Raw genomic sequence first — 482,881 nt, 5'->3', positions numbered from 1 at the left:
GTCCAGTCAAAGGGAGGGAGAGAGGGAAAGACAAGAAAAACATAAAAGTCACTCCTTTATACAGTCACGTATATCAAAGAGAAAGCACTGCCAAGCATCAATGGTAGAAGGCTTGGCCCCATTGATTCGTGCTGTTGTACATTCACAAGTCACTATTTGCAGGAGGCTACGGATCCAATATTTTTTTCCACACATGTGCGGTGTAAACCAGTTTTGTATTATTGTCTTCTTTGCAGCTGTAAAACCAGCAAACAACATTCTCTTTTGCATTGAAGTTATACAGAGGCCAGAATCATCATTAAGAAGACACAAACTTGGATTAACAGACCAATCAATATGCAGTAAGGATGATAGAACCAGGTTTACATGTGTCCATAGACTGATGACGACAGGACATTCCCAAAACATATGCAGAAAAGTACCTGATGATGTAGTATTACATATATGGCAGTTGAGATTCGGTTGTAGTTTCATTTTAAATCTTTTGTATGGAGTTATGTATGCTCTATGAATGACTTTGAAGTGAATTAGACGATGAGCCAGATTTTTAGATGTTAAACTGAGATTAGACCACACTCTCTCCCAGTCGACAGACAAATTAAGGTCAGATAATTCCCCATTCCAAATAGTTTTAATAGAAAGAGGTTTTGTAATGCAATCAATAATCGTATTATATATTAAAGAAACAGACGTCCGACCAACAGATGGTGCAATCCAATCTTGCATAGGATGAGAGGAGATGGGAGATGCCCAAGGAACTCCATACGCTTTGAGAGCAGAACGTAATTGAAGAAAGACAAAATATGCGGATGCTGGTAGACAAAATTTGGTTCTTAATGTCTGAAATGAACATAAGCCCTGGTTATCATATATATCACCGCATGTGTTTACACCCAAAGAGGACCAAGAGGGTTGGACAAATGGACGATTTCCGCATACAAAATTAAAATTGTACCATAAAGGTGTACTGTTACAAAATTTGAAGGTTCCTCCTATCCGACGTTCCACCGTTTTCCAGATTTTAATAGAGTTGGCCACAACCGGACCAAATTTATAATTATCCCTTTTTTCCTGTGCCAGTAAATAACATATCTTGGAGTCTATTTGGTTTAACCTTGTCAGCTTCAATCACTCTCCAAGAAACTGTAGATTGAGGATCAACCCAATTATGAAGAGCCTTAAGCTGGAGCGACCAATAATACAGTTCAAAATTTGGTACAGCCAGTCCTCCTGCGCTATTAGGATGTTGTAATGTGGTAAGTTTAATTCTGGGGCATTTATCATTCCAGATAAATTTAGAAATTATGGAGTTGATCTCCTTAAAGTAACCTGGAGGGGAGAAAGTGGTAGCATAGAGAAAAAACATTAAATCGAGGTAACAAATTCATCTTAACAGTGGAGATTCTTCCTTGAAGAGATACTTTAAGATTCTTCCATCTTTGAATGTCATTTTGACCTTAACTAAAATATTATTAAAATTGTCTCTGGCAATCTTATGAATGTTTTTATGTATGGTAATGCCCAAATAGATGAAAGATTCCTTAATAGGGATAAATGAGGAATAGAAGAATTAACTTTAACATTGTTAATTGGCATTAAAGCAGATTTGCTCCAATTTATTTTATATCCTGATAAGCTACTAAAATTATGAAATTCCTTAATTATACTAGAGACTGAAACATCAAAGTGGTCTAAATATAGAATAATATCATCAGCGTATAATGAAATACTATGATTATGATCATGAATCTTAATCGATACTTCAGATTTCCTGATGGCTTGTGCTAAGGGTTCAAGAGATAGACAAAACAATAAGGGGGAAAGCGGACATCCCTGCCTCGTTCCTCGCTGCAAAGGGAATGGGGGGGAAATAATATTACCAGTTATGACTGATGCTGCAGGTGAGTGGTATAATGTCTTAATCATAGAAATGAAGTGTTCACTGAAGCCGAAACATTGCAGAACTGCCCACATATAATTCCACTCTAGCCTGTCAAAGGCTTTTTCTGCATCAAGTGAAAAGACCGCACAAGGGGTCGGGTGGGAGTCTGCAAAGTCAAGAATATGAAGGAGTCGACGCATATTGTCAGATGCATTGCGCCTTGATGAAACCAGTTTGGTCCTCCTTGATCAAACTATGAATTACCTTCTCCATACGAAAAGCAAAAACTTTAGCATAGATTTTAAGATCACATGGGATAAGCGAAATCGGTCTGTAGCTGGAACAATCTAATGGGTCTTTCCCTTTTTTAAGAAGTAATGAAATCAGTGATGTTTTTTGATCTCTATGAATTACCCCATGTTCAATTGCAAAATTAAATGAATTAAGCATAAGTGTCCCTACCAAATCCCAAATTTCTAAATATAATTCAGGGGGGAGACCATCTAGACCTGGCGATTTGCCCTTTTGAAGGCTTTTTAGAGAGACGTGCAGCTCCTCCAAACTTAATGGGGCCTCCAAAGATTCTTTATCCACCTGTGAGATTCGAGGCAGTTCCAATTTATCTAAATACTGCTTACAAATTGGTTCATCAAAATCTGTTTCGGCTTTATACAGATTCATGTAAAAACCTTTAAATATGTCATTAATTGCCGCGGGGTTCGTGGTGACCTGATCATCCGATGATTTTATTGCGCTAATATATGCCTTAGACTCACATTCTTTCAACCTAAGGGCCAATAAATGACTAGGTCTCTCTGATTCAAAATAGTATTTTTGCCTAGTCCTATGTAAAATAAATTCCGCCTTTGAGTGTGAAAGTAAATCATATTCTTCTTTTAAAGAGGACAACCGTGTAGCCTGTTGATCAGTAAAATGTTGTTTTTGTAGGTTTTGCAATGATTGGATTTTATTTTCTAATTGTGTAAACTGGTGAGTTTTCGCTTTGGCAAGAGTAGAAGAGAAAGATATACAGAATCCTCGTATGGCACACTTAGTCGATTCCCACATTATTTGAGGATCCACATCAGAGGGCATATTGATTTCAAGAAATTCCTTAATATATTCTTTTAGTGAAGTAATGAAAGTCTGATTACTTAATAATGATATGTTAAAGCGCCATCTAGGGGACTTGGCTTTAACATCGGAGAGAGGAACACTGCACAATACAGCAGAATGATCAGATAATAAAATTGGTAATATAGAAATGGAGGAATTCAACGAAATTAAAGATGGGCTGAGAAATATGTAGTCTATCCTAGAGAAAGTCTTATGTCTATTAGAAAAAAAAGTGAAGTCCTTAGCTTTAGTATTCTGAATTCTCCAAAGATCGATTAAGTTGAGCTCCGTGATGAATTTATTCAGTAATTTAGAAGATGGATTGGCTGTTGTATCAGATTGAGATTTATCTAAAGCAGGATTTATGACAGCATTAAAATCACCACCCACAACTAATGGGCAGTCAGTCTGCTCAAGTAATGTTTTGGAAATCTGTGTAAGGAACGCACTGTCTGTCTCATTCGGACCATAAATAGAGACCAATGCTAACCTATTATTATATATTTTGCATCGGATAAAAACAAATCTACCCTTCTCATCACTACCAAGGTGTTCAATTGTTAAATTTAACTTTCGATTAACAAGGATAAGCACCCCCTTAGTTTTATTTTGAGCGCAGGAAAAAGCCGCTAATTCATAATATTTATTCTGAAAACGTGCCACATCAGCTTGTTTTAAATGCGTCTCTTGAATTAGGGCACAGGAAATAGATTTACAGTGTAAATATTCTAACACACGGGTTCGTTTAACAGCAGAATTTAAACCATTCACATTCAGTGATAAAATATTTAGAGTATGCATTGAATATTCATAATACCAAAATTGTAATCAATAAATGAAAAAAAACAGAAGCACTTCCATTCTGTAAGTAGCATGTAAACGCTGATGTGCATTTTAGATACCAAACCTCCTAGATGAAAAATCCCTTTAGAAATAAGATAAAATAAATAACCGTATAAATGTCTGTTGTAAAAAGTAAAAACAACATAAAAACCTGAACAACCAACAACCATAAACAAGGAACAACTCAGACCGCACATTACCGAGAACATAGGTCTGACTGAGCAACAAAAATAGTGATGGTTCGTGACCGATCCACTCCAACGCAAGACATGTCTCCCGAAAGGCCCACACAGCCAACAAATATTTTTAATTAAACCTACTCTCAATTAGTCCCTCCAAAAAGAGAGAGAAAAAAGGAGTGTCAGTCTTACCAGCAACGAGATCGTTGTACCGGATATATAGGGACAATATCTCGGTAGTAGAGAGGAGAGAAGAAAAAGCAAAAAATAGAGTTAGCAAGCGTCCATGTCCATCCTACCACCATCCCCTACTGGGCAGCTAGGACCATGTCCATCCCGGCCAAGTTCCTTCTGTTGGACCGGAGAGACAGCGGCCGCCGTTCCCCCGTCGCCGCCCCGCAGAGCCGCGGCATATGTCTTCTGCTGAGACAGGGAGCTGATAAAATCCTCCACTTTCTGAGGGGAATCGAAGCTTTTCTGTTCGCCTTTGTGCCGTAGTTTAACCACCGCCGGATAGATGAGGAAGGGCTGGAGGCCAAGCGCTGTCATCTTCTTCAAAACCGGACCAAATGCCTTTCTCCTGATCGCTGTAGCTGGACTAAAGTCGGGAAAAAATAGTAGTGTGACATTGTTCTGTGCGCATTTCACCGGATAGGCCTGCCGAGCACCCTTCAGGATATCTGATCTGTCATGCATCTCAGTACACGGAAGATAAGAGTGCGCGGCCGATCGGAGCCTCTCCCTCCGTCATACACGCGGTGCGCCCGGTCAATCTCAATGTCACGGCCCCTCAAGAAAGGAATCCACTTGGGAAGATGAACTCTGAGGAAACCAGCCGCGTCGGATCCCTCAGCCCCCTCTGGCAGCCCCACCAGTCGTAAGTTGTTCCTCCTGCACCTGTCCTCCATATCCGTCATCTTCTCGGTGAGTCGCTCCAGCTGATTTCTTACGTCCGTGACTGCCCTCCTATCCTCACGTGCATCTGCTTGCACAGAATCAACGCGGTCACGTGTCTGCTTCGCCGCGGTAGTTATGGCCTCAAACTCCTCTCTTAGCTCTTTAACAGACTTGTTGGTCGCTTGTATGTCCTCACGCAGTTCGCGCAATGCTGGAATCAGTACAGAGTCCATCGCATCTCTTACTGCCGAATTCACAACCGAATTCAAAGTGCTTTGCTGCTCGTTAAATGCTAGTTCAATACGGCTAGCGATAGCATCGTCGAGGTCTTCTCTGGAGATGGCGGAATCTCTGAATTTTTTCTTCATTGGCGATTGCTCAATCTCTCTTTTCCGATCCCCTTTGTCTGCCTTAGCACTCATGATGGGTCCAATGCAGTGTGGTTCAAATTTTACTGACAGGATCTTACAATATGTGGCAAAGTGAGCAGAGCGAAAGACTAAGCTTGCATCGCCGTCGAAGGGTCACGTGATCCCCCCAATAATCATGTTTTTTAATAGTTTTTGTTATCAGTTATGTACATTTCAGCTTTATGTTACATCTTCTGTTGTTTAATGAAAGTTTATTGCATTATTTAAGTATCATGTGTTACCATGATGGTGTTTTGTGTTTGCATGAATGACTCTGTGCACCTTCTATATATTAGTATATACTTCTGCTTGTGGTGAAGCTACTTGTGATGATCTTTGATTCTTCATGTGGCTTTCTCTCACTTGCATTATTATGGTGTCTGTCAGTATATTAAAGGTACAAAACGGATTTTAATAGCAGTGTGTGTTGTTGAATTTACTGCTTTACATTCAAATTTTCTTGTTTGTAAATTACAGTTTTATACTGTAAAATACACAGTTTTTGCCAGTAAATGTGTTTACAGTTTTTCTGTATTTTTTACAAAATTATTCTGTCAACCACAGCTGCCAAAATTATTTTGTAAAAACTACAGAATTATTTTACAGTGTAGGCTACAGCTGGGGTCTCCAAACTCGGTCCTGGAGGGCTGGTGTCCTGCAGAGTTTAGCTCCAACCCTAATTAAACACACCTGAACAAGCTAATCAAGGTCTTACTAGGCATTCTAACAGCGTCCTGGCAGGTGCGTTGAGGCAGGTTGGAGCTAAACTCTGCAGGACACCGGCCCTCCAGGACCAGGTTTGGACACCTCTGGGCTACAATGTGGATTTGACAGTTTGGACAGAAACCAGGAAATGGATTTGAAACTTTGTTTATTCACTGTAACCAAATAAAGTAAGACATTGTTTTAGATTTATCCTCGAAAATGCATGGTCTCTTTATAAGTATGCGTTAAAATTGCACATTTATCACACACAATCTAACCAATAAATCACATGAGCTCAGACCCCTAATTTACTGACCTCAATAACTGTTCAACATGTTCCCCCAAGACTGGTGCACTACATTAAAAAAAGACATTCACAATTAAGTTGGATTATTTAAACATTTGAACTTAAAAATGTCTACTGTAATCAGATTTATCTATATATGAAGAGATTGTTCACCAGTTCTACACAAATGTAACACTTCAAGAGATTTTTTTATGAACAAATTTAATAAACCAGAAATGTATCTATTAAATGTATATTCATAACCATTTGTATTATCAATTTATTTAGTGTAATTTTACTGATATTCATAATTATGATAAAAAAGTGCAGCATCGTTTCAGCTCTCTTGATCGTCATTGTGTCGTGTTAATAAAAAATGAGTAAAACTCATCAGACAAAAAGAAATGCATTTAAAAGCTAAAACTGTGCTTTTACACATTCTCTCTCTAAAAATGAGATGAGAGAAAATAGATGAACAAAGTCAACAATCACTAAACTACAATCTGTTGTATTGAATGTGAAATCAGTGACCTGCAGCTGAAGACTGTAGATGATCTGTGTGTATTCTGAAGTGCTTTTCTCATCTAGAAACATAAAACAAGTTGATTCAATGTGGTTTGTAATTAATGAATCATTGTTAGATGAGATGAAGGACAGACTGACCCTCTCGTCCTGATTTGGTTTTGTTGCAAAGATGAAACATCACAGAATAATCACCAGAATCACAGCTGACAGAGAAATCAGCACAAACAGAAGAAAAAATACTGACAGAGAGCCTGAACTAATGAGAAAACATTATGATAACTCAATACATCAAACTAGAAAAATACAAAGTTTTGATCTCATTTGATATGTCTTTACAGTAATATAAACACAATACACTCTTAAAAATAAAGGTGCATCATGATGCCATAGAAGAACCTTTTTTTGTCTAAATGGCTCCGTAAAGAACCTTTAACAACTGAAGAATCTTTCTGTATCACAAAGGTTCTTTGTGGCAAAAGAAGGTTCTTCAGATTATAAAAAGGTAAGAAAGAGATGATTCTTTAAAGAACCTTTGACTGAATGGTTCTTCTGTGGCATCGCTGTGAAGAAGCTTGTAAGCACATTTATTTTTAACAGTGTTAATTTTGGCAGGCATTTTTGATTTAGTCTTAGTCTTTATCTTGAGACGAAAATGCTTAATAGTCTTAGTCACATTTTAGTCATTTGAGTCTTTCATAGTTTTAGTCTAGTTTTAGTCGACGAAAATTCATTGTATTTTTGTCAACTTTTAGTCATTACTTTTAGTCAAAGTGCCGTTAACAACATTTATTTTGGAAGCTATTTTATATGTAGTATTCAAACAAAAATAGGCATCAATTCTTCTCTCTTTAGACCAAATCAATTAAGTTTATGAGAAATTTGAATCAAGGATTGAATTTGGAAAAACTGGAATAAATTTTCATTTTTTTGGTAGAGATACAAATTAAACTCATTTTTCAGATACAGTAGCTTTACTTAAGTATACATTTATTTAACATCTTTTGTTGGTTAACATTTATGACACGGATAGGAATGCTGTCCCTTTAAGACGGAAGGCATGCATGTATTACTGACACACATTCAGTTAATCGACAACGAACTGTGACTTCCGGGGAAAACGGTCCAGCCGAGAGTCACTTCAGACACAGAAGAGCGACTCCTGAACAAAAAGTGCAGCTACTTCCTAAATCTAAATTTCTAAATCAAAAGAGAACTGTTTTTAGTGGTCTTTGTTCACTTTTCATCTCTGTCTGTGCTCTCTGGACAAAGTTTAATTCTTCTTCTTAAATCGCATTGAAGATCACAACGTAATTCTGATAAACTCTTATTTCAATGTCTAGCAGGTTTTCAAAAGATTTATTTGTGTTTGTAAGAAAACAAGGGCACATCTCACACTCTCATGAACATGAACAGACACACATCACCTAACATTGTGTGCTTTAGCTGAAGATCCTCACAGCACATTAAACCACATGCATTCAGCTCAGACGCCTCTTTTTACTGACCTCAATAACAAGATCTGCCTCCAAAACATCTCATGAACATGTGCTGCTTCACACACACAATATAATCAGGAAACGTTTTCAAATGTTTTTTTACACAATAATTGATTGAAATAAATCAGATTGATCTCAGAAAGTCAGAAAATACCGAATGAACTTTAAATGTCAAATTAAAACATCTACAAGAGAAGCAAGCATTTATTAATATAACACCATTGAGTGACTCTGACACTGTTTTAGCACAAATTCCTTTTTTAGTATGTAGTAAGTCGGCAGATTCATCTACAATCTGCTTTAAATTAAATGTTGAAAATGTTTATATTTTTTAGAAATTTTTTAAATTTTATTTCCGTTAATCTTTAACGTTGTTATATTGCATGTTTATTGTTCTTTTGGGATTTTGATGATTTATTAATACAATTGATAATCCATATTTATTATAAGTCATGTTGCAGTCCAGTTGAGTTTAAAGCAGATGGACATGAAGTTAACATTCATAATGATTGTGAAATGAAATCATATTAATCATAAATCAGTCGTGATGAGTTGTGGTGTATTGTGGGTGATGATCAGTGATCTGCAGACGGTAGATGATCTGTGTGTATTCTGACAGACTTTTCTCATCTACAAACACAAACACATGCAGATGTTGAGTGAATTTATCATCAGGTGCTGTTTCTGCAATTTCACATTAATTACATAAAGCATATTTCTTAAAACAAAAAAAGTTCAACTTGGCTTTAGGTTTTTAACAATTTTGCACATAAAGAGTCTTTTTTCAGTTGTAGTAATACTTGCCGTCTGTTTTTTCTTGATTGCATTTTCTGCAGCAGCAGTAAAACACACATGAAGAAATGATCAGCAGCAGCGCACAAGTGATTGAAAGTGACATGAAATATAAACGCTGGGATCTTTCTGCTGTAAACAAAGAGAAAATGGTCAATCCATTCAGTCTAACTTCATACAGAAACTATAAACTGCATCATTAGACAGAAAATATGTTATATATATATATATATATATATACAGTATATTATTGGTGACGTACTTGAACATGGCCAGCAAAGCTGACTGATGTCCAGATGTTTGGTCTGGCTGCTGATGGTATTGTTGAGCATACAGCTGTAGGTGTTTTTCTCCTGATATTCCACCTCCAGAGGAAGAGAGAGACTGATGCTGAGATCAGACACACTGATGCTGGACAATAAACTGTGTCCTTTGAACCAGGAGAGAGTCACATGACCCACATTCAACACTGAACACAGCAGTGAACATCTGGACACTGAAGATCCTGATGATGTGGAACAAGAGTCTCCGGTAATGACAGGAACAGGCAGACGAGCTGGAAAACATGTAAATTAAATAAAAGTATACTATTGTAATGTGAGCAAAAACACAAAGAAAAGTAAAATTCAAAATGCAGAAGATGTTTAGTAATCTATTATTATTGAAGGGCTTTTCCAAACCAAAGTGCTCAAAACTGGCCACTTCAGAAGAATTAATGAAACTAATGAACACTTCGATCCCATGATTGTTTGCGCTGGTTTAAGTTGTTTGGCATGAAGGAATGGTTGTGAGGTTTAGATTTTGACTTCACCTATATTTGGAGGTATGCTAAATATTCATAGGCATAAACCTGGAAGATTTTTATAACAAAAACGTTAGGTTTGTGTACTGTTAAGTCCTCTGTCGTGTGTGTCATGTGTTCCCGCCTCTTGTGTCCATATTTTGTTCCTGTCCTTGTTTAGTGTGATTATTAGTTAAGTCTTGTCCAGCCGTGTTTTGTCTAATTATCAGTAATTGTCATGTGTATTTATTTCCTGCCTGTTTAGTTAGATTTCGTCTGGTCTACTCGTTATTCCCCGGTGTTCCTGTCTGTGTGAATCTTGCCGTGTCCTGCCCTGTCCTGATGTCACCATTAAAGACTATTATTTTGAAGTATCTCCTCGTCTGCGTGTTTCTCGTTCCTCCCTGCTGTGTGCACCGTGACCGTGTACATTATTAATTACACTTTACAGCTACGTTTATTGGTCCATTTATGTTTTTCATATATACAGACACAAACTACTTATTACACGTAAAAGACTGGCAGTAATAGAATTACTACAGCAAATGTGTAAAAATATATAAGCAATATACAACAGAGAAAGAATTCATGCGCTTTATACATAAAGGGTCCCCTGAGGAACAGTTTTTGGTGCATGCTTCATTTTTGATTTTTTTTAAACTCTTCAAAGGGATTACAATATACACAACATGCATTACAATTATAAATAAATGAATTAATTAATTAATAAAGGCTGTGTTGCATATTACTTTAAAAAAGTTTAATTCATCCTGTCTTAAGAAAGGATATTGTTACAGTTTGCTGCATGGTGGAAAATAAAAGTAGACGGGAAATACAACTTATTTTTAACAAACCCTATTTTTAGTGTTGTTTCTGATTCACTGCTGCCAGACCAATAAGCAGCTTTATGTTTATTAAAAGAGGTTTTTGAGACATAGTTGTCTTACCATAGACAGTAAGATTGAATATCTTCTCTGATTTCCTGCTGTTGTCGTGGATCTGTAGTTTATAAAGTCCAGCGTCTGTGGTTCTGATGTTTCTGATGGTCAGAGATCCAGTGAAAGAGTTCATCTGCAGTCTGTCTCCAAATATATCTTTACTCTTAAACATCTGGTTATATATTTCAGCTATACGAGTCTCTTTAGGTCCAAACATCCACAGTATCTGATCATATCTCCGTACTTCAGTAACATCAGTGTGTAGAGTAACAGAATCTCCTCAGTTACTGACACTGACTTCACTTCATCTGTATCAGCACCAAACACACCTGCAGATCATACAAATGCAAAATAATTGACCATTAAAATTCGTGTTTTTTATGTCTCATGGTGGAAATGCATTTGTGTTAATCTAACCACATTTACTGATTAAAATAATTACTCACCACACAGGACAAACAGGATCAGAGCGCACAGATAAGAAAATGTCATTCTGGATATAAAAACTCTCATTATTTATATATATATCCTGAGCGTAACAGGTTCTCAGAAGAATTATTTGTGGTTGTGAAAGGAAACTGGCCACATCTCACACTCTCATGAACATGAAAAAACACAAACACACATCGTCTAACATCATGTGCATTAGCTGAAGATCCTCGCAGCACTTTACACCACAGTTTCACAGCTCAGACACCACATTTACTGACCTAAATAACACAAGATCTGACTCGAAGTGAACATGTGCCAGTTCACACACGCCATATGACAATGAATCTCTTTCAAATACCTTACAGAACATTTTACACAATATTGATTAAAATATAATAGATTAATGCTGAGATATTTAATTGAAACATTAAAACATATTTAATAAAACATCCACATAGTTGTTTATTTTTAATTTTTAATTTTTTTATCTAATCTCAGGACTCTCATGTGTCTGTGACACTGTTTTAGTACAAATCATATTTACAGTTTTTTTCAACTGCTTACACAAAATATTTACTTGTCACACAATTTCTGAAAGCTGACACTCAAACAGCAGAACCACACACCAAATCTACAAAACCATACACTAGTTCTCGGTGATTTAATAATATCAAGTGTGCATGTGAATGATAAACTATATATTAATTCATGTTGCAGCTCAGTTGAGTTTTATCTTTGGAAGCAGATGAACATGAAGATTCATCATATCTATGAAATGAAATCAGTCACATTAATCATAAAAGTTTAATTTCTATCATTTATATAGTTAAGACTACCTGGTCTCATGGCATTTACGTACCTGGGTACACTTTTTAGCGTGACACTGCATTTTCCAAAATAAATGAACACTTTCACACAAATTTACAGAGTTGTGATTAATAAAGCATAATTTCCGCACAATTACTTGAAGAATATCATGCTATGACTTCAAAACAATATTAATATGCTGGGAGATTTGAGATTTGAGACTGATGCTTTGAACGTTAGCATCGCACACATTCAGCTTCATATCTATGGGTTTTCATAGATGACAAGTTTGTTCGTTAGCTCACGGAGCACGGAGACGGACTTAAGAGACGAGAAGCACCGGTTCAAATCCCGTGTAACTACGGTTCGACAAAGCAGTTAAAATCTGTGTAAAAGGACGTTCAAATGGCACAGTTGCATCAGCTAATACGTTTTTATATCAGTTTTGCATTTGTTAACACTATCGGGTAGGTTTAGGGCTGGATTTGGTGTAGGGCATATTTCCAACACGATAGAGCATTAACCTTCAGCGACAGTCCCCGGATATTTGAATTCTGAACCGCCGCAATACGTATCTGAAGCAACGTAATAAAAAAACAGCAATACGTACCAATATCTACGTAATAAAAACATGCCAGGGTTCACATATTGAACCTGTGTTTTAGCGCCACTCAGTGGACATTTCTATTTGAAACTGCGGCGAAACGTGCAGCAAGGTACGTAAAATGGTGTCGAACAAAAAGTGCGCAGAGGTACGTATTTTTATGAGGCCAGGTTGAGTTAAGAATATAACCTTCATATAATGTGCTGGGAACCCCAAATTTAAGAGCACACACACACACACACACACACAAAAAGGTGTGATTAGTCAAAATGCTTAATTAGTGTGAGACAATGTGAGTTCAACTATTTCGTTAAAACATTTGAGCGATAAACCAGCATGACATTTTTAACTGCATCAAAAAGTAAAATTATGGACTCTAAGGGAGTTTTTACACAGCCAGTTATCAGGTGAAAGTGAAAGCAACTCGGACTCAGTAAAAGTGTGAAAGTCCCAAGTATACTGACGTACCTGAACTTGGTTGACAGACTTCACTGATGTCCAGATGTTGAGTCTGGTTTCTGATGGGATTGTTGAGCACACAGCTGTAGGTGTTGTTATCCTGATACTCCACCTCCAGAGGAAGAGAGACACTGATGCTGAGATCAGACACACTGATGCTGGACAATAAACTGTTTCCTTTGAACCAGGAGAGAGTCACATGACTCACATTCAACACTGAACACAGCAGTGAACAATACTGCTCTGATGAGCTTTCTGATACTGAAGGGTTTTGAGGAGAAACACTGATGACAGGAACAGTTAGAACAGCTGAGAAGCACCAAAGACAAGTAAACATTAACTGTGGAATAGTCGGTTACTGAAAAGGATGCAAAAGATCCTCAGTCATCATAGATCAATTAATGAAAATCCACATCCAGATGGTCCAGATTTACATTCGTTTTTAAAATAAAAAGACTTTTCATATGATTCATTAGGGTCTCACTGCCCACTGCTCTGCGTGTGTTCATGGTGTGTGTGTGTGTGTGTGTGTGTGCACTTGGATGGGTTAAATACAGAGCACAATTTCGAGTATGGGTTATGTCACTCACTTTCACTTTTCAGTTTCACTTTTCAGTTCACTCACCATAAACAACAATACTGTAGCTCTTTTGTTTGACGTCTCCACTGATGATCTGCACTTTATAAAGTCCAGAGTGTAATTTGTTGATGTTTGTGATGCTCAGAGATCCTGTCTGCTCATCTATCTGTAGTCTGCCTCTAAATCTATAATTCTCACCAATATCATATATAGAGATGCTCCGTTTATGGATTTGAAGTGATACAAGTCTCAAAACTGTTAAATCTAAATGTCCAGAGTATCTGATCATCTCTCTGTATTTCAGAAACATCAGTGTTTAAATTTAGAGAATCTCCCTCCATCACTGATATCATCTTGGTTTCATTTGCATTTGTAACACCATACACACCTGGAAGAAAAGAATAAACAACAACAAAGTCATATATTATCATGTTAGATATCTTTCAGAGTTGTATTGAAAACAAAACAAAAACGAGAACTTTTATCATTTTTAAAAATGTATAATTTGTGTACAAAAAAAGAAGTAAACTATAATTAAATACGTGTCACTATTGTAAAAGGCATTAGTCTCTGAATAATAAGAACTAGTATCTAATGAATAAGTACTAGTAACTTTACAAAAGACACTAGTTCCTAAAGAATAAACACTAGTACCTAAGGAAAAAATACTTCATGGAAAAGATCTAAAAATTAAGTACTAATAACATTAATTTAGATACTAGTGCGGTTTATAGATTAAATGTTAAAATGGCTTGCCATAATGTACAGACCCAGACTTCTATAGAGCTGCATGAGGTCTTTCCCACTCTTATTAACAATACAGTCAGTGAATAAGCAGTGCTGGGCTGGATGTGTTGTCAGCAATGGGTGGGTTGGTTGCTAAGTGCTGTAAATATGGATTGACTGCAGTGCGATGGGCTTGACTGCAGTCTATAATAAGCCTAAAGGATCATTGATCACATGACTTATAGTAAGTTGCTAAGGAGGGTGTCCCTTCTTCCTTGAAAACCAGGGGATTTCTGGATGCAGTGCATAAAAGCAGCAAAGACTCCATCCCACACAGACTTCATCCCCATGAATGAAGAAGCACACCTTTAACAAGAAAGAAACTGCAAGATAAAGCCTGCATCACTTTCAGGTATGTTTGCAAAAGGTTAAAGTTTCTTTTTTTTCCAGTCCAATGCAATTGTCTAATGCAAATGTCAAGTGTTGTCATATTACATGTTTGGGGTTTACTCGCAACACATTTATTCGTGCTATTTACGTATTTCCTAAATGAATTTAATATTATTAGTTGAATGTGCTTTTTTAATTTAAGTTGACTCACAAATATTATAATATGCATTTTATTTTTTTGTCAAACAGGCTGCTGTCTTTTTTGTACTGTTGCAACTAATAGTATTGTTTGCACATATGGTGATGTACATTAAAGAAACAATGTTTGTAAAATATATATATATATATATATATATATAATCGAATACAGCAGATTAAAGATAAAAATTTAAACACTGGAAAAAGAAAAACCTTAAATGTGTCATTGTTTTCTGTGGCAGTCTGGCTTAAAACGTGTTAATAGCAAAACGTAAAACCATTTATACATGCTGAAATCTTGCAGAACAGTCTTAAACGTGAGAATGGGACATTCCTAGTTTTGAAACCTAACAAAAATATTATGTTGTTGAAAAAACTGAATAGGTGTGATATATGACAAGTGTTGAGCAAGTCTCTCTCTGACTTTTAGCCTGTGCTTGGTGACATACAAAACTTGATGCTTTTGAAAAGAAATATATAGAAATATAGAAATTACCTGGCTGGTACCTCTTTATGAAGGGTCTTTCCATAATTCCGTTAGCAAAGGAAAGGGAAGGTGGTCACTGAACTAATTTTATATTTTATGGTCATGTGACCGAGGGTGTCAATTCATTTTGAATATATATATATATATATATATATATATTTGTTGTTGTTTTGTTTCATTTCAGTATGGCAGATGAAATTAGGCAGTGCCACTCAACTGAGTAAGTTTTTTTTTTTAAATCTAGTGTGTATTCACAAAGTATTGCTGTTATTAAATGTGAGTAATGATGTACTACTGATATGACTTTGTGAATTACAAATGAAATATTTTTCTCTTTCCTTATCTTTCAAACCTGCAGTGTTATGGATTTGCCGTCTATGGAGACAGTTGTTTCGCTTCTAAATGAGGGAACTGTCTCTATCTGTAACACCTGCAAGTCTCTCTTGGATGCACAAGTTGATCCAACAACTAGCTCCAATTATGAACAAATGAGGAAGCATATTGAGCATGCTGAGTACTGCTTGAAAAAATCAAAGACAATGATTGAAGAAAAACGAAAATATTTAGAACAATGCATAGAGCGACTTATTAAAGAAAAGGGAAATGCTGAACAGCAGAACAAAGAAAATCCCTCGGATAAATCTCAAGAAATAGAAAGACAGAGAGCTAGAGAGAACACAGGTAAAGGTGTAATAATTGGAGGGGCGATAGTGGCTGCAATACCAATTATCGGTTGGATTCCTGGTGAGAAATCCTCCCTGATTCACTACTACTTTTTATCATCATCTCACAACTACAACTTACAACAAGTACAACTAACCAATATTTGTGGCTGATATGATTTCTTGATTTCCACTAGGTATAATAATGATGGCTGTGGGAACCAGCGAAACTGTTAAGGCTTCAAAGGCAATCAGGGATGCTGAACATGTGAGAGATACAGAGATTGAAGAATTGAAGCAGAATCTACAGTTCACAGCTGAAGAATTGAAACAGAATCTACAGTTCACAGCTGAAATTCAGAAATTGGTCAGCAGTGCTGTGAACCTTCTGAATGTTCTCAGTGTAATAGTCACTGCAATGGAGAGACAAACTCAAAGCTTCGTCCTCTGGGAGCCTGTGATAAAGGCCATGGAAGATGTGATGAAGGAAGCAGAAAATGTTGCCGAGAATCGACTCGTCTTCAGTCAGGATGTATCGGGTCTCATCAATACTTTGAGGGAGAATGTTGGAGAAATACTGGCTTTATTGAGGTATCAAGTGGTGGAAAGAGTACAGAAAAAATATACTCAAGTAAATGTACAATTACCTTCCAAAAAAGATAGTGAGAGTAGAGTAAAAGTACTTGTCCAAAAAACTACTGGAGTAACTGTGCGTTCACACCGCCTCCAGCCAGAGCATCAAAATTCGTTCTGGCCGCCCTGCCAACGATGCTGTAGAAAGATTTGTTGATGCTCTGACGATCGAACGCGTGGTCTTGTATTTAAAGGAGCCGAAAAGGAAACAAGGATGTTGATCTTGTGCAGACTGACCACAAGTAGGGTATAAATGAACCTTATGAAATATTTTAATTGTGAAAGTAAGAAATTGATCAATGGAAAGAACTTTATAGTTATAACAATTATAGTTACATGTTTACTAACAAAATAAACCAATAAATCGGTGTTGTTTTGAGCAAATGAATTGCATTCCCACTGAAAAACAAGCGTTCTAACTAACTAATGTGGTCGGAACCAAAGTTTACAGGACTGCGTTCTCTGGACTCCTCTCAAGCGGAGGACTTCTACATTCCGATTGGTTGCCGCCCAACCGCGTGCCCATAGCTCATTACCATAAAGTTGACCTGACTTCAACTCTCCTTGACACCCTCACCGTCCAAGACGCGCCGTGCCGCTCGCCGGAGCTCGCCGCCGGCTCACATTGAAAATGAATGACTTGCAGCCACTTTGACGCTCTTGCCTGGCGGCGGTGTGAACGCACAGTAAGAGTAAAAGAGTAGCCTATTTAAAAGTACTCATGAGTATTGAGTAGTGAGTACTGAGCCGTCATAATAAACAATAATAGTTCATTACTTCTACTACTAATAATACATAGCATCCCCACCACCATGATATAAAAGGAACAATGAATAAATAAGTTGATGATTATTTCAAGTAAATATTCATTTTCAACACATGCATCACAAGTAAATCGCTTCAAAGAATATTAAAAGTGACCAGCAGATGGAGACGGATATTACTGTTTGTATACAGAACAATTAATGTGTAAAACTTCAAAGGTGATGCCTTAACATGCAGTCACTGTACAAGTTTGTCAATTACTATAAATTTACCTCCCTATATTTATACTTTAGAGTTTAGAACATTAAAGTGTTTCTTTAAATGCTGTTCAACCATGCCATTGTTATAATTCATTCATTTAAAACATCAGATTGTACTGTACAATGTATAAAGTAAAACTATTAGTAGTAAGAATAACAATGCTGAACAAAATGTGACTTAACAACAGACTACAATGCCTCTTTTGGTTTGGATCATCATTTAGAAAATTTGAAAAAAAAACTGATTAATGGCTTAGATAACATTCAGTATGTTTGCAAAGCAATGTACGCATATAGAAAAAATGCAGTGGGTTTGCTTAATAACACAACATTTTAACAGTTGTATACCCTATACTTGTATACATATAATATATTTGCTAAACTATGCAGAAACATTTTGAAAAAACTGCGATCCAGCCTTTTTACTAAAATTCATCAGTGCAAACAGTTCTCTAAGAGCATGTTTTCTGTCAGGCAAAACCAAGAACACCGTATTGTATTTTTTGCATGTTCAGTGTGCAGTAAAGTGCACAGCAGTTTGTCAAATAAACAGTAATAAACAGTGTTAATGTTGCAAAATTCATGGATTATGAACTACTTCAATTTCTGCTTCAATAGTGTCATTATTCAGCACATTTTAGTTCAATGTTGATTCAATTCAGCTATAAAGCATGTGCACAGATACTGTATATATAGTTTGTACAGTACGCATATTCAGTACAAATTTATTCTTTAAACAAAAATGCTAGAAGGGATTATTTCTTTCTCAAACCACTGAGTTTTTATTTCACACACACTACTGACTCCACATACACTATTAATATCAGGACAGTGGTTGGAGCTATAGGTTTTACAGGATGTAGTGAGATATGGAGAAGAGCATTACACATGCAAAAGTTTAACATCATAACCTTAAAAAAACAATAACCTGGTTAGTAATATTGTACTAAAATGAATTGGACCATAAAGAGGAAGAGTAATAAAGAGCTGCAAATCTGTGAGTATTAATTGCTTAAGAAAAATTGTGGCGCTCCAAATAAGAAAAAATAAGTCCTTTAACTGCAGGTGCGTAGAGCCAAAGGAATACTTAAAAGCAAACAGGAAAGTGGCTAACCGCACACTGAATCAAATACAGGCTGAGTGCATGTGAGTTAAAAACAAGTGGACATTGCTATCTTCAGTGCTTGCTCTACAACAAACATTCACCCTTTTTCTGGGTAGATTAGCAATTAAGGACAATCAGCTGAATTCAGTTATTACAAGTAGACCTCAATTATCACAAGTAGAACTCCAAGACATCATTCAAGGTCACTGACACATACAGCATAGAATATTAAAAGTATACAGCTACAACAGATGAAGTTGCTGCCATGTCAGCATGGATGATTCAAAGGGCCCGACAAGAGAGAGAGAGAGCCTGAATGTGATTTCTACCAAGCTTTAAAAGAGGAGAGTAGTAAACAGTCAGTTTTTCATTTAAAGTCAGTTGACTCAGTTCAGTTTAATAACTGTGTAAAGTCCATCAATTATGGAATGCTATAAGAATCTTTTTTTTTTTTTTTTTGATGGTTGAAACATTTTTGACATTTCTGTTTATATCTTGGAACTCTTTTAAGCGAGTGCATTATTAATGTGATTCAAACTAGTTGCAAGTGTCTGCTATTAAATGGCTTAGACGATGAATGGCTTAGTTTCAAACACGTGAGTGAAATGTTACAATTCACCCCATATTCTGGGTTAGCTGTAACATACCCTGGGGTGAAATGTAACGTTATGATATCCACTGGGGTGAGATGTTACTTTATTACCTCAAAATTAGTCTTTATCTTCTAAAATCTGCTGTGTCTGCCACAGGGCTCTATTTCCTCACATGGAATAAGGACTAAACTGAACATGTATGAAGTGAATTTGGTGATTTGTAACTTGTTGCTTATTTGAGAAATTGTAAGTGTTACAGCTGACCAGTGATACAACCATCCTTGGTGTCCCCCTAATGTAAAAAAGCAGGAAACCTTCTTTTGGGGTTCCAAATTTAGGATATACAGGACAATTTTATTTTATTTTATTTTAATTTCGCTGGTCGGGCCATGGGACTGGCGAAGACAATCGGTGGGGAAGTGCTCGTGTTGACGGCTGATGGCTGAGGTGGTAGTGACGGTGGTGGAGCTGGTGGTGCCGTTGGTGTGGGCGATTGTAAGAGCCATTTCTTTAAGGAGTCCACCAGCTCCTGGAAGGGATCCGTGGTGCTCATCCTGCAGTGTCGGTGCGGTCCGATCTTCTGTTATGGACTCGGACACAAAGGGTAAAAGGTGAAACAACAAAGCTGCGTTTATTTTTTGCAGGTGAGGCACACTATAGGTGGAAGGGTGAGTAAGTGATGAGCTCTCTCGGCAGGTTTGAGGATGGGGTGAAGGAATGACAGATGAACTTCTTTTCCACAGCGTGACACGGCGATGAGACTGGTGAATCCACTCACTTCACTGGAGGGAAAACTAGAGACACTAGGAGGAAGGGACACAGAAGGTAAGGCAGACAGGTAAGGCAATGCTTTTCTTGGAAGGATATAGGTCTTTGGTCTTGAGAGATCACAAAGTCGGAGTCCGTGTAATGATGAACGAGATCGGACAGTGAAGTGAGTGTGAGAGGAGCTTTTGTAGTGAGGGAAGATGATGAGGTGATTGGGTGCAGGTGTGCGTGATCAGAACTCTGGTGAGGTGGATCGTTGTGATTGGTGGAGTGAAGGGCCTGACTGAGCTGTGACACCTCTGAGCTTGTGGATGCCATAAAACCTGCATATTTAACACACACACACACATACACACTGAATTATGCTTCGTGCATTTACCCAGCACCATAACCACACGCACTGAGCTCAGACCCCTGACTTACTGACCTCATTCAGAGTTCAACATTTTCCACCAAGACATTTCACGTCTTTAAAAGCAGACATCGCAATTCAGTTGCGTAATGTTGAACTGTAATGAGGTTTATTCATGAATAGATGAATAACACAATACTGTTTAAAATACAATAGATTAATACTGAGATATTTAATTGAAACATTAAAACATATTTAATAAAACATAAAACATTTTTTTAACTAATCTCAGGACTATCATGTGTCTGTGACACTGTTTTAGTACAAATCATATTTAATTGGGTAGATTCATCTGTAAATGACTTAAAATTACTTGTTGAACTTGTTTCATTTCACTGTATTAAATGAATTTTACATTTTTATGTATGTAATGTTAAATTATACATCTGTAATCTTGTTAACCTGCATGTTGTTCTTTTAGGCTTTTGCTGATTTATTAATATCAAGTGTGAATGATAAACTATATAATAAGTCATGTTGCAGTCCACACTCTTCAAAGGTGATTCAAAAGGTTCTTCACAGCGATGCCATAGAAGAACCATTTTTGGTTCCACAAAGAACCATTCAGTCAAAGGTTCTTTAAAGAACCATCTCTTTCTTACCTTTTTATAATCTGAAGAACCTTCTTTTGCCGCAAATAACCTTTTGTGAAACAGAAAGCTTCTTCAGATGTTAAAGGTTTTTTATGGAACCATTTAGACCAAAAAAAGGTTCTTCTATGGCATTGTGATGCACCTTTATTTTTAAGAGTGCAGATGAGTTTTATCTTTGGAAGCAGATGAACATGAAGATTCATCATATCTGTGAAATGAAATCAGTCACATTAATCATAAATCAGTCGTGATGAGTTGTGGTGTATTGTGGGTGATGATCAGTGATCTGCAGACGGTAGATGATCTGTGTGTATTCTGACAGACTTTTCTCATCTACAAACACAAACACATACAGATGTTCAGTGAATTTATCATCAGGTGCTGACTTCTGTTGTTTCTCATGTATACAATACATTGTAAATTGTATAATAAGTATACAATTTGCAACTTACATACAATAAGAATTTAAAAAAATAATAATAATAAAAATGTAAAAAACATCAACTTTGGCTCTTATAGTTTATAACTTTTGCACATAAGGAATTATTTTGTCATGTCAGTTGTAGTAATACTTGCCGTCTGTTTTTTCTTGATTGCATTTCCTGCAGCAGCAGTAAAACACACATGAAGAAATTATCAGCAGCAGCAGCAACGGCACACAAATGCTTATAGGTAGCATAAAACCGAAACGCACAGACATTCCTTCTGTAATTAATAAAGAGAAAATGGTCAATCCTTTCAGTCGAACTTCATCCAGATGCTATAAACTGCACATTTAGAAAGAAAAGATGTAGAAAATATTGCTGCTGATGTACCTGCACATGGCCAGCAAAACTGACTGATGTGCAGATGTCTCGTCTGGTTGCTGATGGGATTGTTGAGCACACAGCTGTAGGTGTTTTTCTCCTGATATTCCACCTCCAGAGGAAGAGAGAGACTGATGCTGAGATCAGACACACTGATGCTGGACAATAAACTGTTTCCTTTGAACCAGGAGAGAGTCACATGACCCACATTCACCACTGAACACAGCAGTGAACATCTGGACATGGATGATGATGGAGAACATTGTGAAGAGTTATTAGTGATGACAGGAACAGGCAGACGAGCTGGAAAACATGTAAATTAAATATAAGTGTATTGTTGTAATGTAAGCAAACACAGGCACAAGGGAAAGTAGGATCCAAATGCAGATAATGTTTATTAATAACTATAAATAGTAATTTAATATAATTGAAAGATCGTTCCAAACCAAAGTGCTCAAAACTGGCCACTTCAGAAGACCCTTTGGAACAGTTATGTTTACAGTAAAAATGTTCAGTATATGTACTTCAATAATCACACTTTACAGCCAAGTTATTTGTTCATTTATGTTTTTCATATACAGACACAGTCTATACTTTATTACATGTAAAGGACCGGCAGTAATAGAATTGCTACAGTAAATGTATGTGTATAAATGTCAGTAATACACCAGAGAAAGAATACATGTCCTTTGCTTATATAGATGGCCCCCTGAAGAACAGTTTTTGGTCCCCTACATAATTCTCTGTTCTTATAACAAAGGGATTTATTGGATTACAGTTTGCTGGTGGAAAATAAAAGCAGTTGGGAAAATGCATTGTAATTTTTACAAACCTTAATTTTTATTGTTGTTATATACCTGATTCACTACTGATCAATTATACGCTTTACATCCATTTATACAAGAGTTGAAGTCGTATTTGTCTTACCATAGACAGTAACACTGAATGTCTTGTCTGAGTTTCCTCTGTCGCTCCGGATCTGTAGTTTATAAAGTCCAGAGTCTGTGGTTCTGGTGTTTCTGATGGTCACAGATCCAGTGAAAGAGTCCAGCTGCAGTCTGTCTCCAAATATCTCATTACTGCTAAACATATCAATGCTCTGCTTAAAGAGTTCAGCTATACGAGTCTCTTTAGGTCCAAACATCCACAGTATCTGATCATCTCTCAGTACTTCAGTAACATCAGTGTTTTTAGAGTGACAGAATCTCCCTCAGTTACTGATACTGACTTCATTACATCTGTATCACCAAACACACCTGAAGAACAAATAAAAACACATTATTATCAGACAGAGACTTAATATAATCACATTTCCTGGAGCTTAATAAAGCACGATTAAAAGGGTAAACCATATTTATTATTTAATCTCTTGTGGAAAAGCATTTGTGTTTACATACTCCACAATTACTGAAAATATTAAGAGTTACTCACCGCACAGAACAAACAGGATCAGAGCGCACAGATGAGAGGACATCGTAATAGAAAAGTCGAGAGTCACTTCAGACAAAGCAGAGCGACTTCCTGAACAAAAAGTGCAGCTACTTCCTAAATCTAGACTGATAGATGAAAAAGTGAACTGGATTTAGAAATCTGTTCCCTGTTTCTCTCCGTCTGTGCTCTCCAGGCTACACTTAATACTTTCTTTATCTTTCTCTTAAATTGCTTTGGAGATGGACAGAGTGAACAGAGTTACTTGCATGTAGTTGGGAGTTAGAACATAATAGCAATCAGTACAGATAGAATGTTTCACTATAAGTGTTTTCATTTTTTATTTTTTTTTACCAGCAGATACATAAAAATCTGTGCATGATAACAGAAACAAGAAGAAAAGAGCAGCTCATGTGAGTAAAATAAATCGAGTAGCTATCAAATTAAGAAACTGAGCAGAGCAGCATTTTCCCAATACATCCCCCAGTATAGCTACTGCACATTTAACACAGTTCAGCTCAAAATATTAGTGAAGTTTTCCTTCGCCTAAAGTGCATTAACAGATTAAACATTCTCACAGTAATTAAGTCTCACAAACAGTCAGCAGAGGGAGCCTTCAGCACAGTGATTACACACACATCCTACAGCAGTCAATGGATTTGGACTCATTATATATTGTGCATGTGTATGATTTCTCAATCTTGCTGGTTGTTTAACTTTTCTAAGTTTTCTTCCTTCATGTGATCCTGTGGTCTTAGCTTTCTTAACCTCATGTTAATCTTCAGAAAGAGTCAGTTACATAAAACCTTCCCAAGAAAACAGTTTAGCTTCACTTCTTGACTGGGACAAATACTGGACCCAGTTCCTTTTAAACTCACCAAATACAGCACTGGTATGTGTAAAGGCTGAAATGTTGTATAAAGTTGTTTGCATTTAAAAGATAAAATGACCTGTGAGATCAGGATTTACCAAAAGTATCTTAGAAATAACTAGAAAAACATGGCATGTTATCTGTGCAGCTTTGATACTTGAGACTTGTGGTCTGTTATTAGATTCTTTTCAAAAATACATAAAAGCACAAAGAATACAATGTTAAAATAAACATTTTGAAATGTGCATTCACAGAGATCCTGTCTGCTCGTCTATCTGTAGTCTGCCTCTGAATTATTCTGCCATTATTGTCTTTTTATCATATGTAGAAATGATCTGTAGATGTCAGCTAACGAGTCTCAGAATTGTGAAGCCTAAATGTCCACAATCCACATTACAAGATCATCTCAATTACAAGATAACATCAATGTTTAAAGAGACAGTGTCAGATAAATTGACATAATTTCTCTATACATTACTAATCTCATATACATTATTGACATTAACTCCAGCCATTTCATACTGAAATCACTTAATCTTCGTGTGTAAATGTGTAAATTCATTATGGTCATATACAGACAAACAATCAGTACAGAGAGAATGTTTATTTTTCAGAAACTTCACTGCAGCAGGATATGAGATTAGACCACAATACAAATATCAAGAACAAACTGCAGCCATCATAAAAGCTTCAGCACATTACTAAATACAGCACATTACTATTTGAATAAATTACCTGAACTGGGTTTTTCAGATCAGAGCGACTCCTAAACCTATTCAGATGCTTAATGTGACGTTCATATTTTATCAGAAGCTCCATAATTAACCGCATTATACAGTAGTTACGGTTATCTACCAGCAGAGGCTAACTTGACCAGGCCAACCAGTTTAACCCATTAACACACTGATTCCTGTAATTCACACGAACAGTCAGCAGATGGAACCATTAGCACAGTGAATAGAAATACACTGAAAAAATGGTAATCTAAAAATGGAAGCATCTAAATTATCTGGTTTTATTCAACTCAAAAATATTATTTAACATCACTGAATCAACCTAAATACATAAATGTATACCACAATATAAAATAAAAATGGGGCACTCCAATGGGGCAGTCATGGCCTAATGGATAGAGAGTAGTTCGAGTCTCAGGTCCGGCAAGAATTGTCGGTGGGGGAGTGAATAACCAGCGCTCTCTTCCACCTTCAGTACCACGACTGAGGTGAGACCATTCGAGCAAAGCACAGAACCTCCAACTGCTCCCTGGGCGCCGCAGCAATGGCTGCCCACTGTGTTCACGGTGTGTGTGTGTGTGTGTGTGTGTGCACATGGATGGAGAGGGGTCTGGCTGCAGACCGTGGGCGAGTGGAGCTCCACTCTCGAACAGGAAATACGTCACCTCCACTTGAATTAATCAAGATGGCGTCTTCTTTAAATTTTAACTCAAATAATTGTATTTTATCATCGCTACAATGGCGAACTGACACTTTTCTAACGTGCAGTGCAAGCAGAACGCACAGAGCTTTCATGAAATTATGCACAAAAGGATGAAGAAACACAATGGAATATTTGTATCCTATAAAGACTGTGGGGCTACCAGGGAAATGGACAACGGACGTTATGGACGATGGAGGTCTTGGTACAGAGTGAAGTGTGTGTGTGTGTGTGTGTGAGAGAGAGCGCGTGCGCGCAATGTGTCTTTACTGTAACAATCACGGTTACTTGCAGTTCATGTGTTTTCAATATAGTGTAAGATTTTTTTTTTTTTTTTTACTCAAACAATTAAAACTTAAATTGTGGAAATTATTCATTATTTTACTGTGGTTGATTTGTATATGTTGTTATTTAGCTTAAAGTACAAATAATGTTTCATTTAATGTTCACTGCTAAATATCACAAACATAGTGTTTACTTTCTAAAATGTATGGAATGTTACATTGGTAGTTGAAATATGTATAGTTAAAAAACAAACATGAACAAAAGGCAGAGGCCCTCAAAAAGTGTATTTTAAACCTACCGCTATGTTTTAATGTCTGTAGTGCAAATTGCTGGGGGAAAAAAAAAGACAGTGCTGTCGTGTCATAAACCGTAAAACTTAGTTTATTATTATTATTATTATTCCGAAGATAAAAGTACAGAAAATATCAACACTGCTTACAAAGAGGTGACTATATGCAAAGCACCATTTATATATGCTTATATAGCAATTAATAAATATTACAAAACGAAAGCTTCAACAAAATAAATGAAAAGATGAAGTTTTAAAAGTTTGCCGGACCAACATTTTATTTTTATTGCTGAAATCAAGAACATACAAAATAGTACAAAATACAAAATACCCACATAACACTTGAACAGACAATAATAAAATAAAACAGTAAAAATAAATAAAGGAAAAATAATAATAATAGTTTTAGAAAATGAATAAAATAAATAAATAAATGCAATAAAGGGTCATTGTTTGACATAAGACTTCCTACACAAAAACTTTAAGTGCAGAGCAAATTCATAGCTTTCTTATTATTATATACTGAAATCAAATTAATATAATTCTCCATGTCTCTTAAAAGACCACAAAGACAGGTTTACAATTTGAGAATTTGCATTTATGAATATAAAATTTGCTTAAGAAAAGAAGTAAATTTATAATAAAACAAATATTTTCTTTTGTGGGGTCTGAGTCAAAATACCCAAATATAATATTTCCCATTTGTATAGAAAATTCTGGCAAAAGCTTCATCTTAACAAAAGCACCAATATCATACCAAAACTCCTGAGTGTATTGACATGACCAAAATAAGTGGTCCACTGTTTCATCAGCATTTAAACAAAAAGAGCACGATAGCTCTACATCAGCTCTAAACCTTTGTAGAAATTACTTGACAGGATAAAACCTGTGGATCAGTTTAAAAGACACCTCTGTCTTGCCCGGACCAACATGGCGGCCGCATCGCTAGTGTAAGTGACGTATTTTCACAGGAAGTCTTGCCGGACCAACATGGCGGACGCGTCGCTCGTGGAGGTGACGTATTTCCGCTCTTGAGTGGAGCTCCACTTGCTCCTATGTCTGCAGCCAGACCCTCTTGCATGGATGAGTTAAATGAGTATGGGTCACCATACTTGGCCACACGTCACTTCACTTTTCACTTTAAAAAAAAAAACAAAACAAAAAACAGTAGAAAAATAAAAGATAATTGTGCAAAAGGACATGCTTAATTTCAATTTATTTTATTATAATAGTTCTATCGCAATCAGTTTATTCTAGTTACTGCGTCAGCTGAGTAGGCGTGGTTAGAGAGAGTCTCGCGAGTTCAGAGAGATTGAGAGATCAGATGCAGCGGCAGAGAGAAGACGATAACTTGCAATTGTTGTCAGAAATGATAAAAATGAGGTTGACTTGACGCCTTCGCGTTGGGGATGGGACATAAGTATACAGATTGTACACTGACTGAAGTTTTCCAGCGGATGGTCGGCTGATGCTGTGATTTGCTTGAGTTCGTTGGTATTACCCGTTGGGTTTTTCCGTGTCGTCATTGACGATTGTAAGTGTTGTTTATTTGTTATTCATCTTAATATTGTGATCTGATATGTTATCAGATGTGTTGACACATTTCTTCAATTATGAAAGAAATGCTGCAACATTTTCGTGTATCTTTATATGTTTGCTTTCTCTCACGTGTTTAGTCATGTGAAGCTATAATGACTCGGTACCTGTTACACCGATCGCATTAGAAACTAATTGCACTTTATCTATTTACTCTAGAACCACACACATCTCACGAATTATACAAGAATTGTCAGCACATCACACATCCAGTACATCACTACACAGGCGAGGACATATCTACGGACATCCGCCTGTTCAAGTCTCCGTGTGAAGATTACACCGAGTCCTAACATCTGTCTGCACCTATCCCTCCTTTCAAGTAGACTTTTCCTGGAACTATTGGGACTTATCAGAACTAAGAACTATCTCATTGCAAGATCTAAGTATCTCTGTATCTTTGAATCCTTTCTCTGTATATTATTTCTTTATATTGATTGCTTATTGTTTGCGCAGGCCTACGCAGTTTGTATTTTAATCAATACGGATGTGAATTTATATATGGGCATTTTTCAAGTGTGAGTAATCATTACATTTTCTGTTTGGTGAACAATACATTGAGTGAATTCTAATTCAAAGGCTCTGGCTCTTTACTCCTCTCTTGGTCCCTGGACATTAATTGGGTATCCGGCCTTCTAAGGTGATTTAGTACCGTAACAGCAACCAACGCATTCATACAGTCTCTAATACAATAATGTTCTGCCAGAAAATTACAAGTAGGCCTACGTTTTCTGGTAAATTTCCAAGCATTTCAACGCGCAATTCAAAACATGGGTAAAAAGTGGAAAATTCCTTCATATTAACAGTACATTGAGCTGTATATGGTTTTTCAACAAAAAGTCATATGCATTGTGCAACCAAACAATTGTATGGACTCTGTAAGGTAACATTGGCAGGTCATCACTTTTTACAGTGTAGTAAGTTACTGAATGCATTTGATCTAGTTGTACATGTATGAGCCCCTGAAAATCACCTTAAAAAAGTGGCATATCCTGTTATATCCTACCATCATCTTAACACAACTTCTGAATACACCATCTGATCTCGTCCATTAGCCTCCTGTAAGAAAAGAGACGCACATCAGTGTCAAGAACAGAGCTGATGCTACACATGCTTAAACACAGATTCAGAGAGTCCCATGGGTTTCAGCCATAAGAATCTAGTCATGATCATGTAAATACATGCATCTTTAAGAATGAATGAATAAATAAGCACTTTAACTATTAAATCCAGACTTTTTAAAAATTGTGAATGATGTGCTAACTTATGTATATAAAAAAAAAAATCACAAGCAGACCACACAAAAAACAATACTTAGTTTAGCAGGGTTTCTGTAAGCAATGAGATGTAATGCAGAGAATAACAAACGTATCTTACAGCATCCGGAGCTCTGTGTGGAATTAATGTTGCTTCTGTATAAGCAACCTCTTCTTCATTAGCCTGAGCTGTTTGAAAATTAAATAAATAAACAATTACAAAATTATACATTTGTATATATATATATATATATATATATATATATATATATATATATATATATATATATTTTTTTTTTTTTTCTTCATTTTTGGTAATTAGTAATACTTGCCGTCTTGTTTTGCTTGTGTGTAATTTCTGTGACAGAAAATCAACATGACTACAACTGTGAGCAGCAGCAGCAACAGCAGAAATACTACAATGAGAAATAAAGATCGGCTGGATTCTGTAACGGATAAAATATAAAGAGTCATTAAGCTACTGCTGCACATTATAGCACCAAAATGATAACTGACATTGAAGGAGCACTGGGAACGATCAGATTCAGACAGATTCAGTGTGAATATAATACTGACATACCTGAACTTGGCTGACAGACTTCACTGATGTCCAGATGTTGAGTCTGGTTGCTGATGGGATTGTTGATCACACAGCTGTAGGTGTTTTTCTCCTGATATTCCACCTCCAGAGGAAGAGAGTGACTGATGCTGAGATCAGACACACTGATGCTGGACAATAAACTGTGTCCTTTGAACCAGGAGAGAGTCACATGACTCACATTCAACACTGAACACAGCAGTGAACATCTGGACACTGAAGATCCTGATGATGTGGAACAAGAGTCTCCGGTAATGACAGGAACAGGCAGACGAGCTGGAAAACATGTAAATTAAATAAAAGTATACTATTGTAATGTGAGCAAAAACACAAAGAAAAGTAAAATTCAAAATGCAGAAGATGTTTAGTAATCTATTATTATTGAAGGGCTTTTCCAAACCAAAGTGCTCAAAACTGGCCACTTCAGAAGACCCTTGGAACGAAGAATTAATGAAACTAATGAACACTTCGATCCCATGATTGTTTGCGCTGGTTTAAGTTGTTTGGCATGAAGGAATGGTTGTGAGGTTTAGATTTTGACTTCACCTATATTTGGAGGTATGCTAAATATTCATAGGCATAAACCTGGTAGATTTTTATAACAAAAACGTTAGGTTTGTGTACTGTTACGTCCTCTGTCGTGTGTGTCATGTGTTCCCGCCTCTTGTGTCCATATTTGGTCATGTTCCTGTCCTTGTTTAGTGTGATTATTAGTTAAGTCTTGTCCAGCCGTGTTTTGTCTAATTATCAGTAATTGTCATGTGTATTTATTTCCTGCCTGTTTAGTTAGATTTCGTCTGGTCTACTCGTTATTCCCCGGTGTTCCTGTCTGTGTGAATCTTGCCGTGTCCTGCCCTGTCCTGATGTCACCATTAAAGACTATTATTTTGAAGTATCTCCTCGTCTGCGTGTTTCTCGTTCCTCCCTGCTGTGTGCACCGTGACCGTGTACATTATTAATTACACTTTACAGCTACGTTTATTGGTCCATTTATGTTTTCATATATACAGACACAAACTACTTATTACACATAAAGGATTGGCAGTAATAGAATTACTACAGCAAATATGTAAAAACATAAGTAATACAACAGAGAAAGAATTCATGCGCTTTATACATAAAGGGTCCCCTGAGGAACAGTTTTTGGTGCATGCTTCATTTTTGATTTTTTTTAAACTCTTCAAAGGGATTACAATATACACAACATGCATTACAATTATAAATAAATGAATTAATTAATTAATAAAGGCTGTGTTGCATATTACTTTAAAAAAGTTTAATTCATCCTGTCTTAAGAAAGGATATTGTTACAGTTTGCTGCATGGTGGAAAATAAAAGTAGACGGGAAATACAACTTATTTTTAACAAACCCTATTTTTAGTGTTGTTTCTGATTCACTGCTGCCAGACCAATAAGCAGCTTTATGTTTATTAAAAGAGGTTTTTGAGACATAGTTGTCTTACCATAGACAGTAAGATTGAATATCTTCTCTGATTTCCTGCTGTTGTCGTGGATCTGTAGTTTATAAAGTCCAGCGTCTGTGGTTCTGATGTTTCTGATGGTCAGAGATCCAGTGAAAGAGTTCATCTGCAGTCTGTCTCCAAATATATCTTTACTCTTAAACATCTGGTTATATATTTCAGCTATACGAGTCTCTTTAGGTCCAAACATCCACAGTATCTGATCATATCTCCGTACTTCAGTAACATCAGTGTGTAGAGTAACAGAATCTCCCTCAGTTACTGACACTGACTTCACTTCATCTGTATCAGCACCAAACACACCTGCAGATCATACAAATGCAAAATAATTGACCATTAAAATTCGTGTTTTTTATGTCTCATGGTGGAAATGCATTTGTGTTAATCTAACCACATTTACTGATTAAAATAATTACTCACCACACAGGACAAACAGGATCAGAGCGCACAGATAAGAAAATGTCATTCTGGATATAAAAACTCTCATTATTTATATATATATCCTGAGCGTAACAGGTTCTCAGAAGAATTATTTGTGGTTGTGAAAGGAAACTGGCCACATCTCACACTCTCATGAACATGAAAAAACACAAACACACATCGTCTAACATCATGTGCATTAGCTGAAGATCCTCGCAGCACTTTACACCACAGTTTCACAGCTCAGACACCACATTTACTGACCTAAATAACACAAGATCTGACTCGAAGTGAACATGTGCCAGTTCACACACGCCATATGACAATGAATCTCTTTCAAATACCTTACAGAACATTTTACACAATATTGATTAAAATATAATAGATTAATGCTGAGATATTTAATTGAAACATTAAAACATATTTAATAAAACATCCACATAGTTGTTTATTTTTTATTTTTTATTTTTTTATCTAATCTCAGGACTCTCATGTGTCTGTGACACTGTTTTAGTACAAATCATATTTACAGTTTTTTTCAACTGCTTACACAAAATATTTACTTGTCACACAATTTCTGAAAGCTGACACTCAAACAGCAGAACCACACACCAAATCTACAAAACCATACACTAGTTCTCGGTGATTTAATAATATCAAGTGTGCATGTGAATGATAAACTATATATTAATTCATGTTGCAGCTCAGTTGAGTTTTATCTTTGGAAGCAGATGAACATGAAGATTCATCATATCTATGAAATGAAATCAGTCACATTAATCATAAAAGTTTAATTTCTATCATTTATATAGTTAAGACTACCTGGTCTCATGGCATTTACGTACCTGGGTACACTTTTTAGCGTGACACTGCATTTTCCAAAATAAATGAACACTTTCACACAAATTTACAGAGTTGTGATTAATAAAGCATAATTTCCGCACAATTACTTGAAGAATATCATGCTATGACTTCAAAACAATATTAATATGCTGGGAGATTTGAGATTTGAGACTGATGCTTTGAACGTTAGCATCGCACACATTCAGCTTCATATCTATGGGTTTTCATAGATGACAAGTTTGTTCGTTAGCTCACGGAGCACGGAGACGGACTTAAGAGACGAGAAGCACCGGTTCAAATCCCGTGTAACTACGGTTCGACAAAGCAGTTAAAATCTGTGTAAAAGGACGTTCAAATGGCACAGTTGCATCAGCTAATACGTTTTTATATCAGTTTTGCATTTGTTAACACTATCGGGTAGGTTTAGGGCTGGATTTGGTGTAGGGCATATTTCCAACACGATAGAGCATTAACCTTCAGCGACAGTCCCGGATATTTGAATTCTGAACCGCCGCAATACGTATCTGAAGCAACGTAATAAAAACAGCAATACGTACCAATATCTACGTAATAAAAACATGCCAGGGTTCACATATTGAACCTGTGTTTTAGCGCCACTCAGTGGACATTTCTATTTGAAACTGCGGCGAAACGTGCAGCAAGGTACGTAAAATGGTGTCGAACAAAAAGTGCGCAGAGGTACGTATTTTTATGAGGCCAGGTTGAGTTAAGAATATAACCTTCATATAATGTGCTGGGAACCCCAAATTTAAGAGCACACACACACACACACACACACAAAAAGGTGTGATTAGTCAAAATGCTTAATTAGTGTGAGACAATGTGAGTTCAACTATTTCGTTAAAACATTTGAGCGATAAACCAGCATGACATTTTTAACTGCATCAAAAAGTAAAATTATGGACTCTAAGGGAGTTTTTACACAGCCAGTTATCAGGTGAAAGTGAAAGCAACTCGGACTCAGTAAAAGTGTGAAAGTCCCAAGTATACTGACGTACCTGAACTTGGTTGACCTGAACTTGGTTGACAGACTTCACTGATGTCCAGATGTTGAGTCTGGTTTCTGATGGGATTGTTGAGCACACAGCTGTAGGTGTTGTTATCCTGATACTCCACCTCCAGAGGAAGAGAGACACTGATGCTGAGATCAGACACACTGATGCTGGACAATAAACTGTTTCCTTTGAACCAGGAGAGAGTCACATGACTCACATTCAACACTGAACACAGCAGTGAACAATACTGCTCTGATGAGCTTTCTGATACTGAAGGGTTTTGAGGAGAAACACTGATGACAGGAACAGTTAGAACAGCTGAGAAGCACCAAAGACAAGTAAACATTAACTGTGGAATAGTCGGTTACTGAAAAGGATGCAAAAGATCCTCAGTCATCATAGATCAATTAATGAAAATCCACATCCAGATGGTCCAGATTTACATTCGTTTTTAAAATAAAAAGACTTTTCATATGATTCATTAGGGTCTCACTGCCCACTGCTCTGCGTGTGTTCATGGTGTGTGTGTGTGTGTGTGTGTGTGTGCACTTGGATGGGTTAAATACAGAGCACAATTTCGAGTATGGGTTATGTCACTCACTTTCACTTTCAGTTTCACTTTTCAGTTCACTCACCATAAACAACAATACTGTAGCTCTTTTGTTTGACGTCTCCACTGATGATCTGCACTTTATAAAGTCCAGAGTGTAATTTGTTGATGTTTGTGATGCTCAGAGATCCTGTCTGCTCATCTATCTGTAGTCTGCCTCTAAATCTATAATTCTCACCAATATCATATATAGAGATGCTCCGTTTATGGATTTGAAGTGATACAAGTCTCAAAACTGTTAAATCTAAATGTCCAGAGTATCTGATCATCTCTCTGTATTTCAGAAACATCAGTGTTTAAATTTAGAGAATCTCCCTCCATCACTGATATCATCTTGGTTTCATTTGCATTTGTAACACCATACACACCTGGAAGAAAAGAATAAACAACAACAAAGTCATATATTATCATGTTAGATATCTTTCAGAGTTGTATTGAAAACAAAACAAAAACGAGAACTTTTATCATTTTTAAAAATGTATAATTTGTGTACAAAAAAAGAAGTAAACTATAATTAAATACGTGTCACTATTGTAAAAGGCATTAGTCTCTGAATAATAAGAACTAGTATCTAATGAATAAGTACTAGTAACTTTACAAAAGACACTAGTTCCTAAAGAATAAACACTAGTACCTAAGGAAAAATACTTCATGGAAAAGATCTAAAAATTAAGTACTAATAACATTAATTTAGATACTAGTGCGGTTTATAGATTAAATGTTAAAATGGCTTGCCATAATGTACAGACCCAGACTTCTATAGAGCTGCATGAGGTCTTTCCCACTCTTATTAACAATACAGTCAGTGAATAAGCAGTGCTGGGCTGGATGTGTTGTCAGCAATGGGTGGGTTGGTTGCTAAGTGCTGTAAATATGGATTGACTGCAGTGCGATGGGCTTGACTGCAGTCTATAATAAGCCTAAAGGATCATTGATCACATGACTTATAGTAAGTTGCTAAGGAGGGTGTCCCTTCTTCCTTGAAAACCAGGGGATTTCTGGATGCAGTGCATAAAAGCAGCAAAGACTCCATCCCACACAGACTTCATCCCCATGAATGAAGAAGCACACCTTTAACAAGAAAGAAACTGCAAGATAAAGCCTGCATCACTTTCAGGTATGTTTGCAAAAGGTTAAAGTTTCTTTTTTTTCCAGTCCAATGCAATTGTCTAATGCAAATGTCAAGTGTTGTCATATTACATGTTTGGGGTTTACTCAACACATTTATTCGTGCTATTTACGTATTTCCTAAATGAATTTAATATTATTAGTTGAATGTGCTTTTTTAATTTAAGTTGACTCACAAATATTATAATATGCATTTTATTTTTTTGTCAAACAGGCTGCTGTCTTTTTTGTACTGTTGCAACTAATAGTATTGTTTGCACATATGGTGATGTACATTAAAGAAACAATGTTTGTAAAATATATATATATATATATATATATATAATCGAATACAGCAGATTAAAGATAAAAATTTAAACACTGGAAAAAGAAAAACCTTAAATGTGTCATTGTTTTCTGTGGCAGTCTGGCTTAAAACGTGTTAATAGCAAAACGTAAAACCATTTATACATGCTGAAATCTTGCAGAACAGTCTTAAACGTGAGAATGGGACATTCCTAGTTTTGAAACCTAACAAAAATATTATGTTGTTGAAAAAACTGAATAGGTGTGATATATGACAAGTGTTGAGCAAGTCTCTCTCTGACTTTTAGCCTGTGCTTGGTGACATACAAAACTTGATGCTTTTGAAAAGAAATATATAGAAATATAGAAATTACCTGGCTGGTACCTCTTTATGAAGGGTCTTTCCATAATTCCGTTAGCAAAGGAAAGGGAAGGTGGTCACTGAACTAATTTTATATTTTATGGTCATGTGACCGAGGGTGTCAATTCATTTTGAATATATATATATATATATATATATATATATATATATATATATATATATATATATATATATTTGTTGTTGTTTTGTTTCATTTCAGTATGGCAGATGAAATTAGGCAGTGCCACTCAACTGAGTAAGTTTTTTTTTTTAAATCTAGTGTGTATTCACAAAGTATTGCTGTTATTAAATGTGAGTAATGATGTACTACTGATATGACTTTGTGAATTACAAATGAAATATTTTTCTCTTTCCTTATCTTTCAAACCTGCAGTGTTATGGATTTGCCGTCTATGGAGACAGTTGTTTCGCTTCTAAATGAGGGAACTGTCTCTATCTGTAACACCTGCAAGTCTCTCTTGGATGCACAAGTTGATCCAACAACTAGCTCCAATTATGAACAAATGAGGAAGCATATTGAGCATGCTGAGTACTGCTTGAAAAAATCAAAGACAATGATTGAAGAAAAACGAAAATATTTAGAACAATGCATAGAGCGACTTATTAAAGAAAAGGGAAATGCTGAACAGCAGAACAAAGAAAATCCCTCGGATAAATCTCAAGAAATAGAAAGACAGAGAGCTAGAGAGAACACAGGTAAAGGTGTAATAATTGGAGGGGCGATAGTGGCTGCAATACCAATTATCGGTTGGATTCCTGGTGAGAAATCCTCCCTGATTCACTACTACTTTTTATCATCATCTCACAACTACAACTTACAACAAGTACAACTAACCAATATTTGTGGCTGATATGATTTCTTGATTTCCACTAGGTATAATAATGATGGCTGTGGGAACCAGCGAAACTGTTAAGGCTTCAAAGGCAATCAGGGATGCTGAACATGTGAGAGATACAGAGATTGAAGAATTGAAGCAGAATCTACAGTTCACAGCTGAAGAATTGAAACAGAATCTACAGTTCACAGCTGAAATTCAGAAATTGGTCAGCAGTGCTGTGAACCTTCTGAATGTTCTCAGTGTAATAGTCACTGCAATGGAGAGACAAACTCAAAGCTTCGTCCTCTGGGAGCCTGTGATAAAGGCCATGGAAGATGTGATGAAGGAAGCAGAAAATGTTGCCGAGAATCGACTGCCTTCAGTCAGGATGTATCGGGTCTCATCAATACTTTGAGGAGAATGTTGGAGAAATACTGGCTTTATTGAGGTATCAAGTGGTGGAAAGAGTACAGAAAAAATATACTCAAGTAAATGTACAATTACCTTCCAAAAAAGATAGTGAGAGTAGAGTAAAAGTACTTGTCCAAAAAACTACTGGAGTAACTGTGCGTTCACACCGCCTCCAGCCAGAGCATCAAAATTCGTTCTGGCCGCCCTGCCAACGATGCTGTAGAAAGATTTGTTGATGCTCTGACGATCGAACGCGTGGTCTTGTATTTAAAGGAGCCGAAAAGGAAACAAGGATGTTGATCTTGTGCAGACTGACCACAAGTAGGGTATAAATGAACCTTATGAAATATTTTAATTGTGAAAGTAAGAAATTGATCAATGGAAAGAACTTTATAGTTATAACAATTATAGTTACATGTTTACTAACAAAATAAACCAATAAATCGGTGTTGTTTTGAGCAAATGAATTGCATTCCCACTGAAAAACAAGCGTTCTAACTAACTAATGGTCGGAACCAAAGTTTACAGGACTGCGTTCTCTGGACTCCTCTCAAGCGGAGGACTTCTACATTCCGATTGGTTGCCGCCCAACCGCGTGCCCATAGCTCATTACCATAAAGTTGACCTGACTTCAACTCTCCTTGACACCCTCACCGTCCAAGACGCGCCGTGCCGCTCTCGCCGGAGCTCGCCGCCGGCTCACATTGAAAATGAATGACTTGCAGCCACTTTGACGCTCTTGCCTGGCGGCGGTGTGAACGCACAGTAAGAGTAAAAGAGTAGCCTATTTAAAAGTACTCATGAGTATTGAGTAGTGAGTACTGAGCCGTCATAATAAACAATAATAGTTCATTACTTCTACTACTAATAATACATAGCATCCCCACCACCATGATATAAAAGGAACAATGAATAAATAAGTTGATGATTATTTCAAGTAAATATTCATTTTCAACACATGCATCACAAGTAAATCGCTTCAAAGAATATTAAAAGTGACCAGCAGATGGAGACGGATATTACTGTTTGTATACAGAACAATTAATGTGTAAAACTTCAAAGGTGATGCCTTAACATGCAGTCACTGTACAAGTTTGTCAATTACTATAAATTTACCTCCCTATATTTATACTTTAGAGTTTAGAACATTAAAGTGTTTCTTTAAATGCTGTTCAACCATGCCATTGTTATAATTCATTCATTTAAAACATCAGATTGTACTGTACAATGTATAAAGTAAAACTATTAGTAGTAAGAATAACAATGCTGAACAAAATGTGACTTAACAACAGACTACAATGCCTCTTTTGGTTTGGATCATCATTTAGAAAATTTGAAAAAACTGATTAATGGCTTAGATAACATTCAGTATGTTTGCAAAGCAATGTACGCATATAGAAAAATGCAGTGGGTTTGCTTAATAACACAACATTTTAACAGTTGTATACCCTATACTTGTATACATATAATATATTTGCTAAACTATGCAGAAACATTTTGAAAAAACTGCGATCCAGCCTTTTTACTAAAATTCATCAGTGCAAACAGTTCTCTAAGAGCATGTTTTCTGTCAGGCAAAACCAAGAACACCGTATTGTATTTTTTGCATGTTCAGTGTGCAGTAAAGTGCACAGCAGTTTGTCAAATAAACAGTAATAAACAGTGTTAATGTTGCAAAATTCATGGATTATGAACTACTTCAATTTCTGCTTCAATAGTGTCATTATTCAGCACATTTTAGTTCAATGTTGATTCAATTCAGCTATAAAGCATGTGCACAGATACTGTATATATAGTTTGTACAGTACGCATATTCAGTACAAATTTATTCTTTAAACAAAAATGCTAGAAGGGATTATTTCTTTCTCAAACCACTGAGTTTTTATTTCACACACACTACTGACTCCACATACACTATTAATATCAGGACAGTGGTTGGAGCTATAGGTTTTACAGGATGTAGTGAGATATGGAGAAGAGCATTACACATGCAAAAGTTTAACATCATAACCTTAAAAAAACAATAACCTGGTTAGTAATATTGTACTAAAATGAATTGGACCATAAAGAGGAAGAGTAATAAAGAGCTGCAAATCTGTGAGTATTAATTGCTTAAGAAAAATTGTGGCGCTCCAAATAAGAAAAAATAAGTCCTTTAACTGCAGGTGCGTAGAGCCAAAGGAATACTTAAAAGCAAACAGGAAAGTGGCTAACCGCACACTGAATCAAATACAGGCTGAGTGCATGTGAGTTAAAAACAAGTGGACATTGCTATCTTCAGTGCTTGCTCTACAACAAACATTCACCCTTTTTCTGGGTAGATTAGCAATTAAGGACAATCAGCTGAATTCAGTTATTACAAGTAGACCTCAATTATCACAAGTAGAACTCCAAGACATCATTCAAGGTCACTGACACATACAGCATAGAATATTAAAAGTATACAGCTACAACAGATGAAGTTGCTGCCATGTCAGCATGGATGATTCAAAGGGCCCGACAAGAGAGAGAGAGAGCCTGAATGTGATTTCTACCAAGCTTTAAAAGAGGAGAGTAGTAAACAGTCAGTTTTTCATTTAAAGTCAGTTGACTCAGTTCAGTTTAATAACTGTGTAAAGTCCATCAATTATGGAATGCTATAAGAATCTTTTTTTTTTTTTTTTTGATGGTTGAAACATTTTTGACATTTCTGTTTATATCTTGGAACTCTTTTAAGCGAGTGCATTATTAATGTGATTCAAACTAGTTGCAAGTGTCTGCTATTAAATGGCTTAGACGATGAATGGCTTAGTTTCAAACACGTGGAGTGAAATGTTACAATTCACCCCATATTCTGGGTTAGCTGTAACATACCCTGGGGTGAAATGTAACGTTATGATATCCACTGGGGTGAGATGTTACTTTATTACCTCAAAATTAGTCTTTATCTTCTAAAATCTGCTGTGTCTGCCACAGGGCTCTATTTCCTCACATGGAATAAGGACTAAACTGAACATGTATGAAGTGAATTTGGTGATTTGTAACTTGTTGCTTATTTGAGAAATTGTAAGTGTTACAGCTGACCAGTGATACAACCATCCTTGGTGTCCCCCTAATGTAAAAAAGCAGGAAACCTTCTTTTGGGGTTCCAAATTTAGGATATACAGGACAATTTTATTTTATTTTATTTTAATTTCGCTGGTCGGGCCATGGGACTGGCGAAGACAATCGGTGGGGAAGTGCTCGTGTTGACGGCTGATGGCTGAGGTGGTAGTGACGGTGGTGGAGCTGGTGGTGCCGTTGGTGTGGGCGATTGTAAGAGCCATTTCTTTAAGGAGTCCACCAGCTCCTGGAAGGGATCCGTGGTGCTCATCCTGCAGTGTCGGTGCGGTCCGATCTTCTGTTATGGACTCGGACACAAAGGGTAAAAGGTGAAACAACAAAGCTGCGTTTATTTTTTGCAGGTGAGGCACACTATAGGTGGAAGGGTGAGTAAGTGATGAGCTCTCTCGGCAGGTTTGAGGATGGGGTGAAGGAATGACAGATGAACTTCTTTTCCACAGCGTGACACGGCGATGAGACTGGTGAATCCACTCACTTCACTGGAGGGAAAACTAGAGACACTAGGAGGAAGGGACACAGAAGGTAAGGCAGACAGGTAAGGCAATGCTTTTCTTGGAAGGATATAGGTCTTTGGTCTTGAGAGATCACAAAGTCGGAGTCCGTGTAATGATGAACGAGATCGGACAGTGAAGTGAGTGTGAGAGGAGCTTTTGTAGTGAGGGAAGATGATGAGGTGATTGGGTGCAGGTGTGCGTGATCAGAACTCTGGTGAGGTGGATCGTTGTGATTGGTGGAGTGAAGGGCCTGACTGAGCTGTGACACCTCTGAGCTTGTGGATGCCATAAAACCTGCATATTTAACACACACACACACATACACACTGAATTATGCTTCGTGCATTTACCCAGCACCATAACCACACGCACTGAGCTCAGACCCCTGACTTACTGACCTCATTCAGAGTTCAACATTTTCCACCAAGACATTTCACGTCTTTAAAAGCAGACATCGCAATTCAGTTGCGTAATGTTGAACTGTAATGAGGTTTATTCATGAATAGATGAATAACACAATACTGTTTAAAATACAATAGATTAATACTGAGATATTTAATTGAAACATTAAAACATATTTAATAAAACATAAAACATTTTTTTAACTAATCTCAGGACTATCATGTGTCTGTGACACTGTTTTAGTACAAATCATATTTAATTGGGTAGATTCATCTGTAAATGACTTAAAATTACTTGTTGAACTTGTTTCATTTCACTGTATTAAATGAATTTTACATTTTTATGTATGTAATGTTAAATTATACATCTGTAATCTTGTTAACCTGCATGTTGTTCTTTTAGGCTTTTGCTGATTTATTAATATCAAGTGTGAATGATAAACTATATAATAAGTCATGTTGCAGTCCACACTCTTCAAAGGTGATTCAAAAGGTTCTTCACAGCGATGCCATAGAAGAACCATTTTGGTTCCACAAAGAACCATTCAGTCAAAGGTTCTTTAAAGAACCATCTCTTTCTTACCTTTTTATAATCTGAAGAACCTTCTTTTGCCGCATAAATAACCTTTTGTGAAACAGAAAGCTTCTTCAGATGTTAAAGGTTTTTATGGAACCATTTAGACCAAAAAAAGGTTCTTCTATGGCATTGTGATGCACCTTTATTTTTAAGAGTGCAGATGAGTTTTATCTTTGGAAGCAGATGAACATGAAGATTCATCATATCTGTGAAATGAAATCAGTCACATTAATCATAAATCAGTCGTGATGAGTTGTGGTGTATTGTGGGTGATGATCAGTGATCTGCAGACGGTAGATGATCTGTGTGTATTCTGACAGACTTTTCTCATCTACAAACACAAACACATACAGATGTTCAGTGAATTTATCATCAGGTGCTGACTTCTGTTGTTTCTCATGTATACAATACATTGTAAATTGTATAATAAGTATACAATTTGCAACTTACATACAATAAGAATTTAAAAATAATAATAATAAAAATGTAAAAACATCAACTTTGGCTCTTATAGTTTATAACTTTTGCACATAAGGAATTATTTTGTCATGTCAGTTGTAGTAATACTTGCCGTCTGTTTTTTCTTGATTGCATTTCCTGCAGCAGCAGTAAAACACACATGAAGAAATTATCAGCAGCAGCAGCAACGGCACACAAATGCTTATAGGTAGCATAAAACCGAAACGCACAGACATTCCTTCTGTAATTAATAAAGAGAAAATGGTCAATCCTTTCAGTCGAACTTCATCCAGATGCTATAAACTGCACATTTAGAAAGAAAAGATGTAGAAAATATTGCTGCTGATGTACCTGCACATGGCCAGCAAAACTGACTGATGTGCAGATGTCTCGTCTGGTTGCTGATGGGATTGTTGAGCACACAGCTGTAGGTGTTTTTCTCCTGATATTCCACCTCCAGAGGAAGAGAGAGACTGATGCTGAGATCAGACACACTGATGCTGGACAATAAACTGTTTCCTTTGAACCAGGAGAGAGTCACATGACCCACATTCACCACTGAACACAGCAGTGAACATCTGGACATGGATGATGATGGAGAACATTGTGAAGAGTTATTAGTGATGACAGGAACAGGCAGACGAGCTGGAAAACATGTAAATTAAATATAAGTGTATTGTTGTAATGTAAGCAAACACAGGCACAAGGGAAAGTAGGATCCAAATGCAGATAATGTTTATTAATAACTATAAATAGTAATTTAATATAATTGAAAGATCGTTCCAAACCAAAGTGCTCAAAACTGGCCACTTCAGAAGACCCTTTGGAACAGTTATGTTTACAGTAAAAATGTTCAGTATATGTACTTCAATAATCACACTTTACAGCCAAGTTATTTGTTCATTTATGTTTTTCATATACAGACACAGTCTATACTTTATTACATGTAAAGGACCGGCAGTAATAGAATTGCTACAGTAAATGTATGTGTATAAATGTCAGTAATACACCAGAGAAAGAATACATGTCCTTTGCTTATATAGATGGCCCCCTGAAGAACAGTTTTTGGTCCCCTACATAATTCTCTGTTCTTATAACAAAGGGATTTATTGGATTACAGTTTGCTGGTGGAAAATAAAAGCAGTTGGGAAAATGCATTGTAATTTTACAAACCTTAATTTTATTGTTGTTATATACCTGATTCACTACTGATCAATTATACGCTTTACATCCATTTATACAAGAGTTGAAGTCGTATTTGTCTTACCATAGACAGTAACACTGAATGTCTTGTCTGAGTTTCCTCTGTCGCTCCGGATCTGTAGTTTATAAAGTCCAGAGTCTGTGGTTCTGGTGTTTCTGATGGTCACAGATCCAGTGAAAGAGTCCAGCTGCAGTCTGTCTCCAAATATCTCATTACTGCTAAACATATCAATGCTCTGCTTAAAGAGTTCAGCTATACGAGTCTCTTTAGGTCCAAACATCCACAGTATCTGATCATCTCTCTGTACTTCAGTAACATCAGTGTTTAGAGTAACAGAATCTCCCTCAGTTACTGATACTGACTTCATTACATCTGTATCACCAAACACACCTGAAGAACAAATAAAAACACATTATTATCAGACAGAGACTTAATATAATCACATTTCCTGGAGCTTAATAAAGCACGATTAAAAGGGTAAACCATATTTATTATTTAATCTCTTGTGGAAAAGCATTTGTGTTTACATACTCCACAATTACTGAAAATATTAAGAGTTACTCACCGCACAGAACAAACAGGATCAGAGCGCACAGATGAGAGGACATCGTAATAGAAAAGTCGAGAGTCACTTCAGACAAAGCAGAGCGACTTCCTGAACAAAAAGTGCAGCTACTTCCTAAATCTAGACTGATAGATGAAAAAGTGAACTGGATTTAGAAATCTGTTCCCTGTTTCTCTCCGTCTGTGCTCTCCAGGCTACACTTAATACTTTCTTTATCTTTCTCTTAAATTGCTTTGGAGATGGACAGAGTGAACAGAGTTACTTGCATGTAGTTGGGAGTTAGAACATAATAGCAATCAGTACAGATAGAATGTTTCACTATAAGTGTTTTCATTTTTTATTTTTTTTTACCAGCAGATACATAAAAATCTGTGCATGATAACAGAAACAAGAAGAAAAGAGCAGCTCATGTGAGTAAAATAAATCGAGTAGCTATCAAATTAAGAAACTGAGCAGAGCAGCATTTTCCCAATACATCCCCCAGTATAGCTACTGCACATTTAACACAGTTCAGCTCAAAATATTAGTGAAGTTTTCCTTCGCCTAAAGTGCATTACCAGGTTAAACATTCTCACAGTAATTAAGTCTCACAAACAGTCAGCAGAGGGAGCCTTCAGCACAGTGATTACACACACATCCTACAGCAGTCAATGGATTTGGACTCATTATATATTGTGCATGTGTATGATTTCTCAATCTTGCTGGTTGTTTAACTTTTCTAAGTTTTCTTCCTTCATGTGATCCTGTGGTCTTAGCTTTCTTAACCTCATGTTAATCTTCAGAAAGAGTCAGTTACATAAAACCTTCCCAAGAAAACAGTTTAGCTTCACTTCTTGACTGGGACAAATACTGGACCCAGTTCCTTTTAAACTCACCAAATACAGCACTGGTATGTGTAAAGGCTGAAATGTTGTATAAAGTTGTTTGCATTTAAAAGATAAAATGACCTGTGAGATCAGGATTTACCAAAAGTATCTTAGAAATAACTAGAAAAACATGGCATGTTATCTGTGCAGCTTTGATACTTGAGACTTGTGGTCTGTTATTAGATTCTTTTCAAAAATACATAAAAGCACAAAGAATACAATGTTAAAATAAACATTTTGAAATGTGCATTCACAGAGATCCTGTCTGCTCGTCTATCTGTAGTCTGCCTCTGAATTATTCTGCCATTATTGTCTTTTTTATCATATGTAGAAATGATCTGTAGATGTCAGCTAAACGAGTCTCAGAATTGTGAAGCCTAAATGTCCACAATCCACATTACAAGATCATCTCAATTACAAGATAACATCAATGTTTAAAGAGACAGTGTCAGATAAATTGACATAATTTCTCTCTATACATTACTAATCTCATATACATTATTGACATTAACTCCAGCCATTTCATACTGAAATCACTTAATCTTCGTGTGTAAATGTGTAAATTCATTATGGTCATATACAGACAAACAATCAGTACAGAGAGAATGTTTATTTTTCAGAAACTTCACTGCAGCAGGATATGAGATTAGACCACAATACAAATATCAAGAACAAACTGCAGCCATCATAAAAGCTTCAGCACATTACTAAATACAGCACATTACTATTTGAATAAATTACCTGAACTGGGTTTTTCAGATCAGAGCGACTCCTAAACCTATTCAGATGCTTAATGTGACGTTCATATTTTATCAGAAGCTCCATAATTAACCGCATTATACAGTAGTTACGGTTATCTACCAGCAGAGGCTAACTTGACCAGGCCAACCAGTTTAACCCATTAACACACTGATTCCTGTAATTCACACGAACAGTCAGCAGATGGAACCATTAGCACAGTGAATAGAAATACACTGAAAAAATGGTAATCTAAAAATGGAAGCATCTAAATTATCTGGTTTTATTCAACTCAAAAATATTATTTAACATCACTGAATCAACCTAAATACATAAATGTATACCACAATATAAAATAAAAATGGGGCACTCCAATGGGGCAGTCATGGCCTAATGGATAGAGAGTAGTTCGAGTCTCAGGTCCGGCAAGAATTGTCGGTGGGGGAGTGAATAACCAGCGCTCTCTTCCACCTTCAATACCACGACTGAGGTGAGAGCATTCGAGCAAGGCACAGAACCTCCAACTGCTCCCTGGGCGCCGCAGCAATGGCTGCCCACTGTGTTCACAGTGTGTGTGTGCGTGTGCGTGTGTGTGTGTGTGTGCACATGGATGAGTTAAATGAGTATGGGTCACCATACTTGGCCACACGTCACTTCACTTTTCACTTTAAAAAAAAAAACAGTAGAAAAATAAAAGATAATGTTCTGCCAGAAAATCACAAGTAGGCCTACGTTTTCTGGTAAATTTCCAAGCATTTCAACGCGCAATTCAAAACATGGGTAAAAAGTGGAAAATTCCTTCATATTAACAGTACATTGAGCTGTATATGGCTTTTCAACAAAAAGTCATATGCATTGTGCAACCAAACAATTGTATGGACTCTGTAAGGTAACATTGGCAGGTCATCACTTTTTACAGTGTAGTAAGTTACTGAATGCATTTGATCTAGTTGTACATGTATGAGCCCCTGAAAATCACCTTTTAAAAGTGGCATATCCTGTTATATCCTACCATCATCTTAACACAACTTCTGAATACACCATCTGATCTCGTCCATTAGCCTCCTGTAAGAAAAGAGACGCACATCAGTGTCAAGAACAGAGCTGATGCTACACATGCTTAAACACAGATTCAGAGAGTCCCATGGGTTTCAGCCATAAGAATCTAGTCATGATCATGTAAATACATGCATCTTTAAGAATGAATGAATGAATAAGCACTTTAACTATTAAATCCAGACTTTTTAAAAATTGTGAATGATGTGCTAACTTATGTATATAAAAAAAAAATCACAAGCAGACCACACAAAAAACAATACTTAGCTTAGCAGGGTTTCTGTAAACAATGAGATGTAATGCAGAGAATAACAAACGTATCTTACAGCATCCGGAGCTCTGTGTGGAATTAATGTTGCTTCTGTATAAGCAACCTCTTCTTCATTAGCCTGAGCTGTTTGAAAATTAAATAAATAAACAATTACAAAATTATACATTTGTATATGTATATATATATATATATATTTTTTTTTTTTTTTTTTTTTCCATTTTTGGTTATTAGTAATACTTGCCGTCTTGTTTTGCTTGTGTGTAATTCCTGTGACAGAAAATCAACACGACTACAACTGTGACCAGCAGCAGCAACAGCAGAATTACTACAATGAGAAATAAAGATCGGCTGGATTCTGTAACGGATAAAATATAAAGAGTCATTAAGCTACTGCTGCACATTATAGCACCAAAATGATAACTGAAATTGAAGGAGCACTGGGAACGATCAGATTCAGACAGATTCAGTGTGAATATAATACTGACATACCTGAAGGTGTCTGACAGAGTTGACTGATGTCCAGATGTCTGGTCTGGTTTCTGATGGGATTGTTGATCACACAGCTGTAGGTGTTTTTCTCCTGATATTCCACCTCCAGAGGAAGAGAGAGACTGATGCTGAGATCAGACACACTGATGCTGGACAATAAACTGTGTCCTTTGAACCAGGAGAGAGTCACATGACCCACATTCAACACTGAACACAGCAGTGAACATCTGGACACTGATGAACCTGATGATGATGAAACATTTTGTGAAGAGTCTCTTATAATGACAGGAACAGGCAGAATGCCTAAAAACATGAAAGAAAAACAGGAACAGTCAATTATTGATAGCGATGTCTTTAAAGATTGTCAATCATCATAGATCAATAACAATGTGCTTCCAGATGGTCAGTTTTGCGTTTAATTTAAAATGAACAACTCTTTTAATATGATTTACTCAGTTTACTCACCATAGACAGCAGTACTGAAGCTCATGTGTTTGATCACTCTGCTGATGATCTGTAGTTTATAAAGTCCAGAGTGTAATTTGTTGATGTTTGTGATGGTCAGAGATCCCGTCTGATTATCTATCTGTAGTCTGTCTCTGAATCTCTCATTCTCACCAATATCATATATAGAGATGATCTGTTTATATATTTCAGCGATACGAGTCTCTGAACTGTTAAATCTAAATGACCACAGTATATGATCATCTCTCTGTAGTTCAGTAACATCAGTGTTTAAAGTGACAGAATCTCCCTCCATCACTGATACCGTCATGGTTTCATCTGTATAAACATCAGACACACCTGGAAGAAAAGAGTCAGCACAGATTATCATCTTAGGTGTCTTTCAGAGTTTATCTGAAAACAAAGCAAAAATTAAAACTTTTATATTTAAAAAATATATATAACTTATGTACAAAAACATCTTAAGTATAGAGCAAAAGTATCAAGCTTTATTATTACATAACTGGTTTACACAAACAGTACCATAATAAAAAAAATAAAATAAAAAAAAAATCATTTTAAGGGTTAGTTCACTTAAAATGAAGCTTCTCTCATCATTCAATCACCCTCATTTTATTCCAAACTTGTATGACTGTCTTTATTCTGTGGAGCACACAAGAAGATAATCTCTGTTTTTGTTGTTTTGTTTTTTGTTTTTTTGTCAGTCAATATTGTTTGGACCCCACTCAGAAGATCTGTGTTCCGCAGAAAAAAAAAAAGTTCATCACTCACATTTACATTTCGTTTTTTTTCACTCTCATTGTTGAATACGGATATTATTTTTTGGTTCTACTATCACTTTTGTTACATGTTAAAAAACATGGAAGTGCAAAACATGTTCTTTCGTATTCCACATACAAGTCATACAGGTTTGGAAACACATGAGGGAGAGTGAATGATGAAAATTTACATTTTTGGCTAAAAATTATACTTTTAAATTGATCGGATATTCCATATATGTGATCCTGGACCACAAAACCAGTCTTAAGTCGCTGGGGTATATTTGTAGCAATAGCCCAAAATACATTGTATGTATTTTTATACTAAAAAATCATTAGTATATTAAGTAAAGATCATGTTCCATGAAAATATTTTGTAAATTTACTACTGTAAATATATCAAAACGTCATTTTTTATTAGTAATATGCATTGCCAAGAATTCATTTGGACAACTTTAAAGGCGATTTTCTCAATATTTTGATTTTTTTTGCACCCTCAGATTCCAGATTTTCAAATAGTTGTATCTCGGCCGATACAATTTCGAAAAATTGACACTTAAGACTGGTTTTGTGGTCCAGTGTCACATATACATTAAGGTTTATATAATTTGGCAAAATGTACATCTTTTTATTTTAAAATACTGTAAACTGCACTTTTAAATATGGAAGTAATTTCATTGTGTCATTAAATTCAGTGTGAACTGGTGCTTTAATATTCCAGGATCAAAGTTTTCAAACCCTATGCAGAAATTCAATAAGGATGAAGCATTTCCATTCAGACTGTTAGAACATACTGGAATAGTCTGCCTGTGTTACAAGAAATATATATGAAAAAAAATACATATATAACTTACCATCTAAGAGCCATAAACAAAAACAGAGAAAAGCATGAAACATCCGCCACATGTCTGAAAATAACAATCAAAAAGCTCTTCACGTTGCGAAAACCTACTACAAAGAGGCGGCGTCTCATTTGCTGATGCACTTTCACTGACTGTGGGTTGGCAGTTTCAGTCCAAAAAATAATTAAATAGCCTACCACATACAGACCTTTCTACCTCCACTTTTTTGTTTAGTCATTAAATGCATTTAATTGAAGCACAGAAGAAAAAAAGAAAAGAAAAAAAAACTTGCTTATACACAATGATCATTTGCATTTATTTATTTACAGTTACTCACCCACAAATCGTTCCAAAACAGTGACTGACTTTCTTCTATTAAACAAATATTCTGTGTTTTCTTTGTCATTGCAGTAAAATTCAGTGTTGTTTGGACCACAATGTTCTTCAAAATGTCTGCTTTTGTGTTTCGCCGAAGAAGAACGTACATGAATGACATGAGGGTGATTAAACGATGAAAGAAAATATTTTCTTATAGACTTCACACTTATTTGTTGGTGGGCTTGAGATCTGATTCAAGGATGGATTCGGTGAAGGAGTGCTTGATTAAAGTTACTGCCGTGTCAGCAGGGTGTCGTATCAAGGTGGAAGGTTAGGACGATGGGCTCGTCGAAGGAGAGAGGGCCCAATGTGATTTCTACCAAGCTCTAGACAAGGACAGTAGTAGACCGTTTCAGTTAAAGTCAGTTCATTGTTAATTCACTTCAGTTTAATAACTGTGTGAAGTTCATCAATTATGAAATGAGTTCAATTCATCTATAAAGCAGTTCTGTAGAAAACAGCGATGTTACCATCCAGCTCATTTCAGTTGAATTGAAATATATATATATATATATCACAACTAATATTAAAAATATGGGTGAATTCGGGTAAATTGAGACCTTTTTTCACTGGGAAAAAAACATCCAGTTAACTTGACTTCACCCCTATATCCTGTCATCATTTCGTTAGTTGTTAAATATGGGTTTATTCTCTTTGGTGCTGCTGCATGAATCTTTTTTTTTTTTTTTTTGTTAGGGGAAGACTGGGGATGGTTGTAACATTTTTGACATTTCTGTCTGTATCTTGGAGTTCTTTTAAGCCAGTGCATTCAAAATTTGATTCAAACTAGTTACAAGTGTCTGCTATTAAATAGCTGTTATCTTTGCAGCACAAACAGAGAATGCATGGTTTACTTTCAAACAGCAGGAGTGAAATGTTAGTCCGGTTAGTTGTAACATGCCCTGGGGTGAGATGTAACATTATGCAATAAGGATCATGACCAAAAATGGATTTTGACACTGACTTTTCAACATAATCGATTAGGGTTAGGGATAGTGTGTGTGTGTGTGTTTCTATTCAGGTGGGGACTTAAACCTGAATACACACAGACTCATGGGAACTCGTGTCACGTGACCTAAATTGAGGTCCCCACGGGTAAACAAGCTAATAAATCACACAGAATGAAGTTTTTTGAAAATCTAAAAATGCAGAATTCCTGTAAGGGGTAGGTTTAGGTGTAGGGTTGGTGTAGGGCAATAGAATATACGGTCTTTACAGTAGAAAAAGCATTATGCCTATGGAGAGTCCCCACAAGGATAGCAAACCAGACGTGTGTGTGTGTGTGTGTGTGTGTCTTACATTAGCATTGTGATAATAAAACTGAATCACTTGCACATGTGTTTGTGTGTGTGTGTTTAAGTTTGTTTGTTAATGTCAGTCATAACTGGCCATAATAAAACTGAACTTCAACACTTAAACACTGAGAGACACCCAGGCATATTGAAATTCAAAGAAAACATATAGATAAAACAAAATAAATAAATATGCTTGGAGTAAGTAATATGATAAAAATGTTTCATTGATGTTAAAACTAACCCAGAGTCTTGTAACCATGAACTAGCTCACCATACAGCTGACAGCCAAAACATTAGCACCAACAACTAGTATGAAAAATATCTACACAGACACAATAAACATGATTTTACTTTGATGAATTTAAACAAAGCAGGGACTGCCATCGCAAGTATAAATAGTTAATTTTATACCTCAAAATGAGTTTTTCTCCTCTAAAATCTATCTGTGACTTCTTCACATGTGGAATAAGGACTAAACTGAGAATGTGTGGAGTGAATTAGGTGATTATAGTAACTTGTTGCTTATTTGGGAAATTGGAAGTGTTGCAGCTGATGACGAGTGTTGCAACCATCCCCTGGCTGCTGGCTCTCCATAATCTAAAAAGGTAGGAAACATCAGGAAATCTTCTTTTGGGGTTCCACATGCTGGACATACAGAATATTGGCAAAATGTATCTCTTTTTTATTTCACAAAAGCCATAGACAAAAAAAAAAAAGTAAAAATGTATGAACCACAATATCCCTTAACAGCCCAAACAGTCTGGAAGCATAAAACGCAACAAGCTTGAAGGTTTGCTAATAATGCAGACAGAAATTGTGGTGATTGACTGTTGGATTGGTTACTTCAATTGACTGTTTTTTTTTATTAAACTACTTCTTCAGTAGGAAGCCAGCACAAATACCAAATAATGAATTAGATATTTGACTGAATTAAAAAACACATAGTTCTGCATCCTCTTATTGTTTAATATGTTTAAGTGAAGCCCATACATAATTATGCCTTTGCGTTGTGTGAACGCGCATATGATAGTTAGCTGAAGCTAGAAATTATGGTTTATAAACTTTTAAATATGGATATTTTTCTTCGCCTAGGGTGGCTTGAGGATGAGTAAATCATGCGATAATTTACATTTTTGGGTGAACTGTCCCTTTAATTAGAAAATCACCTTAGATCATCTGAGCTTCACACTGGTTGTTCACACACTTACTGTTAACGTTCACTTGTGGATGCGACAAAACCTCATATTTAACACCCACATACACACTGAATTATGCTTCGTGCATTTACCCAGCACAATAACCACATGCACTGAGCTCAGACCCCTGACTTACTGACCTCATTCAGAGTTCAACATTTTCCACCAAGACATTTCACGTCTTTAAAAGTAGACATCGCAATTCAGTTGCGTAATGTCAAACTGTAATAAGGTTTATTCATGAATAGATTGTACAATCAGTAAAACACATTTAAATTTTAACACATTTTTCTTAACATCAAACAGAACTGTTCTAATATATGCATAACAATTTTATAATTTAGTTTTTTAATCTAGTTTTTTTTTAAAAATCTATCTATACATTACTTTTTCTTAAACTTTCACTAATGTCTTCTCCATATCTCACTTAAAAATACAATTCACATCCTGTGAAACCATAGGCTGTAGTTTCAACCACACTGTCAATAGTGTAACATATACACAAACAACAGAATCCAATCTAATGACTGAAAACAACATCTGATCCTGGGATTCATAAAAATAGAATTAAAAATGTGCATCAGTTTCCCATGAATAAACTTACATGCATTTCACTGAACATGACAATGGTCAATCCTCTACATCAGGGCTTTACTGGCATAAAGAGACAAAAATAATCAGTGCAGAAAGAATTTTAATAATGCTTGTTCAGTAAAACACAAATCACTTCAACAGCCTAAAAATTTCAATTACTTAAATGAAACAAATAGGTGACAGGCAGCATTTATATAGACTTCAGTGCATTACTAGAAGGACTACATTCAAACAATTTGAATAAAGATAAAACTCAGGTTCGTCAGGTTAAACTGACTCTAAAACTGAAGATATTCATTCAGATGTTACTGATATTTTGTCAAGAGCTTCATTCATTGTTCATAAATTAACCACATTACACAGACATAGATAATACTGATAACTATTGCAGAACATTTTGTTAAATAGTGCATTATTTACGGTGTTTTACATTACGACACCTTTCTTCAGAAAAAGAAAAACTTCATATGAGTAAATGCAAAGTAGCTGGACTGAAGCATTCTACCGAATGCACATAGAAAATTACTGCTTGCCGATTACATCAAATTACAATATTTAATATGTAAATTCATACACAGATTTCACCATAATGACATAAATAATCAAAAGAAACTGAGATTATATTCTTGAAGTGATATTTTAGAAATATCGGTAGGCAGCAATAAATTAAAAATGACCTGTGTTCATGGTCTTATCTTCAGTGCTGAAATGACTTCTTCAGAATACACAGATTAGTTATTTTAAATTTTGAAAATTCATTTTGAAAATGTATCTTTTTGACCCACAGATGGTTATCTACCAGCAGAGAGCCAAACCCATTATACCATCCTGTAAGTCTCACAAAGAGTCTGCAGAGGGAGCCATTAGCTCAACGATTATACAAGCATCCTGAACTCATTTGGCCTTATTGTATTTGTGTATGAGTATATGAAAATCCCTTAAATGTGACATGTGGTCTTTCTTAATAAAGATCACTTTTTTAGAAATTACTTAAATTAAATGATGAAATTCAGTCATTTGTAGCAAACAGAGCTACAACCAGTGCATTTGCAGTTTAACTGGGGTTTTGAGCTTTACTACACACTGACATACACCTCAACATGCTCTGCCCTGTAATAAACCGAGCTGTATGATAATACAGTCTACATGATCATCGTCTCAAAACAACTTCTGAATACACCGTCCGATCGTGTGCATTAGTTTCCTGTAAGAGACACACATCGGGAAGTCAAGAGAGAGATAAGAGCACAATAATCATATTACACATGCTTAAAGCACGGTCAGAAAATGAAAATGACAAATACTATACAAATAATATCAATAAATAATAATTTAAAAAACACACTATGTGAGAGAAGTGTCGCATAGGATTCAGAATCTATTCATATAAGAGCTTTGTGACGATATAAGCACATGCACAGAAAATGCAGAAATAATGGACAGTCAATTCCATTGATTCCAATGGATTCATTACTCGATCCACAAAAGAAAACAAGCAAGCATAAGCACATTAATAGCCATTAAATCCAGATTTTAAAAATTGTGTTAAATGAGTGTTAAATGACAAAACATCATGTATATAAACAAACTACACCAGCTTAGCAAGCTTTCTATAAGCAAAGAGATTTAGTGCAGAGTGCAGAGAATAGCAAACATATCTTACCGTATCCTGATCTCTCTGTTTAATAAATGTCGCATCAGTATAATAAACCTCCTCCTCCTCATTACTCTGAGCTGTTTGATAATAATTTACAAAATGTAAAAAATATATTTTTTTTTGACACTTCTATATATTTAGTTGTATGTAATACTTGCCCTCTAGTTTCGCTTGTGTGTAGTTTCTGCGGCGACAGATCAACACAGCTACAGCTGGGACCACTAGCAGCAGCAAGACCAACAGCAACACAACAAGAAGAAGTGAAGTTTGGTTGGATTCTGTAATGGATAAAACACAAACAGTCATTAGACCACCGTAAGTGACAAAGATAAGATAAAAAATATTTTCTATATTGAAAAAAAAACATATCTCCACATCTTGCTCAGTGTACTCCTCTAAATTGAATAAAAGCGATTTCCAAGCTAAGAAATGTATGTTTTAAAAATGTTCAGGTTTCCTGTTGAAGGGTTTTGATAATAGTACAGCATTCTCCTACCTGTATTGTTCTTACTTTATTTTTTAAATATTCCAAGAAGGTTAATGATAATATTCATCAAGAATAAAATGAATGTTCCGAAAATGTTGTTCTTAGAATGTGTTCACTCAACCATAACCATAACATTCAGTAAAGACATCATGAAGACATTCCAAGAACATTGTTCTAAGAATGTTTTTCTCAAGTTCATCATCGTAAGAACACATATCAAATGCTACTACTGTTATATGAATGTTCTAAAAATTTGATTTAAAGAACATTTTATCATAACATTTATCTTAACCTTTAAAGAACATTAGTGAAAGTTGCGGCCATGTTAGCTGGGATGCTTATGCTCATACACACTCGACTGTCTGTGAAGTTTAATTTCTATCATTTATATAGTTAAGAATATAACCTTCATATAATGTGCTGGGAACCCCAAATTTAAGAGCATACACACACACACACACAAAAAGGTGTGATCAGTCAAAATGCTTAATTAGTGTGAGACAATGTGAGTTCAACTATTTCGTTAAAACATTTGAGCGATAAACCAGCATGACATTTTTAACTGCATCAAAAAGTCCAATTATGGACTCTAAGGGAGTTTTTACACGGGCAGTTATCAGGTGAATGTGAAAGCAACTTGAACTCAGTAAATGTGCCCAGTGTGAAAGTCCCAAGTATACTGACGTACCTGAACTTGGTTGACAGACTTCACTGATGTCCAGATGTGTGGTCTGGTTGCTGATGGGATTGTTGATCACACAGCTGTAGGTGTTTTTCTCCTGATATTCCACCTCCAGAGGAAGAGAGAGACTGATGCTGAGATCAGACACACTGATGCTGGACAATAAACTGTTTCCTTTGAACCAGGAGAGAGTCACATGACCCACATTCAACACTGAACACAGCAGTGAACATCTGGACACTGATGAACCTGATGATGATGAAACATTTTGTGAAGAGTCTCTGATAATGACAGGAACAGGCAGAATGCCTAAAAAACATGACAGAAAAACACGTCAGGAACAATCAATTACTGAAAATGATGTTTTTAAAGATTGTCAATCATCATAGATCAATAACAATGTGCTTCCAGATGGTCAGTTTTGCGTTTAATTTAAAATGAACAACTCTTTTAATATGATTTACTCAGTTTACTCACCATAGACAGCAGTACTGAAGCTCATGTGTTTGATCACTCTGCTGATGATCTGTAGTTTATAAAGTCCAGAGTGTAATTTGTTGATGTTTGTGATGGTCAGAGATCCCGTCTGATTATCTATCTGTAGTCTGCCTCTGAATCTCTCATTCTCACCAATATCATATACAGAGATGATCTGTTTATATATTTCAGCGATACGAGTCTCTGAACTGTTAAATCTAAATGACCACAGTATATGATCATCTTTCTGTAGTTCAGTAACATCAGTGTTTAAAGTGACAGAATCTCCCTCCATCACTGATACCGTCATGGTTTCATCTGTATAAACATCAGACACACCTGGAAGAAAAGAGTCAGCAAAACAGTCACAGATTATCACCTCAGATATCTTTCAGAGTTTATTTGAAAAAAAAAAACTCCATTACAATTTCTGTAACATACGAATTTATAAGTATGAAAAAAATTGGACAAAAATATCATGCTTCGTTATACACAACTGGTTTACACAATAAGCTGTATCATAATGAAATATGGGGATAGGGACAGTTCTCCTAAAATAAAGCTCCTGTCATCATTTACTCACCCTCATGTCATTCCAAACCTGTATGACTGATTTCCATCTGTGGAGCACAAAAGAAGATAATCTGTGTTTTCTTTGTCAATACAGTGAAAGTCAATTGTTGTTTGGACTCCACTGTTCTTCAGAAAATCTTGTTTGTGTTCCGCAGATAAAGAACATGACAACGTGAAAGACATACAGGTGAATAAATGATGACGCTTTTCACTAGTAGTCAAATATGGGTTTATTCTCTTTGGTGCTACTGTATTTTTCACTTTTGTGAATGTTTTAAAAAAAGAGGAAACTGCAAAATACCTTGTTTTGCAGTCGGTTCCACATACAAGTCACACAGGTTGATGATGGAGAGCAAATGACAATTTTGAGCTAAAAACTATACTTTTAAAGTGATTAAATCGGGCTGTAGATTAAGTTTAACATATTTTGGCAAACTGTACATCTTTTAAAATGCTGTAAACTGCACATTCGATATATTATTTTAACATTCCTGAGTCTAAGTTTTCAGTGAAAATTCACCGAAGATGAGGTTTTAGTTTACACCATTATTTTAACAAGCATTTCTGTTTCCATTCAAACTGTTAGAACATGCTGGAATAGTTTGATTGTAGGAAGAACTGAAGCAATAAAAACATAACTTACCTCCCAAAAGCCACAGACAAAAACAGAAAAATGCATGAAACACCATATTCGTTAAAAACCAAAACAGCCTGAAAGCATTCTGATAATAATATTCAGAGGGCTCTTCTAGACGAAACCTAGGCTACTAAAAAAAAAAAAAGGCGGCGTCTCAATGCTGAGCTCCGTCGATTGTGGGTTGCAGTTTTAGTCTGAGAAATAATTAAAAACGTAGGCTACCACATAGCCAGACTATATTTGCCTTGGCTTTTTTCATTTAAGAGCCTATTTATTCCAAGGTTTCTGAGGAAAGGAGTGTAGCCTACATCTTTAAACGCGAGCGCCGTTTTTATCACGCGATTAGGAGAAAGCGTTTTTTGCGCATATTGAGAAATTAAAGTTAGAAATCCGAGAACACAGGAATGCTGTATTCCTGCTAGGTTTTTTTTTTTTTTTTTTTTTGGTGTGCATGTAAACGTTAAAATGAAACACGATCAGTGTGGTGCGTAAAAAAAAAAAAAGACATCAAGCTAAATATCTCTATTTTAATAAAATGAAGAGCAGAATATCAAAAAGAACAGAATATACGATTTTTGTGTCCCCAATTTTGTAAAACAAAAGTAAGAAAATGTGTGTATTGCTGACTCCCAATTATATATTAATATTGGAGCAGCCACCACAAATGCTATTAAACATAATACATAATACATATTTTTAGATATGGTGGAAAATGACGCTCTGGAGTGAAAAGTTGCTTAACGAGTTTATTTTCCAGTGGAAAGGGTTTATATATGCAAAACATTGTCTGTGAACTACAACCTCCTTATTCTTGTTTTTGCGTTAAGCGCACATATACAAATATGTTGGATATTGTAAATCTCATACGTTTACAAACACACTAAATCCTTTCAAAGCTTTTTTTTTTTTTTTTCACATATGGTAATTGATTTACGCCGATATCTTCTGCAGCTTTATTCCTCTTTGCTATAATCATAACATCTTTTTTTTTTTTTTATTCATTTTTTTTAATTCATGAGGCTCAGATTAAAGTTAGCCTTAATCACGGACCTCATGATGTATCTGACGTTTCTTCTAAATCATTTTGAGATATAGAAGATAACTAGATATAAACCAATTAACTAAAAATATATATATATATATATATATATATATATATATATATATGGAGAACAGTGGTCCAGATGAAAAATATAGATATAAATGTCCTTAAGCTTTTGTAGAGCTTTTGTTTATAAAAATTCCATTTGTTGCATTTTTTGTTTCAGGTTAATGTAAGTTAATTTAACTAGTATTTGGTGCTTTAATGAGGGTTTGAACAAAATGAATTATCAGTTAATCATCAAAATGAATTCAGTTAATTCTGCCTCAAAGATGAACATCATGACCTACAAAACTGATTTGGCCTCAGATGATAAAAACTGTTATATCTGAACTCGAAACGTTAGTTTGCTGTAAGGTGAAGTGAAGGGACAAGATGCCCTTCACCTAAACCACCAACCCACCCACACACACACACGTAAGCGCTCGCAACACACCCACCACATGCAATCAATAGACTTCAGCCAATAGCCTTCGCAGACCACAACACATCTTGCTTTTGCTCATAAACAGAACTGGAAAGTGTGTCACAGTGCAAAATCAACCTCATGTGCTTTCCAAAACAAAGCAAAGTAAAAACTCAGAACTCAGGTTCTGTGCAGAACAACAGCAATCACTGTCCAACATTCCAAATGGTGCTTTCCATAATAGATATGAGATTATTTGCATTTCCAAAGCTTTGCATTTCTACTATGAACTTTATTTGCATGAAGGTGTGTTGATTTAATCACACTGCTGTGCCTGTTTAAAACTGGCAGAATAGAAAATTAACAGAATAGTTAGTGAATATTATCTATAAGTCTAATATTTAAAAAAAAAGCTAAACATAAATTAATATTGGTCTCACTGGTCTCTTTGAAAATATAACTCTGATATTTGAAATGTTTATTATTAGCGGATGAATGTCAGAGAAAAGCATCTTAATACCAGTAACTGGCTCCATGCTGATAAACAGATAAACTATTTTGTCCACATCACCATAAATGCATAACTGTTTACAGTAAATTGCGCAGTGTCTATTTTTGATGCAGCATGATTATTCTAAAGCTGAGGGTTAATTGCATATAAATCTGCTGACACATAAAGCATCATAAGACTCAGATCATGATGCTTGAGTCTTAGTGAATGTGAATTAGCATTGCTGTTCTTTATGAGAATGGAAAACCCATGTCTGTGGTTGTGAGAGTGTTTGCATCGCCCCTTTCACTTGTTTACACCCCACATCCGCTGAAACCAACTCTTTTAACAGCTCTGGTCAAATCATATCACATCAATCAATAAAAAACAAAACAAAACAATGCCATCACATAATTGAATCATTCTCCAAAAATGTAGATTTCACAACTTCAACTCAATTTTAACACTGCTGACATCAATGAAATAAAGTCAAAGGGAAAATGTTGATTTAAAATTTAAAAGATAAATTACTTTTATTTTACACACTTTTAGATCTTGCACTAAAGCTTAACCTCTGAAATCAAAATGAGTAAAAAGAAATAACTATAAATTTTCACATTTTCTTCAAACTCCAATTGGCATTGCACAACCCATCTCTTTTTCCTCTTTAATTTTTTTTTTTTTTTTTTTATAAAATCAAACACAATACAATACAATGGCCCACCTGCTGTTTGTGTACAGTACAACAGATGGTCCGTGGGGGCAGGGTATTTCACAGAACATCTAAAACTACAGTTCAAATAAGCATCATGCACAAGAGACTAAAGTACTCTTCGTGCTAATGTCAGATAGGCGCCCAGGGAAGTATTGCAGTCCTTGTTAAGGGAGAAACCCATATTTAAATTTAAACAAATTTAAAACAAATCTGTGAGGCACAGATGAGGCTCCTACAGTGATTTATGATCATGTGACAGAGAGTGACTGATGTTATTGCTCCTATGGACTATGGAGGGCAGAAAAGCTTAATTTACATAATTCACATCGCCATTTTAAATGGGTGATATATTTGAATGGACAAAATGTAACTTTAACATATTAAGTTCATTTTAAACATTATAGAACACAACCAAATCCCACTGTTCTTAATTTTATATGAGGAGTTTACAAGTTAATATCATCCTTCAGTAAAATAAGGGGAAATTGTCACAACACAGGCTAGGGTCACAGAGGTAAGTGATCAAACAAGGATGTATTTATTGACAGATGAGCAATGATGAATCAGGAGCAGATGAGAGGTGAGTATGGTACTGAGAGTCAGTTTCCAGATGGCTTCGCTTGCGGTAATGGATCTTTGTTTCGCTGTGGTGGAGAATAGGAGCATAAAAGATGAGCAAACACAGGTAAGTACAGGTAGAGAGTCTGGTTTAGTTCAGGGTGCGAACGGTAGACCGGACGAGGAGGGAGTGTGGAGAGCGTGAAGATAAAGGGGAGCTTGAAAAGCTGCAGGAGGTAAGGGTGATCAATAAGCAGGTGATTGAGATCTGGTGAACGTGGGTGCTGATGACTGTTGTGACTGTGACTCCCTGACAGAAATAGCCTATTTAACTCAAGCTAAATAGGTTAAATAGACTAATTAAGTTAAGTTGTGATGTATTGTCAAGGTGACCCATACTTGAAATTGGTGCTCTGCATTTAACCCATCCAAGTGCACACAACACAACACACACACACAGAGCAGTGGGCAGCCATTGCTCCAGCACCTGGGGGGTTTGGTGCCTTGCTCAAGGGCACCTTAGTCATGGTATCAAAGGTGAAGAGAGTGCCATTCATTCACAATCCCCACCTTCAATTCTTGCCGGCACGAGAATCGAACCAGCAACCTTCAGGTTACAAGCTCAACTCCCTAACCATTAGGCCACAACTACCCCTGATGTTAATGAATTAGACTATAGTCATAAAATATAGCTTACAAGGTGATATAAGCAGCAGATAAGCAGAAATTTATAGTGATTATGCATCTTCCAAACATCAGTTTCGATCTCCATTGAAAATAATCTGTGTGACATCATTGGTTTGTTGTCATAATACACCTTGCATAATTTGAATAAAATCTGTCTTAAAGATGGTTTTGTTGCTCTTATTAATTGTGGTTACAATAAGATTTCTCTTGCTGTAACATTTCATAAGCCTATGTAATATTAGCAATAAAGAAAAAGACATACTTTTGTTCAAGCAGGTCACTACAGTGATGGATAGACAAAACCAAAACAAACACTCAAAACCCCCCCCAAAATTTAAGCCTGGTGTCGACTAAACAGTTAAATTAGACGTGTATTTAAAGGGATAGTTCGCCCAAAAATGAAAATTCTGTCATTAATTACTCGCCCTCTTGTCGTTCCAAACCTGCAAGACCATCGTTCATCTTCAAACATAAATTAAGACATTTCTGATGAAATTCGAGAGCTTTCTGATCCTTCATTCATAGCTTTCAGTGACGTGACCGGCTCGAAGACCTGGAGGACAAAACATCCATAGGACTGCAGCACAAGCCTGTCAATTTTCCATCTGTTTCCAAGCCGCAAATATTTAGATCACCTCTAAAAAAGACATGTGAAAAAAAGCAAAGACATGTGAACAAAATGCAAGTTTTAGCCGTTTGCAATCCATATTATATGCAACTGCCGCAATATTGCAATCACTAAACAGAGTGACAAAACATTGTGAAACACACTTAAAGTGCCTTAATGTATTTAAAACAGTGGTATTAAAAGAACAAATTCAGTACACACCTAATTGATTATGCCTACCTTATATAGGCAATCAGATGAGCCCGAAATATGAACGTAATGCGCTAAATGGTTCCGTGTTTTATTTATAATGGTTTTCTATGGGAAACCCTTTAATGTGAAACTTTGCACATTGCGTTTATATTCTGGGTTCATCTGCTTGCCTGTACAAAGTATGCATCATCAGTATTTAATATCAGCATTTTACTACATTAGTACTTAATGCAAACCACATAAAGATAACTGGCGGTCAGTGGAGCAAAGCCTTGTTTTGCCCTCCAGGTGGGTGTTACTATAAGGGTGTGACGTCACGTGACACAGTCAAGGCACAGAAACGTAGCAAGGACATCGTTAAAATGGTCCATGTGACATCAGTCGTTCACCCGTGATTTTATGAAGCTACAAGAACGGTTGAACCACTGATGTCACTTACTACATTTCTGGGCCTTGACCGTGATGGTACCCTTGCTGTCTATAGAGGGTCAGGGTCTGAGAGCTCTCGGATTTCATCAAAAATATCTTAATGTGTGTTCCAAAGATGAACGAAGGTCTTACGGGTTTAGAACGACATGAGGGTGAGCCATTTTTATGCAGATGACACTCAGATCTACATTCACTCAAAATCTGGTGATAATTCGGCTGTGGCCTTTCTTGAACATTGCATATCGGAGGTAAAGATATGGATGTCACAGAATTTTCTTTGTCTCAACAGCGACAAGATTGAGGTTATGCTGACTGGTTCACCCCATCAAATACGTAAAGCGGACAGTTTAACCTTAAAGATTGATGGTTCTGCTATGGAGTTTCAAACTAAATTTTAAAAAATCTGGGGGTGATCTTTGATTCATACTTAACTTTTGATCCCCATGTCCAGAACACGGTTAAGGTATCATTTTTTCACCTCGGAAACATAGGAAGATTGCGTCCCATGTTATCTTTCTCTACGGCTGAAAAACTGATCAATACGTTGTAATGCTCTGCTCGCGGGGGTCTCTAAATCAATTCTAAACAGATTGCAGCATGTTCAAAATGCAGCTGCCAGAATACTGACAAGGTCCAGGACAAGAGAACACATTTCTCCTATTTTGGAATCCCTGCATTGGCTTCCGGTCAGGCTTCGCATTGATTTTAAAATTCTCATGCTTGCCTACAAGGCCCTGCATGGATTAGCACCAGTATATCTGACTGAACTTTTAACTGTCTACTCACCAAGGCGTAATCGCCGCTCTTCTGATTCTGGCTTGTTAACTATTCCTTATAACTCGTTTACAGTCTATGGGTGATCGGGCTTTTTCCTCTGTGGCGCTAAAACTCTGGAACTCTCTGCCCATTGAAATTAGACAGGCTGAATCTTTTAGTGTTTTTAAATCCGCTCTTAAAATGCATTTTTTCCGGTTAGCATATTTGTGATTTTTTTTTTTCAATGTATTTTTTCTGTATGTTTTGGTAAGGGCTTTCAGATGCAACTTTGAAATATAGTTTTTTAAAGTTTTTTATTATTATTGGCAGAATTTTCATTTTTGGGTGAACCCTTTAATGTCTTTTTGGTAGATTTGAAAACGTCGCCCCCTGGTGTCTATATTTTGCTTTTATAGATGGCACCCCGAAGAACAGTTTTTGGTCCCCTACCTACTTTTATTATAACAAAGAAGGGATTTATTGGATTACAGTTTGCTGGTGGAAAATGCATTTTAAATTTTAACAAACCTTAATTTTTAGTGTTGTTCCATTCCTGATTTACTACTACCTGATCAATAATAAGCATCACATCCATTATACATAAGAGTTAAATCCATATTTGTCTTACCATAGACAGTAACATTGAAAAAAAAAAACAGTTGGTGTATTATGGATGCTGATCAGTGATCTGCAGACGGAAGATGATCTGGGCACGCACACACGCGCACACCCTTTGAATAAGTGAATTAGTGAATGAACCCAACCTAAAAATTACAGAGTTTAAGATGGTTGCATTATATTCAGTTTTTAATATATTAAGTGAGTTTATTATAATTGCAGACAGTGATAAATCACAACAAATGTGTTTACACAACAAATGACTTGTGACCTTTAGTTATTTAGTTTACTCACCATATACAGTAAGACTGAATCTCTCGTATGAAGTTCCTCTGGTGCTGATGATCTGTAGTTTATAAAGTCCAGTGTGTTCAGTTCTGATGTTTTGATGGTCAGAGATCCAGTTTGACTGTCCATCTGCGGTTTGTCTCCAAATAACTCACCGTCATACACGTCAATGACCTGCCTATAGATTTCAAATATTCGAGTCTCTTTAGGTCCACAGTATCTGATCATCTCTCTGTATTTCAGTAACATCAGTGTTTAGAGTAACAGAATCTCCCTCAGTTACTGACACTGACTTCATCTGTACCACCACCAAACACACCTGAAGAACAAATAAAAACACATTATCAGACAGAGACTTAATATAATCACATTTTCTGGATCTTAAATGAAGCACGATTAAAAGGGTAAACAATATTTGTTTTTTAATCTCTTGTGGGAAAGCATTTGTGATTACATACTCCACATTTACTGAAAATATTAAGTTTCTCACCGCACAGAACAAACAAGATCAGAGCGCACAGATGAGAGGAAATTGTCTGAAGTGACTCTTGGTTGGACATTTCTATTACAAAGCGGAGCGACTTCCTGAACAAAAAGTACAGCTGCTTTCTAAATCTAGACTGATAGATGGGGGGGAAAGAAAAAAGAAAAAGTGAACTGGTTTTAGAAGACTTGTTCCCCGTTTCTCTCCATCTGTGCTTTCCAGATTATATTTAATACTTTCTGTATCATCCTCTTAAATTGCATTGGAGATGGACAAGGTGAGCAGAGTTAATTGTATGTGTGGCAAGAGTGGTCAAATTGAAAGCACTTACAAGACTAGAATTTAGCTATTAATCGACTACGCCACCCAGAATACACCGGGAAATAACAGCCTTTTTTTATCTATAAAGCCTAAAAGGCACATAGGTTCGCTACCAAGGCAGGGTGAGCATGAGCAAACAAAAAAAAAAAACGAATAAAAATAAATAAAAAGTAACCGAGATGGCCAGCAGGAGTCCTCAGCCTTCCACCCAGCCCTCGACAAAAACAAAAAAGGAAACCCACAACACACTTGTGAAAACACCTCAAATTTGAAAAACATAGCACTTGGTGTACACATACAGTATAACCACAGCTGGGCTTCTCCCACTATAAAGATGTTGTTAACCAAATAAACAACTTAGGCCTAACACTGTTAATAAAATTTTTTTAAAATCCGATAATCAAATATCTGCCCGTAAGAGACAACTAGCAGAAGACAAAGTCACTTCAAGAATGACTCACAAATACACTGAAAAAAAAGGGATTCATTGAATTTACCAAATTAAGGTGGTTGCAAATCAATTTATTTTAGCTAAATTTAAATAATTTATTTGACTAACTTAACTTTTTTTTTATTATTAAATGTAGCTAAAATGAGTTGCTCGCGATCACTTACCTTAAACAAACGAACAAAACAAAAAAACTAACAATACTCATCAATACTAAAATTACTCACAATAAACTGGGAATTAAAAACAAGGGAACAAACAATTATAATACATACCGCGGGAGCGTTATGGCGCCGTACTACATCGCTACCAGTCATAGGACATGACTCTTCTCCTCTCTTGTTAATGGACAAGATTCCTTATAACAATAAGACAAGTCTATCTGTGAAACGATTACGAGCATCCAACGCACAGCAGCCGGAAAACCAGAAACAACGATCCTGGCGGTCACAAGCACATGATATTACCGTCCTCTGTATCTTTCCGAAAATTTGCAGTTTCACTGCTAATACACCTACTGTCCATTCACAACTGGAAGGATCCACAAAAGGGGTGGTACCACTGATGGCACATCCCGAACCACAAAATAGCCTACTCGTTTTTATAATCCCCAAAATGGGCTCTGACAGGCTAAAGTTTTAGCATTACACCAGCCAATAGCAATAAGGGTTATACCACCCTGCTACATATGTGGTTGGGAGTTAGAATAGTATTAACTGGAGACAAACATAATAACAATCAGTATGATAGAATGTTTCACTATAAGTGTTTATTTACCAGCAGATGCATAAACATCTGTGCATGACAGAAACAAGAAGAAAAGAGCAGCTCATTTGAGTAAAAAAATCGAGTAGCTCTCAATTTAAGAAAGTGAGTAGAGCAGCATTTTCCCAATACATCCCCCAGTATAGCTACTGCACATTTAACACAGTTCAGCTCAAAATATTAGTGAAGTTGTCCTTCGCCTAAAGTGCATTAACAGACTTAAACATTCTCACAGTAATTAAGTCTCACAAACAGTCCAGCAAAGGGAGCCCTCAGCACAGTGGTGAATGGATTTGGACTCATTATACTGTAGGCTATATATTGTTCATATGTATAATTTCTAAATCTTGCTGGTTGTTTAACTTTTCTAAGATTTCTTCCTTCATGTGATCCCTTTTCGTTCTGTTGATCATAAATCTTAGCTTTCTTAACCTCATATTAATCTTCAGAAAGAGTAATTTACACGAAAGTACTTCATACTTCCCAAGAAGACAGTTATTGTTTATAGCTTCACTTCTTGAACATACTGTACCCAGTTCCTTTGAAACACACTAAATACAGCACAGGTGTGTAAAGGCTGGAATAGAGTACATGACTTCTGTAATATTTCACATTAAATTCTGGATTCTTGGAGGGAGTACTTGATTGAATGTGCTGCTGTGTTCACAATACATCTGCACAAGTTTGAACAGTTTAGTGAATTCGACAAAAATAAATAAATGTCTAACTGTAATGAGGTTTATTCATGAATAGATTGTAGAAATCAGTTAACCACTCAAATAAAAACACACTGAAATTTTAACACATTTTCCTTAACATTTGTAATCAAACAGAAATGATCTAGTATATATGCATTACAACTTTATATTTCAGATTTTTTATCTATTTTTTAAGATATTTATTTTTTAACATATATGCATAAACATTTTATCATTTGGTTATTTTATCACTTTTACTTGCAGAATAAGCCAATGTACACTTATGCATGATGTTAAGGTTATGATGTTAAATACAACTGAACACTGTATTTAAACAACTTATAACTTCATCCACACGATCAGTGTTGTAACAGACAAACAACAGAATCCAATCTTATGACCGAAAACAACATCTGATCCTGGGATTCATAAAAAATAGAATTAAACATTTTTTCCATGAATAAGTTTATATGAATTTCATTGAACATGACAATCCTCTGCATTACTGTGGCATAAAGAGACAAAAAAATAATCAGTGCAGAGAGAATGTTTAATAATGCTTGTTCAGTAAAAAACAAATCACTTCAACAGCCTAAAAATATCAAGTACTAAAGAACTTAAGTGAAGCAAAAAAGGTGACAGGCAGCATTTATATAGACTTCAGTGCATTACTAAAATTCTTACATTCAAACGTTTTGAATAAAGATAAAACTCAATTCATCAGTGACGTTAAATCACCTGAACTGGGTTTGTCAGGAGATATTCATTCAGATGTATTGACATTACTTCGAGAGCTTCATCTGGTGTCCATAAATTATCTGCTTTACACAGACATAGATAATACTGATAACTATGCATAAAAAAAAAAAAAGTTAAATAGTGCACTATTTACTGTGTTTTACATTACACCTTTCTTCAGAAAAATAAAAACTTCATATGAGTAAATGTATCACATGTAGGCTAAGTACCTGGACCGAAGCATTCACTACCTACCGAATGCTCATAGAAACTTCTTGCTTGCTGATTACATTAAATTAAAATATACAGATACATCATAATGACATAAATAATCAAAAGTATCTGGGTTTATCATCTTGAACAGATAATTTAGAAATATTGGTAGGCAGCAATAAATTAAAAATGACCTGTGTTCATGGTCATTTTGGTCAAAGGCAGTCATTTGAAATTTTGAAAGTTACCAAAATTCATTTTCCTTCATTTTGAAAATTTAGCTTTTTGTCCCACAGATGGTTATCTACCAGCAGAGAGCCAAACCCATTATACCATCCTGTAAGTCTCACAAAGAGTCTGCAGAGGGAGCCATTAGCTCAACGATTATACAAGCATCCTACAGTACTGAACACATTTGACCTTTTTGTATTTGTGTATGAGTATATGAAAACCCCTGAAATGTGGTCTTACTTCATAAAGATCAAATTCTTTTAGAAATTACTTAAATTAAATGCCGAGATTTAGCCATTTGTAGCAAACAGAGCTACAACCAGTGCATTTGCAGTTTAACTGGGGTTTTGAGCTTTACTACACACTGACATACACCTCAACATGCTCTGCCCTGTAATAAACCGAGCTGTATGATAATACAGTCTACATGATCATCGTCTCAAAACAACTTCTGAATACACCGTCCGATCGTGTGCATTAGTTTCCTGTAAGAGACACACATCGGGAAGTCAAGAGAGAGATAAGAGCACAATAATGATATCACACATGCTTAAAGCACAGTCAGAAAATGAAAATGACAAATAATATTAATAAATTAAAAAAAAACATATCTGAGGGCTTAGCGAGCTTTCTATAAGCAAAGAGATTTAGTGTAGAGAATAGCAAACGTATCTTACCGTATCCTGATCTCTCTGTTTAATAAATGTCGCATCAGTATAATAAACCTCCTCCTCCTCATTACTCTGAGCTGTTTGATAATAAATTATAAAATAATACAAAAAAGTTTAAGAAACTGAGATGGTGTTTCCAAGATTGTTTGACACTTCTATATATTTAGTTGTATGTAATACTTGCCTTCTTGTTTCGCTTGTGTGTAGTTTCTGCGGCGACAGATCAACACAGCTACAGCTGGGACCACTAGCAGCAGCAAGACCAACAGCAACACAACAAGAAGAAGTGAAGTTTGGTTGGATTCTGTAATGGGTAAAGCAAACAGTTATTAGACTACTGTAAGTGACAGAGATGAACAAGATTAAAAAAAAACTATTTTCTGCATTGAAAAAACATATTATTCCAAATCTTGCTCAGTGTACTGCTCTAAATTGAATGAACGCGATTTCCAAGCTAAGAAATTTATGTTTTACAAATGTTCAGGTTTCTTGTGATAATTAGAATGTTGAAGTGTTTTGAAAATGTCAGTAAAGCATTCGCCCTACATGTATTGTTCTTACTTTTTTTAAGATTCCAAGAAGGGTATTGAGGGTAACATTCATCAAGAATAAAATGGATGTTCCAAAAATGTTGTTCTTAGAATGTGTTCACTCAACCATAACCATAACCTTCATTAAAGACATCATGAAGACATTCCAAGAACATTGTTCTAAGAATGTTTCTCTCAAGTTCAACATCATAAGAATGCAAATCAAATGGTACTAATGTTATAAGAATGTTCTAAAAATGTGATTTAAAGAACATTTTATCTTAACCTTTATATAACATTAGTGAAAGTTGCAGGAATGTTCCATGTTAGCTGGGATATCTATGCTCAAACACACTCAACCGTCTGGAGTTTAATTACTATCATTTGAATATAACCTTCATATAATGTGCTGGGAAGAGCACACACCTAAAAAGGTGTGATTAGTCAAAATACTTAATGTGTGTGAGACAATGCGAGTTCAACTACTTCAATAGAACATTTGAGAGATAAACCACAATGACATTATTAACTGGATCAAACAGTCCAATTATGGACTCCAAGGGAGTTTTTTTTTTTTTCATGGGCAATTATCAGGTGAAAGTGAAAGCAACTCGGACACAGTGAATGTGCTCAGTGTGAATGTCCCAAGTATACTGACGTACCTGAACTTGGCTGACAAAGTTCACTGTTGTCCAGATGTTTGGTCTGGTTTCTGATGGGATTGTTGATCACACAGCTGTAGGTGTTTTTCTCCTGATATTCCACCTCCAGAGGAAGAGAGACACTGATGCTGAGATCAGACACACTGATGCTGGACAATAAACTGTTTCCTTTGAACCAGGAGAGAGTCACATGACTCACATTCACCACTGAACACAGCAGCACACATCTGGACACTGATGAACCTGATGATGATGAAGAATTTTGTGAAGAGTCTCTGATAATGACAGGAACAGGCAGAATACCTAAAAAACATGAAAGAAAAACATATTTCAGCAATCAATTACTATAATTATGTATGTAAAGATCTTCAATCATCATAGATATGCAAGCACATCCAAATACTTCGATTTCGATTTGATTTAAAATTTAAAAATATTATTCATTTACTTACCATGGACAGCAATATTGAAAGTCTTGTATTTGACCCTTTCATTCTTGATGAGTAGTTTATAAAGTCCAGAGTGTACATTGTTGATGTTTGTGATGGTCAGAGATCCCGTCTGATTATCTATCTGTAGTCTGTCTCTGAATCTCTCATTCTCACCAATATCATATACAGAGATGATATGCTTATAGATTTCAGCGATAGAAGTCTCTGAATTTTGGAGTCTAAATGTCCACAGTATTAGATGATTTGTCTGTATTTCAGTAACAGCAGTGTTTAGAGTGACAGAACCTCCCTCCATCACTGATATCATCTCTGTTTTATCTGTATCAGACACACCTGGAAGAAAAGAATCAGCACAACATCGTCTCAGTTATTTTTTTAACACAGAAAATAACATTCCATTATAATTTCTTAAACCTATAGTTTTGTAATCATGAAAAAGAGAGCAAAAGTAACAAGCTTCATTATAACATTTCTGGTCGACACAGTGAGCGCCATAACACTTAAATAAGAACATTTAAAGAGATAGTTCACCATCATTTACTCACCCTCATGTCATTCCAAACCTGTATGACTGACTTTCTTTTACTGAACAAAAAAGAAGCTATTTTGTGTTTACTTTGTCAATACAGTGAAAGGCAGTGCTCTTTGGACTCCAGCGTTCTTCATAATTTCTGCTTTTGTGTTCCGCAGAGGAAGAACATCACAACATGAATGACATGAGAGTGAATAAATGATGACAGAAATGAGTTCCCTGCACAGGCTTCACACTTACTGTTTACTGTTGGTGGGCTTGAGATCTGTTTCAAAAAGAATGGATTCAGGAAGGGAGCATTTGACTCTGTCAGCACTACATCTGCAAAAGGTTTAACAGTTTAATGAAGTTGACATTGATGACTCGTGTATAAATAAAGTTTTATTTATTTATTTATATCTCTTTTTATTTAAAAAAAAAATCTGTAAATTTAAAGAAGTAATTTAATTATGACATTAAAGCCACGTTTTGTTTTTTTGTTTGTTTTCTTCAACATTTCTGTGTCGAAGTTTTCAAAACCTATAGGCAAAAAATCAGTAAACAGTTAACAAGTGTAGTTCACACTTGTATTATAACAGGCTATGTAACGATGCGTCTATTACGACATACTTTAATAGTCCAACAAATACACACTACAAAAGCTGAAGTCATAAAAATATATAACTTACCTCCCAAAAGCCATAAACAAAAACAGAGAAATGCATAAACCAGCATATTCGTTAATAACCCAAACAGTCTGGAAGCATAAAACGCAACATGTCTGAAAATAATATTCAGAGAGCTCTTCACATAGAGAGAGAGAGAGAAAAGAAAACCTACAACAAAAAGGCGGCGTCTCACTACTCATACACCTCCATCAAAATGGAGGGCAGAGTTTCAGTCCGACAAATAATTAAATAGCCTACCACATACAGGTAATTTGCCTCTGCGTTTTTGTAATAGTTTGCCTATCATAAAAAACTTTTAATTTAAGACAAGAGAGAGAGATTTATTTAAGTTCTACGTTCTATTCCAGGGTTTCTGAGGAAAACATCAAGCATCGTGTAAACGCGAACGTTGTTTTAATTACCCAATTAAAAAGATGAAGAGAAAGCGTTTTTAACATGCCTTTTTTTTCTTCGTCTTTTTTTTTTTTTTTTTTTTTGAGTGCGCATGTGATGGAAGACATTAAAGTTAAATAGTTAATACGAAGGCTGATATAAAATTAATAAGCACGTGAACAGGTTTTCTGGTGCAGTGCATGTATACGATAGGATGAAAAATGAGCCGATGTGGAGTGTAAAAAAAAAAAAAAATCAAGGTAAATATCACTATTTTATGAAATATACAGAAAATAATATTTAAACGAACAAATAACAGAATAGGCTTTGTGTGGCCAGTTTTGTAAAATAATAAAATACTACTAATAATAATAATAATAATAATAAAGAAAAGAAAAGTTATTTAACTGTGTATGTCTGTGATGCATAATATCTTTGAAGTCAGCCTCAATAAATAATGAGAACAGATGTAAATTTCCTTAAGCTTTTCCAACGGTCCAGAAGACAAATACAGATCTAAATTTCCTTAAGCTTTTGAGTACTGTAACTTTTTTAGAGATGTGTAAAGCTTTTGTTTATTGACAAAATTCCTTGCTTTGCATTAGTTTTTCAGGTTAATTTAAGCAGATACTGGTATTTGGTACTTTAATGAAGTTTGAACAAAATGAAACCATTTCAGTTAATTCTGCATCAAGGATGAACATGCTACAAAACTGATTTGGCCCTAGCCAGTAAACACTGCTATATTTGAAGTCAAAATGCTAGTTTGCTCTAAGGCAAAGTTAAGGGACAAGACGCCCTTCACCTAAACCACCAACACACCCACACACACGTAAGCACTCGCAACACACCTACCACATGCAATCAATAGACTTCAGCCAGTAGCCTTCATATACCACAACACATCTTGGTTTTGCTCATAAACGGAGCTGGAAAGTGTGTCACAGTGCATGACGAACCTCATGTGCTTTCCAAAACAAAACAAAACAAAACAAAAACTCAGAACTCATTTTCTGTGCAGAGTTGCAGAAATGCAACGTATTACACATATACAATTGTCCAACTTTCCAAATGGTACTTTCCATAATAGATATGAGATGATTTGCATTTTTAAAGCTTTACATATCTATGAACTTCATTTGCTTGTAGGTTTGTGGGTTACACTATATTTTACAGTCTGTGTACTTACAGCGTACTTACCCAAGAAAGTACTGGTAGCATAAGGTAACTAAATGGGGTAGTGTTAGGTTTAGAGATACCTTCAGGGTTAGTACCTAGTTATTACCCAGTTATTGTAAATGCTATAAGTACATAATATGTACATGCGGAACAGTACTGTGAAATAAAGTGTTACCGAGTTCATCACACTGCTTTGCCTGTTTGAAACATGCTTATTCGTATTTACTGCAGCCATATGAAAGATCAGCATGAACTCATGAAAAATTGCAAGAATTTATTGTGGAAGACCTTCATATCTGCAGCAGTTTACTAACTGATGAGAAACTAATCTACAATCCAAAATGAATAGAATAGTTAGTGATTTTTTTCTGTAAGTCAAATATATAAAAAATAAACTCAACAAAAATTAGTATTACTCCTGCTGGTCTATTCAAAAATATAAGTCTAGAGCAAATGATTTTAAATGTTTATCACATTTTACTGGACTAATGTCAGAGAAAAGCAATACCAGTAACTGGCTCCATGCTAAACAGATAAAGTATTTTGTCCACATCACTATAAATTCATAATTGTTTTCAGTAAATTGTGCAGTGTCTAATTTTGATGCAGCATTACTGTGAAGCTGAGGGTTTATTACATATAAATTCAATTCAATTCAAGTTTATTTGTATAGCGCTTTTTACGATACAAATCTTACGTAAAACTTAATATATTTAACTTATGGCAAAATTTGGTAATTTTATATACTGTCTGAGGGTTGGCATCATCTCTTCTCAGGTGTTTTGTTCATCTCAGATCATTTAAGGCAGGGCTGTTAATCCAGCTAATCAAGTCCTTCAGGCTCAATTGAAAGCTACATGGTTTGTTTGTTTGAGCAGGGTTGGAACTAAACTCTGCAGGGCTGCGGCCCTCCAGGAACTGAGTTTGACACCCCTGCTTTAAGGGTTGGATCCAGACCGAAGCTTCTGTAATTCTTAGTTACATCCCATGGCAAAAACAGAGAAACAAATAGAGACATAATTAGCGTAGCTGCTGTTCCATCCAAGCAAAAATGATTTGTTCAACCCAAGCTATAGAATAATAATGTGCATTTGAGCAGATACAACTACAGCACAAGATTATATATGATGCATTATGTGAATGCTTGGCTAAAGAGATGTGTCTTTAATCTAGATTTAAACAGAGAGAGTCTGTCTGAACCCCAAACGTTATCAGGAAGGCTATTCCAGAGTTTGGGAGCCAAATGTGCAAAAGCATTACGATACCATTACAATAGTCCAGTCTAGAGGTCATGAATGCATGAAACAGATAACATGATTCGTAGCTTGGCAATGTTTTTAAGATGGAAGAATGTTGTTTTTGTGACATTGGAAATATGATTTTCAAAAGACAAGTTGTTATAATACCCAGATTTTTGACTTTAGAGGAAGTAACAGTACATCCGTCTGGTTGCAAATTGTAATCCAAGAGATTCTGTGTACTGTTTTTTGGTCGAATAAGTAATATCTCTGTCTTATCTGAATTTAATAGGAGAAAATTATTGGTCATCCAATCTTTTACATTTTTAACACACTCTGTTAGCTTAGATAATTTAGAAGTTTCATCTGGTCTTGTTGAGATATATAGTTGAGTATCATCAGCATAACAATGGAAACTAATCCCGTATTTTTTAATAATATTACCAAGGGGCAACATGTATATTAAAAATAGCAGAGGACTTAGGACAGATCCTTGTGGTACTCCATACTTTACTGGTGATAATTGAGATGGCTTCCCTGTTTAAATAAACAAAGTGGTAGCGATCTGACAGATAGGATCTAAACCATTTTAAAACCTGCCCTTGAATACCCGTATAGTTTTGCAATCGATCAATGAGTATGTCATGATCTATAGTGTCGAACGCAGCAGTAAGATCAAGTAAAACTAGCAATGAGATGCAGCCTTGGTCTGATGCAAGAAGCAAGTCATTTGTAATTTTAATAAGTGCCGTTTCTGTGCTGTGATGGGGCCTGAAACCTGACTGAAATTCTTCACAGAGATATTTTTTTTTTTTGCATTTTGCAAGAAGGAGCACAATTGAGCAGACACAACTTTTTCTACAATTTTAGACATAAACGGAAGATTTGAATATTTCACATATAAATTTGCTGACATAATCTTTGATAAAGCATCATAAGACTGAGATCATGAATCAGCCATGACAGTCTTCTGTCAACACACTCACATGATCTGGAATAACATGTCAAGTTTTAATATACAGTACACTGTAAAAAAAAAAAGTTGAGCCAATTTAAAATTTTAAGGCAACCAGCTTCAGCAGAAGTTTTCTCAATTTGTCGTTTTAAGTTTATACAACAAAAATTTGAGAATCTCCCACAAAAATAAGTTTTTTTTTCTTTTTTTTTTTTACAGTGTAGTATGACACATCAGTAGTGATGTTAGTTATGGCTAGATGTGGTTTTACTCAGTAATGCTCAGTAATAAAGCTAAGGTACTTAGTATTATACATTTATATAAAATGCATCTAAATGATATGATACTTGAATTTTAGTGAATGTGAATTATAGCATTGCTTTTCTTTATGAGGGTGGAAACATGTCTGTGGGTTGTGAGACTGTTTGCATCGCCCCTTTTACTTGTTTACACCCCACATCCGCTGAAACCAACTCTTTTAACAACTCAGGTCAATTCATGTCACATAAAAAAATAAAAAATAAAAATAAAAACATAATCATATCACATAATTGGGTCCAAAAATGTAACATTTATGACTTCTGTTCCATTAAGTTTAAATAAGTTTTCCCCCAAGATAAAATACAATCAATCAACTTTTTTAATTAGCATTTTATTTAATGAGATAAAAACACCAGTGAAAAAATCTCTTTCATAATTGTTTTTTTTTTTTTTCAATGAGGTGGGAAAAATAACAGTAAGAATGCTTGAACAGTCTCTTCCTCCTCTGAATGTTGACCTTGGAAGTACTTTTTTATTTTGTAGAAGTTTTTAAACTGCTGACACAAGGGACAAATGTTGGTTTTAAATGATTGATGATAAATTACTTATTTTGCGCACTTTTATACCTTGCACTAATGCGTAACCTCTGAAATCAAAATAAGTAAAAATATATAACTGTAAATATCATAGGAGTGACAATTTATTATTAACATATTATTCAAACACTCAATTTAGCTAACGCCCTACTAGTATTTCAAAGCATCTCTTTTTCCTCTTCCTCTTTTTTTTTAATTATAAATTCAAACATAACACAGTACAATGGCCCTCCTGCCACCTGTGTACAGTATAAACAGACGGTCTGTGGGGGCAGGGTATTTCCCAGAACATCTCAAATTACAACTCAAATTAAAGCTGCAAGCAGCGATGAATGGGCCCTCGCACCCGGGCTCACCGCCGACCGGTTGCTTCAGGGAGAGAGGGAACGGTGAGCAATATGCATTTAAAAAGGCAAACATAGAGGAATATGTCAAAGTTATTTATATGTGCCAAACCTGCTGCCAGCTGGTGGCGCTATGTCTATAACTGAATATTGGCATGTAGATGTCTTCAGGGCAGCACTTTTATCAAACATATGAAGTTTGATGCAGATTGAAAGTAGTATGTTTGAGTTACTATAAAGCATGACATTTCCTATTGCCAAAAGGTGGCGCTATGATTATAACTGAATATTGGCCTTTAGGTGTCTTCAGGCCATGACTCTTACCAAACATGTGAGGTTTGGTGCAGATTGAACATTGCATGTTTAAGTTAGTGTAAAACAAGCCATTTCCTGTTGCCAGCAGGTGGCGCTATGATTATAATGGGATTTTGGCCTTTAGATGTGTTCAGGCCCGGACTCTTATCGAACTTGTGAAGTTTTGTGCAGATTGGACATTGCATGTTTAAGTTAGTGTAAAACAAGTCATTTCCTATTGCCAGCAGGTGGCGGTATGTTTATAACTGAATATTGGCCTTAAGATGTGCTAAGATCATTACTCTTATAAAACGTGTGACGTTTGGGACAGATCGGACATTGCATGTTTAAGTTAGTGTGAAACAAGTAATTTCATGCTGCCAGCTGGTGGCGCAATGTATATAACTGGAAATTGGCATGTAGATGTCTTCAGGCCAGCACATTTATCAAACATATGAAGTTTGGTGCAGATTGAACATTGCATGTTTAAGTTAGTTTAAAACAAGTCATTTCCTGTTGCCAACAGGTGGCACTATCACTATGAATGAATATTGGCCTTCAGATGTGTTAAGGCCAGGACTCTTATCAAATATGTCAAGTTTGGGGCAGATCAGACATTGTGTGTTTAAGTTAGTGTGAAACAAGTCATTTCCTGTCACCAGCAGGTGGCGCTATAATTTTAACTGAATATTGGCCTTTTGATGTGTTTAGGCCAGGACTATTATAAAAGGTGTGAAGTTTGGGGCACATAAGACATTGTATGCATGAGTTACAACAACTTCCTGTGTCATGGTATTAATAACATGCTTTAGTACTTAGTAAGTGTTGCTAGCATGTTTGACCATTATTCTAGCATGTTTAGCACACAATGGCATAATTTACAGTGTTGCTAAAAGTGCATCACTGTGTAAAACTGTCACTTCCTGTTGTCAGTAGGTGGCACTATCACTATAACCGAATGTGAGCATGTAGATGTCTTCAGGCCAGGACTGTAATCAAACATGTGAAGTTGGAGGCAGATTGGACATTGTATGCCTGAGTTACAACAACTTCCTTTTTGATGGAGTTAGTACCCAGATAGCACACGTACGTCTGCAAGATGTCTGTTAAAGATCTCTTGATCTGGAAAGCATCTGCTGTCTATAAACGTCTGACAGACGTCTGTAAGATGTCAGTTTTACATACATTCTAAATCATAAACATCTTAAAGACATCTAATAGATGTCTATTTGACATCTAAAAGGAGACGTCCTATAGACGTATTGCAGATGAGCAAACACCCTAAAAAATATGTCTTGCAGATGTAAATGCAGACGTCAAATAGACGTCTCAGAGATGTACGTGTGCTATCAGGGTAGCATACTTTAGCACTTAGCTAAGTGTTGCTAACATGTTTGAGCATGTTGCTAACATGTTTAGCACACAATGGCATATTTTAATGTGTTGCTAATAGTGCATCACAGTCTAAAACATGTCACTTCTTGTTGCCAGCAGGTGGCGCTATGACTATAACCAAATACGGGAATGTATATGTGTTCAGGACAGGCCTCTTATCAAACTTGTAAAAATTTGGGGCAGATTGGACGCTGCATGCCTGAGTTACAGCAACTTCCTGTTTCACTGCATTACTAGCATGCTTTAGCACTTAGCTAAGTGTTGCTAGCATGTTTTAGTATGCTTGTAGCATGCTGCCAGCCTATTTATCACACGCCCCTGTTGAGGGACAAGTTTCATGAGTTTTGGAGCATGTTTAGGCCCTCCAAAATGCGATTCACTTTGGAGAAGTAGAAGAAGAAGAAGAAGAAGAAGAAACGGAGCAATTCCAAGAGGGTCCTCGCACCTCGGTGCTCGGGCCCTAATAAACATAATTCAGAGAACAAAGTCCTCTTCGTGCTAATGTCAGATAGGTGCCCAAAGGGAAGTTCTAAAGTCATTGTTAAGGGAAGAAGCTATATTTACATTTAAACAAATTAAAACAAATCTGTGAGGGACAGACGAGGTTCCAACAGTCTAAATTTCACAAGACTGACTCTTGTGCATTGTGTGTTGCAGTCAGGAGGGAAAATAAAAGTGAAGGTAGAGGGAAAATATGTTTGAATATTTTATTCGCAAGTACAGTAAGCATCCCAGCTTACTTTACATAATTCACATCTTCTTATTTTAAATGGGTGATATATTTGAATGGACAAAATCCCACTGTTTTTAGTCTACAAGTTAATAGGCTATCATCCTTCAGTAAAATTTAACATGTGGAATTCAAGCTTCAAATTCCCACCTGAACTAATTAAATGAATTAAGCTAGTCATAACATATAGCTTACAAGGTGAGAAAAGCAGATAAGCAGCTGTTTATAATGATTAGCATGATTATATGATTATGCATCTTCCAAACATTAGTTTCGATCTCCATTGAAGATCATCTGTGTGACATCATTGGCATGTTGTCATAATACATCTTGCATCTTTTTGGTAGATTTGAAAACATCGCCCCCTGGTGTTTCTTTATGTTTTGTCTTACTGAACTTTCCCAGAAACATTGGTGTGGACTTTAACTCTTGACTGCTTACCTAGCTGAACATGTTTGACAGAGATAAATTGCTTTTTATATAAAAAAAAAAAAGATGAAGGATGTTTAAGGGTGGGTTGTTTTCTTTTTTATGTGCGCTCAACGGATGAACAGTGTGGGAATGGAATTTAAGGGGAAGACTTTCAAGGTTGTGTAGGGGAATTTACAGTAAAGACCCTTGGACCAGGTGTGTTGAATGAAGACCAGAAGTCAAGAGATTCGATCAAACATTTGCAGTTTCATCAGCAGAAGTCAGCTTCAAGACTCACAATCGAGTTCGTAGGCCGCTCTGCGTACATGTCAAAAACACCAGCAATTATACCCTAACAGAGGTTGCTAATTGCGTCGATGCATAAGTCATCAAAATTCTGATAGGTTCTAAAACCTAGATAAACTTAGACAATCTCCACATATGGACGTAAATGCTTCAAACATATCTCCATCAGATTGGGCAGACGTCAGCGATCAGGGATCATACAAGATAGGTGTCTTCTGGTAGCTTCCGGTAGCTGACAGAGACAGTCTTCTAACACACAGAGAGAGCTACCAGCACACACACATACACACAGAGCACTTATCAGAACTTCAAGGCCGAGCCCTAGCTAGAATTTTATCAGTATGGTTCTTTACACACACACTTTGAAGTCATCATCTTAGAGAGTAGAAGTACAGCATAAAGCAGGATTCTTTAATATCTCATAAGCGCACATAAGGTTACACATTTCATTCTTGCCATAACTTGATTAATAGTCAAACAAGAAATAATATAATTAATATCAATATGAAGGTTATGGCAGCTCGGCATCCACTCCTTCAGTCCCCTGTTTTAGACCAATGTGGGGTCCATACCCCACGTCTGGTCTACTAAATGAGGTCACTACGGAAAGTGTAGTCAAGATACATGCTAATAACGCAGGCTGTTGGTCAACTTAAGCAGGTGCATATACTTAACATTTCTGGTACTGTCTAACATTTCTAGTAATAAACACATTATTTCGTACAAAATACTTCCCATATACATTCATCAACTTACTTAATCCCACTATTTCTGCCTTTTCCAGTGAATCATTCTATTTGTCCCTCTAACTGGAAAAGTGTCCTCCATCCATATATGCTTTCATCAACACACCTTTGTAAATACCTCTCTTCCTACTACAGCTACTTCACACTGACCTTCTAAAATAAAACATTGCATATTTATTAAAGAAAACTGCATGCACAATAACTAATTCATTTTTATGACCCTTTAGAAATAAATTTGCCTTGTTTTTTTTTGTTGTTTTTTTTGTTTTTTTTTACATGTCTTATACAACTATGATGACTTTTGGTTAATTTGGTCATATTGTAAAATAAACTGATTACAATAAACATATTGTGGCGTGGGGGGCGTGGTTTAGCAGGATCTGCAGCGGGAGAGAGACTCGGGAGACGAGCGGTGAGTAAGTGGGTCAAGCGCAAAGTGATAACACCTGTGTCTGATTGCAGTGATGAGCGGGGAGAGACCGGTTAAAAGAGAGCGTCTGGGGAGTGTGAGAGTGAGAGAGACGGGACGGAGAGCTTGTGGAGGACAGCGGCTGAAAGGCTAAGAAGGACTGAGTAACCGAAAGAAAGAAGGCTTCGCCAGCGCAGAGAGCGCGACGTGCTGTTATGTGATTCGTTTTGTTTTTGTTGAATAAATCCACGAGCCTCCTTGAAACCTGACCCCGCCCTCTTCCTTCCACTACACGAACCTTACTACAGTGGTACCGAAACCCGGGAAGGAAGTAGGAACGCCGCCACCAGTATGTCCTCTCCGTCAGGATTGCCGTTTGCGGTCGTCATCCACTCGCTCGCGGGCCTCCACCAGGAACATCACCAGGCGTTGCTGGACATGAGGGAGGACCAGGAACGTCGGTTCCGGGCTCTCGTCCAGACGCAACAGGAGGACCGCGAGCTGTTCCGGAGCTGGATGGACCGGGAGGTTCGGGCTGGGGGTTCTCCACCTGCCCCGGCCCTGCCAGCCCACATGCCGTTATCCAAAATGGGGCCGCAGGACGATCCGGAGGCCTTTATCGACCTCTTCGAGAGGACCGCCGAGGTATGTGGGTGGCCTCAGATGAACTGGCCGGTGCGCCTCATCCCACTGCTTTCGGGGGAAGCACAGACGGCTGCCCAACAACTGCCGGTTCAGAACCTCCTGGTCTACAACGACCTCAAACGGGCCATCCTTCAGCGGGTCGGCCTAAACCCCGAGCAGCACCGTCAGCGGTTCAGGTCGCTGGAGCTCGGGGAAAATGGGCGGCCCTTCGTGATGGCTCAACAGCTCCGGGACGCGTGCCGTAGATGGCTGTTGGCCGGGGAAGGCGACGTCAACCAAATCATCGATCGCGTGGTGCTGGAGCAGTTCTGTCCCAGGAGATAGAGGATGAGGAGCGGCCGGTGCTGTACATCAGTCGGAAGCTCTCTAAGAGAGAGACGATGTACAGCACCATTGAAAAGGAGTGCTTGGCAATCCGGTGGGCCATTCTCACCCTCCGCTATTATCTCCTGGGACGGGAATTCACTCTCTGTTCGGACCACGCGCCCCTGCAGTGACTCCACCGCATGAAAGATACCAACGCGCGGATCACCCATCCGCGCATATTTTATCACTTAAAATAACCCATAAATAAGTAAGACCCAGATTAAGCCATCCTTGAAAATGGAAATAAAAGAAAACAATCAATATTTCCACTAAAAAACCTAGAATAGTTCCTAATTTTTATTACTCAATAGCCCTTTCATTAAGTTTTACTTTCACCACAGATCCATTTACAATCATTATAGTTCACATTAAACGTAAATGAACACAAACCTAAACTTGTCAATCTTAAGAACATTTGGTTGAAATTACATTTTAAGTCTCGAAGTGTATAACTTCTAAAATACAACTAAGTTGTTCACTTATTGTCATGCATGTATTTTTATATCATGACATTACTGTTAATCATACTCATTGTCTTATTGTTATTATTATTATTTTTATTGCAATCTTCTCAATTATCATACCATATTACTGTACTCCGATTAAATTAACGGCACATTCAGAAGCAAATTCTCAGGACCTTGTGTAAAGTCAATTTAGTTCTCACTGTCTTGTCAGTTAGAAACGCTTACAGGTCAGCTATCTGATCAAAGTCTTAAAAACCCTTCATTCATAAATGTCATTTGGCAGTGATACTTATCGAATTAAAATTGTTATAAACTGAACAATAGCCAACAGATTTCCCAATCCTATCACCAAATAAACAATATTGCTTAGTTTTAAACTGCCAAATATTCATTAAAAAGACATCCTCAGTTTCTGTAAGTCTGTTTTGAAATAGTATACATTATAAAAATGTCCTGTCAATGTTCACAATAATATTAATTTAATTTGACTTGGCAGGTGTTCATAAACAGCACCGTAGATCCTATTACAATTGTTGTTTAAACTTTAACTTCAACTGCTATATTTCATTTAATTAAAACCTCTTGTTATTGTCTTCCTCCATCAATGGGTTAGGCAGCAGATCCAAAAGTTTTTGTTAAACTTATCTCTATTCTACATAACCCAAGCTATTACATCACTCAAACCTTGAGGACACACACAGACAGCCTTATAGCTGCTTTGACTTTAACCCATAGTACATCAACTGTGTTCACTCCTTTGTCTTCCCACCAGCCTTTCTTTATGTGAGGGTGCTCTCTGGAAAATTTGGTTAGTGACTTAGCCAATGTGTCACTGTTTCTCTGCCGTCAAGTCTAAAATATTTACCTTTACCATTCGAATATCAAAGTGTTAACTTGTTTAAATTTAGGCCCTCAGTTGAATTTAGGCATGGATTTTTAATCCATTATGGACAGCAACCTTAAATTGCACAAATCCAAATCATAAACACTCTTAAACATATTAATCCAGAGAGTGATTCAAATCAGCATTATTGAGGCCAAAAGTCATTATTACTAGTACCAAAGCTGGATAACCAATCCAGTTAAAGCTCGTCCTGTTCTGTATCCTCTTTTCATCAGATTTTATAAGAATTATTGACTTCTGTAAAGTTTGCCATTTCACTTAACCCATCTGTAATGATAAAACACTCATTCCAGAGGTTAGTGACACAATATATGCAAAACACAAACAGAATTGTCCCCCAAAATATAGAGTAATCATCCTCACACACACACATACTAGACACGTGAATATCGAAGCAGCTTATATATTCAAGGTTTGCTTTTGGTGTTAAATCCGAAGGATTTAAACTTAAAATTTTTCTGTCCGTTTTACCTAGTTTGTAGCTAGTCTCTTATCTAGTCTCAAAGTTTGCCTGTTCATTAATGATTTTCATTTTGAGAAAAATCAGCTGGGTTGTTTTGGTCTTAAAATCATTTTTGTTTTGGTTACTCTTGCTTAGCAGGCCGACAAGAGAAGCAGAGCACCATCCCTGCCTCCACTCCAGCAGTCTCTCTCTCTTACTGTGCAAATTATCATTTGACAGTTTCACTAAACTTTAACTTAGACTATAATATCAAATTCATTCAAACATATAACCCTTAATCATTAAAATAGGTTAAAAATGTCAAAGTTTCTATATCTCAAATCTCAAATTAGACTGTTTAAATACATAATGCTAGGAGCATTTCTTAAAATTATTTTTATCTTAAATGCTTAATTCCCTTAACTTTTGTTATCCAAACCATTTCTTGAATCAGCACAAGCAGTCTTCATTTTTACCCACCACCATGTCTTGTTTTATGCCATGCCTAATGTCCTGCATGAGTAAAAACTATGATATAGACACATTAGTTCAATATCATCTCCGCCTCATAAGACATTTTGTCTCATAATAATGGCTGTCATCACATGGTCTCAGATGGTTCTTGAAAGCCCATTGCCATTAACTCTTTATAAAGAAGCTCCTTTTCCTCAGGGTGGGATCCCCTGGCATAGTTGCATCAAGTTGTAGACGCTTGTCACAATGAAAAACAAGCCATGAAGGAATGCAGTTGTTGGTGATCAGGTCTGGAGGAGCTCACATTTTTGAGGCAGATTGCTGTAACTTCTTATAGTTCCCCTCTTAACGATGCTCTAGGCCTATCAAGCATCCGCTCAACTCCACTACCATCTCAGATATAACACCTCCCTTCGGGGCAGGTGCCCAGTGGCGGTGACCCCCTGCCTTAGGTTGTCCCCTATTGGCCAGAAGAGGATCTTACCCTTCATTGAGAAATCACCTCATGCACACTGGTAACCGCTCTTTCCTGCTGCAACATCCTCGACAGTTTTCTTCCAGAATCCGGTATTTTCTGCAGCTTAGGAAAGGTGCACTCAAGAACCATGAGAGCCATTGCCAGCACCTACTAGTGTTAAAACATTGAGACAGGTTAATCATACTAATATTTTATCACTAAAATCAATTGGATATCTTCAAGCCATCATGCTGAGATTACTCAGTGAATTTATTTTTCACACCCGTCCATTCAGTGTAATTTTCTGTTACTTCTATAGCTGCAGCCATCGGGCCCTGTATGATGGTGGAGACTAAAAATAAGACAGAAAAGTTACTGGTCATAGAACAAGCAGCAATACAACTGTTTAATTATTCAAAATCGTTACTTCTATAGCTCAGGGTTTAATATGATTTTAGAGGCTTCATGTCTCTTCAACAATAGCTCCTAGATTGTTATTAAGTCTTTTTACAATCTTTTATTTCTTAAATGTATTGGGCAGTTGAAACATTTAACTACTCATTGCCAATTAACTACCAATTACTTAATACTTAATGTATAAAATCTGAATTTCATGTAACATGTCCTTTAACATCACAGTGATTTTCAACTCAAACACTGTGCTTTACTATAAATAGCTTGTTATCACTTATGACACAGGCTCAGATAACAGCATTTAGCTGACTTTGAATGAGAGACAGGACTCTGAGGGATTCAGGACTGGTAGCAATGCATTTTCATTAACTTTCAACATCATTTCATTGTACTATCATTTTACTCTAGCCCAGCTTGTCAGAAATGACATGCATTTCCAAATAAACATATTTATTTTTACTTTATTTTTGCAACTCAGAGTTTTCTTCAAAGTTATTTCTTTTGCAGTCCTTATCAGTACATTGTACATCAACATGTACTGTATTTATTCATTCACTTAATTCTGGCCATGGCTTTGGAATTTCAACAATGGTTTTAAATCTGTCAGGGGTTATCTGACCCAGATATATTACTTCGGGTCATGCTAGCATGCTTTCTTCAAAGTTAACCTTGAAACCCCCGTTTATGTTACTTGTCTACAACATTATCAGCTCATCATTTTTCACTGGAAATGGGCATTTGGCTATGATGCTGAGTGGCTACATTTTTACAATCCGACAGTAAAATTACTCTTTTGCCCAAACATCAGTAAATATAGAAATTATAAATTTTCCACTCAGAACATGTCTCTGTTACTTTTACAGCTTAAACCAGAGTCATGGTGGGGGCCAGCATGAGATAAAAACAACTGTTTCATTGCAGTCAAAAGCAATCTTATCTTCTAAAGGAAAACATAAGCTTAACATAAGTTTTTCCTAAATGCTACCGCCAATTTTTGTGCCTACACAGTCTTTTAATCAACCCAGAATTCTGTTCAGTATATTATTAGAGAATCAGATTAAATTATCAATCAGTTACTTCTGGGATTATTTTTAACGAATAGCCATTTTACACATCTGAAGATAGGCACATGCATTTAGAAATTTGTATCTTTCTGGTTCTGTCTTTGTTTAAAGCCGGTCAAGTTTTTGTTTTAACTTTCCAATCAGAATCAAAGCCCAGACTCATCATTCTTTCAATGAATTCAGAGAATACTTTTAAGGTCAGAGCTTCAGAGCCGAGCTGTTTACAGCATTTGCTCTCTTCCGTTTCATTATTTCTATCAGGGCTGAGCAAGTTACCTAATTTTTCAGCCATAATTCTAGCACAGTTGAAAACCAAAACAGATTATAGCAGCAAGAGATTGAGGCAGCGATCTTACCAACAGCACTTGACTTCTGCGTGATGAAACTGCAAAGTATATTCCAGAATTTCCATATACCGGTCCAATCCAATTAGGGTCATGAAAACAAAATTTTAGCTCTTTCGGGATTGTTCCTGATGCATCCCAGATCAATCAGTCCTTGCCGTAACTTATATATATATATGAATATGAGTGTTTATTTTTCAACTATTATTATTTTTAACACTAATTTTGGTCACTCTTTTCCCTAACCAACTGACCTGACCTGATCGCTAAACTCAGGGCGCCCCTGTCTGAGACGGAAGGAATAGAGAGTTGGTTGAGCGATTTACGACTAGAACCTCCCTTCTAGCGTCTTACATTCTCTCGGTATTTCATATTCCTTCACACAAATGCCCTTTCTGGCTTTTATGGCTCTCAATGCCACAAATGCACTATTTGCCTTTATGGCTCTCAGTGCCACACAAATAGAGAATGCGTTTTGTCCACCCCCGGACTGTACCTTTTCCCCTCACGGAAAGCACTTCAAATTGTGGTGCACACCTCTCAACTCCAAGTCTACTTCTAAGACCTATAAGTGTGCACCCGTACACCTTTTCTACATACACAAGGTAACTTAGCGTTACAGGTGTACCTCATTCTATGACACCAGTTTACCCAAAACAAATTCATACAAAAGTCTGGTGTCCCTCACTCACGTCTGAGTGAGTATCGCTCTCCCTTCTCCCACACTCCCTCCGCCACAGACAGTCCCTAACCAAGAATAATTTTTAAAGATAAAATCTTTCTTTCCTACCTTTCTTTCTTTCATTGATTGATCAGGGATGTCACCGAAAAACGATTGCCCGCGCATCCTCCACCATTACAGTAGGGGAATTTACAGTAAAGACCCTCGGACCAGGTGTGTTGAATGAGGACCAGAAATCAAGAGATTCGATCAAAAATGAAGAAAATTTACTGAAGATAGTTTGCAGTTTCATCAGCAGAAGTCAGCTTCAAGACTCACAATCGAGTTCGTAGGCCGCTCTGCATACATGTCAAAAACACCAGCAATTATACCCTAACAGAGGTTGCTAATTGCGTCGATGCATAAGTCATCAAAATTCTGATAGGTTCTAAAACCTAGATAAACTTAGACAATCTCCACATATGGACGTAAATGCTTCAAACATATCTCCATCAGATTGGGCAGACGTCAGCGATCAGGGATCATACAAGATAGGTGTCTTCTGGTAGCTTCCGGTAGCTGACAGAGACAGTCTTCTAACACACAGAGAGAGAGCTACCAGCACACACACATACACACAGAGCACTTATCAGAACTTCAAGGCCGCCGAGCCCTAGCTAGAATTTTATCAGTATGGTTTGTTACACACACACTATGAAGTCATCATCTTAGAGAGTAGAAGTACAGCATAAAGCAGGATTCTTTAATATCTCATAAGCGCACATAAGGTTACACATTTCACTCTTGCCATAACTTGATTAATAGTCAAACAAGAAATAATATAATTAATATCAGTATGAAGGATATGGCATCGGTATCCACTCCTTCAGTTGTAATTGGTACAAAATAACATCACTGTCTCTTGGGAAGATACAGATACAGAGCGTCTATTGCATTGACCTTCAAGAAAAGGTTGGATACTGTTGTCGCTTGAGAAGTACTAGGTGCAGAATTCTGACGCCAAATTGATTGTGAAACCTCGGAGATATTGTTAAATAATAACTCATCTTTTTCTGTAATTAAAATGAAGTGCACCCAATTGGGAGGGGGAGCGAGCCTGGCCAGTTTGCTTTCTCTCTCACTAGGAGGGTTGTTCTTAAACCGCACCTAATTTTAAAGTATAAAAAAGGGGGCTTCTTTCAGAAACGGTGGAAGCTCAGCCGTGGGATAAGCGCGCGTCACCCAGCATTCTCGGACAAGTGTTGGTCTTCTACTGTGACTGAAACGGGCTCCCCAGTCTTTTGAGAGTGAAGATGATGGCACGGTTCTGAGGTTGTATATTGTTCTATTACTCGGCTTGGGGTTTAGTTTTAGTGTATGCTCGAATTTGTGTATTATTGTGTATTATACAGTGCTAGTTTCTGCACATACACCTAGTTCATTTTCTTTAACAAAGCCACTATAATACATTTTATAAGAAATACAGTGTATTTTGTGGAGCAATATGAGTACAACTAAGAAACTATATGTGATTATATGTGAGCTCAGTGTTTAGTTAATCATTGAACATGTACCAGTCTCTCCATTGTACAAAGATATTACACTGATTTATATTCTTTTTAACTGTTATTCTCTATGAACACCTTTGAAGTATAATTTTGTAAAGTGAAATAATAATCTTAAACAAATTGTAAAATTGTAAGTGTCCCACCAATTAAAAGAAAACAAGATAATGAAATAATTGTGGCAAGAGATTGGGGATGAGCCAAAAAAAAAAAAAAAAAAAGAGAGAGAGGAAAAAAAGAGAAGGGGATACCTGTGAATGAGGTGATTGTTTTTAAACTGTATAAAATGGAGAGCTGCATTTGAGATTGTTAGATGTTCAGCAGCCATTGCAGCTTTGTCATTTTGATCAATAAAATCTGAGTTTTGTCATTTGGAACTTTGTGACATGAGAGATTATGTATGTATGTATTTATTTATTTGAATTCTATCACAAATGTTTTGCTTTCCCCCAATAAACTTCACTTTCACTTGCAAATTGCAAAATAACTGCATTACCCCAATAAACTTTAAATTGCTGGCAAAGATCTCAAAAGGCTTACCATGGGCACCGTACTATGTTTCATATTAAAACTGCCCCCAAAAAACTCAAGTAAACAACAAGTTAAATAAATGAAATCAATTGGATTGTTATTTGTTGCCTTTAAATCGGTACATGCATTTCTATGTTTTTTTTCATTCCTATTATATTTGAATTCTTAGACGTGGTAAAAATAAAAGCGAATTCAGTAACTTTGAGATGGATAGTTAAACAACACATACATTTATTTCATTTTTATTTTATTTTGGCAGATCTGCTCATATCAGTTCGCCTTCACTGAAGCTCCTCCCACAGCTGCAATATTCCCATCAGCCTACAAGTAAAGAAGAAAGAGTTTATGGAAGAGCAGCGAGAACTTGAGTGATCCAGAAGCCTGCAGAATGGAACATGAAGATACTGAAGAACACAGAGGTTGGTGTTTATTACTGATTTGTCATTAATGATGCTGAAGAACATTAACATTATAGTGGTTGTAGTTAGAAAAGCCTTAGAATCTGTGAAATAACATGGTTAAAGTGGCAAATCATATGTGGGACACTTTCCATGTACTGAGTAGGCTACTACAAAATATAGCTTGAAACATAATTTTCTTTTCTTTATGTTTTCAACAAATGGTCAATGAAAAGAGGTTTGAGCAGGGGCGGTTCTAGACCCTTTTTAGGTGGGCGTCAGCCCTCCTATTTGTCGTCTCAGCCTCCCTAAAACTATAATCAGCTATCTGAACGATCTGGTCAGTGCTGCTTCCTCATGAAAGTTTATCATTCTCACTCGTTTATCGATCTCAATGTGGTACTCACGCGCTGTGATAGATCATTAATGTGCACGCACATATTTGAATGAAGCGCACACGCTCTGAGAGGCACTGCACAGACAGCACGCCAGCTTGGTCTCATGTAAGTGCGTTTCAATGGCACGATTTTCTGTTTCTATTTGGTGTGCTTATGATAGGCACCTTCCCCACACCCTTAAACCTAACCATTGCGTCAGTTTTTGCATATAAATAGCACCAAATAGAAACAGAAAATCATGCCAGTGAAACGCACTTTCATGAGATCGGGTCACATTCAAATAAGCAAATACACAAATTATTATGTCACAATGGCTGTCTTGAGGAGTATCCAAGTAAACGCAGTCGGTTACGTCTTAAACATAAACAGGTAAGAAAATATTGGATGCGTGTCAGTATAACGGTTCCATGCATTTCTTATATTAGGCTAATAATGTTAATCAGACAACAAAAGAAAAACATTAGAATCACTCAAGTAACTTCTGTAACTTTAATAGGTAATTGTGTCTAATTACTTCATACAGTAATACAGTTTTCATAATTTAGGTCATTTGTATCGTTGTAATGGTCTCTCTGAGGGCCCCCCTAAAGATGAAATCCTAGAACCGCCTCTGGGTTTGAGAAACATTAATACTGATTAGTGTCAACATCAGGAGGTCTAACTAAATATTATCTGAAATGTTTTATTTTACATTAGTTTTATGGTTCACAGTTTTTGCAACAAAGCCAAGATGACAGCTGCCACATCCGAATCAGTCTATGGCCAGGGCACCATTCTTATAAATTATTTTTATCTGCTGTGATTTTATGTACTTTGCTATGACTCATTTTTTTTTTATATAGGTTTCACTCCACCTGTTTCCCACAAATCTTATTTCTCTTGTTACTTCTCTTTAATTGTGGGATTCTGCCAGTTGATATCTTTTAAAAAATAGTCTTTATTTAACCCTTCCAAGGACAATCATCCTTTCACAGAGGCAAGAAGCCCCAAGGGACATATATACAGTATATTGAACCCATCCTGACAACGGTTTAACAACCATGTGTTGTTTGATGGAAATCCCCTGACTTCACAGTCTGTTCAGTGGGACAATTGCTGTATTTGGCTTTTAATTTAACTTAAACTGACATGTATATTCCTGATGAATTATTTTTTATTTTTTACTTAGTTGTAGTATACCAGACATGGCATCAGTTCTGACTGGATCTCATCCCAAATCGTCCCTCTATGACTTTTTCATCTCATTTTCATTTTCGTTGATGAAAATTACAGTCGATTTTCATCATAGTTTTTGTCATTCAAGACTCATCCACACAAAGCCAGAGCTTTCCCTATACAATCTTTTTTTCCCCCTCATTCTAAAAAAAAATTCCATAAACACGGTGTTGTCTTAAAGGAGACATATTATGCCCCTTTTTACAATATGTAATATAAGTCTCATGTGTCGGCAGAATGTGTCTGTGAAGTTTTAGCTCAAAATACCACACAGATCATTTATTATATAATTTTGCTGTTTTTCACGCCTGTCTCTTTAAATGCAAATGAGCTGCTGCTCCCCGCCCCATTTTCCAGAATAGAGCTGGGCCATTACAGCTCATACCTGCTAAAAAACATCTGTTTTCGTTCTGATTATCATTTTTATCGCGCTGAAATCATGCGTTTTAAACCATATTAGTTTAAACTTCTGAAATACGGTTTTCTGAGCGCACACATCCGAAGCACATGGACAGAAAGTAGCTGTCACAGTATGTGAGTACTAAACTAAGTTCTCATTCACACACAAGTTTAAGTTAAAAACACATGAGTTACAAAAACAGTTGGTTATGTCTGTGAAGGAAACCAGCTGCAAAATAAATCGCATTAGATCTGTGTGGCAGCAGCAATATACAGTAAATAAATAAATTAATCCACTGCTCTGTTGTCTCCTCTGAGGCTGGGACACTAAATAATGTTCTGTGCTCGTCGGTGCAGCCAAAGACAGAACAGTCAGCATGTTCTCCTCAAACTTTCGCCATGGCATTAGAACTGGTACACCGTTGTTGCTTGCGAAAACAAACTGACGGCGCAATGAGTGGAAATTTACAGATTAAGTTTTGTAGTTTTTTCAGACGCTTGCAGAAAAAGGCTTACTGAAGGCTTGTGCACACCGGCACAATTATTACGTGCGATTATTGCCGACATTTAACGCCTTCCCAGATAGCACACGTACGTCTGCAAGATGTCTGTTAAAGATCTGTTGATCTGGAAAGCATCTGCTGTCTATAAACGTCTGACAGACGTCTGTAAGATGTCAGTTTTACATACACTCTAAATCATAAACATCTTAAAGACATCTAATAGACGTCTATTTGACATCTAAAAGGAGACGTCCTATAGACGTATTGCAGATGAGCAAACAGCCTAAAAAATACGTCTTGCAGATGTAAATGCAGACATCAAATAGACGTCTCAGAGATGTACGTGTGCTATCAGGGTTGTGACAAAACAAAGGGCGCCAATGTGAGTGTGCAGACCGACAAGTAAAACGCCAGGCGTAAAAGCGTCATTTTTAAAAACGCCTCTGGGTCGTTTTTTTGGTTTGACGCACCGCGTTAAAAACAGGCCAATCAATGAGATTGGCGCTTTTGTTCACGTGCCTGGAGCTGCTGAAGTTACAGTAAAACACGACTTGGTGGCGCTCAAGTACAAACGGTCTTGCAGAGCACACATTGATACCTAACGACGAAGAGGAAGTAAGTAGACGAAGAAGATGCATCGAGGCAAGATAAATATAGAGCTGCTGGTCTCATTTGTGTCTGAACACAAAGATCTTTATGACAAACGCGACAGCAACTACAAAAATCTCGATAAGGCAGTATTACCATTTACAGCACATTGTTATTCTCCTCATTGTTTACCTATAGCAGCTAATGAACTGGATGAAGAATGCGTTGAAGAAAAAGCTGGATACGGATTGGCTGTTGTGAGGCTTGTGTTTGTTGTGTCTTTCTTGTAAGCAGGGCCGGATTATCCATAGACGGAATTGGGCGAGTGCCCTGGGGCACCAGCCAATAGGGGGGCACCAAGTGATTAGATAATGACAAGACCTTTAAAATATTTTTCATGTTATGTATATATTATTTTGCTGGAAGAGATACAGATGCATAGAAAATGAACAGTTAATGATACAATATATACAGAGAGAATATCAAATATATGCACGCATATAAAGAATTGCGATTGGGTCAGGTCACAGTGTATTTGCCCCCTCCCCCCAGTCAGAGTCGAGCATAGTTGGCAGCACCAATTTGGCGGTTGTGCAAAACGTAAATTTTAAAAAAGAGAAAATATCACGACACTTAGCCAGGGCTATACAGTGCGACTGAAAAGTACTGCGTGCGACTATCAAAAAATATTTAGGAGCACCTGTGCGACTAACCCGATCAGCATAGGCTATTCGTGTTTGCGCTGAGAGGAGCTTCAAAGATTTTTACTTGCGTGTTTGTGCAGCGGTGAGTAATGTATCGCAGACATATGTTGATTCCTTGAATGCAGTGTTAATCAGAATCCACTCACTGCTCAAAATACTTTTGTTCATTGCTGAGTTATGCAAGCTCACAAATCCTCTCCATAACAAACAAAGCATAGACGGTGTAAATAAGAGATTCGTTGTGCAGTGTAGAAAGCTTGATTGATTATAATGGAGCTTTGTGATTGCGATGAACTGAAGTGAGTGACAGCTTTTAAAGATTATTAAGGGAGTTTGTAAATGTGATATTGCAACAGTTCAATGAACAATAAGTTAATATAAAGTGATGTACATTGTATGACTTTAACAATATTTTAATCAAGGAAAATAGTTTCAAACAGTCACAGCTGAGCCGCTGCGCATCTCCATTCAAACACAGCGGTGTTTCATTTATGAATGAACCTGCGTTTTTAAATGAATCTAGTGAGTCAGTGATTCAATTACCCATTCATAAAGATTATACCTGCTTCCCAATGTGCATACTATCCACCATATCTGCCCTAAATAGTATTGGAAATTACTAATATCACATAGAATTTAGGATGGATATGCACATTGGGACGCAGGCAGTCACTTGCTTTGTTCCTGAATGAATCACCTGTTCAAACGAATCAGTTGAATGAATGATTCAGTGAAAAAATCAGTGATTTGCCGCCACCTACTGGCAGTTTAATTTTTATGTTTAAAGTGTCATTTCAGTTATTTAAATCATTTCAATCAAACATGCCACCTCTGAGCCTCTGTAAATGTCTGTAAATTTACCTACATGCCACTTTTGTGTTCTTCTGTGCCAACTTTGTAGTGGAAACTAATTTTGTTAATATTGATTTCTTTTTATTAATACTGTATTCTTAATATTCTACCTGTTATTATTCTATTTTTTTTTTATTAGAAATTTTGGAAAAATATATTTTTTTGAATTTGACAATGACATAGCCTACCTTTAATAAAATTAAGGGGAAAAATGTGGTCACCCTAGGGCACTACACTGTGTTAATCCGGGCCTGCTTGTAAGTCTACCCTCTTCCTACGTGTGTGTTCCTATACCTGTTTCCTGAAATAAAGACTTAAGTTTATTCTCCTATGTCTCCGCGCTCCTTCATTACCACATTAAAGGGTTAGTTCACCCAAAAATTTTAATACTGTCATTAATTACTCACCCAAACCTGTAAGACCTTTGTTCATCTTCGGAACACAAATGAAGATATTTTGGATGAAATCTGAGAGCTTTCTGTTCTTCCATAGACAGTATCACAACTACTACATTCAAGGAAGAGAAAAGAAGAAATTGTTGAATAAAGTCATTATTTTTAATTTCTTTACACAAAGAAAGTATTCTAGCTTCATAAAATTATGGTTGAACCACTGATGTCACATGGACTATTTTAATGATGTCCTTACTACCTTTCTGGGTCTTGAATGTGGTAATTATATTGCTGTCTATAAAGTAAGTATATAAAATTAAAAAACATATATTGAAAAAAATTAAATAAAACACCAATGTTGCTATCTAGGATCCTTCAAAACATAGTTTTGTATTTAACTCTTGACCCAATATCCAGTTCTTTTTTCCCCCACCGCATACCACCTCCACTGGTATCCTGCCACCACACTGGTCCGGTTGTCACATTCACTGGCACAGGCCTACTTCCCACCAAAATTAGAAATGGTCCAAATTACATCACTTAATTTTGAATTTGAAGAAATTCTTATTTTTAAAAGAGGACAATTATATCATAACAGAACAATGCTAATGCAGAATCTTTTTGCCTCCTTTTTAGACTTGATGGAAGAGAACGAGGAGAGTGAAGAACTGAGTGAAGTTGAAGAAAAACTTGTCAAAACCAGAGAAAAATCTTCCAAGAGTTTCACACGGAAAGGACATCTTAAGAAAAACGTGAAAACCCACACTGGAGAGAAGCAGCACACATGTGATCAGTGCGGGAAGAGTTTCACAAAAAAAGGATACTTGAAATATCACATGAAAATCCACACTGGAGAGAAAGCGCACACATGTGATCAGTGCGGAAGTGCTTTCACACAAAAAGGAGCCCTTAAGGAACACATAAAAATCCACACTGAGAGAAGCCGTACACATGTGATCAGTGCGGGAAGAGATTCAAACAGGCATTCGCTCTTAAATTACATCTGCGTTCTCATTCTGGAGAAAGATCATTTAACTGTGATCAATGTGATAAAACCTTTATTTGGGCAGTATCTCTGAAGAACCATCTGAAAGTTCACACAAAGGAGAAGCCTCATGTGTGTGCTTTATGTGGAAAATGTTTTAGTCACCGTTTTGCCTTAAAACAGCATCAGAAAAGACACAGAGGTGTGAAGGATCGTATGTGCTTTGATTGTGGAAAGACTTTTTTTACAGATTCTGAACTGAAACAACACAAGAGAGTTCACATTGGAGAAAAACGTTATAAGTGTTCACACTGTGACAAGAGATTCAACAATTCATCATCTCTGAAAGCACATGAGAGGATCCACACTGGAGAGAATCTACATACATGTGATCAGTGCAGTAAGAAATTCACGCTAAAATCAGCACTTAAAAAGCACATGAGCGTCCACACAGGAGAGAGGCCGCACACATGTGATCAGTGCGGGAAGAGCTTCAGACGAAAAGCAAACCTTAATGATCACATGAAAATACACACTAGAGAGAAGCCGTACACATGTGATCAGTGCGGGAAGAGTTTCAGACGAAGCACTACACTTAATAATCACATGAATATCCACACTGGAGAGAGTCCGCACACGTGTGATCAGTGTGGGAAGAGTTTCGCACACAGCGGAAACCTAAAGATACACTTGAAAATCCACACTGGAGAGAAATCACACACATGTGATCAGTGCGGGAACAGTTTCACACAAAAAGTACACCTTAAGGAACACATGAAAATCCACACTGGAGAGAAGCCGTATCACTGCCCTGCCTGTGGGAGAAGTTTCACTCATTTCTCTTCTCTGCTCAGTCATTCAAAAAAAAGTTGTCTGAAATCACAGAATCACAGTATGAAATCACATTCAGATCCAGCCCTTTCAAGTGTGACGCTGCATTCTCAGCAAACCTGACCCGGTTAAGGCTAGAAGGGATACGTATGGCGCTACTGGGCATGCGCACATCAACACAGCATAATTTTTGTCACACTGTACAACAATAATTACTACTTTTTCATTCTTGTAAGGGGTAGGTGTAGATGTTAATAAAACACAATCTAATAGGTAGAAAATTAATTTCATTGTTCATTTCTGGTTGTGCCATATGATAACCCAACCTTCTTCCATGTAAATCACAACATCATCCAAAGTTGTCATCTTCAATACCAGCAGTTTCAACTCAAACTAATATCATTTTGCTTTACGATATGAATTAAATAATTATTTTTTTGTTTTTTTTCAATTTGTTTAATTTTCCTATAATGCATATGTATCACTCTTAGTTCATTCACTCTCCTTTATGAATGAATGTAGTTTTTTACATGTACAAAATGTTCTTTTTGAGTGTATTTGCAGAAACAGAGCAGCTGCGATAAAGATAATCAGCTCAATTCAGCCTGAAACCTGTTCACATTTTAATCATTTAATAATTGTTTTAATTCTTTGAGATTAGAGAAGCATCACAGCTAAAGGATAACAATATGTAAAAACAATATCATTGGAATCAATTTCAGAATCGTGATGAATAAAAAAGCCAGCCAATCAAAATCTATATGACATTAAAAAGCTTGAGCATTTAAAGTGGCAGACGACATAACTGCAGTGCATAAATAGACAATTATGGTCCATTAGTGTGACAGTTATTGTTATAGTTATCGTCTTTATTATGAACAGGCCTTTTTTTTTTACTTGATATGTTTTGTAGAAGCTTGTTTTTCATTGGTAACCAAATTGGGTGCATTTTTCATAATCTCCTATTGATTTCATCTCACGCTGGTGACCGAGGGTTGCAAGAATCACTGTGATTGAAACACTGCTGCGATAGAAATAAGTATCCTGCACTTATAGAAAAAATGGAAAGAGAGTATCAAATCATTTTAGCCTTATATGGAATCTTGTTTTTGCCATGGACTAAAAAAAATGTAAAAGGTAATTGCGACTATCTCACAATTTTATGAGAGAAAAAAAAGTCAGGTTTGTGAGATATAGACTCACATTTTAGAGTTATTTGCAACATATAAACTCAAAATTACGAGTTATAAAGTCATAATTACAAGATGAACTTGCAATTGCAAGAAAGTCAGAATTGTGTGATTTAAAGTCGCAGTAGTGAAGTTATGAAGTCAGAATTCAAAGATAAACTCGCAATTCTGACTTTTTCTCAGATTTGTTCATTTTTTATATCGCAATTCTTTTTTCCTCAGAATTGCAAGATATAAACTCACACAATTTTGTCTTAGAAGTTTAGAATTGTGAGATATACAGTAAAAATCAGAATTGTGAGATAAAAAAGTTGCCTTTTTACCTTTAATTCATTTTTTTTATTCAGTGGCAGAAACAAGCTTCCATAGTCTTCACAAAGCAGTTTCTAGTTTAATTTGATGCTTTACATTCATGCTTACTTTGAACTCACTCACATGTTAAAACATTGATGTTAGCTATGTATATTCATGGTTCTCTAATGCTGGTTCATGGTCACGACATTAAACTAAACAAATAAAATGATCGTATTTGCTGCTAAGTGTTTTATTTAGTTTTTATTGTTTAATTGTTTATCAATTCTACATATTTGTGATTTAATTGCTAATACAAGGGGTCACACTGTACAATCAACATACAGTAACATGCTTCAAACACCTTGCATCTTTTCAAATTTACTATATCCTTACATGGACAACATCAAGCAGAATGATATAAAATATGAAAAATAACGAGCGTTTTTTCACTGTAATATTACTTTGGTCACAATAACGGACAATATACATGCAAGATGCAAAAATGTTGCTATAGTTTCCAAGCTGTCAATCATCACAGTTTCGAGAGTGAGTCTTGTTCCATACACACATGGAACGATAATTTACGGGACTCACTTTATCTGCCCTTATGAGTAGGCTATAAAGTCTGGTATAAATAGAAATCATCAAGAATTACTTTATGAGATTTTATTTATAAACTCAAGACTAAGCAGGCAAGGGAGAAGCATTACATTCATGTGGGCATCCAGGGGAATGAGAAAGTAGATAGACTGACAAAAGATGCAACAAAAAAATAGCATGTTGATGTCAAAATTAAATTATCAGAATCAGAAGGGAAGAGTTTAGTGTGAAAAAAACATAATGGAAAAATGGGAACAACAGTGGGATCATAAAATTAAAGGAAGGCACTTGTATTTGATCCAAAATAAAGTAGGTATGGAAAGTAAGAAGGGAAATAAAAGGAGAGAACAATTCATAATAAGGCTACAAACGCAGTTAAAGTGATGAGTAATGAAGTTGGGCTCAGGTTGTTGTGCCCTGGGTTTTGTTTCCCATACATTTATTTATTTCTGGCGACCTGCCACGATATCAAAACTGACCAATTTTCCAAAAGGCTTTGTTGAATAAACATATGTATACTGCACGTTTAAAAATCAAAACGAGGTGCTGGTGTTTTATATCACTGTATTTCTGAAGGAAGACTGTCTATAGAAAATTTTTGATGTCATTTTCATTTAATCTTGCATGTTATATGCCTGATAAAGCATTGTTTGTGAGCGGAGCTCTGCTTTGTGTACAGTGTCTTTCTCCCGCTTTAAAGCAGAATGGCATTGCATTTTTAATTAGTCCGTCGATTTACGCAGCAAACATATTTTGCTTGATATCAAAAATAATCTACTCAAGATGGACTCAAGCTGTTGTTATTGATTAGATTTGGAAGTCTACCAGAAGTTAAGTTAGGGCCACAAAAGCGCGCGTGCGCAGTAACGTTTGTTTATGTTGTTGCCGTTGAAACCATAGACATAATATACGTAGACGCCTCATGACATGCTGGAACGTAATCCAGCGTCGCCGCCATATTGGTTGGGTCTCCTCACTCTACGCTAGCAGCGGAGTCAACGGAGAACGAGCAATTTATGCCCGTAGTTTGTGCAGTTTACTGTTGCAATAACCCGTGCAGATACCAGATCGCGTGGGATTACCTTTCACAAGTAAGATTGAACAATAATTTTGGTTATTTTACCATTTATAATATTATGTCATCGTAACTAACGTTACGTGTAACATTATTACAGCAGGAACTGGTTCTCTCTCTCATTATCTCTTGCTGTTTTTTTCTGTTCTTCAACTTTCAGAGGATGTGTTCTTACTCGGGGAGCACATTGCAGAAACCCACTTCAGAATTGAGAACCATCATTTCATGCTTGTGTCATTTGTGGTCAGTGGCGCCTGCAGGTGTACGGCTGGACGCACTGTGCGTGCCATGAGCGCTCAGACTGACCTGAGATTTGTCCCGCAAACATTTCAGCAGTAGTTTATAGCCGTATTTCTGTCGACTGAACCGGCCATGCCATTAATAATGAACGTATCAGTCTTTTGCATGCCAAAGTCCATTTCTGCTTATAAACAGGTCAGGTTAGACTACCACAATTAATTTGTAGCCTATTTTACAAATGATAATACAACGAAAGTCATGACAATGTTTTACATTCAAGCTACCCGTAAAATTTATAGTGAAAAGTTCTTTAAAATCATCTGGAATAATTTTTAAAGCTGTTTTTAAAGCATTTTGCTTCCTTTAAATGTTAAGGAATTAAAGAGCAGCGTAAAAATCTGAAAAAAATATAATCGGGCCTGTTTTAGGCTTTCCCTCATTTTTATATTTTAGACTGTGATGAAAAATGACTTGCCATCTCCTCATTGAACGTGCCTTTAGAGAGAAATGCATCTTTACGGATTACATAATGAAAAAGTTTTGGTTTTCGATTTGAATTATTTAGTAATTTAAAGCTTTCTATAGATATATTTATCATATTTGTGACTCAATTCGTTGAGTTTCAGTTCATCATTGTGAAGCGCTCCTGTTCAAGACGAGACGGCAAGCGCATCCTCTGTTTTCCTATTTATTTTAATAAAAGCACAAGGTTTTGTTGATATTGTGAATGCACACAAATAACAGTAGACCCTTTACAGTTCCGAATGATGTATTACTCTTACCTTTATGAGCAAACATTATGGAGTATTTTAAGTTGTTTAAGTTCTTTTCACGTGTGTGTGTGTGTGTGAGTGAGTGAGTGACTGAGTGAGTGTGTGTGTGTGTGTGTGTGTGTGTGTGTGTGTGTGTGCGTGAGAGAGAGAGAGAAATAAATTCAAATGAACAAACTTGTTTCTTTATTAAAATATAAAATTCATTCATTTATACATTTATCAATATGCCATAGCCTACCATATGTCTTTGTTAAAGAGCATAATACGTAATAAGTCTTTTAGCATGAAAGCACGTATTTTTCAATGTGTGACAGCGTCCTGTATCATAACTAAATCTCTGCCGTTTGTAACAAACCAAACCGTGTGAAAATCCGGTAAAAATTCGGGGAGTTATGATTATTGTACACCTTCCTCAGTAGAAATAAATGCAGGGGGGGCGCATTGGAGACCCATCCAAGATGGCGGCCGCGCTGTACGTCAGCTCCAATAGGCAGCGTCAGTCTATGAGGAGTCTACGTATATTATGTCTATGGTTGAAACCGTCTATAATCTAAAAAGTATATAGTAGAATGTGTAAGTGGTGTCACGGGATGGTCAAGAGATGAGGCGAGGACTCAAGTGCAGGAGAAGTGGGTCTTTTTAATAAAAAAGGAGAAACAAAAATGAACAAAAACCACCCCGAAGGGGAAAAACAGGCAGGCAGGCAGGCAGAGAGCTGCAATACATTTATACCAACCCACACACGACATCAAACATCCAACATTAACAACGACACAGCACAGGACTGCAGACACCAGGAGACTATATGGGGAGCCAAACGAGGAGGACACAGGTGAAGGAACTGAAACAATAATGAGATAACAAGGAGGGCGGGGTCAGACAATAGACAGGAGAGCACATGGCACAAACAACAAACAATAAGCCATGTGCTGACACACACAGTGACATCTGGTGGCCAACGGGCACACCAGCAGGGCCGTGACACAACCCCCTTTAAGGAGCGGATTCCAGACGCCCACACACTAAAACAGAAACCAAAAATGTCTGGGAGGGAGGAGGGCCGGAGGCGGATCAGGGGAGAGATGGTGGGCCAGGCCCATGTAGCGGCAGAGGGGACCTGGGCACTGAGGCAGCGCCGGGATGGGGACCCAGGGCAGAACCAGCGGCCACCACAGCAGTGTGTGTGGAGCTGCCACCCTGAAACAGGCAGTGGCTGGCTCCGCTGCTGGGGCCTTGTGAGCGGCGCCGCCGCCTCGGGAGGATCGTGAGAGGCCACCGCCGCCGGGAGCTCTGTGAGCGGGCACCGCCGCCTCGAGAGGAACGTGAGAGGCCACCGCCGCTGGAACCTTGTGTGCGGACACCGCCGCCGGAAAGGCCTGAGATGAGCCCGCCCCTGGAGGAAAGCTCAGCGGACACCACCGCCGGGAGCTCTGTGAGCGGGAACCACCGCCTGAACCTCGTGAGCGGGCACCGCCGCTTCAGGACGATCGTGAGCGGACAAAGCCGCCTCGGGAACCTTGTGTGCGGACACCGCCGCTGACGATCGTGAACGGCTACCGCCGCTGAACCTTGTGTGCGGACACCGCCGCCGGGGATCCTGTGAGGATCGTGAGCAGCCACCGCCGCTGGAACCTTGTGTGCGGACACCGCCGCCTGAACCCTGTGTGCGGACACCGCCGCCTGGAACCCTGTGTGCGGACACCGCCGCCTCGGGAACCCTGTGTGCGGACACCGCCGCCTCGGGAACCCTGTGCGGACACCGCCGCCTCGGGAACCCTGTGTGCGGACACCGCCGCCTCGGACGGAACCTTGTGTGCGGACACCGCCGCTGACGATCGTGAACGGCTACCGCCGCTGACGATCGTGAACGGCTACCGCCGCCTGGGATCCTGTGAGGATCGTGAGCAGCCACCGCCGCCTGGGATCCTGTGAGGATCGTGAGCAGCCACCGCCGCCTGAACCTTGTGTGCGGACACCGCCGCCTGAACCTTGTGTGCGGACACCGCCGCTGGGATCCTGTGAGGATCGTGAGCAGCCACCGCCACTGGGATCCTGTGAGGATCGTGAGCAGCCACCGCCGCCTCGGGAACCTTGTGTGCGGACACCGCCGCTGACGATCGTGAACGCCACCGCCGCCTGAACCTTGTGTGCGGACACCGCCGCTGGAACCCTGTGTGCGGACACCGCCGCCTGGAACCCTGTGTGCGGACACCGCCGCTGAACCCTGTGTGCGGACACCGCCGCCTGGAACCTTGTGTGCGGACACCGCCGCTGACGATCGTGAACGGCTACCGCCGCCTGAACCTTGTGTGCGGACACCGCCGCTGGAACCTTGTGTGCGGACACCGCCGCTGACGATAGTGAACGGCTACCGCCGTTTGAACGATCGTGAACGGCTACCGCCGCTGGAACCTTGTGTGCGGACACCGCCGCTTGGCGATCGTGAACGGCTACCGCCGCTGACGATCGTGAACGGCTACCGCCGCTGGAACCTTGTGTGCGGACACCGCCGCTTTGGGACGATCGTGAGCGGACACCGCCGCTGAACCTTGTGTGCGGACACCGCCGCGATTTATCGTGGTGCGGACACCGCCGCTGACGATCGTGAGCGGACACCGCCGCTGGGATCCTGTGAGGATCGTGAGCGACACCACCGCCGACGATCGTGCGGACACCGCAGCTTCGACGATCGTGTGCGGACACCGCCGCTTCGACGATCGTGTGCGGACACCGCCGCCGACGATCGTGTGCGGACACCGCCGCTGGGATCCTGTGAGGATCGTGAGCGGACACCGCCGCTGACGATCGTGAGCGGGCACCGCCGCTGGGATCCTGTGAGATCGTGTGCGGACACCGCCGCTTTGGGACGATCGTGAGCGGACACCGCCGCTTGGGATCCTGTGAGATCGTGAGCGGACACCGCCGCTCGACGATCGTGTGCGGACACCGCCGCCGACGATCGTGTGCGGACACCGCCGCGATTTATCGTGTGCGGACACCGCCGCTTCGACGATCGTGTGCGGACACCGCCGCCGACGATCGTGTGCGGACACCGCCGCTTGGGATCCTGTGAGGATCGTGAGCGACACCGCCGCTGACGATCGTGAGCGGCACCGCCGCTGAACCCTGTGTGCGGACACCGCCGCCGACGATCGTGCGGACACCGCCGCTGGGATCCTGTGAGGATCGTGGTGCGGACACCGCCGCCTGAACCCTGTGTGCGGACACCGCCGCCTGAACCCTGTGTGCGGACACCGCCGCCTGAACCCTGTGTGCGGACACCGCCGCTGGGAGCGCGAGCCGACCACGCTGCTCGCATTGACATCAGTGGGGTTCCTGCACGCCGTATCAGCCCGGGACGCCTGGGAGCGGGCTGGAGGTACTGGGTGCGGCAGACGAGGCCTCTGACGCCTTTGATTGTCGCTGGGGCGCTGCAGCTCGTCGGCCGCCACTGGGGCGCTGCGGCTTCTGCAGCTTTGTCAGCCACCACTGGAGGCGCTGCAGCTTCGGCGAGCACTGCCTGAGGCCCTCCAGCCACCCTAGCTGGGGAACGTGCCAGGAACTCCACAAATTCCCCAAACGTCAGGTGGTCCAGCCCCCTCATCCTCCACCATTTGAGGGGCTCCTCAAGGGCGCTATTGAAAAGGTCCTTGAGGGCCGCATCATTGTACCCCAAACCCTCTGCTGCACCACAGAACCTCAGGGCAAATTTCCTCACGTCAGTATCCTGCTGACGGAGGGAGCTCAGGGCCTGGAACTGGAGGATGCGTTGGTAGAGGGGGCTGCTGACGTTAGCGGCTGGTGGATGGTGTGAGCCCATTCTCCGCTGAGTCCTCATTTCGGCTGTGTCGTTCTGTCACGGGATGGTCAAGAGATGAGGCGAGGACTCAAGTGCAGGAGAAGTGGGTCTTTTTAATAAAAAGGAGAAACAAAAATGAACAAAAACCACCCCGAAGGGGAAAAACAGGCAGGCAGGCAGAGAGCTGCAATACATTTATACCAACCCACACACGACATCAAACATCCAACATTAACAACGACACAGCACAGGACTGCAGACACCAGGAGACTATATGGGGAGCCAAACGAGGAGGACACAGGTGAAGGAACTGAAACAATAATGAGATAACAAGGAGGGCGGGGTCAGACAATAGACAGGAGAGCACATGGCACAAACAACAAACAATAAGCCATGTGCTGACACACACAGTGACATCTGGTGGCCAACCGGGGCACACCAGCAGGGCCGTGACAAGTGGCACTGGCGACCAAGGAAGGACATTTGTGTTTAATTTCTTAAGGAGGACTGGACTGGAACAAGGATGAATATAACTCATGAGTACTAAGGTCAAGTGAAAACAGCAGGTGGCAGCAGGGCTGGACTGGGGTTAAAATTCGGCCCTGGACAAATCTGGCCCAACCGGCCCACAAGTTCCTCGTGAATGTTTTACTGGATTGTAGGGCCTTAAATTAATGAAAAAAATTAAACAGGACAGAAACAAATAATGATAGATATTACTGAATTCTTAATAATGCACTTAATAATGCATGTAGAAAGGAACTTGCCAGTAAAGCAATGATTTTGAGATAAAATGCAGAAAATTTACTGCTATTAAATTCTGTCATCATTTCCTCACTCTCATGCTGTGCCAAACCTGTATGACTTACTTTCTTCTGTGGAACACAAAAGAAGATAATTTGTAGAATATTATCAAACCACTTTGTTTACTCTTGATTTCTACTGTATTCTACCGTTTGTACACTGTACAGAAATTTCTTGATATTTTGAATGACATGATGATGAGTAAATGATGACCATGGGTGAACTATCCCTTTAAGAACTTTAACATTAGTAAATAGTTAACACCTAATTTATATAAAACACTATTTAAACATTTAAAGAGAAAGAAGCTATTAAAGCTATTCTGTTAAATTATCCTTTGCCCTAATGAAATTTAAAGCTACAGTCCATAAGTTTTGCCTCTTTGTCGCCATCTCTGTTCGAAAACCTGGAATTTCAGCTCTGTGCGGAATTATCTTCCTTGCGTGGGGTTGTGATCCGGTGTTCCGGCATGGCTCCAGTGCAGATGAATCTAATGTTTTGAGGTAAATGTGTGGCTGTCAGTCACCGCACCAGTGTGGATACTGTACACAGGAATCACAGATTGTAACCTATGTCTTGGAATATATGAACCAAATAAGAATTTTCACCATATATTGCCATCTGAACAAGTAAGTAACAAGTCTGCCACATTTGTTCTGACCAACTGAGGAAAAAAGAATTACAATAAATTGCGCTACCAATGGTAATTAAATCTAAAGATCGGTTAGCTTATATCACATCTAACCATGCTAATTATTATTATTATTATACTTTATTCTCAAATTATTAATGTTAACAACATCAGCATTGCGTGACAATAGTGTGTATTAGCGTGTAGATTTCAATTTCTGTACAGTCTAGTTAATCTCTAATTGTCATACCATTCGAATTTCATGTTAAGAAATTATTTTAACCCAAAAGGCAAACTATGCTCCCTTCGAACTGGTTTTCTTTAAAATACAAATCCTGTGTAATCCCAGGCTATCTGTAATCAGAAGCACATTTGAAACTGAAATACAATTTAATTTCATTCACATGTGTTTCATAAACACACTGTAAAAAATAAGTGTATTTTTAACTGTAAAATTTTGTAAAAACGCTACTGAAAAAAACTGTTAATATGTTAACAGTGAGTTCCTGTACTATATACAGGGGAAAACTGTAAAAGATCTAACCAGACATTTCATGTAATTATACAGTAAAATGCTGTTAATTGTACAGTTTTTAGAAGTAAAAATAACAAATCAATGTATAATTTACAGTCAAAAACTGTAAACTGATATTCCCAGAATTCCCTGCGTGACACTCCACATTTGAAAGTATTTTGTTTAAATAATCATGTTTTTTAATAGTTTTTGTTATCAGTTATGTACATTTGAGCTTTATGTTACATCTTCTGTTGTTTAATGAAAGTTTATTGCATTATTTAAGTATCGTGTGTGTTACCATGATGGTGTTTTGTGTTTGCATGAATGACTCTATGACTCTGTGCACCTTCTATATATCAGTATATACTTCTGCTTGTGGTGAAGCTACTTGTGATGAGCTTTGATTCTTCATGTGGCTTTCTCTTTTACCACCTGCATTATTATGGTGGTTGTCAGTATGTTAAAGGTACAAAACAGATTTTATAGTTTTATACTGTCAATTTTACAGTTTTGTTCTGTAAATGTGTTTACAGTTTTTTTCTGTATTTTTTTACAAAATTATTCTGGCAACCACAGCTGCCAGAATTATTTGGTAAAAACTACAGATTTTTTTTTACAGTGACATAATCCTTTCTGTATTACAATCCGCCATCAAAATGACACATTTCATTATTCTAGCTGCTGTGTGAAAAGGCTATAAACGATCTGCCACCTGCAGGATCCTCACATGTGATAGCCTAGTAACCGGGAATACTTCTTTATGTTTACAGACGTGACGTAATGAGGCAGTGCCATGCTCGAATTTCCCGCGAAAACCTACCCATACCACTCAAATTAGAAAACATTATTATAAGATAACCGTTGTGAATTGGGCTAAAGTAAGGCGATAGTTTCAAACACTAACTGGTTATGTACTTGCTGAAATATTGATTTTGGATCAATTTTAACCAAAAAAAGTTACGGACTGCAGCTTTAATATAGTTCATAAAATCCAGAATTTAACTGACTCTATTAGTAAACGATGGTGGTCACAACAAGTAACCACGCTGCTGGCGGATGCATTGCGTAGTGCCGCTTCACACTTTTGGAGTATTTGCTTTTTGCAGTTTCGCACGAGTTGTAATTTGAAAACAGCACCTAATATGACTTTGCAGTCCTAATATGGGGGAGGTCCCTCACTTCCGCGATCGGCCCACCGGGAATGCCCCGGTACTCCCAATGGCCAGTGCATCCCTGGGTGGCAGTAATGCAACGTTATGGATGCCAGCTGCCGTAAAACACCGAAGAAGAAGACGACGTCACTGTTTACAAAATTCACGTTTTTGTTATTTTTAAGGAAATGATAACGGTACCTTTTACTTGTGCTTTGAAACCCGTTTTCAAAAGCTTGCCTTTTTTAGGCCCCCAAAGCGCCGACCGCGGTTGTCGTGTAAATGAACAGACAAAACGCAGTTTTCCGCTTTTAGTTGAAGACAGTTTCGTGCACTCTGTCCTCAGTGAAGTGAGTCCACGGTGTTTTGTATATTCACTGATTTATAACGTAATTTAAGCAACATTTTATTAGTTGTCGCTTCTGTATTGGTCTCATTGCCGTTACTTGAGTGTCTTTTCTGGGGTCTGCTGACTGAAATAAACATTAGCTTAGCGGATGTGAAAATCATTGAGACCTGAGCGGATTTGATTGTTTTTCTAGGTTGGTGTGAATCGTCGTTTCGATGTTTTGGCGTGATTATGTCACAGTGTAGTCTGTGAGGGGATAACAGCAGTGATTTTCTTCTCTCTTATGACATAACTTATGTCTCTACCGCAAACACTTACAATACAGTCAGACTTCTTCAGATGATCATGTAAGGCTTGATTTAGGACTGTCTCTGTTATTTCAAGGCAATATTTTCCCCTTATGCTGATGTCGTCAGATCACCTGTATAACTGCATAATATGTTAGATTGTTCGATTAAAATATCTCAAAATCACTAGAACAGTGTTTACATATTTTGTTGACTTGTGGATTTACATTATCTCGAATCTTCCCAAGAATGTTTTGAAATTATTGCTTTTGTTTATTTTAAAATATTGCTTTTTGTACTCTTTCATTTTAAAGAAAGAGCAGTTTCTGTCCCTAGAAAAAAACAGCAACAAGTTGAGTATCTTTTTTTTTTATATATATACAATGACTGTAGTTGTAAATTGAACTATGTTCTTTCATTGCATATATGCTGCTGTTTTGTAGTTATTTGACTGTGGTTAATGAAACAGTCTCCTGAACTCCCTCTCCCTGATAAAACTTAATAAAAGGGAGTGTCACAAAAGCCTCTGCATGTCAAAAAATAATCATATTAAGATTATTCCACATACAAAAGATAAATACTTAAAATATGTAAATTGGATAGTTGGATAGAAAAACACAAAAGACATGCTTGAAGTGTGTGAATTAAGCATCCAGTTGATCACTGTTATGTTTTTGATTTTGGCAGATCTGCTCCTCCAACCACACAGCAATTCACCTTTAGTGAAGCTCCTCCCACAGTGATTCACCAGTAAATGCTGGAATATTTTCATCAGCCTACGAGTGAAGACAGACTTTATTAAAGAAAGTCGAAAACATGACTGATCCAGAACCCTGCAGTATAAAACAGGAAGATACTGAAGAAAAAATAGGTTGGTGTATGTTCTTGATTCTTCAATAAGGTTATAACAGTAATAATAGCAGTTCATCAGATTCAGTAGTTGCAGTTAGAGAAATTATAAAGCTGTGAAATAACAGTTAAAGCTGCAGTACAGAAAAGACGTGAATTTACAAGTTACAGTGGTACATTGTTTTGTTGATTACATTGAGTTGAGGCTCAGCTATTCAGCAGATTCAGCATGGATGAATATGATGGATTGAGGCGTACTGGCACATGTGGTTAAAGGCTTTTTTTTTTTTTTAGCATATGGTACTAACGCCATCAAAACTCACCCCTCCTAAATGAAAATAAATACTGTAAAAATAAATAAATAAAAGAATAAAATGATCCATCCATTTTTTTAAAAACAGTTGTTTAAAAATAACATCACAAAAGTTAGGTAATGCTGACATTTGAGATAACATTTGCTAGATATCTCATACAATTGATAATACAATAAATACTTTTTTTTTTTTTTTTAACTTGAATGCTTCTTTTTAAATGTAAAATGAAAAAAAGTAATGGTGGGTAATTTTGCTTTGGAGCGTTCAGAGAACTTCAACGCGATTTTTCTCAAAACTGACTTTGCTGATTCTATCAACTCCAAATGGGTGTATCTCAGTTATTTTTGTCCAATTCCAACAATTCTTAATCATTCATAATTAAAACATTTTTTTAACCTAAAATAAAAAAAAAAAAAAAAAGGAATGAAAGAAAAATAGATAATAGAATATCCAAGTTTAGCTGTTTTGAAACAGTCCACAATAACCAGTTGAATTGGTAGTAGGTGAGAAGTATTGTGATTGGATGTAAAAGGGGCATCTCAGTCTTTGTCAGCACAGATGGATCATGGTCCAAGTTATATGAGAGAATTGTCAGACAACTTCTGAGTTGACAACTTCCGTCAAATGTGCTCAAAGGTCAGGCACAGCCATGTCACCCTGGAGCCCAAGGCTGGTTACCCACTGAAGCTAAGCAGGGTTGAGCCTGGCCAGTACCTGGATGGGAGACCTCCTGGAAAACTAGGTTGCTGTTGGAAGAGGTGTTAGTGAGGCCAGCAGGGGGGTGCTCACCCTGTGGTCTGTGTGAGTCCTAATGCCCCAGTATAGTGACAGGGACACTATACTGTCAGCAAGCACTGTCCTTTGGATGAGACGTCAAACTGAGGTCCTGACTCTCTGTGGTCATTAAAAATCCCATGGCACTTCTCGTAAAGAGTAGGGGTGTAACCCCGGTGTCCTGGCCAAATTCCCTCCACTGGCCCTTGTCAATCATGGCATCCTAATAATCCTCATCCACTGAATTGGCTCTATCACTTTCTCTCCTCTCCACCTGTGGCTGGTGTGTGGTGAGCGGTGAGCGCACTGGTGCCGTTGTACTGTGGCTGCTGTCGCGTCATCCAGGTGGATGCTGCACACTGGTGGTGGTTGAGGAGAAATCCCACTATATGACTGTAAAGCACTTTGGGTGTACATCAATACACAATAAAGCGCTATATAAATGCCTCATTCATTGAAATGGCATTGCATGAGAAACTGTCATGCTGCTTTGTTAAATATAGCTACATGGGCTCAGGAGTAATGTGGAAAACCAGCGTCACTTAACATACTCTACCACTGCATGCAAGAAATGCAATCTCTGTTACACAAGAAGAAATCTATACATCACTTCTATGCAGGGATGCCAAGAGTTCTCTGGGCCTGAGCTCATCTTAGATTGTCCAAAAGACAGTGGAAATGTGTGCTGTGGTCAGATGAGTCCACATTTCAGCTTGTTTTTGGGAAAAATGGACATCAAAATCCTAAAGATGAAAGAGAACCATCCAGACTTTTATCAGTGACAAGTGCAAAAGCAAACGTCTGTCATGGTATGGAGGTGCATTAATGCAAAATGCATAGGTGACTCATATGTGTGATAGAGGCATATACTGGGATTGTTTACATACATATTTTCCTACAAGATGACATATTTCATGGGAAGTCCATGGATATTAGATGAAGACAATGCCAGGTCTCATTCTGCATGTGCTACAACAGCATGGTTTCAGAGACACATGGATGTGACTGACTGGCCGATCTGTCTCCTATTGAAATGTATAGCCCATCATGAAAAGAAGAATCAGACAAGATGATGTGACACAGTGGTAAACATGCCTCTGTCTAAACATTTTTGGACTGTGTTGCAGCCATCAAAATCAAAATTTGTTTATATTCACAAAATTAAATTAAGTTAATCAGTGAAAACATTGAAAATCTTTTCTTTGTACTTCAGTTAATTAGATAAAGGTTGAATAGAATGAACAAATCACATATTTTTTATTTAACTGCACTTTACAAAATGTCCTAGATTTTTCTGATGGATGGACTAATCTGAGATGAGATGAGATCTGAGATGACGCTGGTTGGCGTCTGCATAGAATTGATGTAGGGATTTCTTCTTGTGTAACAGAGATTGTATTTCTTGCATGCAGTGATTGACTATGTTAAGTGACACTGGTTTTCCGTAGTACTATCAAGCCCATGTGGCTATATTTAACACCGCAGCATGATGGTTTCTCATGCAATGCCATCTAAGGGCACATTCAACTGAGGTTTCTTGCCTTTCCCTATACAGACTGAGATTTCTCTGGATCCCCTGAATCTTTTCACAATATTATTCATGGTAAATGGTGAAAGACCTGAATTATTTGCAATTTTGCATTGAGAAATTAGATTTCTGATTTGTCTCACAATTCACTCATGGAATTTGGCACAAATTAATGAGCCATGACCCATCTTTGCTGGCAAAGACTGAGATCCCCCTTTACACCCAATCACAGTCCCCTCGCTTATTACCAATTCACCTGCTTATTGTGGACTGTTTCAAAACAGTTTAACTTGGATATTCTATGATCTTTTCACTTTTATTATGCTTCTTGTCCCAACTTTTTTGTGAGTGTTGCAGCCATCAAAACATTTTTGTATATAAAATACATTGATGTTGGTCATTGTAAACATTGGACGTCTGTTCTTTGTAATTTTTTAATTAAATATAGGTTAAAGAGAATTAACAAATCACATATTGTTGGTTTTACTGCATTTTACAAAACATGCCAACTTTTTCTGATTTGGGGTTGTATCTGGTTCCTAATTTTTGCAATCGTATTACTGAAATTTTGAACATGTTGCAATCCCCACATGTAGCTAATCAACCCTGCAATTTGTCCCTGTAATATTTAAAAATAATAATTGGATGCTAAATGTACACAATTCAAATGAATGAATTCAAATGTTCATACTTTCTACTATTATGTCAGGGTTTACATGTCCTTTTCCTTTCACATTTCTCTCTTTAATGGTTTTCTTTTATGCTTTGCTGGAAACATTTTGAAGTTGTTGGTTTTTTTTTTTTTTTTACATTTATTTTAGACCTGATAGAAGAGAACAAGGAGATTGAAGAACTGACTGAAGTGGAAGAGAAACATCATGTAAAATCTGAAGAAAGGCCTTACGTATGTAATTTATGTGGAAAGAGTTTTAGTCAGATGAATGCATTTAAAATGCACCAGATTAGACACAGCAGTGTGAAGGATCATGCTTGCTCTGAGTGTGGGAAGACTTTTTTTGCAGATGGTGCACTGAAAGTGCATCTGATAGTTCACACTACAGAAACACCTTACAAGTGTTCACACTGTGACAAGAGATTCAAACGGTCAATATATATGAAAAGACATGAGAGGATCCACACTGGAGAGAAGCCGTATACATGTGATCAGTGTGGGAAGAGCTTCAGACTAAAAGGAATCCTTAATGATCACATGAAAATCCACACCGGAGAGAAGTCGCACACATGTGATCAATGTGGAAAAAGTTTTGCACAAAAAGGAAATCTTAAAGAACATATGAAAATCCACACAGGACTGAAGCCACACACATGTGATCAGTGTGGGAAGAGTTTCAGACTAAAAGGACTTCTTAATGATCACATGAATATCCACACTGGAGAGAAGCCACATACTTGTGATCACTGTGGGAAGACTTTCACACAAAAAGCAAACATTAGCAAACACATGAAAGTCCACACTGGAGAGAAGCTGCACACATGTGATCAGTGTGGAAAGAGTTTTTCACAAAAAGGAAACCTTAAAGAGCACATTAAAATCCACACTGGAGAGAAGATGCACATATGTGATCAGTGTGGGAAGAGTTTCAGACATAAAGGAAACCTTAAAAAACACATTGAAAGCCATATTGGGGAGAAGCCGCACACCTGTGATCAGTGTGGGAAGAGTTATACACGAAAAAAAGCCCTTAATGATCACATGAAAATCCACACTGGAGAGAAGCCGCACACATATGATCAGTGCGGGAAGAGTTTAACTTGTAAAATAAATCTGTGTACTCATTCTAGAGCAAGACGATATAACTCTGACCAGTGCAGTACAAAAAGAAAAGTCAGGGCAGATTTCCGGAAGAACCACCTGAAAGTTCATTCAAAAGAGAAAATACATGAGAAGATCCACACTGGAGAGAAGCCGTATACATGTGATCAATGTGGGAAGAGCTTCAGAATAAAAGGAAATCTTAACAAACACATGAAAATCCATACCGGAGAGAAGCCACACACATGTGATCGTTGTGGGAAGAGTTTTGCACGAAAAGGAAATCTTAACAAACACATGAAAATCCATACCGGAGAGAAGCCACACACATGTGATCAGTGTGGGAAGAGTTTTACACAAAAAGCAATCCTTAATGATCACATGACAATCCACACTGGTGAAAAGCCACACACATGTGATCAGTGTGGGAAGAGTTTCAGAATATCAAGTGTTTTTAAAATGCATCTGCATACTCATTCTAGTGAAAGACAATATAACTGCGACCAGTGTGGTAAACATTTTTTTAGGACAAGTGCCCTAAAGAGGCATCTGAAAGTTCATACAAGGGAGAAGCCTCATGTGTGTTCTTTGTGTGGAAAGAGTTTTAGTGAGCGGGATGCTTTAAAAATACACCAGAAAAGACACAGCGGTGTGAAGAATCATATTTGCCCTGAGTGTGGGAAGCCTTTTTTTACAGATGCTGAAGTGAAAATGCACCAGAGAATTCACACTACAGAAACACCTTACAAGTGTCCACACTGTGACAAGAGATTCAAACGGTTAGTATATCTTAAAGTACATGAGAGGATCCACACTGGAGAGAAGCCATATCACTGCCATTCATGTGGCAAGAGTTTCACTCAATTATCTTCTCTAATCTGTCATAAAAAAAGGATGCACATCTGAAATTACAGTAAGTAGTTTAAGTGTCTTTTTAATAAACTTTGAGTAAACTGAATTGGTCTTCCAAGTTTTCTGTCCTCCTCAAAAGTCATCATTAACAGAAAAACAAAAGGGCATTTATTTTAGAACAAAAAAAAAGGAAATCAACAAACTATTACTTGTATAGAATTACAAACGATTTTCAATTATTTATTACAATACAAATACATATTTGTATATATTCTTCAATGAAATGGATTTCATAGGGCCCTAGTAATCTTGTCTGCCACATCATGAAGCTGTAACAGGAATTGAGACAGCAAGCTGTGGCAAGGATCTAAATGTAGGAGAATTTTAATAAAGAGACAGGAAAACAATAGAGAAAGTTGTGAGAACTCCTAACACCAAACAATGACTGACAAAACACAAGAGAAACAAGGGCAATATGTGACCCTGGACCACAAAACCAGTCATAAGTAGCACGGGTATGTTTGTAGCAAAGGCCAAAAATACATTCTATGGGTCAAAATTATTGATATTTATTTTATGCCAAAAATCATTAGGACATTAAGTAAAGATTATGTTCCATGAAGATATTTTGTAAATTTCCTACCGAAAATATATCAAAACTTAATTTTTGATTAATAATATGCATTGCTAAGAACTTCATTTGGGCAACTTTAAAGGCGATATTCTCAATATTTAGATTTTTTTTGCACCCTCAGATTCCAGATTTTGAAATAGTTATATATCTTGGCCAGATATTATCCTATCCTAACAAACCATACATCAACGGAAAGCTTATTTATTCAGCTTTCATATGATATATACATCTCAATTTAAATAAATTTACCCTTTTGACTGGTTTTGTGGTCCTGGGTCACATACAGTTGTGGTCAGAATTATTGGCACCCTTGGTAAATATGACCAAAGAAGGCTGTGAAAATTAATCTGCATTTTTAATCCTTTTGATCTTTTATTTAAAAGATTCACAAAAATCTAACCTTTCATTGGATAATAAGAATTCAAAATGGGGTGAAATATCCCACAATTAAAGGCACCCTTTTATTCAATACTTTTTGAAACCTCCATTTGCCAGTTTAACAGCTCTAAATGTTCTCCTATAATTCCTGATGAGGTTAGAGACACCTGACAAGAGATCAGAGCCCATTCCTTCATCCAGAATCACTCCAGACCCTTTAGATTCCCAGCTCCATGTTGGTGCTTCTTCTCTTCAGTTCACCCACTCATTTTCTACAGGGTTCAGGTCAGAGGACTGGAATAGCTTGGTTTTGTGCTCAGTGACCCATTTTTGTGTTGTTTTTGAGGTTTGTGTTTGGATTAATTGTACGGCTGGAAGATCCAAGCATGGCCCATTATAAGATTTCTAACAACAGAGTAAGTCACTTATTGATTTTTTATCTGTTGGTATTTGATAGAATCCATGATGCCGTGTGTCTAAACAAGATGTCCAGGACCTCCAGCAGAAATATAGGCCCACAACATCAAAAATACAGCAGTATATTTCATTGTACACATGGGGTACTTTTTATCCCTGTGTTCACCAAACCCATCTTGAGTGTTTGCTGTTGAAAAGCTCACTTTTTAGTTTCATCTGACCATAGAAGCCAGTCCCATTTGAAGTTCCAGTCGTGTAAATGCATTTTACCTAAATTCTGCGTTTGGACCAGGCTCAGTTGCAGAATCACAAAACACATTTGTGCTTCTGAAATTATTATCTTGATCTATATAGTGTAGTAGTTAGCTATCACTGTGTCGTACATGGTCGCTTATCAAGCATGAAAAACAAGTTTTATTTAAATTCTCAATATATTATCGTATACAGCATGCAAAGAGCTCTCCCTTTAAATTTATTAAAAACTGTCACTCATTCATCACAATCTTACAATGTTCCGTATTAACCAATGAATGTGACCACACAATGAAACCTTTTTTTTAAAAATGAAGTTATGAGCATGATAAAACTCGGCGCTGGACAAAAAGCGGTGAGTGCGTGGATTACAACCTAAACACCTCTGATTGGCCATTGCATTGTAGAAATCAACAAACAGGTCTGTGATTGGCTACTTTGCTCCCCTCTGCGAAAATGCATTGTAAAATCATTTGACGCTTTCAAAAGCAGAAGATACACTGTATTGTTTGCCAAATCTATTTCGTTATGCTATTATTATGAAGAAAACAGACCCTAGACCAGGAGTTATGGGCAGTTTTTCCTATCTAAAAGCAATCAGTTAGACTATTTTACACAATGAGTTAGACTCTTATACATGATAAACTAAAGTCCGGCCGTCCCCCTCGGTCCGGAGGGGGGGCACAGAGATGTCCGTGGGGGGGCAAAGCACCCCCCGGCGCCGGGCCTGATTGCCCTGATGGTGGAAATGGGAATTTTCACTGCTCTGGCTCTTTTCTTAAAGCCATTTCACTAATTTGTGAAGCTCAATTATCTTTTGCTGCACATCAGAAATATATTGTTTGGTTTTTCTCATTGTGATGGATGATTAAGGGAATTTGGGCTTTGTTTTCCCTTCTATTTATATTTCTGTGAAACAGGAAGCCATGGCTGGATAATTTCATGTTCATAATCACCCTGGAGTGCTCAAAATTGTGAATATGAATGGGAATATAGTTCAGAGATATTTTACTCCTAAACATTTCTAGGGGTGCCAATAATTGTGTCCAACGTGTTTGAGAAAAACATTTATTTCATAATGATATTTCCCCCTATTTTAAATTCTTATTATCCAATGAAAGGTTAGATTTTTGTGATTTTTTTTTTATTTATTTATAAAAGATCAAAAGGATCATCAATGCAGATTAATTTTCACAACCTTCTTTGATCATATTTACCAAGGGTGCCAATAATTCTGACCACTACTGTATATACAAGGGGAAATAAGCATTCTAACAACCTAATTCCCTAAATTAGGTGTCAGTCGATCCAATTTCATTACAAAATGCAAGACAAAATTAAAAAAATTAATTTGGAAATAAAGACATTATGTTTTTATGGAACCCCTAAAGGGAATTTTGCAAAAACACAAAAATACACAGATTTAAAACCAAAAAAAGCTCCTTTCTCCAATGAGAAACCTTTAAGCACATCCATTTCTTTGACCTGCAGCAGCTGTCTCTAAGACAAGAAGTAGTACTTGCATCGCATAAAAGAAAGAAATGGTCCAGAAAGAAGGTGGTTTGAAAACAGAGAAGAGGATGTCTTAATCTCCAGAATGCGTACTGGACATTGTTCATCAGTCTCTGCATAGAATAGGGCAACATGAAACCGAAAATTGTAACAAATGTGTCAAGCAGAAACAGTAGAACACTAAATGTGATGCTTATGAAAGAATAAGATTTCAGTTTAGCTATTTTGGAATAAATAAATTGTCACTCTAGACTCTTGTTAGGAGATTGGCCAAAACAATAATTTATAATGAATTATTTATTTATTTGAAAGAAACAGGACGGATCAATAGAATTTATTTATTTATATATATTTTTTTAAGTCGTTTCAAACTTCTCTACCATTATGCACTGCACACTCCTTTCCAGTAGGTGGCGGGAATGCGCCTTTTAATTTGGTCTGCCAACCGCCATTAAACTCCAGAAGAAGAAGAAAATGTGCCATCACAGCTTTGAGTCTTCTGAAGTGAGGTAATTCTTTGTATATTTATACAATTATAAAAATACAGCTTGTTAAAGCAACATTTTATAGCTCATTCCTGCGTTGTTTCAAGCTGGTACAGTTCTATATTTGCGTCTTTTCTGGCGTTTCGTAACTGAAATAAACATTTAGCTTAGCAGTAGGGTTGCTAACCATTCGTAATAATACGGAATCGTCCCGTATACGCAGGCGTACGCCGTATGACCACCCAGACCACGCGAATAACAAACTCTAAATTGAAAATAATTCATTTTTGAATAAATCATTGTTTGTTTTGCGAACGTTTGCTGAAGGCGTTAGGACCCAGCAGAATCCTCAGCGGCTGGTCGCTCCCGCGTCACGTTGTTGTTAGAGGTTGTTGATTTATTATGCATTGGTGTAGCTATATTGTTATAAATTCACAAACCCATCTCCTAAGTTACTACTACACGACTGGTGCAGATTCCTTTTAGAATTAAATGTATTATTATTTTTTCTTTAATTAAATTGTACATCAATAGAATAAGCAATATGATTGTGTATACACATCTATACACATGCAGACAATGCAATGACATACACCGTGTCATACAGTACAAATATCTGTCCCTTATTTTCAATGATGTGAGGAACTATTGTTAAATTAATTAAAACCTGAGTGACTTTCTATGTTGTATGATTGGTTTAACAGCCTTTGTCAAAAAATCCTTAAGGATTCCAATAGGAAAATTGTACAGGATTCTAATTGGAATTTCTATCATATTTTGGAACCATTCAGGATTCCAATAGGAATAGTCTTATAGGACAAGACATAAATATCCTGTAGGATCATTCCTGTAGCATTTTAATGGGATTTTAATCCTATAGGATTTTTTTTTTATTATTATTTTAAAGGTGCACTTTTGCACTGTTTCCTTGCTTAAATTCACCCTGATGTAGACATTGTTCATTGTATGTTGCACAACCTGCAGTAACATTGTAAACAACATGGGAGGTGATTTGTGCAGCACACAGCATTGGTGCAAAACATTTCTAAGGCACTGATAATGGAGTGTTGACACACAGACACACACACACACACGTACACACACACATACAGTACGTAGCACTTGCGTTCTCCAATGCAAATATCCACTAGACCAGTTCTAGACTCGAAAAGAATTGGGGAGGAAGATATAAAGCTTATACCAGGAGACCAGGGGCCTGTACCATGATGGTAGATAAACAAATTCAGAGTTATAGGATTAGTTTTGAGTTGACAAAACCAAATCACTCCAATCCGGCTTTGTCGGTACCATGATGCTGATCATCAACTTCCTTTGTCAACTCAGGCTTTGATCCTGAGTTTGTGGAGCACGTGCACATGAATGTGACATCACTGGCGAACAGCCAATCACGAGCCTTTGCTAAAGGTTAAGAGATTGAAGAATATGATGAATTTAAATGCATTTACAATGAAAAAAGTACTTGTTCATGAAAGAGGAAAAATGAAAGAAATTATCTTGCTTTATCAGTGCAGTCACAAGTGAAACTTAAGTTAGTTTATATAGTTGGAAATATACAGCGATAGAGACTCGAACATGTAAGGTCTCAGTCATTTTTAAAGCGTTATCTATTGATTCTACAGCTTATTTACATTATATACAATCTGTATATATTAACATTCATTTAAAATAAATGATTTATAATAACTGTTAAACTAAAATTGCTTGTGTGTAATGAATTAATAATAATATAAATCAATAAAATAAAAAAAATTTTTTTTAGTTGTAGTGACCTTTAATTTGGAGCAAGAGAAAGTGGGGGAGTGACTTTTTTTGTGTCAGACATGTCACTTTGCTCACATCCGATTGGTCCAATTTCAGTTTGAGAGCTCTAACTCAGAACATAACATGCCCCGGAGCAGGTTAGCCATGGAGTGTAGGTTACTATGGCAAGGAACGCAACTAAAAGCCAAGCCACATTCATGGTACTTAAAATCCAGGATTGGTGCAAACTAAACTGAAACTTACCTGACTAGCCAGCTAATCCGGCTTCATGGTACAGGCCCCAGAAGTCGAATATAAAAATAACACTTTACTATAATAATAATAATAATAATAATAATAATAATAATAATAATGACAAATATAATCACATCACAACACAGAACAATAAAACATCAAAAAGTAAGTAGAATTTGATATCGTTACTCAGTTTCGAGGTGTATAATATTGTTCATTTGATGCAATAAATGTAATAAAGTTCAGTTTGTGTGTAATGTAAAAAGAGAGAAAAACAAAACAAAAAAAACCCAGATCCAATTCAGTTAAGGGAAACCCGGGAAAAAGTATGAAAAATGTTGTATCCAATATATTTCAAAGCAATCACTAATGCTCTGTCAATTGACCATATGCACGATTACTTCATGGTTTTAGATAAGCCAGCTCAGTCATTTCCAGCCAATTGTACTGTGCTGTAAGAGGAGCGCTCTTTGCTTAGTTTCTCTACAAAATCCATTTACAATTTGAAGAAAATTTTTGTTTATCTTAGAGGATCTAACATCCACGTATACCATTTCAGGAATGACAAACGCGGGTGTTAAATATTACGCGGGTAAATCTGCTAAATTGTTCAGCGACTCATTGCTATGATTGACATTGATAATGGAAGACAAGCCAATGTCAAAATATAGCTGTGCATTAAAGTGATTCAGGCTAAATTTAGAGTAGCAAAACTACAACAATAACAAGTCTGTGTTGACTGAATATATTTAGCAGCTTTTACAGTTAAAGATAAAACTTAAATGTAGTTACAAAATTAAATTTAAAAATATTTAATGCATTATTTAATTGTTAAACCATTAATAATGAACTTATTTCGTTTGTAGTTAACTAGTTAAGTATTTAAATAATTCTGCCTTATACGCTGTTGGTGTCGGGGCATATTTATTAAATGACATGAGACTTTGTGATTCCTGCACTTGCTATACTTTATACTTCAGTACAATAAAAGCACACAGATTTGGAGTTGAAATGGCAGCTGAGCTAATGAGTGATCCTCTGCTGCCATCTACTAGTTATAATGATAATTTAATAACATTTTCATCTTAAAAGTCTTTGTTTTTCGCTTGGAGACACATTTTTGGCACATTTTGTTCCATGTCATCTTCATGAATGAAAAGTATATCTTTTAAAGTGAATTTCACTGCACAGCCACAGAGTTGAGAAGGCAAATATTCTAAGTGTTTAAAATGTGTTCATGACTATGAAGGTAAGTTATTGATTATCAACAGAGGCGGACAAAGTACACAACTTCCTTACTTGAGTGAAAGGACAGATACCACTGGTCAAATACTACTCCACTGCAAGTCAAAGTTGTAAAGACAGATTTTTACTTAAGTAAAAGTACGGAAGTACATGTTTTTAAAAGTACTTAAGTATCAAAAGTAAAAAGTAAATGCATTGTTTTATTGTCGCATTGTTGTATACTTACAATAACTTATACCACTAATGCAACCTACTGAGTACACTGATTAGCTTGTGTTATCTTTGGAATTAAGAGCTTTTATGTTACCAAACCTATAGAAATGGAACAACTGAATGAAGATAATCATCTTTATTTTTTTATTTAACACTCCTACAACTACATTGAACTCATTTTAATACTTATTTAAAAGTTACAAAGTTCTTTTTCAAAGAGATATTGAAGTCTATGATATGGTTCATTTTAGGCAAACAAAGCAAACATTGAAAAGAAAACAAACCTTTAGTCTCTTCAGGAAACTGGAACATACTCTCTCAGTATGGCCGTGGGTGTGCAGGTTGTGCCAAACAACTGTCTTTTTCAATTTTGCCATCAACTGATCAGTGTTCATAAAATGCTCAGAAATCAGTGAACTTCACAACATGTGGCTAGGGTTGGGTATTGTTTGAATTTTATCCATTCTGATTCTGATTCTGCTTATTGATTTAAATTCTTATTGATTCCCAGTTTAGATTCCAAAGTTTTCATTTAGCCTACTTTTTGATCATTTGTTTGCAAAAAAATAAAAATAAATAATAATAATTATATATATGTATGTATATGTATGTATTTATTTATGTGCAGTGTTTTGACAATAAAATAATGTTCAGATTTATATACTTCCCTGACCAGTTTTTAGCAGCAATTTACCAGTAGGCCTAAGTTATATATATTATTATTAATATATAATATAGTTATATATTATTATTATTTACTAATTATATATATATATATTAGTAAAGTGAGGGCAGCGATTTTTGACAGATATATTAGCCTACCATTTATATTGCCATAGTCAAACTATAGTTAATATAATGAAACTATGGTAAATTTGTGGTTACTGAAGTTTTACTCCAAATAGCATATGGTTACTATAGTGAGATAATAGTACATTTGTGGATACTGTGATTTTACTGCAAATACCATAGTTACGGTTACTATAGTAAAAACATGGTTAATTTTCCAAAGGGCTTTAATGAGTTAACACATGCCTTTTTAGAGCGCTTTTAGCTGTGCAGTAGTGCAGACGTTTACATTAGTTTATTGTAGAAGATCCCGAGGTTGCCAGATTTGCGTAAAACAAATTAGCCAAATGTCCATTCAAAGCTAGGCTTAGAAATACTGTAACACTTGGCAACACAGGAAGGTCCTGGCAGATTGCAGGCCGGATTTTCGCAGAAAAAAGGGTTCAGTGAATCTGAAAATGCACACACTGTAAAAACTGCTACATATAATGACTTTCTACTTGGGGACCTTGATATAAATGTAGTTGAGTAAAAAGTACGATATTTGTCTTTCAAATGTAGTTAAGTTAAATTCACAAGTTTCCAGAAAAAATAATACTCGAGTAAAGTACAGATACTCAAAAAGTGTACTTAAGTACAATACTCAAGTAAATTTACTTCGTTACTGTCCACCTCTGATTATCAATAATACCATTATGATGTCATTTGGGAGATAGCATTTCTAGCTACCTAATGTTAGCCTAAAAAGTTACAATAGTGTTTAGTTGTCAGCATTTTAATGTACAGTTACGTGTCTAGGTACTCGCCTGGGATTACCAGGCTCGGCATATAAAATTGTGTTTTTAAATAACATGAAACTGTATGTTAATTGCATCATCTATCATTATTGTTATGCTATCATTATTTACTGTGTTGCAATTATAATTTTTTTTCTCAATTTCTGACAAGAATGAGGCAAGAGAGGTTTCTGTATGGGTCTCAGGAGTCTCTACCTATATAAACCGCAACATTAAAGGGATAACCCAAAAATTAAAATTCTGTCATCATTTACTCATCCTCAAGTAGTTCCAAACCTGTATGAATGTCTTTGTTCTGCTGAACACAAAGGAAGATATTCTGAAGAATGTGGGAAGCAGAGCAGTTCTGGGGCACCAATGACTTCCATAGTATTTTTTTTTTTTTTTTTTCTCTCCCTACTATGGAAGTCAATGGTGCCCCAAAACAGCCTGGTTGAAAATCAATCAGAATGTCCAATAGGATTCTAAGAATCAAATAAAATCCTATAGGACAAAGTGAAATTCCAATAGGATTTTTTGACAAGGGAGGGTTTTTCCTGGCCATAAATGAGGTGGTAAAATCCTTCTCATGTGCACACATGCAAGGTACCGCATTTCAACTGGCTGAAGAAAACACATTTTACAAGCACGTATTTCAGTTATTTCAATAATAAGAAGATTTGATTATTATTTTGAAAACAGTGTCATATACAGTTTTAGGGCCCAAGCTCTTTACTGGTAGTGATGTTGTAAAGGGGAATTAATGGGAATCAACCTCAATTTGTTTTCACTTATTCTATGTATTTACATTTTGTCTGTGGTTCAATCTGTTTTTAACATTTTGTTTTTCACACGAAAAGGCTTTTCAGTAGCTGTTAATTGTGTCACTCCCTATTATTAATGAGTGTTAAGAGGTTCTTCATTTTTGAATGAAAAGAAGAGGGGGGTGGGGGTGTATGACAAGATGCTTATATCACAATAGGATAAATTTTAGTTCACGACAATTATATATCACAATATAGTTATTTTTGCAACATTTTTGATATCATAAAAATGTCATAATTCTTGTCGCCAATGCCAGTAGCTATGTTTCCATCCAAAGATCTGAATTAAACTTATGCGCAAAACTGGAATATTGCATAAAACATTTGCAAATAAAGAACCGTTTCCATCCGAAGTGTCAAAGAGAACAAAATCGTCACTTCCTGGTAAACTGGCACTAAATATCACCAAGAAAACTAGGAGAAGCCACTGAATATAATAATTTTCATATGATAAATTACTTGCGCCTCAGAGCGAGCAGACGAAGCACAATAAATGCAGTCATTGCTTTCAGAGGCGGATGCCAGCTGTTTGGGAACGCAGAAATTATTAATTATACAGAAATACTTTGACGACAGACTTTCCTCAGGCATTTCAAAATGACCATAACAACATATAGATGCTGTGAACAAGATTGGTCCGCTGCTCAAGTTATCCCGTCTCATAGCGCAAAGTCACATGACCTTTTCGATGCGCATGGACAAATTTTTTCGGTAAATGTGTTTTTATTGTAGTTAAATAAATAAAACGTTCATCTTACACAAATGTGCGCGTAAGTTTTTTTTTTTTTCATGCGCATTTTTAGAATTCATGCGCATCTTGGCGTTTCCATCCAGTGTTTTATGTGATATTCCAAAATGTGCATAAAAATAGGTGAATGGAAACACAGCTAGTATCATAAAAAAAAACTAATAACAGGCCAAAAAAAAAAAAATCAAGTTCACTGAAGATGTGTAAACAGTCAGATAAAATGAGAATAAGAAACTAATTACAATTTTTTTTTCAAGGTATCAAATTTATATAAAAACACTTTTTTTTATAACAAAAAAAATATTAAAAACAAAAAAAATGAGATGGCACTGCTGCATGTCATGCCATACCTCTCACAGCAGGCGCACATCTTTTACTTCTGAGATGGGCAAATTGAGAGATTGCTGATCAAATCATTAGAAGCAATGATCTGATAGTAGCTGATCTGCTGTGGGAAAGGGATATGTTCAAGTTGTCCTAAACATGAGAATGCTTTTTATTTATTAAGCACAAATCAGAAAAGCATAAGCATTTGTCACGTCTTGCTCTGTTGTACTTTGACAGATGCGTGCGCTGCTTAATGCTTCTGACAAGTGTTTTCCTCAGCGTGTAACTTGCGTTTTATGGTTATATATTTATCTGTAAAATGTAAAAGTCTAGAAAGAAAAGAAATATTTAGAAAATGTAAATTAGATTTAAAACAAATTGAATAACTTTACATTTTGATAGATGTATGAACACATACAAAATGATTTAAGTGTGTGAACTGCTGAAAGCATCAATTTGATAACTGATTTATTTTTGATTTTGACAGATCTGCTCCTCCACCCACACAGGAATTCACCAACAGTTCAGCTCCTCCCACAACAGTTTATGAAAGAATTTATCGAAAACATGACTGATCCAGAACCCAGCAGAATAAAACAGGAAGATACTGAACAACAAATAGGTTGGCGTGTGTTCTTTATTCTTCACTAATTTTATAAAACTTCAAGCAGTTCGTCAGATTCAGTAGTTGCAGTTAGAAAAATCATAAAAGCTGTGAAATAAGAGTTAAAACTGCAGTACAGAAAAGATGTGAAGTTACAAATTACAGTGGTTAATCTTTTTGGATTTTTACATTGTTGAGGCTCATCTATTCAGCGTGGATAAATATGATGGATTGTGGCGTACTGGCACCTGTGGTTAAAGGCATTAACAGTGCATAACTCACTAATGCCATCAAAACTTGCCCCTCCAAAAAGAAAAGACATACTGTAAAAAATCTAAAGAATATTATGGGCTGGTATTGACTTCAACTGTTGTTTTGAAAACAGTTGTTTAAAAAGAATACAGAAAGCCAGAGGCGGAACCTGAAGCGAAACGAGGCTTCTGCACAGCTAAGAAGCTAGAGAGACAGAGGAGGTTCATTTCTGCCAAGGCTGGACCACTCTCAAACCCCCTCGCTTTGGGGCATGGTTTACATTTTGGCCAGGATATCTATATTGCCTAAAATATCCAAGTCTTGGCTTTGCTTTCCTGTTTTGGTAATAGTCTAAAAGTTGTTTGACCAATAACATAACATGCATTGTACATAATCGACCAATCGTGACGTGAGAGAAGGTGGGATCTATAGAGAATGGTCAAAGCGATACACGTGCATATCAGGTGTGTTCAACTTGAAGCGGCGTTGCACAAGAGTGATTCGTAAGCTTAAAGCAGCCGTATGCGCCGCTCCTGTTCCTGTCCTTGTGAAGTGTGATTATCAGTTAATTCTTGTCCAGCTGTGTTTGTCTAATTATCTATGATTATCCTGTGTATTTATAGTCCTGTCTGTTCAGTTAGTGTTTGTCTGGTCTACTCGTTACTCCCGGTGTTCCTGTGTGTCAGCCCTGCCTTGTCTACATTAAAGACTATTATTTTGAAGTTGCTCCTCGTCTCTGTGTTCCTCGTTCCTTCCTGTTGTGTGCACCGTGACAACTATATATATTTACTTTATACTTACTTTTTTTGAACTTTATATTAGTTTTTGCAACCATATTTTTAAATTTTGAAAATGTTACAACCCTGACTTGTAAAATGTAATCAAAAATTTAGTAATAGTTCTCACTACCAAACCTGTTCTTGTAATGTTTTTAAAATAAAAATAAATGTACTTATTAAAATGAATTAATCAAAATGTTTATTTTCTACTGTTACCTAAGGGTTCAAAACTCTTTTTCCTTTCACATTTGTTTATTTTCTATACTGAAAACTTGTTTTAATGAACCTTTTTACATTTATTTTAGATCTGATAGAAGAGAACAAGGAGATTGAAGAACTGACTGAAGTGGAAGAGAAACATCATGTAAAAACTGAAGAAACGTCCTCAAGTCCCTCATTGAAAAGAAAAGACGAAATATGTTTCACTTGCCCTCAGTGTGGAAAGAGTTTCTCATGCAAGCAAAGTCTTGATGTTCACGTAAAATGTCATCTTGAAGGGTTTTCAGATGACCTGAAGGACCACCTGAAGGTTTATACAAAGGAGAGGCCTTATGTATGTAATTTATGTGGAAAGAGTTTTATTCAGATGGGTACATTAAAAAAACACCAGAAAAGACACAGCGGTGTGAAGGAACATGCTTGCTCTGAGTGTGGGAAGACTTTTTTTACATATGGTGCACTGAAAGTGCACAAGACAGTTCACACTACAGAAACACCTTACAAGTGTTCACACTGTGACAAGAGATTCAAACGGTCAATATACGTTAAAAGACATGAGAGGATCCACACTGGAGAGAAGCCGTACACATGTGATCATTGTGGGAAGAGTTTCGGACGAAAAGGACATCTTAACAAACACTTGACAATCCACACTGGAGTGAAGCCGCACAAATGTGATCACTGTGGGAGGGGTTTTACACAAAAAGACCTCCTTAATGTACACATGACAATCCATACCGGAGAGAAGCCATACACGTGTGATCAGTGTGGAAAGAGTTTCAGAATATCAAGTGTTTTTAGAGGTCATCTGCTTATTCATTCTAGTGAAAAACTCTATAACTGTGACCACTGTGGTAAAGACTTTTTTAGGACAAGTGCCCTAAAGAGGCATCAAAAAGTTCATACAAGGGAGAAGCCTCATGTGTGTTCTTTGTGTGGAAAGAGTTTTAGTGAGCGGGATGCTTTAAAAATACACCAGAAAAGACACAGCGGTGTGAAGGACCATATTTGCTCTGAGTGTGGGAAGGCTTTTTTTACAGATGCTGAAGTGAAAAAGCACAAGGAAACTCACACTACAGAAACACCTTACAAGTGCTCACACTGTGACAAGAGATTCAAACGGTTAGTATATCTGAAAATGCATGAGAGGATCCACACTGGAGAGAAGCCGTATACATGTGATCAATGTGGGAAGAGTTTCACTCAATTATATTCTCTAACCTATCATAAAAAAAAAGATGCATGTCTGAAATTACAGTAAGTAATTCAAATATTGATCTGTACTTCCAGGTGTGATGCTGTGTAGAGCCACATCAAGCCATTATTTTGATAATCAATTAATTGAGATGAACTGAGATTAAAATGATTAATTGACTGATTGTTGAATATTTCAGATGTACCAGTAGCTTTTATTGATTATTCAACTTTTGTAGTTAGTTAAAATGTTATATCCATTCTAACTAATAAATAAAATAAGGAAATCACTTGAAAATGTCTTTTTAATAAGCTTTGAGTAAATTGAATTGACTCATCTCCTTTCTGTCCTCCTCAGAAGTCATCAATACAACAACTTTGCTTAGAACTTAAAAACTGGTTGATGATCATTTGTGTATATATGTGTAATAATTCCACATGAATCTCCAAAAATAAATACATTAATTAAACATTTAATCTTTTTCTTGCTGCCCTTACTGTACGGCCGGCCTAGTTTGCCTATAGGCACGCAGCGGCCCTCCCTCTGAAGGCGGTCTCATTTTGAAGGATCCTTGGAAAACAGCCTTAGTTTTGTGTCCTTCATTTGAACTTTTCTTTTGAACTGAGAGAAAACGAGTCGGCACTGAGCTTTTTTCTGAGTTAATTATAAAATGTAAGACAAAAATGTTTTTCGGAGATGAAGGCATATATGTTTTGTCACTAAATGCCAATAATGTGGCCACTGGGAGACCACAGACAGTTGTCATTCATTATACTGCATTAATAGAAAGCCAGTTAATGTAAAGATTTTTACATAAAAAAGCGTTTTTCCAAAATTAAGTTATAATAGTATTAATGGTATTTTTGTACCATGGGGGTGGGAATTCATGTGCAACATGCACACTTACTAGACCAGTGGTTCTCAAACCTGTCACGGAGGACCCCTAGACCTGAACAATTCGTATGTCTCTCTTATCTATAGATAAGGCTGATGAGTTGCTGGGCAACTTTAGTTAATATTGCCATCAACGGGCAACCAGGTGAGACACAGGGCCCACGACTGATCTAAAGTATCCAGAAAGAAATTTGTTACCCATTCTCAGTGGGAAAGTGGCAAAAAGTGGTTTGGACAGGTTTGAGAACCCCTGTACTAGACCATCTCTTTACAGGAGAGACTCTAGCATCCAGATTTCTGGAATGGAAACCAGGGATATTTCCTAATTCAGTGGTCAAAATATCATTGAAATCTCACTTGTTATTATCTGTGAATTAAAAAAAAATGGGGACTTTTTTGTGATTTTGTTTTAAAATTGTTGTGGTAATGTAATGTAAAGTAATGACGTAAATGTATGGTTAAATCTGATTGGCCATTCACCAACTAGAAACCTTTCGGCACGCCCATTTCTCCGACGTGCAGTAGCTGTCTCTAAAACAAGAAGAAAAGTAGTCACCGCTAGCGCCATCACACAGCTTTGAGTCTTCTGAGGTGAGATATTTCATGATTTTTTTATACAATTATAAAGATACAGCTTGTTAAAGCAAGATTTTACAGGGTCTTTCTGTGTTGTTTTAATCTGGTGCAGGTCTATTGGTGCGTCTTTTCTGGCGTCTGCTGACTGAAATAACATTTAGCCTAGCAGTAGGGTTACCAGCCTTTCCAAATATTACGGAATCGTCCCGTATTTGAGGCATCATTTTGTCCCGTATACGCAGGCGTCCGCCGTATGACCAACCAAACAGTACTAATAACAAACTCTATTGAAATTCAGTTTTGGACACATTATTGTTTGGTTTGCGCAGGTCTGATGAAGGCGTTAAGACCCAGCAGAACCCTGGTCGCTCCCGCATCACAGCGAGAGGTTAATGAGGTTTATTAAGATTTATTCTGAGATTTATTATGTTTATTAATATTAGTGTAGATGTTGTGATTTAATTCACAAACCCTAATCTCTTAAGTTACTACACGACTGGTGCAGATTCTTTTTTAGAATTAATTGTTTTTGGATTTAAATTTAAATTGATAGCAGGGCTCAACACTAAGGATTTTTTTTTTCTGTTGTGGTATAAGTTATGGTACAATTATAGCTTTGTATAATTATAGCACAATTAAATATAGCACACAAAGTTAGTTCAGGTACAGAAATGTGAAAATCACATAACATTTGTATTCTTTACCTTGATTTTTCATAGCCATTTTAAATTAAGGTCTTTGCACAGTCCACAATTCTCATCCGAAATCTTTATGTATGTAAGTCATTGGTGTTTGGTCATTAGTTTTTGGCTCAAGATCTGCATTCAAAGTCACACCAGAGGTGTTCAGCTTGGATTAGGTCTTGGCTTTCTGCAGACCAGTCAAATTCTTCCACAATAACTGAATCAATCATTTCTTTTTGAATCTTGCCTTATACAGAGAGACATTGTCATGTTAGAATAGAAAAGGGTCCTGTCCAAACTGTTGCTTTAAAATTAGAAGCACACAATTCCCTAGAATATCAATAAACAGTGGGGCAAAAAAGTATTTAGTCAGCCACCAATTGTGCAAGTTCTCCCACTTAAAAAGATGAGAGAGGCCTGTAATTTTCATCATAGGTATAGCTCAACTATGAGAGACAAAATGAGGAAAAAAAATCCAGAAAATCACATTGTAGGATTTTTAAAGAATTAATTGGTAAATTCCTCTGTAAAATAAGTATTTGGTCACCTACAAACAAGCAAGATTTCTGGCTCTCACAGACCTGTAACTTCTTCTTTAAGAGGCTCCTCTGTCCTCCACTCGTTACCTGTATTAATGGCATCTGTTTGAACTCGTTATCAGTATAAAAGACACCTGTCCACAACCTCAAACAGTCCAACTCCAAACTCCACCATGGCCAAGACCAAAGAGCTGTCAAAGGACACCAGAAACACAATTGTAGACCTGCACCAGGCTGGGAAGACTTTATCTGCAATAAGTAAGCAGCTTGGTGTGAAGAAATCAACTGTGGGAGCAATTATTAGAAAATGGAAGACATACAAGACCACTGATAATCTCCCTCGATCTGGGGCTCCACGCAAGATCTCACCCCGTGGGGTCAAAATGATCACAAGAACTGTGAGCAAAAATCCCAGAACCACACGGGGGGACCTAGTGAATGACTTGCAGAGAGCTGGAACCAAAGTAACAAAGGCTACCATCAGTAACACACTGCGCCGCCAGGGACTCAAATACTGCAGTGCTAGACGTGTCCCCCTGCTTAAGCCAGTACATGTCCGGGCCCGTCTGAAGTTTGCTAGAGAGCATTTGGATGATCCAGAAGAGGATTGGGAGAATCAGATGAAACCAAAATAGAACTTCTTGGTAAAAACTAAACTTATCGCGTTTGGAGGAGAAAGAATGCTGAGTTGCATCCAAAGAACATCATACCTACTGTGAAGCATGGGGGTGGAAACATCATGCTTTGGGGCTGTTTTTCTGCAAAGGGACCAGGGGCCTGTTCCATAAAACAAGTTTACCAAATAAACCAGGCTTATTTCAGCAATTCTGACTTATTTTCACTTGATTTGGTTTCTGAAAGCAAAATTACCATAGCTCAAGCTCAGTCACTGTGGCAACTTATGCTGGCAAACTAACCTGGTCCGGAGCAGGCTAACTGTCCGGCTAAGCTGAGCTCCTCTAACACTGACCAATAGGAATGCACATAAAATTAGTTGACTTTATTATTAGTCCAAAAATAAAAGTAGCCTATACAGAAAATACACCTTAAATAATCAAATAAATAAAAAATAGGCTACAACCTTGGCAGGTTTGTTCCCTTGTAGAGTTTTTTATGTGCTTTGTTTTTTTGTTTAAAGCTCAGATTTCTGAAGGGTACACTTCTAGGAATATATTTTGGGATTATCTGTATTATGTATACACTGATTGTTTGTACAGAATTTAATGTCTAGAGTTCTTAGGATTTGTACTTGGAATATTCGAGGCATCCATAATCCTGTAAAACGAAGAAAGATACTTACTTTTTTGAAAAAGGGAAATATCGAAATTGCTCTTTTACAAGAGACTCATTTGACTAACGTTGAACATTTTAAAATTACAGCAGGGTGTTTTTGGGCAGATATATTTTTCATCTTTTACATCTAGAAGTAGAGGTGTTGCTATTCTCATTAAACGTAATTTACCATTCAAAGTTTTAAACCGTATTAAAGATAGGGATGGTCGCTATGTTATTATTAAAGGTGTGTGGCAAGGTAAAACTATTCTCATACTAAATATGTATTCTCCATCTTATCCATCTGACTTTGTTACTAAAGTGTTTTTGGACATGATTGCCAGATCAGCAGATTTAACTATTGTTGGGGGAGATTTTAATTGTGTAATGAATCCTCTTGTAGATAGGCACCCACATAGCTCTGCATCTCTAACTGCTCAATCAAGATCTCTTCAGAATATTTGTCAAGATCTTGGTTTTGTAGATGTCTGGAGAGCTCTTCACCCTGCTGATAAAGAATATACATTTTTTTCTACTTCCTATCATTGTCAGTCAAGGTTAGATTTATTTTTTTTATGCCAAAAACAGATTTGCATTTAGTATTATCTTGTAATATAGAAAGTATTTTATTGTCAGATCATGCCTGCGTCACTATGGAGCTGCAATTTAGGAATACTGTAGACTATGCTATACAGTGGAGACTTAATATTGCAACCCTTAGAGACAGTGCATTTTCAGTTTACTTTTCTTCTGAATTTAAATATTTTCTATATGTTAATTCTTTATCCACAGATAATCCATCTTTATTATGGGAAACCTGTAAAGTTTATGCAAGGGGGCTAATTATTTCATATACCTCCTCCAAAAAACATCAAAGAATGGCGAATCAAAGGGCCTTGGAAGCTCAATTATTGGTTAAAGAAAAAATGTATAATAGATCTCCTTCAGCAGCTTTATTGAAAGAATTACAAGCAGTTAGAGCAGCTCTAGATAGTCTTCTCACTGTGGATGCAGAGAAGAAAATAAGATACTCAAAACAAAGATTTTATGAGCACGGAGACAAGCCTGGGAAGTTTCTAGCATATGTTGCCAAACAACGTGCAGCATCTCAGTATATTGCTACAATTGTTGATTCAGATGATAATATTTTCCATGACTATAAGAACATTAATAATTAATTTAGAGATTTTTATATAAATCTATATTCTTCTGAGAAAACAGGTGACCATCTCAAACAAATGGTTGACTCTTTTTTTCTGAGATTAATCCTCCAACAATTTCAGGTACACAAAAAGAATCTCTCAATGGCCCTATTACTAGACAGGAGGTTATTAATGCTTTAAAGAATGGTAAATCACAAGGGCCAGATGGGTTTTGCGGAGAGTTCTTTAAGGAATTTCAAGAGGTGCTAGCAGACCCATTGCTTAATGTGTTTAATTATTCGTTTGTGGTTAAAGAATTACCAAAGACCCTTGGAGAAGCTTATATCTCACTTATATTAAAGAAGGGTAAAAGTCCTGACATATGTTCTTCTTACAGGCCAATTGCATTACTGAATGTTGACCGGAAATTGCTTTCTAAAATTTTAGCAATGCGCCTTGAAAAAATTCTGCCTACGATAATTGGGACTGATCAAACAGGATTTATACAGGGTAGAAATTCATCTGATAATATTAGACGCCTTTTAAATATTATTTACGCCTTTAAAGTGAAATCCATAGAGGGGCTGGTACTGTCTTTGGATGCGGAGAAGGCGTTTGATTGGATTGAATGGTCCTATCTTTTCTTTGTTTTGGATAAATTTGGCCTAGGTGAAAATTTTGTGCAGTGGATCAGAGTGCTCTATACAGACCCACGTTCTGCTGTATTGACGAATGGCTTCAGATCTGATTATTTTGCTATGCATAGAGGCACTAGGCAGGGTTTTAGGCTTTTATTTGCGATGGCTATAGAGCCTCTAGCTGAAGCAATCAGATCAGCACCATCTATTTCAGGTTTACAGATAGGACATATACATCATAAGACTGCACTATATGCTGATGATGTATTGATTTTTTTATCTGAGCCTGATAAGTCAGTTCCCGCTCTAATTGAGTTGATTAACTGGTTCAGTACCTTTTCTGGTTATAAAGTCAATTTAACTAAATCTGAAGCTATGCCTTTAGGTATTCTTGTTTCTAAACCTAACATTGTGCCCTGTTTTCCTTTTAAGTGGTCACCTTTAGTTTTCATCTATTTAGGTATTTCTATCGCTACATCTTTGAAGCAGATGTATGAATCTAATTTTGTTCCTTTATTTGAGAAAATACGGCAGGATTTAGAATGTTGGAATTCCTTGCCAGTATCTTTGCTGGGTCGGATAGCACTTGTAAAGATGATTGTGTCACCCAAATTGTTATATCCTATTTGAATGGTTCCTATACTGTTCTCAAATAGGGCATTGAAGGGCCTGAATAGCTGGCTGACGTCTTTCATATGGAGTAAACGCAAACCTAGATTAAAGTTATCAGTACTTTATCTGCCAAGTTCTATGGGGGGGGGCTAGATTTTCCAAATATTAAGTTGTACCGGTTAAGTTCCCACCTGAGATACATTGCAGAGTGGGTTAGGAATGATTCCTCCTCTAATTGGTTAGATATTGAATCCTCCTTTTCTCAATTTCCTTTAAGAGCTCTTCTTTTTGTTAAGAGCTTTCAAAACATAAAAGAGATATATGATAATCCAATTATAGTTAATACTCTGAAAGCATGGAGATCAGTCTGTAGGCTCGAAGGTAGATCTAAATTGACCTCTTTCTTTACCCCAATATTAAATAATCCTGATTTCACCCCAGGAATTTTGGACGATGGTTTTAAACGTTGGTGTAATTTGGGACTTATCATTCTTGGGGATATGTTTTCAGATAGTAAATTAATGTCATTTGTGGAGTTAACTCAGAAGAACCAGTTGTTCAAATGATTTTTTTCGATTCCTCCAACTGAGACATTATATTACTAAAAACACAACACTTGTTAGTAATTGTGAGATATCTTCTATTGAGAGGTTATTATTTTTATCGTCGGGAAAAATGTCTTTGGGTAGATTTTATGGTGCTATGTGTTCAATTTCTTTTGCTGATACACAGATAATTAAAGCTAAATGGGAGGAAGAGTTAGCTACTGACATTAATGATGAAACATGGAATGACATTTGGTCTTATGCTAAGGAAATATCTGTTTGTATTTCTTTCGTACGTGTACAATTTAAAATCATACATAGACTCCATATTTCTCCTGACCGCAGGCATTTTTTTAACCCCTCTATATATCGCCTATGTGTCTAAAATGTAAAACTGAAGTAGGTACTTTAACACATTGTCTGTGGTCATGTAACAGACTGCAAAGGTATTGGTTCTTGGTGCTGGAGGAAATGGAAAAGATCTTTAATATGCAGTTGGATTTTGATCCAGTCTCATTGGTATTGGGTATACCTAATGAATGCATTGTTTCAGCTAACAAGAAATTGTATAATATTCTCTCCTTTGTTGCCAGAAAAAATATTTTACTTAATTGGATTAGTGATAAATCTCCATCACTTAAAGGTTGGCATAAGATAATTTTTGAGCTGATTCCCCTGGAGCGTCTTACCTGTGTATTACATCAAAAAACAGGTCAGTTTTATAAAGTCTGGACTCCATATCTGGACTATATGGAACCTCATCTTCGCCCTATTATACTACAAAGAATATTGTAATTGTGTAGTTCTCTGGACACTTAACTTTTCTGCTGTTTATTATTATTATAATTTTTTTTTTTCCTTTCCCTAATTTGCTATATATGGGGTAGTCCTGTTTTATGTAAAGCTATTATTTTTTTTTTTTTTTTTCAGTTTTTTGTTTGTTTTGGGTGATGTCTTGTTATCTTTGTAAAACAGTGAAAATTCAATTAAAAAATGTAAAAAAACAAAAACAAAAAATAGGCTACAACCAACTGTATTTAATGTACTGTGCCCAAAATAGGCTAATGACATTTTAACATAGTTGATACTTGCGCATTTAGTTGATCAGCAGTTTCTAGCCATGCAGCCTTTCTTTCTGAATTTATGACAGCTGCACCTTTTATGGTTATGAGAACATTAAAACATTGCAATCTAAAATGGCTCTTTAAAGCATTAAAAACACTAAATCAAAAGTTAAAATCACTGAATTAAAAATTTAAATAAATAATAGAAATCATAAGAGGAACACACATTTAAATCATTTGAGCTAGTATGGCTGTATTAGCCATCTTACATTTGATTTACAGTTACTGCTATCATAAAAATACACTTATAAGTAGGATTAAAGTTCTGTGTGTCACATTTAATGTCCAACAACAAATATTTTAGCAGAATGTATATTGTATTCGGAATTCTTGCGCTATTATTCTATTCTGCACCATCTGTGTAGCGCGCAGCAGCGCTCGTTCACTCACGTAAGCCTCGCCCACTCCTGACAGCAAAATGGATATATTTGCATGACTTTCTAACATTTAGAGATGAAAAATATACCTGTGACATGTCAGTTATACACTGAGGAAAACATGACGTCTCAAATGCATTAAACAACACAAATATTGGCTGTTTGCCATGGTGGATCGATTGATCCATGATCGACATTAAAGACTGCTTAAGAATAAGCGTGCACATCAAATTATCCTGACTCACTTAACCTGGCTCGAATTAGTGAGATTGTGTGAACTTAAATTGTCCTTTATGAAACCGCTTTAGTCCCGAATTGATTTGTTAGGTTATTTCAAGTCAGGTTTTGGACTTTAATCCCTGCTTTGCTTAGCGTCTTTTATGGAACAGGCCCCAAGACGACTGATCCAATAACACAATTTCATCTAAATACTTTGTTATATACCCTTTGTTGGCAATGACAGAGGTCAAACGTTTTCTGTAAGCATCCAAATGCTCTCTAGCAAACTTCAGACGGGCCGGACATGTACTGGCTTAAGCAGGGGGACATGTCTGGCACTGCAGGATTTGAGTCCCTGGCGGCGCAGTGTGTTACTGATGGTAGCCTTTGTTACTTTGGTCCCAGCTCTCTGCAGGTCATTCACTAGGTCCCCCCGTGTGGTTCTGGGATTTTTGCTCACAGTTCTTGTGATCATTTTGACCCCACGGGGTGAGATCTTGCGTGGAGCCCCAGATCGAGGGAGATTATCAGTGGTCTTGTATGTCTTCCATTTTCTAATAATTGCTCCCACAGTTGATTTCTTCACACCAAGCTGCTTACTTATTGCAGATAAAGTCTTCCCAGCCTGGTGCAGGTCTACAATTGTGTTTCTGGTGTCCTGTGACAGCTCTTTGGTCTTGGCCATGGTGGAGTTTGTAGTTGGACTGTTTGAGGTTGTGGACAGGTGTCTTTTATACTGATAACGAGTTCAAACAGATGCCATTAATACAGGTAACGAGTGGAGGACAGAGGAGCCTCTTAAAGAAGAAGTTACAGGTCTGTGAGAGCCAGAAATCTTGCTTGTTTGTAGGTGACCAAATACTTATTTTACAGAGGAATTTACCAATTAATTCTTTAAAAATCCTACAATGTGATTTTCTGGATTTTTTTTCCTCATTTTGTCTCTCATAGTTGAGGTATACCTATGATGAAAATTACAGGCCTCTCTCATCTTTTTAAGTGGGAGAACTTGCACAATTGGTGGCTGACTAAATACTTTTTTGCCCCACTGTGTATGTGTGTATATAAATATATATCTGTTACGGTGCACACAGCAGGAAGGAACGAGGAACACGGAGATGAGGAGTAACTTCAAAATAATAGTCTTTAATGTAGACAAGGCAGGGCTGACACACAGGAACACCGGGAGTAACGAGTAGACCAGACAAACACTAACTGAACAGACAGGACTATAAATACACAGGATAATCATAGATAATTAGACAAACACAGCTGGACAGGAATTAACTGATAATCACACTTCACAAGGACAGGCACATGACCAAATAAGGAAACAAGAGGCGGGAACACATGACACACACGATAGAGGACTGACAATATCACAACACCGTGCCACCGGTGGTAGTTGGTCCATTACCACCGCGGTGGTAAAAATCTGCCACCGTCACAGCCCTAATGCATCATAAATAAAGCCTAATATGGTTGAAAATATGAACAAAAATACAAGCAATTAAATGTGTTATTATAATTAAAATGACATGGTAATAGATTATGACGGAATTTTAACGGCCCTGTCCGTTAAAGTCTAATGCAACATCTATACACACACATGCAATGATATGTTATATATAAGCACTAAAAAAAATAAAAAAGAATAAGCATTTTCTTTGGCAGTGTCACGGTGCACACACACGAGGGAAGCGAGGAGACGAGGATGAACTCCAATAACAGTCTTTAATCCAAAACTCAACAGGGCAGGGCAGGGCAGGGCAGGACAAGACAAGGCTGGGACACACAGGGAGTGTAACGAGTAGACCAGACGAAAACTAACTGAACAGGCAGCAACTAATATACACAGGATAATTAAACACACAGCTGAACGAAATCATATTAACTAATCAAACTAAACAAGGACAGGAAAATAACCATTTTAGGACACTAGGGGGCGGGAAACGCAAGACAGAAGTGTTTTTCTTGGCATTGCAACTTGCATAGAAAGATATAATACTTAGTATAAATGTATATATATTTTTTTAATTAAATAACTTTATATTTTGATAGGTGGATGAAGACAAACAACATGATTTAAGTGTGTGAATTAATAACTGATTTATTTTTTATTTTGGCAGCTTCTCCTCCAAACACACAGGAATTCACCTACAGTTCAGCTCCTCCCACAACAGTTTATGAAAGAAAGTCAAAAACATGACTGATCCAGAAACCTGCAGAATAAAACAGGAAGATACTGAACAACAAATAGGTTGGTGTATATTCTTGATTCTTCAATAAGGTTATAAAACTTTCAGTGGTTTCAGTTAGAGAAAAAAAATAATAAAAGCTGTGAAATAGCATTTGAAGCTGGAGTACAGAAAAAAACGTGAAGTTACGAGTTTCAGTGGTTCATTGTTTTGATGATTACATTGAGTTGAGGCTCATCTATTCAGCATGGATGAATAGGATAGATTGTGGCATACTGGCACCTGTGGTTAAAGGCATTAACAATGCATAAGTCGATTATGCCATCAAAACTTGCCCCTCCAAAAAGAAAAGGCATACATATGAGACATAATATGAGCCGGTATTGTCTGTTGTTTTGAAAACAGTTGTTTTAACATGAATAACATCACAAAAGTTAGGCAATGCAACCCTCTATACACACCTTGGCAATAGAATCACCATTGGCTAGTACATTTTTAGTTTACTCGCCAGACTAACACACATGCATATACAGGTGCATCTCAGAAAATTAGAATATCGTGAAAAAGTTCAAAAAGTGAAACTTTCATATATTCTAGATTCATTACATGTAAAGTAAAACATTTCAAAAGGTTTTTTTTATTTTGATGATTAGATCTTACAGCTCATGAAAGTCAAAAATCCAGTATCTCAAAATATTAGAATATTTACATTTGCAGTGCATCCCACAGGTTTGAAATATACTTGCGGTGGTAGCTGGATTGAAACCCTCCTATTACCCACGGCACAAAAATGGTCTACTAAATGTGACAAACAACAAGTAATGTGAGTTAGCAATATTTTTATTTATTAAAATTAATTTTGATTACACAATATATTTCACAGATCGAACCCTACTTCCCACATGGGAAGAGTAAGACAATGTAAAGAAAGAAAGACACACTCATGTGCAAAGCTGGCACTGTTTATCCTTTATCTTTCTGGGCTTTTTAAAGAAGAGCCACAAAGCCTCTGAATATGGGAATTCCTCTGGTGCTGGTCCATCAATTGAAATTTGTAGACATGCCACCAAGTTATATCCCTTTAGACTGTTTCTCAGGTCAGTTTTGACCTGAAGAAAAAGACGACACTTGGCTTTAAATTAACTATCCAGAAATTGTATGCTAAAAACCTGTAGTGCTGAAAGAAAAATAAAATTCACTCACCCTGTTCATTGCTGAAAAATCCCTCTCACAGTTTACATTGGAGACAGGGATGACCAGCCCTGCTGATGCTAAAATGCAGAGGTTGAGGTATACTTCAGCTGCTGCATTATTTGATCTTGCGTCTTATCCTTCAGGGATAAGTCATCACAGAGCAAAAGAGCATGCAGGGTAATTGACACATTTACAGGTTTTAAACACTAAGACAGATGAGAAATTAATTCAGTTCATATTAATTCAGGTAATTGACCAAACTTGAATGATCTTAATAGTACATTCTGCTTGGAAGAGGTCCACTACTGCAGAACTCTGGCTTCTTGTCCTGGGATGAATGTCTTTGTTAGGGTGTTCAGCACCCTAGCACCAGGAATGTTGGTAATTTCATCTGAGGTCACAGCCTTTGGACCGAGGACACTGAGGGCTCCTAACACTTCAATGTCTTGGAACCTGCACTCAAGATTGCTCACCAGGTTGCAGATGTAAGGTTTGAGGACCTGCAGTTATACATTTTTCAGTTCAAGGAAAAAGAATAGTACAGTTTTTAAGTAAGAAGGGATGTATTTACATCTCTTCCGAATCTGTTCCCGGGGACACGCCTGGTTTCCATCTCTCCTCCTCACAGGAAATCCTGAAGGCCCCAAGTCCTACTGGGTCATCCAGGTCTTGATGAAGACGAGCAAGAAATTATGTAGGGAGTGGGGTTTCGCCTGCCTCCAGAATGCTCCTCAGAACAGCAAGTGTGACTGGAACCTAAATGTGGGAAAAGACAGTGATATTATAGATCACAATGGAACAATCGTTCCAGCATTCATCAAGAAGCATCCCTTGGAATCTACCTGCTCCTTTATGTGAAAAAAAAGTTCACATCTGCTCTCTGAAACACCTTTGACAGCATCGATATGTGGGGCAACAAATCTGCTTGGAGGTAAAGGGTAGCCACAAAGCGGTATGTGGCACAGAAGGTGTATAGGCCTTTTGACACTGGGCACTTCTTTGTGTTTGCTTCCTCTGCAAGGGTAGACAGGATGGCTGGAAGGTTTCTCTGGAGATTTTCAATGGCTAGATGCTGTGACAACCACACTTCACTAGTGTTATATAACAGCTGACAATACAAATTTGACACTATCTACCATATTTAGCCATACCAGTCATCACTGCACCATCTGTCCCGAGTCCATACAGCCAATCTACTGGGAGCTCCCTCTTCTGTAGTACACTCTTGATGGCAGGAAACATCAGTCATTTCATCAACCTCTAGGCTGATTGCTTTAGATGACTTTATCTCTTCAATAATAGGCAACTCTACTACCTGTGCAAGGATCCCCAGCATTTCATCCACTATTCTGTTTGATTGGTAATTGTTTCTTTGAAATACCTAAAAAAGGAGGCCAAAATAATTTCTATGTGGCTAAAGTTATTCAGCTTATTACTTTGTAATTTTTACAAATCTGAAGTTTACAGTCTGCTCGTCACTCCACGGTAGAAAGGGGTGGGGTCAGCAGAGCTCATTAGCATTTAAAGAAACATGGACTATAATGGCTTGCTAAAAACATAGCTGATTTTGACAGGTTTAAAAAGGTGTTTTTTACACTACTATCGAGAAATTTTAACCAAAGTATGTTATAGACTTTTAATTAAGACCCTAAAGAATCATATCAACTTGTGCAAAAAGGGCATCCGATAACCCCTTTAATAAATCGTTCCCTTGTTTTGATCTAACTGAAATGAGGGACCGAATTAGTAAAACGAGGCTAGCGAATAATGAGCTGGGTCAGCCTCATTTAGTAAAACGTGGTCACGGTATGTGTGTGTATATGTATGTGTGTATATAAGTCAACAGCTATGTGAGAAAAAAAAAGAGTTGCTTTACCTGGTTTTGTGACAGGGTTCCTGCGGGTCCTTAAATAGTCTTAAAAAGTCTTAAATTTACTTGTACAATTTAAGACTTTTTCTGACCTTAAATTTGATACAAGAAAGTCTTAATTATGATTTCAAGAGGTCTTAAATTTGGGTACAGACCAGAATTGTGATACAGCTTATGTGAAATGTGACAATTAAACTTCAAAAAGCTATAATTTTATTAAGTAAACATGAGTGCTGCCCATTTCAAAGTCTGGTGCTGTGCTGCTTTGTGTTCTGCCATTACCGGGGAAACTGTTCGAAAGCGCCTCCTGCTGGCAGAGAATGAATGTGCATGTTCAATAGGGTTGTTGTTGTGAGCAGGATGTTCCTGCAATAACGGGACAGCATTTCTAGGACCCTTTTTATTTTTATTATTATTACTATTATTATCATTATTATTTTATTTGTATTTATTTTTTTGTATGTATGTATTAGTGGCTCATACTAATTTATAGCACTTGCTATTCGATTCTGTATATTATTATTATTTTTAAGGAATTATGTAGTCGTGTAATTGTATACACTTAATTATTGTCCTAACCAACTCCTAACCCTAAACATACCTGTTGGTAACCCTCTTGAAATATTTAACCCAATTTATTTAAATATATTCTATATACAGTATATATTCTGGTTTTAAATTCAGTTATCTTGGAAAGAAAACTTGTGTTTGTGCAAGACTCAAGTTCATTAGCCGCAGCGCTTCATGTCTGATGTGTGACCCACTTAAAGTGCAGTACACGGTAAAACACTTGCGGTACGAATTAGTGTGATTATTAGTACTTTAATAAATGTAAAATAATTTGAATACAAATACTAATTCACAGCATCCATCAGCACAATGAACTGTTTTGCACAGCTAAATAGGCTAAATGGAGATTGCTGACACCCCCTCGAACACTCAAGTTCACGCTAGCTCTTACATTAAAAATAAGATGGAAAGATAAAACATAAATTTTCATCCAGTTTCCATGGATCTAGTCTTTGCATATGTTTGTTTGACGTTTGAATCAGGTCTCCTCTGTTGGAATAGAACTGGCTATAGGTGGCGCTGTCCCCCAAAAAATAGGGTCCTATGCAGTACTAGAACTAAAGCCTCCAGTATTGCAGGAACATTAGGTTGTTTTTGTTCAGACCAATGCAAAAATCAACCCATGTTTTTACCCTGCAAACACGCAGAGCTGTAAATGTGAACTGGTGGATCGATAAGAAGACAATTAATTTATAAAAATCTAAACCGTAAAATGTGTTTGTATGTTATTTAATTAATATAATAATTTATTTATAATAATTGTTTAATATAACAATTAATACTTTTGACTTTTCTTAAAAATGGTTTAAACGTTGAAATGTGACGTGTATTATTTTATAAAATGTTTTGTTTTTGTGAAAACTTGTATCTGAACTGTAAATCATGCTTTTTACAGTCATTTTACAGTTTAATAGTTTACCATAGACATTGTCCTACCCTGCTCATATGGTATTAATTTTATTTGTGCAGGTCTTAAAGGTCTTAAAAAGTCTTAAATTTGAGCTTAAAAATCCTGCAGCAACCCTGTGTGAAATATATGTGATATATATCCATCGTGTCTCTGTGGGTCTCTGCAGAGCATGTGAGATTGTCTGTGGGAGTGTCGACAGTTCTTCAGCACACAGAATGAGCAGTACGAAATGTGTAGGGCGAGGGGAGATTTCCACTAGTTAATCGATCTCGGATGGTTTCGTTATCTCGGGCGGATAAAAAAAAAAAAAGTGTAAGAGGATAATAGTGGTAATAAAAACAAAAATGTGTCACCGAATATACTTGGGCGGCCGTTAAAATAGAATAGGTAAAGTCTATGTGTGGGAAGCACTGATTTGAGTTTCATTAAATGACTATCCCCACAGTATAAATTCCGGGTATCTCTTGTTCTTTGAAACCATAATAATGGGGAAGACTACTGACTTGGCAATGGTCCAGAAGACAATCATTGACACCCTCCGCAAAGAAGGTAAGTCACAGAGGGTCATTACTGAAAGGGGTGGCTGTTCATAGAGTGCTGTATCAAAGCATATTAAATGCAAAGTTGACTGGAAGGAAGGAATTGGGTAGGAAAAGGTGCACAAGCATGACTGGATGACTGCAAGCTTGAGAATATTGTCAAGCAAAGCCGATTCAAACACCGGAGATCTTCACAAGGAGTGGACTGAAGCTGGAGTCGGTGCATCAAGAGTCACCACGCTCAGACGTCTTCAGGAAAAGGGCTACCAAGCCACTTCTGAAACAGAAACAACGTCAGAAACATCTTACCTAGAATAAGGAGAAAAAGAACTGGACTGTTGCACAGTGGTCCAAAGTTCTTTTTTCAAATTTTGCATTTCATTTGGAAATCAAGGTCTGGAGTCTGGAGGAAGACTGGAGAGGCACAGAATCCACGCTGCTTGAAGTCCAGTGTGAAGTTTCCAAAGTCAGTGATGATTTGGGGTGATGTGACGTCTGCTGGTGTTGGTCCATTGTGTTTTATCAGGTCTACCAGGAGATTTTGGAGCACTTTATGCTTCCATCTGCTGACAAGATTTATGGAGATGCTGATTTCCTTTTCCAGCAGGACTTTAGCATCTGCCCACACTGCCAAAACCAATACCAAGTGGTTTGCTGACCATGATATTACTGTGCTTGATTGGCCAGCCAACATGCCTGACCTGAACCCCATATAGAATCTATGGGATATTTTCAGGAGAAACAGTCGATCCAACAATACAGACGAGCTGAAGGCTTAATAGTGCCTCAGCAATGCCACAGGCTGATCGCTTCCATGCCACACCTCACTGATGCTGGAGTTTGTGCTAAAGGAGCCCCGACCAAGTATTGAGTGCATAAATGAAAATACTTTTAAACATACCTTTACATAACTTGAACTTTTCTGTTTTGCAAATATTTTATTGATTTTAGGAAATATTCTAATATTTTGAGTAGGGCTGGGTATCGAATCAGATGTCCCGATTCGATTTGCAAGCTCTCGATTCGATTCTCTATTTATTTATTTATTTATTTTTTTTATTTAAATTCAGTGAATATAGTTTTAAGACAAAAGCTATTGCTATTTCTAAAACATGAACAGTAAACGCAGTTTACAAATGGTGAATTAATAAAAAGAAATTAAGACCCACAGGCCTGTATTTTAAACCTATTCTTTTTTTGTATAGGGTCCTTTCTTAAACAATAATAGAGCCCTATTAAATGTTCTTAATTTTTCTGGTAATCAGATGAAGGCATAAAACATTAATTTAATTTATCCTAATCAAATGAAAATTAAACCCTTTTATTTTTTGGCAAACAAAGTGCTGCACAACAGAGGTTTACTGTTAAAATTAAAAAGAACACAAATGGGATTATTCCTTTAAAAATAAATATTTATTAGTAGTAGTAGCATTGAGTCTTAAGACTGCTCTTAACGTTAAACTAAACTTCTATTTTGACAGGTTGCCGTGAGGAACTTGCAGCTGCTGTGTATCATGTGATATGACGGTAGTTTTCCCAAATTAAACTGTAAAATGTTAATGAAATGACTCTCAGAGCAGCAGTGTGTTAATATCATCATATAGTGAGACGGCAGAAGATGAAAGCACCGAGAGCGTCGTCCGCGCTTAAGTGTGCAGTAAACAAAAGAGTGCGTCATGGCGCCATCTGCCATTCATTCATTCATTGCGGAAATCATGGTGCCTTATGCGTGATATCAAATGCTTCCACAGATTTATAGGGTGAATCCCATTTCTCTGTCTTACCCCTTCCCCTTAGTTTTGCGCGTTCACGTGAGAGTAAGGGCTATCCCAATTCTCGTTTTGATCGAGGGGTAGGGCTAAGGAGAAGGGGTAGATACCCCTTAAAACCAAGCATTTTCGCGAGCTTACTTGAAACCGAGGGGTACCCAGAACACACTGCGCAACCGGCAACAATCAAGTATTTTCGGCTTAAATAATTTATTTAAAAATTACGACAGTCTTGTTTTGTGCTCTAGACAGTCCTGTACATATATATTTGCAACCATGTTCTTAATTGAAACGTTTTTAAAAAAATCGCTAGTTTGCGACGCTAACGTTACATTGCTGATTTGCACAACAGACTAGCCTTGAATGGACTCCATGCATGTCTACAGTTTTAACAAGTTTGTAAAACGATCCAAAGTTTGTGATCAACACTTGTCGGCTCTGGTGACGTAGCAGCCAGCTAGCGACGGTGTATGATGACGTAACCGTAACCAAGTGGTGTCTCATTTCATAGGGGTATGTTTTCACCCCTAGCGCTTACCACTCGATTTCGAGGGACAAGGGCTAGGGGTAAGACGTAGGGGAAGAGGTAAGACAGAGAAATGGGATTCACCCATAGTATTACTATAGCATTTCACCTGAGCATTACGAATCACGCGTATGGCTTTGTTCTTGGTTCTCATCAACAGTAACTCCGCCATGATAAGCACTGAATGAATGACAGGCTTTCTGTTGTAACATCGCGCATCGGTAAATAAGGGTGACATCTAGTGGAGAAGACTAATGATAAGAATCACATTAATCAGATCTTGTTTTAAATGTGTGCTGAAATAAATTCGGGAAAAGATCGATTCGCAGCTTTTGAGAATCGATATCGAATCGACGTCATTAAAAAAAACGATTAATCGAAAAATCAATTTTTTTTGCCCAGCCCTAATTTTGAGATACTGGATTTTTGACTTTCATGAGCTCTAATCTTCAAAAAAAAAAAAAGGAAAAAAAAAAAAAAAACTTTTGAAATGTTTTACTTTACATGTAATGAATCTAGAATATATGAAAGTTTCACTGTTTGAAATAAGTTACCAAAAGAAATTTCACGATATTCTAATTTTTTTAGATGCACCTGTATATAGCATATGAGCTTATCTTCATTAAGGTACATTCATGTGTGATATGATCTGAAAGTAGCTTTTAATTGATTGACTTTAAACATCAGTCAGTCAAGCATTTTTATACTAGTACCTAAGTAATTAGAACTAAAACATGGTAATCATGTATGTATGAATGCCTATTTGTCATTTTAACAGAACTTAGGACTGGTGGTGGTGCTTGACATTGTTGGTCATTTCATGGTTTTTCTGTAAAAAAAGCTAAAAATAATACTGAAAATATACTACTACTACTACTACTACTACTACTACTAGGTGGTATTGTCAAAAGTACCGACCGCGATACCATTCGGTACTGTCATTAATTACTCAAACCCGTGAGACCTGTTCATCTTCGGAACACAAATTAAGAGATTTTTGATGGAATCTGAGAGCTCTCAAACCTTCCATAGACAGCAAGGGTCCTTACACGATCAAGGCTCAGAAACATAGCAAGGAGATCAGTAAAATAATCCATGTGACATCAGGGGTTCAACCATAATTTTACGAAGCTACGAGAATACTTTCTGTATGCAAAGAAAACAAAAATAACGACTTTATTCAACAGTTCATCTCCTCTATGTCAGCGTAGCGCCATTTTGGAGAATATCCACTGAACGCAAACTGCGTACGCTCTTCTGTGTCAGCCACACCACACAGATACGTCTTCTACGTATATTTACGCTTTGATTTGAACGAAAACAGTGCATCTGGTATGCGGCTAACACAGAAGAGCATACACAGTTTCCGTCCAGGGGATATTCTCCTGACACGGAGGAGACAAATTTGAATAAAGTCATTTTTTTCTTTTTCTTTTGCGCATAAAAAGTATTCTCGTAGCTTCGAAAATTACGGTTGAACCCCTGATGTCACATGGATTATTTTACTGATCTCCTTGCTATGTTTCTGAGTCTTGATCATGTAAGGACCCTTGCTGTCTATGGAGGGTCTGAGAGCTCTCAGATTCCATTAAAAATATCTTAATTTGTGTTCCGAAAATGAACAAAGGTCTTACGGGTTTGGAACAACATCAAGGTGAGTAATTAATGACAGAATTTTCATTTTTGGGTGAACTATCTCTTGAAATTTTAAAAACGTTCATTTCCCGCTAAGATTTGAGCGCTGTTAAGCAGATTCTTAAACAGCGCTGATTGGTCATTGTGTTCACACACTCAACAGATACGTCTGTGATTGGCTTCAATGATCATCGCTTCATATTCATCACCGAGCACTCACACAGAAACACACAAGAGCGTTTGAAAGCTGCATCTATCAGCTGATCTGTCACCTTCAGTGGATCACTAATATATCTGCACACAGACGGACCAGCTGATAGATGCGGCTTTCAAACACTCTTGTGTGGACGTTTTTAAAAATTTCAGTAATGAATGGTATCGCGGTCGGTACTTTTGACAACACTACTACAAGGTTGTGCCAATAGATGATTCTATCGTGTATCGACAATATTCAGAGATATCACCTGTCGCTGATGCCTTTGGCGATAGCAAGATGGTTATTATTATTATTTATTTTTCCGCATTTTTACAGTGTTGCGCGTTATAAGCAATCACACATGATTCTGGGCAGTTTATGAATGCAGTGGCCAATTAGATGTGTTCAGATGAGTCATCACTGAAACAGAGTTTTGTTGTTGAGTATGTATGCTCGCTGAGTGAATTCTGCTCTCTTGCGAATTCTCTCATCATAAACAACAAAGTGCAGATGTACGTGCAATGTAAGTATAAGAAATTTATTTATCATACGGTGTAGATAGCGTTACTGTAGTGCTGTCAAATGATTAATCGCAATTAACTGCATCCAAAATAAAAGTTTTTGTTTACATAGTGTGTGTAGTGTATATTTGTGTATACATAAAGAGACACAATATTTACATGTATATATTTATATTCATATAAATTATATCATATATAAATATATTTAATACATAAACGTAACATTTTTCTTAAATATATACATGCTTATGTGTGTATTTATTTATATATGTATACACACAGTACACACACACATATATTATTTAAACAAAATCTTTTATTTTGGATGTGATTTAATAGCGATTAATCACTTGACAGCACTACTTTACTGCTTATAAGGAGGGTGAAGTCAGTGATGTTCTTGTAGATGTTATTTGCTTTCGCACCGCATAGTTCTAGCAACTAGCCAGCAGGGTAGTTCCAAGAGAACTGATTTTCCCACCGTGCCACTTTCCTAATTGTATTTGCACCGGCAGTAGGAACTCTGAAGCGTCTGATAGAGGTGTCTTTTAAGCGCAGCTTTTACAAACATCAACAACCAGTGGATGGAGGACGCTGTGATCGGAGATGTGTTTGTAGTGTATTATGGATTTTGTGATAATGAAAATGGAATGTAAATGCAAAAGTGGGGCTATGAGACAAATACTCCTATGACAACTTGAAGTGTTACATAGCGTCAAGGCTGAGAAAAGAACACAACACTGCAGACAACTGGTAAATGCTGTTATCACTGTTTTTCATTTTTGTGGAGTTGCTTTTTAAAAAATGCTGGGTGCCGGTGTTTCATGTGCGTTTGGCCAATCACCGTACACTTACGTCACTGGTAGTTCCTATAGTGCTGGATTAGACCCTACTCTGAAGTAGGAGCTAATTTAGTTCCCCCAAATGGAGTTCCTAGAACTAAAATTGTTCCTAGTTCCTGTGGCGCGAACGTGCCAAAAAGCAGATAATTCCGCCATTAGGAACTATGAAAAGTTTCCTTTTGTGTGAAAGCCCCTTAAATCACGCTAAAATCCCATTTCAACAAAATGTTTCTCCTTAAGTGCAAAGATCATCTCCTTGCTGACTCTGAAGAAAATGAAAAAAGTAAGCCTTTCTGCTCACTGTGGAAAGCCTCAGCAGCAGATTAACAGTGATAACAGCACTGTGGCTAAGACTGCAAAAGCATATTTCAATCTAATAGCTAACAGCATAATTTCGGTGACATTGTTTCAAAACCTGCTCCACAAGTGTTCAAGTGTCCTGCTTTTTCTAAGGGAAAGCAGCTCTGCCCCATGTGCTTTACGATTCTCTTTCTCTCAGGAGTCTAAGATGAGGAAACCGTGGAGTCGCTGAGCTGAATGAACGGGACTGATAGAGCTAATCCTGGCCCATATACCACAAGCCTCACTTTTCCTACTGCAAGGGGATTTGGTTTGGTCTCTTTGAGGGTTCCGAGGAGGACTTTGCTAATAAAACTACTGTTATTGACCGCTTCTATGCAGAGGAATAGTTGGACATCATGGAGGACTCTGTCCCTTCAGCCAAAGGAGTTTTTTTTATTACTTTTATTTTTTTGCCTTTTATGTGATAGGACAGTGGAGATTTGACCGGAAGTGAGTGGGAGAGAGAGAGGGGGGGATGGGATCGGGAAAGGTCTGTGAGCCAGGATTTGAACTCGAGATGCCCGAAGTGCAACCGTGTCATATGTCGGCGTGCTGCCCATGATGCTCTAGGTGGTGACACCTTTAGCTGAATTTAACTTAAAAAGCGCTTAAGGATGCCAATAAGTCGGCCATCCTTGACTGCCCTGTTTTTCCGTCAGGACTATTGATTCGGCTTTGGATGGCTTTGCTGAATGTTTCACAACTAGAAATCATCACAAGTGGTGCACCATTTCTTTCATTAATGGCTAGTTCTTTTCCTATCTCAAGTCAGCCCAAGCTGTCATTTACTCAGCAGCACTACAGGCCAGCATTGGCACCTGCTCAGCCCCAGCTTCATGGCGGCTCAGAAGTCATCTCAAGTGATGTCATTCCAAACCAAGTGAGCCAATTCTTCTGATGCTTCCAGTCACCCCAAAGTATCTCGACTCAGCAGCACTCCATACCATTGTCAGTGCCTGCACCAAACTAGAGGCAGAACCTGAAGTGAAACAAGGCTTCTCTACAGCTAAGTGCTATCCCTTCCTGAAACACCAGAGGCCCCACCCTAAGCTAGAGCTGGACCATCCTCAAAACCCCTCGCTTTGGGGCATGGTTTTTACTTTTGTCTCGGACAACGATGCCAACGTCCTCCGAGCCAAAGTCCAAAACTTGCTAGCAAAGGGTGCTGTGGAGAGAGCCCCCACGGGCCGCAGCAAGCTTTTACAGCCACTACTTCTTTATTCCAAAGAAGGATGGCAGCCTCAGGCCCATGCTCAATTTTAAACATCTGAATTGCACCCTGATAAAGCAACCATGCAGAATGCTACACTTGAAGCAAATCTTCCCAAGGGATTGGTTTTATTGGGGAATCTGAAAGATGCATAAATTCATATTCAAACAGCCCCCATCACAGACCATTCTTGAGATTCACGTTTGAAAGGGTGGCTTACCAATATACAGTCTTACAGTCTGTTCCATCCTGGAGTTTGTCCATGGTACTTAAGGCTCTATGAGGTCCTTTATTTGAGCTGCTCAAAATGACCAACCTTCGGTCTCTCTTGATAAAGACTGCCCTCCTGCTGGCTTTGGTGTCAGTCAAGTGATTGAGCAACTTGCAGGCTTCTTCAGTGGACACGTTGTGCCTTGAGTTTGGACCTAATAACAGTAAATTTGTTATTTTGCTGAGAATAGGCTATGTGGCTAAGGTGCTTTCAGCCCCTTTCAGAGCACAAGTTATAACTCTCTGTGCTCTTCCCCCTTCTTTAGTAACTAATGCAATGCTCATTCCCATTATCTCAGGGAACCAGCGTTATGTTAGTAACCAGTATAGTTTTATTTTACTTGTTGTTTTCAACAATTTAATGTTGGTTTGAGAAACGTTCATACTGGTTGCAAACATCGGGAGATCAGAATAAATATTATATGAATAGTTTCATTTTTATATTTATTTATATCTAGTTCACGATTTTTGAAACCATATTTTTAAAATGTTACAACTCTGACTTGTAAAATGTAGTTAATCAAACATTTAGTAATATTTCTCACCAAAGCCTGTGACTGTCTCAACATTATGAACTTCTCTGTTGTGTTACTTTCAGTTCCTGTTCTCCTGCGCAATTTATTTCTGATCAGCTCCTCTATAGTTTCCTTGGTTAATTATTACTCTTAGGTGTTTCTGTTTCTTTAACCCCATTATTTATACTCCGTGCTTTGTTCAGTTCCTTTGCTGGTTATTTGTTATTCTTATGTTTGTGTTTGTGCTACACCTGCTTTGTTTGCTCTTGGATTTATAATTAAAAGACTTTTGTGGATTTCTTTCCTTCGTTGTGCGCTCTTTACAGCACCAGCATGTTACAGTGCCTGCAATGTTTTAAAAATAATAATTGGATAATAAATGTACCCAAATGAATGCTTCAACATATTTATACTTTCACGTCTTTTTCCTTTCACATTTTTCTTTCAAAATTTAATGAGAACTTTTTTTTTTTTTTTTTTTTATTAATTTTTTTTTATTGAACTTTTTTACTTTAATTTTAGACCTGATCGAAGAGAACAAGGAGATTGAAGAACTGATTGAAGAGGGGGAGAACCATCGTGTGAAAACTGAAGAAACATCCTGGAGTTCCTCATTTAAAAAGGGAGACAAAATATGGCCTCAGTGTGCAACGAGTCTCTCATGCAAGCAAAATCTTGATATTCACATAAAATATCATCTTGAAGGGAAGCTGTACACATGTGATCAGTGTGAAAAGACTTTCACAATAAAAGGAAACCTTACGAAACACATGAATATTCACAGTGGGGAGAAGCCTTACACATGCAGTCAGTGTGGAAAGAGCTTCAGACTAAAAGTAACCCTTAAAAAGCACATGAATATTCACGCTGGGGAGAAGCCGTACACATGCAGTCAATGTGGAAGGAGCTTCAGACTAAAAGCAACTCTTAAACAACACATGAATATCCACACTGGAGAGAAGCCGTACACATGTGATCAATGTGGGAAGAGCTTCAGACTAAAAGCTACCCTTAATGAACACACGAGGATCCACACTGGAGAGAAGCCGTACACATGTGGTCAGTGTGGGAAGAGTTTCACACAAAAAGGATACCTTGATGCACACCTAAAAACCCACACTGGAGAGAAGCCATACACATGTGATCAGTGTGGGAAGAGTTTCACACAAAAAGGTGCCCTTAATGTACACATGAGGATCCACACTGGAGAGAAACCGCACACATGTAATCAGTGTGGGAAGAGTTTTAGACTTAAGCAACCCCTTAACGATCACATTAGAATCCACACTGGAGAGAAGCCATATGCATGTAATCAGTGTGGAAAATGTTTCAGAAAATATAGTGGCTTTAAAAAACATCTGCTTACTCATTCTAGAGAAAGACTAGCTAATCGTGACCTAAGCAGTAAAACATTTTTTAGGGCAGATTTCCGGAAGAACCACCTGAAAGTTCATACAAAGCAGAGGCCTTATGTATGCTATTTATGTGGAAAGAGTTTTGGTCAGATGGTTGCACTAAAGATACACCAGAAAAGACACAGCGGTGTGAAGGATCATGCTTGCTCTGAGTGTGGGAAGACTTTCGTTACATATGGTGCAATGAAAGTGCACAAGACAGTTCACACTACAGAAACACCTTACAAGTGTTCACGCTGTGACAAGAGATTCAAACGGTCAACATATCTGCAAATACATGAGAGGATCCACACTGGAGAGAAGCCGTATACATGTGATCAATGTGGGAAGAGCTTCAGACTAAAAGAAATGCTTAATCAACACATGAATATCCACAATGGAGAGAAGCCGCACAAATGCAATCAGTGCGGGAAGAATTTCACACAAAAAGGAAACCTTAACAAACACATGAAAATCCACACTGGAGAGAAGCTACATACATGTGATCAGTGCGGGAAGGGTTTCTTAGAAAAAGGAAACCTTAAAGAACACATGAATATCCACACTGGAGAGAAGCCACACACATGTGATCAGTGTGGCAGGAGTTTCACACATAAAGGAAACCTTGCCAAACACATGAAAAGACACACTGGGGAGAAGCCACACACATGTGATCAGTGTGGGAAGAGTTTCGCAGAAAAGGCAACCCTTAATGAACACATGAGGATCCACACTGGAGAGAAGCCGTACACATGTGATCAGTGTGGGAGGAGTTTCACACAAAGAGGAACCCTTTATGAACACATGAAAACCCACAGTGAAGAAAAGCCATATACCTGTGCTCAGTGTGGGAAGAGTTTCAAACGAAAAGAAGGCCTTAATGATCACATGAAAATCCACACTGGAGAGAAGCCGTACATATGTGATCAGTGTGGGAGGAGTTTCACACAAAGAGGAACCCTTTATCAACACAAGAAAACTCACACTGGAGTGAAGCCATACACATGTGAACAATGTGGGAAGTTTTGCAGAAATTCAAGTTTTTTAAAAGTACATTTGCGTACTCATTCTAGAGAAAGACAATATAACTCTGACCAGTGCAGTGAAAATAATTTCAGGGCAGATTTCGTGAAGGGCCACCTACAATTTCATAGAAAAGAGAGGCCTTACGTATGTGATTTATGTGGAAAGAGTTTTAGTCAGAGGGTTGCATTAAAAATACACCAGAAGAGACACAGCGGTGTGAAGGATCATGTTTGCTCTGAGTGTGGCAAGGCTTTTTTTACAGATAGTGACCTGAAACTGCACAAGACAGTTCACACTACAGAAACACCTTACAAGTGCTCACACTGTGACAAGAGATTCAAACGGTCAGAATATCTGAGAATACACGAGAGGATCCACACTGGAGAGAAGCCTCATGCATGTGATCAATGTGGGAAGAGCTTCAGACTAAAAGGAACCCTTAACGATCACATAAAAATCCACACAGGAGAAAAGCCACACACATGCAATCAGTGTGGGAAGAGTTTTGCACAAAAAGGAAACCTTAACAAACACATGAAAATCCACACTGGACAAAAGCCACACACATGTGATCAGTGTGGGAAGACTTTCAGAAAATCAAGTGTTTTTAAAGTTCATCTGCGTACTCATTCTAGAAAAAGACAATATGACTGTGACCAGTGTGGTAAACATTTTTTAAGCACAGGTGCACTGAAGAAGCACTTGAAAGTTCATACAAAGGAAAATCAACATGTGTGTTCTTTGTGTGGAAAGACTTTTAGTGAGCTTGCTGCTTTAAACTATCACCAGAAAAGACACCGCAGTGTGAAGGATCATGCTTGTTCTGAGTGTGGGAAGACTTTTTTTACATATGGTGCGATGAAAGTGCACAAGACAGTTCACACTACAGAAACACCTTACAAGTGTTCACACTGTGACAAGAGATTCAAACGGTCAACACATCTACAAATACATGAGAGGATCCACACTGGAGAGAAGCCACATCACTGTCATTCATGTGGGAAGAGATTCACTCAATTATCTTCTCTAATCTCTCATAAATTACATGTCTGCGTGTCTGAAATTATAGTAAGTAGTTCAAGTGCTGATCCTGTACTTACAGGTATGATAGATGGTAGGTAGGGCTGCATTAGGTAATTGTTTTGATAAATGATTAATTGGATATTATTAAAATGATTAATCAACAAAATTTTGATTATTTCACAGATTAATCAGTAGCTTTTATTGATTTTTCATCTTTTGGAGTTTGTTAAAATGTTGACTTATACCCATTCTGACTGATAAATAAAATAAGGGAATCACTTAAGTTTTTGAGAATGTCTTTTTAATAAACTGAATTACTGTCCTCTTCAGGCATTTTGACCATTCTCAGAAGTCATCAATACACCAACTTTGCTTAGAACTGAAACACAAAAACAAAAGGGCATTTCACAACACATACGAGGCTAAAATATTCATCATTCATTAATTTAGATCCCTTTGTGTGTGGTTTGGCCCGCAATCTTGAGAACACTGAGGCTTGCGGGCTTGAGAGCATAGGCTGGCAGCTCACGGAGAGGATCCTCCACACTGGATACTCAACCCTCTACGGACACCTTGGCAATTGAATCGCCATTGGCTAGTAAATTTTTTAGTTTACTCACCAGACTGATATACTAGGCCTATATATATATATATATATATATATACTCTGTAATACTGTATATGTTTGCAAAATGGTATAGCTTTTTAAATATCTGAAAGTACACTCTTAACATCAGTCAGTCAAGCATTATAATATGACATTATGATAATCAAGTATTATTTAATGATAGAACTTTAGTAATTAGAATTAAAACTTAGTAACCATGTATGAATGCATAAGTGGTGGTGCTTTTTTGGTCATTCAGTGTTTCTGTTAAAAAATGGGAAAAAAACTAACATTTAATACTGATAAGATGATGATGATAATAATAATATGAATTCTGCTGATAAGAACAGTGTAAAAGGCACTAAGGATTAACGAGCTGCTGGATTCGTGAATATTAATCAGGTTGTGTACATTCACTCGAACTGATTTGCTGAAATCAAAACAGGGACGATAATAGGTGAGCACCAGCCAATGAGATTGCCGTTTGCGCATTAGTTCTGCCCACTACCGGAAAACCCAGCTGTTGGGCCAAGTCCACATATTGAGCCATAGTCCACCTGGGATCACCCCCTGGCATCAGTTGGCTGATATGGTTGTCCAGTCCGCCCCAAAAACAGTCCATTAAAATTACTTCGCTCAATGGTGAGAGGTGTGACGTGCACACTGTTAGACATTTCAAAGGGTTTTTACAGTAACTTACTGGCAACACTGGGACAATAAATCGATGTATCACGATTCGTGGATCGATTGATATTTTCTAAATGCATCGCGATTCTCTCTAGAATCGATTCTGAGCTTAGTTTTTAACCGCACACTCAAATGCTTACGAAGAAGAGCACTGAAGAGCGCTTATGTGTTCATTAAAGCATGCATTTAAAAAAAAAGGCTTGAATAAAAATTTACCAAATGCATTCATTAAAGCATGCATATTCAAGCATGCGTTAAATGTACTTGCACTTCAGCTGAGAATGCTTACATGACAAAAGACTGCGATTTGCAATGCATCGATTTATTGTCCCAACCCTATTATCTGGCTTTCTATTAATGCAATACAGTGAATCACAGCCATCTCCCAGCTGATGGAGGGTGGGGCTGAAAGCTGTGGGAGCGAAACAAGGCAGCTGGAGTGATTGCTAATGAGAGATGAGCATGACACACGGCTCGAGAGTGGCTGAGCTTTTATTATGCTGCAGTCAACCACTTCTGCTTCTTCTGGTCAAGTATATGTGGGGTAATGCTAGATACTACTAGATATATTGTGTATGTTGAAAGTTCTGTTATAATGCTACTCTGTGCGTTTACTCGGTGGCTGCTGAGACACTTGTTGCACTCTACAGTAAGCTAGATCGGTATTAGGCCCCGTCCCAAATGGCACCCTAAACCCTCACAGTCTTCCTCTGAGTCCGCACTTTCGTGACGTAATGCCGCTTTGACTGTCGGATAAAAGTCTGCTGTGGAGCTCGACGCAGTGCGGGCTCCGCAGAAGTGCGTATTGAGGGCGCATAGCGGCTGCAAAGGGGGCGCTCGCGAGCACCCCTTTGAATGTTAAAATGACGAATGGGACACCCTACGGTCTCGTGGACTTAACGGACACGCGCACACAGCGGCCATTGTAAGTCCACAAGACCGAAAGTGCACATGAAATGTTCCATTTGGGGCAGGGCCTTAGAATATTATATTAATAAATGCAAATTAATTTTAAAATATACTGTATGATGGAGAAAATGTATTACTGTTACTGCAAATAAAGTTGCATGCTATGTTAGCCACCTCTCTGAGACATGGTAAAAACACGTTACTCTCGGTAAATCAGTAAAACCAGATTTAAACCATGAGACTAACAGTGTAGAGCTATATAACAATGATTAGTTTTCTGTTAATAAATGTATTCAAACACTTTCTCACCTGTCTAATAAAATGCATAGTGTATTAAAGCATCTTTGGTGTTTCAACTTGAAATCAAGGGCAACGCAAGTATGGCCTCAATGATAGGTGACTCAATGACAAGGGTCAGGGCACTAGTTAAAATTGCTTATTTCTCTGGATTTAAACATTCTTGGAAACATTTAAGATATAATGTAATATAATGGAGGTACACAAGTCAACAAAATATATAACATTGTTCTAGTGGTTTTTGGAAAAGTGATGCATTTGCAACCAAAAATATTAATTTGCAAGTGAGATCACCACTGGCTAATATATCAAATTTACATTATGATGTAAAATTTGCACACAATTCATTTTTGCTGCTTGTTTTGCAATCACATCTTTTGTTATGTTGACGTAATAAACTGAGACGATGCGCATCAAAGTTTTAGTGAAGAAGCACAAGCGCTGACGGCGAAAATGACGGAGACGTGCGAGGTGAAAGTGCAGAAAAGCAGTTTCTACTTTGCACAACTTATACAAAACAGGTAAAGCTGTCAGCTGTGAACTTCATTTTATTTGTAGCGCACTTGCTGTATAATAACAGCAAAAAACTTTGTGCTCTGTTACTTTTTAATAAAGTATCAGCTTTAAAATTCTAGCAAATTCATAACAAAAAATACAGTTTTGTTGGGCGATCGCTTTAGCGCAGGGGTGTCAAACTCAGTTCCTGGAGGGCCACAATCCCTGCACAGTTTAGATGCATCCCTAATTAAATCCAGCTAATCAAGTCATTAAGACTTATTTGAAAACTACATGGTTTGTGTGTTGGAGCAGGGTTGGAACTAAACTCTGCAGGGCTGTGGAACCCTAACTAAACCTCCAGGAACTGAGTTTGACACCCCTGCTTTAGCGCCTCAATTCAAGCGGCATGTGAACACATCATATCTTTCTCTTTACTATATGAATGAACATCAAAGGTATAAGTACAACTTACTGAAATGTCTTATGTAATCGCTCATATAGTGTTTCAAACAGCAGAAAACATGTAAAGCTTGTAAGCAATGCCATGTAACAATAAATTTACATCAGAGTAACCATTCGGCGTCCATGAGCTCATTAGTCAGTTTGAAAAAAATAACTATAAAGAAGAGCATTATGCTAAATGTATGCACTATATTGCATATTCATAGTTTTACTTAACCTGTTGTCTACATGATAAGAAAGAATTCAAGGAGCTAAAGAAAAAAATTCAACATCTCCTATATAATTGCATGCTAATGAAGAAAAACAGACTGGATGTTTGCAAGACATATGACAACATAAAATGTTGGTAAATCTAATTAATCTAATTAGTAATCAAAATAGTCATTGTATAACAGTTTTATTCTTCCTGCTATTACACCAGGGTTTATTTTTATGTCCTTTCCATATTTGTCTTGTTACATTTACTGAAAATTATCTTACTTTAATTTTAGACCTGATGGAAGAAAATGAGGAGAGTAAAGAACTGAGTGAAGCTGAGGAGAAACATCAGGTCAAAACTGGTGAAAAATCAAAGAAGAATCGAAGAAGAGTCCAAAAGTCTTTAACCTGCCCTCAGTGTGGAAAGAGTTTCTCACACAAACAAATTCAAGTTCACATGAGAATCCACACTGGAGAGAACACATGCGATCAATGCGGGAAGAGTTTCACACAAAAAACAGGCCTTAAAGAACACATGAAAATCCACACTGGAGAGAAGCCATACACATGTGATCAGTGTGGGAAGAGTTTCAGTAAGGCGAACACCTTTAAATTACATCTGCGTTATCATTCTGGAAAAAGACCTTATAACTGTGAACAGTGCGGTAAAGATTTTTTTAGGTCAGATGCCCTGAAGAACCACCTGAAAGTTCATACACAGGAGAAGCCTCACATTTGTTCTTTGTGTGGAAAGAGTTTTAGTGAGCTGGCAGCATTAAAAAAGCACCAGAAAAGACACAGCGGTGTGAAGAATCATATGTGTTTTGATTGTGGGAATGTCTTTTTTGATAGTGCTCAACTGAGACGGCACCAGAGAACTCACACTGGAGAAAAACCTTACAAGTGTTCACGCTGCGACAAGAGTTTCAGTCAGTCAGAACATCTGAAAACACACGAGAGGGTTCATACTGGAGAGAAGCCGTATCCATGTGACCAGTGTGGGAAGAGTTTTGCCCGAAAAGGACACCTTAAGGGTCACATGAAAACCCACAGAGAGAAGCCGTATCACTGCCCTCCGTGTGGGAAAAGTTTTGCTTCGTCGTTGTCTTTACTCAATCATACAAGAAACAAATGTCTAAAATCACAGTAAGCAGTTCATCTTCAGATCCAGCACTTTCAAGTGTGCCTTAAACAGCTGTTATGAGAGACAGGACAAAAAATACAGTGAATAAAGTTCATCTTTAAGACTATGAGATTCAGATCAACTTAAAGATGATGTTCCTCCCAAAAGAGCAAAATCTAAAAAGTTTTATTCTTACATGTAATTCTGTATTGTTATATTCTTATTAATGCATATGTATCACTTCAAGTGCTTCAACCATCATCTTGTCAAGGTTTTTTTTTTAGTTCTGTAAGTTCATTTGTGTTTTAGTTGGGTTTTGTTCTGTTCCTGTTTGCAGTGTAGCCAACTGCTTTCAATAAAAAGTAGCTAAATTTGTCATGTCGCCTGTGGCTGGGCATACCATAAATCGCCAAGAAAATAAATGCATTATTTAGAAAGTATATCTGTTTTTTTACTCCCCTCACTGTACTGTCACCCTAGGCAGCTGTCTAGTTTGCCTATAGGCACGCACTGGCCCTGCCGCTGAAGGCCGTCTCATTTTGAAGATCTCCGAGGTGCAGTAGCTCCCTCTAAAACTAGAACGAAAAAGTACTTGAGTCAGATCACTGCAGTTACTGTAGAGCAACAGAAACAGTTGAACATGTATTATTACACTTTGAAGCATATAGAAGAGAAATAAACTAGCTTGTTGAAAAACTAAGAGATATGGAAATCAATGTTTCAGTTAAAACTATATTTCAGAATGCACAGAAACAGTTAAAGGTGTATGATTTCCTTCTAAAATATTTGAGAGATACAGGTTTAATGAACAGGATATATCTATATCTATCTAGCTATCTATATATATATATATATATATATATATATATATATACAGCCATGGCCAAAAGTTTTGAGAATGGCACAAATGTTAATTTTCACAAAGTCTGCTGCTTCAGTGTATTTATATATTTTTGTCAGATGTTACTATGGTATACTAAAGTATAATTATATGTATTTTGTAAGTGTCAAAGGCTTTTATTTGACAATTGCATTAAGTTTATGCAAAGACTCAATATTTGCAGTGTTGATCCTTCTTTTTCAAGACCTCTGCAATTTGCTGTCAATCAACTTCTGGGCCATATTCTGACTGATGGCAGCCAATTCTTGCATAATCTATGCTTGGAGTTTGTCAAAATTTGTAGGTTTTTGTTTGTCCACCCGCCTCTTGAGGATTGACCACAAATTCTCAATGGGATTAAGGTCTGGGGAGGTTCCTCTCCATGGACCCAAAATTTTGATGTTTTGCAAGGTGCTCCATCATGTTGGAAAAGGCATTGTTTGTCATTAAACTGTTCTTGGATGGTTGGGACCTGGGAGAAGTTGCTCTTGGAGAATGTTTTTGTGTCATTCTCAAAACATTTGTCTCCTAAAGTTGATTCAGCTGCGGGATCGGGGCACCACCAGTGCAGAGCTTGCTCAGGAATGGCAGCAGGCAGGTGTGAGTGCATCTGCATGCACAGCGAGAACAAGGACTTTTGGAGGATGGCCTGGTGTCAAGAAGGGCAGCAAAGAAACCACTTTTCTCCAGAAAAACCATCAGGGACAGATTGATATTCTGCAGAAGGTACAGGAATTGGACTGCTGAGGACTGGGGTAAAGTCATATATACACTATATGGCCAAAAGTATTGGGTCACCCCCTTCTAATGAACAGGTTTGACTACTTTAGTCATTTCCATGAGTACAAATTTTAATGTTTAAGCATATAATGATATTCTAGGGAATTGTTTGCTTCTAATTTTAAAGCAACAGTTTGGACATTACCCTTTTCTATTCTAACATGACGATGTCTCTGTGTATAAGGCAAGGTTCAAAAATAAATGATTGATTCAGTCAGTGTGGAAGAACTTGACTGGTCTGCAGAAAGCCAAGTCTTAATCCAAGCTGAACACCTCTGGTGTGACTTTAAATGCAGATCTTGAGCCAAAAACTCATCACCAAACACCAATGACTTGTACATATGGGTCATTTTAGACACTTCCAAAACTGTTGCAACAGAGATGGAAATACAGTTTTTAAATACATGAATTATGTTTCCATCTTTGTTGCCACAGTTTTGGAAGTGCCTTTTTCTGTTCTAAAGAAGGGGGCGTCCCAATACTTTTGTCCATATAGTGTATGTACAAGTCATTGGTGTTTGATAAAGAGTTTTTGGCTCAAGATCTGCATTTAAAGTCACACCAGAGGTGTTCAGCTTGGATTAGGACATGTCTTTCTGCAGACCAGTTCAAGTTCTTCCACACTGACTAAATCAATCATTTCTTTTTGAACCTTGCCTTATACACAGAGACATCGTCATGTTAGAATAGAAAAGGGTAATGTCCAAACTGTTGCTTTAAAATTAGAAGCAAACAATTCCCTAGAATATCATTATATGCTTAAACATTAAGATTTGTACTCATGGAAATTACTAAAGTAGTCAAACCTGTTCATCGAGGCTTCACGCTCCATCCCAGTAGGTGGCGGGAACGCATGTAAAGCTGGTTTGCCAACCGCCATTAAACACTAAAGAAGAAGAAGTTGCCGCTAGTGTCAAAACACAGCTTTGAGTCTTGTCAGGTGAGATAATTTGTTTATTATACAATTATAAAAATACAGCTTGTTAAAGCAACATTTTACAGTGTCATTTCTGTGTTGTTTTGATGTGGTACAGCTCTATTTGTGCGCCTTTTCTGGCATCTGCTGACTGAAATAAACATTTAGCCTATCATTTGGGTTGCCAACCATTCCGAATTATTACGGATTTGTCCCGTATTTAAGACATAAATTTGTCCCGTATACGCAGGCATTCGCCGTATGACCACCCAAACATTACAAATAACAAACTCTGAATTTAAAATAATTGATGTGTGGGCTCATCGTTGTTTGATTTGCGAAGGTTTGCGGACGGCGTTAAGACCCAGCAGAATCCTGGACGCTCCCGCCTCACAGCGAGAGGTTAATGAGGTTTATTATGCGTTGGTGTACCTATATTGTACTGAAATCACAAAACCATCTCCCAAGTTATTACTACACGACTGGTGAAGAATTAATTATTTTTGTACGTTAATTAAATTGTACAAAGATAGGCTAAGCAGTACATTACAAATATTTTGAGTGTCCCCAGTTATTGTCAGCGATGTGAGAAACTACTGTTGAATTCATTGAGATCTGAGTAACTTTCTATGTTGTTGTTTGTTTGTATGATTGTTAACAGGGATTTTCCTGGCTCAATATAAGGTGGAGGTGGTAAAATACTGCTGCTTATGTGCACACACGCATTTCAACTGGCTAAAGAAAAGACAAGTACGCATTTTAGGTATTTCAATAATATAATAGATATATTTTTATTTTGAGAACGGTGTCATATACAGGTTTATTTTTAATTTTTTCTCCACACTGGAAAACTCTTATCAGAATACTTTCTGTTAACCTTTTGTATATTTTAAGTTAAGCTATATCACATGAAGGGTAAGTTCCTTTGTGTTTTATATAATGGTCACTAGGAGGTGCTCTAGATCTATGTTTCCTTGATCAGTTTTCCCTGAAGAGATGTAGCTACTCAACTCAAGCTCACTAAAGCTGTGCAAACAGTCAGATAAAATCAGAATAAGAATCTAAGTAATCAAATTTATATAAAACAGATTGAGACGGCACTGCTGCATGTCATGCCATACCCCTCACAGCAGGCACACATCTTTTACATGAGATTGGTTTCTGAGATTGGCAAATTGAGAGATCTCTCAAGTTGTCCAATCATTGGAAGCAATTATCAGCAGATAACGATCGGTAGCTGATCTTGCTGAAGTTAGCTGAAACATCAGAATCCTTTATATTTATAAGCACTTCAAATAAAAAAGCATAAGAGTTTACCACGTCTTGCTCTGTTGTACTTTGACAGATGTGTGCGCTGCTTAATGCCTCTGACAAGTGTTTTCCTCAGCATATAACTTGCCTTTTGTGGTTATATAGTTATCTGTCAAATGTTAGAAAGTCTAGAAATATATAATACTTAAAATATGTAAATTAATTTTAAAACATAAACAACCAGATTTAAGTGTGTGAATTAAAGCATCAATTTGATAACTGATTTATTTTTGATTTTGGCAGATCTGCTCCTCCAAACACACAGGAATTTACCAACAGTTCAACTCCTCCCACGAAAGAGTTTATGAAAGAAAGCTGAAAACATGACTGATCCAGAACCCTGCGGAATAAAACAGGAAGATACTGAACAACAAATAGGTTGGTGTATATTCTTCATTCTTCACTAAGTTATAAAACTTCAAACAGTTACTTGGTGTACTGGCACCTGCAGTTAAAGGCATTAACAGTGCATAAGTCACTAATGCTATCAAAAATTGCCCCTCCAAAAAGAATAGACATACTGTAAAAAATGAAAAGAATAATATGAGCCAGTATTGTCTTCAACTGTTGTTTTGAAACGAGTTGTTTTAAAATAAATAACATCAGAAGAGTAACATCACAAAAAAAAACATCACTTCCCCTTGTGCTCTACCGTTATCTTTCTCTTAGGAGTCTAATGCCCAAAGTATGCTTAATTTTTTACGCTTATACAAGGGACAGTGTACAGTGTGTATGACGCGAATTTCGTCATCACAATAGTATGCGCATACTGTATGTGCACCACCTGATTTTTGTAACTGTGCGTACTTTGTACGAGCAGGGCACATGCGCATTGAATTTATTTCACGGGCTGTTGTTTCAGAGTAGAAAACGAAACAAAGAGACGGAACAGCAACAACAAAATAGTGGAAACTGCAACAACAACAGACGCTCACATTGATAAGCACTTGGGAGTGAGAGGGTATGAGACAGCCCAGCTTTGGTTTAAAAGAGTTCAAAAATATTTGTTATCGGTCATAACTTACACTGTAAAAAATTTCAGACCTCCCCAACTCAAAATGTTCTAGTGACTGATTACATCTAAATTTTTCCATTGGCCCAACTGGATTTATTTCTTTTCTTTTATCAGTTGTGGCAACAGTCTGTTAACATTGGCTCAGTGAGAAATAATATGTTGAGCCAACTGGGAAAAAAGTCCAACAAACCATGTTATTGGCCCAATTAAATATTTTAAATAGTAATAGCATACATTTTTTGTTTTACCTAATTTAAAAATGTATATTGGTAAATGTATATTTCTAAAGCAGCCTTACTAAATTGTTTATTCCCTGTTGTCCCAAAAGAAAATAAAAAATTAAATGAAACATTTTTAATACTTTTTAATGAAATATACAACAATATTGTGAAAATACCTTAAAATTATAAATACATTGAAATTTTCTACACAGTATACCTTACAAAATCATGCATTTTAATTCTCATAAGATACACAAAGCCAATGAATTGCACCTTATACATTGATACATTCACAAACATGCAAAATATGTCAAACTCCATAAAATAATAATAATTTTATTAATAATAGTAATAATTTATCTGAGGTTACTTCAACCAGTGTTTAGGTTAATGTCACTGAACATTACCATTCTCACAAAACAGGTACTCTGAGCTCATGAAACTGCATCTTAACTATTTAAACATTAAACATCAAATACATTCACACATTAAAATTGTCAAAAACACCATCAAATTTAAGTAATGGGAAGGTTACTTCACCCAGTGTTTAGAGTAATTTGACATGAACCATTCTCATGAGGTACTTTGAGCTCATGAAACAGCATCTTACACTTCAAATGTTTTGCCAAAAAAAAAAATAAAAAAACTCATAAGAGGTAGTTTGAGGTTAAAATTATGTCAATAATTACCCTCATGTCATTTCACATCAATAAGACCGTTGTTTCATCAAAAATATTATCATCGAATTTCATCAAAAATACCTTATTTTGTTTTCTGAAGATGAACAAAGGTCTCACGGGTTTGGAACGACATGAGGGTAGTAATGACAGAATTTTCATTTTTGGGTAAACTATCCCTTTAAATCCTTGTTGTACTCCAGGATGAGTGCATACAATAATCCAAAAAAGTACAAAAATGCGTTTACAAAGTCTCCTAAGTTGTCAAGCACCACCTCCTCTTTCAGGACAACGGAGACATTCAGCACACTTGACAGGGCCCTTGGAGTGCAACTGCTGCTGCTTACTATTTCAAGAATTCCCATTTTCATTATAGTTGTGTGGTTCTCCAATGGCTCTGTACTCCGCCTTTATCACACTTCCGCGTTCGAAAAGCAGAAGATTCAACTAGTAGCGTAAAAGAACTTCCGCTGCAGCCTCTATCAGTGGCTGTGCCCATAGCACGGCATTGTTGTGGATTATTTATGTAGAATTCAGCACAGATACGTCTTCTAAAGACACCAATCTCAGTTTACAACAATTAATTGAGTATTATGAAACGAAGGAATATGTTGTCACGATATCCCGATGCGTATTTCCTGACTGAAACAGAAGTGCACGAGCCATACTGTATGCAATTCTTCACAGTCTGATCACCTTATTTCATTACAGAACAGTGAGAAAACTATACAAACAACATATCATATTAAGAAGCATTAGAATTAGCCAAAGCTTAAAATATTAATTATGACCAAAGGCTGTATAGAAGGATTAAATTAAAAGTTTAGGGCAAACTAGTTGTATTAATCATAATGCTTAAATATTTTCATGCGCTGACTTTATGATGCAATCCTCTATAATTGCATTAAATTTAAATTGTTCAAATAAAGAAATATTTACAGCCAGCAGACGATAATTTAAAATAAGATTGTTCATCTTAATCGAGTTATTCTCCGTGATTGCGTGCAACGATTGAATATCATTATACTGGGATCAAGAGCGGGAGGTTAATCACAATAAATATAATTCAAAAATAACCAAAATAATATTAAAAATCAAATTAAATCAGTCCGAGTATTCCTCTGGCAGTAACTTGAGCTGCGTGCTCTTCATTAATCTGACTGGCAACACCGCAGCTGATAGGCTAATGTTACACATTAAAATGAAGGACAACTTGATAGGCTACATGGTATGGAATCGGTATAAATACGTAGTTTTAACATTGACGTTAATTGCGTCAATGTTCAACAAAACTAAATTAATTGAATTTTCTTCACAAAATTGATGTCTGTCCATTGACAATAAAGCAGGCGGAAATTCCTTTACGCTACTAATCGGAGCCGGATGTGACGACACACGGACTGTGATAAAGGCCTATACTAAGTCTATATTAGAATTAGCAGCCTAAATTACACCGAGCCATATCTCATGCCAACACTTAATAAAGCAACTCCTCACAAATTACATCTAAGAGCTAATAGTATTTGACACTAATATGGAATAAACATATATCCAATAAGAACTACTGTTAAATACTCACTGTGAAATTCGAAAACCTAGCAATGGTGTTTTACACTAATGGGAACAAAAAAATAGTTATAGCAGAAATGTATTCCTCATGTCTCATACATTTCATATACACTTCATCACGTAACGTTAATGTATTCATGCACTCTGTTTGTTAGGTGTGTTTTGTTTGGTTTTTGCAATATACAGGATAACGTCAAATCCCACATCGTTAAAACAACAATTACAATATTATCACAGACGATATATATCGCACACCCCTACAGAGAGATCAGTACAGGCTAAACTAAGTTATAAACGCCAAAATGACACCATTAAAGGCGTGAATTCACTGTTATTCTGCAAAATATAATGTAGTACGTGAAACATGACTTAATAAATACAAAGCTCAGTATACTCACCATAACTTTAATGATAGAAAATACGTCTGTAAATGATGCTCTGTTGCTCTTCGGTATCGGCTCCGCTCTCTTGTAAGTTTAAAGTCGTAAGTTTAGAGAGCGTACAGGAGCGGACTCAGCACACAGCCCTGGGGTGTGAGGGAGGAGCAGGGAGTCATGCAGTCATTATTTTTGAGGGGGCACGAGTGGGTGGGGTGGGGGTGTTGTCATATCACACACAGCAGCCACAACAGCACTTATGTTTTATTTATTTTTTCCTTTTTATTCGAAACATTCCCAAACGCATTAACTATATCATGAAATATCTTGATTCTCACCTTTAGATTATGTTGATCTATAGTGGGTGATGGTCAAAGTAACCTAGTAATGTAGTCTATTAACTATGCATAAAAACCTGTCTGTTTATGGGTGTCATGCCATAACATATAGGGTTGTTCCGATTCCAATACTAGTATCGGAAATTCCCCCGATACCACAAACAATTCTGGCATCGGTATCGGCGAGTACTTGAACCCATGTACCGATCCGATACCATTTTCTTCAACAAGACCTATAGTAATGCGCGCTAGCTTTGCTTAACGCTGCAAATCGGAAATCAATTCTTCAGCGAAGAAGTAGTACAAACATGCTAGCACATTGCCAGTAAATCACTTGCATATGCGACTAAATCTTCACCCTGGGCGACTAAATGATGTCTAATATTAGCCACTGGCTAATAAATAATCAGATTTTACTCGCCAGTGTGTGAGTTGGAGGCTATGTATAAGTTTAGCACCTGTATTTGACGAACCATAAGCTCTAGTGTGAAGCGCACGACTCGCCGTCGCTTCGCTTTTTTCTCACACACAGAGAGAGAGAGAGAGACAGTCTTTTACATGTAGTGCATCAGTTCTGAATGGTGTGTAAACAATATTCTTTGGTGTATTTTCCTGTCAAAATAACGGAGTTCCTTTGGAATTCTTCAGCTTAACTGCCGGGTTCTCCGGTAGTAGGCGGAGCTAATGCGCAAACGACAATCTCATTGGCTGGCGCTCACCTATTATCGTCCCTGTTTTGATTTCAGCAAATCAGTTCAAGCCAATGCAGACAACGTGATTAATATTCATGAATCCAGCAGCTCGTTAATCCTTAGTGCGTTTGTATTGTTCTTAGTAGATTTCATAGTATGATTATTATCTTATCAGTATTATTGATAGTTTTTTCCCCATTTTTACAGAAACACTGAATGACCAACAAAGCATCACCAGCAGTCCTAAGTTCAGTTAAAATGACTAATATGCATTCATATGGTTACCAAGTTTTAATTCTAATTGACCCTTCGCTAAGTTACTGTTAGTTACTGTTGCTATGCCTGACAAGCTTTCGCGCCTGGCACGTCTATTACAGTATGTATGCACCTGTGTCAAGACATTCCCAAGGAGATAATTAGTCATTTTTGGCGAACAGGTGAAATATCTGAGAGAGCAAGACAAAAGGGACTGCAGTATGCATTCGAGGGATATATCCACGACATCATATGCAACCGATTAGACAATAATTTCATCAAAATTGAAAGCCTAATGAAGCTAAAGCCTATAGGTCCCAACGCAAGCAGCAGCCGCCTCATACGCTGCCCATTCAAATGGGAAACACACAAATTGAGGAACAGCTATGTTCATGCACAGCAGGGTAAGTGAAATTTGAAAATAATCTAATAATTATAAATCAAACAGCTAATCTATAAGTCTTGTGGAATAACCACAAGACATCAGCCTGACCACTTTGCAATGATAACATTCTCCCGCTAATATATTTAGCGCGCCAGGCTACTGCTCGCATGTCGTGGGTCAAATCTACGCCTTGGACCTGGCAAGAGCCAGAGATTTAAATTCCACATTAAACATTTTACATTAAATTCCACCACTCCGTCCAAACTTTTAGGATACCGGGTATCAGATTTGCACAATCCGTACACACAACGCTTCGGCATGTTTCCCTCGCTTGAAAGCTTGCCAGACCTCCTGCGCCTAGTTATGGTTGCTAAGCCACGATTGGCCTGTGGCGGTTTTCGGGTGTGGCTTAGCGAAGGGTCAATTGCTAAAGTTCTATCATTAAATAATACTTGATTATCATAATATATTTATAATGCATGACTGACTGATATTAAGAGTGTACGTTTAGATATTTAAAAAGATGTGCCATTTTCCAAACATTATATATTATATTTTTTGTTTACTCACCAGTAGGGCCGGGGCGATATATCGAACACGATATTCATGCGCATCTCGTCAGTAAAGCCGGTTCTGTGATTAGCGCTAAATCTCCATCACCTGTTTTCAAATAGAGCGCCATTTAATACACAGAGCCGTAGTTCACTGACAAGCTACGCAATATCGTGTTCATTATCGAAAGCGATTAATCTGAGATAATGAACGCGATATTGCGTAGCTTGTCAGTGAACTACGGCTCTGTGTATTACTCTGACTGGGCATGACGCATCTGGGGAGGAGGATATATGAAAGCCAAATTTCACCGTTTGTGGTCTATTGGTTAAGAAGTCCTTTATACAGGCACAAGTAGAAGGTGGAAGCTGCAGGTCCAGTAATTTATTGATCAGGATATCAGGAATAATGGTGTTAAAGGCTGAGCTATAATCTATGAAAAGCAGCCTTGCATAGTTTCCTGCATGCTCTAGGTGACTGAGTGCAGTGTGGAGGGCAATGACGATGACGTCCTCTGTGCAGCGGTTTGCCCTATAGGCAAACTGGTAGGGATCAAATGACGGAGGGATGCAGGCCCCCATGTTAGAGCAATAGGTCTAAAGTTATTCAAGCTGCAGTCTGTGGTTGTTTTAGGGACAGGGATGATAACAGACGATTTTACGCCGGTAGGGATGATGGCTTGGGTCAAGGAAAGGTTAAAGATCTAAGGATCCCCGAAAGCTGGTCTGCACGTACTGAGAGTACTTTCCCTGGTACTCCATCAGGTCCTAAAGCCTTCCTGGGGTTCACTTTCCTTAATTCACTCCTCACTACTGAAGGTAGACAGGGGTGCAGTCAGTCTGTTTTCTTCAAAACGGGCAAAGAAAATGTTTAGTTCCTCTGCCAGGAATGCATCAGTGTGGACCAGTGTAATATTACAACCCTTATAGTTGGTCATGTGCTTTATCCCCTGCCATGCCCCCCTTGGGTGAAATGCCCCTTAATCTTTTGTTTGTATGACTTCTTTGCAGCTTTAATGCCCCTCTTCAAATTCGCTCGGGCCATGCAATACTGTACTCTGTCCCCAGATCTATATGCAATGTTATGGTTGCAACCATAGATCTATATCTATATAAATATATATATAGTCATGGCCAAAAATATTGGCACTCTTGCAATTCTGTCAGAAAATGCAACACTTCTCTCAGAAAATTGTTCCAATTGCAAATGTTTTGGTATTGACGTGCTTATTGTTTTTGTTTGCACTGCAACAACACAAAATTATTGGCACCTTGTCAGAATTGTAAGAAATAATTGCTTTTCAAGCATGTGATGCTCCTGTAATTTGTATTTAGACACATCTGTGGCAAGTAACAGGTGTGGGCAATATAGTAATCACACTTGCAACCAGTTAAAAAATCCTTCTGGGTGAACGTACTGTGGACAGATGAGACAAAAGTAGAGCTTTTTGGTACATCATGGCACTGTTTACAGAAAAAGAAATGAGGCCTTCAAAGAAAAGAACACAGTCCCTACAGTCAAACATGGTAGAGGTTCAAAGATGTTTTGGGCTTGCTTTGCTGCTTCTGGCACTGGATGCCTTGACTGTGTGAACGGTATCATGAAATCTGATGATTACCAAAGAATTTTGGGGCGCAACCTAGTGGCCAGTGTCAGAAAGCTGCGTCTCCACTAGAGTTCATGGGTCTTCCAGCAGGACAATGACCCGAAACGCACTTCAAAAAACACTCAGTAATGGTTACAAACAAAGTGCTGGAGAGTTCTGAAATGGCCAGCAATGAGTCTAGATCTGAATCCCATAGAACACCTGTGGAGAGATCTCAAAACAGCAGTTGGGAGAAGGCATCCTTCAAATCTGAATGACCTGGAGCAGTTTGCAAAAGAAGAGTGGTCCAAAATTCCAGTAGAGAGGTGTAAGAAACTCATTCATGGTTACAGGAAGCGATTGATTTCAATTATTTTTTCCAAAGGGGGTGCTACCAAATAGTAAGTTAAGGGTGCCAATAATTTTGTCCAGTGCATTTTTTTGGGGTTCTGTGTGGAATTGTATTAGATTTGACTTTTCTTCAGTTTTTTTTTGTGTTGTTCCAATGCAAAAAAATAAATAAATAAATAAACGTGAGTACAAAACATTTGCAACTGCAACAATTTTCTGAGAGAAGGGTTGCATTTTCTGACAGAATTGCAAGGGTGCGATATTTTTGGCCATGACTGTATAAAATTGTTGATCCATTTTGGCGGAAGTGACACTAACACCCAAAAAACCTCAATTTTGATTTTATGGGACCTTTAAATTGTGATCACATTAAATAGAAATGTAGTCCTAAAAATATTTTATTATCCTACTTGACACCCATATCTGGTACTTGCCTAAAAAGACAGGTTTATGATGTTTGTAGTTAATCGATATATACAATAGGTTATAGTGAGAGAGAGGGGGGAGGGGGGATGGGATCAGAAAAGGTCTGTGAGCTGGGATTTGAACTTGAGATGCCTGAGGCGCAACTGTGCCATATGTCTGTGTGCTGCCCACAAGGCTGTCGGCGGTGACAACTTTGGCTGAATTTAACAGAGCTCAAGGATGCCAGTAAGTTGGTCCTCCTTGACTCCCGTCTCTCCGTCGAGACTATTGGTTGTGCTTTGGATGGCTTTGCTGAATGTTCCACAACCATAATTTTGCTGCCTCATGTCGCCCCCAAGCTGTCATTTACTCAGCAGCACTCAAAGCCAGCATCTGCATCTGCTCAGCCCCAGCCTAACACTTCATGGCGGCTCGGAATTCATCACAAGGGATGTGTCATTCCTCCCCAAGTGAGCCAGTTCTTCTGCTGCTTCCAGTCAGAACCTGAAGTGAAACAAGGCTTCTCTACAGCTAAGTGCTATCCCTTCCCAAAGCGCCAGGGGCCCCACCCTAGAGCTAGAGCTGGACCCCGAGCAGCCCCTGCAGCTTTGATGCTCCAAGACCGAGGAGGTTAATTTCCGCCAAGGCTGGACTACCCTCAAACCTCCTCGCTTCGGGGCATGGTTTACACTTTTGGACAACGATGTCCATGTCCTCGGAACTGAAGTCCAAACCCTGCTAGTAAAGGGTGCTGTGGAGAGAGCCCACACAAGACGCAGCAATTTGAGCTTTTACAGTCGATACTACTTCATTCCAAAGAAGGATGGCAGCCTCAGGCTCATTTCATATTCAAATACTGTAGTTCCATCACAGATCATTCTTGAGATTCACGTTTGAGAGGGTGGCTTACCAATATACAGTCTTACAGTCTGTTCCATACTGGAGTTTGTCTATGGTACTTAAGGCTGTATGAGGCACTCCTTTTGACCTGCTTAAAACGACCAATAAATATTATAAAATATATAAATTTTATATGACGAAATATTATCTGAACAAGTTCATTTTTATATTTATTTAAATCTGGCTCACCATGTTTGGTCTTGTACTGACTAAACATTTATGAATACTTCTCACTACAAAGCCTGTAATGTTTTAAAAATAGTATTCGGATAATAAATGTACCCAATTCAAATGAATGCATCAAAATGTTTATACTTTCTACCGATTTCTCAAGTTTCTCATGTCCTTTTCCTTTTCCTTTCACTTTTTTTTTTTTAAAGTTTCTGAAAACCTTTTTTATTTATTAAACATTTTTACTTTAATTTTAGACTTGATAGAAGAGAACAAGGAGATTGAAGAACTGATTAAAGGTGGGGAGAATCATCATATCAAAACTGAAGAAACATCCTGGAGATACTCATTGACAAGAAGTGACAAAATATGGCCTCAGTGTGAAAAGAGTCTCTCATGCAACCAAAATCTCGATATTCACATAAAATGTCATCTAGAAGGGAAGCTGTACACATGTGATCAGTGTGAAAAGACTTTCACAGTAAAAAAATACCTTACAAAACACATGAAAATCCACACTGGAGAGAAGCCGTACACATGTGATCGGTGTGGGAAGAGTTTCTCACAAAAAGGATATCTTGATGCACACCTAAAAACCCACACTGGAGAGAAGCCATACACATGTGATCAGTGTGGGAAGAGTTTCTCACAAAAAGGATACCTTGATGCACACCTAAAAACCCATACTGGAGAGAAGCCGTACACATGTGATCAGTGTGGGAAGAGTTTCAGACAAAAACGAGCCCTTGATGTACACATGAGGATCCACACTGGAGAGAAGCCGCACACATGTGATCAGTGTGGAAAGAGTTTCAGACTTAAGCAAACCCATAACGAACACATGCGGATCCACACTGGAGAGAAGCCGCACACATGTGATCAGTGTGGGAAGAGTTTCAGAAAATGTGGTGGTTTTAAAAAACATCTGCTTACTCATTCTAGAGAGAGACTAGAAAGCTGTCACCACAGCAGTAAAACATTTTTTAGGCCACATTTCCTGAAGGACCGCCTGAAAGTTCATACGAAGGACAAGCCTTACGTATGTTATTTATGTGGAAAGAGTTTTAGTCAGATGGGTGCATTAAAGATACACCAGAAAAGACACGGCGGTGTGAAGGATCATGCTTGCTCTAAGTGTGGGAAGACGTTTTTTACGTATGATGCAATGAAAGTGCACCAGACAGTTCACACTACAGAAACACCTTACAAGTGTTCACACTGTGACAAGAGATTCAAACGGTCAGAATATCTGAGAATACACGAGAGGATCCACACTGGAGAGAAGCCGTATACATGTGATCAATGTGGGAAGAGTTTCAGACTAAAACAAATGCTTAATCAACACATGAATATCCACAATGGAGAGAAGCCGTACACGTGTGATCACTGTGGGAAGAATTTCACACAAAAAGGTAACCTTAACAAACACATGAGATTCCACACTGGAGAGAAGCTACATACATGTGATCAGTGTGGGAAAACTTTTGTACATAAAGGAAACCTTAAAGACCACATGAATATCCACACTGGAGAGAAGCCGTACACGTGTGATCAGTGTGGTAAGAGTTTCACACGAAAAGAATACCTTGATGCACACCTAAAAATCCATACTGGAGAGAAGCCATACACATGTGATCAGTGTGGGAAGAGTTTCAGACAAAAATCAGCCCTTAATGTACACATGAGGATCCACACTGGAGAGAAGCCGCACACATGCTATCAGTGTGGGAAGAGTTTCAGACTTAAACAAACTCTTAACGAACACATAATGATCCACACTGGAGAGAAGCCGTACACATGTGATCAGTGTGGGAAGAGTTACACACAAAAAGGAGCCCTTAATGTGCACATGAGGATCCACACTGGAGAGAAGCCATATACATGTGATCAGTGCGGAAAGAGTTTCAGAAAATGTGATGTTTTTAAAAAACATCTGCTTACTCATTCTAGAGAGAGACCAGAAAAGTGTGACCAAAGCAGTAGAACATTTGTAAAGAACCGCCTGAAAGCTCATACGAAGGAGAAGCCTTACATATGTTATTTATGTGGAAAGAGTTTTAGTCAGATGGTTGCATTAAAGATACACCAGAAAAGACACAGCGGTGTGAAGGATCATGCTTGCTCTAAGTGTGGGAAGACTTTTTTTACATATGGTGCACTGAAAGTGCACCAGACAGTTCACACTACAGAAACACCTTACAAGTGTTCACACTGTGACAAGAGATTCAAACGGTCTGATTATCTGAAAATACATGAGAGGATCCACACTGGAGAGAAGCCGTACACATGTGATCAATGTGGGAAGAGCTTCAGACTAAAAGAAATGCTTAATCGGCACATGGATAGCCACACTGGAGAGAAGCCGCACACATGTGATCACTGTGGGAAGAATTTCAGACAAAAAAGAAACCTTAACAAACATATGAAAATCCACACTGGAGAGAAGCTACACACATGTGATCAGTGTGGGAAGGGTTTCTTAGAAAAAGGAAACCTTAAAGACCACATGAATATCCACACTGGAGAGAAGCCGTACTCATGTGATCAGTGTGGCAGGAGTTTTGCACATAAAGGAAACCTTGCCAAACACATGAGAAGACACACTGGGAAGAAGCCACACACATGTGATCAATGTGGGAAGAGTTTCGCAGAAAAGGGAACACTTAATGAACACATGAGGATCCACACTGGAGAGAAGCCGTACACATGTGATCAGTGTGGGAGGAGTTTCACACAAAGAGGAACCCTTTATGAACACATGAAAACCCACAGTGAAGAAAAGCCATATACCTGTGCTCAGTGTGGGAAGAGTTTCAAACGAAAAGAAGGCCTGAATGACCACATGAGGATCCACACTGGAGAGAAGCCGTACACATGTGATCAATGTGGGAGGAGTTTCAAACGAAAAGAAGGCCTGAATGATCACATGAGGATCCACACTGGAGAGAAGCCATACGCATGTGATCAGTGTGGGAGGAGTTTCACACAAAGAGGAACCCTTTATGAACACATGAAAACCCACAGTAGAGAGAAGCCATACACATGTGATCAGTGTGGGACGAGTTTCACACAAAGAGGAACCCTTATTGCACACAAGAAAACCCACAGTAGAGAGAAGCCGTACACATGTGAACACTGTGGGAAGAATTTCAGACAAAAAAGACACCTTAACCAACATATGAAAATCCACACTGGAGAGAAGCTACACACATGTGATCAGTGCGGGAAGGGTTTCTTAGATAAAGGAAACCTTAAAGACCACATGAATATCCACACTGGAGAGAAGCCGTACACATGTGATCAGTGTGGGCAGAGTTTCATACGAAGAGTAACCCTTTACAAACACAAGAAAACCCACAATGGAGTGAAACAGCACCAGACAGTTCACACTACAGAAACACCTTACAAGTGTTCACACTGTGACAAGAGATTCAATCGGTCAACACATCTGCAAATACATGAGAGGATCCACACTGGAGAGAAGCCACATCACTGTCATTCATGTGGGAAGAGATTCACTCAATTATCTTCTCTAATCTGTCATAAATTACATGTCTGCGTGTCTGAAATTATAGTAATTAGTTGAAGTTCTGATCCTGTAGTTCCAGGTGCTAGGTAGGGCTGCATCAAGTAATTATTTTGATAATCGATTAATCAGAGATTATTAGAATGATTAATCAACTATTTGTTTCATTATTTTGGAGATTAATCAGCATCTTTATTGATTAATCGGCTTGTTGAGTTTGTTAAAATGTTGAGTTACACACTTTCTAATTAATAAATAAAACAAGGAAATCACTTCAGTTTTTGAAAATGTCTGTTTAATATACTATAAGACTTTTCACACTGCGCGTAACCCCGGGTTATCGTCATTCTAAACACCGCTTTTAACCCCGGGTAAAGACACGTTTCACACCTGTAATTTGAAAGTGTTAGCGCCGCATTTTACCTGGGATTATGAAACCCTGCTCCGGAGCAGGGTTAGCACCGCATTTGTGGTGTAAACCCCATATTGTGGTGCTAAGTTTGTTCGGTGTGAAACGGAGCGGTGTTTGCTTGTTGCTGCTGGATGCTTGGCAACAGACAGCCAATCAGAAATTGAGCAGCGAGGCTCATGTCACGTCAGTAACAGGAAACGCGTGTCGTGTAAACAGCAGCCGGTGAGAAGATAATATTCACATACTTTGCTCCCTGTTTTCTTTCTTTTGTACTTTTGTCTTTGTTTTCTTGCCTTTGTGCGTCATGAAGCCGATCACATGACGCGCCTAAAAATGCGTTTAAAACGCTAAGTGCGCCGCTTTCTCCTTCTTTCCAAAGCGCAGTAGCTTGCGCTCCCACGTCTGTTAATGAATACACAGGGTTAACAGTTAACCCCAGGCATACTATGAGCAGTGTGAAACGTGATTACAGATAACCCAGGATTCCGCTTATCTGGGGTTTAGGATGACCCAGGGTTAACAATTTCAAGAGTGAAAATCCCTTTTGAGTAAACTGAATTATCCTCCTCCAGAAGTCATCAATGCACCAACTTTGCTCAGAACTGAAACACAAATATAAAAGGACATTTCACAACACATAGGAGGCTAAAATATTCATCTACAAACTATCGTTACTTAGTTCCCCTTGTGAGCGCTGTGGCCGGCACTCTTGAGAACGCTGAGGCTTGCGAGCTTGTCAGAGTTCATTATAAAATTTAAGACAAAAATGTTTTCAGAGATGAAGGTATACATGTTATCGTGTGTGTGTGTGTGTGTGTATAAATGAATCTCTTGACACTAAATGCCAATTATGTGGCCACTGGGAGACCACAGACAGTTGTGATTCATTTGCAATGCATTAGGCCTAATAGAAAGCCAGTTAATGTCAAGATTTTTAATAGTACTATTAGTAGCATTAGTAGCATGGAGGAGAGAGCCCGCAGTGCACAGGAGGACGGACATTAGCCGAGCCGAACGATGACAGAAAGATAGAGATGGCGGATAAAAAAACAAAAGAGGAAAACGTCTGCGGAACGATAAGGCAAGAAGTAGGACCCGTGTAAATATCGGATCAGCTTTTCAGCGCTGGTGAGAACTGAAGGAGCGGAAGGCCTGCGATCGGACGCCGAGGTTGCTTTGTTTCTTCTCGATTGGCGAGTAACACCCAGAGCCAGCGCCAGGGCACCTCCATCAGGGGGGCAATTGAATTTCTAGGGGGGGGGCACAAATCACGTTGTGTTTGTGGAGGGGAGGGGGTTTCGGGTGGGAAGCGTGCAATCTGTGATCGCGTGCAGTTGCTGACACTCGCTAAAGCGTGCAATCACTTTCTTATGTGTGCTGCTTTATCGGTTTCACTTTCGCTTTCGAAATCGATTACATTCAGCAAGGAGGGGACAGGATGGAAAGTGGGGGGCACAGTAACTCGTTTATCAGCCCGTGAATGTCCCCCTCCTTGGCGCTGGCCCTGGTAACACCGTACACCGTACACCGGATGCACCGCAACAGCTGAAGTCTGTCTACACTGGACGCGACAAAGCAACCGTTGAAAATCATTTGAAATTTGTGTCAGCATGTCATAAATAGAACGCGGGAGCAGTTTTCTGTCGGGGCTTTGTCGTGTAAAGGTAACCTTAACAAACACATGAGATTCCACACTGGAGAGAAGCTACATACATGTGATCAGTGTGGGAAAACTTTTGTACATAAAGGAAACCTTAAAGACCACATGAATATCCACACTGGAGAGAAGCCGTACACGTGTGATCAGTGTGGTAAGAGTTTCACACAAAACTTTGTCGTGTCGTGTCGCTTCAGTGTAGACACAGTGCAATTGGTTTGCTTTGTTTCACAGAACTAATCGTTGTGTGGGGCAGAGCTATCAAAATAGGGGCGAGACCCTTTTGGGGCAGGGGCGTGTTTGTTTTGGTGATTTCAAATATCAACATTGGCTACCAGAAATCTGCCTTCAATTTCATTTAATTAGGCAAAATATTTAACATTTTATGCTCCTTTTTAGTACCAAATATGTGTTGTATTGTTGTTTAGTTGATGTTTCTCACTAAGCAACTGCATGCAGTGTAAGATGACGTACAGGTTTGAGCCAGGCATTAATCATTTTAACACATTTTTTTTCATAATTAACCTCACCTATATAAATATACAGCATCACACCATCTTCTTTCAGCCTAAAAAGTAGTAGCTGAAATACAGTCAGCAGTGGGTAAGGGAAGAGTATCAGGTTGGAGCAGAACTGCGGAGAACATAATTACAAGGGTACGATTGGGGCATACAAGGTTGAACAGTAGCTACAGTGCATTTAATAAGCAAACATCCAACAAGTCTATGTGAGGTATATGGCGTTAATGAAACAGTTGAACATGTTATAATGTACTGTGGAAAGAAATTAAAGAACGTATTACAGAATATGGGTGAGTTTACAATTAAGAATTTATTAAATCCAGGTAGAAATATAATACCATTTATGTTACAATATTTTGGAAGTACTGGTTTGCACAAGCGAATATAACAGGGGTGGCGAACTCCAGTCCAGGAGAGCCGCAGCCCTGCAGAGTCCAGCTCCTATCCTAATAAAAACTCACCTGCCTGTAGCTTCTTAGTAACCCTTCAGACCTTGATTAGCTTGATAAGACTTTTTGTGGATTTTAGTTCAGTTTTTAACACGCTTCAGCCAGAGTTACTCTTGGACAAGCTTGTAAAACTTGACGTTAATCCTTTCATTATTAAGTGGCTTTTTTTCCTTCTTAACAAATCATACTCAATGGGTGCGTCCGAAATCGCATACTTCCCTACTATATAGTATGCGAAAAACAGTATGCAAGGCGAGTAGTATGTCCGAATTCATAGTATTCGAAAAACAGTAGGCGAGAAGTACCCAGATGACCTACTGCTTCCGCCCGAATTCTGTAGTAAGCAAACGATGGACACTTTACTATCCCATGAGGCCGCGGGAGAGGCAGCGTCATATTCGAAAAATGGCGGAAAGCCACAACGCGGCTTTAAAGTGAGCTCTTTAAATTTTCGCGCTGTTGTGAAGACGCATGACACGTGACAACATCAACATGGCGGATGTAGTACGTCCGAATTCCATTCATACTACCCTCATTCATACTATATAGAACGTACTTTTTTTAACGGTCGAGTAGTATGTTCGAATTCAAATGAAGTACCTACACAAGTAGTATGCGATTTCGGATGCAGCCATTGTGTTAAAGTAAACATTATAAAATGTTTAGTTCCGGTCCTTGATTCTGATTGGTTGAGCCACGTTCGTAGCCGTTGTAAATTACACTACAAACCTACACCTTTGTTTACTTTGTGTGTTGCTTTGTTCATAGGTTCCAACCACAACTGTTTCTGAGGAACTACATTGTTTGGTGGAAGAATACTGTTTTTATTAATATCATTACACTCATTTGCTCTGTTTTATTTTGTGAAACCTTACTAAGTATATGGAATAACCATTTTATAAAAGAAATAAACCCCATGAAGCCGTAGTTTACAGTGAATTTATGCCATGGTCTGTCTGAATACTGGATTCTGATTGGCTGGCAGGTGTTGATTAAATTCGTTGAACCGCACAGGTAGTTCCAGGTCAGTTTAATCACGTTCTATATTAAAGGGGTGGTTTACTGCGATTTCACTTTTTTCATTTTAAATGGTGTGTAATGTTGCTGTTGGTGCATGAACAGTATCTGCAAAGTTGCTGCGCTGAAAGTTCAATGTAAGCGGAGATATCCTCTTTTAAAAATCAGGAAGTTTAATGCCTACAAAAACGACTCCTATGGGACTACAACGAGATACTTCCCGGGTTGCATACGTAAAAAACCCATCAAACCCCTCCCTCCGGAACATGCAAAAAAGAGTTGTATTCATGCCGTCGAAACGGTGTTATTTTCACACAGCTGTCAGGTCTTCTGTGTTCGGGCTTCCTAAAGATGCTGTAGTTCGTCAACAATGGTTAAAATTTATGTTTGATTATGTTCCTGACAATTACAATCCTAATTTAGCTCTCTGTGCTGCGCATTTTACGGAAGACAGCTTCCAGAATCTACACGAGTTCAATGCCGGATTCACACAGAAACTATTACTAAAACATGGAGCAGTTCCAACTTTAAAACCAGAGGCAGCAGTTGTTGGGCCACAACCTGTAAGTAAGATTTAATCATTTTAAATGTATTTGCATGTATAATTTCAGACGTAATGTTTTAGTTTTATCAAGGACGTAAACAAATGCCAACGCTGGCTTTAGTAGCCAGTTAGTTAAATGCTATTTCGTGTGTCTATGACAAACGCGTACAAACATTTTGGGCCCGAATTTGTAATTATGTACTAATTTTGTAAATGTATTTTCCATGTATACTTTATGACGTAGTTTTTCGATTTGATCAAGAACGTAAACACAAGCCAACGCTGTTTGGTTATAGTAGCCAGTTAGTTCAATGCTATTTTGTGTGTATAAGACAAACGTGTACAAACTTCAAATATTGATATGTAATCACAACAGCAAACTTCCATTCAGAAACGTTTGTAAGAGCCGTGCTTGCGGAAGTTCTGCTTGACTCTCTTCATTACTGCTTTCTGGGTCTGATTCTGGCTAAAACTGATACGGCAATATTGACACCATTATTTACATTTGACCAGAGCACATGCGACTGTCGCCCGTGAAGGTAATGGGCGTGAAGTTTCCGGACAACGTGCAGTACGCATTTTAGCCAATCACATCACACCGGCCCAACTAACCAATCTGAGCCCATCGCCTGTTTCTGAGGGAGTGGTTTCAGAGAATCAGGAAGTCAACCGGTCGTTCAAATGACAGAGGAGAAAGCGGCTTACAATAAAGGTGAAATATATGAAAAATAAGGCGTTTTTTAACAAACGAAACACGAAGACATGTTATATTGCACCCCATAAACACAATCAAGCAAAGAAAAAAAGCAGTAAACCACCCCTTTAATGCGCTTCCTATAAACATTGGTAACCATAGTAACATACAGTTACAGTTGAATAGTAATACAGATGAAAATAACCGTCATTTTTATCGTTCTGGTCAAATATTGTAGCACAAATATTATTAACATCTTTAATATGTGAATGCTGGCAAATGACCATGGCATAAACGGGATAATCAACGGCTAGCTGTGAATTAAACGATTTGAATGCACTTCGCGGAGGCACGTGAAGGTTCTTCGCCTCCACGTCGTGCATTCAAATCGTTTAATGCACAGCTAACCGTTGATTATCCCTTATTTATAACAGCCCTTATAAATTCACTGTAAACCACGGCTTCTTGGGGCTTATTGTTTTAATACACTATCTGATGTTACATCAATTAGTATAGGTGCCCCTCAAGGTTGCGTATGCTCTCCCATTCTGTTCACTTTAAATAAAAATTATTGCTTTAGTAAATAAGAACAACTATATTATTAAATACTCTGATGACACTGTAATACCAAGTCTTTTAGGAAAGAATCAGGACATGACAGATTATGAGTCTGAAATTAGGAACTTTGTGCGGTGGTGTAATGTAAATCACCTTATTGTCAATGTTGGAAAAACTAAGGAAATGATAGTGGACCCAAAAAGTTTAGGTGATTACAGTCCAGTAATTATTCAAGGTAACACTACTGAACAAGTGGATACATTCAAGTATCTTGGGGTGGTCAGGTCATTGACCGTTCATTGACTTGGAAAGCCAACATTGATTATCTCTGCTCAAGATTCCAGCAAAGACTATATTTTTCAAGAAGACTTAGGTTGGTCAGAGTAAGTCAGAAAATCATGTTGTTTTACCAAGCAGTTTTTGGGAAATTTATTCAATTATGGAATGCAGGCTTGGTATGGCAATCTTTCAGTTCAATCAAAATCGCAGCTTGTACGTCTTGTCAAAGTTGCTATGAAAGTCATAGGTGTAAGAGATGTACATCACTTCAGTCCTTTTATGAGTCGTTGGTTTTTAAGAACGCGCAAGCAATAGTAAGTGACTCAAGCCATGTTCTATTTTCAACATATCAATTACTGCCATCAGGGAAGCATTATAGAGTTCCATTATGTAGAAGTAATCGCTATAAGAACTCTTTTATACCTGTATCTATTAGAATTTTAAATAGTAAATTGCAGTAATTGTGATGGTATTTTAATTAACAAAGTGTTGTTGTTGTTTTGTGTGGTCGTTGTGTATTGCTACAGCTTTGAGTCCAAGACAAATTTCCTGTAAAGGACAATTAAAGTATAACTCTAACTCTAACTCGAACTCTAGATTGTTCAGGTGTGTTTGATTAGGGTTGAAGCAAAACTCAGCAGGGCTGTGGCTCTCCAGGACCGACATTCACCACCCCTGGAATATAAGTACGTTTTTAAAAATTTTTTATGTAATCTAAATCCTGCCGAGAGGGCCGAGGGTGGATGGAGGAGCTGAACCGCAGTGCTGGATGAAGCTCTATGAAGACTCTAAACGGGTACAAGACTCAAGAGTGATTGAATGTGGGTTGTTAGTGTTGCAGGTCCCACCTCCAGAGACCAGTGGACAGATTACTGTGAACACTGTAAACACAGGAAACAAAGCAGAGAAACGGGAATCGCATCTGCTCTCTGCCAGCTCCTCTGTTTGTGTTTTTGTTACATCAATATGCAGTATTTAATAAACATTTCTTGTTTAAACATGAAAAATAAAGCATTTGAAATCTTATTTCATTGTGTCTCCTTAAATTGCTTCATACTGTCTCGTTCTCATTAAGATTAAGCATAAATATTCCACACCGTATAAAACAGTCAAATGTAACATTAACTTAACAATAACAGCTGTACAGTCTGCCGTTAACTGTCACTATTCTCGGATTACATAAGCAAATAACTTTAAAAAAAAAAAAAAAAGGTTCACAGAATTATTTACATCACTATCTTCACGACACTTTTCATAAATAACGCGTCGGATTTCCAAAATGTCTTTCAACTATAGCACAATATACACTTAGTTTCAACTCATGTTATGTTATTTGTACAAACACTTAAATGATTTTACCTGGAAACACAGGAAACAGAAGAGAAACGGGAATCGCGTCTGCTCTCCGCCAGCTCCTCTGTTTGTATTAGGAGGAGTTGCTATGGAGACGGCCCCTGTACTTGATCTTCCCGTTTTAAAATTGCTCAGATTGTTCATAGAAAAAGTTTTATAACATATATATATATATATATATATATATATAAAATCAGGAATTCATGGATGTGCATAAAACTGCAAACACTTTCTGTGGGTACCACACTACTAGGCAAATCAGAGTATCAATGGTCCATTTGAGAGATAGGTGGCAGTAATGCACTAAGTATGCAATCCGCCGTAGAAGAAGAAGAAAATGAAAACTAGAAAGGAAAAGTAGTTACCGCTAGCCCCATATAACACAGCTTTGAGTCTTCTGAGGTGAGATAATTCGTCTATTTATACAATTATAAAAATACAGCTTATTAAAACATAATTTACAGGGTCATTTCTGTGTTGTTTTAATACGGTACAGCTCTATTGGTGCGTCTTTTGTGGTGTCTGCTAACTGAAATAAACATTTAGACTAGCAGTAGGGTTGCCAACCATTCCGAATTATTACAGAATTGTCCCGTATACGCAGGCATACACCGCACGGCCACCCAAACAACACGAATAAAAACTCTAAATTGAAAATAATAGATTTTTGGACAAATATTGTTTGGTTTGCGAACGTTTGCGGAAGGCGTTAAGACCCAGCAGAATCCTCAGCGGCTGGTCGCTCCTGCATCACAGAGAGAGGTTGATGAGATTTATTATGCATGTAGAAGACATATTGTAATAAATTCACAAACCCATCTCCTAAGTTATTACTACACGACTGGTGAAGAATTAATTATTTTTTGGAATTAAATTGTACATAGATAAGCTAAGCAGTACAGCACAGATATGAGTGTCCCTTATTTTAAACGATGTGAGGAACTACTGTTGAATTCATTAAGACCTGAGTGACTTTCTTGTTGTTTGTTTGTATGATTGTAAACGGGTTTTTCTGGATCAAAATGAGGTGCAGGCGGTAAAATCCTGCTCATGTGCACAGAAGCAAGGGTACCGCATTTCATCTGGCTGAAGAAGACATTTTACAAGCACACACACATTTTAGGTATTTCAATAATAACGTAATTTGATTTTTAGTTTGAGAACAGTGTCAACAATTACTTACAAACAATTAATACAAAAAATGAATCCAATTAAGCCTAAATTTCTTTTGGATCTGTTTTGCCTCCATTGCTGCTTAAAAAAGTGGACCTTGCACCTGCATAGCTAGTCAACAACTTAGCGCCTGATGAAAACTATAATTTTTTCCATCATTATGTTGCAAAACTCTTATCAGAATACTTACTCTTAAGCTTTTGTATATTTTTACGTTATTTAAGCAATATCATGAAGGGTAAGTTCCTTTTTGTTTTATATAATGGTCACTAGGAGGTGCTCTAGATGCAGGTTTTCCTTGATCGGTTTTCCCTGAACAGATATACTCAACTCAAACTCACTGAAGATGTGTAAACAGTCAGATAAAATAAGAATAAGAAACTAATTACAAACAGTAGGGGGAAAAAAAAAAAACTACAGTAGAACAAGAAATCATACATAAATTGTACAAATTAATCAAATGTATAAAAAAACCCAGATTGAGACTGCACTGCTGCATGTCATGCCATACCCTTCACAGCAGACGCACATCTTTTACATGAGATTGGTTTCTGAGATTGGCAAATTGAGAGATCACCGATCCAATCATTAGAAGCAATTATCAGCAGATAGCGATCGGTAGCCAATCTGCTGTGGGAAATGTACATGTTCAAGTTGTCCGAAACATGAAAATGTTTTATATTCATAAGCACTTAAAATAAGAAAGCATAAGCGTTTACCACATCTTGCTCTGTTGCACTTTGACAGATGCGTGTGCTGGTTAATGCCTCTGACAAGTGTTTTCCTCAGCATATAACTTGCCTTTTGTGTTTATATATTTATCTGTCAAACAAAAGAAAGTCTAGAAAGATATAATACTTAGAATATGTACATTTGTTTCAAAATAAATTGAATAACTTTACATTTCGATAGATTGATAAACATAAACACCATGATTTAAGTGTGAGAATTAATGAAAGCATTCATTAGATAACTGATTTATTTTTGATTTTGGCAGATCTGCTCCTCCAACCACATAGGAATTCACCTACAGTTCAGCTCTTCCCATAACAGTCTACAAAAGAGTTTATGAAAGAAAGCCGAAAACATGACTGATCCAGAACCATGCGGAACAAAACAGGAAGATACTGAACAACAAATAGGTTGGTGTATATTCTTGATTCTTCACTAATTTTATAAAACTAATTTTATAAATCATAAAAGCTGTGAAAAGATGTGAAGTTACAAGTTACAACGGTTCATTGTTTTGATGATTACATTGAGTTGAGGCTCAGCCATTCAGGGTGGATTAATATGATGGATTGTGGCGTACTGGCACCTGTGGTTAAAGGCATTAACAGTGCATAACTCACTAATGCTATCAAAACACGCCCCTCCAAAAAGAAAAGACATAGGCTACTGTAAAAAAATGAAAATAATAATATGAGCCTGTATTGTCTTCAATTATTGTTTTGAAAACCGTTGTTTTAAAATAAATACCGTCACAAAAGTTAGGCAGTGCAATGGCGTGGGAATCTTTCGGTACTTCACAATTAGGGGTGTGTGATATATCGTCTGCGATAATATCTTAATTGTTGTTTTAACAATGTGCAATTTGACATTATCGAGTATTTTGCAAAAATCATTAAAAACGTATACATTACATGAAGTCTAGACTAGAGTGAGTGCTTTCTTTCACTGCATGATTCAGTCTATTAAAATGCATTTAGAATGATCACAAATTCAAGACATGGGGGCAGAAAATGTCAATCGATTAATCACATCAAAAAAAATTTTTTTTTTGGTTTAGATAATGTATGTGTGTATTTGATATGTATAAATACAAACACACGCATGTATATATTCATGAAAAATATGTAGCCTATATATGATAAATATATTTATATATATATAATATAAGAATATAAATATGTGCATGAAAATACATGTAAATATTTTGAAAATATTTACTGTATGCTTGTGTATTTATATAGACATAATAAATATACACGGTACACACACATATATTATGAAAATAAAAACTTTTATTTTGGATGCGATTAATCACGTTTAATCATTTGACAGCACTAATATTTATACCACTTCATACAGTGAATATAAAAAGTCTACACACTCATGTTAAAATGCCAGGTTTCTGTGATGTATTAAAAAATAAAATGAGACCAAGAGAAAGCATTTCAGAATTTTTCCCACCTTTAATGTAAACTATAACCTGTACAACCCAGGTGAACTCCTGGGAACTCTAGAAAAAATAAATAAATAAAATAGTGTGGTTGTGCACACCCTCTTATAACTAAGGATGTGGCTGTGTTCAGAATTAAGCAATCACATTAAAACTCATGTTAAATAGGAGACAGTACACACCTGCCATCATTTAAAGTGCCTCTGGTTAAACCCAAATAAAGTTTAGCTGTTCTAGTAGGCTTTTCCTGACATTGTCTTAGTCGCAACTTACAGCAAAAGCCATGGTCCGCAGAGAGCTTCCAAAGCATCAGTGGGATCTCGTTTTTAAAAGGTATCAGTCTGGAGAAGGGTATAAAAAGAATTTCCAAGGCATTAGATATACCATAGAACACAGTGAAGACAGTCATCATCAAGTGGAGAAAATATGGCGCAACAGTGACATTACCAAGAGCTGGACGTCCCTCCAAAATTGATGAAACCAAGGTTGAACTTTTTGGCGTGGTGTGGGATGATCTGAAGATGACTGTGCACAGGAGGTGCCCTCACAATCTGACAGATTTGGAGCATTTTTGCAAAGAAGAGTGGGCAAATATTGCCAAGTCAAGATGTGCCATGCTGATAGAATCATACCCAAAAAGACTGAGTGGTGTAATCAAAATCAAAAAAGTAAGAAAAGCATTTTTTGCAGTGCAGGTGAATTCATTCATTGCACTTATTTTCATCATGCAGACACTGTCAAAGTGACAAAAACGGCATGTCCTTTTATACATAAGATTATTTGATTATTAGGTATAGACCAATTTGGACTAGACATCAGTTATGTCACCTGCAGTGGTGTGTGCATTGTGGTGGCAGAAAAACACTGGTAACAAGTGGAGAGAAATTAATAAAATCCACGGAATAAAAGGAAAAATGTATTGCTGTGCCTTTGGATGTCAGAATCGGAATGCAAATTATTTTTATAGAATATTGTCATCAAAAATGCCATTTGAAGCTAAACGCAGAAGTTTAAATGGACAGATTATGAATGAAACCTTCTATGATAAGCATAATTTTGATTTAACAAGTTGTCCACATAATATTCACATATGCAGTTCATAGGGGATATATTATATTACAGTTATAGCATGAAATAACATAACATTTTGCTGTTTTATCTCACAATTCTGATGTTTTTTGGTTTTTTTTCTCTGCAAATACAAGTTTATATCTCAACTCAACTCAACCTTTATTTATAAAGCACTTTCAACACCACGACTGGAACCAAAGTGCTGTACAGAGAAGGATTAAAAAAATAAAAAATAATAATATAAAAACTAAATGAAAAATAATGAAATAAAAACCAACAAATAACATACACCACTAAAAAGCATTGTCAAAGGCTAAAGAAAACAAATGAGTTTTAAGCACACTCTGAAAAACACCCAAAGTTGGAGAAGATCTAATAGACAGAGGAAAGGCATTCCAGAGCCTAGGAGCTGCCACAGAGAAAGCACGATCACCTCTACATTTTAGACGAGATCACGGAACCATTAGGAGTAATTGATCATTTGAGCGCAGAGATCTGCTGGATTGACAGCCACTAATTAAATCAGTAACATAGTCAGGTGATAGACCATGCACAGCCTTAAAAACATTCAACAACACATTGTAATGAATTCTGTATCGTACAGGTAACCAATGCAGTTTGATTAACACAGGAGTAATATGCTCTCTCCCCTTTGTACCTGTTAAAAGTCTGGCAACTGAGTTCTGAACACGCTGCAAATGAGAGAGAGAGAGCTGATTCAAACCCAGATACAACACATTACAATAGTCCAAACGAGTTGACACAAAGGCATGAACAACCTTCTCCATATCTTCAAAAGAGAGGATGGACTTCAACTTAGATATTGACCTTAGATGAAAAAAAAAAACTGTTTTTAACAACAGCATTAACTTGTCAGTCAAATTTAAGCCCAGAGTCAAAGACACCAAAGTTTTTTTTACACAGGACAGTTTCTTCCCAGGAAACTGCCCCAGACAGTCATAGTCATCGTTAGCATAACCCTTATTACCAAAAAAAATAATCTCTGTCTTATCTTCATTCAATTGAAGAAAAATATTTGCCAACCAGCACTTAAACTCTGTCAGACATTCATGCAGAGACTGCAAAACACATTTATGGTCCTGTTTCAATGGTAAATAAATTTGTGAATCATCCACATACAAGTGTGATGGTAATGAATCCCAAATTTTTCAAAAATAAAACTCAATGGCAACATATACAGAGAAAATAAAATTGTTCCCAGAATAGAGCCCTGAGGAACCCCACAGACAAGAGGAGCAGTAGAAGAAGCGTAATCACCTAAACTGACTGAAAAAGTCCTATCCTTCAAATAAGAAGAGAACCATTTAAGGGCTAAGCCTTGAACAACAACATGATTCTTGAGATGAGCAACAAGTATATCGTGATGAACTGTATCAAATGCTGCAGTAAGATCTAACAAAAGTAGAACATCACAACTCCCAGAGTCAACGCCTCTTAAGATGTCATTGGAGACCCTCAAAAGAGCAGTCTCTGTACTGTGGCCAGCTCTAAAACCAGACTGGAACCTATCTAAGATATTATTCCTCTTCAAAAAATCAATTAACTGCTCCAACACAATTTTTTCAATACCTTAGATATAAAAGGCAGCTTCGAAATGGGGCGAAAATTACTCATGTTAAAGGGGTCTAAACCGTTTTTCTTAAGGAGGGGCTGAATAACAGCATGCTTAAAACTAGCCAAAACAACACCAGATGACAGACTATTATTCAAAATAGATAGAATACTTGGACCAATAGTTTCAAAAACCTTCTTAAACAAAGGAGGAATAACATCACCTGGAGACCTGGTAGGCTTCATATGGGCAATTATATCTTTAAGCTGCTGCAGAGAAGTAGGCAAAAAACTTGTCAACTGATTAATATGATCAACGGGAATGATCATATCATTGCTAGCAGATGAAATTTGAGATCTAATTCCAGTGACCTTACCAATAAAAATGTAAGAATGCTTCACATATATCAGCAGATGGAATGAGTGATGGGGTGGCAACAGGATGAAGCACAGCATTTACAGTAGAAAAAAAAGTGCTCTAGAATTATGACAATTTCTGGAAATAATGGCAGAAAAATAATTTGCTCTAGCTAATTTGACAGCCCTTTGATATTCATTTAGACAGTTCTTCAAAATCTCATAAGATACCTGTAATTTATCTTTAAGCCATTTACGTTCAGCCCTCCTGCACTCCTGCCTGAGAGCATGGGTAGAACTATTTAACCAGGGCTGTAATTTAACCTTGTTTTTCCTAGCCATGAAGGGAGCCACAACATCTAAGATATCAGAGCAAGAAGCGTTAAATTGATTGACCAACTCTTCTAAATCCATACTATGACAAGAAGATTCAAACAAAGTAAGTAAAGGAGAAACCTCAAAAGCTGCTGAAAAATTACTAGCTGTGTAAGGAGTGAGGACACGAGGTGCGACAGAGACAGAAACATTACTTAAAACATCACATAGAATATTAGAGCTAAAAAGAACAGTCTTATGATCAGAAAAAAACAGTATCAACAATCTTCAGATTATCAACGGAAAACCCCAAAGATAAAACAAGATCAAGAGTATGACCATGCTCATGGGTTGGACCAAAAACGCACTGTAAAAGATCAAATGACTCTAATAAATTAAAAAAATCTCTGACCAAGGGCTTTGACGGGCAGCACACATGTATATTGAAATCCCCCAAAATTAAAATTTTGTCAAAAGAGGGGACAATTGCAGAAAAAAGTTCAGAGAATTCTTGTATAAAATCCCCATGAGGGTTTTTGTAGATCTATTAACTTTTCTTTAAAAACAACTGCAAGACCCCCACCCGGCCGATGGACCTAGGAGTACTGAAAAAACTGCAACCAGCAGAAGAGAGTTCAGAGAGTGAATACATGTCGCCAGCTTTGAGCAAGGTCTCAGTAACAAATAAAAAATCAAGTTTGTGAGAGGCAAAGAGATCGCTCAGAATAAAAGTCTTATTTGCCAGAGATCTTGCGTTTATCAACGCCATTGTCACTGGAGTGGTGTCAGAGGAAGATAGGGAAGATTGAACGAAAGATTTTACCAGATTCCCGTAACATAAGGAATGAAGGTTTAAGTGGTTAACTCCACGAGCGGCCGACCGCCACCTTGCGCGAGGTCATCCGTGACGTCGATGCCGGGGATGGGAAGACAGGCACAAGATATGAACATCTCAGGTTCACCTCCTCGACCTCCGCCACGGAGGACAGTGGTCTGATGAATGGAAATCTCCCGATCTTCTTTGATCTCACGAGGCCCCCAGTGCACTTCCCACACTTCCTTCGGCGTTTCCTCCACAGGCACAAACATCCAGGCAGGTAACAAACCTTCCTCAGCGCAACTGGCACAGCCCCATACGAATGCCAGTCTTCTCTGGTATCACGAAACAAACAATCAGACACCGCCGACCGAATATTCAATGAAGTTACGCGATCGTACACCAGAGGGGAGCAGACAGTGCACGTAATAAAACAAACAAGAGCCACTTTTCCACCATCGCGCTGAACAGTTCTCTTTGCAACCGAGCCAGCCAGTACAGTTATGCTTTCGTTTTCCACTGCGGAGCTGATAACGGATCTCTTTGGAATGCAATTCAAATGTGTCAGTCGTTGCTGTGGTAACACAAGTGTTTACATATGATATGAGGTGTAAATAGCCACCGCGTTATGGAGGATAATCAGAAATTTCTTTAGATTTTATTACTAATTTGTGTTTACATTGCTCAAAATAGCGCGCTTAGCAAGCTACGGCGAAACTAGCAGCCAGGCAACAGACAAGTGACAGATCCTGAGTGGCGTCGTCACGCACACGCTCTCTACCAGCACGGCTCTGCACGGTTGTCTAACCGTGCCGAGAAATCCAGGCCGAGAACGGTTTGTAACCGTGCCACGCCGTACCAGGCTCACGTGGAAATACAACTGGAACCGTTCCTGAGAGTTCTTAGAACCGTTCGGCCCGATAGTGGAAAAGCGCCAAAGGAGACAAAATACTAAAACGGGTAAAAACAAACTGTGACGGCACGCCGGCAAACAGCCATCTTGTCTCCTAGTTTGGACTTTATAATTAGATTTAATTCAGCAATAGCAAGTTTGTCAATTCTGAGGAAAAAAAACCCAGAAGTGTGGGCTATAAACTCATGATTCTTTCTGAGCCAAGGGAAAAATAGAGGATGAGTTGATTTTTCTTATCAGAATTGCGAGAGTAAAGTCAGAATTTAGAAATATACACTCAAATGTAATTTTTTAAATTCTTTTATTCCATGGCTTCCATAGACTGCTACTTGAAAACTGTCGTTTTCTGCCACCAGATAAGCTCTGCCGATGGAAAAACGTCATCACTGTTTGCAAACACCAAATTGGTGTATAGGATTATTTTTATTTTCATTTAATTTTTTAATTTTTGTTTTATTTATTTGCCATATCCATGTGCATATTTATTTGAGCTGTACCATTTTTAAATGGTAGATTTCTATGTAACATCAAGGATGCAGAGCACATTAGTATGCAGAGTGGTAAAGAAAGTGTGCCTCGCTCTCACGCTCTTTCTGAGTATTTTTGTGTAGTTTCCTGAGCATAAACCCATCGTAAATGAAGCTGATTACTGTATGGAATGGAAGGATGCTAGATGGAAGGGTAGTTTGTGATATATGCCGTATAACCATCACCACAGCTGTTAAATTTATTTGGTCATCTTTATTTCCTACAAATACAAAAGCAACATTTATTCACGTTGGATTTTAATATTCTTCCAATACTTGATATTGTGGCCATCTCCTCTTCACCTGTTCTTCATTATTTTGTGAGCCTTCTTGCTGTTGGCTGAGTAGAAATCAAATGTTAATTTCATTACTCTAATTGTTATATGTTGACCTAGTTTCCTTAGTTCCCCTGATTAGTTAATTAGCCCCATCACCTGTTTCTGTTTCCCCTTGATTACGTTTAGTATTTAAAGCCTGTGTTCATCTTTGGTTCTTTGTCTGCTATTATTTTATCTGTGTGTTTGCTACCCCTCGTTCCTGGATTGTTTCTGTTTCTTGTATGGATTATTATTAAAAAGACTCTGTTTGGACATTACTCCTCGTCGTGCGTCTCCTTAGTTAAGCACACCGTAACAGAATAGCAGACCGAAAAAGTGAATTATTTTTAAGCTGCGTTTTTCTTTGTTTATTTTTTTTGTTTTTGTTTCCTCTCCTGGAATGACCTTGTCAGCCATCCAACTCCTGTGCCTGGAGCAGATGGACTGTTCACTGGAAGACCATACCAGGGACTTTCTCGATCTGACATGCCTTACCCACTTCCCGGACCGCTCGCTCTGTGTTTTCTACATCTCCAGCTTGAGCGAGCAGTGTAAGGCACGCCTGCCAGCGAATGGTCCCAAAGAGGATTTCGCCGCTTGTGTGGAGTGGGTGCTGGAGAATAATGGACTGTTTTTCTCCGTCAGCCCCTCAGAAGAGGATATCTCCAGCCCCACTCCCGAACCAGAGACCAGCCAGCCGTCACCTCGCTATACGGAGATACTGCCTGAGCCCACTGCAGACGGAGAGCCTGAGCCCGCTGCGACTGAGCCTCAAACAACCTCTGACCAAGTGCGTGAGCCGGCAACATCGTCCGTCTTCGAGGGAGTTTTGGTGGTGTACGAGGGCTTGAAGGGAAGCCCCGCCCACACTCCTACGACTGAGGGTGAGCTGCATCTGGTTTCTGGGAGTTATAAAGAGGAACTCATGGACATCTTCCAGATGGACCTGATAGACTGGTTTGGAGAAGTACTAATCTGTGCTCCTGAATCTCCTGCGTCTCCGCTGGTTCCGTCCAGCCTGAATCTCCTGCGTCTCCGCTGGTTCCGTCCAGCCCTGAATCTCCTGCGTCTCCACTGGTTCCGTCCAGCTCAAGTCCTCCTGTGTTCCCTCCCAGCCTCCCTCTCCCGCCTCCTCTCAAACCAGCTAGTTCCTCGCCTCCATCTCTGCTGATGCCTGTCAGTCCCTCAGCTCACCCTCAGTCAGCGCCTGCCATGCGCTCTGTTCCGCCGCCTCGGGACTTACAGTCTCCAGCTCCGTCCAGACATGCGGATCCCCTGTCTCCACTTCCAGCCTCCGAGCCTTGGACTATACTTCGGTCCTCCGACCCATCAGCTCTGCTTCGGCTCCTAGCTCCCTCGTCTCCACCGTTGCCCGTCATCCCACTGGCTCCACCGGGCTCCCTTGTCCCTCCGGCTCCGCCTTGGTCAGTCGTCGACCATCCGCCGCCTCGGGACTCCACTCCTCTGGCTTTGCCTCATCACTCCATCCCTCCAGCTTTGTCAGGCTCCTCCTTCCCTCCAGCTCCACCTTCATCCTCAGTCGCACCGGCTCCACCGCGGTCTTCCGGATCCCCGCCTCCACCTCAGTCGCCGATACTTCGCGGCAGTTAATACACAGAGCCGTAGTTCACTAACAAGCTACGCGATATCGCGTTCATAATCGCAGATGAATCGCATTCGATTATGAACGTGATATCGCGTAGCTTGTCAGTGAACTACGGCTCGGTGTATTAACTGCTGCTTCATTTGAAAACAGGTGATGGAGATTTACCGCCAATCACAGAGCCGGCTTAACTGACGAGATGCGCGTGAGAATCGCATGCGATTAATTGCACAGCCCTACTTAACGTTCTGACAGTTTTTACCTTTGATATTATAACAGTGATTAAGAAGTAAAGTTAAGCATTGACTCAAAGTATACAGATGTTTTTGGAGGGAGCTGTTGCCATGGTGAATTATAATTTTGGAGCTCAATTGATCGTAAGTCAACTCAGAGTTCAAGTTTAAACTCAGTTGGTTGAACCTCTTTATTTAAACGGGCCCCAGGTAAATGGCGTTATCTGTTTTTCATGTTTGTAGAGTAAATATCTTTACATGGCTTTTTAAAAATGTTGGGTGCCAGAGTTTTGCATGTTTTGGCGAATCACTGAATACTTGCGTCACTGGTAGTTCTTATAGTCCTGGGTTAGACTACTCTACTCTGACGTAGGAGCTAATTTAGTTCCCCTAAACGGAGTTCCTAGATCTAAAACCGCTCCTAGTTCCTGTACTCCAAAAAGCAGATACTTCCACTAATAGTTCTAGGAACTATGAAAATGTTAGTAACCAGTATAGTTTTCTTTTACTTGTCATTTTCAACAAATCAAAGGTGATTGGAGAAACATTCATACTGATTGCAAACATCAGGAGGTCAGAATAAATATTATCTGAACGGCTTCATTTTTATATTTATATCTTGTTCACAATTTTTGCAACCATATTTTGAAAATGTCAAAGCTCTGACTTTGGTCCACATTATTAATCAGATGAAACTCGCTCACTTCACTGCACTATATTCTGCATGAGATTGCATGCACTGGAAAATTCAAATGTTATGAAAACTGTTTTAGGTATTCATGTCTATCATCTGTCTGAACTTGGCACTGTACCTTTCCGAGAGACATAAAAAGGTTGTTGTTTTTGTTCATTCGTATGCATTTGGCTACCTACCAATAAGGAAACAGTCTGTAAAAAGCATTTCACATGTACGGGGTGAGTGTGGCACAAAAGCGGGGTTAATTGTTACACTACATGATTTAAACATTTCCACACTCTAGCATAAGAGCATTTACAAAATTTCCTATTATTTCCTTGCCATATCATCACCATATAGAGAAAAAATGTGCCAAGGTTAGGGTTAGTAAGATATCGCTGAACATTTATTTAACCATTGCAAAAGTACATTTCTGGCTGAAGTAAATTTGTCATCTGTGTTTTTAGTGTTTATTGAAAATGAGACACAAACGTTTATTATTTTTACAGTTATTTCATAATTATTTTAATCTCCAAACTGTTTTAGATAGTTCTGCTTCACTTTCTTTTGTCTAGGTGGGCCGTAGAATGGAAATGTTTGGGAACCCCTGTTTTAAAATAATCATTGGATAATAAATTTACTAGGGATGCACGATATGAAAAATTTTAACTGATACCGATAACCGATAATTAAGTCCTTCTCATGGCCGATACCGATAAGTTCACATTTTTATATTATAATTTTCATATAATCTGCAGTTTGTGCACCCAGGAGAATACAAAATCTAAGATGCACTGATGAAACTGATATTTTAGTAGCTCTGGACTAACTATAATAGCAAACATCAGTTCTGACTCTTCAAATGTTTTTATTTTTTGTGTAAGGCATCACAATACTTAATAACAGAAATGGTTTAACAGAACTATGACAGAACTATGGTTCATCTGCAATTAACAACTCATTAACAACAAATTTATATTCAAATATTTAATGCATAAAGAAATGCATCTATTCAACCTTTTTAGTGCATGAGGATGAGGAAGTTATATAGGGACTTTAAGCAACAGCTGCGAATGGAACGGCTACGTTGACCGGTAAGCTGTTTCACCGCCGTAGCCGAGAACATAAAAATCATTAAGCAACCTAAACAAGACTGCGCAACATGGCATTCAGTCATTTATTTAAATACAGATTATGGATTAGGCAGTAATTACATTGTTCTCTTCACATATCTTTAGTCTCAGTGCTACCTGAGGTGCTGTTGCTAACAGCAGACTTATCTTTGTACAAATGAAAAAAATCGTTAAAATTAGCTTAAGTTTAAAACATAATCAACACAGATTAAATTAAAGACTAATGGTAGAATCGTATACTGATGGAATTAAATGGTATATACCATAAAATGCAACATTTAACTACATAAGCTGTCACGTTATAACGACTACAGCAAAACAGCCATTCTCCGCTAGTAGACGGTTACAGTAGAACGCCACGCAGTAGCAGCTGAAGTCGCGAACGCGCAATATGATGTTGGAATGCCGTTGCCGTTCCAGCAGTGGAGGCTGCTTAAAGTCCCTAATTATTATTTTCTTTTAATACAGCTTCGCCACGATGACGACCTTTCGAGTGAGATATATAAGATTTCTTGTGTTAAAACTTGACGCCTTTTTTCTCGGAATCCTTGCACAACATGCATTGCAAATAGCAATGGTATTGTCCTCCTCTGCCACCGAGAAAAACTTCCAGACCGGCGAAGACACGTTCACAAATGATGACCTAATGAGCGCAAGCTGAGATGATAAGCTGAGAGTCACTGCAGTTTAAAGCTGCAGTCACTTGCTCTCGGAAAGTGGATGATTCTCAGATAAATCAGACTGATTGATTGATTTACCAGCAAGCGTACTTTATCGGATTTCATTTATTTATCGGAGCAATAAAAATGACGTCATTTTCACCCATATCGGTCGATAATTTATCGGTCCGATAAATATCGTGCATCCCTAAAATCTATCCAATTCAAATGAATGCATCAACATATTTATACTTTTTCTACTGTTTTCTCAGGTTTAACATGGCCTTTTCCTTTCACTTTTTTTTTTTTTTAGATTTACAGAATTTTTTTTTTTTATTGAACTTTTTTACTTTAATTTTAGAGCTAATAGAAGAGAACAAGAAGATTGAAGATGGGGAGAACCATTGTATCAAAACTGAAGAAACATCCTGGAAACATCCCTCATGCAAGCAAAATCTTGATACTAACATAAAATGTCATCTTGAAGGGAAGCTATACACATGTGATCAGTGTGGGAAGAACTTCAGCCTAAAATCTACCCTTAACAAACACATGAATATCCATTCTGGGGAGACACTGTACAAATGTGGTCAATGTGGGAAGAGCTTCAAAAATAAAGCTTCTCTTAATAAACACACAAGGATCCACACTGGAGAGAAGCCGCACACTTGTGATTATTGTGGGAGGAGTTTCACACAAAAAGGATACCTTAATGCACATCTAAAAACCCACACTGGAGAGAAGCCGTACACATGTGATCAGTGTGGGAAGAGTTTCTCACAAAAAGGAACCCTTAATGTACACATGAGGATCCACACTGGAGAAAGACCGCACACATGTAATCATTGTGGGAAGAGTTTCAGACTTAAGCAACCCCTTAACGAACACATGAGGATCCACACTGGAGAGAAGCCATATGCATGTGATCAGTGTGGAAAGAGTTTCACACGAAAAATAAACCTTGATGAACACCTAACAACCCACACTGGAGAGGAGCCGTACACATGTAATCATTGTGGAAAGAGTTTCAGCAAATGCGGTAGTTTTAAAAGACATCTGCTTATTCATTCAAGAGAAAGACAAGATAACTGTGACCAAAGCAGTAGAAATTTTTTTAGGGCAGATTCCCTGAAGGACCACCTGAAGGTTCATACAACGGAGAAGCCTCATGTATGTTATTTATGTGGAAAGAGTTTTAGTCAGATGTTTGCATTAAAGATACACCAGAAAAAACACAGCGGTGTGAAGGATCATGTTTGCTCTGAGTGTGGCAAGGCTTTTTTTACAGATAGTGCCCTGAAACTGCACAAGACAGTTCACACTACAGAAACACCTTACAAGTGTTCACACTGTAGCAAGAGATTCAAACGGTCAACACATCTACAAAAACATGAGAGGATCCACACTGGAGAGAAGCCGTATACATGTGAACAATGTGGGAAGAGCTTCAGACTAAAAGAAATGCTTAATCAACACATGAATATCCACACTGGAGAGAAGCCGCACACATGCGATCACTGTGGGAAGAATTTCACACAAAAAGGTAACCTTAACAAACACATGAGAATCCACACTGGAGAGAAGCTACACACATGTGATCAGTGCGGGAAGGGTTTCTTAGAAAAAGGAAACCTTAAAGACCACATGAATATCCACACTGAGAGAAGCCGCACATGCGATCACTGTGGGAAGAATTTCACACAAAAAGGTAACCTTAACAAACACATGAGAATCCACACTGAGAGAAGCTACACACATGTGATCAGTGCGGGAAGGGTTTCTTAGAAAAAGGAAACCTTAAAGACCACATGAATATCCACACTGGAGAGAAGCCGTACACATGTGAACAGTGTGGGAAGAGTTTCAAATATAAAGGAAACCTTATTGTACACATGAAAGGCCACACTGGAGAGAGGCCACACACATGTGATCAGTGTGGGAAGAGTTTCAAATATAAAGGAAACCTTATTGTACACATGAAAGGCCACACTGGGGAGAAGCCACACACATGTGATCAGTGTGGGAAGAGTTTTGCAGAAAAGGCAATCCTTAATGAACACATAAGGATCCACACTGGAGAGAAGCCATACACATGTGATCAGTGTGGAAGGAGTTTCACACAAAGAGGAGCTCTTATTGCACACAAGAAAACCCACAGTGAAGAAAAGCCATATACCTGTGATCAATGTGGGAGGAGTTTCAAACGAAAAGAAAGCCTTTGTGATCACATGAGGATCCACACTGGAGAAAAGCCGTACATATGTGATCAGTGTGGGAGGTGTTTCATACGAAGAGTAACCCTTTATCAACACAAGAAAACTCACACTGGAGTGAAGCCATACACATGTGAACAATGTGGGAAGAGTTTCAAGAATTCAAATTTTCTTAAAGTACATCTGTGTACTCATTCTAGAGAAAGACAGTATAACTCTGAACAGTGCAGTAAAAAAAAATTCAGGGCAGATTTAAATTATCACCAGAAACAACACAGCAGTGTGAAGGATCATGCTTGTTCTGAGTGTGGGAAGACTTTTTTTACATATGGTGCGATGAAAGTGCACCAGACAGTTCACACTACAGAAACACCTTACAAGTGTTCACACTGTGACAAGAGATTCAAACGGACAACACATCTACAAATACATGAGAGGATCCACACTGGAGAGAAGCCGCATTACTGCCATTCATGTGGGAAGAGATTCACTCAATTATCTTCTCTAATCTCTCATAAATTACATGTCTGCGTGTCTGAAATTATAGTAAGTAGTTCGAGTTCTGATCCTGTACTTCCAGGTGTGATAGGTGCTAGGTAGGGCTGCATCAAGTACCGTAATTGTTTTGATAATCAATTAATCAGAAATCATTTGAATGATTAATCAATCGATTGTTGATTATTTCACAGATTAATCAGTATCTTTGATTATTTGGATTTTGGAGATTAAAATGTTGAGTTATATCCGTTCTAACTAATAAATAAAAAAAGATATCACTTCAGGTTTTGAAAGTGTCCTTTTAATAAACTTTGAGTAAACTGAATTATTATTCTCTTTAGGTATTGTCCTCATCAGAAGTCATCAATAGATGGTTTCACTGGACACACACTCCTGGCCCGAAGTTAACTTCCGGTCTGTGCTTGTTTATCGGTCTTGCTAATGGCGCCGACTAGGGCTGTCGCGGTTAAGGAATTTCCCTTGCGATAATTTTGAGTGGCTCAATAGCGCGGTATGCGGTATTACCGCATATATATATATATATATATATATATATATATATATATATATATATATATATATATATATATATATGTAAGGAGGTCATGTAAGGAGGTCATATTCAGAAACCAATAAAACCGAAACTAAATCGCGTTGAAACAGGAAGTGAAGTAAACACAAGAGAATGACAAAATAATGGTGAACATAAAACTTAAACCTCACAATAAGATCATTAGTATATTGTTAGCCTATATACATACAGTTAGTTCCGATCCTCGAATCTGACTGGACAAGATACTTTTTCTGTTGATATTTCACCTGCGTGTTCTAGACGGCTGTCAGTCAGTGCAGCTTCATTGTTTCGATCTCTCTCTCATTCTCTCGTCTGTTTAGGCATGTTAAGTGCAAATTTACTGAGCCTCTGTGCAAATCAGCATGATACACATTGTTATCATTACTAATATTCAGTACACATGCACGAAGTGTAAAACAAGAAGGGCGTAACCTTACGAAAAATAAAACACTGAAATATTGCGGTTGTTGCATTCCTCTGCGGTTATGCTCGTCAATAGCGCGGTATTGCGATATTGCGGTTATCGCGACAGCCCTAGCGCCGACCACAAACGCATTTAAAGTTAAGGTGATGAGTAGACTGAAGTTGGGCTCAGGTTGTTATGCTGTGATGCAACCCGGTGTTTCACATACAGTGGTTTAATTATGGCAGCCCCACAATAGCAAAACTGACCGCCACAAATAGATTTTCCAAAAGGCTTTGACTTCGTTGAATAAACATGAGCACTGCATGTTTCAAAATCAAAATATACTTGTTATACTTGTTATATATTTTGCTACTCTAGAGGGACTTGGCTGTTGTTCTTGTTGATTATTTACTGTCTGTTTGCTTATGTGCATCAATCCGAGTGTAAACGGTGAGAGATGTTCAGGCAGGAGAAAAGCGTTTGGTTAACGGTGAATATTGACCTATCGTGCATCCTGTTGCCTTGATGTAATGACGGAATGCTCAGCTCGGAATGCATTTTCAAATCCACAATGACTTAAACTATATTCTTTGCAGGGTATTTAATGAAAATGCAATTGAAACATCATATATGTAAGTGTCGATGCATTTAAGAAAAATAAAAGACATTTAAATCACCATTTTGCTACCCTTTTGCTGCACCTTTGACTCAGAATGCATTTTGAAATTCTCACTGCATTTTACTACAATTATCACGTGCTATCACGATGAAAATGCAATCCCAGGTGTCCTACCCCTAAGTCTAAATGCATTTAGGAAAAACAGCATTTAAATGATAATTTTGCTACAGTTTTTGCTTGGACATGTTAAACATATCTAATCAATTTGGGTAATACAATTTCATTTTAATTTTGCAATTTATAAAGCTTTAAAATATGTTTTTAATTTGCATATTAAAACTAGTATAGAAAATGGCAAATTTAAATTATATAATTGAATTTTCATTTTCATTTTGCAATAAATGTTGCACATATGTATGGGAAAATTTAAATTTAAATACAGAAATACATTGACATTTTACATATGCAAAATGGCAATGCAATATTACATTTTCAAATTGAATTTAGCTACACATGCTTCCATCGTACACAGCTTTGAGTATTCTGAGGTGAGAGAATTTGTATACTTATACAATTATAAATATACAGCTTGTTAAAGCAAAATTTTACAGGGTTATTATTACTATGTTGTTTTAATCTGGTACAACTCTATTTGTGCGTACTTTCTGTTCAGGCGTCTGCTAACTGGAATAAACATTTAGCCTAGCAGTCAGGGTTGCTAACCATTCCAAATTATCACAGAATCGTCCCGTATTTAAGACATAATTTTGTCCCGTATACGCAGGCATACGCCTTATGGCCACTCAAACAATACAAATAAAAATTCTGAATTGAAAGTAATTGATTTTTAGACACATCATTGCTTGGTTTTGTACGTTTACTGAAAGCTTTAAGACCAGTTATCTATATATAATGACTGTTCCCTCAACCCTCTATTTGTGTTAGTTTCTCAGTCTACATTACATTTACATTAGTGTTTTAGAAGGCCAAACAACTCATTTAAAAAATTAATCCAATTAAGCAAACATTTATTTTGGATCTGTTTTGCCTCCATTGCTGCTTAAAAAAAGTGGACCCTGCACCTGCATAGCTAGTCAGCAATTTAGAGCTTTAAAAACTTTTGCAGTTGTGGTCTAATAAATAGAGAGTCGGACTTATAAACCGAAGGTCACGGGTTTGAGTCTCAGGTTCGTCAGGGATTGTAGGTGGGGGGAGTGAATGTCCAGCGCTCTCTCCACCCTTAATACCACGACTGAGGTAAGACCCTTGAGCAAGGCACCGAACCCCCAACTGCTCCCCGGGTGCCGCAGCACTGCCCACTGCTCCGGGTGTGTGTTCACAGTGTGTGTGTGTTCACTGCTGTGTGTGTGCACGTTGGATGGGTTAAATGCAGAGCACAAATTCTGAGTATGGGTCACCATACTTGGCCACACGTCACTTCACTTTCACATAATTTTCACACAGTAAATTGTTAAAGATAAGTAAACAGTCAGTAATAAAATAGGAACAAACAAATAAATTAGCAACAGCATAAATAAATACAACTGAACGAATTTAAGGTACAGAAATTGAAATCAAAAGTTTAAAAATACTGCATAGTTTTCTTTTCATAAATAAAATATTGATTAATAAATTGCAAATTTAAGGTACAGAAATTGAAATCGAAAGTTTAAAAATACTGCATAGTTTTCTTTTCATAAATAAAATATTAATAAATTACAAAAGATTTTCAGTCAAATCAATGAATGATTTTTTGTTCTTTGATTAACATTAATGACATGCTGTTTCTTTAACACCGAAGCCACACGGATTTAAAATAGTTACACATGCGTTTTCTTTCTCATATGTTTACATTCACTTAAAGAGGTCATATGATGTTGCTAAAAATAACCTTATTTTGTGTATTTGGTGTGATGCAATGTGTTTGTGGTTTAAGGTTAAAAAAAAAACACATTTTCCACATACTGTATATTATTGTTGCTCTTCTATGCTCCACCTTTCTGAAACGTGTCGATTTTTACAAAGCTCATCGTTCTGAGAAGCGAGGTGTGCTCTGATTGGCCAGCTATCCAGTGCGTAGTGATTGGCCAGATACCTCAAGCGTGTGACGGAAATGTTACGCCCCTTACTTATTGTGAGGCCGTGTCCCAGCGCGACGAGACAAAAACAATAAAACCCATTATAAACGAGGCATGTTGTTGCATCCAGTGGGGACATAATTGCTGGTTATAATGACTTATACTGTCCTTTTACGTGTTGCGTTGCATCGCGCCGTGTAAACATTACCATGTCTGCATTTGTGATTGGAGAAACGGCAATCAACAAGCGCTACTCTACACAACTCGCGTTTGAATAGTCAGTGGCAAATTCTTTAAAAATGAAAACATACTTACAGGCTGTGAGTCATAAGCGCCAGACTGCCCTTGCAAAGTTGGAATTGCCCCACTTTATAGAAACAGCCTTTGTGCTTAGCCAGCATTGTAGGCTACTCTCCTCCCAGGTTCAGGCTCCTCCATAAAATGCGCTGCACACACTCTAATATTTGGGTTTAACTGTTCTGGAACAGTGTTGTAAATGCAACTTAACCACTGATTTCTAGTTATGTCCTCTTTTGGAAGCCCAAACAAAGTAGTTTCACTTTCCTGGGTTTTAGGTACCATGAAAGGAGCTTAGCTTTTAGCTGCGTTCATTGCCATAGTTGCACTCCATGGCTAACCTGCTCCGGGGCAGGTTATAGGCGCGTTTGACTTGAAGCAGCGCTGCACAGAATGATCACTGTATGACATCAAAGTACCGCGAGAGCAATAAGAAAGCAGTCGGATCCTATGCATTCGAATCACTCGCGGTACTTTGATGTCATAGGGTGATCATTCTGCGCAGGGCTGCTTCAAGTCGAACGCGCCTAATGTTCTGAGTTAGAGATCTCAAACTGAAATTGGACCAATCAGATGTGAGCAAAGTGACACATGTCTGACACAAAGTCACTCCCCCAGTTTATCTTGCTCCAAACTAAAGATCACTAGTACTAAAAAAAAAAATTGTCTGGCTTTAATTTCTTAGTTATTTTATATGATTTATATAATTATGTAGTTAATATTATTATTATTAAAGCAATTTTAGTTTAACAGTTATTATAAATCATTTATTTTAAATTAATGTTAATATATACAGATCGTATGTAATATAAATAAGTTGTAGAATAGATAATGCTTTAAAAATGACTACATGTGACCTTACATGTTCAAGTCTGTATTGCTGTATATTTCCAACTATATAAACTAATTTAACAAGTTTCACTTGTGACTGCACTGATAAAGCAAGATAATTTGTTTTATTTGTCCTCTTTCATGAACAAGAACTTTTTTCATTGTAAATGCATTTAAATTAATCATATTTTTCAATCTCTTAACCTTTAGCAAAACCTTTTACCAAGGCTCGTGATTGGCTGTTCGCCAGTGATGTCACACATTCATGTGCACGTGCTCCACAAACTCAGGATCAAAGCCTGAGTTGACTAAGGAAGTTGATGATCAGCATCATGGTACCAATGGTAAATCCAAAGCTGGATTGGAGTGGTTTGGTTTTGTCAACTCAAAACTAATCCTGTAACTCTGAATTTGTTCATCTACCATCATGGTACAGGCCCCCAGAGAATGGCATGCGAGAACTTCAAAAACCAAACAATGACTGTCAAAGCACACAAGAAAGGCCCCCCTTAAGAAGAAATGTGCTATTTACTGCACCTAAAATGTATAAATTCAAGAAAAAAAATATATGAGATGCACCTGTATGCATTCATTTGCGCGATTCTCATTTGCTACTTAAATCTACAACATTTTAAAAAACATAAAATATTAGATCAAGTAAGCACAGAATCAACTTTGCGCTGCTGCGCACAATCGCATCAAAGATCAGATAACTAGACACGTGCATCTTGAAAAGCGAATGTTTTGGAAAGTGCTAAGCCCTGTTTTTGTGCCCTCTAGTAGTTTAGATGAAAGTAATATCAAAGGTGCCTTTTACTCCGGGGCGCCTTTAGCCCCGTTGTACCCTATATTCACAAGGGGAAACAAGTTTACAAGGGGAGTTTTTAATTGGAGCAACAGGAGCAGGCAAAACGCTTCAAAAATATACTATAAGATGGTAGTGACGCAGAAAGAAACGGGTTGTTATCCAGTAATATATTGGATCTGTAGGATCAGAACGAGTCAGACAAATTTAAGATTCGATCAGAACATCGAAACAAGAGGAGCCGAAATTCCCGAGAGGCCCCAAGAAAACAGGACAACGTCATAAATCAGATTCCTAGCTCCGACCTCTGAAGGAAGCCTAACCAACAAGCCTCTTCCAGAACAGCTTGCAACATTAAGACAAAAGAACACTTATTGATAAGTCCAACGCAGGAAGGAGATCGTCAAATTTGGGGCAAATAATCAAGATTAATGGTCAAAGAGATGGCCATCACATGTGTTCCACAAGAGAAATCACGAGCTTCTTTAGATTGACTTTTCCCCCACCCACAAGACAAAGACTGAGACTGAAATTATTTAGGAGACCTTTTAACCTCTCTGGTCTTCACCGAACATGTCCATATGTCCTACATAGAACTACACAGAGACTTTCTTTTTCATATGCACATAAAATCATCCTAAAAGGACATTGCTAGGCATAACACTATATTATGTATGTAATCCACACATTAGACTATCTTGTTTTAAGCACATATTATGTATGTCTTTTTAATAACTATTGAATGACTTTTAAGGTTTATTCGTGTTTGGTATGTATGAGTTTGACAATTCTAGATTGAAACGTTTCTTTCAATTAATTCTGTGTCAAATGTATCATATTCTGGTTATAGAAATCATGTCCAAAATTATACTTTACAAGAGCGTGTAAAATTCGGACCATGTGACCAGATAACAAACTGATTTATGATGGGAGGAACACCCCTAGCTAAGATAATAGCCTATCTTATTGGTCAACACACCAGTTGGGAGGTGTTCCAAAAGCCGAGTTTAAAAACTCAGGACACCGTCAAACCCCCCCTTCTCGCCTTTCTCTCTTCTGTCTTCTCGCCACCACATTTTGACGCTGCTTTTTAGCGCTCTTTGAGCATGCTCTGGCCTACAGGCCAGTTGCTACTTAACACCACGATGAGAAGAAAAAACACCTAGTCTCGTTACACCCTTTCTTTCTTTTATTTTAGTTTATTTTCCGTTGCGAGTTTCGTGTTCTCAGTTTAAGTTTTGCCACCACGCCTTGTCTCCGAGTTCAACTCGAGCCTGTGACCGCCTCAAAACTTCAACCAGACCAACTCCGCATCTCCAGCCAACGCCCAAGACATCACTTCAACGACTACTGAACTTCCAGCCAATCGGCAACTTGGGAAACCCCTTTTCCTGCAACGACGACGACGACAAAAGGGAATCCCTGTAGCACAAAGGCAACGCAAGCAAGTAACCTCCAGATTCTAACTGAGCTGGTGCATTTAATATAAATTTTAGCCTCATTGAGAAACTCAATGTGAGGGTTAATTAAGTGATTGATGGTTGTTCAGGTCTATGCAATAGCACATATTGCTATAAACTTGGGATTTCACATTCTCATTCTCTAAACTCATCCTTTCTCTCATTCTGCAACGTGTGAATGCGTGTGTTCATGTGTTAGATTAGTTTATGTCTTAGGTTTATATAAATAAAGTCTTATTTATATTGAAAAGAGAAGTATCTTGTGTTTTGTGCTTACAAGTTAATGTCTTAATCTGCCGATCTTGTTACTGTGCTTATTAATAGTGTTTTCGCTATATTTTGGATTTTAATATCCAGTGCAGAGTTGATGTTATACGGCTCGTTCAGTGAATCGCTGCTAACTCCGTGATTAGCTGCAAAACAGTGATTCTGTTCAAATTCCCTATAAAATCATAAATGATTCCCTTTGAGCTAAATTAAATTATTTACATATTAAACCCTACAGATCACTGTTACACAGCAATAAAAGCTGCATATTACTCTGTCCCACTGGCAGCTTTAGGACTCTCTGATCACTGTTTGTTTCATCTTATACCGACCTACAGGCAGAAACTGAAATCAGCTAAACCTGTATTAAGGACTGTAAAGAGACAGACTAATGAAGCAGAGCGGGATTTACAAGCCTGTTTCTTTCTCACTGATTGGAGTGTTTTTGAAGCTGCTGCTAACGATCTGGTTGAGATCACAGAGACTGTAACATCTTATATGAGTTTCTGTGAAGATATGTATATGCATTCCTACCAAGACTCATTTAACTTACAACAACGACAAACCATGGTTTATTGCACATTAATTAATTAATATGATTAATTGCACAGCCCTAAATAAAAACATAGTATATTAAAGCGTCTTTGGTTTTTCCATGGTTTCTACAAAATAAAACTGGAAATGGATGGCTATGACAATATTGATAGGTCACACAATGACAAAATTGCTTATTTCTCTGGATTTAAACATTCTTGGAAACATTTAGGATATAATGTAAGTACACATGTCAACAACATATATAACATTGTTCTAGTGCAGGGGTCTTCAACTAAAACGGCTCGAGGTCCAGTAATGAACCCTCCCCACCAGCCGAGGTCCGAACAATTATATATAAAAAACAATTGATGGTTTTTGCCAGGCCAGGGTATCTGCAGGATATTTAAGCTTAAATTCAAGATTTTTAAAGACCTTTTTTTTTAAGACCTGCACAAAAAAATTAAAATAAATTAAAAATTAAATGACTGTAAAAAGCATGATTTACAGTTCAGATACAGGTTTTCACAAAAACAAGCAAGTATTATATTAATTAAATAACATATAAATATATTTTACTGCCTTATTTGTTTACATTTTATTACACATTATCTTGGATTGGATTGAACATGGATTGATTTTCACATTGGCCTTTGACAACAGCAGACGTACGGGCTGATTGAAAATGGAAAAACATTCTCTTCCAGCAGGTGGCGCTTTGGGAATGGCAAAGCCCAAGAGACGGACTCCACAAAGCAGCGAAGCAGATGACTTTGAAACGTGCAGCGCTCTTATTTATTCAATGAATAGCGCAATTCTTGTCTTTCAGTCACCACATTTAAGACCTCCTGAAATCATAATTAAGCCTTTCTTGTAACATTTAAGATTTTTAAGGACCTGTCAACTATCCTAATTTTTGAAAATGCCATTGTTTTTCACCCACTGAAAGTTTCATCTGTCTGTGCGCAGCGGGCCGCTCTCTGCTCTCATCACTGCTAGCAGGACTGCACCCAATCGGCACTAGAGCTGACCTTGATCTGCTAGATATAAATTTGATTTACTAGAAATTAGCGTTTGGTATTTATTTCATTATGTCAAAAGCCTTCACGGTTTCGGACCGGAGACCACTACCGTAAAGACTACAAAAGCTGCGCCAGTTCAAATAGAAGCTGTATATGTAGGTCCGGGTCCAGATGGGACAGCTTCTGGGTCCGGACCCGGACCGCGGTCCGCCTGTTAGTGACCTATGTTCTAGTGGTTTTTGACCAAATATATTAATTTACAAGTGATGTTTTTGCTGAGATCTCCATTATGATGTAAATTTTCATGTAAAGCCTTTTTGATGCTTGTTTTGCAATCACATCTTTTGTTATGTTGATGTAATAAACTGAGATGATGCACATCAAAGTTTTAGTGAAAACACCAGTGGTGAGGGCACATCTGCTAAAAACAACTCCAGTTGTGGCAGGATAAGAGAGATCAAAAATGACGGAGATGTGCGAAGTGAAAGTGCAGAAAAGCAGTGTCTGCTTCATGCACAACTTGAACAAAATACAACAGGTAAAGCTATCAGCTGTGTGGACATAAAAAATTGTAAAGTTTGAAAATGTTCCTATAAAGAAGATCATTATGCTAAATATATGCACTGTATTGCATATTCATAGTTTTACTTAACCTTTTGTCTACGTGATAGGAAAGAATGCAAGGAGCTGAAGATAAAGTTCAATTCAACCCTAATTAATCAAATTATTAATCAAAATAGTCATTGTATAACGGTTTACTCTTCCTATGGTGGAGGTGACATGTTTGGTTCACTTAGTTTTGTCATGGCCATGACATCATAACTCGTGGGAACGTGATAATATGTCATGTAAACAAACCTGCGAGACCATAGCAACCAGAGGATTATCAGATATTATCAGATAAAACATTAAGACACAGCGGTGTGAAGAATCATATGTGTTTTGATTGTGGGAATGTCTTTTTTGATAGTGCTCAACTGAGACGGCACCAGAGAACTCACACTGGAGAAAAACCTTACAAGTTTTGCTTCGTCGTTGTCTTTACTCAATCATACAAGAAACAAATGTCTAAAATCACAGTAAGCAGTTCATCTTCAGATCCAGCACTTTCAAGTGCAACAGTGTTCTCACTAAATGTGACATGATGCAACAAACAATCTCTTATATAAATCTGCCTTAAACAGCTGTTATGAGAGACAGGACAAAAAATACAGTGAATAAAGTTCATCTTTAAGACTATGAGATTCAGATCAACTTAAAGATGATGTTCCTCCCAAAAGAGCAAAATCTAAAAAGTTTTATTCTTACATATAATTCTGTATTGTTAAATTTAATAAATTGTATTCTTCTAATGCATATGTATCACTTCAAGTGCTTCAACCATCATCTTGTCAAGGTTTTTTTTTTTTTTAGTTCTGTAAGTTCATTTGTGTTTTAGTTGGGTTTTGTTCTGTTCCTGTTTGCAGTGTAGCCAACTGCTTTCAATAAAAAAGTAGCTAAATTTGTCATGTCGCCTATGGCTGGGCATACCATAAATCGGCAAGAAAATAAATACATTATTGAGAAAGTATATCTGTTTTTTTACTCCCCTCACTGTACTGTCACCCTAGGCAGCTGTCTAGTTTGCCTATAGCAGTGGTTCCAAAACTGGGGGGCGCGACCCCTAGGGGGGGCGCGGAGTTAATGATAAGGGGGGCGCGGCAAGGCTAGTGTACATACAGTCAGCCGATATTTATAGGGACGAACCGAAATTTCAAAAGAGAAAAACGGTCCAATGAGCCGAAAATATCTGCCGCGCCGCCCGGCAGTATTCAGCGCGCACTCTCTCTCTCTCTAATCACTGCCGTCGTGACACTCCGCTGAATATTCCGCTCTATGAATGTGCGCAAAGCAAAGTCCTCTCAAATAACGCGCCAACAGAAAATTTCAATGTATACTTGTTCCTTTTTGCAATAGCGCTATTGTGATGTAACATGCTGTAGTACAGATGTACTGCACAACGGTGGAAAATAACGCCACCCTCTCGTGACGCGATGCTCTGCTCACGTGCTCTGATAATAATAGATTTGTAGGACTATAAAAAAAGTTATATCCGATTCGGTTTCATAGAACTGAATAAAAATAATATATTGATTGATATTTAATATTAATAGGCTATATTTTCTGTCCAATTTTGTGTTACTTTCAATAAACGTGGTTATTTTATTGGCTTGTGATTTTTAAATTCAGTATCATTAAAATTGAGTTAAATTAAAAAGTCTTACAAAAATGACTTAATATTATTTAAAAAAAATAATAAATAATTATTACAAAGCAGTTTTGGTTTCGGCCATTGATGTCACCTCTGATTCAACAACTAGGCTTCAGTTTAAGTCCAAGGCATTGGCTGCATTTTGGATTGGAGTGGAAAAGGAGAGCCCTGGCAATACTCCTTCCTTTTGCCACATCCTACCTATGTTAGATAGGGGTTTCTGCAGTTGCCTCAATCAAGACAAAATACAGATCAAAGCTGGACATTGAAAATGAGCTAAGAGTGGCAGTCTCACAGCTGCATCCCCGATTTGAGAGGATCTGCAGCACAAGGCAAGCCCATCCCAGTCACTGAAAAGACTGTGGGACTAGTAAGAATAAGTCTAAATCCTGCAGTTCAAAAATGTTCATTTTTGACAACAAAGAGAAAATCTGTTGAAAACAATGAATACTGTTACATAGTTAATAATAATAATAATAATAATAATAAAGAAATAAATGTTGAAGCTGCATGCTTTACTTGTAATGCTTCTACTATTGACTAGTTCCTTATTTAGTTTTTTTTATTTTTTAGTTTTTTTCTCAGTAAGTTGTCACACACTGAATTTGTGTTAATTACCATTAATAAATTACAATGTTTCAAACAAATCCTCCTGGAGGTGTGTTTATGTGTATGTGTGTATGTGGGGGTGGGGGGGGGGCCTTCATTTTTTATTCTGCAAAAGGGGGGCCCGGCAGAAAAAGTTTGGGAACCACTGGCCTATAGGCACGCACTGGCCCTGCCGCTGAAGGCCGTCTCATTTTGAAGATCCTTGGAAGACAGCCTTAGTTTTGTGTTCAACCGCCATTAAACACAAAAGAAGAAGAAGTTGTTACCAAAATGCAAAAAAGCGCTAAATGTCATGAGATGTCTAGCAGGAGTTGATTGGGGTGCTTGTCGGCAGTCCCTTAAAAGAATATATTGTGCTCTGATAAGATCAGAAATTGATTATGGTAGTATAGTGTATAGCTCTGCATCTAATACACAACTTTTAAAATTAGAGGCAATACAATCACAAGCAATGAGAATTTGTTGTGGAGCTTTTATGTATCATCCCGTTTATCAGCAGTTCATGTAGAGATGGGCGAGATGCTTCAAGAGTTTCGTTGACTTAAGTTAAAGATGAGGTACTGGATAAGCATAAAGGGACATTCGGACAGTCATCCAGTTAAGATAGTGTTGAAGGAATGTTGGGAATACGAATATAAAAAATTATCAAGCTTTGGATGGAAGGCCAATGAGGAAGCAAAGGAAATGGGCTTAAGTGAAATTTATATTGCCCCTACTGTGCTAGGTCAGCAATCCCTCATTGGCCTTTCCCAATGCCTTTGATTGACGTAAAGTTGCATGAAGAAAAATATAATAATGAAACAAGTGTGTTATAAAGTTTAGTTGTACAGCAATATATAGATCTTACATATTATAGTGCAGTACAAATATACACTGGTGGTTCAAAGGATCCAGACTCTGGGAAAGCAGCTGCAGCAGTATATTTTCCCCTATTCAAAATTAAAATGTCAAAAAGAACCTCAGATCATATTTATGTATTTACAACCAAATACAACCAACAAAGGCAGTGATATGCACAGATTCTCTTTCAGCACTGAACAGTTTATCAAGTGGAAAATCATTAGCAAGACCATACATGATAAATGAAGTAATGCAGTCTATTTAGAATAAAACAGTATGGACTTCTGGTAAATTTTGTGTGGGTACACTCACATATGGGTGTGAAAGGAAATGAGGAGGCTGATCTTTTAGCTAAAAAGGCATTAAACCATTCACAAATAGCCGTTGAAATGGCATTAAGTAAAACAGAAATAAAAGCGATAATAGCAAAAGAAATACAGAATATACGGCAGAATGAATGGAAAGAAGGAACAAAAGGTAGACATTTATACTGCATACAAGAAAAAGTTGGTTCAGAGAGAAGATTTGGAAACAGGAAAGAGTACATTTTAATAACAAGAATTGGTCATTGTTTTTATTAAATCAGTGCTTGCATAGAATAGGAAACATGAAAATGGAAATTGTGACAAATGTGGGTTAGCAGAAACTGTAGAACATGTACTTATAAAATGTGAGACTTATGAATGTTTCAAGACAAGCTTTAAGATATTTGGAAATAAATGATCTGTCACTCCAGGTTCTGTTAGCCCTACTAAAAAATAAAAAAATAAAATAATAATAAAATAAAAAATAGAAGCCCAATAGAAACCATCACAGAAATTCCAATGGTTTCCATTAAAATAGCATTATAAACCATTAGCTTTTTTCCAGTAAAACCATTACAAAATTCCTTTTTGTAGTGTGTCTCGGGCATTTTTCCAATAGGATTTAACATCCCACCAATAGAATCCATCACATACCACACCATTATAGTTTCCATTAAAACCAATACAATTCCCATTATAACCATTAAAACCATTACATTTTCTATTGTTTTAAGGGCAGGGTTCTATTATTATTTTTTTTATTTTTTTTCAGCAGGGAGGGTATGGACCTAAACAATCAAGAATCTATCGAGAATTAGGCTAGTTGTTTATCTAAAGGAAACAGGATTGGTTAATAGGATTTATGATACCATTTTATTTAATTAATTATTTATTTATTTATTTATTTATGTATTCTCTCTTTTAATTTCTTATCGTAAGTAGTTCTTGTTTCGAAACTTCCTATCCATTGTGCGTGCCACACTCCTTTCCAGTAGGTGGCGGGAATGCACCTTTAAGTTGGTTTGCCAACCGCCATGAAATCCTAGAAGAAGAAGAAGTTGATACTACTAGTGCCATAACACAGCTTTGAGTCATCTGAGGTGAGATAATTCGATTATTCATACAATTATAAAAATAAAATAACATGTTAAAGTGTCATTTCTGTGTTGTTTTAATGTGGTACAGCTCTATTTGTGCGTCTGCTAACTGAAATAAACATTTAGCCTAGCAGCAGGGTTGCCAACCATTCCGAATTATCACGCAATTGTCCCGTATTTAAGACGTAACTTTTCATAACATACATTCGCCGTATGACCACCCAAACAATACGAATAACAAATTCTAAATTGAAAATAATTGATTTTTGGTCACATCATTGTTTGTTTTGCGAGGGTTTGCTGAAGGCGTTAAGACCCAGCAGAACCCTGGTCGCTCCCGCATCACAGCGAGAGGTTAATGAGGTTTATTATGCGTTGGTGTAGAACACGGCTCTGGCCAATTTGCTGCCTTAGGCAAGATTTTACCTGGTGCCCCTTGCCTCACATTAACATTAGTGAATATCAACTAACTTGAGCTAACATCAATAATACATTTGTAACAGTATTATATATATATATATATATATATATAATAATTTTTTTACTTAGTTATTGACAATTAATAAGTTTGAATTATTACCATCAAACCGGAGGTACAGAGTCCCAAGATTTAACAAAGTTAGGCTGAAACACTCTTTTGTGCATTTAGAGCTGAATAAGAAACTTAATCAAAAATCGAGAGTATTGTGAACATGGTGTAGTTGTATAAGTGTAGTAGAATAATGTAATGTTTAAGGGTGTGTAATGTATAATGTGTTTTGTTCTTGTATGGATGAAGTGTATGTTGTTGTTTAAAGGATGTTGATTGTTGTAAACATAGATACTGCTATGCAAGAAAAATTTCAGACCCGTCTGACAATAAAGTGCTATATATATTTTTTTGTCTTTGTACCGTTTTTCTTCTCTTTATTTTTTCTTCTCTGGGCACCCTTTGGACTTCGGTCTTTTTGACGTAGTGATAATAATAATTTATCAGTGAATATCCTGGTGTAGAATGTCAATATATTGTAATAAATTCACAAACCCATCCCCTAAGTTATTACTACACGACTGGTGAAGAATTAATTATTTTGGAATTAAATAGGCCAGGCAGTACAGTAAAGATATTTTGAGTGTCCCTTATTTTCAGCGATGTGAGAAACTACTATTGAATTCATTGAGGCCTGAGTGACTTTCTATGTTGTTGTCTGTTTGTGTGATTATTAACGGGGATTTTCCTGGCTCAAAATAAGGTGGAGGTGGTAAAATACTGCTCATGTGCACACATGCAAGGGTACCGAATTTCAACTGGCTGAAGAAAACATGTTACAAGTACAATCTACAAGTACAGTTTTCCTTGATCAGTTTTCTCTGAAGGGATATAGCTACTCAATTCAAGCTCACTAAAGATGTGCAAATAGTCAGAGAAAATAAGAATAAGATTTATAAAAAAAAACAGATTGAGACCCTTCACAGCAGACGCGCATCTTTTACATGAGATTGGTTTCTGAGATTGGCAAATTGAGAGATCTCTCAAGTTGTCCAATCATTGGAAGCAATTATCAGCAGATAACGATCGGTAGCTGATCTTGCTGAAGTTAGCTGAAGTTGTCCGAAACATGAGAATGCTTCATTTAAAGCACTTCAAATAAAAAAGCATAAGCGTTTACCACGTCTTGCTCTGTTGTACTTTGGCAGATGCGTGCGCTGCTTAATGCCTCTGACAAGTGTTTTCCTCAGCATATAACTTGCCTTTTGTGGTTATATACTAATCTGTCAAATGTTAGAAAGTTTAGAAAGATATAATACTTAGAATATGTAAATTCATTTTTAAACAAATTAAATAACTTTACATTTTGATAGATGAATGAACATAAACAACAAGATTTAAGTGTGAGAATTAATGAAAGCATCAATTTTATAACTGATTTATTTTTTATTTTGGCAGATCTGCTCCTCCAACCACATAGGAATTTACCAACAGTTCAACTCCTCCCACAACAATTAATGGAAAAAGCTGAAAACATGACTGATCCAGAACCCTGCGGAATAAAACAGGAAGATACTGAAGAACAAATAGGTTGGTGTATATTCTTCATTCTTCACTAAGTTTATAAAACTTCAAGCAGTCCCACCAGATTTGTGGTTGCAGTTAGAAAAAATCATAAAAGCTGTGAAATAACAGTTAAAGCTGCAGTACAGAAAAGACATGAAGTTACAAGTTACGTCGGTTCATTGTTTTGATGATTATATTGAGTTGAGGCTCAGTTTTTAACAGTGCTAATGCTATCAAAAAATGCCCCTCCAAAAAGAAAAGACATAATGAATAGAATAATGTGAGCCGATATTGTCTTCAACTGTTGTTTTGAAAAGAGTTGTTTTTAAAAAAAATAACATCACAAAAGTTAGGCAATGCAACCTTCTACGCACACCGTGGCAATAGAATGGCCATTACTAGTCCATTTTTTTTAGTTTACTCGCCAGACTAACACACATATGTTTGTATTTATGTATGATTCCACCAAATCAGCTTATCTTCCTTAATGACCGATCGTTTCACTAGATAAGACGCTTATTCCTCGGCTGGGATTGTGTAGAGCCCTTTGAAGCTGTAACTAAGCATTGGCCACCATAAAAGTCTGCTATATAGAGAAAAATCCTGGAAATGTTTTCCTCAAAAAACTTCATTTCACGAGTTCGCACTAACATATAATATGATTGAGTAATTAGTAAGCATATTTGGCGTGCTGTCCGGAGGGAGGGCTCCGAGCTCGGGATAGAGCCCGAACCCAGAGCATTCGCGCTAGGCTTGCTGCGATAGTCGGTGTTGACGGTGACACTGGTGTGAAGCCACAGCACCGGTTTCGTCACTTTCTCACCCCGACCGTCGTTTATATTTTTTTTATAGTAATAAAAATCATTTAGTTTAGTTGGAGAACAAACGATATAATTAAAACTGAACACGGCTGCTCGAATGACAGTCAGATCAGATTTCATTTATCACGTGAAGAGTGAGTCAAGCTGACTGACAAGAAGAGAGAGGTGAGAAAGACAAGACCATGGCGGAAGAGTTTCAAAACAAAATGCAAAAGCGGCTGTTTTAAAAAATATTTTGGATTTTGAAAAGCCTGTTGACTTCTGCCATTTATCTAAGGTGATAGTAGAAGTTTCATATTTATTTGATTCCACAGTGCTTGCTGATTTTTATTTATTTAAATTGTGTAATTTAAAAAAAAAAATTATATTACATCAAGGTGTATGCCGTGCTGCCAAGCTTTCTTATTCGTTTTGCAAATAAACGCTCTACGTTTCTTATTTATATGGTTCCACAGTGTTTACTGATTTTCAGTTTTGTATACATATTTAAACTTTGTGTAAGTTATTTTATATAACATGGTGTATTTTTATTTGTTTTGTTAAAAGTTTAAGCTTAAGTTTAAGATTAGGCCGAATTGCTGCTAATTTGAAAGTCCTCACCGTCACAACCCTAGTTCGCGCACAGCATCAGATCGAGTATACTTTGAAAGTCTACGTGTTTGACTGTACGCATACGCTAGGTGGTCTCTTTGTGGGTTCCAAGGAGGACTTTGCTAAAAAACACTACTGTTATTGACAGCTTCTATGCAGATAAATAGTTGGACACCATGGAGAACTCTGCCCCCTATAGCCAAAAGAGCCAGGTGATCATAGGCAGAGCATGTGTAATGGGGCGTTCACAGCAGACGCGAATTAAGTGTTAAGCGCAAGTGATTTACATGTTAAGTCAATGCAAAGACGCGATAGACATCCTGCGGCGCGGTTCGCGCAAATAAGGTGGCACGAATTGAGCGAAACACTAGTTTTACGCACGAATCGTGCGAGTTGAAAAATCTGAACTTTGGCGAATATTCACGCCACGTTAACCAATCAGGAGCTTGCTCTAGTAGTGACGTGATTACGACGTAGCGAGCGGAGGCAGAAATCCGAAACAACAGTGGAGGGCAAAATCATCGTCGCTGTATGTGGATACCCGGAGCTGTATGATACATCTTCGTACTTTTATAGAAACATGAATAAAAAGGATCTTGCTTGGAAGAAAGTGAGTGAGGAGGTCGGACAATCTGGTAAGTTGTAAAAAACGCTCTTTACTCAATTTGAACTATATATATATATATATACATATTGAGTTGAGGTGTTTATTCAGTGTGCAGAAAGAAGTGGAAGAGTCTAGGGAGTGACACATATTTAAAAGAGAGGAGAAAGGAGACGGAGAAGAGGAGTGGGTCAGCAGCAGGGTCAGGGAAAAAATGGAAGTACTCTGCGGTCCTGTCTTTCCTCGCCCCTTCGTCTCCCCATGGGAGACAAGCGGGAATGTGGAGAGGGGGGATGAGGAGAATCAGGCCGCAGGGTACGACCACTCCGAGGACCAGGAGTAGACAGAAACAGCAGAAGCAGGGAACTCAGAGACAGGAGGTGTCTTGACAAGTGAAGCAACACAACAGGGCATATACAGGTGCATCTCAATAAATTAGAATGTCGTGGAAAAGTTCATTTATTTCAGTAATTCAACTCAAATTGTGAAATTCGTGTATTAAATACATTGAAGTAGTTTAAGTCTCTGGTTCTTTTAATTGTGATGATTTTGGCTCACATTTAACAAAAACCCAACCCACCAAATCTCAACAAATTAGAATACTTCATAAGACCAATAAAAAAAACATTTTTAGTGAATTGTTGGCCTTCTGGAAAGTATGTTAATTTACTGTATATGTACTCAATACTTGGTAGGGGCTTCTTTTGCTTTAATTACTGCCTCAATTCGGCGTGGCATGGAGGTGATCAGTTTGTGGCACTGCTGAGGTGGTATGGAAGCCCAGGTTTCTTTGACAGTGGCCTTCAGCTCATTTGCATTTTATAGTCTCTTGTTTCTCATTTTCCTCTTGACAATACCTCATAGATTCTCTCTGGGGTTCAGGTCTGGTGAGTTTGCTGGCCAGTCAAGCACACCAACACCATGGTCATTTAACCAACTTTTGGTGCTTTTGGCAGTGTGGGCAGGTGCCAAATCCTGCTGGAAAATGAAATCAGCATCTTTAAAAAGCTGGTCAGCAGAAGGAAGCATGAAGTGCTCCAAAATTTCTTGGTAAACGGGTGCAGTGACTTTGGTTTTCAAAAAACACAATGGACCAACACCAGCAGATGACATTGCACCCCAAATCATCACAGACTGTGGAAACTTAACACTGGACTTCAAGCAACTTGGGCTATGAGCTTCTCCACCCTTCCTCCAGACTCTAGGACCTTGGTTTCCAAATGAAATACAAAACTTGCTCTCATCTGAAAAGAGGACTTTGGACCACTGGGCAACAGTCCAGTTCTTCTTCTCCTTAGCCCAGGTAAGACACCTCTGACGTTGTCTGTGGTTCAGGAGTGGCTTAACAAGAGGAATACGACAACTGTAGCCAAATTCCTCGACACGTCTGTGTGTGGTGGCTCTTGATGCCTTGACCCCAGCCTCAGTCCATTCCTTGTGAAGTTCACCCAAATTCTTGAATCGATTTTGCTTGACAATCCTCATAAGGCTGCGGTTCTCTCGGTTGGTTGTGCATCTTTTTCTTCCACACTTTTTCCTTCCACTCAACTTTCTGTTAACATGCTTGGATACAGCACTCTGTGAACAGCCAGCTTCTTTGGCAATGAATGTTTGTGGCTTACCCTCCTTGTGAAGGGTGTCAATGATTGTCTTCTGGACAACTGTCAGATCAGCAGTCTTTCCCATGATTGTGTAGCCTAGTGAACCAAACTGAGAGACCATTTTGAAGGCTCAGGAAACCTTTGCAGGTGTTTTGAGTTGATTAGCTGATTGGCATGTCACCATATTCTAATTTGTTGAGATAGTGAATTGGTGGGTTTTTGTTAAATGTGAGCCAAAATCATCACAATTAAAAGAACCAAAGACTTAAACTACTTCAGTCTGTGTGCATTGAATTTATTTAATACACGAGTTTCACAATTTGAGTTGAATTACTGAAATAAATGAACTTTTCCACGACATTCTAACTTATTGAGATGTACCTGCATGTTGTTGTTTTTTTTTTTATGATGAAAAGTCTAAATTTAATTTCTCTCTGACTGGTGTAATGTGCAATGTGTGTAATGTTGTATTAATATTTAATATTGTCATGACAGAGCCGACTGGTTCTTTTGATGTCAGTGAGCCTGTGTCCCCTCTGCCAGAACCTGCTGCTGCTTCTGCTTCCCCTGCCGACCCTTCAACATCTGCTGCTGTACCCACAGGTGTGTACAGGCAATAATGACCATGTTTACATTAGGAATGTACATCATTTTAACGTTACATTTAAAACATGTTAACAACAAGCTAAAATAAAACTTTTGAAAAATAATAAATATCAAAATATTTAATTCTATAAATATTTTTAAAAGCGTATCTGGGCGGAAACTACATTTTTACCTCAGACCTCGCATGCGTTTTCTTCATCTCAGCTGCGACGAGCTCGAAATGACCACGTGAAGAACCAGCAAGGTGTGGGATTATTTTGAATTAGAAGGAAACGGAAAAGTTGTGTAAACTCTGTAATGTCAAATTGACTTAACAATAACTCTACTGGCGCGATGCTTAATCATGTTCAATACAGGCACGTATGCATTAGCTTGGAGGCTAGCCAAAGCCAGCAAATGTCAATCATGTCATACACTACAACCCGTCGCTGCGGTCCACGATCCCATCCGTGCCGTCTATTCCTCTAACTTCGGTGGTGGTGCGGGATTTTCAGGCTCTTTTCGAAACTGTCTGCTTGCTTGTAGTTATCTCTCTGTGCCTGTAACTTCAGTTCCTGCCAAGCGTTTTTTTTTTTTTTTTCAAGTGCAGCATCGCCTCTAGTCCCGTCTTTCGCCAGACCACGTTAACATGTTAAATTCACTGAACAAATGCGCATGGTCTAAGTAAACCGAGCATTGTTTTGTTTTTAGGCAATATAGCCAACATGAAGTACATTTTTAAAAGCCGTTTTAATGCTATTCCTTGATAAACTTTCCTGTTGTTTTTGACCTGTGTTTTAATATGTTGGCTAACGTTATATGAAAATGAAGAATTCTGTCAGTCTGTTTTCCATTTCTGCATTGCTCCAGCTGATCTGAATAAATAAGCTATGAACTAGTTTATGTTGAGTGTATGCTCTTCCTTATTTTCTGTTTAACGACCGCCTAAAATTAAATTATTATAACGTGAGACAAGCATATGGCATAATCGTGACCTATTTTTAGCAGATTTCATTGAGGGATTTGACAGTGTGATGCAAAGATTAAGAATTTCAAGTGTAGGCTGTTATACACGCACAGGTTTTTTTTTTTTTTTTTTGCCATTTTAGACTAGTCGACTAGTCGGATACAAAACTTCCGTTTAAACGACAGTCAAATTAGTTGTAGCGCACATCCCTAGTTTACGTGCATATTATATTTACAGTAAGTACTCATAGCCTCACACAACACTGACGGTTTGTGAATGAGTTTAATCCTTTTCTGCCTTCTCATTGTACAAAACGTGTTATCATTTGATACAGTGCCACCAAGAAGAGCTCAGAGAAGGCCTAGGGAGCAGCCATCGGAGGTGAAACGGCAGCTCCTAGAAGCACTCCGGACCCGTCCTGTAGCTCCAGCGCCGCCTCCACATTCAGAGGATGAGCTCTTCCTCTTGAGTCTGGTCCCTTCCCTGCAGAGGTTGCCGCCTCAGACGAAAGAATTCGTCAAATTTCAAATACACAAATTAATTTATGAAAGCAGCACAGTTCTGCTTAATTTGGAACAATTGGAGCCTAAAGAGTTTTATAAAAGAGGCAGCAATCTCTGCAGGGAATGAACCAGACTTTCTCTCCTTTCTCCTCTCCTTAACTTTGGCCCTCACTCTTCCCTCTTCCAAGCAAGATCCTTTTTATTCTTGCATGTAAATAGTTGTAAATGTTCTTTGTATATAGTTTTTATATTTTTTATTTGATTTCATTTATTTTGTATAAATAAATGTTCTATACAATGACCAAAGGTTTTGTTGTGTTACTTTGTGCACAACATAGTAAATCATAATTTATATTTGTTACATAAAAATATTATTTCTATGTTAAGACTAGAATACTTATGGCAAACATTTGTACATTCATTCTAATTATATCCTATTGCAAATACACTCACAATAGTATAGTAAAAATAGTTATTTGTGATTGGACCAGTGTTGTGGTATAGTGTAATGAGAATGCAGCAACGAGACAGGGATTCCTTTTGGAGGCTGGCTCCATTTATCATTTGAAAACAAGAAAACTATAACAATCTAAACTTGAACAAAAATTGATTGAAAAATGATGAAAGATTTACAAGAGTTAAGGATGAAAAAAGATAGCAATATTTACAAGAGAGGTTGAAAAGATGTGATTATTTACAATATATAAAGGGTGTAAATCAAAAGAAAAGACAAAAGGATGGGAATATTTACAAGAGCTAAACATAAAGGACATAAACAGCACAGGATATAATAAACAAAAACTATTCAGTCGGTTGCCACGGGACTGCTCCCTTGGCTGAAAAGTGAGCCACGAAGCTGTCCCTGACCCGGATGGCCTCTCTGGCAGAATTATTGGCTGCAACCCGACCGAGACACCCCCCTCACAGCAGGTGCCTCTGAAGATCTCCTCATAAAGTTGTGGAGGACACACGTCGCCTTCACACACCTCTCCACGACATCAGGCTGAACCTCTATGAGGCGGCGATACATCCTCCACTGTGAGGACAGGTTCCCGAAGGCGTTCTCTACCACCAGCCGGGCTCTGGAGAGACGGTAATTAAAGACCCGTCTCTCTCGGGGAAGGGTGTTCCCAGGGAATGGCCTCATGAGGTTTTTCCTGAGGGGAAAGGCCTCATCTGCCACAAAGACATGGGGCTGGGGTCCTCTGTGGTCACCTCCTGGGAGAGGACGGTCAGGTGGCAGATGGAGGGTGCCACCACTGAGTACATGGCCAAAGGCTGAGTTGGCCAGAGTCCCACCATCGCTCGTCCGGCTATATCCCCTGACATCAGTCACCCGGAAGCAATGCCTTGCATCCACAACAGCAAGGAGAACTAAGGAAAAAGTTCCCTTGTAGTTGTGGAACTGGGATACGGTGTAGGGGGGTGCCTTTATCAGGACGCGCTTGCCATCCAGTGCTCCACAGCAGAGTGGGAAGTTCCACCTCTCCTCGAAATCCTCTGTAATAGACCTCCATTCATCTGTGGAGGGCACAGCCATGAACTCTTCCACTAAGCAGTCCCAGATTGCAGTTACCACGTCTGGGACAACCTTGCAGACTGTGGAGACACCAACACGGAAGCTGCTGGCGATGGTCCGGAAGGAGTCTCCAGTGGCAAGATATCTGAAAGAGAGAGAGAGAGAGAGAGAAAGTAAAAAATAAAATAAACATTGTTATAAATGCAGATTGCAATTCCATATTAGCAAATATAAATTTATAATACTGGTGTTTGTGACATCTTCATTTCTCTTTAGTTTTTTACAGTTAAACAACAACAAGCTTGATAAAATGCCCTTAATACTTTACCTTTATTTAGCATTTGCTCTGATTTGCTTGCTACATTGCAAAAACAGACTATTATTCAATATTATAATATAGCAGTTACCTGCACAATTCAAAACCCATTTTGACTGTTGTAGACAAAAGTTAATTGCCATTTCATTAAAGTGCTGTATTGATAACTGTTTGTTCAGAAGAGTGAGAAGACTATATGTCTCTGGAGGTTCTCAGTCATTAATTACTTGTAATCACACAGAATATTAAATGATTTACTGACCGGAGACAGATGGACAGGCGCTCTGCAGGTGGAATACAGTGCCTGTAGTTGGTGTCCTGGAGGAAAATCCTCCCACCGACACAGGACAACAGGTCATCAAACTGGGACCGGCTCAGTTAGAAGTACCGCTGAAAGCGGCCATCATCCAGGCACAGCTCCTGGAGGAGTTGGTGAAACTCACCAAGCTGGGTGCGCCTCTGAAGGATCTGATGGACCCAGACACGGCTCCGAATGAGTCTAAGCCGTTTTTCAGCCTTCCATAGCACATAAAGCGCAGCTACCCTCTCAACAAAATCCATGTCAGCCATTTCGCAACGAGACTGGAGCCACCTGGCAGAAGCCCCTCCCATGACGTGAATTTGCATCTGTTGTAAAGTGAATTTCACATGCAAATGAAGCGAGTAAACTCAAAATGTTCAAGCGTCCAACTACGTTGTGAATGCCCCATAAGGCTTAGCCTTCCCCTGGCCATGGGGACTTGGGGCAAAAATGCCACTGCACAATTGACCCTTCGCAAACAGTTTGATTGATAGGAGATCTGACCAATCATAACGCTGAATCTGCCATTTTGTCTGACAAACAAATCAGACAGGCACGTAGATTAACTTTGATATAGTGAGAGAGAGGTGGGGGGTATCAGGAAAGGTCTGTGAGCTGGGATTTGAACTCGAGATGCCCGAGGCACACCTGTGCCATATGTCAGCGTGATATGATATTCTATATAAAACATGGCGTCAGATTTTAATTGAATGGATTATTATTGCCGCTTTTCTTACACACCATATTTAAGAAACTTACTTGAAAACACTGAATCGTTGTGATTATAAGGCTAAAAGCACAGAGCGCATCTATTTCTTGATCGTCCGCATCAAATGGTTAAAATCAACGCGTTTCGGCTTCATGGAGGTAGTGCTTAATTTGTAAATAGCGTGGTCCTGGAACAAAGTGGGGTGACTAATCAAATGATCAGAGGAGGGAGATGTAACAGAGCATTCGCGCAATTGACCTATCGGTAAGCCCCACCCCCATTAGTTACTGTTGCTCCCTCAGACAAACAAACGGAGTTGCTCACTGTCTTTCAATGACAGCTGCAAAACCTTGTGAAAACCTTGTCCCACGATGTTTTTGCACAATTTTGGACACAGAAGGCCACCAAATGGGAATTAAATATTCCATGGAGGGATTTATAAAATATTTTAAAATAAATACGGTGGGTAACTCAAAGCGAGGGTTTACGATCGCGGATGACAACATGCAGGATTAGCACTGTTCATGTATCGCAGGGAACGATTAAATGAATGTACATTTAATCAGTTTAATATGGAGAGGCACTGAAGTGTAACGTTAGACCTTTGTTTATGTGTTTTTGACCTACACTGTACAAGACGCGAAAACAGTCCGTTATTTAAGTTTGGACTCACTAACTTTAACGTTAGCTAGTTTTAGCCAGAGAAACCTTGCTAAAGCACAAGATAACATTAACGTTCTGCTTGAGCAGATGAAAATTGAAACTTAATGAGTGTATGACAACCAGAAAATAAACGTTTTTGTCTTCATTTGTACTGGGGTTAAATACTTGGGGACATTTTGCTCTGTTTTGTTTGGATTCAGGAAATGTAATAAAATAAATTATATCGCCCATCCTCTCAGGAGACCTGGAATCAGTGTTACAAGCACCCCAGGCACATCGTTTTTTCATTTTTTAAGTATAAACCCCATAAAACCGATGCGAGCTTCGGATCTTACAATGTTTCTCTATGGCGCTGAAACCTAAAGATGTCTGAGTTCCGCTCCCCGTGCAACTGATACTCGACTGCCATTGGCTAGTCTGTGTTTGAGGGGAGGGGCTTACCGATCGGTCAATTGGTGGACGTGGGCCAACTTAAGTGATTACCAGCTTACACCAGTTGCTTTTATAGTGTGTACATTGTAGGCTACTGTAAAAAAATAATGGTTATTTTTTCAACATTTTAAACATATTTTAGTGTTTGGGTAGTTTTTGTGTAACCCAGCTCCTGACAGTACAGTCGCAATAGTCGTGTTTGCATGGATCATTGCAGGGTGGGCTTCAGAACGTCATGGGGGGCCTAATGTAACTAAATACATTTTTTAAATGCAGAGATAGTATGTTAAAAGTGCATTTTAGTTCATATTCATGGTGTCTCAAAATAGCACAGCTGAGTACACTTAGATGATCTTAAGTTTATCTTAAGAAGTACTAAAGAATCATTTTTAGTATATTAAGTACAAAATTAGTGCACAAAAATAGAGCACTTTAAGTACATTATGGAAGTGTACTTGTTTTTCACCTGGGTGAGCAGCCCCTGCAGCATTGATGCTCCAAGACCAAGGAGGTTAATTTACGTTAAGGCTGGACTACTTTCTGGTCAAGGCTGCACTCTTAAAAATAAAGGTGCTTCAAAAGGTTCTTTAAGCGATGCCATAGAAGAACCATTTTTGGTTCCACAAAGAACAATTCAGTCAAAGGTTCTTTAAAGAACCATCTCTTCCTTACCTTTTTATAATCTGAAGAACCTTCTTTCGCCACAAAGAACCTTTTGTGAAACAGAAAGCTTCTTCAGGTGTTAAAGGATCTTTATGGAACCATTTAGACAAAAAGGTTCTTCTATGGCATCGTGATGCACCTTTATTTTTAAGAGTGTGTACTACTGTTTATGCTTTCTACTGTTTTCTCAAGTTTCACACATGTTTTTTCCTTTCACATTTATTATTCTTTTTTTAAGATTTTCTGAAAACTTTTTTTTTTACTAAACATTTTTACTTTAATTTTAGACTTGACAGAAGAGAACAAGGAGACTGAAGAACTGATTAAAGAGAGGGAGAGCCATCATGTAAAAAGTGAAGAAACATCCTCATTGACAAGAAGAGACAAAATATGGCCTGAGTGTGAAAAGAGTCTCTCATGCAAGCAAAATCTTGATCTTCACATAAAATGTCATCTTGAAGGGAAGCTGTACACATGTGATCAGTGTGAAAAGACTTTCACAATAAAAGAAAACCTTACAAAACATATGAATATCCACACTGGAGAGAAGCCGTACACATGTGTTCAGTGTGGGAAGGGCTTCACACAAAAAGGAGACCTTGATGCACATCTAAAAACCCACACTGGTGAGAAGCTAGAAAACTGTCACCAAAGTAGTAAAAGATTTTTTAGGCCACATTTCCTGAAGGACCGCCTGAACGTTCATACGAAGGGCAAGCATTTTGTATGTGATTTATGTGGAAAGAGTTTTAATCGGATGGCTGCATTAAAGATACACCAGAAAAGACACAGCGGTGTGAAGGATCATGCTTGCTCTGAGTGTGGGAAGACTTTTTTTACATATGATGCAATGAAAGTGCACCAGACAGTTCACACTACAGAAACACCTTACAAGTGTTCACACTGTGACAAGAGATTCAAACGGTCAACATATCTGAGAATACATGAGAGGATCCACACTGGAGAGAAGCCGTACACATGTGATCAATGTGGGAAGAGCTTCAGACTAAAAGAAATGCTTAATCAACATATGAATATCCACACTGGAGAGAAGCTACACACATGTGATCAGTGTGGGAAGAATTTCAGACAAAAAAGACACCTTAACCAACATATGAAAATCCACACTGGAGAGAAGCTACACACATGTGATCAGTGTGGGAAGGGTTTCTTAGATAAAGGTAACCTTAAAGACCACATGAATATCCACACTGGAGAGAAGCCGTACATATGTGATCAGTGTGGCAGGAGTTTTGCACATAAAGGAAACCTTGTCAAACACATGAAAAGACACACTGGGAAGAAGCCACACACATGTGATCAATGTGGGAAGAGTTTCGCAGAAAAGGGAACCCTTAATGAACACATGAGGATCCACACTGGAGAGAAGCCATACACATGTGATCAGTGTGGGAGGAGTTTCAAACGACAAGAAAGCCTTCATGATCACGTGAAAATCCACACTGGAGAGAAGCCGTACACATGTGAACACTGTGGAAAGAATTTCAGACAAAAAAGACACCTTAACCAACATATGAAAATCCACACTGGAGAGAAGCTACACACATGTGATCAGTGTGGGAAGGGTTTCTTAGATAAAGGAAACCTTAAAGACCACATGAATATCCACACTGGAGAGAAGCCGTACACGTGTGATCAGTGTGGGAAGAGTTTCATACGAAGAGTAACCCTTTACATACACAAGAAAACCCACAATGGAGTGAAACAGCACCAGACAGTTCACACTACAGAAACACCTTACAAGTGTTCACATTGTGACAAGAAATTCAAACGGTCTGATTATCTGAGACTACATGAGAGCATCCACACTGGAGAGAAGCCGTATACATGTGATCAATGTGGGAAGAGCTTCAGACTAAAAGAAATGCTTAATCGTCACTTGAATATCCACACTGGAGAGAAGCCGTACACATGTGATCACTGTGGGAAGAATTTCAGACAAAAAAGACACCTTAACCAACATATGAAAATCCACACTGGAGAGAAGCTACACACATGTGATCAGTGCGGGAAGGGTTTCTTAGATAAAGGAAACCTTAAAGACCACATGAATATCCACACTGGAGAGAAGCCGTACACATGTGATCAGTGTGGGAAGAGTTTCAGCCGAAGAGTAACCCTTTACAAACACAAGAAAACCCACACTGGAGTGAAACAGCACCAGACAGTTCACACTACAGAAACACCTTACAAGTGTTCACACTGTGACAAGAGATTCAATCGGTCAACACATCTGCAAATACATGAGAGGATCCACACTGGAGAGAAGCCGCATTACTGCCATTCATGTGGGAAGAGATTCACTCAATTATCTTCTCTAATCTGTCATAAATTGCATGTCTGCGTGTCTGAAATTATAGTAATTAGTTGAAGTTCTGATCCTGTAGTTCCAGGTGCTAGGTACGGCTGCATCAAGTAATTATTTTGATAATCGATTAATCAGAGATTATTAGAATGATTAATCAACTATTCGTTTCATTATTTCGGAGATTAATGTGTATCTTTATTGATTATTTGGCTTGTGGAGCTTGTTAAAATGTTGTTATACCCTTTCTAACTAACAAATAAAACAAGGAAATCACTTCAGTTTTTGAAAATGTCTTTTTTAATATACTTGAGTAAACTGAATTATTATCCTCTTCAGGTTTTCTGTCCTCCTCAGAAGTAATCAATACACCAACTTTGCTTAGAACTAAAACACAAAAATAAAAGGGCATTTCACAACACATAGGAGACTAAAATATTCATCTACAAACTATTGTTACTTAGATCCCCTTGTGAGTGCTGTGGCTGACACTCTTGATAACGCTGAGGCTTGCAAGCTTGTCAGAGTTCATTTTAAGATTTAAGACAAAAACATTTTCAGAGATGAAAGCATACGTTTTTGTGTGTGTGTGTGTGTGTGTGTAAATGAATCTCTTAACACTAAATGCCAATTATGTGGCCACTGGGAGACCACAGACAGTTGTGATTCATTGCAATGCATTAGGTCTAATAGAAAGGCAGTTTATGTAAAGATTTTTATTAGTACTATTAATAGCATTAATAGTATTTTTGTGCCATGACCATGCAGCATGTGCACTTACACTTAATTTAATTTAACTGGGCAAAATATTTAACATTTTATGCTCATTTTGAGCACCAAATATGTGTTGTATAGTTGTTTAGTTGACATTTCTCACTAAGCAACTGCATGCTGTGTAAGATGACGTACAGATTTGAGCCAGGCATTAATCATTTTAACACCTATATATATTTCTTTTTTAAATGAACCTCACCTATATAAATATACAGCATCACACATCATCTTTCAGCCTAAAGTAATAACGTATATGTATGGTTAAGGCTGATTAGCCTTTCACCAATGAGAAACCTTTCAGCATGCCAATTTCTCTTAGGTGCAGTAGCTGGCTCTAAAACTAGAAAGAAGTAGGTTAGAATTAAAATTAATAATCAAAAATAATATTTTGAAATTATGGCAACAGCATTGGGACACATATGCCAAATGTAAACATTTATATCAAATATAGTCAGCAGTGGGTAAGGGAAGATTATCAGGTTGGAGCTGAATTGAGGAGAACATAATTACAAGGGTACCATTGGGCCATACAAGGTTGAACAGTAGCATTTAATAAGCAAACATCCAACAGGTCTATGTGAGGTATGGGACATTAATGAAACTGTTGAACATGTTATAATGTACTGTGGAAAGAAATTAGTTTAAAAAAACAAAAACAAATTAGAGAATATGGGTGAGTTTACAATTAAGAATTTATTAAATCCAGGTAGAAATATACCTGCAGTATCAATGGTCCATTTGAGAGATAGGTGGCATGCACTAATAAGTCTGCGATCCGCTGTAGAAGAAGAAAAAAAAAATTAGAAAGGAAAAGTAGCTACTGCTAGCCCCATATAACACAGCTTTCACAGAGATTATATAATTCGTCTATTTATACAATCATAAAAATACAGTTTGTTAAAACAACATTTACAGGGTAATTTCTGTGTTGTTTTAATGTGGTACTGTTCTATTTGTGTGTCTTTTCTGGTGTCTGCTAACTGAAATAAACATTTGGCTTAACAGTAGGGCTGCCAACTATTCCAAATTATTACAGAATTGTCCCGTATATGCAGGCGTATGCCGCATGACCACCCAAACAATACGAATAAAAACTTTAAATTGAAAACGTTTGCGAACGTTTGTGGAAGGCGTTAAGACCCAGCAGAATTCTCAGCGGCTGGTCGCTCCTGCATCACAGCGAGAGGATGATGAGATTTTTATGCATTGGTGTAGTAGAATGTAGATATGTAAGGGATAATCAACGGTTTGCCGTGCATTAAGTAAGGAATAATTGATGACGGTCCGTTGAATTCTTACACCCACAATAATGCACACCCAAGGTGTTCGCGTCATTTTCTAAGAATTCAACAGCCTGAAGTCAATTATTCTGCTCAATACCGCCACTCCCTATACACCGAGTATGCAGTTCCTTATCGATTCGGTCACTTTACATTGCTATGGGAAATACCCTTTCCTCAAATACTACCGAAGCCTTATTGAATCACGCCAGTGAAACTGGCCAATGACGTTCAAGCGCTCGAAATATGAGCGGGAGTCCCACTCTATATAAGGCAGCACTTGTACGTCATCCATTCAGAATCTTTTCCTTCAGCCAACCTTCTACGAGAAGCAAGAAGCCTATTAACAAGACTACTCACCGTGATCTACATGCTGCAGCAGACACGTCTTCTTCCCCTGCTGTGTTCCGGTGAGCTTCGGACTCGGACAAGGATGACTCGCGATTGCCTCTCCTGTGCGGAGCCAGTCGAATCTTCTGATGACCATGAATCGTGCGTCTTCTGCCTGGGTCGCGCCCACACAGAGGCGGCGCTTGGGGGGTCGGACTGCCCCCACTGCGGAAATATGAGTCTCCGGACTCTCAGGCTCCGTGTGGCCATCGTCCAAGGCGATTAACTCGCCCAACTAACTCTGCCATGCTCTTCCTCTGCAGCCTCTTTCGAGCCAAGGAGGAAAGTGCAGCGAGCTTTTGATGCGGATATGTCAGGGTCAGGTGACGAGCCCGCGCCGGCTCAGTGTCCACGCCCTCCTCACCCCCATGCTGCAGGTCCCCTTCCAGTGTGCTTCATGACCGCTGATCTCCCCCGAGGCTCAAGATGTGGTGTCCTTCGAGGCCATGGAGGGCGCTGAAGAGGAGGATGATGCCATTTCAGTGGCAGCGTCTGCGAGAGAGGAGTGGTCTTAATAGCCCGCTGGATTACACTGCGCCCCACAGCAGCGTCGCGGGGGACCTCCATCACAGTGATATCGAGCTCCTAAGCATCCTGTCCAAGGCAGTTGATGAGCTCGGTTTGGAGTGGGCGCCTCCTGCCGAGCCGGCCAGAAGCCGTCTGGACGAGTGGTACCTCCAGTCGGATCGCGGCCGAAAGGACACCCCGCGGAGACCTGGCCCCTTTTTCCCCGAGGTGCACAACGAGATAACAAAGTCGTGGAACGCGCCCCGCTCACCAGTCGGGTGCACAACCCGGGATCCTCCCTCCTGTCTTCTGTGGACGGCTCTGACGGCTCAAGTGGGGTATGTCAACCCCCTGTGGAAGAAGCTGTCGCTGCCCATCTCTGTCTTTCAGCCGCGGCGAACAGGAGGGTGAGAAACAACGCGTCTCTCCCCTCTAAACCTTGCTGCGCCACTGCAGACCTCTCCGGCAAGGCTTTTTCCGCTGCGGGCCAAATAGCTTCAGCACTGCACGTGATGGCGATACTCCAGGTTTATCAGGCCAAGCTGCTCAAGTCTCTGGATGAGGACAGGCCTGACCCTGAAGTGTTCAAAGAGCTCCAACGCGCCAAAGATCTGACCCTCAGAGCGACGAAGGTGACAGCTCGAGCGATCGGCCGCAATATGGGGAATCTTGTGGTGCTAGATGATGATTCTGCTGCTGTTCGGAAACATGAGCCTGCTGTGAGATCAAGACAGCTGTGGCTGAAGCGCCGTCAGGGCTCGAAGGGCCAGAGACCCCGCCCTGAAAGAGACGGTAGGCCACCGGCACCGGAATCAAAGCCGCGTTCCTGATGCTGTCTCTCCTCAGAGGAAAGCTGCACCCAGCGCCGAAGACGAGCCACTGAAGAAGCTCGCTCCGCGGTGTGTGCTCACCACACCCCCTTGCCTGTTGCGGGTGGCGAGAGCATTTTGACTGTTCCACTATGCAGTACAATAAAGTCGAAAAAACATACAAAACTCACCTCAATATCAGGGCAATTTTCCTCCTCTCACTCCCCTCTCCCCCATCGCTCATTCTCACTCGTGTGATACTAAACTCCCCGCCACCCCAACGGCAAGTTATCCCTCACGGTGTGCAGTCTGCCTCGCCTGCTGTCACAGTTCACAAAAGCGTGGCAGGCACTCCCAGGGGTATGAGAGTGGGTTATGAAATCAATAAAGAACGGCTACACGTGTCAGTTCTTCCGCAGACCGCCCGATTTCAATGGTGTGTTAATGTCCACTGTACGGGAGCGGAATGCCTCAGTTCTGCGAGAGGAAATACACAATCTTCTCGCAAAGCGCACTGTAGAGACAATGCCCCTCACAGACCGCGAGAGCAGCTTCTACAGTCGTTATTTTCTGGTGCCAAAGAAAGACGGCGGACTCTGCCCAATTTTGGACCTGAGACCACTGAATCGCACGCTTTCGAAGCCCTCATTCAAAATGATTACGCTGAGACAAATCCTCTCACACATCAGACTGGGAGATTGGTTTATCTCCATGGATTTAAAGGATGCTTATTTTCACATTCAGGTAGCAACAGGCGCTTCCTGAGATTTGCATTTGAGGGGATAGCGTATGCCCTTCGGTTTATCCCTGGCCCCTCGTACGTTTACGAAGTGCTTTCTCCCGGACATTCTCCACCGTTGCATTCTCATCAGGACAGACAGCATGACAGTGGTAGCGTTTATAAATTACCAAGGCGGTGTGAGCTCGCGACCTGGCAAGAGACCTCCTTCTGTGGGCAGATCGACACCTCCTCTTCATCCGGGCAGTACATGTCCTCGGACACCTGAATTACGGCGCGGACTTAATGTCGAGGGGCGAGGTAATCCACGAGGAGTGGAGATTACACCCTTTGACAGTCAATATGATTTGAAGTGTATTCGGCAGGGCGGAGGTTGATCTCTTCGCATCAGCGGAGAACACCCACTGCCCGCTGTTTTATTCACTGACATACTCTCCCCTGGAAGTGGATGCACTAGCTCACAGCTGGCCGAAAGTACGCAAGTATGCCTTTTCTCCAGTGAAACTTATGCCTCGCATGCTTTGCAAAATCAGAGAGGAAAAGGAATCTGTTCTGTTAGTGGCACTGAAATGGCCCAATCAGCCGTGGTTCCCAGAACTGGTGGAAATGCTGGTAGCCCCCCCCGTGGACTATCCCACTGAAGAGAGACTTCCTCTCTCAAGCACAAGGAACGATATGGCACCCAAATACAGAGTCATGAAGCCGTCATGTCTGGCTGCTCAACGGAGTTTGCCAGTAACAGATGCACTTCCTCAGCACGTGAACACTATCTCTGAGGCTAGGGCTCCTTCCACGAAGTCCACATGTCTTTACACACATAAATGGGTTTTACAAGTTGGTGCGTATCGCGGGGCGAAGACCCATTGAACTGCCCTATATCGATAATTCTTGCCTTCCTTCAAGAGCGATTTGATAGTGGTCGTATGCCATCCACATCAAAAGTGTATGTGGCCGCTATAACAGCCTTTCACGCGCATGTGGAAAATCGCCATCGTCGCTTGCCTCACATGTGCTGTCAGTGCGAGCAGCGCACACGCCTACTCAGCCTCAGTTATGATCTGAGATGCATGCCTCAGTAGTTTCGACTAGGTCGTATACACCCCTGTATTAACGCACCACCAATTCAATGCTGTCCCAATCAGTTTATCACATTGTTATGATAAAGTTCATAACGCCTTTTAGGACGTGATCACCATCATACTCTGCTTATTGAGCACCGGTACAGCCGTTGCATCATAACACACGATTTCATTGAAATTAAGCAATTTCAACTAATCTATATGTGAAAGCGCCAAAGCCGCCGCCATTTCACATTCTCTGTTTCACCGGAGTTAACTCCGCCCCTGGTGTGATGCGGCATTGTCTAGCTGCCGTGACCCCCCCTTGACTTTACATGGTTTCGACTAGGTCCTGTAGACCTGAGCTGTGTTTACCAAGAGTGCCAATCTCATTGCTGCTCTCATTGCTGCTCTCATTACGGCTCTGAATGTGAAACTTGACATACAGTCGAGCCAGGCTCCATCACTGTGACGCGGGATTTTATATGTTCCCATAGCAATGTAGAGTGACTGAATCGATAGGGAATGCTCCCGGTTACTTACGCAACCTCGGTTCCCTGAGATGAGGGAACGAGATATTGCTCTTACTGACGTGTCACCTAGCTCAGGATCTTAGAATACCAAGTTGCTTCAGTAAAGATTCTGAATGGATGACGTACAAGCGCTGCCTTATATAGAGTGGGATTCCTGCTCATATTTCGCGCACTTGAATGCCATTGGCCAGTTTCACTGGCGTGATTCAATAAGGCTTCAGTAGTATTTGAGGAAAGGGTATTTCCCATAGCAATGTCTTGTTCCCTCATCTCAGGGAACAGAGGTTACTTAAGTAACCAAGAGCAATTGCGTAGGGAACAAACTCCCAGGGGGGCACCATCCCAGTTTCTCAAAAAAAAAAAAAAATTCCCCCATCTGCGCCCGCGACCACTTGCACCTCATGTTTGCAGCTGAATGCATGATCATAATTGATGGACAACGATGTCCATGAAAAGACATCAGCAATCCAGTGCCAAGGAAAAAAAAAGAAGATGAAAACAAAGTCACTTTCAGGTTGGCTACATTCATAATCCTGTGAAACATTTTTGGGTGTTGAGGTTAATAACATGTTTTAATGTCGGTAATAATTTCACCACCACCAACATCTAATATTCTCTCCGAGTTTCCATGTTCCCTTACGAAAGTTAGCTATGGTTTTAACACTAATGAAAAAGAAAAAAACATGGTTCTTGTATCCACGATAACCGCAAATTAACCATGGTTTTGTTACTTCCAATGATAATATATAAAGAGATAAAAAAAACAATGCGGGAACCCTGCTGAAAAACAATAGAACCATCACAGAAAATACTAATACCATCACAAATGAATCACAAATAAATCACAAATACCATTACAAAAATTACAAACCGTCAACTTTTAACCATTAAAAAAATGTTTTTTTGTAGTGTGTTTTGGGACCTATTCCATTAGGATTTATTGGTTTTAACAAGCCACCAATAGAAGGTGACCAATTACCAGTAGAGACCAACAGGGTCCATTACAGTTTCCATTAAAACCAATATAAGTCCCATTATAACCAGTAAAACCATTACTAATTTTGTGATGGTGTCTATTGTTTTTTTCAACATTACATGTTATTACAAATGCCTGCAAAGGGAGCCAAAGGTCTGGTAATTGCTGCTGTTATACTTACAGGACGATCATATCCTTGTTTAATAGGCTATTGACCAAACATTTAATTCAAATATCCACTTAATCTTTAATTTTTGGCCACCTTTTTTGCTATAGAAGACAGCCTCTATAATTTCTTCAACAAAAAAAAACAAACAAACAAACATGTAGACATCACAACGCTTACAAAAAAAATAACCATTGGTTTTCGTAGTAAAACTGCTTAATTTACTTTTGTGTGTTTTCTGAATGCTTGAGACCATAAAATCAATCAGACAACTGTATTACTGCCATTGGTAACTGTCTAGAGCTACAGATGTAATTTGTAAATAATACAATTTAATTGCTATTTATTTATTTTTATATTTTATTAAAGTTCTATTTTGACCCCTATAGGTGTTTTTTATTTATTTTTACTTCCATAATATTTGAGGGAGGGGGCACACACCCATTTGGCCAGCAGCAGCCCTGACTGGCTGAAGCGAAGTCTCTCATTGAGTTGGGGTTAGAGTCTCTGAATCGTGTTCACATGTAGGTGGCAGTAATGTGCGAGAATTAGTGTGATCCGCCAATAAACGAAAGAAGAAGAAGTAGGTACATCTATGAAATGAATATATCTGAAAAAAGAAAAGATCTAGAAAGGGCATCAAATAATGGATTGAGTTTACAAAACCTATTGAGTCTGCCTGGCACACAATCTATAATTAAGGCTGACATTACCTTCCTGAAAGAAACTAAGCTTGTAAACAGGATTTAGTGTTTTTATTTTGTGGGAAATTTTGTTTTTGTTTGTTTTGTTTTGTTTTTTAACACAGTAGGTTATATAAAATCTGATATCCTAACGCGTTCAAACCTCAGTACAGTAGATGGCGGTAATGCACTTTGTCTGCAAACTGCCAATAAAAACCACAGAAGAAGAAGTAAAAGTAGTTACAGCTAGCCAGTACACAGCTTTGAGTCATCTGAGGTGAGATAATTCGTATATTTATACAATTATAAATATACAGCTTGTTAAAGCAACATTTTACAGGGTTATTTCTGTGTTGATTTAATCTGGTAGAAATCTATTTGTGCGTACTTTCTGTTCAGGCGTCTGCTAACTGGAATAAACATTTAGCCTAGCAGTCAGGGTTGCCAACCATTCCGAATTATCACAGAATCGTCCCGTATTTAAGATATAATTTTGTCCCGTATACGCAGGCATACGCCTTATGGCCACTCAAACAATACGAATAAAAAATTCTAAATTGAAAGTAATTGATTTTTAGACACATCATTGCTTGGTTTTGAACGTTTGCTGAAAGCTTTAAGACCAGTTATCTATATATAATGACTGTTCTCTATTATAGATCAGTGTTTAAGACCCAGCAGCATCCTGGTCGCTCCCGCATCAGTGGCGATGTAACACTGCAGCTTCGGCTGTTGTTTACCTTTTACTCCTTAATCGCGTTCTGTAGACACATAATTCATTAAAATATTGGAGTGACAACCGCATTAACTCCCGAAAAATACAGGTAGTGACAACCACATTTGCAAAAATTATAAGCAGTGACAACTTAACCAACAAGCCCAAAAAGCGCGTGTAATGAGTGATCATGGCAACACAGACAGCACGCGTTCTGTGAAGCAGCCTGTACATGCATTGAAAAAAAAAAAAAAAAAAACAAATATATATATATATATATATATATATATACAATGCCTCCGTTCACTTTACTTCGATTAAACTGCTGAAAAAAACACTGGCATAAAGTTGGCTTGACGACGTTCGATATTCGCGTATTTAGGGACCGTCTCTAAAGTTACATGATTGATTTACAGTCATAACAACTGTAAACTGTTCATTTAGGTGTAAACTATAATGCACACCTTTTACATTTTTGATATTTATTAAAATCTACTGTAAATCATATGTAAAAATAGCTATTTTTCACAACTGAATGGCCTCAAACACAAATTTAAAGATCAATAGCATTTGAGGAGAATGACTTGCATGTACTTTAAAATTCCTGTATAAATAATGTATTATAGTTATTTCATGTAAAAGTTAAGGTATTGGTGGTGGTCCAGGGAAATATGAAAATATTATTGAAAAAGATGATAATTGAACAATAAAAATTATGAAGTATCACAGTTGCCGTTGTTGTTTTCATTGTTGTTTAATGGAACTTCTGAAATACATTAATTTTACAATTTCGTCATATATGAATGAATGAATGAGGCACAATGTAGTTTTACAGTGACAAAAAAAGTGAACCAAATCAAATACAGTAAATTTTAGTATAACATTCTGTTTTACAATGAATTACTGAAGAAAAAAAAAACACTAATACAGTAATAAAATATTTTACAGTTAACGAATATAAAACTGTTATTGATTTTACATGAATTTCAATTATGTGCTTTTTACAGTTGAACAGTTTATAGTTATTTTTATGACCAAGTCATTCTCCTCAAATGCTATTGTGCTTAAAATTTGTGTTTGAGCTCATTCTGTAGTGAAAAATGGCATTTTTTTCATATGATTTACAGTAAATTTTACAGTATCAAAAATGTAAAAGGTGTGCATTATAGTTTTTATGACTGTAAGTCATTCTCCTCGAATATTATTGAGCTTTAAATTTGCATTTGAGGCCATTCGGTTGTGAAAAATAGCAGTTTTTGCATATGATTTACAGTTTATTTTAATAAATGTAAAAAATGTAAAAGGTGTGCATTATAGTTGACATCTAGATGAACAGTTTACAGTTTGTTGTATGACTGTAAGTAATTCTGCTCATATGCTATTGAAGTTAGAAAAATGTATACCAATATCGAATGTAACTTTAGAGACGGTCCCTAAATATGTGAATATTGAACGTCCAATGTCGTCAAGCCAACTTTATGCCAGTTGAAAACACATGCGTTTTGTCACTGTAATATTACTTTAATCACAATAACGGATACTAAGCGCACAAGATGCCAAAATGTTGCTATGGTTTCCAAGCTGCAATCATCTAAGTTTCGACTTTTCAATGATGTGAGGAACTATTGTTTAATTTATTAAGACCGGAGTGACTTTCTATGTTGTTGTTTGTATGATTGTTAACGGGTTTTCCTCACCAAAATATGAGGTGGATGTGGTAAAATCCTGCACATGTGCACACACGCAAGGGTACCACATATCAACTAGAAAATATTTTACAAGCACGCATTTTAGATATTTCAATAATGAGATAAGATAAGATACTTTTTTTTTTTTTTTTGCGGTTTGAGAACGGACACAGGCCGAGAACTTGCACCGGGACCGCTATTCTCTGTGCTCGCACTTCAGATATGTTCTTGGAAATTTGCAACCGGTTCTAAAATGGAACTGGTTCTCGATACCCAACCCTAGTAGCCGATCAAGTGTTTGACAAGTGTTTTCCTCAGCATATAACTTGCATTTTGTGGTTATATACATATCTGTCAAATATTAGAATGTCTAGAAAGATATAATACTTAGAATATGTAAATTCTTTTTAAAACAGATTAAATAACTTTTACATTTTGATAGATGGATAAACATAAACAACATGATTTATATGTGTGAATTAATGAAAGCATCAATTTGATAACTGATTTATTTTTGATTTTGGCAGATCTGCTCCTCCACCCACACAGGAACAGCTCCACCCACAACAGATTATGAAAGAAAGCTGAAAACATGACTGATCCAGAACCCTGCGGAATAAAACAGGAAGATACCGAAGAACAAATAGGTTGGTATATATTCTTAATTGTTCACCAAGTTTCTAAAACTTAAAGCATAAAAATCATAAAAGCTGTGAAATAACAGATAAAGAAAAGTACAGAAAAGATGTGAAGTTACAAGTTACAGCGGCTTACTGTTTTGATGATTACATTGAGTTGAGGCTCATCTATTCAGCTTGGATGAATATGATGAATTGTGGCATACTGGCACTTGTGGTTAAAGGCATTAACAGTGCATAACTCACTAATGCTATTAAAACATGCCCCTCCAAAAGTCTTCAATTGTTGTTTTAAAATAAATAACATCACAAACGTTAGGAAATGCAATTTTTAATAGTATAAGTATAATAGTATCTTAATACAATTTAAGTCACAGAGTTGTTGCCATGTCTGAAATGTTTTCTTTGTGAGATGATGTCACATCCATAAACAAGAAGATGAATGTCACAAAACTGACATTTCCCATGAAATCTGACCCAATCATTTATTAATAAATCAATATTATAAGCTTACCATTTTACTACTTTTTGAAACACTATATATATATATATATATATATATATATATATATATATATATATGCATGCATGCATGCATACATACATACGATAAGGCAATAACTGATTGATTGATTTTTGTTCATTTTAAACCTAAAAAAAACTTTTAGAGTGCTTTAAACGGGCCGGGCCGGACCTGTAGCACCGTGCTCAAAATCACGCTCCATTTCCACCGTTGAGCCAGAAGCTCCACTGTGCTTCACTAAAACCCGCCCTTTACCAGAGGTGTAAAATACTTGAGTAATTTTACTTGATTACTTTACTTAAGTATTATTTGGGTGGATTTTTACTTTATTCAAGTACAATTTAAACTGACTACTTGTACTTTTACTTGATTACATTTCTGAAGAAAAAAACAGTACTTTTTACTCATTACAATTTTTTCAACTTAAAAAGTACATTATATTTTTATTTGATCTTATGCACATTAAATATGGTAAACGGAATCTCAAACGTGTTCTTGACGTGAGAACCAATGATCATTGTTTTCACGCATCAAACACACAGTTCTGCTTTTTGAAATTGAGTAGGAATTTGGACTCTCAATGAATATTTTTTTTAATCTTAATAATTACATGATTTGCTCATTAATTCATATAATTAGTCGCAAATAATTATGTAGCAATATTTGCTGAGAAAATGCCCAAATAAACAATTAAAAGATTAATTATCCTTTTAGACAGTGATGTAGACAACACAAAAAAAGTGGCCTTTCAAAACGTTAATGTTGTATGTTTTAATTCTATGACACTCCTCATTAATTCAGCCCATTCTTGCATTCTGTCTGGAATATGTTTCTAACCTCTGCATCACATTGTTATTAAGTGATAGTTCACCCAAAAATTAAGATTCTCATGTCTTCCCAGATGTTCATGACTTTCTTTCTTCAGATCAATACAAGCAAAGATTTTTAGTTTGTGTAATGCAAGGGGACAGGACCACTATAGAAACAACACAAAGTGAACACGACGGTCAAGTTAAAAATATTAGTATTTGTAATTTTCTCACATATGTCTGCCGTTTGACTTAAGAAGACACTGATTCATTAAAGGGTTGTATGAGTTACTGTCATATTCACTTTGTGTAGTTTTTGAAGTGTCATTTTTGGAAGTCCCATACTTGTCTTATTATACGAAGAGAGATGATTTAGTTTAGTTGATTTAGATCTTAGTTTGTGTTCATCTGATAAATAAAGTATGGAGATATATATATATATATATATATATATATATATATATATATATATATATATATATATATATATATGGGATGGCATGAGGGTGGAAAGGATGGAGTTTCCTTTTAATTCCTTTCCTGCAATGTTTTTGTGTGTGTGTTCCGCTGTGCTGATCTTTAATTGTTATCGCTGCACTAGATATGTGTTTGACCTGTGCCATTGCATTTTGTTTCGTTTTCTCCCTTTAACCAAACTTCTGTATGTCTGTCAGAAAAAAAAAGTACTTCTACTTTTTTAATACTTGAGTACAGTGTAAAGTTGTACTTTCTTACTTTTACTGAAGTATGTTTTTGGCCAGATACTTGTACTTTTTAATTTAGTAAAATATTTAGTATCTTTACTTTCACTTGAGTAAAATTTTTGAGTACTTTTTACACCTCTGCCCTTTACACGCTTCTCAGGAAAAACATCAGACTACCCCATCATTTCACCAACAAAGACAAGTTATCAGAAAACTAATAAGAAATAAGTCACTGGAACTAGTGCGATCACAAAACGGACATGATAAAAGCGGCCGTTTGTTTGCATGTTTTGTTAAAGATTTAAATCCAAAAGCATTGATGTTTTACAATAATAAGTGATGCATTGATCAAAACGAATGAATTTATCAGGATTGAAAATTAGTCACACAGAAATAAAGCGTATAGTTATTTCACAAAAGAATAAGGACACATACCCTACTTATTCAGTTGAGCCTGCCACGAAGTAGCAGCTGAAGTCGCGAACCCGCAATATGATGGCGGAATGCCGTTGCCATTCCAACAGTGGAGGCTGCTTAAAGTCCCTACTTTCCTTTCCGAACATGGTATTGGGATGTGGCGGATTGCGGAAGAGGGGGGGGGAATCAAGATGTCAGCTCAACCCTAAAATAAACACGACATTGAGATTACGGTGCTGGATATGGTGAACTCCGGTTGAAATGCACACATAAGAATGCTTATTTTATTTAACCTGTTTTATGTCCATTACTATCAGTGTGTTTTCAGAGCGATTACATGCTCTAGACCTTGTTTTGCTCCAGCTGTATAAACACAGATTTGTAAATGCTGCTGCTAATATGCTTAATATTTTATTTTGTCATTATGTCAGATTGAGTTAGACCTATCGGACTGCGCCATCTAGAGTTTCATGCCAGAACTTTGTATTTCCCTTTTAGCATGGTTCACTCGCATTGCATTAGTTGCTAATGCTATGGGGAAACTCTGTTTTTTCTGAATACTGAAATCTCTGCGCACCTGACAGGCAAATGGCAGTTTAGCCTGCAAAAAAAAGCCTAAATATGCAGGCTTTTGCACCACATAGTTCTAGGAACTAGCCAGTGATTGGAGGACACGGAGTTGTGCTTGTAGTGTATTGTGGGTTTCATAATAACAGAGATAGAATATAAGCCCATAATTTATGTGATTGAAAATGCTGTGGAATAGCCTCAGCAGTGGATTAACAGTGCTAACAGGACTGTGCCTGATACTAAAATAGCATATTTCAATCTAAAAGCAAACTGCAAACTAACACGTGCATACTGTGCCTGCGCAAGAGGAATTAACTGTCTAGATCAGGCATCCTCAAATCTGGCCCACTCCTGCAGAGTTTAGCTCTAACCCTAATCAAACACACCTGAGCATGCTAATCAGAGTCTTCAAGATCATTAGAAAATCACAGGTAGGTGAGTTTGATCAGGGTTGGAGCTAAACTCTGCAACAGATTGGTAATCCAGGGAAAGATTTGAGGAACCCTGGTCTAGATCAAGTCAAGTCACCATTATTTGTATAGCACTTTTTACAATGCAAATTGTGTCAAAGCAGCTTTACAGTATTTAGACAGGGAAATTGTGTGTCGTTCTCCTCTGGCCAGACAAAATCAGCAATTTAAATCAACAGCTATCAACAGTATAAATTCGTCATTCAAAAGGAGAAACTGAAACAAGGATATATACGAGATCTACGCAGATACACAAAAAGTAAACACAGCAGCACTTGCTTACCATTTTGAATATCAGTTATGTTGATAACTTTATTCATTTTAAGAGACTCGTGTTGTTACGAAAATACTCACATGTTGGAATGATTGGGTAAGATCATGTTGGATCAACATTAGAACAGCCTTCTGTCTGTGCTGCCTTCATTTACTTACTCTGTTTTCATCATTTTCGCTTCAATTCTTGGGCACTGACTCCTTCGCTGAACTGAACATCTAATCAGAGTTCTCACTCGCCCCGACGCCAATTCAACATGTTGAATCGGGCAAACTACTGCCTACGTGAGCCTGATGAGAGCCGACATGTGGAACACACCAAAATAGCCCGACAGACGCTCGTCCACGGCCTGATGTTGACCGACAGCCGCCCATTGACTTGGTGTGTCCCAGCCATAAGGGAAAGCAGCTCCGCCCCTCGTGTTCTTCCTCCGTGTTTTTCTCCCATGAAAACCAATGCCCTGGTATCATGCAAATGGTTTGGCCTCTTTGAGGGTTCCAAGGAGGACTTGGCTAATAACACTACTGCTATTGACAGCATCTATGCAGAGGAATAGTTGGACACCATGGGGGTCTCTGCCCCCTACAGCCAAAGGAGCCAGGCGATGGTTTTTACCTTTTATTTGATAGTACAGTAGAGATTTGACAGGAAGTGAGTGGGAGAGAGAGAAGGGGATGGGATCAGGAAAGGTCTGTGAGCCAGGATTTGATATGTCGGCTTGCTTCCAGTCACTCCAAAGTGTCATGACTCAGCAGCGCCCTAAACCATTGTCAGCACCTGCTCAACCAAAGCCAGAGGTAGAACCTGTAGTGAAACAAGGTTTCCGCACAGCTAAGTGCTATCCCTTCCCGAAGCGCCAGGTTCCCCACCTTAAGCTAGAGCTGGACCCTGAACAGCCCCAGCAGCTTTGATACTCCAAGACTGAGAAAGGTTCATTTCCATCGAGGCTGGACTACCCTCAAACCTCCTCACTTCGGGGCTTATTTTAAACTTTTTGTTTTGGACAATGATGCACACCTCCCCCCCAGCTGAAGTCCAAACCCTGCTTGCAAAGGTTGCTGTGGAGAGAGCCCCCACAGGCCATTGAGTTGTGCTTTTACAGTCGCTGCTACTTCATTCCAAAGGAGGATGGCAGCCTCAGGCCCATCCTAAATTTGAGACATCTGAACTGCACCATGATAAAGCATCCGTTCAGAATGCTACCCTTGAAGCAAACCCTCTTGCGAATCCTCCCAGGGGATTGGTTTTATTTGAGGATCTGAAAGATGCATAATTTCATATTCAAATAGACCGCATCACAGACCATTCTTCAGATTCACATTCAAGAGGGTGGCTTACCAATATACAGTCTTACAGTCTGTTCCATCCTGGAGTTCCATGATACTGAGCTGCTCAAAATGACCAACCTTCAGCCTCTCTTGCTAAAGGCTTTGGCTTTGGTCAAGTGAGCGAGCAACTTGCAGGCTCCTTCAATGTACGCATCCAGCCTCGAGTTTGACAGTAAAGTTGCCCTTAGACTGAGAATAGGCTATGTGCTTAAGGTGTTTTCAGCCCCTTTCAGGGCACAAGTTATAACTCTCTCTGCTCTTCCTGCCTTCCTGAGTATCTAACGCAATGCTCATTCCCGTTATCTCAAGGAACCAGGATTACATTAGTAACCAGTATAGTTTTCTTTTACTTGTGTTTTTTTTCAACAAATTAAAGGTGGTTTGAGAAACATTCATACTGATTGCAGACATCACATGGTCTGAATAAACATTTGAACCGTATCATTTTTATATTTAGATATATCTGGTTCACAATTTTGCAACCATTTTTGTTTTTTAATTTTGAAGATGTAAAATATTGTTAATCAAACATTTAATAATAATTCTCACTACGAAACCTGTGTGTATAATGTTTTTAAAACAATAAATGGATAATAAATGTACCCAATTCAAATTAATGCATCAAAATATTTATACTTTCTACTGTTTTCCCAGGTGTAACATGTACTTTTCCTCTCACTTTTTTCTTTTCTTTTAAGATTTTCTGAAATTTTTATTTTACTAAACTTTTTAACTTTTAATTTTAGACCTGATAGAAGAGAACAAGGAGATTAAGGAACTGATTGAAGAGGGGGAGAACCATCATGTGAAAACTGAAGAAACATCCTGGAGTTCCTCATTGAAAAGTAGAGATGAAATATGGCCTCAGTGTGAAAAGAGACTCTCATGCAAACCAAATCTTGATATTCACATAAAATGTCATCATGAAGGGAAGCTGTACACATGTGATCAGTGTGAAAAGACTTTCACAATTAAAGGAAGCCTTACAAAACACATGAATATCCACAGTGGGGACAAGCCGTACACATGTGATCAGTGTGGAAAGAGATTCAGACAAAAAGTAATCCTTAAAAGACACATGATTATCCATGCTGGGGAGAAGCCGTACACATGCAGTCAGTGTGGAAATAGCTTCAGACAAAAAGCTACCCTTAATAAGCACACAAGGATCCACACTGGAGAGAAGCCGTACACATGTGATCAGTGTGGGAAGAGATTCAGCCGAAAAGAAAACCGTGATGCACACCTAAAAACTCACACTGGAGAGAAGCAATGCACATGTGATCAGTGTGGGAAGAGTTTTAAACATAAAGGAGCCCTTAATAGACACATGAAGATACACACTGGAGAGAAGCCACACACATGCAATCAGTGTGGAAAGAGTTTCAGACTTGAGCAACCTCTTAAGGAGCACATGAATATCCACACTGGAGAGAAGCCATACACATGTGATCAGTGCGGGAAGAGCTTCAGACAAAAAGTAATTCTTAAAAGACACATGAATATCCACGCTGGGGAGAAGCCGTACACATGTGGTCAGTGCGGGAAGAGCTTCAGGCTAAAAGTAAATCTTAAAAGTCACATGAATATCCACACTGGAGAGAAGCCATACATATGCAGTCAGTGTGGAAAGAGCTTCAGACAAAAAGCTACCCTTAACAAACACACAAGGATCCACACTGGAGAAAAGCCGTACACATGTGATCAGTGTGGGAAGAGTTTCAGACGAAAAGAAAACCGTAATGCACACCTAAAAACCCACACTGGAGAGAAGCCATACACATGTGATCAGTGTGGGAAGAGTTTCACACAAAAAAGAGCCCTTAATGTACACATGAGGATCCACACTGGAGAGAAGCCATACACATGTAATCAATGTGGGAAGAGTTTCACACAAAAAGGAGCCCTTAATGAACACATGAGGATCCACGCTGGGGAAAAGCCGTACACATGTGGTCAGTGTGGGAAGAGCTTCAAACTAAAAGCTACCCTTAACAAACACACAAGGATCCACACTGGAGAAAAGCCGTACACATGTGATCAGTGTGGGAAGAGTTTCAGCCGAAAAGAATACCGTGATGCACACCTAAAAACCCACACTGGAGAGAAGCCATACACATGTGATCAGTGTGGGAAGAGTTTCACACAAAAAAGAGCCCTTAATGGACACACAAGGATCCACACTGGAGAGAAGCCGTACACATGTGATCAGTGTGGGAAAAGTTTCAGACTTAAGCAAACCCTTAACGAACACATGCGGATCCACACTGGAGAGAAGCCATACACATGTAATCGGTGTGGAAAGAGTTTTAGAAAATATGGTGGTTTTAAAAAACATCTGCTTACTCATTCTAGAGAGAGACTAGAAAACTGTGACCAAAGCAGTAGAAAATCTTTCAGGGCAGATTTCCTGAAGGACCACCTGAAAGTTCATACGAAGGAGAAGCCTTACATATGTAATTTATGTGGAAAGAGTTTTAGTCAGATGGTTGCTTTAAAGATACACCAGAAAAGACACAGCAGTGTGAAGGATCATGCTTGCTCTAAGTGTGGGAAGACTTTTTTTACAATTGGTGCACTGAAAGTGCACAAGACAGTTCACACTACAGAAACACCTTACAAGTGTTCACACTGTGACAAGAGATTCAAACGGTCAACACATCTACAAATACATGAGAGGATCCACACTGGAGAGAAGCCACATCACTGCCATTCATGTGGGAAGAGATTCACTCAATTATCTTCTTTAATCTGTCATAAATTACATGTCTGCATGTCTGAAATTACAGTAAGTAGTTCAAGTGCTGATCCTGTACTTCCAGGTGTGATGGTTAATATTGATTAATCAGAGATTATTAGAATGATTAATCAACTATTCTTTGAATATTTCACAGATTAATCAGTAACTTTCATTTATTATTCAGCTTTTGGAGTTGTTGAATGTTGAATTGCACCTATTCTAACTAATAAATAAAACAAGGAAATCACTTCAGTTTTTGGAAATGACTTTTTAATAAACTTTGTGTAAACTGAATTATTATCCTCTTTAGGTATTCTGACATCCTCAGAAGTTATCAATACACCAACATTGCTTAGAACTGAAACACAAAACAAAAGTGTATTTCACAACACAAAGGAGGTTAAAATATTCATCTACAAACTATCATTATTTAGATCTCCTTGTGAGTACTGTGGCCAACACTCTTGAGAACACTGAGGCTTGCGAGCTTGAGAGCATAGGCTGAGGATTCTCCACACTGGGTACTAGTCTTGTCCACGTTGAGATGGATCCGGTGGTGACCATGAGGGCTGGAGTATGTGCTGGACCAAGCAATGTGGAGGAAAGTTTAGGGGAGGGTTCCTCCGCTACCTGTCCTACTGTGACAGGAGGTCCACACAGCTGTAGGGCCAAGTCTACATATTGAGCCATGGTCCACCTGCGATCATTCCTGGTATCAGTTGGCTGATGTAGTTGTCCAGTTCGCTCCAAAAATATGCAAAAAAATTAAATAAATAAATCTTCTACATATTTTTCAATGGGGTGGCCATCTTGCAGGGGCACTTTAATAAACATACAGGAAAATATCAGAGATTAGCATGTGAGAACTCCAAAAACCAAACAAAGACAGTCAGAGCACACAAGAAAAGTATCTGATTCCAGCCACTCCTTGTTCCTTGTTTCTCCCTTCAGAGGTGGATGTACACAGCAGAGAAATGTAGGTGTGTCATGTTCGTGGATGTCCTGAACATGGTTGACCATGCTTTTCCACTTGGCCTCCATCACATCTGCATCTCCATTAGGAGTGGAAGCTGCAGACTAGTAGAGGTGGTTAATAACAGCTGGCCTCCACTGCTTCACATCTCCACACTCCCTCATTGCTTGCAATGTCTCCCAAAGCCTTATAAACACACCACGTGACAATAAATGACCAATTAGCTCTGCAAACAAAGTCACTAAGCTGTTACTAGACTTGATGGTTATAACATTAGCAAACTGAGGTTAACATAAGTTATGCCTTCTCATATGGTAACGTTTTTACACAATTTTGTAATCACAATTTTTGGTGGCTCCGGTGCTTTTACAAGAACTTATGCACATCACATTGCTTCTCATTATTAAAATCAATCTAATGTAGAAACGTGCGCACAAATCAACTTAAAACAGAGTTTACGTGTGATTCATGAAACATTTGTATGCCGCCAATCTCATCATACAAATGATCGTAAATTGATAAATGTGGCGGATGGATTGTCATTTGAATATCACGCCCCTAAAAACACCCTGGTTTAGAAGCCTTGCCCCTAGAGTTGATGACACGGAGACACAAAACCCGGTCAGAAAGAGAAATACATTTATCTTTCATGAGATTACTCTGTCTCCAAAACACCTGTTAACCTTGTAACCGCAAACAATTTAATACATTTTTATGTATATTAAATACCGGTAAATATAAGGAAACCTTTACAAACATTAACATTATTTATTTAGTTCCTTTCACTCCACAACAAATCCAATATTACAGAATAAGAATGACAAAATAAGCACCTATAAAATTGCCTATTAAACTATAATTAAAAAAAATCACGCTATAAGCTAGTGGTGTTTATTATAAATGGCACACAAACGTCAAGCAAAACTGAAACTGCATTGGGCTCACAAGCCTCTCTCATTCGACAAGAATCAAAATGTTTCCATTTTTGCCATATTTGTAACATTTGGCTGTTAAACTATTATTTGTTATGTAGCCTAAACATGACTTTATACTTCACTCATGTTCCAATATTCGAGTAAAACCCTTCACATTCATAAAAATATTTGTTTGGGCACTGCACGCTGATTTCACAGCGGACCTTTTAAAATGAACAGTGTAACTTTTATATTTGGTTGACTGTATTTTAGTTTGATGATGAATAGCTGAAATGTCAAGCAACACTAGAACTAATGCATTATTTCACTTGATATAATAGACATTGCCCTGCACAAGCTGTAACGTGCATTAATCCAGGAGAGATCGCTCTTGGCGAACAGTAAGGGACCGTGGGGAAAGTGCAAATTTTTGTGTATTGATGCCTGATTCGAAAGTTAGCATTCCTTCACGCATTGCTATATTATTGATGTGGACTCCATGAATTATGTGACTGACTAAGAACAAGTTCAGATGGGATCTTCACTCCCCACATGAAGAAGGATTAAGAGATCAAGCATCAACGTCCCAGCTGGCTATGTTTCGTTCTCATTCATCCCTGAAGGTCGTCAGGAAGCTAAGCTAAGTTCCAGTTTATTCCTCGTTCAGAAACAATGAAAATTAGATCTTGAATTATTTTTTATCCATTTTTTTTTTTTAGTATCTAGTTGAGGGCATGTGTGTGCAGGTGACTGCATATAATTAGCTCAGATACAGGAAAGACTGTACCATGCTTTAGTTTCATACAGATTATTCATACAGAATATTTGTTTTCGATTTGAATTCGTTCATTTAAAAGTAGACACTTCAAGCTTTCTATAGACATATTTCTCATGTCTCTGTGTCGAGTATTCACTGAGTTTGTGATGTGTAGAAATTACTCACAGAGACCTAGACGGCAGAAAGCACACCCTTTGTTTTGTTTATTTTAGAAAAGCACAATGTTTTGTTGTTATTGTCAGTGTACACAAATAAAAGTAGGCCCTTTTTAGATTCAGTTGATTTTAGTCTTATCTGTATCTGAGTATGTAAGGTTTCTCTGTGAATCAGGAAGAACTGAAAGTGAATGCGCCGGCGCACAGAGGGTTATAGACGCTGCATTCAATTTTATCTTTAGACTGTAAATTTAGATTTTAAATTCAATATTGATTTTAGAACTGTTTAATTACAGTAACGTGTTACACCCAACACTGGTGGTATTGTCAGGAGGATTATGGACTGTTTTGTGTTTGTTTTCCTCCCAATGTGCTCCCATTGACCTAGTTTTCCCTGGTGTGTGACATGCCCATATTTGGTTTTCTACCTGTTCCTGCTCCTAATATGTTAATTGATTCCAGGTGTCTCGTCAGTTTCCCTCATTTAGTCATGTATTTAAAGTGCTGTCTGCCCCATGTTTCCTTGTCGGGTCTTGTATGTCAAGTTGTGTTACATGTGTCTCCAGCCAGCCCTGTGTTACCCTTAGTTTGTTTATTAAAGACTGTTGATTATGGACTTAAAGGGGTCCATAATAGGACCCCTTTAAGTGTGTGAATCAATGAAAGCATTAATTTTGATAACTGATTTATTTTTGATTTTGGCAGATTTGCCCTTCCAACCACACAGGAATTCTCCTCCAACCACTCAGGAATTCTCCAGTTCAACTCCTCCCACAACAGTTTATGAAAACGTTGAAAACATGACTGATCCAGAACCATGCAGAATAAAACAGGAAGATACTGCACAACAAATAGGTTGGTGTACATTCTTAATTCTTCAATAAGGTTATAAAACTTCAAGCAGTTCATCAGATTTAGTGGTTCCAGTTAGAAAGTCATAAAAACTGTGAAATAACAGATAAAAGTCGGCATGAAATCAAAATGGACTTTATTTACTTTACTATCGCACATTGCTAGTCTTGATGTTAACAATTAATCCGCTGAAAAAAATATTTTATCTTGGTAATCTTTATTCAAAAACTGAACATTTACTTCGGTGCTGGAATGGCATTCCTTTTTTGATGACGTCAGTTTGACGGCTTGGGCAGAATATCCTTAAACACACCCCTCCAACCGTCAGTTTGCTATGAGTGAGAGACAGAGAGGAGGAGCGCTAAAATAAAACCCTGCCCTCTACTCAATATTCCGTTTCTGCTGCAAATACGTCACTACACTGAAATAAAGTCGGCAGCAACTTCCTGAGTTGGCACCAGTCCGTTCACGTGGACTTTAAAGCTGCAGTACAGAAAAAAACATGAAGTTACAAGTTTCAGTGATTCATTGTTTTGATGATTGCATTGAGTTGAGCTCAGCTATTCAGCGTGGATCAATATGAAAAGGCATTAACAGTGCCCAAGTCACTAATGCCATCAAAACACACCCATCCAAAAAGAAAAAACATACTGTAAAAAATTTTAATAATAATATGGGCCCGTATTATCTTCAATTGTTGTTTTGAAAACCGTTGTTTTAAAATAAATAACATCACAAAAGTAAGACAATGCAATAGGGGTGGGAATTTTTCGGTACCTCACAATTCGATTCTTAAAGATTCTTGAGGTCACGATTTAATTAAAAATCAATTCACAATTGTTTTTTAATCATGATTCACGATTTTCATAAAAATTTTGTGCACACCAAACATCAAACGCACCAGTATTTTGATACAAAACACACCAGTCTATAGTATTGGTAGTCCTGACTCAAGAATCAGAGTTTCCTATTAACTTCCTAATAAATCAAACATATTTAACACTTCCCATTAGGGATTGCCTGATTCCGAATACTGTGTTTGGAAAGGAAATTACGTGTACTATGGAACTCGTAAAGGCAATAAATATGAGATGGGAGGAAAAAATATATTTATATGCTTTCTCCTTTACTGCAGCTGTTGTTGGTTGTTTGTTTGTTTGTGGGTCTTTCTGCCTTTAGTTTTGTCTTGAGCAAGTGAAATGCATGCTTGATCGGGTTGAGATCAGGAGATTGACTTGGCCATTGCAGAATAATCCACTTTTTTACCTTCAAAAACTCCTGGGTTGCTTTTGCTGTATGTTTTGGGTCATCGTCTATTTGTACTATGAAGCATACAACTTTGCTCCATTTGACTGAATCTGGGCAGAGAGTATATCCCTATATACTTCAGAATTCTTCCGGTTGCTTCTGTCTTCTGTTACATCATCAATAAACACCAGTAACCCAGTGGCACTGGAAGCCATGCATGCTCATGCCACACTGCTCCACCATGTTTTACAGATGATGATGTATGCTTTGGATCATGAGCTGTTCCGAGCCTTCTCCATACTTTTTTCCTCCTGTCATTTTTTTTTACAGGTTGATCTTAAAAGGCATAGTTCACCCAAAAATTTAAATTCTGTCATAAATTACTCACCTTCATGTCATTCCAAACCTGTAAAACCTTCGTTCATCTTCAGAACCCAAATTAAGATATTTTTGATACATTCCCAGAGCTCTCTAACCCTGTAATGCTGTTTACGTTGTTTCCACATTGATCTGAACGTAAACAACGTATCCATGCACATACGTTGCATATGTTGTTTACGTATGTGATACTCTCTAAAATGGCGTTAAATTGTAAATTGTTGAAAAATGTTATTTTTGTTTTCTTTGTGCGCACAATGTGTTCTCGTAGCTTTGTAAAATTACGTTTTAACCACTGATGTCACAGATTATTTTAACGATCTCCTTGCTATGTTTCTGAGCCTTGATCGTGTAAGGATCCTTGCTGTCTATGGGAGGGCAGGGAGCTCTCGGAATGCATCAAAAATATCTTAATTTGTGTTCCGAAGATGAATGAAGGTCTTACGGGTTTGGAACGACATGAGGGTGAGTAATTAATGACACAATTTTCTTTTTTGGGTGAACTATCCCTTTAATTTCAGCAATCCAAAAAATACTTTTCCAGAAGTGGTCTGGCATTTTTAGATGTTTTTTGGTAAAGTCTAATCTGGCCTTTTTTGCACCTTGTGGTGAACCCTCTGTATTTACTCTCGTGAAGTCTTCTCTTGATTGTAGACTTTGACATTGATACGCCTTCTTCCTGGAGAGTGTTCTAAACTTGGCTGGATGTTGTGATAGGGTTTTTCTTCACCATGGAGAGGATTCTCGGATCATCCACCACTGTTGTCCTCTGTGGACGTCCAGGCCTTTTTATGTTGCTGAGCTCACTAGTGCATTCTTTCTTTTCTCAGAATGTACTGTGGATTTGGCCACTCCTAATGTTCCTGCTATCTCTCTAATGGATTTGTTTTGTTTTTGAAGCCTAACAATTGTCTGTTTCATTTGTGTGGGAGATTCTTTGACCGCATGATGTGGGTCCAGTCAAGTCAGTCAAGTCCAAGATACTAAGAAGTAATGGCCAGAATGACGTTTGTTGAAAGTTGACTGACAATTCCAGAGACCCACAGAAAATGACAGAGGTGCAGCAGAAGAGGTGCAGATAGGACACAGTTTAGCAAGACTGCGTTGCCGTTTGTGTGTGATGTTAGAGCGTTGTTGAGAGAGAGCTAGAATGTATTGGAAACATAGTACGGCCTACCTGACTCTGCCTGAGAAGTAAGGGAAAATAACCTTATATGAGATTTATTTATATATATATATATATGAATTCTTGAAAATAATCTTTTATTGTACTATTGAATAAAATATTAGTTAATTATCAAAGAAAGAAAAAATTGATAGCCATAATATGGACTTGTGTAAATGCTGTGATACTGTGATGCTCAGATACTGTAATTTTCTTCTCATATTGCTGATTTCACCATTAACTCCTGAACAGTTTATGTTGTTGTATATGGTATCATTGTAATCCTTGACCATCAAAACAGGGGTAGACATCACCTTTTCTGTGTTATCATGTTTGGTTCACGAGATATGACACAAAATATATAATTTGGTTATGGGAAAGTAAAATGGTCACCATGGCAACCGCGAGGTGTTTTTGCGATGGCTCCATTTCTGAAAATGTTCAGGGCACTAACCTGTACAACTGTACAAAGTTTCATACTTTTATGAAAAAGTGAACATATCACTTCAAATTGTGCACATCACCTGGACTATAACAAAAGACAAATATGGAAGAATTAAGAAGAGTCGGGAACAGGTATAAAAGATATACTACAAAGTGGTGTGAATGGACAAGGCAGAATAAATATTTGTAATTTCTTCATTAGAACGGGTCTGATGAGGAGAATATGAGGAAATTAACCGGCGTAATGTTGCAGGAAAATAATCCAGAAGGTGGCGGTAATGCAACTCTTTTGGATGCAAGCCGCCGTGAACCTCGAAGAAGAAGAAGAAAGACAAGAAGAAGTCACCGCTAGCGACACCACACAGCAAGAGTCTTCTGAGGTGAGGTAATTCGTATGTTTATACAATTATACAAATACAGCTCGTTAAACCGACATTTACAGGCCATTCTGTGTTTAAGTCTGGTACAGTTCTATTTGTGCGTCTATTCTAAAAGAAACACTTAGCCTAGCAGGAGGGTTGCCAACCATTCCGAATAAAACGGAATCGTCCCGTTTTTAAGACATAATTTTGTCCCGTATACGCAGGCATACGCCGTATGATCACCCACCATGCGAATAACAAACCCTGAATTGAAAATAATTGATTTTTGGACAAACTATTGTTTGTTTTGCGAACGTTTGCTGAAGGCGTTAAGACCCAGCAGAACCCTGGTCGCTCCCGCATCACAGATGAGTTTTATTATGATTTATTGGTGTCTGTGTTTTGCTAAATGCACAAACCTGTCTCCTACGTTACTACTACACGACTGGTGCAGATTCTTTAAAAAATATATATTTTTTGGAATTAAATTCTACATTAATAGGCTAAGCAATAAGAACCAGTCTATACATAGGCCAACTTTCTATTTCAACTTGAAATGAGAATTTAGGTTTATTTGGGGTATATATATATATATATTATATTACAGAACTGCAAGAAAGCAATACAAACAACATATCATATACAAAAACGGGAGGTTAATCTCAAATATATATACTGCAAGAATAAACAAAATATTAAAAATAAATGTGAATCACTCTGATTATTACTCTGGGAGTAATTTGTGCAGCGTGCTGCTATTCATATAATCTCATGACCGCTGACAATCGTGTCAATCAAATAATGTTACACATTAAAATGAAGGATGACATACATAGTAGAAATAAACAGTTTTAAATATTGACGTTTATTGCGAAGTCCAACTAAATTAGTTTAATTTTCTTCACAAAACTGGTGTCTGTTTATTGACATTAATCAGGGCCGGATGTGACGGCATGCGGACTGTGATAAAGGTCTGTTAGCAACACATCTGAACTATTTGAGCTCAACAATGTCAACAATTCAGCAAGTTCATAAAAAAACAGAGTTAACCTTAGGAGGACAATAAATTAGTATGACAAGTATAGGAGTGTTGCTGTTCATTTTCACTAAAAAGCATTTCAAATGAAGACGTAACAGGTGTGGAGATTATAGAAACGGGCAATTCAGATTTATATAAAATTGCAAGACCACCACCTTTACCGCTGAGTCGAGGTCTATCAGTGTATATATATATCCAGGTGCCGAGGCCAAGCTTAGATTGTAACAGACATTTGAGTGATGCTATGTCTCGCAGAGACAAAGACAGTGAAGTTTCCTTTCCAGGATAATATCATGAAGCAACGCTGCTGTCTTATACAGGTGCCTCTCAATAAATTAGAATGTCGTGGAAAAGTTCATTTATTTCAGTAATTCAACTCAAATTGTGAAACTCGTGTATTAAATAAATTCAGTGCACACAGACTGAAGTAGTTTAAGTCTTTGGCTCTTTTAATTGTGATTATTTTGGCTCACATTTAACAAAAACCCACCAATTCACTATCTCAACAAATTAGAATACTTCATACGGCCAATAAAAAAAAAAAATATTTTTAGTGAATTGTTGGTCTTCTGGAAAGTATGTTCATTTACTGTATATGTACTCAATACTTGGTAGGGGCTTCTTTTGCTTTAATTACTGCCTCAATTCGGCGTGGCATGGAGGTGATCAGTTTGTGGCACTGCTGAGGTGGTATGGAAGCCAAGGTTTCTTTGACAGTGGCCTTCAGGTAATCTGCATTTTTTGGTCTCTTGTTTCTCATTTTCCTCTTGACAATACCTCATAGATTCTCTCTGGGGTTCAGGTCTGGTGAGTTTGCTGGCCAGTCAAGCACACCAACACCATGGTCATTTAACCAACTTTTGGTGCTTTTGACAGTGTGGGCAGGTGCCAAATCCTGCTGGAAAATGAAATCAGCATCTTTAAAAAGCTGGTCAGCAGAAGGAAGCATAAAGTGCTCCAAAATTTCTTGGTGAACGGGTGCAGTGACTTTGGTTTTCAAAAAACACAATGGACCGACACCAGCAGATGACATTGCACCCCAAATCATCACAGACTGTGGAAACTTAACACTGGACTTCAAGCAACTTGGGCTATGAGCTTCTCCACCCTTCCTCCAGACTCTAGGACCTTGGTTTTCAAATGAAATGCAAAACTTGCTCTCATCTGAAAAGAGGACTTTGGACCACTGGGCAACAGTCCAGTTCTTCTTCTCCTTAGCCCAGGTAAGATGCCTCTGACGTTGTCTGTGGTTCAGGAGTGGCTTAACAAGAGGAATACGACAACTGTAGCCAAATTCCTTGACACGTCTGTGTGTGGTGGCTCTTGATGCCTTGAGACCAGCCTCAGTCCATTCCTTGTGAAGTTCACCCAAATTCTTGAATCGATTTTGCTTGACAATCCTCATAAGGCTGTGGTTCTCTCGGGTTGGTTGTGCATCTTTTTCTTCCACACTTTTTCCTTCCACTCAACTTTCTGTTAACATGCTTGGATACAGCACTCTGTGAACAGCCAGCTTCTTTGGCAATGAATGTTTGTGGCTTACCCTCCTTGTGAAGGGTTGTCTGATGATGATTGTCTTCTGGACAACTGTCAGAACAGCAGTCTTTCCCATGATTGTGTAGCCTAGTGAACCAAACTGACAGACCATTTTGAAGGCTCAGGAAACTTTTGCAGGTGTTTTGAGTTGATTAGCTGATTGGCATGTCGCCATATTCTAATTTGTTGAGATAGTGAATTGGTGGGTTTTTGTTAAATGTGAGCCAAAATCATCACAATTAAAAGAACCAAAGACTTAAACTACTTCAGTCTGTGTGCACTGAATTTATTTAATACACGAGTTTCACAATTTGAGTTGAATTACTAAAATAAATGAACTTTTCCACAACATTCTAATTTATTGAGATGCACCTGTACAGAGTCTGATTTTAGATGTGACATTCTTATTGCGCTTATTCCCTGAAGATGTTTGTGGGTAAGATAGATTAGACGTGCAGATACCATGGGAATGTAAATGTCCTGAGCCCCGAGAATAGGAGCAGAGCACATTTATACCAGCCGGCAAGCATATAAACCCTATTGAGATCCCCAATGTGAATATCTTGGCCGTCCAAACAGTGAAGTGCTCGCAGAGCATTTTGTGTACGCTCACAGGGAGGCAGATGAAGATCCTATGAAAGAAGTTCAGAGAATGAGTACCAATCCAATAGAGTCCTTGACACATCCCAAGTCACAGATATCATTCAGCCAAAACAATAGGGACACCAGAAACCGTGAGGATGCCAGAAAAGAAATGAAAAAGCAGCCAACACACTATCTTTCAAAGATGGTGTATTAAGTAACAATAACTTAATATAAATCAACGGTGCAAAATAATTTTTAAGGTTGCTAAAATTAATAAAATTAGTAAACTACCAAACACACAGTAGAGAAGCGGCAGCCAACTGCGGCAGCGTTCTCTCTCGCCAGAAATGAGAGAGGATATAGCCTAATACTTAGAATGTGTAAATTAATTTTAAAACAAATTAAATAATTTTAGATATTGATACAGGGATAAACACAACACCATGATTTATATGTGTGAATTAATGAAAGCATCAATTTGATAACTGATTTATTTTTGATTTTGGCAGATCTGCTCCTCCAACCACAGCAATTCACCTACAGTTCAGCTCTTCCCACAACAGTTTATGAAAAAGTCGAAAACATGACTGATCCAGAACCCAGCAGAATAAAACAGGAAGATACTGAACAACAAATAGGTTGGTGTATATTCTTGATTCTTCAATAAGGTTATAAAACTCCAAGCAGTTCATCAGATTGTTTCAAGTTAGAAAAATCATAAAAGCTGTGAAGTAACGGTTAAATCTGCAGTACAGAAAAGACATGAAGTTACATGTTTCAGTGGTTCATTGTTTTGATGATTACATTGAGTTGATCTCAGCTATTCAGTGTGGATGAATGTGATGGATTGTGGTGAAAGATTTTTCTGATCAACTAATAGTCGTTCATTTTGAAGTGATTAGTTGACTCACTGCATGTTTATATTAATAAACCTATAACAGTGGCGGTTCTACATTTAATTACTCTCTGGGCGAAACCCCCTCTGAGCCCCCCCCCCCTCAACACAAATCCTTCAACAGAACATTTGAAAAACACAATACTGCACAAAACAGTATAAGTTATCAGAACTTAAATAAATATACTCTATATACATAAAAGTGGCAAAAATATGTATAATCAGAATGCAATGAGTAGAGAACAACAACTAACCACTAAGTGGATCCCCCCCTCCCCCCTTATTATTTTAATTTATAGGATAAATAAATGAGTGCACTTAAGACAGTAAAATGTTTGTCATAAAAAAAATTCATAAATGCTTTATTTTTAATAGCATTTTACAGTTTTGGAAATGTGTTTGTGTACTATTCATTCTTAACATGAAGACTTTTGGTGATTTTATTATACTAAGCTTTTTCCCCCAGAATTAGATGCTGTTAATGTGGATGTGCCAGAACTTTCTTCAGTTAAACAAGGAGAAAACTGAAGTCATTGCATTTGGAAACAAAGATGAAGTTCTCAAGGTGAATGCATACCTTGACTCTAGGGGTCAAACAACTAAAAATCAAGTCAAAAATCTTGAGGTGATTCTGGAGACAGACCTTAGTTTTAGTAGTCATGTCAAAGCAGTAACTAAATCAGCATACTATCATCTCAAAAACATTGCATGAATTAGATGTTTTGTTTCCAGTCAAGACTTGGAGAAACTTGTTCATGCCTTTATCACAAGCAGGGTGGATTATTGTAATGGTCTCCTCACCGGCCTTCCAAAGAAGACCATTAGACAGCTGCAGCTCATCCAGAATGATGGATTCTGACTAGAACCAGAAAATTTGAGCATATTACACCAGTCCTCAGGTCCTTACACTGGCTTCCAGTTACATTTAGGATTGATTTTAAAGTACTTTTACTCGTTTATAAATCTCTAAATGGCCTAGGACCTAAATACATTGCAGATATGCTCACTGAATATAAACCTAACAGACCACTCAGATCATTAGGATCGAGTCAGTTAGAAATACCAAGGGTTCACACAAAACAAGGGGAGTCCGCTTTTAGCTATTATGCCACCTGCAGTTGGAACCAGCTTCCAGAAGAGATCAGATGTGCTAAAACATTAGCCACATTTAAATCCAGACTCAAAACTCATCTGTTTAGCTGTGCATTTGTTAAAGGAGCACTGTGCTACGTCTGAATTGATTGCACTATGTATAATCATTTTCTATTCTTAACTGTTCTTTTTAAATCAATTTTTATATCATTTTGTTTTTATTGTTGTGATGATTATTATTTTTCATTCCATGTTTTTATTGTTGTGATTATTAAAACTCTTGTTTTCTCCAAATACTGAAGCCTGGTTTGTTTACATCTGTGAACCTGCACAGACAAATAGCCTGCCAAAATTCACACCGCATAATTCTAGGAATTAGACAGCAGGGGCCAATAGCGGCATCTTTAAGCGCACGGTACAAACATCAAAACCGTCGGATGGAGGACACTATGATCGGAGCTGTGTTTGTAATGTATTGTGGGTTTTGTGATATGAAGAGAAGATGTGATATGGTAATGTAAACATAATTTGCACAAATGAAGGAGCAAAAAGTGGGGTTAAAGGGGCTTTCGCACCAGAGGAACCTTTTCATAGGTCCTAGAACTATTGGCGGAAGTTCACATCTTGGCTTATTTGCACCACAAGAACATTTTTAAAAAGCTATGCGAGCATAGTTACTCCACGAACATGGAAAACAGCGAGAACAGCATTTACCTGTTGTCTGCAATGTTGTGTTCTTTTCTCAACCTTGATGATTTGTAACACTGCAAGTTGGCATAGGAAATTTAGTCTCTTATCCCAACTTTTTGCTCTTTCAATTGCGTAAAAATTTTGCGGTTACATTACATATGTTAATAAATGTGCTTAAGTGAGTGTGCAGTTGTTTTCTAATTTATTTATATTTTTTCCTTCAACTTGCACCTCATAAGGTGTGCGTTTGCTTCGCTTTGCTTGCTCTATTACGGATTGATCTCTTTCAGCATACAGCACCCTACTTAAGCAAGATGTCAATAAATACATCAGGTTTGGAACCAGCACCGAACTGAAATGAACTTTTTGAGTATAGTCAAAGACAGCGACAAGACATTATTTCAGAAGAATCGCTCTTTGATGTACCATACCAAATGGACTCTGAATCCCATATGGAAGTATTCAACCTCATGAAAAGAAAGACGAGGACCCATCTGCATGTTGTTACCCTCAATGATTATATCAGACAAGGTATTATTCCTCGAGGTCTGAGGTGGCAAAAGGAACCAATGCTGGGTAGTCGATCGGAGGAATTCTGTGAACGATGGTGTGCGATTCTAAACAAATGTTCAATGGACCTGATGACTTTACTGGTGGACCAACTTAAAAAAGATTTGAAAGATTTGGACAATGAATATGAAGAAAAAGTGGAGAAATTACGAACCTTGCTTTCAGGTGATAAACTAACCGACATTTTGAATGCGTGTCAAGATCAACAACAAAAACTCACTCAACAATTGAAAGAATTAAAAATCAAGAAGTTCACTCGGGATAAAAAGGAGAAACAGGAAGGAAGAGTTTACTTTTGGAAGACCCCGGATCATGGATCCACTCGCTGGCATTTCTGTGAACGGCGTCAACAACGTGATTTGTCATCTGATCAAACATCTCTCTCTTCATCTACTACCTCCAGCTCAAGTTTTTTATCTGTCAGTCGACGCAGACGCAACCGTCAAAAACGACAAAAAGAAAGCGATTATCACGGACTAGACGTGGAAAAAAGACCAATAAATCGAGAACCATGGACTCTATCAAGAATGATGACCAGGAAGTGACTGTTTTCAACCTTTCTAGTAAGACACTTAACACCTCTCACATTTCAGTTCTTAATAAGGGACTTTCATTTGTTCCTGTTTTTGAGGAAAATGCTTTTGATGTTAAGGTGAACCTGTTTAAATTCTTTAGAAATATCAGACTTGGGGAGTTTTTTGGTTCGCAATTATATCAGCAAGAATATCCATCCTCTACTCAAGTTGACAATAGGGTAACTCCTTTCAAAACAAAAAGTACTTTTAACCCACCCCTGAATCGAAATACATCTATCGAAACTTATTGTAGACTCGTTGAACACGATGTTGAATCTTTATTGAATGACAAAAAAACACGGATGAGATTCGATAATCTATCCAGAGAGGAAAGAGACGCACTATATGATTTACAGATTGATACATCAATTGTGATTAAACCAGCAGATAAAGGGGGAGCAATTGTCATTCAGAATAATATTGATTATGTGCGGGAATGTAAAAGGCAACTTTCAGATTTAGATTTTTATGAAAAACTTTCAGGGGATCCTACTCGGATGTTCAAACATGCAATTCATTCTGTTCTTGATTCTATGTTTCAAACTGGTGTAATTACCAAAAGAGAACTTGATTTCTTGAAAATTAAGAATCCTGTTATATCTACTTTCTATACCTTACCGAAAATTCACAAATGTCTTGAATTACCTCCTGGCCTTCCAATAGTGGCTGGTATTGGTTCTTTAACATCTTCAATATCTACCTTTGTGCATTTTTTTTTATAAGACCTTATTGTGAAAAAATGCCTTCCTTTTTAAAGGATACCACTCATATGTTGTCTTTCATTGACTCAATTAACCCAATACCTGAAGATATATTATTGGTTTCTTTTGATGTCCAGTCATTATATACATGTATACCTCATAAAGAAGGCATCGAATCTATGATTTACTTTTTATCAGAACGTGTTGATTCGGTCCCCTCTAATGAATGTATTGAAACATTGTCTGAGATTGTTCTGTCTCATAACTATTTCATTTTTCAGAATGACTTCTTTATTCAGAGACAGGGTGTGGCTATGGGTAGTGCATTTGCACCTTCCTTTGCAAATTTATATATGGCCTTCTTTGAAGAAAAATATGTTTATTCCAATCATCTTTTTTCCTCGAATATATTAATTTGGAAACGATATTTGGATGATTGTTTTTGCCTCTTTAAGGGTGACGTTGTACAATTGAATTCCTTTTATCAATATCTAAATGACTGTTCTGATTTCTTAACATTTACTATGGACTACGATCCTAATAGAATCAGTTTTCTGGACCTATGGGTAATTCGGGACCATAACTGCTTATATATGGATCTTTATAGGAAACCTACAGCTCGTAATATGCTTTTGAGAGCGGACTCTTACCATCCGTTACCTTTTAAAGAACAGTCTTCCTTACAGTCAAATGGTTCGACTAAAAAGAATTTGTAGTAGACAGAATGATTTTAACAAGAATCTCACTGATATAAAAAATCTTTTACTATAGAGGCTATAAGACTAATCAAATTCAAGTAGCGGAACAAAAAACTGAAAATAAGTCCCGTTCAGATTTATTATTAAAAAAAGAAGACAAATTTTTCTGTTAAGCGTTCAGAGCAAATAAGAAAGATAATTCATCAACATTGGCATATTTTGCGATCGGATGTGAGACTTGAATCTCTTCATAATCCCCCTCTTACAGTGTTTAAATGTGGACGAAATTTACGAGATTATTTAGTAAAATCAGATTTGTCGTCTCCACCTAAAATAACTCAAAGTACATTAACACCTATTCCAGAAGGTAACTATTGTTGTGGCTCTTGTAATCAATGTAACTACACGTATCGTTGTACATCGTTCAAACACCCACATACCGGTAAATCGATTCCTATTAAAGGAACTATAAGTTGTAAAACCAAAGCGGTCATTTACCTTATAACCTGCCCCTGCGGTAAATCATATGTTGGAAAATCAAGTAGAGAACTTAAAACGCACATTGCCGAACATCGTAGTACTATAAGATGTAAAAATATGAATTACCCATTGGCAGTACATTTTATTGACTTTAATCATCCTATTACTACATTACATTATATAGGAATTGAGAAAATATCTTTACCGAGGAGAGGTGGTGATTTGGACCAAATACTACTTAAAAGGGAGGCCTTTTGGATTCATAATTTGAAAACGTTGACTCCACTTGGCTTAAATGTTGATTTTGATCTGAGTTGTTTTCTGTACATTTATTTCGGATAGTAATCTTTATTTATATTTTGTCTGTATAGATTATTTTTCATGTTGGAGTGTAATTGTCAATTATTGAATGATTTGGATTTTATTATTTTCAGCTGTGTATAATTATCTTCATTATTTATACTGGTCTCCATGTTTATGAAGCTATACCTTGAAAAAGGCTACTAGCCGAAACGTTGGTTAATAAATGTGCCTAAGTGAGTGTGCAGTTGTTTTCTAATTTACACTGTGTGCAGAATTATTAGGCAAGTTGATATTCTGGTCATATTTTTTTTCCAAGAACATTTTACCAATTCCAAACCACATCAATCTCCCAAAACTTACTGCCAGATTCTGGAAGATAAATTCTTCAAACAGTGGTACAAGAGGATGTGATGCTGGTCCTTCAAGAGTCACAACTTATCTGTCCATAAATCCTATACAAAATCAGTCTTCATGTATTTCACAACACTTCAGCATGTTATTCTTATTAAGTGAGGGCCATTTTAAAGAATTTTTTACCCAAGCAAAGTCTCTGAGAACCTGACACCTTGTAATTCTGGAGACTTCAGGAAGGTTGCAGTTCTGGAAAATTATGGTGCTGGAGACTAAATGGTTCCTGATGGTTTCTCACCTAATTCTTCACCTTAATTCTTAATTCTTTTGCAGTTAACATGTGTCTTTTCCTCTCCACCTGTTTTTTCTGACCTTGCTGACCCAATGAGCATTTCGCTGCCCAATGGTCATGCCTCAACTTTGCTAATTCTATTATTGCATTAGTGTTGCATCCTTCTCATGGGCATTTATTAATTTTTTAATTTTTATTCTTGAGTTCAATCTCTTTTTTGGCTCATTTTATCTGTAAAGGAAAACCTGCCTAATAATTCTGCACACCTGAAATCAGAAGTTTCTGACTATCGGACTTCATGGACAATTATATATCACTTATAAATTATTAAATACAAAATCAATAGTAGTTATTAAGATTGATGTGGTTTGGAATTGGTAAAATGTTCTTGGAAAAAAAATATGACCAGAATATCAACTTGCCTAATAATTCTGCACACAGTGTATTTACATTACATATGTTATCACAAAACCCACGACATGCAACAAAAACAGCTCGGATTACGGCGTCCTCCATTCACCGATTGTTGATGTTTGTAAATGCCACGCATAAAGACGTAGCTGTCTGCCACTTCAGAGTTCCTAATTGCATGCAATTCTGATTGCAACCAGGAACACAGCCAGAGGGAGAAATTGGTTCTTTAGGAACCATCCTGCTGGCTAGTTTCTAAAACAAACTTCCTAGAATTACATGGTGCGAAAGCCCCTTAAGAGACGAAATCTCCTATGACAACTTGCAGTGTTATATATCATCATGGCTGAGAAAAGAACAATGCTGCAGACAACTGGGACATTTTTCAGAAAGGAGATTAAGTATGTTAACCCTAAAATGAGAGAAACTCTGAGTTTTTAATTTTGTCAAACCCGAGAAAGCAGGGAAAGTCAAGCCCGTTTCTGAAAGACTGGTAACTTACTCTGTGAACTTAACCTGGTCGGGAGTATGTTTTCTTCATTAAACTCAGAGTGCCCTTCAGGAACTGACGCTGCATAGAAAACGCTTCGGGAACGCCCCTGCGTGACCACGCTCTGAATCACTTGTGAAATCAGTCCAATAGAGTGGTGAGACGTCACGGGGGCGTGGTGACGTAGCGACCAGGAAGCTTTAAAAGCACATGCGGTGGATACAGTGGCAGCCTCTGTCATTCAGTAAGCGCTCTGTGTGTGTCAGTCTATGTGTTGTGTTGCACCAGTGCATAACCTTTCTTGTTTTCTCAATACTATGAAGGCAAGTTCTAAGTCCGACAAGCAGCGTTTCAGGCTGTGTTCCTCCCTGCCTGCGGTTACGGGGGGGGGATACACATAGCTTGTGTGTTGCTTGTCTGGGAGCAGAGCACGCTCAGTCAGCCCTCAGTCATTGGGTTCGCAAATGGATCTGGTGGAGAAGATGGAGACAGGCCTGTCCCTTTCTTCTCCCTCACCTACCCAATTTAGTACACTCTCTCAGGGATTGTAAACCGGATGAGACTGCAGATTCACCTCCCCAGACTGTCCAGTACGAGGAGTTAATGGAGGTAGTAACTCGTGCGGTCGCCAAATTGAATGTTGATTGGCCAACCGAGAAGCGGAGCGAGCGTCCTAAGAGCAATCTGGACGAATGCTTTTTTGCGCTCTAAGCCGTTACCTCCATGCTGGGGCCTTCCGTGTTTCCCCAATCTCCACACCAAGGTGTCTAGACTGTGGGGGAAACAGTTTTCATCCCGTCTCTTCAGCCCATCCGTCAACTACTCTAACGTTGTGGGGCTGAAGGAGCACAGTTATGGGGCGATGCCCTGGGTAGAAAAGACGCTTGCGGGCTATCTGTCTCCCGGTACTGCATCGTCCCTCAAGGCCCCGTCATTGCCCTCCAAGCCGCCTTGAACCTCTTTAGCTTTGGTGAGCAAATTGTACATGGCAGCAGGTCAGGCTGGTGCTTGACTGCACACTATGGCAGTGTTGCAGGCTTACCAAGCCGACCTGCTGAAGAAGCTTGATGAGGGTGAGGTGTGAGACATCAAAGAGCTGTGTTGGACAGCCAAGAGACCGCCAGAGCCATCGGGCGCCATTCCATCAGAGCCATTCCTTCCTCGCTGTTTTAATGCTTCCGGGCTGCTGGGTGGGAGTGACCCCAGCCATGTACACGCTCCTCATACAAAGAGTTTAAAAAATGGAGAATCAGCTCTCGTGCTCCCCCACAAAACCATCCGGAGTTGGAGCAACGCTTCAGGTCGAAGTCTTTGAAGCCAAAGACTGATCTGTGGACCATCCTTCTGGCTAAGAAGGCTTCGGCCAAGAGGTCCTGACGCCTGTGGCCCAGAACTTCTGAGGGTGGGCCCCTCTGGATAAGAGCGGTGTACACATCATCATATGGCGCCCATCTCTCCTAAGTGTCCTCAGGAGATTGATCTGTTATCCTGCCACCCCCGGTGCTTCAGGGCACAGTGGTCTCCAGCGAGCATAGCTCTCAGTGTCCACCTGGAAACATAGTGGCTCTGGGAGGCTCGTAGCCTCTGAGGAGGTTATCAGTGCAGCCAGCCCGGTCATTCCCTGCCAGCCATCTGCTTCAGGCCACCGAGTTGGCTGCTCAAAGTACACCAGAGGTCAGTCTCGAGATGATGGAACAGGAAGTAAACACTCTCCTGAGGAAGGAGGCCATAGAACGTGTACCTCCCCTCGACAGAGAGTCCGGGTTCTACAGCCGGTACTTCATTGTTCCCAAGAAGGATGGGGGTTGCGCCCCATTTTAGATCTTCGTCAGCTAAACCGTGCTGTCATACTAAGTTCAGAAAGCTGTCACTCAAGCAAGTTGTGTCTCAGATCAGGTGGTTTGTCACAATAAATTTGAAGGATGCAAACTTCCATGTTCCCATACTTCCACAACACAGGAAGTTAATATCGGATGCTTCCTTTAGGCCTTGCACTCTCACCCTGCACTTTCACCAAGTGTGTGGATGCTGCTCTGGCTCTAGATTCCCACCATAGGATCTGGCCGGGGTTTTGGAGGCACTCTGCAATCCTCCTTTTGAGGCTTCGGAGAAGTTATCTGACAGATTTCTTACTATTTTCCTTCTGACCATCTCTTCCCTGAAGAGAGTTAGCGACCTTCAGGCCCTTTCTGTGGTCCCCCATATCTCGAGTTTGCGCCTGGCATGGCTAAAGCTTTCCTGTACTCGAGACCTGGGTACGTCCCTAAAGTGCCCTCCTCTGTTCCACAACCGGTCATGCTGCAGGCCTTCTGTCCTCCTCCCTTTCGGGACCCTGACCAGCAGAAGCTTAATTGTATGTGTCCAGTCTGAGCACTGAACGCATACGTCCACAGAGCTGCCCTGTGGAGGAATTTGGACCAGTTATTTGTCTGTTATGGTCCTCCTAAGAAGGGTCTTCCTGCTACTAAACAGATATTTAGCAGGTGGATTGTGGATGACATTTCCTCAGCCTACGAGTCCTCTGACCTCCCCTCTCCTCTTGGGGTCAGGGCTCATTCTACTCGAACTATGGCGGTCTCCAAGGCCTTCTTTTCAGGTGTTTCTTTGCTTGACATCTGTAACGCTTCAGGCTGGTCCACGCTGCTTACTTTTGTGAGGTTCTACAACCTTGACATTCATGCCACTCCTGGCTCCTTTGTTCTCCCGCCTTAGCTGTGCTCTTCCACGCTAGGCAGGGATTTGCAAGCATGACGACGTAGGTATACTCGTTCCCAAAGCCTTTTGATGCAATATGAGTTCCTGAAAGGGAATCTCTATAGGTTACTTATGCAATTATGGTTCCCTGAGTGTTTTCCTTATTGAAATGGGCCCCTGTTAAATGCTGTTATCACTGTTTTTCATGTTTGTGGAGTAAATATCTTTACATGGTTTTTTAAAAATGCTGGGTTACAGAGTTTGTATGCTTTTGGCCAATCACTGAACACTTCTGTCCTTATAGTGCCGGGTTAGTCCCTACTCTGAAGTAGGAGCTAATTTAGTTCCCCTAAACGAGTTCCTAGAACTAAAAACATTCCTAGTTCCTGCACTTCAAAAAATTGTATTTCCACCAATAGTTCTACAAGTTATGAAAAGGTTAGTAACCAGGATAGTTTTCTTTTACTTGTTGTTTTCAACAAATCAAAGGTGGTTTGAGAAACATTCATACTGATTGCAAACATCAGGAGGTCAGAATATACATTATCTGAATGGTTTAATTTTTGAATTCAATATTTATTTATATCTGGTCCACAATTTTTGCATCCATATTTTTTTAATTTGATAATTTAAAATGTACTCTGACTTGCAAAATGTAGTTAATCAAGCATTTTATAATAGTTAATTTAGTAATAGTAGTGTTTTAAAAATAATAATTGGATAATAAATGTACTGAATTCAAATGAATGCATCAAAATGTTTATACTTTTCTACTGTTTTCTCAGGTTTCAAATGTCCTTTTCCTTTCACATTTTTAAGATGTAATGAAAACTGTTTTAATGAAATTTTTTACTTTAATTTCAGACCTGATAAAAGAGAACAAGGAGATCCAAGAACTGGTTGAAGAGGGGGAGAGCCATCATGTCAAAACTGAAGAAACATCCTGGAGTTCCTCATTGAAAAGAAAAGATGAAATATGGCCTCAGTGTGGAAAGAGTCTCTCATGCAAGCAAAATCTTGATATTAACATAAAATGTCATCTTGAAGGGAAGCTATACACATGTGCTCAGTGTGAAAACACTTTCACAATAAAAGAAAACCTTACAAAACACATGAATATCCACACTGGGGAGTTGTACACATGTGATCAACGTGGGAAGACTTTCAGACAAAAAGGAAACCTTAACAAACACATGAAAACCCATGTTACTTATTCAAGAGAAAGACTAGATAACTGTGACCAAAGCAGTAGAACATTCGCTAGGGCAGATTTACTGAAGGACCACCTGAAAGTTCATACAAGGGAGAAGCCTTATGTGTGTTGTTTATGTGGAAAGACTTTTAGTCAGATGTTTGCATTAAAGATACACCAGAAAAGACACAGCAGTGTGAAGGATCATGCTTGCTCTGAGTGTGGGAAGACTTTTTTTACAGATGCTGAACTGAAAGTGCACCAGACAGTTCACACTACAGAAACACCTTACAAGTGTTCACGCTGTGACAAGAGATTCAAACGGTCAACATATCTACAAATACATGAGAGGATCCACACTGGAGAGAAGCCGTATACATGTGATCAATGTGGGACAAGCTTCAGACTAAAAGAAATGCTTAATCGACACATGAATATCCATAATGGGGAGAAGTTGCACATATGCGATCAATGTGGGAAGAACTTCAAACAAAAAGCAAACCTTAACAAACACATGAAAATCCACACTGGAGAGAAGCCACACACATGCAATCACTGTGGAAAGAACTTCAAACAAAAAGCAAACCTTAACAAACACATGAAAATCCACACTGGAGAGAGGCCGCACACATGTGATCAGTGCGGGAAGGGTTTCTTAGAAAAAGGAAACCTTAAAGACCACATGAACATCCACACTGGAGAGAGGCCGCACACATGTGATCAGTGTGGAATGAACTTCAAACATAAAGGAAACCTTACCAAACACATGAAAATCCACACTGGAGAGAAGCCACACACATGTGATCAGTGTGGGAAGAGTTTTGCAGAAAAGGCAACCCTTAATGAACACATGAGAATCCACACTGGAGAGAAGCCGCACACATGTGATCAGTGTGGGAGGAGTTTTGCAAAAAGAGGAGCCCTTTATGAACACAAGAAAACCCACAGTGAAGAGAAGCCGCATCACTGCCATTCATGTGGGAAGAGATTCACTCAATTATCTTCTTTAATCTCTCATAAATTACATGTTTGCATGTCTGAAATAACAGTAAGTAATTCAAGTACTGATCCTGTACTTCCAGGTGTGATAGGTGCTAGGTAGGGCTGCATCAATGAATTATCTTGATAATTGATTAATCACAGATTATTAGAATGATTGAGCTATTGATTATTTCTCAGATTAATCAGCAGATTTATTGATTATTCGGCTTTTGGAGTTTGTTAAAATGTTGAGTAATACTCAAACTAATAAATAAAACAAGGAAATCACATACGTTTCTGAAAAAGTCTTTTTAATAAACTTTGAGTAAACTGAATTATTATCCTTTTTAGGTTTTCTGTCCTCCTCAGAAGTCATCAGATGGTTTCATCGAATGCATACACCTGGCCCAAAGTTAACATCCGGTCTGTATTTGTTTAACAGTCTGGCTAGTGGCGCCAACTACAAACGCGTTTAAAGTTAAGGTGATGAGTAGACTGAAGTTGGGCTCAGGTTGTTATACTGTGGGATACAACCCAGTGTTTCACATACAGTGGTTTATTTGTGGCAGCCCCACAATAGCAAAACTGACCGCCACAAATAGATTTTCCAAAAGGCTTTGACTTTGTTGAATGAACATGAGCACTGCATATTTCAAAATCAAAATGCGGCATGGATGTTTCTATATCCCTATCTCTGAAGGAAACCTGCCTTCAGAAAATTTTCGATGTCATTTTCATTTCATCTTGCCTGTAATTCCTGATAAAGCAGTGTTTGTGGGCGCTGCACTGCTATTTGTGACCCTGGACCTATTGCTATTTGTAGCAATAGCCAAAAATACATTGTATGGGTCAAAATTGAAAATGTTTCTTTCATGCCAAAAATCATTAGGATATTAATTAAAGATCATGTTCCATGAAGATATTTTGTAAATTTCTTACCGTAAATGTATAAAAACTTCTTTTTTGTTTAGTAATATGCATTCCTAAGAACTTCATTTGGACAACTTTAAAGGTGATTTTCTCAATATTTTGATTTTTTTGCATCCTCAGATTCCAGATTTTGAAATAGTTGTATCTCGGCCAAATATTGTCCTATCCTAACAAAGCTTATTTATTCAGCTTTCAGATGATGTATAAATCTCAATTTCGAAAAATTGACACTTAAGACTGGTTTTGTGGTCCAGGGTCACATTTGTACAGCTGTTGAATTTGCATTTTTAATCAGCCCAGCTGATTTACGCAGCAAGCATGTTGTAAATGTGAACCGGTATCAAAGTCAAAGTCTGCTTTGTCAATTCTGTCACATGTACAGCACATACAGAGAATTGAAATTGTGTTACTTTCAGACCCTTGGTGCATACACATAACACTAAACACTAACGGTACAATGTAAAAATACAGTCCCACTTTATATTAGGTGGCCTTAACTACTATGTACTTACATTTAAATTAATCATTTGGTACAATGCACTTATTGTGTACATGCATGTTTTACATTGTACTTATATTTTTTAAAATACCTATATGTAATTACATCTGTAATTAATTTCTGTAATTACGTTACACTGTTGACCCATCACTTACACCTTAACCCACCCTTAAACCTATCCATACCAACAAACCTGTCCCTAACCTACCCGTATTCTACCTCAATAGCAGCAATAGTGTTTTGCAATACAGCACGGACACAATAAGTACATTGTACTTATTTTTTGAGGTAAGTACATAGTAGTTAAGGCCACCTAATATAAAGTGTGACCAAAAATACAAATAAATACAGATTAAAATATTTGAAATGTGCTGGCAAAATGAGTCACAATGAGCAAATTTAAAAAATGAGTTATTTTCACATTCTTCATCAAAAGACCTTCAAAATTATGAATTGTTGGAATCGGATGACAAATGACTGCTCTACACCCGTTTAAAGTCAGCAAAGTCAGTTCTGAGAAAAATCAAGTTGCAGTTTTTTGAAGGTTCCAAAGCAAAATCACCTAGCAACGTTGCGTTATTTCCTCCACTTCCTTTCTTAATATTAATTATAAAAAAATTTTTTTTTAAAGTGTCGTGATGTGGCCAAGTGTGGTAACCCATACTAGGAATTAGTGCTCTGCATTTATTATTAATAATAACCACAATATAGCCAATTTTTTAAAAATTTTGTTTACTATTAAAAATAAGAACAGATGCAAAACAACAACAGTAGAACAAATATAAGAAAGAAATGGGTGTAATGCATTACTTTTTTTTTTTTTCTTTCATTTTTCATCTAAACAAAAGCATTCAAGTAAGAAAAACAATCAAATGTAAAAATCACTTCAGTGTGTTCATTACAAATAAAGTGATTGTTAAAACTACAAAAGCAGTTAAATCAAGTGCAGTGATCTTTTCTTTTATTGTTAGATTAACATTGAGACAGACGGCCACTGCACGGATCCAATATAATGTTACACATCAGATGATTAGTGATGATTTGGAATCAGCTTTTGCTATCTGCAGGGCTACAGTGACCGACAGCAAAGCAGTCTCAGTTGAATGGCCACTGCTGAAACCTGATTGGTTAAAGTTCAGTTGGTCATTTTGTGAAAGAAATAATGTAACTGTGTCTATAAAGGTGTGAACCAAATGGTCCATCCATTATAATAACAAAGGAACAGCATTCCTCAGGAACGTCTTGTAGATTGCAGGATCTCCAGCAGGAAGGTCCTAACAGTATTGTTTCTAGCCCTTTTGTCCTCAGGTATAAAATTGTATCCCACAGACAGAACTTTGGGAAAAGCTAGGATTCATACAAGGGTTAAGATTGTTTGAAGGAAGATATGCTAACATCGCTATTGAAGAACTGCTACACTACAATCATCAATAAATTCTTCTCCCCACAAAAATTTTGGTCAAGCCTACTTAAATGTTAGTATTAGAGAAATCTAGTACATTGGTGAGCTACCCAAAAGACTGCTCAGCAAAAATACAGTAAAGATGGGACATGGGGCAACTTTTTAGGTTAAAAGGAGTTGTATGCACTGGCCAGTCTAGACAGATATTGTCTTCACAAGAAGTAAAAGTGGATGATAAAGTGTCAGTTGCTGTATTTACATCCAGAGATGAGAAATGGGTGGGTGAGGGGATGACACTACAGAGGAAAGAGGGTGAAAGGGAGAGTAGGTTTTGCCTAAAAGTAACTGGTAGAGGAATTGGTGGCACACAGGTAGTAATATGTAGGTTAAATGTAATAAAGAAATGAGCAGAGATGTCTAGAGGTTTTACCAAATGTTGTCTGTGATAAAATTGCATGTGTAAATTAAGTCAGGCTGGTTGCCTGATTTGTTAGTGCTTGTGGGTGGTAAGCCTTTTGAGATCGAATGAACCTAGGAGTGGAAGTCTGCAGTGTAAGGCTTCTCCAGATGGATTTCAAAGTCACCAAAGACTACAAGTGGACTGCCATCCACAGAGAACGAGGACAAAAGCCAGAGGTGCAGCAGAAGATGTGCAGATAGGACACAGTTTAGCAAGATTGCATTGCCGTTTGCGTGTGATGTTAGAGCGTTGTTGAGAGAGAGCTAGAATGTATTGGAAACATACTTTTATATATATATATATATATATATATCTCTGAATTCTTGAAAATAATCTTTTATTGTACTATTGAATAAAATATTAGTTAATTATCAAAGAAAGAAAAAATTGATAGCCATAATATGGACTTGTGTAAATGCTGTGATACTGTGATGCTCAGATACTGTAATTTTCTTCTCATATTGCTGATTTCACCATTAACTCCTGAACAGTTTATGTTGTTGTATATGGTATCATTGTAATCCTTGACCATCAAAACAGGGGTAGACATCACCTTTTCTGTGTTATCATGTTTGGTTCACGAGATATGACACAAAATATATAATTTGGTTATGGGAAAGTAAAATGGTCACCATGGCAACCGCGAGGTGTTTTTGCGATGGTTCCATTTCTGAAAATGTTCAGGGCACTAACCTGTACAACTGTACAAAGTTTCATACTTTTATGAAAAAGTGAACATATCACTTCAAATTTTGCACATCACCTGGACTATAACAAAAGACAAATATGGAAGAATTAAGAAGAGTCGGGAACAGGTATAAAAGATATACTACAAAGTGGTGTGAATGGACAAGGCAGAATAAATATTTGTAATTTCTTCATTAGAACGGGTCTGATGAGGAGAATATGAGGAAATTAACCGGCGTAATGTTGCAGGAAAATAATCCAGAAGGTGGCGGTAATGCAACTCTTTTGGATGCAAGCCGCCGTAAACCTCGAAGAAGAAGAAGAAAGACAAGAAGAAGTCACCGCTAGCGACACCACACAGCAAGAGTCTTCTGAGGTGAGGTAATTCGTATGTTTATACAATTATACAAATACAGCTCGTTAAACCGACATTTACAGGCCATTCTGTGTTTAAGTCTGGTACAGTTCTATTCTAAAAGAAACACTTAGCCTAGCAGGAGGGTTGCCAACCATTCCGAATAAAACGGAATCGTCCCGTTTTTAAGACATAATTTTGTCCCGTATACGCAGGCATACGCCGTATGATCACCCACCATGCGAATAACAAACCCTGAATTGAAAATAATTGATTTTTGGACAAACTATTGTTTGTTTTGCGAACGTTTGCTGAAGGCGTTAAGACCCAGCAGAACCCTGGTCGCTCCCGCATCACAGATGAGTTTTATTATGATTTATTGGTGTCTGTGTTTTGCTAAATGCACAAACCTGTCTCCTACGTTACTACTACACGACTGGTGCAGATTCTTTAAAAAATATATTTTTTTTGGAATTAAATTCTACATTAATAGGCTAAGCAATACACCTAATTGTGTCTAAGAACCAGTCTATACATAGGCCAACTTTCGATTTCAACTTGAAGTGAGAATTTAGGTTTATTTGGGGGTGTGTATATATATATATATATTACAGAACTGCAAGAAAGCAATACAAACAGCATATCATATACAAAACGGAGATTAATCTCAAATATATATATATATATATATATATATATATATATATATATATATATATATATATATATATATATATACTGCAAGAATAAACAAAATATTAAAAATAAATGTGAATCACTCTGATTATTACTCTGGGAGTAATTTGTGCAGCGTGCTGCTATTCATATAATCTCATGACCGCTGACAATCGTGTCAATCAAATAATGTTACACATTAAAATGAAGGATGACATACATAGTAGAAATAAACAGTTTTAAATATTGACGTTTATTGCGAAGTCCAACTAAATTAGTTTAATTTTCTTCACAAAACTGGTGTCTGTTTATTGACATTAATCAGGGCCGGATGTGACGGCATGCGGACTGTGATAAAGGTCTGTTAGCAACACATCTGAACTATTTGAGCTCAACAATGTCAACAATTCAGCAAGTTCATAAAAAACCCAGAGTTAACCTTAGGAGGACAATAAATTAGTATGACAAGTATAGGAGTGTTGCTGTTCATTTTCACTAAAAAGCATTTCAAATGAAGACGTAACAGGTGTGGAGATTATAGAAACGGGCAATTCAGATTTATATAAAATTGCAAGACCACCACCTTTACCGCTGAGTCGAGGTCTATCAGTGTATATATATATCCAGGTGCGAGGCCAAGCTTAGATTGTAACAGACATTTGAGTGATGCTATGTCTCGCAGAGACAAAGACAGTGAAGTTTCCTTTCCAGGATAATATCATGAAGCAACGCTGCTGTCTTATACAGGTGCCTCTCAATAAATTAGAATGTCGTGGAAAAGTTCATTTATTTCAGTAATTCAACTCAAATTGTGAAACTCGTGTATTAAATAAATTCAGTGCACACAGACTGAAGTAGTTTAAGTCTTTGGCTCTTTTAATTGTGATTATTTTGGCTCACATTTAACAAAAACCCACCAATTCACTATCTCAACAAATTAGAATACTTCATACGGCCAATAAAAAAATATATATATTTTTAGTGAATTGTTGGTCTTCTGGAAAGTATGTTCATTTACTGTATATGTACTCAATACTTGGTAGGGGCTTCTTTTGCTTTAATTACTGCCTCAATTCAGCGTGGCATGGAGGTGATCAGTTTGTGGCACTGCTGAGGTGGTATGGAAGCCCAGGTTTCTTTGACAGTGGCCTTCAGCTCATCTGCATTTTTTGGTCTCTTGTTTCTCATTTTCCTCTTGACAATACCTCATAGATTCTCTATGGGGTTCAGGTCTGGTGTGTTTGCTGGCCAGTCAAGCACACCAACACCACGGTCATTTAACCAACTTTTGGTGCTTTTGGCAGTGTGGGCAGGTGCCAAATCCTGCTGGAAAATGAAATCAGCATCTTTAAAAAGCTGGTCAGCAGAAGGAAGCATGAAGTGCTCCAAAATTTCTTGGTAAACAGGTGCAGTGACTCTGGTTTTCAAAAAACACAATGGGCCAACACCATCAGATGACATTGCACCCCAAATCATAATAGACTGTGGAAACTTAACACTGGACTTCAAGCAACTTGGGCTATGAGCTTCTCCACCCTTCCTCCATACTCTAGGACCTTGGTTTCCAAATGAAATACAAAACTTGCTCTCATCTGAAAAGAGGACTTTGGACCACTGGGCAACAGTCCAGTTCTTCTTCTCCTTAGCCCAGGTAAGATGCCTCTGACGTTGTCTGTGGTTCAGGAGTGGCTTAACAAGAGGAATACGACAACTGTAGCCAAATTCCTCGACACGTCTGTGTGTGGTGGCTCTTGATGCCTTGAGCCCAGCCTCAGTCCGTTCCTTGTGAAGTTCACCCAAATTCTTGAATCGATTTTGCTTGACAATCCTCATAAGGCTGCGGTTCTCTCGGTTGGTTGTGCATCTTTTTCTTCCACACTTTTTCCTTCCACTCAACTTACATTTACATTTTACATTTAGTCATTTTGCAGACGCTTTTATCCAAAGCGACTTACAATTTGGGGAACACATGAAGCGATTCATCTTGAAGAGGCAATTCGACAAAGGAAGTGCTTGTAACACCAAGTCTCAGGCATTGTTTAAATAAGTACAAGCTAGCAAGGGAAGGAATAAGTAAGGAGAAAGATTTTTTTTTTTTTTTTTTTTTTATGTGTAGGTTGAAGTCAAGTAGTGTCGAAAGAGATGAGTTTTCAGCTGTTGCTTGAAGATTGACAGGGATCCAGTACTCCGAATATGGGTGGGAAGATCATTCCACCAGCCAGGAATGGTGAGCGAGAATGTTCTGGAGAGTGATTTTGAGCCTCTTTGTGATGGTACCACGAGGCGCCGCTCACTAGCAGATCTCAGACTTCTGGAGGGATGTAGATTCTTAATAGTGAGTGCATGTAGGCGGGTGCTGAGCCTGTGGTTGTTCTATGAGCAAGCATCAGTGTCTTGAACTTGATGCGAGCTGCGATTGGTAGCCAATGCAATGAGATAAAGAGAGGTGTAACATGGGCTCTTTTGGGTTCCTTGAAGACCAGTCGTGCCGCCGCATTCTGAATCATTTGTAGAGGTTTGACTGTGTTTGATGGAAGTCCAGCCAGAAGAGCATTGCAGTAGTCCAGCCTAGAAATGACAAGGGCCTGGACAAGAAGTTGTGCAGCATGCTCCGTCAGAAAGGGCCTGATCTTTCTGATGTTGTGTAGTGCAAACCTGCAAGATCGAGCAGTCTTTGCAATGTGGTCTTTGAAGGTCAGCTGGTCATCAAAGATTACACCAAGATTTCTGACCGAAGTTGATGGGGTAATTGTTGATGAACCTAACTGGATCGTGATGTCATGCTGTAGAGTTGGAGCGGCAGGAAAGACAAGAAGCTCAGTCTTTGCCAGGTTGAGCTGGAGGTGATGTTCTTTCATCCATGCCGAGATGTCTGACAGGCAACCTGAGATCCTTGCAGCTACCGTTGGATCATCTGGTTGAAAAGAGAGATAGAGCTGTGTGTCATCAGCATAGCAGTGGTAGGAGAATCCATGTGCCTGTATGATGGGACCCAGTGATGTAGTGTATGTGGAGAAGAGGAGGGTCCAAGAACCGATCCCTGAGGAACCCCAGTGACCAGTGTATGTGCTTTGGATACCTCCCCTCCCCAGGCCACCCTGAAAGACCTACCAGTGAGATAGGATTCAAACCAGCGAAGTGGAATTCCAGCGATGCCCAGTGATGAGAGAGTGGAGAGGAGTATCTGATGATTGACAGTGTCAAACGCGGCAGATAGATCCAGCAGAATGAGGACTGATGATTTGGAATGGGCTTTTGCAATTCGCAGGGCTTCAGTGACCGAGAGAAGCGCAGTCTCAGTTGAATGGCCACTCCTGAAACCTGACTGTTTAGCGTCCAGTTTGTTGTTCTGTGAAAGAAACAATGAGACCTGGTTGAAGACAACACGTTCAAGTGTTTTCGCTATGAATGGAAGGAGAGAGACAGGTCTATAGTTTTCTATAAGAGAAGTGTTTAATGTAGGTTTTTTGAGCAGTGGGGTTACCCGAGCCTGCTTGAACGCAGTGGGGAAGATGCCTGTGAGGAGGGATGTGTTGATGATGTGTGTGAGTGTCGGTAAGGCGTGGGAGAGATTGCTTGCAGAAGGTGCGAGGGATTGGGTCAAGAGGACATGTTGTAGGATGGTTGGAGAGGAGAAGTTTGGATACTTCAGCCTCCGTCAGGGGACAGAAGGAGAAAATGGGAGGTTTAGCAGTGGAAGTGGTTGGTTGGGGGTCCTGTGTGCGTGGAGATGAGAACTGATTACTGATCGATCTAGTTTTGTCTGTAAAAAGTAGCAAAGTCATCAGCTGTAATAGAAGTGGTGGGAGGTGGTGGAGGGGGACAGAGGAGAGAATTAAATGTTCTGAAGAGATTACGCATGTCTGGAGCGCTGTTGATCTTGTTGTGGAAATGTGAGGATTTGGCAGTGTGGACATCAGCAGAGAAAGATGAGAGCAGAGACTGATACCTACTCAGGTCCGACGGGTTGTTTGATTTGTGCCATTTTCTCTCTGCCGCTCTGAGTTTAGTCCGATGTTCACGAAGAACATCAGATAACCAGGGGTTAGAAGGGGCAGTCCGTGCTGACCTAGAGGAGAGAGGACAAATGTCGTCTAGACAAGAAGTTAAGGTAGAGCATAAAGTTTCAGTAGCTGCGTTTACATCCAGAGATGAGAAATGGGTAGGTGAGGGAAGAGAGGAGGATACTACAGAGGAAAGATGGGAAGGAGAAAGGGAGCGAGGTTTCGTCTAAAAGTAACCGGTAGGGGGTTGGTGGCACACGGTAGCAAAATGTAGTGTAAATGTAATGAAGAAATGGTCCGAGATATGTAGCGGTTGTACCAGAATGTTATCTGCAGTACAATTGCGTGTAAATTAAATCAAGTTGGTTGCCTGATTTGTGCGTGCTAGTAGTGGTAAGGCGATTGAGATCAAATGAAGCTAGTAGCGAGTGGAAGTCTGTAGCATAAGGCTTGTCTAGGTGAATGTTGAAATCACCAAAGACTAAGAGTGGAATGCCATCCTCCACAAAGAGGACAACAACCCGTCCAGCTCCTCTAGGAAGGTGGCTAGAATTTGTCCAGGGGACGGTAGATTACCACAATCTGGAGTTTTATCGGAGCTGATACAGTAATGGCATGACATTCAAATGAGTTGTAATTGCAAAGGGTAGAGTGGGTTGAGTATTTCCAATTGTGTGAAACGAGCAGGCCAGTACCCCACCCGACCAACTTGACGCCAAGTATGAGAGAAAGAGAAATTAGTAGAGAGAGCAGCTGGGGTTGCTGAGTCTTCTGGACGAATCCAGGTCTCAGTCAAGCCCAAGATGCTGAGAGTGGATTTTAAAGAAAAGGCAGAAATGAAGTCAGCTTTGTTGACGGCTGACTGACAATTCAGAGACCCACAGAGAAAGCCAGAGGTGTAGTGGAAGATGTAGAGATAGGGCGTGGGTTAGCAGTATTACGTTGCCGTCTGCGGTGATGTTAGAGCGTGGCTGAGAGAGAACCGGAATGTTTTGGAGACACATGATAGAGGTAGAAGGAAAGAGGATAGGAGAGCAGAGTGAGGAAGGAAAAAGATACTTAAGTGTGTGGCTCGGTGTCGTTGCTCGGTTCAAGTCGCACAGGAAAAAGTCGCAGGTCTTTACACTCCTCGGTCTTCACACGACGGCTGAACGCTTCCGCAGACGCTTCGGCGTCAGCGCACACACCTCAAACAAATACACAGTCTAGAGTGAAAAAGCTGTGGTCGCTTTTAATTAGCACAACCACCAGCCAATCGCAGGGCAATGGCTCAAATCGAAACTAACACTTGCACTTAAGTGCAGGAAAGGAGTTTAAGCTAAAGGGCAGTTATTATAATGATCAATAAGTGCAATCAAAAATATAAACCACAACGAAAAAGCAGAATAGAAATAGGTAGGAAACGAACTATTCTTTCCTAGCAACAAGGAATTAATTTAAACAACAGAGCTAAGAATGAGTATTAAAACACTTACGCACTGCCGTCTGTCTCTTCTGGTGACTAATCGCCTTCTCCGGGGTCTAACAGTGCCGAACAGTTTAAATAGTTTTACAGTCGCTGTGGTCGCTTTTAATTAGCACAACCACCAGCCAATCGCAGGGCAATGGCTCAAATCGAAACTAACACTTCGCACTTAAGTGCAGGAAAGGAGTTTAAGCTAAAGGGCAGTTATTATAATGATCAATAAGTGCAATCAAAAATATAAACCACAACGAAAAAGCAGAATAGAAATAGGTAGGAAACGAACTATTCTTTCCTAGCAACAAGGAATTAATTTAAACAACAGAGCTAAGAATGAGTATTAAAACACTTACGCACTGCCGTCTGTCTCTTCTGGTGACTAATCGCCTTCTCCGGGGTCTAACAGTGCCCGAACAGTTTAAATAGTTTTACAGTCGCTGTGGTCGCTTTTAATTAGCACAACCACCAGCCAATCGCAGGGCAATGGCTCAAATCGAAACTAACACTGCACTTAAGTGCAGGAAAGGAGTTTAAGCTAAAGGGCAGTTATTATAATGATCAATAAGTGCAATCAAAAATATAAACCACAACGAAAAAGCAGAATAGAAATAGGTAGGAAACGAACTATTCTTTCCTAGCAACAAGGAATTAATTTAAACAACAGAGCTAAGAATGAGTATTAAAACACTTACGCACTGCCGTCAGTCTCTTCTGGTGACTAATCGCCTTCTCCCACTTTCTGTTAACATGCTTGGATACAGCACTCTGTGAACAGCCAGCTTCTTTGGCAATGAATGTTTGTGGCTTACCCTCCTTGTGAAAGGTGTCAGTGATTGCCTTCTGGACAACTGTCAGAACAGCAGTCTTTCCCATGATTGTGTAGCCTAGTGAACCAAACTGAGGGACCATTTTGAAGGCTCAGGAAACCTCTGCAGGTGTTTTGAGTTGATTAGCTGATTGGCATGTCGCCATATTCTAATTTGTTGAGATAGTGAATTGCTGGGTTTTTGTTAAATGTGAGCCAAAATCATCACAATTAAAAGAACCAAAGACTAAAACTACTTCAGTCTGTGTGCACTGAAATTATTTAATACATGAGTTTCACAATTTGAGTTGAATTACTGAAATAACTGAACTTTTCCACAACATTCTAATTTATAGAGATGCACTTGTACATAGAGTCTGATTTTAGAAGTTACATTCTTATTGTGCTTATTCCCTGAAGATGTTTGTGGGTGAGATAGATTAGACGTGCAGATACCATGGGAATTTAAATGTCCTGAGTCCCGAGAATAGGAGCAGAGCACATTTATATGAGCTGGCAAGCATATAAACCCCAGTGAGATCCCCAATGTGAATATTTTGGCCGTCTAAACAGTAAAGTAAATAATTTTAGATATTGATACCAGGATAAACACAACAACATGATTTATATGTGTGAATTAATGAAAGCATCAAGTTGATAACTGATTTATTTTTGATTTTGGCAGATCTGCTCCTTCAACCACAGCAATTCACCTACAGTTCAGCTCCTCCCACAACAGTTTATGAAAAAGTCGAAAACATGACTGATCCAGAACCCAGCAGAATAAAACAGGAAGATACTGAACAACAAATAGGTTGGTGTATATTCTTGATTCTTCAATAAGGTTATAAAACTCCAAGCAGTTCATCAGATTAGAAATATTTTTCTAATAAGTTAGAAAAATCATAAAAGCTGTGAAGTAACGGTTAAATCTGCAGTACATTAAAATACATGAAGTTACATGTTTCAGTGGTTCATTGTTTTGATGATTACATTGAGTTGAGCTCAGCTATTCAGCGTGGATGAATGTGATGGATTGTGGTGAAAGATTTTTCTGATCAACTAATAGTCGTTCATTTGAAGTGATTAGTTGACTCACTGCATGTTTATATTAATAAACCTATAATGAGCATTTCATTGCCTGTAGCTAACAGCATTCAAGCACACGCATAAAGCTTGCAACAGCGCACCTCAGAAGTAATGATTATAAATGCTTTAGGGAAAAACAGCAAGAAGACTGCTTTAACATAATAATTCATTGATAAAGTAGTGTTTTCTGTATTTTTGCCTGCAGTGAAGTCGATGACACTGACTTGTCATCTCCACAGTGGATGTGCTCATTTCATACAGATTACGCAATCTGAAATATTTGTTTTCCATTTGAATTGGTTCATTTAAAAGTAGGCATTTTGATTTCTGTGGATATATTTTTGATGTCTTTGAGGCAAGCACAGAGTTTTGGTTTATTCATCGTTTTTCTTTTCTCTTAACTCTCACAAGTTCTCAGACACCTAAATGACAGAAAGCGCACCCTGATTGTTTTCATTATTGTACACAAGCACAATGTTTTGTTGTTATTGTGAGTGCACACAAATAGACCTTTCACAGATTCAAAAGATATATTACTCTGACCAAAACAGACAGAATCTTTTAACTTAAATGCAAATGATCGCATCGCGCCTCCAAGTTAACATGCAGTGAGCGCACTAGTTACTGTTCAGCTTTCACACTCTGCACAAACACCTCAATAGCACACATTTTTCTAGATTAAAGGGGTTATCGGATGCCCATTTGATATAAGTTGATATGATTCTTTAGGGTCTTAATGAAAAGTCTATAACACACTTTGGTTAAAATTTCTAATTGGTAGTGTAAAAAAACACCTTTTTTACCATGTCAAAACCAGCTCTGTTTTTAGCAAGCCATTTTAGTACATGTTGTTTTAAATGCTAATGAGCTCTGCTCATTTAGGCAGACCGGGGATCAGCGCATTCCCTTCAAAACAAAAGTAACGTTAATCCTCTGCGTCTTCAGCGGCTCAGATGTCGGGTGTTAATGACGGCTGTTATATTCATTATTACATCCAACAACAAAACACCTTGATCTCTTAATCGGAGACATCTTGTCTTCCCCTGCACCGGAGTCGACACAATGGGACAGCTCTCAGCTCAAAGTGAATTATATCACTATACCAGCGAATTATACTACTATAGTACAGAGACATCAGAGCCAGCGGCAAATGTCAGAAGGACTAGCCGAGGTTATGCTCCTCTCAAGCCCCTTTCACACAGAGATTCCGGAAAATACACTGATAATGTGTTCCGTGACTTGTTCTGAGATCGTTTGATTTTGGTTAATTCACACTGCCAGTGATTTTCCAGAATCTGTGTGTGTGTTCACACATCCCGTAAAGATGTCGTTAAGACATGTGACATTACGATATGACGGGTACCGTTTCACTAAAGCTGGCAAACGATCTCAGCTTCAGCGCGGATAGTGGGGAGCTCCCTGATTTCTGCTTCATTACAGTTTGCACATTTTTTTTTCGTCGCGAACGTTGATCTGCCTTCAAAACACCCGGTAAAACAGTCACACGATAACGTGCGTCATCACTACGACACTGAACCCGGCAATGTTACTAGGTGCCCAGTCCGGGATCGATCCCGGAATCAATCCCGGGACGTGTTTGCGTTCACACAGAAGGCACTCCGGCAATTTTCCGGGACCACCGTGCAGTGTGAAAGGGGCTTCAGTGGGATTGAGTGTCTCGGCGATCGTGTGGAGCTCATGTCTCCGAAATCGGCGAAGCACATTTTCAAATAGGCACTGTCTTTATAAATAAACCGCAGATTTGTATATAAAACTACATTCTCGCCTGAAATACTTTTAAAACTGCATTTCATGACGCAATAACAGAATATGGTGGTTAAAATTCAGTGCTGCGTGAACTCAACCAATCAGCATGCTCAGCGCCCACGTCCCGCCCCCGAAAGTTCCGGACCTTTGGAAAAACTACTACCTCACGAGCAGGGACTTTCTGGGGGGCAAATTTGTACCCGGAACTTTATTTAGATCCTGGATCCTGCGGTGGAAACACACGGAGTACCGGCCCAAAGTCCCTAGTTCCTGGGTAAAGTTCCTGCAGGAAGAAGCACAATTGAGCTGACACAACTTCTTCTAAATTTTAGACATAAACAGAGGATTTGAAATGGGTCTGTAATTTGCCAGTTCACTAGGATCTAGTTGTGGTTTTTTCATAAGAGGCTTAAGCGCTAGCTTGAAAGGTTTTGGGACGTGACCTAAAGATAACGATGAGTTAATAATATTGAGAAGCGGTTCTTTTGCTACAGGTAACAACTCTTTCAGTAATTTAGTGAGTAAGGGATCTAATAAACGCATTGTTGGTTTAGATGCAATGATAAGTTTTAGCACTTCTTGTCCTATAGTTGTAAAGTACTGCAATTTTTCATTTGGTGTAGCAAATGAAACCGAATTACAGAACGCTGTAGATTCTACATTTGTTATTGTATTTCTGATGCTATCTATTTTATCAGTGAAGAAGGTCATAAAGTCATTACTATTGAACGGTGAGGGAGTATTTAGTTCAGGTGACGTCTGATTATTTGTTAATTTAGCCACTGTGCTAAATAAAAACCTTGGATTGTTTTCTATGAGTTTATGGATATGCTTGGCTCTGCCAGCTTTTAGAGCCTGTCTATTGATGGACATACTGTTTTTCCACGCAATTCTAAAAACGTTGAAGTTTTTCTCTGTTTGCGCTCAAGATTGAGTTTCTTGAGAGAATGGGTATAACTGTTGAACCATGGTGCAGTATGTTTTTCTCTAACCTTTTTTAATTTGATGGGGGCAACAGCTTCTAATGTATTAGAGAAGATAGTGCCCATATTGCTAGTTATCTCGTCTAGTTCGTGTGTCTTTATGGGTATGCAGAACAGTTGAGATAAATCAGGCAGGTTGTTTGTGAGTCTATCTTTGGTCGTTGGAACAATAGTTCTACCAAGACGAGAATGTGCAGCCATATATTTAATATCAGTAATACACAGCATGCACCATACGAGGTAGTGATCCGTAACATTATCACTTTGAGGTACAGTACCTATAAGATCAATTCCATGCGATATAATTAAATCTAGATGAGTGAGCCCGGTGTCCTTTTGCTTGACTCCAAAAGAGTTTATTAAATCTCTAAACGCAAGTTCTAATGCATCATTTGTATCAACGTGAATGTTAAAGTTTCCGGCAATTAGCACTTTATCAACATTAACCAATAGGTCTGAGAGGAAATCTGCAAATTCTTTTAGGAAATCTGTATATGGCCCTCTCGGTCGATACTCAGTAGCCAGAGCAAGAGATAGGAGAGATTTCTTTTGCATATCTGACAGTGTAACATTAAGTAGAAGTAATTTCAAATTAGTTAAACCTGTATCCTGTTTTCTGAGTAACATTTAAAATATCACTGCGTATTGCTGCAACGCCGCCACCACGACCAATCCAATGGGGCTCATGCTTATAACAGTAGCTTGGAGTAGACTCATTTAGACCAATATAGTAATTTGGTTTGAGACCGATTTCAGTCAAGCAGAGTACATCAAAACTATTATCTGTGATCATTTCATTTACAATAATTGCTTTGGGTACGAGTGTTTCAGTCAAGCAGAATACATCAAAACTATTATCTGAGATCATTTCATTTTCAATAACTGCTTTGGGTGCGAGTGTCTAATGTTTAGGAACCCAAGGTTTAAAAAAAAAATGTTTTTGTTAATTTATTTTGCATTTTTTCCGGTTAAAAGGGTTACTCCACCCCAAAATGAAAATTTTGTCTTTAATCATTTACCCCCATGTTGTTCCAAACCCGTAAAATCTTTGTTCGTCTTTGGAACACAATTTAAGATATTTTGAATGAAATCCGGGAGGCTTGTGGCTGTCCCATTGTCTGCCAAGTAAATAACACTGTCAAGGCCCAGAAAAGTATGAAAAGCATCGTTAGAATAGTCCATCTGTAATCAGTGGTTCAATCTGAATTTAATGAAGCAACAAGAACACTTTCTGCGCAAAGAAAACAAAACAACGGTTTTATTCAACAATTTGTTTCCTCTGGTTCAGCGTAGCGCCATTTTGGAGAACATCTGGATGCAAGCAGCGTACACTCTTCTGTGTCAGCTGTGCCACAAGGATACGTCTTCTACGTTTGTTTACGCTTTGATTTGAATGAAAACAGTGCATCCATTATTTGACTGACACCGCACTCAGGACAATGATTACTCTGTGTAGTAAATGCTAGTCCTTCTGAAAGCACGTGAAAATACAAATGTATTTTTTTTAAGATTTATTTTTGGAGTTTTGGTCTTTTAATTGTGATGGGAAAGATCAAAGTTGACAGGAAGCGAAGTGGGAGAGAGAGCGGTGGATACGGGATCAGGAATGGTCTGTGAGCCAGGACTCAAACTCACGACGCCTGAAGCGCAACGGCGCCGACAAAAATACCACATTTAATAACATGTTTTTACTCCAAACTCACTTCATAACGTCAGTCAAGTGTTTGAAATAAATCCTTCTGTGAGATGATATGGCTTCTTACACAATAAGGCACGGAACATATTTCATAGTATTTTAAGCAGTGATAAAGGCATTGCATTATTATATACTTTATTATAAGGAAAAATATAAGAAGAACTCAGATGAACCATATATTGCCGTAGTAGAGTGTTTATTAGTCGCGTTGAATCAATGAAAGCAGTTAAATCTTCTGTAGGTATTTATATATTTATAAATGTCTTCTGTAGTCTGCGTATTTGGATTTTCTGCACGAGAGCGCCCTCTGGCTTTCGGATGGAGATTTACTACTGATCACAGAACTGTGGTTCAGTGACAAGATACTCGAAAGAATATTGCAGCTTTTGCCTAATATCAATTGTGATTTTATTGCGATTTATCTTGCAGCCCTACCTAAAACTCAGTTCCTATTCAGTATGGTTCAATCAGATTTCATTAGTTGCTAACACAATGGGCAAACTGTTTTGTCTGAATACTGAAGCCTGATTTGTTCATATCTGTGCACCTGCACAGACAAATGGCGTTTCAGCCTAGCCAAAAACAAATCCTATATATATTTTTTTAAAAAGCCTAAATATGCGGACTTTCGTATCGTCAACAGGGTTCCTAGAGAACTTATTTTCCCACCGGGCCATTTTCCTGGTTGCTTTCGCAAAGGCAGTAGCAACTCCGAAGTGGCTGATAGCTAGGGTTGGGTATAGTTTGAATTTTATTGATTCCAATTCTGCTTATCGATTCTGATTCTTATCGATTCCTAGTTTGAGGACACCGTGATCGGAGCTCTGTTTGTAGTGTGTCATGGGTTTTGTGTTAACGGAGATGGAATGTAAATTGTGTGTTTACATTCCATCTCCATGATTGAAAGAGCAAAAAGTGGTAGCTCCTATAGTGCTTGGTTAGACCCTACTCTGAAGTAGGAGCTAATTTAGTTCCCCCAAACGGAGTTCCTAGAACTAAAATCGTTCCTAGTTCCTGTGGCATGAACGCACTTAAAAGCGTGTACTTCTGCCAATAGTTTTAGGAACTATGAAAAGGTTCCTATGGTAGGAAAACCTCTCAAGTCACCCTGAAAGCCCATATCATCAATTTTTCTCCTTCAGTGCAAAGATCATCTTCTCATTGACACTGAAGAAAATGAAAAAAGGAAGCCTTTCTGCTCACTGTGGAAAAGCCTCAGCAGTGGGTTAATGGTGCTAACAGCACTGTGGCTGAGGCTAAAATAGCATATTTCAATCTAAAATGGCATTTTCGGCAGTGTTGTTTCAAAGTGCTGCACCACAAGTGTGGTACATGCATCCATCAGATGAGGACTATGAGCACGTTGCTTGCATGAGCCATGCTCATCGAGGTCGATCGCTTATTGTTCACAGCCCAGTTTTTCTAAGTAAAAGCAACTCCTCCTCCCCTTGTGTTCTACTGTTGTCTTACTCTCAGGAGTCTAAGATGAAGAAACAGTGCTGGGCTGAATGAACGGGGCTGAGTGACCTCACATGGGGCCATATACTGGGTGTGTCTCTTTCTCTACAGCAAGGGGATTCCCTACACTCTAAAAATGCTGGATTAAAAAATAACCCAACCTTCACCCAGCTGCTGGGTATCTATGGGACAGAACACGCGCTGGGTTGTTTTGACCCAAGTGCTGGGTTTAACCATTTGACCCAGAATGGTGGGTTGTTATTTGACCTAACCAGTGGGTAAGGTTAACTATGTTGCTGGGTTAAACATTACCTAAACATTGGGTTATTTGTTGTCTCATTGCCTTGCTACCTTTATATTTAACAATATTACCAGTAATAATAAGTAACAATCACAAAGGAATGCAAGACTATTATTTTTCTGTAATACAATTACACAACACACAAAATGCCACTGTAAATATCAATTTAATGAGTTTTCAAATTTTTCAAAATTTTTTGAATAGGTTCTACTTTTACACATTGCATCCAAACCCTAAAAACACAAATAAAACTATGGTTTTTGTAGGTCAGTTTCTTTGAAACACAAAACTTTGTAAACCAGGTACTGTAGATTCCTATTCTTTGTCAACATTGCACTATGAAATTGATTATTGCCACATGAGAATCAGTCCAAACATTGTGCCATTTAAAACTAAGCCAAACAAAGAGACTTACAACAGACAATACATGTGACACTTCACTTCACACATGAAGACTCATGTCCATCAATATGATATACTGCATGCTGGAGAAATTCCCAGAAAGGAAGATGTTAGTGTAGCTAACATCAAGCACAAAAAAGGACTTGGAAAAAGATAAACGGCCTCAAGCAACAAGCCCGTTTCAATGGCATGTTCCGAAACAGTGGCGAAGGTGTGGGATGTCGTCTCGTCACCAAGGCACAAAATGTGCAGGAATGCATCACCATGTTGGTCCCCACCTGTTAATTACACGACACTTAGTCTTGCAACATAACTTACATTTTTACAAGTTGTAACATTTAAGTTGACTTAAATGAATCACGTTTAAGTGTATTTTATGGAAATCACCCAAACCATCAGGGTTTTCCTGTGAACTGGGTCTGGTAAAGGTTGCTCAAACAAAATATTTATTGTGTTACTGATTTAGGTTTATTTCTGCTTACTGGCACCTCTCGGTTGCCTACCTAAATTTCATCCAAGCAACATATGGGGTGTATATATGTATGTAATATGTGTGTGTGTGTGTGTGTGTATATATATATATATATATATATATATATATATATAATACACACACACACAGTACTGTGCAAAAGTTTTAGGCATCTAGTATTTTATCTTTTCAATCTTTTACTGTAATGTGTTTGTAGTAAATGTCAGTTTACATTTCCAAACATTCATTTTGCCATTAATAATAATCCAGTGAGATTTTTGTTTGCACAAACAGCCAGTGCTGCACACAGAGATTTGATCTGATCATCATCAGTCTGTCTGGAATGACATGAAGAAACAGAACAAACTGTGACAGACTAAATCCAGAAGAACTGTGGCAGCGTCTCCAAAATGCTTCAAGAAACATACTTGCAAAGCTTCCTGAAAAACTATGCACAAGTGCACAGAGGGCAAAAGCTGCTTTAAATGCAAAGGATGCTCACACCAAATGTTGATTTAATTTAGTTAATTGACAAAGGAAATCTATTTATGACATTATTTTTGATAGCATCCTCATTTTACAGCATTTTTTTCACAAGTGCCAAAAACTTTTAACAGTACTGTAGCTTTGCAGGTAGGTTTCTTGAAGCATCTTGGAGACGTTGCCACAGTTCTTCTGGATTTAGTCTGTCTCAGTTACTTCATGTCATTCCAGACAGACTGGATGATGATCAGATCAGATCTCTGTGTGGAACACTGGCTGTTGTTAGACATTCACTGGATTATTACAATGAATGGCAAAATAAAAGTTTGGAAATGTAAATGCATATTTCCTACTGACACACTACAGCAAAAGATAGAAATAACTGACTTGAAACCATTTTTTAACTGGTCAAAATTCTAGTGGCCTAAAACTTTTGCATAGTACTGTGTATAGAGTAGAAAAAGTACAAATGTACAGGTTGTACATCAAATTAATGATTTCTAGGATTCTGTGGTTGTGGGTCTGAAGACCTTTCCTCCGGTCTTGTATATTGATTGGGGAAGCAGAATGGACTTTGAAAGCACTCTCCCTTTTAGCATCTAAACCATAAGAGTAATACAGTGCAAACTGTGAAACTGATCTCACAATCAAAATGACACATTGAAACACTTTTCCTGTGAAAATGTCTTCATTCCTTTAAATAGCTTGGATCAGATTGGATTGGATTTAAATAGATTGGATCAGAAACAAATGACACAGGTAGACCATGTGACAATGGCATGACTGAAGTGTGACTTAGTCAGCCTACATTAATGACTTCCTGAGACAAACATAATGTAATTTATTAGGAATATGTAGATGTTAGTGACGTTCTGGCAGAGGTGCTGCTGCTGTGTACACTCACAGAAAACAATGTGCTCAAATTTTAAAGATGTGGGTCAGCTCCTGTAATATCGCCTTGACTATCGATAAAGGCATCAGCTCTCACCGATATCTCTGACTATCGTCAATACACTATACTATCATCTATCTGCACAACCCCACTAACAATTTAACCATTTCAAATTTCTGTAAACAAAACCATAAAATCAAAATTATTTCTTACCATGCCAAGTTTTTTCTAGAGGCCTGGTGAACTCCTTCAAGATTTCTGGGATGCTTGCAGACCCATTGCTCCGAATCGCCACTTGTCAAATTTGTTTGGGAGGCAAAACAGATTCTGTAAAATAAGGATGAAAAACTGGGTTAAAAGCTAGCAAAACCATACAGTACGCCAGCCTGGAAGTCCAGTGATCTGCCTATTATTCATCAATCTCAAATACAAATTATTTCTAACAGTAACATATAAAGAACACTTTACATGTCCTCTCTAACTGACTGTTAACCTGGATAAACCTCTTGTGTCCTAATTAATGCAACACAAGCATTCACTAAAACAGAGGAAGAGTAAATGGACCTCATACACCATGAGAGATTAAGTCTAACTTTACATACTGTAGCTAAGACAACATTACATTTAAGTAACAATATTTAAGAATAATATTACATACCAGTAATATCGTAGTTTAAAGTTAAGGGTAGCTAATGCAGCTAACGTTACCTGAGGAAAAAAGTGCGTGAAAAAGTTATTATTGGATTTGGCACGTCGCAGACATTTATTTGGAGGGAAAAAAAAGACCTTAAAAGATCAATTTTAATACGAAATGATTTAATTCAGACAAAAAAATGACAAAGCCATACAGAAGCATTACACAGATAGTAAGTTAACTGCACTTACCGCTGTATTTCTGATCTGATAGTTCATACCTTTTCCACGAGGCCTTAAAATATGTATATAAAACTTTGCACGACGGACACACACACACACATATACATACATATATACACATGTATGTATGTGTGTGTGTATATATATATATATATATATATATATATATATATATATATATATATATATATATATATATATATATATATATATATATATACACACACACACACACACACACACACACACACACACACACACACACACACAGTGGAGTACGGAAAGTATTCAGACCCCTTAAATGTTTCACTCTTTGTTATATTGCAGTCTTCTGTAGTCTGCGTATTTATATTTTGATTTGAATGAAAATAGCGCATCCTTGTGTTGTGGCTGGTACAGAAGAGCGTACGGAGTTTGCGTTCTGTGGATAATCTCTAAAACGGTGCTACGGTGACGTAGAGAGACGGAGAGGAGACGAATTGTTGGAAAAAAGTCATTTTTATTTTCTTTGCGTACAAAAATTATTTTCGTCACATCATTAAATTCAGATTGAACCACTGATGGCAGATGGACTATCCTGACGATGCTTTTCATACTTTTCTGTGCCTTGACAGTGAGAATTACTTGGCAGTCAATGGGACAGTCAGAAGCCTCCTGTTTTTCATCTAAAATATCTTAATTTATGTTCCGAAGACGAACAAAGATTTTACGGGTTTGGAACAACATGGGGGTGTTGTAACCCTTTAATAAGTCAAATAAGTATTTGACTTCTTCGCAAAACATGACTTGGTGGAAAAACCCTTGTTGGCAGTCATGGAGGTCAGACGTCTCTTGTAGTCGGCCACCAGGTTTGCACACATCTCAGGAGGGATTTTGTCCCACTCCTCTTTGCAGATCCTCTCCAAGTCATTAGCCCCTTTCGCACTGCTTTAGTTCCAGAACTAAAAGTACAGTACTGAAGTACTGGGACTATTTTGCACAAACTATTTAAAGGGTTGCATTCGCACCGACAGTGGGTACTAGGAAGTGACGTAAGCCGGTCGACAGCGATGTCATTTGTGCGCGGCGTTCAACAATGAAAACAAAGAAGAACAACGTTAACAACAGGAGGATGGAGGACGCTGTGATCGGAGCTGTGTTTTTGTTGTGTCTTGCGGGGTTCACAATAATGGACATAGAATGTCAACGTAACTTATACGTCAAGCGATTGAAAGATCGGAAAGGAGTTCAAAATGTTCAAAAGTGCCTGCACCTCAGCGTCCGTCCATCTATCGCTGTTCTCCATTCTTGCGAAACATAAGTTGATGCGACGTTTACACAGTATGTGTTTGCACAGCATTTTAAATCATGGCGGGTGAAGGCGTTTTGTACGTGTTTAGCCAATCAGCGTACACTTACATCACGATAGTTCCTATGGAACTGTTTTAGACCCTACTCTGAAGTAGAAGCTAATTTAGTTCCTCCAAACGGAGTTCCGGGAACTAAAACAGTTCCTAGTTCCCCCGGTGCGAACACGCCAAAAAGTGGGTAGTTCCACAATTAGTTCGGGTACTATGAAAAGGCTCCTGCGGTGCGAAAGGGCCTATTAAGGTTTCAAGGCTGACGTTTTGCAACTCGAACCTTCAGCTCCCTCCACAGATATTCTATGGGATTAAGGTCTGGAGACTGGCTAGGCCACTCCAGGACCTTAAAGGAATAGTTCACCCAAAAATGAAAATTTGATGTTTATCTGCTTACCCCAAGGGCAAGATGTAGGTGACTTTGTTTCTTCAGTAGAACACAAAAAGATTTTTAACTCAAACCGTTGCAGTCTGTCAGTCATATAAAATCAGTCAATGGTACTTGCGGCTTGAGAGAAAAAAAAACATATGCGGACAAAACCAAATTAAACCCTGCGGCTCGTGATGATACATTGAGGTCTAAAGACATGAAATGATCGGTCTGTGCAAGAAACTGAACAGTATTTATATCATTTTTTACCTCTGTTCCGCCGCCCGGTAAAAAAAAAAGATATAAATACTGTTCAGTTTCTTGCACAGACCGATCATTTTGTGTCTTTATACCTCACGAGCCGCAGGGTTTAATTTGGTTTTGTCCGCATATGTTTTTTTTTCTCTCAAGCCGCGAGTACCATTGACTGACATTATATGACTGACAGACTGCAACGGTTTGAGTTAAAAAAAATCTGCGTTTGTGTTCTACTGAAGAAACAAAGTCACCTACATCTTGGGATGCCCTTGGGGTAAGCAGATAAACATAACATTTTCATTTTTGAGTGAACTATTCCTTTGATTTGCTTCTTGATCCACTCCTTTCTTGCCTTGCCCGTGTGCTTTGGGTCATTGTCATGCTGGAATACCCATCCACGACCAATTTTCAATGCCCTGGCTGGCTTCAATGCCCTGGCCCTGATGGTACATAGCCCCGTCCATCGTCACTTTGATGCGATGCAGTTGTCCTGTCCCCTTAGCAGAAAAACACCCCCCCAAGCATAATATTTCCACCTCCATGTTTGACTGTGAGGATGGTGTTCTTGGGGTCATAGGCAGCATTCCTCCTCCTCCAAACACGGCGAGTTGATGTCAAAGAGCTCGATTTTGGTTTCATCGGACCACAACACTTTCACCCAGTTCTCCTCTGAATAATTCAGATGTTCTTTGGGAAACTTCAGACGGGCCTGTACATGTGCTTTCTTAAGCAGGTGGACCTTGCGGACGCTGCAGGATTTCAGTCCTTCACGGCGTAGTGTTACCCATTGTTTTCTTGGTGACTATGGTCCCAGCTGCCTTGAGATCATTAACAAGATCCTCCCGTGTAGTTCTGGGCTGATTCCAGACCGATGGAGATTGACATTTATTTTGTGTTTCTTCAATTTGCGAATAATCGCACCAACTGTTGTCACCTTCTCACCAAGCTGCTTGGCGATGGTCTTGTAGCCCATTCCAGCCTTTTGTAGGTCTACAATCTTGTCCCAGACATCCTTGGACAGCTCTTTCGTCTTGGCCATGGTGGAGAGTTTGGAATCTGATTGATTGGTTGCTTGCTTCTGTGGACAGGTGTCTTTTATACAGGTAATAAACTGAGATTAGGAGCACTCTCTTTAAAGGGTTACTCCACCCCAAAATGAAAATTGTTACTAATCACTTACCCCCAACCCGTAAAAGCTTTGTTCGTCTTCGTAACACAATTTAAGATATTTTGGATGAGGTTTGTGACTGTTCCATTAACTGCCAAGTAAATAATACTGTCAAGGCCCAGAAAAGTGTGAAAAGCATAATCAAAATAGTCTATCTGCAATCAGTGGTTCAATCTGGCCATTAGGAAGCGACGAAAATTATTTTTGTACGCAAAGAAAATAAAAATGACGATTTTATTCAACAATTCATCTCTGCGCCAGTGTAGCGCCATTTTAGAGAATATCCACTGGATGCAAACTGCATATGCTGTTCTGTGTCAGCCGCACCACACGGATATGTTTTCTACGCTTTGATTTGAACGAAAACAGCACATCCTTGTGATGAAGCTGACACAGAACAGCATATGCTATTTGCGTCCAGCGGATTTTACGGTCTCTACTTGATTCCAAAGAAGGATGGCAGCCTCAGGCCCCTCAGACATCTGAAATGCACCCTGATAAAGCAGCTATTCAGAGTGCTATACTTGAAGCAAATCTTCTTGCAAATCCTCCCAGGGAATTGGTTTTATTGGCGGACCTGAAAGATGCGTAATTTTATATTCAAATAGCCCCCATCACAGACCATTCTTGAGATTCACATTTGTGAGGGTGGCTTACCAATATACAGTACAGTCTTTCAATCTGTTCCATCCTGGAGTTTGTCCATGGTACTGAGCTGGTCAAAATGACCTACCTTCGGTCTCTGACTGCCCTCCTCTTGGCTTTGGCTTTAGTCCAGCGAGTGAGCAACTGGCAGGCTCCTTCAGTGGACATGTCTTGCCTCGAGTTTGGTCCTAATTACAGTAAAGTTGTCTTAATCCTGTTATGTCAGGAAACCAGTTACATTAGTAACCAATATAGTTTTCCTTTCCTTTTTTTTTTTTTTTTTTTCTCAACAAATGAAAGGTGGTTTGAGAAACATTCATACTGATTGTAAACATCACGAGGTCCGAATAAATAAATATAATCTGAACAGTTTCATTTTTATATTTATCTATATCTGGTTCACAATTTTTGCAACCATATTTTGAAAATTTTGAAAATGTAAAATATAATTAATCAAATATTTAGTAATAGTTTTCACTATAAAACCTGTGCCTATAATGTTTTTAAAACAATAATTGGAAATAAATGTAATGCATCAAAATGTTTACTTTCTACTGTTTTCTCAAGTTTAACATCTTTTCCTTAATATTTTTTTTCTTTTAAAATTTTTCTGAAAACTTTTTTTTTCACTAAAATGTTTTACTTTGATTTTAGACCTTATAGAACAGAACAACAAGATTGAAGAACTGATTGAAGAGGGGAAGAACCATCAAGTCAAAACTGAAGAGATATCCTGGAGATCCTCATTGAAAAGAATAAACAAAATACGGCCTCAGTGTGAAAAGAGTCTCTCATGCAAGCAAAATCCTGATATTCACATAAAATGTCATCTTGAAGGGAAGCTGTACACATGTGATCAGTGTGAAAAGACTTTCACAATAAAAGGAAACCTTACAAAACACATGAATATACACAGTGGGGAGAAGCCATACACATGTGGTCAGTGTGGAAAGAGCTTCAGATTAAAGGTAATCCTTAAAAAACACATGAGTATCCATGCCGGGAAGAAGCCGTACACATGTGGTCAATGTGGGAAGAGCTTCAGACTAAAAAATACTCTTAACAAACACATGAGGATCCACACTGGAGAGAAGCCGTACACATGTGATCGGTGTGGGAAGAGTTTCTCACAAAAAGAATACCTTGATGCACACCTAAAAACCCACACTGGAGAGAAGCCGTACACATGTGATCAGTGTGGGAAGAGTTTCACACAAAAAGGAGCCCTTAATGTACACATGAGGATCCACACTGGAGAGAAGCCGCACACATGTGATCAGTGTGGGAGAAGTTTCAGACTTAAGCAACCCCTTAACGAACACATGCGGATCCACACTGGAGAGAAGCCGCACACATGTGATCAGTGTGGGAAGAGTTTCAGAAAATATGGTGGTTTTAAAAAACATCTGCTTACTCATTCTAGAGAAAGACTAGAAAACTGTGACCAAAGCAGTAGAAAAAAATGTAGGGCAGATTTCCTGAAGGACCACCTGAAAGTTAATACAAAGGAGAAGCCTTACATATGTTATTTATGTGGAAAGAGTTTTAGTCAGATGGTTGCATTAAAGATACACCAGAAAAGACACAGCGGTGTGAAGGATCATGCTTGCTCTGAGTGTGGGAAGACTTTTTTTACATATGGTGCACTGAAAGTGCACAAGACAGTTCACACTACAGAAACACCTTACAAGTGTTCACACTGTGACAAAAGATTCAAAAGGTCAGAATATCTGCAAATACATGAGAGGATCCACACTGGAGAGAAGCCGTACACATGTGATCAATGTGGGAAGAGTTTCAGACTAAAAGAAATGCTTAATCAACACATGATTATTCACACTGGAGAGAAGTTACACACATGTGAACACTGTGGCAAGAATTTCGGACAAAAAGGAAACCTTAACAAACACATGAGAATCCACACTGGAGAGAAGCTACACACATGTGATCAGTGCGGGAAGGGTTTCTTAGAAAAAGGAAACCTTAAAGAACACATGAATATTCACACTGGAGAGAGGCCACACATATGTGATCACTGTGGGAAGAGTTTCACACAAAAAGGAAGCCTTTTCAAACACAGGAAAAGCCACACTGGAGAGAGGCCACACATATGTGATCAGTGTGGGAAGAGTTTCACATTGAAAGAAACCCTCAATGATCACATGAGGATCCACACTACAGAAACACCTTACAAGTGTTCACACTGTGACAAGAGATTCAAAAGGTCAAAATATATGAAAATACATGAGAGGATCCACAATGGAGAGAAGCCGTATACATGTGATCAGTGTGGGAGGAGTTTTGCACAAAAAGGAAACTTTAACAAACACAAGAAAATCCACACTGGTGAAAAGCTGCACACATCTTATCAGTTTGGGAAGAGTTTCACAAAATCAAGTGTTTTTAAAGTTCATCTGCGTACTCATTCTAGAAAAAGACAATATGACTGTGACCAGTGTGGTAAACATTTTTTTACGACAGGTGCACTGAAGAATCACCTGAAAGTTCATACAAAGGAAAAGCACCATGTGTGTTCTTTATGTGGAAAGAGTTTTAGTGAGGTGGCTGCTTTAAACTATCACCAGAAAAAAGACAGCGACGTGAAGGATCATATTTGCTCTGAGTGTGGGAAGACTTTTTTTGCTGATAGTGAATTGAAACAGCTCCAGACAGTTCACACTACAGAAACGCCTTACAAGTGTTCACACTGTGACAAGAGATTCAAACGGTCAACACATCTACAAATACATGAGAGGATCCACACTGGAGAGAAGCCACATCACTGCCATTCATGTGGGAAGAGATTCACTCAATTATCTTCTCTAATCTGTCATAAATTACATGTCTGCATGTCTGAAATTATAGTAAGTAGTTCAAGTACTGATCCTGTACTTCCAGGTGTGATCGTTAATATCGATTAATCAGAGATGAATAGAATGATTAATCAACTAATCTTTGAATATTTCACAGATTGATCAGTAGCTTTTATTGATTATTCAGTTTGTTAAAATGTTGAGTTATATCCATTCTAACTAATAAATAAAACAAGTAAATAACTTCTATATTTGAAAATGTAAATTGAATTATTATTCTCTTTAGGTATTCTTTCATTCTCAGAAGTCATCATTACATCAACTTTGCTTAGAACTGAAACACAAAAAACAAAAGTGCATTTCACGCATAGGAAGCTAAAATATTCATCTACAAGCTACCATTATTTAGATCCCCTTGTGAGTACTGTGGCCGGCAATCTTGAGAACACTGAGGTTTACGGGCTTGAGAGCATAGTCTAAGGATTCTTTACAGTGGATACTAGTCTTGTCCATGTTGGGACGGATCCAGTGGTATCCATGATGGCTGTGAGTCTGTGCTGGACCATGAGTCCGTGCTGGACCAAGCTCTGTGGGGGAAAGTTTAGGGAGTGGTTCCTCCTCTACCTGTCCTACTGATCCACAAAGCTGTTGGGCCAACTCCACATATTGTTGGCTGATGTCGTTGTCCAGTCTGCCCCAAAAACAGTCCAGTAAAATGACATCCACCAATTGCGAGAGGTGAGAATATGCAAAAAAACAAACTCTTACACACCCATTGAGGCTCCATGGCATCAGTGTGCTCTATTACATGGACGATTGATTCATCTTGGCCCATTTCAGGGAATTGGTGATTCATCACAGAGACTTTCTTCATCACCACCTTCAATCTCTTGGCCTCAAGTTGAATGCTCAGAAGAGTGTTCTCACCCCTTCTAAGTGGACCATTTTCTTGGGGGTCCAACTCGATTCTGTTCTGATGCAGGCCCGTTTGGCTCCTGCTCAGATTTCCGGTATCAACTTGTTTGGCCCGCTTAAAGATAGGTCGTCACATTTCGGTGAGCACGTCACTCACTCCTGGGTCTCATGCCATCTGCCTCTCCTGTGCTGCCTCTGGGGCTGCTTCATATAAGGCCATTACTGTGGTGGATGAAGTTCAAAGCCGTTTGCCTGTTTCATGGTTAACTCTCTGCATACAAAAAGTGATGTGCAATTGCTTTTATGCCCTCTCGACATGGCAGGACCCTCTCTTTCTTCAGCAAGGGGCCAAGATGGGCATTGTTTGCCATCTTCGAGGGCAGACCAGCTTGTCGTGTCTAGATGGCTCACATCTCTAGGCTGCTTATGTGCCAAGAGAGAAACTTTACCATCTTCTTGGCCCTGGTGCATTTCCTCCCAATTCTGACAGGTTGTCACGTGATCATTAGAATGGAAAACATGGCAGTAGTGTCTCACATAATCTGCCAAGGTTACAAGGTCACGGTTACGCACCCTGGACAGGCATGGAGTTTCAGAAATCGGTTCATGTCCCCGGGGCTTTGAACCTTGCAGCGGATTTCCTTTCGAGGAAGAAACTCAGGTCGGGGGACTGGATGCTGAATTGCTAGATGGTGGCTCAGATCTGGGATCTTTTCAGCAGGGCAGAGGTAGAACACGTCGAGTCACAGGAATCGACCAAATGTCCCCTTTGGTTCTCCCTATTTCACCTGGCACCTCTGGAGATAGATGTTTTTGCTCACCCATGGCCTGATCTGAGGCTTAACACATTTCCGTCAATCAAGTTGATTCCAGCGGTCTTGTGCAGGGTGAGGGAGTGCAGAGTTAGCCTCCTGTTGATAGCCCCCATTCTGGCCATCCCAGATGTGGTTTTCAAAACTAGTCTCGTTTCTAGAGCACACCCCTTGGGAGATTCCAATCAGGGAAGCCCTGCTGTCTCAACTTCAGGGCAGGATCTGGCACCCTCGGCCTGAGATTTGGAAGCTATGGGTGTGCCCAATCAAGGGCGATTGGCCGTGACCTCTCGGTCTCCCAGTGGATGTTCAGAAGACAATTAAAGGGATAGTTCACCCAAAAATAGTTCACGAAACGATCAGTCTGTGCAAGAAACTGAACAGTATTTATATAGTTTTTTTTTTTTACCTCTGATCCACCGCACTGTCCAACTGTCCTGAGCGTGTTCACAACAGCCGGCATGTGACGCGTTATCTTCTTGCTTTACGGCGGATCGCAGACTTAAGTGCATTACCGCCACCTATCTCTCAAATCGACCATTGACACTCCTATTTGAGATCGTAGATAGTGTCAATGGTCCATTTGAGAGGTAGGTATGGATCATTTCCTCAATGTATCGTAACACATTTCTTATGTACAAAGTATTGAGGGAGCACATAGCATTTTTCGACTTTATTACGTCATGGCTCTTTTTTTGTTTTTCCCTTCACATTTGTCTTTTCACATTTGCTCACAGACTGCAAGTATTTTGTTTCTAAAGTAGACTAAATAAAACGCGTTCTCCTGATTTCATCTTGAAAACAGGTTCACATACAAATAAAATCTTAAACTTAATATTCCTTTCCCGTGTAATCAGTGCAGGAAGAATTTCATATGTGTAAGTGCTTTTAGTTTACATAGAGAAAAAGATTTTTACTGTGATCAATGGGGTAAAAAAATTGTTTGCGTCGATTTCCTGAAGATGCACCTGAAAGTTCATACCATGGAGAAGCCTCATGTTCTTTGCGTGGAAAGTTTTTTTTTTTTTTTTTTTTTTTTTTGAACTTTGTTCTTATTTTATTCTCCTGTTTCCCTGATACAGTAGGTATGAAACATGCAAGACTAACTGCAACACATTCTGGCTGCACATCAACCTTTAGATAACCTTTTATCTTCAAATAATAGACATTTTTGACTGATCAAAGGCCACGGCGGGTATTACTTTGAGACTGAGCGAGTACAGTGTGTCTGTGCATGAAGTGGCTCCTGGTCATTCTGTATTTTTAAAAAATAAAGAAAAAGATAAATAAAATGATGATAAAATAATACATCAAGCATCAAATCACTGGAAATAACTTGTTAGTATAGCTTTCATATGGGCAACAAACTCTAACGTTGAAATTTAGCAGTAAATTTATTACATTTCACTGTATTTGACTGACTCTCATTCATCCTGATTTTGTTACTGTTGTTGTGAATATTAAAGTGGCCATATCATCTTCAGTTTGTTTGTTTATTTTGTTATTCATTCATTCAGACATCATTCATTCATTCAAAAGGTAAAGTCAGTATTAATATTATATGCTTTAATCATGATGGCTGAGCATTTGAAGTACAGGAAGTCTGAAACACTAAAACCAAGATAAAACAATATCATCTAAGATATTGTGCTGTTCAGTTTTAACAGACTTTATGATCATTGCTAGTTTCTGTCAAACAAAACAATAAGTTAATCATAGTTACTTTATTGCTATCATTGTAGATGATCAAACTTAGACGCTGCTGGACGGTATATATTTACTTGGTTTACTGTAAAGATGGGTATCATGTATTTGTTCATCTCTTATTTCGTCCCCTTGGAATTATAAGGTTCTATCTGACATTTTTTTTTGTCAAAATTGAGTTATTCACATATTCTTATTTTGTGACAACTTATTTACATTGTGATTTATTTATATATAATTTTTATTTATTTATTTATTTTTTTGTACTTTGTAGATGGAACCTTTTTGTTTTCTAAATAAAAAGTCGAACTCTAACTTGGTTCTATCTGTGAATCAGCCAATCAGCACTTCGAATGCATGCAAGAGGACCAATCATGATGAACTTTCTTTGTCATGTTGCCGGACTGCTCCGTAACAGCAGGGAAGATTAAACAACAATAATTACTGTCTGCATAATCAATAAGTACAATTTACCTTTATTCCACAAAGTGGCACTGTTTAATTAAATTTAATGATGACATGATTTTTCACTCATAATTAGCGCATGCATAAAACAAATAATCATCTGCAAAAATTGAACTGGCTTGAATGGCTTTACTGCAGAGCAATTACTGTACATAATGAAATATAGGTGTCACTGTTGTTTGATGGTGGATGTGGTAAACAGCGATCAAAATGTTGTTTTTGAAGAGGCTGAAAACGATAGTTTTGAGAATCTATTGAGATCGTGAATATGAGCCAGATGCTGAATGTATACTGGGGAAATTCGCTTTGACAATGGCAGTGATGGTAAAATCATCTGCTCAAATCGAACCCTTCTAAGTTTCAAAAGGTAAGAAAGTATGCTTATTTTATTCTTTTTTTTTTTTTTTTAAATATATATATTTTATATTCTTAAAATATCAGGAGAGTTTTCTATTGCAGCAATTAGAGATCCATCCGTGCTGGATATAAGTCTGGGTCGCTAAAGACCCGAACATGTAATGATTGGCGAAATATTCATGCAGTTTAAAGTCTTAAAATGTCTTAAATTTTACAACATTGATCCTTAAATATCAAATAGTCAACAATTTAAATGATGGGGTCTTAATTACCACAATAAACGTCAGCATGTTATCTCGGCCATACTGATTTAAAGAGAATGACATTTTCCCGCTTTTTGTGGAATAAAGTCCTGGTCGGATGGATTAGAGTAATGTCAGCTGCCTTAACTGTTACCTCAATAATGTGTTTAATTACCCACTATAATCCTAGCTAAAATTAACATAAATAAACAAAATATTTAGTATTGCCCTTTGTGCCTAACTTAACCAAGCAAAAAAAAAAGGGGCCTAAAATAGGGAATAAATGTGATGAAGAAAGCATTAAATTTACCTTTCTCATACATGTTGACACATTGTTACAACACTAATTTTGTTTTAGAACAAATTATATATATATATATATATATATATATATCATGAATTATATGTAGTAAATGTATATGTATTTGATGCAATTTGTTGCTTCAATTAATGTTTTACAAGATGGAACCTTATAATTACAAGCGGAAAATGACTTTTTAGAATTAGAAGGTTCTATCTGCATTTGACCTGTTCCAAAAATCCCCATTTAAAAATTTGAGAGGATTTTGATATTGTACATTTAGAATACATTTAGGGTCTCTGTCATTTTCATGTAGGAAAGAGACTTGTTCCCCATATCATTTTTGCTATATGGAATGCAAAAACTTTGAAGCTCAATATCTCAAAACCACTCAGAATGCAGATAGAGCCTTATAATTCCAAGGCGACAATTTGTTGTATCATGTATTCATCTCAAATGCTGAGAAATAATACTATTACAGAGTTTTATAGTCTTTCCAGGATATCCTGAATATATCAAGAATGTAGTGGGTTCCCTATCGAAAGGTAACTCGTTGCGTTGTCTTGACAACTTATGGGGGAAACTCCTGTTTACACTGTTATTGAAGCCTGATTTGTTAACATTTGTAGCTGTACAAACCAATTGCGCTCGAGCCAGCCAGAAGGGACAGAGCCGACTGTAATATAAGTTGGCCTGGAGCGCCATTTCATTAGAATCTTCTCCTTCAGCGAGGAGACCATCTCTTCACTGACTCTGCAATGAAGCCGAAGCAAGCTCAACCTGCTCAACGCTCCCGCTGTTGAAGAAGCTACCAGCAACAGAAGATTCCTTCCCCTGCAGCCATCCGGCTCCGGAAAAACTGGAAATTTCTGAGCAAATTTCAGTCTTTGCTCGCGGATCACCTTCTTCAAATGGAAACATTTGGATTCTTGCCAAATGAGGCTTGTGAGCCCAATGCTGTTTCAGTTTTGCTTTAAATAAATGTATTTTAGCTTGACATTTGTATGTTCACAGTAAATACAGCTTGTTTTATGTTTATTGCTACTTTTTATCTAGGGGCAAGGCTTCTAAATCAGGGTTTTTAGGGGGCATGATAATCAAATGATGATTGTTTTCAGCTGCCACATTTATCAATGTATGATCATTTGAATTGGCGGCATACGAATATTTCATGAATCAAAGGTAAACCATGCCGTAAGTTGATTTGTATGTTTTTACGTTATATTGCTAAATGATGCCCATTGGCTTTTTTTAAACTGGCATGAGATTTACTTGGGCATTGTGAGAAACATATCTTATTGGACTGTCCTGCTTTTAATGCAGGTAGAAAATAATTTTATGACGTAAGCTCATTGAAGGACTTCTGTCTTAAGTAAACTCTCTAACAACAGATTAAACAACTTTTATTCCTGGTCTCCTAAAAACTGTGCTCCCCAAGAAAATGGTCACTCACTGTGAGTGTGTGCAAATACAGTGAGGAAAATAAGTATTTGAACACCCTGCTATTTTGCAAGTTCTCCCACTTAGAAATCATGGAGGGGTCTGAAATTGTCATCGTAGGTGCATGTCCACTGTGAGAGACACAATCTAAAAAAAAAAATCCAGAAATCACAATGTATGATTTTTTAACTATTTATTTATATGATACAGCTGCAAATAAGTATTTGAACACCTGTCTATCAGCTAGAATTCTGACCCTCAAAGACCTGTTAGTCTGCCTTTAAAATGTCCACCTCCACTCCATTTATTATCCTAAATTAGATGCACCTGTTTGAGGTCGTTAGCTGCATAAAGACACCTGTCCACCCCATACAATCAGTAAGAATCCAACTACTAACATGGCCAAGACCAAAGAGCTGTCCAAAGACACTAGAGACAAAATTGTACACCTCCACAAGGCTGGAAAGGGCTACGGGAAATTGCCAAGCAGCTTGGTGAAAAAGGTCCACTGTTGGAGCAATCATTAGAAAATGGAAGAAGCTAAACATGACTGTCAATCTCCCTCGGACTGGGGCTCCATGCAAGATCTCACCTCGTGGGGTCTCAATGATCCTAAGAAAGGTGAGAAATCAGCCCAGAACTACACGGGAGGAGCTGGTCAGTGACCTGAAAAGAGCTGGGACCACCGTTTCCAAGGTTACTGTTGGTAATACACTAAGGCGTCATGGTTTGAAATCATGCATGGCACGGAAGGTTCCCCTGCTTAAACCAGCACATGTCCAGCCCGACTTAAGTTTGCCAATGACCATTTGGATGATCCAGAGGAGTCATGGGAGAAAGTCATGTGGTCAGATGAGACCAAAATAGAACTTTTGGTCATAATTCCACTAAACGTGTTTGGAGGAAGAAGAATGATGAGTACCATCCCAAGAACACCATCCCTACTGTGAAGCATGGGGTGGTAGCATCATGCTTTGGGGTGTTTTTCTGCACATGGGACAGGGCGACTGCACTGTATTAAGGAGAGGATGACCGGGGCCATGTATTGCGAGATTTTGGGGAACAACCTCCTTCCCTCAGTTAGAGCATTGAAGATGGGTCGAGGCTGGGTCTTCCAACATGACAATGACCCGAAGCACACAGCCAGGATAACCAAGGAGTGGCTCTGTAAGAAGCATATCAAGGTTCTGGCGTGGCCTAGCCAGTCTCCAGACCTAAACCCAATAGAGAATCTTTGACGGGAGCTCAAACTCCCTGTTTCTCAGCGACAGGCCAGAAACCTGACTGATCTAGAGAAGATCTGTGAGGAGGAGTGGGCCAAAATCCCTCCTGCAGTGTGTGCAAACCTGGTGAAAAACTACAGGAAACGTTTGACCTCTACAAAGGCTACTGTACCAAATATTAACATTGATTTTCTCAGGTGTTCAAATACTTATTTGCAGCTGTATCATACAAATAAATAATTAAAAAATTCATACATTGTGACTTCTGGATTTTTTTTTTTTTAGATTATGTCTCTCACAGTGGACATGCACCTACGATGACAATTTCAGACCCCTCCATGATTTCTAAGTGGGAGAACTTGCAAAATAGCAGGGTGTTCAAATACTTATTTTCCTCACTGTAGATATCAGTCCATAATAAGAGTGTATGAGAACCAAATTAAATTCCGCATCTTAAAGCGTCAAGGCTTAAAATGTAAACAATCAACTTTCATAGCAGCATAATTTTACGAAGGTACGAGAATACTTTTTGTGCACAAAGAAAACAAAAATACCGACATTATTCAACATCTCTTCTGCGTCACTGTCCTCCGCCATTATCGAGAGTACCACGATGAAGAAGAATTGTTGAATGAAGTGGTTATTTTTGTTTTCTTTGTGCACAAGATGAATTCTCGTAGCTTTGTAAAATTACGGTTCAACCTCTGATGTCATATTAAGTATTTTAACAATGTTCTTACTACGTTTCTGGGTCTGGGAACGTCAGTTACATTGCTCTGTATCGAGGGTCAGAAAGCTAGCGGATTTCATCAAAAATATCTTAATTTGTGTTCCAATGATGAACGAAGGACATACGGGTTTGGACAACACAAGCATGAGTGAACTATCCCTATAAGTCCACATGACCATATGGATGTCCCATTTGTCATTTTAGGTTTTAGAAGGGTGCTCACGAGTGTCCCTTTGCAGTTGATATGTGCCCTCGATGCACACTTTTCCTGAGCTCGCACTGATGCTATCTTCGCAGCAGACCTCTTCCCGACAGTTAACATGGTGTTATGTCATGAAAGTGCTCGTAGGAAGTCCGCAAGTGTTTAGGGTGCCATTTGATACAAATTGCAATTTCAGCCCATTGAATGGCACTATCAAGACCTTTTTCAGAGACTCCATGAGACTGCTTCAACTGCGAAGGCAGTGCATGTATCGTACTGTTAACTAACTAGGTTAGTGTAAGCTGTGGACCCCTTGATTAACAAGGTGAATTATAAACTGATGGTTCGTTCAAACAGTTAACTTGATTTAATTTCCCCTGCTTCTGACTGGTTCTCTTTATCCACCTTCACTTGTACCCATGTATGCATGATTTGTGTGTGTGTTTATGTAGACTAGTTCTGTGTTCGTGATTTAGTACATAAAACTTTGTATACTATACAATTGAGTTCTCTAGTTCTGATTCTGTCTGCAGATTATTGTCTCTTAGACGATTCCTGATCTTTCTACATGCTCTAAGCGCTGTAGGCTATATTTACATTTATGCATTTAGCAGACGCTTTTATCCAAAGCGACTTACATTGCATTCAAGTTACAGTTTTTACATTTTATCAGCTCTTCAGCTCTTGCTTTTCCCTGGGAATCGAACCCATGATCTTGGCGTTGCTAGCACCATGCTCTACTAGTTGAGCTACAGGAAAGCTATATGGCTATATGCTGAGAAAGGATTATTTTTCTGTGGCCACAATAAAATATCGCCTCTGAGAGTTGATAAATGATCAAAATTTAAAGTCCATATAAAGCAATATTAAGTGTATGTTCTGAGTTTGTCACACCATAGAAAAATGTACTATTAACCACCCCGCCAAGTAAAGAAAATAAGGTATCCAAATATTGGGGAAAAAAGCAGTATTCTCTGCTCTCAAACGCTGGGGGTGTTTCCGCTTGCGGCACTGAAACCACACCCACTCATGGGAACTTAATTTAAAAAAGGAGACCGAGCTGTTTTGTATATTATCGCAACCAGGTATTATGCTTTTATGTGATGAAGTCATAGCTAGCTAGCAAACTGTAGGCTGTAGTAATTAACGGTAATGACAGTAACTCGCGATTGAGCGGGCGAACTACTGATGCTAATGCTAGTTATTAGGTGTGTTCGACTTGAAGCAGCGCTGTGCAGAACGATCAAGTGTATGACATCAAAGTACTGTGAGAGTGATTTGAAAGTGTAAGAAGCCATCTGTTCTCTATAGCTCTTACTGTACTTTGATATCATACACCTAGTGGAGAGGCCATGCTCGGTGGCTCCACTTTGTCATTGAGTAATGATTTTAGCCCTGCCTAAATAAAAATCCTGAACACGAAAATGGTGAAAAACTGTTTAACGGTCTAACTTCACAATTAAGTACTACATCGTTCACAGTATTTGTAATGTTTCAGCAATGCCTTTCTAACATTTATAATGCGTTTAGAAACAATTCTCAGAAATGAATTTACACACTTTAGGTGTTCACATTAATGAACATGTTAATTGATCGTAGTATTAATTCTGCTACAAGTTAATTCCATTAACAAGTTATGATTAATTATTTATATTTCCCCTTACATAACCCTTTCTTGCTTTCATTTTAGACCTGATGGAAGAGAGTGAGGAGAGTGAAAATCTGAGTGAGGCAGAGGAGAAACATCATCATGTCCAAACTAGTGAGAAATCTTTGAGTCGCTCACAGACTAAAAGTAATTTATTGAAAAGAAAAGCCAAAAAGTCTTTCACCTGCCATCAATGTGGAAAGAGTTACACAGTAAAAGGAAGCCTGACAGTACACATGAGAATCCACACTGGAGAGAATCTGCACACATGTGATCAATGCGGAAAGAGTTTTCCAATAAAAGCAAATCTTAAGGATCACATGAGAATCCACACTGGAGAGAAGCCGTACTCATGTGATCAGTGCGGGAAGAGTTTTACAATGAAAGGAAGCCTTAAGGATCACATGAGAATCCACACTGGAGAAAAGCCGTACTCATGTGATCAGTGCGGGAAGAGTTTCCCATACATACAGAGTCTTAATATTCACATGAGAGGTCATAGTGGAGAGAAGCCGTACACATGTGATCAATGTGGGAAGAGTTTCATTCATAATGGATCTCTCAAGGAACACATGACTATCCACACTGGAGAGAAGCCGCACACATGTGATCAATGTGGGATGAGTTTCAGACAAAAAGGATCTCTTAGTGAACACATGACAATCCACACTGGAGTGAAGCCGTTTGCATGTGATCAGTGTGGAAAGAGTTTCAGAAAGTCATGCACTTTTAAAGTACACCTGCGTCGTCATTCTGGAGAAAGACCATTTACCTGTGATCAGTGCGGTAAAAAGTTTTTTAGGTCAGATGCGCTGAAGGACCACCTGAAAGTTCATACAAAGGAGAAGCCTTACATGTGTTTTTTGTGTGGAAAGAGTTTTAGTCAGTCGGGTACTTTAAAATTACATCAGAAAAGACACAACAGTGTGAAGGATCACATGTGCTTTGACTGTGGGAAGACTTTTGTTAGAGATGCTGAACTGAAACTGCACCAGAGAATGCACAGTGAGGAAAAACCTTTCAAGTGTTCAAAATGTGACAAGAGATTCAGTCGGTCAGATTATCTGAAATCACATGAGAAGATCCACACTGGAGAAAAACCTTACAAGTGTTCACACTGTGACAAGAGATTCAAATGGTCTGATCATCTGAAAAAACATGAGAGGATCCATACTGGACAAAAATCGTATCACTGCAGTCAATGTGGAAAGAGTTTCACTCGTTCATCATCTTTACTCAGTCATACAAAAAACAAATGTCTGAAATCATGAATTCTGAATATCTAAATTTTAAACATTTAAATGTGACACGTCCTCGCCAAACATGACCCAGTAAAGCAAGCAATAACATCTCTTCTATATAAACCAGCAACAACAAGTGACAGAACAACAAAACATCATCTAAAGGTGTTACAGTGAAATTCAAAGTTAGAGTTTCTCCCAAATCAACAATATCTAAGAAGTTTTATTGTTGTATGAATTTACTACATATAATTCAAATCATGATGCTGTATTATGATTTTTGCAATTTGTTCAATTTGTATATAATTTTCTTTGAAGACTTTGAAGCTGAGTGGATTCCAAGGCTCCATAACCTTCCCTCCGCCGCCTTTTTATATCCTTTTAGTCCATGTTTAATCACCATTTGTTATTCAGTATTATCTTTTATGCAGTGATTAAAATAAATGTAGAATAGTGTTAGCATGATTTAAGTTGTTTTTTGATGCTCTTGTTCCTACATGAAAATTATGTACAGTATGTATAACTCTTAGTTCCTTTGCTCTCTTTCATGAAGGAAAGTAAAGCATATTTTTATACATGTAAATTTTCAATTTTGTGTTTATATCAGCACGATTCAACAGAAAAAGAGCAACTGGAATAAAGACGACAGTTTGACTTGTGCACAATCCTTTCTGTTAATTTTGTTTAATATTATACAGTGCCCTTCAAAAGTATTGGAACAGTGAAGACAAAATTGTTCTGTTGGCTGTGGAGTCAAGACATTTGCAAATATGATGAAAAGATGAATATGAGACAAAACTACAGAATGTCACATTTTATTATTAGCCGTTTCAACACACGTTTTACCAAATAAAAAGAACAGCACTTTTAGAGTTCATCCCACTCATTGATGTGAGCATAAGTATTGGGACAATTGAACATAAGGCAGATTAAAGATTAAAAGCTATTATTTAGTTGCAGATCCCTTGTGCGCAATCACAGCAGTGAGTCTGTGACCCATAGACATCACCAGACTCTTGGTCTCACCCTTTAAAAAACTTTTCCCAGCCTTTAATGTGGCAGAGGCATCCATGCATGCCCGTGCCATGACACCATCTCCACCATGCTTTACAGATGAGGCTGTATGCTTGGGATCATTTGCAGTTCCGTTTTTTTTCTCTCCACATTTTTGCTTTCCCATCACTTAGATAAAGGTTCATCTTTGTCTTATCGGTCCATAAACACAGTTCCACAACTCTTCTGGCTCACCTTTGTGCTTTTTTGCAAACTCTAATCTTGCCTTTCTATTTTTGGAGCTGGTCAGAGGTTTGTATCTTGCTCTTTAGCCTCTTTTATTCTATGTCAAAGTCTCCTGAGGACAGTAGATTGTCAGAGCATCACCCCAGCTTTCTGGAAGTTGTTGTTGATTTTACAGACACGTCTTTTAGGGTTCATTTTCACAGCTTTTATGATTTGTCAGTCATCAACTACTGTTGTTTTCTCTTGCTGGATCTATCAGATGCTTTAGATACGGTTAATGACCAGATCCTCCTGTCAACCCTATTGCCAAAGGGCATCTCAGAAACCGCACTCCAGTTGTTTGACTCTTACCTCTCAGATAGGTCCTTCAAGGTATCTTGGAGGGCTGAGGTGTCCAAGTTGCAACATCTAGCTACTGGGGTGCCTCAGGGCTCAGTTCTCAGACCACTTCTCTTCTCTATCTACATGGCATCACAAGGTTCTGTCATTCAGAAACATGGCTTTTCATATCACTGCTATGCTGATGACACAGTCGTGGCCAAATGGAAAGAGAGTCGGACTTGTAACCCGAAGGTCGCGGGTTCGAGTCTCAGGTCAAGCAGGCTCTCTCCACCTTCAATACTACGACTGAGGTGAGACCCTTGAGCAAAGGACTGAACCCCCAACTGCTCCCCAGGCACCGCAGCATTGGCTGCCCACTGCTCCGGGTGTGTGTTCACTGCTGTGTGTGTGTGTGCACTTGGATGGGTTAAATGCAGAGCACAAATTCTGAGTATGGGTCACCATACTTGGCCACACGTCACTTCACTTTCTCTTTTTCACTCAACTTTACCTCTCATTCCATTTTGATGATCCGACGATAGCTGCTCGCATCTCAGCTTGTCTAACAGACTTTTCTTGCTGGATGGTCCTTTTCTTGAAGGACCATCACCTTCAGCTCAACCTTGCCAAGCATTTGTGGTTTCAACAAGCCCATCACTTCATCACAATTTCACCATCCAGCTAGGCACATTAACCATAACTTCTTCAAAAACAGCCAGAAACCTTGGAGATGTGATTGATGATCAGCTGAATTTCTCAGACCACACTGCTAAAACTGCCCGGTCCTGCAGATTTACTTTATACAACATCAGGAAGATCAGGCCCTTTCTTTTGGAACATGCTACACAACTCCTTGTTTAAGCTCTTGTTCTGTCCAGGTTGGACTATTGCAATGCTCTCTTGGTAGGTCTTCCAGCCAGTTATATCAAACCTCTACAATTAATCCAGAATGCGGCTGCAAGATTAATCTTTAAAGGGGGCATAACACACACAGTTTCACCCAATCTCATGTTAATCTTGAGTACCTATAGAGTAGTACTGCATCCTTCATATCTCCAAAAAGTCTTTAGTTTTATCATATTTATAAAAGAAAGATATAGCTTTATGATTCTCTCCGAAAAAAGCCGAGCTCCTGGAGGCACGCCGTGGGTGAAGCTAAAGAGTGACCAGCACTTGCGCCGATCGCCAACAAAACACAGACATTTCATGCCGTTTCACTTACCTGCAGTTCTGAATCATGACCGGGACCTTTTATAGCTGGGACCGCTCCATCTTTCAGTATTAAACGATGTGCAAATCCAGCATCAAACTGGGCCTTGTTTATAAAACGTTCCTCAACAAACACACTTGATAAACTCCGTTGCTGCCCCGAAAAACAAACTGCATTCACTGTTTACATAACGCTGGGTTCTTTTGGAAGCTGAACAAGGTTATCTTTCCCTCACAACCAAAAACACACTTCTTTAGAGACATTCTTCCCGAGCGAGTCCCGTGCAGTGCAGCCGAATGAAGCGCGTTGATGAAGCGCTCTCGCTCTTGCTCTGGTCGATGTATGCACAGGCGCGTTCTTCCAGGAGAAATGCCCATATAAGGAGTTCCACCATCATTTACGTCAGCAAGAGCCACGATCGAAAATAACTCTCTTATACGAACCCGAGATTTTTGGCACAGAAATACTCTGTTATACGTCCAAATTGTTTTTTGAAACTTTCCATGCTTAGCATTAGAATCCAACTCTTTAACAGTGTAAACAACTCTGAATGCATGAAACAGCATCGTACCCCCTTTAATGAGTCTAAAAGAACGCATGTCACACCCAGAGATGGCCATAAATACATGAAAATGTATTTAAAATAAAAATACAGAATACTGCCTGCAAAAATGTATTTTGAAAATACATAAAATACATTTGAAAACTGGCCATCCAGCGAAGTACCACTATTAAGTCTTGTTTGCACCAAGAATGATAATTATAAAGACAACTTTATTAGTGAATCCTAAGCATGTGCTGCTGCAGTTATGTGATCTGTCACTGTAAATGCTTGAGCTCTATAACATGGGATTGATTTTGATTGGCTGTCAATGTTTTTATCAGTCATCAGTAGTATAAAATTGCTCTGAAAGTGATTTGGACAATATCATGTTTTTTGTTCCGTTATTGTTATAGTTATGGTGTGTACTCTGCTATTTGTTTAGATTTTAAAAAGTTTTTAGAACTATATCTGGTCCTTTATAATAGGTGGCCTTAACTACTATGTACTTCAAAAAATAAGTACAATTTACTTACTGTGTTCATATTGTATTGCAAAACACTTCTGCTGCTATTGAGGTGGGATACGGGTAAGGTTATGGACAGGTTTGGTGGTATGGGTAGGTTTAAGGTGGATTAAGGTGTAAAGCTGAATTTTGAGCAATTTTGCCAGGCAACTTTTTTGTTGCTTGGACACTTTCCCATTGAGAATGGGTAACAAATTTCTATCTGGATAACTTTTATACACTGTCTCATTGACTGCCAATTACACTGTCAAAACATCGTCAGAATAGTCCATCTGCCATCAGTGGTTCAACCTGAATTTTATGAAGCGACGAGAATACTTTTTGTACGCAAAGAAAATAAAAATAACAACATTTATTCAACAATTTGTCTCCTCTCTGTCTCTCTGTGTCAGCGTTGAAAAGCATCCGATGGACGTAAAGTGCGTACGCTATTCTCTGTCATCAGTAAAGCATGAATACGTATTGTACGTTTATTTATGCTTTGATTTGAATGGAAACAGCATATCCATGCGTTACTGATGACAGAGAATAGCGTACGCACTTTGCGTCCATCGGATGCTCTCCAAAATGGCGCTACATTGACACAGAGAGGACACGAATTGTTGAATAAATGTCGTTATTTTTATTTTCTTTGCATATAAAAAGTATTCTCGTAGCTTCATAAAATTCAGATTGAACCACTGATGGCAGATGGACTATTTTGACGATGTTTTTTATACTTGTCTGTGCCTTGACAGTGTTATTTACTTGGCAGTCAATGGGACAGTCACAAGCCTCCCGGTTTTCATCCAAAATATCTTAAATTGTGTTCTGAGGACGAACGAAGCTTTTACGGGTTTGGAACGACATGGGGGCAAATGACAAAATTTGCATTTTGGGGTGGAGTATCCCTTTAATTAGAACGGGTGATGAGGAGAATATGAGAAAATAAACCGGAGTAATGTTGCAGGAAAATAATCCAGAAGGTGGCGGTAATGCAACGCTTTTGGATGCAAGGCGCTGTAAACCTCGAAGAAGTAGAAGAATAAAGACAAGAAGAAGTCACCGCTAGCGACACCACACAGCAAGAGTCTTCTGAGGTGAGGTAATTCGTATGTTTATACAATTATACAAATACAGCTCGTTAAACCGACATTTACAGGCCATTCTGTGTTTAAGTCTGGTACAGTTCTATTCTAAAAGAAACACTTAGCCTAGCAGGAGGGTTGCCAACCATTCCGAATTAACGGAGTCGTCCCGTTTTTAAGACATAATTTTGTCCCGTATACGCAGGCATACGCCGTATGATCACCCACCATGCGAATAACAAACCCTGAATTGAAAATAATTGATTTTTGGACAAACTATTGTTTGTTTTGCGAACGTTTGCTGAAGGCGTTAAGACCCAGCAGAACCCTTGTCGCTCCCGCATCACAGATGAGTTTTATTATGATTTATTGGTGTCTGTGTTTTGCTAAATGCACAAACCTGTCTCCTACGTTACTACTACACGACTGGTGCAGATTCTTTAAAAAATATATATTTTTTGGAATTAAATTCTACATTAATAGGCTAAGCAATAAGAACCAGTCTATACATAGGCCAACTTTCTATTTCAACTTGAAATGAGAATTTAGGTTTATTTGGGGGTATATATATATTACAGAACTGCAAGAAAGCAATACAAACAGCAAATCATATACAAAAACGGGAGGTTAATCTCAAATAAATATACTGCAAGAATAATAATATTAAAAATAAATGTGAATCACTCTGATTATTACTCTGGGAGTAATTTGTGCAGCGTGCTGCTATTCATATAATCTCATGACCGCTGATAAGCGTGTCAGTCAAATAATGTTACACATTAAAATGAAGGATGACATACATAGTAGAAATAAACAGTTTTAAATATTGACGTTTATTGCGAAGTCCAACTAAATTAGTTTAATTTTCTTCACAAAACTGGTGTCTGTTTATTGACATTAATCAGGGCCGGATGTCACGACACGCGGACTGTGATAAAGGTCTGTTAGCAACATGTCTGAACAATTTGAGCTCAACAATTCAGCAAGTTCATAAAAAAACAGAGTTAACCTTAGGAGGACAATAAATTAGTATGACAAGTATAGGAGTGTTGCCGTTCATTTTCACCAAAAAGCATTTCAAATGAAGACAGGTGTGGAGATTATAGAAACAGGCAATTCAGATTTATATAAAATTGCAAGACGACCACCTTTCCTGGTGAGTTGAGGACTATGAGTATATATATATCCAGGTGCCGAGGCCAAGTTTAGATTGTAACAATCATTTGAGTGATGCTATGTCTCGCAGAGACAAAGACAGTGAAGTTTCCTTTCCAGGATAATATGAAGCAATGCCGCTGTCTTATACACAAAGTCTGATTTTAGATGTGACATTCTTATTGCGCTTATTCCCTGAAGATGTTTGTGGGTAAGATAGATTAGACATGCAGATACCATGGGAATTTAAATGTCCTGAGCCCTGAGAATAGGAGCAGAGCACATTTATACCAGCCGGCAAGCATATAAACCCTATTGAGATCCCCAATGTGAATATCTTGGCCGTCCAAACAGTGAAGTGCTCGCAGAGCATTTTGTGTACGCTCACAGGGAGGCAGATGAAGATCCTATGAAAGAAGTTCAGAGAATGAGTACCAATCCAATAGAGTCCTTGACACATCCCAAGTCACAGATATCATTCAGCCAAAACAATAGGGACACCAGAAACCGTGAGGAAAGAAATGAAAAAGCAGCCAACAGACTATCTTTCAAAGATAGTGTATTAAGTAACAATAACTTAATATAAATTAATGGTGAAAAATAATTTTAAGGTTGTTAAAATGAATAAAATTATTAAACTACCGAACACACAGTAGAGAAGTGGCAGCGTTCTCTCTCGCCAGAAATGAGAGAGGATATAGCCTAATACTTAGAATGTGTAAATTAACTTTAAAACAATTTTAGGTATTGATAGTGGGATAAACACAAACAACATGATTTATGTGTGTGAATTAATGAAAGCATCAATTTAATAACTGATTTATTTTTGATTTTGGCAGATCTGCTCTTCCAACCACAGCAATTAACCTACAGTTCAGCTCCTCCCACAACAGTTTATGAAAGAAAGTCGAAAACATGACTGATCCAGAACCCAGCAGAATAAAACAGGAAGATACTGAACAACAAATAGGTTGGTGTATATTCTTGATTCTTCAATAAGGTTATAAAACTTCAAGCAGTTCATCAGATTCAGTTTTAAGTTAGAAAAATCATAAAAGCTGTGAAGTAACGGTTAAATCTGCAGTACAGAAAAGACATGAAGTTACATGTTTCAGTGGTTCATTGTTTTGATGATTACATTGAGTTGAGCTCAGCTATTCAGCGTGGATGAATGTGATGGATTGTGGTGTACTGGCACCTGTGATAAAGGCATTAACAGTGCACAAGTCACTAATGCCATCAAAACTTGCCTCGAAAAAGAAAAGACATTAGGGCTGACTAAAGATTTTTCTGATCAACTAATAGTTGTTCATTTGAAGTGATTAGTTGACTCACTGCATGTTTATATTAATAAACCTATAATGAGCATTTCATTGCCTGTAGCTAACAGCATTCAAGCACACGCATAAAGCTTGCAACAGCGCACCTCAGAAGTAATGATTATGAATGCTTTAGGGAAAAACAGCAAGAAGACTGCTTTAACATAATAATTCATTAATAAACTAGTGTTTTCTGTATTTTTGGCTGCAGTGATGAAGTCGATGACACTGACTTGACAGTGGATGTGCACATTTCATGCAGATTACATAATTTGAAAACATTTGTTTCCATTTGAATTGGTTAATTTAAAAGTAGACATTTTGATTTCTTTGGATATATTTTTGATGTCTTTGAGGCAAGCACAGAGTTTTGGTTCATTCATCGTTTTTTTTTTTTTCTTTTAACTCGCACAAGTTCACAGAGACCTAGATAGCAGAAAGCGCACCCTGTTTGTTTTCATTATTTTACAAAAGCACAATGTTTTGTTGTTATTGTGAGTGCACACAAATAAAACCTTTCAATAGACCTTTCACAGATTCAAAAGATATATTACTCTGACCAAAACTGACAGAATCTTTTAAGTTAAATGTAAATGATCGCACCGCACATCCAAATTAACATGCAGTGAGCGCACTACAATTCAGCTTTCACACTCTGCACAAACGCTTCAATAGCACACATTTTTATAGGTTAAAGGGGTCATCGGATGCCCATTTGATATAAGTTGATATGATTCTTTAGGGTCTTAATGAAAAGTCTATAACATACTTTGGTTAAAATTTCTCAATGGTAGTGTAAAAAAACACCTTTTTTACCATGTCAAAATCAGACCAGTACTGTTTACTTTAGCCGCGAAACTGGCTAACTAGCATGTTATTAGGAAAGGTGATTCATTAAAATCCCTTATACTCACTACTTCTGTAGATGAAGTTGGATCACGAATGAGTCGCGCGAACATAGATGCATTTAGGCAGATCAGGGATCGGCGCATTCCCTTGCAATCTCACAATGTTCCGTTATCATCAGTGAAGCTCTCTGAACTGCAAATAATATCTTATTTACATCGTGTCTATGTGTGGCGTTTAGCATTGAGTGAATTCTGACTGTCTTACGCCGAATGCTTGAGAGTTGGCAGCCCTAGATTATCTATTTATATCTGTATTAATATCTTAATATATTATTATATCTTATATTAACCATTTGCACACACGAGCATCCGACTGGACTCCTCCCGACCACAAATGCGGGTTAGAAGCCACTTTTTCCTGTGTTTTTTGGTCAGTTTCTTGTCTTTTCACCTCTTATGAACAACACGTTTTCGTACACGATAAAAGCTCCTTGTGTTTTCTCGGTTTAACCGATTTCAGCATTCATAAACAACGCGAAACGCAAGCATCTTGAGTTTCTGCTATTGATTTCTATGAAGAAAAATCACTTCTTGCCCTCCAGCTGCATTTTGCACCACAGCAATGAAGTCATGTACAAACAACCTATCGAGCCGTTTGTGCCAGGCTGGGGAGAAAGGTATTGTAATAATGTAAATTATGTGAAAAAATCATGCGATTTTCAAACCACCAAGCATGAGAGCATGTTCTAGTACACCCCCAAAACAAAATCAAGACTTTGACATCAGCAACAATTTGTTAAAGGGGTCCTATGCTTTTTTACAAAGGCTGCATCTGAAGGGCTCGGACCGGCCATACAGAGCACTGTTCAGCTGTGACAGCTGCCACTGAACATTGAGCTGTAAAATGCTCTATTGTTATTTATTTTTTTAACAGTTTTATTTTTATGCTTAAGTGCCTAAAAAATCCGGGTTGCAAACCTGTCTACATATGATCACCATGGTCAAGACAATAAACTATATAAAATCGCTCCTTTGTAAGATATCAGTCAGCATTTGAACTGCTGTGTGTGTGTGTTTTTGTGAGGACACAGATTTGTATAATGACATGGGTATTACAAGGAGAAGGTGATTTCTGAGGACATTTTCAGTGTCCCCATAATTCAAAAAGCTTATATATCATATAGAATGAGTTAATATTTATTTATTTTTTTGAGAAAGTAAAAATGCACACAGTTTCCTTTAAGGGGTAGGTGTAAGGTCTGTTTTGGGGTTCTATTTCATGTTCTGTTTTCATGTCTTGTATTTTGTAATTGTTTCATGCTGTTAGTGTCATGCTTCCCTTGCCCTCTTGTCTTCATGCTATTGGTTCCTCTGTTCATTGTCATGTTCTGATTGGTTGTTCATGTCATGTGTCGTTGTCTTTCTTCCTTGTCGTGTATTGATTAGTGATGGGAAGTTCGGATCATTTTACTGACTCGGACCTTTGAGTCTCGTTCAGCAAAATGAACAAATCTTTTTTTCGAGTCATTTTGTTAATTTTTTCAAGTAATGCTATAAGAAACAGAAAAGATTAATTCATCGTTTACCTGGGTCTTGATTAGCTCACCTCACCTCTTATCTGACAAGTCTTCGGGTTTGAGTCGTTCGTTCATTACGTGACAGCCTCATACACTAACCTATGCAGTCAGAGCCGGAAAGAGAATTGATTAGTTCATCTCCCGAGTCTTCGGGTTTAAGTCGTTCGTTCTTTTGTCACGTGACCACTTGCCAGATCAGTAAAATACTATAAAGTAAAACTGTATTTTTTGTATGTTGGATCATATTTAAGAATTATCATAAAATTATCAAAATATGTGTAAGAAGCATTTTCCTAGAAATAAAAATGGTCTGTTCATTTCTGTCACTGTTTTTGTTACTGTTTCTTGAGGATCTGTGTTTTTTTTATAAATAAATAAAACCCTGTTATAAATAAAATATTGATTGATTTGTCCTTTCACTGTCTTTGTCTATCAATAAACATATAATATAACTATATAATAAAAAAAAAATCCAAGCCTAAAATTACAAAGCACTTATAGTTTGTTCATTTTTACTCAAATTTTGACTTTGCTGGTATAATTGTTTTTCCTAGGCAGACTTGACATATTGGTCTAATATTTGTATAAGAAGATTGGTCAAAAAGGACACAATGACATAAAGTGAAAGCAAATAACATTTTGAATATGAATAATTAATGTTAGTTTAAAATATTAAGGTTATGATCTGGCTCTGTGGCTTTAGTATATTTTAATATTCTTGTATTTTTTATTTAAATTGTTTTAATTCATTTTGGAATAGTTATCCTCTTTGCTAAAGCTTTTTCTGGCACAAAAATAAACAATAAAAAAAACAATTCAAGAGTGTGTACACAGTGTTAATGTCTAAAGTGTCATATGTTACAAAATTATAGTAAGTAACACTATAGTCTAATCTAAAGGGTTAACTCAAAAGACATAAATACAACAAGGTATTGTATTTTATGAAGATTAGACTCCAAAAAAATAAATACAATTAAATTAAAGCATAACCAACTCTTTATTATCTTTATTACTACATTCAGTATTATGGAAAAGAACCATCGTGACAGAAATTAAAAGCAATAATTTGAGACCAGAAATGCATCACATAACTGTACGAGTAAATAATAATAATAATAATAATAATAATGACTATACACCCGTTTGTAAGGAAGGTTGTAAATTAACTAATTTCTCTGCCCAAAGCTGTCACGTCATGTGACAAAAGAACGAACGACTCAAACCCGAAGACTCGAAACAGGTGAACTAATTCCAGTACAGAACCTATAGGATATTGCGCATGCGAGACTGAACGAATCACTCCCTGAGACGACTCGTTCTTCCCGAGTCACATTAAAGATTCGTTCAAAATGAACGAATCGTTCAAGAACGACCCATCACTAGTATTGATGTTGTAACCTGCTGTCAGTGAGTCAAGTCTGTTCAAGCCAAGTCAAGTTTATTCAAGTCTGTTCATGCCATGTCAAGTCTGTTTCAAGTCAAGTCTTCGTCCGTTTGGATTATGTTTGTATTTTGGATCACTTTGTAAATAAAACTGCACTTGGGTTCTCACTACACTCGCCTCCAGTGGACTGATCATTACAGTAGGTTTAGGTGTAGGGCAATGGAAAATACGGTTTGTACAGTATAAAAACCCTTACACCTATGGAATGTCTCCATTTAGATGGCAAACTAAACCTGTGTGTGTGTGTGTGTATTTTGGTAGTTTTTCATATGTATCGTTACATTTATTCAAGTAAGCTCCAAATCAATACCTGCTTTTTAAAGTTGTAATCCGGCAAGTAAGGACGCATCAAACCAGTGTAACTTACCTGGCCTTGGTCTTGGCTAAGCTTGAGGTAGCTACGTACATCACCGTCTCCTCCATTATGACGTAAAACATAAAAACAAAAATGAGCAATTCTGGCTCCACCTATCCTGTCAGGATGGCAGCTCTCTTCTCACACGGTTGCTATGCGACAGAGTGCTAATCGAAACCCCTGGTGACACAATTAGGAAATCCTGCAAAGGTGGAGCATCCTTCATGCACTTCGGAGGCGTGGCGTTCGAAGTCCGTACACTTCGGTGTCCACACACTCCACATTGTGACACAGCTAATGGCTGCATCCAAAAACTTATGCAGCTGACTTGTTGCCTCACTGCCCTGTCGGGCAATGACTTGCAGGCAACGTTTGCGCACGAAGGCACCTCACAAAACTGATTTCGGAGCGTAACGGTTTAATGGTCTACAGCAAAATATAGAGAGCTTTGGTGATAACTAAGTGAATATTTAATGACTGCGATAGTAATTTCTCGCTAGAAATGACATCAAAAGTGGAAAACATTTATCAAAAATGTACATTTACACACAAACTGACCACCGATTGCAACTCTCAGACGCCATCTTTATTTTTTATCTTAACTGTCCCAGAATGGAACGCACTATATTTAAAAAAATTGCTGTATACTACTGTATTTGCTGTAACGGCCTCTTTGGCACCATTCTATTGAGGTTGTTTTATTTTCCTTATTTCTTACATTTGAATTTACACGATTTGCTGTACACTGTGTCTATAACGCCGCAACAGCTTGGGACTGACTACACTGGATGTGTTACATCGCTTGTAATGATTGGAAAATCCATTTGTACTTAGTGTCAGAAACAGCGCGAGCGCTTGGAGTGCATCTGTATATCAGAAATATACCGGGGCATCACTTTACTGTCCGCATCCACTGTAGATCATATATATAATGGATTCTATATTGTTTTTTATCGTCGCTCCGCACCACTCGCGTCCGAGGAAGACACAAAGCGCGGGTTTTTCCCGGGGATGAACCCGTGAGAGTAGAAGAGCTCTGGAGAACATCTGCGCTGTGTGTCGATGCACCTTACGAGATAAGACCTGCAAGCAAGGTAAAAATATATGTACGTTTGTCTGCGTGTTTGTGTCAGATTTTTGCACACCAGTTTACCTAACATTAGTAACATTTACCCGTCAACATGGCAGTAACAAACTTACTATGGTAAACTGCGCTGTCGTTTCAAACGACGTTTGTCAGCTTATTGAATTGTTACCAAATTAAAATTATTTTAACGAGCAACGCTTATCTTATATTAACATTAGGTTAACTAATGTGAAATTTAGTTCAGGTGTTAGTAGTTAATGTTGGCCAGTAGCCTGAGAAAATAAAAGCTTATGTTAGCTAGGTTAAACTAGTTTTATGGCTAGCTGCCTTTTCTAGTTTTGGAATTAGTTTGTTATAGTTTTTAAAGGAATTTAGGATTTTTTTTTGTGTGTGTTTTAAAGGCAACTGCAATGAAGCATCAAGAAAGACATGAGCAGCGCTAGCCACCCTGAGACTGATAATTCATGGTAAGAGAACAGCTATGGTTTTGAGAGGTTTGTGTATTCTGTATGAGGTTTGCCTTTTAAAAGTGTGTCATTTCTACTTCTTGTTTTTCAGAGAAGACATTTCTGTCACTAACAAAGATGGTGAGCAAAGATGGAGGCCACGTTTTGGAGCAGCACCTGGGTTTTGCAGATGTTTGTCTTTTGGCTCTTTGTCTTTTTTCCCCAAGATTCTTTGTGAGGATGAATCCAGAGGACACAACATAATGCACTGCAAAACGTCCTAAGACAGGAGAAATGGTGAAGATGCACTGTTCCAGCACTGGAAGACTATATTTTTAAGCGTTATACATGCAATGTTTTAAATAAAGAATTTGATATTTTGTAATTATTGTGTCTGTTTTAATTGAATGCCAGTAGTACCTATGTAGAGTAAAACTAAAATGAATTCTATATAAAAATAATAAAATCTAATGAAATCTATATTCAAATGAATGAATTACAGTAGTATACTGATGAATTGGATTTCTTTATAGTAATTTACTGTAAAACAGTACAGTTTGCAACTGTAAATCAGATACAGTTTGCTATTGTAAGTCTTAATTGCATTAACTTACTGTAAAAACCCTTTGAAATGTCTTAACAGTGCACTGTAATCTGTGAACTCTTAACCCTTTAATTTTAGGTCTGATGAAAGATGAGGAGGAGAGTGAAGAACTGAGTGAAGCGGAGGAGAAACATCATGTAAAAACTGGTGAAAAATCTTTGAGTCGCTCACAGAGTAATTTATTGAAAAGAAGAGCCAAAAGTCTTTCACCTGCCCTCATTGTGGGAAGAGTTTCACAGAAAAAGGAAGCCTGTCGAGACACATGAGAATCCACACTGGAGAGAATCTGCACACGTGTGATCAATGCGGAAAGAGTTTTATGAGAAAAGGAGACCTTAAGAGTCACATGAGGATCCACACTGGAGAGAAGCCGTACTCATGTGATCAGTGCGGGAGGAGTTTCAGACAGAAAGGAAACCTTAATAAACACATGAGAATCCACACTGGAGAGAAGCCATACACATGTGATCAGTGTGGGAAAAGTTTCACACAGAAAGGATCTCTTAATGAACACATGAAAATCCACACTGGAGAGAAGCCGTACTCATGTGATCAGTGTGGGAAGAGTTTCAGACAGAAAGAACGTTTTAATGAACACATGAGAATCCACACTGGAAAGAATCTGCACACATGTGATCAGTGCAGGAAGAGTTTTATCAGAAAAGGAGACCTTAAGAGTCACATGAGAATCCACACTGGAGAGAAGCCGTACTCATGTGATCAGTGCGGGAAGAGATTCACATACATACACAGTCTAAAAATTCACATGAGATTTCATAGTGGAGAGAAGCCGTACTCATGTGATCAATGTGGGAAGAGTTTCACATTAAAAGGATCTCTTAATGAACACATGAAAATCCACACTGGAGAGAAGCCGCACACATGTGATCAATGTGGGATGAGTTTCACAAAAAAAGGATCTCTTAGTGAACACATGACAATCCACACTGGAGTGAAGCCGTTTGCATGTGATCAGTGTGGAAAGAGTTTCAGAAAGTCATGCACTTTTAAAGTACACCTGCGTCGTCATTCTGGAGAAAGACCATTTACCTGTGATCAGTGCGGTAAAACATTTTTCCGGTCAGATGCCCTGAAGGACCACCTGAAAGTTCATACAAAGGAGAAGCCTTACGTATGTTATTTGTGTGGAAAGGGTTTTAGTCAGCCGGGTACTTTACAATTACATCAGAAAAGACACAACAGTGTGAAGGTTCACATGTGCTTTGATTGTGGGAAGGCTTTTGTTAGAGATGCTGATCTGAAACTGCACCAGAGAATGCACAGTGAGGAAAAACCTTTCAAGTGTTCAAAATGTGACAAGAGATTCAGTCGGTCACAATATCTGAAATCACATGAGAAGATCCACACTGGAGAAAAACCTTACAAGTGTTCACACTGTGACAAGAGATTCAAATGGTCAGATTATCTAAAAATACATGAGAGGAGCCACACCGGGGAGAAACCGTATCACTGCAGTCAATGTGGGAAGAGTTTCACTCATTCATCATCTTTACTCAGTCATACAAAAAAAAACAAATGTCTGAAATCATGAACTCATATATGAATTTTCTTTGGAGCCAGCTCATTTAAATGCGAAACTGTGTCCTTGCCAAACATGACCCAATAAAACAAGCAATAAAATCAATCTCTTCTATATAAATCTGTTCTAACCAGCAACAAGTGACAGAACAACAAAACATCAACTGAAGGTGTTACAGTTATAATAGTGAAGTGTAGTGGATTCTTATGCTCCATTACCGTCTCCTCTTCAACTTATATCATTTTAATCCATGTTTAATCACCATTTGTTAATCAGTATTATATTTTATGATGTGATTAAAATAAATGTTGTTGATGCGCTTATTCCTACAAGAAATGATGTACAGTATGTATCACTCTTAGTTCATTTACTGCCTTTCATAAAGGAAAGCACATTTCCTTCATTTTGTTCATCTTCTGTGTTCATATCAGCACGATTCAACAGAAAAAGAGCAGTTGGAATAAAGTAGTGATGTCAAACGATTAATTGCATCCAAAATAAAAGTTTTTGTTTTTATAATATACAGTGAGGAAAATAAGTATTTGAACACCCTGCTATTTTGCAAGTTCTCCCACTTATCCTGGCTGTGTGCTTCGGGTCATTGTCATGTTGGAAGACCCAGCCTCGACCCATCTTCAATGCTCTAACTGAGGGAAGGAGGTTGTTCCCCAAAATCTTGCAATACATGGCCCCGGTCATCCTCTCCTTAATACAGTGCAGTCGCCCTGTCCCATGTGCAGAAAAACACCCCCAAAGCATGATGCTACCACCCCCATGCTTCACAGTAGGGATGGTGTTCTTGGGATGGTACTCATCATTCTTCTTCCTCCAAACACGTTTAGTGGAATTATGACCAAAAAGTTCTATTTTGGTCTCATCTGACCACATGACTTTCTCCCATGACTCCTCTGGATCATCCAAATGGTCATTGGCAAACTTAAGTCGGGCCTGGACATGTGCTGGTTTAAGCAGGGGAACCTTCCGTGCCATGCATGATTTCAAACCATGACGTCTTAGTGTATTACCAACAGTAACCTTGGAAACGGTGGTCCCAGCTCTTTTCAGGTCATTGACCAGCTCCTCCCGTGTAGTTCTGGGCTGATTTCTCACCTTTCTTAGGATCATTGAGACCCCACGAGGTGAGATCTTGCATGGAGCCCCAGTCCGAGGGAGATTGACAGTCATGTTTAGCTTCTTCCATTTTCTAATGATTGCTCCAACAGTGGACCTTTTTCACCAAGCTGCTTGGCAATTTCCCGTAGCCCTTTCCAGCATTGTGGAGGTGTACAATTTTGTCTCTAGTGTCTTTGGACAGCTCTTTGGTCTTGGCCATGTTAGTAGTTGGATTCTTACTGATTGTATGGGGTGGACAGGTGTCTTTATGCAGCTAACGACCTCAAACAGGTGCATCTAATTTAGGATAATAAATGGAGTGGAGGTGGACATTTTAAAGGCAGACTAACAGGTCTTTGAGGGTCAGAATTCTAGCTGATAGACAGGTGTTCAAATACTTATTTGCAGCTGTATCATACAAATATATAGTTAAAAAATCATACATTGTGATTTCTGGATTTTTTTTTTAGATTATGTCTCTCACAGTGGACATGCACCTACGATGACCCCTTCAGACCCCTCCATGATTTCTAAGTGGGAGAACTTGCAAAATAGCAGGGTGTTCAAATACTTATTTTCCTCACTGTATGTATGTTTTCTGTGTATATTTATTATGTACATATAAATACACACACATGCAGTATATATTTTGAAAATACTTACATGTCTATATTTATATTCATCTAATTTATATTATAAATAAATATATTTAATATATAAAAATAAAATTTTTCTGAAATATATACTTGCATGTGTGTGTATTTATATATGCATAATAATAAATGTAAACAAAACTTTGATTTGGATGTGATTAATCGTTTGACAGCACTAGAATAAAGACATAGCAGTCTGACTTATTATGCAGTCCTTTCTGTTCATTTTATATGATATTTTATAGATGTGTTGTGAACAATATTTAATTATTTTTTATTTTTTAAGTTTATTGTTGATTTCGCCTCCCATGAGTGTTTGGTTTTCTAAGCCAGTCCACAGTGTTTCACATATTTATACAGTCATGAAGTTTATTTTCCTTAACCAACATTTTTAAAGGATTGTTGTATTTTTTTATATTGTATTTTTACTATCAGTTGTATTTTTATATTGTTTTTCCATTGTTTAGTCTTATGACTAAGAGATATGAGGGCATGTTTATGGAAACTCATGGTTTATGGGATGATGTTGTGAATCAGTTTGTTATAACAGTGCTTGTTGAATTTGTGCTGGTCAGACAAAGTCTGAGCATTAAAACATACACAACTAAGATCATTCAATAAACTCTGCTCCTTTTTATCATCACGTCATCTCCTGCTTCTGCTCTTCACTGTATTTGTTTTTTGTTTTTGTTTTTTCAGTCTACTTCTTCGCTGATAGAAAACAGTTTTGGGTATTTTGGGGTACCAGACAAGATTTGTTGTTAACAGGTTTTGAGTATTAGACAACTTCGCTGACTAGTTGCTCTTTTACCAGACAAAATGGATATTTTCTGACAGGATCTGCTGTTCGTGGCTGGATCTGATATTTCTGACATGGATGATCTTACAGTGTGTGTGTGTGTGTGTTTTATATATAATTGCAATTAATAGGTCCTTTTTACTGCCATTAAAGTGAGATGACTGAATATAAACACAGGAGCCTGATAAAAATGCTAATTTTAGAAGAACATTTCAGACAGCACTCATAGAGGCTTTATTCACCCTCATGTCGTTCCAAACTCGTAAATACTTTCGGTCATCTTCTGAACACAAATGAAGATATTTTAATGAAATCTGCAAGATTTCTGTCCCTCCATTGACAATCCACACAATTACCACTTTGTCACTCCAAATTTCATGAAGTGATTGCAAAATAAATACACATGAATCAAAAGAAAAAAACTTAAATCAACAAGTTTTCTGTACTGGTAAGATTAAAGTAAAAACCTCCTACTCCCCCACCTTTCCTCTTTTTCTTTAATTTATTGTGTAGAATGTGATGTGAAAACTATAATCCGAGTGTTTGTTTGTAAAACTAAGCTATGACTGGCTTTCTGTTGGTGTTCAACAAGTGAATTGGTAACCTTAATCTTTCAGTCATTCTTGAGAAGTGGGACAAAACGGGGTGCAAAATTGAACAAATAAAACCTTGTACTCAGACAAATGAAACTAAATGTATGTGTCTTATATATACAGTATCTCAGAGAAGTGAGCACACCGCTCACATTTTTGTAAATATTTTATTATATCTTTTCATGTGACAACACTGAAGAAATGACACTTTGCTACAATGTAAAGTAGTGAGTGTACAGTTTGTATAACAGAGTAAATTTGCTGTCCCCTCAAAATAACTCAACAGACAGCCATTAATGTCTAAACCACAGGCCACAAAAGTGAGTACACCCCTAAGTGAAAATGCCCAAATTGGGCCTAAAGTGTCAATATTTTGTGTGGCCACCATTATTTTCCAGCACTGCCTTAACCCTTTTGGGCATGGAGTTCACCAGAGCTTCACAGGTTGCCACTGGAGTCCTCTTCCACTACTCCATGACGACATCACGGAGCTGGTGGATGTTAGAGACCTTGTGCTCCTCCACCTTCGGGGATGCCCCACAGATGCTCAATAGGGTTTAGGTCTGGAGACATGCTTGGCCAGTCCATCACCTTTACCCTCAGCTTCTTTAGCAAGGCAGTGGTCATCTTGGAGGTGTGTTTGGGGTCGTTATCATGTTGGAATACTGCCCTGCTTCCCAGTCTCCGAAGGGAGGGGATCATGCTCTGCTTCAGTATGTCACAATACATGTTGGCATTCATGGTTCCCTCAATGAACTGTAGCTCCCCAGTGCTGGCAGCACTCATGCAGCCCCAGACCATGACACTCCCACCACCATGCTTGACTGTAGGCAAGACACACTTGTCTTTGTACTCCTCACCTGGTTGCCGCCACACACGCTTGACACAATCTGAACCAAATAAGTTTATCTTGGTCTCATCAGACCACAGGACATAGTTCCAGTAATCCATGTCCTTAGTCTGCTTGTCTTCAGCAAACTGTTTGCGAGCTTTCTTGTGCATCACCTTTAGAAGAGGCTTCCTTGTGGGACGACAGCCATGCAGACCAATTTAATGCAGTGTGCGGCGTATGGTCTGAGCACTGACAGGCTGACCCCCCACCCCTTCAACCTCTGCAGCAATGCTGGCAGCACTCATACGTCTATTTTCCAAACACAACCTCTGGATATGACGCTGAGCACGTGCACTCAACTTCTTTGGTCGACCATGGCGAAGCCTGTTCTGAGTGGAACCTGTCCTGTTAAACCGCTGTATGGTCTTGGCCACCATGCTGCAGCTCAGTTTCAGGGTCTTGGCAATCTTCTTATAGCCTACGCCATCTTTATGTAGAGCAACAATTATTTTTTTCAGATCCTCAGAGAGTTCTTTGACATGAGATGCCATGTTGAACTTCCAGTGATCAGTATGAGAGAGTGATAACACCAAATTTAACACACCTGCTCCCCATTCACACCTGAGACCTTCTAACACTAACGAGTCATATGAAACTGGGGACAGAAAATGGCTAATTGGGCCCAATTTGGACATTTTCACTTAGGGGTGTACTCACTTTTGTGGCTAGCGGTTTAGACATTAATGGCTGTATGTTGAGTTATTTTGAGGGGACAGCAAATTTACACTGTTATACAAGCTGTACACTCACTACTTTACATTGTAGTAAAGTGTCATTTCTTCAGTGTTGTCACATGAAGAGATATAATAAAATATTTACAAAAATGTGAGGGGTGTACTCACTTCTGTGAGATACTGTACTAAGCTACTGAGCTATGCTTTGATACAACCTCCCAACTATTCTCTTATTTTTATTTTATTTTTTTTAAACAAAATTTGCTTTTTACCTTGGACTTTGTAATAAAATTTCTACTTTATCTTTAACAGCATTCAAGATGTTTTTAACATTTCAAAACACATTCTCATGTTGGCAGACAGATTACACTTTCACATGTGACCAACAATTCCACAACAAATATAAAATATCATAATGAAATAATATCAAAATTTGTAACTGACGGAGGTGACAGAACTGACGGTGTTGACACATCTAATGGTGGTGACGGAAACCTGAATTTGTAGTCTTTTTAACTATCAAATAGGCTACATTGAATCAATCAATTACTGTATTAAAGCAAACAGTATGTTATTGTTTATAAAGCTTTTATTCAAGAGTCACATTTAAGTATTTTGATATATTATTGGAACACAAAATCTGACAGTGGTGACATCTGACGGTGTTGACAAATTTGGCATTTCTTTCACAAAACAAATGGAGTTCATGTAGTAGCCATTTAGTTTTTTTCTGTTGATGCTAAATGCTAATGGAACCTGCTTCAGGAGAATAAAATGTTATAAAATATAAACATTTCAAATAATTTCCTCAGAAATTGGAAGATGGCCACTCTGGCTCCTCAGTCTTGGCCTTCCAAAAAAAAGATCTCGCCATGGCCTCCCGAGTCCCCGGATCCGCCCTGGAGGCCTCCCTTGTCACAGTCCTACACTGGCCTCCAGGGTGCCCGCCCCCCCGATATGTTACGTGTTTGCCCTTCTAGTTTCCTGTTTGCCCTTATTTGATTTTGTTCCGGTCTTTGTCATTAGTCAATCATCGTTTATTATCCCCACCTGATTTGTATTTATCTTTTTTGCTTCTTTGTTCCTTTTCCTTTATAAGTCCTCAGTTTCCCTTTAGTCCTTGTCTCAGCTTAATATTGTCTAATGGTGTTAGTGTGTTGAAGCTTATTAAAAGGATTTCTGTTTCATTACTCCTTCGTCGAGCACTCTTTCTCTACAACCACAGAACCGTAACACAGAGTTGACAAAACCCGACCTGGTTTAGATCAGGATCAGAATGCTCACAACAGTGATTTTACCACCTTGTTGTTGAGGAACATAATCACTGGGAAATTTACCGGTATATAAAAATCACGGAAAAGCGTTGGCAACAAGTTTATGTGTGTGCGCAGAGCAATCTGCGATCTCTCTCTCTCTCTCTCTCTCTCTCTCTCTCTCTCTCTCTGTGTGTGTGTGCACGCAAGTGATGTGTTAATGTGCATCAATTAAAGCAGTGCATTAATATAGAAAGGTGATTAAACTAACAGTTTGTCATGTAAGCTACACACAAATTAATATTAATGTTAATTAAAGACCAAGGCTATTAAATCCCTCCTAGAAACTACATGTTAAAATTAGGCTAGCACTCAACCATGAACACAAAAGCTACACAACACAAATGGCTTTTAATTGGTTTATTTCGTTAGCAGACTGAGCTGTTTTGTGAATTATCACAACCAGGTAGGCATTTACGTGACGAAGGCATAGCTATCTAGCAAACTGTAGGCTATACTAACTAACGGTAAAGACAGTAACTCGCGATTGAGTGGGCGAAACATTGATGCTAAAGCGCTCTAGTTATTAGATGTGTTCGACTTGAAGCAACGCTGCGCAGACGATCAGTGTATGATAAGCATGTAACGATTCACTGAACTCGCGATGCGATACGATTTTCTCACGATTTTTTGTACAAAATGAGATTTAAGAAAGATAAATTAAAAAGTTTCCTTTTATTATTTCATGCTGCACATTTCTTTCTGAAACTGAAATATCTTTGTCAAATAACAAAACTAAATTGAAATATTAAAACAAATCCCAAATCAAATAAATAATACAAATAAAATAAATATTTTTATATAAACAAACTAAGGCTTTGCCGGTGCTCTTTCCTAGCTTAGAATCTTTTTTTTTTTTTTACATGTTTTTTTTAAGAAATATCAGCATATCCACATTGTCTGGCACAAGCAGAGATCTCTGCACATTCACAATGTCCCCTGCTGATGAAAAAACCCTTTCACTAGGGACAGAGGTGGCTGGTGTGGAGAGATATGCTTTTGCTATACTGGATAGCAGTGGGTATAGCCTAGCATTCTCTTTCCACCACTTGAGTGGACAGCTATTGAGGGAAATGGATGTTTCAGCTCTGTACTTATTCATTTCTGCATCAATCTGACTGATGTGCTGTGCAACTGGTTTATCGAAAGTCCCTTCAAGGAGATCTTCCAATGCTGTTTTCTTGGAAGGAGGTTGTTTCAGCTCTGCTCCTGCTCTGTCTGTCTGGTCAAGAGGCTGCTCTGCTGCAGGGGGGTGACCACTGGAACCTTCTTTGCCCTCATCCTGCACAGAGGAATAGCAGAAATAAAAAGACTAAGTAAAATCTAAGTACAACATTGACAGGGGTTTCACATTGTTATAAAGGCAAGATTTTAATATCATTTGTTATAATTTGTATCATTAATACTCAGAGTTTACATGAACACATTTGGAAACACATTTAGAAAAATATGCCATAATAATAAACAAATTATTTAAAAAAATCTATTTAGAGAAAGAGTAAAATAAATACAATAGGCTACCTGGTTCTGCAACATCAGTACAGCTTTCTCCTTCAGTCTGTTGAATACATCATCGCGTTGGTCTTTCACTAGATGAGGCAGAGCCCGGAATCTGGGGTCTAATGCGGTGCACTCCAGCAGGTGGTTGTACTCTGAAGTGTATCTGTTGTAAAGGTTGTTCAGTATAGCTCTCTTTATGTTGCTCACATATGCTTTAAGGGCACAATGAGAGAAACAGTGGGGGTTTTTTTCGTCACACAGCACAGTGGTGGCCGTTTTGAGTGGCTTTAGAAGCTTCACCATGTCCTCCGCATCACGGATGTCTGAGCCATCCAAAGTATCGATGTCACGGACATTTCGTCGAACGCCGTTGCTCAGGAGAGTTGCTGCCACAGCCGCTTGCTGTTCGAGATAGCGTTCGATCATATCCAGACTGCTGTTCCAGCGCGTAGCGACATCGATGATTAACTTATGCGGTGGAAGCTCCAGTAGTATCTGTTTGGCTGCGAGCGCAGCTGTGGCTGTGGAGCTTCGGTGAAAGAAGGCAGCAATACGCCTCACTCTGCCCAACAAACGGCTCACGCGGGGCACACTCAAACCCGCTTGGCTGGCTAAGTTCAAAGTGTGGGCAAAACACCTGACATGGGGGGCCAGCCCAGCCTCTCTGACAGCAACATCCATATTCCTCGCGTTGTCCGTGACCACAGCAATTCCATGGTTGGCCTTTTGAAGCCCCCATTCACTCACAGCTGATTTTAAAACATCAGCAATATTAGCTCCGGTGTGTGTTTCGAACAATGGGCGAGTTTGAAGCACAAAATTAACCATCTCCCACTCACTGGTTATCACATGGGCTGTGACCGTAAGATAACTCTGGGTAGCCCTGGAGGTCCAGCCGTCGGTTGTAATTGATACACTATATGCTTTTCTGAGGGTCTCAATTACCTTAGATTTTGTTTCCCTGTAAAGCGCTGGCAAGACAGTCTGGCTAAAGTGGGGGCGTGATGGGATGGTGTATTTGGGCTCCAATTTGTTGACGAGTAGCCTAAATCCTTCATTTTCTACGACAGAAAACGGCCTCATATCTTTTGCCATGAAAACACCGATACACCTTGTGATCTCCTTGGCTCTCGCACTCGTCGCCGCGAGTGGGGCTGCAAATCTGCCGGTCAGTGTGGTTTGGCCCACTAACAGGTTTTTACGTGCAGACGGCGGTGACTGGAGCTTCTCACTGTGGTGACGGTTTGTATGCTGCATCATGTTTGTTGTGCTATTGGTGTATATTAACACCTTTGTGCAGTATCTGCACACAGTTTTTGTTTTGTCCGTTACCACCTTACCGCTTTCATTTTTAGTCTTCGGAAAGCCAAAATGCTGCCACACTTCCGATTTGAATGAGGTTGGGGCATCCTCAACATCAACGTCATCTACACTTGCCGCCGCCATTTTTGCTACTATTTAAAAAAAGCTACAGCTTGTTTGCTGCTATCGCGCCTGTAAAGCGAGGTCAAAATATAGGCTACTGCTTCAGCGCCCCCTGCTGTTTAAAACGTGTATCGCGATTCGTTTAACATCTCAACCGACACGAATCGTCACATATTTTCATCGATTTTCAACCGGCTCGGAGTGCATCATTACATCCCTAGTGTATGACATCAAAGTATTGCAAGAGCGATTTGAAAGCGGAGCCGTCTGCTCTCTACAGCTCTCACTGTACTTGATGTCACACACTGAGTGGTCTATGGCCGCACAGCGCTGCTTCAAGTTGAACACACCTCTTATAGTGTTAGAGGAGGGGCCATGCTCAGTGATTCCACTTCGTCATCAAGTCATGATTTTAGCCCTGCCCAAAAAATCCTGAACACGAAAATGGTGAAAAACTGTTTAAAGGGGTCATATGGGGCGATTTCAAGTTTTCCTTTCTCTTTGGAGTGTTACAAGCTGATTGTGCATAGTTAAGATCCCTGAAGTTGCAATGACTAAAGTCTAAAAACCAAAGAGATATTCTTTATCAAAGTTAAGACTCTGCCACGCCCCCCTAAAACGGCTCATTCAAACACGCCCCCACATGTCCACGTCACGATGTGGAAATATTTGCATAATGCAGCCCAAATGTTCACGCAAAGAAAGAAGGCGTGGTTTCAGTAACTGCAGTAGTGTTGATGCAGCTGTGTCAGGGAGACGCTGTGTGCTTCTATGTGAAAGCAAAAGCACTTTATTTGGCCTTCCGAAAGTAGATGCATTTAGGAATCATTAAGATTACTTACAACAGAACAGCAACGCATTTTATGGATGACCGTTTCGTGAACCTAGGAGAGGAGGTAATTCTAACTTTGCTATGACAATCTGGCGCTTCTGAATCAGCAACTGTAAGTATGTTTTGTTATTAGTTTCAGTATTTGCTATTGACTGTTCAAATGCGGAGTTTTGCGCATCGTGTATGTGAGAGAGACAGGGTCACATCACAGCACGTCAGCTATCTTAATCGCGGCTTGTGTGTGTGTGTGTGTGTGTGTGTGAGAGAGACAGAGAGCGAGAGAGAGCCACATCACAGTGGAGTCAGCTGTCTTAATTGCCTTTGTCTTTATTTTGAAAGATGAAGCTCGTGATTATGGAAAGGGGCGTTGCATTCCCGACGAGTGCTTGTGGTGTTTGGCCAATCACAATGCACTGTGCCAATTGGCCAATCAGAGCAGACTGCGCTTGTCGGAAGGAGGGACTTTGTAGAAAACAAAGCGTTTGAGAGAGGCGGGGCATGGAGAACCTACAATAATGTTCAGTATTTGAAAAATAATGTTTTTTGAACATTAAAGCATGTCAACATATTCTGTTACACCAAATACACAAAATAATGATCTTTAAAAAAGCATCATATGTGACCCCTTTAACGCTCTAACTCCACAATTAAGTACTACATAGTCTTTGTAATACGTTGCAGCAATGCATTTCTAACATTTATAATGTGGTTAAAAATTCTCAGAATTGACTTTACACAGACTTTATCAAATAATCTTTGAAACCCCTTTCCCAACAAACTGTGTGTAAAGTTGTACGTAGTGACCCCCACCTACAGCTAACTCCCAGGCAGGAAAGATTTACAACCAGGAAAGATTTACAACCAGGAATACAGAGCTTTCGCTCTAAACTCACTATTAATCAGTCCATAGGACAGACACATAAAGGCCATGACATAAAGGACTTCTCTCCATTGTCTGTTGTATTGTATCTTGTTTTATGATATTACTACTAGTCAACGTTACCATACATATATTGTGTCTCCTACTGAATAAATGCTCATTTAATGACTCGCACTTTGGTGTACATCACCTCCTCATAGAATGCAGCATGTGTTTGTTATATTAATCGGAGTATAAATGGACACAGACTGCCCAAACCATTCTAAACATGCTTGCAGACAAAGGGCCATAAAACCTCCCAACAGAAATTTCCTGCTTGGAAATGACAACTTTCTCATTGGTCAAGCCAACCCTGAGAGGTGTGACTTTTCCCAGACTTTATCCACACAAGTTCCTCTCTCTCTCTACGCTTACGGCAGTCTCTTCACCTTTGTCTATGGATTGCAGGCCAGCAGGCCCCAACTTACAGCCATATGCTCACTCTGGAAAGAGGACCCTCTCAACCACAACAGAGTCAAGTGTTTCTAATATTTCTGGCACTGATTAACAATGCTCTCCTGGATCAAATAAACCACTGGAAATATGTGGACGACATGACCATGGCCCAGAGGTGGACTTTTCATCAGCCCTGTACTCTCCAGCAAATGTTGAATGATCTTGGCATCTGGGAAGAGAAACATAAAACACAAAATAATGCAGTGTCTTACATGTTTCCCACATGAAACATATACCAGCTTGGCCATCACTTTCTATACATGAGAACACATTTAAAATCTGTGTCTCTGTTAAAGTTTTAGGGGTTATTATCCAGAATGATTTGAATTGGGATTGTCAAGTGTTGTTCTCAGCCAACAGAAAGCTCTCCGCTAGCTAAAAACATTTGTTCGAGATCAAGAATTGGTTATCATCTATTTAGGGGATATGCGGCCTGTGTTAGAGTATGCATTTCCTGTTTGGCACAGTTTGTTGACTACTGATCAAGTTAAAAGGTTGGAAAGTGTTAATGTGGATTAAACTTGTATTGGCATTTTATTGTAACTGCAAAATAATTCAGTGTTCCTTAATGATGAACGTACTTGTGTACCTGTAATGATGCTGAAAAAGTTAATAAGTCAATAAATAAATAAATGAATGGGCCTGTCCGAAATGGCACACTTGATATGCACTTGTGGCCTTGTGAACTTACAATGGCCGCCGCATGCGTGTGTCCATTAAGTTTACAAGACTGTAGGGTGTCCCATTTGTCATTTTCGGTTTTAGAAGGGTGCTCTCGAGCGCTCCCTTTGCAGTCGATATGTGCCCTTTAATGCACACTTTTCCTGAGTCCGCACTGGTGTGAGCTTCGCAGCAGACTTCTTCCCGACAATCAACACAGCATTATTTCACAAAAGTAAAAAAGTGCAGACTCGTAGGAAGACCTCAAGTGTTTAGGGTGCTATATGGTACAGGGCCAATAACACAGGCAACTTCAAGTAATTGCAATTCCAGTCCATTGAATGGTACTATCAAGACCTTTTTCAGAGACTCCATGAGACTGGTTCAACTGCAAAGGCAGTGCAAGTATCATGCAGTTTGCTAACTAGGTTAGTGTAAGCTGTGGACCCCTTGATTAACAAAGCGAATTATAAACTGATGTATCGTTTAATTAACTTGATTTAATTTCCCCTGCTTCTGTCTGGTTCTGTTCATCCACCTTCACTTCCCATGTATGTGTTCGTTTAGGCTAGTTCTGTGTTCATGATTTAGTACATAACATTTTGTGTACAATACATTTGACTTCTCTGGTTCTGATTCTGACACAAATATTATAATTACCACAAATTATGATTAATTATTAATATTTCCCCTTTGAGCTAATTTGCTAACCCTTTCTTACTTTCATTTTAGAGCTAATGGAAGACAGTATGGAGAGTGAAGAACTGAGTGAGGCAGAGGAGAAACATCATCATGCCAAAACTAGTGAGAAATCTTTGAGTCGCTCACAGACTAAAAGTAATTTATTGAAAAGAAGAGCCAAAAAGCCTTTCACCTGCTCTGAGTGTGGGAAGAGTTACACAGTAAAAGGAACCCTGGCAATACACATGAGAATACACACTGGAAAGAATCTGCACACGTGTGATCAATGTGGAAAGAGTTTTCCAATAAAAGCATACCTTAAGGATCACATGAGAATCCACACTGGAGAGAAGCCGTACTCATGTGATCAGTGCGGGAAGAGTTTTACAATGAAAGGAACCCTTAAGGATCACATGAGAGTTCACACTGGAGAGAAGCTGTACTCATGTGATCAGTGTGGGAAGAGTTTTGCATACAAACACAGTCTTAAAAGTCACACGAGAGCTCATAGTGGAGAGAAGCCGTACACATGTGATCAATGTGGGAATAGTTTCACAAGTAAAAGATCTCTTAATGAACACATGACAATCCACACTGGAGTGAGACCGCACACATGTGATCAATGTGGGATGAGTTTCAGACAAAAAGCAGCCCTTAGGGAACACATGACCATCCACACTGGAGTGAAGCCATTCACATGTGATCAGTGTGGGAAGAGTTTCAGAAAGTCATGCACTTTTAAAGTACACCTGCGTCGTCATTCTGGAGAAAGACCATTTACCTGTGATCAGTGCGGTAAGAAATTTTTTAGGTCAGATGCACTGAAGGACCACCTGAAAGTTCATACAAAGGAGAAGCCTCACATGTGTTCTTTGTGTGGAAGGAGTTTTAGTCAGTTGGGTACTTTAAAAATACATCAGAAAAGACACAACAGTGTGAAGGAGCATTTGTGCTTTGATTGTGGGAAGACTTTTGTTAGAGATGCTGAACTGAAACTGCACCAGAGCACTCACACTGGAGAAAAACCTTACAAGTGTTCTCACTGTGACAAGAGATTCAGATGGTCAGATTATCTGAAAAAACATGAGAGGATCCACACCGGAGAAAAACCTTTCAAGTGTTCTCACTGTGATAAGAGATTCAAATGGTCAGAATATCTGAAAAAACATGAGAGGATCCACACCGGGGAGAAACCGTATCACTGCAGTCAATGTGGGAAGAGTTTCACTCTGTCATCATCTTTACTCAGTCATACAAAAAACAAATGTCTGAAATCATGAACTCATATCTGAATTCTTCTTTGAATCCAGCACATTTAATCGCGGCACTGTATCCTCACCAAACATGACCCAATAAAACAAGCAATAAAATCGATCTCTTCTATATAAATCTGAAACTAACCAGCAACAAGCAGCGACAGAACAACAAAACATAATCTGGGGGCTGTTTCATAAAAGACGCTAAAAAAAAGTGGGGATTAAAATCCAAAACCTTTCTTGAAATAACCTATCAATAACGTTCAACGAGTCAAGATAATTTTGATGTGCACGCTTATTCTTAAGCAGCCCTTAATGTCGATCATGGATCAATCGATCCACCATGACAAACAGTGAATATGTTTGTGCTGTTTAATGCATTTGAGACGTTGTGATTTCCACAGTGCATAATGGACATTTCGCAGTTATATTCTTCATCTGTAAATGTTAGAAAGTCATGCAAATATATCCATTTTGCTGTCAGGAGTGGGTGCAGGCTGTGACGAGAAGCTCCTCCGCATGCACTCTAAACAGACAGAACACGATAGAATAATAGCGCAATAATTTTGAGTAAAATATACATTTTGTTAAAATATTTGTTGTTGGACATTTAATGTGACAAATGTAGTATTTTAGTCCTACATATAAGGATGATAGCAGTAACTGTAAATCAAATGTAAGCTGGCTAATACAGCCCTAATTACTCAAATGAGTTCATGTATATTCCTCCTATCACTTAAAATGTTTTCTATTATTTATTTTAATTTTAATTGAGTGATTTTAACTTTTAATTTAGTGTTTTTAATGCTTTAAAGAGCAAATTTAGATTGGTAATTAAAAGGTAAAAAAAGGTAATAAAATTTTGGCCACAATATATTAAATATTAGTTATAGCCTATATTTTTATTTATTTGATCTATTTCAGTTGCATTTTCTTTATACTTTAAGTCAATTTATTGTATTTGAGAGAGTCAGTGGTAATATTAATGCATTCCTATTGGTCAGTGTTAGAGGAGCTCAGTTTAGCCTGACAGTTATGCTACATTCACGCGCTATCGGAATTATAGTCAATACGAGCTTCCTAGTCGGAAATTGGACATGAACGGCCTTAGAGAGGCCTTATATGGCCAATTTCCGACTAGGAAACTCGTATTTACGATAATTCCGATAGCACGTGAATGTAGCATTAGCCTGCTCCAGACCAGGGCTGCGTTCAGCCCCGACAAAACGGTGCAAAATGTTTATTAAACGGAAACGGTGGTGCGTTGAACACCCTGTTCTGATGAAGCAAGTGTTGCAACTATGGCAGCTGAGAAGGCCATTCTTTGTGTTCTTTTTAAAGAATTCCTGTAGTGTGTTTTGGGACATATTCCATTAGGATTTATTGGTTTTAACAAGCCACCAATAGAAAGTGACCAATTACCAGTAGAGACCAACAGGGTCCATTACAGTTTCCATTAAAACCAATACAAGTCCCATTATAACCAGTAAAACCATTACTAATTTTGTGATGGTGTCTATTGTTTTTTTCAACATTACATGTTATTACAAATCCCTGCAAAGGGAGCCAAAGGTCTGGTAATTGCTGCTGTTATACTTACAGGATGATCATATCCTTGTTTAATAGGCTATTGACCAAACATTTAATTCAAATATCCACTTAATCTTTAATTCTTGGCCACCTTTTTGTTATAACTGACACAACCTCTATAATTTCAACAAAGAAAAAAAACAAAAAAACATGTGGACATCACAACCCTAGCAAAAATTAACCATGGTTTTCGTAGTAAAACTGCTTAATTTTCTGAATGCTTGAGACCATAAAACTGTCTAGAGCTAGAATTGTAATTTGTAAATAGTACAATTTAATTACAATTTATTTATTTAGAATCGGAATCAGAATGAGCTTTTATTATTGCCAGGTATGTTTACACATACAAGGAATTTGTTTTCGTGACAGAAGCTTCCACAGTTTAACAGAATGACAGCGACAGAACAAAAAACACAGATAATAAAACAAAGAATTAAAAAATAGAACAAGTAAATAAGGAATAAAAATATACAAATTGACAATTGTATGTACAGATATATAACAATAGACAGTTGTATGTACAGGTATATTATGAGCAAATTGAATTGTAGACTTAAGTATGTGTGTATAAATAGTGTGTGTTCCACAATTATTGTCAGGTGTTCATGAGATGGATTTCCTGAGCGAAGAAACTGTTCCTGTGCTGGCCATTCTGGTGCTCAGAGCTCTGTAGCGTCGACCAGATAAGTACAGTTCTTGGAGAGTGGGGAGGGTTGTACCAATGATTCGCTCAGCAGTCCGGACCACCCTCTGTAGTCTTCTGAGGTCAGATTTGGTAGCTGAGCTGAACCAGACAGTTATTGAAGTGCAGAGGACGGATTCAATGATGGCGGAGTAGAACTGTTTCAGCAGCTCCTGTGGCAGGTTGAATTTCCTCAGCTGGCGAAGGAAGTACAACCTCTGCTGGGCCTTTTTAACAATGGAGTCTATGTGAATGTCCCACTTCAGGTCCTGAGAAATTGTGGTGCCCAGGAACCTGAATGACTCCACTGTCGTCACAGTGCTGTTCATGATGGTGAGTGGGGGGAGTGCAGAGGGGTTTCTCCTGAAGTCCACGATCATCTCCACTGTCTTGAGCGTGTTGAGCTCCAGGTTGTTAAGACTGCACCAGACAGCCAGCTCTTTAACCTCCTGTCTGTAGGCAGACTCGTCACCATCCTTAATTTGGCCGATCAGTGTGGTGTCATCTGCAAACTTCAGGAGCTTGACAGAGGGGTCTTTAGATGTGCAGTCATTGGTGTACAGGGACAATAGCAGTGGGGAGAGTAAGCCAGGTTTCCATGAAACACAGAGCAGCAGAGTGTGAGAAATCCTTATTTGTCCGGCAGAGCAGAAGGAGTTTGTTCCGTTTTGTTGGGTAGAGAGCGGAGATTCGCCAGATGGATGCTAGGCAGTGCTGTCCGAAATACGCGCTATCTGAGCTTCACGAGCGCGCCGGCTCACTTCCCCTGTCTGCGCGTACTGAAGCGTCTGAACAGTGCTGCTGCTCCCCCGACTACAATGTCCAGCAAAACATCCGAATAATCAAAAACTGGTTAAATATCGGGTGGTGTGTACTGCCGAATGTACAGCAATATGTCTCTGGTGAAACTGATTGCAGGGATATAACTAAAGACAGGACAAACTAACAAAATCATAAAAACAACTGCGGATGATGCCACAGAGGTTGCCATAAGCGGCACCATCTTGGATCTTGCATCTTGGATTTATTTACTTTTATATTTTATTAAAGTTCTATTTTGACCCCTATAGTAGGTGTTTTTTTTTTTTTTTACTTCCATAGAGGGGGCACAACAATACAATCCTGCTTAGGGCACCCGTTTCGCCAGCAGCAGCACTGTGTGCTATGATATTGTAATATTTACCGTTATATAATCAGAGGAGCATAGAAATGTTTATGAAAGTGTCACTCCACAATACAATAGCGAAGTAGTATTTTTATGTTACATTAATCAGTGTCTAGCACACCTTCCTAAGGAAAGGATATGGACCAGAAGACATTGCAATTGCTATATGATATTTAGACAGACTTAAAGAACTTCCAGATATATACGTTCTCTTAAATACTTGTTTATTTCAGTTATTTTGCCTTTAATGTAAATAAACGTGCAAACAATATACTTGCTCTTGTGAATTTATTTTGATGTTAATTACATTTACTTACAAATTCATCATCATCATGTTGATATGCTATGCTACTATAAAACTCTTAATATACTCTAATATCTTCAATTGTTGCGTATACCGAGCTGCAGCGGACTCATTTGTAAACGACTTCACTTGGACCCATTGTGCGAGCTGTCTCTTCAACACTGCATGGTTTATATACATGTTGCTGCTGATTGGGCTGACATTTTAGACACACCCACCAAACAATAGAAAACGTATTTCAAACCCCATTGCACACCGTTTCCAGGAAACATGTCGTTCAACCCGGAAACCGTAGCAAAACATTGGGCACCTGTCTGAGCTTGAACATGCCCCATGTTAGTTTCCCAGCATAAGTTGTCATGGTGTCTGAGCTTGAGCTATAGTAAATTTGCTTTCTGAAACCAAATCAAGCGACAACAAGTCAGACTAAGTGAAATAAGCCTGGCTTATTTGGTAAACTTGTTTTATGAAACAGTCCCCTGAAGCTGTTGCAGTGAGATTCAGATCAACTCTAGGTTGGAGTTTCTCCAAACAATATCCAAGAAGTTTTATTTCTGTATGAGTTTACTTCATGATATAACTCAAATCATGATGCTTTATTATGATTTTTGCATTTTGTTATGTATAATTTTCTTAAAAGATTGAAGCAGAGAGGATTCCAATGCTTTATCACCTTCCCTTTGCCACCTTATTTTATCCTTTTAGTCCATGTTTAATTACCATTTGTTAATCAATATTACCTTTTGATTAAGTGATTAAAATAAGTGTAGAATAGTCTTAGCATGCTTTTTTTTTTAATGCTCTTGTTCCTACGAAAAATTATGTACAGTATTTATCACTCTTAGTTCATTTACTCTCCTTCATGAAGCAAAGTAAAGCATATTTTTGTACACGTAAATGTTCGTTTTCTGTGTTCATATCAGCACGATTCAGCAGAAAAATAAAAAGAATTTGGAATAAAGACAAAGCAGTTTGACTTATTGTGCAGTCCTTTCTGTTGATTTTGTTTAATATGATATTTTATAGATGTTTTGTTGTGATATTCTACAAAACAAGCTTTAAAAAAACTTTTTTCTTATGCTGAAAATTGCATCACTTACTGTGAAATTTATTGTAAAGTTTTAAGGTAGCCTACATCACCAGTGTAAGCTTCAAGGTGAATACTTCTACATCACTCTTGTCAATGTAGTCCATAGTTACAACAAAAATCTTGACTTGACTAGTGATTATTTTGGGAAAAACAGTAGGGGGCATTTTACGCCACTCTTTTCTTTGAAGCTTAACAGGGAAAAACCTCCTACTCCCCTACTTTTCCTCTTTTGCTTTAATATATTGTATATAATGTGATGTGAAATCTATAATCCGAGTGTTTGTTTGTAAAACTGTCAGTTATGACTGCCTTTCAACAAGTGAATTAGTAACACTTTACAATAAGTATCCATTAGTTACTGTACTAACAAACATGAACGAACAATGAACAATACATTCATTACAGTATTTATTAATCTTTGTTAATGTTAGTTAATGAAAATACAGTAATTCATTGTTAGTTCATGTTAATTCAGTGCTTTAATGTTGATTTTAATAATGCTTTAGTAAATGTTGAAATTAACATTAACTAATAAATGTTGTAGAAGTATTTCTTAGTTCATGTTAACTAAAGTAGTTAACTAATATTAACTAATGAAGCTTAGTTTGCGTGTGATCACATCCAGCTCCGATTAGTAGCGTAAAGTAATTTCCGCCTGCATGAACAGACACCAATTTTGTGAAGAAAATTAAACTAATTTAGTTGGACGAGAATTCATTGAAATTTTTATATTATATTATAGGAATTTTAATAATGTATGTAGAAAAAGCAGGAATTGATCAGTGCTATAATGCATTGTGACATACTTTGCCTTTCATTTTCTCCAGAATTCAATAGTAAAACCCAGTGAAAGTTGACCTAGACAGAGTCTTGGGCATTCTGAAGAAGAATTAATTGAAACTGTCATATTAACTCTGAAGGAATTTTAATAATGCATGTAAAAAAAAGCAGGAATTGATCAGTGTGCATTGTGACAGCCTTTCATTTTCTCCAAAATTCTACAGTAAAACCCAGCCAGTAAGTAGGGAAGTGTTTTATTTCTTTTAGGAAAAAAAAAAAAATACTAGGTGTTCTCATTATAACATTCAGTTGTGGATACAACAAAACCACACTTTTATAACGCAATTCCTCATGTGCATTTACACAGCAGAATAAACCACACACTTTAACCTCAGACCCCCTAATTTAGGCTAATGACCTCAATAACTCAATAAATTCACATCACAATTCAGTAAATAACGTCTTTAAATCTTCTATGAAATGTTGAACTGAAATAAGATTATCTTCATACACGAAGAGACTGTTCAACCAGTTCTAAAAAATAAAACACATTTAAAGAGGTTTTTCTCAGCACATTTAAGCAGAAGTTAATTTACATTTACATTAACAGTATATTTATACAGTATAAGTGTAAATTTATCTAAAAATGAGGAAGTAGATGAACAGAAAATAAAAAGTCATCATGAATTTGAACTAAAATCTGTTGTATTGAATGTGAAATCAGTGCTGAACGAGGAGTGATGATCAGTGACCTCTCATCTAGAGGATCTGAGTGCTTTTCCCATCTACATACATAAAAACAATTTGGTTATGTGCGGTTTGTCATTATGAATCATTTTGTTAGATGAGATGAAGGACAGACTGATCCTCTCATTTGTTTTTGTTGCACAGATGAAACGCAACAGCACAAATCACCAGAATCACAGCTGATAGAGAAATCAGCACAAACAGAAGACGAAATGCTGGCGAAGAGCCTGAGATAATGAGAAAACATGATAAACTCAATACATAAAACTAGAAATATATAATGTTTTCATCTCACTTAATAGTGCGTTTATGGTCATTAAAACACAAGAGATTGAACAATATACCTGCACACGTGTGTGAGAGCTGACTGATGTCCAGATGTTTGGTCTGGTTGCTGATGGGATTGTTGATCACACAGCTGTAGGTGTTTTTCTCCTGATATTCCACCTCCAGAGGAAGAGAGAGACTGATGCTGAGATCAGACACACTGATGCTGGACAATAAACTGTTTCCTTTGAACCAGGAGAGAGTCACATGACTCACATTCACAGCAGGACACATCTGGACACTGAAGATCCTGATTATGAACAGTTTGGAGAGTTGCTGGTGGTGACGGGTATGGGCAGAGCAGCTCGAAAACATGAAAAAAAATATTAATTATGAAGCCTCTTAAGTTTCTCCATCGTTGCAGGTTGATAAGAGTAAAACACGCCCAGATTTACCTAAATAAGTTCAACAAGATATGAAGACAACATGAACAGGTCTCTCTCACTTCCTAAACAGTAAAACATTATAACCAGATGAATTAGGGGACAAACCCTAAGATGTCACAGTGATCTTGTTTTAATATCTTAAATGAGTTTATTATTATCACAGACAGTGATAATCACATGCAGATGATGTTCAGCAAGACTTCTGAACTTCAGTTATTCGATTTACTCACCATAGACAGCAACACTGAATCTCTTGTATGAAATTCCTCTGTTGCTGAAGATCTGTAGTTTATAAAGTCCAGAGTGTTCAGTTCTGATGTTTCTGATGGTCACAGATCCAGTTTGACTGTCCATCTGCAGTCTGTCTCCAAATGTCTCATTGCTGTCATACATATCAATGACCTGCTTATGGATTTCAGCTATACGAGTCTCTTTAGGTCCAAACATCCACAGTATCTGATCATCTCTCTGTACTTCAGTAACATCAGTGTTTTTAGAGTGACAGAATCTCCCTCAGTTACTGATACTGACTTCATTATAGCCTATCTTTATCAGCACCAAACACAACTGGAGATGGTTTAAATTTTGAAGATTGTACAGAAGTATTTATACAGAGGTGACACAAAAATAAACTCTGTTTCAGTAAACACCCAACATACATAATTTCCTATTTACTCACCACACAAGCCAAACAGGAACACAGTGCACAGACTTGAGAAAGCCAAGACAAGACACGACACTTTACTGAACTTCAAAAGAAAACTCGTTATTAGAGCACATTTAAGCTGTGAGCTGATATTTTACTCACTGATATTTTCATTACGTTTTTTTTTTTTTTTTTTTGGATGTGAAAAGAAACCAAAACATTTCCACACACACTCTTGCTTTAACTACATATCCAACTGAGCTCAGAGCGCAAGTCACCAAAAAGACAGCTGAAGACTGGTGGTCAGTAGTAGGGAGACCTCTACTGGTGAAAATGAGTTATTGGTTGTTTATGTGAACAGTCAGGAGAGGAGAGGCTCAATCATTTTTGCACAGATTTATAATGCTGAAAGGACTTCTTTTTTTTTTTTAATGCAAACACTATATTGTTTATTATGGTGTTTGTATTTAGTATGTTTGTATTTGGTAGTTTATTTAGTAGCACTGATGATCTGTCAGTGCCACAACTCAAGATCAAGTGGATTAGCTACTTACGCATTTCTACTTTAACTTCTATAAGTTTGGCACTGATGGCCTCGTGGGCAGCGCATGTAGTGACGTCCCGAGTTTGAATCCCGGCTCGCGGACGTTTCCCGATCCCACCTCCCTCTCTCTCACCCACTTCACTTCCTGTTGACCTACTGTCTTATCTAAATTTTAAAAAGGCATAAAACGGTAAAAATTAATCTTAAAAAAAAAAAAAAAAATTCTATAAGTTAAAAGTTGGAAAATTGTGTTTTACAGATGTCAGAGTCGATAAGAGAGTTTTAGTGATGCTGGGAGAATCTGTCACATTTTACCCTGATTCTACTGAACTACAAATCCTCAGTCTCGCTGAAATCAATGAAGAGAAAATTAAGAAATATGATGAGATTTATAGACAGATTACAAGTCAGTTGCTTCGGACGCAGTCATCACGAGAACGGGAAATGAAAAGGAGAAGAGCACCTGTGATTTCGACTGTCAGTGTGTTTTGGTACAACATTGCAAAGAAATTTAGGAAGGAAATATTTTGGTTTCACTTTATTTTGATGGTCCCTTTAACACATTCTATTGACTGTAAGTAATGTTGCACCTACATTTCTACTGACTCTCATTAGAGTGTTAGTAGTGTATTAGTTGACTGGTAGGGTTAGGGTTAGATTAAGTTGACACGTTCTTGCAAAGTTACTTATAGTCAGTAGAATATCTGTTGGGAGACCAACACAATAAGGAGTTAGTAGATATGAAGCAGACAGTCTACTAATACTCTTATGAGAGTTTGTTGATATGTAGTTGCAACATTACTTAGTGTCAACAGAATGTTTAAAAGGGACCATCAAAATAAAGTGTTACCAATATTTTTAGGCCTATATATTTACTCTGTAAGATCTGCTATACTATCAATATTTTGTAAAATTGTTGTAATTTGTTGTAGCTAACTTTTAACACTGATGTCTGTTTTCTATTTATTTATTACAGTATCCATTGAGGATTTACATTGTGCATGGATGAAGTTTTTTTGTTTAGGCTATTTACATCTTTAATTTGAATCCGTCTTTTCAATTGTTCTGATGCTAATTACAGTGATAGCTGTACTTCACATTGCAGCTGCAGTCATGACACTACATGCCCAGAAACAGGGTGATGTTGGACCAACATGAAGTTTTGTAAATCATAACTGACTTTTTTCTAGTCATCTTTAAACATGAAGTGAATTAGAATGTTTTGGTAACAGAATATTGCAATATTTTATAGTATTTTGTTGTATTGCTTTAAAATAATTATATACATCACTGTAAAAAAATGTATTGTATTACTTTCACAGCAGGATTTAACTGCATTCTCAGAAATTTCTTGTGAAATTTACAGTATACTTTTGCTGGCGATTTTATTTTTTACAACTGTACTGTTAAAAAAAGGCTTGGTTTTACTGTAGGATCATATTATTGGAAAAAAGTTATTTTAAGTAAACAACATCATACTATATTTTTACATGCAATGCAGAATACAGTAGATACTCGCTGACTTTGTCTTTGCTGCTGAACTTATTTTTGGTTAACTTTTAGCAGCTTGTGTTGTTGGTTTATTTTGTAATGTTGGTTTGTGTTGCAAGATATCACATCTTTCAAAGATGCATCTCAGCAGTTGCTTCACTACTGTGAAAGATCCATACAAACAGTTATGAATTTGAAGTTACTGGCAAATCTTGATGCTTAAATAATGCTAAAATAATATCCCCATACAATTACAATGGTAAACAATTAAATCTCTTGCAGTGACAAGATTAAAGACAACTTTATAATGTGAATTCACAGTAAAACAAGAGCTTTCAAGTAAAACAAGAGATGTCTGACCACAGTAATTTATTGAATAATACTCTTAAATCCTGTAAATATATTCCTGCCAATGTTTCACAGTGATATAATTTAGGCAGCGGCTATTTGCACTAAGTGTAAATAGTGATAGATCTACACGTTCCCCTACCCTACCTTTTTGAACCAAAGTACACAGACCAAGAGCTAACGTCTGTTGTGACCTTTCCAACGTGATTATGTAATGCGTAAAGACACGCATGCGTGAGCTAGAGCAAGACATACATTTGAGGTTATAATGTATATAAATTTAAATTGTTCTTTAGAAAATGACTAATCGTTTCGCTAGATAAGACCCTTATTCCTCGGCTGGGATCATGTAGAGCCCTTTGAAGCTGCATTGAAACTGCAATTTGGACCTTCAACCCGTTGAGCACCACGATATGGAGAAAAATCCTGGAATGTTTTCCTCAAAAAACGTAATTAATTTTCGACTGAAGAAAGAACGACATGAACATCTTGGATGGCATGAGGGTGAGTAAATTATTGGGAATTTTTTATTCTGGAAGTGAACTAATCCTTTACGGACAGATGTTTGATTTTGCCATCTAGCGACCACATTGGAGAACACATGATTTATCGTGGCGAAAATGATAGTGATGACTGTTTCCTCATCTTTTCAGCTTTCATGGATCTAAAGTGATCAACCAATACAGCAACAGTAGCCGTGACCACCAGAGCAGAGATGACCAATCGGATCACAGCTTCAGTAAAACTACAACACTGAACAGAGCCTGAGAGAAGAAAAAAAAAAAAAACACTAAATCATAAGTGTGCTCAATACTTCATAAAAGCTCAAGTTATGCTCGTAGACTCACCAAATGCAAAAAGAAAGTGAAAATAAAATATGATTATATTAAAATATATGATTAGCAACATGAATTTTATGAAATTTTCCTAAATAATGCATCGCTACCTGAAAATTACCCTTGTAAATGCACTGACGCACCTGCACATGTGTGACAGAGTTGACTGATGTCCAGATGTTTGGTCTGGTTTCTGATGGGATTGTTGATCACACAGCTGTAGGTGTTTTTCTCCTGATATTCCACCTCCAGAGGAAGAGAGAGACTGATGCTGAGATCAGACACACTGATGCTGGACAATAAACTGTTTCCTTTGAACCAGGAGAGAGTCACATGACCCACATTCAGCAGTGAACATCTGGACACTGAACGTTCAGAAGATGATGAAGAACAGTTAGAGGAGTTACTGGTGATGACAGGAACAGGCAGATGAGCTGGAAAACATGAGGAAAAGGACTGTTTATAATTTTATGAACAACACACATCAATTTCCAGAATACATTTTAAAAGATATTATGACAGTGTGTGCATATATTAATTATTGTATTCGGACAATTAATGGTTCAGACTAGGTTTACTCACTGTAGACAGTAACAATGAATCTCTTGGTATAGATCCCTCTTTGTATGTATGTCTGTACTTCCGGTGTGTTCAGTTCTGATGTTTCTGATGGTCAGAGATCCAGTTTGACTGTCCACCTGGAGTCTGTCTCCAAATGTCTCATTTCTGTGAGGCATATCTATGTTCTGCTTATAGATTTCAGCTATATGAATCTCTTGAGGTCCAAACATCCACAATATCTTATCATATTCAGTATGATCAGAGTAACAGAATCTCCCTCCATCACTGACACTGACATCTGTATCACCAAACACACCTGCAGCATAAATAATAAACACATTATTATCAGACAGAGACTTAATATAATTTCATTTCCTGAGGCCCACACATGCACATCAAAAAAAAAAAAAAAGATTAATCACTTGTGGAAATGCATTTGTGCTTAAATGCTCCATGTTTACTGATTTAAAAGTAATAAGAGTTACTCACCACCGCACAGAACAAACAGGATCAGAGCACACAGATGAGAGGACATTGTGGTAAAAAGAAACGTCCAGCTGAGAGTCACTTCAGAAACAACAGAGCAACTTCCTGACTAAATTGTGCCGCTGTTTTTGTAGTATGGAATCTGATTTTGAACAAAAAGTGGTCGAGATGTATAAGCGTTTTCGTCTAAGGGGTTATCCAAGTAAGTGGCTGGATGATGCTTTGAATAAGGTAAGAAATGTTGTCTGTAGATCATCTAAACAGAAATCTTACTCCGTAGCATGTACTACTACATACTCTACATATAGCTATGCCATTAAGGATATCATTAAGAAACATTGGCACATACTATCCAGTGATCCGGTGGGTAAAACGATTTTTGCGGATCTCCCCTTTTTTCTCATTACAGAGCGAGGATTATTAAGGACTTTTTAGTTAAATCGAATACATATGTCAGGGATGGTATCGATGGACACGTGAGTAAGGATGTTGGTTTTTATCCTTGTCTTAAATGTGCGGCATGTAAAAATGTACGCAAGATATGTTTTGAGTTTCGTGGTTGTACTACTGAGCGTACATATAAAATCAAACAACTGGTTACATGTGCTTCTACTAATGTGATTTATCTGTTGTCTTGTCCATGTAAAAAACAATATGTAGGTAAGACAAATAGACAAATTAGGACTCGGATCATCGAGCATATGAGTGCTATTAGAAGGAATGATTTAAAATCTCCCGTTGCCCGGCATTTTGTTGCGATATCTCATTCAGTTTTGGATCTAAACTTTATCGTTATTGAAAGGTTGACACAGACTCGTAGAGGGGGGAATTTGGAACATAGACTCCTGCAGAAGGAATGTAGGTGGATCTTTGATCTTAAAAGTTTACATCCTCTTGGTATGAATGAAGAATTGTCTTTGAATTGTTATTTATAATAATTTAAGAGTATGGGGTGGGACTCTAAAGAGTGTGTTTACTTATTGTATATAAAAACTGATGTAAAGAAAATAAAAAAAAATATGTTTTTGTATGTATTTGTATATTAAGTGTATTTTGGTAATGGGATACATAGTTTAATGAGCGCAGGTGTGTGCCTGGTAGCACATGGCACTGAGGAGGGGGTAATACCCGAAACCGTTTTGCAAAATATACTTGAACTGTCCTTAAGTATACTTAATAAAATAAACTATACTACTTTTTGGTAAGGGAATCCTCACCTGTCCAATTGTTTCCTGTCTCTCCTCCTATACTGTATTGACCATTAAAGGTGAAAAAACCCATTGCAATAAAAAAAGCAACCTTTTTGGGAGAAAAGGTCCTCCCACGAGGTCCTGACTCTCTGTGGTCAATAAAAATCCCATGACACTCATCGTAAGAGTAGGGGTGTAACCCCGGTGTCCTGGCCAAATTCCTCCACTGGCCCTTGTCAATCATGGCCTCCTAATAATCCCCATCCACTTGATTGGTTCTATGGCTCTCTCTCTCCACCTGTAGCTGGTGTGTGGTGAGTGCACTGGCGCCGTTGTCCTGTGGCTGCCGTCGCATCATCCAAGTGGATGCTGCACACTGGTGGTGGTTGAGGAGACCCCCGATGATTGTAAAGCGCTTTGGGTGTACAGCAATACACAATAAAGCGCTATATAAATGCATCATTCATTCATTCATTCAGAAATATCTGAGACACTGTTCAGACCAAAATGAGAAATACATGAGAACTAGGTCTCCTGAAGTTAGAAAGAGCAACCACTGAGCAATAAAATATTCCTATAATGGAGATTGCAGCAAGACAATAAAGAGATATTCTGTTTCTTCCACCACATTCTCAGTTTTGACTCTTTGTTTCTCAGATATTTCTCATGTCTCATTTGTGTCTACTTCTATTTCTCCTAAGGAATTTTAGGAGAAACATCTGAAATGATGTTGATACTAAAATAAGAGATATATATGATAATCTCATCTACTGTAAGTCTCCTGAGCTTAGGAAAAGCAACCACTGAGCAATACATTTTTCCTATGGGTAATGATGTGACATTTGAACCGAGGCATCAGAGCTTGTGTCGTGCTAGTGGGCGTGACACAAATATGCGCGTGCTAGTGCTATGTTCACATGGAAAAATCTCTTGGTGGATCTTGTTGCTCTGGTGACCAACGTGGTTCTGGAAGAGCACTATCTCATAGTGGGGGTTGTTGTGATGGTGGACCCTGGAGTCATTATCAACTCCAGAGGGGAGAAGCAGCGCATGCACTTGTGGGACAGCTTCCTCGCTGACCAGCCGGACCCTGTATATGTGGCCTACAACATATAGCTATGCCATTAAGGATATCATTAAGAAACATTGGCACATACTATCCAGTGATCCGTGGGTAAAACGATTTTTATGGATCTCCCTTTTTCTCATTACAGAGCGAGGATTATTAAGGACTTTTAGTTAAATCGAATACATATGTCAGGGATGGTATCGATGGACACGTGAGTAAGGATGTTGGTTTTATCCTTGTCTTAAATGTGCGGCATGTAAAAATGTACGCAAGATATGTTTTGAGTTTCGTGGTTGTACTACTGAGCGTACATATAAAATCAAACAACTGGTTACATGTGCTTCTACTAATGTGATTTATCTGTTGTCTTGTCCATGTAAAAAACAATATGTAGGTAAGACAAATAGACAAATTAGGACTCGGATCATCGAGCATATGAGTGCTATTAGAAGGAATGATTTAAAATCTCCCGTTGCCCGGCATTTTGTTGCGATATCTCATTCAGTTTTGGATCTAAACTTTATCGTTATTGAAAGGTTGACACAGACTCGTAGAGGGGGGAATTTGGAACATAGACTCCTGCAGAAGGAATGTAGGTGGATCTTTGATCTTAAAAGTTTACATCCTCTTGGTATGAATGAAGAATTGTCTTTGAATTGTTATTTATAATAATTTAAGAGTATGGGGTGGGACTCTAAAGAGTGTGTTTACTTATTGTATATAAAACTGATGTAAAGAAAATAAAAAAAATATGTTTTTGTATGTATTTGTATATTAAGTGTATTTTGGTAATGGGATACATAGTTTAATGAGCGCAGGTGTGTGCCTGGTAGCACATGGCACTGAGGAGGGGGTAATACCCGAAACCGTTTTGCAAAATATACTTGAACTGTCCTTAAGTATACTTAATAAAATAAACTATACTACTTTTTGGTAAGGGAATCCTCACCTGTCCAATTGTTTCCTGTCTCTCCTCCTATACTGTATTGACCATTAAAGGTGAAAAAACCCATTGCAATAAAAAAAGCAACCTTTTTGGGAGAAAAGGTCCTCCCACGAGGTCCTGACTCTCTGTGGTCAATAAAAATCCCATGACACTCATCGTAAAGAGTAGGGGTGTAACCCCGGTGTCCTGGCCAAATTCCCTCCACTGGCCCTTGTCAATCATGGCCTCCTAATAATCCCCATCCACTTGATTGGTTCTATGGCTCTCTCTCCTCTCCACCTGTAGCTGGTGTGTGGTGAGTGCACTGGCGCCGTTGTCCTGTGGCTGCCGTCGCATCATCCAAGTGGATGCTGCACACTGGTGGTGGTTGAGGAGACCCCCGATGATTGTAAAGCGCTTTGGGTGTACAGCAATACACAATAAAGCGCTATATAAATGCATCATTCATTCATTCATTCAGAAATATCTGAGACACTGTTCAGACCAAAATGAGAAATACATGAGAACTAGGTCTCCTGAAGTTAGAAAGAGCAACCACTGAGCAATAAAATATTCCTATAATGGAGATTGCAGCAAGACAATAAAGAGATATTCTGTTTCTTCCACCACATTCTCAGTTTTGACTCTTTGTTTCTCAGATATTTCTCATGTCTCATTTGTGTCTACTTCTATTTCTCCTAAGGAATTTTAGGAGAAACATCTGAAATGATGTTGATACTAAAATAAGAGATATATATGATAATCTCATCTACTGTAAGTCTCCTGAGCTTAGGAAAAGCAACCACTGAGCAATACATTTTTCCTATGGGTAATGATGTGACATTTGAACCGAGGCATCAGAGCTTGTGTCGTGCTAGTGGGCGTGACACAAATATGCGCGTGCTAGTGCTATGTTCACATGGAAAAATCTCTTGGTGGATCTTGTTGCTCTGGTGACCAACGTGGTTCTGGAAGAGCACTATCTCATAGTGGGGGTTGTTGTGATGGTGGACCCTGGAGTCATTATCAACTCCAGAGGGGAGAAGCAGCGCATGCACTTGTGGGACAGCTTCCTCGCTGACCAGCCGGACCCTGTATATGTGGCCTACAACATATGAGAATGTGTAACATGGAGGAGGAACCAGATGCCAGGAATATCTGCATATGCAAATTTACAAAGGAAGCATTGGGGGAAGTTCGGACAGGCTTGCCTCTTCCCAGGCCTGGCTCCAGAATCAAATCACTGAGGGTGGGGTAGGCAACATCAGTCCTGGAGTGCTGATGTCCTGCAGAGTTTAGCTCCAACCCTGAAAAAAACCTCACCTGCCTGTAGCCTTAGTAATCCTGAAGGCCTTGATTAGCTTGTTCAGGTGTGTTTGATTAAAACTCTACAGGACAGTGGTACTCCAGGACCAACGTTGCCTACCCCTGGGCTAGGCTATATATTAAAAAGAGTGCTCCGTTTATAATCACTAAAAGCTGTCACTCATCTTAGTTCATCGCGATCTAACAACGATACGTTATAATCAATGAAGTTCTCTATGCTGCACAACGAATCTCTTATTTACAAAATTTTGTTATAATGAGATGATTCATGCTGAACACAATACCTGAACAAAAACTCTGGGTCGATTTGAGCGGTGAGTGGATTCTAACTTAAATGCCTCTGATTGAAAAAAATCAACAGATATGGCTGCGATTGGCTACATTGCTCAATGCTGCAAAAACACTTTGAAATAGAAACCGATCTCCAGAGCGCAAACCATAGCGCACTGGATAGTTTGCCAAATCTGCAATTCCATTAGACAGCTGTAACTGAGGGTGCTATTGATATTGTTTGAGCACCCTCGTAGAACCGGGCCTGCCTCTTCCTCCACAAACATGAATCCTTGATGGAGCTATATTTTTTATATCAAACTGTCAGAATGCCTTGCAAATAAAACTCTGATTCAGTGGTCAGGGCAAATGACTTGATTTCATCTCCTGTTTTCTTGTGTGACACATTTATGAGTTCAGTTTTTATTTAAAAAATTTGTAATTTCAAGGGTGTGTGAAAATGTGTAATGCACTTAATTTCAATGCATTACTATTGCCAGTTGTAGCTGGAAAACCCCCCCAAAAAAATTTTGTTTGGTTTGTTCTCTTTTTACATCAACACACAAATCTTTGATAAATGTTTTATCTGGAGACCAAATGGCAATAAGAAAATGGATATCTAAGTCTTTGTTCGCAAGAAAGCAGTAGATGTGCTGTCAATATGCTGCTCCATAAATTCACAAGCGTATGCATTCCCAGCTAGTGTTTCAAAATGGGCCTTAAATATTTTCCATATGCATGTGGACTGTTTGTTATTTGTATTTAACTCCCCCCAATTCTTTAATAAATTGTTTAATTCATGTGTGAGCTTTTAGACTGTGCAGGACAGGAATCAGGCTAATAACAGTGAATAGATGAAGAGTCTTATATAGTTAACCAAGTTCCAATTTGAAAAAATAAAAATACATATTTCTGCTCAAATTTTCATTATTCACAGCATTTCAAGTTTGAACTATTTTAGTCGCCTACATATTACTTATTGAAAACAAAGTAGCCTTTTCCATTAATTCATTTAAACATATACCAAACAGATGAGATTGTTATTTCAGGAAAAAATGACCATTGCAGCTGAGGGCTTTTATTCTTCTTTTCATTACTGTATTAAAGTGTGATATTTGCTTGTATTTTTCGGACGCACTGTACACCGCATTGGCCAGCACCGTAAAGACCACTTTTAACAATGCTTGCTCTTTTATTGTGTTCATTACATAAAGGAGGGGCAGTATGCCTGCTGTAATTATGTACAGAATTTGTGTAATAAGTTATTACTAGGACACCAGAAAACTACAAATATTTATGGCATGGTTTTGCAGTAGCATGGAGGAAACCAGATGCTGCTCAAATTGAAGTTTAATTTTGCAAACAGTAAGGGGAACAACATAAGACACTATTCATGTAATATTTTATTTTGCAATAGACTCGAGAAGTGGTTTTGCTGCAGAGATTGTAAAGCACATACAGGATCTGTATTGCAGGATGGTTGTGTGAATGTTAGTGTTCAATTCTTGCAGTTTTGTGAATATTTGGTTGAAACAGCTTTTGACTTCTCTTAATTCTTAATAAAACCCATGCTTTTAAATGATGGACATTTAGATTTTTCAGACAGTTTTATCCAAAGAAAATTAAATTGCATTTAAGATAAATGTTTTATTTTGTTCAGTCCCTGGGAATTGAACCCATGACCTTGCCATTGCTAATGCCATGCTCTACTGTTTGCTACAAGAATGTCCATTATGGAATAATATAAATGTTGCATATAATAGTAAGCAAAATGATAACCAGATTGACAATTATCAAAACATGATTACAAATATTTAAGAATTTTTATTATGCATGTTAACAGTGCTAAACATTTACAAAAAAAAAAAAAAAAAGATCCTATTTATTGCCTATTTTGAACAGTATAATATTTCAAGATATGTATTCTTCTGTTTCTTTTTCTACAAGCTTTGTGGCAATATCCAATGCCCTTATGGCATTATTAATGCCAAAGATGAAAGAATTTCCATTATGCATGTTAACAGTGCTAAACATATACCAAAAAAAAAAAAGATTCTAATGGTTGCCTCTGTTGAACAGTATAATATTTCAAGATATGTATTCTTCTATTTTTTCTAAAAGCTTTGTTGCAATATCCAATGCCCTTATGGCATTATTAATACCAAATTGCTTGTTTGGAATGTGAGGAAATTGGTGATAGTTCGGATATTGTGTTTTTTTGCCATCAACACCAAGTTCAGTCAGTTGCCTCACAGTGTTCGGTAAAGAAGCGAACTGTGAACTGAAATGGGACACCTGTAGAGCAAGGCTAGTTATTGAGCAGTTGTTGGGTTGGTGTCCACTTCCCCTGTACATTGATGCTATCAGGGCTTTTTCCACAGCCTGATGCACTTTAAACAGACACCACTCTGAACTATCTCCTCCAGTGTCATTATGAGCTGCTTTGATGTCACATTGAGCCTGTTCATACCAGCGTTTTGCCTCCCCTCTGTTTGGCCTTGGAGTTTCTCTGTGGTATGACCAAAAGTTATAGTGCCTTCTAGAATAGTTCTGATAGAACCTCTCGCGTCCCCTCCTGTGACTTTGTGCCTCTGTGTTCCACACGTCATAGAAATCTCGAAAGTCTCTCCAGTTTGAGAATGTGCTCTGTGCAGTTGTAGTTGTAGTTGTAGTCCCTCGTTGTAGTTCCTCAATTCTCTTTTTCAGGTATCTGAACGCCTCTGTGGCAAGTGCTTCTTTGCCTGGGTTCTTGTCTGGATGCCAGCAGAGGTAGAGACGTTTAAGAGCTTTTTGTTTGTCCTCACTTGACATCTTCCAGATTTCATTTAAGCTTTGGTCAATTTCTCTTTTGATCTCTTCCAAAGTCTCAGGAAAGACTGTTTTGGGTGGAGGCCCAGATGTCAAAAGACGTTCTATATCTGTGCAAGTGGACCCTTTTGATACAGTTGCCTTCTTTTCCCTTTTAAATTGGTAAAGGTCAAGAGAGCTTATTTCAATGAAGTCATCACTGCCAACTTGAATTTTATATCTGGCAGGATACTGTCTTCTTTGTTCCAGTAGATCATCCACTCGCTCAATAACAATGGCGTACAAATATTCACCAGAATCATCCTTACTACAGCCAACATACTCTCCACTTTCAAAGTTGTTGAGGAAATTCATATCAAGGCAGTCATGCCATTCTTCAGGTATACAAAATCCAGGTTTTGGTAAGGAACCATGTCCTTCCTCCTTGTAGCCACTGTTATGAATGCCATATTTTGCCAGTGCTTTCTCCACATCCTCCATGTTGTCACAATGCAGAAGTTGCCCTAGAACTAGAAGGCTTGAGGTGGTTAGACAGTTCTTTAGAAGAGCATTGATTTCTTTAGTAAGACACATGGTAATTTCACTTACAACTTTGGGGGCCATGTCATCATTGTGTTTCAAGTAGAAACTGCATCCACCTTGCTGTTTTTTCACATAAACATCTGTTTCAGCCTTACTACCCTCAAGTGGCTTAAGGTTTAAAAGAAGCTCAGTTTGAAGAGTTTTACAGCAGATAATTTGAATCTTAGAAAAGATTTCTTCACACTTTTCTGCAGCTTCAGAATGTGAAACCCCACCTTTGCTCTCTTCTCTGATGAGACAGATTAGTCCATGAAGAAATGCAGCAGAAGACAAGTGCTTGTCAAACCAGCCACTAAATTCACACTCCCCTTCATAGTCGCAATATTGTACACTTGTTCCCTCCAGGTTTTCAGAAATGACATCCGAAAGAAATTTTGGGCGAACTTGCTCAGGAAGGAATTGCAAAAATATCTGATGTTCATAGTGATCATTTCCAAGATGACAGCAGTTTAATTTTTCCAGCAATTTCAGCTTGGTTTCCAAAGGACCCTCAAGTCTTGCAGCCTGGAAGACGGTGTCATTGAAAAATAAAGTGCTGGATTCATACAGTCTTCCATCTGTTGAAGGAAGATAAAGATGGTTGTTTAGGTAAAAATGGGTTTTGTTCTGTTTCTGTTTCAACAGGCAAAACAGCTGTTGTACAATACGTTTCACAGTTTTCTGCTGATTTGCCTGAAGGCTGTCTTTGTCACAACTATCAGAATAGATTTCTTGAAGAACAGTGCTATATTGATTGATAGTAGGTCTCTCCTTGACACCAATCTTCTTGAAGAAGTCTTCAAATTTCATATAGATTGAAGGAATATTGTACAAGTATGGCCTAAACTCAAGAGCATCAGTCAGTACAAGTACTGTTTGGTGAGCTTTCACAAGTGCTGTACCATTTTCCACAAGGATAACAGGGAGGTCTGCAAACAGAGAGGCATCAAAATTTATTGACTGTAGGTATGCATATGATTTGCTAAATATGTTTTTTCTTGTCTCCAACAGTCTGTCTGTGCGGCAATGAGACATACAGATGTTTTTCAGATTAGCAGCTATTTTTCCAGGGGGTGGAGTCTCCAAGGCACCAGCATCCTTCATTTTCTTTGCAATACGTGGTGAGCAGAGTTCTGAGGGTAGGATTGGCATCGATGTCCATATGAGAAAATGGTGATTGTTGTCTCTGTCAATCAATGATCCACTAATTGCTACAACCTCTCTCTCTTGTGCAAAAGCTTTGTGATAATCACAAAGTGTTTGATGAATTTTCACTGGGAAGATGAATTTAATGTTAGCAACTCTGTTCAGTAATTTAGAGTTTTTGTCATTACTCTTTGATAAAACAATCTTAAACAAGAGTTGTGATCTTTTTTTAAGAACATCTAAAGGAATGTCGCCTCTAGTTTCAGATTCAATTTGTTTTGCAAAATGAATGATTTCCTCATCAGATACGTTATGTTTCAATCCAAGGTCCTTTAAGAGCAAATAAGCTTTGGTATGCTTATCTTGGAAAATCTCCCAAAACGTTTCTGGAACAAATCTCTCTTTTGGAAGCATTACCCTGTAAAGGTGTACATTGTGATCATAGAAGTATGAAGCCACCTGAAGAGAGCCATTGATGTCTCGAATAAATCTGACCTCTCTCAATGCAGAGACAATCCTATGATCCCCATGTCCAAGTTCCACTAACAACCGCATGAAATCAAGAAGTTTGGCCTCTTTCATCTTATGCACAGAAAGAAGAATGAATTGTACACAGAACTCCAAATCATCTAGAACCTGAATGTTCAGAATTTCTGACAATTCCAAGTTCACCCAGCTGGGTTTGAGGAAAATACTGTCACATCCATCGACACAGTACAAATTTGGAAAGTCATTGTGATGCTTAGAATTCAGAATAAACACCCTTCTGTGTAAATCAATACTTTCCCGTTTTCCAGATATTGACTCAAACAGGGGCAATGCCTTGAGCATCCACACATGTTCACCCTTCTTTTTGGAATCTCTAATCTCATTCTGTAAGAAGCGTTGAAGATCTACACATTCATCTTTTGATAGCCCCTGAAACTGGGAATGAGGTACATGATAAACCTCTCCCAAAACAGCACAGCTGTCTACTGTTTGAAGGAGCTCTGGATGTATATACTTGAAACAGAAGTCCATGAGATCGTTGAAAAAGATACGGTCTAGTTTCATGAACCCCAGTTTTATGAGAATGGAAGCTATTTTTTCATCTGATCTCCAAATCACTTTTGATACATTCCTCATTGTTTGTAAGAATCGGGTGTTATTTTGATTGGGGCAGATGACTGGTAAAATAGGACTATCTTCAAAGTGCTTTTTTATCTCACTGAAGACATTCAGCTTTCCATTTTTGCAGACTTCCACTTGATCCTCAAAGAAGCTCCATAAAGTTTTCAGCCATTTGATTGTCTCTTTCTCTGCTTTGTAGAGCTGCCACCTTTGATCAGGTAATGATTGCCTGAGCAGTTGCTCAAGTTCTGTTTTCAAATATGTTGCTGCCATAGCAATTGTTAAGCTCTTAATATACATTCCCTTGTGTAGAATTTGCATGTGCTTTCCATTGACAACAATATCGGCAAACATCTCCTGATTTCCTTGGAAAAGACTGCTAAATCTTGAGAACAACTTTGGGCATCTAGAGTCAAAGACTCTTAACATCTGATCTTCCGTGAGGAGAAGAGGCAACCATTGAGGACATGGATATTTTCTCATTGACATTTGTCAAGCAGAAGTTCAAAAGTTTTGAGCATCTTGTTTTGTTTTTGATCAAAGTCTGGTTGATGGGCAAAGGCAAATGACCAGTTGTCTGGGAAGGATCATTCAGTGATCTTTGCTTCAAGAAGTTCATCACTGTTGAAGCACTGATTTCTGTAACATTCACACCAGCTGCTTTAAAATGTGCTTTTATTTCATGCATTTTCAAAGAGTATGGCACTAATTTCATCCCGGCGTCATCTAAAATTTCGAAAATTCCTTCATGGTCCTCAGTTGTAAAATATGGACAATTTTCTGAATGTGGTTCAGACACACTGCACCAGGTAACTGTGTATTTTTGTTGTGAAAGATGTGATGACTCAGGAACAGCATGTACTGTGGGTATGACAAGAAGGTCACGTTGGTTAATTGATCTATAGACCTCATGAATCATCTCATGCCAGACTTCGTCTACTTTCTGAGAAATGCGTGGAAAGTATTCCAGCCAAGAATTCTCTAGCTCTGACTTGAGGAATACAAGAGTTCTAGGTGTATCTTTCTTTATGACTGAACAGAGACTTAAGAGGAGGTCAGCATAGAGTGGTGAAATGATGTTTACTTTCAGCGACTGGTTCCACTCAGTCTTCAGACTATCACCATCCTCTTTCCACAAGTCCCTTCTAGAAGAATCTACTTCAAAATTTGCATTCACGTGAACTGGTAAACCAGTTTGTCCAGGTAAGGGCAAAGAACAAAATGCTCTACCAGTAAATGTGTGGGTAAATGAGCTGCTCCAACATGCAGCCAGAGCAGCTTGGGGAACTTTGAAATAGCCCTGCTTGTTTTTTCTCTCATGAATTTGTTTTGAGAAGCCAAAGGACTCTGCAATGACCCACTTACTTTGTTTATTTCCATATGAGATCTGAATGATGTACATGGTTTTGCAGGGTTCTGCTGTTCCTGACATGAGGGATTCTTTAACGTGTGTATGAAAGTTTTCTTTGTTTACCATGCTCTCCTCTTTGTATATCTTTTCGATAAGGAAAGAACATTTTGTATGTTTTCCATCTTCACTGATCTCCAAAAACTCTATTTTTGTGATGTGTTTCAAGAAGAGAATTAATCCTTCAGGATCTTCTGTCAAGGCATAGTAAAGTTCTTTCATGTCACGATCTGTGACTGTATGTCTAGATATGTCAGATTTTTCTGCCATTTTCTCTGTCCTGAGAGGGAGCCTGAACATGGTTCCAGAATTGAGATCAAACATTTCTGGAAGAAAGGTATGATAAACATCATCAAAAGACTTTTTAAAATTGTCTTCCATTAAAAACATGCGGCCTGGGGACTGTTTTGTTACACCTTCCATGTATTTTAGATTTGGATCAGAAATGCAGAGCCATTTGTCACCGGTCAGAATAGATGGACAGTCTGTCAGATGATACACTGAATTGAATCCAAGTCCATATTTCCCAGTTCTCCCTAAAGTGCCATGTTTTCCTCCTCGCCCCAGCTGCTGAATACCTTTCAGGTCAGCATCAGAGAATGTTCTGTTGTTGTACACACAAAGTGCTGGGCCTTGAACCAGTTCCCATTTCGTTCCAAATATCTTTTCTTTCTTATGTTTTCTTTTGTCCCACACAAAGTGAATTTCTGTTGCCTCTGCATCATCAGCATTTTGAATGAGCTCTTTCAGAATATCCTTTTTAGATGGATATGCCTCAATTATATTTTTTATTCTGACAGTTAGTTTCTCAGTTTGTCCAAACTCTTTGGCATGAAGGGAAAACCCACTGACAAAATGTTCTTTCAGAGTATGGTGTCTTGTTGTCATTACACCAAAATGACAGGCCACAGGCCGAGGTATCAGCTCATGGGAGAGCTGGACACCAGCAGAGATAGGCATCCATGGGCTGTCATTGAATCTCAGCTCTTTAGAAGATGTCAACACACCGCTCTCATCGGGTATGAGACAGTTTATAATAATTTCTTCTTTGAGTTTATACAGTCCATTCACGAGTATTGCAGTACACTTATGGAGGTCTAATTTGGAAAGAGGGTGAGATCCATATAAAGTCTTCATGTCCTCAATTGCAGCAACAAATTGCTCCTTTGTGAATTGTTTTTTGACACCAAGGTAGTTCCACAGCCTCTCAAATTTGGAGAAAATGACTGGAAGAACATAAAGATATGGTTTCTCCTCAAATTCTTCACTTCTGGCCACCGCTTTCACATTTACAAAGTGATCCTCAATGAAAATGAATGGGTATGATTTTGCATGGCAAATAATGGGACTGGGATCTTTCTGTTCCAACAAGTAATAGTTGAGATATTCATAGCAAGTCTGAGCAATGTTAAGGAGAGCAGACTTTTCAAATGCATAGCAGTGTTTGTGTGCATTTAATAGCTGCTGAAGCACTGTCTCAACTGGTGGATTTGTCCGTACTCTCAGTTTTTGGAAAACTGGATCATAACTGTGTATTTGAAGGTTTGAATGATCAACTGTGAATTCTGTCATGCTTACCAAATTGCGACAACGGGCACTGTAAACTTCAGAGGGTTTTTTAAGTATGGTGGTGTTCATGTTTTTCTGAACTAAAGGAGCTAAGGCAGGAAGGAATGGTATTTGAGACAGTGTGCGCCAGTGCAGAGAATTCACATCTTCTGAGGAGTCTGTCATAGACTCTATGAGACACCGAAGACATTTATGAAATTTAGATTTATCCTGTTGCCAAACACTAGATATCTTCTCCGCTCTCTCTATGATGTCCTCTATAGGGAGGCAGTCACTTAGCATTCCCAAATCTGAAAGTCTTTGAATCCTTTTTGGTGAGAGGAAGTCATTTGCAGTTCCTTCAAGAATGCATCCTTCCTCAAGTGCATACAAACAAGCCACTTTGCCAGAAGGATTCACAAGTCGCTTGATAAATTGAAGCTTCTGACGTTTATGTGTTGGAATGCAAGCATGACTTTTCAGCAGGTCATCAACAGCAGGATCATTCAAGTCAATGGCATTAAGGACAAGAGAATTTATGTTGCATTTGTCCACAGCACTCAAGTTCTTAAACACAATGTTGTAAAACTCAGGCCAATTGATTGTCTTCTGTTTCATCATTTTCTTGAAGCCACAATAATTAAAACTGTGTCTTACCCATGTTGGGAGAGAAACAACACAGGAGTACGGAGCTCCAAAGCTCAAGAGCACTTTCATAGCAATGTCTCCAACTGCTTGGCTCTTCTCAATTTGTGGATTCAGAAATCTCGCCTTCTCTATAGAACACCAATTATGTCCATTGCTAAAAAGATCCAGAGATTTACCATTGCCATTCTGCGCAACTGCTGAATAGAAAGACTCGACCAGGGGTAAAAATGCTTTGCTTACTCTCTCCGTGTTAGGCCAGAATGCATAGAAGGAATAGTTCTGGATATGTCTATTTTGAGCCATTTTCTTCAGCTCAAGCAGTGTAGTGATGTAAGCAGAGGTTACAGCATCTTTAAGTAAAGCTTTGTTCCACTCAGACTTCACTCCTTTTTCCCATAGGCCTTTCCTATTTGATGTGACTGCAAAAGTCCCATTTATATGGACTGGAAGACCTGTCTTAATCGAGAGAGGAAGAAAACAAAAAGCATGGCCAGTGAGGCTTTCATCAGCATACCATGCTTTAGTTTTTGCCTCTCTGTGCAAAGGTACAGCTATACCTCCAATTGGAAATGAAAATACATGCTCTTGATCATTTCTTTTCTGGAACATTTGCATTGAATCATGCATCCCATAACATGAGTACAAAAGCCAGTACTGGGTGAGGGATCTCTCTGAGTGCTCTTGAACTATTTTAATGATGTGTGCTTTGTTAACATCAATAATGTTGTCGCATGTGATATCAGTATTTCTGAAAGTGCTCTTGATCTCTTGTGGAGGTGTACCGTTTGAGACAGCGAATGAATTCATGACTTCTCTGGATATTTTGAGAGGTGTCTGAATCTGATCATCCTGTGGAGGAGTCGATGCATTTTCAGGGACAATTTGAAGGGACAAAGATTTAATTTTCTTCTGAAATAGTAGGTGAGTTTCTGAGTTGTCAGTCAAAACATTTTTAAAACTCTGAATGCGTTCTTTGTCATATACCTTTGAACTTATCTCTGACTTTTTTGCCTCCTCCAGGGTGCGAAATGGTAATTTTATCAAGGTGCCATTGTAAGCTTTCTTGCTGTTTTGCGCTGACAGATCACAATCGAAAATGCCTTCATAAGATTTAAACTGTCCAGGAAATCTTTTGTACAGCCGTTCCTGGAATGGGTTGAGTTTAATTCCTGGGTTTCCTTTACTGAGTATGTGCTTTTCCAAATGGGTGACATTTGGATCAAGTATGAGGAGGCTATTTCCACTCAAAATTGAGGGAATATCACTCACATGGTAAACAGCATTAAATCCAAGCCCAAACTTTCCAATCATCTCAACTTTATTTTGTTTTGATGCTGATCCCACCTTGACAATGTTTCTCCAGTCTTCTTGTGAAAAGAGCTCATTGTTGAAGATCCAAAGGCATGGTCCATTGCAGAGGGCCATTCCATCATCAAAGAGGGTATCAGGGGGTCTCTGTGTTTTCGAAGTCAAGGAGGAATTTACACATGGTTGCCCCAGCATCCTCAGCATTTTGTAGGAGTTCTTTGAAAATGTCGCTTTCTTCATCATACTCTTTAAGAATGTTCTTAATTCTTTGAGTAATTGGTTCAGATTGCCCACATTGTTCTATACCAAAGGATGCTTGCTCTGCTTGTATGAACTGTGGTTTTAAGATGCGAGTACTTAAGAATGGGACTTTCAACCATCTTGCAGTGAGGGGTAGAACTTCCTCATGAATGACATAGAACTCCTCATTGTCCTGTTTCAGGTCTTCTAGTCCTTCAGTACTTATGTCACAGAAGACTGTTTTGGATAAAGACTGCAGAGTAAAGTTTTGGTTTTGTTCCATGACAGGCACAGGTGTACTGTCCTTTAAACGCTTCTCATTTTTTCGCATCCAGTCAAGAATGGCAATTGTCACTTTAAGTTCTGTCGAGTCTCCATGAGGAGGACACCTGCAGTCAATTCTATGTTTTATGTCATGTAGCATGTCTTCAATTTCCTCATCAGACAGAGTTTTCTTCACACCAAATTGCGTTAGCAGGTTTTCATATGGCAAAAACTCTTCAGGCACTTTCTTGATGTAAGGGCTTAGATCCAATTCAGGTGGATAGGTTAAAACTATATCTCCTGGACAGACAAACTCACTTTTATTCCAGACCCAGGGAATGCATTTTGTGTCCTTTAAATCTCTGAAATTTCTCATGTTGTCCTGCATGAATTTATAGATACTGTGTAGCTCGATTTTAAATTGAAAATCTGAATTTGGGTTGACCATTGATCTCAGTGCAAAGAGGTTCTCTAAGACTTTTTCAGCTGGAGGGGGGTCATTAAGTCCAAGATGGTTGCAGACATGTCCTGTTAGCTTAGAGGTAAGGGGCATTACATATCCAACAATTGAAGAATACTTTGAATCCCTAACTTCAGCTGGCTGGTAGAAACCTGTAGAAACCTCTCTTCCATTCAAGAACTTTGGATTTTCACAAGGCATCCACTGCCTTTGCATCAGCTCTCCTATCTGCGTCTTGGTGAATTTTGAAAGGAAATCATTCTCATTCAGTACTTGAACAATAGCATTTGCTTTTTTGAATGCTTTATCTGGTGAGTGAACACAAAGCTTTTCAATATGATTTATGACTTGGAGTATGTTTGTTGTTGATATTTCTTTTTGCTCTGTCTTTAAGCCAAGGCGTTGCAAACTCTGAAGCATTTCCTGGGTCTTTGTGTAAATAGGTGGAGGAAAGAAATCTGTTTCGAAAAGGTCTTGGAATGTCCTGTTTCTTGGATCAAAAACATCTGAGGCTTGTTTGCGTTCCCCCTGAGTTGTCTCAATAAAATTGAGACTTTTTGTTTTTGTGAGCAGCTGCTCACTTTGTGAGAGTAGAATGCTACCATTATTCAGTATCCAGGTCATTATTGTCTGTTCCTCACCATTTTTGAAAAAGCCTGCCTTAATGCAGTCAACCAAATAAACAGAGACCTTAACTGCATCCAAAAGTTCAATTTTCACAAGAGTCAAAAGTCTGCGATCAGCTTCATTTGCACACTGTACAATGGTATCAGGCATGGGCAGATCATTTGGAATGGCTGGATTGGTGGTTGAAATGACTGCTCGCTTTGATTTAACTGCAACATATTTCCCAGACATCATTCTGAAGATTGGCAACATGCAAAGTAGATCCTGTTCAGCAACTGAGAGAGAATCCAAAGAAGAGAGGTACACTTTCAACTCCTCTCTTACATGTGATGAAGTAGAAGCAATGCCTTTGATGACCTGGTCTCTGTTTGAGTTTACAAAGACTTGTAGAACATTTTTTGGTGAAGCTGGAAGGACATAACTCTCAATGTCATGATGTCTAAGGCATTCATCTCTTTTTATGACTGTACATCCCACCATTCTTAACACATTCTGAATATTATTTGACAAGTTGGACCCTGTGCTACTCTGGAAGATCATAGTTGAGTTACTTTGCAATCTTGCTAACAATATAGAATTGTTTGAACTCTGCAGTGGCTGCAGTGGTATTAAAGGCATGTCTATAAGTCTGCTTAAGTCATTCCATTCACTGCTAAGAAATTTCCAGAATTCAGCCAGCCAGCTCTTTGGAGGATGATGATCTTCTGCTGTTTTCCATGTCACGTGACCTTGGGTCACTTTCCAGTCCATGGGTAAGTGCTTCTTCATGAGTGCAACAATATGTTGTGCATCCAAATTGATTATGTTGTATATGCCTGACACACACACACACACACACACACACACACTATTAATTTCAGATTATTATGACCATGCCTGATAAAATATATTAAACATTTTTTTTACCCTTTGTTGCTAGTTTCCTTAGTTGCATAGTGCAAAAATGGCTCAGATCGTTGGGTAAAAACCTTTGTTTACAAAATGGCAGCAATGTTCTAAATGAAGAAAACAAAATAGATTGTTACTACTTTGACGAGATGGTCCTCACTGCAGAACACAAGATCCAGGGGATGTGGTTGGATCTAGATCCAACTCCTCCCACCTTACATTTACCTAAACCTACCCGTCTCCACCCCCTGATCCCTAAACCCACCCATCTCCACCCCTAAACCTACCAATCTCCACACCCTGGATGTGGATCCAACCACGCCCCATGGATCTTTGTTCTGCAGTGAGGGGCTACTCTTCAGAATTTAAATAGGAAAGAGATTATGCCAAACCTTACCTTGGAAACTTCTCATTGTCAATAAAAACAGTGTTCTGCACTCCATTGCCAAAAGAAGTAAAGGTTCCATCACTGAGAGGCAGAAGCTTAAGTCCTTGTAGCTCTTTGTATTTTTCATCACTGAGAGCAAATTCAAGAAGTGTGTATTTGTCATTTTTACTGAGATGTTCAGCCTCACTTCTGTGAAGGACATCTCTAACATAAGATGGAGTCACCCATGTTAAGGTATCACTTTCAAGGAAGATTTCCAGAACATCTTTCAAAACATGTTCTGGAACTGTGACCAGGTTTTCTCCTTCAGCAATCAATAATCTTGACACTGCAGACATTGTGTCACTACATATATTGTTTACTGGAAAAACTGCATCTGAGACAGACACCCAGATTTGCTCATCATCAGCAAGGTGAAAGATCTTATATTCAAATAGACCTTTCAGAGTATCTGCTGCAACTTCATGCCATCTCTCTTTATGTACAGTCTTCGATAGGTCAGGCCAAAGATTGTACACAGTGAGGGAAGGCAGGTCTGAGTTTTCTGATAACTGAATGGCCTCTAGGATAATCATGAGATATACATAAGGAAGAATATATTTTGTGAGCAGCTCATTCCACATCGCAGACTCATCATTCTTCTGATCCTCCTCTTGCCACTTGATAAACCTCCGATTGTCTGTCAGGCCAAAGCAAGCATTGATGTGAATGGGAAGCCCAGTTTTGTTTGTTTCATTATTTGGAAGTGGCAGAAAGCAACATAGTCGCCCATTGCAAAGTGATCTGTCTTCATCTAACTGAAATGCTGTATCAACTTGAGGGTAGAAGCTCAGCTTATTAGCTAGAGAGTCAATCTCTGGTATATATCCCTGTTTCAGAAGGCAAGTCGTCACAAGCCACTGGGACTTTGTTTCTTCCATTTGCTGGGAAATCTGTGATACTGTTTTAAAACATGTTTTTCTGTCAAACGATTCCTGCTTGATATGAGAAAGGTCAGTAATAAAGTGATTTGACACTGAAACTTTGAGCCTATCATTGCGGAGGCCATTGGTGTCAATATGCTGTAAAGTAATGGATGACACATTTCTCAGGAAAAGAAGACTGATGTCTGCATCATCAATGAAACTGTCAAATAGCTGGGTAACTTTTGTGGAGTCATATAGGTTATCTGAGATTTCAGAAGCCTCATTACGCAGAGGGAAACGGAAGATTGTTCCTTTGAAGTATTGCTCATCTCTGATGACCTTCTCCCAGGTACAACTGTTGACTTGACTGACAATATTTTGAAAGGGCTGAAACTGATCTCTTAAGTTCAAAAGGCTCTCTCTGTCATCTTCATCATTCAAAGACCATCGATAGCCTTCTTCATCCTCTCCAAACATCTTCTTTTGTGGGTCAAAAATGGCTAGGTGGTCAGAACTGAAAACACATGGCAAGTCTGTAAAAACAATAATAATTTTTAATATTGTTAGCATCGCTAGTGCACGCTACTGATGTTGCAGCCAATCAGGTCAGTGGAATCAGATTGTTGATAATACACTATAATTAGGGATGCACCAATTCTGGCTAGGGATGCATCGATCCGATATTTAGTATCGGTATCGGCCCCGATACTGGCATTTTCTGTGGATCGGGTATCGGTCAGACGAGATCGATCCAAATCTGATATTGTGCGTATACTATTCGGTGTTATTGTTAAGCTCCACGAAAACACAAAAGCATTATAAAGCACTATAAAGTCAAAAACCAAGTGTTCTGAAACCGTTTCATAGTTTAATGTGAGATACAGATGAATATTTAAAGGGGTCATCGGATGCCCATTTTACACAAGTTGATATGATTCTTTAGGGTCTTAATGAAAAGTCTATAACATACTTTGGTTAAAATTTCTCAATGGTAGTGTAAAAAACACCTTCTTTACCCTGTCAAAATCAGCTCTGTTTTCAGCACGCTGATCTAGTCCATGTTGCTTTAAATGCTAGTGAGCTCTGCTGAGTCTGCCCCTCTCTTCCGTGGAGTGACGAGCAGACCATAGATATGTGTAGATTCCCTGTTCGACTGCTCCATATACGTTGACGCGTCAGCCATCTCGCATTCACCATAATAATCAATGAATATTCAAAGATATAGAAGCGTATAACTTGCTGTTGTAGACGCACACAGTCAGTGCGCTCAAAGATTCGCAGACCGTTCCAAAAATGCAAAATGCAAAATGGTTGAACAAGTTGTCATAATATGTCAAGCATATTTCTATACATTTCCATTAGACTTTTTTTCTAAATCTGTCCTGAACTGGTAAATTGCTCCCAGGTGAATCTTGACTTTCTCTAACGAAGGTGCAACTCATGAACCATCAGCTGGCAAGTATATATATAGCTGGAGCACAACACAATGTTACAATGCCTGACAATGGAAGGACAAGGAATTGGACGGGGTCAACAGCCAGAGAGAAGAAGAGGAAGAGGAGTGAGGCTGTGTGGCGGATGATTTGGGAGGCAAAACAGAGGAGGAGGCAGAAGAGGCCGAGGACATATGCGTGTTCCTGATGAGATAAGAGCCACACTTGTAGACCACATTCTCAATCATGGGCTTACAATGGCTGAGGGTGGTCGAAGGGTGCAGCCAAATGTTGGGAGAACAACTGTGTCCTCAATCATTCAGACTTTTCGTCGACAGAACAGGTATGTAATCTAACAATAGGCACTGTACTGTAATACTGTATACTTTCTGTAATGCTTCATACAATATTACAGTATTCCACTTGCATTTTACAATATACAGTAAGTATACTTTAAACTGTGACATTTTATCTTACTCAATTTTGTGTTTTGCATTACTATATTTTTTCCACATAGGAATGCAAGACAACTTCACAGGGGTGGCAGAGGGCCCCTTTTCACACCGGAACAGTAGGAGGCTATTTGCACCATGGTTGTAGAAAACAATGCCATAAGACTAAGGGAGATAAAGAGTGCCATTATAGAGGACAACAACATCTTTGAAAACATCCAAACAGTCAGCATCTCAACCATTGACAGGGTGCTGAAAAGACACCAAATGAATATGAAGCAGCTGTACACTGTTCCATTTGAAAGAAATGGTGAAAGAGTGAAGGAGCTGCGCTACCAGTATGTACAGGTAAAACATGTATGAGCATGCAGCAACTGTACCTCATAGTAAACAGTACAACATCATATAGTGATATACAGTACAGTAAGTGTGACCTTTACACATTTGCTATGGCTGTAGAAAAGAAGATGCAATATGTGCTGTATACATTTGATGTAACTGTATCTTGGCCAAAATGAAAATGCATGTAATTCATAAAACTCATTTTGTGTCTTCTGGATATAGCGTATAATGGAACTGGAAGCAAGTGAACCACCGCACATGCTTCATCTACATGGATGAGGCTGGCTTCAACCTAACGAAACGCAGAAGGCGTGGTCGAAATATCATCGGCCCAGAGCTACAGTTGATGTGCCAGGCCATCGGGGCAGGAACATAACCATGGGTGCTGCTATCTCTGAGAATGGTGTGCTAACACATATTCCCATTATTGGGCCATACAATACAGAGCGTCTTGTCACCTTTTTAGACACTCTCTATAGGGATCTCATCCCTGAACAAGAAAGGGGTCAGATTGGAGATGACCTGCCAAAGTACATGATAGTTTGGGACAATGTCAGTTTCCATCGCTCCAACATCATCAGGCAATGGTTTGCAGCCCACAACAGGATGCTGATGGAGTTCCTCTCACCCTACTCTCTATTCCTTAACCCCATTGAGGAATTTTTCTCAGCATGGAGATGGAAAGTATATGATCGCCAGCCACATACACAGATGACCCTTCTGGCTGCCATGGATGCAGCGTGTGATGACATCACAGCAGAGGCTGGACAAGACACTAAAAGATTATTTCCATGCTGCATCGCAAGAGAAGATATTCGTTGTGATGTGGATGAGAATTTGTGGCCCAACAGACAGGAACATCAGGAGGTGTAGGAAGACTGCACTGTAATTCCTACAGCACTGCATGTACAGTTTTCCCTTAGGAGATTGTCCTACAGTATGTTCACATTTCTACTTTTGTTTTTTTTTCTTTGTGCTATGCAGTGCTGTCTTTTCCTTTCTGTATCGCAATGACATGGTCTGTCAACAAATTACAGTACAAACAGTAAAAGCGTAAATGTGAATCTTGTCCAGTCTCTTTCAATCAATATCCTACATGCAGTAATGTGTATGTTTGAAATGGATATATGGCATACATGAAAAGTGCAGCATTCTGCATTTCAATACAGTAACTGTCATTCAAACTGTTGCAATAGTTTACATCAGAACATCCCTCCAGAGTACACTGTTATATTGACAACATGACTAAGCAATTTGACTGTCTTGTCCGTACACAATGACACAAGGACTTGTCATTCTGATGGCACTGACATGTTCATTGACACAGACATTTATTTTTGAGAGATGAACTAAGTATTTTGAGCAAGAGACTGGCTTTTGCAGGTAATCCATGGTGTTTTGCTATTTGTACGAGTTGTTTTGAGAAATGCACTTACTGTTTTGCAAATAGTAAGGATGATTCGAGAAATGCACCAAAGCGACTGAGAAAAACTGTAATGCAAAGTATGTGCATTTCTCAAAACTATTTGTACAAACAGCACCACACAATGGATTACCTGCAAAAGCCTGTAACTTACTCAAAATCCTTAGTTCATCTCTCATAAATATTTATGTCAATGAACATATCAGTGCCATCAGAATGAAAAGTCCTTGTCATTGTTCACAAATAAGATAGTCAAATTGCTTAGTCATGTTGTCAATATAACAGTGCAAACTATGGCAACAGTTTGGATGACAGTTACTGTACTGAAATGCAGAAGGCTGCACTTCTTATGTATGCCATATCCATTTCAAAGTACAAATTTACACATCACTGTATGTGGGGATATTGATTGAAAGAGATTGGATAGGATTCACAGTTACACTTTTACTAGTGATCTGACAACAACAACAAAAAAAAAATCTTACAACGTCATTGTGATATAGAAAAGAAAAAGAAACATGGGCACAAAGGCGAAAATACAAAATTAGAAAGGCAAACACAGGCAGAGCTTTGCTTTTGCAAACAGCACTGTATGAGGAATTTCAGAGAATTGATTTATTATTGGTTGATCTACATTCTCTTCATTAGTGAAAGTCAAGATTCTCCTGCACAATCCATGGCAAATTTACAAAAACAGTTTATGACAACTAGATCAACCATTTTGCATTTAATGACTTAATGTCGATGAACTAATGACTGGATGTTTTGATGGGTAAGACTATAGCACAGAGAACTATATAATATGTTTTGAGCAACATGACTATAGCAACTGATAATATAGGAAAACGCAGACAAATGAACATAATCGATTGCATGAATGTACCAAAGCAATCGCAACTTGTTCAAAAGAATGAGAAACTCCTTTTATGATGTGCACAAGTGACTAGATGATGTGGAGGTTGAACAAGTAGTTTTGAGAATTTCATTTTCATTTCATCTGACAAATGCACCAAAACGACTGACAAAAACTGTAGTAATGCATTAGTAAATGTTGAAATTAACATTAATAAATGCTAATAAATGCTAAATGCATGTTAACTACACTAGTTAACTAATGTTAAATAATGAACATTATTGTGAAGTGTTACCATTTATATAAATGTATCTGTATACAATAAAGCCACAATACCAACTACCAATAAGAGGTTTCCGGCCGACAGAAAAAAATTGTTTTGCCTATGTCACAATATAAGGTAAATCCTGCCCTGTACTTGATACTGATTTTTGTTGCCGAATTGGTTTGGAACAGTTGTTGAATAAACAATTAAACTGAACCATTATGCCTGTCTATCTGTCATGAATCCGGTTCATGGTCTTCCGTCCACTCACCACCAGAGGTCACTCGCTCACCACATGGACTCTTGCACTACACTACTGTTGCACGTCACCCATGGACTACAATACCCATCATCCATTACACTGACGACACACACACAGCTGATTGCACTGATCACACAGCTGATTGCACTGTTCACACAGCTTACTTAAGCCATGGACTTCCTTAGACAGATCGCCGAGTATTGATCTGCATATAGCACTCCTCAAGCGCTAGCTGCCTTACCGAGCCATTCCGTGTTTCTGTTCAGTTCCAGTATTGCCCTGCGTTTATCACTCCCCTAGTGTTAGCTGCGATACGGAACCTGTTTCTTGTTTTCTTGTCTGTGTTCCCTGTATTTACCCCTGTCTCACCGTTCAGACTCTGTTTATGCCCTGCCTGGATTATTTCCGTGTACCTGGACTACCTCTCTGCCTTGCCCTTTGGATATTGTTCGCACCTTGCCTGGATTGTTGCTCACGTTTCAGATTGCCTCTCTTGTCCCTTGTTTCTAAATAAAGCTTGCACGATCTGCACGTCTCACGTCTCATCAGTTCCGTTACACTATCTGCTTGACTGACAGTTTTATTGATCACTGAGAGAGCATTGACTTGGTATGATATTATTAAATTATTATATAAAAGTGATTTTTTTTTTAATAGCTTAGCTGTAGTAGACTACTTTTGCCATGTTGCTGTAGCTTAGCTTGCTACATTTCCCAGGGCTGTAGCTTTAGTGTAGTGAAGCTTCATTTAATGAGGAGTAACTGTTAGCTTAGCTCACTACATTTTCCAAGTAGCTTGCCCAACACTGCAAAACACCTCAATCACTTAATCTGAGACACCGGAGGTGGACAGCTCGCTCAGGGTGGGTCTAAGGTAAGACAGTCTTGTCAATCAACTATCATGGGAGGGGCCTGTACAGAACTACATCATTCTGACAGGGCTCTCAGAACAACCTGATTTGAGAAAGGATATTTTAAAATAGGGTTCCCTCTCGAGAGCAGTCTGTCGACATGGCGTAAATGCCTTGGGGACTCCCTTCCTTCCTAACCTCAGGGCTTAACTTGTGCCGGAACAAGCCTGATCCGGCACCTCCGAAATCCGATCCAGCACCTCATTTTGTCGGATCCCCCTCCTCATACACCAATATGAAAGACGTTTGTGCTGACCTATAGTGTGCATATATGAAAAATCCTCTATAATGACTGCGCTTGCGGGACATCTATATTTGAAATAAAGAACCTGAGCGCGCAAAAGACACGACATGTGAACTTCTCTGCTCTCACAAGACATGCGGATCCAATAGTCTATATGCATGCAATTTCTTTCTCAACTGTTCACATTTACTTAAGGAAAAACCTGGATATTCGCCAAGATGGCCATTTTCACGCAATTTTGTGTGTATTTGGCCACTTAGGCTCAACAACAAACTACGAAAAATAACTCAATATGATACTCGCTAGGCGGCTTTGGATGTGACTGTGAGCACTCAGCCTTGAAACAGCCTCTGGAGCACGAGAGTACCGATTAGCTTAAAAAGACGTGCATTTTTGTGACGATGCAACAATGACCCGATTAAGCAAGTGACAATTCTGTGAACTGTCCCGAAATTCGAGCGAAAGTCTTGGATCAGCAACAGTGTGCAGCAGCTCGTTGTATTGCAGACGAGATGCGCTGATGTTGCTTTGAGAGAGTGAAAGAGAGAAGACGCGGTCCAGCTGAATCACTCACGCTGTTTTCAAATGACTGATTTAATCCGCTAGTTTGTGTGGATTTATTCACTCATAAAACCTACTTGCTATATTGAATAAATGTTTGCAGGAATTTCCCTCATTATAAACTTAAAAGCTGCGGGGATGAGTAAAACTATGTGATATACACACAATCCCCCACGAAATTCTGGACAGGATTAATTATAACTCTATTACAGAGATTTGTGAGATAACATTCCTCTTTTTTTTTTTTCCCTCCAGGGGTGGAAATAGCTGTTTAAAAATTTTGTGGCTTTTTTAGTTTTTTTTTACGAACCCTAATAAAAGCAACTAATGCATTCTGTTAATCACTTAAACTGGCCCACCAATGTGATCGGCCGAATGCTCTGTTACATCTCCCTCCTCTAATCACATGCCGGATCCGTCACCCCTCTTTGTTTCCGGGACCTCGAAATTTACAAATTAAGCACTGCCTAACCTACCTGAAATCTTATTGCACAACGCCAGTGAAGTTGCAACTCTCACTGGCCAATGCCAGCCAAGACGGCTAATAGGGGTGGGGCCCCACCGCTATATAATGTGCTGTTTTGGTGGCATAAACTCAGAATCTTCCTCTTTCACACATCCTACAGAAGACAGCTGTGGAGATGACCCAAGAAGACGGATTTCCCTCTCGGCGTTCCAGCATGTCCAACGTTTGCACGCTGTGTTCAGGACCCATCAAGGCCCCAGACACTCACGAGTTCTGCGTCCTGTGCCTGTGTGGAGAGGCCAGCGCCCTCCTGTCCGTATCCTTAAACTCAGTAAGTGTCAGCCACAGATGTCGGTGTAACACCACCATGTAGCCCATGCTCCGGCCGATCGCCTGGGCCGTCTTCTTTGTAGTTTTAAGTGCAAAATCTGTTGCCACACGAAGATCCTTAAACGCCTCGGGATCTGCCCCATCCTCATCCAGGGATTTCAGGAGCTGAGGCAAGAAATCATCAATCTCCTCGCGAAACGCGCAATAGAAGTGGTCCCGCTGAGCAAGAGAGAGAGCAGGTTTTACAGCCGGTACTTTGTCGTTCCAAAAGAAAGATGGTGGTCTCCGTCCAATCCTAGACCTGAGACCTATCAACCGTGCATTATACAAACGCGTGTACGGGAACCAGTAAACCAGGGCTCATTGTCTCGCCATGTGATAGACACGATTACAGAGGCGCTATCCCCTTCTACGAGATGCCTGTACACCTGTAAATGGGAAGTGTTTGAGAAATGGTGTGAATCGAATGGTCGAGACCGGAAAAAACTGCCCCATGTCTGACATTCTGGATTTTTTGCAACAACGAATGGACGATGGCCCTCCACGCTTAAGGTTTATGTTGCAGCTATATCAGCGTTTCATGCCGCTATCGACGGGTGCTCAGTGGGAAAACACGACTTAGTTATCAGATTTTTGAGAGGTGCGAGAAGACTGAGACCCTCTCGTCCTCCTACAGTTCCATCCTGGGATTTTGCCCTGGTGCTGGAGGTGCTAGCCCTCCAGCCCCTCGAGACACTTCAGACTGTCGGCTTGAGGGAGCTGTCGCTTTAAACCGCACTGCTGCTCACCCTAGCTTCGGTCAAGCGCATGGGAGATTTGCAAGCGCTCTTGGTGAATGCGGATTGCATGCAGTTTGGACTGGGTGATTGTAATGTCACACTCAAGCCGAGATTGGGCTACATGCCTAAATCGCTCTCGACACCGTTCAGAGCGCAAGTGGTAGCGCTTTCTGCTTTCACTCCAGAGTTGGCGGCTTCGTCGGATGTCGCTCATAATCAGGGGTTGTGCCTGGCGCGGGCTTTGCGAGTTTACGTCGACCGCAAGGCTCAGTTTCGGCAATCCGAGCAGCTTTTTGTATGCTTTGGAGGCAGCACTAAGGGGCAGCCTGTCTCCAAGCAACGACTATCACATTGGGTGGTTGAAGCTATTGCCTTGGCTTATTCGAGCCGGGGAATGGAATGTCCTATTAGTGACAAAGCCCATTCGACGAGGGCGGTTGCCTCTTCATGGGCGTGGACTAAGGGCAGTTCGATCAAAGATATTTGTATGACCGCTGGATGGACTTCGCATAATACCTTCGACAGATTTTACAATTTGGACGTGTGGTCATTAGCCTCACAGGTCTTGTCGGTGAATACGACCCATGGTTCTACCTGCAATCACTAACCGTTTGACTGTGATGGTGGTTTCGACTAGGTCGTATAGAGGATCAGGGGCGGAGCCTTCATCATGTTAAGACTGTGGCACCCTGGATGCGGCCGCTCTCTACATCTGTATATTGTTATACACACTTATATTATAAGTATTGTGCCCGGCCTGGCTGTTCACATGTTGGTTACACTGTTACATTACATGCTTGTTACACTGTTACATTACATGCTTGTATATGTATGCTTTTGCTTTGACTATAATGCTTTAGCCTTTGTAAGGCATGGTGCTACATCACTCTCTCACAAATAAACTTGCCATCGGACATGGATTCTGAGAGTCCCCAAGGCGTTTACACCATGTCTCGTTCCCGTCTCTCAGGGAACCGAGGTTACAATAGTAACCAGAGACGATTAAAAAAAAAAACACTGGGTGGATTTTTATCATTATAGGATGGATGTGTACACACACTTCCAACACACATTTATGTTCCAACAACTTGTAACGTGAATTTTGCATCCGATGACCCCTTTAAGTCGTCAAGTTCACGTAAACTCTTTACCAAGAACTGAATAGTCAAGAAAGGCTATTAATAATCTAATGTATAGCACAGTAATGGAGGCAGCAACATATGATAGATAGGACTCTTGTCTATCTTGAAATGTCTTTTAATTGTATAGTTTATATTTATATATAAATACATTTACTTGTTTTCATTAATGTTTTTTAAATAAATACAAAGAGCAATATGTAACATTTTACCAGATTTAGTCCTACACTTATTCACTTTTATTTATTCCCCTCTAAATAATGTTATTTCACATGTTTGGATTTTATAAAATTGTGCACTCGTGATTTTTCTAGAATAACTTTTGCTGCTAAATTATCCACTAACCTAGTTTATAATAGTATTTTTGTCATAGTTTATGATCATATATTTTTTCATTTGTTATTTTTCATTAAAATTAAGTTGTCTATGTTTAGTAGATTGTGTTTAACACAAAATAATGATGATCAGGTCAACACACAGAAGTATAGAAATTCTATATTGATTTAAAAAAAAAAAAAAAAAAAACTGCGCTGGTATCGGATCGGATCGGAATTGGCCGATACTCAGAATTTTCTGGATCGGATCGGATCTGAAAAAATGGTATTGTTGCATCCCTAATTCTGGCCAATACAATAAGTAGAGCTGGGTTTGTGAAGGAACTGGAAAGGTTCATTTTAATGTGTTTGAAAGACAAATAAAAGTAATACATGGTAAAATATCCAACTGAGTGATAATTCAAATAAATATTAATGTGTTCATCAGTAGTTGATGCAATGTTAAATCACTTCATAAACCTGAAATGATTTTTGTAAAACCAGTGGTCAAATGCTGTGTAGCTACCGGACTAATAACTGATCTCTGTGTGAACGTCCACAAAACTGGAAGACTGTCTGAGTGTATGTAAGCAGTAGGCTATTTTAGAAAGGAAAATTTAAAAGATGAAAAAGAGAAATTAGGGAGAATCAATAAATTATGAATAAATTATTAAAATTGTTTAAATAATATGTAATCCATAAAAATAACTTTAGTCTGATTACGAGTATTTTAAAATATAATTGAATCTAATTACAGGTACTTAATTTTTAATCTGATTACGTAATCCAGATTACACGTAATCAGTTACTACCCAGCTCTGACAGTAATCAATATTACATTTATTTTTACCCTGAAATAGGTGCTTGGTGTGAATTTAGGGGTCAACACAGCATTATAATAAACAATTTGGGGATTGATTAAATACTATATTTAAGAGTGTTGTTAAATGTACAGTATGTTATTTTTAGTGTTATTTAAAGACAAACTTGGATGATGAGTGTTAGATTATTAAAAAAACAAACAAAAAAAACAAACATCTAAATGTAAAAAAGGGAACAGACCATGCTCAATTAAATTTATTATTAATTTTACTATTCATAATAGACTGATCATTAAAAATGTTTACTGTCATCTTAACATAGTTTATTTCTGTTGTGATACCTACATAAATTATTGATAAACTACTCCTGACAATTTAAGAGCATATCAGAATTTAAAAAGAAAATTAATTATGATAGTACTATGAACACATAATTCTGTCAAGCTAATTTGTTAGCTTGCTAACCATTCGAGAGTTGAAGATACAAAAAAGGACATTTGGTGATATATAATGTGATATATAATTTAAAAAGACATTAACTGACATATTGCAATGTTAACACTACATAAATCAACAATCATTATTTTAGGATTTCTAATCAGCAGGCAGCAGAATATGCAAAAAAGTAGATAATCTGGTAATTTAGCATATTTTACCTGTAATATGATAAACAGAGTTGAAACCGATCCCAAATCTCCCAACTTTCGTTGGGTCATCCTGCTTGATGCTTCTGCCAACTCTCTGAATACCCTCCCAGTCTTCCTCTGTAAAGGCTGCATCATTGAAGGCATAGAGAGCAGGTCCTGCCAGATCAAAGTTACCAATGGCTGATCATACAAAAATGGATTAAACAAAATCTTTAAAATGTGGTCTTTTTCACAGAATAGTGAAGGATTTCAGTACTAGTCCTAGCAGAAAAAAATTATACATGTCTCCCATACTATATGTACTGTATGCACTTATTCGCAGCCTATGGTTTAAGAACAAATTAAACAGTGATTTTGACCTGTTTTGGATATCTGAGATACAGTTTGTGATACAGCAGTGGAGACTGATGCTTTTCAAAAGGGGTTGAAGCACAGATATCAGTTATTAATGGCAAAGTGTGTCTAAAAGTTTGTTTTAGTATAAAAAGTACTTAACTTTTATAACTTTAAACTCCTTCCCATTTACAAAACAGAAGATAAGCTGCAAAATGCAAAGCCCTACAGGGTAAAATCCTTTGTTGCAGGCTCTAAAATAATTTTGAATGTAGTGTGACCACACGTTGAATCTGCTCCCAGTGTTTGTAACAGAAATACCTTGATACTTTCCAAGCTCTTCAGTCCACAGGCTTTGAGTCCCATAATGTCTCTCATCATGAATAAACACCACAGTTGAAGCTCCTGCATCATCTGCATTCTGTATCAGCTCCTAATATGTTATAGAATAATTATTATTGACTGATGAGATATAAAATGCATTTGATGCACAATTATCCATGCAATATATAAAGGTATTTCTTTTTTAATTTAAATTTGTATTTTTTTACTTACCTTCAATATTTGTCCCCCATCTGGGTACCTTCTCAAAATTTCCTTCAAGTAATCAATAAATGGTGGAGACGTAGCACCAAATTTATTTCTACATTGAACAAAGTAAAGTTTATCACAAAATGCACAAAACTATGGTGACAGGGAGGGGACATGTTCAGTTCACTGAGTTTTGTCGTGACCACGACATATTAACTCGTGGGAACGTGATATGTCGTGGCCACGAGAACGTTTTGTTGAGGTAACGACTTCTTTATGTCGTGGCCTCTAGAAGTGAAGTCTTGGCCTTGAGATTGTATGTTGAGGGAACAACATATTTTTCTCGTGGCCATGAGATTAATGCGTAAACAAACCTGTGTGACCAGAAACCCGGGATTATCAGAAATGGATAAAAAATTTATTAACATAAAACATATGTAAACATTTCATTTAATCAAAACAACATATAAACATTTCATTTAATATTTGTAAATTATTATATTAACTTCTTAGGACTATATTTTTATATTAATTGTTATATATGCTTATTTCCCCTTTCAATTTGTATATTGCTTTACCTAATTAATGTTCTGTATAATTATGCTAGTATTTACTACCATATATTTTGCAAATACTGTAAACTCCTGACAATTATCCCAATAAAATATTTTTGAATTTCTGTATATCACTTTGGTCAGCCATGTGGCTGTTTTATGTATGCTATATAAGTAAATTGAAACCTGAAGTGTGCTATTTTATAAATGTCAAATGAGTGAATAAATGTACAATTATTAATACTTTTAGTAAGTCTCGCCAGTCTCTCACACTCGTAGTCTGTCAGGAAAAACAAAACAAAACACACCATTAGTGTTACATTCGGAGACTGAAGGAAACGGGCTGAATTGTGGATATAAATGCAGGTGGTTTAATAAAAAGACTAAGTGAACAAAGAACAGGAAACACTGGGAAACAAAGAACCAAAGCACGGGCAGACAACGGAATAACGTTCAACAACTGACAAAGCACAAGTGAAACGCAAGGGCTATTTATACACAAGAGAACAAGCTTAACAAGATAACAAGGGGGCGTGGTAAATGGGGAAGCACCTGGGGAACCTAATCACAGGGAACCAATACACAAAATGACTACAAACAAGGCATGGGAAACACTTCAACATAAAAGTCCAGACAGGCACAGGGAACATGTAACATGTTCATCATGTAACATCCCCCCACCTAAAGGAGTGGATTCCAGATGCTCCAAAACTGAAAACAGAAGAAAAAGTCCAGGAGGAAGGTGGAGCAGAGGCGGAACAGGGGGGCGGCATGGTGGGCCAGTCCCATGGAGTGGAAAAGGGCATGGAGACAAAGGTGGAGCAAGTGGCCAGGGTAGAGCAGACAGAGACGGAGACCAGGGCGGAGCAGGCAGTTCAGGAGGCCAAGGCAAAGCAGGCAGTTCAGGAGGCCAGGGCGGAACAGGCAGTTCACAGACGGCCTTCATGGCCCTGATGGGATGGTCAGAGGGCTCACTAGAGTTCATACACAGGTCTCCTGGCTGAAACATGGCAGACAGAGAGTTCAGAAACAGTGTCCACAGTCATATTGGGGAATTTTAAGGACACAAAACTGTATTCACCACCGTAACAGTGGCCTCAGGGAACACAGAGAGTTCAGTAACAGTGTCAGCAGCCGCAACAGAGGCCACAGGGAACACACATAGTTCAGAGGAGGAAGCCGCCACTGTCTCGGGAGAAACTGGCAAGGTGTGTACAGCCTAAACGCACAAAATGGCCGTAGCCATCACTGGGAGCATGGGAAACAAAACTTCTACCTCCAAGACAGATGGTGCTGCAGCCGGCAGGCTAAAGTGCGAAGCGGCTGGCAGGCTAGGGTGTGTAGCAGCATGTGAATGCAGCATTAAAGCACGTGAATGCAGCATTAAAGTGTTGTCTGCCCTATGTTCCCTTGTCCCTGAACCCTGCGTGCAGAGCGCTGTCGTCTGAAGATGGCCCTCGAGCGGATTTCACAGCCTTTGTGGAGTGGATTCTGGCAAGAAATGGATCTCCACTTCAGACCCAGAGCCCAGCCCACCATCACCTCGCTGCGCAGAGCCTATGCCCGAGCCCACTGATGATGGAGAGCCCGAACCTGCCACGACCGACGAGCCATTGCAGCACGGAGCGACAGAGTTGAGGATCGCCGCGGAGCCGGAGCTGCTGATGACATCAGACCAGGTGCAAGGGCCGGCTACAATGCCCACAACAAGGGAAAGAGCCATGGACAACGAGAGTGCGGAGAGGAGCTCTGCCCACTGCATCATGGCTAAGGGTGAGCTTTTTGAAGAACTGAGACTGTGGAACGCAGAAGGGGATTCCGATTCGGACTTATATTCTGACCTGCCCCCTCTCCTCCCTCCTTCATCGGAGCCCTCCGTCAATCCTGTTTCCCTGTCCAGCCCAGTAAGAGACTCTGTTCCTGAGCTCAGCCAAGAGAGGGCTCCTCTTTCCCTGTCCATCCCAGAAAGAGACTCTGTTCCTGAGTCAAGCCTGCCAGCCGCTCCACTTTCAAGTCCACCAGCCGATCCACTCCCAAGCCCTATGAGAAGGCTCCTGTTTTTACGTCCAGCCCAGAGAGGGCACCTGTTCCCAAGATCGGCCCAGAGAGGGCTTCGGTTCCTGAGTTTGGCCCAGAGAGGGCTTCCATTCCCAAGATCGGCCCAGAGAGGGTTTCCATTCCCAAGATTGGCCCAGAAAGAGCTCCTGTTCCTAAGTTTGGCCCAGAGAGGGTTCCTGTTCCCGTGTCCAACCCGAGAGGACTCACGTCCCCGAGCCCAACACAGAGAGGGCTTCCGTTCCCAAGTTCAGCCCAGGGAGGGCTTTTGTTCCTGATTGCAGCCCTGAGAGGCCGGAGGCTCCACCGTTGCCTTCCCGATCCCCGCCTCCGCATCAGTCACCTGAGCCACCTGTTCCGGCATGGTCTTCCAGATCCTCCTCGTCACCCTGGCTCATCGGCTCTCTGTCTCCGCCTCAGGCTCCTCCGCCACCATCAGTCGGCCCCCTGGAGTCGTCAGCCCTTCCTCCACCATGGCCCCTCCCTCCATGCACCAAGTGATGTCACGTCCTCTGGTAGGAATCTTTGGAAAGCATTGATGTATGTCTTTATTCTTTATTCCCATTAATTTGTACAAAATGTTTAGGATACACCAATAGTAGATGAATTATTTTGTCAAATCTGTTATTGTGATAAAAACAATAATATGATGGAAATCCATAAAATTCTGTTTTAGACATGCCATGTGGTATCTGGTTTGAAAGTTAGCATCTTGAGCTAAAGCACAAAATGGTGGAAAATGTCAACTCTGTTATTGTCAACTCTGTCATTAAAAAAAAGTTTAATGATAACGGAGTTGACAATGAGTAACAGAGTCAAATGTTCCCAATCACATTTAAGTATTTTGCATTATTATTAAGTTTATTTTGGATTCTAGGTCATTTTACTGTAAATTATACATTTGTTTTACATCATTACAGGCTAAAGAAATTGAATTACAGGTAAATTAACCTCTCAGCAGCAGAAAGGCAAGGGCAACAGAGGGCACAGCAACATGCTGACCCTGTAAGGAAGGCAGAAAATAGACAGAGATAGACAGCACAAAAGGAAAAAAGCACCACTACTCAAAATTAATGTTTTGCTCTAATGTTTATGAATACTAATGTAAACATATGGCTACAAAGTAAATCTAACATTCTTGCAAACTGCTATTCCTTGAATCAAGAGCTCTGTCTTTTATTATGTCTATAAAAAACTTACATAGTGCACATTTAAATACTAAATAAAGACATATGGGCAGAAATTGCCAATAACTGATTTGCATGCCCAGGGTGAGGGAGCAGCTATGTAATTTTATTTTCCAGATCTTTGGACACATTAAGTCTTGTTAAGTTAACAAGATCTGTAATTCACATGTATTTTATAAAATTAAATAGTTGTTACATTTAAAATGGTTTCAGTTTCAGAATCTGGCAGAAAATGTTGCAACCCCTTTCCTTGGATATTAAAGACTGTGATTCACATTTTCATTGTCTTTGTGTTCCTCGCTCCTCTCTACAGCAATCGTGACATAGCCAAGCCACATATGGCTCTTAGTTGTTTGCTGTCATCTGGACCATATACCTCAATACAAATTGTCATCAAAAAGAAAATTCTCTCCAATTCTAAAGCCATGGTAAAACACATGTGGGGAAAGTTTGGCCCATATGTGTTTACCCATGCCATAGGCCTACCTAGGCCAAATGTGACAGCTATCAGCCACATTTGGCCCAAACATTCTTGCTATCTGGGAAAGCTTTATTGGCATGTTGAGCATTTACAGTAGGCTATTATTTACTATAAACTATATTATAAACTATTCAGAACATTAAGTAAAGAGATCGAAATGAAGGGGGGGGGGGACAAATATAAACTAATTAAAAAAATACCTATAATATGCTAATAATAATAATAATAATGTACAAATATTACGGGAAAAAGATGATCAGTTAATGGATTTACAAGACTGTGGGATGGATAAAGACCTTTATAGACCTTTTTTTATTTTATGTACTTTATGTAACATTTATTCATGATAAACTTAATTCAAATGCTGTTTAAATCACGCACAATACAGTCCTGTAGCCTAGGCATATGGTTAATATAATAATTTAACAGTGGTGGCTCGTCGGGGGAGGCGGGGAGGCACAGCTTCCCCAAAAGTTTGAGGTGAAAATGGGAGGAGGACGATTTAATGTTAATAAAATGTCTCAGAATGTGTATTTTTGTTTGTAATTTCACAGATGTAATACCATAACATGAAGTTGGAAAGCGCCGCTTTTCTATCGCGAATGTGTCGAATCTGCTGATGTAATTATAACCGTAAGTGATATAAAAGGGGAGAGGGAGGCCAGGGGAGAGCTGAGCTCTCGTGCTTCCATTGGGGGAAAAAAAATAGCCCATCAGCATCGAGTGTTCACTTTCAGCGCTGAGGAGTGTTGAGAAAAGAAACCTTGCTAGGGAGGCTAGCCTCCAGTCTGGTATATCAACCAATCATCATAGAGATGTAAATTATGGGATATTAGTTTGAACTTCTCCCGCTGCATTGATAATGTACCAAGTAGGGTATGACGGGGCTAAAAGCCCACCTTAAGAAAAAATTTACTATTCACTGCACCTAAAATATATAATTGCAGAAAAGAATATATACGTTGTATTGAACAACGTATCAGAAGGCGATTAGTCACCAGAAGAGACAGACGGCAGTGCGTAAGTGTTTTAATACTCATTCTTAGCTCTGTTGTTTAAATTAATTCCTTGTTGCTAGGAAAGAATAGTTCGTTTCCTACCTATTTCTATTCTGCTTTTTCGTTGTGGTTTATATTTTTGATTGCACTAACTGATCATTATAATAACTGCCCTTTAGCTTAAACTCCTTTCCTGCACTTAAGTGCGAAGTGTTAGTTTCGATTTGAGCCATTGCCCTGCGATTGGCTGGTGGTTGTGCTAATTAAAAGCGACCACAGCTTTTTTTTCACTCTAGACTGTGTATTTGTTTGAGGTGTGTGCGCTGGCGGAAGCGTCTGCGGAAGCGTTCAGCCGTCGTGTTCAGCCTCCTCGTGTGAAGACCGAGGAGTGTAAAGACCTGCGACTTTTTCCTGTGCGACTTGAACCGAGCAACGACACCGAGCTACACACTTAAGTATCTTTTCCTTCCTCACTCTGCTCTCCTATCCTCTTTCCTTCTACCTCTATCATGTGTCTCCAAAACATTCCGGTTCTCTCTCAGCCACGCTCTAACATCACTCGCAGACGGCAACGTAATACTGCTAACCTCGCCCTATCTCTACATCTTCCACTACACCTCTGGCTTTCTCTGTGGGTCTCTGGAATTGTCAGTCAGCCGTCAACAAAGCTGACTTCATTTCTGCCTTTTCTTTAAAATCCACTCTCAGCATCTTGGGCTTGACTGAGACCTGGATTCGTCCAGAAGACTCAGCAACCCCAGCTGCTCTCTCTACTAATTTCTCTTTCTCTCATACTTCGCGTCAAGTTGGTCGGGGTGGGGGTACTGGCCTGCTCGTTTCACACAATTGGAAATACTCAACCCGCTCTACCCTTTGCAATTACAACTCATTTGAATGTCATGCCATTACTGTATCAGCTCCGATAAAACTCCAGATTGTGGTAATCTACCGTCCCCCTGGACAAATTCTAGCCACCTTCCTAGAGGAGCTGGACGGGTTGTTGTCCTCTTTTGTGGAGGATGGCATTCCACTCTTAGTCTTTGGTGATTTCAACATTCACCTAGACAAGCCTTATGCTACAGACTTCCACTCGCTACTAGCTTTAATTCGCAACTTGATTTAATTTACACACGCAATTGTACTGCAGATAACATTCTGGTACAACCGCTACATATCTCGGACCATTTCTTTATTACATTTACACTGCATTTTGCTACCCGTGCGCCACCAACCCCCCTACTGGTTACTTTTAGACGAAACCTGCGCTCCCTTTCTCCTTCCCATCTTTCCTCTGTGGTATCCTCCTCTCTTCCCTCACCTACCCATTTCTCATCTCTGGATGTAAACGCAGCTACTGAAACTTTATGCTCTACCTTAACTTCTTGTCTAGACGACATTTGTCCTCTCTCCTCTAGGTCAGCACGGACTGCCCCTTCTAACCCCTGGTTATCTGATGTTCTTCGTGAACATCGGACTAAACTCAGAGCGGCAGAGAGAAAATGGCACAAATCAAACAACCCGTCGGACCTGAGTAGGTATCAGTCTCTGCTCTCATCTTTCTCTGCTGATGTCCACACTGCCAAATCCTCACATTTCCACAACAAGATCAACAGCGCTCCAGACATGCGTAATCTCTTCAGAACATTTAATTCTCTCCTCTGTCCCCTCCACCACCTCCCACCACTTCTATTACAGCTGATGACTTTGCTACTTTTTACAGACAAAACTAGATCGATCAGTGATCAGTTCTCACCTCCACGCACACAGGACCCCAACCAACCACATCCACTGCTAAACCTCCCATTTTCTCCTTCTGTCCCCTGACGGAGGCTGAAGTATCCAAACTTCTCCTCTCCAACCATCCTACAACATGTCCTCTTGACCCAATCCCTCGCACCTTCTGCAAGCAATCTCTCCCACGCTCTTACCGACACTCACACACATCATCAACACATCCCTCCTCACAGGCATCTTCCCCACTGCGTTCAAGCAGGCTCGGGTAACCCCACTGCTCAAAAAACCTACATTAAACACTTCTCTTATAGAAAACTATAGACCTGTCTCTCTCCTTCCATTCATAGCGAAAACACTTGAACGTGTTGTCTTCAATCAGGTCTCATTGTTTCTTTCACAGAACAACAAACTGGACGCTAAACAGTCAGGTTTCAGGAGTGGCCATTCAACTGAGACTGCACTTCTCTCGGTCACTGAAGCCCTGCGAATTGCAAAAGCCCATTCCAAATCATCAGTCCTCATTCTGCTGGATCTATCTGCCGCGTTTGACACTGTCAATCATCAGATACTCCTCTCCACTCTCTCATCACTGGGCATCGCTGGAATTCCACTTCGCTGGTTTGAATCCTATCTCACTGGTAGGTCTTTCAGGGTGGCCTGGGGAGGGGAGGTATCCAAAGCACATACACTGGTCACTGGGGTTCCTCAGGAATCGGTTCTTGGACCCCTCCTTTTCTCCACATACACTACATCACTGGGTCCCATCATACAGGCACATGGATTCTCCTACCACTGCTATGCTGATGACACACAGCTCTATCTCTTTTCAACCAGATGATCCAACGGTAGCTGCAAGGATCTCAGGTTGCCTGGCAGACATCTCGGCATGGATGAAAGAACATCACCTCCAGCTCAACCTGGCAAAGACTGAGCTTCTTGTCTTTCCTGCCGCTCCAACTCTACAGCATGACATCACGATCCAGTTAGGTTCATCAACAATTACCCCATCAACTTCGGTCAGAAATCTTGGTGTAATCTTTGATGACCAGCTGACCTTCAAAGACCACATTGCAAAGACTGCTCGATCTTGCAGGTTTGCACTACACAACATCAGAAAGATCAGGCCCTTTCTGACGGAGCATGCTGCACAACTTCTTGTCCAGGCCCTTGTCATTTCTAGGCTGGACTACTGCAATGCTCTTCTGGCTGGACTTCCATCAAACACAGTCAAACCTCTACAAATGATTCAGAATGCGGCGGCATGACTGGTCTTCAAGGAACCCAAAAGAGCCCATGTTACACCTCTCTTTATCTCATTGCATTGGCTACCAATCGCAGCTCGCATCAAGTTCAAGACACTGATGCTTGCTCATAGAACAACCACAGGCTCAGCACCCGCCTACATGCACTCACTATTAAGAATCTACATCCCTCCAGAAATCTGAGATCTGCTAGTGAGCGGCGCCTCGTGGTACCATCACAAAGAGGCTCAAAATCACTCTCCAGAACATTCTCGTTCACCATTCCTGGCTGGTGGAATGATCTTCCCACCCATATTCGAGTACTGGATCCCTGTCAATCTTCAAGCAACAGCTGAAAACTCATCTCTTTCGACACTACTTGACTTCAACCTACACATAAAAAAAAAAAAAAAAAAAAAATATTTCTCCTTACTTATTCCTTCCCTTGCTAGCTTGTACTTATTTAAACAATGCCTGAGACTTGGTGTTACAAGCACTTCCTTTGTCGAATTGCCTCTTCAAGATGAATCGCTTCATGTGTTCCCCAAATTGTAAGTCGCTTTGGATAAAAGCGTCTGCAAAATGACTAAATGTAAATGTAAATGTAAATGAACATTAATGGAGCAACAGATTTTGTGTGAAAATAAATCATTCAAGTTGTTTATTTTGTTTAAAAATCTCATAAATATGAGGTGGCAAAGGAGGCCTTTTACCCCACACACGGGGTAAAAGGCTCACCAGCATGGGGTAAAAGGCACACTACTGATACAAATACTTCAGCAAAAAATAATGTTTTTTTTAAATAATGAAATAATAAAATAAAGTAATAAGTTACTTTCACTTTAGCAAAGTTTGTATTATTTTCTCCTTATTTTTAATTTAAAATAAATAAATAAATATACTGTCATTAGAATGTTAATATAAAAATATATTTTAAAATTCAGAAACAAAACCATTTTAATAAGTAAATATTCTGAAAGTATTGGAGATAATAATAATTGAATATATATTTACAGTAGTAACAACAAATTATATTTTATTATATGATAATATCAAGTTTTTAAATATGATGGTTTCATTCTAAACATGGTGATTATCTCTAACACCCAACATAATATGATATTTACCATCTGAATCTAACCATGTCATGTCAACAAATGGAAAAGCCAGGATCAATTAATTATGTTAATTACTGTGCGCCTTTAGCCACAACAGCAGGGGCGCTTTTTACCCCAAATATCATACTTTTACATATTCTTTTGTTATTTAAAAACTGTTGCTTTAATTATCTTAAACAAAACTGAAAATCATAAAGAAGACCTTTGTCTCAAAATATATGCATTAATTTCAGCAATTCTCATTTGCTACTTAAATCTACAACCTTTTAAAAAACATAAAATATTAGATCAAGTAAGCACAGAATCATGTTTGCGCTGCTGCGTGTCAAAGATCAGACAAATCTGCAAGTGCATCTTGAAAAGCGAATGTTTTGGAAAGTGCTAAACCATGTTTTTGTGCCATCTAGTGGTTTAGATGAAAATAATATCAAAGGCGCCTTTTACCTTAGGGTTGTACCCTACTTATGATGAGTAGCGTTATTGAATATTTGATCACCAACAGATTTACCAAGCTGTCATACAAATTAAAAATAAAGGGAGAACATGCCTAAGCTGGATATAGGCTGCAGCTCTCTTTTAACACAGACTTTTAAGGAATGGATGTTGGCTTCAAGTGACAGGCAAGGTCAGTGAAATTATATTATCTTGCTGTATGTGTCGTTTTCTTTATGTTTTCTGACTAAAAGCAACCAAAAAGCCATTTTAAAGTGGTTAAGCAAATAAGAAAAAAGATAATAATAATAATAATAATAATATTTGGCTGGGGTCCCCAGACCAATACAATTAGTGTGTCTCTATTTTAAAACCTACGAACCGCCACTGTAATTTAATAATGTAATAATTTCTATAATAATTAATATTCCTAATAATGTCTTAATTCAAAATAAAATATTAATAAAACCATCTCTGAAAATCACGGGTTACTATGGTCATGCAGGTTTGTTTACTCATTAAACTTGTGATAACTAAAATGTATAATTGCAGAAAATATATATATACTTGTATTGAACATTAATGGAGCAACAAATTTTGTGTGAGAATAAATCGTTCAAGTTGTTTATAATCTCATAAATGTATGGGTGGCAAAGGGAGCCTTTTACCCCACACAAAGGGTAAAACTATATAATTCCCTCAACATAAGAAGTCGTGGTCACGAGAAATGGATGTTGTTCCCTCAACATACGATCTTAAGGCCATGACTTTACATCTAGAGGCCACGACATAAGGATGTCGTTACCTCAACAAAATGATCTTGTGGCCATGACATGTTATTACGTACCCAAGAGGCAATATGTTGTGGCCACGACAAAACTATGTGAACTGAACATGTCCCCTCCCGGTCACCGTACAAAACAAATCAAATTCAAGGTTCAATGTGTAATAGATAAAGTACAAAAATAGATTAATTAATGCTAGAGTAAAGTGTTAGTATACTTGGGATTATTTGTAAAATATATTAGCCTTATTACTTTTTTTTCATAAACTTTTAATCAGATATTAAATCATCTTAAACATAAAACTTGCAGTGAGTAAAACCACTTACTTCTTTTTCTTCTTTTGCCTTGATGCTGAACTCATTGTCTTTCTTTTACAGTCTCCTGTGTTGTGAAAAAAAAAGCTGTTTGAAAAAAACAATTAACTTCTAAAGCATTCTTTTAAACAGTTGTTATTTATTCCTTTGTCATTGTTAAAATACAGGTTTTTTCCCCCATGTAGTAGTTTCCTATCGATACTTCAGTCGTATAGCGTCTGCTTAGTCCCTTTTTCTCTTATCCTGAAACCTTTTTTTTTTTTCAATCACACAGTATAACTGGCCATTGGTTTGTGCAGTGGTTTAAAGAAACGAACCAATGGCGCGGCGGTGGAGCTGCATGAGCCTATGGCAACGAAGCCCGCCAGAAGCCGCACCACAAGGATACATTGTTTTCGTTCAAATCAAAGCATAAATAAACATAGAAAACGTATCCGTGTGGTGTGGCTGACACAGAAGAGCATATGTTGTTTGCGTTCAGTGGATACTCTCCAAAATGGTGCTACGGTGACGCGGAGGAGACACATTGTTGAATAAAGTTTTTTTTTCTTTGCATACAAAATGTATTCTCGTAGCTATATACAATTACGGTTGAACCCCTGATGTCACACTGATTATTTTACCGATCTCCTTGCTATGTTTCTGGACATTGATCGTGTTAATCCCATTCCACCAGAGGCGTCGACTCGTCTTGGTCATGGTCTAGCAGTGTGTCCATCACAGAGATCTGTGCGGCAGCCGGATGGACCTCGCCATCCACATTTGCTAGGTTTATAACCTGGACGTTCCGGCCTTAAGGTCATTGCACACAGACATTTTCGCACATTAAAAAATAAATACGACCTCATGTCATGTCAATCACGTTTACACAATGCCTCCAAAATTTTCGTCCGTCATAAAAAATTTTGGGATCGGGTTAGATTTTCCCCCGTTTTTCGCATCTGTAGCAAGCATTTTAAGAGGTGTTTTGACAGTTCAGAGCCACCGTACAAGCGAACGCCAAAATCCAGAATGGCGATTGTCAAGTTAATCCACTTCACCTCACAGCACAAAGCACTTGTCCTTGCACTAGATCCTTGCACTCTGAGTTCACAGAAATTGATGGTCTTCTTTTTAATATGTGGCTCTAGTATCACTAGCAAAGCATCAAACTGAGCCACTGACATCCTATATCTGTATCTCAGGATTGAATGGACCCAATATTTCCTTTCTTTTTCTTTTTTTTTTTTTAAGAAGCGAGAGGACAACAAAATCATCCTCAATGCTTGAAGACTCCATTTAGTAGGCTACTATTTTGCGATTTTTTCGCAACTGATTAATTAATACTAGGGTGGCCAGACATCCTGTTTTTCAATGTAAATCCTTTGAACATTCTGCAATGTGTACACTTTTTTTAATCATGTCTTTCTGATATTCAAACGTCTGCTACAGCCCTCCTCCTCAAAGTCACCATTCACTTCCTTTATATTCAGTGACATCAGAAAATGACTTGAATGTCAAATAGCTTAAGTTCTAACAATACTGCCTTGTAAGGAGCTGTTTTTCAAGGAACACGCTGTATATGTAAGGGTCCTGCTCTGACAGTTTTGTCACTCTTTACACAAACACAGATTCAGTCATGGCCAGAAATATCGGCACCCTTGGTAAATATGATCAAAGAAGGCATTAATCTGCATTCTTAATCCTTTTGATCTTTTATTTTTTTTTAAATTCACAAAAATCTAACCTTTCATTGGATAATAAGAATTTAAAATGGAGGGGAAATATCATTATGAAATAAATATTTTTCTCAAATACACGTTGGACGCAATTATTGGCACCCCTAGAAATTCTTATGAGTAAAATATCTCTGAAGTTTATTTCCCATTCATATTCACAATTTTGAGCACTCCAGGGTGATTATGAACATGAAATTATCCAGCCATGGCTTCCTGTTTCACAGAAATATAAATAGGAGGGAAAACAAAGCCCAAATTCCCTTAATTATCCATCACATTGAGAAAAACCAAAGAATATATTTCTGATGTGCAGCAAAAGATAATTGAGCTTCACAAATTAGTGAAGTGGCTTTAAGAAAAGAGCTAGAGAAAATTCCCATTTCCACCATCAGGGCAATAATTAAGAATTTCCAGTCAACATAAAATGTTATGAAACTACCTGGAAGAGAACGTGTGTCACAAAACCAAGCTTCTGCTGGCCATTCTAGTCCTCTGACCTGAACCCTGTAGAAAATGAGTGGGTGAACTAATGAGAAGAAGCACCAGCATGGAGCTGAGAATCTAAAGGGTCTGGAGTGATTCTGGATGAAGGAATGGTCTCTGATCTGTTGTCAGGTGTTCAGGCATTATAGGAGAAAATTTAGAGCTGTTAAACTGACAAATGGAGGTTTCAAAAAGTATTGAATAAAAGGGTGCCTTTAACTGTGGCCAATGTGTATTAGATTACACATTTTAAATTCATATTATTCAATGAAAGGTTAGATTTTTGTGATTTTCTTTAAATAAAAGATCAAAAGGATTAACAATGCAGATAGATTTTCACAGCCTTCTTTGATCATATTTACCAAGGGTGCCGATATTTTTGGCCATGACTGTATGTTCTGGCTTTCATGTCTAAAGAATATAGAAAGAATAAAACAGTCTGCATGCACAATAAACTATAGTAAGATTTACTGATATCTAGTAAAGTGAAGTATTTATTTACATCTAGTAAAGTTTCTTACAGGTTTTAATAAAATTATATTTAATAATATTATTTGTCCAGTACATGCCTCAGGCTTGCATATTAATGTCAAATCACTTATCAGACTCCTCAGTAATCCTTGGCAAACTTCGACAATTGGTTGAACTGGCTCATTTGGTTATTTCTGAGTCAGACATGCTACTTCAGCTGCGTGTCTTCCTTCACCAACTCGAAACTAAAGTTCAATTAATTTGTTCCCAGTCTTGTGTTGTACAATGTGCAATTAAAAAAATTAGGAGTTCTATTTTGTGAACCCACTCAACCGGTTACTTCCCTGAGAACCAGCTCAAAAGAACTATTCGTTCAAGAATCAGATATACCGTTTCCCTGCAAGTTCTTTTGTTCAATTATTATTATTATTATTTTGTTTGTTTGCAAGTTTCAGTTATTTATTCCTAGTTTTATTTTTCATGTTTTGTTTCTCTAGTTATAATTTTTAACATCAGGTTTTATTTTGCCATGTTTCATTTAATATTTTCTCTCCTGTGCCATGTCTTATTACCTTGCGTTTTTTTCTTGTTCATTGTGAGTCTTGTGTTCATTCCTGCCCCGCCCTGTATCCTGAGGTTTCCTAGCCACTGACTCTCACTGCCTGGCAGCAAGACTGGTGTATCTTTCTGATACTTAAGTACTTAAGTGTCATGCCTCTGGCTCTGTGAGCCTCCGCCTAGAATCAAGACTGGTGCTACATCTCAGAAATCAAGCTTCTGGTTTTCGCCTGGTCTTCCCCACCATTTTCCCCCTTGGTGCTCCCTCTTCTTCCGCAGCCCTCAGGCCTGTTTTCACCCAGGACTGGTCTCAGTGGTCACCCTCCCTGCCTGTCATTGTGTTGTCTGCCCTGCTCTAGTGTTTGCAATGTATTTCACACCTCACTCTCCTTGTTTTACCTTGTGTACAGTCTTGTCAATAAAATACCATCACTACTCATTCTGCATCTGGGTCCTCTCTCTTGCATATCTGTGACAATATATTTCTTTATTTCTTATTGTTTCAAGTAGTTTCTGTCTTTAAAAATGATACATAAATTGCTAGTTACACAGTTTTTCTCTGCTTAAGGTTACATTTCATGTTAATTTTCACCTGTGTTAAAGAGAGTTAACCCAAAAATTAAAATGTTCTAAACCTGTATGGGTTTCTTTCTTCTGCTGAACATAAAAGAAGAAATTTTGAAGAATGTTCGTAATCAGACAGTTGATGATAGCCATTGACTTCCACAGTATTTATTTATTTATTTATTTGTTTGTTTGTTTATTTTTCCCATACTATGGAAGTCGATGGCTACCATTGACTGCCTGGTTACCAACATTGTTCAAAACATCTTGTTTTGCAATCATCGCATTTATATTGATATCATTTCTTTTAAGATTTTTTTTTTTTTTTTTTTAGTGTTATTGATTGTTTTTTTAAGAATATTTATGTTTCCCAGTAAACAATATAAAATCACTTGTGGACTATATGTAAGCATATGTATGTTATGTAAAGTAGCTTATCAGGTGCCATTAAAGGTTACACTTTATTTTGATAGTCCACTTTAGACATTCTACTAACTATAAGTAACTTTGTAACTACATGTCAACTAATTCTCATTAATTTGCAACTACATATCTACTAACTCTCAGAGTAGACTGTTAGGGTAGGTTTAGGGTTAGTAGAATAAGTTGCCAAATACTTGCAAAGTTTCTCATAGTCAGTATGTTGTATGTTGTGGACCCATCAAAATAAAGTGTTAGAAGATATTAAACAGACAGTCTACTAATACTCTAATGACTGCTAGTTGACATGTAGTTGCAGAGTTACTTACTGTTAGTAGAATGTCTGAAGTGGACTATTGAAATAAAGTGTTACCCCATTAAAAATAAATAAATAAATAAAAATAATAATAATAAAACCACATTTTGCAGAACTGCAAGCCAAACATCTAAACTTGAATGAAAGGAAGGAAAGATATTTATGCATAAATGGAAGTAGGCCTATAAACGTTAAGAAAGAGCATGCTGTAGACTAGTTGCTTATGCCTTGCATCAGCCAAATGTTAGTAAAGCCATTCAAACGATGAAATAGAAAAAAAAAGAAAGAAGAAAAAAAAAAGAACTGAATATACAGTTATATTATAATAGCCTATACTAAATATTATTAAAAATTGCAATTCAAAAACTCATGTAACTTCTGCATGAGGCTATCTCCTACCTTTGGTCCTTATGTGGTCATGATTATGCTTCCACTCGCACCTGCAGAATGAATGAAAAGCAATGAGAATGATTCAGTTAACCCCCCTAAGTGCACACAGTTGGTTTCTGTTCTCTGGAAAGAATCTGTTATGCGAAAATGAAACTTAACCTCCTCCTTCAAGTTCAGTGAGTGACTCAGAGAAAAAATGTAAGTAAACCTATGGAGCCTGGGAACTCACCAGTAGGGAAAAAATTTAAATAAAAAAAAAAAAAAAAATTAACTCGGTGGCAATTTGTCCCCTCAAACCGTACTCACAAATTCTTAAACTGTTCTCTCGGTTTAACAAATTGTGCCGACGGATTAATAAACCGTACCCACGAATTTACAATCCGTGCACTCAGTTTTTTCTAAACCGTGCCTTTGGTTTTTAAACCCTTAGGGCTACCGACAAATTCATAATCCGTGCGCACGCTTTCACAATCCATTCCCACAGGTTTGTAATCTGTAGCCTCCTGACGGACTCATTTTAGAAGAGCAGCAAGCTCCCAGGTGGCCTGCGTGTTAACGAATCTTACTGTAGCTACGTTGTTTTATTGTGTATTAAAGTGGAATCAAATTGTCTTAACTGCATGCTTACAGTGATTCTCTATCAGTTGTAGCGGGTACGAGGTGGACCGATTTAATAAGAATGATGTGCGTCAAAATCTTGTGTTTATTTGTGATAAACTTAGCATTTTATTATTATTGTCTACAGTGGCGTGCACAAGGGGGGCTCGAGCCCCTGCCCCTTTGAGGTCCGACGGTAAAGTGCCCTTGCGGTCCGGTGCCCCCGGTCTGCGATTTCTGCCGAGAGTAGGGGTGTTCGATATGACGATTTTTGATCGTGGACTATAAAAATGTCTCCACGATTTGCTTTTTTGAAGAAATATCGTAGTATCGTACTTCATCGCGCATTCTATCAGCTGCAGTTCTGGCGCCGCCGTCTCTATACTGTACAACGCCACATACATTCAGATCAGTGTTAACTCAGCGGTAGAGTTACTCTCACGGGACACTGCACTTATTCGCAGTCACCAAAGTACATTATCTGCATCTGCTTCAAAGACTTACTGGTTAAACATTTCATTCGTGTGCTGTTCTGACGAGCGCCTTTTCTGAGCACATACACCCAAAGCGCGTGCTCTAAAAAGCCCGTCAAACAGCGCCTGGTTACTGAACTAAGTTATGTTTTGTGCTAATACTGTCAAAACACACCAGGTTTATGTATAGACTCAGTTGGTTATGTGTAAAATGAAGGTAAACAGCTGAGAGAAACACATGCGTGCCTGTATATTAGATGCGTGCAGGTCTTAAAGGGACAGTACTAATTTAGTAGTACTACTAAAGATGCTGCCGACTGTAATTAAAGGGACAGTTCACCGTAAAATTTTAATTTTGTCATTATTTACTCACTCACATGTTGTCCCAAACCTGTATTAATTTCTTTCTTGCGCTGAACACAAAAGAAGATATTTTGAAGAATGTGGGTAACCAAACAGTTGCTGGTCCACACTGACTTTAACAGAAGGGAAAAAAATACTATGGAAGTCACTGTAGACCAGGAACTGTTTGGTTTTCCACATTCTTCAAAATAGCATTTATTTTCAGCAGAAGAAACTCGTTCAGGTTTAAAACAACTTTTGAGTGAGTAAATGAAGGTATAAAAATCAAACACTAGCCTATTTTAATTTTGGGGTGAATTATTCCTTTAATGTTAATAAAACACCAAACACAAAGAGAAACATCACTCAACATCATCTTTGCTCTCATTTTTTAATAACAAAGATAAAATAATGACAACGATTTTTATCTTCACCTACTTTGGCCTAAATATCCGCCATACTTTTTTATATTTTGTTACCTTGAAAGGCTTTGTCTTTATAATAGGGAAATTAGTTTGGCTGTACTGCTCAAACAACTTGGAAAATAGAAAATCCAACATGACAAAGAATTGTGATAATATTGTGAATCGTGATATTTCTAAAAAAAAAATCGTGATATTTTTGCCATATCGCCCACCCCTAGCTGAGGGGGACCAAACCCATACAAACCACCCCCTTTCCCCTGCCCCTCCGGAGGTCTGTGCACGCCACTGATTGTCTAATAAACCTGGATTATAGTTAATAAACTATGGCATTTAACTCTTCGTTTGCATTGAACATTCAGTGTCGTAACTTTGCAGATATTGTTTATGCTCAAACAGCAACATTACATACTAACTAACATTAAAAAAGTAAAATCGCAATCAATCACCCCTTTAAGTTAAATCTCTGAAGCATAATTTGGTATTTTGATGTGATGTTATGTAACTGGTTTAGTTCATCATATATATCTAGGGGCAGTCGTGGCCTAATGGTTAGCAAGTCAGACTTGTAACCTGAAGATTGTGAGTTCAAGTCTCAGGTCCGGTAGGGATTGTAGGTGGGGGGAGTGAGTGTACAGCCCTCTCTTCTACCCTCAATACCACGACTGAGGTGAGACCCCGAGCAAGGCACACTGAGCAGTGACATTTATTCCTTCATTCTAATTCAGTTTTTATTTAAATGTACTCAGCAAACCCAGGTGAAAAAGACGTAGTATTAAATGTATTAAAAATATACTTGAAATTCAAGTAGTATGTTTATAATACATTTGTATTCCCAACATGCTTATTTGAAGTGCATTAAAAATATACTGAATTGCATTTTAATATATTTCTAAAAAGTATACTAAAGTACTTTTGTATTAAATATATGCTTAGGTATACTTCTAAGAAATATGCTAAACAGAAGCATACTTTTAATGTGTTTATAAAAAGTGTACTAATACTTTGGTAATAAATATATGCTTAATTACACTTTTAAGGAATATAGTAAACACAAGCATACTTTTAGTGACGTTTTAGTGTATTTGCAAAAAACACACTTATGTTACTCTTACTTAAAATATATTTTATGTGTACTTTGTGTAAGAACATAACAAAATGATTACACTTTTAGTAGGTGTTTAATGTAATTTATATTGCAGTAGGCCTACACATGGTTATATTTTAAATATTTATGTATTTATAATTTTAATATTTGGAAAAGTACAATATTTTGAAAAACATTTTTTACATTTACAATGTACAAACCTTTGTCAAATATTATTAACCATTGCAGTATTTAAAATATGTTGTTTAATATGGGTTATGCTACTTTGGTTGATTAGGCTGTTGTTCATTACACCATACATTAATTGTAATAAGCTAGGTGTTTATAAACTTGTTCAAGCTTGACGCCTTTATTTTCTAATATACATTTCTGAAATTCCCACAAGGATTTCAACATCATATCTGAAATGAGAGAAAAAAAAAAAAACACATTTATTTGTGTTTAACACAGACTAAACCTGATTGGTTCCAGAGCCATTGAACGGCTCTGATTGGTTCGTATGATAATGTGCTCGCAGCAGAGAGCTTCGTAAATCAATTTTTTTTATTGAACAATTATTAATGTACAAACAACTTGGCAATGTCACTTCGTAAATCAATTATGATGTGCGTGCAGATGTCCCTTGAATGTGAATATAAGTCTAAATTTAAACAGTATTATAGAGTGATCGTGTCTCTTTAGGGCTCTTGGAGGAAATCACGCAATTCATATGGATTACTTTGGCGATGTTTTTTTGCGATGAACTTTTTGAAACGTGAACATCTTTGATGAATCTTTTCATCGGAGGGACATAATTACATCTCTCAGATTTCATTAAAATATCTCCGCTTTTCTTTCGAAGATGAACGTCTTAGATGGTTTGGAGCATCTTAAGGGTGAGTGATGGCAGAATTCAAATTGTTTTGGGGGGATTATGAAATTAATTAGAAAATATGTAAGGGATAATCAACGGCTAGCTGTGCATTAAACGATCTGAATGCAGGACGTGGAGGCGAAGAACCACCCGACGCGCAGCGGAGTGCATTCAGATCGTTTAATGCACAGCTAGCCGTTGATTATCTCGTTTATGCCGTGGTCATTTACCAGCATTCACATATTAAATATGTTAATAATATTTGTGCTGCAATATTTGACCGGAACGATAAAAATGACGGTTATTCGTCTGTATTACTATTCAACTGTAACTGTATGTTACTATGGTTACCAATGTTTATAGGAAGCGCATTAATATAGAACGTGATTAAACTGACCTGGAACTACCTGCAGTTCAACGAATTTAATCAACACCTGCCAGCCAATCAGAATCCAGTATTCAGACAGACCATGGCATAAAGCGGTATGTTCTTATTTTCACCAGCTTCTGCGAGCGTGTATGGTGTCTGCCTTCAGAACCTCACTGTGACTTCAGGTAAGATTTGTATTTAATTAACGTTATTTGTCTGTACCAGTCATGTTTTTGACAAATGCATTGGCAGAAAAAAAAAAAAAAATTAGTTAACATTAACATTCTTTTATTTGCAACATGAAGTGTATTTATTTCTGATTTCCTGAACAATTTGGCTTCATGTAATGAGGTTAATGATCTTTGAAAAACCATGATTATGAACATGCAATTACTTTGTCTTGAGCTGATCAGCAAACTGTGGTAGTGTTGGTTGATTGGTGTTTATATTTGTTCAAGCTTGACAACCTTATGACTTTATTTTCTAATATATATTTCTCATTACAGATAAGAACAAAGATTAAATTGTAAGAAGGGTTGCTTATAAGAGCATACAGTACATCTGAAACTGCTGAGACTGGTAAGGTTTTTGACTATATTTCCGACCAGGTACATTGTTCTGTCATTCTTAAATAGAAAACAAATCATCAATCATCATTTGCCTTTTTTGTGAATCAGGCCTAATAGAGGGGGATTCGGTCAATCTTGGAAGAAAAACGTTAGCAATGTGTCCATTCCAGGAGGCTAATTTGTGCTTCTTTTCAGTCATTCATGTAAAAATCTGTTATCTAATTTTGTTTCTGTTTCGTTTTTTTTCTAAAGCTGCAAGACACTACTGACTAGGCTGTGCCCAGGGGTCCGTTCTTCATACGTCGCTAACTCAGTTAGCTGGATTTGATTGTTGCCGATTTCGCTTGATCTTGGATCATTTGGTTCTTCGAAGCTCATCCCGGAGTTGTTGTAATAGCAACAGGTCCGTAAGCTTAAACCTGCTCAGGAGCAGGCTTATTTCATGTAAACAGGATTAGATCGCATCTTTTAAAGCAGAATTTATACTTATAATAGGCCCCAGCCACCGCTACTTTATTATAAGAGATAACTTGATCTCTAAGAAACTTTAATTAATGCTGTCACAACAAATCTGTTTCAAAGATAAAATTAAATGAACTGCTAATTACAACATTGAAGTAAAAATGTAAAGCCTGTACAAATACTAGAAATCACAAATATAAATAATTGGGAATCAAGTAAAAAAAATAATAAATAAATAAACTAAAAAATTTTAAAATACATTTATGTAGTTTTGTTCGCCTGGCTGTTTCCTTATAAAGGTCCAGAAATTTGTCAAGTTTTTCGTCAGGTGTCTTTAATGATATGATGTATCATTGCATTGCTGATCGTGGTTTCGAGGATCGATACATCTGCCCTTTTCAGGGAACACGAGAACGCGCAGTAATCTTAGATAACTTAATCCAGATATTTTAATCTAATTCGCAAATTCGTTTGAAGAACCAAATTAGCCAGAGATCAGTTATCAGGATTAGAAGATCTGGAATCTTTCAAATCATCTCAGATGTAATAAGCGACGTACGGAGAACGGGCCCCAGGTCTCCGGAACCTGCGACGACGCTCAGCTCCATCGGCCCTTAGTCTGCGGCTTCAGATCCACCAGCTCTGTCTCCATCAGTCGGCCCCCAGATGTCGGCAGCCACACCATCTACATCTTGGCTCCTCCCTCCCTCGACTCCGCCGTGTGTTGTCAGCTCTGGGATGCTCTGGGATGCTCAGGGTCTGTGCCATGTGCCAAACACCATCTAAGCCGCCAGGGCATCATCGTCATCCTCTCATCACCATCCCTTCACCATCTCCTTGTCCACCTCCAAAACCCCTCCATCCCTCCCTATTCTGTTGCTTGAACTTTATCATCTTCAGTCTTTGCACACACATCTATTCACTTTACATGTTTTTTTTTTCTTCAGAAAATTGCATTGTAATTTTTATTTATTCATTGATGTAAAATTCTTTACTTTTCAGTAATACAGGTATAACTGAAATGTTCTACAAATGGATAAGATGTCTCTTCCATAGCATTTCAGGCTTTTTTTCATTTATGTTTTTTGTATAATGTTTTAAAATGTACTTGATTATGTTTTTTAGTAATACAAAAATACTATGAACATACTTGTATTTCAAGTGCATTTTTAATACATTTAATAGTATGGTTTTTTTTTTGTTTTTCACCAAAGTATATATGCTGCTGTACTTTTTTAAATGTATTTCATGAATATTTGTAATGTACACAATATATAATACATTAAAGTTTTCTAAATATCAAAGTGTACGTGTGTGTATATATTGAAAAATATAATACTAATAAATATAATATAATATACTAGTAGTGTAATGCTAATGCATTTATAATAAGCTGAAATACAAAATGTACTTGAAGCACATTAAAACGATGCTTCAAATATACCTTACCTGTAGTTCATGAAGTATTAAAAGTACATTTTAAATGTATTTTTAAAAATACACTTAAATTGCACTAAATATACTTAAAGTGGTTCCAATTTAACACAATTTTAATATATTACAAATAGATTAAAATTGAACTTAAGCATATCTTGAAATACACTTAATATACTTAAAGTTGTTTCAAAATAACACATTTAATATGCAATTAGTACAGTATAATATAAATATATTAAGTGTGTCTAAAAAAGCACAATTTAAATATATTTCTTTTTCACCTGGGAACTCTCTGTTTAGTCTGTTTTAGGGAAGGTTACAACTTGAGATCAACATATTGTTTCAGAAATGCAAACAATTTAAAGATTGAAATTTTATTTTATTTTGGTTGGTTTTATGTTAAGTTAACTTTAAGAAAATAAATATGACTGTCTGTAATTAGATTATTAAATTGTTTTTTAAAAGCGGTAAATTATCTTTTTACAGACATGGGTTTGAATTAGAATCACTCAGTTTACACCCAGATGGTGCATTTACCTACTGACTCGGATCGATTTACCGCTAACCTGGGACAAATTGAGCCAAAGGAATAATTTTTTATAAGTAGGCATATTTTCAGAACCCTTTGTCACAGATGCATTCTGATCATTTAAAATGATAGAAAACATCCTAAAATCACTTTAGATACTTTCAGTGTACTTCTGCGTCATTTTCCCCTATCTTGAGGACCACATAAATGGCTCAGCTTACCCCACTCTCCCATACATTGAGATGGGAGACGTTGAGTATATGTTCATATGTTACAATTGTAAAGTTTGATTTTAGTTAGTTATTTGATGCTATTAAAATGGGTGTAATGCATGATTATGACACTAAACGTAGCATTCTTTGAATGTTGCTGATTAAATCGGTATATACCTGTCGATGTCATGGATTTTGTGGGATGAAATTAGCCAATCACAGCGGTGAGCATTTATCCATTTCTTCAAGAGGTAATGCCCCTTGAGATTAAACATGTGTTCGAGTTGATGCAGCGTGGCACAGACCAATCACTGTCTGACTTGAAGCAGTGTATGCCAGTTAGAAATTTTGTCAGACTTGAGATGGCGCAGACGCTACGTCACAGTGAAGTTTGCCATCAAAGCACCTTCATCTGTGATAAAGTATGCAAACACCATGTGAGCATCACAATGGGAAGCTAAAAGTGTCCAATTTGCCCCTCGGTTTTAACTTGATCTCACTGATCGGTCTGCGCAGTTTCAAGAGTTTTCTACTTTTGTGTTTTCTACTCAACTCTTTTCTGATGTGAAAATGAGGATGTAAAATGATAATCTTTACAAATATTGGGCCTTTTTTGGTGCAAAAAAGTACACTCAAAGACTTTGATAGCTTGATAAGTTGAAGCAGCATGTGTGGGTTTGAAAACCTGTGTGGTAACAACTTGAAGGCTTCAGGCAACTTATTCCAATACACAGTGGTCAGGCTCTGAGTCAGCAACAAAACTTTATACAAATAATATACATGATAATCAATGAAGAAAATATTGGTGTACAGCTGCATGAGTGTGTGTTCAGGTTTTGTATTCCGACTGATCAGACATGTCTGCATGTGCCATAAATTATTAATAATGCATGAAAAAAAGAACACAAAGGAAGAATGTTGAAAATCCTCAACTTTCTTACTTTCAACGATGTTAAAAGCTAACAAAAATGTGTTCTATTTTCTTGGAAACAATTAAATCTGCACACATTTTTACTTTCAAAATATTTTGGCTAGGTACTTAGACATTTCTTTAAATGTATATTTTACACAGTAAACTTTTACTTAGGTATATAGGATACTTTTTTTGTTTTTTTTGTTTTTACACCGTAGCATGAAATAAGCAGCAGCAACAAAATAAATAGAATTAAAAGTCCTATAGACAAATGTATATTTCATCACACGCCTGTCCTGTTTGAAAGGAATTTCAAATGTGACTCACTATTCTATATTTGTAAGCATTATAAGGATCTAAACAGGAAGGACACTCTTCTTGTTTGTCTTCTAAGTCAATAGAGCTGAGAGCTGAATTATTCTGTCACAGTCGTCGAGACCAGTTGTTCATGTTAATAAGGACTATGACAGGCAAAGCTGCTTCCCTCTGCTTCTGTCTTTTGCTCACGAAAGGTAAACGGCACTAGCCTTATTTTTAGTGTGTTCTTAATTCTCGTTTGTAAACTACACGTGGGGCTGGAGCCTTAAGTAACACTATAAATAGCTATTCTTGTTCAATGAGGACTGAGTTACATTTAAAAAGAAGACTTCCCAGCAATGATGGGATACTGGTGTTACTTGGTTAGAGTCTTATGTTTTAATATGTCAAGTGGGATTATTTGACTTGTAGGCCATAGATAAAAGTTTATCAGGCTCTAGTTTTTTGTAGTGCTTGGATCGGTAGAAACATATTTATTTATTTATTTAATAGGGAACTATTTGTTTGTGTTTATAAAGATATTGCTGATTTTGAGGAGTTTTGGTTAAATTCTCTCACGCAGGCATGATACACTGTGTATCTTCTTTAAAGGGATTTATATGGCAAAAAATTATACCATATAACAGGGATAGGCAACGTTGGGAGTGCCGCTGTCCTGCAGGGTTTTTTTAAAATTTTTTACTTTTTTTTACTTAAGGGTTGGAACTAACTCTGCAGGACATCAGCACTTCAAGACCGACGTCGCCTATCCTTGCCATAGTTTACGAAAGTCATGTTATAACATGTCAAACTGTACACTGGAAACGGTAAGAATAGTTCTTTTGGGATCGGGTTGATTTATGATCAAACTGGTTCACATAAAATCTGTGGCTTTGTTCATGAGGATCGTGGGCGTTGAAGCTTGACAGTCTGCAAAATTAGCGCAAGCAACAGGTACAAACCCGTTAGCCTATGACAGCATGCAATCTAGTGAAGCCTTTAACCTCTTTCACATGATATCCTTGATCTTTTTTTTTTTTTCCCAGGCTAGGTTGTTGGCGTATCCTAAAGCTGCATAGCCTACATATTTTCCACAAAAACTGAATGATGTGAATCAATGCAGCAATATTTTGCATGTGTGTTAAATGTCTGTGGATTTTAGGGTTACATTATAACAGCCCAAAAATAATTAGGAAGATAAAATAATTCAGAAGATTTGTTCAATAATATACTTGAATTATTATTATTGTAATTATTAATAGAATTATTGTGTGGGAAAGTTTTCTTCAAATTAAATTGATTGACCAGTTCTTTAAGTGTGCTATTGAGAATATTTCAGCAAGAGCAGTGTTTTAAATAGACATTTCTGAAATGTTTTTGAGATTGCATTTTTGATAGTTGCTGGTCTTCAATGTAGTTGCAAGTTGTAACTGTTCTGGGTGGTTGATGCATTGCTAGGCAATATAGAAGGACAGGTTTGATTTTATCCACTGTTGATGTCTCCATCTCACTGTACATATCACAAACTGACAGTAATTTGCTGGACAGTTATGTCACTTGGTGTTTGTATCATCTGGCCATCAGAGACATCAGAGACTAGATAGTTTTGCACTTGCTGTCACCTTATTTTTAACATAAGAGCGGAATAGCCATTTGGAAATTTAATATTATTATAATTTATTATCATAATCACAAACACACTGGTTTGTAGCACAAATTATTTGACCATTTACTGCATTTTTGTTTTTCCTACAGTTATTTACCTATCGTGACTAATAAATTGAATGTTCACACACATTTACATAAAATATCATCTTTCATATTGCAAAATAAGGTGGATAGATCAGCTGTAGGTTTTGTAAACAACTGGCTGTTCTTGAATCTTTTGATAATGTTGATAAAGGAAATATAGAGAGAGAGAGAGAGAGAGAGAGAGAGAGAGAGAGAGAGAGTCATAATAAGTAAGAGTTCTCTCATTCATAATCATTCTTTATTTAAAATAATCTGATTCATATTTAATCTTCTTGGTCTACTTTTTATGTTTACCTATAATTCTGGTTAAATAAGACAAAAATGCACACAGTAAAGGAAATATATTGAACAAATGTATAAAATATCTTGCAATTTTTGCAATGATCAGATACTGTATGTTTAACGTTAACAATTCAGACACTCGCTTTGCTGAAATCTACAGACAGAAGATTTATATAGATGCCACTAATACAACATTTGATAAAAGACTGCAGATGGACAGTCAAACTGGATCTGTGACCATCAGAAACATTATGGACTTTATAAATTACAGATCATCAACACCAAAATAATTTTTTATATTTTTATTTATGGTAAGTTGAAGATTTGAATTCATTTTGCATGCCCTCATTATATTCATGTCTTTGCATCTTGTTGTCCTAATTACGACTTTCTATTTAGTCACTATAATAAGTGCAAATAAAATGAAATGCTAAATGCTATACAGTTTTAGGCTTTTTGCACATTGTATAAATAAAAACAAATAGCACTTTGTTTACATGAAGTCATCATGTAAATGGTGATCCAGTAGATGCTTCTCACACAAAGTGTAAATTAAAGTAATACACTAATTGTATTAGGTCTGCTATCTAGGGGAGTTTGCAATAGTCAACACGTTTTTATTATACAAATGTTTGAAATAAAAATGCTCTCTACAGAATACCTCCCACAACTAACAAATCATGCAAATGCTGACTAGCAAAATTCAAATTCTGACTAGCAAATCAAGGTGTGAAATTATGGAAAAAATAAATAAATTACAAAATTAAAAATAAGCGTTTAAATTTGTTTCACCCAACCTTTCTTTAAAATTTAAACTATTGCTCATGTCTTTCTGAAGAAGTGAAACTCAACATGTTAGGTGACACCTTCCATCATCATGATTTATTTAAAACATTAATAACGGTAATGACTGTTTTCTCTGTGTATTACAGCACTGGATGGCCGTTCACATCTCATGATGGCAATAGCTATTATTCTAGTGCTGCTGGTGTTGTATGGAATTAGATTTGTGTCAAATAAAATGAATGTAATTTTTCAAGAAACTTATGAAAATATCAAGTGAAACTGAATAAAATGTCTTTGAAACTAAAAAATAAATAAATTACAGGCAAAATCTTTGACCTCGTTTTTAATACACTGCAGGTTAAAAAACAATTGGCAGCAAGAACATTCTTTGTGTGGGATATGTAATAAAATGAGCTTGATTGCCTGGTTGGAGTGAGACTTTCTTGACATCTGAATATCACAGTATAGTATTGTATTTCAAATGTAACAGCTCAACCTAATTAGACCCTATAATGCAAAAGAATCAAGAGCAATAAACACATATAATAAGAGAACACTGGACATTATACAATATTTCCAGTATTACAGTACTTTAATAATTAAACCTCAATATGACCTTTTTCTCTCGCGTTTTCTCATGCTCCTAAAAGCTTATGTTGACAGAGTAGTAGCAACAGATGAATACAGATTGAATTCAAAAACAAAACTCCTAACTTTATATCATTAAAATGAAATAGGAAGCCGCTAACAGACGCTCACATCCACACAGGCGCAAAGATACTGACGCCTTCACTTCCAGGTCAAGAAGCTGTCAATCAAAAACTCAGTAGCCAATGAGAACACACCGCTGTTAACCCCGCCCCCACGAGAGCTTTGTGCCAGAATGGCGAACGAAAACTTCAGAAGCGTAAATGAAATCTTCAGAATCGTAAACGAAAACTTTAGAAGCGTCAATGAAAACTCTGGAAGTGCATTTGTAAGTACAGATCAACGAATGAAAGATGAGAAAACAGTTGCAAAACCTGCAGTGTATTAAAAACGAGGTCAAAGATTTTGCCTGTAATTTATTTATTTTTTTGTTTCAAAGACATTTTATTCAGTTTCACTTGATATTTTCATACGTTTCTTTAAAAATTACATTCATTTTATTTGGCACAAATCTAATTCCATAGTGTTGCTGGTGCTGCTGGTGCAAAACCTTGCAGGTTTTATTTACTACCGAAAGTATAAGCAACCTGGAAATGAAGGCAAGTAAGTAAGGAATATTTTGTTAATTTAAAATGGTGATTAACAATTTTTTTTTTTTAATTAAAACTGTAAAGTATCATGAAGTAGAGATTCTTTATGCTGATACAGCATTCTGTGCACATCGGTTGAAGAGTACGGTAAGATGACTAACATTTCTGCCTGTATAAACCCTCAACCACTCAATTTATTTTTAATTGTGACTTTATTTTCTTGCAGGACGTCGATGCAGAGGATCACATTTAGTTGTTACTTAATTATTAAGACATGAATTTAGAATCCAAAATACTTTTTTGCATTCCCATTTGCTCAAATACCAAACCAAAAACTCCACAATAGTGTTTTCATGACTTTCAAATAAGGAACAAAAAAAAAAGAGAGAAAGACTGATAACAACAGCCAGAAGAGAGCATTATGTAAAATTTAGCGTCACTCCCATAGACACTGTATGAGAAACACCCTCACATTAGCATTAACTACTTTTTTTGTAATTTGATGCAAAGGTAATATAACACAAAGCATAGTGTTATAAATGTACATACATTAAATATATATATATATATATATATATATATATATATATATGTATATAAAACTTTGGAGGATTTACAATGCTGATGACTGTTGAAGTGCAGCATTACAGTCTTGTGAAATGGGTCCATTGTCTAATTTATGTTTAATGTGGAGTATTGTAGATATAAACCTCCCATTGGCACAACAGTGTTCAGAAGGTTTCCTGCTTGTTCTGTCTATTCTTTGCACTTTGTTATTTAGTTCCAATTAAGTTCATTTTTATATTGTCTTATTCTAATTTATATTTTGAACTTAGTTTGAAGCGCTAATTGATTGTTGGTTATTATGAATTATTTTCAATAATTCAATAATTTAATAAAGCATATCTATATACAGACATTTGCATCATAAGAATTAACAACATATATTCTTCAATTTCTCTTTTTTAATTTACAAAGAAGTGTTTTAAATGCAAATTGACATTGATATATGCAAAATTATACAGAAAAATTTGTAACTCTTAATCACAGTTGAAGGACAGTTGTTCAACTTCGCCACCTAGTGATCACATGAATATATACAACTGATCATTGAGGACCTGATGGTGATTGACCATTTCCTGGCTGTTTCCTCATTTTCTGTTCAACTTTTATGGATCTGAAGTGATCAACCAATACAGCAACAGCAGCCATGATCACCAGAGCAGAGACGACCAATCGGAACACAGCTTCAGTAAAACTACAACACTGGACAGAGCCTGAGAGAAGAAAAAAAAAAAACACTAAATCATTAGTGTACTTAATTCCTCAAAAAAGCTCATAGAAAATACATTCAAATATTATTAATTTAATGTATTTTTATGGAATGTTCCTTTATAATGCACCACTGCCTAGAAATTACTCTAGTATATGCAGTCACATACTTGAACATGGTTGACAAAGTTGCATGGTATTGAGATGTTTGGTCTGGTTGCTGATGGGATTGTTGATCACACAGCTGTAGGTGTTTTTCTCCTGATATTCCACCTCCAGAGGAAGAGAGAGACTGATGCTGAGATCAGACACACTGATGCTGGACAATAAACTGTTTCCTTTGTACCAGGAGAGAGTCACATGACTCACATTCACCACTGAACACAGCAGCACACATCTGGACACTGAAGATGACGATGAACATTGTGAAGAGTTGCTGATAATCTCAGGTACTGGTAAAGGAGCTGGAAAAGATGAGGAAGATATAGGAAGCATGATGAGGCGGGACTCACCTCGATCACTTGGAGTTTGACTCGCTTCGATTTCTGCGACTGTTGTGATAACCATAGTTTTAACAGGTGCTTTAAAAACAAAGCCAAACTAATTAAAGAGACCACCAAATTCACATAAGAGAAAAAGACAATGTGACGGTGATATTTAACTCACCATCGACAATAACTCTGAATATCTCTTGCGAGGTCCTTCTGGAGCGGCCGATAGACGCTGTATAATATCCAGAGTCAGTGAATCTGATGTTTTTGATGGTCAGAGATCCAGTCGGATGCATCTTCAGTCTATCTCTGAATCTCTCATCAGCATATGTATAGAGGCTGTGTTTATTGACTTCAGCAATATGTGATTCACCAAACTTCCACGTTATGGCATCTTTTCTCTGAATGTTAGTAAAATCAGTGTCTAGAGTGACAGCATCTCCCTCCATCACCGATATAATCTTTATTGCATCTGCTTTGACATCTGTAACATATTTATATAAAATATGTAAATACAATTTTGGCTTGAGAGTCAACAGAGCTGATAAACAAAATTTTTTTTTTTTTTAAAAAAGGAAGTGTTGGACAGGACGTGTTTTATTCTTATTTCTAGAAATAATTGAATCTTAATCATAATTTTTCATTGCATATTCATAAATCTTGCAGTTATTGCTAACTGCAACACAAGATCTTGATAGCATGATGACAGCCAATAGAGATACCAGACAGCCAAGAGACTCGTCAATATACTTCTTCAATAAAGACAAAACACAGTAATTAAAAGCAGAATAAAAATATTTTAAAATACACTCACCATGAATGCATATAAAACAAGACAACAAGCTCCACAGGAACATATTTCAGTGACTTCAGCAGAGCACAAAAAAACAAACAAAAAAAAAAACTGATAACCTTCTTGCTGTTATGAGAGGGTTTCCACTAAATATGACCACAAGATTAGAATCACTGGGCGCTCAACAATCTCTGACTGATCATACTTTTATTTACACAGAATATTATCAGACTGAAGGTTTAGTCTCAGATTGTCATTATCACACACACACACTGCAACAACTGAAACTAAAGTAACCACTTCTTGTTTTGAGCAACTTTCATATATGTTTTATTTTAAAAAAAAATAGTTGATGATGAATTTGTTAGGGACACTTTGTTTGAAAGGCAAGCAAATGTGGTCCTCCTCACGTAAATGATCAGAGGCCAATTTGCCAAAGCAATTTTATATTTAAAGTCATTATAAATATAAATAATCAAAGAAGTAACCAAGAAAAAAAATTGTTTTCTTATAGTACAACATATGCTACTCAACAAAAACGCTGGCACTTCCAGCTCAGTGTGTGTTATGTGCTAAATTATATATAAATATATATATATAGTTCCTAAAATATTTGGTTCCCAGTGCTGGGTAGCATCTGATTACATGTAATCTGTATTACATAATCAGATTCCAGAAATTAAGTACTTGTAATTAGATTACATTACATTTTAAAATGTTCATAATCAGATTACAGTTACTTTTCTATAGATTACATGATTACTTATTCACACATTGGCAGTAAATTATTTATAATTTATTGATACACCCTAATTCTTCTTTTTCTTAAAAAGAGTTAGATTAATTTAATATTTTTTATTATTTAATTAATTAATTGCTTTTCATTAACTCACAAACCCCAGGTTGGGAAACCCTCACATACTGTAACGTTTAATACATTTCATGATGTTGATAACAAAGAATGGAATAGATTTTTTTATGAGTTAGGTCAAAAGTAATCTAGAAGTAATCAAAAAGTTTTTATTATACATTACCTCATGTGTAATTCAATTGATTACGTGACAAACTACAATTTCACGTAATTTGTAATCAGTAACGGATTACAGTTAAGTAATCTACCCAATACTGTTGGTTCCACTGGGTGGCAGTTACATGAATATTCAAGATATTCCCCTTTTGTGGGCGTGTTCCTGAGACAACATGCAAACAATTGGAACTTAAAATATTAATGTGCATGCCTTAAATACAACTTTTTTAAACATATTATTTCACAAGCTAATAAAATTTCAATGTTCAACTTAAACTGTTCACATTTTCAAAACAATACATAATTTGTGTCAGAGGTGTAACCACCAGACCTCCAAGACCCTGACTGAGACCATGGGCCGGTTGCATAAACTGTTTAGACTAGTCTTAAAAAGTTAGTCTCTCTAATTTTTTTTTCTTCAAGGCTGGTCATAACTTTTTTTAATTCAGTTATGAAAAGGAAGATTGGTCTTATATGTATTGGAAAAGTAAGACTGATTACCCCTTGGCAACTGCTTGTTGGTCAAACTAGTTCTTAAGACACAGTCTTAACATGGTGGCTAAGTTTATGCAACTGGCCCCAGGACCAATCAGCGGTGTGGTCAAGATCAGACCCTCCTATAAGACCCAGGCTGTGTTCCACTTCGTAAATTGTCACAATGTGTTGCATTGTGGTACTGTATATGCCGCTGTGTACATATCAAATAGACTCGCTCACTCTGTCAAAATCAAGGGGTTGAGGGTCTATCCATGTAAAGTTTCCTCATCCTCTTCATAAAGTGGAACGCACTTCAAAATGGCGGCGGGGATTCCCCCGAGGGGAAGTTCAAGTGGAGCGTAGACCAAGACCAATAAAAACCAGAGGTGTGGTCAAAACCAAAACCAAGCCCATTCAAGAGCCACACAGCAAACTCCTCAGCATTAAACTTTCTGCTCAGTGTTTATATGTATCCACACTAGAGTGTAGTTAATGAGGTAATTAAGATTAATCGAGTGATGATTGAGCATTAGTGATGAACACCTGCTGTTAAGAAGCAGAATCACTGAAGGAAAGAGAAAACAACAGAAAAAAAGATAAGAGATGAGTAGAAAAACATCCACAACTGATTTCCAGCCATAGCCAGATGAAAACAACTGCAAACAAAAGAACAAAAGATTAACAAAGGATGATTAAACATCTCCAAAAATGTCATTACATATTCACTTATTACTGACTTTGTTTCTGTCTTACCACCACACAAAATATTGTGATGAACCTTCATAGTTCATTATTATAACAATGATAATCATGCATTGAAGATGACATTCAATAATCCTTTAGTTATTCACTTTAGCCTACTCACCATAGACAGTAACACCTATGTCTTGTTTAAAGTAACTTTCTCACTTTCATACTTTACAATGAAATAGTACACTGAAAAAAAAAAAAAAAAAGTTGAGCAAACTTAAAATTTTAAGGCAACAAGCTTCAGCAGATTTTTGAGTTTGCCCAACTTATTTTTGTGGGAGATTCTCAAATTTTTGTTGTATAAACTTAAAACGACAAGTTGAAAAAACTCAAAAATCTGCTGAAGCTGGTTGCCTTAAAATTTTTTAAGTTGGCTCAACTTTTCTTTTCTTTTTTTACAGTGTAATAGTCTATAGATTTTAGTCTCTTGAGGACCAAACATCAACAGTATCTTATCATCACGGGCGCATTAATGCACGGGCTTACAGGGGCTGTAGCCCAGGGGCCTGCCCTGGGAAGGGGCCTACTGACTGCACAAAAAAAATTGAAAAAAATTAAAATATTGTTTAAATATTTAAAAAAATAATTTTAAGGTTTGCTGGTTGTAATTCATTTCGATTTACATGAAATTGACATTTCTTTAATTAAGGAGATTTGTAATTTGCCGCCCTTGGCCTTGATTGGTTAATGGACGCATCCTTTCGTTAACCAGCGTGCTGTGACTGACTGTATGCTAAATAGTGTAAACAATGGCGGACTTCAAGAAGCACAAGAGTGGGGCACAAAAAAGAAAAATGCACAAACTGAGAGAACAACGCAATCAGCAGCTTTTAAAAAAATACCCAAACTTACAGGATTTTTCAAGTCTGAAGATAGTACTCCCTGTTCTGCAACAACTGATGTTAACCAGCCTTTAGAGCAGGGATGGGCAACTTTGAGAGTGACGAGGGTTAGCATTTTTTTTCTCTTTTATACCAAGGGGCCAGATTACTAATCTACGTCCACACAACTTTTACACTGTTTTACTCATTTTCCTTTTTATTGAAGGACATTAAAGTATAATTAATGTAATTTGTTTTTAAAGATTTTATTAACTATACAACTTGTGCAGTTATGCTAATTCAGAAGGCAAACTTCGTTGTCAGTTGACAGCAATGTTACCCCAACAAGCCAATTTTTTTTTTTTTAAGTTTTCAAAGTTTCACACATAAAGGAGGCCTTAGGGTTCACGTGAAAAGCCACACTGGAGAGAAACCACACACATGTGATCAATGCGGGAAAAATTTCGTAAGAAAATCAACCCTTTTACGTTTCTTTTAGAAATGTCTGCTTAATTTCATGTAGGATACACTCTGTTGAGGTAATTAAAAGGTTAATATGCTAGAGTGTGCTTCAGCTCATACAGCTCAAATGAAGGTGCCTGAAATGATTGACTATGGGTTATTTGAAGCAATCATATACATTTTAGGTGTTTCTTTTTCAAAACATTAGTGATGCATTATTAATAACAAGCAACATTCATTTTCTCATCATATTTTCATCAATAAAATGTGTATTAAATTTATTAACCGTAATTGTTTTCCTTGAGTATAATGCTATAAATGTGTATTTTCTGACTGGAAAAAATTTATATCAGGAGCTAATGTTAAATTCATCTAGACAGCACCTGACTGATTTTATATTTCATATGAAATCATATATATATTTCAATGATGTTTGGTGTGATATGTTTGCTGTTACATCGGGAATTGGAAATCAATTCTCCAATCAAATTGGAATCAAAATTAAATTTGTTTTAGTTACGTTTAGTTTTAGGCTAGCACAGAGCTGCTTAAAAGCTTCTTAACTTCATGTCAATAGTTCCTTTTTTCATCTCAATCTTTATGCTGACGTCTTCAGATCAGCTGCAAAACTCATTTCATTTGAGTCAACAGACTTTAATTCCATCGTGGGTGATATTAGGCTACTTTTTGGTCTTATGATAAAATCCAAACATGACTTCACATGACTTCCTCATTCTGTCACAGGGTTTTAATTTATTTACTGTTTAGAAATTAGAACATTATTTGCATGAAGATTAGCATTACCAGATGTGGCCTACACTGTAAAAAATAAATCCGTAAAATAACAGAAAAGTTCTGGCAGCTCATTAAACACGACGACATTATCCATTAATTTTACGGACATTTTTGTTAACTCTAAAACACAATGCAATGAAGTGTAAAATTCAAAATACTGATAAAAAAACCTGTAAAAAATTATACTAGTAGTATACTCATAAGTGTACTATTTCAATACTCATTGGGACTAAATTGGCCCACTTTCTAGTATATGAAATATACTTTTAAATATACTTTAAGTATACCAGTAGTAAACTTTGCGTACACAACTAGTTTACATCAATGTTTTTAGCTTGTACTGCAACTATACTAAAAGTGAACTTATAGGTATACCGATAGTTTACTAATTAAATACTTGTTGTAGCATTTTTAGTACACTTTGAAGTATAGTCTCAGTAAACTACTAGTTACTCGTAAGTTTTCTTTAAGTGAACTTTACAACATACATCATACTCCAAGACCATTCTTCAGGGCACAGTGGAAGGTGGACGCCGCCGCGGGCGTCAAAGGAAGAGTTGGACTGACAACCTGATGGAGTGGACTGACAGGCCCTTGCCACAGCTCCTCAAGACAGCTCAAGACAGAGATCAGTGCAGGGCACTGTTTGCTACTTCTTCCCTCATGTGTCCCCGACGGTCAAGCGGTTAAGGGACTAAAGTCTGCTGAAGCTGGTTGCCTTAAAATTTTTAAGTTGGCTCAACTTTTCTTTTCTTTTTTACAGTGTAATAGTCTATAGATTTTAGTCTCTTGAGGACCAAACATCAACAGTATCTTATCATCACGGGCGCATTAATGCACGGGCTTACAGGGGCTGTAGCCCAGGGGCCTGCCCTGGGAAGGGGCCTACTGACTGCACAAAAAATTGAAAAAAATTAAAATATTGTTTAAATATTTAAAAAATAATTTTAAGGTTTGCTGGTTGTAATTCATTTCGATTTACATGAAATTGACATTTCTTTAATTAAGGAGATTTGTAATTTGCCGCCCTTGGCCTTGATTGGTTAATGGACGCATCCTTTCGTTAACCAGCGTGCTGTGACTGACTGTATGCTAAATAGTGTAAACAATGGCGGACTTCAAGAAGCACAAGAGTGGGGCACAAAAAAGAAAAATGCACAAACTGAGAGAACAACGCAATCAGCAGCTTTTAAAAAATACCCAAACTTACAGGATTTTTCAAGTCTGAAGATAGTACTCCCTGTTCTGCAACAACTGATGTTAACCAGCCTTTAGAGCAGGGATGGGCAACTTTGAGAGTGACGAGGTTAGCATTTTTTCTCTTTTATACCAAGGGGCCAGATTACTAATCTACGTCCACACAACTTTTACACTGTTTTACTCATTTTCCTTTTTATTGAAGGACATTAAAGTATAATTAATGTAATTTGTTTTTAAAGATTTTATTAACTATACAACTTGTGCAGTTATGCTAATTCAGAAGGCAAACTTCGTTGTCAGTTGACAGCAATGTTACCCCAACAAGCCAATTTTTTTTTTTTTAAGTTTTCAAAGTTTCACACATAAAGGAGGCCTTAGGGTTCACGTGAAAAGCCACACTGGAGAGAAACCACACACATGTGATCAATGCGGGAAAAATTTCGTAAGAAAATCAACCCTTTTACGTTTCTTTTAGAAATGTCTGCTTAATTTCATGTAGGATACACTCTGTTGAGGTAATTAAAAGGTTAATATGCTAGAGTGTGCTTCAGCTCATACAGCTCAAATGAAGGTGCCTGAAATGATTGACTATGGGTTATTTGAAGCAATCATATACATTTTAGGTGTTTCTTTTTCAAAACATTAGTGATGCATTATTAATAACAAGCAACATTCATTTTCTCATCATATTTTCATCAATAAAATGTGTATTAAATTTATTAACCGTAATTGTTTTCCTTGAGTATAATGCTATAAATGTGTATTTTCTGACTGGAAAAAATTTATATCAGGAGCTAATGTTAAATTCATCTAGACAGCACCTGACTGATTTTATATTTCATATGAAATCATATATATATTTCAATGATGTTTGGTGTGATATGTTTGCTGTTACATCGAATTGGAAATCAATTCTCCAATCAAATTGGAATCAAAATTAAATTTGTTTTAGTTACGTTTAGTTTTAGGCTAGCACAGAGCTGCTTAAAAGCTTCTTAACTTCATGTCAATAGTTCCTTTTTTCATCTCATTCTTTATGCTGACGTCTTCAGATCAGCTGCAAAACTCATTTCATTTGAGTCAACAGACTTTAATTCCATCGTGGGTGATATTAGGCTACTTTTTGGTCTTATGATAAAATCCAAACATGACTTCACATGACTTCCTCATTCTGTCACAGGGTTTTAATTTATTTACTGTTTAGAAATTAGAACATTATTTGCATGAAGATTAGCATTACCAGATGTGGCCTACACTGTAAAAAATAAATCCGTAAAATAACAGAAAACGTTCTGGCAGCTCATTAAACACGACGACATTATCCATTAATTTTACGGACATTTTTGTTAACTCTAAAACACAATGCAATGAAGTGTAAAATTCAAAATACTGATAAAAAAACCTGTAAAAAATTATACTAGTAGTATACTCATAAGTGTACTATTTCAATACTCATTGGGACTAAATTGGCCCACTTTCTAGTATATGAAATATACTTTTAAATATACTTTAAGTATACCAGTAGTAAACTTTGCGTACACAACTAGTTTACATCAATGTTTTTAGCTTGTACTGCAACTATACTAAAAGTGAACTTATAGGTATACCGATAGTTTACTAATTAAATACTTGTTGTAGCATTTTTAGTACACTTTGAAGTATAGTCTCAGTAAACTACTAGTTACTCGTAAGTTTTCTTTAAGTGAACTTTACAACATACATCATACTCCAAGACCATTCTTCAGGGCACAGTGGAAGGTGGACGCCGCCGCGGGCGTCAAAGGAAGAGTTGGACTGACAACCTGATGGAGTGGACTGACAGGCCCTTGCCACAGCTCCTCAAGACAGCTCAAGACAGAGATCAGTGCAGGGCACTGTTTGCTACTTCTTCCCTCATGTGTCCCCGACGGCCGAAGCGGTTAAGGGACTAAAGTAAAGTAAGTACATCATACTTTAAGTATACTAATATGTCCCTACTTATTAATTTGTATATATTTTGTTATATGAATATCTGAACATACAAAACATCAAAAGAAAGAACAGGGTATCTTCTTGTAAACAAAAATATTTTATTCTTGAATGTGGGTAAGTTTCATAAATAAAAAATAATCAAATCATAGATGGAGTCGATCAACACCCCAAAGCTTGACAGTCATCATTACCTCTTCATTGTTCGACATTTTATTCCATTACGTTACACGATTTTGATGTTATTTTATGTCTGATGATCGTGTTAGATTACATGTGGATTGGAAGCATCTGTTGTTTAGGTTTCTTCTTCGCTAAAATTCTGTACAGAAGATGAGTACTACACTGTAAAAAGAAAAAGTTGAGCCAACTTAAAATTTTAAGGCAACCAGCTTCAGCAGATTTTTGAGTTTGCTCAACTTGTCGTTTTAAGTTTTTTTTTTTTTTTTTTTTACAGTGTAGCGCCCCCTACTGTATAACAATGAAAACACAGATTCTAGGAGCACAAGTATAGCTCAAATATATTTAGACATTTTTTAAGTGTAAGAATCCACCCGCCGGTCCATACAGCGGCCTGGTTGAAGGTTTAATGCGTGTTCGGTCTTTTACTTGTTTACTTGAATTTATCAGGACTTAATTTCAATTTTAGTCTAGCTCCGTGTTCAATCTGACTCAAATTTTAGGTGATCATTAAATTTAGACTGTACTTCTAATTAAAAACTGATCACAAATATCAATTATATATTCATTTAGATATTATGATTATTCTAGACATCCCATACTTTCAATTATCCGTTCATTGGGGACCTAATGTCGCAAAGTTTTGCGTAGATCTCAAGGACACAAACTTGCCAGTTCTGTAACTTACTCAGAGGATACAGGGTGACTATAATACCTTTAAGTGCTAGCAAATAATAAAAAGTGTATTTTTTCCTATAATCACGAAAACTGTAACTTGTTAAGCCTCCGATGACGTGCCTATTGCTCCTATCTTTCATGAGTCTTCAGTTTGACCTATCCTGGCTGTAGATTTGTAGTAACAAAAGCCTCCTCACGGGTTACTAGTCATACTGATTTCTGGACAGTTCAGAATAAATCAAATATAACATTTTATTATCAGTCAGGTAAATATGTATTACGCCAATTACATAGCCAATTCAAAGATATCAAATCATATCAATACAAAACATCAAATTCTCAAAGATCAGTCTAAGAATAAAAGATGCATACCTGACGTTAAAAAAAATACAAAATATGGAGTGTAAAGACACACGCCACACTACGGGCTTATTCTGGCAACAGAATCGTAATGAGTGATTTGCAACTTTCCCTTAAATACCAGAACAAAAACAAAAAAATCTTTAAATCAGTTGTAAAAACATAAAAGACCTTTTGGTGTTTTTGGTTCTCGTGCTCCAGAGTCGCACCTGGATGAAGATGGATAAACATTCCCGCAGACTCCTAAAGAGGGGCACACCCCCTCCTCAGCAGAACACAGTTCTACAAAAGTTTTCAATATTTCTCAAAATACCTTTAAAATGATACCAAACATGAAGGGGAAAAACAACATTCACAACATTCTTGCTTTTGGGGAAGAGGAGCGAGAGAGGAGAGGCAGAGGCAGGGAGGGGAGAGGAGAGGGAGGAAGGGGGTCATAAATGAGAAATGGGGGGTGGGTGTTGTTTGCTCTCTTTGAAGATCCCTTCCCCATGTTTAATGGTTTTATTGCATGGCATCTGCAAGAGTTCCTGAGTTTTGGCCTCATGAGGAATTAATTTCATAAGGAAATAATTTCACTCCTTTCATAAGTATAAGTCAAGTATACTTAAATGTCATTTTAAGTATATTTCTGAGACGTGCATAAAGGCCATTTCTGAGAAGTACACAAACAGTAGATTAAAAGTATACTTAGCTATTTTTAGTTTAAAAGAAGTATATTAATAGCACACTTGAATAAACTTCTTTTTCATAAGGGATAAAATACATTATACACTATACAATACAGTTTAAGGAACATTTTCACGGGGTTATATCTGTATTATTTTCGGTACGCTATTTATTGCGTTTTTTCTGGTGTTTTCTGGCTGGATTTTCATTTGAGGAACATTTAAATCCACAATCTCATTTTAGTTTGATTTCCATTGTGTATGATTGTTTTGATGTGTCGAATTTGTATTTGTTTTAATGGACTGTGTTTTATTTATCTCAGTTTATATGAAATAACTCTATTATAGAGCAGTATTGTAGTCTTTCATGATATTCCCTGACTCCAATATGTGTTTCAGCCACAAACACTTAGAAGATCTGCGTACTTAATCCTGTAAGGCTTGTTTCATATTAACAGCTGCTGAAAAGCCTCTACATTTTATGAATTTACTTGTCAAATGTTTTCACCTCTTTTGTTATGCTGATGTCTTTAAATTACCTGAAAACTGCCACTTCAGTACAATTCACTGGAACAAAATGCACCATTACCATTGCTGATATCTACAAAATAAATATCTCTTAACGGCATTTATTTAATTATAGTCTGTCATAAACCATGTCATGTAAAAACAAAAACGTAAAAACCAAGTAACAAAAACTCTGCTAAATGAAGTTGAACTCAATTGTAGTGTTATTTGTTGCTTTCAAATCTGTACACTGATTTCTGAATTCTATTTTACTATTCATACATTTTATATTTTAAATATTTTAATTGTTTGTATGAATCTATTATTGTTTCATATATTCATTTGTATGTATTTTTCTATATTTATTTGTCTGTTTGTTCATACAAAAGATAAACGAGAAAGGGTGTATATTATATATAGGCTACTCACAAACAAAACAGATAGGTATACTTAGAAAGTGAAATTCACATTTTCATAGATGGATCGATATAGGCCTACACAAATCATGAATGCTTAAAATGTGTGAATTGATGAAAACAGTCAGTTTATTTTTGACATTATAACAGATTTTCTCGTATACTACCCCAGACACCATAATTCACCTTCAATGAAGCTCCTCCCACAACAACTCACCAGTGAAGCTCCTCCCACAGCAACTAACCTATAAATACTGTGAAGTGAAGATCATGTTTATGAAAGAACAGCGAGAACATGAGTGATCCACAACCCTGCAGAATGGACCACGAAGACACTGAAGAACAGAGAGGTTAGTGTTTGTTCCTGATTCCTCAGTGATTCTGAAGAACATTAGCTTCCTCAAACTTGTTGTTAGAAAAGTCATAAATAATTGTTAAATATGAACTGGTTACAAAAATTTTCTTTTTTTTTTTTTTCAACAAATGGTGATGAAATATGATTTGAGTTATCAACTAAATATTATCTGACCTGTTTTATTTACATTTCTTACATCAGGTTTTGATTTTGTGCAAAAGTGTTACTAAAATTTTGAAAATGTCTAAATACTTTTCATAATCCAGACTGATTTTGTAGCAATAAACATGAACTCACACAATTAATCAAAATGTACATAATTAAACAAGCAAATAAATACTGGCAGCCAGAATGGGTAACAAGGTTGCCAATTATGCATAATTTAAGCAAAACCTGATTTATGATTATTGACAAACTCAAATGTATCTTAAATTGTAGAAGGTATTCATAGTTTATTCAGTTACTGAGACATTATGTTTTGTAAAGAGGTTAATAAATGCAGTCAACTCTAGTGTTTGTGTAAAAGATTGGATTGAGATTCCAGGGTCAATGATAATGTTAATAAATGGTTCATTTAAAATTCTTTTTTTTTTTCTTCATTAAATGAATTAAAGAGATTGTGTCAGAAACATGGGATTTGTGCTTAATGTTTTATAAAACAACAACTGGAAGTTCAATGCGCATAATTCATTCAAAGTTCCAGGAACATATATTTAATTTATACAAATTAATCAAAATTCATTGTAATATTGTATTTCAGTTGTCTGGTGGTGCATTAGCGTTCACTTTGTCCTTTCCCTTTTAATTTAAACCTTTTTTTTTATTTTAGAATTCATGGAACAGAACGGAGAGAGTGAAGAACTGAGTGAAGGAGAGGAGAAAGGGCATCATGTCAAAACTAGAAAAAAATCTTTGAGGAGAGCCAAAAATTCTTGCCCTAAGTGTGGAAAGAGATTCACAAACAAAACAGGTCTTAAACATCACATGACAGTTCATAGTGGAGAGAGGCCCTTCACGTGTGATCAATGTGGGATGAGTTTCACAGAAAAAAGATACATGAAGAAACACATGATGATCCACACTGGAGAGAAGCCGTACACATGTGATCAATGCGGGAAGAGTTTTGCACATAAAGCAAACCTTAGGAAACACAAGACAATACACACTGGAGAAAAGAGACACACCTGTGATCAGTGTGGGAAGACTTTTTCACACAAGCAAACCCTCAAGGATCATATGAGGATCCACACTGGAGAGAACCTGCACATGTGTGAACAATGTGAGAAGATTTTCACACAAAAAGGACACCTTAATGAACACATGAAAATCCACTCTGGAGAGAAACCATACACATGTGATCAATGCGGGAAGAGTTTCAAACTAAAAGGAACCCTTAAGAGACATGTGAAAACACACACTGGTGAAAAGCCACACATGTGATCAGTGCGGGAAAAGTTTTACACTAGAAGAAAGCCTTAATAGACACAAGACAAGTCACACTGGAGAGAAACCACACACATGTGATCAGTGTGGGAAGAGTTTTACACGTAAAGAATACATTAAGGTACACATGAGAATTCACACTGGAGAAAAACTGCACACATGCGATCAGTGTGGGAAGGATTTCCCATATAAACAATACCTTAAGACTCACATGAGAATCCACACGGGAGAGAAACAGCACACATGCAGTCAATGTGGAAAAAGTTTTACAAAAAAACAAACCCTTAAGGAACACATGAGGATCCACACTGGAGAGAAGCCGTACACATGTGATCAGTGCGGGAAGAGTTTTGCGAGGCCAACTGGTCTTAAATTACATCTGCGCTCTCATTCTGGAGAAAGACCATTTTACTGTGATCAGTGCGGAAAAACTTTTTCATCAGCATCAAACTTAAGCACCCACCTGAAAATTCACTCAAAGGAGAAGCCTCACATGTGTTTTTTGTGTGGAAAGTGTTTTGGTGAGCTGAGTAGTTTAAAACTACATCAGAAAAGACACAACAGTGTGAAGAATCATATGTTTTGATTGTGGGAAGACCTTTGTTGTACATGCTGAACTGAAACTGCATCAGAAAAGTCACAGTCAGTGACTGAGATTCGATCGATCAGGGGACCTGAAAACACACGAGAGAAACTATACACGTGTGATCATTTTGGGAAGAGTTTCCCAACTTTAGATTCACAGAAATATCCACAATGGAGACAAACCACACATGCATGCACTCTTAAGTTACATGTGCATTCTCATTCTGGACAAAATCCATTTAACTGATAAATTCAGTATTTTTTTTAGGTATTATCCTAAAGAACCATATGAAAGTTTGTACAAAGAAGTCATCTCTGGTGGAGTCAAATGTTTCAGTGTCTTAATGTCTCTCTCATTACCAGGTGCTGCTTTAAATCATATGGGGTACTATTAACTTTATGCATTAGGTTTACAGCCTGAGGTTGTCTGTATAGTTAACTGCCTGCTGAATTCTCAATAAAGAATCCTGCTGAAGATACACCTTCTAACGTTTCCTGATCTTCTGAGTTTCTCACAATCACAAAGGAGCACATGCTTTGATTAGCTGCTTTTCCACTGCAGGACCTCGAGCAGCGAGGCCAGAATCAAGCTGCATTTCCACTGTTGGACCTTAACACAACTCCATAGAACAGTGTCACGCAACCCCACCATTTCAGCAGCAAGGGAAGCTGAATGAAAACAAAAACAAAACAGGACTAATTTGTCCCATCCATAGACAATCATTTCAATTTGGCCCATCCAAACTTCATTTAAACTCTGTCTCTGAACTCTCTGAAGAGTTGAAAACCAACATGACAGTTTCCCTCATAATGATTTATTTAGTCAGATTGCACTAATGTCTGTTTTCTCTGTGCATTGCTGGATTACTGTTCAAGCCTAATAATGTTAAGAATTGCTAGTGTTCAGGTTTGATTTACCACAGAAACTGTAAACAACCAGGAAATGAAGGCAAGTATTGACATGCAAAAATAAAGCTAGAATATTTTTAATCGCCTTTTAAGATCATAAAATATTTCTTATTCAGTGTCTGATTATTATTTAAACAGTTAAGACTCAGGATTAAGAGATGCTTTATCCTGAAACTACATTCTGTACACATCGGTTTTCAGAGTATGGTAAGGGAACTGTGACTTTTCTGCTTGTACATATCATCAGCCCTTCGTTTTATTTTTGATTCTGGTCTGTTTTCTTGCAAAACTGAAAAAAAAATAAATAAATAGAAATCAGTTCAAATGTGTTATGCTACTTATTTTAACAACTGTGATTCTTTCTTTTTAACTGCTGATTATCGTCTGTCTGGAGTGAGTAGAGCTGCTGAAAAGCCTCTATTTCATGTAAATACTGTTCAAGTTTTCGCCTCATTCATTATGTTAATGTTTTCAGATCACTTGCAAATTGCTGCTTAATGCTCAGTGGATTGGTGTTAACAGACTGTCAAACCACATGATATAAATCTCTTTACAGCATTCACTGTAGTTTGTGATAAATCATATTTAATGTAAAAAAAAAATAATTTATAAGAACTCAATTTAAAATTGAACTCAACTGGACCTTATTTGCTCTTTAGAAGTCTGTAAATGTATTTCTGAATTTGCTTATTGTTCTGTTATTATTCATACTTTTTATATGAGTATTCTTTTAATTGTTGTGTTTATTTTGTATCCATCAATATTTGTTCATACAGCAGAGAAAAAAAAGATACTGAAGAACAAAGAGGTTGGTCTTTATTCTTGATTCATCATTAATGATTCTGCATCATCTACAACGATGCTACAATTTATAAGCAATCTACCCACACTGTAAAAAGTGATAAGTTGACTTAACTTAAAAAAATTGAGGAAACCCGTTGCCTTAAAATTTTTAAGTAAATGATAATTAAAAAAAATAAGTTAACTGAATTGTCAATTGTCACTTTTTTTTTCATTATTATGTACTTAATAATTTTAAGGCAACGGGTTTCCTCAATTTTTTTAAGTTAAGTCAACTTTCACTTTTTACAGTGCAGCACTGTTAATAACATACAGAGCACCGGACACAGTCTGGATCTTGCTTGTTTTCAACAAATGTTCACTGAAAGGAGGTATTGGAAACATTCTTACAGATTGCAAGATAGATTTAATCTGAGCGGTTTTATTGAACTTTTTTATACATCGTTTATTTTTATTTAATTTTTTTACTGTGTTTGTTAAAATATGTAAAATTACATTTAGAAGGGGTCAAAATCATGTCACTTCCAATGCTAATGCTAATTGTAATAAATTGTTCATTTAAAACTAGTTAATTAAATAAAATACAATTGTTAAATCAGTTTATGCACTTGTTTTGTTTTGGTAAATTTTATGGTAGATGAGATGAGTCATGTAGTCAATAAAAAATATCTTAGTAGTTTTTACTAAAAAACCAAAAAAAAACAAACATGAAATTTGTGCCCAATAACCTTCATAAGACAAGTGGATTGGAGAATGGTGGGATGGATGAAAATGAATCTTCTTATTTTCTTATTAGGCCTAATGGAAGAGAACCAGGACAGTGAAGAACTGAGTGAAGCAGAGGAGGAACATCACCATGACAAAGCTGGAGGAAAATCTTTAAGATCCTCACAAAGTAGATTTTTACAGAACAGAAAAACATCTTTCACCTGCCCTCAGTGTGGAAAGAGTTTTTCAGACAAACAAAAGCTTACACTTCCCATGAGAGTTCATAGTGGAGAGAAGCCACACATGTGATCGATGTGGGAAGAGTTTCACACGAAAAGAACAACTTAAGGTACACATGAAAGTCCACACTGGAGAGAAACCATATTTGTGTGATCAGTGTGGGAAGAGATTTGCATTTCAGACACCTTTAAATTACATCTACGCTATCATTCTGGAGAGAGACCATTTTACTGTGATCAGTGTGATAAAAGTTTTTTTTGCGGCAAAGGAATTGAAGGTACACTTGACAGTTCACACACAGGAGAAGCCTCACATGTGTTCTGTGTGGAAAGAGTTTTAGTCAGCTGGAATGTTTAAAATTGCACCAGAAAAGACACAGCGGTGTGAAGAATCATATGTGCTTTGATTGTGGAAAGACCTTTGTTATAGCTGCCGCACTGAAACAGGCCATGATTACCTTTTGGGTTTTACTTTTTAGATACATATTCAAAAGCTTTGTTTCAAGCTATTTTTTCCCTCACACACAACTGAGAATGGAGTGTTTTCTGTCTACAACTAACAAGCTATTTGACTCTTGTAATCTATTGTACATAAGCGACATACATTTCAAACTTAATTTGTTAGCTGATATTTACACAGGCGTCTGTTTCACACCATATGGCATCAAGTCAAACCAATGACAACAACATTAGCTCATTGTTCACAAAATAGACTGAAATATTTACTAGCATTTCACTGCATCCACAAACATATAAAATCAGCACAAAGAGATGAGATGGAATAAAAAGACACCGACTCATTACCGCTGTTTTTTGTTTGTAATCTTGTATTGTTGATTCACTGTATTGACGCCGTAAACGGCATTTGGCGCGCTTTTGAAAATACCGCCTCGCGTGGATGTCACTGCCGCCCGCCAGCACTCTCACGAGTCTTCTGAGGTGAGTCACTTCTATAGTTTTCATCAATTATAGCGCTATTTGTGCGTCTTTTCTGGCGTCTGCTGAAATCATTCATAGCTACAGAAGTTGTTCCTCATACAAATTGACACAATAAGTGTAAAAGGACAGATATTATTTTCCTATCCTCACAACATTGTAGAAAGGGTGAAAATCATGTCACGTCCAATGCTAATGCTAATTCTAATAAACTGTTCATTTAAAATTAGCTAATAAAATATTTTAGATTACATTTTCTTAGTTTTGTCAAAATTATTGTGTTGATTATATGTTAGAAAATTGAGTGGAACTAAAATATCTAATAGTTTTCATTACAAAAACACAGGATTTGTCCATTAACCTACATAGGACAGCTGGTTTGCAGAATGCATGGATGAAAATTATTTTTTTAATGTTTTTGTCACAGTGAACAATATTTTTGACTGGAATACATTAGCACAGCAGGCAACAATGTGAGGAACTAATGTTAAATTCAGTAAGATGTTAAGAACTGACCAATTTTTTTTTTTTTATGTTTAGTGTTAAATGATTATTTGATATTTTTACAGTCGTTCAGGATTTGGGAATCGATCACAAGCAGTGCTGCTGCAATGTTATTGCTGTATTTCAATTTAGACATTTACCTCTATAAAAACTTAGTAATACATTTATAATTTAGTAATAAATAACCTGGAAAGTTCTAACAACACTATTTCTGACATGAAACTTATTTTATCTCATTTTGACATTAAAAATAAATGACCAAAACAATCAGGGTCAGTAAAGGAGATGATTGTATTGCATTTAGTACTTACATATAAAGCCATACAATGAAAAACACATCAAAACACTCCAGGATAATTACAGTCTTTCACAATAACATCAGGTTTAATATTCAGTTGCATATAATTAATATTCAAAAGCAGCAGAAATAATAAAATGAACATAAAAATGACCTCTTAGCACCTCTGACTAACAAAGTTCCCTTTTCTAAGAGCAAAAATCGCAGGTTTACTACAGACGCGCCATTATACTACCCAAGCAGACACGCAGGAAATGGTCCCTGTTGCTGGACTCTAGTAAGCGTAGTGTTGTTGACAGAGTTTTACTCTGGTAAAGGTTATTTTCACAACCGCTGTAGTGAAGATGCGCCGAAACACGTGACAAGTGTTCACTGCAGGAGTTCTTCCCAGGAAATGGGTTTGGAAAAGACCTCCCGCTCCAGCCAGAGGTCGTAGTTCATTTGGAAGTCTTCCGGAAGGTCGATCCGCTGTCCCAGCACGCTTTGAAGGCAGTTGTCCACCGGGAGGAATTCAGGGTTGCTCTGGTTCTTATCATAACGGCGGCTGTTGAACCGTTCGATGTTGGCACGTAGGGCGCATTCTTCCGCCTGGAAATCCCACGGGCGAGCGTCCAGGTCTGCTGTCAGAGACAGGACTCGTTTAGTTCTGACACTACAAAACGTTTGATGCATCAAATCATTTATTGAAGACTGCTTAACATTCAAGACCAGATTCTTCTCCTACTCACCGTTTCCGTAAGCCCAGTCATCGTTGAGGCGATGGCGCACTTTCTGGTATATCGCCGACATGGTTTTCATGTTGCTCTTCCTCCATTGTCGTCCCAGATACTTTGTCTGGACTTTAAGCAGTTTGAGCACATAAAGCTGCATCATGGCCTGCTTGACCTTCAGCGCCCTCTTCAGGATTGGAGCTGATTTGAACACCACCAACATCTAGAAAACAGCTCAATTTGAACACTCTCTCCAGGTACAACAGATGAGCACTGAAAGCTCTAAAACATAACGCGCTTGGATTTGTGTGTGGTGTCTCACCATGGTCCTGGAGTGCTTCCATTTGGTGAGTTTATTAAGGATGCGCAACAAATTAATACAGGAGAACAAATTCCTCCAGCAGAACTGATTATTATCACCAGCTTCCTGTAATCAAAAGCATCAAACAGCTCAAAGACTCACTCAGATGAGCATTAGACACATTCGGATGTGTATTTTTCTCACCAGACTCTCAGCGGTGAGCTCTGGAAGCTCATGAATGACGCAGTGCGGGAAATCCAGAGCTGAGATGCTGTCAAAGAGATATGATAGATGTCATTACCCATATTGAAATGCAAAAAGAAGTCTAATCTTGATGTTCCAGGTCATTTTGAGCCATGAAAATGTTTTGTGAGTTTGAAATGACTAGAGATTGACTTGAAGGTTCACCTGTTTTTAGCAGTGATGTAGGACATGATGTTCTGGTTGAAGAACTTCAGGATCAGCGGGATACAGTTGGCAAACACCAGATGCTGTGCCATGTACTCAAACTGAGGCAGAAAACTTGCATTTTACTATTGTCACTAGTCAAAAAATTATCCTCACTAATACGGTGCAAGCCGGACCTCACTAATTAAAAGACTTTTAAATGCCTCAAATCACATTTTGTATAATATAATGATAATATAACTGGTTTGTGTGAGAGTTAGATGTAGGGTATGGTTAGGGTACAACAAATATCTGGACAGGTTCCTCATAAACAGCTTCGAAGATGTGCGTTTATATACCTGATAGACGTGGTTGAGTTTGAAGTGTTTCAGCAGCAGCAGCAGTATGGCTGAAATGGCTTTGACAATGATTTCTTTATGGCGATTCACATCTACACCCAACTTCATACTTTGAAGAACCGTAGTGCTAGAGAGAGAGATAACAGACAGACTGTCAAACTATGCATGCTTTATGTGCAAATTTAAATAAAGTCCATTGTCTACTGTCAATAGCTTAAAGATGCATGAAGAATTGCTCAATTGTTTATAGTGGCAAATTCACCTGACCAACTTAAAAATGAGGACAATTCGTTTGGGGAACTTTTCTGATTGCATGGATTCCTATTGTAGTGACTGGATTTCAATAGCTGGTAAAAGTTTTTGAACGGTAAGATTTTTAATGTTTTTTAAAGAAGTCTCTTCTGCTCACCAAGCCTGCATTTATTTGATCCAAAGTACAGCAAAAATCGTAACATTTTGAAACATTACTATTTACAATAACTGTTTTCTATTTGAACATATTTTAAAATGTAATTTATTCCTGTGATTTCAAAGCTAAATCTGATGACAGGAGCTCACTGTTGCCATGGTAACCCTGTTGACTGGTGAGGGGAGTTTGTGTTTGGACATTATTCACCAATTCAGCTTCAAACACAAACTCAAGTTGTTAAGAGAATCACTTTGATTCAGTGAGTCAGTTGACTCGTTCAGATCATTAGCTTGCAAGTTTCATTCAAGAATCAATTAGTCTGGCTGACAGAAAGAACAACAACATCTGCAACTGTGCTGTTTAACAGTGTATTACGGCATTTCCTCGGGCAGCACGTCTGCCAGGATGTTGATGGAGTCTGTCTTGGCTTTGGATGTTGGAGCAGCAGCCAAGAGGATCTTCAGCAGAGCAATCTGATCACACACACACACAAAGCCTGTCAGTATGAGAACGGCTTAAATGCAGTGGGACTAGTGTGTAAGTGACAGTTTCTCACCATATACTGTGGTAAACTGGGTAAAATACCCTGGTATAAGAGCTCTGTGGCACACAGCTCCAGCTCTTCCTCACCCTAAACACAAACACAGAGAGAGTGTGTTATGCTCATCATCAGACATTATATTGCAGCTCTTTCAGTTTACAGCGACTCACGCCGGACAGAGGGGTCTTCTGATACTCCTCTTCTTTAGCGATCTGGACCTCAGCGATGGACACATACTTGTGCTGAAATTAACACACAAACTAAACCTTACAACAGGCACTAATGCATTTTATTAGAGCAAAAAAAAAAAATTATCAGTGTTATAGTGATTTTACTATGGTTAAGATCATTAAACCATTTCAACAAGCTGTCAAATGTTACTGTTTTTAATAAAGAGTGACAACAGCAATATGAGACAAATTTAAAAGACATATACATATATGGGCCATTCTACAAAGCTGGCGCAAACTGTTGTCCCACAACCATAAAACATATTTAAAAAGCAGTTAAGTATTCAAATCTAAAATGTTTATTAAGATCCTTTTATTATCTATTGAAACCCACAATAATATTTAAAATATCAGTAAGCTTAATATATATAAAATCATCATTTAGTGGGTACTTTCTATTGGGAGGTGGCTGTTCCGAACCCTAATCCCTAAATTTCAATTTATGAAAATGATATTGAAATATTTTTGTACTTTTTTTCCATTGTTGTTTTCAAAGTTATATTTTTTGAAATATTTTCTTTGTAAATTCTAAAATGTGTAAAACGCATTTTCAAGTCACTACCAAAACAGTGTATGTTTTAGTCCATTAGCCAAGACTGATTTTAACTACACCCCTACATTTATGATCAGGAAATATTTACATCTCTCTCTCTCATATCTACATGTTGGGCAGATAGACCCCATCATTTTGAGGTAAATGTATTCAAAAGTATGAAAAATCTGTGTGTAACTTTAAACAATGTTACTACCGAATACCATTTTTCTATAATTAAACACTTTTTTCGGAGTTATTCCGTAACATTAAGTTTTTATATGTCAAGCTGATTAGCATCTTTGAGCTAGCTTCAAAAGTATCTAAAATTGTCACTACTGAAACATTTGGTGAAGTTTTGTCACTACCGAAACTACACTGCATGGCATTATTGTTTCGGTAATGACAAAAGAGAACACCTAATCCTTTATTTGGGGGAAATAAACAATTTTAGTACAGTTATTCAAATTTTCAGTATTTTAGTATGTGAATTAAAATTCTGTAATATGATGTGGTCGCTACCAAAACATTACTGTCAAGTAAATGAACTGTCACGACCGAAACATGGGATGTTTTGTCAAAAATAAAGTATACTGAATTATCAACTAAGATGTTATGATAGTGTTCAGTTCAATGTTTATTTGAACTCTAATGAATCATTAAGTTTGAAATCAGTATGATCAACTACCTTTTACAAAGAAAAATTGGATTCAAAACACAACAAATATCATAAAGTACACTTGAAATATTGTTAAAATTGTAATTGTTATTGATCTATCGCTGAAATTTTTTTAATAAAATAGAAAAAAATTGATTTACAAGGAAGATTAAATTATATGTTACTGTGTTTTGGTAGAGACAAATTTGGGGAGAGGACAAATATTCCAAAGCTTTCTGAAAATACAATATCAGAATTAACTGCACAATTACTAGAAATGTGTATTATTATACAATATTATACAATTTGCATGCATGCAAAATTTGTGAGGAAAAAAAATATATATATTTTCAAGATATTTCCAACTTTTGACTTTGAACCAATTCTGTAAAATGGCCCATATATGGATCATATTGTAAATATGCATAATATGCACGAGCAGGGTGGGATTATGTTAATGAGCCATGGCTTATGCGGTGCTAATTACCTGTTTGAGAGTTTTGATGCTTTCATGTATGGGTCTGGGCAAACCAACCACTGTATCCGTGTCACTGCAACACAAACGCAAACATCCATCACTGCGGCTCACAGGAAATAAACAATCAAGCTTCATAAAACACACTCACCTTCCCAGCGTGTAACCAATGAATTTACTCCTGCTGGACTCCAGGAAGTTTTCAATATCCTTTTCCCTTTTAAGACAGAAACAGAACTTGTATTTGAGAAAGCCATCAAATCAACCATATCAAATGGATGAAATCAAGTTCCTACCTGACTTTTGGAGCCCACGGCAGACCCTTGGGAAAACAGACCCTCTCAGAAGGAGGATGTGGGATGGGTGGCGGCATGACCTCATCGCGCTCCAGCGGGAAAGGCTCCGCCTCTAGAGAGTTGTCATTGTCGTCGTTTTCCTCTTCGTCCTCGCGGTTGTCATCAGCTTTATATGGGTCTTTCTCGTTAAACGCATCCAGATTGTCCTGCTTTATAAGAGACTGAAGAAAAAGACGAATTTAAGGATTGTTTATTTCTCGCTGAAATCCAATTATAATGTGCGTCAAAGTTCTGTTACTTTATGTTCTCTCCGGGCACGTCTCTGTTGCTGCTCAATGAGATCGGAGGCGGACGCCGGCGGGGACGCAGCTCTCATGCTCCGCACCACGCGGATGCTGTCCTCCGGCAGCGGAGGGAGACCCAGTGCTAACCGTTTACTGACTTTACAGCACTGCAGCTGCTCGAACCCTCCCAGAGTGAACTGGGATGCATTAGTAAACACATAGACAAAGAAAACCAATTAATACAACATTAACTTGGTGAGAATCATTCCAAAACTGTACTTTAACTCACAAGGATGGTCTTCCACAGCAGCAGCAGGACTTTCTTCATGGGGAAATGAGGTGCATGGCCACTGCAGAACTTGGTAACCATCCCAAACAGCATGACGGACACGGGCTCATGGTTATAGAGAGGAGAACCTGCCAGGAAACATTTGAAACAATTCTACTCTCCCATACTCAACATGTATCTTCAAAAAACCCATCACATTTTAGATCAATGCATGCAGACCGAGTTCAGACTTGAAGGTTTCTCTGATGGTTCTCCACTCTGGAGTGTCTGTGGGTTCTTCACGCTGGATGGTCTCCACCATCAGATACATGATGTTCAGCAGCACCCTGAAACACATGTATACACAGGGCTCTGAAAGACTGGCAGTGCCTCATAATAAAATCATTATTCTTATGCATGTCTATTTATTAATCAATTTGAAAACTTTTAAATTCTTTAAAAATGCAGTCAAATGTATCAATAAAATAAATGAATCAATCACTGCACAAATATACAGATGGACAGCCATATTTGAAGGTTTTATGATTAAAAATGTAACAAAACAAATTTATCAAATGTAACAAAATAATAAATGAATGCATCAAATTTCAAACATTTTATTAAATTTTTGCTTAAATATATAGGCAAGTATAACAAAAATTCATTTTCAATTATTTAAATGTTTTAATTCAAAACGTGGTTAAATGTAAAAAAAAAAAAAAATATATATATATATATATATATATATATATGAGTTTTCAAATTAACAAAGTAGTTAATGTAGTTAAATGTTAGAGCTAATTTAAATTAATAAAGTTTATTAATAAATTATAAATAGACATTTATAATGTTTTATGTAATTCTTGTTTAAAAATGTAGTAAATAATAAAATAAATCTTTCAAATTAACAAATAATGTAGTTAAATTTAAAAATTTTCATTAATTGGCTTTAAAATTGACATTTAAAACTAATTGTTTTTAAGAAAATATTCATATATATTTAATTATAATATAACAATAATATAATACATCATTTATTTACTTTTCAAATTAAATGTTTAAAACATTAGGTAACTAAAGAAATGATACATTAATACCTCATTTTATAAAGCTGCATTAGAATTTATCAGCTTAATTAAAAACACCATTCAACAATTCACATGTGGGACAATGAACTCTCTCTGCCCTATTAGTCAACAACTAGTTAGCATACATGTACAGTGTGGTGTCGTACCTGAGGTCAGTGCTGTCAGCCAATGAAATGGCAGGTTTCCTGACCGCACTGCTGCATGCAGCACTGTTACTGAGAGACATTTAACACAGAGTTGAGTTATTTAAGCTTACAGATGTGAAATATGAATGTTTGTGCGTGCAGTTCATCTCACTCGATCTCCATGTTGAGCAGCTCCACCAGTGCAGTGAACGCTCCCACATCCAGCAACAGGAAGACGTTATACCTCATCCAGTGCTGCACCTCCACTTCTGAAGAGCACTCGCCGAACGTTCCTGAAAACACACGAATCAGAGCTTATTAACACTGAAATTAATGCTTAAATAAAGATTACAGATTGCGATTTACCTTGCGCCATGTACAGGATGGCTCTGGCGACTTTTAAGCGGCGTTCTCGGCCGATCACATCTAGTCCGTCCAGCAGACGCATGGCATGAGCTCTGTGCTGAACCGAATCCAGTTCGGTCCATTTCTGATCAGGCACTGCAGAAACACATGAACGTGATCTTTTGTAACACACAGATCATCTTAGATGCACACACACACAAAAAAAAAAAAACATTTTAATGATGAAACCTGCAAGTTTGTTTAACTATGAAACAGTCAAGTGAAAAATAAAGAGCTTAACACTTACTATGAGTGTGGAAATCTTCTTCGAAGCACTTTCTGTTGAGCAGAAACTCTGGTCCCTCTGTGTAACTGTACAACTCTACAAACAGCGTTTCATATAGGAAAACGACATGTTATGTTGTCTGCAGTTTGTTTATGATTTGCTATATTATTACAGAAGAAAACAGCAGTAACGGAGCCAAATCGTTCTCACCTGACAGTTCAACTGTCCATTTATCGGCATCTGAATATTCAAACTCCAGATCCGGAGTTTCTGATAAACCCTGAGACACAAACACAACATATTAGTCTGTCTTTCTGAGTCACTGTAACTGTCCATCATAAGCTGACAACTGATTACAGCTCAACCTTTCAAGAGAAGAGACAAAATAGCTAAATAAGATCATCCTTTTGAAAAAGATGGTGCTTAAATGTATTTTATATGCACTTGTAGTGTAATTCGATTGTTAAAAAGGATTTCTTTTGAGAAATTAACATATTAAGGACACCTTTTTTGTTTTTATCAACACACTTAAGTAGTTTTAAATGTCAAATTAAACTTTTTACTTTTAAGTACCTTGTAAATGATTGTATTACTAACCTCTATAGTTATACTTTACCAATGTGTTATTACCAATATATTTAAATACATGATGTACAGGTTTTGATTGAAATGACATGACTGTATTATTTTTTGTTTGTTTACGAAAAAGACAGCAGTACACTTTAACCATATTTCAAAGAAAATTGAATTATGCAAATACATTATGAAGCTATATTAAAGTTGGTCAAAAAGGCACTAAGTGCATTTAATTTCAATTTGATCTGTAATACATTTACACGTAATTGCAAATATCATGCAATTAAAAGACTGAAAGCACGACATTCAGTCTGCACTTGAATATATTCTTTTAAACTATGTTAGATCCACAATAAGTAGTCTTTTTACTACAGACAGAGGCGTTTAAATATGTTAATATTATGACAAATATGTTTCTGTTCATCATAGTCAGTCATCCGTTAGCCTATCTAGGGTTAAATAACCAATCAGAATGAAAAAGCCGAGAGAAGAGATGAATCATGTTAATTACACGAATCAATCATTATGTGTGCTATTCATTAATGTATTTGTTCACTATGATAATATAGTAAGAGAGATTTAAAGAACATTTAAAAGTAACTGTTGTTTAATGAGTTTTGAGTTTAGTTACTAAACGTTGCTCATGAACAATTAAAATAAAATGTTTTAATAATGATGCTCTTTAAATATTTTGAGCTACTGTTTATTTAACCAGCGCTGTATAATTAATTTATTAATTTTAATCTTTGAATGTTGCTGATGTTTATGCTAACACTTCTGTCAAAACAGCCTGCAAAACTGCATTTGCACAATCAAACGGGTCTAAACAGCTTCGTCTGACTCTTACCTCCGAGTCCTTCCTCTGGTTTCTGGTGAACTCGCCGCGCATTTTATTCGGCAACATTTGGTTCTGTTTCTGTTTGTTGTTAGCACATAAACCGACACTCTCCATCTTCACTTCCGGCTCCCGCTCCACACTCTCGCGTTACTTACACACATCTCGCGATGTTACAGCCTGTGGCGTCAGCGCCTCCTGACGGGAGTTACAGATTATTAATTTCATGACCTTGATTTAATATAATTATTGCTATTTTTTATTCACACAATTACTTCTCATAATATATGAGGGTATAGGATGTTCCTTCAACGTAAATAAATAAATGAATACTGAATAATGTGACCCTGGACCACAAAACCAGTCGTCAATTTTATGAAATTGAGATTTATACGTTATACGCTGAATAAATAAGCTTTCAACTGATGTATGGTTTGTTAGGACAATATCTGACAGAGATACAACTATCTGAAGATCTATTAAAAGAATATTGCCTTTAAAGTTGTACAAATTAAGTTCTTAGCAATGCATATTACTAATCAAAAATAATTTTTGATATATTTACTGTAGGAAATGTACAAAATATCTTCATGGAACATGATCTTAATATCCTCCTAATGATTTTTGGCATAAAAGAAAAATCAATTATTTTGACCCCTAGAATGTATTGTTGGCTATTGCTACAAATATACCAGTGCTACTTATGACTGGTTTTGTGGTCCAGGGTCACATATAATGAATATAACTTAGGCCTAAATTTACAAAAACGAAGCGTTTGTTATACAAATTTAAGTGTGTATTATATTAAAGATGGTATAATTCATTACATGTTAGCCTAATGAAAGTTTGTATGAGATGAGTGTTAATTTAAGGGTTACTTAAGGGTTTGTATGTTTAACAGCTACATAGTACATTTTAATATAAAATATAGCCAATTTGTAAAGTTTGTATCATATTAATGATGGATATAAGTCATTACATTTTATTCCACTAACATGCAAAGTTCATTAAATATCCAAATATCCTCATCCAATATGGCTATTTGTGGATTTTGCAGCTGTACTTCCAGAAAGACCAAAGTTCATAAAACGGATTCAAATCCATTTTTGGTGCGTGTGTAAATTCTCCTCTGACACCAGAGGTCTTCCCCACAGCTGTGCGCTGCTTCAGAAAAATCATTGACAGGTGATTTGGCACATAAATTCTGCTTTAAATTACACAATGCATGTGATGAAGTCTATCTTTTTAAATTGTAAACATTGTATATTTTATACATGCACTATGAGAGTTATCGTTTTAACTGGAATCAGTGAACACTGTGGGAAGACGAATTGTCCACTGACTTATATCCACACATTTGCTGGCAGATCCACATTTGAGATTTTATCACCCTTGTGAGTATGTGACCCTTCAGGAATCTGAAACCACAGATATCTAAAAGAATGGAAAAATGTATAGCCTACAGCCTGAAAAAAAAAAAACAACAACACACAACCAACTCTATTAATATATATTAGTTTGTTTATTTATGAATCATGATAATCTATATAGGCTATAGTTTCAATGTACTGGGGCTTACCCAATTAAATTTGGTTACCATTTTATGGATCTTCTGGGATTTACAGAAAAGAATATGTTTTCAGTGAAAATCTTCATATTTCTTGTAACAGAAACTCGCCGTCATGGGAGATGGTGAAAGGCCCGGTGGTCATTTATCTCTGGAAGCCAGAAAAGGAGAGGATCTAGGCTCAAAACACCCTGGTTGATCTCAAAACAGCCTACTTCGTGTCAAAACCTGAGAATATGTAATTGAAAGGTACTCTTGTTAGAAAAGAAGGTGGCAAGGCTACAGTCAAATGATAAAGAAACATTCCAAGTGTAAAGAACTATTTTAAGTGAAATACCTTACATGCACGGCCACCAGAGGTCGCTAGACGATCAAATCATTGCTGCCAACCCTCTGCTGGAGGCTTATGGTAATGCCAAGACTGTGAGGAATGACAACTCATCTCGTTTTGTAAGTCAGTGAGGTCAGAGTAAATACATTTTTGCATTTTGTTATACAGAAATTTCTGAATCATTTCTATCTCCTTAGGGTAAACTCATTAGGATTCACTTCAGATCCACTGGAAAACTGGCTTCAGCTGATATTGAAACTTGTGAGTCATGCTGCTTTGAGACAAATATATTTTTAGTTGGGATGACATGAACTGCATATTCAAAGTCTGCTGAGAGGAGCTATATATCTTCTACCAGCTAATGACTGGACACAAGCCAGAGCTGCTTGGTGAGAAATCTACAGTTTTTTGGCGTAAAAGCCCAGTGAAATGTCTGATGAGCAGTCTTACTGCAAATAACCTTAAGCTTTTGCTATAATTTTAAGTTACAGTCCAGATAAAAACAGATTTAAAAGCAACAAGACACTTTACAAAATGAATAAGCTTCAGACACGTCACAACCAATTGATGCTCCAGTAAAGAAATAATGTATAAGCTTTAATGCAACCAAAAACACAGTTTGCTACTTTGTATTGCAAGTTGGTGGCCTCAAAGCTTAGAACACAGAACACAGTACTATCATGTCTTGGAAAGCGATTACCATTGAACTTGATGTTTTACAGAGGCCCTGCTTATCACCACCAATCCTTATGACTACCAATGATCAGCCAGGGTGAAATCACTGCCAAGAGTCTCAATGACGTAGAAGAGTTCACTGCCACAGATGAATAACTATTCTTTATTCAATTCACTGATCGTGAGCAAAAATCCATTTTAAAAGAACACTGCAGAAGATAATACAGATGCTTCTATAATGTGCATTTGTTTTGTTGGTATAAAAAATACGGCTACTGATAATCTGGGCTTCAGCGCTGAAGAGATAATAAGCATCTACAAGCTGACAGGTGCTGTGATGCATCATGGAAGCATGAAGTTCAAGCAGAAGCAGAGAGAGGAGCAAGCTGAACCTGAAGACTATTGAGCTTCTACATGTAAACTGGTTGAAGATCTGCACTGTATCCAAAAGGTATAAGGTTTGAGTTATCACCATTGCTTCACTTAACATTTTAGGTTACTCCAGGGCACTGTCACTGAGATAAGTGTACTGTAATTTACTTCAGCTTTTCTTACATAATTACCATGCCAATCAATCTGCAAAACTTTTTTCTTAGTGGCCGATAAAATCACCTATGGGCCATGGGCCTGAACTCTGCGGACATGTTGAAAGCTCTGTGCTACCCCAGAGTGAAGGTCAGGAATGAGTTTGTGACCAAAGGCCAGACAGTGCCACAAGTCAGTACTTAATCTAATGTTTTGAGGATAAAGGCTTGAAAACATTCTTCTTGGTATGTAAAAGCTAATGGCACAAACCACATGCACGATTTCTCAGGTGAACAAATCAGTCATAGCTCTCTGCAAGTCTGTCTATGAGATGTTCTTGTGGATGGTCGTCCGTATCAATGAGATGTTGGACATGAAGCAGCCTAGAAGTTCTCCATTGGTGTGTTGGACATTGCTAGATTTGAGATCTTCGATGTGAACACTGATTATTATTGCCTCTGTAATAATTGAGCTATTAAAGGCAACAGTCAGGAGTAAGAACTTGCCTGTGTTGAATTATACATTCAACAGCTTGGAGCAGCTTTGCATTAACTTCACAAATGTGAAACTGCAACAGTTCTTCAACCACCACATGTTTGTCCCTGAAGCAAGAGGAGTGCAAGAAGGCACTGAATGGGAGTTCATTGAATTTGGTATGGACTTGGCTGACTACATTGAACTCATTGAGAAGGTAATTTGAGTAAAATGAGTTATTCACTAATGAAATTGACCTTTTGCTTGTAATTGAGTGTGATTTCTCAAACAGCCCATAGACATCTTCTCCATCCTTGAAGAGGAGTGCATGTTCCCAAGGCTACAGACACAAGCTCCATGATCAGCATCTTGGCAAAACCCCAGCATTCCAGAAGCCAAAGTCTACCAAAGGTTCCATAATTTTGGAAGCTTGAGGTCATTTCCATTTTAGGTCTGATGGAGAATTTCCTGGTAATCCACCAGCTCAGGTGTAACGGTGTGCTGGGAGGCTATCAGAACCTGCAGAAAGGGTTTCCCCAGCAGAATCCTTTATGGTGACTTCAAGTACAGCTGAAAGTGAAGGTCTACAAGCGTCAGGCTGAGGAAGCTGTGAGTGATGATTCTTTGTAGCATAACCTTTCATGCTAATTTGGTCTTCCGGACAAAGCTAGATAGGGATAAATTTTACAGCCAATGTGAAATTCTTTCAGCTTGTGAATCATTTTGAGCAATCTGGTCTGCGTTTCCCAAAAGCATCGTAAGCGCATGTTGATCGTAGCTCCATTGGTTTCAATCGGTCTACGATGTACTTAAGCTTACGATGCTTTTGGGAAACACAGCCCTGGTTTGCTGAGGGTTTTGGAGAGGGGCATGTTAACAAAATGGCATAAGTGAATAAAATTACTTAATGGCGCCTTTAATTCAAATACTACATCCACAAGTGTCGAAGAACTGAAAGAACTATTCCCGTAAAAATTTGAACATAAAAGTTTGTTGACATGTTATTTGTCAACTATTAAATACAAAAATAGTGAGAACTGCTACATAGCTAATCAGCCAATCACATATTAGCTAATCATTTAGAGCAATGAATTATTCATGTAAACAAAACCTTTCTTAACAAGGGCTCATAATCGGACCTATGATTGAATGACTGAAAAGTGCATTATATCAACACAACACATAAGCTACCTGTGTTAGCAGTGCCAGTTAGCTAGCCACAATATTTACTGCATAAACAATCTAAGGTTAGTTAACAGCGGTTCCTTTCTGAAGTAGCTAAAGTTGATTACCTTTAAGTAGTCACACAAGACGTGAAAAGATCCCAGGATGCTAGTAGCCCTACATTTGTTCTTGCACATGGCAGGAGGAGCAGGCCAACACTCACCTGTCCAGGTACAGGAAGGTGCAGCATGAGCTGGAGGAAGCTCAGGAGCGTGCTGATATCGCCGAGTCCCAGGTCAACAAACTTAGAGCCAAGAGCCATGATGCTGGGAAGGTGAGCGCCACCTACTGTCTCTAATCTGAAACAAATACGTTGACGAATAAATATCTAAAAATATATATATATATATATATAAAAAAAAAATATATATATATATATATATATATATATATATATATATATATAAACTAAATACTTATTAAATAAAAATATTTTAAAAATAAAATAAAATATACAAAAATCTAAAAATAAAAAAAATAAAAAATATATACTTTTATAAACAAATAAAAAGTGTGAAAAATATTAATAACTAAATTGTTTCTTTTCTTTTTTTTTATACGATAAGGAAACAGCCGAGTAAAGCCTCAAGCCTAGATCACCACAGGAAGTAATCATAAAATATGATTACTTGCAGCTGTTTTACTGCTATAGTAAAAATATGCTGTTCTCTTTCATTATCAAATACATATTTTTGGAATAAAAAATAAAAATCCATACCAAGTTGACGTGAAAAATATGAATGTCTTTATCTCACCAATTCTCTTATAAACATCTCCCAGAAGTGAATGACACAATATGATACAAAGTTAGCCTTTCTTGATAGATTTGTGCCATCTGTACAAAATGAAGTGATATGGAAGACCGCAGAAAGGGAGGAAAAACCCTTTCACATAGTTAACAAACATCTGCAGAACAAAATAAAAAAAACAAACGAACAAAAAAAATTAAAAATTAAAACATTCCTATTCACATCATTAAATTCATTGTAACACAGAGAAATTTTTACAGAAAGACAATAGTATAAATACTCTTATTGGCATGAAATAATAATGTTAGAACGCTCACAGCTCACATACAAACATTAAGCCGATATTCAAAGACAAGCCTGAATCAAAGTCATCCAAAGAAAGCGGCTCAATACTGATTTCATGCTCTCTTTACACTAATTCAGTAGCGCTCACTTGCATTTCAGCGTAGTTGACATAATTCAAAGTATTGCTCAAGCCATTACGATACAAAATACGTCAAGCGAAACCCTTTCAGTTCAATTCAGAAGAATCTCGACCCATTCATTTGAGTGGAAGTACAATTGTTTTGGAAGTGTGGCCACGTTAAAAGATGAAATACCACCAAGTAAGTATTTTTTTTGTCTAAATGGACCTTTAAAATGTTATACATAATCACTGAAAAGCAACAAAACATCTGCGATAAAATCCAAAACATTTCAATAAAAGCATGAAAGCGTCTCAAAATTCACACTTGATACATATCGCAAGCAATATACACACCGTATCTTTTAAATTAAATCAAAATCAATACATATCGATCCTTGGATAACATCTACGGACTCATTAAGAAGATAAAGTTGGTCCGTTCAGTGGTTCAAAGGGTCGACTGTCCTTCCAGTAAATGTCCTAAAATCATGAAGTTTAACAGCGGTTATCATTTTTCCCAGCATGCAGCGGGACATCGAGACATCAGCTTGCATTCCATTTCATTAAAACACACTGAACTAGATCAAGTCAGTGTGGAGTAACCATATTTACATCAGAAAAAAGTTAAAACCATTTGAGTGACTTTCTAAAGACAGAATTAGTAGAATATGTATAATAAACCCATACTGAACGTCAAAAGACGTCTCATGTGAAACACCCCAAAATCAACAGAAAAATACCCAACAACTCATGAAAAGGTATTTGTAGGAATATTGCGCATATTTGTTTGCGTTGTGACATTGTTTTAATGTGTTTTTTACTATCTGAATAATCATGAATTAAGGCAGTATAACAAATGCTACCATATTGTAAAAATATTTTTATCCCTACATTACAATAATGAGAATTTTTTTTTTTTTTTTTCACATTACGGTAATGAGATTTGGAGGGAAAATGTGCTTTTAAAATCTTAATGATCCTAAAAATGTGCTTCATTTTCTTTATGTCCCACTTCCTATTCATATCTTTTGATTTTGGGGTGAAATATGAACTTTTGCCAGGTTTCATGACATTCACCCTTATACTGTATACTGTAAACATTCAATACCGTGTCTTTCTCCAGCATTCATTCGGGGTCAGTCGAATCCACGTCCAGTGCTATTGTTGGTCCATTCGGACAAGTGCGCCAAGGCACTGTTGGGTAACAAACCAGGCAGCAGTTTTTAGACACAATATATGCCCTTAAAACATTCGACAAAAGCTCTAAATGAACACGAAACAAAATCTAAATCGTCTTCTTTTCTAAACGAAGCAGTTTGCGGTAATACGGCATTCTCTCTTGGCAAGGAAGCTTAAAAAAAAAAACGATATTTCAACGAAAGCTGCATGTCCTCTGCGTTTGAGCAAGGGTTTGGCACTAAATTGAGAATGAAGCAAGACTCAAATAAACACACAATGCGAGATTGTGATAATAACCGTCAAAACGTGAATCGCGTTTCAGTATTTCGAAACAAACCAGGTCCTTTCCTGTTTTTGGCAAGCAAAAATACTTTACGGCAGCAGAAAGACTGTTTTTTTTGTTTTGTTTTTTTTTGTAGGTTTTCTGAATATAAAGGTGAAATGATTTAAGACAGTTTTGTTTTTTTTGGATCTGCACAATGTTGGGGTTACTAAGACACGTTTTCCCATCATGCTCTGCTGTAACGGCACACAGCTGGAATGCACCTCACGATGAAACAGAGAGCCGGAAAACCAGGAGAATTTCAGGAGAGGACCGGAGTGGCGTACGGATGAGGGACAGGAACACTGAAGGCAGTGGGACTCAGATTACGATCGTAGAATGAGGTAAAGCCACAATAACTGAATCCAGAGCAGAACTCGCATCGGACAGTGTAAAGAGTGAGCGCTGCCACACTCCGACGTGTTCTCCTGCCAGAAACACAGACAAACAGAGAACATTTAGGTTAACGCTGACCACAGACTTACCATCAGCAAAGCTAGTTGTTTGTCGCTGGTTGCTAGGGTGTTGCTATGCAGTTTTAAGGTGTTCAAATTGCTATTTGGTGTCTAGGGTATTGTGAGTGGTTGCCAGGATGTTGCTATGTGACTCTTGAGAGTTCTTGACAGTTGCTTAAAGTGGTCACACACCGGACGAGAAGCACAGCACCACATTGTGCCACATCTTTAAAATTTGAACACATTGTTTCATATGAATCAGGGGCGTACCAATATCCAGCCACTACCAAACTGTCCCTAGCAATAAATTTGATCAAATAATTAAATATATGTATTTGTTTTTGTCATTTCAGACGCATCTGAAACGTCATATCATTGATATTACCTAACAAGTTAAAGTAAATACGTTAGAAAACTGCGCGCTCTGAAGGCTATTTATGCATTTAATACATGTGCGGAATGTGGTCACACACCGGAAGAGAAGCACAGCGCTCACAGGTTCAACTCACAGGTATTGTGCCCAATTCAAGACAGCCGTCCAAAACAGTTCATATAAAAGCCCACTTCAGGAATGAACAAAATTGCATCAATGAGTTTGAAGTACGGTGTTTGTTTGACAAAACAGAGTAAACGGAAAGAGAAAGCATGATCTATGGCTATTATTAGCTCCTTATATAAAGCATACGGACAGACAGACAAACGTGCGGAAAGATACACAATCTTTCAGCCTAGGATAAAGTCATGAACATCAACAATAATTTGGGACAAATAAAATGTGATTTTTTTTATTTTTTTTGGTAAACTATGTAAGTGGCACTCTGTGGTGCAGCAGGATTTGGAACACCATCCTGAGTCGCCGCGGACAGTCTTTAACTTTAAATTAATGTTGTTCAACTGAATGTACAAATTAAGCTGTTAGCTGAAATATCCACAAAATAAAAAACAACACTGATATACGGGCGTGCAGTTTATGTGTCAATCAGATGCGCACGAGTTTACTACAGCAGAGTATTCTTTCAGAATCATCCTGGGTCCAATTCAACTAATATTAAAATATAGTGATGTGTGATTAACAGCGACACCCAGCGCTCTGATGCTGATGTTGTTTCACAAAATCCTAATTGTGAATTTATTGTCTGTTAAACATACTAATAAAAAAAATAGAAACACTGTGAGCTATATGAATTATAACGGGGGGGACGTTTTGGGTGGTTCCTTAGGTGTTCTTGGTTATTGCTTAGGGTGACACTATGCGGTTGATAGGGTATTCTAGGTGGTTGCCAGGATGTTGCTATGTGGTTGTTTGAGTGTTTTTGGTAGTTGCTAGGGTGTCTGTATGCAGTTGCTAGGGTTTTTTGGGTGGATAACCACGTGGTTCTTTGAATTTTCTTGGTAGTTGCTTAGGGCATAACTATGGGGTTGTTACGGTGTTCTTGGTGGTTGTTAGGATGTCTGCATTAAGTTATTAGGGTGTTTTGGTTGGTTACCCAGATGTGGTTCCTTGGGAGTTATTGGTTGTTGCTAAGGATATCACTATGCTGTTGCTAGGTTGTATTAGGTGGTTGCCAGGACGTGGTTGTTTAAGTGTTTTTGGTAGTTTCTAGGATGTTTGCATGAAGTTGCTAGGGTGTTTTGGGTGGTTACACAGATGTGGTTGCTTGTGAGTTCTTGGCTTTTGCTTGGCATCACTATGCAGTTGCTATGGGTCTTTTAGGTGGTTGCCAGGATGTTGCCATGTGGTTGTTAAAGTGTTCTTGGTATTTGCTAAGATGTCGCCATGCAGTTGCTAGGGTGTTTTGGATGCTTCAGAGTTCTTGGTAGTTGCTTAGGGAATTACTATGGGGTTGCTACAATGTTCTTGGTGGTTGCCAGGTGGTTGTTAAGTGGTTTCAAGGGTGTCCTGGGTGATTGGCAGGATGTTGCTATGCAATTGGTTGAGTGTTCTGGGTGGTGGCCAGGATGTTACATGGTTGTTTGTGTGTTCTTGGTAGTTGCTTAGGATGTCACTATGTGGTTGCTAGTGTGTTCTAGATGTTGCCAGGATGTTGCTATGTGGCTGTTCGAGTGTTCTTGGTAGTTGCTAGGATGTCTGCATACAGTTGCTAAGGTGTTTTGGGAGGGTACCCAGATGTGGTTGCTTGAGAGTTCTTGGTATTTGCTTAGGACATCACTATGCGGTTGCTAGGGTGTTCTAGGTTGCCAGGATGTTGCTATGTGATTGCTTGAGTGTTCTTGGCAGTTGTTAGGACGATGTTATGTGGTTGCTGTGGTATTTTAGATGGTTACCCAAATGTGGTTTCTTCAGAGTTCTTGGTAGATACTAAAGGTGTCACTATGTAGTTGCTAGGGTGTTCTACGTGGTTGTCACAATGTTGCTATGTAGTTCTCAAGTGTTCTGGGTGGTTTCCAGGTGATTGCCAGGACATATGTGGTTCCTAGAATGTTCTGGGTGGTTGCCAAGTTGTAGCTATTTGGTTGTCAGAGTTTTCTTGGTAGTTGCCAGGATATTGTTGCGTTATGCAGTTGCTAGGTGATTCTGGGTGGTTGTCAGAATGTTGTTATGCAGGTTCTAAATTGTTCTGGGTAGTTAACAGGAGATTCCCATGCAAGGATGTTGCTATGCGGTTGCTAGGGTGCTCTGAGTGATGCCAGGATGTTGCTATGTGGTTTCTAGGGTTTTCTGGGTAGTTGACAAGACATTCCTATGCAATTGTTTGAGTGTTCTGAATGGTTGACAGGATATTGCTATGCAGTAGCTCGAGTGTTCAGAGTGGCTGCCAAGAAGCTGCTATGCAGTTGTTAGGTTGTCTTGAGTAGTTAACAGGACATATTTACGTGATTCCTCAAATGTTCTGGGTGATTGCCAGGATGTTGCTATGTGGTAAATAGGAGCTTTTGGTGGTTGCCAGAAATTTGCTATTCAGTTTCTATGGTGTTCTGGGTAGTTGCCAGGACATTACTATGCGATTACCTGAATTTTCTAAGTAATCGCCTGGACGTTGCTATATGTTTGAGCATGACATTACTATGTGATTGCTTGAGGGTTTCGGCTGTTTGACTATGTGGCTTCTAGGGTGTTCTGGGTGATTGCCAGAATGTTGCTATGTGATTTCTCAAGTGTTCTGGATAGTTGTATGAATGTTGTCTATAAAATATCAGTTATAAAAGCAAAATAAACCGTTTGGTCGGTGCTGATAGCCTAGTGGGCAGTGCACCGACATATAAAGCCATTGCATTGCAGTCATCCCGAGTTCAAATCCTTGAGGACCTTTCCCGATCCCTCCCCCCTTCTCTCTCTCTCTCTCCCACTTCGCTTTCTGTCTACTCTACACTATCATATCTTAATAAAGGCAAAATTCCAAAAATAGATCTTAAAAAAACAATAACTGTGTTTGATTAGAGAAACAGACAGCGCTTCACCTCTGAGTTGTAGTCGAAGCATTTGTCAGGTCCTTTCCGATAGCGGGCAGAGTTTAACACCTCACACGGATTCTCTTCTTGAGCTAAAGAAGAAAATTAAGGAAATGCCACAAGCTCCGTCTGTCATCTATCCATCATTTAAACACAGATGACAGCTGATTAGTATCTGTTAGTGTTGCTCTGTGAGCAGAGGATTATGGGACGGAAGGATACACTTTGTTCTGACAGGCAAGAGTTTCTCGATCTCGCAGGAGCTGCAGGGCAGCGTCTCCGCCACCACAAACAACAGGTTTGTGTTTTCTATACGCTTGGCGTGGAACAATCTAACAGAAAGAGAGTTTGTGTTGGGAAAAGTGTGTATTAAAATGCACTAATGACTTTTTCCATACACACACACACACACCTGGAGCAGTTCCCACAATCCTGCAGCACGTTGAAGGAGTTGGTAGTGTTAGTGAAGTAGAACTGACTCTGAACCGTCACACAGCTGCTGCTCCCTTTAGTGTCCGAACTCTCAGCCCAGACATCTTCTAGAAGACACAATTGTACATAATGCAATCCCAGAATGCTCAAAGCTCATTTATAAATGTACTTTAGGAAGTATCAACAGAGAATTAAAATCTATGCACTGTGTATTTATTGAGTTTGGAGTATTGGCTCATTAGTTTAGCAACATGTTAAAGGGATAGAATTTTCATTTTCATTAATTACTCACCCTCATGTCAAACCTGTAAGACCTTCGTTCATCTTCTGAACACAAATTAAGATATTTTTGATGAAATCTGAGCGCTTTCTGACCCTGCATAGACAGCAACGCAACTACCACAAAACCCCAGAAAGGTAGTAAGGACATCATTAAAATAGTCCATGTGACATCAGTGGAACCGTAATTTCATGAAGCTACGAGAATACCTTTTGTACGCAAAGAAAACAAAAATAACGACTTTATGACGCAGAAGAGAATAAATGGTTAAATATAGTTATTATTTTTGTTTTCTTTGCACATAAAAAAGTGTTCTTGTAGCGTCATAAAATTACGGTTGAACCACTGATGTCACATGGACTATTTTAACCTCCTTACTCCTTACTACGATTTCCTTACTACGTTTCTGTGCCTTAACCGCGGTAGTGTTGCTCTCTACGCAGGTTCAGGAAGCTCTCGGAGATCATCAAAAATATCTTAATTTGTGTTCTGAAGATGAACGAAGGTCTTACGGGTTTGAAACAACATGAGGGTGAGCAATTAATGACAGAATTTTCATTTTTGGGTGAACTATTACTTTAATGTTATTTGTGTGATTGTGTACTCTTGAATTATGGTTATAATGCTGTCTTGGAAGGTCCTGCTAAAAAAAAAAAAAACATCTTAAACCATCCTAAGCTAGTCTTAGCTGGTTTAAGCTGGTCTCCCAGCCTGAACAGCTGAAGAGTGGCCTATAAAACCAGAAAAAATGCCTGACAGGTTTAAGATTTATTTTTTTTTAAGGAAGATGTGTCAAACCTGTGGTGAACCAGCTGCTGTAGATCAGTCCATACAGGAACTGCTGCAGAACAGACCTGAAAGAAACCAGAAACATTATCATATGAGTATCTGAATAAACATTATTAGGGTATGAAACCAGATACGTTTGATGTTACAAATTTCTACTAAATATTGTTGTAACAACCACCAGGGGACATTTTTACAAAATAGTGTGGAAGTATTTACCATGCCGCTGCTGACGTCCACCAGGCCAGACTGAGAAAATCAGCAATGGAGGGCTAAAGAGAAAAAAAACACACTTTTAATCTCAAAACACTACTACTACTACTAATAATAATAGGAGATTCAAACTGACTGTAGCTTCATAAATGATTCAACATCAGTGTGATGGTTCACCATGAATTAATCGGTTTCTCACCACATAGAATCCTCTGTGTGCAGCTCCTGTGTGGCTGCTGGCTGTCGGCTCACAGGCTGACTGATACTGGAAGGTCTGATGACGGGCGTAGATTGAGTTGTTGTAGAGGGCGAACATCAGGTAGGGGTCGACCTCGCCGAAGAACAGACCCACCTGAGACAGACGTGGACATAAAGACAAACAAACGTAGAATAGCAGATTAATATGAATCATGATTAATCAAGTTTTTTTGTGTATTTAACAAAAATTGGAAAAAATCTGAGCATCCACCTTCTTCCAGTGGTCTCTCTGATTGGACATCACCAGGAAACCTCCGTCATCGATCAGATAACACAATAAATCCTGAAACATGATTATATCTACATTCAAGATCAGACCGACTAATATGATGATCTGTTATCATGCAGAGTTTGTGTGTGCAGGTTCTCTCACATCGCTGTTCACTTCACAGTCCATCTCACAGGATCTGGAGGGGCCGCACTGCACAACACAAACAGGAAGTTACGATATCTCACTACGCTCATGCCAGTACAGATGAATATGATGTTAGAAGAGGAGGTTTTTTTTCCGTTATTACAGTTTTTCCAAACAATCGTACCTTATGAGCGGCCTGTCTGCTGTCTGATACGTTGCTGGCGAGGATCTTGAACTTGTCAACCCAGGCCTCCAAATCCAGCTTAACTCCGACCACTAATAACAAGAACACAAGATGAAAACAGCCAGAGACAGACCACAGAATCACTTCTAAAGGGATTTTAAGCTCCTGCTTATCAGAGAGGAAAGGCCACAAGCATGCTGTTTCAGAGAAACACACCTGCAGGCTTCATGGTTTTGCCTGAAATCACGACCTCCACGGCGGTGGTGACCAAAATCCCCACAGTGCCGTTCTCTGAGATTAACAGATCATCCATTGCTAAACACAAATATCAGAGGCATTAAAACGGTGAAAAACTTTCATACAGGGCTGAATATCACACATATTAATGTATAAAGATAAAAATTCAAAATTATACTATTTGCTTTCTTAACATATGTTCCTGTCAACGAACTTCATGTTGACGTAATCTTATTAATTTTACACAGTGGTTGACCAATAACGGGTGCTTGGTATATAATATGCAACTTAACGATTGTCAAAAAACACACAAACAAAAAACATTATTTCATTATGGCAATTATATGCCAATATAATACTGTTATTTCATTATGGGTCCTGTGATAGAAAAATCATCTCTATAATAATTCATTACGAGGCTGTAATATTTAGTAATCAAAGCTATAATATTTGATTGCTAGCTATAATATTTAGTAATGATGTTAAAACATTAATTAATCCATGGTGTAATATTAAATACATATTTTAATAATTATTAAACAATATGTAAGATAAAATATTTTGTAACCAATACCGTAATGTTTAGTAATCAATATTGAAATATTTAATTAAAGCTGTAATTTTGAGCAATTATACTGTCAGATTTATTAAACAATAATAATGAAATTAATTAATTAATTACAAATTTGTAATCAGTGATTACAGAGTAATAAATAAAGAAAAGCTAACATTTAGTAATAAATACTGAAATATTTATTTATCAATATTTTAATATTTAATTAATGCTCTAAAAATTTGTAATCAATGCTTTAATATTTAGTAATCAATCTTATAATAATTGAAGTAGAGCTGTAATAATTATAATGAATGCTGAAATATTTCTTAATCGATACTGTAATATTTTCTTAGAGCTGTAATATTTAATAATCAATGCGATCATTTTTAGTCATTTATATTGTATTATTTAAATAGAGCTTGACGATTAGTAATAAATGTAATATTTAATTAGAGCTGTAATATTTAGCAATCATTACTGTTATATTTAGTTAAATGTACAAAGTTTTGAATTTCAGATTTTTAAATGTATTTTATTTATATTTGCAAATCTTAATTTACATAACAATTACTTACAATTCCCTCAAAAGTATTTGTTAAAAATGTATAAATATTTGATCAAAGTAAATATAATTCGATATAGTTGTTGGTCAGTTTTGCAGTAGACTTAATGCTAATCAGTGACTAATTCAATTATTGTTTGGGATTTTTTTGGTTCGGATGAGGTCTCACAGGTTCGTGTTGGCGCTCTGAAGATGTAGCCTTTGTTGTCCAGAGTGCGGCGGTAGAAGTTTGAGTTCAGAGGTTCAGGATCCTCGTCCCATGATTCAGCAGCCCTGAAACGCACACAAACATATGATGATGAAGCTAATTGTAATCGAGTGAACATTAGCCGAGTCAGAAGCTCTGTCACTCACATGTTGGGGTAAACGCGTGTGACACCTCCATTGGTGGACGCGAACAGCGCCAGGAAGCCGTACCTGCAGAGATCAGACTGTCCAATCAATGTCTGAATCCACTTAATACAGTAAATCAACAGACTGTGACGGGTCTGATCTTACGTGTTGAGATCCTTGTTCTGCCAAACACGTGTGGCGAGATTCCAGAGGATCCCAGAATCCAAGATCAGGTTATGAATGAGACCCTGATCACCTGCACATTACAAAACATTCAGTCAGATGCTTCTCATGGTTCACTGGAAGATTCATGATTGGAGACAAACGTTTCGCTAAATTCATCCGTGTGAGGTATCTTCACATTTCAGATAATGAGAATGTAAAATTATTAAATTATTCAAATTTAAATTTTAAGCTCATGATGATCTATTCATTCATTATGACTGCTGTAATTAGTTTTTGCCAATATAATACTGTTATTTCATTATGGGTGATATAAAAAATATCTAAAAATCAGCTCTGTAATATGTAATTATAAGAGATAGAATATTTCACAATCAATTCTGCATATTATATTTATTTTTAATAAACATTTAATTGTGACTGGATAATTAGATTATAATATTTTTAGATTATAATCTTGATTAATAAATGCAGAAATATGTAGTTATTTAGTTGCAATATCACATAATCAATGCTATATTATCAATTATTAATATTTAATAATCAACATTTAAATATGTATTCAATATTTTTTATATAATCAGAGCAGTAAAATGTAATAATTAATACTGGAATAATTATTAATCATTTTTGTAATATATAACTAGTGCTGTAATATTTAGTAATGAATGCTGTAATATTTATTAATCAATACTGTAATATAATTAGAGCAGTAAAATGTAATAATTAATAATGGAATAATTATTAATCAATTCTGTAATATAACTAGTGCTGTAATATTTAGTAATGAATGCTGTAATGTTTATTATCGATATTGTAATATAAAATTAGAGTTGCAATATTTATGAAAGCTGAAATATTTATTACTCTCTATTGTAATATTAAATAGAACTGTAAATGTAGTAATTCAAGCTGAAATATTTATCAACTCTAATACTTTACTAATGCATGCTAAAGTATTTATTAATCACTATTTTAATATTTAATTAGAGCTGTAATATTTCATAATAAATGCTGTAATATTTCATCAGAGCCACAAAATTGCTGCTATAATATTTGATTATGGTATAATAATTAAAGTAGAACTGTAATATGTATTAATCAATGATTTATTAATCAATATTCTAATATTGATTACAACATGTAATATTCACTGCTGGTGTGGTCTAGAGGTGAACGTTACTCACAGTCTTCAGATTCAGGTGAGATCTCCACCATCAGAGACAGGAAGTCTGCCAGGAACTGTGTGTTATTCTCAGCCATCTGCAGACGCTTGCAGTATTCTCTATATATATATATATATATATATATATATATATTACAGAGAGAAGGAAAGAGATTGAACGACCAAACATTTACACAAAACACACAATATCTCAAACATTTACCAGAGGAAATATCATACCTGGGAGCTAGAAACACGTGACCAGCCGACTCAAACGAGTTGGGCAGCAGGGACTGTAAATCTGAGAGAAACGCAGGAAGATTATTTAGGATGAAACATCAACATCAGTAATCTCACACAAAACATCATCATCCGTATTAAATGAAAGACTCACACTGCAGCTGCAGCATGACGTCGCTGAGATCAGCCTGGATGTAATATTCACTGTACGGAGGAAGTACCAGACCCAGACTGCAGGGGGCGGCACATGAAAACAAACCACGAGTTTAGCATGTTTAACGTCAAACCGGACGATCTGAACAGTTTAATCAACTCGTACCTGTAATCAGTGTCGTTGATGGGCGTCCAGGAGTACATACGTGTGACCTCGTCGATGTAACGCTGCAGGGCAACATTTCATTATCAGACATTTTCAAGCAAAAATTTGAACATTTCTTACGATGTAGCAGAAAATGCATAGATCCCTGCGCTATTCTTGCTCGATTTCGAAAATGTTCTTCGTGGGAACAGATTTGGAGAAAAGTAGCATTACATAGGGCCCTATGATTTCCACGATGCGTAAAACACAGACAGAATCACGGAATAGTCATAAAACAGAATTTACTGTATAGCGCGGAATGTCACGGAATTTGGCAAATTTTGAATGGATACATCAAACGTAGGTTAGTACAGCAAATTTAAGGCCCCGTTTACACTAGTGCGTTTTCGTTTTGTAACTTTTGCTACAGTTACGCCTATCGTTTACACTACTCGAGGTCGAAAACAGAGACTTTTGAAAACGCTGCAGACCCCGTTTTAGTTTGAAAACTAAACACTGAGTTTCAGTGTAAAGGGACCAAAACGGAGAATTTTGAAAACGTGTAACGACCATGTAAACAATAACATCATGCTTAGTATTGTACCCATAGAAATGTATGGGTAGATACCCCATTCGACCGCTCCAAGCACGCAGACGCGTCCACCATCTAAATAATAGGGATCTACCGCTAAATATCTATGGTTGTACCTGCATGAATGGTCATGTGACATGCGTTTTCGGGTGTGTAGTGTAAACAGAGATCGTTTCTTAAATGCAGCGGAAACGGCAGTGTAAACAGGGATAGTTTTCATTCTAAAACGCCGTTTTAAATCGAAAACACACTAGTGTAAACGGGGCCTAAATGCGACATGGACTAGTGTCTGTGAATATTAAGCTGGAAAAATATGAATCCTCCAGGTTCTGTTTGTTTTTGAGTGAATGAATGGCGCAGACGTGTGGTTTCGTTTCTCTAGAACTGCTCTCACAATAATTCACAAGTGATTCAAAGGACTCCAGTCAATCAATTAATATCTTATGAAGTGAAAAGCTGCATGTTAGTAAAAAACAAATCCATTATTAAGACGTTTTAACTTTAAATTGTCAAAATACAAGTCCATAATAATGCTTCCTCCAGTGAAATTCCATCCCCTGTTGTCCATTTGCATCAAAATCCACCAAAATATTTGATTAGATCTGTTTTGGTCTGTTTTCACTTGTAAATGGTTCGATTCTTTCATTGGAGAAAACAATATTATGAATAAGGGACTTTTATTTTAGCCAGAAGTAATGGTTTGAAGATAAAAACCATCTTAATGATGGATTTGTTTCTTATAAACATGCAGATTTTCACTTCACAAGATGATAACCGATGGACTGGAGTCATATGTATTACTTGTGGATTATTGTGATGTTTTTATCAGCTATTTGACTCTCATTCTGACGGCACCCATTTATTGCAGAGGATCCATTGGTGACCAAGTGATGTAATGCTTCATTTCTCCAAAGATGTTTCATGCCACAATTTTCATGCAAAAACGCAAATAAATTCATTTGTGGCATTAAGTTGTAGTTTTATGTTAAAACTGGAGTATATGTGTTACATATTTAGCCTGTAATGCAATTATGCAAATTGGGATACAGCCAATCAGTGACATCATTTGAGGGGTCGTAAACCTGTAGATCTGAAGTTTGAAATTAGTAATTTTGAGCCATTTATAGAAAGTCATGTCCCAGATATCACACATGTCCTAGTTTCATCTGCCACATTAATCGCACACACACTTGCCTCATCCATTGATTTAATTAGAGTTTTGATTGTCATCTCTCCCGATCGGCCGTCAATCATTTGTCGGCGAATCTAGAAAAGACGGAAAGCAGATGTTAAAACTCATCCATGAGCTCCTGCTGATTTAACAGAAACGATCAGACAACTGATTCAGCCGAACGTCATATTTAACACATGAAGTGAGTGTGTCTATGCCGCCCACACCGAAAACAATGATTCATTTGTTATGAACAACAGAGAAAGAGTTCAAAGAGGACAATCAGCACTTCAGGTGAAGATTGTACAGGTACCTCCTGTTTGCTGATGTCTTCTACTTCTGCATCCAGGAAGTCCAGCGTCACAGGCTCTGGCAAATCCTCCTCCTGCAATCAGACAAAGATCAGGATAAATCAGAGTTATTACCATTAACAGTAACTGAATTATTATTTTTTTAAATAAATAATATATAAACAAAAAATTTACTTTTAATTAAATTAATTAATTAAAATTAATTTAAAAAAATAAGTGTTATTAATTAAAAAATAATAAAAATGACAAAAACACAACATTTAACCATTGACTCTAGCCATTCAACATTACAGTATAACTGAGAGCTATCAATTTGAACATTTATTAGATCTTAAAAAATAACAACTTCTAATTTAAGTGAACTTAAAACAATCTTCACATAAACCCATTATAATAAATGTCATATTTAGCTACCTGTGCCCTTCAGCAAGTAGGAAATATAAAGAAATTGAATAAAGTTATCAAACACTAAATTCTAAATTAAAAATAGATGAATCCTTAAAGCTACAAAAGTAATTGATTTCCTCTTTTTTCTTTTGTTCTTTGACTAACAGACATCACATGTTATTTGGCTGCTATAACTTTAAGTACTGCCGCTTCTGAACATAACGTGGATCTGACATGCATACGCTCATAGTTTAATTTGCGCTTTAATATGAAATGATACAGGCTACAGTGCGTTCCCCTGTATTTGTGAGTGCACTTGAAGAGCATGCGCTACGAGCACAGTATAACGGCTGACAGGACAGGAAAATTAGTTTTTACTGACATATGGCCTGACAACATCTCATCTGACCGCAATTCACTGCTGTTCTACTGAAGCTCTTCGTCCGCCCCTGCCTTAAATATTTTGTAACGCCATTAAACTGGAAAAATTAATCACCTGCGTTAACGCACTAATTTTGACAGCACTACAAAAATTTTACTCAAAGTAAAAAACATAAAAATTTAAAAATAAAACCTAATTCAAAATATTAATTTAAAAACTATAATTGTACATCAATTATACTAAAATAACACAGGGACAAACAAACAATCATGAGTACAATCTCACAAAACCTGTCACAAACATGTCTGGATCATACTGCATCCCCAAAATAATATGAAAAACAAAAATGGGCTGTTGTGGCATTATTTTCATGACAAAGAAATCATAAAAAACCAAATGAGTGTGATTGTGCTGTGATTTCTGATGGAGCAGACGGAGAATCAGAGTCTCACTCGAGGCTGCAGGTTCGGATGCATCAGCACGTATCCATTTGGGTCAATGGCGAAGATGTATCCGTTTGCTCCCAGCTACACATAGAGAGAAAGAAAAGAAAGTCTGTGATAATGTTTTCTTTCTTTCTTTCTTTCTTTTAGTGGAGGGATAGAAGACTAGCATTAAAATAGATTTTTTTTCAGTAGCCAATGACTTGTATTATGACAATGAACTAAATAAATCAATGATTGCAAATGAAACATACACAAAATTTCTTATAATAAAGGCATTAAATATATATATTTTTAACACTATTTACTCAAAAGCCACGCACAATCTGACAACGAAAATGTTAAAGTAGCTCAATGTAACAATCACAGGTTTTTCAGCATGCTAGACTTCACCTTGTGTTGTGGTGTGAGTCTCTTCAGCTCATCCAGATGAACGTCAACCCCCATCACCCCTAAAATCAGCTGATTCTGAACACACAAACACTGACGTCAATGATATGAACACAAGAGTTCATGATCAGTGCTGATCCATCAGTAACTGAGCGTCACCTGAGAGTTTCCGTCCACAGTGAGGTTGAACACCGGCATCGTCCCCGTCACCACCAGCCCCAGACCCTGTAAATGAACCACACCACACAAACTCAACAAACTCACAATGCTTTATGAGGCAGCAGAGTATGACGAAACCAGAGCGGCCCATATGTTTCACACACAGCAGGCGGGGCGAAGCGACTCTCACCAGCGCGTCCTGATAGACGTTGGTCCATTGCACCTGCTTGGCACTTCTTCCTGCCAGAACCATGGGGCGGCCCAACACGTCCAGATATTCCTGCCACACACATTCATTTAAGCATTTTACCTTTCATTTATACACCATTTGTGTTTGGCAAAAATCTAATATATATATTAATATAAGATTTTTTCTATACTGAATCTTTCAATATTTATATATTTGCTCTGAAACAATGTTTACTTTTTTCATTCAGAAGAACATCAAATTAAAAATGTATAGCACAAGACAAAAGAAATTGTCAAAAATTTAGTTAAAATAATCCAGCCATGTTTTTTTTCACCCATTTTTCTTCTAAATGAACACAGAGAAGAATACTGAATTCTAATAGAAATTATAAGTGAATTAATTATATCTACCAATATAACAATAAATTCTAATAACTAACATTGATAATTGTCAACCAAAAACTTCCATCATGAACATTTTTGATGCACACAAATTTTATGAAACAAATTAGTAACAAATCGATTCATTAAAGTGAACACTTTAAACAGATTCATTTAAATGAATATGCAAATGTATCAATTCACTGAATTTTGACTCATACTTGTGAACTGAGAGACGAGTGAAGCACATAAAATGTAAAAAACAAATCAATTACACATCAGTTCACTGAAATAAAATTCTTTCCAACACAATTGTTGTTTTTGCAACTAAATATTGAATTAGTTTGAATCACACTATTAAAGCATCTGTTTCTCACAAACTTGCGAGTTGTGTGAATGAACATTTTGTGACTGAAGCACGTCATATAAATCTGAAATGAATCAAATGTACCAACTCAATGAAATTTGAATCAGTTTGAATCACACTTTTAAACCATTTTGTTGCTCTCAAAACTGGGTTGCGAGACAACAAACAAATCATTTACGAATTGATTCACTGAACTCTCTGAACTGACTCGCAGAAATAAATCAGAAATACAAGCTCAAATGTTGTTTTTGCTCCTGAAAATTGAATCACACTTATATTTGTGAGTTGTGAGACATCAAACAATCAAGAAAATAGTTACATTAAAATTGAAAATCGAGTGAATGTTGACAATGTTTGCTTAATGTGTATGTGTATGTGTATGTGTGTGTGTGTGTGTGTGTGTGTGTGTGTGTAACTCACCTGGGTGTTAATCCTTATAGCACAGATGGAGCGGATCTCAAAATAGTATCCTGCCGAGACAGAGAGACGCTCGGTGAAATGTCACATGTCATTTCTGTACAGTTCAACATGCATCACCATATAAGTCAACTTATATCATCACATTACAGGCAGATATTTTTGCATTTTAATGCATCTCCTCTAAATGAGCATGTGTCTCACCCTTATTAGCACACGCGATCCACTGCAGCGGAGTGACATCATAATTGTGCTGCCCCACCGAGAATGTGAACACGCGGACCTGCAGAGACCATCACATATCCCACAATTACCCCGGCAAATTAGACAGGAAACCAGCGGTTTCGCTGGAGGAAAGGGCTAATTATGAGGAACAAACACTTCCAGAGGACAACGGCACACCAGAAATACAAGACGCTCAACAGAGAATGAAGATATAAATCATATCGTGTCATGTGAATGGTATCGGACCGTCTTATTGGGCCAGTTGTACTGCTCAAAGATGTCCTGAGCTCGGTCCTCCCCTCCGTCAGTAAATAACATAATGATTTTATTACAGTTGGCTCGAGGAACGTTCGTCTTCTGCGTGAGAACGAGAAACAGAGCGAGAGAAGATTAGAATACTGCATCTGAACTAAAAGAGCAAAGAAATAAATCATGACTTCTCTTTAATCAAATGAGCTGTGATTTTTGTTGTGACCTGGTTTATATTTCAAATTTAAATTTGAATAAAATGAAAAGTAAAAGACTGTCAAATCACACGAGCCAATATTTTATTCACAATAGAACATAGAGAACATAAATGTTTAAATGGAGAAATTTTACACTTTTATCCACTAAATGAGCTCATTTAAAATTTGATGCCTGCTACAGGTCTCAAAAAAGTTGGCAGGGGGGCAACAAAGGGCTGAAAAAGCAATACATTTTGAAAAGATTCAGCTGGGAGAACATCTAGCAACTGATTATGTTAATTGACATCAGGTCTGTTACATGATTAGCTATAAAAGCGATGTCTTAAGAGAGGCAGAGACTCACAGAAGTAAAGATGGGCAGAGGCTCTCCAATCTGTGAAAGTGCATCAAAAGACTGTGGAATACTTTAAAAACAATGTTCCTCAACGTCAAATTGCAAAGGCTTTGGAAATCTCATCATCTATAGTGCATAACATCATCAAAAGATTCAGAGAAACTGGAGAAATCTCTGTGCGTAAGGGACAAAGCCGAAGACATTTGTTGGATGCCCGTGGTCTTCGGTTGATATTACTTAATGGGCCCAGGAATACTTCCAGAAACCACTGTCGGTAAACACAATCCGCCGTGCCATCTGCAGATGCCAACTAAAGCTCTATCATGCAAAAATGAAGCTATATGTGAACATGGTCCAGAAGCAACATTGTGTCCTGTTGGCCAAGGCTCATTTAAAATGGACTGTTTCAAAGTGGAAAAGTGTTCTATGGTCAGGCGAGTCCAAATTTGACATTCTTGTTGGAAATCACGAACGCTGTGTCCTCCGGGCTAAAGAGGAGGAAGACCTTCCAGAGTGTTATCAGCGTTTAGTTCAAAAGCCAGCATCTCTGATGGTATGAGGGTGCATAAGTGCATACGGTATGGGCAGCTTGCATGTTTTGGAAGGCACTATGAATGCTGAAAGGTATATAAAGGTTTTAGAGCAACATATGCTCCCCTCCAGACGACGTCTATTTCAGGGAAGGCCTTCTGTATTTCAGCAGGACAATGCAAAACCACATACTGCAGCTATTACAACAACATGGCTTCGTAGTAGAAAAGTCCGGGTGCTGAATTGGCCTGCCTGCAGTCCAGATCTTTCACCTATCGAGAACATTTGGCACATCATTAAACGAAAAATACGCCAAAGACGACCACAAACTCTTCAGCAGCTGGAAACCTATATCAGGCAAGAATGGGACCAAATTCCAACACCAAAACTCCAGAAACTCATAACCTCGATGCCCAGACGTCTAACTGTTTTGAAAAGAAGAGGAGATGCTACACCATGGTAAACACCCCCCATTCCAACTAGTTTGAGACCTGTAGCAGGCATCAAATTTGAAATTAGCTCATTTTGTGCATAAAATTGTAAAATTTCTCAGTTTAAACATTTGTTATGTTATCTATGTTCTATTGTGAATAAAATATTATAAATATATAATTATAAATAAAATATATATTTGATTTGAAATTCTTTTAGTTTTCATTTTATTCAAATTTATATCAAACGTCCCAACATTTCCGGAATTAGGGTTGTAGATTGTAAAATATTATTTTCCACATTTTTTGAAAGATTTTTTCAAGAGACATTAAAAAAAAATTGTTACAAATTTACAGGTCAATATTGACCCGGGTATCAACTTAGGCTTTACATGTGATCTTATGCATATTTGCATGTTACGAATCAGGTACTATATGGTTTTAATATGAAATTACTAAAATTATGGATTAAATTATGCCATGTCAAAACTGACTCAAGAAGTCAAAACGTGTATGCAGATTTTAAAGGCGTTAAATTATTGAGTTTATGCAATTCTGTTATGGCAATGAAGTTTTTAAAAATGGATATATAACTACACAGACATTTTAGTGATTTTTTGTCATGTTAATACTTATATATTATGGCTATACTATTGTATCTGAACAGTATTTTTACTTTTACATTCACTTCCATTGTAAGTTCTACAATGTAACCTGCATATTACACAACACATTTCGTTGATTGACTTGTTGTGTACATTGTGTTCAGACTCACGTTGAGCAGCTGGTTGAAGGCAAAGTGAAAGCCGGATTTGTAATCGGTGGTTCCTTTGGCCTGCATCTGCTGCACAGCCTCTTTAAAGATCTTCTTATTGCGCACGTTTGCCTGAACCAGGTGTTTAAAGCAGGGCACCACTGCCTCTGCCTTCTCATTGAACTACGACAGAAAGAGAGGGAAAATGTAAATGTGCAGGTTCAAATAAATGAACAAAGTGATTATACATAATGTAACTAACATATTGACCTTAATTATAGCATTTATATATATATATTAATATATTTTGACTAATAATTCACAGAAAGTTTAGCAAACACTGTGGAATGAAATAAAATAAAAGAGCCTCCATAGCATAATGGCAGGTAAACAGCAAAGACAACAGACTATTCAAAACGAAAACAAAAAGAAGAGTAATACTAAATTGGCTTTCAGTGACAGTGCTTGCGAGTTTTTTTTTTTTTTTTTTTTGCCAAGACAACCAACATGTTCACCTTCTCTGGTTTAAGAAGTGGTCTTTCAATTTACTTTTACATTTCACTTGAAAACCAAGTCCTGCATCCGCTATCGTTTCCTCATCATTTTTGCCAAATTGGGCTATCAATCAAAACTACTTTCAAAATCCAAGAATCAAAAGTAGCTGACTGACCCTGGCCACATTGACGTAATCATCGTCGGAGAGTGTGTCGAGCATCTCTGTGACCGAAGCTTTGATCAGTTTGAGAGTAAGTCCACTGACACTGCCGCTCCTGTGAACGAAAAAATGTCAATGTTACAAAACCAGGCAAACGTGCAGCTCGCAACAGCACACACAAATACTCACACGTCTACGAGGATGACCATATCTTTGGGCGAGGATGCTCCTTGAATGTACCTGAGGAAAACAGCGACACGAGTTCAAGTATTACGATCTGTTAAGCCCCGCCCTCAAACCTAAACTGACCAATCAAAGCCTATCAACAGATGTAGACTATGGACTATGGACAAAAAGTTGATTTACTGTAGGTTAACTGAACTGTTTGACATCTGATTGGACGTCTCCAAACATAGTTACAGGTTCACTGAAAGAGAAAGGAATCAAATTGTATTACCAGGGTCGTCGTCGTACATCATAAAGGTCAATCTTATCTGGCGCTCTCCAGGGAGCAGCTACAAGACAAAATATGCTACTTATTTGGGACATATGTGGTCTCAAGCTGCAATCCGATTGGTTGGTTTCACAATTTACGCAAAACGAACTATGAACTGCCTCAGTACATATCGATCAGATGGTTACCTGGATAATATCTCGTGACACCGGTGGCGCTTCCAAACGCTTGCCAGAGCAACGACGGGTCGTCTCTGCTGTTCTCTATGAAGACTCGCTCTAACGCTTGCGTCCAGTTCAGCTCGTTCAGAATCACCGGAGCTACAGACAATCAGACACGTCATGAACTCTCATTGACTCATACAGAGATCTAATAGCATCAGTCTGGTTCCTCACCGCCTTTGTAGATGTCTGTGGGGATCTGGACGGCAGTGTGTGAGTAATTCACATGGTTTTTGAAGTTTGGATCATACACAAACTCCAGCTTCAATGACATCTGGGAATCAATGTCCTCACCGTCCTGATGAGAATCATGATATAATCAGAGTCCATTGTTTCAGCTTGAGTCTGATCTTATCATATGGTGATAAATGAACATGCAAAATAGTAGTTCAGGAGTTAGAAGTTCAAGCAATCAGCTTCTAAAAAGAAATGGTGTATGAATGTATGAATATTACCTATAAACATACCAAGAAAGCATCATTTTCCTTTACATTACATATGCTTTTCTTAAAATAGTTCACAGGCCCACTTCCAAAGCATGAAAATCTCCACTGAAAGTCGTCTAATACAAGATTTTTCATATGTTTTTCTCATGGGCAATTGATAGACATGTACTCACATAGTCCATCTCTGCTTTAGAGTTATAATATTCAATATTTTCCTCCTGAAATAAACACACACAGAACAGAGATACAAAAAGAAGAGTAATACTAAATTGGCTTTCAGTGACAGTGCTTGCGAGTTTTTTCTTTCTTTTTTTTTTTTGCCAAGACAACCAACATGTTCACCTTCTCTGGTTTAAGAAGTGGTCTTTCAATTTACTTTTACATTTCACTTGAAAACCAAGTCCTCCATTCGCTATCGTTTCCTCGAGATACAAAAATCTGCTGTTTAAGATCAGTTCGAGAACCTGAAGATTCAAATACAGATGTCCTCCACATGACAAACTCTTGGTTCAGCACAATTCACTCGTGCGGTCAGTCGAGCTGAACAGCTCTAATGAGTCAAATCAGTCAGAAAAACGAGACGTCACAATCTATTGGGTTTAAACGGACCCTCCAGCTACAGACTCAGAAATCATGACTCACAGCGTGTGTGTGTTTGTCTGTAAAGCTCACATCGAGATCAGAGAAACATAGATGTGAATGTCAGAGGAAAAAGAGCCTCAAGTATCGTAGATGGAAGAAAAAAGTGTGCAGCGTTCGATTCAAGAATGAAACGCTTGATCGGTGCGGTTCATTTTAATGAATCGGTTGAAACAATACAGGAGTCATTGGTCTGAATCGACTCGGATGACTCACTCACTCATGCAAAAGCAATGTAATAAATAAAATTTCCAACTGAGCGAAAAGTATTGCGAAATGCAACAAAGAAACAAAGTGGTGCTGTTAAAGTCATCTGACCTTGAGTCCATCCTGCCACCGATGATCTTTCTGAAGACGCTCCGCTTCACTCGCAAGTTTCTGGCAGAAAATACGAACCAGAACCGTTAAAAATAATCTTTAAGAAAGAGCATGTGTGATTTTGTGTGTTTTCTCACCTCAAGTGCTTTGCGTTTCTTGGCCAGCAGTCTCTCGATGTCTGTAGCAACTTTCTCTACGATTTCTCGAGGGTTATTTCTGACCAAACTGAACTGTCTTCTCTTCTCACCGTAGATCTGAAACAACAACAACACATTCTCTTGATCATATATATACACTACTACCGTTCAAAACAGTAATATTGTGAAATATTAAAATTTAAAATAGCTGTTTTCTATTCGAATATATTTTTAAATCATAATCTATTCCTGTGATGCAAAGCTGAATTTTTCAGCATCATTAATCCAGTCTCCAGAGTCACATGATCCTTCAGACATCAATCTAATATGCTGATTTGCTGCTCAAGAAACATTTCTGATTATTATAATAATTTTTTTAGCATTTTTTGATAAATAGAAAGTTCAAAAGAACAGCATTGATTTGAAAAAAAAGGAAATCTTTTTAACATTATAACAGTCACTTTCAATCAATTTAATGCATCCTCGCTAACTAGTAATATTACTTAAAAAAAATCTTACCCCAAACTTTTAATTGTACTGTATATCCTCTCGATGGTGCTAAATATATTTATATACCATCAAGAGGATCCATCAGCTGGGGGAAACGGTGACTGAGCTGCATGTTTGTGTATTGCATTATTAATGCTCATCGCTGGGAAACCCGTGTAACTTCCTGTCAGAAGTGATGCACTAAAAATAAACTCATTTTGCAGTGATTCCACCTTGTGTAAATGAGTGTTTGCGCTCCAGCGTGAGGTGCGAGACAACAGCTGCTGAAATCCAGCGGCGTGACTGAAGACTGAAGCCTCATTACCTCGGTAAATAACCTCTGAGTCCAGAACAAGAGCTGTTTAGAGCTCAGATCAATACAGGAACATCAAACACATGCTCACTTACACACCGACAACTTCAACTTTCAGACGCAGCATTTAAAGCAAGACAATGAGTCAAGATGACGCCCATGAACTTATTACAATGAAAAAAGAAACAAAATAAATCAATATTATAAAAGATTACACAATCCAATCTAGTCCTGCTGGATGAAGTGAGACTCAGCATTTATTTAGCAATGTGTATCTTTTTGCATTGTTTTGGGTCTCAAATTTTAAATACGCAAATGTTCACAATAACATTTTGCTACGGCAAACGATACAGTATGTTCAGATAATGTGTTCTTCTGGCAATACAAATAAATTAATATTTCCCATCTATCAAGCGCTCTCTCTGCGGTGCTTCCTCGCAACAAGCCATGGGGCGTTAATTAATGGCGCAAATACCAGTAATTTGACGAGCCCAAATATTAGTAAAACGCATTGCGTGATTCATTTGAATACTCTCCTCTCATACAGTTTGCGTCTGAAAGGGAAACTCATACAAATGCATATTCAGTAAGGTCAGGCACAAAAATAACTGTGTCCACGCCTTTTCAGCGCTAATTCATTACTGCGTGTCGTTAGTAAAACCTGCCAGTACAATTTTAACGCCAAAAGACGGTTTGCGCTGGAGCAAGCTGATAGTAAAACTATGTGTTTAAAAATATCTTTATTTGTCATAAATTGTTCTTAATTTAGTTTTGTATATGTATTTCATTTATGTACTTTCCAATTATGATTCTACCCCTCATAAACAAAATACATCACAATATAGAAATGTAATGCATTATGACTGATTTCATGCTTAAAATGTGACAAAGTAAAAACAAAAAAGCCAAATTTCTGACAACTGCATAAATGCAAACAAGTATAATGAGTCTGTAGGGATGGAGAGACAATCAAACACTCCTCTTACAAAGACTGATGAAAGTCGAGGTCAGAGGTCAAGTGTTAGGGTCAAGCGCATTAGCACAGGGTCACACAAAGTATATCTCTGATTAATAAAATCCTGCCGGGTTTAATCTCAGCTCTAGAGGCTCTTCATGAGAAGGTCATTAGTTATCATTAGAAACCTGTTTATCTCAAATAATATTAATAATGTGATGACCTAACAAATAATGCATCTACAAACGTGCTGGTTATATGCCTGTATTGATCATCATCAGCAGTGAAGCGCTCAGTCTACAGCACTGTGGCATTCTGGGTAAATGAATGAGGGGCGAACCATCTGTTCTCTCTCAGTGATGTGAGCAGACGCACACACAGAGCTTCAGGATGCATTCAGTGCTGTAGCCTCTCGGTGGAGGAATGGCAGGATCATTATATTCTCCAGCACAGATTCTGCAGGAGTGTCTGAGTTCTTCATTGTTTGTGGGTGTTTGACATGCGAGCCAGACCCACGGTAATGAGCACACATTTGACAGAGATACAGGAAAAGCCACGCACACACACACATACACACACACACACACAGTCTTACCCCTTTCAGTTGTTGAGCGCCGCTGATGTGCTGCAAGACTCTGTCAATCTCCTGTTCAATGCGACGAGCCCAGTGCATGATCCTACACAACACACATAACAAAACCGTCACACAATGGAAAAACACAGCTTCTGCTGTAAGTTTAATGACAGAAATCAGGGATTATAATAATGTAGCTGTATATATTATCATACATAAAATTGACATTTTTATATAGATTTCCAACAAAATAAAACAATGCCATGATATATACAACTACACTGATATAAATCCCTGGTTTCTGACAACTTACAGCATAGAGTTAATTAATGGCTCCTTTCTTGTCTTAAAGGTGTCATAGAATGGAAAACTGTATTTACCTTGGCATAGTTGAATAATAAGTGTTCTGTACATGGAAATGACATACAGTGAGCCTCAAACACCATTGTTTCTCCTTCTTATCTAAATATCGTGAATAAAAAAGACCACTGAAAAATAGGCGAATCAGAACATAGCACCGACTGTGACATAACAGTCGAGATCACTAATAGTTACGTCCCCAATATTTGCATTGGGTATATTTGCATATACCCGCCCAAGTTCTAGGCCAACCGCCAGCCGAACCATCAGAAGTTCTGCAGGTAATGTTATTGTGAAGAAACAAGCGAGGACAACAGCGGAAACGACAGATCATAGAAATAAATGTTATGTTCCAGGCTGTGCAGGGGATGTGATGAGCAGGGATGGGATGGTGTCTGTATTCAGAAAGGCACGGAAAGCAAATAACACGTTCTAATAAAATAACGTGAGCCACTAAAGGGACATGGTTAGCTCCTTGCTAGCGGTAGCCTGTTACATTACAGTACATAAGATTTCACTTACCACATAAACAGAGTAAGGAGAGATGACTGAGGATGATGGCGAATGATTTACAGATCCTGAGCACCACTGACAAGCATCTGATCTTGTAAAATGTGTGGTAAGTACTGCCTGTGAAAATGTGTAAGAAGGCTGTGAAAATGAATCTGCATTGTTAATCCTTTTGATCTTTTATTTTTTTTCAAATCACAAAAATCTAACCTTTCATTGGAGAATAAGAATTTAAAATGGGGGGAAATATCACTATGAAATAAATGTTTTTCTCTAATACACACTAACCACAATTAACGGCACCCTTTTATTCAATACTTTTTAAACCTCCATTTGCCAGTTTAACAGCTCTAAATTTTCTCCTATAATGTCTGATGAGGTTAGAGACACCTGACAAGAGATCAGAGACCATTCCTTCATCCAGAATCACTCCAGACCCTTTAGATTCACAGCTCCATGTTGGTGCTTCTTCTCTTCAGTTCACCCCACTCATTTTCTATAGGGTTCAGGTCAGAAGACTGGAATGGCCAGCAGAAGCTTGGTTTTGTGCTCAGTGACCCATTTTTGTGTTGTTTTTGAGGTTTGTGTTTGGATTATTGTACGGTTGGAAGATCCAAATATGGCCCATTATAAGATTTCTAACACAGTCAGTCACTTATTGATTTTTTATCTGTTGGTATTTGATAGAATCCATGATGCCATGTGTCTAAACAAGATGTTCAGGACCTCCAGCAGAAATATAGGCCTACAACATCAAAAATCCAGCAGTATATTTCATTGTACACACGGGGGGCCGGTTGTACGACTAGCATGGACATAAGTAGAGATGTTCCGATACCCTTTTTCCCTTCCCGATACCGATTCCGATACCTAGGCTCAGGGTATCGGCCGATACCGAGTACTGATCCGATACCCGGGTGTGTATCTGGTTATACAGTTGTATGTACTACAAGCCCTGTATAAATTGATACAATTATTTTAGGGTGTGCTTCACAATATATAGATAGATAGATAGATAGATAGTCTGGCGAGTAATTTTAACTGAATTTAAGTTAAAGGTGGTGGTGCTTTTTTGGTCATTCAGTGTTTCTGTAAAAATGGGGAAAAACTGTCAATAATACTGATAAAATAATAATCATACTATGAATTCTACTAAGAACAATATAAAACGCACTAAGGATTAACGAGCTGCTGGATTCATGAATATTAATCACGTTGTCTGCATTGGCTCGAACGGATTTGCTGAAATCAAAACAGGGACGATAATAGGTGAACGCCAGCCAATGAGATTGTCGTTTGCGCATTAGCTCCGCCTACTACCGGAGAACCCGGCAGTTAAGCTGAAGAATTCCAAAGGAACTCTGTTATTTTGACAGAAAAATACAACAAAGAATAACGTTTACATACCATGCAGAATTGACACGCTACATGTAAGACTCCCTTGCTCCCTCTCCCTCTCTCTCTCTGCGTGAGGAAAAAAGCAAAGTGACGGCAAGTCGTGCGCGTCACACTAGAGCTTACGGTAAGTCAAATACAGCTGCACTGCGCATTCATTCAGATGAACTGAAAAATATATCGCTTGACGGAGAGAGAAACTCTGAAGCGCTCAGAGTGTTCAGCGAGTGACAATATATCTGTGCTAAACTTATACATAGCCTACCGGTAAAATCTGATCATTTATTAGCCAGTGGCTAATATTAGACATCATTTAGTCGCCCAGGGTGAAGATTTAGTCGCATATGTGAGTGATTTAACTTACTGGCAATGTGCTAGCACGTTTGTATTTCTTCTTCTCTGCACTAAATAGTGGTTGCTTGTGTGGCAACACAGCACAACTTCCTGTCTTTGCATTCTGAGCAGCGAAGAAGAATTGATTTCCGATTTGCAGCGTTAAGCAAAGCTAGCGCGCATAACTATAGGTCTTGTTTAAAAATGGTATCGGATCGGTACATGGGTTCAAGTACTCGCCGATACCGATGCCAGAATTTTTTGTGGTATCGGTGGAATTTCCGATACTAGTATCGGAATCGGAACAACCCTAGACATAAGATGCGCTTTAAGTCTTGCGTAGATCTGATCACGATCTCGGCGTAGTGCTACGTCTGACACTAAATTTTACGCCTAGTCAGAGGCAGGTGTAAAGTGAAAACTCATGATTTGCTCGGACATTATTAGTTTATAGGATTCATGTCTGTTAGTTAATTATTACTGCAGACGTGAACTGTAATGTTTATGGTCTTTTCGGGCAGAATAAGCGATATCAATTGCGGAGCCCGGTGTTGACTATAACACTCTGCCGACAGGAAAGACATTCATTGTACATAAACTCGATAGTCAGCTAGAAGAAAATAACTAGACAGAAGCATTGTATTGCATTCGTTATATTTTACTTAACCTGCCGCCTTCATTTTTTATGTTTGTTTAATTGCGTGACTGGGGGGGCATTTCGAAAACTTGATGGGGCAGCAATATTTTACAGTGGGGGGAAGGGGGGGTGGGTAATTTTAAAACTGATAATTTTATCAGTTGTTTAATATTCATGCAACAATGTATTACTGTTATTATTGTTTTTATTAATAACCATTGCTATATACAGTGGGGCAAAAAAGTATTTAGTCAGCCACCGATTGTGCAAGTTCTCCCACTTAAAAAGATGAGAGAGGCCTGTAATTTTCATCATAGGTATACCTCAACTATGAGAGACAAAATGAGAGAAAAAAATCCAGAAAATCACATTGTAGGATTTTTAAAGAATTAATTGGTAAATTCCTCGGTAAAATAAGTATTTGGTCACCTACAAACAAGCAAGATTTCAAGGCTCTCACAGACCTGTAATGTCTTCTTTAAGAGGCTCCTCTGTCCTCCATTCGTTACTTGTATTAATGGCATCTGTTTGAACTCGTTATCAGTATAAAAGACACCTATCCACAACCTCAAACAGTCCAACTCCAAACTCCACCATGGCCAAGACCAAAGAGCTGTCAAAGGATACCAGAAGCCAAATTGTAGACCTGCACCAGGCTGGGAAGACTGAATCTGCAATAGGTAAGCAGCTTGGTGTGAAGAAATCAACTGTGGGAGCAATTATTAGAAAATGGAAGATATACAAGACCACTGATAATCTCCCTTGATCTGGGGCTCCTCGCAAGATCTCACCCCGTGGGGTCAAAATGATCACAAGAACTGTGAGCAAAAATCCCAGAACCACACGGGGGGACCTAGTGAATGACCTGCAGAGAGCTGGGACCAAAGTAACAAAGGCTTCCATCAGTAACACACTGCACCGCCAGGGACTCAAATCCTGCAGTGCCAGACGTGTCCCCCTGCTTAAGCCAGTACATGTCCGGGCCCGTCTGAAGTTTGCTAGAGAGCATTTGGATGATCCAGAAGAGGATTGGGAGAATGTCATATGGTCAGATGAAACCAAAATAGAACTTTTTGGTAAAAACTCAACTTGTCGTTTGGGGCTGTTTTTCTGCAAAGGGACCAGGACGACTGATCCGTGTAAACGAAAGAATGAATGGGGCCATGTATCGTGAGATTTTGAGTGAAAACCTCCTTCCATCAGCAAGGGCATTGAAGATGAAACGTGGCTGGGTCTTTCAGCATGACAATGATCCCAAACACACCGCCCGGGCAACGAAGGAGTGGCTTCGTAAGAAGCATTTCAAGGTCCTGGAGTGGCCTAGCCAGTCTCCAGATCTCAACCCCATCGAAAATCTTTGGAGGGAGTTGAAAGTCCGTGTTGCCCAGTGACAGCCCCAAAACATTACTGCTCTAGAGGAGATCTGCATGGAGGAATGGGCCAAAATACCAGCAACAGTGTGTGAAAACCTTGTGAAGACTTACAGAAAACGTTTGACCTCTGTCATTGCCAACAAAGGGTATATAACAAAGTATTGAGATTAAATTTTGTTATTGACCAAATACTTATTTTCCACCATAATTTGCAAATAAATTCTTTAAAAATCCTACAATGTGATTTTCTGGATTTTTGTTTTCTCATTTTGTCTCTCATAGTTGAGGTATACCTATGATGAAAATTACAGGCCTCTCTCATCTTTTTAAGTGGGAGAACTTGCACAATTGGTGGCTGACTAAATACTTTTTTGCCCCACTGTAGCTGATAACTTTGTCTAATGCTCTTATGAATGTTTATAACATGATTTGTGAACATTTAACTACTATACTGAATTACATAGCATAGACTTCTTCATGGCGCTAGTGTTTGCGTATTTCATTTCATTTTGTAACCTGTTGTACAGATCTGTGTAGTGTTAAATACTGTTTTTGACAGTGTTGATAACGTTTCTGACAGATAATATCATGATATTCCCTTACCGAATGTCGTATCCTGTCAGCAATAACCATAGGCTTTGAACATTTGACTTGAAATTCTGTCAGTCTGGGGGAGCTGTAGAACGCGCACCATAAGGCGCGCAAGAAAAATACAGCTGCGCTATATGTCTGGTCATTTTAATATGTAACTAATTTAATGTTTAGATTTTTTAGTATCCAGTGGATGATCGAGGGGCACAAGGAGAATCTGGGGGGGCATTGCCTTCCCTAGCCCCACCCTTAGACCCGGCCCTGCATCTGACCATAGAAGCCAGTCCCATTTGAAGTTCCAGTTGTGTCTGATAACTGAATATGCTGGAGTTTGTTTTTGGATGAGCTAGGAGAATTATTCTTGAAACCCTCCCAAACAACATGTGGTGATGTAGGTGATGTTTGACAATTTTTTTTAAGGTTTTCTGACCCCGAGACTCAACTATTTTCTGCAATTCTCCAGCTGTGGTCCTTGGAGAGTCTTTAGCCACTCAAACTCTCCTTCTCACCGTGCATTAGGACGATATAGACACACGTCCTCTTCCAGGCAGTTTCGTAACATTTTCTATTGATTGGGGAATTCTTAATTATTGCCCTGATGGTGTAAATGGGAATTTTCACTGCTCTAGCTCTTTTCTTAAATCCACTTCACTAATTTGTGAAGCTCAATTATCTTTTGCTGCACATCAGAAATATATTCTTTGGTTTTTCTCATTGTAATGGATAATTAAGGGAATTTGGGCTTTGTTTTCCCTCCTATTTATATTTATGTGAAACCGGTAGACTTGGCTGGATAATTTTAAGTTCATAATCACCCTGGAGTGCTCAAAATTGTTAATATGAATGGGAACATAGTTCAGAGATATTTTACTCATAAGAATTTCTAGGGGTACCAATAATTGCATTTTAAGTAAAAAAGACGAGAGAACGAAAAAAAAGGTTGATAATCGCATTACAAACCTTTAGTATTTTGAGCTGATCCTTTCATGCAATTGGCACCATTGCATCTGAATTGTGAGTGAAATTTACTTCAGATGACTTTGTACAGTGTAATCAGAGTTGAGTTACATGTAATCATGGATCACGTAATCAGATTCTAAAAATTACTTGTAATTACATTAAATAACATTTTAAAATAGAATCAGACCACAGCTACATTTTATTGATTGCATGATTACATATTCACACAATAGCAATAAATTATCCATAATTTATTGATACTCCCCAGTTCCTCTTTTTTTTTCATCTTTTAAGTTGTCCTTTCTAAAATAGCCTACCACTTATATACATTCAGAAAGTCTTCTGGTTTTTTGTAGACATTCACACAATGACCAGTCACTAGTCTGGTGGCTATAATTACACAGAAAACTGAGATGCCACACAGCATTTAACCACTGGATTTATTCAGTTTTTAGAAGTGTTTTCTCAGCATTTCAAAATTGCATCAACTACTGATGAACACATTCATTTTTATTTGAATTATTTTCTTTTTGTCAGCCAAAACTCTTTCACTTAATATATTTACTTAAAGTACCCCTGAGATTTTAAAATAAATATTTTAATAATTAAGAATCACATTCGAATCTGAAGTTGGTTAATGGTCACATGACATGCATGTAATCAAATAAAATATTTAAATTTTTCAGCAAGTGTTTTATTTTGACTGTTGTTATTTTCAAATGATTTATTTGAAATTTTTATGATTTAATTAATTATTTGCTTTTCATTAAACTCACGAACCCCCTGCAGTTCCTTTACAAACCCCAGTATAATGTAATGTAATGTTTAATGCACTTTATGTTGTTAATAACAGTAAACTGAATACATTTTCTTTTTCTTTAAATTTTTTACACCAATATGTTACAGGACTATGCTATTTAAATCAATGTGATAAACGAGTTAGGTCAAAAGTAATCTAAAAGTAATCAAAAAGTAGTCTGATACTACCAAAAATGTGTAATGTAATGGATTACATTACTAATTAAAATTTTTGTAATGTAATTTGGAATCAATAACAGACTACTACAGTTTGTAAGTAATCTACTGAGTGTAGTGGACTATTTTTTCCTCTAAAGAAAGATACTATACAGGCAAGATTGTAAAATTTCAACGTAAATAAATATTTGGGTTGACGTGTGTGGGATAATGTACAGACAGACATTTTTGTACAAAAAAAAAAAAAAAAAAAAAAAAAAAAAAAAAAAAAAAAAAAAAAAAAAAAAAAAAAAAAAAAAAAAAAAAAAAAAAAAAAAAAAAAAAAAAAAAAAAAAAAAAAAAAAAAAAAAAAAAAAAAAAAAAAAAAAAAAAAAAAAAAAAAAAAAAAAAAAAAAAAAAAAAAAAAAAAAAAAAAAAAAAAAAAAAAAAAAAAAAAAAAAAAAAAAAAAAAAAAAAAAAAAAAAAAAAAAAAAAAAAAAAAAAAAAAAAAAAAAAAAAAAAAAAAAAAAAAAAAAAAAAAAAAAAAAAAAAAAAAAAAAAAAAAAAAAAAAAAAAAAAAAAAAAAAAAAAAAAAAAAAAAAAAAAAAAAAAAAAAAAAAAAAAAAAAAAAAAAAAACTGCCAGCTCCACACTATTACCCGACTGACTGTATACAATACAAACAATGCAATGATAATGATTTGAAAACATTAACAAGGGTTGTATTTCTCTGCATTACTGTAATATGTGGTTTCTACTGTATAATATGACATGTGTTGTAACAGAAAATGATTGTAAGTAAATATATTTTCTTTTGTCAGCCAAAACTCTTTCACTTAATATATTATTTCACTTATAAATATATATTTACTTAAAGTACCCTTGAGATTTTAAAATAAATATTTTAATAATTAAGAATCATATTTGAATCTGAAGTTGGTTAATGGTCACATGACATGCATGTTATCAAATAAAATATTTAAATTTTTAGCAAGTGTTTTATTTTGACTGTTGTTATTTTCAAATGATTTATTTGAAATTTTTATGATTTAATTAATTATTTGCTTTTCATTAAACTCACGAACCCCCCGCAGTTCCTTTACAAACCCCAGTATAATGTAATGTAATGTTTAATGCACTTTATGTTGTTAATAACAGTAAACTGAATACATTTTCTTTTCTTTAAATTTTTAGCAAGTGTTTTATTTTGACTGTTGTTATTTTCAAATGATTTATTTGAAATTTTTATGATTTAATTAATTATTTGCTTTTCATTAAACTCACGAACCCCTGCAGTTCCTTTACAAACCCCAGTATAATGTAATGTAATGTTTAATGCACTTTATGTTGTCAATAACAGCAAACTGAATACATTTTCTTTTTCTTTACATTTTTTACACCAATATGTTACAGGACTATGCTATTTAAATCAATGTGATAAACGAGTTAAGTCAAAAGTAATCAAAAAGTAGTCTGATACTACCAAAAATGTGTAATGTAATGGATTACGTTACTAATTAAAATTTTTGTAATGTAATTTGGAATCAATAACAGACTACTACAGTTTGTAAGTAATCTACCGAGCTCTGAGTGTAATGGACTATTTTTTCCTCTAAAGAAAGCTACTATACAGGCAAGATTGTAAAATTTCAACGTAAATAAATATTTGGGTTGACGTGTGTGGGATAATGTACAGACAGACATTTTTTGTACAAAAAAAAAAAAACTCCTCAGGATATAAAAAAAAAACTGCCAGCTCCACACTATTACCCGACTGACTGTATACAATACAAACAATGCAATGACGATGATTTGAAAACATTAACAAGGGTTGTATTTCTCTGCATTACTGTAATATGTGGTTTCTACTGTATAATATGACATGTGTTGTAACAGAAAATGATTGTAAGTAAATATATTTCAGTGACCTCAACTGAACTGTCCTCATCCGTACTACACACAGTATCAGTGACAGAATATGATATAATACCCTCACTGTCGGCTAAACCGATCAATATAATCAATGTACAGAAAGCGATGTGTTTACAGTCCGCAAACACGCAGGCTACAGACAAACCGTGCTGCTCGAAGGAACGCAGTCCTGCTCTACAGATGCAGATGAATTATTTAGCATCTGTGGGGTCCGTTCGGCTTCATTAAACCGTCGGCTCTGTTACAGAACAGCATGTACGGTTAAATCACAGCCCTGCAGTCTGATCATAAATATCACCTGTTTCCACGACAACAGATTTGTACGTGATTACAGCTCGACTGCAGTTATGTTATATTACATAAGTTCAGGTCATTTGGCATCCACACTCTGAACCTAATTAAATCACAACTGTCAATTAACAAGAGAAGAGCATAACGAGCGAAATCTCTACGGGTCGAGCTTTTAATAATCTGTGTTAATTGAGAGGATAAGACGACTGGACAATTTTGGATGCACTATACACACACACACACATTTATAATATCAGCCATCATATCGGTTATTGGCCATAATAAACTACGCCTAGGTTTTCACATTGTCTGATGAAAAAGTGAGTGTTTGGGTAGAAGAGTTATCAAACAGCACTAATGATTGACAAAATATTGGCATAAAACAAATACAGTATTGGCATACTGTTGACTTTCTTCTACTTATAGCTGTTGACTTTACTGAAAAGGGGAAGTTTCATTATTCTAGAGGAATGCGGCAAGATTTCAGTCTGATGTAAACACACACGTTCTGGTTTACTGCATGTTTAGCAGCATGTGTTACACAATATGTAGAGGTGAGAGTGTATCAGGGTGTGTGTGTGTGTGTGTGTGTGTGTGTCAGTGATTCAGGCGATCTGATGCACTCTCAGCAGATGATCTGAGCATGCCCAGAAACACACACACACACACACAGCTGAGATCTTCCCTGCTGCCTATTACCTGACACACACTCCCTAGAGACTCAGACAGATTCAGGGAAATGAGGGGCTGCTGTGACCCATATTCACTTCACAGAGAAAGATCAGCTTTAAGCCACAGAAGACAGACTGGGAGGATAGACAGATGGATAGATAGATGGATAGATAGATAGATAGATAGATAGATAGATAGATAGATAGATAGATAGATAGATAGATTTAGCCATATTTACCTAACTTTTGCGGGAGAAATGTGTTACCAATGTATAACTTGTAACCTCAAATTTACTCTAAACACTATGAATAACTTCAACAAATATTAAGTGTGTGGTAATGCAAGTTTTTTTTATGTATAATGTTGTGGAAGTGAATTTTTCTGACATGTTGAGAAAATAATTGTTACTTGAATGTAATGCTGTGGAAATCAGTATTTCTTACGTGTAATGCTGTGGAAATCAGTATTTCTTACGTGTAATGCTGTGGAAATCAGTATTTCTTACGTGTAATATTGTGAATAGTATAATTTACGTGTAATTTTGTGAAAATGAATATGTCTGTGTGTGGAAATAAGTTTTTTTTATGTATAATGTTGTGGAAGTTAATTTTTCTGACATGTTGAGAAAATAATTGTTACTTGAATGTAATGCTGTGGAAATCAGTATTTCTTACGTGTAATATTGTGAATAGTATAATTTACGTGTAATTTTGTGAAAATGAATATGTCTGTGTAACGGTGTGGAAATAAGTTTTTCTTATGTGTAATGTTGGAAGTGAGCTTTCCTTTTCTAGTAACTTATCTGTTACACGTAACGTTGTGGAAATGAACATTTCTTACATGTAACGCTGCGGAAATGAGCGTTTGTTATGTGTAATGTTGTGGAAATTATCATTGTATCTTTTGATTTTCTGTAAATTGGATTTTCTTGTTTGTATTTCTATGAAAATGGACATTTCTGAGACGTAAACGTTGTAGAAATGAACATTTCTTATAGGCTCCATGTATTGATGTGAATTATTTCTAACGCGTACCGTTGTGGAAACAGACCTGTTCTTACGAGCGTCTTCTTGCGTGTAACACTCTGGAAATGAATGATTCTTCATATAATGCTGTGGAAACCCTGAAACACAAACCTCGCAAAAACACCCTGAAACACAAACCTCGCCAAAACACCCTGAAACACAAACCTCGCCAAAACACCCTGAAACACAAACCTTGAAAAAACACCCTGAAACACAAACCTCGCCAAAACACCCTGAAACACAAACCTCGCCAAAACACCCTGAAACACAAACCTCGCCAAAACACCCTGAAACACAAACCTTGAAAAAACACCCTGAAACACAAACCTCGCTAAAACACCCTGAAACACAAACCTTGAAAAAACACCCTGAAACACAAACCTCGCCAAAACACCCTGAAACACAAACCTCGAAAACACCCTGAAACACAAACCTCGCAAAAACACCCTGAAACACAAACCTCGCATGTTCCAGAATAAAATGAATGTGTGAATGAACAACTATACATTTTATTTTGTGAGAAATTTGTAACTGTTTGGAAATATTGTACATAGTCATTCGATTTATGCATAATTAGCTTATTTCAATAAATTTCAGAATAATTAAATAAATTAAGTGTTTATAATGTAAATATATCTAATTCATAAGCATAGAATTCGATGTAATAATAATAATAATAATAATACTTCATTCATATTCATTAGATAATCTGTACACTAAAGTCTCAGCAGTGGTGATGATCAGGTAATATGGTGGATCACAGAGAGGAATAATCACAGCAGGAAAAGCAATCACACACAGAGCTGTAAAATATTAGGGCTGTTTCTGAAATCGCCCCCTACACCCTCAGATAGGGCACTTTTAGTGGTGTCCGAAACCATAGTGAACGAGTGCACTCATTCAATCCCACAATGCACTGCTAAAACTACTCTACCATAGACATATAAAGTATATATACTGTATATATATATATATATATATATATATATATATATATATTTTTTTTTTTTTTGCATATAGGCCTATTTTAAATGTTTTTGTTTACTAAAACAGCGGTTATTAAATCTGACCAATCAAATCGAATCAAATATTGCGTTTTAGTATTTAAGCAATAAATGTTCATATATTTTCTCTGTAACATTTTTATTTATACTTTTATATATAGGCTATATGCACAAATTAAATTACTGGTTTTGGCTCAATCCTTTAAAAAGGAACCAGAAATCACTATATTAGGCCTGATTTTAGATTTTTAGCAGGCTAGATGTTAATAAATAAAAAAATATTAATCACAGAGAAGGTCTCTTTTACTCATTAAAAGTGCTCACGTTGCACATATTTACTGCTCTGAGTGATTTAATATTCGATATTTATGCAGGTCTATGGCTACAATGATCGAGTATTAATAACTGAATGTAAATTCATGCCGTACACAGATTAACACACACACGCGCACACACACACACACACACACACACAATGAGGGTCTGGATACATAAATGGATTTTTAATATCTGATGTCATGGACACTTATTTACTATAAGATAGGAACCTTTAAAAATTGTAAGAGAATTAATATAGGCTCAAATATTTTATTAAGATATAAAGAAGGAAACATTGAGCTTGCCATGAAAACATTTTATTAACACTTTATACGTTTGTGACGCATTGTAGGCTCAACTCATCTCTTTAAACAACAACAAAACGGTTGTGCTTTAAA

The 482,881-nt window shown here is 37.8% G+C and overlaps 19 protein-coding genes, 2 long non-coding RNA genes and 5 pseudogenes across 55 annotated transcripts; 12 read left to right on the top strand and 14 right to left on the bottom strand.

The window, feature by feature from the left end:
• Nucleotides 1-8,188: 8,188 nt before the first annotated feature.
• On the bottom strand, nucleotides 8,189-11,363 carry LOC131531114 (uncharacterized; annotated as a pseudogene).
• An 8,223-nt stretch (nucleotides 11,364-19,586) lies between these two features.
• On the bottom strand, nucleotides 19,587-23,604 carry LOC131530998 (SLAM family member 9-like; annotated as a pseudogene).
• A 5,480-nt stretch (nucleotides 23,605-29,084) lies between these two features.
• LOC131530997 (SLAM family member 5-like) lies at nucleotides 29,085-31,855 on the bottom strand. The gene is made up of 5 exons (XM_058761545.1): nucleotides 31,789-31,855; nucleotides 31,351-31,671; nucleotides 29,870-30,163; nucleotides 29,622-29,735; nucleotides 29,085-29,092 (listed from the first exon to the last, which is right to left on the bottom strand). The coding sequence occupies exons 1-5, from the start codon at nucleotides 31,853-31,855 to the stop codon at nucleotides 29,085-29,087; spliced, it is 804 nt and encodes a 267-aa protein (XP_058617528.1).
• A 1,757-nt stretch (nucleotides 31,856-33,612) lies between these two features.
• LOC131530995 (uncharacterized) lies at nucleotides 33,613-36,078 on the bottom strand (annotated as a pseudogene).
• Nucleotides 36,079-39,094: 3,016 nt separating this feature from the next.
• Nucleotides 39,095-44,164, bottom strand: LOC131531107 (natural killer cell receptor 2B4-like). Of its 3 annotated transcripts, XM_058761656.1 has the most exons (6): nucleotides 44,084-44,164; nucleotides 43,582-43,908; nucleotides 42,666-42,959; nucleotides 42,427-42,555; nucleotides 42,083-42,186; nucleotides 41,064-41,171 (listed from the first exon to the last, which is right to left on the bottom strand). In XM_058761656.1, exons 1-5 carry the CDS (start codon nucleotides 44,124-44,126, stop codon nucleotides 42,095-42,097), a joined length of 885 nt encoding a protein of 294 aa, XP_058617639.1. In that variant the 5' UTR covers nucleotides 44,127-44,164; the 3' UTR covers nucleotides 41,064-41,171; nucleotides 42,083-42,094. The 3 variants fall into 3 exon arrangements, with proteins under 3 accessions (XP_058617637.1, XP_058617639.1, XP_058617638.1); XM_058761654.1 differs by lacking the exon at nucleotides 42,083-42,186 and having other exon boundaries at nucleotides 39,095-41,171; XM_058761655.1 differs by lacking the exon at nucleotides 41,064-41,171 and having other exon boundaries at nucleotides 41,988-42,186.
• A 2,537-nt stretch (nucleotides 44,165-46,701) lies between these two features.
• On the bottom strand, nucleotides 46,702-48,263 carry LOC131530994 (SLAM family member 5-like). The gene is made up of 5 exons (XM_058761544.1): nucleotides 47,969-48,263; nucleotides 47,504-47,806; nucleotides 47,256-47,369; nucleotides 47,070-47,137; nucleotides 46,702-46,752 (listed from the first exon to the last, which is right to left on the bottom strand). The coding sequence occupies exons 1-5, from the start codon at nucleotides 48,261-48,263 to the stop codon at nucleotides 46,702-46,704; spliced, it is 831 nt and encodes a 276-aa protein (XP_058617527.1).
• A 4,501-nt stretch (nucleotides 48,264-52,764) lies between these two features.
• LOC131529747 (SLAM family member 9-like) lies at nucleotides 52,765-57,895 on the bottom strand. 3 transcript variants are annotated; one of them, XM_058759617.1, is made up of 7 exons: nucleotides 57,551-57,636; nucleotides 56,918-56,954; nucleotides 56,335-56,673; nucleotides 55,864-56,166; nucleotides 54,847-54,966; nucleotides 54,695-54,765; nucleotides 52,765-54,235 (listed from the first exon to the last, which is right to left on the bottom strand). In XM_058759617.1, the coding sequence occupies exons 3-7, from the start codon at nucleotides 56,642-56,644 to the stop codon at nucleotides 54,182-54,184; spliced, it is 858 nt and encodes a 285-aa protein (XP_058615600.1). In that variant the 5' UTR covers nucleotides 56,645-56,673; nucleotides 56,918-56,954; nucleotides 57,551-57,636; the 3' UTR covers nucleotides 52,765-54,181. The 3 variants fall into 3 exon arrangements, with proteins under 3 accessions (XP_058615600.1, XP_058615598.1, XP_058615599.1); XM_058759615.1 differs by lacking the exon at nucleotides 56,918-56,954 and having other exon boundaries at nucleotides 57,551-57,895; XM_058759616.1 differs by having other exon boundaries at nucleotides 56,918-57,653.
• Nucleotides 57,896-67,014: 9,119 nt separating this feature from the next.
• LOC131530914 (SLAM family member 5-like) lies at nucleotides 67,015-72,418 on the bottom strand. 4 transcript variants are annotated; one of them, XM_058761448.1, is made up of 8 exons: nucleotides 71,827-72,418; nucleotides 71,399-71,479; nucleotides 70,627-70,959; nucleotides 70,374-70,477; nucleotides 70,175-70,277; nucleotides 69,167-69,286; nucleotides 68,989-69,059; nucleotides 67,015-68,796 (listed from the first exon to the last, which is right to left on the bottom strand). In XM_058761448.1, exons 1-8 carry the CDS (start codon nucleotides 71,870-71,872, stop codon nucleotides 68,743-68,745), a joined length of 912 nt encoding a protein of 303 aa, XP_058617431.1. In that variant the 5' UTR covers nucleotides 71,873-72,418; the 3' UTR covers nucleotides 67,015-68,742. The 4 variants fall into 4 exon arrangements, with proteins under 4 accessions (XP_058617431.1, XP_058617430.1, XP_058617432.1 ...); XM_058761447.1 differs by having other exon boundaries at nucleotides 70,175-70,477; nucleotides 71,827-71,894; nucleotides 71,978-71,984; XM_058761449.1 differs by having other exon boundaries at nucleotides 70,175-70,477; nucleotides 71,399-71,677.
• Nucleotides 72,419-88,498: 16,080 nt separating this feature from the next.
• LOC131530919 (gastrula zinc finger protein XlCGF8.2DB-like) lies at nucleotides 88,499-98,381 on the top strand. 4 transcript variants are annotated; one of them, XM_058761457.1, is made up of 3 exons: nucleotides 88,499-88,632; nucleotides 89,656-89,815; nucleotides 95,482-96,044. In XM_058761457.1, the coding sequence occupies exons 2-3, from the start codon at nucleotides 89,785-89,787 to the stop codon at nucleotides 95,922-95,924; spliced, it is 474 nt and encodes a 157-aa protein (XP_058617440.1). In that variant the 5' UTR covers nucleotides 88,499-88,632; nucleotides 89,656-89,784; the 3' UTR covers nucleotides 95,925-96,044. The 4 variants fall into 4 exon arrangements, with proteins under 4 accessions (XP_058617440.1, XP_058617438.1, XP_058617439.1 ...); XM_058761455.1 differs by lacking the exons at nucleotides 88,499-88,632; nucleotides 89,656-89,815 and adding an exon at nucleotides 90,440-90,561 and having other exon boundaries at nucleotides 95,482-98,381; XM_058761456.1 differs by lacking the exons at nucleotides 88,499-88,632; nucleotides 89,656-89,815 and adding an exon at nucleotides 92,789-92,924 and having other exon boundaries at nucleotides 95,482-98,381.
• Nucleotides 98,382-107,624: 9,243 nt separating this feature from the next.
• On the top strand, nucleotides 107,625-114,568 carry LOC131530909 (gastrula zinc finger protein XlCGF26.1-like). 5 transcript variants are annotated; one of them, XM_058761434.1, is made up of 5 exons: nucleotides 107,625-108,085; nucleotides 108,278-108,431; nucleotides 108,686-108,723; nucleotides 109,059-109,242; nucleotides 112,658-114,568. In XM_058761434.1, exons 4-5 carry the CDS (start codon nucleotides 109,188-109,190, stop codon nucleotides 114,514-114,516), a joined length of 1,914 nt encoding a protein of 637 aa, XP_058617417.1. In that variant the 5' UTR covers nucleotides 107,625-108,085; nucleotides 108,278-108,431; nucleotides 108,686-108,723; nucleotides 109,059-109,187; the 3' UTR covers nucleotides 114,517-114,568. The 5 variants fall into 5 exon arrangements, with proteins under 5 accessions (XP_058617417.1, XP_058617419.1, XP_058617420.1 ...); XM_058761436.1 differs by lacking the exon at nucleotides 108,278-108,431; XM_058761437.1 differs by lacking the exons at nucleotides 108,278-108,431; nucleotides 108,686-108,723 and having other exon boundaries at nucleotides 107,625-107,932.
• A 3,441-nt stretch (nucleotides 114,569-118,009) lies between these two features.
• LOC131530913 (zinc finger protein 501-like) lies at nucleotides 118,010-128,416 on the top strand. Its single transcript, XM_058761445.1, has 3 exons — nucleotides 118,010-118,164; nucleotides 125,566-125,700; nucleotides 127,019-128,416. The coding sequence occupies exons 2-3, from the start codon at nucleotides 125,625-125,627 to the stop codon at nucleotides 128,191-128,193; spliced, it is 1,251 nt and encodes a 416-aa protein (XP_058617428.1). The 5' UTR covers nucleotides 118,010-118,164; nucleotides 125,566-125,624; the 3' UTR covers nucleotides 128,194-128,416.
• Nucleotides 128,417-129,518: 1,102 nt separating this feature from the next.
• LOC131530906 (zinc finger protein 721-like) lies at nucleotides 129,519-155,879 on the top strand. Of its 3 annotated transcripts, XM_058761417.1 has the most exons (4): nucleotides 129,589-129,612; nucleotides 129,927-129,985; nucleotides 138,878-139,008; nucleotides 152,378-155,879. In XM_058761417.1, exons 3-4 carry the CDS (start codon nucleotides 138,954-138,956, stop codon nucleotides 155,395-155,397), a joined length of 3,075 nt encoding a protein of 1,024 aa, XP_058617400.1. In that variant the 5' UTR covers nucleotides 129,589-129,612; nucleotides 129,927-129,985; nucleotides 138,878-138,953; the 3' UTR covers nucleotides 155,398-155,879. The 3 variants fall into 3 exon arrangements, with proteins under 3 accessions (XP_058617401.1, XP_058617400.1, XP_058617402.1); XM_058761418.1 differs by lacking the exon at nucleotides 129,927-129,985 and having other exon boundaries at nucleotides 129,519-129,612; XM_058761419.1 differs by lacking the exons at nucleotides 129,589-129,612; nucleotides 129,927-129,985 and adding an exon at nucleotides 137,180-137,564.
• Nucleotides 155,880-156,081: 202 nt separating this feature from the next.
• LOC131530905 (zinc finger protein 721-like) lies at nucleotides 156,082-177,315 on the top strand. 2 transcript variants are annotated; one of them, XM_058761415.1, is made up of 3 exons: nucleotides 156,082-157,136; nucleotides 159,250-159,995; nucleotides 173,881-177,315. In XM_058761415.1, exons 1-3 carry the CDS (start codon nucleotides 157,049-157,051, stop codon nucleotides 177,043-177,045), a joined length of 3,999 nt encoding a protein of 1,332 aa, XP_058617398.1. In that variant the 5' UTR covers nucleotides 156,082-157,048; the 3' UTR covers nucleotides 177,046-177,315. The 2 variants fall into 2 exon arrangements, with proteins under 2 accessions (XP_058617398.1, XP_058617397.1); XM_058761414.1 differs by lacking the exons at nucleotides 156,082-157,136; nucleotides 159,250-159,995 and adding an exon at nucleotides 164,210-164,344 and having other exon boundaries at nucleotides 173,717-177,302.
• LOC131530908 (oocyte zinc finger protein XlCOF6-like) lies at nucleotides 164,210-248,397 on the top strand. 8 transcript variants are annotated; one of them, XM_058761432.1, is made up of 6 exons: nucleotides 164,210-164,344; nucleotides 186,640-186,784; nucleotides 216,651-216,782; nucleotides 227,321-229,203; nucleotides 229,303-229,352; nucleotides 246,374-248,397. In XM_058761432.1, exons 2-6 carry the CDS (start codon nucleotides 186,730-186,732, stop codon nucleotides 248,253-248,255), a joined length of 4,002 nt encoding a protein of 1,333 aa, XP_058617415.1. In that variant the 5' UTR covers nucleotides 164,210-164,344; nucleotides 186,640-186,729; the 3' UTR covers nucleotides 248,256-248,397. The 8 variants fall into 8 exon arrangements, with proteins under 8 accessions (XP_058617415.1, XP_058617406.1, XP_058617407.1 ...); XM_058761423.1 differs by lacking the exons at nucleotides 164,210-164,344; nucleotides 246,374-248,397 and adding an exon at nucleotides 184,797-184,871 and having other exon boundaries at nucleotides 227,321-229,623; XM_058761424.1 differs by lacking the exons at nucleotides 164,210-164,344; nucleotides 246,374-248,397 and adding an exon at nucleotides 185,439-185,592 and having other exon boundaries at nucleotides 227,321-229,623.
• LOC131530915 (gastrula zinc finger protein XlCGF7.1-like) lies at nucleotides 199,694-201,268 on the top strand. The gene has a single exon (XM_058761450.1). It carries the CDS (start codon nucleotides 199,826-199,828, stop codon nucleotides 200,828-200,830), a length of 1,005 nt encoding a protein of 334 aa, XP_058617433.1. The 5' UTR covers nucleotides 199,694-199,825; the 3' UTR covers nucleotides 200,831-201,268.
• A 3,292-nt stretch (nucleotides 248,398-251,689) lies between the features above and the next one.
• LOC131530911 (gastrula zinc finger protein XlCGF57.1-like) lies at nucleotides 251,690-271,282 on the top strand. 5 transcript variants are annotated; one of them, XM_058761438.1, is made up of 4 exons: nucleotides 251,690-251,825; nucleotides 255,311-255,437; nucleotides 259,089-259,217; nucleotides 269,686-271,282. In XM_058761438.1, exons 3-4 carry the CDS (start codon nucleotides 259,163-259,165, stop codon nucleotides 271,113-271,115), a joined length of 1,485 nt encoding a protein of 494 aa, XP_058617421.1. In that variant the 5' UTR covers nucleotides 251,690-251,825; nucleotides 255,311-255,437; nucleotides 259,089-259,162; the 3' UTR covers nucleotides 271,116-271,282. The 5 variants fall into 5 exon arrangements, with proteins under 5 accessions (XP_058617421.1, XP_058617422.1, XP_058617423.1 ...); XM_058761439.1 differs by having other exon boundaries at nucleotides 255,311-255,442; XM_058761442.1 differs by lacking the exons at nucleotides 251,690-251,825; nucleotides 255,311-255,437 and adding exons at nucleotides 259,941-260,039; nucleotides 261,547-262,389 and having other exon boundaries at nucleotides 259,087-259,217.
• A 3,527-nt stretch (nucleotides 271,283-274,809) lies between these two features.
• Nucleotides 274,810-311,225, top strand: LOC131530907 (gastrula zinc finger protein XlCGF57.1-like). 4 transcript variants are annotated; one of them, XR_009268544.1, is made up of 4 exons: nucleotides 274,810-275,353; nucleotides 282,959-283,087; nucleotides 309,368-310,731; nucleotides 310,885-311,225. XR_009268544.1 is itself a non-coding variant. In XM_058761422.1 (3 exons), exons 2-3 carry the CDS (start codon nucleotides 283,033-283,035, stop codon nucleotides 310,594-310,596), a joined length of 1,284 nt encoding a protein of 427 aa, XP_058617405.1. In that variant the 5' UTR covers nucleotides 274,810-275,353; nucleotides 282,959-283,032; the 3' UTR covers nucleotides 310,597-311,225. The 4 variants fall into 4 exon arrangements, 3 of the variants coding, with proteins under 3 accessions (XP_058617405.1, XP_058617403.1, XP_058617404.1); XM_058761422.1 differs by having other exon boundaries at nucleotides 309,368-311,225; XM_058761420.1 differs by lacking the exons at nucleotides 309,368-310,731; nucleotides 310,885-311,225 and adding an exon at nucleotides 297,128-302,841 and having other exon boundaries at nucleotides 275,211-275,353.
• A 4,129-nt stretch (nucleotides 311,226-315,354) lies between these two features.
• LOC131530993 (oocyte zinc finger protein XlCOF6-like) lies at nucleotides 315,355-429,224 on the top strand (annotated as a pseudogene).
• LOC131530912 (zinc finger protein 135-like) lies at nucleotides 317,604-325,867 on the top strand. The gene is made up of 4 exons (XM_058761444.1): nucleotides 317,604-323,262; nucleotides 323,657-323,722; nucleotides 323,814-323,998; nucleotides 324,384-325,867. Exon 4 carries the CDS (start codon nucleotides 324,568-324,570, stop codon nucleotides 325,855-325,857), a length of 1,290 nt encoding a protein of 429 aa, XP_058617427.1. The 5' UTR covers nucleotides 317,604-323,262; nucleotides 323,657-323,722; nucleotides 323,814-323,998; nucleotides 324,384-324,567; the 3' UTR covers nucleotides 325,858-325,867.
• LOC131530918 (SLAM family member 5-like) lies at nucleotides 345,302-348,642 on the bottom strand (annotated as a pseudogene).
• Nucleotides 350,209-352,838, bottom strand: LOC131530920 (uncharacterized). The gene is made up of 3 exons (XR_009268545.1): nucleotides 351,130-352,838; nucleotides 350,691-350,981; nucleotides 350,209-350,475 (listed from the first exon to the last, which is right to left on the bottom strand). It is a non-coding gene; the product is annotated as an uncharacterized LOC131530920 (long non-coding RNA).
• On the bottom strand, nucleotides 355,230-398,698 carry LOC131530904 (sacsin-like). The gene is given in 10 exon segments (XM_058761413.1): nucleotides 355,230-362,456; nucleotides 362,458-367,065; nucleotides 367,067-369,317; nucleotides 369,409-369,497; nucleotides 369,788-371,216; nucleotides 381,934-382,080; nucleotides 382,579-382,690; nucleotides 382,813-382,900; nucleotides 393,700-393,754; nucleotides 398,617-398,698. Coding segments are annotated over 9 exon segments (12,753 nt in total). The 5' UTR covers nucleotides 393,735-393,754; nucleotides 398,617-398,698; the 3' UTR covers nucleotides 355,230-358,462.
• Nucleotides 402,118-404,964, top strand: LOC131530921 (uncharacterized). Its single transcript, XR_009268546.1, has 3 exons — nucleotides 402,118-402,424; nucleotides 402,907-402,957; nucleotides 403,279-404,964. It is a non-coding gene; the product is annotated as an uncharacterized LOC131530921 (long non-coding RNA).
• On the bottom strand, nucleotides 412,238-413,881 carry LOC131530917 (CD48 antigen-like). Of its 2 annotated transcripts, none has more exons than XM_058761451.1 (4): nucleotides 413,827-413,881; nucleotides 413,188-413,496; nucleotides 412,692-413,102; nucleotides 412,238-412,526 (listed from the first exon to the last, which is right to left on the bottom strand). In XM_058761451.1, exons 1-4 carry the CDS (start codon nucleotides 413,867-413,869, stop codon nucleotides 412,357-412,359), a joined length of 933 nt encoding a protein of 310 aa, XP_058617434.1. In that variant the 5' UTR covers nucleotides 413,870-413,881; the 3' UTR covers nucleotides 412,238-412,356. The 2 variants fall into 2 exon arrangements, with proteins under 2 accessions (XP_058617434.1, XP_058617435.1); XM_058761452.1 differs by having other exon boundaries at nucleotides 412,692-412,985.
• A 1,642-nt stretch (nucleotides 429,225-430,866) lies between the features above and the next one.
• Nucleotides 430,867-439,765, bottom strand: strip1 (striatin interacting protein 1). Of its 2 annotated transcripts, none has more exons than XM_058761706.1 (21): nucleotides 439,610-439,765; nucleotides 438,397-438,466; nucleotides 438,208-438,282; nucleotides 437,922-438,056; nucleotides 437,728-437,848; nucleotides 437,577-437,645; nucleotides 436,583-436,689; nucleotides 436,364-436,491; nucleotides 436,089-436,271; nucleotides 435,791-436,011; nucleotides 435,646-435,711; nucleotides 435,507-435,570; nucleotides 433,770-433,841; nucleotides 433,615-433,689; nucleotides 433,434-433,531; nucleotides 432,650-432,776; nucleotides 432,312-432,412; nucleotides 432,108-432,174; nucleotides 431,925-432,029; nucleotides 431,621-431,825; nucleotides 430,867-431,512 (listed from the first exon to the last, which is right to left on the bottom strand). In XM_058761706.1, exons 1-21 carry the CDS (start codon nucleotides 439,712-439,714, stop codon nucleotides 431,262-431,264), a joined length of 2,445 nt encoding a protein of 814 aa, XP_058617689.1. In that variant the 5' UTR covers nucleotides 439,715-439,765; the 3' UTR covers nucleotides 430,867-431,261. The 2 variants fall into 2 exon arrangements, with proteins under 2 accessions (XP_058617689.1, XP_058617690.1); XM_058761707.1 differs by having other exon boundaries at nucleotides 430,867-431,509.
• Nucleotides 439,766-445,115: 5,350 nt separating this feature from the next.
• cacna2d2b (calcium channel, voltage-dependent, alpha 2/delta subunit 2b) lies at nucleotides 445,116-470,591 on the bottom strand. 2 transcript variants are annotated; one of them, XM_058761167.1, is made up of 38 exons: nucleotides 470,510-470,591; nucleotides 470,151-470,232; nucleotides 467,799-467,915; nucleotides 467,662-467,721; nucleotides 466,878-466,922; nucleotides 466,433-466,556; nucleotides 466,226-466,357; nucleotides 466,041-466,098; nucleotides 465,773-465,823; nucleotides 465,599-465,698; nucleotides 464,950-465,111; nucleotides 462,658-462,768; nucleotides 462,391-462,469; nucleotides 462,190-462,239; nucleotides 461,023-461,112; nucleotides 460,833-460,898; nucleotides 460,677-460,751; nucleotides 460,293-460,367; nucleotides 459,074-459,145; nucleotides 458,784-458,855; nucleotides 457,019-457,080; nucleotides 456,854-456,930; nucleotides 456,700-456,760; nucleotides 456,482-456,579; nucleotides 455,277-455,367; nucleotides 455,133-455,195; nucleotides 454,948-455,051; nucleotides 453,640-453,738; nucleotides 453,424-453,515; nucleotides 453,258-453,305; nucleotides 453,096-453,167; nucleotides 452,826-452,978; nucleotides 452,633-452,685; nucleotides 452,426-452,481; nucleotides 451,328-451,454; nucleotides 451,138-451,247; nucleotides 450,925-451,007; nucleotides 445,116-447,477 (listed from the first exon to the last, which is right to left on the bottom strand). In XM_058761167.1, exons 1-38 carry the CDS (start codon nucleotides 470,515-470,517, stop codon nucleotides 447,376-447,378), a joined length of 3,180 nt encoding a protein of 1,059 aa, XP_058617150.1. In that variant the 5' UTR covers nucleotides 470,518-470,591; the 3' UTR covers nucleotides 445,116-447,375. The 2 variants fall into 2 exon arrangements, with proteins under 2 accessions (XP_058617150.1, XP_058617152.1); XM_058761169.1 differs by lacking the exon at nucleotides 466,878-466,922.
• Between the last annotated feature and the right edge of the window lie 12,290 nt (nucleotides 470,592-482,881).

This window comes from Onychostoma macrolepis, chromosome 22 (assembly GCF_012432095.1).
Source record: "Onychostoma macrolepis isolate SWU-2019 chromosome 22, ASM1243209v1, whole genome shotgun sequence".
Lineage (NCBI taxonomy): Eukaryota > Metazoa > Chordata > Actinopteri > Cypriniformes > Cyprinidae > Onychostoma > Onychostoma macrolepis.
The sequence above is the reverse complement of the archived record's forward strand: the minus strand, read 5'-3'. Positions and strand labels throughout refer to the sequence as shown.

Excerpts from the sequence above, each read along its gene's own strand:
- LOC131530915 (XM_058761450.1), top strand. The coding sequence starts at position 199,826 with ATGAATATCCACACTGGAGAGAAGCCGTACACATGTGAACAGTGTGGG.
- LOC131530908 (XM_058761432.1), top strand. The coding sequence starts at position 186,730 with ATGACTGATCCAGAACCATGCGGAACAAAACAGGAAGATACTGAACAA. Across the intron at positions 229,204-229,302 it reads ACAAGAAAACCCACACTGGA|AGGATCCACACTGGAGAGAA; the intron begins GTGAAACAGCAC and ends CAAATACATGAG. Across the intron at positions 229,353-246,373 it reads TGCCATTCATGTGGGAAGAG|TTTCACAATTAAAGGAAGCC; the intron begins ATTCACTCAATT and ends GTGTGAAAAGAC.
- LOC131530913 (XM_058761445.1), top strand. The coding sequence starts at position 125,625 with ATGAAAGAATTTATCGAAAACATGACTGATCCAGAACCCAGCAGAATA. Across the intron at positions 125,701-127,018 it reads AGATACTGAACAACAAATAG|ATCTGATAGAAGAGAACAAG; the intron begins GTTGGCGTGTGT and ends CATTTATTTTAG.
- LOC131530911 (XM_058761438.1), top strand. The coding sequence starts at position 259,163 with ATGACTGATCCAGAACCCAGCAGAATAAAACAGGAAGATACTGAACAA. Across the intron at positions 259,218-269,685 it reads AGATACTGAACAACAAATAG|ACCTGATAAAAGAGAACAAG; the intron begins GTTGGTGTATAT and ends CTTTAATTTCAG.
- LOC131530905 (XM_058761415.1), top strand. The coding sequence starts at position 157,049 with ATGAGCATGACACACGGCTCGAGAGTGGCTGAGCTTTTATTATGCTGC. Across the intron at positions 157,137-159,249 it reads TCTGGTCAAGTATATGTGGG|ACCTGATGGAAGAAAATGAG; the intron begins GTAATGCTAGAT and ends CTTTAATTTTAG. Across the intron at positions 159,996-173,880 it reads AAGGACACCTTAAGGGTCAC|ATAAAATGTCATCTAGAAGG; the intron begins ATGAAAACCCAC and ends CTCGATATTCAC.
- LOC131530909 (XM_058761437.1), top strand. The coding sequence starts at position 109,188 with ATGACTGATCCAGAACCCTGCAGTATAAAACAGGAAGATACTGAAGAA. Across the intron at positions 109,243-112,657 it reads AGATACTGAAGAAAAAATAG|ACCTGATAGAAGAGAACAAG; the intron begins GTTGGTGTATGT and ends CATTTATTTTAG.
- LOC131530907 (XM_058761420.1), top strand. The coding sequence starts at position 283,033 with ATGACTGATCCAGAACCCAGCAGAATAAAACAGGAAGATACTGAACAA. Across the intron at positions 283,088-297,127 it reads AGATACTGAACAACAAATAG|ACCTTATAGAACAGAACAAC; the intron begins GTTGGTGTATAT and ends CTTTGATTTTAG.
- LOC131530994 (XM_058761544.1), bottom strand. The coding sequence starts at position 48,263 with ATGGAGGGAGATTCTGTCACTTTAAACACTGATGTTACTGAACTACAG. Across the intron at positions 47,370-47,503 it reads ACTCTGTCAGACACCTTCAG|AATCCAGCCGATCTTTATTT; the intron begins GTATGTCAGTAT and ends TATCCGTTACAG. Across the intron at positions 46,753-47,069 it reads CACACAGAGCTCCGGATGCT|GAGGCTAATGGACGAGATCA; the intron begins GTAAGATACGTT and ends CTTTTCTTACAG.
- strip1 (XM_058761706.1), bottom strand. The coding sequence starts at position 439,714 with ATGGAGAGTGTCGGTTTATGTGCTAACAACAAACAGAAACAGAACCAA. Across the intron at positions 436,492-436,582 it reads AACCTTCAAGTCTGAACTCG|GTTCTCCTCTCTATAACCAT; the intron begins GTCTGCATGCAT and ends GTTTCCTGGCAG. Across the intron at positions 432,413-432,649 it reads AACTCAACCACGTCTATCAG|TTTGAGTACATGGCACAGCA; the intron begins GTATATAAACGC and ends TTTCTGCCTCAG.
- LOC131530919 (XM_058761455.1), top strand. The coding sequence starts at position 96,047 with ATGTGCTTTGATTGTGGAAAGACTTTTTTTACAGATTCTGAACTGAAA.
- LOC131530906 (XM_058761418.1), top strand. The coding sequence starts at position 138,954 with ATGACTGATCCAGAAACCTGCAGAATAAAACAGGAAGATACTGAACAA. Across the intron at positions 139,009-152,377 it reads AGATACTGAACAACAAATAG|ACCTGATCGAAGAGAACAAG; the intron begins GTTGGTGTATAT and ends CTTTAATTTTAG.
- LOC131530914 (XM_058761446.1), bottom strand. The coding sequence starts at position 71,872 with ATGCTGGTTTATGCATTTCTCTGTTTTTGTTTATGGCTTTTGGGAG. Across the intron at positions 70,478-70,626 it reads TTTCAATATTGCTGTCCATG|GTATTCTGCCTGTTCCTGTC; the intron begins GTAAGTAAATGA and ends CATGTTTTTTAG. Across the intron at positions 68,797-68,988 it reads AACAGAGAGATCAGGATACG|GAAACTAATGCACACGATCG; the intron begins GTAAGATACGTT and ends TGTCTCTTACAG.
- cacna2d2b (XM_058761167.1), bottom strand. Across the intron at positions 466,099-466,225 it reads TGTCACGAGATATTATCCAG|CTGCTCCCTGGAGAGCGCCA; the intron begins GTAACCATCTGA and ends TTTGTCTTGTAG. Across the intron at positions 460,752-460,832 it reads CTGTGGACGGAAACTCTCAG|AATCAGCTGATTTTAGGGGT; the intron begins GTGACGCTCAGT and ends TTGTGTGTTCAG.
- LOC131530912 (XM_058761444.1), top strand. The coding sequence starts at position 324,568 with ATGAGAATCCACACTGGAGAGAATCTGCACACGTGTGATCAATGCGGA.
- LOC131531107 (XM_058761654.1), bottom strand. The coding sequence starts at position 44,126 with ATGTCCTCTCATCTGTGCGCTCTGATCCTGTTTGTTCTGTGCG. Across the intron at positions 43,909-44,083 it reads GATCCTGTTTGTTCTGTGCG|GTGTGTTTGGTGATACAGAT; the intron begins GTGAGTAACTCT and ends TTTGTTCTTCAG. Across the intron at positions 42,960-43,581 it reads ATTCAGTGTTACTGTCTATG|CTCGTCTGCCTGTTCCTGTC; the intron begins GTAAGACAAATA and ends CATGTTTTCCAG.
- LOC131529747 (XM_058759615.1), bottom strand. The coding sequence starts at position 57,596 with ATGGTGTTTCATGCATTTTTCTGTTTTTGTCTGTGGCTTTTGGGAG. Across the intron at positions 56,674-57,550 it reads TTGTCTGTGGCTTTTGGGAG|GTGTGTCTGATGTTTATACA; the intron begins GTAAGTTATGTT and ends CTTTTCTTCCAG. Across the intron at positions 56,167-56,334 it reads CTTCAGTACTGCTGTCTATG|GCATTCTGCCTGTTCCTGTC; the intron begins GTGAGTAAACTG and ends CATGTTTTTTAG.
- LOC131530917 (XM_058761451.1), bottom strand. The coding sequence starts at position 413,869 with ATGTTCCTGTGGAGCTTGTTGTCTTGTTTTATATGCATTCATG. Across the intron at positions 413,497-413,826 it reads TTGTTTTATATGCATTCATG|ATGTCAAAGCAGATGCAATA; the intron begins GTGAGTGTATTT and ends AATATGTTACAG. Across the intron at positions 413,103-413,187 it reads ATTCAGAGTTATTGTCGATG|CACCTGTTAAAACTATGGTT; the intron begins GTGAGTTAAATA and ends TTGTTTTTAAAG.
- LOC131530997 (XM_058761545.1), bottom strand. The coding sequence starts at position 31,855 with ATGAGAGTTTTTATATCCAGAATGACATTTTCTTATCTGTGCGCTCTG. Across the intron at positions 30,164-31,350 it reads ATTCAATCTTACTGTCTATG|CTCGTCTGCCTGTTCCTGTC; the intron begins GTAAGACAACTA and ends CATGTTTTCCAG. Across the intron at positions 29,736-29,869 it reads AGTCTGTCAGCCAAGTTCAG|AATCCAGCCGATCTTTATTT; the intron begins GTATGTCAGTAT and ends TATCCGTTACAG.